The sequence below is a fragment of the Schistocerca cancellata genome, chromosome 6 (genome assembly GCF_023864275.1).
Source record: "Schistocerca cancellata isolate TAMUIC-IGC-003103 chromosome 6, iqSchCanc2.1, whole genome shotgun sequence".
In the NCBI taxonomy this organism is placed as follows: domain Eukaryota; kingdom Metazoa; phylum Arthropoda; class Insecta; order Orthoptera; family Acrididae; genus Schistocerca; species Schistocerca cancellata.
The window spans coordinates 183,248,632-183,825,347 of record NC_064631.1 but is presented as its reverse complement, the minus strand read 5'-3'; the positions used below and the strand labels follow the sequence as shown (position 1 = coordinate 183,825,347).

The following is a 576,716-nucleotide window of genomic DNA, read 5'->3' as shown; positions in this document are numbered from 1 at the left end:
AACTATATAAAGTTCAGATATCCACAAAAATTGGAATTTTAGAAATAAAAGAAATATATTGTTTAAAAATTACATGAAAGGCATTATGAAAAAAATTACAAACCAGTCACCATAATTTTGGAACTAATTAGATGTATATAAAATATGTAAAAGAAAATATAAATGGTAACTTACGTCTTGATAGAACAAAAGTAAACCTAGGAAAGCGAGATGTTACTAAGCTATGTCTGATTTCGTTATGGGTAAATTTGAACTATGTCAAAATATGAGTAAAACTGAGGATGTTACTGATTTACAAAGAATTTATGGGATACTATTGGATGATTGATTTGAAAATAAATATATAAATTTTACTAGCGAGTATATTGTAGAATGTAGTACAGTTTCAAAAATTATTATATGATAAATAAAACACCTACAAATATTTTTATAGCAGCATTCACTAAATCAAGATCCAAGACTCAGATGATATGGTAGTTAAGCTAGGAAAAGCTGTCATCCACTAAAGAGCCAAAGAAACTGGCACACCTGCCTAATATCATGTAGGGTCCCCACAAGCATGCAGACATGCCACAATACGATCTGTCATTGACTTGACTAATGTCTAAAGCAGTGTGGGAGGGAATTGACACCATGAATCCCGTAGGGCTCTCCATAAATCCACATGAGAAGGAGGGTGTGGAGATCTCTTCAGAAAAGCATGTTGCAAGGCATCCCATGGCGCTGAATTATGTTTATGTCTGTGGAGTTTGGTGACCAGCGGAAGTGTAACTCAGAAGAGTATTCCTGGAGCAACTGTGGACGTTTGGGGTGTCGCATTATCTTCCTGTAATTGCCCAAGTCTGTCGAAATGTACAGTAGACATGAATGGATGCAGGTGATCAGAAAGGATGCTTACATATGTGTCACCTGTCAGAGTCATATCGAGAAGTATCAGGGGTCCTATAACACTCCACTATTACAGAGCCTATAACCCCCACCATTACAGAGCCTGCTCTAGCTTGAACAGTCCCCTGCTGATATGCATGGTCCATGGATTCATGAGGTTGTCTCCATACCCTTACATGTACATCTGCTAGATACAATTTGAAACAAGACTCATCTGACCAGGCAACATGTTTCCAGTCATCAACAGTCCAATGTCAGTGTTGATTGGTAGCTTTGTGCCTTGCAGTCATTAAGGGTACACAATTGAGCCTTAAACTTCTAAAGCCCATATTGATAGTGAATCGTTCACATGCTGATACTTGTTGATGGCCTGCATTGAAATCTGCAGCAATTTTCAGAAGGGTTGAACTTCTGTCACACTGAACGTTCCTCTTCAGTTGTCATTGGTCCCATTCTTGCAGGATTTTTTTCCAGCCACTGAGATATGATATTTTACCGGATTCCTGGTATTGTTCGTATACTTGTGAAATTGTTGTATGGGAAATGGACCACTTCATTGCTAACTCAAAGAAGCTGTGTCCCATCGCTTGTGCACTGACTATATCACCAAGTTCAAACTCACTTAAATCCTGATAAACTGCCATTGTAGCAGCAGTAATCAATGTAACAACTGTACCAGACACTTGCTGTCTTACATAGCCATTGCCAAACACAGTGCTGTCTTCTACCTGTTTAAATGTCTCTGTTTTTGAATACACATGCCTATACAAGTTTCTTTGGCGCTTCAGTGTATATTTTGATACAGACAGTGTAGTACACATCGATGATTGTGAAATTACTGTGGAAAAAGTTTGTATGCTAAGTTAAGGGACTCTTGACTTAGAAGATAATAAATAGATTACAAATTCGGTTTCCTCTGGATCAAAAACTTATTATTTTGAGAAAAACCATAAAACCATGAAAAGAAAAGTGAAGGGTTTCATGTTAAACTATAAATATTGAAAAGGTGAAGGGCAGATCTATGGTTAAATAAATCAAGAGTTAAGTTCAGGAAAAGACGGAATTCATGTACAAAATAATAACCAGAGATGTAAATACAAAACATTTCTTCAAGAAGCACATTAAGAAACATTCCTTATGTCACTATGATGAAAGAGTAGTTGTAGAAAATTATGATACAGTGTCATACAGATATTAAATGTTATAAACACATCTTTATTCTATATAAATATAAAGCCTTACTGAAATACCCAACAGTGTTAACAATACCAATTTGTTTCAAAAAGTTAGAGAGCTAGACTTCAATATTTTATATAACATTCCTGGTAGTGGATATTTGATCAATAGACATGGAGAGAAAATACGTCTGCAACTGTGAAATAAATTTAAAATTATTTTATCAGACAGATATTTGAAACTCATTAGTAATTGAGATTTTCAATTTTTTAAGGATGAAATATTAAACTACTATATAAAGGAATTAAGAAACCTAAAAATTGTCATAACGAATTTCATGATCTAGAATGTTTACTTTAAACTTCTTTTTCAGATTTTTCATATGCACATTTTCTGTTTGTTTGTTTTTTTAGTTTGTGGGAGCCTGAGAAAAAATATTAACTAATATGCACCTAAATGCACTGAACAAGGCCACGTACTACAAAAAGGTGATAGATATTCATAAAATGTTATTCTTGTCATAAAGTAAAGTGCTTTTTTACCTTTGGTTTAATTTTTTAAAATTAATTCTAGTGCACTCAAAATTAATGTGGACTTTTCTATATAAGTAATACACTGATAAGGAGATTGGACAGGATGATAGGACATCTGCTAAGACATGAGCAAGCAAATAATTGAGGATGTAGGTTGTAAGTGCTACTCTGAGATGAAGAGGTTAGCATAGGAAATGAATTTGTGGCGGGCCACATCAAACCAGTCAGTAGACTGATGACAAAAAAAAAAAAAAAAAAAATGGGATCACTGGGAGCAGTTGGCATGCTTCTATTACACACAACATTTTGATGAACTAATTAAATTGATTTATTTTAACACAAATTAACAAAATTAATTTAATTAATTTATATTAAAATGAAACTAATGTAATTAATTTGTCAAAAAAGATGTGCACTAGAAACACACTAACTGTGCTAAATGTAGCCACTTACTAGTATTTAGTTCTATGATAATATGATGTAATTACAATTTTGCTTCCTGGACATCTGTCTTTTATCTTTTAGTTTTAGAGTTATTAGTAACTTTTGTACGTGGTCATATTTATCAAAGCACATAAACGTGTTTGCTCCTTGAACAGTGTCAGAAGTGAAACATATAAAATATCTGCCAAATCTTATTGATACACTGAAAGATAAATGATGAATTTCCAACATTTCAGAACATAAATAACAACAGAATACCCAACACAAATGTCTTTCTGCCAGAAATGAAAAATTATATTTATACAATCTTTGTAATGTACATTTTTCTGATTTTCTATGAATAAAATTCATTGTAAATTTGTAATCATCAGTGGTGAAAAATTTCAAACAAAGCTGTCAAATATATGTGTGCTGTTACAAATGCCACCATGAACAACATGACCACAAACAAAATTTATGAATAGCACAAGAAATGAGAAAAAATCGAAACGTCCTTCCACGATGCAATTTTGTAACTATTTCTTAAGATTTCACACCTAAAATAATAAATGTTAATATATACAATATATATATATATATATATATGTATGTATATGCCATATACTTCCATATTATATTATATTGAAACATAAATTATACAATCAAATACATAGACTATGTGGCATTCACTGCAGGAAAATTACTAACAACATAGATGTAAGCTATATACTTTTTCATACAATATCACAAAAATTGTACATCATGTGAAGATTGCAGAAACTTCAGAAAGAAGTTCATGTGATGTAAATATAAAGAGTGAATTAAATTTTAATGGCAGCAAAATGTAGAAAGAATACAGTGCCAGAAAAAGGTTAGTGCACCCTTTCAGAGGTTTCCAATTCACTCAGGATTTATTGTTGCAACAGCTTATATGGAGTGCACAAAAGATTACATTTACAGATCAATAACAACAGTCGCTTCTGTGGTACCAGGTATCAACCCATACTGAAAGATCTATATCAGTACATACTGTTGCCTTCACAAGTGGGACTGTAGATGCTTACTCTGGTATCTTGTCCATCATAAAGAGTGCCAATACAGTCCTGGAATACATTCTACCACACCTGCTCGACCTGTTGATGTAGTTGTGTAACAGTTGTTGGTTGATGAGGTGCATAAGTCACTTCTCATCCCATCACATCGCCACACATGCTCAGTTGGAGAAAAATGTGGAGGTCATGCTGGCCAGGGAGGTAGTTGCACATCTCGCAGGGGACACTGAGTTTCACAGGCAGTGTACTGTCTAGCGGTATACTACTAGAAAAACACATCAACCTTTTGTTGCAAGACTGCAAAAGAACAGGTCTCACAACATTCAGCACGTACTGAGAACTGATTAGCCTGTCCAGAATGGTGAATGAGTGCAGCAGCTTATCATACTCCGGACCATAAAGCATTGCAACAGGGCAGTGTATTTTGGATGACTGCTCTCTACAAGATACCGATCGCAAGGTCTACATTGCTTGCACATATCACCATCACTTGCATGCAGACAGAATCTGCTTTCATCACTGAATATGGCGTTCCATTACATCTCTGAGTGATCCTCTGGTGGCACTACTGGAGCTGCGCACATAGATGCTGTGGTGTGAGTGGAAGACATGCTAGAGGTGTGTGTGCCCACAGTCCGACTGCTAATAACTTGTACACAACAATTTGTGTTGACACATCTGTGCTGTCAAACACTCTAATCTGTGTTGTGGTATCTGTACGACCTGCCACTGCTGTCAACCCAGCACAACGATCCTCAAGGGCGTCTATGCTTTGTGGTCAGCCAGAAACTCATCTATGGGTCCAGAATGAGATTTTCACTCTGCAGCGGAGTGTGCGCTGATATGAAACTTCCTGGCAGATTAAAACTGTGTGCCCGACCGAGACTCGAACTCGGGACCTTTGCCTTTCACGGGCAAGTGCTCTACCATCTGAGCTACCGACGCACGACTCACGCCCGGTGCTCACAGCTTTACTTCTGCCAGTACCTCGTCTCCTACCTTCCAAACTTTACAGAAGCTCTCCTGCGAACCTTGCAGAACTAGCACTCCTGAAAGAAAGGATATTGCGGAGACATGGCTTAGCCACAGCCTGGGGGATGTTTCCAGAATGAGATTTTCACTCTGCAGCGGAGTGTGCGCTGATATGAAACTTCCTGGCAGATTAAAACTGTGTGCCCGACCGAGACTCGAACTCGGGATCTTTGCCTTTCACGGGCAAGTGCTCTACCATCTGAGCTACCGAAGCACGACTCACGCCCGGTGCTCACAGCTTTACTTCTGCCAGTACCTCATCTCCTACCTTCCAAACTTTACAGAAGCTCTCCTGCGAACCTTGCAGAACTAGCACTCCTGAAAGAAAGGATACTGTGGAGACATGGCTTAGCCACAGCCTGGGGGATGTTTCCAGAATGAGATTTTCACTCTGCATCGGAGTGTGCGCTGATATGAAACTTCCTTTGCAAAGGTCCCGAGTTCGAGTCTCGGTCGGGCACACAGTTTTAATCTGCCAGGAAGTTTCATATCAGCTCACACTCCGCTGCAGAGTGAAAATCTCATTCTGGAAACATCCCCCAGGCTGTGGCTAAGCCATGTCTCCGCAGTATCCTTTCTTTCAGGAGTGCTAGTTCTGCAAAGTTCGCAGGAGAGCTTCTGTAAAGTTTGGAAGGTAGGAGACGAGGTACTGGCAGAAGTAAAGCTGTGACTACCGGGTGTGAGTCGTGCTTCGGTAGCTCAGATGGTAGAGCACTTGCCCGCGAAAGGCAAAGGTCCCGAGTTCGAGGCTCGGTCGGGCACACAGTTTTAATCTGCCAGGAAGTTTCATATCAGCGCACACTCCGCTGCAGAGTGAAAATCTCATTCTGGAAACATCCCCCAGGCTGTGGCTAAGCCATGTCTCCGCAGTATCCTTTCTTTCAGGAGTGCTAGTTCTGCAAGGTTCGCAGGAGAGCTTCTGTAAAGTTTGGAAGGTAGGAGACGAGGTACTGGCAGAAGTAAAGCTGTGACTACCGGGTGTGAGTCGTGCTTCGGTAGCTCAGATGGTAGAGCACTTGCCCGCGAAAGGCAAAGGTCCCGAGTTCGAGGCTCGGTCGGGCACACAGTTTTAATCTGCCAGGAAGTTTCATCTATGGGTTTTTAGAATGTCCATATGGTCGTCAATAGCAGCACGATTGCACAACTGATGCAGCACGTCCAACTTTTGTTGCAGTGCTCCAAAAGGACCGCCATGCCACTCAGAAGGCGGCAATTTGATCCCTTTCAGACTCTCTGAGTTGGCTGCAGGATGCACAAGTACATCCCCATGCCATATTTGCCTGCTTGCTACACATATTTGTATGACACGGAGCTTTCTGACTGTGAGCATTCCCTATTAAAGGGTAGGCACAGATGGCACTCTGGTAGCTATGCCACTACGCTATCCGTAGGCGAACGGCGTTGAAACCATTATCAGTACAGCTGCTATCCCCCAACTGGCAAATGCCGTCATCATATCGCAACCAATGTTGTCTTTCCTGGTGCACTTTTTTTACTGGCAGTGTATGTGTAAAATTTTTAATAGGTTGCTTACGGGGCTACCAGTCACTGAGACTATCCATGTTTGTGGTATGTATGTCCTTAGCAGGGCCTCACGGTGCACCGCTACTGAACTGGGTCAGCTCGCGCCGCAGGTAGTCTGCCGCTCCGCCGCACGCTGAGGCACGCGTGGCGCTGCCGTCGCCGTGCGTCGACCGACCAGTTTACGAGCGGCACTCACTTTACGAGCGTGGAGCGGCGGCCAGTCAGTTTATGCGGCGCGGATAGGGGCTGCTGCGGAATTTCGGCCAACGACCGCTGCGGTTGCGCGTGACAGCGCCGAGAGCCTTTTTTTTTTGCGCAGTTCCTCCTAATGCGTTTGCCCGCAGCGCTGCTGCCGTAACATTATGCAGAATGTTTCGGCCACATCTCGATGTCACTGCGTCCAGCTTTCTAAACACTCAGCGCTTCGTGTCGAGGCCTCCATATGCGGAATTACTGGTCTTTTCCTCCTATTCTGAAGACGGTAACAGGTGAAATACCGTGCTTAAGTCTCGAACAGTATGATCTGAAACCTGCTTAACTTGTCTGACAGTTTGTGCATCTGATTATAAGGTGTGACCAGTGACCTCTGTCTCCAATTAGAAAACTGAAGTGTTTTTCTATTGTAATATTAATCTTTCGTCCTTGCGGTGTGCTTTAAATCTACGAGGACGTTCAGCAAGTAATGAAAAACTTGCATTCTCTCGGCCAATTTCGGCTGAAAAATGCGGAATTTGCTGTGGGACATTGTGGAATATCCCCGTTTCAGCTTCTATAGTTTCATCTAAGTGGCTGCGCTATACGTAGCCTTCTAAATGGCGTCTGTAACGGAGGTGAGTTCCAAACAGAGAACTGTCAGTGAGTTTCTTTTGGCGGTAAATCAGAGCATCGCAGACATTCATAGGCACTCGCAAAATGTCTGTGGAGACCTGGCAGTGTACAAAAACGCAGAAAGTCGTTTGGTGAGCCATCTGTCATCTTCGCAACAAGTTCGAACAAACCTGTCTGATATCCCACGTGCCAGCGAGCTGCAGACGTCTGTGACTCCTGCAATGTTGAAATGTGTGGACACTCTCATTGGATGTGATCGACAGATCACTATGAAACACCTCACTGCACAACTGGACAACACAATTTTCAGCCAGTTGGGGAGCTCACAGGTGTGTGCCCGCTGTGTTTCTCGCCACTTGAGAGGAGACCATAAACAGCAACGCACGACATTCTTTGCGGAACTGATGCGCGCTTTACGAGGTTGATTGTGACAACATTTATCGAAATTCGTAACATGCGTTGAAGCGTGGGTCCATTACTCACACCGGAGACAAAACAGCAATCCACGGAGTAGATCAACATGACCTCTCCTCCAAAGGTAATGTTCAAAGCTGCACCCTCAGCATCACGAGTCATAACGAAGGTCTTTTGGATTATACCGTTTGACGTCTTCCATCATGGAGGACTCAGAAGTGTATTGTGCTACACTCAGGAAATTGAAAAAGTGACTTCAGCTTGTTCGTCGCCTAAAAAACGTAAAGAACTTGTCCTTCTCCATGACAGCGCTAGGTGTCATACAAGTTTATGCACCCGACACGACCTCACAAAACTTCATTCGACTGTTTTTCCTCATCCGCCATACAGCCTTCATCTGGCATCATCAGCCTTCCGTCTCTTTGGCCGAATGAAAGATTCATTCCGAGGAAATGATGGGGGGGGGGGGGTTATTAATTCAAATGTGTGTGATGATGATGTTTGGTTTGTGGGGCGCTCAACTGCGTGGTTATCAGCGCCCGTACAATTACTCAATCTGTGCTCAGTCCAATTTCGCCACTTTCCTGGATGATGATGAAATGATGAGGACAACACAAACACCCAGTCATCTCGAGGGAGGTGAAAATCCCTGACCCCGCCGAGAATCGAACCCGGGAACCCGGGAATTCAAATGTGTGTGAAATCTTATGGAACTTAACTGCTAAGGTCATCAGTCCCTAAGCGTACACACTACTTAACCTAAATCATCCTAAGGACAAACACACACACCCATGCCCGAGGGACGACTCGAACCTCCGCCGGGACCAGTCACACAAGCCATGACTGCAGCTCCCTAGACCGCTCGGCTAATCCCGTGCGGCGGGGGGGGGGGGGGAGGTTATTGTTGCAGCAAGATGTTGGCTCCGACGTAGACCAGTAGACTGATTAAAACCAAAACTCCGCCCTAACCGGCCTTGGAAGGCCCAACGGTACCGACCGGCCGCCGTGTCATCCTCAGACCACATGCGTCACTGGATGCGGATATGGAGGGGCCGTATGACATTGTACGAGACCAGAGCCACTGCTTCTCAATCAAGTAGCTCCTCAGTTCGCCTCACATGGGCTGAGTGCACCCCTTTGCCAACAGCGCTCGGCAGACCGGATGGTCACCCATCAAAGAGCTAGCCCAGCCCGACAGCGTTTAACTTCGATGATCTGACGGGAAGCGGTGTTATCACTGCGGCAAGGCCGTTGGCTCCAGTAGACTGATACTATGCTGGCATTCAGGCCCTCCCAATAAGGCGGCCGTCACAATGAAGGTGGATTATGTTGCCAAATACGGTTTTGTAGCCGAAGGAGTGTTGAATACTGCAGTGTACTGGAATCCTGAACAGAACACAACTGTTATCAGATAAAATGTGTTGCACTACTTATTGAACGCCCCTCGTATGAAGCACGTTGCTGAACTTGTGCTGTGGGGCCCTGCCACAGAAAATTCTGTCTTCATCTTATAGCGATTTTCGAATCAAAAGCCTACTGCGCAGCAGTTGAGGCTGATTATGTAACTCCATAACACGTTATTGTGCAATTTCCGTTATAATTACTTGAAGAGACTAAAAAACAAAAGAGCTTTCATTCCGCACTTTCGCTTTGAAATTCTTCTTTTTTTTTATAGAATTAGGATTATCCCAAAGCAACTCACATTTAACTGCCCCATTCTTGCACGGTTAGCACAAGTATGTACAGCTAGACGACGTGTCTGGTGCATAAGTGATTTTATTTGCAGACTTCGGCGTGCTGTTATGATTAAAAGTCAGGGAACAACAGAAGGTAACTGAATTTCATCACTTTCACATAACTTAAATCATTTACGCAGCAAACGCCAGGAAATTTCCCAAGAGGGACATATGTAATCTTCCATATTTCATTGACATTTGTATTAGCTCCCTGCCAGTACAGGTAGTTCATGCTGCCCTGGCATGCAGTCAGATGCCATTTCCTTACGTCTACAGTATGTATGGATGATTCCAAGGATTTCTCCCATTCAGCGGGAGATGGCAATGGCATGGTTTTCACTGCAGCGAGAGGATTTAATAAGAAAAGGCCCTATTATAGCAATAACTCTACTTTGCTTTACATTGCCTCTTGTTCTCAGCTATGAGAACAGCCGACATGTCGTATTTGTGTATTGTACTACAAAGACAAATATATATCTCACGAAATGAGACATTGTCTGTCGACCACATGATGTAATGTTGACTAACAATTTACTGAACTTATCTTGGTACTAGTAATTAATAAGTCTATATGGAGGACGTGTTCTGCTGCTGACAATTTGTTTTGCTGAATATTTAGAACATAAAAATTAATAAAAAGGTCGACTGATTCACCAGAACCAAAGAACGTACAGAGTAATGTGTCATATTATTGGCGCCTATATACGGACTGCCTTTCGCGCTTCTCCATAAAGATTATATACTGCAAGATAAACTACTTCAGTAGAAGGTACAGAAACGGATTACATAAAATAGAAGACCAGATAATTAATAGGGATCTGAAAACAAAATTACAATGGAACTCACCTAAAGGTAACATACATTCCATAACCTAAAATTCAGTGATTTACGTTGTAGTAGGGGAAATGTACGGAAACCAAAAATCATGTCTTAAAAAATGTATGTGGGATGAAAAAGACGTTTACAGAGTGACATGGCACATCGGGTGTACAACAAGGATCTGTAATCACACAGATACCATGGATGGCAAAGGCCATCCGGAGCTACCAAATGGCGTTGCAGTTAGACAAATGTTAGTCACGTGCTACACATGGACTCCCACTGCAGGAGGCGCTTATGTTTTTTCCAGATGCTTCGAGACACGTCTGAGATCGAAGCTGCATTCAACGGCTTACCCTCTCAAAGACGTGTGGTGCATCTCGAAGACATGCTGCTACCGCGACAATCCTGCGTACCAGGTCCTCCAGCTGTGTAACGTATGTTTCAGATACTTCCACAGGAAAAAACCGATTGGAGCACATTGGGTGACCGTGGTGGCCATGCGCATGGCGCACCGCGACCAGTCCAGTGGCCGGAAAAGGTTGCCCTGTAGATGTGCCCTCACTTTTCTGCTGAAACGCACGGGGGAAGCGTCGTGATGAAATCGAATGCAGCGACGAATATGCATGAGAAAATAATTCAGCGCGTCCTGCGAAATTTCTCGAAGGTATCCGAGGTACGTGGACCATCAAATCGGCCCCGGAGACTGTACGGCCCAATTTAAGTCTCCGACAATGCAACCTCACAGGTGGCTTTTGCGTCCTGTGGCGTTTGCGACCCGCGGCTCCCATGTGATTAGTGATCTTTGTTGTATCTCTGATGTGCCGTGCCAGTTTCTGAACGTTTCTTTTTGAATCACCCTCTACATGCTAATCATACTGCAATCAAGGAATGGAAGTGGTTATAATGATAAGAGGCAGTACTCCATACAATTAAATTTAGACCTGAAAAATATGAAATACACCAAATAAACAGCTGGAACCAAAATGTGAAACTTAAGACATGACGGTAACTTGGCTCAGTGGCCTGCAGAGGCCACTTTTATCGATGTTGGCTCGTTTTTCCTTGCTGTTCAGTCCAGTCAGTATCTTGCTACAATTGTGCCTCGAGGAAATCGCCTTACACGTCCACCAAATCAGACCAACAGGCCAGAAGGAAACATCCAGCCGTCTTTCCCGCGTCCCACAGACCTCGCACGTTGACACCATATATTCGTCAAGAAAACAAATCATTTTCTGGGAGCTAAAAAAATGCTTCAAATGGCTCTGAGCACTATGGGACTTAACATCGGAGGTCATCAGTCCCCTAGAACTTAGAACTACTCAAACCTAACTAACCTAAGGACATCACACTCATCCATGCCCGAGGCAGGATTCGAACCTGCGATCGTAGCGGTCACGCGGTTCCAGACTGAAGCGCCTAGAACCGCACGGCCACACCGGCCGGCTTCTGGGAGCTACCTCAGTTGTTATGTATACAATCTACAACAGTAGTGATTTATGTACAAGATGTCAACAACAGTAAAACTAAACTTCCCACGGTCGTAGTTCAGAATCATGTACAATTTTTTAAAGGATATGGTATTCGCCGTTGACTGTAGAAATAATTTCGGCCTTTGGGCCATTTTCAAGTGGAACCGCCAAAGATTTTGCTGCAGCACACGTCAGACGTTAAAATCTTCCGACAAGTATACGCGTCATAGGCAACATTGGCTTTTTCACTGTAGACTTAGTAATATCAGATTTACAGAGCTTCGCACTCGTCTGATGTTACAGTGTTTCTACGGTGAAAAGGTCTGTTATTGTCGATGACGTGTATACATGTTGGAGGATTTTTAAATTCTGACATGTGCTGCAGCAAAATAGCCCAAGCTGTCCTCTGAACTAAACATTTCGTAGTGAGCGATTACAACACACATTTTCTCCATCTCCTAATGCGAACAGCTCCTTCTGTTCATACAATTGTACTAAGTAGCATGAAAACTGCACCATTCGCAGAATCGATTCCACAAAAATATTTAGTTCTTTCGTTGTCCCTATCAGAGGATGTCCAGCCACAACACATGGGGCCCTTCATTCCCTCGCCTGACTACTATTCTTTTCCTGCACTCTATTTAAATTAACCTTATTATCTTGCAACTATGTAGCCGATAACACATGAGTGTGAATTCTGCCTGTGCAGCAGTGTCGTCCAACCCCTGTACCACATCCTTCTTTGCTCGTGCCTTACTTCACACTTTCCAATCAGTCAACCAGTTTATATGTTGAATAACCGTAGGCCTATCTACAATATCTTCAACTGTGCACAGCAGGGCGCCTCACACGTGGAATGGCTCTGTACTGAACAAAAAATATAAGTCGAGCATTGTATATATACTGCTAAGTGAGCATTGTCGTACGCAACTTGAACATCTGTACAAATTTTTCTGCAAGTCCATTATCTACTGGATGAAATGGTGCGGTTTTATGTTGTGAAATGCCATTTATTTCGGAAAAAAGTTTGAGCTCTTGAGAAGAAAACTTAATGCCTTTGTCAGCAACTATTTTTCTCAGTATTCCTTCAATGAAGAGAGACCCTAACAAAACTACTATTTTTTTCGTAGAAGTAATGGATGACATAAGCAGCGCAAAAGAAAATTTTGAAAATGTGTCAATAAAAAAAAGTTGTCTTAAAGTATAAAGAGCAATAATCTTCTTCAAATCAAATTCAAAATTAGCTAGCCAGTGCCTTCCTAAAATTCGTACGGCGTTATCAATGCGTGAACACTGACCACGGTTCAAGTGGCTCTGGCCTTGCGAAATGTTTGTATTTTTCACAGAGGCATTTAACCAGCATCACTTCTATGCCTTTATCTACATTTTTCCTGCAGCATTGCTGTCTGGCAGTGTGTTTGATACGTACTATGCCCCAGTGCACCGCCGTAGCATTCCAAGTACTTTGGAGTTAAGCACGTCTGCAACTGCCACTCGTGTTTCTCCTGATTCTAAACGTACAAGGATAACACCTTTGTGAACTGCGAGAGCATGTCTCAGGTGTTGGTAAGACTTAATTTAAGGCTGAGTAAGCACTTTTTATAAACAGGACACACTGTCCCAATGTACTTACATGAAATTTGATCCTTTGGCACAAGCTTCGCAATTAAATTAAAATTTGATGGAAAATTTTCCACATGGTCTTGACTAGTTAGGTCTAATGAAGAACATACAAGACTCAAAAATTTTTCTGCCGTACTCGTAGTTGCATGAAAGAATATTTGTGTTCCACGTTGTGCCATGCACCAGAAAATTGTTTCTAGATGGTAAAAAGAACAGTCTTATTTGGTCCAAAGGTAGCCACCAAAAAATTTTGGTTCATAAGGAGAATGAATTTAGGGCCGTAATTCATGACACTTTCTAACAAAGAAAATAATCGCAAGAGCGTCTTTCCCAATCTGACCGTTGGCTCTCTGAGCAACCATCAGTACCTTTGACGCGAGTAATGTTGGCAATTCAAAACCATGTTGCTGATGCAACATAACAACGCCGACTCTAATATGACGCATTACCTGAACTTGTTTACATTTTTTATGGTCGTATGACAGAACACATTTAGCTTCAAGTGAACTTTTATTTAATTTGTTGCATGCATGTTGCCATTCACTGTCCCACTTCCATATAGGGACTTTTCTTAATAATTTTTGGCGTGATTCACTTATGGATGCTGCATGTGAGAGGAACTGTCTGCTTTAATTTATTTTTCATAATACAGCACATAATTGCTTGTCTTTGGGAGACAGGTGATCTTAAATTCCTCCCATAAGAAGCAGCTTCGTCTGACGCAGTGTGCAGACAAAATTTGTCATAAGCACTAGGAGCTGGAAGAAGATGTGTCTTTCTTTATTACTTTCTATAGGAGTCCTGTCACAGACACCTACTGTCGTGAGGAGAGAGCCGGGTAAGATGTCATGGTGAGGTCCTAGATACGGTCGAGAGCGCCAAGAAAACATTATAGGCAATAACACATTTATTAAGCAATAAAACAGAACTGCTTCGCAAGGCACAATGCCACAGTCAGGCCAGCAATGCGGAAGCCTAGTCAGCAGGGTGAGGCCGCCATGCACTCAACTTGAAGTTTTCGCAGTGTAGTGAGACGTCGAGTGGCATCGGTTACGTCACCCAATGGCCGTAGACCCACGGACGCCAGTGGCTTCCAGCTCTGTGTATCGTCTCCAAAATGCTCTCGTTGACGGGGAAAGTTTGCACGCAGGAGACACGCCCCCCCGGTCCTCCCCCGTTTAGGGGACAAGAGCCAGCACCATCAATGTCTGCCACAGGAACAGGATGAGCAGGAGCAGTAGCTCCACCCTCTCAAAGACGGATGACAGACTGAATCCTGGTCATGCAGATTAAGCCTCCAGTAGGCTTTTACGGACATTGCAGTCTCTGCACTTCATCATCATTGACTGGGAAACTGGCATAGCAGCTGATGCCTTCATAGACAATAACCTCGGTCTGCCGAGGGAAACCACCCAAACCCTCTAGTCTCTCTGGATGTCACTGCCATGCCCATCGCTGCAGAGTGCACAGAAAGCGCCATCATAAATACCCCATCCTTCTTAACAATTATCTCAGTTGCTGAGTGCTGCCCAGTGCGTAGTCAGTCCTTGTCTTAGTTACAGCCATCCAAGAAAATTTATTGCCTTCTGAGAATTTAGAATTGTGAATGTTGCCAGTTTGGCAAATTTCTTGTATGCAACGTATATAATAATTCGACTGTAGACTGGTACTTGTCAGTCACTGGAGGTAAATAATAATAATAATAATAACTCGGATCTTACCAGTAGAAAGCCTGGGGCACCTTGGGCAGCAAAGAAGGAAAAGGAGGAGTAACAAACTCGTTAAAAAACCTGGGTCAATCTGGCTCCAGATGGTAGTACCCTGTGAGGGCCCGTGCCTAGGCTTACAGGTGAAACACACCCAATAATCTCGAAGGCGGAAGAGAAGGTCTGATTTAATTCCAAATAGTGAAGAGAAATGAAGAGCCTAGTAGAGTGAAACGCGAACAAGAAATCAAATTTCGGACTAATAGTCTAATCTTTCCTTGGAATTCAATTACTTACTTTGTATTTAATAAAATTTCAATTGCAGTATGGAAAGTGCGCAGAATGAACGCACTACCACAAATGGTAACTCGAGAGGAAAATCCACCATTGCATCAAGCAATGCATTGCGACTAAGGTGTCTGGAGGGCCCTAACAACTGCAATCAGATGGTTAAATCGCAGCAGCCTTAGAATCCTTCTAAAATAAAATTCAGAGAGAAGTTATTCTTTCTAGGCACTTTAAATGTAAATTCTCTATTCGAGAGTGGTAAAGAAAAAGAACTAGAAATACATTAGAGAAAAACTAAATTCAGTATGTAGCAGTTCAAGAAACTAGGTTCCTATACGGAAACGTAGTAGGTATTTGTAGCTAAAGAATCTTCAAAAGCAAACCAGCTATCAAAATCATGGATCAAATCCTATTACTGCGTACAGCTTTCTATGTTAATAAAAATGTAATAGGAAATGTTACAGGATTTAAATCTACCTCAGAGATAATATCTCTCCTATCAGTTAAATGCAAAAACAAGGTATATGCACCTTTTAATTGCCATGTACCAATAAATAAAGACATCAGGAAAAATCCAAAAAAGCAGAGGAATTCTGGGATGTTGTATAAACTGAAATGTCTAAAACTCTAAAGATGAGCACCACATTACTACTAGGTGACTTCAGTGCACAAATATGCGGAGAAAAGAAATTTACAAATGTAGTAGGACACTATCTAGATCACTGAAGAACCAAACCAAATCGTAAGAGATTAACTAGTTTGTGTCAAAGCTCTCACCTGAATTTAATGTCAACCTTCCTCAAGAATCTTCAAAGAAAAGCTTAAATGTCGATATCTCCCAACCCAATACTAGGAGAGTTTTAGTTGGATCATGTGACAATTTCGCAAAAAAAGTATAATGGAAAATATGAACATGAAAGTAGTAAGGAATGGTGAATTTGATTCTGATCATTACCTTAAAGTCAAACTCGTACCTAATAAAGAACAAAGAAAGGCGCTAAGTTTAATAAAATATAATACGTAATTTACTATAGCAAAGTTTAATAAAGTATAATACGTAATTTACTATAGCAAAAGAATCAATTGAAAACCGTCCAGTCGAAATTACAGTTTTTAAACATGGCAACTGACAAGAAATATCCAAAGCAATAAATAATGCAACACAGAAAACATCTGGGCCAATAAAAAAGTAAAACGAAAATATGGTGGTATGCAACTATCGAAGAAGCCACAGCAAAGAGGAGTAAAAAATGAGAAAAATGGAAATGCTCAAATAAAATTGAAGATTATGATAAATTTAAACAACAAAGAAAGGAAACAGCCAGATTAATCAGAAATACCAAACGAGCCTTTGAAAAAGAGACACTTTTGGAAGTAGACAAAAGTTTTGCTTAAAATAATACTCGTTACCTTTATGAAAATTTTAAGAACAAATTAAAGGAGTACCACGCTACAAATGTCTGTTTCAAAAATCAAAACGGCAGAATTGTGTTAAGCAATATTGGAAATTGTGAAATACTAGTAAGATATTTACATCATCTTCTCAACTCTCCTGAACCAAGTCATAAATTGGAATAGTCAGATATTAATGAAAATTTGGAAGAAGATTTACCCCCCAACTAAACTGAACAAGTAATTGAGACCCTCAAAAACAACAAAATTAGTGGAGAAGATTCTGTGACAGTTAAACTTTTGAAGTGGTCCTTGCCAAATATAGCAAAGGAGCTAAATTTGAAGAAATCTGAAAAACAGAAAAACAGAATTAATCCCAGAGTAATGGAAAGTTGTATTGCTTCATCCTCTCCACACAAACGGTATTAAAACTAAACTTAACCTCGCCCGAATAGTCCATGACGGCCTAACGCTAACGACCGACCGCCGTCTCATCCACAGCCCAAAGGCATCACTCGATGCGGATCTGGGGGGAGGGGAGGGGGGCATTTTGTCAGTTAACGAGACCGGAGTCGCTACTTCTCAATCAAGTAGCTCCTCAGTCTGCCTCACAAGGGCTGAGTGCACCCCACTTGCCAACGGCCCTCGGCAGACCGGATGGTCACCAACGCAAGTTTTAGCCCAGCCCGACAGTGCTTAACTTCGGTGATCTGACGTGAATCGGTGCTACCACTACCTCAAGGCCGTTGGCAAAAAGGTAATAACAGGATGTAAGTAACTACAGAGGAATCTCTTTACTGCCAGTGTCGTATACAGAACTTTCTAAGGTAATAAGCAGAATGTAAATAACTACAGAAGAATCTCTTTACTGCCAGTATCGTATAAAGTACTTTCTAAGATTTTATTAAGCATAATACAGACAACACTAAACAGTCGTTTAGATGAATATCAAGCTGGTTTTAGGAAAGGAAGGTCATCTTCAGAACAAATATTTACTTTTTGATCAGTAATTCGCCACAGATTACTTAAGTCAAAGGACATTGTAGTCAAGTTTGTGCATTTCAAAAAGGTTTTTGGTTCTGTTGAGAGACAAGCTATAGATAAAATAACTCGAGAATTTGCCGAAAGTCTAAACTGGCAAATGTAATCCATGAAACACTTACAGATACAATCTGCAAAGTAAAATTTATAGGAGAAATTTCGCAGCCTTTCAAAATAAAACCAGGTGTAAGTCAATGTGACGGCCTCTCCCCAGTTCTTTTTAAGGATACAGGATACTCTTATAAATGGTGGAAAAATCGAATTTTTGTGCCTTTATTAAATTCCATAGTCTTTCCTGATTACGTTGATATATACATTATAGGGGTTCAAATGAAAAATGGCGTATATGTACCAAATTCTAAAGTTACAGTCATGTATGCCTCCACGCCCCGTTTATTTCTGTTACAGAAACCAGTATCATGTCGAAAAGAACAGTGAACTCTCTCTTTCCAACGATTACACGTATGATACGTTGAATATGTTCCTAACAGTGGAGGTTTAAGTGCTAGGTACGTTTGTGGAAGTACATATCCTTTAGGGTACAATAAATACTAATTATGACACACATCAAGAAATTTAATAAAAGGAAATTCTGTGGTAACCAGGTCACAAGCAAAGCAAGTCACACTGTTGAACGTAACCTATGTATCAGTTCTTTAGGGAAGAAACTCCCACACAGCGCGCCTCCTGGTGACTTATTTTTGTGTTAATAATGACGCTGTTTGTAGTGGATTTGGTGTTGTTGATGTGGGCACCTTATCTTCTTTGATAAAAATAAGTGGCGAAATGTAAACAATGTGATGGTTTAGGCTGTCTGGAAATAACAATTATGGACTGGTCTTTAGATGAACTGCACCTTTGAATGATGTTACAGCAATGAGAAAAGCTGTATGGGCCACCTACTTTCATAAGTTATCTACAGATGGCCACCCTGTTCATGGACTTTGCCCTAAAGGAGCAGATTCTTGCTGTGGTTAGCAAAAAGAAAATAAAATGGTCAGGTATACCATCATAATCATGCTCTTCCTGCACCTGTTATTATTGAAATTAAAATAATTTTTAAAGACTTGAGTGACCCTGATTTGCTTAGTAAATCTGTTCATGGGGGCAATCAGAATACAAACGAAAGTTTCAACAAAAGATTACCCAGTAAAGTTTTTGAAGGACTAAATACAATAAAAGTCGCAGTGATATGTTTCAATGATGGAGTGTTAGGAAGGTTTGAAGTCTTAAGAAATTTAGCCATAAAATGTGGGGGTAATATGGAAGATCAATTGCTTGTGTGTGACGGACAACTGGTGCATGATGCTGAAAGATTCGCTCTTCAAGCTACCAAAGAAGGAAAAAGTGCTAAAAGGAATGCCGAGAGGAAGCTTGAATATGAAGAAATGCTACAGAATGAAGACTATGTTTCAGGAATGTTCTGAGGTACAGTTTAATTCGACTCATATCTTCATTCGCAATTCCTCGCAAGTTTGTATATTTCAGAATTCAGGTACAAATATTTCCTAAAGTTTATAAAGCATTGCTCTAATTTTTTTATCTAACTTGCAATAGTTCACCCCTATGTAGTAGACCTAAGCTTTATTGCAGAATCAACTAAATTATAGAAAAAATGACATATTTATTAGGAACAATATTGTAAAAATTAAAATCCGAATCCTGCCTCGGGCGTGGATGTGTGTGATGTCCTTAGGTTAGTTAGGTTTGATTAGTTTTAAGTTCTAGGCGACTGATGACCTCAGAAGTTAAGTCGCATAGTGCTCAGAGCCATTTGAACCATTTTGTAAAAATTAAAATGTAAGATGTGATATTTTTTATCCTTGTAATACACATAAAAGGTGGAATTAAATAGTTCTAGCACCTCAGCCATCATGTCATGCATATCTGTTTAAAATTTGGTCTCCTTCTAATGTAGAACATCGGATTAAATGTTACCTCAATTTGATGAATCATTTTCGAAAAAAGTACATCAATTTCTTTCGTAATTTTTTTAATAACCCTAAGCAGGACCAAATATTTTCAAAATACTTATAATTTGTTTATAAAATGTACTGCATTGCCTGATATCAACGAAAAATCTGTAAAACATATACATTATAAACAGTGCCTGAAAGTAATAGGTGTTGATTTTTATATAATATTGATCTGGAAAAGTACCCTGTATCCTTAACAGTGTGTTAGAGAAGATACTGAGAATCTGGACGAAACACTTATTGAACTTATTGAACCCAGCATCTCGCCTATAAGGTTGGGAAGAGAAAGCAAAAAGATTGAAATCAACTGTGTTGCATTTACAGATGATTTTGCTATACGTTCCGAAAATGTGGCATCTTCTCCAGGGAGAAATAGCGAACAAAACTCGTTTAAGCATTTCTGTTGAAAAAATGCTCTAATACTCCTGAAAACAGGTATTGGCCAAATAGAGAGGGTAAAAATTTCAAATATCTAGGGGGGCCAATCCAAGAAAATGCTTTGGAAAAATCTACAACAGAGGGAAGATTGCATGGAATGGGGAGAACATATGGTATCACCAAAGTCGCCTACAAAGTGGCTACCGAAAAATGCAAAAATAAGGCATTGCAACACAGTAGTGAAACCAGAATGCCTACATGCAAGCGAATTCCTGACATATACTATAATTTACATAAATTAGAAGTACTAAAAAGATGGAATTATAAGGAAAATACTAGGACCACAAAACACAGTAGAGGGTTGTAAATTACGAAGTACTGCTGAAATATACCGAAATATAGAAAATATTTCAAATGTAATGAGAAAAAGAAGGCTAATTTTTTTGGGCTTTATTTCGAATGTAATACAGTAGATTAACTAAAGAGATTTTCAAATATTTGTGGGGTAGGAAGTCCACAACAGTCTGGATCAACGGATTTAGAAAGAAACAATATTTATTTATTTAATCGTATGGATAGGGCCCCCCGACGGTCAGGCCGTTCGCCGGGTGCCTGTCTTTGAATTTGACGCCACTTCGGCGACCTGCAGTCGATGAGGATGATAGCATGATGATGAGGACAGCACAACACCCAGTCCCTGGGAGGAGAAAATTCCCCGACCCAGCCGGTAATCGAACCCGGGCACGCTATGTCTAAAACCGATGGCGTTAATTCGCTAGCGATTCCGTAGAGGGCTCCAGACGTCTCTTGTCAGCAGTCTTAAATGGACAGAACTGCCTTGGTACTGAAAGGCAAGCAACTTGTATCACGCAGATACAGCGGAAATTGCTCTCGGAGGAAACTTGTAAAGTTTTGATTTGAGCCTTTGAAATAAAATTTTTTACACAAATTCCCTAAAATTTCCTTCACTGGCTGCCGCCTTGTACAAATGAAGAACTAACTCTATATTGATAGATATTCAGCGATCACAGGCCCTGCAGGCCACGCGCGGCGTCCAAAAACTGCCTCCACTCCTTTCTACACTCCTGGAAATGGAAAAAAGAACACATTGACACCGGTGTGTCAGACCCACCATACTTGCTCCGGACACTGCGAGAGGGCTGTACAAGCAATGATCACACGCACGGCACAGCGGACACACCAGGAACCGCGGTGTTGGCCGTCGAATGGCGCTAGCTGCGCAGCATTTGTGCACCGCCGCCGTCAGTGTCAGCCAGTTTGCCGTGGCATACGGAGCTCCATCGCAGTCTTTAACACTGGTAGCATGCCGCGACAGCTTGCACGTGAACCGTATGGGCAGTTGACGGACTTTGAGCGAGGGCGTATAGTGGGCATGCGGGAGGCCGGGTGGACGTACCGCCGAATTGCTCAACACGTGGGGCGTGAGGTCTCCACAGTACATCGATGTTGTCGCCAGTGGTCGGCGGAAGGTGCACGTGCCCGTCGACCTGGGACCGGACCGCAGCGACGCACGGATGCACGCCAAGACCGTAGGATCCTACGCAGTGCCGTAGGGGACCGCACCGCCACTTCCCAGCAAATTAGAGACACTGTTGCTCCTGGGGTATCGGCGAGGACCATTCGCAACCGTCTCCATGAAGCTGGGCTACGGTCCCGCACACCGTTAGGCCGTCTTCCGCTCACGCCCCAACATCGTGCAGCCCGCCTCCAGTGGTGTCGCGACAGGCGTGAATGGAGGGACGAATGGAGACGTGTCGTCATCAGCGATGAGAGTCGCTTCTGCCTTGGTGCCAATGATGGTCGTATGCGTGTTTGGCGGGACTGCATACGACCGAGGCACACAGGGCCAACACCCGGCATCATGGTGAGGGGAGCGATCTCCTACACTGGCCGTACACCACTGGTGATCGTCGAGGGGACACTGAATAGTGCACGGTACATCCAAACCGTCATCGAACCCATCGTTCTACCATTCCTAGACCGGCAAGGGAACTTGCTGTTCCAACAGGACAATGCACGTCCGCATGTATCCCGTGCCACCCAACGTGCTCTAGAAGGTGTAAGTCAACTACCCTGGCCAGCAAGATCTCCGGATCTGTGCCCCATTGAGCATGTTTGGGACTGGATGAAGCGTCGTCTCACGCGGTCTGCACGTCCAGCACGAACGCTGGTCCAACTGAGGCGCCAGGTGGAAATGGCATGGCAAGCCGTTCCACAGGACTACATCCAGCATCTCTACGATCGTCTCCATGGGAGAATAGCAGCCTCCATTGCTGCGAAAGGTGGATATACATTGTACTAGTGCCGACATTGTGCATGCTGTGTTGCCTGTGTCTATGTGCCTGTGGTTCTGTCAGTGTGATCATGTGATGTATCTGACCCCAGGAATGTGTCAATAAAGTTTCCCCTTCCTGGGACAATGAATTCACGGTGTTCTTATTTCAATTTCCAGGAGTGTATTTTGTGCCCGGTTCCTCCAGGTGTTTTCAATTCCCAGGGCTGCAAGGTCCTTCACCAGGCCGTCCATACAGCGTTGCCTTGATCGTCAAATGGGGCGTTTGGTGTTTGGTTTCTCTAGCGACATCTTCATCTGTCTTCGATCTGGCACACGGGCTACATGACCCACCCATTGTATTCTTTTGCTCTTTATCTTCTGTAGGATAGTTGGTAGTCGCTTCAGAAGGTAGATTTCCTCGTTTTTCCTCCTCCTATATTCTCCGTTATTTAAAAGTGGTCCCCATATCTTCGTCATGGCTCTTCCTTCAAATATTAACAATTTTTCCTTTTCTTCATTCTACACTACTGGCCATTAAAATTGCTTCACCCAGTAGAAATGCAGATGACAAACGGGTATTCATTGAACAAATATATTATACTAGAACTGACATGTGATTGCATTTTCACTCAATTTGGGTGCATAGATCCTGAGAAATCAGTAGCCAGAACAACCACCTCTGGCCGTAATAACGGCCTTGATACGCCTGAGCATTGAGTCAAACAGAGCGTGGATGGCGTGTACAGGTACAGCTGCCCACGCAGCTTCAACACGATACCACAGCTCATCAAGAGTAGTGACTGGCGTATTGTGACGAGCCAGTTGCTCGGCCACCGTTGACCACACGTTTTCAACTGATGAGAAATCTGGAGAATGTGCTGGCCAGGGCAGCAGTCGAACATTTTCTGTATCCAGAAAGGCCCATACAGGACCTGCAATATGCGGTCGTGCATTATCCTGCTGAAATGTAGGATTTCGCAGGGATCGAATGAAGGGTAGAGCCACGGGTCGTAAAACATCTGTTCAAAGTGCCGTCAATGCGAACCAGACGTAATCGAGACGTGTAACCAACGGCACCCCATACCATCACGCCAGGTGATACGCCAGTATTGCGATGACGAATACACGCTTCCAATGTGCGTTCACCTCGATGTCGCCAAACACGGATGCGAACATCGTGATGCTGTAAACAGAACCTGGATTAATCCGAAAAAATAACGTTTTTTCCATTCGTGCACCCACGTTCGGCGTCGAGTACACTATCACAGGTGCTCCTGTTTGTGATGCAGCGTCAAGGGAAACCGCAGCCATGGTCTACGAGCTGATAGTCCAAGCTGTTGGAAACGTCGTCGAACTGTTGGTGCAGATGGTTGTTGTCTTGCAAACGTCCCCATCTGTTGACTCTGGGATCGAGACGTGGCTGCACGATCCGTTGCAGCCATGCGGATAAGATGCCTGTCATATCGACTGCTAGTGATACGAGGCCGTTGAGATCCAGCACGGCGTTCCGTATTTACCCTCCTGAACCCACCGATTCCATATTCTGCTAACAGTCATTGGATCTCGACCAACGCGAACAGCACTGTCGCGACACGATAAACCGCAATCGCGATAGGCTACAATCCGACCTTTATGAAAGTCGCAAACGTGATGGTACGCATTTCTCCTCCTTACACGAGGCATCACAACAACGTTTCACCAGGCAACGCCGGTCAACTGCTGTTTGTGTATGAGAAATCGGTTGGAAACTTTCCTCGTGTCAGCACGCTGTAGGTGTCGCCACCGGCGCCAACCTTGTGTGAATGCCCTGAAAAGCTAATCATTTGCATATCACAGCATCTTCTTCCTGTTGGTTAAATTTCGCACCTGTAGCACGTCATCTTCGTTGTGTAGCAATTTTAATGGACAGTAGTGTAATTCTATATAAGAAATTCTATATAAGAAATTTTGTTCTATCGAGTTGTTAACAAGTAGTGATTGTATCACTGACCAGCGTCGTTACTAACTCCATCGCGGCTTGACCTGTTGATTTAAAGTGGAGGCCGGCTGCGATTTGTGTCGTGCTCAGCGTCGAAGCAGCAACATTGAAACCCGAACACGAGGAGACCGATCCAGTACACTGGAATTCCACGATGGCGGTCCTCAGCGGGGAGCAACGATACTGATGGCCTGTCTGGGCGTAAGAGTCGCATCTATTGGCGTTCCTGCTGTCGGCAACCGGAGTTCCAATTACGTCGGCAATTAGTTTTCTGGAAGCCGTCGTTTACTTTCAAAGTTCGGTGCTCGCTGTTTTAAAACTGCAGGCCCAGCGTTAGCGGAACGACTCAGCGGAATCCACTGAAATAGCAAAACATCTGCGTAAGTGTTCCAGAAGCCATTGATGCCTGTCTTTGTCTGGTGGAGCGAAATGTTACGTTTTACACGTTTTTCTTCTTGTCACGGATGTTGGACAACAATAACGAGTGTCCACACGATTTGGCATAATGGCATCACTTTACACCACGCAATCGTACCCCGGCTTGTACAAGTCGGCCTTAAAGCTTGTTTTCCGTATTGTGTTATTCCTAAAGCCGATCTGCCACCGATTACACGCTATTGTCTTATATTATTACTTATTACATGGGCATCAGAGACATTTATATGATAGTTTATCTTCGTCACACCTCGTTCCGTCTGTCTTGGTAAACCACAATTGGGTCACCTTGTAATAAAAAATAATTTTATATGTAAAGATAAGGTATCTCAAAGTCATTGCATTAACTTCTGTATTCACAAAATAAATAGTTGTTCAACGGATACCGTTCCATATCACAGTGGTAAACTATGACCATCAGACCAAAGGGAGGGGGAGACGAGTTTTTGCGTTATGACCGACAATTATCTAACTACCCCCTCTGTGCTCTTATCCCTATCTGAGATAATTTACCTTCTTTTTAATATTTTTTTAAACATTCTATTATTCTTTTCTTACTTCTATCGTTGGCCATGAGACGGAGGTTTCCCAATTCTGAAAACTGCTGTCGTGAATCCAAACGTAGATTTAACATGTTTATTGATAAAACAGATTTTTCTCATATTCACAAAAATAATTTAGACACAATTTTTGCACAAATATCCACAATAAAACAATTTGCTAAGTCCCAACCTGGACTTTAATTGGTGTCCTAAACTAAATTTACTTGTGTCACACTGTTGGGACGCGGTGGACATGAATGGCAGAAAAATAATAAAAATTCCATCATCATTCTTCGCACATTACTATCCAGAGCACTATTTTTACTACTCACTACCTTTTAAACACTACTGAGTGTCAGAGTAAACAAATGACAGTACCAGATGCTGGCACTGTAGCACCTAGTAGGATTGAGCTTCGCACATTCTTTAAAAAATGATAGAAGTTATTTTAGCTAATTTATTTAAATGCCGTACTGAAACTTCACTACTGTGGCATAAGATCATTAAAAAGATTCAACACAACCTATCACATTCGCAACTCATAACTGAACACCAACTTTAATCTGAAAATAATCAAATATACTCGGCATTTGTATTTCTCTCGTAAAGCTTATAACTGTTCAGTAGAGGTGAAACGAGTTACCATAGGTTTGGAATAATCTTCATCTATCTGACTAATAATACAGTCCCTAAACAGAATCGTAATTTTTGAAGAAAAATCAGAAATGCGCATAATCTATCACTTTTTATGAAGTATGATTTATATTCCCATTTATTCTGCCAAGACGTAAGCTTTTGTTCTCCCCACTATGTTAGCCAGAACACACATGGTCAAGCTCGTGGTATAAAAACCTATCAAAAAGAAAATCCATCTAAAAACACACTAAAAACACACATCAAAAAAGTATTGCATCACCTCAGTTGCGAGAGTTCCGGAACCTGTACAGAAAATCTGAATAGAGATCAACACAAACATCATTTCCACCGTTTTTATTGCTCATCAAAACCACACATTGCATTTTGTACCACCACACAGTGAGACCTTCAGAGGAGGTGGTCCAGATTGTTGTACACACCAGTAATACCCAGTAGCACGTCATCTTGGATTGATGCATGTCAGTATTCGTCATGGAAAACTATCCACAAGTTCAACAAGGCACTCTTGGTCCAGATTGTCCATCTCCTCAATGGCGATTAAGCGTATATTTCTCAGAGTGGTTGGTGGGTAACGTCGTCCATAAAGAGCCCTTTTCGATCTACACCAGGCATGTTCGATAGCGTTCATGCCTGGAGAATATGCTGGCCACTTTAGTCGAGTGATGTAGTTATCCTGAAGGAATTCACAACATGTGCACGATGGGGGCGCAAATTGACATCGATGAAGACGAATGCCTCGCCAATGTGCTGCCGATAGGGTTGCACCATCGGCTGGAGGATGGCATTCACGTATCATACAGCCGGTCCGGCGCCTTCCATGACCACAATCGGCGTTCGTCAGCCCCACATAAGGCCTCCCTGAACATCAGGGAACCTTCACTTCGGTGCACTCGCTGGACAGTTTGTTTAAGCCATTCAGCTTGACCGGGTTGCCTCCAATTATGTCTTCGACGATTGTCTGGTTGAAGGCATATGCGACACTCATCGGTGAAGAGAATGTGATGCCAATCCTGAGCTGTCCATTGGGCATGTTGTTGGACCCATCTGCACCGCGCTGCATGGGGTTGTGGTTGCAAAAATGGACCTCGCCATGGTCGTCGGGAGTGAAGTTGTGCATCATGCAGCCTATTGCCCACAGTTTGAGTCGTAACACGACGTCCAGTGGCTGCACGAAAAGTATCACTCAACATTGTGGCATTGCTGTCAGGGTTCCTCCGAGCCATAATCCAGAGGCAGCGGTCATCCACTGCAGTAGCAGCCGTTGGGCGGTCTGAGTGAGGCATGTCATCGCCAGTTCCCGTCTCTCCCTATCTCCTCCATGTCCGAAAAACATCAGTTTGGTTAATTCCGAGACGCTTGGCCACTCCCCTTGTTAAGAGCCCTTCCTGGCATAAAGTACCAATGCGGACGCGATCGAATCGAATATTGACCGTCTAATCCTGGTTCAACTACAGGTAACACGAGCCGTATACATCCTTCCTGGTGAAATGACGAACTGATCGGCTGTCGGACCCCTCCGGCTATTAGGCGCTGCTCATGCATGGTTCTTTACATCTTTGGGTGTGTTTATTGACACCTCTGAACAGTCAAAGGGACTGTGTCTGTGATACAAAATCCACAGTCAACGTCTATCTTCAGGAGTTCTGAGAACCAGGGTGATGCAAAACTTTTTTTGATGTGTGTATACAAAGTCACTTGCATTACTCACCCACTTCATGACACAGAATGCACAATTATAGTCAACAAGCATTTTAATGAGCACCAACTACAGTGAATCGTGTCTATTGTACTTGGCGCGAAGTGTACAAATCCTGGCTCCACAGACAGAATTACGTCTAAATATAAATGACATTTCTTCAAAATTATTCCATTGGACCCTGAGCTCAGTTTACATTTAATTTAGCGGGTAATTCCGCTTTATCTCAAATAATATCAAAGTTCAACGTTCGTTTCAACCACTTGCTGTGGTACGTCGAGCAACACCACACTATACAGGGAACTCAAAAATATCGAACTTTTCCCTCATTCGTTACAACCACTTGCTGTGGTACGTTGAGCAACACCACACTACAAATAAAACTCCAAAAATATGAATATTTTCCCTGAATCACTGCTTTGACAAAGTTTCCACACGTTTAATGCACATTTTAAACGGATAACGAAGCTAAAAATCTCACATTATAACCACGAACGCTGAAAAAAATAAGCATAGTAAATATTGTTAATTTCGATTAAAAACCAAATAAACATATAACAGAATGGAACATTTCTACTTATTGAACATTCAGCTTAATTAATTAATTAATTAATTTGTTTATTTATTTATTTTTGAGTCCTCAGTCTTCTGACCGGTTTGATGCGGCCTGCCACGAATCCCTCTCGTGTGCCAACCTCTTTATCTCAGAGTAGCACTTCCTCAATTATTTGCTGGATGTATTCTAATCTCTTTCCTCTATAGTTTTCTCCCTCTAAAGATCCCTCTACTACCATGGAGGTCATTACCTGATGCCTTAACAGATGCCGTATCATCTTGTCTCTTCTCCTTATCAGTGTTTAGACACGTCCTTTCCTCTTCATTCCTTACCGTATCAGTCCACCTAATTTTCAACATTCGTCTGCAGCACCACATCTCAAATGCTTCGAATCTTTCTGTTGCTCCAAACGCACATTACATTCTCAGAAATTTCTTTTTTAAGTTAAGGCCTACGCTTGATACTAGTAGACATCCCTTGCCAGGAAATGTCCTCTTCGCCATTGCTAGTCTGCTTTCAATGTCCTCCTTGCTCCGTCCGTCACGGGATATTTTGCACCCTAGATAGCAGAATTCCTTAACTGCATCTACTTTGTGACCATCAATCCTGATGTTAAGTTTCTCGCTCTTCCCATTTCCGTTTGCTTCTTTCTTCGGTTTAATCTCAATCCATATTTCGTATTCATTAGACTGTTCATTCATTTCAGCAGATCATGTAATACTTCTTCACTTTCACTCAGGAGAGCAATGTCATCAATGAATCGTATCATTGATATCCTTTCAGCTTGAATTTTAATTCCACTCCTGAATCTTTCTTTTATTTGCATCACTGCTTGTTCGACGTATAGATTGAACAGTAGGGGCGAGAGACTACACCCTATCTTACACCTTTTTTTAATACGAACACTTCGTTCTTGCTCTTCCATTTTTAATATTTCCTCTTAGCTCTTGTGCATATTGTATATTACCCGTCTCTCCCTATAGCTTACCACCATTTTTCTCAGAATTTCCAAATTTTTGCACCATTTTACATTGCCGAACCATTTTTTCCATCTAAACAAATCCTATGAACATGGCTTGATTTTTCTCTAGCCTTGCTTGCATTATCCACCGGAACGTCAGAGTTGCCTTTCTGGTGCCTTTTCCTTTCCTAAACACCAACTGATCGCCATCTATTACATCCTCAATTTTCTTTTCTATTCTTCTGTACATTCTACTGTCAGCAACTTGGATGCATGAACTGTTAAACTGATTCTGCGATAATTCTCGCAATTGTCAGCTCTTGCAATTTGGCGAATTGTGTGTTGAAATGTGTGTGAATTTCTAGGGGACTAAACTGCTGACATCATCGGTCCCTAGACTAACTTATGATAAGAACAACACACACACCCATGTCAGTGGCAGTACTCGGACCTCCGGCGGGGCGAGGGGGGGGGGGGGGGGCGCAACCCGTGACATGGCGCTGCAGAGATGTGTGGCTTAGTTTACCCTCACACAAAGATGCTAGGCTGAGCGCCTGCACTACGTTAAGTTAACAAGCCCTAACTAGCTAAACGATCAAAATTATGAAAATTATACCATCATCTGATGTCTCCCTGTGACCGGTGACTTCAAACATGTTTCTAACCTGAACGAAATGATTTAGCCCAGTTCGCCACAGTATTGTCGTACCAAACCTACATCCGGCGTGGAGAGGACTGCACACATCAGTTCGCAGTGGCAGAGTGACAAACAAGGCGAACTGGCTGCCAACGCACCCCTCGCTCAAAAACTGAGTCGAAGGATAGCCCTCACTGGCTGACCTCCATGACTCCCTCTAGGCTATCGACACAGCCCGAAGCGTCTGCTAGCCTCTTTGCTCAAACTTTCCTTCTTCTCTGTGCTTGTAAACAACGTATTCTACACATCTTTGGCTAGTCGTCCTCTAGTCTCCAGAAACACTTTCTTTCATTCATACAACTTCCAGGAAGGCGAGGACGGAATGAAGGAAGTGTGACAAAAGGCATTTCCTTATTTATTGCCCACGGTACTGCGAAGTATTGCTTTGTAGTTGTCATTATGCTACCGAAATTATTATTATACAAAACTCTTTACAAATTTTGAATGGAGCGTACCTCCAGTACCACCTGAATCGTAAGAGACATTCCTTAATAAATGTTCGGTCTCTGTCATTTCACGGCACAGCTGAGGTTAACAGCAAGAGCTGCACTGGAATCCACGAGCGCAACGTCATAAAGTTTAGCGGAAACTGTCTAGGGGGCTGCAGTCCAGTGTTTGAGATTATGCCTCTTTTTCACGTCATTTTATTCCAATATTTCTTACTTTTAACCGAAGCAATACTGAAAAATGACAGAAACCGACTGCTTATTGAAGAATGCCTTTAATAAAAGCTTCTGCTGTTACGCGATTTGATTCCTAAAGTTTATGAGGCTGTGAAATACAACCAACGGAAATTATTCCGCCTTTGTATAAGCCCGAATATTTCTAATTGTCCGATCGCATGGGGCAAAACTTTCTGCAAAGTGAAACTGTTGATTGCATATCTGAATAGCTACTGTGATAGTAAATAAAACTACTAAAAAGTGTATCTATCTGGATTTTAAACAACGTTAGCAGACCATCGATAAATTGGAAACTTCCTTTCTCCGCTTATAACTTTAGATTAGGCCGCATGCCGTTAAGGGATCCTAATCAAAAGTTCATACTTTTGCTTTCCCTAAGATTTTGTTTCGTCGGTGCGGGAAGAAAATATCCTGCAGACCTAAGGTGTACGCTTCGGTATTGTTTCTCAAACGCAAACAATTTCGCAGATTGTCGCACTAAGGCTGCCACGTAATCGTGATTTATTTAGTTTCTAACTGAAGAGAGCTCTTTTACACACATATTCTGCTGAATATATTCGAGCATTTTTGCAGCCTCATTATGGAGACATGGAAAGTCTGCACGATGAAATCAACTTAGATGTCTTCAACAGTTTTAACGTAAAAGGATTTGTCTTTAAAACGGGTTTTACATTGCAGATCCATCAGCTATGTCTACACATGCAGAGGAGATCATGCAACTCAAACGGTCTGGAAAACAGCTCTAAACCATACATAAAATTGGCAGCGCCCTCAAAACGCTTAGAAAACTATCATTGTAATTCTTTCAAGGACACAAAATGTCTTCAGAATTCGCGTTTAGGGAACTCCACTGCGTTTGTCAGAATATCTACCTTCTACAATGCAATTTTCTTTGTAAACGCGTCCCCATAAAATCAGAAATAAGTTTTTTTTCACCTTGCAGTCAAGTGCACTCAAAATGCGAGGTCTAGTACCCTTTACGGATCCATTAATTATCGTTCCTGCTATACTTTTTGCTTCATAAATTTTACAATAGCGAGTTTAAAATCGAAAAATCTTTCCAGACATGCCCCTTCACTTAACCAAAGTACTTTAGAGTTCCATACTCTTCCTTCGTTTCCATCGAAAACTGTTGCAACTTACAGTGGAATACCGGGTGCGGCTTCAGAAATTTTACCATTCGTACCACCAGTTTCTGCAAGTGCTGCGTTCCTCCTAATTTTGCCTAAAATACTTCTTTGTGAACAGAAGAATGAAGCCCGTCCATACACCGTTGTAATTGTTTGCTCTTTCACTGTCAGCTAAATGTTTGAATCCTTCCTGCACGGTGTTGTAATATCGATTCACAGTCAGTTTGTAGTACCAGTCGATTACGCGGTTGTGTGACAGATGCTGAGGATGCTCATAACCTTCTTCTGTCAATCCCTTTCATTTTTAATGGCTTGTGACGAAAGATCGCTTGACCGCCTGTTTTTTCGTGAGAACACCCACTGCACTAGTGAACTTCCTTTATACCACGAACAGGCAAACAGGGCTGACATCTCGATTCTGTCGAAGTGAAGACCAAAGCAAAAACGCCAAACCTCATTTACTAAATGAAATGACGCGCTGTACCGCTTACTTCCGAGAACCACATAAGTTGTTCCATGAGGTTAACACGTGTCTAATGACCCTGCCTCTTCTTCTTGTCACTGTTTACGTCATATGTCTTCTCGCCGATACTGCGGAGATCGTAATCATTTCTTATTTTATAATTCCAAGTAATCTTCAGACTCCTTCAGCAGCACAACGTCTCAAACGCTTCGATTCTCTTCTTCTCACCTTCCTCATCACTTATGAATGCCCTGTAGAATAACTATGTAAAGCGAACCCTGCAATATAATTACGTAAGTGATGCTTGTAAACCATAAATAGCTCCATTGCCAGTACGACCAAATACCAAACATAAAAAAGAAATTTGTAACACTTACTGACCCAACAGACTCGTACCGAATAATAACATAACATACCACGATTTCTACGATAATCACAGAAGCTGAAGAAATGAGTTAGGATTCTTGTCACAGCCGGGACTTGAACCGGGGTCTCCTTGAGTACTCGGCAAGAATGCTCGTCATTACTCCATCACAGCACTATATATAGCATTACTGAAAGGACTACCGAAATTCGATTCCCTCCCCAACACAAACTTCAAGGTTATTGTTAGGATTTCTACTAATTTAGGGCCAGTCTTTTGTATTAATTATTTGGAGCCAGATTATCATTTTTTGAGCAGTCAGATTGCGTTGCGTCAGGATATTGTGGGTCAGTGTTGACATGATAAAGAATAAGTAAACAGAAAGTAGGCTCAGTACGTTAAGTTTCATTCAGCAGTTTAATCAGGTTCACTTACATTCAATTTCATTCAACAGTTTAAGAAGATTGGGTAAGCAGTCAGCAGTTTCAGTAAAAATTAAATTAAGAAGTTTCAATATGGGAATGGGAAAGCCATGTGGCTAGAGAAATGATGCAAACGCCAGATATAGCATCGGTGAATGCCCACCATTTTCTGATCCTGAAAACTGCCCTATCTTTAGGAAAGGGCTCACTTAGAGGTAATATGAAAGTCATCCCAGTTTTATCGTATCTCTACAATACGTGGCATGATATGTAGGAAATGTACTGATGTGCTAACTTCCGTACATCTCTCGTCTGAAAATGTGATTGTCATACTGACACGATGCGTATTTGCAAAGAACCCAACTCCCTTTGTAACCATGATTCTGAACCGTTTTTTATAGTGTTACATACACTTGTTAAACTTTTCTGCATTTGAAATTTGTATAGGGATTATGTTCAGATTGATAATCATGCCATTTTTTCCTGCTAACAAAATCAACCAACAGGGCTAATATTACTTACGGTGCGACATTGATATTTAACGAGATGTGTATAAATTTATGGATGGTATTTTATGGTATTACAGCCAATGGTTGCCACATTGTTACTGGATGACGTTAAGTTAGGCTTAATGAGCGAAAATTTCCTACTATTAAGATCTATAAGGGCGTTCGCAGACGACTTCATTGTTTGTAGGAAGAGTGCAATAAAATGGTTCAAATGGCTCTAAGCACTATGGGACAACTACTTAAACCTAACTAACCTAAGGACATCACACACATCCATGCCCGAGGCAGGATTCGAACCTGCGACCGTAGCAGCAACACGGTCCCAGACTGAAGAGTGCAATCCCTTAAGACTGTAGCAAAATGTAGGAACATCAGTGCGTGATCGATGGTTGGTGTGGGGACTAACAGTTGACCCTGAACATAGAAAAATCTAATACAGTGAAAATAAATGAACAAAAAGATTCATTAGTGCTCGATTACACTATTTGACAGGAGATAGTAACAGCCGTAAGACGCCTAGAAAACTTGAGTGGAATGATTACGTGACACCAATCGTAAGAAAATCAGATACCAGGCAGAGACTCACTGGAACAGTCTTAAGGAAGTATAATTCATCCACGAAAGAAGCGGTCAAAAAAAAAAGTGGCTTACCAAACTCTTCAAAAAATAAGGCTTGCGTATTGCTCATCAGTCTGCTACCATTATCATGTAAGATTAAACGAAAAGATGAAAAAATATCCAACAAAGAGCAGCCCACTTCGACTAGGGTTCGTTTAGGCAGTGCAAGAGTGAAACGTAGATGCTCAAGAAACTCCAGTGGGAAACGCTACAAGAGGAACTTCGTGCATCACGATGGACTTTACTACTGAAATTCCGAGATCGTAAGATCCAAGGAGATTCTGGCAACATATTATTTCCTCTCGCACGTGTCACTCAAAATGACCGCGACGCATGACGAGGAAGTTTGAGGGGCTAGAGTTGACACGAACGTTTGTGGTAAACACTGATCCGCCGGCCGGTGTGGCCGAGCGGTTCTAGGCGCTTCAGTCTGGAACCGCACGACCGCTACGGTCGCAGGTTCGAATCCTGCCTCGGGCATGGATGTGTGTGATGTCCTTAGGTTAGTTAGGGGACTGATCAGCTCAGATGTTAACTCCAGAGTTCTCAGAGCCATTTGAACCATTTTTAAACACTGATCCCCAGAATCATTCGCAAATGGGAATTAAGAAAGTCCCCACCTCCACACCGCAATGTGGCCTGCAGAGTATAGATGATGATGTAGACGTTGACTAAGTACCGATAAGAGGTCATTTTTTTAAAGAAATACTTTGGTTGTTTCAAATTTCATGGCATTGCATGACCAAGATCTACACTGATACGACAAAAGTCATGGTATAGCGATATGCAAACACAAAGATGGCTATAGTATCGCGTACACAAGGTATAGGAGGGCAGGACATTGGCGGAGCTGTCATTTGTTCTCAGGTGATTCACGTGAAATGGTTTTTTATGTGATTCTAGACGCAGGACTTCAATTAACAGACTTTGAAACCGACATGGTAGTTCGATCTAGATTCATGGGACATTCCATTTCGGAAATGGTTAGGGAATTCAATATTACAGTCCACAGTCCACAGTGACAATAGTGGGTAGAGAATACCTTAATTTCATGCATTTCCTCATCATAAGTCCGCAGCTCGTGGTCGTGTGGTAGCGTTCTCGCTTCCCACGCCCGGGTTCCCGGGTTCGATTCCCGGCGGGGTCAGGGATTTTCTCTGCCTCGTGATGACTGGGTGTTGTGTGATGTCCTTAGGTTAGTTAGGTTTAAGTAGTTCTAAGTTCAAGGGGACTGGTGACCATAGATGTTAAGTCCAATAGTGCTCAGAGCTATTTTAACCATTTGAGACTCATCAACGACCGTGAACAGCATACTAACAGACGGGCTACACTGCGTAGAAATCAATGTCTGACGTATTACGAACGTGGCGAAATTTGACGTTAATGGACTATGGCAGAAGACGACCGAAAAAATGGTTCAAATGGCTCTGAGCACTATGGAACTTAACTTCTAAGGTCATCAGTCCCCTAGAACTTAGAACTACTTAAACCTAACTAACCTAAGGACATCACACACATCCATGCCCGAGGCAGGATTCGAACCTGCGACCGTAGCGGCCACGCGGTTCCAGACTGTAGCGCCTTTAACCGCTTGGCCACCACGACAAGACGACCGATTCTAGTGACTTTGCTAACAGTATGCTAATGCATTTAGTGCCTCTGCTGGGCTCGTCTCCATACCGGTGGGACTCCGGATGATTGGAAAGCCGTTACCTGGTCGGATGCGTCCCGATTTCAGTTGCTAAAAGCTGATGGTAGGGTTTGGGTGTGGCGCAGAGCCCACGAAGCTATGGGCCCAAGGTGTCAACAAGGCACTCTGCAAGTTGATGGTCCCTACATAACGATGCGAGCTGTGTTTACACGAAATAGTCCACCCGAACCGCTCATTGACTGGAAATGGTTATGTTCGGCTGCTTGGAGACCATTTGCAGCTCTTCACGGACTTCATGTTCCCAAAAAATGACGGAATATTTATAGATATCAATGCGCCATGTCACCGGGTCACAATTCGTCGCGACTGGTTTGAGGAATATTATGGAAAATTCGAGCGAATAATCTTGCCACTCAGATCACCCGACATGAATCGCTTCGAACGTCTAAGGCACATAATAGAAAGGTTATCCTGCACCAGCAACACTGCCGCAATTATAGACGGCTATAGAGGCAGCCTGGCTCCATATTTCTGCAGGGGACTTCGAACGACTTACTGGCTCGGTGCCACGTCAACTTGCTGCACAACTTTGGACAAAAGGAGGGCCGACACGATATTAAAAGATACCCCATGACTTTTTTCACATCAGTGTAACTTACTGCTGGACCAAATGAAGTGTAAAATAGTCTTTGCGTGACAACATAGGGCGTTAGCTAACCAGGAATTTTATCGAACGCATTCGCACCTTGTTCCATGAAGATGACTGTTTACCAGCAGCAGGAATGACTCGTAAGAATCAACAAATGAAACAATAATGAATAATAATATAGACATCAGTATCTCGACTTCGAAGAGTTTCATCCAGTACGTTCAACATACGGAGGTTTATGAGTGGGTATTTTGAAGCTTGTGCCCCGCTGCCTCGAAGAGAGTAAGCAGAAGAAGAAAGGTAACGAGAAACTGCAAACTTACTCATGAGTCGCTAAACGATCTCTGCATACACAATGTGCTTTTAAATCATTCTGCTTTTCATAATTAGGATGATTTTTTGCAATTAAGCCTCAGAAATAGTTATAATGTGTTAACATGTCCCAACTGGTCGAATGAGATGTGTTGCAATACATAATGTTTCATGACATTTTGACCTGTTAAATCGTGACATTTATTGTACAGTTACCACTATTTATGTATTTGACTTCTAGGTTTCAACGTAATTTTCTTCGTAAATTGAGAACTTTGTACCTCTGACTTCCCACGCCAGATGGCGTTTACTGTGCTATAACAAATTCTGTTATATTTCATGTCTTTTTTTGTATATTTTTCTTTTTTACTAGTCCTGTAATCTGACACCTTATAATTTTACCTGTTGATGTTTATTCTTGCATGTTTTTTAAGTTGTTTTGAAAATAACGCGCCAGGGTATGTTGGCAAGATGTGCATTTCCCCCCTCCTTTTTGCTATGCGTTTTTAATGTATAATTTTAAATTTGAAATATCCAGTTAATGATTTGCAAGTGCACATTTGGTATTTTGTGGTAATCTCTTGCCAAATGAAGTAGTGTTAAATCTTCAGCTGACACATGTCACATAGAGGGCGTTCCAAGCCCCGGTCACACCGAGGTCTGCTGTATAGGTGAATGTAAACAGCGGCTTCAGTGATTTTGATCGTTTCATAGCTTCTGTTACTGATAATAACTAGACACCAGTGCCTACGAGCTTTAATTTGTACGCTAAAGGTATGTTCTTGCCAACACCTGGTTTATACTCAGGTGTATTTGTGGTCTTTTATTCCATATTCACTGATCGCTATGTGAAATTTTTAACTTCCAACACTGAAGATGATCATTATGTAATCGAAAATCGATTTTGCTGTTAATAAATCCTCAAAATTACGGTCTACGCTGACCTTCCTTCTAATTGTAACTGCAAATGCTACAGACGGATAACTACTAGCTCGAGAGCGAAAAGTCAATAAGTATGAACGATACTTATCGGGTGAGTGGTGAACGCGTATTTGGCTATTTGGTTATTTGGCGAGTGACCAGAGACATAAAGTATGTTAATGGAGTACTCATAGTAGGAACGCGGATGTTAAAAGGTAAACTCACCATCATCGCAACGAATCCATTTATAATTCGGAATTTGCCGTTTCTATTCTAAGGATAGTTTCCTTTTTTCAGTTGGTAATTTTCGTATTCATCGTTACTGTGAAACGTCGATAGTATGCGTGTGCCGACCGCTGTGGCCGAGCGGTTCTAGGCGCTTCAGTTTGGAACCGCGTGACCGCTACGGTCGCAGGTTCGAATCCTGCCTAGGGCATGGTTGTGTGTGATGTCCTTACGTTAGTTAGGTTTACTAAGTTCTAGGGGACTGATGACCTCAGATGTTAAGTCCCATAGTGCTCACAGCCATTTGAAGTATGTGTGTGCTCCGTACAACGTCTTGAAATGAAGTTAAATTCTTACGCGCTACACTTCGTGTGTAACGTCAGTTTTACGGTCGCCATTGTATCAGCTTTTACATCAGGCTTCACTGGATGGTAGTACTTGAGGAAGACCGTGTAAAATTTTTGAAATTTTTGAAAACATAGTCAGTGATCTTAAAATTTGTTAAAATTAAAATTTAAAGCAGCCTTGATCGCATTTTTTTTTTTATTGGAGTGAGTGACCGGTTTAAACTCTTTCATAGTCATCTTCAGACTCCAGAGCGGTGGATGGACACTGCCGGATGAGTTACACGAGCGTCGAGGGTCGACGGAACTCACCCAGCAGTGTCCATCCACCGCTCTGGAGTTTGAAGATCACTCTACGAAAGAATCGAAACTGGTCACTCACTCAAATAAAAAAATTGCGATCAAGACTGTTTTAAAATTTAATTTTAAGACCATGTGTTCAGCGTATACATGTCAAGGCACCTACTCATTAAACCGCTAAGTCTCGTTATAGTACCTCCTCAGATGCATTGTGGTGCAGAATGAACACCGATCCATTCAGTATGCAAAATTCAAATGTTCTTTGGTACTATCGCGCACCTAACTCGCGTGGTATGTGCTTTAACTAGATTGCCCGAGCCGCCTGCCCAAACACGTGTTGCTCGCTGTCTCACGTTGCAACGGATTTTGCAACAAGCCTGAAAAATCCGGTAATGGCGTTACTGGTAATTACTGAAATGGAACCATTTTACAGGTAACTGCCGCTGGACGTTTAAATGAAATTTTACAGTTCGTTTAAGTGATTCTACATGGTCTGACGAGCACGTGAAAGAGCAGTTCTATTTACGATACAAAATGGAACGCCTGTGAAATAAATTTCTTCACTCTTCATGACTTCGTGATGCGTGGTACAATATTTCTCTATCCACAACTAAGCTACATTTTATGTACATTTGAACGGTAAGCACAAATATTTGTAATATGCACTTACTAACGTTCCAACTCTCTATACGTAGCCCTCACAGTCATTAACGTAATAGAAACAGGAAACAAATCTTTCGATCATCTGCGTTCTTTTAAATAGCAAAAATACGAGCCTGTTATTTATGTTCATGTCGAAAACTTATCTCTCCACCATATGCTGAATAGAGCAGCAAATGAGGGAAACTAGAAAAAACAATCTCTTTTCTGGCTCGCTGGCAAAAAATGGGCGCTCACGACGTCGAAAGATACTTCGGAGATGTAGAGGAATTCGTGCTTCTAGTTAAAAAGAAATTAGTATTTCGCAGCATCAACGGATCTTAAATAAGTGTCCTAAAATCTGCAAACAACGATCTTTATCATTTATCTCTGTATCATTATTTGTATATTGATTCTTTAAACAATCGAACCTCCATGTTTAAAACAGTTTGAAATAATGGACGAGTTTTCTCTGGATAATTTGCGCTTTGTTTTTTTCTCACGCGTCTCAATGTTCAGTGCGTCTTGTCACCTTAAATATGTGTCCTACGTTGATATTAATTTTGCGGGGACGTTCAGTGGTATATGTGCATATTGTGTGCAAAATGTGTTGCGAGTAGAATTAGTACTAACACCACGAACACGGACAATGTAGTGAGTGATAAACTTTCTCCTTTCAGTATTTTGTGGGGAGTGTCAGCGAGATAAAGTTTCTAGAAGGTCTGAAATTATGTGCAAAGTTCGCTGGAAGTAGCTAAGTGCCGCCATTGTTAAATACAGGATGGATACAGTGTGCGTAATTTTGCGCGCCATGAATTACGCTGTCCCAAGACAATATTTTAGCTGTTATGCGCGTCCGTTAAATCTTTGACATAAAATTGTCTGTTAACAAGTAGGTAAAAAATATTTTAAAATTTTCAGTTCTGCCAATAATTATATCAAATATTGAAAATCAAATTTATGTCAGTCGTGGAAGTCGTTAGATAGATAACCTGCAACTGTATCCGTTAAGTACTATACAATGAAGAGCCAAAGAAACTGGTACACTTTCCCAATAACGTGTAGGGCCCACACCAACACGCAGGAATGCCGCAACATGACGTGGCAGGGACTCGATTAATGTCTGAAGTAGAGCTCAAGGGGATTGACACCGCGAATCCTGGAAGGCTGTCCATAGATCCGTAAGAGTACGACGGTATGGAAATCTCTTCTGAACAGCACGATGCAAGGCATCACAGATATGCTCAATAATATTCATATCTGGGGAGTTCGGTGGCCAGTGAAAGTGTTTAAACTCAGAATAGTGTTCCTGGAGCCACTCTGTAGCAATTCTGGAGTGTGTGGTGTCGCATTGTCATGCTGGAATTGCACAAGTTTGTCTGAATCCACAATGGATATGAATGGAAGTAGGTGATAAGACAGAATACTTACGTACATGTCACCTGTCAGAGTTTTATCTAGCCGTATCAGGCGTCCGAAGTCACTTACACCATTACAGAGCCTCTACCAGCTTGAACAGTCCCCTGCTGACAAGCAAGGTCTATGCATTCATGAGGCTGTCTCCATACACGTACACGTCCATCCGCTCGATACAATTTCGAACGAGACTCGTACGACCAGGGCATATGCTTCCAGTCATAAACAGTCAGACGTCAGTGTTGACAGGCGCAGGCGAGGCGTGAAGCTTTCTGTCGTGCGGTCAACAAGGGTACACGAGTGGGCATTTGGCTCCGAAAGTCCATATCGATGGTGTTTCGTGGAATGGTTTGTACGCTGACACTTATTGATGATCCAGCACTGAAATCTGCAGCAATTTGCTGAAGGATTGCACTTCTGTCACGTTGCACGATTCTCTTCAGTCGTCGTTGGTCCCCTTCTTGCAGAATCTTTTTCCGGCCGCAGCGATGCCGGAATTTCGATGTTTTACCGAATTCCTGATATTCACGGTACACTCGTGAAATTATCGTATGGGAAAATCCCCACTTCATCGCTACCTCGGAGATGCTGTGTCTCAACGATCGTGCGACGACTATAACACCACGTTCAAACTCACCTAAATCTTTATAACTTGCCATTGTAGCAGCAGTAACCGATCTAACAACTTCGCCAGACACTTCTTGTTTTATAAAGGCGTTGGCGACTGTAGCGCTGTATTCTGCTTGTTTACATACCTCTGTATTTGGATACGCATGCCTGTACCAGTTTCTTTGGCGCTTCAGTGTTGATCGCTACTTGAAAATACAAAAAGTTTGAAAAATAACTCACCCATAACTAATTGTTTTGAGCCCATTGTGATGTTTGTAAACATCAACTGAAATTGAAAGACTCTTCAGAGTTTGCGTGGGCAATAGGGCGTTATATGACCCCTGAGTTACCTCAGTTTGTAACTTGACGGCCTGCATTTAGGTTTTAACAAAAGCAATGAGAGGAAAACTTTTTTGTTGTAAATCCTTTTGTCGTTGTTGAAACGTCTTACCCCTTAGAATTTATACAATTTTTCATAATTTCGACCAGTTCTGCAATGAAGTTTTATCCTCTCTGACGTTGGAAGCCCAAAAACAATGTTCTACCGCTTCTTCAAGTGATCAAAATAGCTGTCCACAATTTTTTCTTCTTGGCGTAATGGAGCATAAAGGAGTCGTTAGGCGATAAATCATGAATACGGCGATTCCCTCCGTCAGATTATAAATCCTCTGACGTGCTGCTGCCAGCTGCTACTGTCAGGACGAAGATTAATGCGACTATTTCGGTAGTTGCTGCTGATTTTATCGACGGCTTGAGGGAAGCAAATTGTTTGTTACCAATCAGCATTAACTGTTCTCTGACCCACTAAAGCAATAGTCACGATATGTCATGTGGAAGCAATTAAACAAGCGAAAATTTTCTTGAAATCGGTTCGATTTCGTTGGTTCCGATTGATCAAGGATCACAAGAAAACTGTTTTCTGCTTGGCGTCGGCTCGTGTTACGATACTGTAAAGTGATTTTGCATTTTCCCGATCGAAGTTTGGAGCGATTCCTTACACCTATCGACTCGAGTGTGATTTCGTGATTCGACGAAGTTGTGTGAGATCATTGATAACAGGTACTATTCACAGGTAAAGGTTCGCTCAGGATAGAATACACTGCTGTTTTCTGTACCTAAAAGATAGCCTTTGTTCAACGGTGACATATGGATCATACATTTTCAGGACGTCATTGACATTCTTAGTGAACAACGACCGATTTTGGGACACCTTCACAAAATTTGCCTCTGGCGGCGACACGACCACGACGAAATTACGCAGACCAGATCTAAATAGTATTTTCTGATGGTGACTGACTGCCAAGGATTGGAGACGACGACTCTAGACACTGACATTCAGTTAGGCTTCTTACGAAATTCGTGAAAAATCATCCAACGAAAGCCAACACATGATGTTTCTTAGAACCTTGCTTCTTTAAGGAGTAAGCTAAACGATCTGCTGATTTCTGAGCTACCAACACTTCAGAGAGAAAAAATTACAAATTTTAAGGCCGTTTTGCTAAATTAAAAGCACGAGAGAGGCAGTTTCGGTGTTCCGCTTGATAACAGAAGCGTTATTGAAGAAAAATAAAATAAGTTTCGAGAGTTTAAAGTGTTTTAAAATGTTCGAAATTCTAAGAATAATAGAAGTAAGCTATAGGCCAAAACGGATAATGTACAACACGCACAGAAACCGAGACGAAACAGTAATATTAGAACACCCATAACTAAGTTCTTGAATTAAAAAGGGTGTTAAAGAGGGATGTAGTCATTTGTCCCTACTGTTAAATATGTGAACAGAAGTATCAAAGACGGTAGTACACTACTGGCCATTAAACTTGCTACACCAAGAAGAAATGCAGATGATAAACGGGTATTCATTGGACAAATATATTTTACTAGAACTGACATGTTTTCACGCAATTTGAGTGCATAGATCCTGAGAAATCAGAACCCAGAACAACCACCTCTCGCCGTAATATCGGCCTTGATACGCCTGGGAATTGAGTCAAACAGAGCTTGGATGGCGTGTACAGGTACAGCTGCTCATGCAGCTTCAACACGATACCACAGTTCATCAAGAGTAGTGACTGGCGTACTGTGATGAGCCAGTTGTTCGGCCACCATTGACCAGACGTATTCAATTGGTGAGAGATCTGGAGAAGGTGCTGGCCAGGGCAGCAGTCGAACATTTTCTGTATCCAGAAAGGTCCGTAAAGGACCTGCAACATGCAGCCGAGCATTATCCTGCTAAACGTAGGGTTTCGCAGGGATCGAATCAAGTGTAGGGCCACGGGTCGTAACACATCTGAAATGTAACGTCCACTGTTCAAACTGCCGTCAATGTGAACAAGAGGTGACCGAGACGCGTAACCAACGGCAGCCCATACCATCACGCCGGGTGATACGCCAGTATTGCGATGACGAATACACGCTACCAATGTCCGTTCACCGCTACGTCGCCAAACACGGATGCGACCAACCTGGATTCATCGGAAAAAATGACGTTTTGCTATTTGTGCGCCCAGTTTCGTGGTTGAGTACACCATCGCAGGCGCTCCTGTCTGTGATGCAGCGTCAAGGGTAATCGACGCCATGGTCTCCGAGCTGATAGTCCATGTTGCTGCAAACGTCGTCGAACTGTTCGTGCAGATGGTTGTTGTCTTGCAAACGTCCCCATCTGTTGACTCAGGGATCGAGACGTGGCTGCACGATCCGTTACAGCCATGCAGATAAGACGCCTGTCATCTCGACTGCTAGTGATACGAGGCCATTGGGATCCAGCACGGCGTTCCGCATTACCCTCCTGAACCCACCGATTCCATATTCTGCTAACAGTCATTGGATCTCGACCAGCGCGAGCAGCAATGTCACGATACGATAAACCGCAATCGCGATAGGCTACAATCCGACCTTTATCAAAGTCGGAAACGTCATGGTACGCATTTCTCCTCCTTACACGAGGCATCACAACAACATTTCACCAGGCAACGGTGGTCAACTGCTGTTTGTATATGAGAAATCGGTTGGAAACTTTCCTCATGTGAGCACATTGTAGGTGTCGCCGGTGGCGACCATGTGTGAATGCTCTGAAAAGCTAATAATTGGCATATCACAGCATCTTCTTCCTGTCGGTTAAATTTCGCATCTGTAGCATGTCATCTTCGTGGTGTAGCAATTTTAATGGCCAGTCGTGTACAAGAAAGCTAGAATAGTACGATTGAAGTTCTGTGTGAAAGGATATCAATGATAAGATTCGCTGATACCTTTTCTATCAGTGAAAGTGAACGGAATAAACAATCTAATGAGTGCACAATGTGAATTGAATGTAAGCCGAAGAAAGACGAAAGTAGTGAGGAGTGACAGAAATTAGACTAGCAATAAAATAAAAATCAAATTTTGGGACTGAAGTAGAAGAAGATGACGAATTCCACTACACTCAAAACAAAATAACACATGGCAGAATAGGCACGGAGGACATAAAAAGCATGCTAGCGCAGGCAAAAACGGCTTTCCTGGCCAAAAGAAGTCTTCCAGATATCAACTTTCATCTCAGGAAGAAACTTCTCAACATGTATGTCTCGCGCACAATGTTGTATGGGAGTAAAACATGCATTGCGAGAAAACTGAAAAAGAAGAGAATCGAAACGTTTGAGATGTGGTGCTGCAGAAGGGCATATTAAGTCGAGGGGCTGATTAAAATAACGGCGAAAAGGTTCTCTGCAGAGTCGGCAAAGAAAGGAGCGCTTCGAAAACAGTGACAAGAAGAAGGGACAGGGTGAAAGGAAATGTTTTAACGCACCAGGGAGGACCTTCAGTGATGCTGGACGGAACAGCTCAGAGCAAAAAGAAAGACGTAATCCGAAAATCTGAATAATAAGTCGCAAAGTACGAGTCGTTGCAGGCTTGTTTGTTTGAGAAGTAATCGCTGCAAGAAGCCCAAGTAGGGCCATTATTACCGCTATTGACATCTTTTGCTTGCTTTTTGGGAAATATGATCAAGTATACCGTGTCTCTTCACTGTTGTCTATTGTCTGATAAAGACGTACCTATTTAACTGTGCCGAATATGGCCGTTTTGTGTAAAGTATATTACAATGTGTTCTACCGACCTTACTGGAAACGATATACTTAACTTTTCTGGTTAAGAAAAACTGCAGCATATTACATTACAATTTTTTTTTCTGAATTATCTTTTAAGAGCAGTATATCTGACTGCAAGTGATATGGTATCGTTGTCGGCTCATGGTCGATTATAGTAAAGATTGCCACTTCTGTACCACTTATTTGAAATTGAAGTTAAATAAAGGGTGGAAGCTAGACACTCACCTTCAGCAGAGTAATGTGTGACACGCGCAGTACTGCATAACACTACCCCAGTCACTTAACCAAACGGAGACCATAAAGTGAAACACAGAAAAAATCATTTAAAGTAGCAAAGTATTATATTTACCTTTACTTAAGACAGAAAGACAGTGATCGATAATTTGTCCGAAAATTACGACATAGGATCAGAACTCTTTCTTGAAAATTCGTGATAGGGGTAAGATGGTCCTGTGACCGGTCCAAGAATAAGAAATGCTATATAGAGCAGCCGAAAACAAAAATGGTGCCGTGGTAATCAGAGAGTTAGCTGCCCTATGTAACAAAAAAAGCTGTGTGAACGGGTAAATGACGAACCTGAATGGGTGTCATAGGACGTCCGCCCCGAACCACGCAACGAACAATATTGAACAAAAATGAGATAAAAAAATGAAGTGGTTACGGTGTTGCTTGTGGTGGCGGGGTGGGGTGGAGGGGGATAAGGATACATGGTGTTGGCAAAAATGTTGGCGGATGTAGCATGTGACAAGATTATGCTGCAGGATGGACGTGGGGTGAGACATATCACCAGGCTGCTGGAATCTCAGGGGGTGCCTTTCAATCTGGGAACCTCTGAACCCCAGTAGGCATTACATTGGCGCAGGAGTTGTCATTCAGAACTCTTGAACAGAGACTGGTATGGGGTACACGGAGACGAGGCAGTGTCTTGGAGATAGTGGAAAGGACAAGAAGTAGGTGTTATTTCCAATCAGATCGAGGTCTTCCAAAGTGAGGCATCCCAGGAGGCTGGGAGATGCTAGGACGAAATGTGGGCTGGTGTTCCTTTGAGGATGAATGGGGTGTGGGATGGGAACAATTTCACCTTTCAGGGAGTCGGTAAAGTGGAAGCACTGCTGGAGCTCTGCAAGGGATCTACTATGGTCAGTGGCATAATATAGTTGGAAAAGGTACAGTCAGTGTGGATGAGAGAGTCATAGGGGATGAGGTGTTTAGGTCGGATGTGGATGGCAGTACAGGTAATGGTTAGGGATGTGAAGAAGAGGGTAAGGTTAAGGTGTTGAGTGGGAGTATTGTATAAGGGTTGAGGACAGGCAGGGATATTCTTGTAGTGGCCAATTGCAGCTCAGCCTATGATCAGGGAAAGGGGTTTATCTGTGCATTAGAGGATATGTGGTGAGGTTTGAATGGTGTGATAGTGTTGGAGATACGGAAATTGAGTTGGGACAAGGTTTGCATTAAAAGATGTTTACTGTTATCGAGGAAGCGGATGTTGTGATACAAGATTTGGTTTCTGCAGGTGAGGACTAGAGGGAATATAGGCAAGGATGTCGATGCAGATGTAGACGCATGGTTAGCTTTGGAGTCGAGATGGAAGATGGAGCGGGCAACACGAGAGGTTTGTTACTTTGACGTTGGAATGGTTGGTTGTTTTGGAGGAAGACTGTCATGAAACTGATAATGTCTTCAGCAGTGAGATGTGGGTAGAGAGTATTGTTGGGGTGAATGAGAGTATCAATAGAACGCACAGGGTTTCATACGTTGTGCCTCAGCTTTGCATTTCGCAGAATAGGTGGGAAGGGAGTCGTTGCAGGGTATGAAGGTAGGAGTGGAGGCAAGGTTAACACACTGTTTACGAAAATGGGAAACATCGGAGTGTGGACAGGTCGGCGGGTTGTTACATTCTCAAGGGAGGTGATCATTGTAACGGAGACATTTATGGCAGTGGTAAGACTGAGGACGGGATTGGAAGGGTCGACCTTATGGCCATGGTGGTATATCAGGGCTCTCTCTCCAAGGAGAAGGTCAATGGTGGCGACAGTGGGGCCGACAGATGTTTGTTCGTTTCAGATGCATTTTCTTCTTCTGTAATCTAAAGGTCTACGCTGGTGATGGCTGCAGTGAGGGTGGGAGAATGACTGGGAGGTTGGAGTCATCTAGGCCAGGGTGTAGTGGTGGCTGACGTTAAGGAGGATTTGTGACCAAATCAAAACCATAAAAACAAAAAAATTAGAACTATACGAACTTAAATAAACCGAACGTACGTGAGGAATTTTGGAGAGAAAGTTAGTGAGAAAATTGGGTGCAGTGCCTTTAGTAATATGGAGTATTAAAATATGTATGAACTTGGAATAATTTACGATTTTATTTTTCTTTCAAATATGAAACTGTTTCCCTGTGTGGAACTTGCTTCGAGAGATCGTTATTCAGTTTGTGTATAAATTCTTAACTTTATTTCAAGATCGTGTTTCACTGAACGTCGCGGTTTTTTGGTTTCCTGTATTTTTATCAGCCTTCTAAGTTGAGCTATATACACCATGTTCTCAGCAGTATGCAGATACCCCTACGTAACGCATAATTGACCACGAGACGTCACGATAGGTGGAGTAGCCAGTATAAACGCCAGCGCTGAGTGTCGTGTTGTCAGCAGTGAAGCAGAGACCGCAGAAGGGAGCTCAGTGGCTTAGAGCGTGGGTTAGCCACTGTGTCTCACCTGTTTAACAAATCCATCAGTGAAATATCAGTCCTTCTAAAGATATACAAGTCAATTGCCTGTGATGTGCTTTTAAAGCGAAATTACGAAGTATTAACCATAGGAAAACCAACATCAGGCGACATCATACATGATGGACAGGGACGTTGGATCATTGCTGAGGGTGCTTCTAAAAATTTGTAGAAAATGAGAGGAAGCAATCACATGTGGGTTTCCAAGTGCCTGCCACAAGCCAAATTAGAGCAATGACTGTGCGAGGGGAGTTAAAAAGAATGGTCGACAACGCCTTAAAAGCTTCTGATAAGGCACACATTTCTGTAGTCATTGCTAAGCGACGATTGAGATGATGTAAAGAGCGACAGCATTGGACAGTTCATAACTGGAAGCGACTGATTTGGAGTGATGAATCACGTTGTACTCCGTGGCAATTCGATGTAAGTGTTTGAGTTTGGCGAAAGCTTCGAGAACGCTATCTGTAATTATGTGGAGTGCCGACAGTGTAATTCAGGGAAGGTGGTGTTTCGGTATCGGGGTGTTCTTCACCGCTAGCGTGTCATCCATTTATTGCTCTTACAAGGAGTGCGCGGAAAGCTATTAACACATTTTACAGCAATGTCTACTGCGTATAGTAGAAGAACAATTCGTAGATGATGATTGTGATGACATTACAATGCATCCTGTCGCAAAGCATCTGTCACACAATGCTTCGTGAACAATAATACGAGTATTCGTGAAATCAACCGACCTGCCCAAAGGCTCCACCTGGATCCAGTGGAACACCTATGGGATTCACCAGAAGGTCGATGTCGTCCAGATCTCAGAGTAGAACATCATTACCTTCTCTTGTGCCTCTTGAAACAGAAGTGGTGCCATTCCGCCACAGGCATTCACATACCTCACTAAAGGTATTCTGAAGCTGCCACAAAGACGAAGGGTAGACATACCCGCTATTAATGTACACTAATAGGTGTCTAGAGCCAACAGCTTTGCCACAGTGATAACACCGGTTCCGGTCAGATCACCGTAGTTAAGCACTGTCGGGCTGGGCTAGCACTTGGACGGGTGACCATCCAGTCTGCCAAGCGCTGTTTGGGAAGCGGGGTGCACTCGGCCCTTGTGAGGCAAACTGAGGAGCTACACGATTGAAAAGCAGCGGCTCCGGTCCCGTAAACTGTCGTAGGGCCGGCAGAGCGATATGCTGACCACATGCCCATCCACATCCGCGTCCAGTAACGCCTGTTTGCTGAGGGTGACACGGCGGCCGGTCGTTACCGTTGGGCCTTCATGGCCTGTTCGGGCGGAGTTAAGTTCTTAATAGGTGTCTGGATACCTTCTATCGGATAATGTACAACAAGTAATTAATTCGTTGCATTTCGGCAACTGTCGTGATTTGTGGCTACCTGTATTGGTTTGATTTTTATTCCATTACAGTTTTCTGTTTTGTAAGTGGAGCTATATTGGTCAAATAATGTTTCCGATACGATTTGTACTTAATAGAGTCGTAATTTTCGTTCTTGGATCCAACTATTGTATCGTGTTGCTATTGCTTTTTTTGTAATTTTGAGTTTCTTATTGTAGATTATATTCTGTCACCGTCGAAGTCCCCAACTTGTCCAGTTTCCCCATTACCTTCAATATTTATTATTAGCAGTTGTACTATTCTGTATTTGATGGTTACAATTAGGTGCCATGGTAAGGGATAATCTCTTGGATCGCCTTTTTTAAATGACCATTGACAGAAGTGGACTTATGGAAATTGGAAATTTGTGGTAAGGTCTTATGGGACATACAAGGTGAGAATGTGGGTGTCGCGGGGGGGGCCTGAGCGAGATAGTCTCTGCAGTCGCACTATCCTCTGTGCCCTCGGTGGCTCAGATGGATAGAGCGTTTGCCATGTAAGTAGCAGATCCCGGGTTCGAGTCCCGGTCGCAGCACATACACTCCTGGAAATTGAAATAAGAACACCGTGAATTCATTGTCCCAGGAAGGGGAAACTTTATTGACACATTCCTGGGGTCAGATACATCACATGATCACACTGACAGAACCACAGGCACATAGACACAGGCAACAGAGCATGCACAATGTCGGCACTAGTACAGTGTATATCCACCTTTCGCAGCAATGCACGCTGCTATTCGCCCATGGAGACGATCGTAGAGATGCTGGATGTAGTCCTGTGGAACGGCTTGCCATGCCATTTCCACCTGGCGCCTCAGTTGGACCAGCGTTCGTGCTGGACGTGCAGACCGCGTGAGGCGACGCTTCATCCAGTCCCAAACACGCTCAATGGGGGACAGATCCGGAGATCTTGCTGGCCAGGGTAGTTGACTTACACCTTCTAGAGCACGTTGGGTGGCACGGGATACATGCGGCGTGCATTGTCCTGTTGGAACAGCAAGTTCCCTTGCCGGTCTAGGAATGGTAGAACGATGGGTTCGATGACGGTTTGGATGTACCGTGCACTATTCAGTGTCGCCTCGACGATCACCAGTGGTGTACGGCCAGTGTAGGAGATCGCTCCCCACACCATGATGCCTGGTGTTGGCCCTGTGTGCCTCGGTCGTATGCAGTCCTGATTGTGGTGCTCACCTGCACGGCGCCAAACACGCATACGACCATCATTGGCACCAAGGCAGAAGCGACTCTCATCGCTGAAGACGACACGTCTCCATTCGTCCCTCCATTCACGCCTGTCGCGACACCACTGGAGGCGGGCTGCACGATGTTGGGGCGTGAGCGGAAGACGGCCTAACGGTGTGCGGGACCGTAGCCCAGCTTCATGGAGACGGTTGCGAATGGTCCTCGCCGATACCCCAGGAGCAACAGTGTCCCTAATTTGCTGGGAAGTGGCGGTGCGGTCCCCTACGGCACTGCGTAGGATCCTACGGTCTTGGCGTGCATCCGTGCGTCGCTGCGGTCCGGTCCCAGGTCGACGGGCACGTGCACCTTCCGCCGACCACTGGCGACAACATCGATGTACTGTGGAGACCTCACGCCCCACGTGTTGAGCAATTCGGCGGTACGTCCACCCGGCCTCCCGCATGCCCACTATACGTCCTCGCTCAAAGTCCGTCAACTGCACATACGGTTCACGTCCACGCTGTCGCGGCATGCTACCAGTGTTAAAGACTGCGATGGAGCTCCGTATGCCACGGCAAACTGGCTGACACTGACGGCGGCGGTGCACAAATGCTGCGCAGCTAGCGCCATTCGACGGCCAACACCGCGGTTCCTGGTGTGTCCGCTGTGCCGTGCGTGTGATCATTGCTTGTACAGCCCTCTCGCAGTGTCCGGAGCAAGTATGGTGGGCCTGACACACCGGTGTCAATGTGTTCTTTTTTCCATTTCCAGGAGTGTATTTCCACCTGTCCCCGTTGATATATATCAAAGCCCGTCAGCAGTTGAAGGTATTAATACAATTCTCAACTATAAAATAAGTCGTAAGGGACCCTCCCTGGGACCCTGTGTCGTTGTTTGAAACATTGTTTTTTCTGCTGTAACATGCTTTTTACACTTCCATATATTTTGTCTTTTCCGCCACAACTTCGAGGTCTGTGTCAGTTTCTAAACTGAAATTAACACGTTCTGATTTGTTGCCTCACACAGAAAGCTTAATGTCACACGGTGCAAATCATGTTGCTGCTTCTGCTGCCATACCAAAGACACACACACACACACACACACACACACACACACACTGGATGATACTAAACAAAGGACAGTCGCAACATATGATAACTGGAAGAGTTTTGCGGTGTTGTGGAGCTTTTCCAAATTGATGTCAGAAGGTGACTGACAACTTTTACATTTAAACTCATCTGTTACTGTGATGCGATAGCTGATGACTCTGTGTTCTGTTTCGATTTATTCCTCATACTGCAACCATGTGCGTGATCACTGTTTCGGTGCTAGCCACACCCAGAAAGTGTTACCCCTCCACCAAGTCTCTCCATCTCAAACAAGCGACGTCAGTCAATCATTATGTGGCAATCAACAGTGTGCCAGTGGAAAGATGGGATGGAAATGACACCATCGATGTACTGTAATTATAAGCATCACAATTGATAGTGCGAACAATTTTAGCAATTTTATAGTAATTTTAACAGTGACTGTTACAACCAGGAATAACACAATAACCTCTTTAGTCTGGTTTATTAAATCACAAATCACTTTTTAACAATTATGTTAGCCAAGCGTCTACGCAGGCTCACACTCAGAAGTAATGCAGAATTAAAGTTTGGTTATACCAATGTCCGAATGTGCATGGTGGGGTGCACGTTCCGTAATTATTCCCAAGTCCAGTGAAGTTCAGTCTCTCCGAGTGAAGTCGCAAGATTTTCCGCCGAGCAGCCAGGTAACCTCGAGTGGTGCGGCGAGTCATCCTCAAGCAGCTGGAACACGGCGTACTGCACTTCCCGATGAGAACTGTCGTTTGCGGCGGCGGCCGGGTTTATATAAGGCTTGCTAGTTAATGGAGCCGTCGGCTGGGGTCGCTGTTTTCCAGGGAAAACCAATCACAATGTTTCCTGGCGTAGCCAATTGCTGTGTGCTGACAAACGCGCGCGCGCGAAGGCGGTCAGCGATGGTAGCCGCGAGCCGCCCGGGGAAGTGCGGCCAGCAACGTATTTCTCGGCCACGTAAGGGAGCGTGCGTGTGAAGACGGCCAGCGATGGAGGCAGCGGGCCGCCCAGAGAAGTGCGGCCAGCAATGTATTTGGCGGCCGCGTACTGGAGCGCGTTGTTCGGTGTTTGTTAGAAGTGGTGTATACCACACTGACCAATGATGCTTCAGCATGCTTCCAAATTTCAGTATCGTTGGTAAACCACCCATCCTCTCCTTTGCGAGTACCATTGCGAATGTAGATAGATGACTGTGCAGTACGTCCGTTCATTGTTAATTCTCAAACACATACATCTTCAAAGTATAGTGGACAGCGATCTACAATTTCTACCACTTAGAGCATAGTGCATAATTTGCGATCTGTTTATATGCAGGTGGCAGTCACGGACATTTTCGCAGGATGAAGTTAGAGACTGAAAGATCCTCTCGCACTGGCTTTGAACAACCTGCCCTGCATCACTGTTACCGATTTAATCTGCAGCTGACTAGGAGTAGACCAGTACATTCCGTGTTTCATGAATGAAAGGAGCTTGCCGAGTCCGCACCCACCCAAGTGCACAAAGTTTCTCCAGGTGCGCGCATGTCGAGTTGGTTAGCACCTCTTATGGTAGTAGATTTGAAAGTGTTGTGATGTAATAGCAGACTGTTATGAAGAATAAGAAACTGGCGTCTTTTATGCTTGTTGGAGATCCAGACGGACGGAGTTCGAAGCATTTTACGTAAATCATCTATGCAATCAATTCTATTGTTCCAGTGTTTAGGGTCAGTATCAGGAGGGTATTGGTAAGAGAGAACGTAAACAGACGCACTTCTAAGGCTACACAGTTCACTTAAAACAGGCTATAATGTTAGTTCGCTTCAGTTGCTGACCTATTAGTAGTGTGGAATGCAGTGCTGTTAATATTACAATGAAAGAAATATATTTCCAGAGCGTGACATACATCCTTTTTGCAGGTTTCTCTACGATAAACAATGGTAACAAACCTTAAAATGAAAAAAAGCTTCTACCTTAAAACATCGGCTCTGTGTGATACATGCACGACATAGTTTTCCAGAGATGTATAGCGTCCACTGTCCACATCCGATCATGGTCCAAAAATTATACTATGCCCGCATCAGTCCTATGTAGAAAGATCGTTAGTAACGGAGAAGGAAACAGATAAACGTATAGCAGCGGCGTCTGGCATTTGAAATTACACGTCATGCCGACACTAACACTGTAAATAGGACATCTGTCAAGCAGATGTATACATGTGGATTGCAGTGCCTTACAAAAAGCTATCGCTAACTTAGAATCATCTTAGTTATGAAACGGAAGTCTCGATGTTATACATACGATGCGATAGAGGAGTGGAGTACATCGCATAAATCTTCGTTCGTTTAGAGGAGTGAATCGAAACAGGATAGTCACGTTTCATCACACATGAGATGGGAGCCCTCGATGACCGATAGGTTTGCAGCTAAGGATCGCAAGCAGACAATGCTGTAAATCACACACATTTGTGGTTCTATGGTATTCGAATGCAGGCTACGTCGCACGACTGATGCATCCTGACAGAGCAACAGAAAAAAATGCTCAAATGACCTGCAGCAACATCCTCTCCCTCTCTAGAATGCATCATCAGACTGCCATTAAACACTACCTCGTTACTTCTCCACCTCAACCGATCACTCCATCCACTCTCTACTATCCTTTAACGCGGATGCGTGTAAGTTTAGAAGAATATGGTCCTCCGTTTTCCTGGAGAGCGTCAAATACAGTAGTCAACTCGTGTGTATCACTGTTATTTCAATAGACATACAGTAGAATGCTGCCTCAATGGAATAGAATGTGACTGTTTGCCTGGTATCCCATCACAGTAACAGATGAGTTTAAATGTGGAGGTCGTCAGTCACCTTCTGGCATCAATTTGGAAACGCTGCACAACACCGCAAAACTCTTCCAGTTACTGTATGTTGCGACTGTCCTTTGTTTAATGTAATCCAGTGTGTGTGTGTATGTGTGTGCCTGTGTGTGTGTGTGTGTGTGTGTGTGTGTGTGTGTGTGTGTGTGTGTGTCTTTGGTATGGTAGCAGAAGCAGCAACATGATTTGCACCGTGTGACATTTAGCTTTCTGTGAGAGGCAACATATAAGAACGTGTTAATGTCAGTTTAGAAACTGACACAGACCTCGAAGTTGTGGCGGAAAAGACAAAATATATGGAAGTGTACAAAGCGTGTTACTGCAGAAAAAACAACGACACAGGGTTACAGGGAAGGTATAATTTGTGGTATATGGCCATCCCCCTACAGTACAGGCGATGCAGCTTTACACTGGTATAAGCAATGGATCAATAGCTGTATATCTAATAGGATCGTCACATGTACTCGATATCAGCACACAGATGGTATTTGTTTTCGATACATGGAGGAGACGGATGCAGTAAAAGCCTTATAGAGTTATCGATGAAGGTAGTGGAGCTTTACTAGTTGGTAATTTTTGTTTGTTGGATGGTACAGAATTATGATGATATCATGTTGGGGTGATAGACGTGAATGGGCCCTCAGGGACGCAAATCTTCTTCAGACTGCAGTACCTGTATGTAGTTTGGAGACGCACCACAATGCAATAGCAAAACCCTCGTTCTTCCCCTTGTTCCTGTACTGTGTTTTATACTACCTCGTGTTGCACAAGATGGCTTCGTTTGACCCTGACCTTACACATTGTTCACCGACGGTGGAGATACAACATGTTCCCATTTTCATCGAATGGTCAAAACAAAGTCTTGTCGCACTAAATCAGCCTGTTTCCACACAGACTGCAGAACGTGATAGATAGAGCTTTCTCCGATTTCTACTCAGTTCTGACTTAAATTGGAATGATTACATGCGCAAAGCTGCAGAGATGGTTGTGCAGAGTCTGAGGGTCAGTTTGAAGACGCATAAGAACTACCTAAAACCACTTTGAAATTTACTGTATCAAATAGGTTAGAGACAAATGACTCGTATCGAGATAGGAAAGTGCCAGAAATATCCAAAGCTCACATGGCATTTCTACCGGAAAGCGTAGCACTAGCGATCTGAAAAGTCTGTGTACATTTCTTACGACCTCAATCAGGAGACCACCTGCTGTTTGTGATCATTCTCGATCAACCATCGCCCATAACCCAGTGGATATATCGTAGAAACTCTGACATGGTATCGAGATAGAATGCGTTAGATATACTGAAGGAATATCTAGCAGCGACATGAGGGAGCAGCAAATACCTGCTTCATACCACATTTCTTAGTTGAATCACTTATTACGTCTCTCTTTTTAAGACACTGTGGTACCAGTCGAAAGAAAAACTTATCAGACACGTCCAACCATCACTGATTTTCACTCAGTATTTTTTTGTATCGCCAGCAATCGCTTATTGACAAAGTATTATACACTCCTGGAAATGGAAAAAAGAACACATTGACACCGGTGTGTCAGACCCACCATACTTGCTCCGGATACTGCGAGAGGGCTGTACAAGCAATGATCACACGCACGGCACAGCGGACACACCAGGAACCGCGGTGTTGGCCGTCGAATGGCGCTAGCTGCGCAGCATTTGTGCACCGCCGCCGTCAGTGTCAGCCAGTTTGCCGTGATATACGGAGCTCCATCGCAGTCTTTAACACTGGTAGCATGCCGCGACAGCGTGGACGTGAACCGTATGTGCAGTTGACGGACTTTGAGCGAGGGCGTATAGTGGGCATGCGGGAGGCCGGGTGGACGTACCGCCGAATTGCTCAACACGTGGGGCGTGAGGTCTCCACAGTACATCGATGTTGTCGCCAGTGGTCGGCGGAAGGTGCACGTGCCCGTCGACCTGGGACCGGACCGCAGCGACGCACGGATGCACGCCAAGACCGTAGGATCCTACGCAGTGCCGTAGGGGACCGCACCGCCACTTCCCAGCAAATTAGGGGCACTGTTGCTCCTGGGGTATCGGCGAGGACCATTCGCAACCGTCTCCATGAAGCTGGGCTACGGTCCCGCACACCGTTAGGCCGTCTTCCGCTCACGCCCCAACATCGTGCAGCCCGCCTCCAGTGGTGTCGCGACAGGCGTGAATGGAGGGACGAATGGAGACGTGTCGTCTTCAGCGATGAGAGTCGCTTCTGCCTTGGTGCCAATGATGGTCGTATGCGTGTTTGGCGCCCGTGCAGGTGAGCGCCACAATCAGGACTGCATACGACCGAGGCACACAGGGCCAACACCCGGCATCATGGTGTGGGGAGCGATCTCCTACACTGGCCGTACACCACTGGTGATCGTCGAGGGGACACTGAATAGTGCACGGTACATCCAAACCGTCATCGAACCCATCGTTCTACCATTCCTAGACCGGCAAGGGAACTTGCTGTTCCAACAGGACAATGCACGTCCGCATGTATCCCGTGCCACCCAACGTGCTCTAGAAGGTGTAAGTCAACTACCCTGGCCAGCAAGATCTCCGGATCTGTCCCCCATTGAGCATGTTTGGGACTGGATGAAGCGTCGTCTCACGCGGTCTGCACGTCCAGCACGAACGCTGGTCCAACTGAGGCGCCAGGTGGAAATGGCATGGCAAGCCGTTCCACAGGACTACATCCAGCATCTCTACGATCGTCTCCATGGGAGAATAGCAGCCTGCATTGCTGCGAAAGGTGGATATACACTGTACTAGTGCCGACATTGTGCATGCTCTGTTGCCTGTGTCTATGTGCCTGTGGTTCTATCAGTGTGATCATGTGATGTATCTGACCCCAGGAATGTGTCAATAAAGTTTCCCCTTCCTGGGACAATGAATTCACGGTGTTCTTATTTCAATTTCCAGGAGTGTATTTACTCAGACCGAGCTTAACGATTTGGTTCGAGAACTGGACTTAACGAAGGAAAAAGCTGAATTGCTTGGCTCTAGATTAAAAGAAAATAACTTATTGGCAGTTGGAACCAGCACATACATGTATAGAAAGAGAGAGCAGCAATTTTCCAAGTTTTTTCAAGAAGAAGGTGATTTAGTGTACTGCTCAGACATTCCTGGTCTGATGAATGAGTTTGGTGTTGAATACAAAAAGGAAGACTGGAGGCTGTTTATTGATTCATACAAAACTAGTTTAAAGGCTGGTTTATTACACAATGGTACCATGTATGCTTCTATCCCTGTTGGACATTCTGTACATATGAAAGAAAGCTGTGAAAACCTAGAAATAGTGCTAAATAAAATAGGCTGTTCTGCTCATGATTGGATGATAAGTGGCGATCTAAAAGTAGCATGCATGCTCCTTGGTGAGCAAGGTGGCGTTAGCAAATTTCCATGTTTCTTGTGTGAATGGGACAGTAGGGCTAGTGATCAACACTGGTGCAGAAAGAACTGGTCTGCGAGGGAGTCTTTAAAATCTGGTAAGAAGAACATTCTATACAAAAACCTTGTAGATCCAAAAAACGTATTCCTACCACCTCTACATATAAAGTTAGGCATAATGAAACAGTTTGTAAAGGCTTTGCCTAAAGATGGACCATGCTTTAAGTATCTCTGCGAAAGGTTTCCACACCTTTCAGAAGCTAAACTAAAAGTAGGCGTCTTTGTCGGATCTGACATTAGAAAAATGATGTTTTATGTTAACTTTGAATCCAAAATGACCTTAAATGAGAACGAAGGAAGGGTATCATTCTTTACAAAGTTCTTAGGACATGGAAAACACCCATAATATGTTTCTATTATAGCTACAATGTTAAAGAAGTTTAAAAGTTTTAGATGTTTAATGAGACTGAAAGATTACTTTTTGAACAGTCACCTTGATTAGTTCCCGGACAATACGGGAGATGTTAGTGAGGAGAAAAGAGAGCGTTTCCTCCAGGACTTTAAAGTGATGGAAAAACGCTACCAAGGCCGCTGGAACACCAACACTTCTCACTGAAGTGACCAACAGCAAAAAAAGCTACACAAGAAGCTTAAAAAAAAGACAACGAAAATACAAACCAATTCCAGTTGACAAGTGAAACCTCTATTAACACGTATCATTGTTTTAAGTAGCTTACTGTAAGTACAAACCATGCTTATGTTGTAACAAAGCATTTCATTAATTTCCCCATTTACCGTATAGCATAGGATTTTTGTACTATATAGTAAAAAGCATATTGCTCGAAAACTATGGGTGATACAAAAAAACTCAGGATAGATTTGGATTCAGCTAATAAAAATCTATAAAGATCAGCTATCAAAGTAAAAAAAGTTTTTCAAAACAAATTTTTCGTTGTCCTGTGTTATTTAAAAATCAAGAAGCAATATTTTGATGAAAAATTTACAGGTTCGCAGATGTAATTGAAAGACTTAACGAAGTAGTCAGCTGCATTGTCAATGCACTCCGTGAGCTGAGGTACGAGATTTCCGAAATCTTCTTCAAAAAAAGTTTCTCACCGTCTTCGGCCCAATTTTTTGGGGTACTCTTGACCACATCGCCGGTAGAAAGCCTTTATGCAGCCCTAAGCCACTTCATAGAGGTGAAAAGATGAAAATCTGAGCGGGCTTGTTAATGAAGTCTCAACCGAATTCAAGAGCTGCTTCACAGCGTTGGGTTTTTGGGTACGTGCGTTCTCAGTTGGAAAGCACACTCCTTTCTTTTACATTTCCCTTCTTTTGTACTTTATCACTCTCCGTTGTCTTTTAGGATTTCACGGTACCACGCAGCAGTAACAATCACGTCTTTACGCTGCCAAAAGAAAATCATTTTTCTGGCCGAAGCATCTGTTTTGAACCTTTTTTGTGAGGAGGAATGTCAACACTGCATTGTCTTTTGTTCTCAGGGGTGCAGTGGGACACCCACTCACAACACAGTCAAGGAAATGTGCACGCCGGCCGCTGTGACCGAGCGGTTCTAGGCTCTTCAGTCCGGAACCGCACGACCGCTACGGTCGCAGGTTCGAAACCTGCGTCTGGCATGGCTGTGTGTGCTGCCCTTAGGTTAGTTAGTTTGGTTTAAGTAGTACCAAGTTGTAGGGGACTGATGACCTCAGATGTCAGGTTCCATAGTGGTCAGAACCATTTTTGAACTGACCTTCCAGTTCCAAGCGCTGCCATGAACATGATGTTACCTTGACTTCGTGTTAATCTCTGAGCACTTTTGGTACAGACTTCGCACGCTATTTTTTTTTATAAATTCAAGTGTGTCAGTGATCATTTTAAGCAGAAGGTATCTGATAGTTTCCGAAAACATTGCGTCCATCTCGTCTAACGACGATCAACGGCTACCACAAATCATTTCTTCGACTTTGCTCACCATCCCATCACTCTCGATTGAGCAACGTCCACACGTTTGTTCATCATGAACAGATCGTTCTGCCACATTTAAAACCATGACACCACTTCCATAAGATAGTATGATTGATCATACAATCGCACTATAGTTGGAGTCACAAACGATGGCGATTGAGTTTAGGCCTTTTCTCCGCACCTACGTCACGCGCTCTCTGAAAGCCAATAAGCGTTCAGTAGCATTGTGAGCACTCTACTGTTAATGCTGTAGCTAATGCGAGCATTAAACGTGATCGTAACGAATTGTTCAGTGAATTTATATTCCATGTATTGCAAGTTTCTAATGTTATGTGTGCCTCATTGCTTTTTTTTTAACTAATTTGTGTCTGATTTTATTCTGAGAAGCTCAGTAATGTATGTAAATACCGTAAATGTAAATTTGATTTAAAAAGTACTTGAAGTGAAGTCAAGCGATGCTGGATAGCAACAAACTCTTTAGCACGCAATCCCTGCAACGATAGTAGTTGCGAATCTCTCAGTATGGACTAAAAAAAATGATTTATAAAGAAAAGAGAACTGTTAATCTGTATCTTGTGGAAAGAGGACGTGTTGCTAGGCCGCCGCTCAGAACGTATTGTTGCATTTAATGAAAATTGATATTTCAATGATAAAACCGAGTAAAGTATGTGTAAGAGTTGTCAAACATTTATGTATACAAATTTTCTGGAAGTGAAGAATGGAAATATCTTGCTTTTGGGAAAGGAGGTGAACTTCATTGTCGTCGTCGTATGTCAATCGACATTATTGTAAATGTACGAAGTTGACTAAAATGCATTCTCTATAGCTTTCATTCAACAATAAGTAACAACCTCTCATAATTTCTTAATTACAGTAATTGGATTATGTCCTTGTACAATAGTATGGTGCTGAACTCCGCTGACCAATTTTGATGTAGCAGGACGTGTTGTTTGAAGGAAGTTTGTGTGCTAAGCAATCTCCTTTTCTCACGAAAAGCTGATTACTAACAACAGTGGTTCCTTAGGTATGATAAGCTACGAAAAATTGGGCCCAAAGCTATCCGCAATACGGCCAAGGAACTAACAGAGTCGTATTTTAAACCTTAAAGAACAACTCCATCCAAATTGTAATACGTCACCAACTGGTGCAGAAGCTGATCATTCAAGGAGGCAGCAACCAAAATTCAGGTACCAGTTACGACTTAAAGTAAAAATCTCAATCAAAAATCAATCTCTCTCTCTCTCTCTCTCTCTCTCGCTCTCTCTCTCCCTCTCTCCAAACACGTATATAAATATTCATGTTATTAAAAAAAAGTCCTTTTATAAGTTCTCGTCGTTGATAGCGGTGGTAAGTGAGAAATTCTGGAGTAGCAAGCGAGAGGTATAATTTGCAGGATACACGCTTCCTCCTAGCAGAGTGCACGTGCACGCGAGTATCGCAGCTGTCGTTTGGAGTCGTCAAAAATTCAATCCCCGTCTGTGCCTCGAGATGCGCGAATCGCCATAATTTGTGGATCGGACTATAAACAGTTTTAATTTCTGTAAAAACCTGGAACGGCGTGTTTCAGTTTGCAAGAAGAAATCGAATTACGCTCCTCGTCTCGCATCTGGGGGCGGAGTTTGGAATAGAGACTCTCATTCTAACATGGGACTTCTAGTGTTTCAATTTTGATCTGATAATTATGTATATTTTGTGCTTCATACTAGAATGTCGTGTTCCCAGTTTGGCACAGCTTTGCTACAGGAAACACGAAAGCGCTCGAAGACGTCCGTCTTCTGGTCGGCTCCTGATCGTTGTCAGAAGGACAAGGCTAGTTTTTTGATTGCGTAAAGGTTCCTATTATTCGGAAAAGAACAACCCGGATTTCTTTACGTAATCAGTATGAATTTTATAATTACCTAAGAGACCTTTAACAATGAACAATGAAAAAATTGCATTTGCCAATGAAATCATTAATAAATGGGGCAGCTATGAGTTGTATAGAAGACAAGGAGCGGCCTTCTGTCCACGAACAGGATGCCGCAGTATTCTCTGCTGTAGTAAGGGCTGTTTGACATTTATAAAAATAATGTGAGATGGAGGTAAAAAAAATAAAGGAAAAGAATAGAATAAGTAATCTGATAAACACTAAATATATTCAAATAATTCTCACAAGCAATTAGGGCTTATTTATAAACAGTATATCTTACATGAGTAATTTTATAACTGTATGGTGCGATCAGATTTCAGCCTGTTCTGTGCTAGCTTCTTGGTTCACGTTTTTGTCACAAATTACAGTCATTACTTTTCTCCTTCCTTCGAAACAATTCTTGCACAATAACTTGCGGTTTACAGTATCGAACATAAATTACTTGAATTTTATTAATGAATAAAGTTGTCTTTTCGCTGGCAAGACCGCTCACTTTTTATGGCTTAAGAAACGACCTCCTTTACGCTTTCACATTACAAGCAGAAGTACGATAAAATCTGAAGATCTACAAAGGTTTTTACTGTCATCTTTCATTTAGATCGAAGCGGAACGCTCAGTTCAGCTTCTGTTAAAATGTTTCTTTAACTGCGCAATTGATGTATTAGCGTCCGCGCTAGATGCCCATCTTTACAGTTACGTAAATTATATAGAACAAATGTCTTTCAAAAAATAGGTCTCATCTCACAAGTTGATCATTTAATATACAGCTAGTTGAATGCATTTCCAAGGGTAGTCACAGCTTTCATACGACGGAAATCCCAATAATTGTACAGACTACAACAAGAATTTTCAGCCGCCGGAGACAAACGGGAGTGAGCCCTACTGCCAACGCCTTGTTCCAGACGCAACGCTACTAACTTCGCTGTAGAAAAAGAAAAGAAGTTCTTGCTTTCTACATGACATGCCCTGTATGTGAGTCTCCTGAGATACAAGGGAGTTTCTCTTTTCGTGTGACGGGATACCACCTCCACCTAGCAGAGTTCCAGAGCGCGAGTTGCGCTGAACAGTTGCAGACGTCTGAACCCAGGAGCCGACGCGCCGACCGCTGCCCCGACATCACATTATCTGCTCGCAGCTTCCCAGCGCCGGCAGCTGCGGGCGGAGGATTGCAGAGGAGCGGTCGAGAAAGTTTGAGGCGCAGTGCGGCGGAGAAGGAGAGGTTGAGGTGCAGAGGGAGAGGTTGGGGTGGACAGGGAGAGGTTCCGGCGTCTGGCCGATATCGCAGGCAGGCGAGCTGCGTTCTCCCTCCTGGCGAAACCCGCAGCTCCGCCCTCATGCCACTACCCATTTGCTAAGTGGAGTTGGACCTTAGGATTAGAAGGTGCAATAGATCACTTGAATCTGGGTTACCAGTACAGTATTTATACATTTATTGGTACACGGTTACAATTACTGAACTACACTACTGGCCACTGAAATTGCTACACCACGAAGATGACGTGCTACAGACGCGAAATTTAACCGACAGGAAGAAGATGCTGTGATATGAAAATGATTAGCTTTTCACAGCATTCACACAAGGTTGGCGCCCGTGGCGACACCTACAACGTGCTGACATGAGGAAAGTTTCCAACCGATTTCTCATACGCAGACAGCAGTTGACCAGCGTTGCCTGGTGAAACGTTGATGTGATGCCTCGTGTAAGGAGGAGAAATGCGTACCATCGCGTTTCCGACTTTGATAAAGGTCGGATTGTAGCCTTTTGGCGATTGCGGTTTATCGTATCGCGACATTGCTGCTCACGTTGGTCGAGATCCAAAGACTGTTACCAGAATATGGAATCAGTGGGTTCAGGAGGGTAATACGGAACGGCGTGCCGGATCCCAACGGCCTCGTATCACTAGCTGTCGAGATGACAGGCATCTTATCCGCATGGGTGTAACGGATCGTGTAGCCACGTCTTGATCCCTGAGTCAAGAGATGGGGACGTATGCAAGAGAACAACCATCTGCACGAACAGTTCGACGACGTTTCCAGCAGCATGGACTATCAGCTCGGAGACCGTGGCTGCTGTTACCCTTGACGCTGTATCGCAGACACGGTAGATCGTGTCTGAGCGCATAGCGCTTGTGAAGGCCTACTTCGCGAGCAATAACAGCTCATCTGCGGCTCAAAGAAAATTAGCGACCGAGTTCGAGCTGAGGACAACCGGTCAAATAACAGTAAAGTATTGTTCGTGATGACAGTCTTGGCAATGGCGGTCGTCCAAAAGTGGCCAAAACACCTGAAAACATGGAGAAGACATGCACTATATTTCAAACAGCCCCAGGAAATCGAACAAACGAGCTGCACAACTGATGAGAACCAAACGGGAGACACTGCGACAAATTGTTGTTGAAGACCTGCATCTCTTCCCATACAAAATTCAAACTTATCAGCCATTACGCCCCAGGGCAATGGAACAGCGGTTGTGTTTCACCAACGTTATCACATAATTGACGAACAGCACTTGTAACCTCCCCGCAAAATTTTTAAAGACAATATTTAAATGTTAGAACTAGCAATCTGAGCCATGTGTAAGCTCCCACAAAAATGAAAGATAAAAATTATTTTTAAATGTTAATGGGAATCGTGCTCAACGTAACCTCCCAGCAAAAATAAAGGAAAAGTCTATGATAATGAAAACGTGCCAAAAGTTACTTCCCCACACGATTACTGACTAATAATGATTCAAATGCTGTTGAGCTCTAACAGAACATCGTTAAATTGAAATAAAAGCGACTGTACCTTCGCTACAAAAATATTGAAAAATAATGGCTCAATATAAACTCGACACAAAAATTGAGAAATGAATATTCAATTGTAATGATTTTTTCCTTTTTAATAACGATAGCTTTGAAAACAGAATTATTATTGGGGCATTTCTTGAACAAATTAATTACATTTACAATACATTATTAGCTGAGCGCAATGCTGCTTCATTACCTTGTTTAAAAAATATACCTCGTCCTGAACCTTGACCAGAGACCCATGTCGGCGCCCGCCGACTCCTCACACACAACTTCGACTGTCTCTCGCGCGCTACCCGCTCGCCATCGCTGTACTGAATACATACGCGTTTCTCACTTTAATGTGAATATGGTAAGGTTTAGCGACGAAGCCGACTTTCATTTAGCTGGGTTCGCCAAATTCCAAAATTGCCGCATTTGGTGGACTGAGAATCTGCATTTCACGATCTAAGTCTCTTCACCCTCAGAGGGTGACTGTGTGGAGTGCAGTGTCCAGTCACAGAATAATCGGTGCGATTCCCTGGTGCCACGGTGACTACCGAACCGTAGGTGAAGGTTTCGAAAGATGATTTCATCCTTATTATCGGAAATGACCCTTATTCCGACAAGATGTGTTCCACACAAGACGGAGCTCGATACGATCGAATCAGGAGAGTGTCTGATGTCCTGGAGGAGCACCTTGGGAACGGCATTCTCGCTCTGGCGTACTCACAGGCCACACGGGTATATTTAGCCCAGTTGTTTCCTTGGTAAAAAGATAATACGTTATGATACTACTTGAAATCGAAACAGGTCGTTTGTGTTATGTACTAACGTTCTCCATTTTGCTTATACGAAGTAGCAGAAACAACAAAGTTATTACAACGGCGTTGTTAAGACACCCACTGATGAGGCAAGAGATTACGACCAGTGCCCACCGCGAAATGAAATCCTGTCTGGTGACGCTGTGGGCACGTGACTTGGAAACTAAAGTACACAGGGTGATTCTTTCAAGCGTGTACAAACTCTAGGGATTTATAAGTGAAAGGATATGGAACAAAACAGGTATAATGAACTTATGTCCGGAAATGCATAGTTTCCGTGATAGAGACCATTTATTCATACACTGTTACAGAGACTAAGGGCTAATACTCGCTGCAGCATGAATCCAAAGCTACAGAATGTGTTGAAAATGGTTTCCATGAGCCTCAGCTAATGCGTGTACGCGCCATAGCATGTTCAGTCTCACAAGTTCACATCGCGCATGATGCGTGCGAACAGTGTCCAAGGCAGCAAGAATACGCTACTCCAGTGTCTCTACACTTGGAATGGGCTCTGCGTACACGATGCTTTTGAAATGGCCCCACGGCCAGAAATCGCATGGGTGAACAAGCAGGGTCTGCAACTGGATACCCTCGTCTGATTCGTCGACCAGGGAAGACATGATTGAGATACGTCCGGACGTTAAAGGCGAAGTGGGCTGGAGCACATTCGTGTAGCAGCCACACAATCATTTGTGTCACCAATGGAACTTCTACCAGCAGGGGAAGCAAAGTTACCTGCAAGAAACGCCAATAGTTCTGGCCTGTTGGGCCATGTGGAACGAAGTCTGGTTCCAAAATACTGTCGCAAGTTATCCCGGCCCGCACATTCCGACTGTAACGATACTGATGATTTGCTATCACCATACTATGGGCGTTCTGAACAAATTCTCAAAGATGACTGTTATGGAAGTTAAAGCTGCCACTCCGCGTAAAGTTGGCCTCATCTTTGGACAGGATGGATGACACAAATCTGGGAAGTGTGCTTACTTGGTGAAGAAACCAGTGATAAAACTGCTCCCGTTGTGGAAAGTATGTCGCTAGTAAGCCCTATACGCGCTGAAGTCAACAGGGTAGTAAAAAGAATGGAGAATGTTCAGCGCGGTCGTGGGAGAATGTTCAGCGCGGTCGTGTGATTTACTCTGTACTGGCGGGCCAACTGCTTGGTACTGACGTGGTGGTCGCTTTCCACAGTGTTAATCACAGTTTCCTCGAAATCTGTTGTCCAAACATTTCGGGTTCATCCTTCATCACTTCCTGCTCCCTGAAATAGCCCCGTCTCAGACAGACGGCAAAATAGCAAAATACTATTGCAAACAGTGACTGCTGTGGATATTGTAGGGGGGGGGGGGGGATACGTGTCCACATACAACCCTGCTACCTGCCGCCCGTTGTCATTTGCCTCTGCGTAAGTAAACACCACGTCGGCAAGCTTTCGATTCGAATACGGAACCATTGTGTACAACGCTATACCAGATCCACTACAAGGTGAGTGAGCAAGAGAAGCGAATCGGACACAAAAACAATTACTATGCCAGGAGATGGCGTATGAGGAACATTTGCACCGTCTAGGAGGAAACCACGTATACAGTAACTGGGGCTGCGTGGTACGGCGCGTATTATACCGCAGTCTCTGTAACAAAGTATAACTGCATAAGAGGTCTCTAGTATGGAAACAATGCATTTCCGGACATACGTTCATTAGACCTTTTTTGTTCCGTATCCTCTGGTTGATCAATGACTAGATGTGGAAATCACCCTGAATAAGTCGAGGAGAGATGAATACGACTCATTCTTTCAGCAATACTGTGCATAAATGAGAGACTTTGACGAACGTCATATACACTCATGCTCATAAATTAAGGATAATAATGATACATGGTGAAACAACGCTCTGGATGGTGGTTTGTGGGTTTAAATTACCTCGGGGTATGACCATTCGATGCATTTGATCTGCGGTCGTCGCACGGTGGCTTTGGCAGCACCCTACACAAGCAGAGGTGTGTTAGTACATGTCAGAGTACGGTGCAGCGGAGTAAGTGTGCAGACGTTTTCAGACGTGCTAATGGTAACTGTATGTTGAAAATGGCTCAAAGAATACTAGGGCGACTGGAGGCTGGTCAAACACAGCAGGTCGTCGCACAGGCCCTCCGTGTGCCACTAAGTGTGATCTCAAGATTATGGCAACGATTCCAGCAGACAGGAAACGTGTCCAGGCGTTACAGTATGGGACGTCCACAGTGTACAACACGACAAGAAGACCGATATCTCACCACCAGTGCCCACAGACGGCAACGGAGTACTGCAGGCAGCCACTGGAACAGTTATCTCCAGACACACAGTCTGCAGCCGACTGAACAGACACGGTTTATTCGCCCGGAGACTTGAAGGTGCATGCCACTGACCCCTGGTCACAGGAGAGCCCGTAAAGCCTGGTGTGGTTCTGGCTCCGATCACTATGGGACTTAACATCTGAAGTCATCAGTCCCCTAGAACTTAGAACTACTTAAACCTAACTAACCTAAGCACATCACATACATCCATGCCCGAGGCAGAATTCGAACCTGCGACCGTAGCGGTCGCGCGGTTCCAGACTGAAGCGCCTAGAACCGCTCGGCCACAACGGCCGGCTAAACCTGGTGTCAAGAGCACAACACAGTACATAGTCATTGGAAGAGTGGTTCCAGCCGCTCGGCCACAACGGCCGGCTAAAGCCTGGTGTCAAGAGCACAACACAGTACATGGTCATTGGAAGAGTGGTTCCAGGTTATGTTCACGGACGACTCCAGTTATAGTGAGAACAGTGATTCTCGCCGGGTTTTCATCTGGCGTGAACCAGGAAGCAGATACTAACCCTTTAATGTCCTTGAAAGGAACCTGTATGGAGGTCGTGGTTTGATGGTGTGGGGTGGAATTATGATTGGTGCACGTACACCCCCCCATGTCTTTGACGGAGGTACTGTAACAGGTCAGGTGTATCGGGACGTCATTTTGCACCAGTATGTCCGCCTTTTCAGGAGGAGTACCTTGAAACAGAAGATATCAGGCAAATGGAGTGGCCTGCCTGTTATCCAGAGCTAATCCCCATCGAGCACGTTTGGGATGCTCTCGGTCGACGCATCGCTGCACGTCTTCAAGCACCTACGACACTTCAGGAGCTCCGACAGGCACTGGTGCAAGAATGGCAGGCTATACTCCAGCAGCTGCTCGACCACCTGATCCAGAGTATGCCAATTCGTTGTGCGGCCTGTGTAAGAAAGCATGGTGATCATATCCAATATTGATGACGGGGTAAATGCGCATGAAACAGTGGCGTCTTATAGCACATGAGTGTCGGGACGGTTTTCTCAACTTATCACCAACTTCGTGGACTTACAGATTTGTGTCGTGTGTGTTCCCTATGTGCCTATGCTATTAGCGCCAGTTTTGTGTAGTACCACGTTGTGTGGCACCACATTCTGAAATTATCTTTAATTTATGAGCATAAGTGTAGTTACAGGTTGGCATCTGTCATTGATAAAGATGGCCGTCTGTTCGTATACTACTGTGTCGAGTAGCCGTCCAAACTGGTTGAAGAACGTTGAAACTACGAGCAGGCGACAAGGTGTCTAGCGTCCTCGTCTCATCACGCAAATTGTAGACTGCTTGCCAGAGTTGCAAAGTATGATGAGTGGCGATCTAGGGCAGGCACGACGACAGAAAGACATGCAGGCACAAGTGCTTAGGAGCACACGTTTCAACATATATTGTTCAACACGGGGTTCCACAACACATGACCCCTACGAGTTTGGTTCAAATGGCTCTGAGCACTATGGGACTTAACATCTGTGGTCATTAGTCCCCTAGAACTTAGAACTACTTAAACCTAACTAACCTAAGGACATCACACACATCCACGCCCGAGGCAGGATTCGAACCTGCGACCGTAGTAGTCGCGCGGTTCCCTACGAGTTTAAACGTAGCGCCAAACACATCGTCAATTACGATTGCAGTGAGCAACGGATCGTCGACATTGGACTGCGAGTGAATGGTAACATGTCACCTGGTTGGATGAATATCGTTTCGTGCTACAGCAGACCGATGATCTCCTCCGGAGACAGAATCATCCAGGCGAAAGGACAATCGAGATACGCACTGCTCAACAGACGCAGACCGATGGCGACAGGCTTATGCTGTGACTGACACTCACCTAGGCTTCCATGGGACCCGTGGTGGTAACCAAAGGCACTGTGCCAGTCACGGAACTATCAGTACAGACGACGCGTATTCCGTAACAGTTGATGTCTTCACCATTAGCGATGGCATCTTCCAGCAAGGTAACTGCGTCTGCCGTGCCAGAATCTTCTACAACGGTGCGAGAAGCACTATAGAGAACTCACACTGATGTCTTGGCCAGCAAATCCAAATGGTATGAACCCTATGGGATACATATGGGACACTATCGAATGCGAGCACTGCACCCGCAAACCACCAGCCAGAAATTTTCGGGCATTGCGTGACCTGTACGTAGATATCTGGCGTTACGCATCTCTCGAAACTTACCGAGGATTTGTCGAGGCCATGCCACGCTGAATCGCTGCTGTACTGTGTCCCAGTGTGAAGCCAATACGCTGCTAAGCAAGTGGTCATAATACTTTGGTCCATCAGTGAATGGAAGGAGAGATCACAAAATGGTACACATACTCGTAAACACAGTGTCGTATCACAGTTGAACATCAAATATTCAGCATTATGAATCTAAAAGAATTTTTGAAGGATTAAGATGTTACTTTTACGTGTTATATTAATGGAACCCTTTAAAAATTTGGACTTGAAATTTACAGGTTCCTGTGTAGACGAAGCTTGTGAGGTAACGGGTGAGTTGTGGCGCCTTGAGAATATTCCAACTTCGGAGATGGCGCGGCCGCACCGCCCGCTCGGCAAACCGGCGTCCGGCAGCCACCAAGTGGTACCAAACGTTACCCGGCGCCGAGGGAGCGCGTGGCTGGAAATTCCTTGGTGACGCTGTGTCGATGAAAGAGATTTGTACGCCGGGAGTGCCAAAGATGGCGGACATTGTGAAACCTTATTGGCAGACGTTTCACAGTTCGTATAGAAATTAATAGTAGCCAGATGAAGCATGATACCTCAAAAAGAAACATGTACATTACCATTATTTGCACAACAATTCTGATGGTGTAATCCGATTTTCAATATCTTTATTAGTTTACAGTTTAGTATCTGACTGTAAATTATACAAGTAACACCCAGTAACGAATTTCCAAAATCTAAACGGTTCATCCGATTTCGTCGATCGACATGTCTTTAGAAAGCTAGTAGTGTAAACCTAAATTGGTATGAATTACAGGCATGTAACTTGAATAGTAAATGAGTTGTTGCAGGTCAAAGTGGCTGATTACTACTAATCGCGTCATGCCATAAGTACTCCACAGTCACACGAAAAAACGGTAGCAGCATGCTTATAAAGATATTTATTCGTCTATGTCTTTGTTTATATCCGATATATGCTATTCATGAAGAAATTTGTTAAATATTTACTGTTTTAGAAAGCACAGAGACATTTGGCTACTGGCCTACCTTTTGTTCTATTTCTTTAAATATTAAATTTGTTTATGTATCTAGTAACGTGTGTTAGAGCGTGTTTATGGTCCAGCCGTAGGAATATTTATTTAGTTTCAAGTAATTTAAATGTAAATCCAGTATTTCGAATGTGTTTCATTATGTTTGTGTGGGTGAATTGTCTTTAAGACGTGGTGCGAGCGCTCTAGCCAGTCACAGCACTCGTGAATGGGGAGACTGGATAGAGGCGGGAGAGGAGTTCTGGGCAGGAGGGCACAGGACACGGATAGTACGGGAGGGGACACAGAAAGTGCTGCACGTGAAGGCGGGGCGTACAGTCGTGGGAAAGACTTGGAGTAGAGCAGTTTTCGCGTGATCGAGAGAGAAATACTTCGGAGTGCTGACTTGTGTACTTTGAGATTTCCGTGGCTTCTGCAGTGAGGACGTAATACGCATTTGGAAGTGAATATCTTGCGAGCTATGTTGTTGCTCATAACTAATTACGTGAAGTAGGAATCAATTGTTTGGCTGTTATTCAACTTATATTTTACTTAATTGCTGGACCATCGACACCAATAAGTGTTTTGCAGAAATATACCACATTCTCAAAAGTACTTCCATTATCATACTCGTCATTCAAGTTCGTTAGAATAGTATCTGCAGATTTTATTTAATTGCAATCTTTCATTCATAAATTTCTACGTTACATTCGCAATTGCCTAGTGATAGGAACCTTCGACCATTCGATTTATGTGTATTTTCATATTGTATACTGTAGACTCTGCGGTGTTTGGCTTGTAATGCGGCCACTAGACAACGAAACCAGCCAAAACTTTCAATATTTCAACTCTGTAGGAGGGTATCCCAGACACTAGACAAATAAACCAGCCAAAACTTTCAATATTTCAACTCTGAGTCGGAGGGTAGTAGTTGAGGGCCACACACCTCATCACACCATTTCATTATTATCTGAAAGCCAGCAAGCTCATGAATCTAGTAAGTGTTTTATAATTCTAATATACGGGATAGTCCTAAACTATAAGTCAAAAATGTAATGGGGGTTAGAGGAGAGCGAAGTAAGCTGATGTTGTATACGAATTTGTATGCGGTAATGCCGCCTCGAGCCTCTAGAGAGCGCTGATAACTGCGGAATATAGAAGCGCTTCGCTGGGTGGATTCATCATTTCCCGCACGGATCTTGAGCAGTATGCATCGTCTCACCACTGTGGAGCTGGCCGACATGCATTTCATGCATGGAGCTGAACGAGGAAAAGTATTAGCTGCTCAAAGGATTTACAAGGAGCGATTCCCGGATGTGAATCAGCCGGATCGTCGAACCTTCGAGCGTCTTCATCGGCAGTTACACACAAGTCGACCGTTTCATGCTTCCAGACGTGGAACTAGCACTGGAAGGTAGCGTAGAACTCCACAGCGGGAGAACGGATACTAAACACAGTAGAGGATAATCCTTAGTCGAGCTCGAGAGCTGTAGAACGTGCGTTCGGCGTGAGCCATAAAAGGAATGTTTTGAGGAGTTTACGTGAAAACTGAATGCATCCGTATCATTTAAAGACATGTCAAGCAATGACCCCTGACAATTATCTTCCTCGTCTCAACTTTTCTCGTCGGTAAGTACAGCAGACTGCAACCAATGAAACCTTCAATGCAGATGTTTTGTTTACTGACGAGGCTACCTTTACACAGACGGGATGTAGACATCCATAATTATTACCTGTGGGTTCACGGTAACCTACATGACACAGTAGCATACATCAACAAAGATTTACCATTAATGTTTGGGCAGGCATTGTGCATAGTAACTTGGTTGGGGGCGTATATTCTGCCTAGTCGTTTAACTGGCCACTCATACAACATCTTCCTACAGGAGGTCTTACCCGAACATCTGGGCGATATTCCTCTTGCTGTCCGCACACAGATGTGGTTCCGGCAAGATGGAGTCGCTGCCCACTTCAGTCGAAATGTTAGTCTGCGGTCGGCGGTGGTCGGGACCGTCCAGTTTCTTGGCCACCGCGTTCTATCGATTTAACGTGCGTGGATTTTTTCTTGCGGGCTCATATGAAAAGCATGGTGTACGACAGTCCCGTCACATCCGAAGAAGATCTAGTTGCCCGCGTGTCTGTTGCTGCTGGACATGTCATCGACATGCCTGGCGTCTTTTCTAATCTACACCGATCCATGCGCCATTTCTGTGATTCGTGTATCGCTGATAGTGGCCTTTCTTTTGAGTGCCTCTTCTGAACCATTAATAAATTTCTAGTGTCATTTCAGTTCTCTGTGATTTATACTGTTGTACAAGCTGGCGCTGGAATTTTTTCATTATCGCACACGCATTCCTACACGAAATCTGCGTATTTATGTCCCCTGTGCCTGTGCTCTGAGAGTCGTGCATGGGTAGCTCAGTTGGTAGAGCACTTGCCAGCGAAAGGCAAAGGTCCCGAGTTCGAGTCTCGGTCCGGCACACAGTTTTAATCTGCCAGGAAGTTTCACATCAGCGCACACTCCGCTGCAGAGTGAAAATCTAATTCTGGAAACATCCCCCAAGCTGTAGCTAAGCCATGTCTCCGCAATATCCTTTCTTTCAGAAGTTCTAGTCTTGCAGGTTCGCAGGAGAGATTCTGTAAAGTTTGGAATGTAGGAGACGAGGTACTGGCAGAAGTAAAGCTGTGAGGACTGGGCGCAAGTCGTGCTTGGGTAGCTCAGTTGGCAGAGCACTTGCCCGCGAAAGGCAAAGGTCTCGAGTTCGAGTCTCGGTCATGCACACAAGTTTAATCTGCCAGGAAGTTTCATATTAGCGCACACTCCGCTGCGGAGTGTAAATCTCATTCTGGAAACATCCCCAGGATGTGGCTAAGCCATGTCTCCGCATTATCCTTTCTTTCAGGAGTGCTAGTTCTGCAGGTTCGCAGGAGAGCTTCTGTAAAGTTTGGAAGGTAGGAGACGAGGTACTGGCAGAAGTAAAGCTGTGAGGACGGGGCGTTAGTCGTGCTTGGGTTGCTCAGTTGGTAGAGCACTTGCCCGCGAAAGGCAAAGCTCCCGAGTTCGAGTCTCGGTCTGACACACAGTTTTAATCTGTCAGGATGTCTGGAAATAATCACAATTGTCAATTTTTTCTTTCTCTGTTTTTCTTTTTCCTTAGCATTGACTGACTTTGAAGACAGTCAGTTCGGTTGAACCACAGTGAAGGAAAATTTTTCTGTGATTAAGAAGGCCTGTCGGTAACTGCAATGGTTGCAGTCTGAGAAACTCTTAATTTTTGTATTGCATTGCTGTGCTTAAGCCAGTGTGAGAAACAGCAGACTGTTTTAACGGTGTTGGTAGGCTCCCTTCTACACTACTGGCCATTAAAATTGCTACACCAAGAAGAAATGTAGATGATAAACGGGTATTCATTGGACAAATACTCGTATATTATAATAGAACTGACATGTGATTACATTTTCACGCAATTTGGCTGCATAGATCCTAAGAAATCAGTATCCAAAACAACCACCTCTGGCCCTAATAACAGCCTTGATACGCCTAGGCATTGAGTCAAACAGAGCTTGGATGGCGTGTTCAGGTACAGCTGCCCATGCAGCTTCAACACGATACCACAGTTCATCGAGAGTAGTGACTGGCGTATTGTGACGAGCCAGTTGCTTGGAAACCATTGACCAGACGTTTTCATTTGGTGATAAATCTGGAGTATGTGCTGGCCAGGGCAGCAGTCGAACATTTTCTGTTTCCAGAAAGGCCCGTACAGGACCTGCAATATGCGGTCGTGCATTATCCTGCTGAAATGTAGGATTTCGAAGGGATCGAACGAAGGGTCGAGCCACGGGTTGTAACACATCTGAAATGTAATGTCCACTGTTCAATGTGCCGTCAATGCGAACAAGAGGTGACCGAGACGTGTAAACCAATGGCACCCCATAGCATCACGTCGGGTGATACACTAGTATGGCAATGACGAATACACGCTTCCAATGTGCGTTCACCGCGATGTCGCCAAACACTGATGCGACCATCATGGTGCTGTAAACAGATGGATTCATCCGAAAAAGCGACATTTTGCCATCCGTGCACGCAGGTTCGTCGTCGAGTACACCATCGCAGGCGCTCCTGTCTGTGATGCAGCGTCAAGGGTAACAGCAGCCACGGTCTCCGAGCTGATAGTCCATGCTGCTGCAAACGTCGTCGAACTGTTCGTGCAGATGGTTGTTGTCTTGCAAACGTCCCCATCTGTTGACTCAAGGATCGAGACATGGCTGCACGATCTGTTAGAGCCATGCGGATAAGATGCCTGTCTTCTCGACTGCTAGTGATACGAGGCCGTTGGGATCCAGTACGGCGTTCCGTATTATCCTCCTGAACCCACCGATTCCATACTCTTTTAATAGTCATTAGATCTCGACCAACGCGAGCAGCAGTGTCGCGATACGATAAACCGCAATCGCGATACGTTACAATCCGACCTTTATCAAAGTCGGAAACGTGATGGTACGCATTTCTCCTCCTTACACGAGGCATCACAACAACGTTTCACCAGGCAACGCAGTTCAAGTGCTGTCTGTGTATGAGAAATCGGTTGGAAACTTTCCTCATGTCAGCACGTTGTAGGTGTCGCCACCGGCGCCAATCTTGCGTGAATGCTCTGAAAAGCTAATCACTTGCATATCACAGCATCTTCTTCCTGTCGGTTAAATTTCGCGTCTGTTGTACGTCATCTTCGTGGTGTAGCAGTTTTAATGACCAGTAGTGTGTTAGCCTTAGGAAGCATTTCCGAAGAGGCTTGAGAATACCGTTCACGGGAAAAGGGCGCGATTCAAAGCCTGTGCCGAGGCACCTATGATGCATCGTGGGTCATACATGACAGGGGTGAACGGTGGCTGCGTAGAAGTGTAGGGGCAAACAGAGGCGCAACTACAACTGTCTCCGTAGGTGAATGAAGGGGATGACAATGGTGTCTCCAGAACGATTATGCAGTGAACGTCAATTTAATTTCCGCTATTTTATTTCAATGTTTCTGTCGTCACATTGATCCTATTGTACCTGAATTTTAATGTTTTTTGCCTCTACCTGCAGACATAGTTTCTTAACTCGCCTGCCTTTGTTCTAGTTCAGAGCCCCTTCTGCATGTTCCCTATTTTTGTTAATGATTGGTGTGATGTGACGCACCGTTCTGTTTTATATGTATACGTTGTGTGTATGAGCTTTTCTGTATTAAGCCCTTGTTTATGGCTCCTAAGGACGAGGCCACCTACGGATACTGGTCTCAGTAGTCGGAGTGTTATTGCTCGGTTTTTGGATATAATTAATGTGTACCATTATTACCCCCTGATTTTGTTGCAGTTTTTTATTTATCTTGTTACGGTCATGCGTTCCGTCACGTTGACTTTTCGGCATTTCCCCGTACACTTACATTTTTACTCTTTCATGTCTTAAGGTTGACTCACCTGTATATCTAAATTAGCTTACGCTGTTTCATTTCAGCGACTCTGCCGTATAAAACCCGATCTAAAAGGTTCACCTCCATTATACTTAAGCTTAATTTCTTTATTCGGTTTTCCGAGTCCTAGTGTATAGTTCTTTTACTCCTCGTCTATTTTCATTACGTTTGATTGTATGTGGATGCAAAGTGCTGGCTCATATGTGTACACTGTTACTTCTGTAGAGTTTATCATTTAATCCTAACTAAGATTTTTATACTAAGACGTTTTGTCTCTCTGAGGACGAGTCTGTAAATGAGTACCGATCTCAGTAGTTTGCATCATTACCCTACCACACCTTAGCTCTCGTTTTCTTATTGCTCAATTTTTAGATGTATTTCTACACATTATCCCTAACATTATTTTAGCTGCATTTTGATCTCATATCTCTTTAATCTAATGTACTCTATCACGTTCGCTTTAGGCATTTGTGGCGATTCGCCATATTTTATTATTTTATTACGTTGATATTTGTAGTTAGAGCTAGCACTGATCTTGTGAACCACATATGTCCTCGCGTAAGGGCCAGTCAGCCCCAGTTTACCACTCTTTTGCGGATATTTACTTCGGTTCCACACCTCATTGGCTCCTACGTAAGTTGCTTCCGCCGCCGCGGTCAGCTGACTTCTGGGCCGTCTGTGTTAGTCACCTGCGTGTTGTGCTATCCCAACCAACACGCGCTGTGGTTGCTTGTCCTACGCATTTGAGTTCACGTACTGTTTATTCCAGTAGTACTGAGTTGATTCCTGCGTGCAACTCTCCCCAAAATAAGCGTTCTTGTTCCATTCCCATGCGTTTGTGGCCCGGCCACCATTATGTGAGAACAACACTTTTCAGGACTGTAGCTTTCATTTCAGTATCTCGGCCCAATAGCACATGTACGTCTGTAGCCACTCGTCCTGATTGCAGTTGGTGGCTCCTGAAGACGAAGATTTAAGTGTCGGAACTCAAAAATGGTTCAAATGGCTCTGAGCACTATGGGACTAAACATCTGAGGTCATCAGTCCCTTAGAACTTAGAATTACTAAGTACCTAACTAACCCAAGGACATCACACATATCCATGCCCGAGGCAGGATTCGAACCAGCGACCGTAGCGGTCGCGCGGTTGCAGACTGAAGCGCCTAGAACCGCTCGGCCACAGCGGCCGGCTAAGTATCGGAACTGGCCGTAGAATAAATTAAGAAAATTGATAATACTTCTTTCTATAAAAAGAAATCTTAAGAGAAGTGTATCGTTTCGACAGCAAAATAACATTATGCCAATTACCTGTATCTGAGCGAGGTTTATTCTTTAAATTAGTAAACAAATATTCTCGTAATTTTCTTTAATAGAGTAGGCCAACCACACACTCTTCCCAGGAAACGGTATTAAGAAAACTATGAAACAAGAGGAGGAGATCAGTGCTTAACGTTCCGCCTATAACAAGGTCACTAAAGATGGGTCGGTCGAAGAAAGCTATCTTGTGAAGATAACAACATGCACAGATCCTTTCATACCCAAAAGCAAATGTGTCAAATTTATTACTGTTACCTGTTACCTCTCGTCCTCTCATATGCTTAGCGAAAAATAAGTAAGATTGCAGCACTCTTCCTGGATGGCCAGCCGCAGTCGCTGAAAAAAAAAAAAAACCGTCCTAGGCGCAGGTTCGAATCCTGATTCGGGCATGGATGTGTGTGATGTCCTTAGGTTACTTGGGTTTAAGTAGTTCTAAGTTCCAGGGGACTGATGACCTCAGATGTTAAGTCCCATAGAGCTCAGAGCCATTTGAACCATTTTTATCTTCTTGGATGATGCACTCTGCAACGTAGAAAATACGACCTTATTTCTACGCTCTTCATTAACAGGTAGTTTTGTCGAAAGTTCTAATAGTTCAGTATTTTGTATTGTTCATTTGTTATAGCTGGTCTACAGATTATTGCAGAAGCCTTTGCTGAACAACCTTCCCTTCGTGCGTATAATATTTGGGTTTGTATCAGTGTACAGTACGAAAGCCGATTCTCAATTTCGGATCGTTATTCAGACGACTCAAATACTGTTGTGTCGGTGTATATAGCTACAGTCAATACTTGCTGACAAGAGGTGCACACCAATGAGACAAGTGAGTACTACGAATATGGAAAAAACAAACAAAAGATGTAAATTCAAATTTCACACTTTACTGGAAACACAGAACGTTCAGTACTAGTTTAGATGTTTTATTACCTTCCAGTGGTCTGAAACACACATATCCCATGTTGACGAACAGTGAAAGAGGAAACTGTCGGGCAACAGAACTTTAGTTCCAGGCGGTCATTTCGCCGGCTCGTAAATGAACAGTTCCCCAGGCACTACCGTTTACAAGCTTGAACCATCGTAAATACCTCTCGTCTCATTACACAGCTCTTTCCACGTTTGTCACACGCACAGTTTGCCATCGGCCTTATCGTTCCAAACGCGACCTCACAGAAACTGCCTCTTGCGAGGAAAAACTTTGCCAACAGTCAAGTCCAGTTGCGAGACTTCAGCTCTATAAAAGGCAACAATGCCCTCCCCTCTTTACTACTGCCCGATGCTGACTGGTGGCGAGAATTTCGATCACTGCATGTTTGGCTGTACTGTGGCACAAGACGAGCTGCATGACCAGATTTCTATTTTCCCAGTGTGCTGCCACTTTCAAAAACGAAACAATTCCTGTACTCCTATCTTTGCTTCACGGTTAACAAATTTTTATATATACTACTCAGACCTCATGCCACACCAGGCCAAAAACATAGTTACAAGCTTTAGTTCCAATAGTCCACGAGCAGAATCAGGTGATGATATGGGGGTTTACTCCACAGTGTAAAGTGCTTCATAAACCTTGCAAACAATGCATGTTGAGAACTGCTGAAAAGCTGCCAGACAAAATTTCGGTACAAGAGTTTGAAACATCCGGGTCGTACTCCCCAAAAATGACTGAATACACCTGTTTGCTTTCATCCGCAACTTCCGAGGTCTCCTGCTAGAAGTGTCGAACGATCCGACCAAACTCACTTACGCCGTAAGTCAGATGGATGACGAAGCTTATAATTGGGGTACAAGGCTAGAAAATGAAATTTTGTTGCAGTAGAATTTGAGAGCATGGCCTTAAGAGATTTGTCAAAATCTACCACCACTTTTAGAAAATAAAATTGGAGAGAAATTGGTATTTGACACTGCATCATGAAGAACGTCAGATATTGCGCTGGCTTTTGCAACACCTAGCTCACGATATCCGCAAAACGTGACTGGAACATTGATAGAAAGTGAAAGGCAGCTGCAGAAAAAACATTGGTGTCCAAAATTAAAGCAACAAACTGCAATTTAACTGTCCTGTGTCTAATTCACGAATTAATCATAAAAACTATCAATAGATATCGTTACGATCGTGTTCTGCACGGAAGGTGGCATTCCGATCAAGGCACAACCACGCCAGCAATGACGTCAGGGCACTTACCGAGCGGGATACTGTTTGCAGGGTAGTCCTACATCCGCAGTCGTTGTGTACACAGTCACAGAAGGTGTAGTGTGGCACAGAGAAGACTCCTACAAGATGGAGGGCTATAGGAAGAAAGGAAGCAGTAGAGTCGCAAGCTGACGTGGCCCGATAGCTTAATGTGAATCGTTGTGTTGTCTGTCGGATGAGGCGACAGTTTGAAGAGAACGAAACTGTATCCCGCAGACCAGGACAGGGCTGACCACGTGTGACATCGGAAAGAGTGGAGCGTTATTTGGCTGCAAGGGCACGACGGTACCTCCTTAGTACTGCACTGCAACTGGCATCTGACATCACACATCCCCTGGAGGTGTTGTATCCAGGCAAACGGTATACAGAAGGCTTCAGCAGAGCGGCCTTTATTGTTGGAGACCTGCTGTATGCGTACCCCTGGCGTGTCTTCACAGAAAGGAACGTCGAGACCTGGTTGGTTGGACGGTGGAGCAATGTACTTTTCACAGAAGGGCCCTGATTTGGTCTGGTGAGTGATTCTCGACGGATTCGCATTTGGAGCGCACGATTTCGGGATCCAAACATTGTGGAAAGAGACCGATATCGAGGACTATCCCTAATGGTGTGGGCAGGGATTATGTTGGCCACTCGAACACCTGTTCATGAAATTCTACGGTTGAATCGGCAAGGATTGACTGGTGTCGGGTATCGTGATGAGATCTTGCGATCTCATTTGCTGTTGTTGTGAGGTGCTGTGGGTCCAGACTTCGCACTGATAAACGCTAATCTCGACCTTATAGGGCACTGGTGGTTGATGTTTTCTTGAAAATGGAAGATATTGCACGCATGCCGTGGCCTGCTCGTTCTCTCGATTTGAATCCCATAGAGCATGCCTGGGACGCACTAGGGAGACGGCTTGCACACGTCAGCAACCACTAACCATTCCACAAGACAGCGAGCAGCTCTGCAGGACGAATGGGCGTTACTGCCTCAACATGGAATTGATAGCATCACTCAAAGCATGCCTCGCCGTTGTCAGGCCTGTACTGTTGCCAGACGGGATAACACCTCATAATGGGCACATTAACCAGAGGTCAGACAGTGTGTGCAAATCCGTTAAGCTGAAAAAAAAGAAAAAAAAAAGAAAACGAATAACATTTTTGTCTACCGTTAAGCATGTTGCAGCTGTTTACGTTCTACATTCTTTATATTGTTTCTACTTTACTATAACCTGTTTACACTGTTTTGTGGCAAATAAACGCAACCTTGCAAAACTTCGTTTGTTGCTTTAATTTTGGACTCCAGTGTTTTTCCGACAGCTGCAAAAGAGGAGAAACAGTGGTGTACTAGAGGAGACGCCAGTGGAGGAGGAGATTGTTCAAATGGCTCTGTTCACTATGGGACTTAACATCTGAGGTCATCAGTCCCCTAGACTTAGAACTACTTAAACATAACCAACCTAAGGACATCACACATATCTATGCCCGAGGACTGTAGCAGTCACGCGGTTCCGGACTGAAGCACCTAGAACCGCTCGTTCACCGCGGCCGGCAGGGAAGAGGAGAGGAAAGGCAAAATTACCGCTATGAAAACATCCGAAATAATTGTGACTCACCCAACTAAAGACACGGATACAGAGCTGCAGAAAGAGGGCAGGACAGAGGTCAACTGTACGTTTACCGACCAATACGAAACGTAACGAGCACAGCCAAGGGCGAACCTTTCTATCAGAATAGTTCCAAGGAGCGCTGGTAAGGCTGTTGCGAAAATGCTATAGTGAGTAATGTCGCTGGATCCTTGTATTAGTTCCGGAACCAATAACACAGCTCCAACGGAGAATAACACCGCACAGAGGATAAGTGCGAAATGGAGGGACGTTCTGAAAGTAGATCAGCAAGAACTAACAGAGGCGAATGCGAACTGGTGACTCCAATTATCGTAATAGAGTGAACGCAGTCCACTTGCAGGTTTTTTTTTTCCTTCATTGAGTTTCGATTCTCCTTGAAGGGGGGGGGGGGGGGGGGCAGGCTGGCACCAGCTTAGTACGCTGCTTTTCAGCCTACAGAATTTGTTTAAAAAATGAAGATAATAAATAATAAAAGCAGGAGATAAAATCGGTGACTTAAATCGTAAAATGGCGGAAAATTGTGGAACTTATAACATAAAACAAAGGGCAGGTCATGCTAATAAAATACACGGGAAGCAGACAGGAAAAAAATAGACAGACAATTAAAAAACACGGCGACAGTCTGGTATCTGTTCGCAAGAGATATAAAAATCACACCCATCGACAGCATGATTTCTGTTCGCAACACTTAGACGCACAACATTGAATACTCACTTGGGCACTGCACTAAAAAGTTGGCACAAGTATCGCACACCACAGCTGAGGGCAGATGGGGGGAACCTGGACAGATGATGGGAAAGAAAAGGGCGGAAGGAGAGGAAAAACGAAGTTGGGTGGAGGTGGGCAGAGGGGAACTTACAGGCCTCTGGCCCTCCCTTCCATTAGTAGGTTTGCCTTGCAACTGTCTGATATGGGAAGACTCTCCTAATGTTGTGTAGGTCGACAACGCACCATTCTTAAACTACGGAAACTTGGTGCCATGCACTCCGATTGGCCGTGGGATTGCCTTCTTACAGTTCGTCGGTTGACGGGCAGCGCTATGGTTGTCCGTCCACACATACAAACTTCCCTCGCCCCGCCACTGCCCCAACGTGTCGGATAGGTCTTACTGTTTGTCTCCACCTCGCGTCAGAGGCATTCACAAGTAAGCTTCGCTTCGGAGCACACACACGTTACCTGCGATTAAGTCATACAGTAAACATGGCGGTACAGTATTCGTTTGAAGAACAACGAGATATGGTTTTTGTTTGCGGACTAGCCGACGGTAATGCGCATGAAGTTCGACGGTTGTATGAGGAACGGTACCCAGCAAGACGCCACCCACACCAGCAAACGTTTAAAGCAATTCACCAGCGGCGAAAGAGGCTCTTCAGCGCAATATCATGGTGACGCTGGAAGACCTCAAACACAACGGGATGCTGCACTTACGGAGATTGTTCTCGAGCGCTTCGAGGAAGCACCTACGACAAGCACTCGAGCGGTTGGACACGACGTTGAGGTCACTCATCGGTTAGTCTGGGAGATTTGTGGGATGACGGCCAGCATCCATTTAGTTTTCACTCTGTCCAAGACCTAAATCCTGCAGCGGGCTATGAACACAGACTAGGGTTTTACCAAATGGTTTCTGTGACGTCTAGCACGAGATCCGGACTTTCCCGCTATTGTGTTGTTTACCGTCGAGTGCACCTTCTATCGGGACGGCCTTTGCAATACTCGTAACGTTCACTACTGGGCGAGGGGAAATCGTCACGTCACATCACGTACGTCCACGGACACCAGGAACGATTTTCGCTCAACATTTGGGTACGCATTGTGAGTGACCATCTAATTGGGCCGGTCCTTCTACCTCATCGATTTACCGGGACAAATCACTTTTTGCAAGAAAATGTACCATGCCTGCTGGAAGATGTTCCCCTGGACAGACGGCTACGCATGTGGTTGCAGCATGATGGGGCTCCAGCACATAACAGTCGTGCTGTGCGCGGATATTTAAATGAACTCTTCGACGCCCGGGTAATTGGCAGAGGTGCTTGTATGACATGGTCCCCGCGATCACCAGACGTCACGCCACAGGACTTTTTACTGTGGGGATTCTTCAAGGTTCTAGCTCACCCACCAGGACGCGAACCACCTAGCAACGGAGAGGAATTAATGGATCGCATGCAACATGCCACCAATCACATCAGAGCAATGCCATGAATCTTTGAAAGAGTTCGGCAAAACACCATTAGACGTTACCATGCTCGTATCGCGTCGGAGGGTCGCCAGTTCGATCACCTGCTTTAACTAAACCATGTCCGAGCTACAAAAAGACCCTTTTCAGGGCCGACACAATTTGTAAAAGACTTTCTGTACGTGAACTAACAGCTGTTGACGGGTTTGTTCCCAGTACGTCTTGTTATTAAACTACAATGGGTCTGTCGGGACCCCGGCGGATTCGCCCCCATGCCCCCACAATTGAAGGCTGGCACGCTACCACCGAGTGTGAGGGCCGCCTAGGGTACATCGCGATGTCCGTCAGGCAAAGCATTCGCGATCACGCGTTGTCCAGAGCATCTGGAAACAGGGAAGTCCCTTGGCCAATCGGAGCTACTGGCGTCAAGTTTCTGTAGTTTCAATTTTGTGCGTTATCGGCCTACACTACATTAGTAGTTTTGGTCCCTACTGGCATCAGCTAACCAAGGTTAAGATTTCGTGACACAGTTTTCCTCCACCCTGTATATAAAAACTCCAATATCCGTGAAAATATTATAAGACAAAAAGGAACGTACAGTGTCCAGTGAGTAAAGACGATGGCTTATAAAAGTTCCATTGCAAGTAGTGCGATACTAATTTTCAATAGTTCTCCACATAAGATAAAAATTATTTCATCATTTTCACTTTTTAGTAAAACCATACGGTCATACTCACTTGATCACTGTTCCTAATCAGTAGCAGAAATCTCTACATGTGAAATACAAAACTTTACCAGAAAGAAAGGTCAAACTATTTTAACTGCAAGTAGAGCATGGTGTCCTGTACATTAAGTCAATCGAACAAATGTACCCTCAAAAAAGAGCGCACTTATATTTACTTTATATCAAATGTTATATACTTATATTAAACTAGTAAGATAGTATCAGAACCTATAAAAAACGCGAAGGTTAGAAAAAAAGGTATTTGGATGTAGTTGGACGCCAACCACCAACAAGTCAGTAGTTTTATTACGGATTTATGATGCTACCCATTGCACTAAAGCAATCAAAGATATGATATTATATTATGTAAGTTTTTACCGTATCCTGAAATCTTTAATCGAATCTACATATATTAATATCTTAAATTAATTATAAAAATTGTACCAGGAACAATGCGTGTTTAATGGATCCTCAACAAGCTGTTGCCTTAAAATGGCATATTCTTATAATAAGCACGTTACAATAGTTCTTTTACCACGAATATGACACTTCTCGTCATTGTGTTACAACGAATCATACAGTAAACGTCGGGTTTTCGAGAGCTCCTCAGTTTGCTGGTGCTCAGAAACGTCATACGGGCTTCAACTGAAAACCAATATGGCCCCTCACAATTCTGTACTGTAGTAAGGTGGCGTGCATGTGACGTAAGTGGGGTTCAGCCATCTCATTGGTCAACGTTCAAACGCACGTTCAGAATATATGACGTACTAGATATTGCTTTCCACGTTCGGAAAGGCTCCCCAACGTGCCATTCCACGCTGTGGCGTTAGAAACTCGGCACGCCCAAGGCTCAATTTTGGGCAGCGCGTTCCGTGTGCCGACGGCCTTGGAGCTGCCCCGCCACAGCCAGAGCCCGAGCGCGGCCGGGCCCCCGTACTGCTCGGCTGTTCGCCAAGTTAGGCGAAACGATATCTCTGTGGCCCAATAGCAAGCAGCTTTTTAAATTCGCACAGTATTTACTGTCACAGTTCCTGATCTGCGGTCTTATATTAAAATAACTGATCGCTGCAACATTAGCAACAAGATGGTTACTTAAATATTCAGCGTTGCTTGTAATTGTTAAATCGACTTACTGTTATGTGCACATGAAAAACTAGTTGATTTCAGTAATTGTTACTCTACTAATTAACGAATTTTTGTAACGCTAACCTACGTCTTTTTTTTTTTTTTTTTTTTTTTTTTTTTTTTTTTTTTACAGGCATAGGAATTATACAGCCAGGCGGTTTGGTACAATTGCGCCTAGGTTTCGACACCTACCAAGGGTGTCTTCATCACAATTAAATTTTGACTACACATAAAATTACACTGCGAGAAAGCAATGGTCAGAGTTTTGAGCAGCTTTGTTCAAGACAAAAGTGAAATAAAATTTGAGCATAGCTGCTCAAAATTGTGACCAATGCTTTCCCGCAATGTAACTTTAAGGATAAAAACAAAATTTCATTCTGATGATGACGCCCTTAGTAAGTGTCGAAACCTAGGTCAATTGAACCAAACAGTTACCTGGAAAAGGCTGTATAATTCCTATGCTGGAAAATTCTATACGGTTGCTGAGAAACAAGCAAGTTTAAAACTGTAGACTAACCTGAGTCTTTAAAAGTTTTTATTGATTCAAACGGATGGTTATATCATGGAAGAACTATTCTTAGACGAGCGGAGTGGCCGCGCTGTTAGAGTCGCCATGTTACTGATTGTGCGGCCCCTTCCGCCGGAAGTTCGAGTCCTCCCTCGAGCATGAGTGTGTTTGTTGTTCTTAGCATAGGTTAGTTTAAGTAGTGTGTAAGTCTATGGACCGACGACCTTAGCAATTTGGTCCCATAGGAATTCACACACATCTGAACATATTTTGAACTATTCTTATATTGTATGGCGTTTATCTTTTCCTCACCAGGTACACCTTTCCGTAGGCAATGTCCTGCTTCTGACTGTGGCTTATTTGACAGACATTTTGTTAATAATCAACCGTTTAAATTTATTACTTCACGGACCAAACATTACATCTGTAATGTGCAAGACCGTACGAATCGTTCATTAAAAGCTTTGCAGTTTGAGAAATGTGTGTTAATTCCAATCAAACTGAGTCCTTCGACATTGAGCATTTGAAGGGTTTTGGAAAAATTTCAGAGACTATTTCCCTGCTCTGTCTAGTAATAACCACTGGATTCTTAATCACTTGGAAAAGACAGTACTTTGGAATCCACATGAAGTGTAAATTGGAACGAGCAGTTGCTCGAAACTTTCAGTAACTAAGTTAAAGAAAATTAATCTCTGACGCAGGTAAAGTTCTGGTAAAACTTAAAGGCGGAGTTCCCAATTCCATCAAATAAAGCGGTAACAAATTCACTACCTATTTAGTCGAAGCATCGGTGGGAAAAAGCTTTTCCTTCTTACACGCATATAAAAAACAAATCCAGAAATAAATTTCCCAGCGCAAGTTATGTGAACTGATTTTACTTTCTGTGGTTCCTGATTTCGAAGTTATGTCACACGCAAAGCAGGCGGATCCTATTCAGCGAATTCCGCGTCAGGATTGAACCAGTTAATTCCGTAATGAAAACTTGTAGATTAACAGTAAAGTTTAAAATACTTTAATATTGCATACTAGCTCTTAGATTCTCACGTAATTTTTTTTGTCACAATCTGTTCCACGTCCGCTCTGACAGATCGCTATGTTTAAATAGTCATAAAAACTGCATTCAGCAGTTTCACTGAAATTGTTCATTTTTTTATACAAAAGGTTACGTAAATACCACACAAAAATATATTCCAATAAATGTTAAAGATTATTTTTACGGAAAAACGCATGTAAACAAAAAATGGCACAAAATGAACATAGCATTACATGGTAATTTTAATGCTACGAAAACTTAAATACGATGTACTCTAAATTTTACTTTTAACTACATTTTTGCTCTTTATTATACATGTAACAAAAAACAATAGAAACGTAAGAAAACTCCGATAAAACACTCAATAAAATGAAAATAGCACTAGTAATGTTGAGATTTTCGGTTTTCTTCTCAGAGGGTTTCTTTTTATTCGCTGGTAATTTTTGTTGACAAATCAAGCTAGATTGGCTTCTTGCAACAATAAAAAATATAAGACGTCTTTGTACTCTTTTTTGGGTCACGGGTGGAGAATGTTTCACATTTTTTCAATCGTTCTACAACGACTCCTTCTCTTGTTTGTTCTACAGCCAAAACATGGTGAATCGATGGGCGAAGTTGACGAGCTACGTGTCAGTTGCTGACTCGCTTTTCATGTGCAATATCTCCAACGAGTTTACAAGCTTCTTCAAAAAATTAAAGTAGATCACTTGAGTATCATTTTTGTAGGACTTGTGAAAGACCAAAGCATTCACCCCACTTATGTCCTACATACGGAAAAACGAATTGGCCATCGTTGGAAGAGGCTTCGACGACCAGTGATAAAAATGTACTTCTTTAGCTACAGATTCTGACTCTGCAATTCTACATCCATCATTGTGATCACTTGTTTCATTCAAGGATTTCATAGACGGCAAAAAACAAATCCGGCTTCGTTTTCTCACTTCGTATTCTGAATTATGTTCAGTTTCAATTACGTTGTCACTCTCTAATCCAACATCATTTCGTAAACTTTTCTCAGACCATTTCAAAATAGTATCCCAAAGTCAGTGTTCGTAAAATAAACAGCAGATGAAGAATTGGCTACTGCATGCGTAACACAAACTCCCAGGTGCGGTCTCAGAGAACGCTAACACAAAAGAAGCAGTAGTAGTATCGGTCAATGTCATATTAAATTGGCTACTGAAACAGGAAACCGCAGTACCTTCGGGAAAGAACAACTATACAACTCTGTAATACCCTACCCCACCCCTATGCGATAGCAACATAAACCCCAGCGGTCTTTGAGAACGCACCTGTGACGTTAAAGGCTAGACCCACCCACAGTGCAAAAGCTTCATCAGCATGGTTCACGTGAAACGTAAAGCATTTTCAAAGCATTACGGCTATTAAACCATTTGCACTGAATTCCGTTATTTCCATGTTATACAACGTACTTTTTTGTTTTAGGTCCATGATTTTATATTCAGCGTTTGTATAGGATCCAGAACGCCCTTTTCGTAGCATATCAAACCATCATGGTTTTCAGAGGAGTGCGGACGATTCAGAAAGCAATTCCGCACTTTTTGGCCAGTACTACAGGCTTCCAAGCGCTGCCTGTTTCCCTGCTGCTCGGAGCGCTGTTGTCTAGTCCCGGCGGAGGTTCGAGTCCTCCCTCGGGCATGGGTGCGTGTGTTTGTCCTTAGGATAATTTAGGTTAAGTAGTGTGTAAGCTTAGGGACTGATGACCTTAGCAGTTAAGTCCCATAAGATTTCACACACATTTTGAACATTTTTCGGAACGCTGTTGACACCTGGGCCCGGCCGATAACCCGAACGACTCGGTGCTAGCGCTCTCTGTTCCTGGCACAGCTGAACTCGACTACCCGTGGTGCTGGTAAGAGGACAGATCGGTCGGCCGCAGCCGGGCTCGGGCGGGTAATTGTGGGGCGATGCACGGCTCTGCGTGCTAACATATAATGCATTTTGTAACACCGTAGTTAATACTATAAATATTTTGTACTGATTAATTCTGTTCAGTGTCAAGTATGTATTTTTCACCATGTAATGTCTTTGACCTACTGTAATGAAGTGGAATGTTATATACGAGGCTTGTGCGGAAAATACTTATAAAAGTTGAATAATGTCTTTATGTTACAAGTTGCAGTCACTGCCAAGTGGGACTACTGCTGTAATCAATCCCATCAACGCTCAGTTCGAGTAAGAGCACTCTGTGTGAAGGTGGGAGTGTGCGGCAGCTTGTTGACAGTTACCCTTTTTCACCTGCCGTCGGCATGGAGCTCTGTCTGATTGAGGAACAGCGCGTCAACATCAAGTTTCTTGCAAAGCTAGACAAGAATGGCCGTGAGATTTTTGAGTGTTTGAAACAGGTTTACGTAGACAATTCTCTGAAGTAACCAATCGTGAACAAGTGGTTAAAAAGGTTCCGGGATGGCCGAGAAGAAGAGAACGATGACCCTCGCCCAGGACGCCCGTCGACATCGAGTTCCGATGCAAATGTTGAACGAATTCGGCCTTATGTTCTTAAAGACAGTAGATTGATAGTCAGAATGATTGCTGACGAGCCGTCAATCCCCGAAACAATCGTTCACGAAATCCTGACACGAAAACTTTAAATGAAGAAAGTGTGTGCGAAAATCGTACCGAAACTCTTGACGCCAGAACAGAAAGCAAAGTGGGTTGAGTGCTGTGAGGATTGGTTGGAAGCAGAGGAACGAGGGGACTTTCTCAACCGAATCATCACTGGAGAGGAGTCCTGGTTTTACGAATTCGATGTGGAGCTCAAATCTCAAAGCAAGGAATGGAAACAAGCAGGAGAACCGAGAACAAAAAAGTCGCGAAAATCAAAGTCCAATGTGAAGACAATGTTGAGTGTTTTCTTTGATTCTAGGGGCATTGTTCACAAGGAATTTGTCCCTCCCGGTCAGAGAGTGAACGGAAATTTTTACGTTGAAGTTCTAACACGCCTCAGAGCTCGTGTGGCCCGAGTTCGACCGGAGCTGGCAAAAGGGGGCAGGTGGATCCTTCATCACGACAATGCGCCCCCTCACACGTCGCTCGTTGTGCGCGAGTTTTTGGCTCGAAGCTCAATCGCCGTGACAGACCACCCGCCTTATTCAACCGATTTAGCCCCGTGTGACTTCTTCATGTTCCCGAAATGCAAAATGGTGCTTCAAAGGGCGGCACTTGGGAGATGTGGAAGCCATCAAGGCGGAAACGACACGGCAACTGAACAACATCACAACTGAAGACGTTCAGCAGTGTTATCAACAGTGGAAACGACGTTGGCAGAAGTGTGTCGCATCTCAGGGTGAGTACTTTGAAGGAGACCATATTGTAATACCCGAATAATTGTAAAATAAAGCTATTACTCAACTTCTATACGTATTTTTCGGACAAATCTCGTATAATGTTTTCTCTTTACTATTTAAATTCTTTATATTAATTGGAGGAAAATGTTACATAAATGTGTGGCTTTTGTGGTGACATATTAATGTATTTAAATATTAAGATTTTTAAAATATGTTTTTTACAACTATGTACAAACTGGTTCGTACCTACGGACTTGCATTGTATAAAATGAAAAGCAACACTACTTCCCATTTGTAACAGAAGCGAGTTGGCGGGCGCCAAAATGTGGATGGCGCGGGCTAAAAGGTGGATGTGGCGCTCAGTCTGGGCGCCAAGTGACGGAGCACAGTCAGTCGGCAGCTAGCTATTTGACAGTTGTGGTCTGGTCTGAGGCAGCAAGTGAGTGAAGAGCACAAGTGCCGCAGGTAGCATCCAGTACCTGGATTAATATGGAAAGGCCTCGGACATGTGTACGGCTCTAAAATGGTGTTCTGTTATTGGAAAAGGCTCTAAAGTTGGTAATTTCATCGCTAAGAAGAAAGTAATAGAGCAAATTACATCTAGAGTGTGGTGTGCGTACTGTAAGGCCTTCGGTACACACACCATCAGATCATTTGACTTGTCGCTCTAACGAAATAGGAGAGTGTCAGCAATATGTCTCGTGGTCTTATCGTGGCGTGTTTATCTTCTGCCGTTAGGTCAGACGATAGAAATGCCACTTGCACGCTTAGAGTAGCATATTGACGGTGACCAGCTTTAAACAGAACTTGATTAATTTTCACACACATTTATTAAAGTAATAACAAGCATAAACCTTACGTAACTTGATTCTGGATGCTGTTTACAGTTGACAATCTGAAGTTCCTTTGGTCTTGGTACGTTTATCTTATTCTCACATAACTCTGATACTTGACAAAGTGTCTATACATTTCTCTTCATGGCTATGTACAGGAATATGATAATCTTATTAGGCGCAGACTGAAACTTGACTATAGACTGGTACAGACTAATGTAGACTGGTACAGACAGGTGCAGATAAATGCAGACTCATACAGACTAATGCAGACTGACTAATCGGAAGTCTGTACACTCATTATAATACCTCGCGCGTTCAGGTATCACTGCGCGAGTGTCATCTGCGAGGAGAAAAGGTTCTATGTTAGCAGCAATCTCATTGGCTGCGTTACATATTAATACGCGGATCGGCGGAAGCAGAATTTCGTCCGTCTCTAAGGCAGCGCCATTGAGTAGTGCGGAGATGGACGAGCGCTGCGCCTGCGCTATTCTGCTTAGTGGGGCGCGCTCTAGTGGGAAAGTTGTGTACGCGCTGACTACGTGGAACTATGTACACAACACGGAGGAAAGACTAAGTAGCCACCATGTAGTCACCACCAATACTGCGCAATCGCTTCTGCAAAATCTAAGAGGTCAGATTTATGTCAAAGTATGGACCAGTACATTTAAGTGTTGCTTGATTTGCAGTAATAAGGCAAAGTATGTTAAACTGAGTGTCTGACCCTTGGAATGGTTCCTCTCATCATGCCTCTTAAGACCCATTCCACTTAATTACTAGCATCTGAGTATCCTGTAAGTGAAAAACGATTCAAAATAAGTGGTCGTAGGTGTTGCTTAATTCCGAATGCAACAAGATATATAGAAATACTGTGGGTTTCATTGAAATCAAGGGAGGTAGTTAGTATTGCATTTATGAAAACCTCCATTATGTTTGATTTGTTTTAATTGAAATTATTTGTACTTCAGAGATTAACTGAATTTAATTCTATTAGTGAAAATTACTGGTTGTGCTAATGACCGTGCGGTTCTAGGCGCGTCAGTCTGGAACCGCGTGACCGCTACGGTCGCAGGTTCGAATCCGGCCTCGGGCATGGATCTGTGTGATGTCCTTAGGTTAGTTAGGTTTAAGTAGTTCTAAGTTCTAGGGGACTGATGACCTCAGAAGTTAAGTCCCATAGTGCTCAGAGCCATTTGAACCATTTTTGAAGCACGTTATCTTGAGGTTGGTGACAGTAAACTGCGTTTAAAGTCATACTTACGGACCTGTTTAAAAGATCGCTGACATTAACTGTTTTAAAAGTCAAGGTGAGTAAAATTAGTGAAAGAATAATAGTAAAATTTGCATCTCGCAATTTATCTCAGAAAAGTGTGTTTAGTTTGCTTTATGGTTGTGGTGTCACCGCCAGACACCACACTTGCTAGGTGGTAGCCTTTAAACCGGCCGCGGTCCGCGTGTCGCCACTATCAGTGATTGTAGACCGAGCGGCGCCACACGGCAGGTCTAGTCTAGAGAGACTCCCTAGCACTCGCCCTAGTTGGACAGCCGACTTTGCTAGCAATGGTTGACTGTCTACTTACGCCTCATTTGCCGAGACGACAGTTTAGCATAGCCTTCAGCTACGTCATTTGCTACGACCTGGCAAGGCGCCATATTCTTCAAAAATGTATTCTGAACAGATAATATTGTGAATCATGTACCTTCAAGAGCGACGTTCATCATTCATGGATTAAAGTTAAGTATCAAACTATTTACGTCCGCTTTCGGAACTCTAATTCCTTGTCATGTTCCAGATCTTACGTCAGTATAGTCCTTCCCTCCTCACGCCAGCCTGTGTGAGCTGAAACGCGTGCAGTTCGGCCTCCATTAGTAACACGGTGTTGGCTATTCTGCCAACACAACAATGATAATGGACAGTTTAAGGGTCTTCACATTTGTGTTGCTTAATATGAGAAAACATTCTTGAACAATGAGTTTACTTATTGCATTTTGAAGAAATTATATATTTTTGTATGCTTTGTGTAGTAAAATTTGGAAAGTCACTTTGAAGGTTCAAAAATGGTTCAAATGGCTCTGAGCACTATGGGAGTTAACATCTTAGGTCATCAGTCCCCTAGAACTTAGAACTACTTCAACCTAACTAACCAAAGGATATCACACACATCCATGCTCGAAGCAGGATTCGAACCTGCGACCGTAGCGGTCGCGCGGTTCCAGACTGAAGCGCCTAGAACCGCTCAGCCACTGCGGTCGGCCAGTCAGTTTGAAGGCCCCCACCTAAGTCTTTGCCTATGAAAGATAAAGTTACTGTGATTGTCCTTCTCCATAAAAATAGAAACAATATTACATCTTAATGAGTGTAAAAATCCTATGGCAAATGACTTTTAATTATATTTGTATTACTTGAAAAGTAACTGTTGAAATAGGACTAAGTCCACGTCCCATTTCTGGTTTAGTACTGACTTTCATAACTTTTGGTGATCACATAATTCATACACAACAAAGTAATTACTATTGAGAAGGAATAAGCCGTTAACTGTTTCTGTGCGAGCTTGCAGATACTATTTATAACTGCTGGTATTCACTGTATCACTTATCTGATTATAGTAGAGTTTCATTGCACTTCTCTGGGAAAGACGTAATGGTAGCTTTCTTTTACCAAAATTCATTAAAAGTAATGTTTCATATTACTATGCCTAATTAGGCAGGAGACTGTATTCAATTTCATTTAAATAAATTCGATTACTTAAAACAATTTCCTAATTTCAATCTTTAGCTTTCTGGTTTCTACTGTTATATTGAATTCAGGTCCGATAATCCAAATCCATTGGGTAACTCATGGTCAATTTTACTTTAATCCTCCCAGAGGGTAACATTTACTGCATCGTAATACCATATTTGGTAATACACATTGTATGTTGATATAATACGTAATGGAGTGTAGTGTTATATTTGCTTCCTTGCGACAGAACTAAAATCTTATCGTCACTAGGTAAACTGCATATCGATATAACAATTTTTTTTCTTTATTGTCATTTTGAAACCTGTATTACAGGCAGGCCATGCAGCAGCAGACGACGCCGCTCTTTAGCCGCAGAGAACACAAATATACAAATGAAGGCATTGAAAGAAAAAACATGGTGGACATATAAACGGAGACAAAACACTGTTTAAAAGACAAGGTGCCGTTCACGGGTGTAGAGTCCAAGATAAAATTGTTCAGACACGTCGACACAGACAGAGACGAAAATTGTCACACGTGAACGTAGGGGCACAAAACGAATAACACTGAATCACTGAAGCACAAAACGACGGCACACACAGAACACGAGGCGTTGATCTGCGGCGCGCGAATGTTCACTATCCGTGTACGAGTCCGGGGACCTGCCAAGAGAGGAGCAGGGGGGGGGAGAAGGAGAGGGGAGAGCAGATGCCAGGGGCAGGGGAGATTGGGGGGAGGGAGGAAGGGGGAGGGGTAGCCTGGGGTAAGAGGGAAGGAGGGAGGGGATGGGGAAAAAGGAAAGAGAAGGGAGGGAGGGTGCCTAATGGAAAGGACACAGGATGTGGGGGGGGGAGGATCAAAGTTGATAGGAGGGGTAGATGGAGGGGAGGAGGACATCATCAGGGAGGGGGAGCTGGCGGAAGCCACCTTGGGAGAGGGTGAGGAGGGTGGAGAGATGGAGACTGGGTGGGATGTGGGAAAACAGGCGCGGCAGCGGGCGGGGGTGGGAGAGGATGAGTGAGACAAGCGGATGAGGAGGATCGAGTTTGCGGGAGGTGTACAGGATCCGTATCCAAATATGTTAAATTTGGCGCCGCGTGACAGTACGTGGAGTTTTACTGCTGGAGACCGTCAAAAACGTAAATATTAAAACAAAAGTAAATCAAGCACAAAACGTCCTGTGGCACGAACCTGTAACACAAAAGAAAAAGAAAAACAGAATGTTATCTAAGTTTGAAAGTTAAATATATAAGAATATAAAAATAACTAAGATGGACAAAAACTGGAAATGATCCAAGACAAGCGGGTGGGTGTGTCCGAAATGCGCTAGCTAGTAGTAGTTCGACAAGTGCACTCATAGATGCCGCAATGCGATGACAACAAGCCTATGTGGAATACCACACAAATGTAAATGACCAAATTCAAAATATGAATGTAGCACATGTAAGACAGGATAAGACAGATGATCCAACTGAAGATAGTGGTTATGAAAATGAGTCAAGGGACATGTTTGACTCACTAAAGGACAAATGGGAAGTAATTGAAAACATGAATGTAGCACATGTAAGGCGAGATAAGATAGATGATCCAACTGAAGATAGTGGTTATGAAAATGAGTCAAGGGACATGTTTAACTCACCAAAGGACAAATGGGAAGTAACTGGGCTGCGAGTAGTAGCATTTGAATACAAACACCTAGCAGAATCGAAAAGCGAAGTCACTAGATATGACAGATTTGTTCAAAATGTTGTCTGCACAGATTGCAGAACATAGTGACAACGTTAACAAACAGGTTGCAGCTCAGGGTCACAACATTGATAGTCAAATTGCTGCTCACAGCAGCGACATCAATAACCGAATTGAAACGTTGGAAGAGAAACAGAGTAAACAGATCGCAATACAAGCAACAAAAATTAGTAAGCAAGTCGAAAAAGTGGAAGAAAAAGTAGGCGTTGTGAGTAATACTATTAGAGACAAATTAGAAGTTGATACTGTCAACAGTAATGTTGTTAATATGCAAGGACAGATTAACGACATCAGTGAAAGATTGATTCAGAGATACTAAAAATTCAAGACCAAGCAGAGCCCCTAGTTGTAACGAAGGTCTTCGGTCTTAAGTCCGAAGTATTAACAGAACGTAACACAGAGTTTTTTTTCAAATAAGACAATCGGTGACAGAAACAGGCAGGGAATTGTGCAAACAAATGGCTACTTGCGAAAATAAGTGCGAGCACAACACATCTCAAAACCAAGGTAAAGTGCATGACTTGGAAAGAAAAATAAGAGAAAATCCTAATAATGGTAATGAGAACTAGTTTACAGTAAATTGTGAGAGGGCGAAGAAAAGTTCAACCCAGCTAAAAAGCATAATGGGTGGCATGCTCCTGACTTTGTAAAAAACTGTGAAATATATTTTCCTAACTATCTGACAGACCATGAAAAAATTAATATAGTGATTAGTGCTTTAGCAGGTGATGCTAAAAGATGGGGGTTAAACCTAGATACAAATCAGATGTCATTTGAGGAATTTAAACGAAATTTCATTGAAGAATATTGGTCGGAGCACAAACAGGATTACCTCTGGAGAGAATTTGTTATGGCTAGGATGTATGATGTCAGGGGAAGAAATTGAATGAAAGAGTTTTGTGAAGCACGGTATCGGAATTCAATTCATTTAAAATCGAGACGAACTGAATCCGAAATTGTATGGGAACTTTGGAAAAAACTCCCTGAGGATTCAAAAAGATACATAGGAAGTAATCACAGAAGCTTTTCAGCATTTTTAGAAAGGGTTAGGGACGAGGACCATTGAAAAGGAAATCGTGAATTCTGTCCAACAATGCTAACCGATTAAGAGAAAATCAGGATCATAATGAAGAAACAGGAAATGAAAAGTTTCGAGTAAACATGGTACAGAGAGGTCGCGGTAGGGGAAGAGGTAATGTCGTGTCTCATGGTAGACGATTTATGACGCGAAATTTTCAAGATAGAAATGAACCGGAAAACTAAAAACCGCGTGTGTTAAGGGCCAGATTCACGCGGACAGTGATTCCGGACCCATGGTAAAGAAATCATAATAAGAGTAATGAATGCAAGCAACATGTTACAGAAAGTAACAAAACAGCATTAGTCGGGGCATATGAAATGACAGACGGTGGCGCGTACAGGTCAAGAGTCTGTGACAAGTTAAAGGGCTGGCGCTGACGTCTTGAGTGGTCCAAACATATGGAAATCACTTGGGGCAAGGTCTGGTGAGTATGATGGATGAGGAAGACACTCAAACTGTAGGTCTGTGATCGTTGCAACTGTTGTACGGGCAGTGTGGGGCCTTGCATTGTCTTGTTGCAAAAGGACACCTGCTGACAGCAGTCAATGTCGCTTTGGTTTGATTGCAGGCCGCAGATGATTTTTTAGGAGATCTGTGTATGATGCACTGGTAACAGTGGTCCCTCTAGGCATGTAATGCTCCAAAATGAAGCCTTTTTCGTCCCAAAAGAGAGTCAGCATATCCTTCCCTGCTGATGGTTCTGTTCGAAACTTCTTTGGTTTTGGTGATGAGGAATGGCGCCATTCCTTGCTCGCTCCCTTCGTTTCCAGTTGGTGGAAGTGAACTCAGGTTTCGTCGCCAGTAACGATTCTTGCAAGGAAACCATCACCTTCTCGTTCAAAGCGCCGAATAAGTTCTTCACAAGCATCAACACGTCGTCTTCTCATTTCAGGAGTCAGCTGCTGTGGCACCCATCTTGCAGACACTTTGTGAAACTGGAGCACATCACACCCAATGTGGTGTGCTGACCCATGACTAATCTGTAAACATGCTGCAATGTCATTCAGTGTCGCTCGGCGGTTTTCCTTCTCTATAGCTTCAACTGCTGCAATGTTCTGTGGAGTCACAACTCGTTATGCCTGACCTGGAGGAGGAGCATCTTCTACTCAAGTCACACCATTTGCGAAGTTCCTACTCCATTCGTAGACTTCCTGCTGTGACAAACATGCATCACCGTACTGATCCTTCATTCGTCGATGAATTTCAATAGGTTTCACACCGTCACTACGCAAAAACGAATAACAGAACGCTGTTGTTCCCTGGTGAAAGTCGCAAGTGGGGCGGCCAGCTTTGTACTGATAATGCGACGGTATGAGTGCATCTGCACTATGCTGCCACTTACAGGCCATTCTGCACTCTGTTTGTAGCACGCTTACCAACTTACAGAATAACGGCGTGAAATTTCGATTTCTTATTACAAATTTAAAGTTTTCATTTGACTCACCCTCGTATGTATTGAGTTTGATTTTAATTCCCAGGCCCTTCTACGGTATTGATTTGCATGACATCGACTTTTATTTCATATTTTGTATAATTGTCATGTACTTCAGTAATTCGCATTTCCTCTTCCCCCCTAATATTATTTGCAAATGATTGTGCAAGATATCTATCCACTTTCACTTAATCTGTACTATTGAGGATTTCTTCCTCCGCAATAATTTTATTCACACTAACCATGATATTATTTTCCCTATTATTCCCTTTATTAACGGTCACTCGCCTACTTTCTGTGGCGCCTTTGTTTATCTCTTTTTTCGTTTCCAATATTACTGCACACGTACTTCGCGTGGCACTTCCTATCTTCCTTTATTCCTATTTACTAAATTCTCCCATACTCTTTCCCCTTCCCCTTTTTTAACGTCATTGGTTGCAAAAATATTTCCGTTTTCAGTCATATCTTTTCGCTCCATTTCATTCCCTAACAATGCCTCCTTGCACAATCCTGCTTTCTGATTACCTCTGTTACATAACATGTTCATATTGTTCCCAGTTTCGTAGTCATTTACTCTCGAAACCAGTCTACTGAACTCTTCGATACCACTTGCATCGGCCGGCCGGAGTGGCCGAGCGGTTCTACGTGCTACAGTCTGGAACCGCGCGACCGTTACGGTCGCAGGTTCGAATCCGGCCTCGGGCATAGATGTGTGTGATGTCCTTAGGTTAGTTAGGTTTAAGTAGTTATAAGTTCTACGGGACTGATGACCTCAGATGTTAAATTCCATAGTGGTCACAGCCATTTGAACCATTGACACTCTGTAGAGTGATGGGATACCAGTTTGACTGTCGTCAACTACATGGCCTGCCAGCTAGGAATAATGGTCTGGGGTATCATTTCTTTCATAGCAGGATCACTTTGGTTGTCACCCACGGCTTCCATGCTGCACAGCGGTACGTCAGCGATTTTGCACACCCCATTTTGTAGCTCTTCATGGCAAGCCACAACTGATTGTGGGCTTACATTTGAGCAAGGTAATATCCGTCTGCACAAGGCGTGAGAGGCTACTGCTTGTCTTCGTGCTTGTCAAACGCTACGTTGGCCAGAAAGGTCGACGGATCCCTCCCCAACTTAATTCGTTTGGAGTGTTATGAGCAGGAACATCCAGCCTGCTCTGAATTTTGGTAATCTAATGCGACAATTGAGCCTAACTTTATTTTGAAGGTCCGTCTTGATCACACAAAGTTTTAAACTTCACTTTTCAGACATTATGTATTCTGTTGACTGACAGTATTTGGTACGAAAATGGTTCAAATGGCTCTAAGCACTATGGGACTTAACATCTGACTACTATATTTATGACTACTTAAACCAGGCTAACCTAAGGACATCACACACATCCACGTCCGAGGCAGGATTCGAACCTGCGACCGTAGCAGCAGCGCGGTTCTGGATTGAAGCGCCTAGATCCACTCGGCCATAGCGGCCGGAAATTTGGCACGCTATGCCTCAGGAGAACAGCGAACAACTCTGTCAATCAGTAGCAAGCCGAAAAATTTTGTGTAAGGGCCAGAGGTGGATCAACGCGTTATTGACTTGCTCAGTTTATGAAGCTCTTTCTCTTCAATAAATCATACAATTTTTCTGAAACTGTAATCATTTGCACGTCAGATCTACAGTACCTTTCGGATAATTCCTTCGTGGTGCGTTTTTTCTCCTTAGAGTTTATTTTGGAATAAATATTGTTTGTTCCCGTCTCTGCATTGTCTCAGTGGATACTGTCAGTCGTACCTGTGCGCTTTTGTTGGATAAATAATAAATTATTCCTGATGTATAAATCGGGTTAAACAATGGTAGGTTGAATATAGCTGCAGTAACCCATATAGGCGGCCGATGTGACCGTGCGGTTCTAGGTGCTTCCGTCTGCAACCGCGCGACTGCTACGGTCGCAGGTTCGAATCTTGCCTCGGGCGCCGATGTGTGTGATGTCATTAGGTTAGTTAGGTTTAAGTAGTTCTAAGTTCTAGGAGACTGATGACCTCAGATGTTAAGTCCCATAGTGCTTAGAGCCATTTTTTTAACCCATATGACGTTCCCCAACAATAGTTCCAAAAGTTCAATAGTAGCTGTTTAGTCTGCTTTGCCAGCCAAACTGCTTTTTTACAGTACGCCGTGTCACACCGTGAAACACAATACCCGAATTTCACCATATAGAACTTTGCACTAAAAGGGCACGGAAAATGTGTTGCTATGCAAACCACAATATGAAAAAGTTCTACTTTCTTGTATTATTGTAATCTTTCTCCAAATTTATACGGCTGTTTGGCTGCAATAAATGTATTATTTTTGTTCGTTGTAAATGAGAAGGGTGTAATGTACCACGTATGCTAAACGCAAGAAAACATTTTCGAAAATGAAAGAGACCGATGAGAAAATAACAAAGAATTGTTGCAGAAGTTTATGGCGCTGATCTGTTTATGAGTCTTGACCAGACTTCAGTGTGTCACAACTGTTACTGGATCCAGAATAAAGACTGTACACTGCATTCCTATAAGAAGCGCAGCGCTATCAACATCGATTTGTTCTGTTCGACGGAATGTGCCTACACTAACATTTATTTAGTTATTGGACAGATTAGTCGGTGCAGATCTATTGAAACCCACCACTTCATGACATTCTCACAATATCAACGTTTAACAACCGTCAATATTACATTGGGATATATATTCATTGTTGTATCTCTGTAACCACCAACAATTGGCGCTACGGTCGCAGGTTCGAATCCTGCCTCGGGCATGGATGTTTGTGATGTTCTTAGGTTAGTTAGGTTTAACTAGTTCTAAGTTCTAGGGGACTAATGACCTCAGCAGTTGAGTCCCATAGTGCTCAGAGCCATTTTTTGAACCAACAATTGGACACGTGATGAATGGAATTGTGTATTCGAATTAGTCTATATTACTATTTCCTAAAATATGTACCATTCCTTCTGACACAACGCATATATACACGGTGGTCCATTCGTCGGGCCAAAATATCTCCCGAAATAAGCGTCAAACGAAAAAACTACAAACAACGAAACTTGTCTAGCGTGAAGGGGGAAACCAGATGGCGCTGTGGTTGGCCCGCTGGATGACGCTGCCATAGATCAAACGGATATCAACTGCGTTTTTTTAAATTGGAAGAATAATTTTTATTACATATTCATATAGTACGTAATGAAATATGAATGGTTTAGTGCGGCCACTTTTTTCGCTTTGTGATAGATGGTGCTGTAATAGTCACAAAGATATGGCTCAGAATTTTAGACGAACAGTTGGTAACAGATAGGTTTTTTAAATTAAAATACAGAACTTAGGCACGTTTGAAGATTTTATTTCGGTTGTTTCAATGTGATACATGTACCTTTGTGAAATTATCATTTCTGAGAGCGCATGCTGTTACAGCGTGATTACCTATCAATGCCACATTAATGCAATAAATGCTGTAAATGATGTCCGTCAACCTCAGTACATTTGGCAATACGTGTAACGCCATTCCTCTCAACAGCGAGTAGTTCGCCTTCCGTAATGTTCGCACATACATTGACAATGCGCTGAATCATGTTGACAGGCGTTGTCGGTGGATCACTATACCAAATATACTTCAACTTTCCCCACAGAAAGAAATCCGGGGACGTCAGATCCAGTGAACGTGCGGGCCATGGTACGGTGCTTCCACGACTAATCCACCTGTCATGAAGTATGCTATTCAATACCGCTTCAACCGCACGTGAGCTATGTGCCGGAGATCCATCATGTTGGAAGTACAGCACCATTCTGTCATGCAGTGAAACATCTTTTAGTAACATCGGTAGAACATTACGTAGGAAATCAGGATACATTGCACCATTTAGATTGCCATCGATAAAATTGAGGCCAATTATCCTTCCATAATGCCGCACCATACATTAACCCACCAATGTCGCTGATGTTCCACTTGTCGCAGTCATCGTGGATTTTCCGTTGCCGAAAAGTGCATATTATGCCGGTTTACGTTACCGCTGTTGGTGAATGACGCTTCGTCGCTTGATAGAACTGTAAGTAGGCTGTTTATGTTTTCTTTCTGTAAGTAGGCTGTTTAGGTTCTTATATTGGTACGCCGCCGCCACGTAGCGCTCTCTGTATGAAAATGAAATCACTGGCTGTGCTGTGTGCAGTCTGTGGCTAGTTTGCATTGTTGTCTGCCATTGTAGTGTTGGGCAGCTGGATGTGAACAGCGCATAGCGTTGCGCAGTTAGAGGTGAGCCGCTAGCAGTGGTGGATGTGAGGAGAGAGATGGCGGAATTTTGAAATTACATATATTATGACTTTTGATGATATTAAGGTAAATACAGTGTTTGTTCTCTATTAATATCTTTCATTTGCTAACTATCCCTATCAGTAGTTAGACTGCACACAGCACAGCCAGTGATTTTCATACAGAGCGCTACGTGGCATTACCAATATAAAAATCTAAACAGCCTACTTACATACTGATAAGAGCTATGTTGTAAAATTTTTCTAATACTCTGTTATTTACTTTGTAAAGATGCTTAGACATTATTTATTCTGTTTTGTTTTAATGCTCATGTGTGAAGTTGATGTTTCGCAAGTTATTCTGATCGTTTATGTATTTACTTATGTCATAATTCCTGTAACACTGATGTATATGTTATTTCGATTCTTTTGTAAAGCTTGTACTACAAATGTTATCTGTATTGTTATGTTCTTTAAAGTTGTATTTTGTACCTTTCTTATTGTATTTTTATGTCATAAAATTGTAATTGACACCAGTTCATCATATTATTAACTTGTAAGCATTCATTTCACTGCACACATTTCTGTTGGTCATAGTATATGGACAATATGTGAGAAGTAGGGACTGTTAGTGTTTGCACGTGTGTTAATAATTCAGCAAGGGACTGGATAACAGCATTGCTGGTTCAAAGAACATTCCAAAAACTTTGTGAGTGCACAAGTGGTGATTACGGACTTGCTATATTAACTGCAAGACTCTTCAATGGTGATTGTGCACCCGCACAGTCACAACAGATGGCTGCTGGCCATCTCTACAAGGACTACAGTGGGTCTACACCTTTGCTCACTCACCAGTACCATTATTTCTACAAGGACTGCAGTGGGTCTGCATCTTTGATGGCCAACCAATACCACAATCTCTACCAGGACTACAGTGGGCCTGTCCACAATCTCTACAAGGACTACAGTGGGTCTGCACCTCTGGTGGTCCACCAATACTCTCTACCAGGACTGCAATGGGTCTGCTCTGTGATGACCTACCTACCAATATTCTTCAAAACGTCGAATGACTCTGCTGTGGGTTTGCTCTGTTGTGGCCCATTACCTGTCTGCATGTCAAGAGTTAGCACTGTCTTTCTGTTGGAAGGAGAACACCACTTCTTCAAGACTGCATGGAAATCCACTACTTCTGTGTGCAATTTTTTTTACTAATGAGACTTTGTGAAAAAAAACTGTAATTACTATTATGATGAATGATCTGGACTGTCTTTATGGACTGTGAGAAAATTTTGGCTTTTGACCACCATTGTATAAATAAGTGTGTGCATTTTATATCTTTGTTACTGTAATTGTGAAAAATTTTTTTCAAATCTGTATTGGCCAGTGCCCAACACCATTTGTAAAAATTTTTTGTGGGGAGCATGGGGGCTATGTAAGTAGGCTGTTTATGTTTTCTTTCTGTAAGTAGGTTGTTTAGGTTCTTATATTGGTACGCCGCCGCCACGTAGCGCTCTCTGTATGAAAATGAAATCACTGGCTGTGCTGTGTGCAGTCTGTGGCTAGTTTTCATTGTTGTCTGCCATTGTAGTGTTGGACAGCGGCAGCTGGATGTGAACAGCGCGTAGTGTTGCGCAGTTAGAGGTGAGCCGCCAGCAGTGGTGGATGTGAGGAGAGAGATGGCGGAATTTTGAAATTACATATATTATGACTTTTGATGATATTAAGGTAAATACAGTGTTTGTTCTCTATTAATATCTTTCATTTGCTAACTATCCCTATCAGTAGTTAGTGCCTTCCGTAGTTTGAATCTTTTATTTAGCTGGCAGTAGTGGCGCTCGCTGTGTTGCAGTAGTTCGAGTAATGAAGATTTTTGTGAGGTAAGTGTTTTTTGAAAGGTGTAGTTTAATGTTACTTAGGGCCATTCTTTTGCAGGGATCTTTGATAGTCAGATTGCGTTGCGCTAAAAATATTGTGTGTCAGTTTAAGCACAGTCTTGTATAAATTGTTCTAAGGGGATGTTTCAGAACGCGTCATCGTCCCTGTACAAAATCTGTACACGACGTTCAAAGTCGTCGCCATGCACTTCCTGATGCATAGAAATATGGTACGGGTGCAATCGATGTTGATGTAGCATTCTCAACACCGACGTTTTTGAGATTCCCGATTCTCGAGCAATTTGTCTGCTACTGATGTGCGGATTAGCCGCAACAGCAGCTAAAACACCTACTTGGGCATCATCATTTGATGCAGGTCGTGGTTGACGTTTCACATGTGGCTGAACACTTCCTGTTACCTTAAATAACGTAACTATCCGGGGAACGCTCCGGACACTTGGGTGATGTCGTCCAGGATACCAAGCAGCATACATAACACACGTCCGTTGGGTATTTTGATCACAATAGGCATACATCAACACGGTATCGAACTTTTCCGCAATTGGTAAACGGTCCATTTTAGCACGGGTTATGTATCACGTAGCAAATACCGTCTGCACTGGCCTAATGTTACGTGATACCACGTACTTATACGTTTGTGAGTATTACAGCGCCATCTACCACAAAGCGAAAAAAGTAGTCCAACTAAAACATTCATATTTGTTTACGTATTACACGAGTATCTAATAAAAATGCGGAGTTCCTACTTCAAAAAAAAAAAAAAAAAAACGCAGTTGATATCCGTTTGACGTATGCCAGCGCCATCTAGCTGGCCAACCATAGCGTCATCTGGTTTCCCCCTTCAAGCTAGACGAGTTTCTTTCTTTGTAGTTGTTTCGTTTGGCGCTTATTTCGTGAGATATTTGGCCCGGTCACTATCAATGCACCACCCTGTATATACACACTCATCAGTATGGTGCAAACTGGGACAGAAAATTTTCCCAGAAGCAACGAGCATGAGGAGAAAACTTGAGAAATTAGTGCCAATACAGGGGCTTAGGGACAATCAGTCTTCCCAAGCGCTAGACGCGAGTGGAACAGGGTTGGTGCGCCGAGTTACTCGTATAAAAAGTATTCTCCGCCACACACCATTAAGTGGGTTGCGAAATATGATGCAGATGTTGACTGAAAAACAAAATATCGAGTTATCTGTGAAATAGTAGAAATCTTGATCCATTGTCATCAGTAATTTCCTCTTGCTTGTTGTCCCTTCCAGTTCAGAGACATAGACTAAGAAATATATATCAAAAAGTAAAATCCATCGCAAGTTTAAATTCGAAGTAAACATTGCCAGTGTGGATCGTGCTTGCTATAACGCGGTACTGTGTAGTCCGTGCTTTTGAAACATCAATCAAAGCCACACATCCGTAACTATCGTATGCGCGGTGCCTCTACTGAATATTCAGCGACGTCAGTCAGTAGAAAATAGCTTCGACTTGAGTTCAATCGGACGTGGCGTAATTACTTGCCCCAGTGATGCGGCGGGCCACTCGCACGCTTAACACGTGAATTTCCTGCTCGCTGGACAGCGCCTAGCCAGCGAACGCCGCTGACACACCGCGCGGTGGCCTGTTAGAGTGCTGGCGAGTCATTCATCCCCGTCAAGCGGAGAAGCGGCCAGATACAGCTCGGCCCGGCGAGCGATACACGCACAGCGCACGTCTGCTCCGCACATCCAGCGCCCACAGTTGCCCCACTGAGCGAGGCGGACGATTTATATTCCGTGCGGCGGGGCGCTGGTTAACGCGCGGCGCGGCGGTGGGGACTGTATTTCACTGCGATGACGCGTCAGCGACAACGCACCGCGTTAAGAGTGAGTGCCTATCAATGGGGCGCCACTACGTAATTCACCAATAACGCTTACACAAAGGGTGTGACGGCGTGCGCCAGCGCTGGAGACCAGCCTCATTCCTTCTGTTACATGTGGAAGGCGACACTTCTTTCTGCGGTGCGAGGCCAATGGTCTATCTACTGCACGTCTTTTTTCGTGCCGTTGTAGATGCGTGTACGCTGCCGTGTTACGCTCCAAAAAGCTTGTACACTACTAACGCCTCATTATAATTAACTAGAGAATAACAGTCCTTTGATAGTAGCGATGATATTCTGATAAGAATAAATTTTTTATTTGATTCGTGATTCTATTTGCATCGTGGGAGCGGCAGGAGGTACCAAATATACAGTAAACAAAGCACTCCTTAGCATAATACTTGTAACGAATCGACGCAGCTCTAACCACCTCTTCTAAATGTTTTTTCACAGTTTTCTCAACTATATACTACAAGGAAATCGTGGATTCTTTCAATAAGCGATCTCTCATCTACACTACTGGCCATTAAAATTGCTACACCAGGAAGAAATGCAAATGATAAACGGGTATTCATTGGACAAATATATTATACTAGAACTAACATGTGATTACATTTTCAAGCAATTTGGGTGCATAGATCCTGAGAAATCAGTACCCAGAACAACCATCTCTCGCCGTAATAACGGCCTTGATACGCCTGGGCATTCAGTCAAACAGAGCTTTGATGGCGTGTACAGATACATACAGCTGCCCATGCAGCTTCAACACGATACCACAGATCAAGAGCAGTGACTGGCGTATTGTGGCAAGCCAGTTGCTCGGCCACCATTGACCAGACATTTTCAATTGGTGAGAGATCTGGAGAATGTGCTGGCCAGGGCAGCAGTCGAACATTTTCTGTATGCAGAAAGGCCCGTACAGGACCTGCAACATGCGGTCGTGCATTATCCTGCTGAAATGTTGGGTTTCGCAGGGATCGAATGAAGGGTAGAGCCACGGGTCGTAACACATCTGAAATGTAACGTCCACTGTTCAAAGTGTCGTCAATGCAAACGAGAGGTGACCGAGACGTGTAACCAATGGCACCCCATACCATCACGCCGAGTGATACGCCAGTGTGGCGATGACGAATACACGCGTCCAATGTGCGTTCACCGCGATGTCACCAAACACGAATGCGGCCATCATGATGCTGTAAACAGAACCTGGATCCATCCGAAAAAAATAACGGTTTGCCATTTGTACACACAGGTTCGTCGTTGAGTACACCACCGCATGCGCTCCTGTCTGTGATGCAGCGTCGAGGGTGACCGCAGCCATGGTCTCCATGCTGCTGCAATCGTCGTCGAACTGTTCGTGCAGATGGTAGTTGTCTGGCAAACGTCCCCATCTGTTGACTCAGGGATCGAGACGTGGCTGCACGATCCGTTACAGCCATGCGGGTAAGATGCTTGTCATCTCGACTGCTAGTGTACGAGGCCTTTGGGATCCACCACGGCGTTCGGTATTACCCTCCTGAACCCACCGATTCCATATTCTGCTAACAGTCATTGGATCTCGACCAACGCGAGCAGCAATGTCGCGATACGATAAACCGCAATCGCGATAGGCCACAATCCGATCTTTACCAGAGTCGGAAACGTGATGGTACGCATTTCTCTTCCTTACACGAGGCATCACAACAACGTTTCACGAGGCAACGACGGTCAACTGTTATTTGTGTATGAGAAATCGGTTGGAAACTTTCCTCATGTCAGCACATTGTAGGTGTCGCCGCCGCCGCCAACCTTGTGTAAATGCTATGAAAAGCTAATCATTTGCATATCACAGCATCTTCTTCCTGTCGGTTAAATTTCGCGTCTGTAGCACGTCATCATTGTGGTGTAGCAATTTTAATGGCCAGTAAGTAGTGTACAAAACAGCTTCAAACATCTTATTACTTTACAAATGAGTTACTTATTTAAATGTTTGACTTGAACCAAAACGAAATCTGGAGTTTTAAATTTCTCGTTCAAGAAATCGTTCACATAGGAGGATCGGCAAACATACCGTCATTTGACCATCGGACAGCCTACCAATTGGACGGCATAGTGATAAGCATACTTGGCATAGAGAAACAACTGAATAATATGAAAGGAAATAAATCACCAGGCCCGGATGGAGTGGCAGTTCGATTTTACGAAAAGTACTCTACCGCACTGGCCCCGTACCTACCTTGCATTTACCGCGACTCTCCTGCCCAGCGCCAAGTCAGAAGGGACTGGAAAAAAGCGCAAGTGACTCCAGTATATAAGAAGGGTAAAAGAACGAATCCGTATAATTGCAGGCCAATACCCCTAACTTCTGGTTGCTGCAGAACATATATCTCAGTTCGAATATAATAAACTTTGTTGAGACTGAGATGCTTATGTGCACCAACCAGCACTGTTTTAGAAAGCATCGCTCGTGCGAAACTCATCTTCCCCTTTTCTCACATGATATACTGCAAAATATGGATGAAGGGCTACAGGCAGATTCCATATTTCTAGATTTCCGGAAAGCTTTCCACACGGGCTTCATTGCAGGCTGTTAACGAAGGTACGAACATATGGAATAAGTTCACAGATATGTGAGTGGTTCGAAGGCTTCTTAAATAATAGAACTCAGTATGCTGTCACCGACAGTGAGTGTTCATCAGAGACAAGGGTATCGTCATGAGGCCTCAGGGATGTGTGACGGGACCGCTTTTGTTCTCTGCATAAATAACAGTTTGGCTGACATGGTGGGCAGCAACATGCGCTTTTCTCTGTTGACGCCGTTGTGTGCGGTAAGGTGTCAGAGTTGTGTAAGGTAAGGTGTCGAAGTTGTGTAAGGTAAGGTGTCGAAGTTGAGCAGCTGTAGGAAGAAACGAGTGAGACAAAATTTCCACTTGTGTGATGGATGGGAGCTAGCCCTAAATGTGGAAAAATGTACATTAATGCTGATGAACAGTAAGATCAAACCTGTAATGTTCAAATACAGTATTACTAGTGTCCTCCTTGACCAATCATGTCGTTTAAATGTCTGACCATGGCGTTGCAAGGTTATATGAGGTGGAACGACCATGTGAGACCTGTGGTAGGGAAAGCGAATGGTCGACTTTGATTTATTGGAAGAATTTTAGGAAAAAGCGATTCACCTGCAAAGGAGACTGCACATAGGACGCTGGTAATATCTATTCCTGAGTATTGCGCGAGTGTTTGAGATCACTACCAGGTCGGAATATAAAAGACACCGTCTGTTGTGTACATACACTCCTGGAAATGGAAAAAAGAACACATTGATACCGGTGTGTCAGACCCACCATACTTGCTCCGGACACTGCGAGAGGGCTGTACAACTAATGATCACACGCACGGCACAGCGGACACACCAGGAACCGCGGTGTTGGCCGTCGAATGGCGCTAGCTGCGCAGCATTTGTGCACCGCCGCCGTCAGTGTCAGCCAGTTTGCCGTGGCATACGGAGCTCCATCGCAGTCTTTAACACTGGTAGCATGCCGCGACAGCGTGGACGTGAACCGTATGTGCAGTTGACGGACTTTGAGCGAGGGCGTATAGTAGGCATGCGGGAGGCCGGGTGGACGTACCGCCGAATTGCTCAACACGTGGGGCGTGAGGTCTCCACAGTACATCGATGTTGTCGCCAGTGGTCGGCGGAAGGTGCACGTGCCCGTCGACCTGGGACCGGACCGCAGCGATGCACGGATGCACGCCGAGACCGTAGGATCCTACGCAGTGCCGTAGGGGACCGCACCGCCACTTCCCAGCAAATTAGGGACACTGTTGCTCCTGGGGTATCGGCGAGGACCACTCGCAACCGTCTCCATTAAGCTGGGCTACGATCCCGCACACCGTTAGGCCGTCTTCCGCTCACGCCCCAACATCGTGCAGCCCGCCTCCAGTGGTGTCGCGACAGGCGTGAATGGAGGGACGAATGGAGACGTGTCGTCTTCAGCGATGAGAGTCGCTTCTGCCTTGGTGCCAATTATGGTCGTATGCGTGTTTGGCGCCGTGCAGGTGAGCGCCACAATCAGGACTGCATACGACCGAGGCACACAGGGCCAACACCCGGCATCATGGTGTGGGGAGCGATCTCCTACACTGGCCGTACACCACTGGTGATCGTCGAGGGGACACTGAATAGTGCACGGTACATCCAAACCGTCATCGAACCCATCGTTCTACCATTCCTAGACCGGCAAGGGAACTTGCTGTTTCAACAGGACAATGCACGTCCGCATGTATCCCGTGCCACCCAACGTGCTCTAGACGGTGTAAGTCAACTACCCTGGCCAGCAAGATCTCCGGATCTGTCCCCCATTGAGCATGTTTGGGACTGGATGAAGCGTCGTCCCACGCGGTCTGCACGTCCAGCACGAACGCTGGTCCAACTGAGGCGCCAGGTGGAAATGGCATGGCAAGCCGTTCCACAGGACTACATCCAGCATCTCTACGATCGTCTCCATGGGAGAATAGTAGCCTGCATTGCTGCGAAAGGTGGATATACACTGTACTAGTGCCGACATTGTGCATGCTCTGTTGCCTGTGTCTATGTGCCTGTGGTTCTGTCAGTGTGATCATGTGATGTATCTGACCCCAGGAATGTGTCAATAAAGTTTCCCCTTCCTGGGACAATGAATTCACGGTGCTCTTATTTCAATTTCCAGGAGTGTATTTCCGCGTAGTCAGCGCGTACACAACTTTCCCAATAGAGCGCGCCCCGCTAAGCACAACAGCGCAGGCGCAGCGCTCGTCCGTCTCCGCACTACGAAATGTCGCTGTCTTCGAGACAAACCAAATTCTGCTTCCGCCGATCCGCGTATTAATATGTAACGCAGCCAATGAGATTGCTGCTAACGTAGAACCTTTTCTCCTCGCAGATCACACTCGCGCAGTGATACAGAACGCGCGAGGTATTATAACGAGTGTACAGACCTCCGATTAGTCAGTGTGCATTTGTCTGTACCAGTCTGCATTAGTCTGTACCAGTCTGTACGAGCTCTACATTTGTCTGTACCAGTCTATAGTCAAGTTTCCGTCTGCGCCTAATAAGATTACCATATTCCTGTACATAGCCATGAAGAGAAATGTATAGATACTTTTGTCAAGTATCAAAGATGTATGTGAGAATAAGATTAACGTACCAATGCCAAAGGAACTTCAGATTGTCAATTGTAAATAGCGTCCAGAACCAAGTTAAGTAATTTTTATGCCTGTTATTATTTTAATAAATGTGTGTGATAATTAATCAAGTTCTGTTTCAAGTTGGTCACCGTCAATCTGCTACTCTAAGCGTGCAATTTGCTTTTCTATCGTCTGACCTAACAGCAGAAGATAAACACGCCACGATAAGACCACGAGACATATTGCTGACACTCGCCTACTTCGTTAGAGTGACAAGTCAAATAATCTGATGGTGTGGGTACTGAAGGTCTTACAGTAACGCACACCACACCGACTCAATTCAGAGGACGGCTGCTGGACTTGTTACCAGTAGGTCCGAATAACACGTAGGTGTTACGGAGATGCTTCGGGAACTCAAATGCAAATTTTCGAGAAACACTGGTGTGAACATTTAGAGAATCGACATTTGAAGCTGCGCATAAGGACCACGAACATGAGACGATAAATTAGGGCTCATATGGAGGTATACAAAAAGAGATTTTTCCCTCTCTCCAGTAGCGAGTAGAACAAAGAAAGGAAATGACAAGTTGTGGTACAGGGTACACTCCAGCACCCACCGTACGATGGCTTTCGGAGTATCAATGTAGATGTAAATTTATGAGGGCCATTTTTCTCTTTTTCAACCTCTGATGAAATAAAAGACAAGTTCATAGGAAACAACTACTTTAGTATCAAAAGTTTTGTACACTTACGGTTACATTTCAACATTTCACCGAAAAGACCGAGAAATTTATAGTGCCTGTGGACAAGCTTTGCAATACCCTCTTCAAAAAATGTTACCGCCAATGAATTCAAATGAACATTGACATTAATACAATGAAGGCTTTTACGACTGGATGTTTCACCTGCCGAGAATTCTTCCGGGTTGTATGGCTGCGGTCCATGGAACTCTTCTATCCCGGACGTTTCGTCCAAAGCTACGTTGGACATCTTAGGAGGTGCTCCTGGTTGTGCTGAGTCTTGCCGACTGACGATTCAGACGTCGAAGAACAGCCTAAATACCGTCGAAAGTGCCATTTTATATCTTCCAGCAGTGTGAGCTTCATTACGAATGTACAACGGGCGTTCAGTAAGTAATGCAATACTTTTTTTCTGAAATCAGGTTGGCTTTATTCAGAATTCCAATACACTGTATTATTCATCTCATGGACACTAAACCGTATTTTCCAACATAATTTACTTACGCCACCTTTCTGAGAGGGTCTAAATGCCTGAATGTTACCACTCTACTGGTCGACGTCGAAGTCAATGTCTCGCTGCTTCAGCAACCTGCCCATAATCCACCTACTGCTTCCCGCGAAGTGTGTCCTTCATTGAACCAAACAGTCAGAAGTCGAAAGGTGCGAAGTACGTGCTGTAGGGTGGGAGAGGAAAGATAATGTGAGCACCTCTTGATGTGTTGGCAAATGTGCCAACACCTTGTAGATAGAGGAGGCCGAAATGCACGCTATAATCTAACGCAGACGGGCGTGAGGTCTGGAACAGGATACTTAATGAATGCTATAAAGAAAAGTACGTAGCTGCTGAAATACTTAACTTTTAATCCATCATTTGTATACAGCATTCTTGATGATACAAGTGAGACTCTCTATAGAAATGGTTAATGGCGCCTTGCTAGGTCGTAGCCATGGACTTAGCTGAAGGCTATTCTAACTATCTCTCGGCAAATGAGAGAAAGGCTTCGTCAGTGTAGTCGCTAGCAAAGTCGTCGTACAACTGGGCGAGTGCTAGTACGTCTCTCTAGACCTGCCGTGTGGTGGCGCTCGGTCTGCAATTACTGACAGTGGCGACACGCGAGTCCGACATGTACTAATGGACCGCGGCCGATTTAAAGCTACCACCTAGCAAGTGTGGTGTCTGGCGGTGACACCACACCTCTCTGTTGCACCAAACGTGTTGGACGCCTTGCGTCCTCACAGAGAAGGAGAAGTTCGCTTGCGTTTTTGTGGTGACCAACACGATTAAGTCGTTCCTTCAATTTCATGAGGGTAGCACAATAGACTTCTGAGTTAACTGTTGCGCGATGAGTGAGAAAACCCCTTAACAGTCCCAGAAGTTCGTCACCATGACTTTGCCGGCTGAGCGTGCGTCTTTGAACAGCTTTTTCAGAGAAGTGGTGTGATGCTACTCCACGGATTGACACTTTATTTCTGGTTCGAAGTAGTGCACCCGTGTCGACAAAAAATTGTTACGATCTGTCTCGTAACGTGCAAGCAGCTTCCCAGAGATGGTCCTTCATTTGTTCTTCATGGTTTCTGTTAGGCAGCGAGAAAACCAGTGAACACAGCCTTCTGAGTATTCAAACTGGTGGAAGAGTGTGTATGCACTACCAACAGAGACGTCGAGTTGAGCAGTGAGGTGTTTGACTGCCGATCGCCTCGAATGAGAGTGTCCACACGTTCCAGCAGTGCAGGAGTCACAGCTGCGTGCGGCAGGTCGACACGCAGGAGATCGGTCTGATTCGCGCGATGATAACAGACGCCTCGCTCAACGACTCACCGTGCTTTTCTTCACTGCTTGGTGTCTGCAGACAATCTTCAAGCGCCTATGAATATCTGCGAGGATCTGGTTTTCTGCCAAAAGAAACTCAATACAGCTCTATGCTAGGAACGCACCTCCATTCCAGACACCATTTTGAAGTCTAAGTATAGTTCAATGAATTCGAAAGTAAAATTCGATGTACTGACTTGGCAGAAAATCCTAAGAAATTTTGGTCTTATGTCAAGCGGTAGGTGGAGCAAAACAAAGTGTCCAGACACTCTGTCACCAAAATGGTACTGAAACAGAGGATGGCAGACTAAAGGCCGAAATACGAAATATCTTTTTCCAAAGATGCTTCAGAGAGGAAGACTGCTCTGTAGTTCCTTCTCTAGATTGTCGCACAGATGACAAAATGGTACATATAGAAAAAGATGACACAGGGATGAAAATGCAATTAAAATCGCTCAAAAGAGGAAAGGCCGCTGGACCTGATGGAATACCAGTTCGATTTTACACACAGTACGCAAAGGAACTTGCCCCCATTCTAGCAGCGGTGTACCGTAGGTCTCTAGAGGAGCATAGCGTTCCAAAAGATTGGAAAAGGGCACAGGTGATCCCCGTTTTCAAGAAGGGACGTCGAACAGATGTGCAGAACTGTAGACCTATATCTCTAACGTCGATCAGTTGTAGAACTTTGGAACACGTATTATCTTCGGGTATAATGACCTTTCTGGAGACTAGAAATCTACTCTGAAGGAATCAGCAAGGGTTTCGAAAAAGACGATCGTGTGAAACCCAACTCGCGCTATTCGTCCACGAGACTCAGAGGGCCATAGACACAGGTTCGCAGGTAAATTCCGTGTTTCTTGACTTCCGCAAGGCGTTTGATTCAGTTCCCCGCTGTCGCTTAATGAACAAAGTAAGAGCATATGGACTATCAGACCAATTGTGTGATTGGATTTAAGAGTTCCTAGATAACAGAACGCAGCATGTCATTCTCAATGGAGAGAAGTCTTCCGAAGTAAGAGTGATTTCAGGTGTGCCGCAGGGGAGTGTCGTAGGACCGTTGCTATTCACAATATATATGACCTTGTGGATAACATCGGAAGTTCACTGAGGCTTTTTGCGGATGATGCTGTAATATATCGAGAGGTTGTAACAATGGAAAATTATACTGAAATGCAGGTGGATCTGCAACAAATTGACGCGTGGTGCAGGGAATGGCAACTGAATCTCAATGTACACAAGTGTAATGATCTGCGAATACACAGAAAGAAAGATCCTTTATAATTTAGCTACAATATAGCAGGTCAGCAACTGGAAGCAGTTAATTCCATAAGTTATCTGGGAGTAGGCATTAGGAGTGATTTAAAATGAAATGACCATATAAAATTAATAGTCGGTAAATCAGAAGCCAGACTTAGATTCATTGGGAGAATCCTAAGGAAATGCAGTCCGAAAACAAAGGAAGTAGGTTACAGTACACTTGTTCGTCCACTGCTTGAATACTGCTCACCGGCGTGGGATCCGTACCAGATAGGGTTGATTAGAAGAGATAGAGAAGATACAACGGAGAGCAGTGCGTTCGTTAGAGCATCATTTAGTAATCGCGAAAGCGTTACGGGGATGATAGATAACCTCCAGTGGAAGACTCTGCAAGAAGACGCTCAGTATCTCGGTACGGGCTTTTGTTGAAGTTTCGAGAACATACCTTCACCGAGGAGTCAAGCAGTATATTGCTCCCTCTTACGTATATCTCGCGAAGAGACCATGAGGATAAAATCAGAGAGATTAGAGCCCACACAGGGGCACACCGGCAGTCTTTCTTTCCACGAACAATACGAGACTGCAATAGAAGGGAGAAACTATAGAGGTACTCAAAGTACCCTCCGCCACACACCGTCAGGTGACTTGCGGAGTGTGGATGTAGATGTAGATGTGGTACATGTTGGAACTTTGGATGGAATGGATGCAGCAAGGTCAACTCACGCGGCGCCCGAATTTTTTACCTACACATACAAGATAATAACTTTTTAACAACCTCGGTATCTGTAAATGGGTTCCTGCATCAGTTCGTACAAACAGTGTTCGTTAATAAGAGCAAGAATTTACAGAAACAGTTAGATAACCTTGTCTGTTCGCACCATCTGGATGTACATTACACACTCGTGTTGATGACATCTGATGTCTTCACATCATTAAGAGTGAATACTTCTTACATAGAGTGCAATATCGAGATTTTGGTACGATAACGGTTTTTCGGTGTGTATTGTAATATGAGCTTACGGAGTACCAGTGAAATTTGTAACTGTATTCATTACTTTCCTGCAGACGGAGCTAAACACGTCGTCCTCAACGGAACAATTTCGACGGATGGAAAGAAATCTTTTTAAGTCCCCTAAGGGAGTCTTACGGAGCCGTTGCTGTTTACAGTTTGTGTTAATGAGGTAGTGGCTAGCGCTTGAACCTCTGTGAGGCTATTAGCTGACGCTGCTGTTATTTGTAGAAAGGTCGCAATGCCTGAAGACTGTAGACCTGCAGAGGCTGCACGAATGATGCAGCTAATGGTAATTAGCATTGAACGTAAATAAATGTAACGTATTGCTCACGAAAAGGTAAACAATCCACTAGAGTCCGATTACACTGCCGATGAGAAATCACTGGAGTAACCACTCGGAACGTCCAAAAGGGGAATGATAACGTAAAACGAAGTGTAGGAAAAACAGATTCCAGGCTGATATTCATAAGAATAATCGTAGGGAAATAATTTCCATCCAAGAAGGAAGTGCCTTGCAAAATACTCGTTCGATGGGCTCCTCAGTTTGTCCATGAGACACTTACCATCGAGAGTTAATAGAATACATAGAGAAGGCACAACGAAGAACGGAGCGTTTTTCAGTGGATCGCATAGTCGGTGCGAAAGCGCTACGTGGAAGCCCAACTATCTCCACCGCCAGACGCTACAATGGAGGCGTTGTGCATCATGGAGACTTTCCAAGGGGGTAAGTTCCCGAGAGAATCAGCAAGATACGTGTCGCGAAAATATCATGACGAGAATATCCCAGAAATTAGAGCCCATACGTCCTATCGTGACATACTTCAAACGTCGCGTTCCTGAGTGGAACAAGAAAGGGCGTAAAAAGTTTTGAGACCAGAAGTACCCTCCGCGACACACAATGAGGACAGATGTAGATGTAGGTGTAGATAGGGATTACCGCTGTGTTAAGTTAGCAAAACCGTGACGGTTATTTTAAGTATTCTTTTTTGATTTGTATACATTTTTTATGTCTTCTGGAATAGCAAAAATATTCCACTGTAATTTTTTTTTATTTTTAGTGTGCAAACAGAGCAAAAATAACATTCCACTCAGACATGTTTTGCTAAAGTGAGAGCGGCATCAGTAGGTTTTCTATTTTTTCCTGTTAAATAACAAGGAAAATTGCATTTTATTACCTTTACATATACAATTTGACTTTTTGAGTAATATAATCACAACTTCGATAAGATGACACATGCTGCGGCTTCTATGGCTACCTGTACTTTGCGACATAGTTGCTTTTCTTTTACAGTTTGTTATCTGCACCTACACAGAATTTACTATAGAAAACATTCTTACTTCAAAAATATACAGCTGCGAATGTTAGACTGCTGTGATTAACATTATTTTATTCTATGTGGAAAATTTGCCTGTGTGTGTGTGTGTGTGTGTGTGTGTGTGTGTGTGTGTGTGCGCGCGCGCGCGCGCGCTCATTACGTTTCCCCTTACCTTTAAAGATCTGCACATTATTTTCATTGCGAAACTGCAATTTGGGCTTGAAGTGTCTGACTGCTTACGAATTACGAAAACAAGATGGCGAGCAGAGGAATGTGTTCTGGGCAACAGTTTTGACTCTTGTTTTGGTCTTAGGCTCCTTAGATTATTAATTTCTGTGGTGGGGCTGTTGCTGTATCTGAGAATGTTTAGTGAGTATTGATATCTGTTGATCTGTTGACCTTATCTATATGCAGTTCTGGTTCAAAATGGCTCTGAGCACTATGGGACTTAACATCTATGGTCATCAATCCCCTAGAACTTAGAACTACTTAAACCTAACTAACCTAAGGACAGCACACAACACCCAGCCATCACGAGGCAGAGAAAATCCCTGACCCCGCCGGGAATCGAACCCGGGAACCCGGGCGTGGGAAGCGAGAACGCTACCGCACGACCACGAGATGCGGGCATATATGCAGTTCTGCAAAAGTATAAAGACAGCTGTTACCTTTTAGTGCTCTTCTATGTGCTGTTACCTTGTACCGAAACTTTTTTTTGTCTGTCCATTATAAATTGAATTGTAGTCTTGCTATCTCATAGTTATGCTCTAACTCCAGCGAAATATTTTTATTTTTTTATTTTTTTTAAAATGGTTCAAATGGCTCTGAGCACTATGCGACTTAACTTCTAAGGTCATCAGTCGCCTAGAACTTAGAACTAATTAAACCCAACCAACCCAAGGACACCACACACATCCATGCCCGAGGCAGGACTCGAACCTGCGACCGTTGCGGTCGCTCGGCTCCAGACTGTAGCGCCCAGAACCGCACGGCCACTCCGGCCGGCTAGCAAAACATTTCTGCGTAGTAAATAAGAAAAACTGGGTTTGCTCAAGACAAAACCTATCCAATCAGAAATTAACCATTTTTATTGGACGAGACATCGAAGTCGTAAAATGTTTTTTAAAAAAATTGTTTCCCTGTTTCTGCGACAACTTGCGCCAATGTTAATCACGTTTTGTAGACACGACGTGTTACGAGAATGTTTGCCCCCCCTCATCTTCCTTAACCAATACGTGAGTGATCAAAATGAAAAGCACTGAAATAAAATGGATGGATCCACGGTGCTGAATTCAATGGAAATGCGTGATATGAACTGTTGTCAGTGCGAAACGTTCAGACCTATGGAACCTGCACCGAAATGTTTGTCTAGTTATTGGTAGTCGAACCTCATCGCGAGCAGGCACACTAGCCACTAGGCTACAGGAGCACGACTCTGGACCTGCCTCATTGGCACCACTTAGGATTTCCTCACACTCCCACTACAATATTTAAGGCAGTTTGGGAAGAGCATCACTGGCGTAACGGAGTTGAAATGAAATAGCTCTGTGCATTATGGGACTTAACTTCTGGGGTCATCAGTCCCCTAGAACTTAGAACTACTTAAACCTAACTAACGTACGGACATTACATACATCCATGCCAAAGGCAGGATTCGAACCTGCGACCGTAGCAGTAGCGCGGTTCCAAACTGAAGCACCTAGAAACCACTCGGCCACAACGGCCGGCAAAAAACAGATCTGCATATCCTATCAAGTGGTTCAGCGTGTTTTCGTGAAATATCACAGAAAAAACTCGTGATAATCCGGCCGAAGCGCCTTCGCCCCTAGACGCCATTATAACTGCGTCAACTGGCACCTAGAAGAAAGAGGTTATGCGTACCGTTATCGATAGGCAGAAACCAATTAACTGAGGCCCACAATTCCAAATCTAGAGAGAAGGAGGGAGGGACGGAGTGCAGTATAGCGAATCACCGATGCGTAACGCAGAGCTGGCGGGAAGAAGCCTTCACTCTACAGGCAACAGGTTGTTGATACCAACCAACACGAAGATCGGAACTTTGTATTTTGTGATGTGCATGTGAAAATACTCACATAATCGGATAAATATTTTTTTTTCTTTCGTTTCTTTTTTCTTTATCTTTTCACATCAAATAGCTGAAGATACACTTCCAATGATGAATATTTTCTGTTTCTTTCAACAGGTCAGTAGTTACCATTTAAGGAATTATCATTTTGAATTTTGTGCTGTTGTGTACAGATATTTCTAATTCGTGTGAAATATTTCAATGTGCTTGATATTCATCGAAAGGGACGAGCCTCGAAATGCACTCGATAGGTCACTATTAGGACTCTTTGATATCTTTGAAATTTTCGAGGATTCGACATATCGATACTTAGAAGAATCTCTTTGGCGCCCGTATACATAACGATAAATACTATCGATATACCGGTATACGACGGGAAAAGTATCACGTACTGGTCAAGAAAAAAATATTGGTTGCACATTGTAAATATACTGCCAGATTTAGAGATGTAAATTTAAAGTACCGATTTATTATTAGATATTCTGTACATCGACAAGTTAGCAGCTTACTAATTCTCCTTCGAGCAGGAATTGAAAGGACAACGGCACACTTTCACGCTTAGCGGTAACCACTTTGCTAAAGATGATAATTGCAGGAAAATGGTACAATAAAAGGTGTCCGATTGGTCCGTCGGTCGGTTTCGTCACGTATCGGATTTGTCTGGAGCGCTTCATGTTGACTTACCAGGTTTCTTTTCGTTTCTGCTAACGCTGGCGACCTAGCAGTTGTGTCGAAATTACGTGGTGACGTTAAACGTTACTGTTTCTGTTGGTACCACCGAGCGCCGATTACGTCAGCATTTCGCCTCACACAGCACCGCCCACCGGGAAGACCAGTCTTGTCATTTACATTTTTGTTCATCAGTTTCAGCAACAGTTCCTGAAGAATGCCGATATAAAGAAATTGTTGTTTAACGCAGCTGAATTGGGCTTCTTGCTTGTGCCACTTGTTCATGCTTCACACAGTCAAAGAGGGAGACTGGACGTGATGAAAGCTCAAAACGTTGTGAGGCTCCATCACATAGTGAAAGAAAAAGTATGTTCTACTATTATTAGAAAAGAAAAATTTCAAATATTTATCACAAATTGCAAAAAAATGTTATATAAAATAAAAAACTCGATATAGCTATTTTGATATCGAATTACCGGTGAAAATAATATCGCCGATACACTTTTGGAAAAAAAAGATTGTTAGTTCGATGTATCAATATTTTATCAATCACCATAATCGCAGAGACTGATTATTGTCGTGTTTAAGTGAGTTAATGGCGTGTATATAAGAACAGTTTTATAGACTTTGTAAGTGTATTGTCACGTAGTTCGGTTGTGATGTTAAAATATAGAAGTGTCGAAGTGCATCTTGTCATGGCTTCGCAATACACAAAACAATTTGAAAGCTACGATATGTGGATAGCGGAGCAACGTGTTTACTAAATGGACTATTTTCGATAGAGAACGTGCTGTGAACTATAAACGTGAATACACTCCTGGAAATGGAAAAAAGAACACATTGACACCGGTGTGTCAGACCCACCATACTTGCTCCGGACACTGCGAGAGGGCTGTACAAGCAATGATCACACGCACGGCACAGCGGACACACCAGGAACCGCGGTGTTGGCCGTCGAATGGCGCTAGCTGCGCAGCATTTGTGCACCGCCGCCGTCAGTGTCAGCCAGTTTGCCGTGGCATACGGAGCTCCATCGCAGTCTTTAACACTGGTAGCATGCCGCGACAGCGTGGACGTGAACCGTATGTGCAGTTGACGGACTTTGAGCGAGGGCGTATAGTGGGCATGCGGGAGGCCGGGTGGACGTACCGCCGAATTGCTCAACACGTGGGGCGTGAGGTCTCCACAGTACATCGATGTTGTCGCCAGTGGTCGGCGGAAGGTGCACGTGCCCGTCGACCTGGGACCGGACCGCAGCGACGCACGGATGCACGCCAAGACCGTAGGATCCTACGCAGTGCCGTAGGGGACCGCACCGCCACTTCCCAGCAAATTAGGGACACTGTTGCTCCTGGGGTATCGGCGAGGACCATTCGCTACCGTCTCCATGAAGCTGGGCTACAGTCCCGCACACCGTTAGGCCGTCTTCCGCTCACGCCCCAACATCGTGCAGCCCGCCTCCAGTGGTGTCGCGACAGGCGTGGATGGAGGGACGAATGGAGACGTGTCGTCTTCAGCGATGAGAGTCGCTTCTGCCTTGGTGCCAATTATGGTCGTATGCGTGTTTGGCGCCGTGCAGGTGAGCGCCACAATCAGGACTGCATACGACCGAGGCACACAGGGCCAACACCCGGCATCATGGTGTGGGGAGCGATCTCCTACACTGGCCGTACACCACTGGTGATCGTCGAGGGGACACTGAATAGTGCACGGTACATCCAAACCGTCATCGAACCCATCGTTCTACCATTCCTAGACCGGCAAGGGAACTTGCTGTTCCAACAGGACAATGCACGTCCGCATGTATCCCGTGCCACCCAATGTGCTCTAGAAGGTGTAAGTCAACTACCCTGGCCAGCAAGATCTCCGGATCTGTCCCCCATTGACCATGTTTGGGACTGGATGAAGTGTCGTCTCACGCGGTCTGCACGTCCAGCACGAACGCTGGTCCAACTGAGGCGCCAGGTGGAAATGGCATGGCAAGCCGTTCCACAGGACTACATCCAGCATCTCTACGATCGTCTCCATGGGAGAATAGCAGCCTGCATTGCTGCGAAAGGTGGATATACACTGTACTAGTGCCGACAGTGTGCATGCTCTGTTGCCTGTGTCTATGTGCCTGTGGTTCTGTCAGTGTGATCATGTGATGTATCTGACCCCAGGAATGTGTCAATAAAGTTTCCCCTTCCTGGGACAATGAATTCACGGTGTTCTTATTTCAATTTCCAGGAGTGTATGATGAAGTGCTTCTCGCCCTTAGCAAATAATATTACATCCACTGCTTTCGAATGATGGTGAGAAGTGTCTCATAAACTCAAAGACGTCAATAAACATTGCATTTTTCTGTGTGATGCATACTTGGTCTACATCGCCGACAACAAATACTTCAATCAACAAGGAGACTGAAATTATTTCAGTTGCCACTCCATCGCTGTACTACAAGTGTACATTCTCAAGAGGACGATTAAAGCTGCCATTCTAAATAAGAGTCACATTCTTGCTACCTCTCTCACGTAATTTAATTCCCAGATATTTCCTTTTAGTAATACCAAAAGTGTAAACCAAAAATGTTTTTTTTTACGAAATTGCTTTGTCATAGTTAAATGTTATATATTTGCGAATACTCTTGCTTTTTGAGACTGTGGCATTTACATGTGGTATACACTCATTTACAATGATACAAAGTTTCTCATTTTATGTTTTCTTCAACTCTCCCTCCATATAATTGGATATTTGCAGTGTTTGCGATTATTACTCCTTTCTGTTGCATGTTTATCCAAACTGAATGTAGAAGTACGTGCAGTTTTATGTAGTATGCTAGTAAAATACCCACATCGTGTTGTGTCCATCACTAATCCAGTTGACTACGATCAGTCAGAAAATAAGGTGGATTTTCGTTACTGAAGCATTTAGACCGCGTGAAAACTTTAAATCTGAAACACGTATGTCGAGTAGAGTTTGTTTATATCTCGCAATCTGTCATACTATACTTTTCCACAGCTACGAAGGGAACTACACGCTTCTTTCAGTGGATATCAGTAATTGCGTCAGTCTGGGGAAACGTAATATTCGATATATTCTGGGATCAGTAATAATATTATATTTTTTTGTTATTACAAAATCCCAACCTCATTAAATGAGAAACTTAACAGGTTTCCTCCTCTATCAATGTATTTCAGTTAATTTCTGCTTCCATCTGGAACACAAATTATTTTCGTTGTTAAATTTTTCATAGGAACACGGTCGTATCTCGAAGAAGTAAGGTAATACCATGGAAACCCCCGTTTCGGGCAGGCAGGACTAATTTTATTCGTTTCAATTCACTTTCTATAAGTTTGTAAGATACTCTTATAATAAATGCAATGAGCATATGGCATCATTGGCCGGGAGGTCCCATCCGGGGAAGTTCTGCCGCCAACTGCAACTCTTATTTCAGTTGACGCCACATTGGGCGCCTTGCGCGCCACTGATGAGAATGAAATGATACTGAGTACAACACAACACCTAGCCCCGAGCGGAGAAAAATCTCCAATGCGACCGGGAATGGAACTCGGGACTGCTTGCACGGGAGGCGAGCACGTTACCACCCAGACAAGCAGGCCGACACTCTTACGGTATTTGTCTAATGATTGGGATATAATATCTCGAAACATTTCGTGTCCATCGTTATATAAGCTGCACATTTACTCTATGTAATACAAGCTGTCAGATTACCTAACAAATACTAACGAATGTTTTTATAAGCAATGATCTCTTCAAATGTGTTCCCATGTCATCATTATAATATCACAATGGTGTTTTGTATATGTATTCCTGTAATTTGTTATGTTTTCATAAGATAGGCTCTGAAGATATTCCTGTTAAAAGTGAACAAAATCAGTTTAGTCACTTACCATTTTAGAATGCAGGGTTAGGAAATAGCGCAGGTATTGATAAGACGAGGAAGGTATTTCCATGGAGACAGCGTACGACCCGTCTGAAATATCTTTACCGCCGCCCAGGGCATCACCAAAGTTTTGGCAAGATAGGCAATCACCCATTGCGCAGACACAAAGCAGACGCCAAAATATAACCTATAAAAGACAACAAAGAAAGAGGTCAAGAACTAACAGGACGGGGCATCTGAAATCCTTCTGCACAAGTTCTAGAAAAAGCGTATTTGTATCATCATATACTTCTCGTTTTCTTGATACGAAACATCTACAGTGGTTTGCAGTGACGATTTTTGCCTAGGTCACGTTCGATGGTAACACTAAACATTTTCTAACTTGGAACACGACGCAATATAGCACCAGAAACAGTGCAGCTCGCAAACAAACACGAAATGAGGCAAAAGCTCCTGTGACAAACCACACTTCAAAAATGTGCCCTCACAGACTTTCTGATGGACTGGAAAATGGACGTAAGTGGTGCAGGTAAAAAAATCACTATTTAAAATCATTTGTAACTACCCGCAAAACAGGGCTGCGATGTTTCTGAGTTTTACATGAAAGTGGGTCAGTTGGAGTGGCTTTCTAACGCTCTTTACGCAAGTGAAATCCGTTTTCTTCTAACACCCACAGTTTTTACTTGATTTATAAACTTTTCTGTTTTTAAATTTCCCGTTTAATATATACTGCAATAGACCGTAAAGTCATTCTGCAAGAGCGACTGCGAAAAGATCGATACTTCTCGAGTTGTTTAAAAGTAAACATATACATCAAGGTCATTTGAGTAAATTAGATTGGATTAATACTTATTCCATACATCATGAATACGACACTTCGTAATGATGTGTATAAATTCGAAGTGAAATTTTTTGACGTTACGAGGTTATTTCAAATCAACCTTACAATGGCGACTTCATCAAGAAGATATTGTGTTAATGGCCCTGATGTGTTTTCTTATATCTCTGCTCCCTGTCTCTCAAAAGCAGAAGAGAGAGCATATCTTCATTTGTCGAAGAAGCATATCTGTCTTATTTCGGTATAAAGTTACGAGACTAGGACAAAACTTTGGTGCCGTATACTGTTTGTCAAACATGTTTCCAGGTTTGAGGAAAGGGCAAGTAGAGATCTTTACCATTCAGGATTCTAGTGGTATGGAGAGGACAAGAAAACCATATAGATGATTGCTAGTTTTGTGTGGTGAAAGTTGGTGCTGGCGGGCGCAACAGGAACTCTATGAAAGGAATTGTTTACCCAGAACTAAAATCAGCCGTCAGCTCCATACCACATGGTCCTAACATTCTCGTGCCTGAATCGCCCACTACTTCAGAATATTCATCATCGACATCAAGTGAAACTTCTGATCCTGATTAGGACTCCACACCATAAAAGGACAACCAAAGTAGTTTACACAAGAAAAAGTGAACGACTTCGTAAGAGACCTGAGTCTTTCAAAAGGAGCAGCCGAAATTTTTGGGGTCTCGATTAAAGAAAAAAACCTTTTCTTACTGCGGGCACAACATTCTACAAATTTCAACCAATGGAATCGGAATTTCGTGAGCACTACACGTGGCTCTTGTGTATTGTACGAACACTGAAGGTGTGTTATAAAGATTTGGTGTTACATACAACATGAATCAGTGGATGCCAGTTACAGGTTCTAACAAAAGAAGCCTCAAGGTCGTACAAACATACATTGGAAATAAGTATGGCTTAGTGCCAGTAGCATATTCTGTGCAATTAAAAGAAGCTTGTGAAAATGTGAAGATGCTGCTGAAGGCATTAAACTATTCGAAACGCCAATGGGCTGTATGTGGAGATCTGACAGTAATGGGACTAATTCTGGCAATAGTGAGGCTTTATGAAGTTTCCTCGTTTCCTGTCCCTCTGCAATAGTCGTGCCCATGGATTGCATTGGAACAGAATAGAATGGCCTACCAGAACAACAATGGATACTGGAGAGAAGAATCTGATGAAACGAGAGAGAATTGCTCTGTTGCCTCTTGATGTTAAACAAGAAATCATGACTCAGTTCTTCAAATCATTGCACAAATATGATGAAGTTCCAAATTTTGTTTTCATTCTGAGGCTAAACTTACAGAAGTAATGTCTGGGGGGATGAACATTAGAAGTTCGATGAAAGATGAAACATCTGAAAATGTACTAACACAAAAAGAACGACTGGCTTGGACAGGATTTAAGAATGTGTTTTGACAGTTTCTTACGGAACAGGAAACGCACAGACTTCAGAGCCTTAAAATCCATTCTCTTGATAGCCGTCTTGATTTTTTTCCTAACGATCTTGGAAATGTTAACGAAGAACATGGAGAAAGGGCTCATCAAGGCATGAAGGAAACAGAATCATTTGACCAAGGCAGATGGGATGAAGGCAGGATGGCTGACTACTTTTGATCTCTAAAAAGAGGTAATGTGGAGCTACAGCATAGAAGAAAATGTGGTGGACAAAATTTCATCATGAAGAGGACGCGGCACTGATAAGGTGTAAGACTTGAGATATCTGAACTGATATTGTGATTTAGTGTATGAACAAATGAGTGCTGTTTCATTTTGTTAACTGGATACATTTGTAAACAGATTACAGGTAAATTGGGTAACTGTAAGTTTTTTATTAATATATTAATATTTCTAAATACTCCATAAATATGACAATTCTTTATAGTCATATAACAGTTTTCTCATACATGAAAGCCACAATCTGACTTCACATTCTTCAACAGAAGCCAGCAATTACTAAAAATCACCGTTCAGGATTAAAAACCTCGAATAATAATTTAATTTCGCAGACCTTTCTATTTCTTATATTATGTATAAAACAGAAAACGAAAGGTCTTCACTATGAACTACACGAAATATTTGTATGCTACAAACGTAAGCTCATCTACTCTGAGGATAGTCTTGTATTGAAATGAATTCTATTCCAGTTACCTTCCTACCATTCCAAGCAAAAGTCAACAGAACAGAGTTGGTATGTACTTAAACAATAAAAACACACACGTCAAAAACAAAAATCTTTTGTCAAATTCTTTGAAGATATTAATAAAAAAGTGCACAGCAAAATTAATTGTAGTAGAGTAGCGTCAAGTGTGCACAAATACGAAAAAAAGTTATGCGGGTACCTTATCATGGTGCTTTAAATGAGCATGAACAAGTAAACGTTTTAACACTGATTGCACTTAAAAATGGCTCTGAGCACTATGGAACTTAACATCTATGGTTATTAGTCTGCACTTAAAAGTAGTTACTGTCAGGGATGTTCTTCTGATACGGCAGTGGAATCTGATAACGCAGCAGATGGAGCCACAATTTAAAAGTTAAGATTTACTATAGAATTTATAACTACACGCGGTACTCAGTACGACGTATTATTTATAAGTGATAATTCTGCCATTACAGCCTACAAGTATGCCATATATTTGCCTATGACCAACCTGTGTCAACCATTTTTTCATAGAGGGTGTACTGGCATCCTCAGGTGAGTTCTGAGTCAACAAAAACAGGCGTTGTCGGTGTCCAACGAACAGTTGTCTCAGACAAGCAATATGTAGTTTTGCATTAAGGGGAAGGTACCAGTAAAACTAACCAATTACTTCGTGATCACAGGAGTCCAGAATCTAGGCCAGACAACAATGGGCACGTCACTTTTTCCTAAGCTTCACTCTTATAATTTTTTCTATCTTGCACTTTCAAGCCGAGAGTGGAACCACAGATAAAAGGGAACCACTCGTGCGTGGTGCGAGGGGCGAGGGAAATTTTCAGAGCAGATCCGCTTCATTACAGGCATTCAGTTTCGTCTGTGGTTTTCCTTATCGCAGTATTTGCTCTCTTTGCAACTGCTTGACTCTGTATTGTTTTTGTGACCTATATTATTTTACAGACACTACCTGTGTGGGCTTCTAGTCAGTCTGCAAAATATCATTGACGAACCTGTTCCTTCAAATACGAAGTACAAACTATTGATAATCCCCTTAAAGGGGAAATTGCAATGACGAATACAGCATGTGAATAGGGCCGTCATATGTTGCTCCATTTTCTTAGCGCAACGCTTGAAAGAAAAGGAAAATGGTCACATGTGATTAACGTAATAAATGGTCTCCAAAAAAGCTTTTAACACGTGCCTGTGACTCAGTCACTCGATGCCTGTCTCATCGTTCCACTCTTAAGGTTACCAAAGGGAAATCTGTTGGTGATATGCTTCAGAATCACCTGATTAACTATCATGTGGACACATCTCAGTATCTTAGTTACTTTGACAACAACCCTAAATCACTTCCTTCATATCATTCAACTTGCTGTAGCTTATGACTCTATCATCGTTCCTTCACATAAAAGTATATCCTTCCAAAATTGACGCAACATTTAGAGGAAGTATCACCTTCCACGTCATGGACATCCAGATGAACATTTGCAAGAATTTAATTTACTCAAACAACATTGTGGCATACTTCGCATTAGTACTTGAGGGAAACCTAATACTGGAACCTCTCTAACTCTCTCTCTTTCCAAGCATTACTCCCGACGTTGTGGGGCCTGCTGTTATGGTTAAATGCGCGTGGCATGTTAATTTTAAGGAGTGGACGGATGCCCTTCCTGTTGCCACCCCATGCCCCAAAGGACAGAGTAAGTTTATCCCAGCTGTCTGCATCCAGTGTAAGCCATGGAATAGTGCGAACGTTTTCTTATGTCTGCAAGTCGTGTAACTGAGGTGGAACGTGGGGACGAGTCCAGTATTCACCTACTGGGATGTGGAAAACCGCCTGAAAACCACAACCAGGCTGCCTGGCACACTGGCCTTCGTCGTTAGTCCGCCGGGTGGATTCGATCTGTGCGGTTCTGGCGCTGCAGTCCGGAACCACGGGACTGCTACGATCGCAGGTTCGAATCCTGCCTCGGGCATGGGTGTGTGTGATGTCCTTAGATTAGTTAGGTTTAAGTAGTTCTAAGTTCTAGGGGACTTACGATCAAAGATGCTGAGTCCCATAGTGCTCAGCGCCATTTGAACCATTTTTTTTTATTCGATCTGGGGCCGACGCGCCTATCTAAGTCCAGGAAGCAGCGCGTTAACGCTCTCGGCTTCCCTGACGCGTGGACCCCTCTAAATATCCACCTGAAATCCCACAAAAGAAATGAAACCGCTTACAAGATGAATGTGGGATTTAATTTCATCGTGTCTGTTTCCTGCCTAAAGCCTATTGACATGGACAGATAGTTTCACAAGAATTTCGATCATTATCCCAAGGAGAAAAGAGGAGTAATTAAGATATCGGTGGACAGCGATGAAAGAATCAATGAGTCATTGTACTTGAAGGAGAGTTCGATTAGTTAGGAATTACTTTCAGAAGAAATGGCTGCACTGACGTAGAGATAAATGGGGCACTACTCTCTAAAACGCATGGAGCTTCCGGCAAAAGCGAAACAGCTACAGGTTGAGATTTTCTCCTGTTCGTAATAACAGGTACCAGCTGGATCATTAGAGCGCTCGGAAGAGACGGTACCGACACAGTGCTTAAACGGACGAGAAAGGTGTATGAAAATTTCAATACTGCGAAGGACCTACACGCATAGCTTGCCACAGCAGGAGTACACAAAATTCCATCTGCATGCTGTCAAGCGAACATAGCACTTACTAAATTAAGGTCCGTTCCCTGTAGCTGAGTGGTCAGCGGGACAGAATGTCAATCCTAAGAGCCCGGGTTCGATTCTCAGCTGGGTCGGAGATTTTCTGCGTTCAGGGATTGGGTGCTGTGTTGTCATAATCATCGTGATTTCATCCTCATCGACGCGCAAGTCGCCGAAGTGGCGTCAAATCGAAAGACATGTACCTGACGAACAGTATACCCGACGGGAGGCCCTAGTCACTAGTCACACGAAATTTACTAAATAAAGCAGCAACATCCGCCTTAAAGAAAAATAGAGCAGTTGTGGTGTGGGCAACACAGTAGTAGTAGCTCATGCACTCGGACTAGAGAACCACTAAAATCGAGTCTCCAGTGATTACCATGCTAGAATAGAGGGTGTTTCTGTAAGAGCGTGCAAAAGTTTTACGGGACGTTAGGATGCTCCACTGAACAATTTGAGGTAGGGAACCTGGGGTCGGAGAAGCAAGCTTGCGAAGATAATAGGAATAAAATCATATTACTGCGTACTTCTTTATTTAATTTAGCCAACTGCAAACACCACCATTGGCACAATGAACGTGCTGTTTGTACTGTATCTTACAAAACGTGCAGAAACTGACGGCGATCAACCACAATGCAAACATGACATCGGCGATTAAGATTCTGACGCACATTGACAATTATCCCTGGCGTATTTCGAATCACATCACAGATAGCTACAATTCCGGCAAGTACTTCCATCTCCGTATCCACTGGAGTCTCATACGCAAGTGGCTTTAGATATCCCCATAGCAAATAATCAAGGAGACTCAGGTCAAATGACCTTGCAGGCCAGGGAATAGGGCCCGCCCGTCCAATTCAGCGACCAGGACATACGGTACCGGTACTGCTCCATCGTATTGTACTGTACGACTCTGAATAGCACTGAGTAATCAATTGCTCTGTCTATGATTGGTAGCACGTTCTGTTTCATAGCATGTTGTGTCATGGGACAGTGTAAATAGGATACAACAGAGCCATCTTATGGACAAGTAAACTAAACAAAAGCCCGCATCTCGTGGTCGTGCGGTAGCGTTCTCGCTTCCCACGCCCGGGTTCCCGGGTTCGATTCCCGGCGGGGTCAGCGATTTTCTCTGCCTCGTGATGGCTGGGTGTTGTGTGCTGTCCTTAGGTTAGTTAGGTTTAAGTAGTTCTGAGTTCTAGGGGACTTATGACCACAGCAGTTGAGTCCCATAGTGCTCAGAGCCATTTTTAAACTAAACAAAACGTGAATAATGACTTCCTGGTAATCAGGCTCGTCCTCATTTGCAGGAAATAAAGAATGTGCATATAAATAAACAGCTCAGTACGTCGAAACATGTACGCATATCAGTTGTAAATAATCTGTATAGCAGTAATGCTACACAAAGCGGTATACAAGTTTACTTCCATAACTCCATAAGGTTGCTTCTCCAGCCGCAGGTTCCCTATCTCAAATTTTTCAGTGGATCATTCTCTATCTCCTGTTACATTTTTGCACGCTCTTGCGGAAACACCCAGTATACGGAGAAGCCATAGAAATTCACAAAAATAACTTCAACCGAAAATTCAAAGCACAATCACCATCACACATGTCGGCTCCGTATCGCGACCCTCAGCAGCCTGTCATATGAGGCGATGGAGCTATCGTTGCGCACTTACGTCCAAACAGTTGAACTTTATGAGTTCGTGTAGGTTCCACTAGCAACTGACCAAGTGTTTATAATCTCTAACGATGTCTACAGCATTATGAGACGAAACTCTAGGTACAGAAACATATCTCAGATCACGGGATAATGGCCATACAACAAAAATCACCAAGAAGGAAAACACTTAATTTTCGTTGCAACAGTGTGAAGTTTGCCGGGTGGAAGGTCTCTGCAGCCTTGCACGATACATTTATAAGTAACGTTATTTATATTTTTATATTTGTATTCCTTCGTCTGTACGCTGGCTACTGTAGGTAGACACGTGATAACAAGTAAAATAATGTCGAACTGTTGAAAGAACGAGAAAAGCATATCGGTGACCGCCAACATGCGTCTACAAATGCCACTTTTAGTAAGGAGGCAAACAATACATCGATGTTTCAGAAAATATCGATGTTCGCCATAGATGTTTCCAATAGCATCTCATCTATCTGTCTATCGATGAAAGATGTTTTATTCCCATGGTTTGTTTGAAGTTTGAAACAATGCCCGCGTTTCTCAGTTGCCATTTACAATTAGTTTATTTTGTTGCTAGTCGTCTTTATAATTTTTTGTGAAACTGGTAACCTAAAAAAGCGACACGGCTGCGATTATTTATTTGTTAGCAGTCACTTGAACTATCGTATATGTGGAAAATGTAAATTATTGATTTAATCTTATTTCTGGAATGGTAAGTACATACGTTCATTATTGTTCGTTATAGTTTAATTATTGTTGGTGTTTCGAATACAATTATTTCCTAGTGTCAGTAAAGTTACTGAATTGCGTGCTAAATCCTACGGTATTCTTCCCTTACTTTGTGAAATATTTTATGGATTTGTTTCGTACGAGTCGCCAATTTAAAAAATATTACTACAGCAGCAGGAGGGATTTGGATGAATTTCAGTACAGAAGAGTACTGTGAGCTCCGTTAACCCAAACGACACGTTTTAACTCGGTAATGAGTTCCCCTGGGATTATTTCTGGCCGCCGTGGGCAATTCAGTAAAGTTAACTAGTTACTCCAGGTCATGGTATACCAGTCTGCAAATTCCAACCAAATCCATTGAATCATTGACACATGTTTGATACACATACAAACATCCAAACTTTCACATTTCTAATGTTAATAGGATAAGACATTAAAGCGAGGTTTAAACGGGCCTGTTAAAGCGTGCCAGAGGTTGTTTACACAAGCGTGAAACACTTCCAGTCTAGTAGGATTTTCCAAAAAAAGTGTCAACTGATCTAATCGGTATTTGAGAATATCGAATATAACGACATGGTGACACCGGCTACAGCGTTGGACCAAAGGTTTAAAGTACTACAATTTAAAGATCGTTTGGGCATGAGTAAAGTGGTCACATACTTAAATTCGCAAAAAAAACACCAATAAAATCAGTAGCAAATTCGATTCTTCCGATGAGTCAGGAAAAAAAATAAGACTTCCGATATATGGAAGTATCATAGACATTTAGCACATAACAGGTTCAGGTAGTCGCATCTATTTCTACAATACAGACCGAAGTTGAGATGTTTATTGATGCAACTGTTGCTACGATCACTAACACTTTATTGAAATGTGGGAACAAAGGAAATCTATGTTCTTGGGACTGTCCAAGTACACCATGAATTATTTATCAACTGTAGAAACGTCGATTCTAAGCAAACGACCTTTTTTTCCAAAGTCGGCGCGTCAGTAAGTCAACAACGCAGGCGTCTGGCGGGGAAAATTGCTTTCAAATGCGTTGCTTTTAAGTTCAATTACAGCAGAATGTAACTTTGATTACAAAAAAAAGAAGAAAAAATGCTGATTAGGCCTACTGATTACAGCGATTATATTGTTATGCACTGTACTTGTGTTGAGATTTGTGTTACTTAAAAGTTTATAATTAAAATATGGACACTAGTCTTGCCAAAGTGGTGATACCTGTTCCCGTCAGATCACCGAAGTTAAGCGCTGTCGTGCTTGGCCAGCAGTTGGATAGGTGGCCCTTACGGCCTGCTGAGCGCTGTTGGCGAGCGGGATGCTCTCAGCCCTTGTGTGGCCAATTGAGGAGCTACTTGACTGAGAAGTAGCACGTCTGTTCACGGAAATTGACAACGCCCAGGTCAGCAGTGTGTTGACCACATTCCCCTCCACACCTGCATCCAGTGAAGCCTATGGACTGAGGATGACACGGCGGTCGGTTGCACCATAGGACTTTCCGAGATTACTGCAATAAAAATATAAAACTGCAATTGTATTTAATTTCATCAAGCGTATCTAATTTGTATTAGTTTTTACTTCATTTCTTACACACACACACACACACAGTTCCAAGGTCGGTAAAATCATAAATTAAATAATTTTTCCTCTCATTAAATATTCGTAGGAACATCGACGTTTCGGCATACCGAAGTTTCCTAGGCGATGCATTTTTACATCGATGTATCAATACATCCATATGTATCATAGCGATGTTTGCATCCCTAAGTATTAGATTTCTCCGCGTTCCTCGCGTTTCATTGTGAGCTATGTATCTGTAGCGTAATGGAAAAATGCTTCTTAAAGGAAGCACGTGTGATGATTGATGCCCGAAGAGAGCATGCAGAAGGAGTACTGCAAAATGAAGTATTACATATTTGTCGGGAACAGACATGGTCTCTAGAATTTCAGTATCGGAAGTCATAACGGTCGAGTTACACACGTTTTCTTTATTATTCCCTGCCAAAATATTAACTGAAAATTTCAAAGAGAAGATAATTCATCTTAAACTGTTACTGAACGATGAGAGAATTTAGTATGGTGTTGGACCACCCTTAGCCTTGATGACAGCTTCCACTCTCGCAGGCATACGTTCAATCATGTGCTGAAATGTTTTGTGGAGAATGGCAGCCCATTCTTCACGGAGTGCTGCACTGAGGAGAGGTATCGATGTCGGTCGGTGATGTATGGCGCGAATTCGGCGTTTCAAAACATTGTTCTGTCGGATTCGGATCAGGACTCTCTCCAGGCTAGTCCATTACAGGGATGTTGTTGTCTTGTAAACACTCCGCCACAGGCCGTGCATTATGAACAGGTGCTCGATCGTGTTGAAAGATTCAATCGCCATCCCCGAATTGCTCTTCAATAGTGGGAAGCAAGTAGGTGCTGTGGTAGTCCCACGCAAGACAACAAGCGGTGCAAGCCCCCTCCAGGAAAAGCAAGATCGCACCATAACGCCACCACCTCCAAATATTACTGTTGGCACTACACACGCTGGCAGATGACGTTCACCGGGCATTCGCCATACTCACACCCCTGCCATCGGATCGCCACATTGTGTACCGTGATTCTTCACTCCACGCGAAGTTTTTCCACTGTTGAATCGTCCAATGTTTACGCTCCTTATACCAAGCGAGGCGTCGTTTGGCATTTACCGGCGTGATGTGTAGTTTATGAGCAGCTACCCGACCATGAAATCCAAGTTTTCTCACCTCCTGCCTAACTGTCATAGTACTTGCTGTGGATCCTGACGCAGTCTGGAATTCCTGTGTGATGGTCTGCCTATTACATATTACGACACTCTTCAACTGCGGCGGTCTCTGTCAGTCAACAGACGAGGTCGGCCTGTACGCTTTTGTGCTGTATGTGCCCTTCGCGTTTCCACTTCACTATCACATTTGAAACAGGGGACCTACAGATGCTTAGGAGTGTGCAAATCTCGCATACAGACGTATGACACAAGTGACACCCAGTCACCTGACCACATTCGAAGTCCGTGAGTTCGGTGGAGCACTCCATTCTGTTCTCTCACGATCTCTAACGATTACTGAGGTCGCTGATATGGAGTAGCTGGTAGTAGGTGGCAGCACAATGCACCTAATACGAAAAAACGTATGTTTTTGGGGATGTTCGGATACTTTTGATCACATAGTGTATCCCTGTGTTCGAATAAGCATGCCTACACCAGTTCCTTTGGCGCTTCAGTGTATGAATGTTCTCGGGGCACTGGACAGCAACGTAATAAATAAAATAGCGTTAGTGATCTTACATATCAATACTCCTGTATTAGATTCTTTATTATCTAGTTCATTATGAAACAGTCAATAATTTGAAGAGGAACATTGTAGTTATGAATACTAGAAAATTAATGTAAAGAAGTTAGCTTTATCTAAAGTGTAATAAACAATTTTGTAAACACCGTCGTAACGTTGTTGAGTGCAACTCTTTTCGGATTTTCAGCTTCTTTCAAGACCGTACCCCGCTTCCTCCCATGAGCACACACTGGAAAACACAGGTGAGTCTCATCTTCATTAAAGGTTATGAATTAAAATGACAAACAGCTATAAATTATATTCCCAATGGAGGTGAGGTTAATTACCGCTGCCAGCTAGATGACGTTTCTAATTGTTTTTGTGGGAACGAGATAATGAACCCAGCGCAAAAACATCGCTGCCTACACAACAAAAACTGTAACAGCTGTGAAAATTATTTCGTTTCCTGACCTAAGCATCTACTTCATTGTGAGTAATTTTGGTTCCAAGTCTCTGTTATATTCTAATCATCAGTTGAAGAAAACATATTCCCACCCCCATTAGTTTGCTTCCAAAGACCTCTATAACCTTAAATGATACATGGTTAAAGTTGAACTTTGTGTGAAGATCGTCCGAAGTTACAATGGGTAGGGTCGAAAGGTGCGATATTGGTGAGGGAGGGATGGGGGTGGGGGGGGGGGGGGGGACAAGGCGGAGGCGGGAGCTTCAGTGGCAAGAACGTGTGGAAACACTATCCATGATCTGAAACCCATTGTTCCTTTCGTTCAACATTAGGACTTCTGAAACTTATCTATACTAAATAGGTTACTTATGGTGGTATACAGAGGTTTGGCAAATATTCATGCTTGAAGATAAATGCAGTTGCTGGCCGAGCACGATGGTTGCGCTGTTGTATTTGACAACGAACGGCACCTGTAAAAAGTCCTCAATATGTTGCAAGTGTCAGTCATGTTCATAACAGTGTTCTGTGTGGTTGTGAGTGCGTTACGTCAAAGCTAAGTGAATTCGAACGTTGGCAAAGAGTTGGCGCTCATGTGGTCGGTGCTTTCGTAACCAAGTTCGCTGATGTTGGTTCAAATGGCTCTGAGCACTATGGGACTTAACGTCTGAGGTCATCAGTCCCCTAGAACTTAGAACTACTTAAACCGAACTAACCTAAGGATATTACACACATCCATGCCCGAGGCATGATTCGAACCTGCGACCGTAGCGGTCGCGCGGTTCCAGACTGAAGTGCCTAGAACCGCTCGGCCACCCCGGCCGGAGGCACCGATGTGTTTGGTGTTTCAAGAAGCATCGAATCGAAGATTTATACCGCATACAGGGAAAGCGGACAATATCACCAGCTAAGTCACAAGGAGGAGTGAAGTGTGTGTTGAGTGGTCATAAGGGACGGTCATTGGAGAGAATTGTGGCATAAAATAAGAGGACGACAGCAGGAAAAGTCACAGTAGAACTGGATGTCGCACTCGAGAACCCTGTCAGCTCCAAAATTGCAAGATGCTCTGTAAGCATGGACTGTCCGGGCCCATTGGAATTCCAAATTGATGAAGCCATAAAACTTGGACTATGGAGTAATGTCGGAATGTCTTCCTGTCGGATGAGTCTAGTGTCACACCGTTTCCAGCTTCTGGAAGAGTGAAACATGGCAACCATATTGTGGTATTCCATGGAGCCCATGGTTACTCTAAAAGTTCACATTACTGCCAAAAATTATTCTACCACTCTGGCTGACCAGGCCCACCCCATGCCACAGTGTTTGGTCGCCAATGGAGATAATGTGCCCGAACACGATAGGGCTCCTGCTCACACAGCTAGCATGCTTCAGGACTGGCTTTGTGAGCACGAGGATGAATTGCTGCATCGCTCCTCCAAAACAGTCATCAGGTCTTATTATTAATGACCCTTTGTGGTCTACTTTGGGCGTAAGTAAAGTGATCTCCATCCACCTCCACCATCGTCACCCGAATGTGCCACTTTTTTTTTTCAGGAAGAATGGCATAAATTTCACTTGAAGACGATACAGGACTTATATTTATTCATTCAGAGACGACTGGAAGTTTTTCCGAATGCCTGCACCGTATTAGCTGTATTAATGTGTTGTGTTACTGGTGTTTATATATCAGTGTCCAACCACTGTAGATTTACCTAATCATCCAAATTTACAGTGGCGCAGTGGTTGACGCTCTGGACTCGCAGTCGATAGGACGACGGCTCAAATATGCATCCAGCCTTTCAGATTTAGGTTTTCCATGTTTTCCCTAAAGGTGTGAGCCCGCGACTGCATTAAATTTTAACCTGTGAGGTTATAACATACCATAGCGATTTTACTTCCCTGTAAACTTTTCCCTCTCTATGATATTTGACCCTAGACGAAGAACACGCGATATGAATAATTTTACCTTATTTGCTGTAATGAACAGGAACTTTCTTACAGCATAGCAGCGTATTGGAAAATGGATCTAACATGGGTAACTAAACACTATCTTTACAGCATATGTTATGTTGCTACTCCCGGTCTGTGTTACTCTATCAGTTACAAAGTGTGATGTGGGAAAGTTAATGTAGAGTTATCTACAATTAAATTCGGTCCTGCAATATCCTATGGCACAGAAAACTCTTCAGATAAACCACTGAGAATCAGCGTGCAATATAGAATTTAAACGTAAATGACTGATAGGCGGGAAACTGAAACTGACACTCTGTACTACACTCTAAAATAACTTCTATGATCTCCTACATGAATGTACACAATTACAATGAAGCGCCAAAAAATTGGTATACGGATGCGTGTTTAATTACAGAGATACGCAAACAGTCAGAATACGGCACTGTGGTCGGCAACGCCTGTATAAGACAAGTGTCTGGCGTCGTTGTTAGACCGGTTACTGCTGCTACAATGGCAGGTTATCGAGATTTAAGTGATTTTGAACGTGGTATTATAGTCGGCACCACGAGAAATGGGACACAGCATCTCCGAGGTAGCGACGAAGTGAGGATTTTCCCGTACGACCATTTCACGTGTGTACAATTAATATGAGGAATCCTGTAAAACATCAAATCTCCTACATCGATGCGACCGGAAATAGACCCTGCAAGAAACGGACCAACGACGCCTGACAATCGTACAGCGTTACAGAAGATCAACCCTTCCTTAAATTGCTGCAGATTTCAATGCTGGGCTACCAACATGTGTCAGCGTGCGAACCATTCAACGAAACATCATCGATATGGGCTTTCGGTGCCAAAGGCCCTCTCGTGTACCCTTGTTGACTGCACGAGACAAAGCTTTACGCGTCGCCTGGGCTCGTCAACAAAGATATTAGACTGCTTATGGCTGGAAACATGTTGCATGGTAGGACGAGTCTCGTTACAATTTCTATGGAGCGGATGGACGTGTACGGGTATGGAGGCAACCTCATGAATCCATGGAACCTGCATGTCAGCAGGCGACTGTTCAAGCTAGTGGAGGCTCTTTAATGGAGTGGGGCGTGTGCAGCTCGAGTGATATGGAACCCCTGATACGTCTAGATACGAACTCTCACAGATGACACGTCTTATCAACTGCATCCATTCATGTGCATTGTGCATTCCGACGGGCTTGGACAATTTCAGCAGGACACTGCGACACCCCACCCACACGTCCAGATTTCCTAGAGAGCGGCTTGAGGAACACTCTTCAGAGTTTAAGCACTTCCGCTGCCCACCCAAGTTCCCAGCCATGAACATTATTGAGCATATTTCGGATGTCTTGCAACGTGCTCTTGAGAAGAGATCGCCACCTCCTCGTATTTATGGTGTCAGTTCCCTCCAGCACTACTTCAGACATTAGTCGAGTCCATGCCACGTCGTGATACGGCACTTCTGCGTCCTCGCGGGGGCCCTACACGACATTAGGCAGGTGTACTAGTTTCTTCGGCTGTTCAGTGTAATACATCATCAGGGTATTAAATGGAATAATAAGTGACACTGAAGATAACGGTGGATTTATTAAAAAAAAAGAATGAAATCAGACATAAACAGAAATAAACAAACATTAATTACCTAAATTCAAGCTCCTGTTTAATGCAATAAAGTACATACTGACTTACAGTCGACAGAGTGGAATAATTTTTACTACAATTGGTTGGTTGGTTTGGGGAAGGAGACCAGACAGCGTGGTCATCGGTCTCATCGGATTAGGGAAAGATTGGGAAGGAAGTCGGCCGTGCCCTTGCAGAGGAACCATCCCGGCATTTACTTGGAGCGATTTAGGGAAATCACGGAAAACCTAAATCAGGATGGCCGGACGCGGGATTGAACCGTCGTCCTCCCGAATGCGAGTCCAGTGTCTAACCACTGCGCCACCCCGCTCGGTTTTACTACAATTCCCACATTTAATTCGAATAACGATATCTGACTGAATCTACTTTGGATGACAGTGATAGTGAACAATTAAGCTGCTAGCCAGCACGATAGGCATAAACCGAACAGCGACTGCTGTTGTTTGAAAGAGTACGCCGTGAACGCTGAGAATTTACCCGATGGGCGGATCTGCAAATGCTAACCATGTAACTGCGGGATTCTGCATTGCTGTGACCAGCATGCTGCAGCGTCATCTCTAACGGAGGACATCAGTGTCCTACTCCTGTCGCAGGATCCGCGACCGCATTTGCAGATCAAGCTCGAGTCTATGATCTAATGCCAATCAACGATTTCACCTGTACATCTGAACAGAACTGCCTCCGAGCCAAAGCCTGAATATCTTCCTGTGTCTCTTCACTGACGTTTCCAAAATCACTCCGTGTGGCGTACTTTCGAAAAGCTAGAAACTACCATTTGAAATGTGGCAGTGTTTCTTTACACCAATCACATAATTCACCTCAGTGCAGCTTTCCTCGAGAGCATAGGCAAATTCCATTCCTTTGAACCCTATCGCATTCCACGACTGAGTACAGACACTCTCCGAACGTTTTCTGACATCGCATCTGGATTACTAGTCAAAGCGCTGTTTCCCTGCTCGCGAGGGCATTCATTTGGCGTGCTTGCCTAACGTTTTCATGATTGCGAAATGTTTTCATGCAACTTTCAGATACAAATCTCACAGGAAGGTCCATAAAAACACCTGCATATTCCGAAAAGTGCATTCTCTTCGACAGGGATGGATTATCAGGCTACCAGTCTCTCGCGACTCTGCTAAACAAGTTGTAAAAGTCTCCTTTGCCGCAAGTTTCTGGGATAATGTAGTGTGCCGCACTAGCAGCACTTACCTGACCGAGCTAGATGGCGCAGTGGTTAGACACTGGACTCGCATTCGGGAGGACGACGGTTCAATCCTGTGTCCAGACATCCTGATTTAGGTTTTCCGTGATTGCCCTAAATCGCTCCAGGCAAATGCCGAGATGGTTCCTTTCAAAGGGCACGGCCGACTTCCTTCCCCGTCCTTCCCTAATCCGATGAGACCGATGACCTCCCTGTCTGGTCTCCTTCCCCCAACCAACCAACCAACTTACCTGCACTTGGCTGGGAGACCCCCTGTTGATCAGGCCATGCCTACCAGCTTGACAAACTCTGTATAGAAGCAGCGACCGAGTCTCACAGGCTCCGCTGCTGTTTATGCGTCTGTGTCCCTTCCTTGTTCTTTAACAGAAACAACTGTTAAGGCGGTCTCTTCACTGTCTACGGCCAAGGAGCTCCCGTTCGCCCAGCTCCAGCCGAAACTGTCCAACAAAACATTCTAGCAAACACAAACTCAGTCTAGTCACCTAAAATTACTCTGTGCAATTAGAGTGAAGAGCCAAATAAAACAGGCAGAATACGCCGCTGGGGCCCGCAACACCCATATAAGACAACAACTGTTTGGCGCAGTTGTTAGATCGGTTACTGCTCCTACTATGGCAGGTAATGAACATATAAGTGAGTTTGAACATGTTGTTACAATCGGCGAACGAGCGATGGGACACAGCATCTCCGAGTTAGGTGACCGAAAAAAGATCCTGCAAGAACGGGACCAACGATGACTGATGAGAATAGTTCAACGTGACGGAAGTTCAACCCTTCCTTAAATTGCTGCATATTTCAATGCTGGGCCTTCACAAAGTATCAGCGTGCGATCCACTCAAAGAAACGCCATCGATATGGTCTTTCGGAGCCTCGCCTGGCCCGTCTACGCCAACATTGTTGACGGCTGGAAACATGTTGCTGGTCGGACGAGTCTCGTTTGAAATTCCGTCGAGCGGATGCATATCAGCAGGGGACTGTTCAAGCTGGTGGAGGCTCTGTAATGGTGTGGGGCGTGTGTAGCTGGAGTGATATGGGAGCCCTGATACGTCTAGATACGACTGTGACACGTGACACGTACGTAAGTATCATGTCTGATGACCTACATCCATTCTCCGCCCCGAAAGCTTAGTGGTCAGCGTGACGGATTGCCGTCCTACGGGCCCGGGTTCCATTCCCGGCTGGGTCGGGGATTCTCTCCGCTCAGGCACTGGGTGTTGTGTTGTCTTCATCATTATTTCATCCCCACCCGGCGAGCGGGTCGCCCATTGTGGCGTCGAATGTAATGAGACCTGCACCAAAAATGTTCAAATGTGTGTGAAATCTTATGGGACTCAACTGCTAAGGTCATCAGTCCTTAAACTTACACACTACTTAACCTAAATTATCTTAAGGACAAACACACACACACCCATGCCCGAGAAAGGACTCGAATATCCGCCGGGACCAGCGGCACTTTCTATGACTGCAGCGCCCAAGACCGCTCGGCTAATCCCGCGCGGCTGACCTGCACCCAGGCGGCCGGTCCTGCCCCGCAATGGGCCTTCCGGCTTGTGACGCCAAACGCTCATATCCATTACCTGTATCCATTCATGTGCATTGTGCATTCCGACTGACTCGGGCAATTCCAGCAGGACAATGCGACACCCCACACGTCCATAATTGTTACAGAGTAGCTCCAGGAACACTCATCTGAAATTAACACTTCCGCCGGCCACCAAACTCCCCAGACATGAACATTATTGAGCATGTCTCGGATGCCTTGCAACGTGCTGCTCAGAAGAGATCTCCACCCCTTGTACTCTTACGGATTCATGGACAGCCCTGTACGATTCATGGCGTCAATTCGCTCCATCCCAACTTCAGACATTAGTTGAGGCCATATCACGTCGTGTTGCGGCACTTCTCTACACCATAATAGGCAGTTGTGTTTGTTTCTTTGGCTCTTTAGTGTAGATACCAATGAACTCAGTACCCAACCGCTGTCAACCCCTTCAATAAGCGTCATATCGGTCACAGTGCCTCCCTAACTAGATAAAAGCACCCTAATTGCATACTTCTGCATGATCTGGTTAATTAAAATGAAAGAATTTCACCATAACCGAGGACGAAGTGGCTTCAATGGAGCAATTTTATAATCACAAGACAAATCGTGTCTGCTAAACAGTTCGGCACCTCCATGCGGCTGCAAGCATAAGAGCAGAGCGGAAAAGCGGAAGCTGACAGTGTCATTTCGTCTACAAGCCACGTAGGCTCCGTGTAGACCAACAAGACTGGCTGGCTAATTAACAGTTTAAGTGACATGTTTAAGACATGACCAACCAAAGATAAAACTATTCTAACGGAGAGAACAGTGAGTATAGGTCCTTTGAGGCATGTAAGTTCTTCATAATAAGCTTATGAATAAATAGCTTGAAAGGTGTGTCTAGTAGACGGTTTTCGAAAGGACACAGTTAGTGTCTTTCCCCAGCCTGACCTAATACTAGCCTGTGTTCTGTCACTTATGACCGTGACGTCTACGAAATGTTAAACATTAATCTTTCTTTCTCTTTTCCAGTTGTATTACATTTTCATAGCAATTCTTTAAAATAATTTTAATATGTTTTATTCGGTAACCTTGGAGGCACAGCTGTCTCCTCAGATGATGACCAATGTAGATTTAGGCCTCTTTATCAAAATAGGAGTTGGTAGTGGGGTAGATGGAATCCACATTGGGAACATTTGGTAGCGGATATCCACTTCCGGCATTTGTTTTACAGCCAAGGATAATCTCCCGAAAACCTACGTTTGAACCGGGGGATGAGAACTACACTTAATTAAATTCTGGGACAAAATTTTGAAAGCCTAGCATACACACAATAGAAATACTTCAAACCTTGTAACTACAAACAAATCTCATCCTATCGATGGGGTCACTATAGACAGAGAGATTAGTAATTATGATGTCATCATAGTGACAGAGGTTACTAAAGATCATAAATCAATTAACAAGGCTAGGAGAGTACTACAGCCACAAAGAGCAGATGGATAATTGTTAGTATACCACTTAGACAATGAGCAGACGTCTTTTATTTCCAGTATGACGCATTTAGGGGAATTATGGGCAAAGTTTAAACTGATTGCAAATAGCGCTCTGGAGACGTACGTAGTGGATTAATGGAAAGACCAGCCGTGGTTTAATAACAAAATTCGGAAAACGATGAGGAGACAAATACTGTTGCACTCCCAATTCAAACCAAAACGCCCAAATGACGCCAGGCAAAAGTTAGTAGGGATTTGTGCCTCTGTAAAAGGATCGATGCGTGAGGGACACACTCTTTAACACAGTCATACGTCAGCAAAAGATCATGGCGATAACCAAGCAAAACTTCTGGTCCTACATAAAGACACAAAGCAGGTGGAAGGCTTCTATCCAGTCACTCGTTGACTAGTCTGGTGTGGCAGAAAAAGGAAAGGCAAAGATTTAAACTTCGCGTTTAAGAAATAGTTCACGCAGGGGAATCTTACAAATATACTATCGTTTCGCCATCACTCAGAGAAGCGACTGAAAGAGCTGAAAACAAAATAAGTCGCTAGTTTCCGATGAAATCCCATTTTATTTCGGTTGTTCCAATGTGATACATGTACCTTTGTGACCTTATCATTTCTGAGAGCGCATGCTGTTACAGCGTGATTACCTGTAAATACTACATTAATGCAATAAATGCTCAAGATGATGTCCGACAAACTCAATGCATTTGGCAATACGTTTAGCGACATTCCACTCAACAGCTAGTAGTTCTCCTTCCGTGACGTTCGCACATACATTGACAATGCGCTGACGCATGTTGTCAGGTGTTTTCGGTGGATCACGATAGCAAATATCCTTTAACTTTCCCGACAGAAAGAAATCCGGGGACGTCAGATCCGGTGAACGTGCGGGCCTTGGTATGGTGCTTCGACGACCTATCCACCTGTCATGAAATATGCTATTCAATATCGCTTCAACCGCACGTGAGCTATGTGCCGGACATCCATCATGTTGGAAGTACATCGTCATTCTGTCATGCAGTGAAACATCTTGTAGTAACATCGGTAGAACATTACGTAGGAAATCAGCATACATTGCACCATTTAGACTGCCATCGATAAAATGGGGGTCAATTATCCTTCCTCCCATAATGCCACACCATACATCAACCCCCCCAAGGTCGCAGATGTTCCACTCGTCGCAGCCATCGTGGGATGTTCCGTTGCCCAATAGTGCATATTATGGCGGTTTACGATTTTCATGGTGTTTTGGTGATTAAAGTGATTTTTTGTATGGGAACCCTACTAATTGATTTCAGATTTGAAAAAGGTGGCAAATTTTACGTATAAGGTGACACTTTATTGAAGGTCATGCCAAAGGAAGGTCAAATTACCAAATGTGTTTTCAGTTCTGGCAGGGATTAACTAGGAATGGAGAAGAGATAAAGTAAAATACGATGTTAGATACGAATTCGGACGGGCATGCCAGGGAATGAGAGGCGAGATGGCTCACTCAACGACTTGAAAGTCAATTATCCACTTCTTATTTATCTTTGTTCTGTCTTGCAAATATCAAAATAAAATTTGTACGTTGCAGTGTAGCTACTTCTGCCAATAAAACATTAATTAAAAACTAAAGTACAGGTCTCTCTTAGCTCTTTCCAAATCAGACATCACAAATAGGGATTTCCATGTAACATAGCTTTAATGATCTTCGATAATTAGCTTTAATATCATGGTTACTGGTGATGTTACATGACCACCTATGCCCCTTCCAATTTGTATCTGACATTGTATTTTGCTGTATCCCTCCTCTGTTCCGAGTCTACTGGAACTAAAAACATTTTCCTTTCCTTGACCTTCATCGAAACTTCTCATGACCCTGAATAACGTATTAATTTATAAGTAAAATTTGCGGCTCTTTTCAAATCTTAAATCAAATATTTGTGTTCCCATTTTTAAAAATCACTTTAGCCTACAAATCACGTTCAAGGTCACAGTCATTAGTAGCTATTCGTGAGGCAGTTTTCCACCTACAGCTTTTAGCTAAATCATTTTGCTATAAGTCATTGCTGTACAGAGCTATTCCCCATTATCAATTACATTGGTCCACCCTATATTCTATGACAATCGCCTAAAACTTGCACCGCAAATATTGAGCAAATTGGAAGTGTTATTGATGTGTGGCTTTCACTGAATGGACTGGCAGTCAGGGGCTCGTATTGTGAACCAGTAAACAGACTGTAACAATACTTGTAAAATATATTTGTTGTGTAAACATTTAAATCAAACAATGCCTATTGACAATAACATACTAAAAGTAGGGTAAATTAGAATACCAGGGGTGTTCGTTGAGGGATTCTAATGCCAGTCGTTTGCGAAGTGTCGTATTTTGAAAAGTTACCACACCGAAGCTTGTACAATGCATCTGGATGCACGCACTAAAGAACAACACGAATGCATACACCAGTTACATGGGTTCTGACTAGTAACGAGTCACTTGACCATCATTGGCTGTGTTGTAAATGACCATCGGCAGCGGCAATACACACTTCCAGTCTGGTATGAAACGACTGCTGCACACGTGCTAGCATTTCAGCGGAAATGTCCGAGCAGATTGCAGTAATATTTCGTTGCATATCATCTGGTGAAGTTGATATCTCCTTGTAGACAGCGTATTTCAACTACGCTCACAGAACAAAGTCCACAGGCCGAACATGATATAGGTTTTCTGCGTCCAATCCAACGATTTGAAAGAATTCGTGAAGACATGGTGTAGTACTTCGTGCACTATGGCCTGGACAGCCATCATTTTGTTACCACAGGTTCTCCTAGTCTGCACAGGAACGTCTTGCAGCATCCATATAAGGAGGCTGAGATACTTGTGCTCGTTCAGTTTCTGCTATGAAAAACGGGCCTAAGAGCTGATAGTTCGCTATCCCACACCACACTTTTACACTGCATGAACGCTGACATTCCATCTGACGACGCCAACGGGAATTTTTTTCAAACCAATAGTGCATGTTTCGGCGGTTTACCTGGCCATGATTGGTAAATGTGGGTTAATCACCAAACAGGATACTTGATACATCTGGAGTACCCTGTCTTAAAGCTCCTCCTACAGAAGTTAACAAGATGCTAATAGTCGTTTCCATGCACTTCTTGATGGAGAGTGATAGGGATGGATCCCATGTCGATAAGAATGCGGAGGACACTTGCGTGACTCATGCCACTTCCTCGTACCACTGCACGGGAGTTAACGTGAGGGTCAACTGCAACAAAGGCAAGAAACTTTAATTCCCCCGCTTCTGTCGTCACTTATTTTCTTCTATTACTCTGTCTATATGTGACGCTACGACTTTCACAAAGCTGGTTGAAGATGCTGATATGTAATTGCTGAGGTGGTTGACGTCTATTGGGATATCTTGCCGCATACAACGCAGAAAAACTAACTGCATTCTTCTTACACTCTCCATCCACCATGAGCATGTCGGCTTTTTCTGCATTGGTAAATCCAATAGTCCGCTCACGGCCTACTGCTTCACACTAACTGACCATCAAGTCGCAGTGCACTCAGGGAACATACAAGCACACTCTACGCAAACATAACAACATTCGTACTAGCAGCTATGCAGGTTGAATGGCACAAACACGTTTCAGTGCGGAAACTTCAAAATACGATATCTCGTAAACGATTCGCACTAGAATCCTTCAACAAACTCCACTGACATTGTGATTTACCCTGGGTTTAGTTTGTTAATGTCAGTAGGAATTGTTCCATGTAAAAAGTGTATGTTTGTACAAAAATACACTTTCTAAGTATTATTAGAATCTGTTCATTGGCTAACAATACGAGCCCCTGACTACCAATCCATTCTGTGAAAACCGCACATCAATAGCACTTCCCATTTCCTCAATCTTTCGGGTACAATTTTGTAAATAAAAACCGCCTTTTCTTGCTGCAAGAAGCAAGTTTACTGCAAATTTTTTACGTCTGAGTTTCCTCTCATCTGGTCTGGAGGTCTCACTACCACTTCATTTCCGAAACGTAAGCACATTTTTATATTCCGAAATTTTTCCTTCACACTGTTCACCATGTTTACCTTTATTTTGCTGTGAACTATCACTCCTTTGGCACTAGTTATAGATATCTGTTCGAAGACGTAAATATTAGGGTTCACTACGTGTAGTGGCAAAAGAGTTATAGTGCACCACGAAAATAAGGGTAAACATGGTGAACAGTGTGAAAGAAAGAGTTCGGAATATAAAAATATGCTTATGTTTGGGAAATGAAGTCGTAGTGCGACATCCAGACCACATGAGAGGAAACGCATATGCCAACAAACTTTAAAGGCAAGACGGGTCTGGGAGAAATAAATTACAGTACAGTAAAAGAAGGCGGTATTTATTTACAAAACAAATATTTCTGTGCTTGCAGTGGAGGATGGCCACGCGAACAAACTTGTTTCCGGTGCAACTATTAGGTGATTCACCCAGTATATGTATGAAGTGCTGGTACGAAAGTTAAAGGTTTACGGATACGCAATTCCAGAACATTCAGCTGTTAAGTGATCTACCGCTCGTTTCGATACGTAGTGGGGGTAGTGTGTTATGACTGTTGCGGTGCCACTTGTGTTGGAGCGTGTAACCTCCCCGCAAAATTTCTAATGACAATTATTTAAATGTTAACGAGAATAGAACCTAGTCTAACCTACCAGCAAATAAAATAATTTATTGACAATGACAATTATATGAGAACTAGCAATCTGACCTATGTGTAACCTCGCACAAAAAATGAAAGTCAATTCAATAAAAAATGAACTCTCAATGACAATGAAAACGCAAATAGACCGAAATGTCGATCTTAGGCCCTGTTCTTACCTCAGTAAAATTGCATCTGCTCTTATTTTTTCGCAACAGCTTGGAGGAAATGCATCGCAAAAATTCTTTGAACTTAAGTAAATTTTTTTTAAGGAAATGCATGGGAAATTTTCTTTCAATAAAATGTTTGTTTTGTTAAAATGCTTGGTTTGAAAACAAAATTATTATTGGGGCGATTCTTAAACAAATTAATTACAATTACCATACATTATTAGCTGAGCGCAATGCTGCTTCATTACCTTATTTAACAATATACCTCGTCCTGAACCTTGACCAGAGACCGATGTCGACGCCCGCCGACTCCTCACACACAACTGTAACTCGCAACAGCGTCCCACTCGCGACTCACTCTCATTCGCAACTGTAGCTACCGACTCCCTACATGCAACTGAACTCTCGCGCGGTCAAGCGCAGACTAGCAACGATAAGTAACTCTCTGGTCAGAGATTCTCTCATGGCTCGCCATCGCTGTACTGTATACCCTGCATACATACGTGTTTCAAGTGTGGCCACTCCAGACTCGGAAGTGTGGCGTGTTAGGCGAGCTGTGGCTTGGGATCTCCCCTACAGCGGTCAGTGTAGTGTCAAGAATGTTTGTTTGACAAGAACCCTCTTCATCCTGGGGTGCTTCCGTACGTGAGGTGGCCCAGTACTCAGCTGCAGCCAGCGTCCAGTCGGGCAGCGCGCTGAGGCAATGGAACGTTGCGTCAACGTGCCGGCGGCTGACGCAAGTAGAGAGTAGGCTCCGCCACAAGCGTAGCTAGACGGATGGGTCGCTTGTACACTAAGCACGACACGGGGCTACTGACTGGAGTGTGCAGGCACCCCCAGTTGAACGCACTACTCACAGAGACCCACTGGAGTGTGGGACGGAAGGAAATGCGTGGCCCCGCCTCGGCGGATCCAGTTCGAAGCCACCAGCCATCAGGGCACGCTGGTGGCTCGTTGATTAGCGGGCTCTGTGGAATCGATGGCTACGATGCCACGGAGTAGGTGCAAGTTCTTAGGTTGGCACTGCGACACCGACACCGACACCGACGACAGTGCCCTCTAGCTGTCACTGTGCAGCTCTACGAGCGCCGCTCGAGATTCTGCCCATTTGTTCGTGAGCTGACGACCAACCAACAGTATTTCCATTTCCATAGTGGGTGAGCCACTACAGATTTTGCCTGTTAGCTTGGATACATCCGGCTTCGCACCTACGTAGTCCTCAGTACAAAGATATGTATACAAGTTAATATTGTATTGTGATATAGTAAAACCACTTTTACTTTAAAAGCTGTACCGAGAGTTGTAACTCACCTGCTCCTCCTAGCTTCCTACATTCGGTCTCCCCTTCAGTTTTCAGAATCAGACCCACGCGCCGCCTTCAGGTGGGATCCAAATGTGTAGCGACGAGTAGGGACTAAATTCTTTTTTTCCTCCCCTGTTATCTGTTTTTTTTTTCTCAGTACTGCTTTCTTTCCGTGCTAGCCCACTGTGACTGCGTGTGCGAGTGTTTCCACTCGTCGCTCTAAGTCTTTCATTTGTATCAAGCGTGGTTTCGCCACAGGAACAGGCTTCGCTGTCCGGTCTTGTACGTTTTCAGGCTCAGCAAATGACGCAGCTGCTTGCTGCCGTAAATGGACTGGTCACGCTACAAACTGCAGCTACTACGGCGGCTCTGACGCCACCGCCTGTACCGACGCCGTCGCTGACGGCGCCGCAATTTCGTGCCTTCAATCCAGACGTTGAACGCAGGCAAGAATACACCACCCAGTTCGAGGCACACTTTGCAGCTTAGAACATACCAGGTACAGAGCGGCTTGCCTCTTTCATTGCCAATACGGGTGTTGTGTTATACAGTGTGCTCGTAATATTGTTTCCCACCACCCAGCCAGAAACTAAAACTTACGACAAAGTGATTGATGCTTTGCACTCCCACTTCCGTGACAATGTAAATGTGGTAGCTGCACGCTAGAAATTCTTTCGTTTGTGGCGTCGCTCTACTCAGTCCAATAAATCATGGTTAGCGGACCTTCAGGTACTAGCATCTGATTGTGACTTTAATTGCTCGTGCGGACGCTCACATGTGGATATAGTGATAGAGACGCTATTGCGCAGAATGTGGCAGGTCACCCCATCTGCGAGCAAATCCTCAAATTTAAAAACCCGTCTTTGCAGGAAGTAGTGGACTTGCTAGACAGACAAGATACATTAGACACGGCTACTTCCGCATTTGACGTGAACCGTGGTGTTTGTACTGTTAGCGCGGCACACTACATGCCTTCCGGCCCGGCCCCAACACAGCACACCACGCTGCACCGCTCATGTGCAAGTAAACAAGTTTCAAACCACGTACCTAGTCAGAAACTGAAATTATGTCCGAACTGTTTTCGTGCCCACCCACGGGACAGTTGCCCATCCCGTCAACTTAAGCACTTGTATGACAGTGGTGTCACTGAACCTGTTTCTGCTTCGCCATGGGCTTCGCCTATAGTCTGTGTAAAAAAGCAAACGGCCGTCTCGGTATCTGTGCTGACTTTAAATCTACAGTAAATCCCCCGACAGTGCTAGTTAGGTTTTCATTACCGCGTCCTGAAGACATTTTTGATAAGCTTGGTACAGAAAATTTTTTTTCCACGATTGACTTGCGGGACGCATACTTTCAAATTCCGCTCGACAAACAGTCGCAGTACTATTTTGTGATCAACACCAATCTTGGATTGTTCAAGTTTCGCCACCTTCCGTTCGGTTGTGCTTAGGCTCCTGCTTACTTAGAGCAGCTGTGGGCCACTGCCGGCCGGAGTGGCCGTGTGGTTCTAGGCGCTGCAGTCTTGAACCGAGCGACCACTTCGGTCGCAGGTTCGAATCCTGCCTCGGCCATGGATGTGTGTGATGTCCTTAGGTTAGTTAGATTTAAGTAGTTCTAAGTTCTAGGGGACTTTGATGACAACAGATTTTAAGTCCCATAGTGCTCAGAGCCATGTGAACCTCTTGTTTGGTCTTCGGAATGTGACGCTGCTTTCCACAAGCTCAAATCTGCTTTGACGAGTGATCGCTGTTTCATTCCTTTCGATCCCTCCAAACCAGCTGTTTTCGATGCATCTTCTCACGGCATCGGAGTGGTTCTCTCGCACCGCATTAATTTTGTCGATCGCCCGATCGCTTTTGCGTCTAAGATGCTCAATGCTGGCCAGTAAAACTATTCTCAAATCAAGAAAGACGCTTTAGCTGTTGTTTATGGACAAAGTTTCAAGATTTTTTTTTGTACAGTCCCAAGTTCGATAAGCCTTAGACGTCGTTGTCCCACCCGTCAAAATCAGTTCCGGCCCATACTGCACAAAAGTTGCAACGTTGATCCTTGTTTTTATCTAACTACAGCTACGAAATTTTGTTTCGGCCTACAGCCCAGCACGGCAATGCTGATACTTTGTCTCATCTGCCTATCGGTCCTGACGAAGTGTTTGATTCTTCCAAATTGTCGTGCATGTTTATTGATTTGCAAGATAAGAAATTAGCTGATGGTTTTCCGGTAGATTTTCGTCGCATTGCTTCCGCGACTGCCGCCGATGCTTCTCTGCAGATTGTTTTGCAGTATATTCGTACTGAATGGCCTCCATCTGCTACCCAGATAAATAGTCCTCTTGTACGGCGCTACTTTATGCAACGTCGCAACTTGTTTGTACACCACGTTGTTATCTTGTTACGAACTGACAACGATCAGTCTCGTGTGGTTGTACCTCGTTCGTTGCAGTCGGAAATCCTCCGATTGGTCATTGGGGTATCGTGCGGACGAAACAATTTTCGCGTCGTCACTGCACTTGGGTATGGATAAACAAATTGAGAATTTGCTTGCTAATTGTCGTTCTTGCGCAGAGCATCAATCTGGTCTCCACCAGCGCTTCTTTGCGTGGTCGGCTCCTACTGTGTCTTGGCAGCACGTTCGTATTGATTTTGTGGGTCCTTCCTGGAACACCCGGTGGTTGATAGTTACTGATGCATACAGCAACTTTCCTTTTGTTGTAACTATGTCTTCTACTACATCTGCCACTACTACTCAGGCTTTGACATCTATTTTATGCATTGACAATGCCCCCCAAAATGTGTCCTCAGAGTGATGCGTTCTGTGCTGCTAATGGCATTCGCCACCTAACCTCAGCCCTATTCCACCCCCATTAGAACAGCGAGGCTGAACGCTTTGTGCGTACATTTAAGTCGTAGATGAGCAAGTTCTGCACCATGCAGTCTCGCGAGCGTGCACTCTGGACTTTCCTTGCTTCATATCGCTCCCAGCAACGCGGCACTAGTTTCCAAGCGGAATTGCTACATGACCGCGCCCATCGGTCGCTCCTGCAGCTATTGCACCCGCCGCCGCGCGCTCCCGCTGCTTCGCCTCGTTCTGGCTTGGCGCCACATGATTTGGTGTCCTATCGCGTTTTCTCTGGCAGGCAGCTCTGGGAGCAGAGGCGCATTCTTCGCTAGCTTGGCCGCGCCTTATCTGTCATTTCTGGTCCCTCGGGCACTGTCAAGCGACACCGGAACCAGATCATGTTGTGCCGTCCTCGGTTTTATGTCGCTGGTTGTTTTTCGGCAGAATTGGAGGCTTCTTGGCTTCTGCTGCCTCAGCCCATGACTAAACTGATGGTGCCTCCGTCGCTCGTGCCTCCACCCTTTGGATGCTTCTGCCACCGTCGCCACTGCCGGTCTGGTCTCCTTCTCCTGGCCCCACCTCCGGCCGCCACCGCCGTCGCCGCCGCCATATTCCAACGCGGTGACTGAACCGATGAATGCTGAGGCTGCCGTAACGCCACCGCCGCCGTCGCCATGGAGGTCGTTGCTCTGCCTCCCCATCCGAGCATACCCAGTGGCGGTGAGTATCTTGGGGTTGTTTTCAATGGGGCGTTTTCCTCGGACCCTCGGTAGCAATTCGGAGATGTGGGTGGGCAGCACACCCCGGCAGTTCTGCTGTGCATCCTCTCAGATGCGCCGCCCCAGGGTCCCTCCACCCGGTGTCGGAAGCCCTACTTAACGAAGGTGCGCCGTTTCAGGGGGAAGTAATGTGGTATCGATAGCTACGATGCCACGGCGTAAGTACAAGTTCTTAGGTTGGCACTACGAGAGCGGACGATCCACAACGACAACAGTGCCCTTTAGCCGGTGCTGTGCAGCTCTACGAGCGCCGCTCGAGATTCTACCCATTTGTTCGCGAGCTGATGACCAAACTTTTATGGCGGTGATGCCGCGACAAACACTTCGCTGTAGAAACGGCTTACAAAGTCGCCGCCACACTTTTAATAGCGGGCCGACCGGTCCGCTGGAACAGTGAACAGAAAGAGGAAAACCCAAACACTCTGATTAAATAACAGTCGGTACTTATCTTTATTAACGAAGATACAGAAACACAGTAGTGAACTCCGTGTCTACAGAAATCTGTCTAGATCGAGTCGGAGCGGCTAGGTCAGCGTCGGCTGACGACAACATCAACTCTGCTGCGATGAACACACAACGTACTAGCCAGTACACAAAACGGCGGCGAGCATACCACTGAGCGGCGAATACAGAACTGAACTGGCGCTCGCGACTCCAGCGCTTAAGAAGCCAGAAGCCAGCGGTGGCGCGCGCAGACTTGCGGCGATTTCCTGTATCGCTGGCGCTGCTTATGCGGACGGCGTCCGGACTTTGATGCTGCCAACCTTTTGGCAGCGGGCTCGGCTGGCACCACTGGCTAGGATATAACACAAACAACATTATTTCATTTCCGTAGTGGGCGAGACACTACAGATTTTGCCTGTTAGCCTTGATACACCCGGCTTCACACCTACGTGCTACTCAGTACAAAGAAATGCATACAAGTTAATATTGTGTTGTGATATAGTAAAACCACTTTTAGTTTAAAAGGTGTACTGAGTGTTGTAAGTCACCTGCTCCTCCTAGCTTCCTACATTCGGCCTACCCTTCAGTTTTCAGGAGCAGATCCACGCGCCGACTTCAGCTCATCTAACTGAGGACACTGCTCGGCAAAGCTACAGCTCCTAGGTGACACATTAGAATGTTGCGAAGATTGAACTGATCGAATGTGAGGCGCCAATGGAATATCACTAAAGCTGAATGGGAAACATGCAAGCATTAGACAGTGACAGAAAAAAATATAACACAGAAATAATTAATGTATAGTAATGACATTTCGTGGATACATTTATGTAGGCAGCGTATTCAAGTGATTGACATTGCAAGATAACTGATCAATACACTGAAGCGCCAAGGAAACTGGTATAGGTATGTGTATTCAAATACAGAGGCATGTAAAGAGGCAGAATATGGCGCTGCGGTTGGCAACGCCTATATAAGATAACAAGTGCCTGGTGCAGTTATTAGATCGTCTTTTCCTGCTAATATGGCAGGTTATCAAGATTTAAGTGAGTTTTAACGTGGTCTTATTGTCGGCGCACGAGCTATGGGACACAGCATCTCCGAGGTAGCGATGTAGTGCGGATTTTCCCGCGAGACCATTTCACGTGTGTACCGTGAATATCAGGAATCCTGTAAAACATCAAATCTCCGACATCGCTGTGACCGGAAAAATTAATGCTGGGCCTTCAACAAGCGTCAGCGTGCGAACCATTCAACGAAACATCATCAATAGGGGCTTTCGCAGTGAATGTCCACTCATGACTGCACATCTTAAGGCTTTACGCGTTGTCTGGGACCATCAACCCTGACATTGGGCCGGCCGGGATGGCCGAGCGGTTCTAGGCGCTAAAGTCTGGAACCGCGCGACCGCTACGGTCTCAGGTTCGAATCCTACCTCGGGCATGGATGTGTGTGATGTCCTTAGGTTAGTTAGGTTTAAGTAGTTCTAAGTTCTAGGGGACTGATGATCTCAGAAGTTAAGTCCCATAGTGCTCAGAGCCTTTTTGAACCTGACATTGACTGTTGATGAGTGCAAACATGTTGCCTACTCGGTCGAGTCTTGTTTCTAATTGTATACAGTGGATGGATATGCACGGGTATGGAGACAACCTCATGAATCCATGGACCCTGCATCTTTCAGGGAGGCTGTGAAATGGTGTGAGTCATGTGAAGTTGGAGTGATATGAGACTCCTGATACGTCTAGATGCGTTTCTGACAGTTGGCATGTATATAAACATCCTGTATGATCACCTGCATCCATTCATGTCAATTTGCATTCCGACGGATTTGGGCAACGCCACACGTCCAGAATAGCTACAGAGTGGCTCCATCAACACTTTTAAGAGTTTCAACACTTCCGCTGTTTCCCAAACATGAATATTATTGAGCATATGTGGCATGCCTTGCTATGTGCTGTTCACAAGAGATCCTCACCCCCTCTACTATTACGGATTTATGGACGGTCCTGCAGGGTTCATTATGTCAGTTCCCTTCAGCACTCCTTCAGACATTAGTCGAGTCCATTCCACGTCATATTGCGCCATTTCTACGTGCTCCGGGGGCCCTACACGATTTTAGGTGAGCGTACCACTTTCTTTGGCTCTTCAGTGTATAAACACGAGATACGCCTTTGCAGATATGAAATGCTGGTACATTAATAATCGTTCTAGATTAACACAAGCATGGATACGTGTATGCATTGTGTTGAACAGGTGCGGGATGGCAGTTTGTGGCATGGAGTTCCACGCCTGTTATACTTGGTCGGTCAGTACAGGGACCGTTAATGCTGTTTGTGGATGACGCTGGAATTTCCCGACGATATCGCAGATGTGCTCAACTAGAGACGGATCTGCTGCTCGAACAGCCCAAGGGAGTATATCGACACACAGTAGAGTACGTTGGGTTACGATAGGATATATGGGTGATCGTTGTCCTGCTGGAAAACACATCCTGAAATGTTGTTCATGAATGGCAGCACATGTCGAATCGCCAGAGTGAGGTAGAAATTTGGAGTTAGGGTGCGTGAAATAACGACGAGAGTGCTCTTTCTGTAATATGAAATCACACCTCCAGGACTTAACTACAGCCTTAGGTCCAGTGCGTCTAGCACGCAGACAGGTTGATTGGAGGGCCTCAACTGTCCTACTTCTCACCTTCACACTGGCATCACTGGCACTGAGGCAGAACCAGTTTTCATCAAAATACACAACAGACCTCCAATGAAATCTCGCTTGACCCCACTGAAATCGCAAGTGGTAGTGGTTTGGGGTCAGTGGAACACATGCTGTAGGGCTCCTGGCTTGTAGCTGTCCTTGAAGTAACCAATTTGTAACAGTTCGTTTTGTCACTGTGGTGCCAACTGCTACTCAAATTGCTGCGCCAGTGGCGAACGCTCAACATGATGCTCTTCCATCATTTTAGTGCCACTTGGACGTCCGGAGCCCAGTTTTCTTGCGACGGTACATTCTCGTGATCATGGCTATCAGCAATCATGTACAATAGTCACTATTTTACCAAGACTTCCTGCAAAACCGCAGAAGGAACATTCAGCTTCTCGTAGCCCTGTTACACGACCTCGTTCAAACTCTGTGAGTAGTCGATAACGGCATTTTTATCGCCTTAAGGGCATTGTTGACTAACATCAACAGCACTCCGTCTTCAGGCCACAAATGGCCCATCGGGACCATCCGAGTGCCGTGTCATCCTCAACTGACGATAGGAGCGGCGTGTGGTCAGCACACCGCTCTTCCGGTCGTTATGATGGTTTTCTGTGACCGGAGCCGCTACTATTCGGTCGAGTAGCTCCTCAATTGGCATCAGGAGGCTGAGTGCACCCCGAAAAATGGCAACAGCGCATGGCGGCCCAGATGGTCACCCATCCAAGTGCCGGCCACGCCTAACAGCGCTTAACTGTGGTTATCTGACGGGAACCGGCGTATCCACTGAGGCAAGGCCGTCCAATATGAAAGACAACTAACACTTACGAGCGCTACAGCGTGTATTTAAAACAAACTTGATGTGAGTCCTCATAGTGGCGCTACTAGCTCCACTCTTATGCGACAGGTGCGAAATGTGAGAAGATATATTTAAAATGTAAAAAAAACGCCTACCATTTTTCGATTATGTCGCACAGCTCTTGGTGCTGTGATTTTTTCCCGTCAGTTGATCTGTAAATAACGTGAGAAGTGCATGGTTGAACGTGAATGCTTGTTAGTAGTGGTAAGAACAGTGTTCTGTGCAGCTGCGAGTACGTTATGTCGCAGCTAAGTGAGTTTCAACGCGAACTATTCGAGCTGTTTCCGTAACCAATGGAGGGGAAGTGTGTGGTGTACCAGAAGGCACCGTATGACTATTTATACCACACACAGGGAAAGTGGAAAATCATCATCTGCTAAGTGACAACGTGAACGAAATTGTGTGTTGATTGATCGCTACAGGAGGTCACGAAAGAAGAATTCAACGAAACATAGGAGGGCGACAGCTGCAAAAGTCACTGCAGAACTAAATGTCGCACTCGCGAACCGATTCAGCAACAAAGAAACACGGAAGGAGCTCCAGAAGCTTCGAACTGCAGCGAGAACTAGAATTCCGAAACCACTCATCAGTGATGTAAATGTCCGTAACAGGAAAACATGGGGTAGGAGGTATAAAAGGTTGCACTATGTAGGAATGAAGGAAACTCTCTCGGCCGGATGAGTTTTGTTTCACACTGGTTTAAAATTCTGGCCGAATTTATCTCACAAGTTTGAAACATGGTGCGGATTCGGTGGTGATTTGAGAGCCATGTCGTGCTATTCCATGGGGCCCATTCTGACTCCACAGCTCGAATTACTGCCAAGGATTACGTGACCATTTGGGCTGTCGGGTCCACCCCATAATGCAATGTTTGCTCCCCAATGATGACCCTTTGCTCCAAGACGATAGGACCTCTACTCATGTAGCTCGCGTCGTCCAAGACTGGTTTTGTGAGCACAAGGACAAATTATCGCATCTAGGGGGGGGGGGGGGGGTATCATCAGAGTAATTGTATGTCAATATTATTTTGTCTTTTTCCTTTACTTTCGAGAGAAGGATGTTTGATGGTTCTCTACCTCCATCATCTTTCGTTGATCTTGCCGATATTTTACAGGAGGACTGGAATAAGATTCCCTCAAACACCATAGAAGCCCTGCATTTATCCATTCGAAGACGACTGGAAGCTGATTAGGAAGTCAGAGTGTTTCCTAAACCGTATGAGGCATCGTTACTCTGGTACGCTAGTTGGGGTGACAGTCACTGAAACAAAGGCGGTTTTCTTTGCGGCGAGATCTATTTACGAAATTTCAATCACAAACATTTTCTTCCGAATGCGAAAATATTTTGTTGACACCGACCTACGTAGGGAGAAATGATCATCATAATAAAATAAGAGAAATCAGAGCTCGAACGGAAAGATTTAGGTGTTCCTTTTTCTCACGCGCCATTCGAGAGTCGAATGGTAGAGAAGTAGTATGAAAATGGTTCGATGTACCCTCTGCCAGGCACTTAAGTGTGAATTGCAGAGTAATCACGTAGGTGTAGATGTAGATATAATATGTTGCGTTTTGTGTGTCCCCAAATTTTTGTCCACTCCTTGTATACACTTGCACCTGCCGAAATTTTTATGATAGGAGGTGTGTTCAGCTCACGTAGGGCTATGGTAGTGCTGTTTGGTGCCACAGGGTGTAGCAACTAAGTTTTCCGCTGACAGTGGAACATAGCATTGCAGGAAGCTACGCCACCTGCAGAAAGAATTACGTCGGTACCTGGCCTGCGTACCCCTCGCCTCGTGGTTGCGACTGTCTCCCTGAGTCCTACGCCTCAAAAATTACTACCTGTTGTTCACATTCGTTACTCTGTAAATTATTACCGTCTAAGGTGCCACAATATAGCCACATTATGAATTAATTCTGCGCGTGACCAGTTGTGGCACAGAGTTTTTAATATGTATTTCGGTCTTAATTTACTCCTTTGTGGATAATATAAAGGAAACTGTGTTCTCTACTGGTAGCCTACTGAAGATGTACGCGATTAATAAGTCAAAATTTCATGTTTCTTGAACTGACAGATGAGACTTGGCGTTGACACAACAACAAAACTTCTAACTTTCACTTAACTTTGTTGGGCGAATTTTGAAAAAAAAAAGAAAAAAGTGTTTCTTTTGCATCTACGTCAGACACAGAATGTTTCCTCCAAATGTCACGTCTCCAGGATCAGTGGCTCAGGCTAAGCTTTCATTCTCGGATTACCTATCGTCGCATATCTCGATACTGCATAGCATATATTTCAGCAATTTGGGAATGAAGTTTACAAAATTATTTATAAGTCAGCACACGATAACTACTAAATACTTCCCTTAAATATACTGTTTCTAGGAGCGGTTTTTTTACACAAATTGTTCTTGTGTTAGTCGAACTCACGATTTTACACGCATAATTTTTACAAAGAATATACTTCGTTGCCTTTTAGCTAATTTCACCTCCTTCGGCATTATCAAGCAACAGAATAATTATACGATTCCATTTGTCAGCATATCATGGTTCATAAAGCAGACTGCAAATATCAAAATGTTATAGAACCCCACATTCCCACTGAATGGCGTCATGTCGTGAAATCGCCGGTAAGACCTAAATTTAGAACGAAACTAATGTGACTCATATAAAAGGTCTTAGTCATCGCACCAAAACAATAAAACAAAAAAAGCAGTCAGTATATTACAAAACCACACGGTGAGGCAACGTCTGTAAATCATATAACACGTACTTCTACGAGCTCAGAATCGACGAATACCTACGTTTTGAAGCATTAGCTAATTGCCAATTAAATAAAGTGCTTGTTTCAAACAAATGCCCCCACTCAGTAAAACAATTTTCTGCTGAGAAACTCCGTGTTGTAGCTGCATGAGGGTTCATTGTTAAGTGTGTACACTGGTGTCCAAAATTAAAGCAACAAACTGCTACCCCCCTGCGGGTTCGGGGGTTAGAATAGGCCCGCGGTATTCCTGCCTGTCATACGAGGCGACTAAAAGGAGTCTCAACTGCTTCAGTCTTTAATGTGACGGTCCCCTAAGGAGTTCGACCACTCCATTTCAAAATTTTCCGTTTGTGCGTACCATCTGGTGAAGGACGCCTTATGTGGTGCATTCTATATCCATCTTGCCCTCAGATCTGGCGTATTCGTTATTGTAATGGAGTTGGACTTAAGCTGAGCTTCCGGCCACATTGGCTGCAGTGTGTTCCGGGTAGCCTACATTCCCTCCATTGTGCACTTCTATCTTTGCTCCCTTTATTAATGGATATTCGACATCCGACAACCAGCACGGTAGCCAGCCCATTGTGGTGGGGTCTTCATGTACCCTCTTGGTGGTAGCCCCCTGACTACACTGGGATCGCATTGCTGATGCCTGAGTTGCTACCTCCTAACGTATACTGAGGAGTAGATGCCTATCCCTCTGGGGCATTGGGACTCCCGGCAAAGACCATCCTTCCAGGTGGTCTTTGCTGTGGCTGGGTGGCGCCCTTGGGGAGAGCCCCTGGTCGGAGTGGGTGGCATCAGGGCGGATGACCCGCAATGAAGCGTGGTACATCATCTCTCGCTGGTGGGCCTGCACCAGCAGTCTCTAAGCGATTGAGGTCTAACCTCAACGGGAAGAAATTTGATCCGAGATCAATTCCCTTCCTGTCCACTCCATGGGAGGAACGTATGGCTAAAGAAGGCAGTGCAGATTATTCAGCCCGGTACTTAGTCTGTACACGAGTTGATGGTCTCATTTATGTCGACCAAGCCCCAGTTCTTTGTGGAACATATAGAGGACAAGTTCGGAGAGGTGGAGGGCTTGTCCAAAATGCGCTCTGGGTCAGTTCTAATCAAGACAGCATCCTCTGCCCAGTCACGGAAGTTGCTCACTTGCAATAAGTTAGGGGATGTTTCAGTTAGTATCACGCCCGATAAAAGTTCAAACATGGTCCAGGGTATTATATTCCACAGGGATCTTCTTCTGCAGCCGGACGATGAACTAGGCGCCAACCTAGAACGACGAGGTGTTCATTTCGTCCGCTGTTTCCATCGAGGTCCGAGGGATAATCAGGTAGCCACCAGTGCCTTCATCTTGGCCTTCGAGGGTGACGTCTTACCCGAAAAGGTCAAGGTGATGGTTAACCGCTGTGATGTGAAACCATATGTCCCTCCTCCCATGCTGTGTTTTAAATGCTGGAAGTTTGGGCATATGTCTTCCTGATGTAGTTACGGCACAACGTGTAGAGATTGTGGACGTCCTTCGCATCCCAATACTCCATGTGCTCCACCTCCTATCTGTGTTAACTGTCGAGAACACCATTCCCCCTGCTCGCCGGACTGTAGGATATTCCAGGAAGAACGGAAGATAATGGAATATAAGAACCTGGACCGCCTGACCTACTCCAAGACTAGGCGGAAATATGAGAGGCTCTATCCTGTGCCAATGACGTCGACCTAGGCTGCTGCTGCAACCACGGTTCTCCCATCTCCCGTGTTGTCCCATACGGTTAGCTCTATATCGGTCTGAATCCGTCACTGACCCAGTGAAGCCCTCCCAGCCTGAACCACCGAAGACACAGCGAGAGAAGCAGAAATGAAGAAATTCCCCAAGAATCACGACATTGCGGTGGCACCCGACCCACCGCTTCCTACAATCTCTGTGTCTGAGGACGAGGTGGAGATTCTGGCGTCCGCTGAGGACCTCGATCTCGCTGGTCCCTCAGACGCCATGGATAGCACAAGCACAGGTGCTCATTCATAGGCAGCAGGTGACCCAGCGGCGTAATTTGCCTTCCCGGTCCCTTCACGCCATTCTTAGCCATGGACAGTACTATCCTCCAGTGGAACTGCAGCGGTTTCTTCCACCATCTAGCTGAACTCTGACATCTTATCAGCCTTCACCCTTTCTCCTGCATTGATCTTCAGGAAACTTGGTTTCCAGCAATGCGCACCCCCACCATCCATGGCTATCGGGGTTATTATAAGAACCGGGCAGCTTATGAAAGGGTGTCTGGTGCCGTCTGCATCTATGTCCTTCACTCTCTTCACAGCGAGTCTGTCCCTCTACAAACACCTTTAGAGGCTGTCGCTGTTCGGGTGTGGACGCCACATGTTGTTACCATTTGCAGTCTTTACCTTCCACCGGGTGGTGATGTCGCGCAGCATGTCCTGGCTGCGCCGATAGCCCAATTGCCGCCACCTTTCTTGTTATTGGGCAGCTTCAACGCCCATAACCCTCTGTGGAGTGGGTCAGTGGCAACAGGTCGACGCGCCACCGTTGAGCATGTATTGGCACAGCTCGATCTTTCCATTTGAAATGATGGTGCCTTCTCACATTTCAGTGTGGCACATGCCACGTACTTCACCATCGACCTTTCGATCTGCAGCCCTAGCGTCTTACCTTCTGTTCAATGGAGTGTGCATGACGACCTGTGTGGTAGTGACCACTTTCCGATCTTTCTGTCACTGCCACAGCGTCACTCTTCTGTGCGCCCTAGCAGATGGGCTATGAATAAGGGTGACTGGCACTTGTTCTCGTCCACTGCCGCTATAGAGCCTCTCTCTTCTGACGCCATTGATGCGGTGGTTCACTCGGTCACCACCGGCATCGTTACTGCCGCAGAATCTGCCATTCCCCGTTCTTCTGGGTCCCCTCGGTGGAGGACTGTGCCTTGGTGGTCGCCTGTGATCGCCAAGGAGATTGAAGATCACCGGCGGGCGCTCCAGCGTCACAAACGGCATCCATCTTAAGAAAACCTCGTCCCCTTTAAACGGTTCCGTGCGCGGGCCTGCCGCATCATTCGCCAACACAAGCAGGAGTGCTGGGAGCAGTATGTGTCCACCATTGGCCTACATGTCTCTACATCGCAGCTCTGGGCCAAGATTCGACGCCTCTATGGCTATCGGACCCCTGTCAGCATCCATGCGCTCTCACTGAATGGAGCAGCTTGTACTGGCTCCGCCGTAATTGCCAACCACTTGGCAGGGCATTTTGCTCTGAGTTCCGCTTCTGCGAATTACCCACTGGCCTTCCGTTCCATTAAAGAGTGGATGGAGCGTAAGAGCCTTTCTTTTCGAAACCACCATCCTGAAACCTACAACCATTCAGTGAGTGGGAATTTTACAGTGCCCTAGCCGCTTGCCCTGATACCACTCCTGGGCCAGATAGCATCCAGTCAGATGCTGAAACACCTTTCAGTGGACTGCCAGCGACGCCTCCTCGACCTTTACAACCGTTTCTGGGACGAGGGTGAGTTTCCGTCGCGGGAAAGCATTGTCATCCCCGTTTTGAAACCTGGCAAGAACCCTTTGGAGGTGGACAGCTACCGCCCCATTAGCCTCACCAACGTTCTTTGCAAGTTGCTCGAACGGATGGTGAGCCGGCGATTGAGTTGGGCACTCGCGTCTCAGGGCCCCCATGGCTCCGTCTCAGGGTGGGTTCCGTAAGGGCCGTTTTGCCGCCGACAATCTGGTGAGCCTGGAGTCCGCCATCTGTTTGGCCTTTGCTCGCCGCCAGCACCTCGTCGCTGTCTTCTTTGACATGCGGAAGGTGTACGATATGACGTGTCGCCATCACATACTCTCTACACTTCATGATTGGGGTCTTCAGGGTCTGCTGCCGATTTTCATCCGCAATTTTCTGTCGCATCGTACCTTCCGCATGCAAGTCGCGGCCTCCCATAGTTCCTCCCACGTTCAGGAGAACGGGGTACCACAGGGATCAGTCTTAAGTGTCTGCCTGTTTGTAATTGCAAATAACGGGCTCGCTGCGGCGGTGAGAATGTCTTTCTCCGCTTCGTTGTATGCTGACTTCTGCCTCTACTATAGCTCCATTGGCACTGCCGCTGCGGAACGTCAGCTGCAGGGCGCTACCCGCAAGGCGCAGTCTTGGGCTGTATTCCAGTTTTCGGCTGCCAAGACCTGCGATATGCATTTCTGCCGGCGACGCACTGTTCACCCGGAGCCGCGGCTTTATCTTGACGGTGAACATCTTGCTGTGGTGGCGTCACATAGGTTTTTGGGTGTAGTTTTTGATGCCTGGTTGACTTGCCTGCCTCATATTCGGCAGCTTAAACAGATGTATTGGCGGCATCTAAATGCTCTGCAATGTTTGAGCCACACCAGCTGGGGCGCCGACCGACCTACCCTCTTACAGGTCCACCTGGCGTTAATCCAGTCCCGTCTGGATTATGAGAGCCTGGCTTATGGTTCAGCATCCCCTTCAGCGTTGCGGGTGCTGGACCCAATCCTTCACAGCGGGATACGCCTTGCCACTGGTGCTTTCTGGGCCAGCCCTGTGAACAGCTTACTTGTGGAGCTAGGTGTCCCACCACTGCAGTTACGGCGCCAACGTTTACTGGCCGCTTATGCTGCCCACGTTTTTAGCTTTCCCGGGCATCCAAATTATCGTCTTCTGTTGCCACAGTCGGTCGTCCATCTCCCAGTACGTCGGCCCCGGTCGGGTTGTCCGATCGCAGTCCGCGTCAGAGGGCTTCTCTCCGGGCTTGAGTTTTTCCCTCTTCCACCTCCTTTCTGGGCCCCTCTGCGTACACCCCTGTGGCGTGTGCCTCGCCCTTGCCTTTGGCTCGAATTGGCACAGGTCTCGGAGGACTCAGTCCCTCCAGAGGCCTTCCGCCGCCACTTTCTACCCATCTTTGCCACGTATCAGTGCTCTGGCGTTGTTTACACTGACGGTTCGATGGTTGCTGGTCGTGTCGGTTATGCTCTAACTCTAGGGGACCATTCCGAACAACGTTCATTGCCAGCTGGCTGCAGCGTTTTCACTGCTGACCTGGTCGCCATCTTTCGTGCCCTAGAGAATATCCGCTCCTGCTCAGGTGAGTCCTTCGTTATATGTAGTGACTCCCTGAGCAGTTTACGAGGTATCGGCCAGTGCTTCCCTAGCTCTCGTCTGGTGATTGCTGTCCAGGAGTCCCTGCATATTCTTGCCCGTTGCGGCCGTTCTGTGGTCTTTATGTGGACCCCAGGCTATGTTGGGATACCCGGCAATGAAAATGTTGACCGCCTGGCGAAAGAGGCCGCCAGTAAACCATCTCTGGAGATTGGCCTCCCAGCGATCTTACGCCGCAAAATTTTCTAACTATGGGACACTGAATGGCGCAACCTGCCCATGTCAAACAAACTCCGTCCTGTCAAGGAGACGACGACATGTGTGGCGGTCATCCATGCGGGTCTCCCGCCAGGAGTCTGTTGTTCTCTGCCGGCAGCGCATTGGGCACACTCGGCTGACGCACGGCCACTTATTGCGCCGTGAGGACCCCCCTCTATGCCACTGCGGCTCCGTTTTGTCTGTGGTCCACATTTTGTTGGAGTGTCACCTTTTAGCTGTGCTCAGGCAGACGTTAGCACTGCCTGATACCCTCAGTGCCCTTTTAACAGATGACTTTGCCATGGCGGACTTAGTTTTGCGTTTCATTCGGGCAGGGGGCTTTTATCACATGATCTGTGTTTGTCTATATTTTTTGTCGTGTCTGGCCTTTGGCCTACGGTTTTAGTCTGAATTTTTAATGGGTTCTCGGTGGTTGGCTTTTCATTTTTTGTCTATATGGTCGGCCAACCACTGTCGCACTCTGTGTGATTTTAATTCGTTTTGGCTGTTCTTTGTCTGAGTTTTTCTTGTCCTGTGTCGTCTGTTGTCTCCATTATACGTTTTTTACTCTGTGTGGGTGTTTTTAAGTTTTGGAACAAGGGACTGATGACCGTTGCAGTCTGGTTCCTTTAATCCCACAAACCAACCAACCAACCAACAAACTGCTAATTCCCCTCCTGGGTCTAATTCAAGACATAATCATGCAAACTGTCAACATGTGTCGATACTATCCTCTTGTGCACGGAAGAAATTCATTCCGCTCAACGGCCAACCACGTCAACGATGACGTCAGGGCATCTACCAAATGGGTAGTATTTGCCGGATAGTCCCACGTCCTCAACCGTTGTATACACGGTTACAGACGGTGCAGTATGCCCCAGAGAAGATGCCTACCAGACTCTCTGCGATGAAAGGCCATTGTAAGAATGGAAGCAGGACAGTCTCAAACTGATGTGGTCCGAGGGCTTAGTGTGAATCGTTCTGTTGTTTCTCGGATGTCATGACAGTTTATAGAGACCGTAACTCTATCCCAAAGACCAGGAAAGGGCCAACCACGTATGACATCAGAAAGAGAAAACCGTTATTTGGCTGTAAGGGCACGACGGTACCGCCTTCGTACTGCACGACATCTGGTATCTGACCTCGCGACATCCACTGGATGTACTGCATCGAGGCAGTAGAAAATCCGAAGAAATTCTGGTCGTATGTAACGTACACAAGCGGCAAGACGCAGTCAATACCTTCGCTGCGCAGTGCCGACGGTACTGTTACCGACGACTGTGACGCTGAAGCGGAGTTATTGAACGCAGTTTTCCGAAATTCCTTCACCAGGGAAGACGAATGGAATATTCCAGAATTTGAAACACGAACAACTGCTAGCATGAGTTTCTTAGAAGCAGATACCTTAGGGGTTGCAAAGCAACTCACATTGCTTGATACGGGGAAGTCTTCAGGTCCACATTGTATACCGATTAAGTTCCTTTCAGATTACGCTGATACAATAGCTCCCTACTTAGCAATCATATACACCCGCTCGCTCACCTATAGATCTGTACCTACAGACTGGAAAATTGCGCAGGTCGCACCAGTGTTTAAGAAGGGTAGTAGGAGTAATCCATCGAACTACAGACCTATATCATTGACGTAGGTTTGCAGTAGGGTTTTGGAGCATATACTGTATTCAAACATTATGAATCACCTCGAAGGGATTGATACGTAATCAGCATGGTTTCAGACAACATCGTTCTTGTGCAACGCAGCTAGCTCTTTATTCGCACGAAGTAATGGCCGCTGTCGACAGGGGATCTCAAGTTGATTCCGTATTTCTAGATTTCCGGAAAGCTTTTGACACCGTTCCTCAAAAGCGACTTCTAATCAAGCTGCGTGCCTATGGGGTATCGTCTCAATTGTGCGACTGGATTCGTGATTTCCTGTCAGGAAGGTCGCAGTTCGAAGTAATAGACGGCAAATCATCGAGTAAAACTGAAGTGATATCAGGTGTTCCCCAGTGAAGCGTCCTGGGACCTCTGCTGTTCCTGATCTATGTAAATGCCCTGGGTGACATTCTGAGCAGTTCTCTTAGGTTGTTCGCAGATGATGCTGTAATTTACCGTCTAGTAATGTCATCCGAAGACCAGTATCAGCTGCAAAGCGATTTAGAAAAGATTGCTGTATGGTGTGGCAGGTGGCAGTTGACGCTAAATAACGAAAAGTGTGAGGTGATCCACATGAGTTCCAAAAGAAATCCGTTGGAATTCGATTACTCGATAAATAGTACAATTCTCAAGGCTGTCAATTCAACTAAGTACCTGGGTATTAAAATTACGAAGAACTTCAGTTGGAAAGATTACATAGATAATATTGTGGGGAAGGCGAGCCAAAGGTTGCGTTTCATTGGCAGGACACTTAGAAGATGCAACAAGTCCACTAAAGAGACAGCTTACACTACACTCGTTCGTCCTCTGTCAGAAATTGCTGCGCGGTGTGGAATCCCTACCAGGTGGGATTGACGGAGGACATCGAAAGGGTGCAAAAAAGGGCAGCTCGTTTTGTATTATCACGTAAAGGGGATAGAGTGTGGCAGATATGATACGCGAGTTGGGATGGAAGTCATTAAAGCAAAGACGTTTTTCGTCGCGGCGAGATCTATTTACGGAATTTCAGTCACCAACTTTCTCTTCCGGATGCGAAAATATTTTGTTGAGCCCAACCTACATAGGTAGGAATGATCATCAAAATAAAATAAGAGAAATCAGAACTCGAACAGAAAGGTTTAGGTGATCGTTTTTCCCGCGCGCTGTTGGGGAGTGAAATGGTAGAGAGATAGTATGATTGTGGTTCGATGAACCATCTGCCAAGCACTTACATGTGAATTGCAGAGTAGTCACGTAGATGTAGCGCACAGAAGGCGTCGGCAGAGTGGCGTTTGTTGTCGGCGACGTGTTGTATGTGTACCTGCGACGCTTCTTTACAGTAGGGAACGTCTGGAGTGCGGCCTCAACATGCCACCTGAACGGCTGGCAAATGTTCTTCTCATAGATGAGTCCCGATCTGGTCTCTATAGTGATTCTCAACGGATTCAAATTGAGAGAGAATGTGGAATACGTTTTCGGGACCTGAACATTGTGGAAAAGGACCGATATCGAGGAGGATCGTTAATAGTGTTTGCAGGGATTAGGTTGACCAATCGAACACTTCCTCATGTAACTGTGCGAGTGGAACGGCAACATTCAAATGCTGTCAGGCATCGTGTCGAGATCTTGGGACCCTATACGTGGCTGTTGCGAGGTGCTGTGGGCCTACGGTTAGTACTGATGTATCATAATTCTCGACCTCACAGAACACGGATGATTTATATTGTCACGTGGAAAAAGGTGTAATTAGATGAATGACGAACACTAACTTGACTTAACGAAGGTTTATTCAGCACTTGCACGTACAAGAGCACGGAGCGAACTGCCTCCGGACAGAACACATACGGTATTTATACAGTTCCAGAACATTCCAATACAACAGTTACAGAACATTCCAGTACAATGATTCTTGACATTTGTGGATACCTCTAGAATGTACTCGAACCGCATGTATAAATTAAAAATTTTACAGTTCAGGTGAGTTCTAAACTCACGACCGCCCATGCAACAGTAGTATCATAACCACTACACCACGGTGACTGTGCTACTCACAAGGGAACATCCCCATCGCACCCCCCTCAGATTTAGATGTAAGTTGGCACAATGGATAGGCCTTGAAAAACTGAACACAGGTCAATCGAGAAAACAGCAAGAAGTTGTGTGGAACTATGAAAAAATAAGCAAAATATACAAACTGGGTCGTCCATGCGTAAGATAGGCAATATTAAGGTCAATTTGAGGCGAGGAGCGCCGTGGTCCCGTGGTTAGCGTGAATAGCTGCGGAACGAGAGGTCCTTGGTTCAAATCTGCCCTCAACTGAAAATTTTGCTTTCTTTATTTTCGCAAAGTTATGATCTGTCCGTTCGTTCATTGACGTCTCTGTTCACTGTAATAAGTTTAGTGTCTGTGTTTTGCGACCGCACCGCAAAACCGTGTGATTAGTTGACGAAAGGACGTGCCTCTCCAATGGGAACCGAAAACATTTGATCGCAAGGTCATAGGTCAACCGATTCCTCCACAGGAAAACACGTCTGATATTTTGTATGCGACACTGGTGATAGCATGTGCGTCACATGACAGGAATATGTTGTCGACCCACCTAACTAGTACACTTGGCGAATGGGTGAAAAGTTTCTTCTACCTTGCCCGATTTAGGTTTTCTTGTGGATGTAATAATCACTCCAAAAAAAGTGATGAAAACATAAGAATTTTTCACATAAACTGAAAATAAAAAGTTAAAATTTTCGGTCGAGGGAAAATTTGAACCAACGACCTCTCGTTCAGCAGCTGTTCACGCTAACCACGGGACCACGGAGCTTCTCGCCTCACATTTCCCTTAATATTGCCTATCTTACGCATGTACGACCCACTTTGTATACTTTGCTTATTTTTTCATAGTTCCACACAACTTCTTCCTGTTTTCTCGATCGATCTGTGTTCAGTTTTTCAAGGCCTATCCACTGTGTCAACTTATAACTAAATCTGAGGGGGGTGCGATGGGGATGTTCCCTTGTCAGCATCTTCTGCGACAGTATTTTGTTGGAAACGGATGATGATGCACGCATGGCGTGTTCGGCTCGCTCTTTCGATTTGAATCCCATTGAGTACATCTGTGATGCACTACGGAGACGGGTTACACTACGGCAGCATCCACCGACCACTCTCCGAGACTTGCGAGCAACTCTGCAGGAAGAACGGGCGTTACTGCCTCAACGTGAGATTGATGGCATCGTTCACAGCATGCCCCGTCACTGCTAGGCTCGTACTGCTGCCAGAGGTGGGCACAACACATACTGAACACATTCACAAGTCGTCGGAATGTGTCTGCAAATCCGTTAAGTTGGAAGAAAACGAAGAGTAATTTTGTCTACTGTTACGCATGTTGCAGTTGTTCTATCTTCTTTAAATGTGTTCTACTTTACTGTCACCTGTTTATACTGTTTTGCAGAAAAATAAAAGCACCCTCGCAAAATTTCCGTTTGTTGCTTTAATTTAGGACACAAGTGTATTTTGAGTGCTGGTAACTGCAATAGGTGTGTGTGTGATGTGGCCTTATGTCTGTGTTGGACAATACCTACGGAACTGAGAGGGCAGAACTCAGTGTAGTCACTAAATCTACCCCCAGGGATCCAACAGACAAAGGGAGCAGATAGAACAGTGTCACATGCCCTCATCTCACGAGGCGTTGTTTATGTTTTAACCTGCGACACTGGTAGTTAAGAACTTGGCGCCTCCACTCTCTGTCTCCTTTCTGGCGGAATACTGGCGGTGAAAATTTCTGAAAACATCAGGGCCAGATTACGAACCGGGTGGGTGCCTTCGAGTCTAGCGCCACCACACAGGTGTCCAAGAGCAACCTTGGCTATCGAAGTGGGTGTGGGGCAAACACCTTCTTACGGTAAGTTTAGAACTTAGAGTACCCAAGCATTCGTTAATTGTTGCATGTGATAAATACTTGCTACCTGCCAGCTACTGTGTAACTGAGTAGCATTAGACAACTTTTCAGTAGTTGCAAGGGCAACAGTCTGGATGATTGACTGCTCTGGCCTTGTAACAATAACCAAAACGGCCTTGCTGTGCTGGTACTGCGAACGGTTGAAAGCAATGGGAAATTACAGCCGTAATTTTTCCCGAGGGCATGCAGCTTTACTGTATGGTTAAATGATGATGGCGTCCTCTTGGGTAAAATATTCCGGAGGTAAAACAGTCCCCCATTCGGATCTCCGGGCGGAGACTACTCAAGAGGATGTCGTTGTCAGGAGAAAGAAAACTGGCGTTCTACGGATCGGAGCGTGGAATGTCAGATCCCTTAATCTGGCAGGCAGGTTAGAAAATTTAAAAAGGGAAATGGATAGGTTAAAGTGTGGTGTCACCGCCAGACACCACACTTGCTAAGTGGTAGCTTTAAATCGGCCGTGGTCCGCTAGTATACGACGGACCCGCGTGTCGTCACTGTCAGTGATTGAAGACCGAGCGCCGCCACACGGCAGGTCTAGAGACAGATCCTAGCACTCGCCCCAGTTGTACAGCCGACGTTGCTAGCCTCGGTTCACTGACAACTACGCTCTCATTTGCCGAGACGACAGTTAGCGTAGCCTTCAGCTACATTTGCTACGACCTAGCAAGGCGCCGTATTCAATTGATATTGAGATTCTGTTAATGTATCATCAAGAGCGATGTTCTACAAATGTGGATTAAAGTTAAGTATTCCAGAAGCTACGTACTTTTCTTTATAGCATTCATTACGTATCCTGTTTCAGACCTCAAGCCAGCCTGCGTGAGTTTAAGCGCGTGCCTTTCGGCTTCCTCTCATTGTGTCTAGGCTGTCTTGTCTAGACACAACATAAAGTTAGATATAGTGGGAATTAGTGAAGTTCGGTGGCAGGAGGAACAAGACTTCTGGTCAGGTGACTACAGGGTTGTAAACACAAAATCAAATAGGAGTAATGCAGGAGTAGATTTAATAATGAATAGGAAAATAGGAATGCGGGTAAGCTACTACAAACAGCATAGTGAACGCATTATTGTGGCCAAGATAGATACGAAGCCCACGCCTACCTCAGTGGTACAAGTTTATATGCCAACTAGCTCTGCAGATGACGAAGAAATTGAAGAAATGTATGATGAAACAAAAGAAATTATTCAGATACTGAAGGGAGACGAAAATTTAATAGTCATGGGTGACTGGAATTCGTCAGTAGGAAAAGGGAAGGAAGAAAAACGTAGTAGGTGAATATGGATTGGGGGTAAGAAATGAAAGAGGAAGCCGCCTGGTAGAATTTTGCGCAGAGCATAACTTAATCATAGCTAACACTTGGTTCAAGAATCATGAAAGAAGGTTGTACACGTGGAAGAACGTTGGAGATACTAAAAGGTTTCAGATAGACTATATAATGGTAAGACAGAGATTTAGGAACCAGGTTTTAAATTGTAAGACATTTCCAGGGGCTGATATGGACTCTGACCACAATCTATTGGTTATGAATTGTAGATTAAAACTGAAGAAACTGCAAAATGGTGGGAATTTAAGGAGATGGGACCTGGATAAACTGAAAGAACCAGAGGTTGTAGAGAGATTCAGAGAGAGCATAAGGGAACAATTGACAAGAATGGGGGAAAGAAATACAGTAGAAGAAGAATGGGTAGCTGTGAGGGATGAAGTAGTGAAGGCAGCAGAGGATTAAGTAGGAAGAAAGACGAGGGTTAGTAGAAATCCTTGGGTAACAGAAGAAATGTTTAATTGATGAAAAGAGAAAATATAAAAATGCAGTAAATGAAGCAGGCAAAAAGGAATACAAACGTCTCAAAAATGAGATCGACAGGAAGTACAAAATGACTAAGCAGGGATGGCTAGAGGACAAATGTAAGGATGTAGCGGCTTATCTCACTATGAATCAGATAGATAAGCCTGCAGGAAAATTAAATAGACCTTTGGAGAAAAAAGAACCACTTGTATGAATATCAAGAGCTCAGATGGATACCCAGTTCTAAGCAAAGAAGGGAAAGCACAAAGGTGGAAGGAGTATATAGAGGGCCTATACAAGGGCGATGTACTTGAGGACAATATTATGGAAATGGAAGAGGATGTAGACGAAGATGAAATGGGAGATATGATACTGCGTGAAGAGTTCGAGAGAACACTGAAAGACGTGAGTCGAAATAAGGCCCCGGGAGTAGACAACATTCCATTAGAACTACTGACAGCCTTGGGAGAGCCAGTCCTGACAGAACTCTACCATCTGGTGAGCATGATGTATGAGACAGGCGAAATACCCTCAGACTTCAAGAAGAATATAATAATACCAATCCCAAAGAAAGCAGGTGTTGACAGATGTGAAAATTACGGAACTATCAGTTTAATAAGTCACGACTGCAAAATACTAACGCGAATTCTTTACAGACGAATGGAAAAACTAGTAGAAGCCGACCTCGGGGAAGATCAGTTTGGACTCCGTAGAAATATCGGAACACGTGAGGCAATACTGACCCTACGACTTATCTTAGAAGCTAGATTAAGGGAAGGCAAACCCACGTTTCTAGCATTTGTAGACTTAGAGAAAGCTTTTGACAGTGTTGACTGGAATACTCTCTTTCAAATTCTGAAGGTGGCAGGGGCAAAATACAGGGAGCGAAAAGCTATTTACAATTTGTAGAGAAACCAGATGGCAGTTATAAGAGTCGAGGGACATCAAAAGGAAGCAGTGGTTGGGAATGGAGTGAGACAGGGTTGTAGCCTCTCCCTGATGTTATTCAATCTGTATATTGAACAAGTAGTGAAGGAAACAAAAGAAAAATTCGGAGTAGTTATTAAAATCCATGGAGAAGAAATAAAAACTTTGAGGTTCGCCGATGACATTGTAATTTTGTCAGAGAAAGCAAAGGACTTGGAAGAGGAATGGATGGAGTCTTGAAGGGAGGATATAAGATGAACACCAACAAAAGCAAAACGAGGATAACGGAATGTAGTCGAATTAAGTCAGGTGATGCTGAGGGAATTAGATTAGGAAATGAGACACTTAAAGTAGTAAAGGAGTTTTGCTATTTAGGGAGCAAAATAACTGATGATGGTCGAAGTAGAGAGGATATAAAATGTAGACTGGCAATGGCAAGGAAAGCGTTTCTGAAGAAGATAAATTTGTTAACATCGAGTATAGATTTAAGTGTCAGGAAGTCGTTTCTGAAAGTATTTGTATGGAGTGTAGCCATGTATGGAAGTGAAACATGGACGATAAATAGTTTGGACAAGAAGAGAATAGAAGCTTTCGAAATGTGGTGCTATGGAAGAATGCTGAATATTAGAGGGTGAGATCACATAACTAATGAGGAAGTGTTGAATAGGATTGGGGAGAAGAGAAGTTTGTGGCAGAACTTGACTAGAAGAAGGGATCGGTTGGTAGGACATGTTCTGAGGCATCAAGGGATCACCAGTTTAGTATTGGAGGGCAGTGTGGAGGGTAAAAATCGTAGAGGGAGACCAAGAGATGAATACACTAAGCAGATTCAGAAGGATGTAGGTTGCAGTAGGTAGTGGGAGATGAAGAAGCTTGCACAGGATAGAGTAGCATGGAGAGCTGCATCAAACCAGTCTCAGGACTGAAGACCACAACAACAACAAACATACTTGTAACATCTTGTGTTCTGTTGCTGTTCTGTAGCTGTTGCTACTTGCTTAATAATGCCTAGTTCTTTCTGCAACTCGTCTTCCTTTAGTGGCAATCTCAGGTCTCTGTTACACATTGCATGAAAGTACGCTCTTTTATGGTGTGCCGGGTGGTGCGATGTCGCTTCTGTAATGTTATCGGAGCAAGTGTCTTTTCTATAGACGCCGAAAACGTGCTTACCTCCCTCCTTTCTGACGAACAAATCTAAAAAGTTAATCGTCTCACTGTTCTCCATTTCTAGCGTGAATTGAACTTTTGGATGCTGCTCGTTTAAAACTTTAGTCATTTCTACTACTTCTTCTTTTTTCTTTTTGATAATAAAATAATGTCGTCAACATACCGTCTGTCATAAATTAACTTCTCCTTAATTTATGGAAAGGAGCTGAAAACTTTATTCTCAAAGTCATTGATAAAAATTACTCAAGATGAAGGTTTAGCTAGGGGAAACAGTCTATCAGGCATTTTAGCTACATAAAGCTGCAAAAAGTCTCCATCTTAACGTGCTTGAAGAGGTAGAAATATACGCTTACCGAATGAAGAACCCGGACCTACTACTTAAGGAGCAAAGTGATTTCATGCACAGGCATTATTATGAGATTTGTAAAGACATGTTTTAGACTTACTCATGAATACAACAGCCCGCTCCAGTAGGAACCAGCTGCAGCGGAACGGCCCTCAGCGTACTGCTGGCGAGGTGAATTGGGCGCGGCGGAAGAGGACACGGCGTGGCGCTGTGTATGTCTTGATAGAAGGAAACCCTCTCCACCACCAATTACTACAAAGAAGGGGAAATGCACCTTTTCGAAATATTATACAAATGCTTTAATTATATTTTTAAGTTTTCTTTAACATTTTTTAAATTATTGTAAATTATTTCAGTTCATGAGGCACTCAGAAAAGATTATGTAAATGTTATTTCTTTAAAAATTATCTTATTATAAAATAGGTACATGCGCTGTTAATATGTATGGTGATAAAATAACCCCCTAGCACATATGCACAATTCTTACAGATATAAGGCACTTTTTACTTTTACCAATCAGGTTTCGCCAAACTGTGATACAAGGTTTTAACAGATTAAAAATTACCTTAGTTATGACAGCGAACCATTAGTTCTGTACTGACAGGTTACTCTGTAGCTACAATATGGTATGTTTGTATTTTAATTCCTTCCGAAAAAAATTTTTTTAAACTAAGATAGTTCTATCAGTAAATATATAATCTCTCCTGTTAATTATATTTTTAACTTTAACTGACAGATCTGAAGATGATCAGCTAGCCTGAAACCGGTTATTGAAAGTAATAAATATCGATTAATGACTAAAATGCCATATTTTTATTCAAAGAACGATCGCGGCTATCCCATTAAGACTATCATGTCTAGGTTTGATAAACCAATTTTCTGAAGCCGTCACGGAAGAAGTCGCACTCTGTTTCCGTAACCACAGTCTCACAGTTCTCTCGACGTCTTCATAAGAAGCATAATGATGTCCCTGCAAATCGTCTTTCATTATTGGGAACAGATGGAAGTCAGACGATGCTAAACCAGGACTGTATGGAAGATGCCGTACGTATCTGAAGTTCTGTTGTGGTGGCACGTGAAATATGAGGTATGGCACAATCGTGCTGTAGGAAAACATTTCCCTTTTCCTTTTAGACCCTTGTTAGCCGTCGTTTAAGAGTTCGCAGCGTTGTGACGTAACGCTCTGAATTATTGTTGTTCCACGATCGAGGAAATCAACATGGATAACACCACCTGCGTCCCAAAACACTATGGCCATGAGTTTTCCAGCTGAGGGCTGCGTCTCGAATTTCTTTTTCCGGGGCGAGTCACATCAACACAATCACCATAAACTGCTTTCATTCTCTGATGAATCTCCTTTGGGATGACACCTTCTGCTGTTAAGAATTCAGTGACTACACGTTGCTTAAATCTCATTGACCGACTGTCTGCGCAGGGTTTCATTCATTACACTGTAACAACACAACCGTTCAATGCTAAGGCTTCCCGCCAACTGGAGCTGTAGAAAAGGGGCTACGGAACGAGTAACTTGCGCATACCAATGCTGCCAGCTGTTGGAGAGCTTCGAAGGTGGAGGCATTACTTTGCAGTCAACACTCAACATTCTCTGAAATTATTCCTCAAACTGAGGCCTCTGGTTTAATACTAGTAGACTTGTTTTGGCCAGGAATGCCCTTTTGACCTGTTCCAATGTGCTTTCTATGTCCTGCCCGCTTCGTCCATGATCCGTTATTTTGCTTCCAAGGTAGCTGAACTCCTTCACTTCATTCAGTCCATATTCTCGAGTTGTGATTAGCAGTTGAATTAGCAGTAAGTGCTGCAGACCAGTTTTTTTTTCTTACAATCCAATATTGCCACTGTAGGACGAACCTCAGTCAAATCCAAAGGCCTTAAATTCAACTAAATACCTAGGCAACTTAAATTGGAAAGAACTCATAGAAAACGTTGTGGGGTAGGCAAACCAAAAATTGTGTTTTATTGGCAGAACACGTAGAAAATATAACAAATATACTAAAGAGACTGCCTGCACTACGCTCGTCCGTTCTCTTTTGGAGTACTGGTGCACGGCACGGAATCCTTACCTGATAAGATTAACGGAGTACATCGAGAAAGTTCAAAGAACAGCAACACGTTTTGTATTTTCTCGAAGTAGGAGAGTGTCACTGACGTGATACACAATTTTGGGCGGACGTAATTGAAACAAAGGCTTTTTCGGTTACGAAGGAATCTTCTCACCAAATTTCATTCACCAACTTTCTCGTCTGAATGTGAAAATATTCTGTTGACGCCGACCTACTTAGGGATAAATGATCATCATTATAAAATAAGGGAAATCTGAGCTCGCATAGAAAAATATAGGTGTTCCTTTCCCCGAGCGCGGCCGGCCGGTGTGGCCGTGCGGTTCTAAGCGCTTCAGTTTGGAACCGCGTGACTGCTACGGTCGCAGGTTCGAATCCTGCCTAGGGCATGGATGTGTGTGATGTTCTTAGGTTAGTTAGGTTTAAGTAGTTCTAAGTTCTAGGGGACTATTGACCTCAGATGTTGAGTCCCATAGTGCTCAGAGCCATTTGAACCATTTTTTCCCCGAGCGCTATTCGAGAATGATAGAGGATTATTGCGAAGGTGATTCGATGAACCTTCTGCCAGGCACTTAAGTGTGGTTTTCTGAGTATCCGTGTGGATGTAGATCAAAACACTTAGACACTTTGAATCTATGAAATAGAAAATATTTTTTAAGTTATATTGGAAGTACGTGCATTTTTCTGAAGGCTTATATAGCGACCTACGTAAGCTGGTACTGTGGCCTGTGCCAGCTTTGTTTTTCTGATTTCAGATACATTCCCTAGGCCTGTTGACGCCCTACTATTCGAAATAATACCGAGCGCTTACAGCAGATCGTTTTTAATCGAACTTTTCTATTTGGGACAAATATAACAGAACAGAGTCGGTTTTAAGTAATATCTTAATTAATTCAAATTTTTCACAAAGGAATAGAATGGCGGATGATAGCTTTGTGTGTTAAAGGGTTCAGAAATCAGTTTTTTATCTGTTATGTTATAAGTGTTTTTTGGAAGGAACTAACTCTTACTGGAGAGAACCCCTGGGAAACCTTCACCCGACGAGTACAGTGGCCACTTTTCTCGGTCGGATGCAATGTCTGGATTACTGGTCTACAGAAGAAACTGTCGAACTGAAATAAATAACAGGGAACTTATATTTGTAGGACAAAATATGGTATTTAAAGACTGATGTTGGATAAAAATATTATTCCTCTCCATATCCTCTCAGCCATGAAAAACGTTTTACTAAAAGATAACGCAAGAATCTTCCTGTGCCAATCACTGACAACAAAGGCGCTGTGGGTATATTAGGACTATACAGTGTGTTATCGGCAGACGGCAGTGCTGTTAAGACCAAAAAAATGTAATAGCCACTTTTTCCGTAGTGGCCACTTTACCACACCTTACCGTTCCGATATTACTGTCAACTGGTAACCAGATAAACTAGTATGTTGCGTTAACTAATATCGAGAAGTGCAATATGGTTCAAATGGCTCTGAGCACTATGGGACTTAACATCTGAGATCATCAGTTCCCTAGACTTAGAACTAATTAAACCTAATTAACCTAAGGACATCACACACATCTATGCCCGCGGCAGGATTCGAACCTGCGACCCTAGCAGCAGCGCGGTTCCGGACCGGAAGTGCAATATGAGACACGCTCACAAATGTTTACTAAATGCACGGAATATCATTTTTCTTTTACTCATTGCGCTGTATTGCAAAATCCTTAACGTGATTTCCTATTACGTGCTGCTAACATGTACTACATTTGAAGATGACCGTGTTTATAATGTCCGTCACGAATCCGTGTTACTGCCGTCTGACATAGCAGTTGCGCAGCTCTCGTGAGTTGTCAGCACTGGAAGACAAACAGTAGAATCCTCTCCCTCTCACTTCCATTCACGCCACAGAGGCCGCGCTGCTGAAGCTGACGTAAGCAGCAAACCACCAAGCCCACAGCCGAAGTCATCGTCAGTTAAAATTAAGCACGACTTAAAATATTACTGTTTCTGTACCCCGGCGAATCTTACTATTCATTCTGAATTACAATCCCGCTTCTTATGTTTTCTTTATATTTCGTCATTTCTTTCTTCGGTGTGGAGACTGAACAGTAGAGGCGAAAGATTGCATCTCTGTTTTATACTTTTCTTATCGGACTGTTCTTCATCCTGTATTCTTATTTTAACCTCTTGATTCATATACATTTTGTACATTACCAGTCCTTCCATGCAGCTCTTTACCTACTTTCCTGACAATTTCTAACATTTTCTGTAGTTTCTGTAGCTTTTCTTAATGTGGGGTGTCTTCACTTTTCCCAAAGCCAGACTTATCGTTATGTAACACAGCCGCAGTTTTATTTTTGATTCTCATGTATATTACCCTTGGTAACAGACTGAATGTACGAGCTGATACGCTGACTATCAGATAGCTCTCGCGCTTATCTGCTACTGCTGTCTTCTAGATTATGGCTGACACGTTTCCGATAGTCTGACGGCATCCGTCCAGACTCATAAATTCTTCGAAACATTCGTCTGTTGCCACTTGTATCAACCATTTTATAAATTCCGAAGGAATGTTATCTACGGCATACACCTTATTTGATAACAAGTCTCCCAAGGCTTTATTAAACTCTGGCTGTAATAATGGATCCTCTGTGTATTCCATGCTGACACTTATGTTCTTCTTTTATATCGTCACCATTTCCTCTGCCACATAGAGGCCTTAGCCTAAAATGTACTCTTTCTACCTAACCGCTCTCTGAATAAAATCTTCTCGATTTTCAAGCCGCATCAATTCGAATAAAATCTTGAGGTTTCGATTACCATCTCCGCCTCCGCCGTCAGGGATTAAACTTCTGGGCCTGGCACCGTGCCTATATAAGCAGAAAACCGTGCCAGCCCCGGCAGTCAGTGTAATATGGCCCAAGATGTTAGAAATTGTCAGGAAAACAAGTATAAGCTATAGGGAAAGACAGGTAATACACAAAATGTTTAAGACCCAAGAGGGAAAAATAAGAATGCGAGACGAGAAAGAGAGTGGTCCGATAGGAAAAACATAAGACAGAGTTGTAGTCTTTTGCCCTTCGTACCGAGCGAGCTGGCGCAGTGGTTAGCTCACTGGACTCGCATTCGGGAGGACGCCGGTTCAATCCCGCGTCCGGCCATCCTCATTTAGGTTTTCCGTGATTTCCCTAACTCGCTCCAGGCGAATGCCGGGATGGTTACTTTGAAAGGGCACGGCCGACTTCCTTCCCCGTCCTTCCCTAATCCGATGAGACCGATGACCTCGCTGTTTGGTCTCTTCCCCAAACATCCCAACCAACCCAAATTACTGTTCAGACTCTAAGCCGAAGAAAGAAATGGCGAAATATTAAGGAAACATTCAGAAGTGGATTTATAATTATTCCTGATGACGATGGCAGAGATGGCCATCGAAAGCTCGAGAATTTTATTCGATTTGACGCCGCTTGAAAACAAAGCGGATTTTATTCAGACATGTTACCGTGAAAGAGACACATATCTGCTATGTTCTCAACGTCCTACCATGTAATTCATCTTACGTTCCTAGTAAGGACGTAATGTGGAAATTCCCTTCCAAATCGGTAGAAAAATGAGAAATTGACCTCGTATTTTTTAAATTAATTAATAAATTCTACATGTATCTATTACCATGAAGGAAAAGAGCTTTCATAAAGCCATCTCTTAAATGTTCACTAGTTTTGGAGCTAAAATTCGGTAAAGCGTTCGTTATTTTCCGAGAGCCATCATTCGTTTCCCATGTAACTCAAGAATCTTAAATCGGATTTCAGTGAACCACGATTCATTCATTCATGTTGGGTACAACATAACAACATTCCCTTTTCCTTTCAGACCATTGTTAGCCGTCGTTTAAGAGTTCGCAGTGTTGTGACGTAACGCTCTGAATTATTGTTGTTCCACGATCGAGGAAATCAACATGGATAATACCATCTGCGTCCCAAAACACTATGGCCATGAGTTTTCCAGCTGAGGGCTATTTAGTAGTGTATTAAGCATAAACGCAAATGTCATAACAACTAAACTTACGTAGCCCTGAATATCTTTTTATTAGACATTGATTCAAATTCAAAGTTTTATGGCGCCCATTGTCTGAAACTTGGAAAAAATGGCTCTGAGCACTATGGGGCTAAACTTCAGAGGTCATCAGTCCCCTATAACTTAGAACTATTTAAACCTAACTAACCTAAGCACAGCACACACATCCATGCCCGAGGCAGGATTCGAACCTGCGAATGTAGCGGGCGCGCGGTTCCACACTGTAGCGCCTAGAACCACTCGGCCACTCCGGCCGGCGAAACTTGGAAAAAGGTATTAAGTACTGAATACTTAAACTCGCACTGTAATTAGTTTGCGACGGGGCGCCTTGAAGCATAAAGACTAGTCGGTCGACTATGGCCTCGTCATGATCAGTAAGTTTTGCCCCTGTTATTATTTCCTTTTTATTTTACTTTTTTACAGGCCTCCATTGAAAACTACCCAAAAAGCTTTAGGAATGTTGTTCTTAAATCAAATGCTGCACAATAGGGCACTGAAACTTCCTGGCAGATTAAAATTGTGTGCCGCACCGAGACTCGAACTCGGGACCTTTGCCTTTCGCGGGCACATGCTTTACCAACTTTTTTTTCTTTTTTTTCTTTTTTTTTAAACGTAAATAAGTGGATTTTGTTTTAACATAATAGTGAAAAAAATAAAATAAAATATCCTGCTTCTGTCAGTACAAACAATAACGGTCTACGTTCCTCTTTTAGGCGCGTACCTCGCTAATCCCGTCACACCTCGCGTTGGTGTCGGGTACGTCTTCACGTGTGTTTGTGGATCCTCTCCACTGTCCTGGTCATTTCTTGTTCTGATACTTACAGACAATAATTACATTCTCCTACCCGGAACACCCCAACTGGATGGGGGATCAAGCAAGGCACTCCCTAAAAAATTTGCGTAATATGTTCGATATCTCGGATGTCTCATAAGCTGTGAGTGATGTTCCTGTAGTAAGGTCCAAAAGTCGAGCACATTCTTACTGCCATCTCGGAAAAGATAACGCACAGTCAAACCTCGAATCCAAGTCACTGCGTTTGTCTTCGTTCGGGGATAATATGTCCTATCTTGGAGAAGTAGTGTGCGTGGTTCTATTGTTTGCGGCCCCACCCGAAGGAGGAAGGCGATCATTTTTTTGACCAAACACCAGACGTCCGCCGAAGGACCGCATATCAGGCGACGCTCCTCAGTGTCTTTAACATTGCACTGCGGACACAGTGGCTCGTCCGCCATATGAATTGTGTGCAACCTGGAACGAGTCACGTATTTCCCATTTACCACCTGATACCACAATGCGCGCGTTCCCGTATCGAGGTGTGGGTGGTGCACTGTACGGCATACCACTGACCACGTAACTGTTGGTTGGCGGCGCTCTACGGCATTGTTCGGCCGTCGTCGAGTGAAGATGTGATATATATCGCGTGCCGTTGCCGTCCTGGTAGTCGGTAGTTCCATATGTACATAACTGTGTTCCACAAAGAAGGTTCGCATATCGGCAAGCGATGGTGAGATGTGAGCCACCGCTACCGGAGCCGAAAGAGAAGATGGAGCGAGTTCGTCTATCAAGCTGCCCGTCAGACTTCTCTGGTGTCGTGTCCACATCTTTATCATTGTGGTTACATAGATAGCCACTGCTCGGTCGCGTACGTGGACTAGTCCAAGACCTCCACGACTACGAGGAAGGGTGAGGGTTTCGTATCCTACCTTAAAAAGCAGACCTGTGCTCACAAAATATCCTAGTGCCGCCAGGATTCGGCGGGCCAACACCACCGGCATAGGAAGAACTTGTGCCAGGTGGGGGATGCGAGAGGCTAGATAAGTGTTGGCAAAGGTGACCCGTTGTATCATATCCAGCGCCCTTAACCTGTGACTTCGGACACACGCACGAATTGTTTGCAGAAGATGTCTGTAACTCAGTGCCACCGTGCGTCGAACGTCTGTAGTGAAGATAATTCCTAGGCATTTCATCTTGTTGATCGGCTGTAATGGTACTACACTTCCTGTCGGGAGTCCTCTCCCGATGTTCATCGCTCCCGACTTTGCCATGTTCAGGCGACTTCCCGTAGCCATACAATACAAATTAATCCAATGCAAGGCCGCTCCTGCCTCGTCGCCTGACCGTGCTAAAAAACACTAGGTCATCTGCGTATGTTCGGCATATAAACTTGTTGTGCCTTATCGTCATTCCTTGGAGTCGATTCCGGAGCCCGCAAAGCAGCGGCTCGACAGCGATGGCATAAAATATCGTTGACAGCGGGCACCCTTGTCTGACCGATCGTGAGATGGTGATGGGCCCCACCAAGCGTGCATTGATGAGCACTTTGGATGCGGCTCCGTGGAGTAGTCTCATGACGACGGTGACAAAACTTTCCGGAAACTTCATTTTCGTCATCACGTCCGTGAGATAAGCATGACTCAGCCTGTCAAATGCGCGATCGAAGTCTATCGATACCAATACACCCCGGAGACGACATGTTGAAGCCAGTGCGATAACATCGCGGTAGTCGCTGAGTGCCGTTTGTATATTGCTCGCCCCTCCAAGCTGGGTTTGGTCGAGTGAAATCACTTGTCGTATTACGCGTTTTAAGCGTGCTGCAAGTATCCTGGCGTAGATCTTGTAGTCGCAATTAAGAAGGGTCAGTGGCCGGTAGGCCTGTATCCCTGTGCCGCCAGATAGTTTGTGGATGGGGATGATCGTTCCTTCCACGAAGGAGGGTGGAAGAGGCACGTTGGGAGACATCAATTCGCAGTACATGGCAGTCCATCGTGGAATCATGAGATCTTTAAATGTACGATAGAACTCTAACGGAAACCCGTCGGGCCCCGGCGATTTGTGCGACGCTCCCTTACACTTCCATTACGTCGTCAACTGTGATTTCACCTGTTAACTCCAGGTTGGCCGACTCGTCGAGACACGTGGAGAGCGTTCGTCGGACCTCATGAAAGGCTGCCTGATCGTGTTCCGCTTCTTCATAGAGATGACCGTAGTGTTCCACGAAAGCGTTGGCAATGTCTTTTTGCGTTGTCATGCGGCGACCATCTGGCAGTACGACCGTCTGTATTAAGGTTCTGCGGCTACGTTGTTTTTCTCTGATAACGTGATACATCGACGGGGATTCTCCACGGACTCGTTCAAAGGCCCTTGCACGGATTGCGACACCCTCCAGTCGGCGGCGCGTTATGGAAATTATTTGGGCCTGTGCTCGTTTTATACCGGCACGACGCTCCTGTGAAGGTGCTTGTACAGATAGTTCGCGGAGCATCGTGAAATAAAATTCCGTTGTGTACCGCCTCCACATCATCTGCTCTCTTCCGTATGCAATTAACGCTCGGCGCAATGCAGGCTTAACGCATTCCAACCACCACTGCAACGTCGTCGGATATGTCGGGAGGCGTCGTTCACACACATGCCAAGTGTCTTCGACTAAGCGTCTGCACTCAGGTTCCCTAAGGTGTGCTGTATTCAGTTTCCAAACACTGCGACTCCTCCACACTTGTTGACGACTCAGGGAGACCGTGAATATATATGCTATGTGATCTGAAAAGGCGACAGGCCACAATTCGAGGATCGCAGGTTCGAGACGACGTGTTACGTAAATGCGATCGAGACGACTTGCAGAGTGACTCGTGACGTAGGTGTAGCCACGTCTGTCGCCATGTATCTTCTCCCATGTATCAATGAGATTCATGTCCAGTATGAGTTGCCGCAGCTCCGGGCATGAAGTATAACGTGGGTGTTGATCTTTTGGCGCGAGCACGCAGTTGAAGTCGCCTCCAAATAAGACATGTTCATACCGACCTAAGAATAGTGTTGCAATCTCCTCTGCGTAAAATCGGGATCGGTCGCGCCGTCTGTCTGACCCCGACGATGCGTAAATGTTAACGACCCGTACTCCCAGCACTGTGAGCGCCAGCCCTCGCGCGGACGGCAGGTACACCACGTCCTCGGCTACTATGCCGCTACGTAGAAGTATCGCTGTTCCGCTGCCGCCGTCGGTAGTAGGTGTAATGTACGTATCGTACTCATAGAGATCGGGGAAGCTCTCAACACATACTTCCTGCAGCAGGACGATGTCGACGTCTGACGCATGCAACATGTCTCGTAATAATTGCAATTTGACAGGCGTTCTGATCGTATTAATATTAATGGAGGTTGTTCGACATGCCTGCCGCTGTTCCTCAGTGCGTAAAGCGCACATGAACGCTTATGTTAATTTGTGTGCTGCTGCCCGGTGACATGCTGTCTGTGCGTCAGTCTGCATCTTCTGCGCGGTTAACATCCGGTGGACGCAGCACTCGCCATTGCGGGTGCGTCGTCGGTGTGGGGGTCAGTATCGGATTCGTCGGCCCAGTTCCTGTGCTGGAGGTCCAGCTCCCGTCGTGTCTCTCCGGCCGGGCTGACCGAAGGCGGTGGCGTTGCTGCGGTGGGTGGAGGGACTCTTTCCGTCGGCTTTCAGTCCGGTGTGTCTGTATTCAACCCCTGCGTAGCATGATTCGCGTCGTACTGCTGTGTGGGAGGTAGATCCTCCCGTTGCGCATCCGGATGCACTGTATCGACGTTACACCCAAGTCCGTCTGACGTGGACTGCAGTAAGCAGGTGTCCGACGGCGCTAGCCGTCGTTACTTGTGGCGCTTCGGTGATCGTTGTTTGCGCGTGTGCGCCTCCGTATCCGAGTGCGGAAGTGACTCCCGGTGCTCAGGGACGAAAGCAGCTGTCGGCACAACAGCAGGATCAATTTCCATGTCTCCTACCGATCCTTTCCGCTCGGTTAAGTGCGCCGTCGGCGCCGGAGCGGCAGAGGTGTGCGTCGTTTCGTCACTGGAGGCGGTCTCTGCCGCAATCGGTTGCCGTAAACTGTCAGGATTCTGTAGCTGGTCATTCTTCGGGATGGGATCCGTTCGAAATGCGTCCGCATACGTTAGTGGCAGCGGCGTCAACGTGGACGGAGGTACGGGTTCGCCGTTTGGAACTTGCACTATCCTCCGCTGCATACATTCGGAACGGATGTGGCCCTCTTTCCCACAGCCTGAGCATGTTTTGGGTTGTCCATCGTAGATGACTATAGCTCTGCATCCGCCGATGAACAAGTACGAGGGTACATGCTGTGTCATTTCTATTCTGATTTGACGCACCCCATTGAGAACGGGGTAAGTCGTGAAGTTGGACCATTTTTCCTCAACGTGGCTGAGCACTCTTCCATATGGGCGTAAGGCGTCAACGACCAAGTCAGAAGGAACCTCGAAGGGAAGTTCGAAAATACATATGTTTCGTAAGCCCAGTCCTGCATGATCAATAGTTACTTCTCCAACATGTCCATCAGAGTGACAAAATTTGAGTCCATGTTTAGTATCTCGGATGATTCTGTCACATACTGCGTCGTTAATCAGCTTGACGTAAACAACACTGCTCACTATGGAGAGGTGGATTCCGATAAGTTCGTTGTAGTCAAGTTTAACTTCGTCTCGTAGGAACCTTTCTATTTCGTAGGCTTTCGGTCTCGCATATTCATTCGAAAAACTAATCTTGAGAGTCGACTTTCGGTATACATGTGCCATTCTATATCGAGTCGTCGAGTACGCCGAAGAGGTAAACAACTGCGCGAGCGCGAACTTCTCCGTCAGGGACGTAAACAGACGTCCGTGCCGTAGCACCGCCGAAGGCCGACTGCCAACTGAGCTACCCAAGCACGACTCACACCGCGTCCTCACAGCTGTACTTCCACCAGTACCTCGTTTCCTACTTTCCAAACTTCACAAAAGCTCTCCTGCAAACGTTGCAGAAGAAAGGATATGCGGAGACATTGCTTAGCCACAGCCTGGGGGATGTTTCATAATTTCACTCTGCAGCGGAATATGCCCAGATATGAAACTTCCTGGCAGATTTTAATCTGGAAGTTTCATATCAGCGCACACTCCGCTGCAGAGTGAGAATCTCATTCTGGAAAACTGCATTATTTTTGTTCCTTTTCAAAATTTTGTTTTTCAAAAAAATCTAACAATTTGAAAATTACATTAAATGTAAGTTCTAAAAACACCGCGTGAATATCACTTCAAACTACCTGTATTACCTTCATTTTGAATTTTATTTGAGAACTTTATTTTGAATAGTTTATGAGCCACGAGTCCCAGAATCCCGTAATTCTATTGAATTACGGTAACTTTGATCCTTAAAAGACCCGGAAGCACTCCCATATCACAGCTGCGAGTCTTCAAAAGACATTATCGTCCACTTTAGATGACAGAGCACCCACAGGAAAATGAAAAGTTTCCTGCTGTCCAGAACTGAATTAGATTTTCCTACTCCGGCTTGGTATCGACCTTTCTATTGCACTGTCAGTAAAATTAGGTGCACGCGTACAGAACAAAGCTCCTAAAACAGGCACCGGGAGAGGAAGGGAGCGCCTTCATTTGTCACCAGCGGGAGCAGAGATCGCGACGCATCCACTTGCGGGCGCTACCAGAGTGCCCGTGCGCATGCGCGCGGCTCATCCCGGCTTACCGAGGGACGGATGTCAGCTGATCCGCGAGCCCTAAGCCCTCAGCCCTGCTCCCAGATCATCCCTCCCCTCCCCCTCCCCCCTCCCCGACCAACAACACAGCCGTCGTAAGTCGGGGCGCTTTCCAGGCTACGCTCACTGGGCAAGCGGCAGGCGTACTCCGCAATACGACAACCGGAGGCAAATCCGACATCCTCTGCTGTAATCGAGGTCTCGGCGGCGTATCCGCACTGCGCACACTGTTCGGAGCGTTTATTCGAACACAGAGTCCGTGTAAACCCACCGCGAGACTACACCACCGACACATTATAGGGCTTTAAGGTGGAAGGCTGTACCGTGGATGACGGAAGTGCGGGGAAAGAATTATGTTGCTCTCTATTGTATGGCGAAACTACAGTACTGAATGACGGAAGTTGCCACAGTAGCGGACATGTAAGCTTTTTCGCAATTTTATGAGGCGTGTATGAACGTATTGAGCCGTGTCAAAATTTGCTGTTTTGAAGAGCGCGCCGCAGCGCGTAGTGTAAAGCAGTCGCTTTCCGTTTCTGGTGGTGGCGCCGTTGTGGCAGTCGCAGCTTTGGTGTCTCGCTCTGGTGGCAAAGGGGAAAAGTTGCCTGTTCACGTGCATTTAAGGGGCGCTATGAGCTCCGCAGTCTCCGTCCCATCCTCTGTTATGCCAGTCCTGCCTGGATATCTGCCCCACCCAAATTCTATAAGTCCCTCCAGATCCTTGAGCGTCATGCACTCCGCCTCGCCTTCCGTATACGCCTCCCGTCCCCCACGCGGATCCTCTATGATCTCATTCCTTTCCCCCATCTGCTCCTATTCCTCGAACATATCCGCATCCTCTACACCTCCCGCCGTCTTGAACCCCCTCACCCCCTGGTTGCTCCTCTCCTCTCCCATCCCTGCCCCCTGCCACGTCTTCACCGTTGTGTCCCCCCTACCCTCCATCTCTACACCCTACATCTCCTTTCCCAAGGTGGCTTCCATCAACTCCCCATCCCGGATGATGCCCTCTCTCCCTCCATTTATCCTTCCTATCAACTCTGATCCTCACCCCCCACTCCTTTCCTCCATCCTTTGCCTGGGCTCCCTCTTCCTCCCCCCTTCCATCCTGTGTTTTCTCCCCGCCTATCCTCTCCCTCTCTCCTTTCTCCCCCCCCCCCCCCCGAGTCCTTTTGTACTCCCCTCCTCTGCCTTCCCCAATCCCTGGCACGTCTGCTCAGCACCCCCATCCCTCTTATGGATCCTCCTCTTCCATTGGCTTCTTTCCCCCCCTCCCCCGTCACTTTTCCTCTCCTTCCCCCCCTCCCTTTTTCCCGTCATCTGACCAGTTTCCCCCCACCTGCTCTCGGGTGTGGTATGTCGTATTTGTGCCAACTTTTAGCGCAGTGTTTAAGTGAGTGTTCCGTGTTGTGCGTCCTTCCACAGTGTTGCGAACAGAAATCATGCTGTCGTAGGGTGTGCTTTTTATATCTCTTGCGAACAAAACCCAGACTGTCGCCGTGTTTTTTTAATTGTCTGTCTATTATTTTTCTGCTTCCTGTGTATTTTATTAGCTTCATCGACCCTGTGTTTTATGTTTTACGCTCCAGAATTTTCTGCCATTTTTACCTTTAAGTCACCGATTTTATCGCCAACTGTTATTATTTTTTATTATCTTCATCTTTTTAAAACAAATTCTGTAGGCTGAAGAGCGGCGTAATAAGCTGCTGCCAGCCCGCCCCCTTTAGGGGGAATCGAAACTCAATAGAGGAAAAAAAAAAAAACTCCGCAGTCGGTCAGTCGGAGTAAGTCTGAGTCTAGTCAGTTGGTCAGCTGGCTCAGTGTCGGGCAGTCAGTGTCTGTCTGTCTGTCCGCCGTACGTTCAGGGGGTCAGTCGGGTGAGGCTAGTAACAGAACTCAGCTAGCGGTCGCCCGGTCGGGGCTGAGTTCCTGCATCTGAGTCTGCGCGTTAGGCCGCCAGTCTGTTCGAGTTGCTCGGGCAACGGTCATTGGCGGTTGGATCGGTAGGTTGGTCGGTCGCGCACTGAGACACGAGATGACTTGTCCGTCTTGAGCGTCGACGCATGTGAGTTCCCCACGAGAATCCAGTGGGCCGCGCCGTATAGAAAGGGGTAGTGGCTTCGCGGTTCACGCGAGAGCAACAGGAGCGAAACCACGACATCGGGCTGGCCGGGGCGAGCTGCGACGCCGTGAGACGGGAGATCGGCGCGCCTTCCTGCGTCCATTGATGCGGCTGGCAGCGGACGGTTCGGGAGAGCGTCGGGGGTGCTCCGCCAGGTCTTCGCCAGAAATCGCAGTTTATTAGAAGTTAAGTGGTTGGAGATATGTTATTTCATTTACTTCTTAAATTGTACTTGTTTTCTTGGTGAGGTCACCAGCCGCTTTGTTTTGGGGTCGTTCCACCATTCTTCTCCGTTTCCCACCCGTGGGAAGGTGGCGGTATATGTGTAATGTAGAGCATGTTGTACACTTTATGTAAGTATTTCATGGGTTTTATTTAAATAGTCATTTTTATAAAGTTGCCATCCTTCCCCGTAAGAGCCCTTTTAAAAACAAATTGCACTTTTGGTGACAAATAATTTCTTAGTGTGAATGTTTGCACGGTTCCCATCCCTCTTACGGGGTGCATAGTTAATGTGTTTGTGTGAGTTGTTAAAATCTTTAGTTTAAAGGAATCTGGTGTGTTGTAGATTTGCACCAGTGTAGTTTTTCAGAGGTCGTTGTGAGGTGTTGAAAGGGAGCGGAAGCTTCTCAGCCCGAAGGCTCCTACTGTAAAAAAAATAAAAAATAAAAAAATCGTTATTCTGCCTCTGAATACTTTTAATTTGATTTAGAGGCTCCTTCTGATTGTAATTTAAAAACTGTTTTTGAAAAGGATTTTAGAAATAAAATTCACATTTGTTAAAGGCAATTTTATTTTTTATCAGTTACTTCCTGGCAACTACTTCCACGTTCACCTAGTGTGATTAAATGTGTTAATTTTCTTGGTGAATCGCTAGTAAATAAGGTAAATTCTATAAGAAAAGATTTTTAAAGTAAAATTACGGTTCACGTATTGCGGCCGGTACAAAAGGAGAGGCAGGGAGAGAGAGGCCGATATATAAGTGCATATGATAAACCCCTTCCCTCGAAGATTTATCTTCTTCACACTTCCTCTGTGTTAGCACAGATGCGTTACTGATCTCATTTGTACTAAGACTGGACATTCGTTTAATGAACAAAGTGAGAGTGTATGGACTATGAAACCAATTGTGTGATTGGATTGAACAGTTCCTAGATAACAGAACGCAGAATGTCATTCTCAATTGAGAGAATTCCGAAGTAAGAATGATTTCAGGTGTGCCGCAGGAGAGTGTAGTAGGACCACTGCTACACACAATATACACTCCTGGAAATGGAAAAATGAACACATTGACACCGGTGTGTCAGACCCACCATACTTGCTCCGGACACTGTGAGAGGGCTGTACAAGCAATGCTCACACGCACGGCACAGCGGACACACCAGGAACCGCGGTGTTGGCCGTCGAATGGCGCTAGCTGCGCAGCATTTGTGCACCGCAGCCGTCAGTGTCAGCCAGTTTGCCGTGGCATACGGAGCTCCATCGCAGTCTTTAACACTGGTAGCATGCCGCGACAGCGTGGACGTGAACCGTATGTTCAGTTGACGGACTTTGAGCGAGGGCGTATAGTGGGCATGCGGGAGGCCGGGTGGACGTACCGCCGAATTGCTCAACACGTGGGGTGTAAAGTCTCCACAGTACATCGATGTTGTCGCCAGTGGTCGGCGGAAGGTGCACGTGCCCGTCGACCTGGGACCGGACCGCAGCGACGCACGGATGCACGCCAAGACCGTAGGATCCTACGCAGTGCCGTAGGGGACCGCACCGCCACTTCCCAGCAAATTAGGGACACTGTTGCTCCTGGGGTATCGGCGAGGACCAGTCGCAACCGCATACATGAAGCTGGGCTACGGTCCCGCACACCGTTAGGCCGGCTTCCGCTCACGCCCCAACATCGTACAGCCCGCCTCCAGTGGTGTCGCGACAGGCGTGAATGGAGGGACGAATGGAGACGTGTCGTCTTCAGCGATGAGAGTCGCTTCTGCCTTGGTGCCAATGATGGTCGTATGCGTGTTTGGCGCCGTGCAGGTGAGGGCCACAATCAGGACTGCATACGACCGAGGCACACAGGGCCAACACCCGGCATCATGGTGTGGGGAGCGATCTCCTACACTGGCCGTACACCACTGGTGATCGTCGAGGGGACACTGAATAGTGCACGGTACATCCAAACCGTCATCGAACCCATCGTTCTACCATTCCTAGACCGGCAAGGGAACTTGCTGTTCCAACAGGACAATGCACGTCCGCATGTATCCCGTGCCACCCAACGTGCTCTAGAAGGTGTAAGTCAAGTACCCTGGCCAGCAAGATCTCCGGATCTGTCCCCCATTGAGCATGTTTGGGACTGGATGAAGCGTCGTCTCACGCGGTCTGCACGTCCAGCACGAACGCTGGTCCAACTGAGGCGCCAGGTGGAAATGGCATGGCAAGCCGTTCCACAGGACTACATCCAGCATCTCTACGATCGTCTCCATGGGAGAATAGCAGCCTGCATTGCTGCGAAAGGTGGATATACACTGTACTAGTGCCGACATTGTGCATGCTCTGTTGCCTGTGTCTATGTGCCTGTGGTTCTGTCAGTGTGATCATGTGATGTATCTGACCCCAGGAATGTGTCAATAAAGTTTCCCCTTCCTGGGACAATGAATTCACGGTGTTCTTATTTCAGTTTCCAGGAGTGTTTATAAATGACCTTGTGGACAACATCGGAAGTTCACTGAGGCTTTTTGCGGATGATGCTGTAGTACATCGAGAGGCTGTAACAATGGAAAATTGTACTGAAATGCAGGAGGATCTGCAACGAATTGACGCATGGTGCAGGGAATGGCAATTGAATCTCAATGTAGACAAGTGAACGGTGCTGCGAGTACACAAAAAGAAAGATCCTTTATCATTTAGCTACAATATAGCAGGTCAGCAACTGGAAGCAGTTAATTCCATAAATTATCTGTGAGTACGCATTAGGAGTGATTTAAAATGGAATGACCATATAAAGTTGATCGTCGGTAATGCAGATGCCAGACTGAGATTCCTTGGAAGAATCCTAAGGAAATGCAGTCCGAAAACAAAGGAAATAGGTTACAGTACACTTGTTCGCCCACTGCTTGATACTGCTCACTGGTGTGGGATCCGTACCAGATAGGGTTGATAGAAGAGATAGAGAAGATCCAACGGAAAGCAGCACGCTTCGTTACAGGATCATTTAGTAATCGCGAAAGCGTTACGGAGATGACAGATAAACTCCAGTGGAACACTCTGCAAGAGAAACGCTCAGTAGCTCGGTAGACTACGGGCTTTTGTTGAAGTTTCGAGAACATACCTTCACCGAGCAATCAAGCAGTATTTTGCTCCTTCCTACGTATATCTCGCGAAGAGACCATGAGGATAAAATCAGAGAGATTAGAGCCCACACAGAGGGATAGCACCAATCTTTCTCTCCACTAACAATACGAGACTGGAATAGAAGGGAGAACCGATAGAGGAACTCAGGGTACCCTCCGCCACACACCGTCAGGCGGCTTGCGGAGTATGTATGTAGATGTAGATGTAGATGCGAGGTGTTTATTTGCTTCCACTGTCCTGAGTGGAATGCATAAGTCCTCATTAATGTTCACCAACCTGCAATCATCTATAGTTGTTGCCCCGGCGTTGAAAACTGCACGTAGGTCGTGATCGCGTTATTTTGATGCTGTAATAAACTCTAAGCGAAAAAGTGTTACTTTAGCAATGATTAAATCTCCAATTAATTTGTTTATACGGGATGCCACTGGAATTTTATTAGTAGAACACGATAAACTGCAGAATAATATTCACTTTAGAATCACAAATAATTTTCATTCTTCAACAAAATAATGAACTGCGTATTTCCTTCATTACTTTCACACTGTTCTCGTCTGCAGCCCGTGGTCTAGTGGCTAGGGTTGCTGCCTCTGGGTGTCGTAGTCCCGGGTTCGGTTCCCAGCCGAGTTGGGGATTTTCTCTGTCCAGGGACTGGGCGTTTGTCTTGTCTTCACCAATCCATCATCATCATAATCATTCGAGACAGTGACTAGATTGAACCGTGTAAAAAAAGTTGGACTGTGTAAAATTTGGGACTTTGTACGGGCGCTGATGACCGCGCAGTTGAGTGCCCCACAAACCAAACATCATCATCACACTGTTCTCAACTACAAGTCCAAATAAGCCGAGTTTGCTAAAAAAAAGTCTTGACACTGACTGCGGCAGACATGTCTGTCCCCCGAGGCTGCCCAACGAGCTTTTATATTTGTAAATTAGACATTGAAAATTAAGTCTCAACTGATGCAGGAGGATCTGCAGCGGATTGACGCATGGTGCAGGGAATGGCAATTGAATCTCAATGTAGACAAGTGTAATGTGCTGCGAATACACAGAAAGATAGATCCTTTATCATTTAGCTACAATATAGCAGGTCAGCAACTGAAAGCAGTTAATTCCATAAATTATCTGGGAGTACGCATTAGGAGTGATTTAAAATGGAATGATCATATAAAGTTGATCGTCGGTAAAGCACATGCCAGACTGAGATTCATTGGAAGAATCCTAAGGAAATGCAATCCGAAAACAAAGGAAGTAGGTTACAGTACGCTTGTTCGCCCACTGCTTGAATACTGCTCAGCAGTGTGGGATCCGTACCAGATAGGGTTGATAGAAGATATAGAGAAGATCCAACGGAGAGCAGCGCGCTTCGTTACAGGATCATTTAGTAATCGCGAAAGCGTTACGGAGATGACAGATAAACTCCAGTGGAAGACTCTGCAGGAGAGACGCACAGTAGCTCGGTACGGGCTTTTGTTGAAGTTTCGAGAACATACCTTCACCGAAGAGTCAAGCAGTATATTGCTCCCTCCTACGTATATCTTGCGAAGAGACCATGAGGATAAAATAAGAGATTAGAGCCCACACAGAGACATACCGACAATCCTTCTTTCCACGAACAATAGAAGGGAGAACCGATAGAGGTACTCAAGGTACCCTCCGCCACACACCGTCAGGTGGCTTGCGGAGTATGGATGTAGATGTAGATGTAGATGTAGATACCGCAGCAGACAACATGTCCGTCCTCCGAGACTACCGAACCAGCTCTCACCTTACAGCGGACCCACTTCGTCCGCAGTCCAACTTTGGCGCTATCCGAAGATCTACGAAGTGCTTCGTGTGCCTTTTCGTTCAGTGACTGTTTATTATTCTGCTGGTTATTAATACTTGTGAAATAATGGAATGATAGCACGCTATTGAAATGTGCGCAACTTAAACCTAGCAGTCAATCGCGGAGAAGGGCCACAATTTAGTTGGCCTGTCTGACGATATCCATACCGAACAAATCATCTGTCATCGGTGCTTCACACCACACTGCGTCTTCTTCCCACTGATCCCGTCTAAGCTGCTCTAAAAAGAGCTTTTTGTATCCGAATATGATGCCTGCAAAGCCAGAAGTATTACAGTATTACTATAAAATTAATGCATGGTGAAACTGAACGACATCAGTACAGAAAAACTACAAAAATAAATAAAAAGTAATTAGTGTATAGGGTTCCTCAATTCGTAAAAATGGAATCCTTGTAAGATTGTTCTCTGTCTTTCTATCTGTCCTGACTTTTAAGTACCGTTTTCCTCAGGAAAGGGTAGACGTATCAAGTAGAAATTTATGTCGCATACTGAGATCTAACGTCCCTTGGTGGTGCAAAATATTTACGCCTGTAAGTCAACCCAGTGAACAGATACGGCTATTTACGTCAAAAATTTTGGTACCTGCAAACTCACTCATCGAAATCCGTAGTGTACTTCCCATTGTCCTACAATCATGAAATCTGCCAAGAAGCAAGGTTTCACAGTACAAGTAGCGGAAAAAAATACGGAAACTGTTAAACCGTAATTATATCACATAACAAATACCTTTTTTTGCACTAGAACATAAATTGCATTCATCATCTGTCAAAAGTACAATAGAAAAAAAAATTACTGCATACGAGCATAAAATGGATGAACTCCTACTCGCACTTTGTGGGGCGGCGGTTGGAAAAATTATATTTTCTACTGTTGCCGTTCTCAACACAGGCTCTCTGACTACAATGTTGGCAACCCGAAATTAATAAGCAACAACGTGATGCCTATAATTAAAGTTCACTGTCCCCACTCTGGTGAAGAAATAAAGTTATTCTTCATTGAAGTTCATTATTCTGAGGATTTAGAATGATTTCTGGGATTCTTACAAAATGCAATTTACTATAACAATTTTCACTATATTCTGAAAATATTATCCCTAGATAACAAAACTGTTCAATAATCGATATCTGTGTAAATGTTCAGAGTGAAACCTCCTGGCAGATTACAACTGTATGCCGGACCGAGACTCGAACTCGGGAACTTTGCCATTCGCCGGCATGTGCTCTACCATTTGAGCTACCCAACAACGACACACAACACGTCCTCACATCTTTACTTCTGCCAGTATCTCGTCTCCTACCTTCCAAACTTCACAGACGCTCTCCTGCTAACCTTGCATAACCAGCACTACTAAAAGAAAGGATATTGCGGAGACATGGCTTAACCACAGCCTAGGGGTGTTCAAACGCCACGCTAGTAATGGTAGAAGGTCTGTCCCGCAGCGGCACGTGACATACGCAAATGGTTCAAATTGTGCTGATCACTATGAGACTTACCTGTTGTGGTCATCTGTCCCCTAGAACTTAGAACTACTTAAATCTAGCTAACCTAAGGACATCACACACATCCACGCCCAAGGCAGGATTCGAACCTGCGACCGTAGCGGTCGCGTGGTTCCTGATTGTAGCGCCTAGAACCGCTCGGCCACTTCGGCCGGCCGACATATGCAAACTGAGAATAAATCACTGAAGTCGTTCCATAATGCGGCATCCAAGGCTGTTCCTTGCAACTGGACAGGTGCGACGAAGCTTACGACACGGAGTGCGCGTTGTTATGAATCTAGAGGAGAACTGGGCCTTACTCCAGCTCGCACGCTCTTATTTATATAGCCGCGGTGCGGACCGCCGAAGGCGCAGCCGACAAGATTTGCCTTACTGACTAGCCACTGGGGCCAGCAGAACACCACTTCAACTTACCAAATAATTAATTGCTTCATTCGCTGAAGGCCAATGAAGCTCTCAATTTATTTGTGCTATCAGCACATAGGTAAGTGTAATGAAATTCTACACTGCACGCAATAGATTAGCTCGGAACTTGCTCTCTGGAGAGACGCTACAGCTACAGTTTTATAGCTACCTTTTAGAAACTTCTCACATCTTTGTTACTATAGCGTATCTCCATTCTACCTAAATCTAAACATCCTAGCTTTATCTGATCACTTACTTAATCTATCTTGCTTCCATACTTTTAGGACACAAAAGCAGAAAATCATGAATTTCAACCAAAATATTACTTTGTGGGATCTACATCTACATCTACATCCATACTCCGCAAGCCACCTGACGGTGTGTGGCGGAGGGTACCTTCAGTACCTCTATCGGTTCTCCCTTCTATTCCAGTCTCGTATTGTTCGTGGAAAGAAGGATTGTCGGTATGCCTCTGTGTGGGCTCTAATCTCTCTGATTTTATCCTCATGGTCTCTTCGCGAGATATACGTAGGAGGGAGCAATATATTGCTTGACTCTTCGGTGAAGGTATGTTCTCGAAACTTTGACAAAAGCCCGTACCGAGCTACTGAGCGTCTCTCCTGCAGAGTCTTCCACTGGAGTTTATCTATCATCTCCGTAACGCTTTCGCGATTACTAAATGATCCTGTAACGAAGCGCGCTGCTCTCCGTTGGATCTTCTCTATGTCTTGTATCAACCCTATCTGGTACGGATCCCACACTGCTGAGCAGTATTCAAGCAGTGGGCGAACAAGCGTACTGTAACCTACTTCCTTTGTTTTCGGATTGCATTTCCTTAGGATTCTTCCAATGAATCTCAGTCTGGCATCTGCTTTACCGACAATCAACATTATATGATCATTCCATTTTAAATCACTCCTAATGCGTACTCCCAGATAATTTATGGTATTAACTGCTTCCAGTTGCTGACCTGCTATTTTGTAGCTAAATGATAAAGGATCTATCTTTCTGTGTATCCGCAGCACATTACACTTGTCTACATTGAGATTCAGTTGCCATTCCCTGCACCATGCGTCAATTCGCTGCAGATCCTCCTGCATTTCAGTACAATTTTCCATTGTTACAACCTCTCGATACACCACAGCATCATCTGCAAAAAGCCTCAGTGAACTTCCGATGTCATCCACCAGGTCATTTATGTATATTGTGAACAGCAACGGTCCTATGACACTCCCCTGCGGCACACCTGAAATTACTCTTACTTCGGAAGACTTCTCTCCATTGAGAATAACATGCTGCGTCCTGTTATCTAGGAACTCCTCAATCCAATCACACAATTGGTCTGATAGTCCATATGCTCTTACTTTGTTCAATAAACGACTGTGGGGAACTGTATCGAACGCCTTGCGGAAGTCAAGAAACACGGCATCTACCTGTGAACCCGTGTCTATGGCCCTCTGAGTCTCGTGGACGAATAGCGCGAGCTGGGTTTCACATGACCGTCTTTTTCGAAACCCATGCTGATTCCTACAGAGTAGATTTCTAGTCTCCAGAAAAGTCATTATACTCGAACACAATACGTGTTCCAAAATTCTACAACTGATCGACGTTAGAGATATAGGTCTATAGTTCTGCACATCTGTTCGACGTCCCTTCTTGAAAACGGGGATGACCTGTGCCCTTTTCCAATCCTTTGGAACGCTACGCTCTTCTAGAGACCTACGGTACACCGCTGCAAGAAGGGGGGCAAGTTCCTTCGCGTACTCTGTGTAAAATTGAACTGGTATCCCATCAGCTCCAGAGGCCTTTCCTCTTTTGAGCGATTTTAATTGTTTCTCTATCTACTTAGAACTACTTAAACCTAACTAACCTAAGGACATCACACAACACCCAATCATCACGAGGCAGAGAAAATCCCTGACCCCGCCGGGAATCGAACCCGGGGACCCGGGCGCGGGAAGCGAGAACGCTACCTCACGAGCACGAGCTGCGGACGCCGCCAATCAGAGAATTCGCTGACGATGTTAGAATACCACTCAGTTCATGCCATGAAAAGTTTTCGGATGTCTTGGATACGAAATGTTTGACAGTAAAACTTGCACCAGTAATTGCTGAATTTAGAACAGAAACATTAGCATCAGAAAACTGCCCACAGATCGCTCAATGAAGTCAACAACGATGCAGAACTACTGAAACGAGTCATAACTAGTATTGATTCCCGGATATGACGTAAAAACTAAGGATCAGTCGTACAACTGGAAGCATTGTGGATCGCCACCACCGAAAAATTCTGTACAAGCGCGGTCATACAAGGAGCATCCAGTAACTAAGTTTCTCTGTGTTGTTTCCTTTGAAGTAGGCGTTTTTATCTGGGAAAAATGCACATGTCTAACAGGTCTATGACGTGACAATCAAACGTCGGCCGAACAGGTTCAGCCTGGTGCTAGTAGCTCGACAGTAGTGCCCCGAAATGGCTGGCCTCTCCTATTCGTTCTCCCGCCGCCTGCGAGTGGGTTCCATAGTGCACAAGTCGTAGCGCCCATCGAAATTCATCGTTAGCCCTGTCTGGTTACGGGCAGAACATCATGGACAAATTGGTGCGTCGCTGATGTAGGGCTTTTTTTCCGAAGGACGTCAAAGCGTCAATGATGAAGAGCGCAGAGGGAGACCATCTCTCATCAATGATCACCTGAATCAGCTGGTGCAGTATCAGCCTGGAGAACTGTCCCTTCACGATTACGGAGTTCAGCAGCTACTTTTCGCAGATATCGAGATCCTTATTGCCTGAAATTGTCACTAAGCACCTGCTATTGAAGAAATTTTATGCGAGGTGCGTGCCGAAATACCTGACACACGTGGACAAAACAAAATGCTTTGGAGCAGCACTGAGATTTCTTCAGCAGCTTCATGATGATCTTGATCCCAGCTACTTCCTATTTTCTTGCACCGAAAAAAGTTCCTGTCCTCCAGCCTGCGGAGCATTTTGACAAAGACGAAGTGCTGAAGACGACTGTCACACGTTGGTAGCATTCGTAGGCGGTAGACTAATACAAACAAGGAACACGAAAGTTGAGCCCACGATATGACAAGTTGCTCAATTCTTTTCGTGGCTATGTCGAAAAATAGCTCAAACATTGCTGTATCGGTTGCCAACAAACTTTTAACATTAATATGTTGTCTTTGTTTTTAAAAATATAGGAACTTCCTTTCCGGCTCCGCCTCGTATGTGAAAGTGATTAAGGTCTTCGTACCACCAGACTGTATTTTAAAATTGTACTTTTAGGCAGTAACGTATCCCGTTCTGGGAATGTACCCATAGATAGAGAAAGGTGCCGATGCACTGCAGGGAAATACCCAGTAACATGAGCAACGGGAAAAGCTTTCTAATGACAGTAACGTAAAGATCCTCCTGATTTGCTGAAAGAAAGTCACTAATACGATACAGTTCCTGATGATGCAAGTGGAGCTCTGAGTCTTTCTTTCAGGATCGAGAAAGACTGCTGTCACGCTCGGTGTAGGTCTTATTGACGATGTCCAAGGTTCTAAATTCGCAACTGCGCTCGGAGAAATATACTCGCGGCACTTATGAAGCCGAACGTTGATGTCCAAGCTGAGATTATCAGTATCTGTCGAGCGGCTGGGCGGCGTCCCACAAAGACTAACTGGCGGAAGAATATCGGTGAGATGTCTGGCTGCCAGTGGCTCGCGGACGAAAGCTAGTACCTGCCGTGTCTGGCGAAAGTGGCGCCCTCAGTACTACAGCGGTTGTCACAGGCGGTGAGGAGATGCGACGGCTTGCAGGCTACTGACAGGTCCGCAACCCGCAGCACGCTGCTGTGTGGCGTGTGGCTGGAACGTAAGATATCAGCGGTATGCCACAAGCACAATTCTCAGCAGCACTAAATGTACACTGGATCCCAACGGCCTCGTATCACTAGCAGTCGAGATGACAGGCATCTTATCCGCATGGCTGTAACGGGTCGTGCAGCCACGTCTCTATCCCTGAGTCAACAGATGGGGACGTTTGCAAGACAAACATCTGCACGAACAGTTCGTCGACGTTTGCAGCAGCATGGACTATCAGCTCGGAGACCATGGCTGCGGTTACCCTTGACGCTGCATCACCGACAGGAGTGTATGCGATGGTGTACTCGGCGACGAACCTGGCTGCACGAATGCCAAAACGTCATTTTTTCGGATGCATCCACGTTCTGTTTACAGTATCATGATGGTCGCATCCGTGTTTGGCGACATCGCGTTGAACGCACATTGGAAGCGTGTATTCGTCATCGCCGTACTTTCATATCACCCAGCGTGATAGTATGGGGTGCCACTGGTTACACATCTCGGTCACCTCTTTCTCGCGCTGACGGGACTTTGAACAGTGGATGTTAGATTCCAGATGTGTTACGATCCGTGGCTCTATCATTCATTCGATCGCTGCGAAACCCTACATTTCAGCAGGATAATGCACGACCGGATGTTGCAGGTCCTGTACGGGCCTTTCTGAATACAGTAAATGTTCGACTGCTGCCTTGGCCAGCACATTCTCCAGGTCTCTCACGAACTGAAAACGTCTGGTGAATGGTGGCCGAGCAAGTGGCTCGTCACAATACGCCAGTCACTATTCTTGATGAACTGTGGTATCGTGTTGAAGCTGCATGGGCAGCTGTACCTGTACACGCCATCCAAGCTTTGTTTGACTCAATGCCCAGGCGTATCAAGGCCATTATTACGGCCAGAGGTGGTTGTTCTGGGTACTGATTGCTCAGGATCTATCCACCCAAATTGCGTGAAAATGTAATGACATGTCAGTTCTAGTATAATACATATTTTTCCAGTGAATACCCGTTTATCATCTGCATTTCTTCTTAGTGTAGCAATTTTCATGGGCAGCAGTGTACTTGTTTCTGCAGTCCACTCTTGACGGTAGAACAGCGAATGACCTAACAACACTCGTTAGCAAAGCAGTCATCAGCGGAATAGGTCATTCCCGCACTGCTACGCGTCAGCTGGATTTTTCATAACCCGCCTCGCTCCACACACGCATGAATCTACAATTCAGCGTCAGCTTCAAACAGAATTTCTAATTTCCGCGCTGGACGTATGTGAGTACTTCCGGACGTTTCAGACAGACGCCGATGAGCAGCTCCGACCCGAATTACAAATTGCGTGCGTCAGCCGCTCAGACGCGGCAGGGAGGAAGTTTCGCGGTGGGCGTACATCCTGGGAGGGGGCACCGTTCCTCAATTAGGCACGAACGCCTCTCGTCAGCCACCGACCGTGGACTGGCTGCGTCTGCGCATGCGCCGTCTGCTGCTGTGGTCGTCACTTGTCTTCCGCAGCAACAGCAACGCCACTGCGGCAGTTTTAAACCATTTTTCACATTGTTAATGAGTCTGTGTGTTGTGAAGACGTCGTACAACTGTCTCGTAAATCGATACTGAGAATGCAGCGCACCATTTGTTGAATCTATGATATATTTACTGCGACAATATCCCTCTGTCAAGTCATATAAGGCAAAGAAATACAGATCAATACATCGCATTACTATAGGACTTCCAACAGCACCATCAATCGATTTGTGGATGGTGGCCGTATGATGTTATAATAGATGTGGGAGCAATATGGATGTTATGGGTGGAGAACATAATACATGAAAAAGTCTAGAGAAGAGCTTAGTACAGACATGAATTTAAAATGGCTGCTGATCATGAAGATGATGATGAATGGGTCACGATTATAGTGGTACACACGAAATTGATATGTAAAATGTGAGGGTTGCGTTCTGGCTCTAGACAGGTCAATCAAGACTGACGACGCCAAGGCCACTGTCGTCATCGAATGCGGCGCAGAGGGGCGTGTGGCGAGCACACCGCTCTCCCGGTCGTTGTCGGGCTTCATGACCTGGGTGTCGCTCCCAATCGGTCAAGTAGGAAGTGCAGGGAAGTTGAGGTGAAATGGCTGCGCGGAAAATCTGAAGAAATCGAAGAGGAAATGGTTGTCGGAAGGACTGACTGAGCATACAGAAATATCGAACCAGGATTCGGTGAAATTAAAACCAAACGAGGTAACATTCAGAGTGAAATGGGAATTCCACTGTCAAACGCAGAATAGGGAGCAGACAGTTGGGAAGAGTACACTGAACGGCACAATAAAGGGGAGGATTTGTGTGATGTTGTGATAGGGGAGAAGTAGGGGATCCACTATTAGAATCAGATTTTAAAAAAAGTTTCGGAAGACTTAAGACGAAATAAGGCAGAGGGGATAGATGACATTCCATGGAAATTTCTAAAATCCTTGGGGGAACTGACAACAAACCGACTACTCACGTTGGTGTGTAGAATGTATGAGACTGGCGATATACCACCTGACTTTCGGAGAAACATAATCCAAGCAATTCGGAAGATTGCAAGAACCGACAAGTGCGAGAATTATCGTACAATCAGCCTAACATCTCACGCATCCAAGTTGCTGACAAGAACATCATAGAGCACAACTGAAAAGAAAATTGAGGGTCCGTTAGATGACGACCACTTTGGCTTCAGGAAGCGTGAAGGCACCAGACAGGCAATTCTGACGTTTCGGCTCAAAATGGAAGCAAGATCGGAGGAAAATAAAGACAAGTTCCTAGGATTTATCGTTTTCGAGAAAGTCTTTGACATGCAAAATGGTATACCATGCTCGAAATGGTATGAAAAATACGGGTAAGATATAGGGAAAGACAGGTTATATACAATATGTACAAGAAAAAGAGGGAACAGAAAACTGGAAGACAAAGAACGACGTTCTGGGATTAAAAAGGGAGTAGACAGGGATGCAGTCTTTTTCCCCCACTGTTAAGTCTGTGTATCAAGGAAGTAAAGACGGAAATAAGGAAAAGTTCAAGAGGGGCATTAAGATTCAAGGTGGAAGGATATCAATGATAAGATTCGCTCATGACATTGCTATCCTCAGTGAATGTGAGGAAGAATTACATGAACTGCTGAACGGAATGAACAGTTTAATGAGTACAGAATATGGATTGAGAGTAAATTGAGGAAAGACGAAAGTAATGAGAAGTAGTAGAAATCAGAACAGCATCGCCGCCAAAGCAGCAAAAAACCCATGACAATCGGAGCAAGAAGGTCATAAAAAGAAGACTGGTACTGGCAAAAAGGACATTTCTGGCCAAGAGTAGTATCACTCAGAGGCCTTAGTTCGAGGTAGAAATTTCTGAGAATGTACGCTTGGTAAAACAAGGACTGTAGGAAATAGAAGAGAATCGAAGCATTTGAGATGTGGTGCTAAAGGAGAATGTTGAAAATTAAGTTGACTGATAAGGTAAGGAATAAGGAGGCTCTCCACTTCACAGAATCGGCGAGGAAAGGAGTATGTGGAAAACACTGACAAGAAGAAGGGACAGGATACATCTGTTGAGACATTAGGAAATAACTTCCATGCTACTAGAGGGAACTGCAGAGGAAGATAAAGATTGGAATATATCCACCAAATAATTGACAACGTAGGTTGCAAGTGCTGATCCGAGATGAAAAGTTTGGCACAGGAAGTAAATTCTTTGCGGGCCGCATCAAACCAGTCGAAAGACTGATGACCTCGCCCCCCCCCCCAAGAAAAAGGGGGTCCTCAGTTAGTCAAACGAAGTTGAGTGTATTTCGTACCACTCCTCCCGCCACCGAAATTGAATTGGCAGTACTTGGAATCAAAGCTGGATTCGGCACAGTAGTCATACGTGCTGAGCATTCAGCTACCAAGGCGGACTAAATTAATATGTAGCTAAGGCCACAAATTGCTGTACGTTTTTCTTAGATAAATCGAAAACCACTACCTCCAGCGAAAACATATCCCAATACAAAACTTAACTACATTTTATTTTCTACAAGAAGATCCCATTTACTTTTTATTTAGAACTAATAGTTCGCGCGTAGCGAGCGAGGGAAGATGAAAGTTCCTGCGTACTTAATGAAAGCCAGCTACAGCAATGAGGGCTGCATACAACATCAGTAAGGGCAGCTTAATCACACTGCATGCTGCGAAAATGTAAATATCGTACACTCTGTGATGTTGAAATATTGCTGTTATTAAAGCTGCCTCTGACAACCTATGTCAGAGTCTAAAGAAATACTGCAACAAGATCTACTGATGCTAGATAATGTGTCATTATAAAAATATAGCACTTACGGTGTATCATATTCCACGCAAGCGGCACCAGTCACTCAACATCACGTCAAAGCCATGGAGGTCAGAGAGTTACATTAGAAACAAACACTTGAACTTCCACTCGTCATTTCACTTTGTACCCACCGTGATAAAGCTCGAAAACTCAGTTTTTGGAGTGGCACGTCCCCCAACTAACTACACACGAAACTGCCTCCGAGTAACGCCAACAGTTTGGTATACGATCGACACTGGCAATACGTTACCGAGTCCTGCAGTTACCATCTTCGACCCTACTGTTTGCACGACCGCCTAGCTAATGTCACGAGTTCAAAGCTGTTTTGTACATTTACCTTGGGCAGAAAAAGTACAGGCATCAGCACTGTAACTGCAGCAAGATGAGTTTCTTTCTCGCCTACGGGGTTTTGTCAGTAGTTCAGTCACCTCTACAGCTGATAACCATTGCCCAATTGCTTCTACCGCCTGACAGTAACTAATGTTTCCAGCACTGGTGAAATCTCAGCCACTGCTGCACTAATGAATTGCGCATCAACAAAGGGAAGAGCTCGAATTACTGAAGATTATAGAGGTCTTGAGCTGACAAATTGGATTTCAGAGGAACAGATGGTACACTGTATCAAATGAATTACGATCCAAGTTCAATAGAAACCTCAGACATGGCCGAAGAAAGATGATTCGGCACAAGTTGGACAGAAAAAGACTGCAGCGAACTTCTGCTGCACACGTTGCTTGAAATGGGATGTCGCTGTAACGAAATGCTTTGGTATGAAGACAGGGAGCAGATTATTAACGTTGTTTCGGAGCATTTTATCGTTATCATTATTTGTTTTCATTTATATCTCTATTTGTTTTAATCCATTAGAGTGTCATTTACTTAGTAGATACAAGGCTGGCGAATATATCTGAATGGGTACATAACAGCATTTGTCTTTACATCTTGTGGCAATATCATAACGTTTTACAGCGTGTACAGTTACTGATAGCGAAATACGCTAATACTTCGTTTTCTCTTTTCTCGGTACTGTGATCCATATTCATTACGACAAAAACACCTTTCTGCGCTACCAACCTTTTATGCGACGTGAGAGACGCCTAACGGCCTCCAATTTTCCACAAGAGAGAACTACTTTATAATAAATACTTGTGTCAGATAAAGTGCCGAATACGATAAGCAGATAAATTATGTAACACGTCCTGTTTCGTAAGACGAAAAAAAATACCGTAATTAACAATAATAATTATTTTACATGGAGAGGAGGCACCTTAATTTAACTTCACTTCTTTCTAAAACCTGCACTACTGGCCATTAAAATTGCTACACCAAGAAGAAATGCAGACAATAAAAGGGTATTCATCGGACAAATATACTATACTAGAACTGACATGCGATTACATTTTCACGCAATTTGGGTGCGTAGATCCTGAGAAATCAGTACCCAGAACAACCATCTCTGGCCGTAATAACGGCCTTGATATGCCTGGGCAATGAGTCAAACAGAGCTTGGATGGCGTGTACAGGTACCGCTGCCCATGCAGCTTCAACAAGATACCACAGATCATCAAGAGTAGTGACTGGCGTATTGTGACGAGCCAGTTGCTCGGCCACCATTGACCAGACGTTTTTAAGTGGTGAGAGATCTGGAGAATGTACTGGCCAGGGCACAGTGTGCGATTTGTCCTTTTATCAGTGAGGGGGGTGGGGGGATGTCTTAGGGGGTCAGTATAATTATATATGTTACTAGCTTGGACCGTGGCGTTACCCATGGTTAAATATTGTTTATAAATAGATGTTAATGCTGAAACACAATATTCACGTGTATGCACTATCAGAAAAGCCATCCCTTGTTATATCTTTAAAAGTACATATATGTAAAGCTTATTTACAAAATCATCTACATACAGGTATACGAGGGGAATTCAAAAAGTAAAGGCAATTTGTGAAAAGCTGTACTTATTCTGATGATAGAAAACTGAAACATGCGTTATTTTTGTACGTAAACTCCCTGGACTTCAATGCAGTTTTCCCGACGTTTTACGAGTTTTTTTTATTATTTCATCAGAAAATACGTTTTTCGGTTGCATCTGTAACCAATTTTGCACTGCAGCAATGACGTCTTCATCACTTCCAGATCTTCTTCCCTGTAGTGCTTCCGTTAAGGGTCCAAACATGTGAAAATCGCTTGGAGCCAGGTCTGAACTGTATGGTGGATGTTCCAGCACCTCGAATCTCAACTCCTTTATTGCGTCGGCTGTCCGTTTGGCACAATGTGGGAGAGCGTTATCTTGCTGCAGGATGACAGCTCTTCACAGTTTTCCACAACGTTTGGATCTGATTGCAGGTTTTAGTTCCGTACGCAACACACCACATCCACCATACAATACAAACCTGGCTCTAAAGTCTCGTTTATGCTGGGGCGACGTCTTGCAACATTGTGGCATGCTACGGAACTGTGGCGTGCGTCGTCTTGTAGGATGCTACAACAGGCAACATCTTGCGGTGTATGTTGCATGCGGCAGGTTAATTTATACCAAAGCAACAGAATTTGTGCCACACGTGGGTCGGTCTTGCAGTATAATGGATGATAAAGTGATCGCAGCAGCGGCCTACTTGGTACTTGCACATGCTGATAACAACGGAACTGAAAACCAAAGGAAAAGAAAACGATGGTGGAAGAGAAGAGTATTTAAAGAAGGTCCACGAAATAGTATCCCAGGAACTAGAAGCAGACGATGGTGCGTTATTTAGTAATTTTACGAGAATGTCGACTGAAGACTTTAATTACTTACTGCAGTTAACTACACCTCATATTGTAGAGAAAGATAACAACTGCCAAGACAGTATTTCACCAAGAATTCAATGGGCCATCACATTACGACTTTTAGCCACTGGCGATTCATACAAGTCACTAATGTACTTATCTAAAGTATCATTTCTGCTATTTCCCTCATAATGCCAGATGTATGTAAAGCTGTTTCATTGGTGTTGAAGAATTACATAAAGGTAACCACGCAACATTCAATACTGCTTTCATTTAAGTAATGTTTTATTGGAATTTTTAAGCAAATTAAAATGGATATTAAAGAACTGTTAAAAATACTTATTTCTAAAATCGAATTAATTCGAGCTCTTCTGTTTCTGTCTGAACAAATTCGTCACAATTATTATTGTCCACTTATACAGTTTCACAGCTAGGTTTTGCAACCAATGTTTCGATGCTCGGAGTTTGCTTTTCATGCTCCCCCAAGGCCACTTTAAAAAGAACATTTGAAAATATGTACTTGACATATGTGAGAGGTACATGTTCTTCAAGAGCTACATCGCCGTCATCTTCTGATACTGTGTCCTCTGTGTCATTAGTCTGAAAAAATAGGGAAAGAAATGAGTATGTTTTACTTTTCACATTCCAAAGGATACTGAAGAATGGCAGAAGACAGCAAGAAATTTCGAAGTGAAGTGGAATTTCCCTCACTGCATAGGAGCCATATATGGCAAACATTTGCAGATTATGTGTCCTCTGAACACTGGAAGTGAATTCATCAACTACAAAAAAAAAAAAAACATTCAGCATTGTCCTTATGGCAACTGTAGACGCAACTTACTGCTTTCAATATGTAAATGTTGCATGTTACAGGGACAGAAAGAGAGGGGAGGAGGAGATTGACTTAGAGGGGGAGAGAAATTGACCTTAGTGAAGGGGAGAGTGACGGAGAGGGTAGGATGCGATAGAGGAGAGATGGACAGAGAGAAGGGCAGGAGAAGAAGGAGATGGACATAACGGGAAGATAGAGAGACATCTGGGCAATGCAGAGTTTATTTACCTCATTTATAAAATTAATAAATCTTCATATGTTGTTAATTAACAACTTTGTAAATGATTCACGTAATATACGATACTCAAACTATACTAAAATATGAGATGAATAAAATGTAAAATTAAAATTTTTGTGTTGTTTTGTGCTTAATTTTCGCACTCTGAAATTATAAGTGAATGTCAGTTTGTTAAATCATCGTATTATGACAAAGCCACAGCAAAGTGTGGCCGGTTAAGCTAGTACTACAGTATATAATAGTGCTTTGAAGTAACTTAAAATCCACCTTATTACACAAGCAAGAAATTGACATGTCACCATAAAACACACGTTCACAATCATCTAAAGGCCATGTGTCTGAATTTAATACAGCTACATCCGAAAAGAAATCCAGGTCCTCAAAGCGGTTTTTTATATTGTCTACCAAAGACTGAAAAAATTTCTTCTGAAATGTCTGAAATCTGTTATATTCATCACAAGAGGGTTCTTTAATTAATACACCTTTGAATGTGCGCTTTTCTTCCAACTCTTGTACTACCATCCTAATTCGTGGCAAGTCATTTGTTTTCACTGTTTCAAGAGTTTTTATAGCCACGTCAATTTCCTGATTTGCTTTAAGGACTGAAGAATTTCTGTTCTGCATAAAGAATGATAATACTTGCAGAACTTCTACGGCCTCATAAAGCATACCTAATTCCATTACAAGCAACCACTTTGTGAGATGTTTTAGTAAACCTTCAAATTTAGATCTGAATTGATCAGGAACCATCATGTCTCAGTTTTTTAAAACGATGGACAAGAGAACTGTGACTTTCAAGAAGAGCTCGAACAGGATTAAATGAGGAAGCAACCCAACGTACGCGAAAAATACGGCCTAGTTTTAGTAGCTGCGAGGATAATTCTTGTGAAACACTTTGTAGTAGTCTCTGATAAGGAATCTAGAGAAACCTGTATATGGTATACATCTGGTACATCATTCATAAGATCGTGGACACCTAATTCCATTCTGCGGTTCATACAATGAACGACAGTTAATTCATATGTAAATGACTACGCAGTAGAGCAGCTACGCCTTTGTAAGGTGCAAGCATTGTTGAGGCAACATCTTTTGCGATACCTACAAGGTGGTTTTCTTAGTACATCTTTTGTAATGCCATACTTTTCAAGAGCTGTTAACAGTATACTGAAAATGTATTCTCCTGTCCCACTTTCTAATTCAACAATGTCAAAAAAATAATTGCAAGCAACTCCCTCAAAGGCCAAACGTAAATATATTACTAAACAAGTTTTATTGGAAACCGTTGTACTTTCATCCATCATGATACTAAAGTTTGTACCCAATTCTACAAGGAAGTGAGCAAGATTCTTTTTCATTTCTTCTCCTACAAACATAATGATATTTCGGCATGCATGGTCAGAATGAAGCATATTACCGACTGATAAACCATTAAGCTTTTGTAGTTCGATTACTGCAGGATACAATTTGAATGATAATTTCTGTTTAGCTATTACATATGCAGATCTGAACAACGAAGCAGATGCGATTACTTTTTCTTGATGCTGCTTTCCCTACAACTTTTCACTTTCACTCACGAATTTTTCTAAACTATTCTTTTCTTTTATACTCATGATTTCTACGCACTTCATGTGTGATTTGCACTTTGCATGATCCCCGATTTTATCATTTAGTTTTTTGGCGTTATTAGCAGAAACACCAGCTAAAAACGCGTTATCGATACGCTTACGTTCACTGCTTTCCACCTTAAGTTCACGAACTTGTGAACACACTGTGCATATTACTAAGTTTTTGTCATTTACGGACAGCCACGGCTTAGTCTTTGGCCAGTTTTGAAAACATGATAAGGCAACACAATTTCCTACTATAATCTCAAGAGTACTGTTACTCCTATTCCTACCTTGAGATGCGTCACAGTTTTCAGTCACCGGAGATTCAGTCTCTTCTCCTGTATTAGCACAAACATTACCGTTTCTTTTTTAGATTCACTGTCTATTTTAACTCTTTCAGCACCACTGTTAGTATCCTGACTGTCAGAGTTTGTACACATATCAGGTAATGCACTGCTCTTAAGGAAATCAAATTTTGCTTCGTTTGAATGACATCCTGAAATTCCGTAGTTCTTACAGGCCCAGACGCACTCAACTCACTAATGAAGCTACTGAAGCGTGAACGTGTGAAGATCGCCCTGTGTTTGGCGAACGCGAGGCAACGAACGAACGGCACCAATTAATTTGGAGTACGCGATGCTGGGGAGCCTGTGTTAAGTTCCACCCACGAGGTTCGCGGCTAGCGGAGTCAGACTGTCCGACCCCGTCTGGTAGGTACCGTTGCTCACTTCGCACTACTTTGTGCTTTCGTCCCAGGCGCGTTAGTCCGCGCCATACCGTTGCCAAAAGGTGGCCTAACGGTAAATGTTCGCACAGGTACCAGGCCGGTCACCAACCTGTGTCAGGGCCCGGGGTGGGAATTTCAGCCCCCAGCTCACCTAACTCTGCGGTACGACTGCTGCGGTATGACTGCCACACTACTTCCCTAGCAAGATCGCAAGTAAACGAGTGACGCACCTTAGACGAAAGCAACAATGACAACATGAGAATGATGATTTAGTTCTAAATGTTTTGAAATGCTTATGTTGTGGATTGGCAATACAGCCAACCCACTATGACAGGAAGCCGAAAGGCATGCGTTGTAGCTCACGCAGGCTGGCATGAGGTCTGGAAGAGTTAAAGGAATTGAGACTAGCAAAAAGAACGTAGCTGCTGGAATACTTAACTTTAATCCATAATTGGTGAACATCGCTCTTGACGGTACATGTTTTACAGCATCAATAGTAACTGGTAATGGCGCCTTGCTAGGTCGTAGAAAATGACGTAGCTGAAGGCTATGCTAACTATCGTCTCGGCAAATGAGAGCGCAATTTGTCAGTGAACCATCGCTAGCAAAGTCGGCTGTACAACTGGGGCGAGTGCTAGGAAGTCTCTCTAGACCTGCCGTGTGGCGGCGCTCGGTCTGCAATCACTGATAGTGGCGACACGCAGATCCGACGTATACTAACGGACCGCGGCCGATTTAAAGGCTACCACCTAGCAAGTGTGGTGTCTGGCGGTGACACCACATTCCTCCCCCGCAAATCGGCGGACGGTTGTGGCATAAGGCTTCCCCCCGCCGTGGGGAGGACCCCATGTTGACGTATGCGATAAGGTGGGGAGCCTAACAACAGGCAAGGCTGTGCCACCCGCACCCTGCCTTGCGGACCGAGGGGAGCTAGGAAACACATGAAAACCTGCTTCAGGGTGCACGCCAACATGCGGTGTATGCGCCTGTAGAGAGACAGGAGGGGCCGAAGGGTCGACCTCCATCGGGCTGGGGCACCCGACGGGCGAAGACGACATATGGTCTGGAACGGGCAAAAGTTCCATGGCGGAGGACAACTGGTCACGGGAAGCGATCGGCGGCGCGTGACCCAGGGAGGCGCCCGGCGGTTGCAGCGACGCGTCCACTGCGGGAGTCGCCGGCGGGAGAACAGGCGGCGGCGGCGGCGGCGCGTCGCCATGGGGCAAAATGGAGGGCAGCGTCGGGAACACCTGGGGCTGAGGCGAGCCAGTAGATGGGTCCCCAGGGCGCTGACCGGACGGCACCGTCGCTGAAAGCAGACTGGGAGCGGCAGATCCCGTGCGACGACAGAGGCGCAGCTGATTGAGATGCCGACGCACCTCACCAGAGGCCCCCAAAACCAGATACATAGCGCCGCCGAGGCAGCGAAGAATGGGACCTTCGAGCCAACGCCGTGAACCTCGATAGTTGCGGTAGTAGACAACGTCGCCTGGGGCAAAAGCAGGTGTCTGCCGCTGCACAGGAACCTGATGCGGCGGATGTAGCAAAGACATCAAGGTTCGATAAGGGCGACCGTGGAGCAACTCAGCCGGCGAGCGACCATCGCGGGGCTGAGAGCGATACGAGGACAAAAGGAGCAATAACGCGTCCTCCCGAGAATGCGACTGTTTCAACTTCAACATCTGTGACTTGAAAGTTCTGACCAATCGTTCAGCGGCACCGTTTGACTGTGGCGAAAACCGAGCGGACGTCAGATGTTGAATACCATTGGCCTTGCAGAATGACTGAAATTCTGCGGACACGAATTGTGGGCCATTGTCGGAAACAGTAGTCTGTGGAAGACCTTCAATGCAAAAGATAGCGGATAACGCTTGGATGGTGGCAGATGACGTCGTGGAAGACATCCGGACAACAAAAGGAAAATTACTGAATGAATCTACCACAACCAACCATCGAGCATTCCAGAATGGACCAGCAAAATCTATGTGTAAGCGTTGCCAAGGGGAAGTGGCTTTTGGCCATGCAAAGAATTTCCACGGTGGTGCTGATTGCTGTTCGGCACACACCATGCAAGAAGACCACATATTCGTAATCGCGGCATCGATTCCGAACCAAGTACAGTGCTGACGAGCAAGTTGTTTCGTTCTCACTATACCCCAAATGTCCTTTGTGGAGAAGCTGTAAGACAGAGGACTGTAACGAACGTGGGACCACGACCCTGGACTGATCATTATCAGAACGCAACAGCAAAACACCACGTCGTACAAAAAGTCTCTCTTTGTGAGCAAAAAATTGTCGAACCAACAGATCCCCGATCCGTGACTTTGACAAGGGCCATTGCGTAGCAACAAAACGCAGAACGGGAGCAAGGACAGGGTCGGCAGCTGTGGCTGTAGCTACACGACGAAAATCAATCGGAAATGATTCGACCACGTCATCGGTTTCCGAATCAATGAACATGCAAGCAAGTTCGGAGGAATCGAATGCTCTATCCTCAGCAACAGGCAAACGGGACAACGCATCGGCGTTTCCGTGCTTAGCAGTGGACCGATACACGATATCGTAGCTGTACTGCGAGAGGAAAATAGACCAGCGAATGAATTTCTGCGCTGTACGTAGAGGTACAGGCTTGTTCGGATGAAAAAGCGATGTCAAAGGTTTGTGGTCTGTGATGATGGTAAAGTGACGACCATACAAGAAATCATGAAACTTTGTAACACCAGATACGAGAGCCAATGCTTCTTTCAAGATCTGTGAATAATTTCGTAGCGCAGACGAGAGCAATTTGGACGCAAAGGCAATAGGGCGATCGTGCGATCCATCTTTGTGCGCAAGCACAGTACCGATCCCGAAATCCGATGCATCCACCATCAACAAAAGGGGCTTCCGGGGATCTAATGGCGTAAGGCAAGTATTGGAAAGCAACGCCGATTTCAACTGGCGAAAGGCGCGTTCGCATTCCGTCGTCCACACGAACGGAACACCCTTACGGCGTAAGCGATGAAGCGGAGCTGAAATGGAAGAGGCGTGGCGCACATATTTATTGTAATAGTTAATTTTGCCCAGCACACTTTGTAGCTGCTTCAAATTCTGCGGCGAAGGCAAGTCTTGTATGGCACTGTGGTGCTCTGGACTGGGATGTATGCCTTGGGCATTAAGTACATGTCCCAGATATGGCAAATCACGAGCAAGAAACACACATTTGTCCTTCCGCAAGCGAAGACCATTTTGTCGCAAGACCTGAAATAATGTTCTGAGATTGGCTAAATGTTCTTCTTCCGTCTTTCTGGAGATCACAATATCGTCCAGATAGTTTGCTGCAGTAGGGAACGACGCACAAACAGTTTGTAGATATTGCTGAAACAATGCAAGGGGCGGATGCACACACGAGTGGCAGTCTTTTGAATCGGTACAAACCAAGATGCGTGTTAACCACCAAAACGCGCTGGGATTCTTCGTCCACCGGTATTTGCAAGTATGCATCTGCTAGGTCCATCTTCGAAACATATTTACCCGGGCACAGTTTATCAAAAAGATCTTCCGGGCGGGGCAAAGGAAAAGTTGCAGGCACTAGTTGTGGATTCACTCTTGCCTTGAAGTCCACACAAAGTCTCAATTTTCCGGAAGGTTTTGGCAAAATTACTAAGGGTGATGCCCAGAGAAACCTGCACACGTTCAATTACACCTTGTGATTCCAAATCGTGTAATGTTTTTGCGACCTCATCACGCAATGCGTGGGGAACATTACGCGCTCTGAAAAATTTCGGTTGCGCGTTTACTTTCAGTTCCAAATGTGCTTTATAGTCCTTAGCGCAACCGAGGCCCGGTGCAAAAATGTCTGCAAATTCTTCACATAGACGAGAAACACTGGCTGAAGGCACAGTCTGGTTCACTGATAGGACCTGATTTACTATAGACGAGTTAAACAACTGAAATAAATCGAAACCAAACAAGTTCACTGCAGAAGAAGAACGAAGGACGTAAAATGACACAAGTTTCGTTTGTCCTTTGTATGTTGCCAGAAGGCTGCACTGTCCTAACACAGGGATCGCTTGTCCTGAATAACTACTTAGCTTAACATTTGCGGCACGCAACGGAGGTTTGCCCAGCTGTTTGTACGTGTCGTGATTGATCAGTGAAACTGCAGCTCCGGTGTCGAGCTGGAATGGTATCACTTTGCCGTTAATGTCCAAGTCTACAAAATGTTTAATGTCCTGGTGATGACAAGAGCGACTGTCTCGTGCAACGTGAACTGACACTGGTACAGAATCACTTGCGACTTGACGGGATTTCCGGCGATGTCGACGCACACTGTTTGTGGGACGAACACAGTCACTGTGAGAGAGACTGGCACTGGGCGGAGTGGCATGAACTATATGAATTTCCATGGGTGAAGTTTCACGAGCCGGAGTATTCTTGGTTCGATTTCGACGCGAAGCAAAGGGCCTGGAATGGTTTTGAGCTTCCGATTTGAGATTTTTCTGGCAAACACTTTGAACATGTCCTTTTTTGCTACAGAAAAAGCAAATAGCCTGGCATGACGGGCAATTCTCACGCGAATGTCTAGTAGCACACCGTGGGCATGATTTCGCGGCATTTGCTTGCTGGCGCGATACATGTGGCTGAGAGCCAGGCGGCTTTGGCACGGCCAGGCACGAGGACTGTTTACTGTTCCATGCTGCTCGCCCAGTGGGCCGGTTAACCTGACACACGGATGGCGAAGTTTCAAATGATTCCTCAGCAAAGTCAAGTGTGTCCTGACGATCCAATATGTCCATCACTTGTTGAAGGGAGGGATTGACTAGTTTCAAAATCTGTTCCCTTATACGAACATCAGAAACGTTCTGTGCAATTGAATCACGCACCATATTATCTGAATAAGGGAGTCCACACTGACACTCAAAAGCACAATCCCTAGTAAGGCCTTGCAAGGTTGCAACGACTCCCTATTAGTCTGACCGGCCGTACGTTTTGTACGAAAGAACGTATACCGTTTGGCAACTGCATTGACTGATTCTTTGAAATATGCATATAACGCAGACAAAATTTCGTCGTAGGACAGAGCTGCTACGTCGCGTCGGGGATATAATTTGACTATCACACGGTACGTTTGGACACCGACGGATGCTAACAAAAATGGCTGCCGCTCGTTACCTTGAATTCTGTAGGCGGCGAGATGGAATCCAAATTGGCGTGACCACTCCGTCCAGCTTTCCAGTGCAGCATCAAAAGGACGAAAAGGTGGTGCAACTGCGTGTTGTGGCTGTGTGAGCGGTGGAGCGGCGGCTGCCGCATCGTTTTGCATTGCACGTTGACCCTGGACGAGCTGTCCAAGGGCATCCAGTAAGGCCTGCGTCTGCTGGTTCTGTAAGCGATAAAATTCGGACAGTACATCTGGAGATTGTGGCGAAGCCATTACACAAGTAAATCAGGGCAATATCGATACGAACGCGGATTAGCCTCGTCGCCAACTGTTGTGGATTGGCAAGACAGCCAACCCACTATGACAGGAAGCCGAAAGGCACGCGTTGTAGCTCACGCAGGCTGACGTGAGGTCTGGAAGAGTTAAAGGAATTGAGACTAGCAAAAAGAACGTAGCTGCTGGAATACTTAACTTTAATCCATAATTGGTGAACATCGCTCTTGACGGTACATGTTTTACAGCATCAATAGTAACTGGTAATGGCGCCTTGCTAGGTCGTAGCAAATGACGTAGCTGAAGGCTATGCTAACTATCGTCTCAGCAAATGAGAGCATAATTTGTCAGTGAACCATCGCTAGCAAAGTCGGCTGTACAACTGGGGCGAGTGCTAGAAAGTCTCTCTAGACCTGCCGTGTGGCGGCGCTCGGTGTGCAAACACTGATAGTGGCGACACGCGGATCCGACGTATACTAACGGACCACGGCCGATTTAAAGGCTACCACCTAGCAAGTGTGGTTTCTGGGGGTGACACCACATCTTAACTACTACATAACACTTTTTCAAAATTAATAAGCAAACATACTAATAGTATTAATAGTAAGACTGTATTAAAAACTTTCGGATTTCGGCCCCACAAATTTAAATTACATGTAAAGTTTTACTCCAGTGGGTGGGAAATAAACATCGCAGGTTGGGATGCGTAAACTAAATCCACAGGAGGGGATGGTCTGATGCAGAGGGGGCGAGATCCCCCACCCCAAATCCCCCCCTGCAAATTGCACACAGCCAAGGCAGCAGTTGAACATTTTCTGTATCCAGAAAGGCCCATACAGGACCTGCAACATGCAGTCGTGCATTATCCTGCTGAAATGTACGGTTTCGAAGGGATCGAATGAAGGGTAGAGCCACGGGTCGTAACACATTGGCCAATAAAATTGCTACACCACGAAGATGACGAGCTACAGACGCGAAATTTAACCAACAGGAAGAAGATGCTGTGATATGAAAATGATTAGCTTTTCAGAGCATTCACACAAGGATCGCATCGGTGGAGACACCTACACCGTGCTGACATGAGTAATGTTTCCTACCGATTTCTCATACACAAACAGCAGTTGATCGGCGTTGCCTGGTGAAACGTTGTTGTGATGCATCGTGGAAGGAGGAGAAATGCGTACAATCACGTTACCGAGTTTGATAAAGGTCGGATTGTAGCCTATCGCGATTGCGGTTTATCGTATCGCGACATTGCTGCTCGCGTTGGTCGAGATCCAATGACTGTTAGCAGAATATGAAATCGGTGGGTTCAGGAGGGTAATACGGAACGCCGTGCTGGAACCCAGCGGCCTCGTAATATCAGCAGTCGAGATGACAGGCATCTTATGCACATGGCTGTAACGGATCGTGCAGCCACGTCTCGATCCCTGAGTCAACAGACGGGGACGTTTGCAAGACCACAGCCATCTGCACGAACAGTTCGACGACGTTTGCAGCTCGTAAATCATGGTTGCGGTTACCCTTGACGCTACATCACAGACAGGAGTGCCTGCGATGGTGTGCTCAACGACGAACCTGGTTCCACGACTAGCAGATCGTCATTTTTTCGGATGAATCTAGGTTCTGTTTATAGTCTCATGATGGTCGCATCCGTGTTGGCGACATCTCGGTTAACGCTCATTGGAAGCGTGTATTCGTCATCGCCATACTGGCATATCACCCGGCGTGATGGTATGGGGTGCCATTGGTTACACGTCTCGGTCACCTCTTGTTCGAATTGACGACACTCTGAACTGTGGACGTTACATTTCATATGTGTTAAGACCCGTGGCTCTATCCTTCATTCGATGCCGGCGCAACCCTACATTTCAGCAGGATAATGCACGACTACATGTTGTAGGTCCTGTACGGGCCTTTCTGGATACAGAAAATGTTCGACTGCTGCCCTGGCCAGCACATTCTCCAGATCTCTCACCAACTGAAAACGTCTGGCCAATGGGGGCCGAGCAACTGGCTCGTCACAATACGCCAGTCACTACTCTTGATGAACTGTGGCATTGTGTTGAAGCTGCACGGGCAGCTGTACCTGTACACGCCATCCAAGCTCTCTTTGACTCATTGCCCAGGCGTATCAAGGCCGTTATTACGGCCGGAGCTGGTTGTTCAGGGTACTGATTGCTCAGGATCTATCTATCTATATCCGAATCCCACTCCAGTTACTGCCGGGTCTGGGTGCTGATGAGTCCTCTCTATTTGGCACGGTCCTCCCACTACTTTTCTTCCTCCACTTGCTGCCAGGTTACACCTCTACATTCTACAGATATTCTCACTCCCATTTTCCACTGTGCTCTTGGGCGCCCTCTATAGTCTTTTCCCATCAATCTTTAGTTCTTCCATTATTTTGGGGAGTCCCTGCCCATGCATCCTCTTAACGTGCCCACACCATCTTAATCTCTTTCTTTCAGTTTCTTCTCTCATTCTTTCTTGCTTAAGGTCCTTTCTAATCTCTACATTCCTTACTCTGTCCGTTCTTGTTTTTCCCTTAACTGCTCTGAGAAATTTCATTTCCCCTGCTTGCAGTCTGCTCCAGTCCCTTTCTGTCATTGTCCATGTTTCTCCACCATAGGTGACAATAGGGATGTAATAATTCTTATACATAAGGAGATTGGCTCTTTCTGAAACTTCATTATTCTAAATCAGGTGTTTTGTTGTTCGATAGAAATTGCCTCCCTTCTGTAACCTTCTATTAATTTCGTTAGTTATTCTTCCATCCCTAGATATTTCACTCCCTAAATAAGTGAAACTTTCTACCACTTTGAGGGGTTCTCCATTCAAGATAATATTTCCGTTGATCCCTTTCTCTCTTCCAGATACCATTACTTCACTCTTATCTTTATTTATTTTTAATCCATACTTTTTCATTATTTCCTTCCACGCTCTGTACATCTACCTCTTTATCACCCCATATTACTATATCACCTGCAAAAAATCATCTTTTTGTCTTTTTCTTTTACTGTATCTTTAACTGCCCTATTCATTCCCTCCATCACAACATTAGAAAGTGCAGGAGATAGAATACTTCCTTGCTTAAGTCCTTGTCTTATTCAGAGTTCCCCAATGGTGTTCTAATTCTACAATTGTGTCCTCTGTACGTTGTCTTTATAACATTAATGTATCCATCTCCTATATCTATCTTCTTCATTTCTTCCCACAGTCTTTCCCTGTCAACTGAGTCATATGCCTTTTCTATGTCTACAAAAACCATTACCACCTTTTTGTTATACTCCCAACTTTTTTCCAACAGTTGACGGATAGAAAATATCAGGTCGATCGTGCTTCTTCCTTTCCTAAACCCATGCTGTTCTTCACTCAGCTCCTTTTCTATCTTTTCACTTATTCGACTTAGTAAAATTCTTTCAAAAATCTTGGCTGTATGATTCATAAGGGTTATTCCTCTGTAGTTTTTACAAAGTCTTTTATTGCCTTTCTTGAAGATGGGAACAATGTCTCCCGTTCTCCAGTCGTCATGCTTGATAGTACTCTATACAGCCACTGCATTCCCACTGGACCTGCTGCTCTTATCATGTCCACTGATTCTTCATCAGGTCCTGGGGCTTTCTCCCCATTCATCTTCTTCACAGCTTTTTCCATTTCTTCCCGTGTAATCTGTCCTAATTCTGCTTCCCAACTTCTCTCAATTTGTCTATTATTTGTTGTTTCCTCATGTACCTGCTCCTCAGCGTTTAACAGCTTCTTAAAATGTTTTTTCCAGATATCTTTTATATTCCCTGGATCTTCAATAATGGTACCGTCCTTTGTTTCCATCTTTACTGGTACTTTAGAAGCCTTCCTTTTATTTTTCATCATTTTATAGAACATTTTCTTATTGCTCTTCACATCTTCTTCAAGTTTTTTTTGTAAACTCTTCCCATGCCTTTTTCTTTGCTGTTTCCACTGTTCCTTTGCACTTCTTCTTTTCCTCTATATATCTTTTATGGTCTTCGTCATTTTTAGTTTTCCACCACTTTCTCCATGCTCCATTTTTTCTTCCAACTGCTCAGGATCTATGCAACCAAATTGCGTGAAAATGTAATCACATTTCAGTTCTAGTCTAATATATTTGTCCAATGAATACCCGTTTATCACCTGCATTTTTTCTTGGTATAGCAATTTTAGTCGCCAATAGTGTACCTGCCTGTGAGTGCTGTTCCGCCTCACGTGAAACTGCGTGCCGAAATCGAGCGAAAGAGGTCACACTCTCCTTAGGTTCGTTACCTCTTGCCTGCTACACACGGAGTAGTACATGGTAGGCGTGAGTCGTCTCATCGTGTTTATAGTCAATGGGTGCCAAAACAATGTTCCGCTTCTCTACTCCTTCATTGTTGTTGTTGTTGTGGTCTTCAGTCCTGAGACTGGTTTGATGCAGCTCTCCATGCTACTCTATCCTGTGCAAGCTTCTTCATCTCCCAGTACCTACTGCAACCTACATCCTTCAGAATCTGCTAAGTGTATTCATCTCTTGGTCTCCCCCTACGATTTTTACCCTCCACGCTGCCCTCCAATACTAAATTGGTGATCCCTTGATGCTCAGAACGTGTCCTACCAACCGATCCCTTCTTCTAGTTAAGTTGTGCCACAAACTTCTCTTCTCCCCAATCCTATTCAATACTTCCTCATTAGTTATGTGATCTACCCATCTAATCTTCAGCGTTCTTCTGTAGCACCACATTTCGAAAGCTTCTATTCTCTTCTTGTCCAAACTATTTACCGTCCATGTTTCACTTCCATACATGGCTACACTCCACACAAATACTTTCAGAAATGACTTCCTGACACTTAAATCTATACTCGATGTTAACAAATTTCTCTTCTTCAGAAACGCTTTCCTTGGCATTGCCAGTCTACATTTTATATCCTCTCTACTTCGACCATCATCAGTTATTTTGCTCCCCAAATAGCAAACTCCTTTACTACTTTAAGTGTCTCATTTCCTAATCTAATTCCCTCAGCATCACCCGACTTAATTCGACTACATTCCATTATCCTCGTTTTGCTTTTGTTGATGTTCATCTTATATCCTCCCTTCGAGATACCATCCATTCCGTTCAACTGCTCTTCCAAGTCCTTTGCTGTCTCTGACAGAATTACAATGTCATCGGCGAACCTCAAAGTTTTTATTTCTTCTCCATGGATTTTAATACCTACTCCGAATTTTTCTTTTGTTTCCTTTACTGCTTGTTCAATATACTCCTTCATAATAGACTGAGATACGATAGTAATACGAGACTGCTGCAAGCGATGGATTCACGCCACACCGAATCTAAATCCTGAGATTTAATCATTCGCTTAAAATTGGTGCTAAAATATTCATTTAAATCACATGAATGCTTCTGGCTCTTGAATTTTTCTGACGCTGCTCGGCTCAGAATCATCTGCCACGTATATAATATTGATCCTCAAAGTATGGGTCCAGCTGTATGCAAAAAATTGGGAAGGCATGGGAAATTTCTGCAGATATACCGATCCGGCCAGCTTTGTCCCTGCTTGCAGAAGGACGCACAAGAGTTTAACACAAGCATCGGACACTGCAGAGGGAAAAAATTTTCCTGGAAGCAAGAGCTGTGTTTGTCCAGTTGACTGGACCGCAGCGTAGCAGGCAATTAAACCTGCGGCTTCGGAGTCTTGTAGACAAACACGCGCTGTGGATCTAACCGACATCAGTTCTCCAAACCGGGCATTACGGAAAGCCATTTGTTACTGTGTACGCGGTGGCTGGAAAACACGAACAGGCAAATAGAACCGCCTAAAGCTGATGACACACGGACCGTGCTTTCCAACGTCAATGATGACCGAGCCGAGTTCACCTCGGTGCCGAACGCTCAGAGCGATGCGACTTGTGCATACGGTACGCGTTTCTCAACGTGGTATACACGATCGCAGCGCGCTCCAGCGGCAGTTGTTGGCTGTATCTGGCGGCGCAAATCACACGGATTACGACATAAACGGGCGCAAAATTCCAACGTCAGCGCTATTAAAATGCACGTATCCCCCCTTATCGAATGGTTAGTCATGGTACTGTGTCTGTGATTTACATAAATAAAAATTTCGGTGTTGGTGAACATGTTACAAGGCAAAAAGGAGAACAGTCATGTGACTGCTTATAAAAGTTCCATTACATGTACTGCGATACAAAATTGCAAATCAGATAAAAATCATTTCATCATTCTCGTCTTCTGGTGAAATCCTAAGGTCATTCTTACTTGATCACTGTTCCTATTCAGTAGCAAGATATTTACAACATGCGGAATACAAAACTTGGAAGAAGAAAGTGCGAAATATTTACTGCAAGTAGCGCAAGCGGTCTTGTAGATTAAGCCAATGGAACAGTCTCACTCCACAGAAAGAGCGTAGTTATATTTACATAGCATCGTATATTACAAAAAACACTTTTCTTTTAGTGTATGAACCTATTAGAAAACGCGAAGGTTAGTCAAGAAAACTTTCGTGTCAGTGAGATGCGAACCACCAATACATCATCTCATACCTTACAATACTGTACGTCTATTCATCGGGCTACACCGACGATCAAAAATCTTACGACCATACTTTCATGTAACGACGTCCTGGAAGTTTTAATTGTAGAAGTGTTCTTAAATGACATTTAATTATAACAAATTGTATCAACAATAGTGTGTTTTTGCCCTTGAAACGGTATACTTCCTTAATACACGAGTTACTGTGATTCTTTAATGACCCATATGACATTTCCCGTCGTTTTTTTAGAACAAATCGTACTATTAATGGATTTTCAAGGGATCGTCAATTCACTGTTGCTTAGGAACGGCGTATATACATGTAAGTCAATATGGCGTCTCGCGACGCTGCACTGAAAGGAGATGGCGTGTGTGCGACGTAGGTGGCTTTCTTCCATCTTACTGGCCTATGTTCAAACGGACATCTAGATATGTGACGTTCTGGATGCTTGCGTTCTGCGAATGATATATCCCATCCAGAATTGGCTGCCTATTAAGAGTCTGAACATGGTCCTTGTACCAAAGTTCCCTTGCAAGTCGAGAAATATATTTTAGTTCAACGAAATGTATCTGTGAACCGTGGTTTATTTTAAAAGAATATTCCTAAGAACTTGTTTTATTTACTAGCGATTCATCAAGAACATTAACACATTTAATCACATTATTTGAGGGTGGAAGTAGTTGCCAGGGAGTGACTGATGAAATCATAAGCAAATTCCTTTTTAACAAATGGTAATTTATTCACTTTAATGGTGCCTAAACATTTTTTAAAAGAAATAGATTTAAATTATAATCAGAAAGCACGCTCTAAATATCAGGTTACAATTTATTCAGAGACAGAAAGAAACAAGTTTTGACTGTATGAGCTTTCGGGCAGAGGACCTTGCCGCTCCCTTTTGACACGGCAGTAGTTGCGACCGCTCACAGCAGCCTCTGAAAGACTACACTGGTGCAAATCTGCAACACACCAGATTACTTTAAACTAAAGTTTTAACAATTTACACAAGCACACAAACTATGCACCCACCTGTAGGAGGGATGGAAATGGTACAAAACACTAATAATTAAAATATTAACTTTGCCACTGAATGTGCAACTTGATTTTAAGCTATAAGAAAAGTCTTACGGTGTAAGACTTGCAACTTTATACACTAAAATGATCATTTAAATAAAAGCCCATGAAATGCAATCTTATACAAAATTCTGCAAGGCTGGCCAAACAAGTTCAGATGCTCTACAGTACACAGATACCGCCTCTCAAGATCACAGGCAAGGTCAAAACATATTTCAGATATTAGGCCGCTACACTCCAAGCAATAAATTCGTTAACCCACCAAATCCGACAAACATGACAGAGGCAGCTCCGAACGACATACAGACACTAACTGCCTAACAAATGCGGACGAGAGACAGACGAGCAAGCTGGGGACGAGAGACTGACCAGGAAAACAAGTAGAATTTAACAAGAGTAATCACACAACATATAACCAATCACTTAACTTCTAATAAACGGCGATTTCTCGAGAAGACCTGGCGCAGCACCCCAAAATCGGTCTCCCGAACCGTCCGCTGCCAGCCGCTTCAACGGATCTCCCTTCTTTCCTGGTCCACACCAACCGACCGACTGCCCGCTGTTCCGTCCGAGACTGCTGCTCCGTAACGACTGCACTGCTGGTGCGTCTCCCACTCACTTCCAGACACACGACGGCGGAAATACTGGCTCGGCCCCAACCGTGCAGAGGAAACACGCCCACTGGCAAAACGACATCCCTGCACCAGGAAAAGACCGAGCCAATCTCCACAAGACGGTAACTGAAGGGGCCCAGAGGCGCTCGGAGAACCAGTTACACCACGGCGTTGCAGCTCGCACCGGCCAGACTGATGTCGTGGGTTGACTCCTGTTGCTCTCGTGTCGCCCGCGATATCACTACCCCTCGCTATAAGGCGCGGCTCACTGGACTCACGTGGCGACCTCACATGCGCCGACGCTCAAGACGGACAAGTCATCTTGTGTCTCAGTGCGCGACCGACCAACCGATCGATCCAACCGCCAATGACCATTGCCTGAGCAAACTCGAGCAGACTGGCGGCGTAACGCGTAGACTCAGATACAGAACTAAGCCACGAACGGGCGACCACTCGCTGAGTTCTCTTACTGGCGGAGTGGAAAGACTGTCATTTTGCCGGGTTTAAAGGTTGATCCGAACGACAGACATACTAGCACTCCTAACGACAGACACTCCGAACGACAGACAGACACTAACTGCCTAACAAGTGAGGCCGAGAGACAGACTAGCAAGCTGGGGACGAGAGACTGACCATAGACTCACTGGAGACTGACTCACTGGCGAGCTCATAGCTCCCCTTAAATGCGCGGGAATAGGCAGCCTTTCCCACCAAAGGGAGACACCAAAGCTGCGATTGCCACAGCGGCGCCACCGCCAGAAACGGAGGGGGACTGCTTCACACTACGCGCTGCGACGCTCTCTTCGAAACAGCAATTTTTACCACGGTTCACACTGACGAGCCAAAAAAATTGATACACCTGCCTAAGGGCCCCATGGGGCACGCAGAAATGCATAGCATGACTAGTGTCTGAATTAGTGCTGGAGGGAACTGACACCACGAATCCTGCAAGGCTGTCCATGAATATGTAAGAGTACGAGGGAGTGGTGGTCTCTTCTGTGCAGCACGTTGCAAGGCGCCTCGGATACGCTCAGTAATGTTCATATATGGGGAGTTTGGTGGCCAGCGAAAGTGTTCAAACTCTAGAAGAGTGTTCCTAGAGCCAATTGCAGCAATTCTGGACGTGTGTAAGTAGGCTGTTTATGTTTTCTTATTGGCAACGTTACGTAGCGCTCTGTGTGCAAATCACTGGCTGTGCTGTGTGCAGTCTGTGGCTAGTTTGCATTGTTGTCTGCCATTGTAGTGTTGGGCAGCTGGATGTGAACAGCGCGTAGCGTTGCGCAGTAGGAGGTGAGCCGCCAGCAGTGGTGGATGTGGGGAGAGAAATGGAGGAGATTTGAAATTTGTAAGACTGGACGGCATATATATTACGATTATTAAGGTAAATACATTGTTTGTTCTCTATTAAAATCTTTCATTTGCTAACTATGCCTATCAGTAGTTAGTGCCTTCAGTAGTTTGAATCTTTTATTTAGCTGGCAGTAGTGGCGCTCGCAGTATTGCAGTAGTTCGAGTAACGAAGATTTTTGGTGAGGTAACTGATTTGTGAAAGGTACAGGTTAATGTTAGTCAGGGCCATTCCTTTGTAGGGATTTCTGAAAGTCAGATTGCGTTGCGCTAAAAAATATTGTGTGTCAGTTTAAGCACAGTCTTGTATAATTTTTCAAAGGGGACGTTTCATATGTCGACCATTAGCCGAGGATACCTCACTGGAATCTTCTGATTTTTTCTTTTAGTTTGTGTAATTAGTGTAGATTTTGTTTATTGCTAGTGCGTAATTGTAGAGAGAATCTCCTCTGTAGTTGCAGTCTTTCATTGTTGTACAGTAAAACATTTGTGGCATGCATGAAGATTTGCCCCAAGTATTTCGCAGCTGCGCTTGCAATTAACTAGATATTATTTTCAGTGCTATGTTAATGTGTTCCCCTATTTTTGCTCTTCAAATAGTGTTTTTCTGTGTTGTCGTGTGAAATATTGTGACAATAATGGCGTGTGAAAAATGTAACACTAGGCTCCAAAGTAAACTGAGAAATAATAGTGACGACGAGCGTAGCTTATCAACACCATTGTGTAATGAATTAACAGACATTGGAAGTAGTAATTTGGTAATTGTGCATAGGGAAATGGAGCGGGCGGCAAACAATGGCGTAGGCAGTGAAACAATTAGTGAACAGGGAAGCATTATCGATAGATCGCTTGGCAACAGTTCGCCTCAGGAATCCGAAATGACAGGACACAACTTTGCAAATACTGTAGATTCAGGTTGTGCGTCCTCACCGTTTTCTCAAATAAGTCAAGACACATTTTCTGCTTGTCAAAAGGTGAATGTTGCCGGTGCAAATGCACTGCCGAAAAGCGTAGAGGAACAGATTACAGACACTAATGCATTGTTATTACAGCTAATGCAACAAATGGAACAAAATCAGAGACAACCAAAGCAAAGGCTTCAAAAGTTAGACACAATGGAACAAAATCTTCAAAGGTTAGACACAATGGAACAAAAGCTTCAAAAGTTAGACTCAGTGGAACATAAGCTTGAACAAACACGTGAAGATTTAACTACTGAGTTACATAACATTGAATCGAAATGTCAAAAAGTCTGTAATGATGTAAAAACACAAATTTGTGAGCATTTTCAACCTATTTTTTCGCGGCATGAAAATGCGTTACAGAATCACGAAGCAGCCATAAAAGAACTCCAAACTATTGTTCATGAAAATCACGACACCTTACAGGCTAAAATTGACTCAGTTGCATCTGCCGATTCGGTTACGCAACTTGCAAAAACTCAAGAAAACTTAAAGGACACAGTAGATACGATTTCAACACAAATGGACACTCTGAAACTTGGTTCAGAAAAACACACTGAGGAAATAAGTACACTATCGGAGAAAGTAGCCGAACTTTCGGATCAGTTCACTAACTTATCTGCAAAGGTAGATGATGATCTGAATGACACAAGACCTGTAGCCATCACTGACACAGAAGAGTGCGAACAAATTAGGAAATTCAAACAAAATCAGAATCAAATTAATACGCAACACCAAAGAGAAATCCGGGAGTACAAGATCAGCTGACACAGGTAATATAAGAATTACGTTTTTCAGATGCCACTCGCGCTCCAATACGGGAAGAGGGACATAGAAATACGGAACAGCCACAAAATAATAACTCAGGGCACTTCGGAAATTATGAAAGAAATTGGCAAGGTACACCGAATTTTGAGATGGAACCGCCGACACGACGTAACAATGACCGATGTGCTACTCGCCGACACAATGATTTTGACTATAAGCTGTTCATTACTACACGTAAATTCAAAACGTTTAAGAATTCTGCCAACGACATTCATCCACAAGCGTGGCTCCATCAATTCTCTCATTGTTTTCCTCCCAACTGGTCATTGGAGCACAGGTTAGAATTTATGTGTGGCTACTTGGAGAATGAACCAGCTGTAAGAATGTGATCGGTCATTCACGATTGTCACAGTGAAGGAGAATTTTACCATGTGTTCCTCTCAGCATATTGGTCTCAAGCTACACAAGACCGAGTAAAACATAGCATCATAATGATGAAACATTTCGAACAATCTGAATTTTCCAGTCTTGTGAAATATTTCGAAGACATGTTGCACAAGAATCAGTACCTGTCAAACCCATACAGCCCCTCAGAACTCATCCGCATTTGCTTAATCAAACTGCCTGAACATTTACGACATATTATTTCAGCAGGACGTTGCAAAGACGACATTGAAGCTTTTCAGGGACTGTTACAAGAACTGGAAATTGACACTGACAATCGCGGAACGCGAAAACAGGAGCACAACAATTACAGATCACATCCATCACAATTCCGCGATGACAGAAATAATATACAACAAGGCTATTCTTTCAATGTAAATCATGACCGAAACAGACGCCACCCGTATGACAACCATTGGCAGAGTAGTAATAATTACAAGGAAAGATCACCTCTCCGCGGTAATGACTATCACAGAGACAATCAGAGAAACAGACAATATGGGAACCAAAATAATTATTATCAAGGGAGACAGAATAACTTTAGACGCAACGGTCCAACGCGCAGTTACGAATCAGGGAGAAATTCTCCACCACGTGACCGACAAGAAAGAAACTATGGAATCTACCGACATGACGACAGACGATATGATCGTAACGACAGACCTGAATGGCATCAGAACTGGCGGGATTTAAACAGGGCAGGGCCCTCTCATCACGGTGAATTTGTAGAAGTTAGGTCTTCTAATCCCAGGAACGACGCACGCCAACAAAGAAACAGACAATAACTCGCACCGCAGGCAGTCACATGCGCTGGCTGGCTCAGAGAAAAATGAGATAGACGCTAACCTTCAGCAAATTTTAGCATTCCTTACCGACGTATACAACATGATAATTGCTTTGAAGTTGAAACTCTGCGTACTAGGAAGAGTAAAGGTTTACACCACATTTCACATGTAAAACCGTTTATTGAAAGATAATCTGATTTTTAACTTTGTCTTTGCCATATAACTTTTCACTTCACATTTCTAGTATGCATTGTCAGACTTAGAAACTGTTACCGTGCAACAATGTTTGAAGTTAAATATCCAGTCAAGAACCAAAAGAACTTATTTAAACAGAAATTACGAATGCATTGTTATTGTGAACAGACAACACAGTGTTATTGTGTGGGTGCATTCTTGCTTGTTAGTTGCACGATTACGTAACAACTATAAGGCTCACATACTTAGAACATTTACCAGTACTGCTAATGAGATTTTAATGCAACATTTTGGTTTTCTTGAAAATACATTCTGAATTAAAGTACCTTCTGAGAGATACCAGATGACACAGTGGTTGGTTTATGTGACAGCTACACGATTATATCACGACGTTACTAATGAGTGACAATTTACAATGTTGCTTTTGCGGTGTATCTGTTTTATATCTGCACAGTTTTTCTGAATTCTTCTGTAAAGTAAAACATGTTTTAGTAGTAACTTTTGTGGTATAGCTACAAGGAGACAGCCTTTTCCGTAGCACAACAATACGTTACAGCACAGTACTTTCATCATCACAACAATAAGCGTAATAACTAAGATATCTATACGCAAAGCATTTCACTTTTGTTTATCATGAGGTAAGTACATTGGCTTCTGCAGAACTTAGCTTTCGGAGGAAAAGAACTACGACACTTCCACAGAGATTATCTTACAACATGATGCACATTTAGTGCTACAGGACACGCATTTCAGAGATTAATTTTGTACTTAAAACATTTATTTTTAAAGATTTTTGAATTACAAAGAAAGTTTTCCGTGATACATTTCATTCCATTGCTGTAATCTGTAACACCTGAGGGTATAATTACATTAATCCTCAGGGGGGTACATGCCTACTTTGTGTACCATGTGTTTGGCAAGCACAAGGAGCCCTAGCTAATATGGTATTTGCTTATACAACTTTACACATCGGTACCATATTCCTCTAACACATAAATTACATAGCTATCTGATCATTTAACTGAGAGAGACAAACTTTTTTACTACGGCAGTGACAGATGTTTATGTAATTACACTGATGTATAACTTCACACTTACGAAATTGTATTTTGTCTCTACTTTGTGAACTGTTCATATTTTTTCGGACCCATTGTGATATTATGAGAGCATTGAATGATATATTTGGTATGGGATCACGATTTTTAAAGTACGTTTGAGGCAGATGACACTTTTGACATGAGCAGAGAATTTTTTTAGGTTTTGAAATTATTGGAGGAAGCTACGACGTTTTTGAGATTTGACTGAGGTGTTATAATGTTATTTTTACGACGACGATGTGTATTATGCTGTTGCGGTATGTTGATGATCAATAAGCTGATGCTATATGAGTTATTTGATTATGCTACGTATCTGTTATGATGAAATATTGAAGAAGTGTCGACGAATAAGGTAAGGAATAATGAGTAGTGGTTAGGGACACTGGTTTGTGAAAAAGGTTGTTGGAAACCAAGAATCGTACTTTAAGAGTTATGAAATGTGTGTAAATGCGTGAATGTATCACAATGCCGGCGAAAATTTTTGGACACTGTTATATTTAGAGGAATTTTTTTTCTACACATTTGCAACGCAAATTCTCGACCCGTGAAATTTTGTATATGAGACTGCCACTGTAGCGGAAACTGCTGTCGTAAATATTTCCGTAAGAAAGTTAAGTGACCACCTGCACGTAATGCGTCGTGGGCACCCAGCTGTGTCAGACGCCTGGAGAACAAGCCATTAGGGTGTGCCTTTACAGAGGCACAGGTAGAAAAAAAAGGGAGGCCATTATCTCCGCTATTGACATTCCTTTGTAGAAAGCATCGCAAATACGACACGCTCATTACTTGGAAACATTCTTACATCTACACACCTGATTATGACAAGTATCTTTCTACGAGAGTTGAGAGATTTTTTTTACTACTTTATGAAATGCCATATGGCTAATGAATGATGTTTCATGCCTTCCCTTGTACATATTTTCATTTTTTTTAATATCTAGTTTCTAGCTGCACTGCAGCAATGGTTGAAATAGATTTTTATAGATGTACTAATATAAATATTTTCTGTCTACAGATCCAGTAAATACTAATTTTGTAATACATTTCCCAAAAATGGGGGAGCACAAAGACATTTCCCTTCACAGGAACTGCATACATAATTTTCTTTTCAACTACTTGGTAATTTTTTTGGTAGAGTAAGTTTTTGTGATGCATCACTCTAGTGTCAAGATGTGACATAGGTATTAAACATGGCCATTTTTAGTGTAATATTTTTTCTGCTTGAGCTATGTCATGTTTAGATATAAGTTATTTCATTTGCTGCTGCTGTTTGGCAGGCATAGTGTTACTGAATTTGACTTTGTGCTACTCTTCTAAGCTAGTTTACTACTGATTTATTTTTCTTGTTTGCTGCACATTGCCTTATATTAGTTGTAATATTGCAACTGCTTTGCGAATTTCTATAATGCTGCTTGCTTCGCAAATCTGCATTTTTTTTCATTGCTGTTTGCATTAATTGTTTTGTGCTGCTGCATTGCCTCGTCCCTTAGTTTAGCATCTGAGCTCAGTAGATTTAAGTTAGCTTAAGAGGGGTAAACTATATAAGAAACTGACTATGGAGAATAGGTAAAGAATGCATTGCGAAGTTATATGGAAAAGATTTGGGCCAAAATGAGTATTGTACAATCAGAAATAATTATTTTGAAAGAAATAGGAATCGAATACAGGAAGGAGGTATAGATATGACTTTTTAGGAATAATGATGAATGAAGGGAGATCTCCAAAAGAAAAGAAAGTTTTGTTTGCAAAATACTGCAATAAAACAAAACCTGTCCTTTCCTTGTGTTATCCCACTATGTCTTTATGTACCCTTGTTTATTTGTCTTTTTCCTGTCTTTATGTGTTTAGCTAATGAGAGCTATGTTGTAGAATTTTTCTGATAATATGTTATTTTCTTTGTAAAGATGTTTAGACATTATTTATTCTGTTTTGTTTTAATGCACATGTGTAAAGTTGATGTTTCGAAAGTTATTCTGATCTTTTATGTATGTACTCATGTCATAATTCCTGTAACACTGATGTATGTATTATTTCGATTCTTTTGTAAAGCTTGTACTATGAATGTTATCTGTATTGTTATGTTCTTTAATGATGTATTTTGTACCTTTGTAATTGTATTCTCATGTTATAAAATCGTAATTGACACCGGTTCATCATATTAGTAACTTGTAAGTTACATTTCACTGCACACGTTTCTGTTGGTCATAGTATATGGACAATATGTGAGAAGTAGGGCTGATAGTGTTTGCACGTGTGTTAATAATTCAGCAAGGGGCTGGATAACAGCATTACTGGTTCGAAGGACATTTCAAAAAAAATTTTGTGAGTGCACATGTGGTGGTTCATGGACTTATTATATTATCCGCAAGACTCTTCAATGGTGATTGTGCACCTGCACAGTCACAACAGACGGCTGCTGGCCATCTCTACAAGGACTGCAGTGGGTCTGCATCTTTGATGACCCACCAATACCATTATTTCTACAAGGACTGCAGTGGGTCTGCACCTCTGGTGGTCCACCAATACCATACTCTCTACCAGGACTACAGTGGGTCTGCTCTGTGATGACCTACCTACCAATATTCTTCAAAAGTTCGAATGACTCTGCTGTTGGTGTGCTCTGTTGTGGCCCATTACCTATCAGCATGTCAAGAGTCAGCACTGTCTTTCTGTTGGAAGGACAACACTACTTCTTCAAGACTCCATAGAAATCTACTACTTCTGTGTGCATTTTCTTTTACTGCTCAGACTTCGAGAAAAACACTGCAATTTTACAGTGATGAACAATCTGAACTGTCTTTATGGACTGTGAGAAAATTTTAGCTTTTGACCAACATTGTATCAATAAGTGTGTGCATTTGATATCTTTGTTATTGTATTTATGAAAAATTTTATCAAATCATTATTGGCCACTACCCAAAACAATTTGTAAAATTTTTTGTGGGAGCATGGGGGCTATGTAAATAGGCTGTTTATGTTTTCTTATTGGCAACGTTACGTAGCGCTCTGTATGAAAATCACTGGCTGTGCTGTGTGCAGTCTGTGGCTAGTTTGCATTGTTGTCTGCCATTGTAGTGTTGGGCAGCTGGATGTGAACAGCGCGTAGCGTTGCGCAGTAGGAGGTGAGCCGCCAGCAGTGGTGGATGTGGGGAGAGAAATGGAGGAGATTTGAAATTTGTAAGACTGGATGGCATATATATTATGATTATTAAGGTAAATACATTGTTTGTTCTCTATTAAAATCTTTCATTTGCTAACTATGCCTATCAGTAGTTAGTGCCTTCAGTAGTTTGAATCTTTTATTTAGCTGGCAGTAGTGGTGCTCGCTGTATTGCAGTAGTTCGAGTAACGAAGATTTTTGGTGAGGTAAGTGATTTGTCCCCCCATGAACCATGGACCTTGCCGTTGGTGGGGAGGCTTGCGTGCCTCAGCGATACAGATGGCCGTACCGTAGGTGCAACCACAACGGAGGGGTATCTGTTGAGAGGCCAGACAAACATGTGGCTCCTGAAGAGGGGCAGCAGCCTTTTCAGTAGTTGCAGGGGCAACAGTCTGGATGATTGACTGATCTGGCCTTGTAACATTAACCAAAACGGCCTTGCTGTGCTGGTACTGCGAACGGCTGAAAGCAAGGGGAAACTACGGCCGTAATTTTTCCCGAGGACATGCAGCTCTACTGTATGATTAAATGATGATGGCGTCCTCTTGGGTAAAATATTCCGGAGGTAAAATAGTCCCCCATTCGGATCTCCGGGCGGGGACTACTCAGGAGGACGTCGTTATCAGGAAAAAGAAAACTGGCGTTCTACGGATCGGAGCGTGGAATGTCAGATCCCTTAATCGGGCAGGTAGGTTAGAAAATTTAAAAAGGGAAATGGATAGGTTAAAGTTAGATATAGTGGGAATTAGTGAAGTTCGGTGGCAGGAGGAACAAGACTTTTGGTCAGGTGATTACAGGGTTATAAATACAAAATCAAATAGGGGTAATGCAGGAGTAGGTTTAATAATGAATAAAAAAATAGGAGTGCGGGTTAGCTACTACAAACAGCATAGTGAACGCATTATTGTGGCCAAGATAGACACAAAGCCCATGCCTACTACAGTAGTACAAGTTTATATGCCAACTACCTCTGCAGATGATGAAGAAATAGATGAAATGTATGACGAGATAAAAGAAATTATTCAGGTAGTGAAGGGAGACGAAAACTTAATAGTCATGGGTGACTGGAATTCGTCAGTAGGAAAAGGGAGAGAAGGAAACATAGTAGGTGAATATGGATTGGGGGGAAGGAATGAAAGAGGAAGCCGCCTTGTAGAATTTTGCACAGAGCATAACTTAATCATAGCCAACACTTGGTTCAAGAATCATAAAAGAAGGCTGTATACCTGGAAGAATCCTGGAGATACTAAAAGGTATCAGATAGATTATATAATGGTAAGACAGAGATTTAGGAACCAGGTTTTAAATTGTAAGACATTTCCTGGGGCAGATGTGGATTCTGACCACAATCTATTGGTCATGAACTGCAGATTGAAACTGAAGAAACTGCAAAAAGGTGGGAATTTAAGGAGATGGGACCTGGATAAACTGAAAGAACCAGAGGTTGTAGAGAGTTTCAGGGAGAGAATAAGGGAACAATTGACAGGAATGGGGGAAAGAAATACAATAGAAGAAGAATGGGTAGCTCTGAGGGATGAAGTAGTGAAGGCAGCAGAGGATCAAGTAGGTAAAAAGACGAGGGCTAATAGAAATCCTTGGGTAACAGAAGAAATATTGAATTTAATTGATGAAAGGAGAAAATATAAAAATGCAGTAAATGAAGCAGGCAAAAAGGAATACAAACGTCTCAAAAATGATATCGACAGGAAGTGCAAAATGGCTAAGCAGGGATGGCTAGAGGACAAATGTAAGGATGTAGAGGCTTATCTCACTAGGGGTAAGATAGATACAGCCTACAGGAAAATTAAAGAGGCCTTTGGAGAGAAGAGAACCACTTGTATGAATATCAAGAGCTCAGATGGCAACCCAGTTCTAAGCAAAGAAGGGAAGGCAGAAAGGTGGAAGGAGTATATAGAGGGTTTGTACAAGGGCGATGTACTTGAGGACAATATTACGGAAATGGAAAAGGATGTAGATGAAGACGAAATGGGAGATACGATACTGCGTGAAGAGTTTGACAGAGCACTGAAAGACCTGAGTCGAAACAAGGCCCCGGGAGTAGACAACATTCCATTTGAACTACTGATGGCCTCGGGACAGCCAGTCATGACAAAACTCTACCATCTGGTGAGCACGATGTATGAGACAGGCGAAATACCCTCAGACTTCAAGAAGAATATAATAATTCCAATCCCAAAGAAAGCAGGTGTTGACAGATGTGAAAATTACCGAACTATCAGTTTAATAAGTCACAGCTGCAAAATACTAACGCGAATTCTTTACAGACGAATGGAAAAACTGGTAGAAGCCGACCTCGGGGAAGATCAGTTTGGATTCCGTAGAAATGTTGGAACACGTGAGGCAATACTGACCTTACGGCTTATCTTAGAAGAAAGATTAAGAAAAGGCAAACCTACGTTTCTAGCATTTGTAGACTTAGAGAAAGCTTTTGACAATGTTAACTGGAATACTCTCTTTCAAATTCTGAAGGTGGCAGGGGTAAAATACAGGGAGCGAAAGGCTATTTACAGTTTGTACAGAAACCAGATGGCAGTTATAAGAGTCGAGGGGCATGAAAGGGAAGCAGTGGTTGGGAAAGGAGTAAGACAGGGTTGTAGCCTCTCCCCGATGTTATTCAATCTGTATATTGAGCAAGCAGTAAAGGAAACAAAAGAAAAATTCGGAGTAGGTATTAAAATTCATGGAGAAGAAGTAAAAACTTTGAGGTTCGCCGATGACATTGTAATTCTGTCAGAGACAGCAAAGGACTTGGAAGAGCAGTTGAACGGAATGGACAGTGTCTTGAAAGGAGGATATAAGATGAACATCAACAAAAGCAAAACGAGGATAATGGAATGTAGTCAAATTAAGTCGGGTGATGCTGAGGGAATTAGATTAGGAAATGAGACACTTAAAGTAGTAAAGGAGTTTTGCTATTTAGGGAGTAAAATAACCGATGATGGTCGAAGTAGAGAGGATATAAAATGTAGACTGGCAATGGCAAGGAAAGCGTTTCTCAAGAAGAGGAATTTGTTAACATCGAGTATAGATTTAAGTGTCAGGAAGTCGTTTATGAAAGTATTTGTATGGAGTGTTGCCATGTATGGAAGTGAAACATGGACGATAACTAGTTTGGACAAGAAGAGAATAGAAGCTTTCGAAATGTGGTGCTACAGAAGAATCCTGAAGATAAGATGGGTAGATCACATAACTAATGAGGAAGTATTGAATAGGATTGGGGAGAAGAGAAGTTTGTGGCACAACTTGACTAGAAGAAGGGATCGGTTGGTAGGACATGTTTTGAGGCATCAAGGGATCACAAATTTAGCATTGGAGGGCAGTGTGGAAGGTAAAAATCGTAGAGGGAGACCAAGAGATGAATACACTAAGCAGATTCAGAAGGATGTAGGTTGCAGTAGATACTGGGAGATGAAGAAGCTCGCACAGGATAGAGTAGCATGGAGAGCTGCATCAAACCAGTCTCCGGACTGAAGACCACAACAACAACAAGTGATTTGTGAAAGGTACAGGTTAATGTTAGTCAGGGCCATTCCTTTGTAGGGATTTCTGAAAGTCAGATTGCGTTGCGCTAAAAAATATTGTGTGTCAGTTTAAGCACAGTCGTGTATAATTTTTCAAAGGGAACGTTTCATACGTGTGGGGCGTCGCATTATCCTGCTGGAATTGCCCAAGTCCGCCAGAAAGCACAATGGGCATCAATCGATGCAGGGGATCAGAAAGGATGCTTACGTACTTCTCACTTGTCAGAGTCGTATCTGGACTTATCAGAAGTCCCATATCACTCCAGCTGCACACACCCCCACACCATTACAGAGCGTCCACCAGCTTGAATAGTCCCCTACTGACATGCAGGGTCCATGGATTCATGAGGTTGTCCTCATACCTGAACACGTCCATCAGATCCATACAATTTAAAATGAGACTCGTCCGATCAGGCAACATGATTCCAGTCATCAGCAGCCCAATATCGATGTTGATGGGCCCAGGTGAGGTGTAAAGGTTTATGTCGTGCGGTCATGAAGGGTACACGAGTGGGCCTTCGGCTCCGATAGCCCATATCGATGATGTTTCATTGAATGGTTCGCACGCTGACATTAGTTCATGGTCCAGCATTGAAATTTGCAGAAATTTTCCGAAGGGTTGCACTTATGTCACGTTCAACGATTCTTTTCAGTCGTCGTTGGTACCATTGTTGCAGCATCATTTTCCGGCCGCAACAATGTCGGAGATCTGATGTTTTACTGGATTCCTGATATTAGTGGTACACACGTGATATGGTCATATGGGAAAATCGCCACTTCATCGCTACCTCGGAGATGCTGTGCCCCGTCGCTCGTACGGGGACTATAATACCACGTTCAAACTCACTTGCTTCTTGATAAACTGCTATTAGTAACCGATTTAACAACGTGATACTTGTGTTGTATAGGCGTTGACGACCGCATCGTCGTATTCTACCGGTTTACATATCTCTGTATTTGAATGCGCATGCCTTCACCACTTTCTTTGGCGCTTCAGTGTACTTCTTCTTCATCGACATCTACATCTATACTGCATAGACTGCCTAATGGTGTGTGGGAGAGGATATTTTGTGCATCACTGCCTCTTTCCTCCATTTCCTTTACCATTAACGAACGATGCATGGGAAACACGATTGGTGGTTAGCCTTCATCGTCTTTTCACGAGATATACATAGGAGGAAGTATAATATTCGTTGCTTCTTTTTTAGCAACGCACCGTCTCGAAACTTTAACTACAAATCACGCACTGGTGCAGGACACTTCTAGGGTATTCGACTGGAATTGGCTGAGGATCTCCTTGACGCTTCCTAAATTAAGGAAATGCGCTGCTCTTCTTTGGATCTTTTGCATTTTCTTCTGTCAATCCTGTCTGTTACGGGTCCCACACTGACGAGCAATATTGAAGCATTACTGGAACGATGTTTTTGTATGCCACATCCTTTGTGTGTATTTGGCAGATTTGTAGTTTTTATCCATTGTATGTCTATGAAGTATCGTGTAAGCCACGCATTTTGCTGTGGATCTCATATATCATTCAGGCTCTTACTTTTCTTGGATTAGTGGCAGGTTGACCAATTGGTCAGAGGAACCTAGGCGCATCGTGGCAAAGTTATCAGCCTAGTGAGATGCCAAACGTACGAGTTGTGTAACTGTTATCTCACGATAGTAATTCACCCCTGAATTAATAACTTTGTATGACTGTTAAAAAAGTATCGACGGTGAACGGACGTATTACGATTCTCGAGTGAACATCAACACTGTCGCCGGCCGGTGTGGCCGTGCGGTTAAAGGCGCTTCAGTCTGGAACCGCGTGACCGCTACGGTCGCAGGTTCGAATCCTGCGTCGGGCATGGATGTGTGTGTTGTCCTTAGGTTAGTTAGGTTTAATTAGTTCTAAGTTCTAGGCGACTGATGACCTCAGAAGTTAAGTCGCATAGTGCTCAGAGCCATTTGAACCATTTGAATCATCAACACTGTCCGAAAATGACTCACTTACACAGCTTATGTAGCTTTCATAGGATATTTCTACCTCTCTGTAATGACGATTATACTCCATTCCGACTTTATACTGACTCAAAGACCACCGTATCAACCCATTCGAGCACTATGAAAGTCTCAACGACAGATTACAGTCACAACATTAAGATTGAATGCAAACATACTGTCTAGAACGAATTGCGGTTATGCTCCTGTTACAACCGTGACTGTCATTAACTCGTGATAATTAGAAACAAATCAGTTTAAATTCAGCGTAAATGAAGTCTATCAGTGCGCTGACATCTTTACACAGTCACATACAGATCAGAATAGACGAGTACTTTTAGAATTTTTAAAATTCTCAGTCGGCGTCGCCAGCCGCTGTGGCCGAGCTGTTCTAGGCGCTTCAGTCCGGAAACGCGCTGCTGCTGCGGTCGCAGTTTCGAATCCTGCCTCGGACATGGATGTGTGTGATGTCCTCACGTTAGTTAGGTTTAAGTAGCCCTAAGTCTAGGGGACTGATGACCTCAAATGTTAAGTCCAATAGCGCTTAGAGCCATTTGAACCAACAGTCGGCGTCATTCTCGCCCAGCAGTCAGTTGTATGGTATAGTGCGCGCAAAATGCCGTGGCCGCTAGTTGCACAGTCAGCTGAGGAAACGTGGGACAAGTGACAGCGCTGTGGGAGGGGGGGGGGGGGGGGGGCTAAGAGCGCTGTAGGGGAAACGCCGAGCCCTGGAGGGGATTTTTTGTAAATATGCCTGATGACCATTCAGAAAGATCTACTGACACTTCTGCTTTCGTTAGTATCTAAAAAGAAGTCCGCCGAAAATGCAGGGATTTATTTTCACCTGGCTTGTTAACTATTCGTAACTGCTGGAGAAGCGTCGTGAGTGGCGAATGTTGAGAAAAACCCACACATTTCTGTGGTTTCCATCTCAAAATTTGCTTCTTTTGCCAAAACACAGGAGAGTTTACACTGTCTCACCTCACTAAGATGTGCAAACACAACTGCGAGAATATTCTGAAACAGCGATTTCTTAAGTTTATTATGTGAGGAACTGAGAAAAAGCAAAGTCAGTACCTTATGGAAAAGCATATCCTATTTAGAAATAAAAGTGTAATGTCTTCACAAATGTTCTTCAAATTCCCGTAGCATTTCTGGTTTAACCAGCTATCGATGGCCCTTGAGGGGACCACACCCTGCCTATCTAACCCATGTTAATTTAGCCAAGTATTTGAGCCATTTCTGAAAAAACTATTTGATGCAGAACCTTAATATTTTTACTGTATGTTAGATGATGTTAATAAAGTAAACTCTACTAAAATCTACTTTATCCATTTTATACGTTTTAAGAAATACTTTTTTAAATTTATTAACAAAAATATTAAGTTTTTTCTGTAGAAAATATTTTTTGTGAACTTCCTAATGGGAGAAAATTAATGAATGTAGTACCACAGGAGATAGTTTCTGTTAATGGGGCATATGCAGTGAAAATTTTAGTTTGGGGGAAATTGACTTTAAAGAAAATACTTTTGAAATTTCTTACTTACAGTTAATTAAAACTGTCCTGTTGCATTTGATGGCTCTTCTTTGGCATCTAGCACGTCTTCCAGCTTCTTTTTCACTTTCCTGGATATTTGTCTTGCTTTCTTGGCCATATTAGATGCAGACCTGTCTGCATCGGCTATCCTCATTTTTGCGCAATGTTGCAGCCCAGTGATCATATTTTAACCAGGATTAATTCCCAGCTTTTTCAGTACTCAACACTTTCCAGTACTACCACAATTGAATGTAATAACATCATCATGAACTCCTACTTTCATTGTATGCATGCCGACAAATACAGTTTTAGGAAGGTGGTTCCAAATTATGCTGTTGAAATACTCATTTGGGTTTAGAAGGTCAGGATGAGCCAAGTCTCTGAAAACAGGCTGTAATAACAGCAGCAGGTGAGAATAAGATTCTCGAGTTGCCTGAGCTCTATTGTATTTGCACCACGAATTTTCTCCAGACGGACACAATCCATGACATGGCTTATCATCAGTAGAGGATTTATAGAAGAATATGGCTCAAACATCTCTCTTCATTGCCTCCAGATTTTCTTTATTTCTCCTAATTGCCTCCTCATAGTATACCTGCAAGTTTTCTATTTCAGTTTTAGTTAACTGACCCTGTCGGATCAACAATTTTCCATCTTCTAATTTTGTTCCTCTCATATCAACAGTTAGTTTTCTCACCCCTGTTCCCAAACGTTTTTGAATATGGCCTACACATTCTATTTTCCTAATAATGGCATCTCCATGTGGCTTAGAGTTCACTACATTGTTGTATGCCTTACTGTCACCATCGCCCTTATATTTGGTGTGCAGTACGCCTCTTGTTTCTACGGAGCGATGAAGTATTTGTTGTACTTCATGAACTTCCATTCCACCACTTGTTGCTCTAAAATTAGACACACCGTTGTGTTCTTTATGTTCATTGACTTTACAACATTTTCAATATTTAGGCATTATCTCCGTATTTAACACTTTACCGGTGTCTACAGTCACTACTCCATTCAGAGAAATATGACCTCTTTTCTGCCAACTTCCATCAAGTGCAACTGCAGTATCCGAACATACATCATTTTCTTCCACTGCGTCCCTAGCAGCCAGTTTCATGCTGTCGTCACTGACCTCACATACAGCTTTCTCTAATATTGCAGTTAGTTTTTTTTTCAAATTTATTTGGTGGTTGATCTAAGTTCATCACTGAACAAAATGTTCTCCCTGCAGCCATGCCCTTGCCAATGGATCGTAAGGCATAAACTAATCTAGTATTGATTTCATAATGGCCACTTGCATCTTGTTTTGAAGAACTCATAAATGAAATCACAGCTGAGCATTTAGTGCAAATTAAATCCAAAGCAATTGCTAGGCCTTTTCTCCCATCGGCACTCTCACAAATTTTCACACTCTGTGACTCACCACACTGTCTACATTGTACAAATTTAGAAATTACATCTGATAATATTCTCATATCTATAATAATGTTAGTGCACACCTTGTCAATTACAGTAAATTCGTTGTAACTCTCTTGAAATAGTAAGAGCTTCTTTGATGATGCACTAGTTAAAGACAATTACAAACACCGTTGCCAGATGACATAACATCTCGCACAGAAAGCTTTCTAAACTTGTTTCCTCTAAATTGTCGTTTCTTGAAAATGCCTTTACTTTTCATCATCTTCAATAAACACAACAAAACACACGTAAACATGCAGTGCAAACGTAAGGATAACAACTACTCGCAATCACACTTGAACAAAACTAACCGCGTGTTTGTAAGCGTGTTGCTTACAAACAGCAGAACAAAAGAATAACGACCGTTGCATTCCAAGGATAGCCAACACCTTCGGGAGTAAAAAAAAAAAAATCCCTAACGTGCAATGTAGGGTATGTAAAGATTTAAAATATATGCAGAAAGTGGGTGACATAAAAGTGGGCGTGGCACATAAGCACATGTGGTAGGAACATGCTCTTTAAATGCTCGAAAAAAAATATTTTCAGCAAAATCCTGTTCAGAATACTTACATAAAATCTTAAGTCAGTAGTTATTGGAATAACAAGGTAGATAATGATAATTCACAGAATAACATTATGGTAAAATACTCTCCTCTTTGTGTGATATCATTTGTAAAAATCGCATTTCGATATCCGAAACCATTTATGAAAATGAGGAATGTTTTTGATATTTCATTCTGGCTTTATCGCTGCGCGGCGCGATCGCCAATGAATGTGTTCCATCATATCAATTTCCACGAGATTGGTGACAGATACCTTTACCCATGTCTAAAGAAAAATTCAGTGTGTTAGCTAAGTTTCATAAACATATGTACCAAACAAAACGATAGCAACCTCTACTTTTCATTGTATACTTTTCTGAATTCCGCATAATGTCTTACTTTCACACAAACTTCACAATAAGTATGTTTATTAACGTAATTATCGGCACATCATCATAGACTTGGTACACAGGGTGGTCCATTGATCGTGACCGGGCCAAATATCTCACGAAATAAGCGTCAAACGAAAAAACTACAAAGAACGAAACTTGTCTAGATTTAAGGGGGAAACCAGATGGCGTTATGGTTGGCCCGCTCTATTGCGCTACCATAGATCAAACGGATATCAAATGTTTTTTTTTTTTAAATAGGAACCCCCATTTTTTATTACATAAGCGTGTAGTACGTAAAGAAATATGAATGATTTAATTGGACTACTTTTTTCGCTTTGTGATAGATGGTGCTGTAATAGTGACAAACATATGGCTCAAAATTTTAGACGAACAGTTGGTAACAGGTAGGTTTTTGAAATTAGAATACAAAACGTAGGTACGTTTGAATATTTTATTTCGGTTGTTCCAATGTGATACATGTACCTTTGTGAACTTATCATTTCTTAGAGCGCATGCTGTTACAGCGTGATTACCTGTAAATACCAAATTAATGCAATAAATGCTCAAGATGATGTCCGTCAACCTCAATGCATTTGGCAATACGTGTTACGACATTCCTCTCAACAGCGAGTAGTTCGCCTTCCGTAATTTTCGCACTTGCATTGACAATGCGCTGACGAATGTTGTCAGGCGTTGTCGGTAGATCACGATAGCAAATATCCTTCAACTTTCCCCACAGAAAGAGAACCGGCGACGTCAGATCCGGAGAACGTGCGGGCCATGGTATGGTGCTTCGATTACCAATCCATCTGTCATGAAATATGCTATTAAATACCGCTTCAACCGCACGCGAGCTATGTGCCGGACTTCCATCGTGTTGGAAGTACATCACCATTCTGTCATGCAGTGAAACATCTTGTAGTAACATCGGTAGAACATTACGTAGGAGATCAGCATACATCGAATCATTTAGATTGCCATCTAAAAAAAGGGGACAGTTATTCTTCCTCCCATAATGCCGCACCATACATTAACACGCCAAGGTCGCTGATATTCCACTTGTCGCAGCCATCGTGGATCTTCCGTTGCCCAGTAGTGCATACTAGTCGGTTTACGTTACTGCTGTTGGTGAATGACACTTGGTCGCTAAATAGAACTCGTGTAAAAAACCTGTCAACGTCCCGTAGTTTCTCTTGTGCCCAGTGGCAGAACTGTTTACGACGTTCAAAGTCTTCGCCACGCAATTCCTGGTGCATAGAAATATGGTTCAGGTGCAATCGATGTTGATGTAGCATTCTCAACAACGACGTTTTTGAGATTCCCGATTCTCGCGCAGTTTGTCTGCTACTGATGTGCGGATTACCGCGACAGCAGCTAAAACACCTACTTGGGCATCATCATTTGTTGCAGGTCGTGGTTGACGTTTCACATGTGGCTGAACACTTCCTGTTTCCTTAAATTACGTAACTATCCAACGAACGGTCCGGACACTTGGATGATGTCTTCCAGGATACCGAGCAGCATACATAGCACACGCCCGTTGGGCATTTTGATCACAATAGACAGACATCAACTCGATATCGACCTTTTCCGCAATTGGTAAACGGTCCATTTTAACACGGGTAATTTATCACAAAGCAAATACCGTCCACACTGGCGGAATGTTACGTGATACCACGTACTTACACGTTTGTGACAATTACAGCGCCATCTATCACAAAGCGAAAAAAATCGTCCAACTAAAACATTCATATTTCTTTACGTACTACACGAATATGTAATAAAAATGAGGGTAGCTATTTTTGAGAAAACGCACTTGATATCCGTTTGACCTATGCCAGCGCCATCTAGCAGGCCAAACATAGCGCGATCTAGTTTCCCCCTTCAAGCTAGACGATTTTCGTTCTTTGTAATTTTTTCGTTTGATGCTTATTTCGTGAGATAATTGGCCCAATCATTATCAATGGACCACCCTGCATAAAGCTAGAAGTAAAGCAAAAATGAAATTTTTTACCAAATAGTTTCTGTATAATCGTTTGAGAAGGATTGCAGAGTGCACACATCAATTCTGTCATCGCTGACCAGCCAAAAAGTGGAAAACATTTATCGGCCTACCCTCCGGAACAAAGAAATGAACTCTCCCAGCGATTTGTACGAAAACTGGTCACTGCACATCGGCCACCGTATCCTGCGCGAGCTATGCTATCGACCAGCTACTCGGTTTATCGATCGTTTCACCAGCGGCGGCTTCCTGTACCTTACACTAGGTTTTCTACAGAATTTCTGTTAATAGGTGGAAAAGCCTCCTTAGCTGGTCGGTTATTACCCTTTCAGCAGTCGATGTTAACTACGCATCATAGCGTGCCAATACCGCGGGGCCACTGGGTAACGTAATTTAAGAGGCCCGATATAAGCAGTCCGTCACGAATTGGATTCGTAATTTCTCGTCTGCAAAGTCAAAGATCTTAGTAACTGACAAGTAATCATCCAGAGAAACCGATGTTATGTATGCGATTCCTCACGCGAACGTTATACAAGGGCTATTCGTGGAGTGAGGTCCGATAAGTCGCTAAATGGAAACGACAGCTAAAATCCAATAAAGCTTTGAACAGATGTGTAAGGCAATGTCTGTCGTATGCCTATCGATAGCGTCGCGTCGCTCTTTCCAGTTCTGAGCACACAGTGAGCACGTGAATATGCCTTGAACAATAGTGTCTTCCGCTAGGTATGGGTGCCCACAGGGAGATTTCGCCTGATATTATGCAACCCCACATAACGTACTTGTCATGCATTTCCTTCCTCACAACAATTATCAACCACACACAGGGAGGCCCTGCAGCAGACTTGGCTCACTCTGATGTTCATCTCTTCTCACATTAACCACTGCCTATCAAGACAATATTTTGCCACAGACAACAAACTGCAGACCAACATAGAGAAGTGGCGGAAAGAACAGCCACTGCCTTCTATGACGAGGGTATTGGAAAGTTGTTTCAATGGCACGACAAAATTGGAGCAGCGACTGTGGAGAGAAGTAACCAGAAGGTGTAACTAACTGTTGCAAGTAAAACGTTTTTAACTGTGGTTGATTCCATTTCGCGAACGATCGAACGTCATACTCCGAATAGTCCTTGTTCATTATTCTTGATCTGTACAAAAGGCTTAGCAGACAGTTTGTCAACTGCTTACCTTTCACTTCTGTACAACGCTAAGCTGAACCCAAATATGTCCAGGAAAGAGTTCCTAACATTTCAATTTTTATTCAGTGTGACACCTTTTTTTCCATAGTGTGTTGTCAGTGTATAGGTGTTATGTTGATGAATTGCACAACGGATTGATCTGACAAGTACCCTTTGGCTCCTGCAAGAAGCAATTTCGACTCCACACTACTAGAGAAGTCAGACAGATGCTCCTAACGTACCAAAAAGAAATGCCTGAAAAACTTTCAGCAATAAATATCTTCTGGAGTCGTCTGCTGTAGAAACAAAAATATTCTATTTTCTTACATAACTAGTGGGATACTTGCTAGTTAGTGTACGGAAAACGTTAAACGAACAGAAAATATTATTTATTGTAAAATTTAAGAAAATCAAGTGAAACTTTTATTTAAAAACTGATACACAAATTTCTGGATTCTTTTCAGAATAAGAGGTTACCTCTTATGGATAGGAATCCTGTTAATGACATTTATATACAAAGTGTGGGAAAGCTCTTTTATCCCTTTTCTTTATGAATGTTATTTACTCGGCAAAATGGCTGAGAGCCGCACCTACTCAACTTGAATAATTATTCAACAGAATTTTTCTAAGTACGGTCGAGGCTGTCGTATGAGAAATGTAATGGAGTGACATGAATGAAGTATGTTATTTCTAATGGAGGACAGATGGGGCTCGCCTATGCTGTAGCACACAATACCGTGAGTTGCAACAACTGCGGCCTGCATCTTTCGCCACTGAAGAATAACAAAACTATCTCTTTCTCTCAAGACTGACCTTCGCCAGTCGAACTCTCACTACGCCTTGATGAACTAACAACTGTCGTGGTACACCGGTCAGATAACCAGTCCACCGCGATGCCACTCAATGTTCGCTCGCAGGCGCTAACTAATATTCTGTGTTCACACCGCATGTTAAGTGTCATGGCCAACACAGTGAACAAACGCTTAATTGCAACCGACTCAATATAGAGTATAGCTCCGATTCGCCAGCGATAGAGATGCTCTCTCAGTGCAGTACTGAGTGGAGACTTTGTTACTGGCTCTCTGTGTACACACACGAGCGCACTCGCTCCTGCTACAGGTTCCCGCTACAAGAGCGTCACCAGAACGATTTTCCTCCACGCAAAAAACGAAAGGGTATATCATCCACTGTCTTTCCCTCACTTATCTGGCTCATTGCAGCAGAAATAGTCCACCAATCAGAGTTACTCTTACAAAGGGGAGAATGGCGCTCCGTTTAAGCCGACCAATCTGGACATATATAGCGTTTACTGACCACTTGTGGGAACTCTGAAACTGTGCACTAGGTCCGTCAAAAAAAAAAAAATGTGTATGCTGGGGCTCTCCCAAACAATACAATGGGTTTTGCTTTTAAGGTGAAGACGCAGGCCATTATCCCTTTTCTCTGGCAAAAACCATTTTGGTCCGTGGGCGGTCAGCTGGCCGGCACAGCTGCGTGCTAACCCACCCTCCTACTGACTTTCCACTTGGTTGGTTGCCTCCGCCGAACAAAAACTCCTGTGGCCATCATGTCTTGATTGTTTGGTACGCCAGACTCGACTTTTTAATCTCGGTGCACACTTTCGATTTATTTATTAGATTTGCATATCAAAATTGACTCTACCCTATCGAGTTTGGGCTTCAAATGAAACGTCTTGATACGCAGAATACGATGGTGAGATCGGAATATGTAAAAAATGAAGGTCAGGAGACCACGCCATCTTACTTAGTTATTAGCTACTCAAACAGTAAAACTCATAGATTACTTTTAGTGTAAGGCACAGCACCAAAATAAATACCACTCTTCATTGACATATTGTTATTTTCTCTAAGAATTTCTCTGACCATATGCGAACGACCAATAGTATATCATTAGGTGTCATACATTGGCTAGTTTATGGTGCTTGATAGGTGTGCGACCTTTTGAAATAATTCTCATAATTTGTAGCCTCTGCATCTCTTGGAAAAAATAGAAAGTTGGCCTCTCTCACGGGTGAGATTTAATTTAATGTTGTTGTATTGTTTCATTCGCTGGGATTTGTTGGTCGCTGAAGTAACAAGGTGTACTTAGCAACTGGAAAAAGTGCATTTCATTCAAGCTTTCAAGGTAGCTCGTAGGACACATCCACATAATTTTAGCCATGTACCGATGATCAATCTGTTGTAGAATTATGGAACATTTTTTGTACTTACGTATTATGACGTTTTTGGAAAACCAAAATCACTATAAAAATCAACATTGATTCTGCAAACAGAGATCTCAGGTCACTCTGTTCCTCCATGAGATATCGTAGCGCTGAGGAGGTAGCACTCAGAACGATGGCGTGTTCATTGGCTTCAGGAACACATTTGACAACGTCCCGCACTGCTGTATAGGGAATGGAACAAAATCTATAGATATAAAAGTAATTTCCTGACTCCCACAATAAAGAGTGATAGAACTGTTAATGTTCGCAATGTACATAGATGGCCGAGTAGAAAGCGTCCAAAGCTATTTAAGACTGTTCGCAGATATTGTGGTTGCCTACAAGATAGAAGACAGTATCGATTTGCAGAATGACCTGCAGAGATTTGATGAATGGTGCAGGCTCTGGGTGTTAACCGTGAACGACATATTATGCACACATATGAAAAGACATCCACTAGAGTACAACTACGTTACTGATGACAAACTGCTTGAAACAGTATTTAACGTAAGATATCTAGAGCGTCGTTTGCAGGAAAAAGAAAACTGGCGTACTACGGATCGGAGCGTGGAATGTCAGATCCCTTAACCGGGCAGGTAGATTAGAAAATTTAAAAAGGGGAATGGATAGGTTAAAGTTCGATATAGTGGTAATTAGTGAAGTTCGGTGGCAGGAGGAACAAGACTTTTGGTCAGGTGAATACGGGGTTATAAACACAAAATCAAATAGGGGTAAAGCAGGAGTAGGTTTAATAATGAATAAAAAAATAGGAGTGCAGAAAAGCTACTACAAACAGCATAGTGAACGCATTACTGTGGCCAAGATAGACACGAATCGCATGCGTACTACAATAGTACAAGTTTATATGAAAACTAGTTCTGCAGATGATGAAGAAATTGAAGAAATGTACGATGAGATAAAAGAAATTATACAGGTAGTGAAGGAAGACGAAAATTTAATAGTCATAGGGGACTGGATTCGAGTGTAGGAAAAGGGAGAGAAGGAAACGTAGTAGGTAAATATGGATTGGGGCTAAGAAATGAAAGAGGAAGCCGCCTGTTAGAATTTTGCACAGAGCACAACTTAATCATAGCTAACACTTGGTACAAGAATCTCGAAAGAAGCTTGTATACATGGAAGAATCCTGGAGATACTAAAAGGTATCAGATAGATTGTATAATGGTAATACAGAGATTTAGGAACCAGGTTTTAAATTGTAACGCATTTCCAGGGGCAGATGTTGACTCTGACCACAATCTATTGGTTATCAACTGTAGATTAAAACTAAAGAAACTGAAAAAAGGTGGCAATTTAAGGAGATGGGACCTGGATTAAAATGACTAAACCAGAGGCTGTACAGAGTTTTAGGGAGAGCATAAGGGAACAATTGACAGGAATGGGGGAAAGAAGTACAGTAGAAGAAGAATGGGTAGCTCTGAGGGATGAAGTAGTGAAGGCAGCAGAGGATCAAGTAGGTAAAAAGACGAGGGCTAATAGAAATCCTTGGGTAACAGAAGAAATATTGAATTTAATTGATGAAAGGAGCAAATATAAAAATGCAGTAAATGAAGCAGGCAAAAAGGAATACAAACGTCTCAAAAATGAGATCGACAGGAAGTGCAAAATGGCTAAGCAGGGATGGCTAGAGGACAAATGTAAGGATGTAGAGGCTTATCTCACTGGGGGCAGATAGATACTGCCTACAGGAAAATTAAAGAGACCTTTGGAGAGAAGAGAACCACTTGTATGAATATCAAGAGCTCAGATGGAAACCCAGTTCTAAGCAAAGAAGGGAAAGTAGAAAGGTGGAAGGAGTATATAGAGGGCCTATACAAGGAAGATGTACTTGAGGACAATATTATGGAAATGGAAGAGGATGTAGATGAAGATGAAATGGGAGATATGATACTGCGTGAAGAGTTTGACAGAGCACTGAAAGACCTGAGTCGAAACAAAGCCCCGGGAGTAGAGAACATTCAATTAGAACTACTGATGGCCTTGGGAGAGCCAGTCCTGACAAAACTCTACCATCTGGTGAGCAAGATGTATGAGACAGGCAAAATACCCTCATACTCTTTCAAATTCTAAAGGTGGCAGGGGTAAAATACAGGGAGCGAAAGTCTATTTACAAATTGTACAAAAACCAGATGGGAGTTATAAGAGTCGAGGGGCATGAAAGGGAAGTAGTGGTTGGGAAGGGAGTGAGACAGGTTTGTAGCCTCTCCCCGATGTTATTCAATCTGTATATTGAGCAAGCAGTGTAGGAAACAAAAGAAAAATCCGGAGTAGGTATTAAAACCTATGGAGAAGAAATAAAAACTTTGAGGTTCGCCGATGACATTGTAATTCTATCATAGACAGCAAAGGACTTGGAAGAGCAGTTGAACGGAATGGACAGGGTGTTGAAAGGAGGATAATGGATTGTAGTCGAATTAAGTCGGGTGAACCTGAGGGAATTAGATTAGGAAATGAGACACTTAAAGTAGTAAAGGAGTTTTGCTATTTGGGGAGCAAAATAACTGATGATGGTCGAAGTAGAGAATATATGAAATGTAGACTGGCAATGGCAAGGAAAGCGTTTCTGAAGAAGAGAAATTTGTTAACATCGAGCATAGATTTAAGTGTCAGGAAGTCGTTTCTGAAAGTATTTGTATGGAGTGTAGCGAGTTGTGGAAGTGAAACATGGACGATAAATAGTTTGGAGAAGAAGAGAATAGAAGCTTTCGAAATGTGGTACTACAGAAGAATGCTGAAGATTAGATGGGTAGATCACATAACTAATGATGACGTATTCAATAGAATTGGGGAGAAGAGGACTATGTGGCACAACTTGACAAAAAGAAGGGATCGGTTAGTAGGACATGTTATGAGGCATCAAGGGATCACAAATTTAGTATTGGAGGACAGCTTGGACGGTAAAAATCGTAGAGGGAGACCAAGAGATGAATACACTAATCAGATTCATAAGGATGTGTGTTGCAGTAAGTACTGGGAGATGAAGAAGCTTGCACAGGATGGGTAGCATGGAGAGCTGCATCAAACCAGTCTCAGGACTGAAGACCACAACAACAACAACAACAACATCTAGGAGTAACTATCCAGAGAAACCTTAACTGAAATGACGGTATAAAACAAGTAGTAGGATAAACAGATGGCAGAGTGAGATTTACGGGAAGAATCTTAACGAGACGTAACTTATCTAAGAGGAACGTGGCTTACAAGGCGCTTGTTCGCCGGATTTTTGAGTATTGTTCATCAGTCTAGGATCCTTCCCACTTAGGCCTGACAGAAAAGACAGAGAAGATTCTACAAAGAGCAACGCATTTCGTCACAAGATCGATTAGTCTGCCACAGAGAGGAATTATGCTTCACTCAGTGAAGTTGGCTACCGAAATTGCGAGTGGGCACTTTCCGGGAAGATTCAGACAACATACTACTTACTCCCATATACATCTCGAGATCTGAGGATCGTCGAGATTGGACAGCGGATCAATGGGAACGTGACACTTTGTCAGATGAGGCTCGTCGTGGTTGGATGCTGGATCAATGGGAACGTGTCAGTCTGTCAGATGAGGATCGTCGTGGTTGGATGATGGATCAATGGGAACATGTCACTGTGTCAGATGAGTATTTTCGAGATTGGACTGTGGATCAATGGGAACGTCTCACTTTGTCGGATGAACGACGTTTTTTGTCACACCCATCCGATGGTCGAGTCCGGATATACCGTTATCTACACTTACGCCTACTGGATCCATGCACCACACGGCGGATGCAGACGATAGAGGACAGTGTAAAGTTATGGGGACATTCTTCAGTGCTACATGAGGTGCGTGGTACTGGTCGAAGGCAGGATCACAGCTGTGGACAACATGTACATTGTTACAGTCCACCTACATCCCTTTGTGCTTGATTTATTTCCCAACAGCGATTGAATCTTATGTCAGGGTAACTGTTCGTCCCGTGCTAAAGTGGTTTCGAGAATATGGCAGGGAACTCACATTGATTTTTTGTGCACTGAATTCTCATTTAGACCATGTGAACAACATCTGGGACATTATCGGGCGCCAGTTCCGCACCCGCAAACCACGGTAACTGCTTGATCTGTGCGCACATATGCATCGCGAAACCTGCAAAGGACCTTTAGAGACCGTGCTTTAGAATGTCACTGCTGTATTTAGTTCCCATGTTGTACAAACACACTATTAAGCAGGTTAGCTAATCAGTGCACTGCTGAACAACGTTTAGTACTTGAGTATCTACGGTTACTTTGACAGATATATGGTACGAGGGTGACTAAGAAAACAAAAATGAGGCAAAATGAAACTTTTTTGATTTAGCTGATGCCAAGTGTTACTGAATGTAGTCATTCGGATAATACTACTGGCCATTAAAATTGCTACATCGTGAAGATGACGTGATAGAGACGCGAAATTTAAGCGACAGGAAGAAGATGCTGTGATACGCAAATGATTGGCTTTTCAGAGCATTCACACCAGGTTGGCGCTCTTGGCGACACCTACACGTGCTGACACGAGCAAAGTTTCCAACCGATTTCTCAAACACAAACAGCAGTTGACAGGCGTTGCCTGGTGAAACGTTGTTGTGATGCCTCGTGTAAGGAGGAGAAATGCGTACCAACACGTTATCGAGTTTGATAAAGGTCGCATTGTAGCCTATCGCGATTGCGGTTTATCGTTTCGCGACATTGCTGCTCGCATTGGTCGAGATCCAATGACTGTTAGCAGAATATGGAATCGGTGGGTTCTGGAGGGTAATACGGAACGCCGTGCTGGAGGCCATCGGCCTTGTATCGCTGGCAGTCGAGTTGACAAGCAGCTTATCCCATGGCTGTAACGGATCGTGCAGTCACGTCTCGATCCCTGAGTCTACAGATGGGGACGTCTGCAAGACAACAACCATCTGCACGAATAGTTCGACGACGTTTGCAGCAGCATGGGCTATCAGCTCGGAGACTATGGCTGCGGTTGACGCTGCATCACAGACAGGAGCGCCTGCGATGGTGTACTCAACGACGAACCTGGGTGCACGAAAGACAAACGTCATTATTTCTGATGAATCCAAGTTCTGTTTACAGCATCTGATGGTTGCATCCGTGTTTGGCGACATCGCGGTGAATGCACATTGGAAGCGTGTATTCGTCATCGCCATACTGGCGTATCACCACGCGTGATGGTATTGGGTGCCATTAGTTACATGTCTCGGTCACCTCTTGTTCGCATTGACGACACTTTGATCAGGGGATGTTACATTCCAGATGTGTTACGACCCGTGTCTCTACCCTTCATTCGATCCCTGCGAAACCCTACATTTCAGCACGATAATGCACGACCGCGTGTTGTAGGTGCTGTACGGGCATTTCTGGATACAGAAAATGTTCGACTGCTGCCCTGGCCAGCACATTCTCCAGAGCTCTCGCCAATTGAGAACGTCTGGTCAATGGTGGCCGAGCAACTGGCTCATCACAATACGCCAGTCATCACTCTTGATGAGCTGTGGTATCGTGTTGAAGCTGCATGGACAGCTGTACCTGTACACGCCGTCCAAGCTCTGTTTGACTCAATGCCCTGGCGTATCAAGGCCGTTATTATGGCCAGAGGTGGTTGTTCTGGGTACTGATTTCTCAGGATCTACGCATCCAAATTGCGTGAAAATGTAATCACATGTCAGTTCTAGTATGATATATTTGTCCAATGAATACCCGTTTATCATCTGCATTTCTTCTTGGTGTAGCAATTTCATTGACCTGTAGTGTATTTATTTCGATAATTACGTTAAGGATGGGGATCCAGACCTTACCAAAATTTTTCATGGGCGAGTATTTATCTTTTCCATACAGTGTTTTTAGATTCATGCATTATTCATACAGAGATGATGCACTTTAAAGGAGGCTAAGGCAACGGTAACGCACTGGTCTCTCTTTCGGGAGGACGGCTTTTCGATTCTTTATTCGTGTATCTAAACATAATAGTTCTGTCATTTCGCCGTACTGCCTTAGGAAAATGTTTGGGTAATTGACCTGAGAACAAGAGAGACGATTTCCTTAGTCGGTCTATGATTGTATGCCCTCTCTCACAACCTAACTGTCGACGAGACATCAAACCCTGATTTTTTCCCTCGTCCGTTGAAGATAAATATTAGCAATAGGCTACATTTTAAGCGAAAGTGATTTGGAAATTATTCCAAATCACTCTTAAAGATTTCATAATCACTAATTCAACGAGACATTTGAATTTTCATGCAGAACCGGAAGTCATTGATGGGGAGAATTGTTATCTGACCTCTGGGATACCCAGTAAAGATCTGTTCTTATCACTGAGAAACAGGACGGAAATCCATACTGTCTTTATCATGTATTTTATGTTTTCCATATTTTCAATAGGCTTCTGTCTAGTGCATTTCCAATTCATTGAAGTGTTATTCCAGTCACAGTACCCCTTATCGGATTTGTAAACTACGTCACTGGTAACTGGGAAATAATATGCGTCAGTTAGACATCGGCGGCCGTGGAAAGCCTCCATGTTTTCCCGGCTCGGTCGAAGCCCCGCCGGCCGGCGTCCAGCACTCGGGACCACACCGCCAGTCCCTGAGGCGCGCTTACAAAGCCGAGTCGACAATGAGGCGCCTGTGGCAGCCTGTGACGTCGGCCGCGGTAACGAACCCTTCTATACAGAACTTTCCCTTTTCTCCCGCCGGTGAAATGTCCTTGTATCTGGGTGGTCAGGCTGGTTGTACGAGGCGTTCTGTGGACGTGAAAGGGATACCACCATCGTCGTTTCAGTAGATGTGCGCGTCGTTTCTTGTGCACACGTTCAGTCATTACTGTGTGCGGTATCGCTCCTCAGTCCACACATTCTGCGAGTATAATAAAGCTATGTGCGTTAACAGCGCTAATGAAACTGCGGATTAAGAACTAATCTCGTTTTTTTGTCACCGCCAGAAACCACACTTGCTAGGTGGTAGCCTTTCAATAGGCCGCGGTCCGTTAGTATACGTCGTACCCGCGTGTCGCCACTATCAGTGATTGAAAACCGAGCGCCGCCACGCTGCAGGTCTAGTCTAGAGCGACTCCCTGGCACTCGCCCCAGTTGTACAGCCAACTTTGCTAGTTCACTGTCTGCATACGCTCTCATTTGCCGAGACGACAGTTTAGCATAGGCTTCAGCTACGTCATTTGCTACGACCTAGCAAGGCGCCATATTCAGTTACTTCAAGAATGTATTCTGAACAGATAATCTTGTGAATCATGTACCGTCAAGAGCGACGTTCAGCATTAATGGATTAAAAATTAAACTAATTACGTCCGCTTTTTGAATTCTAATTCCTTGTAATGTTCCAGACCTCACGTCAGTATAGTTCTTCCCTCCACAAGCCAGCCTGCGTGAGCTAAAACGCGTGCATTTGGTTCAAATGCCTCTGAGCACTATGGGACTTAACATCTGTGGTCATCAGTCCCCTAGAACTTAGAACTACTTAAACCTAACTAACCTAAGGACATCACACACATGCATGCCCGAGGCAGGATTCGAACCTGCGACCGTAGCAGTCGCGCGGTTCCGCACTGAGCGCCTAGAAGCGTGCATTTCGGCCTCCTCTTGTAACACGGTGTTGGCGCTTCTGCCAACACATCAAGCTTTTCCTCTTTCTCAAACAGACACATTGAAAATTTGCCAGCCGTTCTGTTTGGTTCTCAATACTTTCCTGTCGTTAATCACACGAGTAAAATCAAAACTGTCCTCCTGCACTGGAGTGAAGTGCTGTCCCAAAAACAAACAAACGTATTTCTCTGATGCCATGCATCAGTGTCCCTATTTTACTGCCACATTCTGTTGTATGTTTGGTACGTACTGCGTCGTTGCAATGTGGGATTTGGGAACTTGCACCTCCCGTGAATAACATTAATATGAGCCATTCTTTTGCAATTAATATATCATTTATCCGTTACTTATACTTCTACTTCCCCCATAGGACGTAGAATGGCAGCGGCGAGAGTACCACTTTTCACTGTTCGTTTTACGAAAAGTAGTAGAAAAACACCTTTTTAACGCAAGGATGGATTAACAACATAAAGTGGGTGATTTTAGTTCTGCTCTGTGAGAATTGTGTTAGTGAAGGATTCTCGTTTCTGGAGCTATAGAATTTAAATGAGATAGTAGTGAATGCTGAATGGGAAGTGAAACCCCCCCCCCCCCGCCCCCTCTTCCTCCTACCATGGAAACAAGGAATGGGGATAACCTTCGGAGCCGGGGGAGCTAGTGCTCAAAGTGTCCTGGAGTGAAATGTATTAGACACAAAAAAATGAAATTTACTTCATTGGGAAATTGGTACTTCGCCACTTGAGCAATGCACACAGTTATTGAGAAAAACATCATACAGTTGGTATTAGCCACATTATATAATAATACCTTCCAGCTTTCAGTCTGATTCAATAAGAGCCGACGTGTAAGGGTTCTTAAGTATCAGCCGACCTAAGCCGTCTTTAAAAGAAATAACGCAATCCAGCAAAGTAATCCGAATTCAACTGGTCTTTTGTTACTACCAACGGGAGACCACGACGTTGGGATCAGAGACTTACTTCAAACTTTGTACACCTTTAGTAGTCCATTAAAACAACATAGTGCGCAAGTATAAGGTGCCGTACTCTAGCAATTCTGAGAAAATCGCAAGAGAAGTTTTACACGTCTATTATGTAACGGATATATCTGTGTGTTAATGCTAGTTCGTGGTAGTCAAGTAGCTAGCGTTCGAGCTTCGTAAAACGAATATGTATTAGGCGAAGTTTCGATTCCTGATCAAACTTATGTTCCCATATATATATATATATATATATATATATATATATATATATATATATATATATATATATATATATATATATATACAGGGCGTTTCAAAAAGAAAGAGCAGATTTCAAACATTTATTTCTCAAAAACTACAAATGATAGAAACACAATTCAAACGTTTCTTGTCAGAGAAAGGTTCAAAGTTTTTCAATGGTCCGCGCAGAAGTTCCATGCAAATCCGCAGTGGCGCTGGCGTTTGTTTGTAGGAAAATGGCGACGACACCACAGGAACGATCATTTTGTGTGCTGCAATTTGCAAAGTTAGAGTCCATTGTTGGTGTGCAACGTGCATTCCGCCGTCAATTCAACAAACAGCCGCCTCGTCATAAGCAAATTTATGAGTGGCATCACAGATTCGTAGAAGATGGTTGCATCTGCAAGCGAAAAAGCACGGGTCGTCCACGCACATCGGATGAAAATGTCGAGCGTGTCCGTGCAGCTTACGAAAGGAGCCCTAGAAAATCCACGACACGGGCAAGTCACGAACTAAACATGTCTAAAACAACGGTATGGCGCGTTCTGAGTAACCGTCTGCACATGAAGCCGTACAAACTGCAGTTATTGCAAGCATTGCGTCCTGACGACCACAACAAAAGGTTCGAATTTTCAACTGCAATTCTACAGGACATGGAAGAGGACAATTTTGCCGAACGATTAATTTTTTCAGATGAATCAACGTTTCACATTTCTGGTAAAGTTAATCGGCATAACGTACGAATTTGGGCGAGTGAAACTCCGAGGGACGTTATTCAACATGAAAGAGACTCACCAAAGGTTAACGTCTTTTGTGCAATTTCGGTAAACAAAGTTTATGGACCTTTCTTTTTCATGGAGAAAACTATCACAGGAACCATTTACCTGGACATGTTAGAAAACTGGCTATTTCCTCAACTTCAGGAAGATTCAAATCACTTCATCTTCATGCAAGATGGCGCCCCACCACACTTCTCTGAACCTGTACGACGGTACCTAAATAACACCATTCCAGGACGGTGGATTGGAAGAGCAGGAGCACAAGATCAATGTCATCGTCTGTGGCCTCCCAGGTCACCAGACCTTACTCCCTGCGATTTTTATTTGTGGGGGTACATAAAGGACTGTGTTTATGTCCCACCTATGCCCGCTACTCTTCAAGAGGTACGACATCGAATTGTTGCGGCCGTGAATTCGGTAACTAAAGACCAGTTGCGTCGTGTGTGGCAAGAAATGAGATACCGGTTTGATATTTGTCGTGTAACAAATGGTGCTCATATTGAGGTACAGTTTTGATATTTGTTGTGTAACATTTGGTACTCATATTGAGTGAAGGACCGTTGGAATTGTGTTTCTATCATTTGTAGTTTTTGAGAAATAAATGTTTGAAATCTGCTCTTTCTTTTTGAAACGCCCTATATATATATATATATATATATATATATATATATATATATATATATATATATACTCCTGGAAATAGAAAAAAGAACACATTGACACCGGTGTGTCAGACCCACCATACTTGCTCCGGACACTGCGAGAGGGCTGTACAAGCAATGATCACACGCACGGCACAGCGGACACACCAAGAACCGCGGTGTTGGCCGTCGAATGGCGCTAGCTGCGCAGCATTTGTGCACCGCCGCCGTCAGTGTCAGCCAGTTTGCCGTGGCATACGGAGCTCCATCGCAGTCTTTAACACTGGTAGCATGCCGCGACAGCGTGGACGTGAACCGTATGTGCAGTTGACGGACTTTGAGCGAGGGCGTATAGTGGGCATGCGGGAGGCCGGGTGGACGTACCGCCGAATTGCTCAACACGTGGGGCGTGAGGTCTCCACAGTACATCGATGTTGTCGCCAGTGGTCGGCGGAAGGTGCACGTGCCCGTCGACCTGGGACCGGACCGCAGCGACGCACGGATGCACGCCAAGACCGTAGGATCCTACGCAGTGCCGTAGGGGACCGCACCGCCACTTCCCAGCAAATTAGGGACACTGTTGCTCCTGGGGTATCGGCGAGGACCATTCGCAACCGTCTCCATGAAGCTGGGCTACGGTCCCGCACACCGTTAGGCCGTCTTCCGCTCACGCCCCAACATCGTGCAGCCCGCCTCCAGTGGTATCGCAACAGGCGTGAATGGAGGGACGAATGGAGACGTGTCGTCTTCAGCGATGAGAGTCGCTTCTGCCTTGGTGCCAATGATGGTCGTATGCGTGTTTGGCGCCGTGCAGGTGAGCGCCACAATCAGGACTGCATACGACCGAGGCACACAGGGCCAACACCCGGCATCATGGTGTGGGGAGCGATCTCCTACACTGGCCGTACACCACTGGTGATCGTCGAGGGGACACTGAATAGTGCACGGTACTTCCAAACCGTCATCGAACCCATCGTTCTATCATTCCTAGACCGGCAAGGGAACTTGCTGTTCCAACAGGACAATGCACGTCCGCATGTATCCCGTGCCACCCAACGTGCTCTAGAAGGTGTAAGTCAACTACCCTGGCCAGCAAGATCTCCGGATCTGTCCCCCATTGAGCATGTTTGGGACTGGATGAAGCGTCGTCTCACGCGGTCTGCACGTCCAGCACGAACGCTGGTCCAACTGAGGCGCCAGGTGGAAATGTCATGGCAAGCCGTTCCACAGGACTACATCCAGCATCTCTACGATCGTCTCCATGAGAGAAAAGCAGCCTGCATTGCTGCGAAAGGTGGATATACACTGTACTAGTGCCGACATTGTGGATGCTCTGTTGCCTGTGTCTATGTGCCTGTGGTTCTGTCAGTGTGATCATGTGATGTATCTGACCCCAGGAATGTGTCAATAAAGTTTCCCCTTCCTGGGACAATGAATTCACGGTGTTCTTATTTCAATTTCCAGGAGTGTATATATATCGCTGGTCATATTATTTATTTAACATGACATTTGAGAGATAATACAATTTTTTAAAAAAACGTGTATTTGCATGAAGTTTTAGTGAATTTTCATTTTATTTGTCAGAACAAACATATTTGTAACCATCGACTAGTAAATGAAAAAACGCATAGAGTTTTCTTGAAAATGTTTGCCTGTCTTGATTTGCTAAATCCTTTTTTATATGGACTCTGGGAAGGCACCCGCAACTACTTTGCTCCTAGACGCTTAGAGCTGCAGACACAGAGGCTGGCCCCATTTGGCAGTTAACCTGCGTAGCGGTGAGACGTTGCTAACGTAGCAAGAACGAATGGTGTACGCGCAAATTTTATGAATATCACAGAGTTTACACTAGTACTACAAAGACGAAGGTTTGAGGGCAGTCGAACCGTCGCCTAAGACTCGTTTAGCTTACGAAGTTCGAACGCTAACTTTTTGTCCACCATGAACTCTAAAATCCTGTACCTACGCTCAAATACATCAGTTTCATAACAGACGCTTAAAACTTCTCTTGAGATTTTCTCGGCATTGCCAATGTAGTGCAACGTGCCACTTGCACATTATGGCCGTGCGGTTCTAGGCGCTGCAGTCTGGAGCCGAGCGACCGCTCCGGTCGCAGGTTCGAATCCTGCCTCGGGTATGGATGTGCTTAGGTTAGTTAGGTTTAATTAGTTCTAAGTTCTAGGCGACTGATGACCTCAGAAGTTCAGTCGCATAGTGCTCAGAGCCATTTGAACCATTTGAAATTGCACATTATGTTGTTTTGATGGCCTACTAAAGGTGTACAAAGTTTGAAGTAAATCTACATCTACATCTACATTTATACTCCGCAAGCCACCCAACGGTATGTGGCGGAGGGCACTTTACGCGCCACTGTCATTACCTCCCTTTCCTGTTCCAGTCGCGTATGGTTCGCGGGAAGAACGACTGTCTGAAAGCCTCCGTGCGCGCTCTAATCTCTCTAATTTTACATTCGTGATCTCCTCGGGAGGTATAAGTAGGGGGAAGCAATATATTCGATACCTCATCCAGAAACGCACCCTCTCGAAACCTGGACAGCAAGCTACACCGCGATGCAGAGCGCCTCTCTTGCAGAGTCTGCCACTTGAGTTTGTTAAACATCTCCGTAACGCTATCACAGTTACCAAACAACCCTGTGACGAAACGCGCCGCTCTTCTTTGGATCTTCTCTATCTCCTCCGTCAACCCGGTCTGGTACGGATACCACACTGATGCGCAATGCTCAAGTATAGGTCGAACGAGTGTTTTGTAAGCCACCTCCTTTGTTGATGAACTACATTTTCTAAGGACTCTCCCAATGAATCTCAACCTGGTACCCGCCTTACCAACAATTAATTTTATATGTTCATTCCACCTCAAATCTTTCCGCACGCATACTCCCAGATATTTTACAGAAGTAACTGCTACCAGTGTTTGTTACGCTATCATATAATCATGCAATAATGGATCCTTCTTTCTATGTATTCGCAATACATTACATTTGTCTATGTTAAGGGTCAGTTGCCACTCCCTGCACCAAGTGCCTATCCGCTGCAGATCTTCCTGCATTTCGCTACAATTTTCTAATGCTGCAACTTCTCTGTATATTACAGCATCATCCGCGAAAAGCCGCATGGAACTTCCGACACTATCTACTAGGTCATTTATATATATTGTGAAAAGCAATGGTCCCATAACACTCCCCTGTGGCACGCCAGAGGTTACTTTAACGTCTGTAGACGTCTCTGCATTGATAACAACATGCTGTGTTCTGTTTGCTAAAAACTCTTCAATCCAGCCACACAGCTGGTCTGATATTCCGTAGGCTCGTACTTTGTTTATCAGGCGACAGTGTGGAACTGTATCGAACGCCTTCCGGAAGTCAAGGAAAATAGCATCTACCTGGGAGCCTGTATCTAATATTTTCTGGGTCTCATGAACAAATAAAGCGAGTTGGGTCTCACACGATCGCTGTTTCCGGAATCCATGTTGATTCCTACATAGTAGATTCTGGGTTTCCAAAAACGACATGATACTCGAGCAAAAAACATGTTCTAAAATTCTACAACAGATCGACGTCAGAGATATAGGTCGATAGTTTTGCGCATCTGCTCGTCGACCCTTCTTGAAGACTGGGACTACCTGTGCTCTTTTCCAATCATTTGGAACCTTCCGTTCCTCTAGAGACTTGCGGTACACGGCTGTTAGAAGGAGGGCAAATTCTTTCGCGTACTCTGTGTAGAATCGAATTGGTATCCCGTCAGGTCCAGTGGACTTTCCTCTGTTGAGTGATTCCAGTTGCTTTTCTATTCCTTGGACACTTCTTTCGATATCAGACATTTTTTCGTTTGTGCGAGGATTTAGAGAAGGAACTGCAGTGCGGTCTTCCTCTGTGAAACAGCTTTGGAAAAAGGTATTTAGTATTTCAGCTTTACGCGTGTCATCCTCTGTTTCAATGCCTTCATCATCCCGGAGTGTCTGGATATGCTGTTTCGATCCACTTACTGATTTAACGTAAGACCAGAACTTCCTAGGATTTTCTGTCAAGTCGGTACAGAGAATTTTACTTTCGAATTCACTGAACGCTTCACGCATAGCCCTCCTTACGATAACTTTGACATCGTTTAGCTTCTGTTTGTCTGAGAGGTTTTGGCTGCGTTTAAACTTTGAGTGAATCTCTCTTTGCTTTCGCAGTAGTTTCCTAACTTTGTTGTTGTACCACGGTAGGTTTTTCCCGTCCCTCACAGTTCTACTCGGCACGTACCTGCCTAAAACGCATTTTACGATTGCCTTGAACTTTTTCCATAAACACTCAACATTGTCAGTGTCGGAACAGCAATTTTCGTTTTGATCTGTTAGGTAGTCTGTGTTCCCAGCATCGTGGCCTCCCCTTGTAAGTAATTTCAAAACAATAATAACTTAGTATTCTCCACGGTTCTCAGCAGTCCCATCAAAAAGCATGATTTATTATTCTCTATTGCAATTGACACGTAAGCCATAGAACCATTCAAATCAGCCACGGCTCTAACCGTCCACGTATGATTACACAACACTCAAAATACTAAAATTTTAACTGGTGTGTAGCCGCCTTAAAACACTTATCTCAACTTACCTACTTGACCGGTAGTAGCCACTTAAATTGCAAAACTTCACAAAATATAAAATAATATACATTTACCAATGGTCTAAAGATTGTGCAAACAGACAAAACATGGAGTTTAACTCGGCTCTTAACCGCCTTTGAATCTCAGTTTGAATCAGCAATAGCGATTAAAATTTTCATACTACACGAACAGTTAAACATTGAAATGCGCACGGTGCTAACCATTTTATCAACTTACACAAGCGGATTAAATTTTAACCCGGCGGTCAGCTGTCTTTCAATCCTCCAATTAATTTATCAATGTGAATGGAATACACCAAACAATTTTTAAATCCAGCCGTTGGCCACACGTAACACGAATATTTTTCTTAAAACAAACTCGCGACTCTAACACCCACTAAACTATGCAGGTTAATAATTTTCCTGAGCAATGACAGGTGTTTGGAAGTTTCAGTCCAAAGCGCTAATGAAGCTAACCGTCTAACGGGACATCCTCAGGCATACGCCTCTATCGACACAGCACATGGTAACAGTAATTGCATTAACCGGTGCCTTCAGCGCTGACAATACACTCGTTTACATGTCAGTCCAGTCACATGAAATGTTATGGGCACTAGCTGCTTGATACTTAATCAGACATAAAGACATAAAGTTATCGCTTGTCAATGAATAAATCCTTAAATCCTGAAACCTAACAGGCGGAAGGTTTTAAAAGTATTCAGTGATAACGATTGGAGGTAAGACATAAACCATTTTACTGCCACAAATTATTCTAAAACAAGACAATGTTAAAGATGGACGTAAGAATAATAACAACAAATAATTTTTAAAGCAGGTGGCTCAATCAATAGCCAACTCATAAAGCAATTTCGCAGTTTCTTAAGCGTCATACACTAAAGAACGAGTATACCTGCCTAATATGGTGTAGGACCCCCGCGAATACGCCGAAGTACAGAAACACGACGTGGCATGGACTCGACTAATGTCTCAAGTAGTGCAGGAGTGAATTGACACCATGAATACTGCAGGGCTGTCCATAGATCAGTAAGATTACGAGAAACTGCAGATCTCTTCTGAACAGCACGTTGCAAAGCATACCATATATGCTCGATTATGTTTATGTCTGGTGAGACTGGTGGCCAGCGGAAGTGTTTAAACTCAGAAGAGTGGTCCTGAAGCCACTCTGTAGCAATTCTGGACGTGTGCGGTGTGACATTATCCTACTGGAAGTTCCAAGTCCGTAGGAATGCACAATGGACGTGAATGGATGCGGGTGATCAGACAGAATGCTTACGTGTCACCTGTCAGGGTCGTTCTAGACATATTAGGGGTCCCATATCACTCCAACTGCACATGTCCCACACGTTTACAGAGCATCTACCAGCTTGAACAATCTCCTCCTGACGTGCGGCGCCCTGGAATTCACGAAGCTGTCTCCATACCCGTACTCGTCCATCTGCAATTAAAACGAAACTCGTCCGACTAGGCAACATGTTTCCTGTCGCCAACAGTTCAATTTCGATGCTGATGGCTCAGACGAGGCGTAAAGCTTTGTATCGTGTTGTCATCAAGGGTACAATAGCGGGCCTTCAGCTCAGAAAGCCCATGTCGATGATGTTTCGTTGAATGGTTCGCCCGCTGTCACTAGTTGATGGGCCAGAATTCAAATCTGCAGCAATTTGCGAAAGGGTTGCACTTCTGTTTGCGTTGAACGATTCTCCACAGTCGCCGCTGGTCCTGTTCTTGCAGGATCTTTTTCCAGCTGCAGCAATGTCGGAGATTTTCGCTGTAAACTCGTGACATCATCGTACGGGAAAATCCCGAGTCCATCGCTACATCGAAGATGCTGTGTCCCATTGCTCGTGCGCCTACTATAACACAACGTTCAAACTCACTTAAATCTTGATAACCTGGCATTAAAAGCAGGAGTAACCGATCTAACAACTGCGCCACATACTTTCTGTCAGCCGGCCGGTGTGGCCGAGCGGTTCTAGGCGCTTCAGTCTGGAACCGCGCGACCGCTACGGTCGCAGGTTCGAATCCTGCCTCGGGCATGGATGTATGTGATGTCCTTAGGTTGGTTCTGTTTACGTAGTTCTAAGTTCTAGGGGACTGATGACCTCAGATGTTAAGTCCCATAGTGCTCAGAGCCATTTTTTTTTTTTTTACTTCCTGTCTTATATAGATGTTGCCGACCGCAGCGCCGTATTCTGCCTATTTACATATTTGTGTATTTGAATACGCATGCCTATACCAGTTTATTTGGCGCTTTAGTGACCAACTGTTCCGTTCGACAGCTGTTGCTTTAAGCAGGCAGTAAATTATTAACAAACAGCCACTAGCTCATATGCAGAATTTCCTATGCTAAAATAGTTCACCGGTGTATGTCGGTCCCAAACGATTAACTCGAACAATATCAAAAATAACAACTAGTGGGGTACCACTACAGTCACACAAGAGACAGCTCAATGAACTTTTAGCCACTCAGCATTTTTGATGGTTTTAACCACACAATAAGTTTAAGTACATAAGAAATGAGCACTCGGTACAGAATGGTACCAGCCCAGATGTACAACGCCTGTTATCTTTAGTCACTATGCCTTACATTTGCCGACTAAGGAACAGGGAAGTATACCCCAAGGCTGCCACATTTCTAGGCAAACCATCCTAAGATTCCGCACCACCTGAGCCACCCAGCACACGGAAACATGAGTTTTATGAAAAATAACTGTTAAATTCTCCAGGAAGGATACTTGACAAGGATGTTACCATGAACTTGCCTATGCTAGTTTCCGCTCCGCTCTGCCAAATCATCGGGAAGCCAGCCGCAGTGGTTTGTTTAGTCCTCGTTAGACATTATAGCGCTGGACCCCGCTGCTCTCGACTTTGGTTCGCTCGCGCCCTCCTCGTGTCCACAGCGCGGATCCGCTGCGTCGTGTCATGTGTTGAGTCCATCTCCCCCCCATCGCGCGACACTCCACCTTATAAAATCCCGACCTCGCGACCTCACTCGCGCTGTAGATGCACAGCCAGCGCTGCAACTATCGCTGATGCGAATCAGCAGCTGGAGAACTTGGCAGCACGCATCGTAAAGGAACATGGATGTTAGTACTTACAGGGTGAGTTGTAAGGATATGAGTATTAACACATGTTCATGTTGATTTTCCAAATATGTGAAGCTATATTTACGTTGTGTAGGTGCAAATGCTCCCCTGTCACATGTAAATAGCATTGATCTTTTAGTATCATTACCGTTAAACTGTTAACGTTTCATGTAAATATGAACTGACCGCTCAGCTATAGCAGTTCTGATGTTTAAAAGCGTATTGTGAATCATGAATTTTCTGTAAATAGTCTTCGCCGGTTTGCGCCGGACGACGTTGTGGAAATTCCACAATCTTTCTTTTCTTGATGTTTTGTTAAGGATAAAAGCAGGGGGAACCTTGGGACACGGCGTCTACCGCAAGCGAAAGCGTACAGAGCTATATTTTCAGGCCACAAGCTGCCATCATCCTGCACAATGCGGTAGTGTATTGCGTACGTTAGTTCTTAGAAAACATGCAGTATCTGATCCTGAAAGCCTGTTGAGTCAAAACCACGTCTGAAGACAGTGTTTCGACCAAACGGATATTCTGAGAGATACATAGTGCAATCGGCCCAAAGCGAGTTCAGTCTACAGAGCAGAATGAAGATGCGAAGACACCAACCACTTTGGCCTTTTTGCTGTATTTTGGTGTCATGTCGTCTAGAATTGCAAGAGTCCCCGGAAGATATGACATTAAGTGTCTTTTTCGACCATCTGCAAAACTGAGGAACCTGTTTGGTTTGGTTAAGGATAATCGTGGCCTGAGGAAACGTGTTGTGTACAAGGTTCCTTGTCAGCGAGGGGCGGTCTGTAAAGGCCACACATGCCGCGCAGTACAAGAACGCTGCGATGAACATCAGCCTCAAACACGCCTACGGCAACCGGAAAAGTCGGCAATTGCAGAACACTGTCTGAGTACAGGTTGAAACGCCCGCTAAACACGCTGGGCAGAACAGGTGAATAGGATTGTGGAAAGGGCCAAATAAGGTGGCGGTCAGGTTCACTCAAAATTGTAATTTATTGTAATTTAATAACACCTTTAAACCTAAACTGCAGATAGCCGAACCTTTAGAACTACGAGTTTCAAAAGGCGATTATTTTACTGCTGAAGGTCACCAAACAATAAATCTTAAAGCAACAAGATAAATCTCAAGTGGTAAAAACATGCAGTTAAAATTTGAGAATTAAATAATTAACATATATATAGTGAGGCTGAGAGCCTCAAGGCAAGTGTGAGTAGACAAACATAAAGAAGATGCAATACAAACGGCTAAAGGCCCACAATGAAGTTTTCAAGATTTTAAAATAAATTACCATAACCTTTCAAAGGCAGAAGGCCACATGTTTTGTTTTCTTTTTTAGAATAAGGATTTAAGTGGCTAAAGACCAGCAACTGATTTTCCAAAATTCAAAATACATAAAATCCAGTAAAATCAAGGATTTTTTAAATCATTGGCTATGATAGATTATAAACAGACAATTAAACACCGGCGAGGAGGACTACAAAGAAAACGGCACTCAGAAGCCACCAGGCAGGTCGGTCTGCCCTCCTCCACTTAGGTGAGACAGGTGGTGAGCCCAACTGCACTTGCTGCCGGCCGGAGTGGCCGAGCGGTTAAAGGCGCTACAGTCTGGAACCGCACGACCGCTACGGTCGCAGGTTCGAATCCTGCCTCGGCCATGGATGTGTGTGATGTCCTTAGGTTGGTTAGGTTTAAGTAGTTCTAAGTTCTAGGGGACTTATGACCACAGCAGTTGAGTCCCATAGTGCTCAGAGCCATTTGAACCATTGAACCAACTACACTTGAGCCGTCGGAACCCAATCAGGGGACAGCCACGGACCGACCGACAAAACGACTTGCTTGCCACCAACCAGTACATGAGAACTTAAACACAAAAAGTTACGAACGTGATTATCCACAATGAAATATGTGTTAAGCTGTCAAAACTACACACCATGTTGTACAGCGACAACGGGTGAGGGAAGGACGCTGCCTGAAATTACGTTAGTGGCCAGGGCAGGTAACCGGAACACTAACGGCCACAAGGCAGAAAATTCCGCTGGTGCACTTGAATTGTAGTCAGCGAATATAGTTAATTGCACCGCATGGCGGCTAAATTACAGCAATAGCAATAGCTCACAGGAAAAACCTCCCCAACAGATAACCACCGAAATGAACCACACAACATGAATGGACGTGGCTTGGGTAGTTGAAACCACTACTCAACTTTGACGGCCTGGGTCGGTGGACCACGAAGCTCGTAGTAATCGGACAGCTCCACACAGGCACTCCGATACTGCACAGGGACCGCCAGTGGACCCAGCCGACAGCACCACGCGGTGATAACTTCCCTGGTCCGTAGCAACCGACCGACTGCGCTCAGAATGCCGAGAACATCTAAAAGAGTCGTCAGTGGAAGTAACGCCAACTACACACATAACCAGACAAAGACTTGCACGAAGACCTGAACGATACTCAACAGTAGCTAAGCACGCACGAAGACAAATCGGGAGTCGATACACACACACACACACACACACACACACACACACACATATACACACACACATACAAAATCACAGAGCCGACACAAGAACGATCAGCGAGCTAAACCACGTCGTCCAATATGACGACCGAACGACGATCCACCACGACCGTGGCCCGGCTCAAGTGATGTGTAGCGGCAATGATCGGGTGAGCCATGTCGACGCAGACCTCATTGCTGCCCCAACCCGACCGAACTAGTGGTGCATTACAACTCCCCGACTGGCAGGTCTGGACTGCTCTCCTAACACGTTCCAACTGACTGGCAGCCCGAACTCGCGACCCGAACTGGTTACGACAGGCAACGACCGGGATGTAATAGCAGTCGAGCAAAGATACTACGCGAGGGGATATATCGATACGTGCTACTAACGCCGCTCACGGTCAGGCAAAGCAGCAACTCAGTGACAGTAGTAATTTAAATTAACGTAGTGAGGTGGAAGTGCGTTAAAAACAGGGTGTAAAATATATGATGGCGGGAACACGAGCCACACACGGCTCACAGGTCATCGCATGATTTATGAAAAGACGGGAGTGTTATCACCGGCATCGTCTTTCTAGGATTGCGTCATTAAGGAAGGAAGACATATCCGTACAGCTCATAAACTCATCAACAGGAATGCGGGAATTCAACTGAGCAAATCCTGGTACCCTGCATTGGTTGCTGTTAAATCCCGACGAGTAAATAAAGTTTTCTTTTCGACAACACAGCCGCCATAACTTCGGTCTAGTATGGTCTTTTAGTGAGTGGCGTCTGGCCGCACTGTGTGTAAACATAGGGTACAGCGCATGTGCAGAAGGCCCACTTTGCCATTTTCGGTTTGAGTATGGCGCCTTCCATCTGCAAATCAGTGATTTCCGCGGCTGCACATTCTTCGCGGGTGTTCTATTTACAGAGGTGTCGACGTGCGGATACTATCAGTCGTACCTAGCCACCAGCAGGGTTAAACCACCTCAAGATGTCGGACAGTTGCTCCCAGGAAATATATTAGAATTTACACAACGTCATCTGGCGGTAGCCCGCATCTCGTGGTCGTGCGGTAGCGTTCTCGCCTCCCATGCCCGGGTTCCCGGGTTCGATTCCCGGCGGGGTCAGGGATTTTCTCTGCCTCGTGATGGCTGGGTGTTGTGTGCTGTCCTTAGGTTAGTTAGGTTTAAGTAGTTCTAAGTTCTAGGGGACTTATGACCACAGCAGTTGAGTCCCATAGTGCTCAGAGCCATTTTTTTCATCTGGCGGCAAAGTCGTGAAGACTATTTACAACATATCCGCCTGGAAATCTTGAAGACCCACTCGCTACAGCTTCGGGATCAGAGCCTGTTGTCAGTTACTTCACAGTATGACTTTTCAACCAACACAATATACTTTGGTGGTTCAGACCACAGGCACCGTGCAACAGTTACGCAGTGAACACCGGGTCTGCACTAGTTTCCTGCAATCTCATAAGCCTGCTATTACTGGGATCTTTATCTTCCCTGGAAACCACACGCAGTATGAAAACAAAAAAGTAATTATGGCTAATGCGGCATGTAACACTTTTCCTTGAAGGTTTTTCCACTATAGGTTTAAGTCCAGTTTTGGAACTTTGCCTTTAAGTGTAGATTTTCACCAGTAGGGTTAGCGAATTCCATTGCCTCATGCATATATTTGTCCCATAAGGCATTCAGACTGTGGTAACAGGAATCGGATTCAACCAGAACGCTGGCCAACCGGCCGATGGCTTCGACTGTGAGTCGACGAAAACCAGGGAAAGACGAACAACGAAGACAACGCGACAGAATGACAAGTCTGGACAATGAACCAGCCTAGACGTAGCAATATCAAGACCCAATCAAAGGTTAGCACGGTGAACAATACGAGAGTCCAGTGTGAACACAACTGAGGTCTGGCCTCCTACACTGCTAGCTTCATAACGAAGATATGAGCGCCGATCGGGTGGCATATGGTGGGCGTGACCCAGGCCTTGCATTGAGGTGGCGAAAGCAGCGCTCGCAAATATTACGAACGCCGCCTAGCGGTGGTCGTCTATGTCCATGCATTCTGCAGGTTTTCTAACTCGTTGGGCCAGGATACCAGATCCCTCGTCCCCCCCCACCCCCCCCCCCCCACCCCTCCCTGAAATGGGCACAAAGGGCCTGAAGCGCCCTAGACAATGTTTCACAATGTGGACCAGTGGCACTGATGGTATCCTGGTGGAGGAGCCCACCAGCTGGGAGAGGGAATGTGGGACATCAGGCATTGCACTGGGGATCGGCGATGTGGCAGACACTGTTCAGTGGACAGATGCTGCACTGAGGACTCAACCTCCATACCTAAGTGCACAGGAAATGCTGAAGATGCCCTACAGTGCAAATTATACCCGTGTGATAGATGTATTTGTAAAATCAGGCACTCAAATTATGAGTGACCCACTGATGGTGGTGCAGTCAGTATATGAGAGACAAGTTCGTTGGTGTGACAACACTTCAAACCCCTCGAATATTAACTGTCATAACACACTGGCTGTGAGTGGCATTCAAGAAGGTTTTGCTAAGTATGAATGTGCCCAGACCGCTGAACCTGGAGGTATCGTCTACTGTGTTGGATGCAGCTAGATTTGGCCTTGATTCCCGGCTTCGCAATTGGCAGCTAGTGTGGTCCTCTCCCATGCTTCCTGACACAGCAAGCTTCTACTGTAGTCCCCTCCTTTGCTTCCTGAGTTATACGAAGGTTGTGGCACCAGAATGTGGAGGAGAGAACATGGCTGTTTCCCATGTAGGATCTCTGCTGGACTGTGGTCGTGGACAGGAGTTGTCCTGTAAATGCACAGGAACATTGTACGTGCCACTGTGTTGGTGGATGTGCTCACTGCTTTCAACATTTGTCGTTTAAATGTATGCACCATCTGCTCTGCTTCACGAATGGATGGTGGGTGAGAAGGTTGGCTAATTGGGTATTTAAGGTCACTCGCATTGCAGAATTGTTTGAAGGTCATTGCCATGAATTGGGTCCCTTGTTGGACATGAGGGTGTAGGGAGGCCTTTCGATGATGAGAGTCTGTGTAAGGGCATTGAGTGTGGTGATCGAAGTAGGGGACACCATGCTAACCACATGTGGGTAGTTGGAATAAGCGTTCATCACAATGAACCACATAGAGCCCAGGAAGGGATCAGCAAAGTCCAGGTGAATGTGGTCCCAGGAGCGACAGGGAGTGGGCTAGGGGGAGAAGGATTTAGATGGGGCAGCCTGATATTGGGCACTTGCAGAACAGCTGTGCAACATGGCCTCCACGTCTTTGTTCAGTCCTGCAAGGGCTTTCATCCATGATGTGCACCACCACCCATGACAGAGGAGTTCCAATACATGAGGGTGTGATAGAGCTCGGATAATAACATAGTGGATATCTACCTCTGCATCCAACAGGACAACATCAGAGACAGCGGACAAACGATGAGAAAGGTGAGCCCATGTCGGGAGTTCTGGATCAGCTAACCTGGAAAAATAAGTGGGCCGCCCACGTAGCACATGGTGCATGACATGCTATAAGATAGGGTCACAGCATGTGTCTGCAGTGATGTGAGTAGCAGTAATGGGAAACTCATCCAAGGTGTGTTGCCATACTGAGTCAATGTGGGGACAGGAAATCTCGTGTTGGTTAAATGCTGGGTCTTGTCTTGAATATGGACAAGAGAGTGCATCCACATTTGCGTGTTGTGCAGTAGGCTTGTTCTTAATAGTTTGATTGTAAGAACTAAGGTAAAGTGCCCAATGCTGGCGCCTTTGAACAGCCCTCTCTGGAAGGCGATAATATGGCCCAAAGAGCACTAACAACAGTTTGTGATCAACAGTGGGGGTAAACGTGGTCCCAAAGATGTACATACGAGATTCATTAATGCCAAAGATGATGGTCTAAGCCGCTTCTGGATTTGAGAGTAGTTTCTTTCAACAGGCGTCAGTGTCTTCGATACAAAGGCGACGTGTTACTCAGTACTGTCATCGTTATGGTGCGCTAGCTCTGCATCAATGCCACAGACGGAAGTGTCAGCAGCCAAAACGAGGCGACGTGATGGAGAAGAGCGTAAGGTGAGGTGCCAAGTGTAACATGTGCTTCAGCTGTGTGAAAGCATGCTCACAGTAGCTGACCACAGGAACTGAATGCCCTTCTTCCACAACTGGTTGCAGGAGGAACTTAGAATGACAACTCACTTTACCCAAAAAGGCCTGCAGCTCCTGTAGGTTTTGGCAAGGTGGGAGAGAGTCAGTAGCCCTAACGTTGCGGTCAGTGAGCTGATTCCAGTCATTGTTGAGAATTTGTCCAAGATATTTCACTTGTTCCTGAAAAAACTGGCATTTGTGTAGGCTGCAGTTGAGCCCTGATCCCACAGCAAAATAAAGAGGGTGCAGAACAGGTGGTCCGTTTTAGCAACCGTAACTATCAAGTCATCTAGTTAATTGGTACAGACTCTAATGGACATGGTTAGCAAAATAGATTCTAAAGGGCAAATGTTTGTATTTGTACAAGCCAAAGGGTGTATTGATGGGCATGATGTGTTGCGATTCTTCTTCCAGTAGGATCTCTGTCAGCAAGATCCATCTTAGGATTATATTCACTGCCAACAAGCGTTGAGAGGAGGTACTCCAGATTTGGTGTAGGATAGGTTTCCACGTGTGCCTGGACGCGGTTGCCCCAAAATCTCCACAGAACTGGAGGGAGCCATTTCAGCTCTTAAACACTCCCGATAGTGTGGCCAAAGCGCTAGTACTAACAGGTTGAATTACCCCAGCTTTGTGTAGGCGATCGAGTTTGAGCTTAACTGCTGTCCTGCCTGCATCTGGACATAAGGGAAATAAGCGCCTCGAAACTGATGGCCCACCCGAGGCCAGGTTCGAACACAGAAGTGAAAGAGACAGAGATGTTAATTTCCTGGGAGATAACTGTGTCCGAGAGGACGTGAACTTCACCTGTGATGGAGATCCAAAACAGCGAGACGCCATCCAGGTCTGAAACGTCGCCAGCCGACTGACTATTGACAACATCAGTATTTTCGGCCATGTAAACTTCTTGATTGCTGCCGTAGTTACGAATCGACTCCTGAGAAGACTTTAACTATCAGCATAGGCAACCAATTTGAAGGAGGGCGGAGTCAACGCTGGGTAACCAAGATGAGCATATGTTGGAAAGTTCACCAGGTAAACCGTCGCTCCCGCGTCGCCTTGGAAACGAACATCCTGATGTGCAATAGTGAGATCAGTAAACAAGTTTTGGCAGGAGGATTGCCCTGGGAACAATAGCCTGGTTTACACCATCCCTTGATGCATGTGTGGCTTGGGTTTGACTGTCCCAATGCTTGATGGCACAGAGTTTGGAGTTGCCCATCCTTTCCACAACAGGTGCAGTGTGTCCAGCGATCTGGACTGTCTACAGGTCAGTACGTATTGAAACAGTCGGTACAAGATGGAAGAGGCACCTGCTTACGCCGAGATCACTGACACTTCTGAAAGAGTCGAATCGAGACGACGCCGTCGGGAAAATGACTTTGTTGAATTTTGACCCTCTGGTGACGGTTGAACCGCTGCCATCTGAGGACCACCCATGACGTGTTCGTTTGGTTCCCGCGCGGTCTTGAAAGAGTGCGTGACTTTCAAAATGTCGTCCAAGGGAATATTGTACAGCTCGAGGACTGCAGTGTTTACTTCTGGATTTGGAACCAATTGACCACCACTGCTCGAATCAAGGAATCCACATATGAGATTTTACAAGAAGGTTTTGCACAAGTGAAATTACTACGTCGACTCAGTCCTCGCAAATCCGTCACCCTAGAGAGATATGAATGATACACTTGCTTGTGGTACTGATGGAACTCAAGGCGCGATGCAACCACATGGAAATATTGCGAATCATAGTTGGACAGCAATGAACACATCTCCTCGAATGTGAATGCAACAGGATTTGAGAGGGGAGTCAACTTCTCTAGTAAGTAAAATGTTTCTGAAGAAGGCTAAGAAAGGAAGAGCGATCGTTGGAGAGCGCCATCAGGATCCCTGAAAGCGACGAATTGCTGTTTCAGCCACTGCAAACACGAGGCCCAATCTTTTTTGTTGTCGTTAAACCTCAGAAACGCCGGTGGGGGTCGGTGGTTGGCTGAAGTGGAGAGGGGAAGGGGAGGGAACTCTGCCCGGGAAGCGACCACAGCCTGACCCTTACCCTGCAAGTGTTCTGACAAAAGCTAAATTTCCTGACGTAAAAAGTGTGTTTGCTGCTGCAACTGCTGTTGGAACTGCTGTTGTAATTACTGCTGCAGGAAGTATCCTCCCTCCGTCGATCTGCTGTCGTCGACTTCTGTGATATAAGACATTGATATTATCTACTGTGTATGCTCGATTTTTCGTTATATTTCACACGAGATGGAGCAGCCACAAACATCTTCACTGTAACGGCGACTAAATTTCCGGTTTTAATAATAATGACTCAATTGAATTTTTACACAACCGATCACTCTACATTTGTTGCTGCGTTACCGAAGAAAACATAGTTAATAACGTTTTTGGATGTTAGTTCTTATTTCAACTTCCCATTTCCGACGTTCCTATTTATCCGCAATGTTTCTGTTTTTGTATTATTTCTGTTAGATTGGAAATGAAGTGTTAAATAGCTTTTAAGTCACAGTTTACGCTTCGCAATATTTCATAATCGAACCTTTCGTCATCCAGAGATACATTTTGCAGCTTGCCTACGATTATCGTTGACTAATACACACGCAATTGTTGAAATCGTTTCAGTTTTTTATTAACAACATTTAATAATAATTAAATGATCACGAATGATTGTGTATTGTATGTAGGGAAATGAGGGTTGATCCCACTATTAATCTTAGCAATTACGGCAACTGAAATGTCTGTGATTTTTTTATAGTTCGACACTCAGTGATATAACAAGGACTACGGTCCATTACTATACTTTGATACAGTCATTCAAACTTCGTACACTTCTACTTTCACAAAGTTAAGTGCCCAATTCCCTTCTTATATTCAATTCAACGTCCGTTCGTATAGTCCATAGAAGCTATTATCGGTTATTCGGCACGTAATAGAATTTGATAATGAGCGCTACTTCTTCTCGCGCACACAGTTCCTCAGGTATTCTTAGTCCGTGACCTTACGGCAAAAGTCTGTCCCGTATAAATTAACCATAGTCATTTTTCTTGCAGGTTAACGAAATTCCCTTTCGTAGAATATCACGCGGAAATGCCAGCTATATGGCACACCGCAGTTACGTAGACTTATTCGGGAAACAGGGCAAGAGAGCCAACATTACCCGCGCATGGTTTATATAGGAGAATTCAGAAACAAAGGTAGCCGCGTTAAACCCTCTTTGATTTCCCTGAAGCGCTACTTTGCTGCGGGCGTTATTCTGATGAGAGATTATTTATCGATAATTTTAATTAAAACTTTTTCAGTGCTGTTAATTATTTTCGATAAAAATGGCTCTGAGCACTATGGGATTTAACATCTGTGGTCATCAGTCCCCTACAACTTAGAACTACTTAAACCTAACTAACCTAAGGACATCACACATCCACGCCCGAGGCAGGATTCGAACCTGCGACCGTAGCGGTCGCGCGGTTCCGGACTGAGCGCCTAGAACCGCTAGACCACCGCGGCCGGCCTATTTTCGATATTATCGATCAACTCTGACCTATATGAGAATAAGCTTCATAATATTGTTTTCAATTAAAAGAGCGGTTATAAGGAGCAGTTGTTGCTGTTGCTATTCCACAAAATGCACGAGTTTCGTGTCCAGAGGACACTGCTAACCTCTTTCCTCGTCGTCAATCATGGTAAGCGAAATCGAATATGACCAGCAGACAGTGGCCAATCAGCTGATGGCGTCGACGGTAAGCCGCCGTAAACTGTAGAAAGACAATATCAGTGATGAACAAACAACGGAGGCACCACCACGGAATCAAGTTCCGCGAGTGAACCGCATTGAGAACCTAGACGCAGCAGTATCTGGAACCAGGCAACTCTGGGTGCCAAGAACGATACGAGAGCGCAGCAAGGCCTCGGCTGCCGATATGCTCTTGGTGGGGGCGTGGTCATCGCCTAGCGCCGAGGCGGCAACAGCAGCGCTCGCTCGCAAATATTAGAGGCGCCACCTAGCGGCTGTCGTCTCGGTCCATACGCTCTAATGGATTTCCGCACCATCCAAATGTGATTATAATTAAAGTAAAATGTTTTTAAGCACTAAAGGAAATGAGGGAGAAGAAGTTACACTCTTTCCTCAATGTCGCTTTGAAGAAAAGCAACACACAAGAAGCGGGTGACATCTGTCAGTGACTGAAAACTTAAATAGAATCAGAGGTCATTTTAAAAATTAGGGCAGTTTCATTAATTTTATTGGTTTGCTTACGTCAAACAAGCCAGTCACTACAAACATTGAGGTTAGTGATTACAATTAAATTTTAAGTACTGGGCTGTTTTATACATATACCGAGCTGGTTATAGTTAAAATTTCCCTATTTAACACGTTATAACACGGGAACTAATTACCGTATGATGACTAAACTTGGTAGCATTAATATCAAAGACGTGAGGAAGAGAAAAAAGTAGACTCAGTGCAGCTGATACACTTTTAATGTGCTGCTACGGTACATCATACAATTACATACCGGTACCATTACCAATTCAAAATGGGCTCAATATGGCACCCATCAGTGTCCAGATGAGTTTGAAAGCGCAGGATTACATTCAGCAAAAAAATGGTTCAAATGGCTCTGAGCACCATGGGACTTAACATCTGAGGTCATCAGTCCCCTAGACTTATAACTATTTAAACCTAACTACCCTATGGACATCACACACACACATACCCGAGGCAGGATTCGGACCTACGACCGTAGCGGTTGCGCTGTTCCAGATTGAAGCGCCTAGAACCGCTCGGCCACACTGGCCGGCTGCATTCTGCACAGCAGGACGAAGCATGTCCGTAAGTATGCTGGCTACCTCTCTTGATATGCTGCACTTCAGATAAGGCATATCTGTGAATATTCTCCTGGTAAACCCTGCCACTCAGGTAGCCCCACAACCAGAAATCACAGGGAGTGAGATCAGATGATCGTGGCAGTCAATCAATTGGAAACGATCGGCAGATAATTCGATCGTGAGCCCCTGTCGTCCATGAAAACTGGTTAGTTCAATGCGTCTCTCTCCTGTAGTGTGAGCATGACATGCTGACGAAGCATATCGCACTAACGTTGGCCAGTCACACTGCATGTCTTTGGTCCTTAAGCACCAGCCTGTTCAAGGAAGAGTGGGCCAATGGTGTACGTAGCCTTGAAGCCACACCATACAGTGACACGTTTACCACGCAGAGGACCATCATGCACAGTGACTGGAGGTGAAGATCAGGACACCCGGAAGTTATGTGTGTTCATCTCACGTGTCAGAGAAAAATGAGCTTTGTCTGTCCATAGGATGGTCCACGGCCAGCCCTCGTCAAGAAAGTGGAGAGCGAAGTCAATTCGTCGTTGTACGTCCTGTGATGTAAGCTAGAGTACTGTATAGATCTTGTAGCGATAGCATTTGAGAATGGTTCGAAGCAACTTCCGTACAGTGGACCACGGGATGTTCAATTGTCGTGACACACCACGCGCACTTTCGATCAGGGATTGCGTGCTGCGTTGTCTCTCATACCAACAGCGATGCCATCAACCTCCTGTGGTGCAACCGGTCGTCGGTCTCTTCCAGGAGCGAGACCCAATTCTGCAGTTGATTCGATCTTCTTCATCATGCTCCACACAGTAAGTAGAGAGAGATGACCCCTCTGTAATCCTTTCAGCCGGCGATATTGTCGAAATGCAGCTGTAGTATTACTGTTGTTTTGATAACAGTTTCACCAATAATGCCCTGCTCCTTTTGTCCAAGCTGGTGTTGACATGTCAACAATTGCACTGGACTGGTCAGGTGTGTGAGACTATGAACCACGATGACTGATCACGGCATCTGGTGGCCGTAGTTGGAACTGGACGGTGGCGCTATGACGCGTGGAAATCATGCACCATATACTCTGCAAAGTAATGCTACCAAGTTTTGTACTCGTACGGTAATTGGTTTCAGTGTTCTAACGTGTTAAATAGGGAAAGTTTACCTATAACCACCCGGTATTATATTAACTATTTGATATGTTAGAGCTAAAAACCCCTTCTTGTTGGTAACGTGCTATTAAATCGTTAATTTTAAGGTTGTACTTACTTATTAATATCTTAATATTTGCTGCGAAGGGAATTTTCGTTTTTGCGTGATATTCCCACAGTTTATATTGATGTGGATCATATTTGTAACATCCCAAAATCATGTGATCAAGATGTCTTTCGTCTTCTGGATTTTGCTGCATGTTTGAGAGTTTGTCACTCCAGTCCTATAGAGGTGTCAAGGAGACATGAGTGTCTGAGCCTCATTCTAATAAGAGGCGTTGCATACCTTCTTGCAAGATTTTTCTGGCTCTTGCATGAGTTGGTTTGTATAGTGCACTGCATTGGTGCGAACGAAAAGCCCTTGCCGTCCCTGTGGCCGAGCGGTTCAAGGCGCTTCAGTGTGGAACCGCGCGACCGCTACGGTCGCAGGTTCGAATCCTGTCTTGGACATGGACGTGTGTGATGTCCTTAGGCTAGTTATGTTTAAGTAGTTCTAAGCCATTTCCTGCTGCCGTTCCCATTGATCGTATGTCTTTAGTTTTGAAACGTGGACAATGTCACAATATGTAAACTGAGGAAGTAATGAACCCTATTCTTTGATGCTCTCTTTTGCAACAGCACCTACTGCTTCATTATGCTGAGTACCCGAGTGTAGCTTTTTGACACTAGAAGAACAGATTTATTCTCTTTATTGTACTTCATTATTAAGGAGAAAAAATATGTCGGCGTCTGGACACTGAAAAAGAATTATTTCGAATATTATAAAAGAAAATGGAACTGAAAATTAATAAGAAGTTTTGAGATTGCATGGAACTAAATTGTAATTTATTCAGATGGCAATACGATGTATATTATCAAAAGCATTCAATTTTCAGTATCCAAATTGTAGCTTTCAAAGTGAAAATAATTTCTGGAGTTTGCTATTTCTGTAAGTAATTAATTCTTTAAACAAACAACGACACTGCTCATACATGGAGCCAAGTTCGAATCCCTTTCCAGAGTCTGACATAGCTCGGCGCCCTATCATTAAGTAAGTAAAAACACGAAATCCATTTCAAGACATGAAACGGAATGTGTAATGAGGCAGACGGGGTCTGGTTTCTTTGCGAGATTACAAAAGGGACAACTGGACGCTTTCTGTGAGACAGAAATCCACGAGCTCTTTTCTATATAGGTCGTATTCCGTCTCCCCCCCTCACCCACCCTAGTGCGTGACACGGAACATATAATGACATTATTAAATTTCGGTACATATTTTAGCAACATGCAGACTGCAGCTTGTTATCTTTGAAGGCCGTCACAGCAATACAGGGAAACAAAAGTGTTTTGCTCATGAAATACTGTTCGTAACTTCACTCATAACTGATTCTTTAACAAAAAACTGACCTTACTTTCGTATATAGGCTTTTGGCCCAGTATCCTATCGCCCAATATTTTGCTGCATACAGTGTTTCCCACTCCTCGCAGACGAAATCTGATTGTACATTACCACAATTGAACAACTACTGCAACGAACGTAGCAGTACCTTTACACTATTTTATTAAATAGTGTGAGGAGGTACGCAGTGTAATTATTATTGTGCATAACAGGTGGATAGTTATGGAATGCCATCAATTCTATAATGTAGATGACACAATGAAGAGCTGTCGCCCATTGGGCAGCTGTTTTTATATCATTCTTCCAAAGAGAAGATTCACGTTTGTCTGCCCATACGTCCCTCAAAAATGCTGTGGTTTATTGTCAAACACGCTTTTCTTTGCGGGGGAAAGGTGCTAAACATTAAACTTTATGTGGGATAACAAGGTTTCCCGTTCCAAAGCATTTTTGTATTCACTAATTAATAGGTTTGAGTCCTTTTAAATGACAGAATTTTCAATATGGGGATCAAATGGTTTGTTTCAAATCTCGCCTTGTACGGTACAAAATGCGGTCCGTTCTTAGCCCCATCGCAGTGGATCTTGGGAGTGCTACTGTATATGTGCCGTGACACTACAAATGTACACAGGAAATATTTTGCCTAGAGATGTGTCAAGTTTCCCTGTTACTCTGACATAGTTAACCATTTCTCTCAAAAATAAAAGAATAAGGAAGTCGTTAGGTAAAAAAGTAAACAAGAATAATGATTACTTAGGTTTATTACATTGAAAGTGCGTGATAAAACGTTTGACAAACATTGACAAATCACAAGTAATAATTTGGCAAGGCTGGATATAGGTTGTAGGCTCTGATTCTGATAAATTAGTATCAGTAAAAAACAACTTTAACCGCGAAATCATACGCTGTGTGCAAATTAACCGTGACAGCAACTAAAAAGAGTCAACAAATATATTCTCACCAAGACACCACTTTGGATTTGAAGCAGCAGCTTCATATTGACACTTATAGATTATTCTTATACATCTCTTTTTATTGATAAGGTAGATAATTGTTTTTCTAGTATAAATAGTACATTTCACTTCCAATCAGAAAGCTTGATATAAATCAAGAAAAACAATCCTAATCCTATCTACAAGAGTTTCTATTAGATTTATTATTCCAGTAATTGTTGTAATCCTTGCAACAACATTTTAAAAATTGATCAATGATTGAGGAAAAAGATCGCCATTTGAGTGTGGGTTTGATCCAAAAAGATCATCACAAATCCCATTCTCTCTCCGATTCTTCCTAATTGCAGTAATTTTTCTAATCTTTGATATAGAAATTGTTTTCAAACCTTCAGACATTATAATATGGACAGTATCAACAATATTTTTAATTCTAGTCCTATTAGGCGAACTATACCATGACTGAAATCAAGGAACCTTACAATTAGCAGAATGAAGGGTTGTAGTTAACTATAACATTTGGGTTGCATTCAAAAAGTATTGATATAATCAATCAACCTTAAATAGAATAAGAAGCGAAATATTGCAGGCAGTTTCGACGTGGAAGACTGGTAAATAAAATACCCTTATTCTTATTAATTGAAGCCAAAAAGAGGTATATTACTGTTAACAATATAATTGAACTATAAAATTCCTATTAAGGAAATGTAAAGCCAATATGAAAGGTGCTAACTTTCTATATCAGCAGTTAAACTCGGTTAACCTTTCTAAAATTTATATAGTTTAAATAATACAATATATTTTCAATGTAAAAATAACATATCTATATTTATAAAATACATAAAAGTAAATATACTATCTTAACATTTTCACTGTCAGGCTCTGATTATGAGCTACTTAAGTAAACGAAAAATAACATTCCTAAAATAAACATTCAAAAACTAAAAGTTAAAAGATAAATCTTGAAATTAGAATCATATCAACCTTGAACATAGCCAGTTAAGTAAATAATATATATACCTTGCCACCAAATAACTCACCTCAACCACAATCAAATGATTTTGATGAATAATAACCCAACGTTTTTAAGGAACATATCAAACAAACTTAGTTGAAAGAAAAGGTATAAATCACATAGAACCAGCAACTCTAACAAAAGAAAGCATACTTAAAGAAACCAAATTATGAGAAAAATCAAACTTAGAAATAAGTAACCAAAATAAGCACCTAAAACAAGAACTGTAATAGTCAAAAACTTTAAATAATAAGGTAAAGCAATCATATGAGGAATAGGAGAAATTAATCAACATAAAAGACTACCACCAAAAACAGCAACAACTAATAAACCAATCATACCAAATGAAACATAATAACCCTTATTATCAAAAGAAAATCTACAATAAAAATTATAATCCTCAGATATTGACTAACAAAATAAATGAAAAGAATAAGAAGCAGTTAAACCAGTAGAAAAAAAATAAAGTAAAAAAATTAAACAATTAATTCATCTTAAACAAACCAATTCAAGAATCAAGTCCCTTGAATAAAACCTTGCCAAAAAAGGCATACTACACAAGGATAAACTAGAAATATTAAAACAAGCAGAAGTTAAAGGAATACAATTAACAATTGAGTGTATAAAACAAATATCCTGAGAATACTTTAAATTATGAATTATTGAACCTGCCCACATAAATAATAATGCCTTAAATAAAGTGTGAGCCAATAAGTGAAAAAACGCAAGCTTTGAATAACCTATTCTTATTATGAAACTAAGTTGTCTTAAAGTAGAAAGAGCTATAATCTTCTTTAAATCAAATTCAAAATTCGTACCCAATCCAGCCATAAATATAGTCATACAACTAATTAAAAGTAAAATTCAACCACAATTGTAAGTATCTAATATTGGTCTAAAACGAATTAATAAATAAACCCCAGCAGTAACAAGAGTAGAAGAATGAACTAGAGCAGAAACAGGAGTAGGAGCAGCCATAGCAGTAGGAAGTCAAGAAGAAAAGGGAACTTGAGCTCTCTTAGTTATAGCTGCCAAAACAATTAATGTAGTAATAAGCTTTATTTAAAAAGAATAAGAAATGAAATCTTAATAAGAAATATAATTTCAACCACCAAAATTTAACATTCAGGCAATAGAAATTAAAATAGCAACATCAGCAATACGATTAGAAAGTGCAGTTAATATACCAGCACTATAAGATTTTACATTTGATAACAAATAACTAAACAATAAGAAACCGAACCCAAACCATCTCATCCTAACAAAATTCTAATCAAATTAGGACTAATAATTAATAAACCTATAGAAAGAACAAATTTTAAAACAATAATAATAAAACGATTTATATTTTTTCTCCTGATACATAATCCTCTCTATAATAAATCACTAAAGAAGAAATATAAATAAAAAAAGATATAAAAATAAGAGATATTAAATCCAAAATTTAAGTTATAACAACAATAGAACCATTCAAATTAAAAAGTTCTCACAAAACAAAAACTCTATAATCAATTATTAAATAATAAATACCTAAAATACAAATTATAGTTATAGAAAAGAACAAATAAAAACACTCAAAGAACAAATGGAAAATAAATTCATGGCAATAGATAAAAAACTTCATATCATTGATTCCATAAAACAATATTTTAAATTAAAATAATTAAGTAATATACACAAACAAATACTCACCCTTTAAACAAAGAATATTTAAAGGTAATCAATGTAAAAGTAAAATATTATATTCATGAAAATAACCAAGAGAACAAGTATAAACCTCAGAATAATAATTCCTGTGCTGAGAATAAGAATATACATATACATACATATATATATATATATATATATATATATATATATATATATATATATATATAGACAGCTCTACAAAAGATAAAAAGATTAAAGCTAAAAATCTAAAAGAAGGTCAAGACATGATTCTATTTAATAATCTAATTTCACCTCCCATATTTAATGATGGAGTGGCAGCTATAGTTGATGATCTCAAAAGTATCGCCATAAAGCTATTCTAGGTATCAAATTAATTAATAATCTTCGTCTACCTAAACGTTCATAAATAATATTAGACAAACAAAATAATCCAGAAGAACATAAACCATGACCAACCAGTCAAGAAAGGGAACCTATACAACCTCATCAATTTATGGCCATTCTGTTATGAGTGACAGAAGAATATGCAATCAAAGACTTTAAATTAACCTGGTGAAAACAAATAAATCTAACAATAACTCCACCAGATAAACCTAAAGATAATCAAAAATAATTAAACTTTAACCCCAACTAAGAAATAACCTTTATAACACGAAAAATACCATAATCACCCAACTTCAATAAAACACAAGCAGGAATTATTCTACCTAAAATAGTGGCCTCTACATGAGCCTTTTGAAGTCATAAATGAACCAGAAATATTGGCATCTTAACGAAAAAGCCAGAATTATAAATACATAAAACATAAAATAATAAGAACTAAAATCAACCAATAAGGGAAATATATAGTGTTAGAAGTATCACAAACCCTAAATAAAACCAACAACAAAGGTAATCTAGCAACCAAAGTATAAAAAATTAAATAAACACCAGCCTGTAAACGATCAGGCTGGTAACTTCAACCCAAAATCAAAAGCAAAGTAGGGACTAATGTAGCCTAAAAAAATATAAAAAGAAAGAAGGCTCAATCTAGCAAATGAACAATAAAGAATAATTATTAAAATTGAAACCATAAAAACAAAACAATTACAATGATAAGAGCTCAAATAAACTGAAACTCTAGCAGTAATTATTAAAGAACAAATTCAAAAACAAATTAAACTAAAAGAAAAATAATCAATACCAAAATAATATCTAATTATATTTAAATCAGCATATCAATAAACACAAATCATAAAAAGAAAACACGACAGAAACATTAACAATTATTTAATAAACAAAGGGGATCAAACAAATAGTTATAAATAAATACTTTAACGTAAGGATAAACCAAAAGAATTTAAAAAAATCATTACCATGAGACCAAATTATTGAAAGTCCTAAAGCACCTTCACAAACAAAAAAAAACAAAAAAAATGGGAAAGAAATAATCATAAGCAAGTTCAATAAGAAAAACAATAATTAGTCTATACAAAGAAAGAACCATATACTCCAATCTCAGAAGAACCGTTAATAAATGTACTCGATCAGATGAAAAAACGTAAACACCAGCAAAATATACCAACAAAGAAGTAAAAACAGAGAATATAAACATTAGTTTTAATAGTTTTTAAAAAACGACGATCTTGTAAACCGGAAATAAGTTTAGCACCCACTTTTGATACTTATGAGGTGAAAAGATTCCCCCCATCGGTCCAGAAAACCGATATTTTAAATAAACTACCCCTGAAATGATTAAAATAATAATTATATCACTATCAAATGTAATACATATTAATTGTATTAAATTAAGATGTCTAGTAACAATAATTTTTTTCATTGTTCTCCATACTTTTTAGTTGGATTAATAACAGGAACAATAATGGAAAGATATTGACTATCATATATTTTATTCTTAACATTTCTTGGTGGTATATTAGAGTTATTTATTTATATTACAGGAATTGCGTCAAATGAAATATATCAACCTAAATCAATTACCATAATTGTTACCCTAACAATATGAGTATTAATTATATCAATATTAATTATCTTAGACATAACAATATTTATAGACTTCTTCAAAAATACTGAAACTATAAATACTGATAATTCAATCAATTACCAAGATATAACAATACCCTTAGAAAAATTATATAATAAACCAACATTCTTTATTACAATAATAATTATTATTATTTATTTATTTTTAGCACTATTAGCAGTAGTTAAAATGACTAATATTAATCAGGGGCCTATTCGTAAAATAAAATAACTTACTTATGAATAAACCCTTACAATTAAGACATCCTTTAATAAAATTATTAACAACTTTTTAGTTGATTTACCTGCACCAACAAATATTTCATTTTGATGAAATTTTGGGTCCCTGCTAGGGTCATGCTTGGTAATTCAAATCGTAACTAGACTATTTTTAGCTATACATTGTTGTTGTTGTTGTTGTGGTCTTCAGTCCTGAGACTGGTTTGATGCAGCTCTCCATGCACATACAGTAAAGCTGCATGCCCTCGGGAAAAATTACAGCCGTAGTTTCCCCTTGCTTTCAGCCGTTCGCAGTACCAGCACAGCAGGGCCGTTTTGATTATTGTTACAAGGCCAGATCAGTCAATCATCCAGACTGTTGCCCTTGCAACTACTGAAAAGGCTGCTGCCCCTCTTCAGGAACCACACATTTGTCTGGCCTCTCAGCAGATACCCCTCCGTTGTGGTTGTACCTACAATACGGCTATCTGTATCGCCAAGGCACGCAAGCCTCCCAACCAACGGCAAGGTCCATGGTTCATGGGGGGGGGCTATACATTATACATCAAATATTGAAATAGCATTTAGTAGTGTAGTACACATCTGCCGAGACATAAATAACGGTTGAATTACTCGAAATTTACATACAAATCGAGCATCTATATTCTTTAAGTGTATTTATTTGCATGTAGGATGAGGAATTTACTATGGATCTTATATATACATACACATCTGAATAATTGGTACAGTAATTCTATTCTTAGTTATGGCAACCACATTTATAGGATACGTTTTACCTTGAGGTCAGATATCATTTTAAGGTGCAACAGTAACCCTGCTAATTTATTATCAGCAATTACGTATTTAGGAACAGATTTAGTCAAATGAGTGTGAGGAGGATTGGCTGTTGATAACGCAACATCAAATCAATTCTTTACATTTCATTTTGTATTACCATTTATTATTGCAGCTATGGCAGCAATTCATTTATTCTTCCTTCATCAAACAGGATCTAATAACCCATTAGGGCTAAATGGAGATATCGAAAAAATCCCATTTCACCCATACATTACTTTCAAGGATTCTATCACATTTGTATTCAAAACATCGTTATTGAAACTTTCTGGCAGATTAAAACTGTGTGCCGGGCTGAGACTCGAACTCGGGACCTTTGCCTTTCACGAGCAAGTGCTCTACCAACTGAGCTACCCAAGCACGACTCACACCCTGTCTTCACAGCCTTACTTCTGCCACTACCTCATCTCCTACCTTCCAAACTTAACAGAAGCTCTTCTGCAAACCTTGCAGAACTAGCACTCCTGAAAGAAAGGATATTGGGGAGACATGACTTTGCCACAGATTGGGGGATGTTTCCAGAATGAGATTTTCACTCTGCAGTGGAGTGTACGCTGATATGAAACTTCCTGGCAGATTAAAACTGTGTGCCGGACTGAGACTCGAACTCGGGGCCTTGGCCTTTAGCGAGCAAGTGCTCTACCAACTGGCAGAAGCAAAGTTGTGAGGACGGGATGTGAGTCATGCTTGGGTAGCTGAGTTGGTAGAGCACTTGCTCGCGACAAGCAAAGGTCTCGGGTTCGAGTCTTGGACTGGCACACAGTTTTAATCTGCCAGGAAGTTTCATATCAGCGCACACTCCACTACAGAGTGAAAATTCCATTCTGGAAACATCATTATTAATCAAATTATGTTTAATTAAACCATACCTTCCAGGAGACCCAGATAATTTTGTACCTGCTAATCCATTAGTAACACCAGTCCATATTCAACCAGAATGATATTTCTTATTTGCATATGCAATTCTACAATCAAATAGAATCTTAATAATTTTACCATTATATACTAAAACACCATTTCAAGGTATCCAGTTTTATCCTATTAATCAGATTCTATTCTGAATCATAGTAGTTGTTGTATGTTTATTAACATCAATTGCTAAATGACCAGTTGAAGAACCTTACATCATAACAGGACAAATCTTAACAATTGTCTACTTTAAATAGTTCTTAATTAATTTCCACGTTGCAAATGCATGAGATAAGTTAATTAAGGAATAAATAAGTTAATTAGCTTAGGAAAAGCATATGTTTTGACAACATAAAACTAGAAGTTTAACTCTTCTACTAACTTTTCTTAAAAGTTTTCACTAAATAAACGAGATAAATAAAATCTTTAAACCAACAAAGAAAATAAAAAATTCAAAGATAAAGTAAAAGTCTTTTTCAACCTAAGTATAACTTATCATAACGTAACTGTGGTAAGGTGCCCCAAACTCAAATAAAGCCAAAAGATGTAATAGCAAGCTTAATAAAAATTATGAAAGAATAAAAATCACCCCCCCAAAAAATTAAAACTAATAATTATCTTATGTAAACAATTCTAGTATACTCTGCTAAAAAAATTAAAGTAAATCCACCTCTACCATATTCGATATTAAAGCCTGAAACTAACTCAGATTCACCTTCAGCAAAATCAAAAAGAGTATGGTAAGTTTTGGCCAAACAAGAAGCAAGGCTAAGAGAAAATAAATAATAATAAATCAGCATAGAAAGCTGATAATTTACAAAATCAAACATGTTAAAACTACCAATTAAAATAATTAAAAATAATAAAATCAAAGCCAAATATGAAATCGTTTGAGCAACACAACGAAGGGAACCTAATAAAGAATAATTTGAATTAGAAGATCACCCAGCAATTATAATGGTATAAAAACCTAATCTAGTACAAAATAAAGAAGAAACAAAAATCCATAAGAAAAAGAACATATATAAGTTAAGTAAGGGGAAATTACTCAAACAGCCGAAGAACTTATTAAATTAAAAATAGGAGAATAATATTAAAGTAAATAATTAGATATAATAGGAATTGGCTGCTCCTTACAAATCAACTTAATAGCATCACTAAAGGGCTGTGGGATTCCTACAAATCCTACTTTATTTAGACCCTTACGAATCTGAATATAACCTAAAACCTTCCACTCCAATAAAGTTAGGAAAGCAATGAATCTGAATATAACCTAAAACCTTCCCCTCCAATAAAGTTAAAAAAGCAGCACTAATTAAAACACAAATAACTAATAAAAGAAAATTTAAAATAAACATAAATAAACCATAAAGTATGAGTACTATTTGGAGAAAAAACCTACATAAATGAATTCTTAATTAACACATTAATCTGTCAAAATAGTAACTTAATTAATATTAATCAATACAGTAAAAAATATTTTAACCATATGGTCCTTTCGAACTAATATGGATTAATAGTCTTAGGATAGAAACCGACCTGGCTCACGCCAGTCTGAACTCAGATCATGCAAAAATTTAAAGGTCAGAAAGACCTAATCACTGGGCTCCTGCACCCAAAATTTTTCTTAATCCAACATCGATGCCACAATCTGCTTTGTCGATATGAGCTTTCAAAAACAATTATGCTGTTATAATATCAATTTATATATTATTATATATTTTATAATACAATAATTTAGTTTTTGGCTAAACACATCAGTAGCTATAATACTCCATAAATAAATGTATTAAAATAATCACTTAATGATAATAAAATAAAACTATAGCTATTTAAATTTAATAAAATGTATTATATTAATCTAAATTATTATATATATGTATACATATATATATATATATATATATATATATATATATATATATATATATATATATATATATATATATATATATATATATATCTGTGTGTGTGTGTGTGTGTGTGTGTGTGTTTGTTAAACAAAAAATAACTAATTTGAAACAAATTAATTCAAAATAACCAAAAAATACACAATGTAATTTCAAAAAAACTTTTGATTTATATATTAAATAAATTATGTGCCTGATTAAAGGGTTACCTTGATAGGGTAAATTAAGTAAATAAAATTCCCTTCATTAAATAAATTACATGAAATAGAATTAAACTACCTCCTCTAGTATCAAAAACTAATGTGCATCATACACCTTAATGTAAAAAGGTATGCTAATCAAGCTAATGTTTTCATACCCCATTTATAGAGGTATCAATCCTCTCCTTTTTAATGACCAACAACTCTACAAAACTTCTCTTCCTATCAACATTAATGATAGGAACGATGCTGTCCATTTCATTAAATTCCTGATTTGGAGTTTGAATAGGATTTGAAATCAACTTACTTTCATTTATTCTGCTTCTAACAAGATATAAAAATATAATGATAAATGAATCATCAATTAAATATTTTATTGTCCAAGCAATAGCATCGACAATACTATTATTTTCAATTTCGTTGATTCAGATAAAGTATACAATAGGATGGGAAACAGAATTTATCCCCTCAATAATAATTAGATCTAGACTATTATTAGAGATTGGAGCTGCACCTTTTCATTTCGGATTTCCAGAAGTAATGGGAACTTCAAGATAAAATAACTGTCTAACATTAACATGACAAAAATTGCCCCAATAATAGAACTATCATATTGTATTCAACTAAGAACCTTTATTTGAACCATTATCGTTTTAAGAATCATTATGGGGGCAATAGGATGCTTAAATCAAACATTTCTACGCCAACTTCTATCATATTCTTCAATTAGACATTTAGGGTGAATCATTAGATCCCTAACAATCAGAGAAAACATCATTTCTGAGAACGCATGCTGTTACAGGGTGATTACCTGTAAATACTACATTAATGGAATAAATGCTCAAAATGATGTCTGTCAGCCTAAATGCATTTGGCAATATGTGTAATGACACTCCTCTCAACAGCGAGTAGTTCGCCTTCCGTAATGTTCATACATGCATTGACAATGCGCTGACACATGTTGGCAGCCGTTGTCAGTGGATCATGATAGCATATATCCTTCAACTTTCCCCACAGACAGAAATCCGGGAACGTCAGATCCGGTGAATGTGCGGGCCATGGTATGGTCTTCGACAACCAATACATCGGCCATGAAATATGCTATTCAATACCACATCAACCACACGTGAGCTATGTACCGCAGATCCATCATGTTGGGAGTACATCGCCATTCTGTCATGCAGTGAAAAATCTTGTAGTAACATCGGCAGAACATTACATAGGAAATCAGCATACATTGCACCATTTAGATTGTCATCAACAAAATGAAGCCAATTATCCTTCCTCCCATAATGCTGCACCATACATTAACCTGCCAAGGTCGCTGATGTTCCACTTATTGTAGACATCGTGGATTTTCCGTTGCCCAATAGTGCATATTATGCCAGTTTACGTTACCGCTGTTGGTGAATGACGCTTCCCCGCTAAATAGAACGTATGCAAAAGATTTGTCATCGTCCCGTAATTTCTCTTGTGCCCAGTGGCAGAACTGTACACGATATTCAAAGTCGTCGCCATACAATTCCTGGTGCGTAGAAATATGATACTGGTGCAGTCGATGTTGATGTAGCATTCTCAACACCGACGTTTTTGTGATTCCCGATTCTCGAGCAATTTGTCTGCTACTGATGTGCGGATTAGCCGCAACAGCAACTAAAACACCTACTTGGGCATCATCATTTGATGCAGGTCGTGGTTGACGTTTCACATGTGGCTGAACACTTCCTGTTTCCTTAAATAACGTAACTATCTAGCAAACGGTCCCGACACTTCGATGATATCGTCCAGGATACCGAGCAGCATAGATAGCACACGCCCGATGGGCATTTTGATCACAATAGCCACACATCAACACGATATCGACCTATTCCGCCGCAATTGGTAAAAGGTCCATTTTAACACGGGTAATGTATCATGAAGCAAATACCGTCCGCAATGGCGGAATCCTACGTGATTCCATGTACTTACACGTTTGTGACTATTACAACGCGATCTATCACAAAGCGAAAAAAGTGGTACAACTAAAACGTTTATATTTATTTACGTACTACACGAATATGTAATAAAAATGGTGGTTACTGTTTTAAAAAACGCAGTTGATATCCGTTTGACCTATGGCAGCGCCATCTAGCGGGCCAACCATAGCGCCACCTGGTTTCCCCCTTCAAGCTAGACGAGTTCCGTTCTTTGTAGTTTTTTCGTTTTATGCTTATTTCATGAGGTATTTGACCTGGTCACTATCAATGGACCATCCTGTATGCTGTTTTGGTTTTTGTCTGTTAACATAGCAACATCCTAGCCCAGAAATATCCCCTAGCGAACTTATGTGTCAGCAATTTCGATGTTTTGTAATATACAAAATTTCGCGAATTTGACTTTACCTGGTGTGCTAATGTCAATAAATGGTTGTCTATGCTCTGAGACGATTTATTTTCGGCAGTTACGATGGATTTTAGATTACAAAGGCTGCCTGTGTTGCATTTCTTGATGTATTACGTTTATATAGGCGGAATTTCCCGACATAGCTCAGTAATGTACAGTGTTTACATTAAATCAAAGATTATAATGTAACTCTTAATAAATTGGTACTGCTGTTGCTAGCACGTACTATACATTTTATCTGAGCAATGGCATTGTCTTTGACAGTGTCGTAGACTGTTTTGCCTAACTACATCTGTCAGTGTGTCACTAGCTGTCGATGTGAACTTGTTTCTAGAGGAAAGCTATTGAACACAGTTATTATTGTGAAAAATATGCACTATGTTGGTCTCAAAAGAGCAAATTACTTTTGTTTAAATTGTGGTACAACTTTCCTGCCGTTTATGCCTGTAAGTGACCTACTATTTAACCTTACATTTCCCTGTAAAATATGTAATCTCTAATGATTTGATTTATTCGTTTTAGGCTAAGCTTGATAATGGTCATTGACAGAAACTAGTAGCGAATTGTGCAAAATAAAAGACACTAATGGTTTTCCCATGAATTTCAACTGTTACTTGGCGGCTGAATATCCCCACCTGCAAACATACATAAGTAAACTAGAAATTATTTGCGTCAGCGCAGGGGCTCACTTGGAAGTGGTTTTCTGGTCACATAGCCTTTGGGGAAATTCTAAGTTATTAATGTTTCCACATTGACTGATCACTGCTTCTTGTCTCATATGTGGTGGAGCAATGTTACTGAGAGTGGACAGTGGGGTAGAGGAGCTGATCTCAAGGCGCCCGTTATTATTCTTCAGATGTCGTTCCAATGGACATCCACTTTACTGACACGCACACCCTTGTGCCATACTGGTGCTGAATATTGAGCCGTAGACTATACAAGAGACAAGGCCGATGTACGGAGAGTGTCAGCTTGACCCAGCTAGTTCTGGATAATGTAGTTCCTGGTATTTAATTTTATTGCAAGTGACGCTGAGGTGAATCTTGAACGGAAGTAAATGGTCTAGTGTGATTCTGAGATACTTAACGTGACGGTTTTTCTTAACCGTTGTGCTACTGAAGATGACATTTAACGACTTGTTTGCTAAACGGTTGTTGGGGTGGAGAGCTGTGGCTTTAGTTTCTATAGGGTTAGGGCTGAACCCTGGTAACTGAGGAAGCCAGGAGTGGGTTACGATTGTGGATGGGGCCAGAATCAATTACTATTGGTTTGATTTGCAATTTCACTCATTTATTTTAGTAAAGAAATTTTGAAAACAAGCCAATGAGGTTGCAACAGACTTCTAAGGCACGTAACCACAATCATGGCTGAGGCCTTTAACGCAAAAAATGGCAATTGCTTAAAATTTAACAAATACATAAAATAAAGACAGCCAATAATTTAGCAGACAAGCCAATGTGGTCGCAATAATAATTACTACACGACGACACCACAATCATGTTCATGAAACGTATGAAAACTGGGTTTACAATTTTTGACGCATACTGGCACATATTTAGCCTGTCCTCAGCGAGTACCAAATCAGTTCCGCTAACCCTACACCATTATTCCAGGAGGTATGGGTCTCGAAAATCGCTGCTGCCTCGCTTGCATAAATCCGGAATCTTGAAAAACTTCTTTTAAAATAATCACATTATTTTGAATTAATTTCTAATATTCTGGTTACCAATCGTGGCGGGCCCTTCAGTCAAAGTGCTACTGGCACGTCTTGGTTGTTACTGTTGAACAGATTCGAGGCTGGTCACCCTGTATGGAGCAACTGCACTGCTGTTTCTAATACATCTTTGGAAAATTATGGCTTATTAAATGCGAATGCAATAAATATGTTATGATTTGTCATTCGAAATGATGGAACCTGATTTGTCTAATCGCAAAAACCATTTCATGAAATGTTGAACATAATACACTACAAATGTTACACTGAATCATGACTTACTCTGAAGAAAAATTTGTACACAGCTTTCTTACATATAATTTGTCTGGGTATGGAGTGTTATGAAACAGTCAAGCAACAAAGAGCTACGTCAGGCTGTGGTCACCAGCAGGTTATTTCTTTTCGACATGTTGTCGTCTTGTGGCTGTTATTGACATGGGAACACTCTTTGGAGACACGTGTTCGGTGCGCTTTTCGTGACACATTTTACTACCAGAGCTGTCAAACGAACGTTCATTTAGGCGATAAAATATTGAATTCTTTTCACTATGTTATTTTCTTTTATTTATTACTTGTCTGAGCATTCAGCCACACAGAAACATGAAACAATTTCAGATTCATCAACTTATTCTTCGGAATTGGAATCACCGATTTCTTTTCCCATTAAATTCAAGATCGTGTGAATGTGTTTCACAAGGCGATTGCATCTAGTCGTCATTACTGATTTCGTCCTGATTTGTGGTATATACAGTGTTTGGCCAGAAATGAAAATGACAGAAGGAAAAGTTCCACATGGACAAGCGTTTGAAGTAAATAGCAGTTTTTGGTGCGGATCGGGCGAGACATACGTCATTCATAAAACAGTCCTTGGCGGGCAGTGTCTGGCGCAGTGGAAAGAGTGCGGTATGGTGCTGTGAGGTTCGTGGGTTCGAGACCCTATTTCCATTTTTACTTGACTTACACCACAAATAAATAAAAATAATGGTCAAGATGTTGCTTTTATTAATATTGCCATGAGAGGCATAAAAAGGAAAGGCAAACGAAAATTTAGGAATGCAAATAAATTTCCATGAAGAGATTGTAAGGCGTACATGAGGAGTTTGTATATAAAATTGGATACTCTTATTATTTTGCAGTTGATGATTGGCACGTGCTATGGTGACATATACTAGGGTTGTCCAAAAAGTAAGTTCCGATCGGTCGCAAAATGGAAGCCACTGGGAAAATATGGTAAAGCTTCGCACAGATGTGTTGGGCAGTGTCTCTAGTATGACCGTCGATCGTGTCACGTCACTCTTTTCAGTTTTGAGTGAACAGTGAGCCCGTAAAGATGCGTATGGAGTAGCGTCTCCCGCCAAGTATGAGGGCCTACGTCATGCAGCCCACATAACACAACTGTCAAGCAGTTCCTTCTTCATGCCAATTCTCGGCCGCAGACTCCAGCGACAATGAAGACGCTCCTGCAGCGTTTCCGGTGAGAAGTGTTTGATCAACCACCATACAGTCAGTAATTGGCTCCCCCTGAGTCTCATCTCTGCTCATATGAACCGCTGGCAATGAAGACAAAATTTTTCCACAGACAATGAGTTGCAGACAAGTGCACATAACTGGCCGAAAGCGCAGGCGGCTGCTTTCTATGACGAGGGTATTGGAAAGTTGATACTACGACTACACTAAAAGTTGGAGCGGCGACTATGTAGAGAAGTAGGTGGAAGGTGTACCTAACTGTTGCAAATTAAACGTTTATGGTTTTCACTGTGGTTTCCATTTCGCGACCGATCTTAACTTACTTTCTGGATAAGCCTCGTATTTTAAAACAGGGGAATACACTACTGGCCATTAAAATTGTTACACCAAGAACAAATGCAGATGATACACGGGTTTGCATAGGACAAATATCTTATACTAGAACTGAAATGTGAATACATTTTCACGCAATTTTGGTGCATAGATCCTGAGAAATCAGTACCCAGAACAACCACCTCCGGTCAGCCTTGATACGGCTGGGCATTGAGTCAAACAGAGCTTGGATGCCGTGTATGGGTACAGCTGCCCACGCAGCTTCAACACGATACCACAGTTCATCAAGAGTAGTGACTGGCGTATTGTGACGAGCCACTTGCTCGCCCACCATTCTCCAGACGTTTCCAGTTCGTGAGAGACCTGGAGAATGTGTTAGCCAAGGCAGCAATCGAACATTTTCTGTATCCAGAAAGGCCAGTACAGGACCTGCAACATGCCGTCGTGCAATATCCTGCTGAAATGTAGGGTTTCGCAGAGATATAATGAAGGGTAGAGCTACGGGTCGTAACACATCTGAAATATAATGTCCACTGTTCAAAGTGCCATCAATGCGAACAAGAGCTGACCGAGACGTGTAACCAATGGCAGCCCATACCATCACGCCGGGTGATACGTCAGTATGGCGATGACGAATACACGCTTCCATTGTGCGATCACCGCGATGTCACCAAACACGGATGCGACCATCATGATGCTGTAAACAGAACGTGGATTCATCCGAAAAATGACGTTTTGCCATTCGTGCACCCAGGTTCGTCGTTGAGTACACCATCGCAGGCGCTCCAGTCTGTGATGCAGCGTCAAGGGTAACCGCAGCCATGGTCTCCGAGCTGATAGTCCAAGCTGCTGCAAACGTCGTTGAAAAAAATTGTTCAAATGGCTCTGAGCACTATGGGACTTAACATCAATGGTCACCAGTCCCCTAGAACTTAGAACTACTTAAACCTAACTAACCTAAGGACATCACACAACACCCAGTCATCACGAGGCAGAGAAAATCCCTGACCCCGCCGGTAATCGAACCCGGGAACCCGGGCGCGGGAAGCGAGAACGCTACCACACGACCACGAGCTGCGGACAAACGTCGTTGAACTGTTCGTGCAGATGGTTGTTGTCTTTCAAACGTCCCCATCTGTAGACTCAGGGATCAAGACGTGGCAGCACTATCCGTTACAGCCATGCGGGTAAGATGGCTGTCATCTCGACTGCTAGTGATACGAAGACGATGGGATCTAGCACGGCGTTCCGTATTACCCTCCTGAACCCACCGATTCCATATTCTGCTAGCAGTCATTGGATCTCGACCAACGCCAGCAGCAATGTCGCGACACGATACACCGGAATCGCGATAGGCTCCAATCCGACCTTTATCAATGTCGGAAACGTGATGGTACGCATTTGTCCTTCTTACGCGAGGCATCACAACAACGTTTCACCAGGCAACGCCGGTCAACTGTTGTTTGTGTATGAGAAATCGGTTGGAAACTTTCCTCATGTCAGCACGTTCTGGTGTCGCCACCGGCGCCAACCTTGTGTGAATGCTCTGAAAAGCTAATAATTTGCATATCGCAGCATCTTCTTCCTGTCTGTTAAATTTCGCGTCTGTAGTTCGTCATCTTCGTTGTGTAGCAATTTTAATGGCCAGTAGTGTAGTAGTGGTTGACACCGCTAAGCACCGCTGTCGGGTTGGTTGTCAGCACAGCCCCTGCAACTGCACGACTTTCCGTCACTTCCAGCGCAACCAAGAGAGTGCCCTCGCGAACACCTGACCGCATTACAGAGGGAGTGTAAATCAGCGAGAGGGGCCTCTCATACCTCGAACCGTATGCTCCATCCGCTAGTGTCATGGGCAGCCAATCAGGAAAAAGTGTTCCTCTGCCGTGCGGGTGTTTAGGACCGCGTCCGCGATGGTATCGGCAGTTACAACGCAGCCAGCCAAGGGAGCAAGTCTGCTCCGGTTTCAGCACCGGCGACAGCACGCAGCCGTCGCCGCCAATGGACTTTGGAATTGGATCGCGGGGCTGTTGGTATCCTGTCAATCACTTGTCAAGACTGCAGCAACTGTCAACTCGTACAGACTGTAACTGATACCTCAGGCCTAGTGTTGGGATGACTTAAAGGAAAAACACAAGGAAGGTGGACCTACATATTTCGCAATTTGTTGCTTCGTGTAGTACAGTTTATTACTTAATAATAATATTACAATTACAATTTTAAAAAATTGTTAAAGGAATAACAACACCATAATCATTTTAAAAACTTAAACAGGCAAAATTCATTAACAATAGAATTCATCAATTTATACCACTAATAACAGGGCTTAAAACCAAGGGTGTATACACTCCTGGAAATTGAAATAAGAACACCGTGAATTCATTGTCCCAGGAAGGGGAAACTTTATTGACACATTCCTGGGGTCAGATACATCACATGATCACACTGACAGAACCACAGGCACATAGACACAGGCAACAGAGCATGCACAATGTCGGCACTAGTACAGTGTATATCCACCTTTCGTAGCAATGCAGGCTGCTATTCTCCCATGGAGACGATCGTAGAGATGCTGGATGTAGTCCTGTGGAACGGCTTGCCATGCCATTTCCACCTGGCGCCTCAGTTGGACCAGCGTTCGTGCTGGACGTGCAGACCGCGTGAGACGACGCTTCATCCAGTCCCAAACATGCTCAATGGGGGACAGATCCGGAGATCTTGCTGGCCAGGGTAGTTGACTTACACCTTCTAGAGCACGTTGGGTGGCACGGGATACATGCGGACGTGCATTGTCCTGTTGGAACAGCAAGTTCCCTTGCCGGTCTAGGAATGGTAGAACGATGGGTTCGATGACGGTTTGGATGTACCGTGCACTATTCAGTGTCCCCTCGACGATCACCAGTGGTGTACGGCCAGTGTAGGAGATCGCTCCCCACACCATGATGCCGGGTGTTGGCCCTGTGTGCCTCGGTCGTATGCAGTCCTGATTGTGGCGCTCACCTGCACGGCGCCAAACACGAATACGACCATCATTGGCACCAAGGCAGAAGCGACTCTCATCGCTGAAGACGACACGTCTCCATTCGTCCCTCCATTCACGCCTGTCGCGACACCACTGGAGGCGGGCTGCACGATGTTGGGGCGTGAGCGGAAGACGGCCTAACGGTGTGCGGGACCGTAGCCCAGCTTCATGGAGACGGTTGCGAATGGTCCTCGCCGATACCCCAGGAGCAACAGTGTCCCTAATTTGCTGGGAAGTGGCGGTGCGGTCCCCTACGGCACTGCGTAGGATCCTACGGTCTTGGCGTGCATCCGTGCGTCGCTGCGGTCCGGTCCCAGGTCGACGGGCACGTGCACCTTCCGCCGACCACTGGCGACAACATCGATGTACTGTGGAGACCTCACGCCCCACGTGTTGAGCAATTCGGCGGTACGTCCACCCGGCCTCCCGCATGCCCACTATACGCCCTCGCTCAAAGTCCGTCAACTGCACATACGGTTCACGTCCACGCTGTCGCGGCATGCTACCAGTGTTAAAGACTGCGATGGAGCTCCGTATGCCACGGCAAACTGGCTGACACTGACGGCGGCGGTGCACAAATGCTGCGCAGCTAGCGCCATTCGACGGCCAACACCGCGGTTCCTAGTGTGTCCGCTGTGCCATGCGTGTGATCATTGCTTGTACAGCCCTCTCGCAGTGTCTGGAGCAAGTATGGTGGGTCTGACACACCGGTGTCAATGTGTTCTTTTTTCCATTTCCAGGAGTGTAGTTCCCTTTACACGAAAGAGGGCTAGAAAGGAGGGGTATATAGTTCTCAAGTACAAGAAAAAACTCACGCCAACTACGCGTGGCTGGAAGTGGTTTCAAGAAATACTTTTTTCAATAAAATGAATTACAATTTTTGTATCCCACTTGGAAGATGGCGCGTGGGTCTGCTCCTGAAAAACTGAAAGGTTGGCCGAATGAAGGAAGGAGTAGAAGCAAGTGAGGTAAAACACGTCGGTACTGCGTTTCAATCTCGTGGTCGTGCGGTAGCGTTCTCGCTTCCCACGCCCGGGTTCCCGGGTTCGATTCCCGGCGGGGTCAGGGATTTTCTCTGCCTCGTGATGGCTGGGTGTTGTGTGCTGTCCTTAGGTTAGTCAGGTTTAAGTAATTCTAAGTTCTAGGGGACTGATGACCATAGATGTTAAATCCCATAGTGCTCAGAGTCATCTGAACCATCTGAACTGCGTTTCAAATTATAGATGTTTACTATAGGCAAAAACAAATCAATAAATGGTTACATAACTTTGAAATGAGGCGCGAAGTGTCCCGGCCGTCTGCTCTTGATTAAATGGGCTTAATCTGGAGCGGAGCTCGTAGATCTCAACAGCACCGGCTAGAGGGCGCTATCGTTGATGTCTGTCTTAGTGCACACTTAATAATTTGCACCTAAGCCGTGGCATTGTTGCTATCGATACCACAACAATGACAAGCATTAAATGTACTAACAATATCCAAGCATGGGTAACACATTACAAAATTGGACAACGTCCATCCGAAACACAGAAAGTGTAACAAGTCACGCCACTGCCTGTGGCTCCTCGAAAGCCCTTAACAATGTATAATCTTAATAAAAATCCCTCAAGCAATAAAATATACATATTCCCGACATACAGGCAAAGCTGAGAAGATATACAGTTTAAACGTGTTTACCTGCAGGTACACACTAGCAGAAACATTGACAATGATCTTAATTAATATACTACTGCCTAATGTGCAAGGTAAGGAGAGAATTACAGCAGACGGGTATCACAGCCAACAAGAAACAGTCAGGCAAGTTTGACAAAGACTGTAGTTAGCTAACGTCTGTGAATGAAAGGAAAGGTTTAACAGTTTATATTGAAAAGTAAAAGGCCTTAAAATTTAACACACTCCATAAGTTGTAACAAGTGTGCAAGGTGTAAACGAGTAGTTAAAGATCAGGTAGAACGAGGAGGATCTTCGAGCCTTCAGGACACGCTTTAAATCTAATGAGCTTACTGAATTCACCAAATAGGACAAACTAATGGTTCCCGATTAATCGGTGACACTCCGCAGCGGCACGCATCAAACTATCAACTTTACTTGACTTGAGCCACCACGACGCGGCTGGCAGAGGCGCCAGATTGCCGGACAAGCTAGGCGTCGTGCGACGACGGAAGTGCCGCCACAGAAAAAAGTAAACACGTCTCTGCTCCAGGCCCAGAGAATGTGTCGTCCACTGCCGAGCCTACCCTCCCAACACACACGAGAAGGAAGCAGTAATCTGCGCAAATAAGGCTACCGACGATAATTCCCAAGATGTAGGAAATGTCAACGCATCGCGATAGCGACTACCATAAAAGTTACAATCTTAACACTCCTTAAAATTACTTGTAAGTTAGCAGACGAAATGTCAGCACCTGCTAATGCAGTGATTAAGACATACCTACAAAGGGTCCTTTGCCTCTGACCCAGATCATGTTACAAATTTAATTTCGTCGATGCAATTTACAATAGAGAATGCTCGTACACTTGCCTGGAACAACAAACTGCGATCAGCAACACTGACCGATGATGATACACACAGTCACCTGGAGGCGCGTTAATACAGGGTGTTTATAAATTAATATCGTGGTTTTAACGCTTTATAATATTTATTATATTAAACTTACAGTTCTAAATGATATGTCAAATGAAAGAGCAACTCAAAAATTTTTACCTAGAACGTTATAAATGTACAATGTGAGCACCAGTTGTCACGAGGCACACATCAAGTCTATAGCCGAGTTATTCCCAAACGTTGTTAAGTGTGTCTTTAGTGATTGAAGCAACAGCTGCTTCAATCTGGTTTCTTAATTCATGGAGGTCTGCTGGTAGCGGAGGCACGTACACACGATCTTTGATGAAGCCCCAAAGGAAAAAATCGCTTGGCGTTAGGTCGGGTGAACGTGGAGGCCATACAAAGCCCCCTTGCGGCCTACCCAGCGCTTAGGTACAGCGAAGTTCAACCAATCTAGCGGATTGTGGTGGAAACATTGCGCGCTGCGCATGAGCACTGGTGCCAAACACAACTGTTTGACAAGTTTGTTTGTGTGGCCATCCTCCGCAGCAAGCATATAAATACTTGTTTTGTAAGTAAAACTGCCTTTTCCTGCTGCTAGTTACTTTACTTAACCCATACGCGTTTCACCTTCTTCTGTTCTGAGACATCATCATTGGTATCTATAACGATGCAGTTTTGTTAGTTATAGAATTTTAAACAGTACACTTCGCGATTTTTTATAAAAAAGGTAATTACTTACGATTTGCTGATCTGCGTTTCCTCACATCTGGCCTGTAGGTCGCACTACCACTTTTATCACTGCCACATAATCACATCTTTGTGTTCTCGCCTTCCACACACTGTTCTCCACGCTGCCCTCCAATACTAAATTGGTGATCCCTTAATGCCTCAGAATATGCCCTACCAACCTATCCCTTCTTCTAGTCAAGTTGTGCCACAAATTTCTCTTCTCTCCAATTGTATTCAATACCTCCTCATTAGTTATGTGATCTACCCATCTAATCTTCAGCATTCTTCTGTAGCACCACATTTCGAAAGCCTCTATTCTTATGGTGGACTATTGTTCTTTTGTCACTCAATACAACTAGCAGTGTACGAATAAATAGTTGTATTGAGTGACAAAAGAACAGTAGTCCAGAGTGAGAAACATGGAGAACAGTGTGTGGAAAGCGAGAACACAAACATGTGTTTAAATGGCAGTGATAAAAGTGATAGTGCGACCTACAGACCAGATGTGAAGAAACGCAGATCAGCAAATCGTAAGTAATTACCTTTTTTATAAAAAATCGCGAAGTAAACTGTTTGATAATCTATAACTAACAATATTGTATCGTTATGGATCCCACTGATGATGTCTTAGAACAGGAGAAGGTGAAATGCGTATGGGATAAATAAAGTAACTAGAAGCAGGAAAAGGCAGTTTTATTTACGAAACACGTACAAGTGTTTGAGTTGCTACTTCATTTGCCGCATCATAATAAATATTATAAAGCGTTAAAACCCCGATATTCATTATTAAACACCTTGTATAAGAGGTCCAGTTTCACACTAATACAAACGTGGCCTTGCAGTATCAGGTACCAAAAAAATAAGAAAAGAACGCTTAACTCCAATTAGGTGTAAAGGAGCTGTGACATCCAGGATTCCAACCTGAGGTGTTATTGCCTCCTGTCTTCGAGGCGCCGTGAAATTTAAGTTTCAAAAGTAAGCCGGGAGATTGCCAACCAGGCTGCACGCAACATAGGCTGCTCTTCCCGCAAAACGCTGTTACCAATTCTTAAGCGAACCGGCAAGGCTTTCCTCCGACCGATTTAAGCACTCGCGGCTTCTCGTGGCCCGTCCCAGTGTTCCCCAAAAGCCACGACTTGGCAGCCGCGTGCCCTCCAGTCAGCTGACTGTACCAGGGACCGCCAAACCAACAACACGCGCCTTGACCGAAGACCCTAGCTCGTGACATATGATCAGATTGATGTAGGCAACCCCCCAAATGGCGCCAACGGATTTCCATGCCACCAAGACTAAAGCCACCACGGATTCAAATGTTCGAATGTGCTCCGTCCAAGGAGAGCGAGGACTTAAGATTTCATAACAAACCTGTAGCAAACGAACTCTGACTGTGACAGCCTTACTTCTCTTCTTCCAAATAATCGTGTTACTTTGTGAACTTATAACCCTGTTACGAAAGAATTACAACTTTGTTTACTTGTTTCTTATGATGGGCAACGTAGACCATTAAGTTCAGGATACTTCAGTTGTTATTGTTGTTGTGGTCTTCAGTCCAGAGACTGGTTTGATGCAGCTCTCCATGCTCCTCTATCCTGTACAAGCTTCTTCATCTCCCAGTACCTACTGCAACCTACATCCTTCTGAATCTGTTTAGTGTAGTCATCTCTTGGTCACCCTCTACGATGTTTACCCTCCACGCTGCCCTCCAATACTAAATTGGTGATCCCTTAATGCCTCAGGATATGCCCTACCAACCTATCCCTTCTTCTAGTCAAGTTGTGCCACAAATTTCTCTTCTATCCAATTGTATTCAATACCTCCTCATTAGTTATGTGATCTACCCATCTAATCTTCAGCATTCTTCTGTAGCACCACATTTCGAAAGCTTCTATTCTTTTCTTGGCCAAACTATTTACCGTCCACGTTTCACTTCCATACATGGCTACACTCCACACAAATACTTTCAGAAACGACTTCCTGGCACTTAAATCTATACTCTATGTTAACAAACTTCTCTTCTTCAGAAACGCATTCCTTGCCATTGCCAGTCTACATTTTATATCCTCTCTACTTCGACCATCATCAGTTATTTTGCTCCCCAAATAGCAAAACTCATTTACTACTTTAAGCGTCTCATTTTCTAATCTAATTTCCTCAGCTTCACCCGATTTAATTCGACTACATTCCATTATCCTCGTTTTGCTTTTGTTGATGTTCATCTTATATCCTCCTTTCAAGACACTGTCCATTCAGTTCAGCTGCTCTTCCAGGTCCTTTGCTGTCTCTGACGTAAGTACAATGTCATCGGCGAACCTCAAAGTTTTTATTTCTTCTCCATGGATTTTAATTCCTACTCCGAATTTTTCTTTTGTTTCCTTTACTGCTTGCTCAATATACAGATTAAATATCATCGGGGATAGGCTACTGCCCTGTCTCACTCCCTTCTCTATCACTGCTTCTTTATACTTCAGTGTAAATGTAGATCTCTTCGTCCTCCCCACGAGTCAATTATCAGAAGAAACTTGTTCTCCTGCACAATGAGTTTCATCATAACAGGTATGATATACAGAGCATTATCTCTGTTTATCTGCAGCGTAAGTAACGTAAATACTCAAAATAAGCGAAAATAAATTTAAAAAACGATTCCATGTAACGACTAGATCGCATAACCCTCGGATTACCATACAATATAAGCTTTTACAGAACGTTCTACCAGCATTTAAAACTTACGGACTATTAGGCAATGGTCGATGTACAAAACTGCCTCTTAACGGTTTCGCTCCGACTGCGGGAGTCATCTTCAGGGGTAAAAAGGCTCGGATTACCGTTCTGTATTCTTTTCGCTGCGCCAACCGCTACCTGGAAACTACACTGACATAAATGCCTCGTCCGACACGCGACAGAAAATCTATTTCTTCTAAGCGGAAGGCCATCTGGAGCTCCTGCTTGCGACACTTCCATTTTTGGCCAAGCCCTGCATATACAAGAAATATGGACGAAATCGGTGACGAGTAGGCGTGGTCTCCGTGTCAGTGTCCACGTCGGTGCAGTCAGAATCCGTGCATTGTCTCCCACAATTGATCGACGATGTACACAGAAAGTGATGTAGAGCTGTTCCCCATAATGTGTTCATATTTTATATGTAACTTTTATCGGTATAAGTTGTAAATTGTGGTTGTGTCGCTTGGTATGATGAGCTACATGTAGGAGTTTCACTTACACCTTCACTATAGTGATATATCCGAAGTTTTAAAATTCAGGGTGGTTATAATTGAACTCTTCCTGTTTAAACCGTTATAATATGGAAACTACCGTACGAGTACCAAACTTTGTATTATTAATGTCAAGTACAAGTGGAAGAGACTTAATGCTGAATCAATTCATTTGAAACACTTTTTATGTGCTACTACGGTACGTCATACCATTACATACCGGTGCCATTACTGCTACAAAATGGGCTCAATATGGCGCCCATCAGTGTCCAGAAGAGTCTGTAAGAGCAGGATTGCATTCTGCATAGCGGAACGAAGCATGTCCGTAGGTATGCTGGATAACTTTATTGATATTCTGCACTTAACATCAGCACATGTGTGGATGTTACCCTAGCAAACCCTGTCCCTCAAGTAGCCCCATAACTAGAAATCACAGGAAGTGGATCAGGTGATCGTGCTGGCCAAACATTTGGAAACGATCGGCTGCAAAAAAAATGTATAACTTTGTAGTAAGATCTTCTGGGACCAAACTGCTTAGGTCATCGGTCCCTAAGCTTACACACTACTTAATCTAACTTAAACTAACTTACGCTATGGACAACACACCTACCCACGCCCGAGGGAGGACTCGAACCTCCGAAAGGAGAAGCTGGGCGGACCGCGACAAGACGCCTTACACCCGTCGCGGCGATCGGCTGATAATTCGATTGTTTCCAAACGTGTTTCGCAGAAGCAGGTGAACTTCATGAGTGATGTGGGGTGGCGCCCCGTCTTACATAAAAACTGTCAAGTTCAATGCGTCTCTCTCCTGTAGGTAGGAAAAGACACGCTAGCGAAGCATATCGCAGAAACACTGGACAGTCACACTCCATGCCTTCCATCCTGGAGCGTGTCCGCCCACGGTAGCTGAGTGGTCAGAGCGACAGAATGCCAATCCTAAGGGCCCGGGTTAGATTCCCGGCTCGGCCGGAGGTTTTCTCCGCTCAGGGACTGGATGTTGTGTTGTCCTAATCATCATCATTTCATCCCCGTCGACGCGCAAGTCGCCGAAGTGGCGTCAAATCGAAAGACTTGCACCCGGCGAACGGTCTACCCGACGGGAGGCCCTAGTCACACGACATTTCCATTTGTCCTGGAGCGTCAACTTGTTCGAAAAAGAATGGACCAATGATGTACGTAGCCGTGATACCACACCATACAGTGACTCGAGGTGAAGATCCCGACACTCGACAATTCTGTTCCCCTCACCTGTCAGAGAAATATGAGCTGCAAGATCACCAATGATATCTGTACAGATACCAGCTTCATATAAAAGTGAGCTCCATCTGTTCCTGGGATGGTCCAGGACAAGCTGTCCCTCGTCAACTTCAGTCCTTGCCAGAATGTAGAGAGCGAAGTCAACACGTCGTCGTGCGTCCTGTGTAACCTGCTGTACGATATGGATCTTGTATGGATACCACTTGAGAATGGTTCCTTGCAGTGGAGTACGGGTTGTTCAACTGTCGTGACACAGCATGCGCACTGCCTCACGATCGGGAATTTCGAGCAGCGTTGTTTGCCATAGCAACAGCGATTTCATTGACCACGTTTGGCGCAACCGGCGTTGTTCTCTTCCTTGAGCGACGCCCAGTTCTCCAGTTGATTCGAACTTCTTCATAATGCTCCTCATAGCAGATGGAGAAAGAGGACCATCTTCAATCCTCTCAGCCGGCAGTATTCTCGGAGGTGCAGCTGCAGTATTACTGTTGTTTTGACAATACAACTTCACAAATAATTCCTTGCTCCTTCTGTTCAGACTCATGTTGATACGCCAAAAAGTGCACTCCAAATGGCCAGGTGTGAGAGACTATGAATCACGATGACTGATCACGGCACCTGGTGGCCATAGTTGGAACTGGACGGTGGAAACATGTGCCCCATACTCTGAACATTAATGCTACCAAGTTTGGTACTCCTTCGATGATTAGTTTCCGTGATATAACATGTTAAATAGGGAAATTTTAATTATAACCAACCGCTACAGTAAGAAAAGCGTGACTTTGTTATGCCAATGTTAGAATATTGAAAAAAACCTGTTGTAATTTACACTGCGGTGACACAAGTTATGGGATCGTAATATGTACATACACAGATGGCGGTAGTATCTCGTTCACTAGGTACAAAGGGACAGTGCGCTGGCGCAATTGTCATCTCTACTCAGGTGACGCATGTGAAAAGGTTTTCGATGTGATTATGGTCGCACGACGGGAATTAACAGGCTTTGAACGCGGAGGCGCTTGTGATATTCCATTTAGGAAATTGTTCAGGAATACAATATGTCCACATCCACAGTGAAAAGATTGTGCCGAGAACACCAACTTTCTGACTTGCCTCTCAGCATGGACAATTCAGCGACCGACGACCTTCACTTAACGACAGAGAGCAGCGGCGTCTGCGTAGAGTTATGAGACAAGCAATACGGCCTGAAATAACGGCAGAATTCAATGTGGGACGCACGACGAACGTATCTGTTAGTACAGTGCGGCGAAATATACCCTTAACCGGCTATGGCAGCAAATGACAGACAGGAGGGCCTTTGCTAACAGCACGATATCGCCCGCAGAGTCTCTCCTGGGCTGATGACCATACCGATTGGACCTTAGACGACGGGAAGACCGCGGCCTGATCAGATAAATCCCGATATCAGTTGGTAAGAGCTGTGGTAGGGTTCGAGGGAGGCGCAGATACCGCGAAGCCAAGACACTGTGCAAGGTGGTGGTGGCTCCATACTAGTGTGGGCTGTGTTTACATAGAATGGACTGGCTCACTGACTAGAAACCATTATGTTCGGATATTTGGGGACAATCTGCAGCCATTCATGGACTTCATGTTCCCAAACAACGATTGAATTTTTGTCGATGACAATGATTCATGTAACTGGCGCACAGCTGTTCGCGATTGGTTTGGAGAGCGTTCTGGATAATTCTAGCGAATGACGTGGCCACCCACATCTGCCGAAATGAATCCCGTCTAACATTCATGGGACATAATCCCGACATCAGTTCATGCACATAACCCTGCACCGTCATCACTTCCGCAATTATGGACGGATATAAAAGTATTATGGCTCAATATTTCTGCAGGGGACTTTCAACGGCTTGTTGAGTTCACGACATTTCCAATTGCTGCACAATATTTTTAGAGTCCTGAAACATCACACTGGTTTGATGTGACCCACCATCCTCTCCTATTCTCCTATGCCAGCCTCTTCATCTCGGAGTAGCACTTGCAACCTACGTCCTCATTTTATTTGCTGGATGTATTCCAATCTCTACTTTCCTCTACAGTTTCGCCAACTACAGGTCCCTCTAGTACCATGGGAGTCATTCTCAGATGTCTTAACAGATCTATCATCTTGTCCCTTATCCCCGTCAGTGTTTTCCTCATATTCTCTTCCTTCCCGATTCTGCGCAGAACCTCCTCATTCCTTAGCTTATCAGTCCTGCACTACGGTGGGAAACAAGAGGTCCGACACGGTAGCTGAAGGCAGCCAGTCACTTTCATCACCTCAGAGTATATCCCCCTTTTTTATATAGGATGGCGCCCCTCCACGCCCACACCAACGTGGTGACCAAACCAAAAGTTCTACTGTCACCTCCATGAAACGTGTTAGTATTTCAACCAGGAGTCACATGATGTGGGCTGTGATGTTATCCATGCGTCTGGGTAAGATTTCTCATTAACATCTGGAGATAGAAAGTAGACGAAAGCGATCGAAGGGTAGCGGTTGTAAGGGCAGAGGCATAAAAAGTGCCAAGACAAGCGCCAAGGGAAAAAAACCTCTGCGACAGTAGCACGGGTAGTAAGGGCAGTAGCGGCATGCTAACTGCGACAGTGCATGCAAGGTGTGGTTATGTTAGTGCGAGGTATCATGCATCGTTACCTTTGTCGTTGCAGAAGCTCGTTGTAGGGCTTGCTTCAGTTGCTGCGTCCCTGTAACAGTTCAAGGTCGTCATACTGTTGTGTACATAGTTCCGCGTAGTCAGCGCGTACACAACTTTCCCACTAGAGCGCGCCCCGCTAAGCACAACAGCGCAGGCGCAGCGCTGGTCCGTCTCCTCACTACGAAATGGCACTATCTTAGAGACGGACCAAATTCTGCTTCCGCCGATCCGCGTATTAATGAGATCGCTGCTAACGTAGAACCTTTTCTCCTCGCGGATCACACTCGCGCAGTGATACATCAACGCACGAGGTATTATAACGAGTGTACAGACCTCCGATTAGTCAGTCTGCATTAGTCTGTACCAGTCTGCATTTGTCTGCACCAGTCTGTACCAATCTGCATTAGTCTGTACCAGTCTACAGTCAAGTTTCAGTCTGCGCCTAATACGATTATCATATTCCTGTACATAGCCATGAAGATAAATGTATAGACACATTGTCAAGTATCAGAGATATGTGAGAATAAGATTAACGTACCAAGACCAAAGGAACTTCAGATTGTCAATTGTAAACAGCATCCAGAATCAAGTTACGTAGTGTCTATGTTTTTTATTATTTTAATAAATGTGTGTGAAAATTAATCAAGTTCTGTTTAAAGTTGGTCACCGTCAATCTGCTACTCTAAGCGTACAAGTGGCATTTCTATCGTCTGACCTAACGGCAGAAGATAAACACGCCACAATAAGACCACGAGACATATTGCTGACACTCGCCTACTTCGCTAGAGCGACAAGTCAAATAATCTGATGGTGTGTGTACCGAAGGCCTTACAGTACGCACACCACATATACGTTAGTGGGCGATCGGTCATAGATCAGCTCACAGTGTAAGGGGTGTGTGTGGCTGGTTTGTGTGCTGTGTACAGTACGGTTTCCCTGCGATTGCCTGTCTTTCGGAGGGTCGAGAATCTGGGATTACCAGTAGTAGCTGTGTAGCAGGGACTCGCCAGTACTGTCGTGCTATAGACCATAGATGTTTAGTTTCTTGCCAATAGTGTCTTTGGTCTATTATGTTTCCATCTATGGTTGTGGTCGTAGTTACCCAGAGAAAGGATAAACGGGTTACGCGAGTGTCTCGTGTTATTGTACAGCCTTATGGAGAGTTTTTGGAATACCTGCAAGATGGTATGTAGCTGATATTCCCGGTGAAGGTCTGCGGTGCGTGAGTAACGCGGAGCGTTGCTTACGATTCTGAGTACTTTGTTCTGTATGAGTTGCAGACGGCGCAGGCGTGTGGACGCAGCGTATCCCCAGACAGGGGCAGCGTAAGTCATCAGGGGTCGAATAAGTGTCATGTACATGGACCTAGACACCCTGCTATTCAGTGTGCTACGCCTGTTAATCATAGCGTAGAGTTGTTTCAGCCTCGCGTTTGCTTTGTTGGTCACGTGTTGAATGTGGTCCCCCCAGAGTAGTTTCCGGTCCAGCCAAACACCGAGGTATTTGACCTTCTCGCGGAAACGTATTGGACGTGCATGTAGTGTTATTGGGTTGCAGTGCTGATGTTTGCGCAGTAGCTTCGGTCTCTACTGAACAGAACGGCTTCGCACTTGTCGACGTTTACTCTAACACGCCATTTCACCAGCCAAGGTTCTGCCACTCTGGGTGCAGTCTGTAGTCGTGATTTAATGTTAGACGGCTTCCAATCTTGCGCAAGGATGGCAGTGTAATCCGCGTAGATTGCCACCGTCGTGTTGTGTGTAGCTGGGAGGTCGTTAATGTAGCGGTTAAACAGTAAGGGCCCTAGGATGCTTCCTTCGGGTACTCCTGCCTGGATACCATGTCATGTCGATTTTTGCCCTGCACGTCGGTTTTGAAACTCCTGTCCGTGAGATATGAGCGTATGAGACGTGCGAGCCCGTCGGGGAACCCTGCGTCATTGAGTTTGCGTGTAAGGCCGTTGTGCCATAGACGATCGAAAGCCTTTTCGATATCCAGGAACACCGCCCCAGGTGCTTTGTTTGTGTTGTATCCGTGTATTATGTATTCAACGACGCGGATGAGTTCTTGTGTTGTCGAGTGGTGATTCCTGAAACCGAATTGCTCCGGTCTCGGGGTGTCGTTCGTGATGCAGGTTTAGTATTACCTTCACAACGATCCTGCTGAGCGCGCTCAGCAGACTGATGGGTCGGTAATTTTGTGGGAGGGATTGGTCTCTCCCCGGCTTCCTGAACATCAGGACCTTGGCCGTCTTCCAAAAGGCGGGAAAGTGTTGGTGTTTAAGATTGGCATTCGTGATGTGTGGTGGGTATTCTACTGCTTTGTCCGTGAACTCCTGGAGGACACGGTTTTGAATGCCATCGCGACCAATATCCCCGTACGTGCACTTATTATTATAGCCTGTAATATATAACAGCTTTCTCATTTTCTGTAAGTTACCTTGTCCGTGGAGTTCACAAAAAAAAAATTAATTGAGAGGTTCTGTTGTCCAAAAGCTGATGAGAGATGACGCTCGTTATTTCAAAAGGTCTTTCATTTCCTCGCATCAAAGAAAGTCTCGGTTCCGCTTCCTCCGCCGTATTATTACGTGGGGTGAATTCACGTTTAACTTTCTGAGAACTCAATTTCGTTTGTGACATCGACGCGACGCCGCGTCCTCGAACGGACGCGTCGAGTGTTTTCGTGGCGGCGGCCGCGGGTAATGTATTCCCGGTCGAGAGGCCACTCGGTGGCGCGACAAAAGCTGGGCCCTCTCGCGGGGCCCTCGACGGCCGCCTTTCAATCTCCAGTCCTCCGCAGCAGACTCCGTGGGCCGCCCTCACCGCCTACGCAAGTCGATGGCTTCCTCTCCGCGGTGCTGCTACACCGTGACCGCCTGCGAGGACACCTGCTGTGGAAATCAGTGTACTTCCAGTCACCGTCTACATCGATCACTAAGTATACACTCCAGACAAATGAAGTTTTAATTCCACGAAGGATACCAAGCAAAGAAATTTTACTTATTGCGTATGTAGGCTGTCTTAGGAAGAGGACATGAATAAATCTGTAGGCGATTTGGCGGTCAATGGCACGCGGAATTTAGCTCACGGATCTGTTACCTCTGGCACCAGCAGTGACCCTAACACGGTTGAACGTCAAGTTGAAATGAGCTGATATGACGCGTTACTGCCGGCTGCTGTGGCCGAGTGATTCTAGGCGCTTCAGTCCGGAACGGCGTTGCTGCTACGGTTGCAGGTTCGAATCCTGCCTCGGGTATGGATGTTAGGTTAGATAGGTCTAAGTAGTTCTAAGTCTAGGGGACTGATGACCTCAGATGTTAAGTCCCATAGTCCTTAGAGCCATTTGAACCATTTTGACACGTTACTTTAAGGGGGGTAGGACGTCAAACGGGCCAACTTGGAGCAGGAAAGGCACCACAAGACGTTTTCATTTAGACTGTCTATACTTTTACAAATAAATTCATAAAATTTCGTCAGCATGACGAGGAAGGCTTCAGTATTCTCACTCTTAAAAGTGGAAGTTAAAAAAATAACCAAAAAAATTTTTTACAAGTGAAATTTCATCAATTCTTCACTTCCTATTGGCTGCATTTGTTGCTGTAGGCACACTTTTCTTCGTAAGTAAGAGATTCTGCCATGAATTTGGCACAGCATACAAACCATACTTTACAGGTGTACGAAACTCCAGAATTTATTCAGTTTATGAAAAAATGAATGAGCTGTTACATTTTAAAGTTCGTGTTTGGAAAAAATACTAATTTATAGTTAATTATCTCAATTTTTACCACAGTTTTTAATAGATCTGGAAAATTCTAGAGTTTCATACACTTGTAAGTATGATTGTGTGCTGTCCAAAATTAATCGAAGAATCTCTGTTACTTATGAAGAAAAATGTACCTTTAGCAAACAAGTGCAGACTGTGCGGCTGGTCCCGGCGAAGGATCGAGGCCTCCCTCGGGCATGGGTGTGTGTGTTTGTCCTTAGGCTAATTTAGGTTAAGTAATGTGTAAGCTGAGGGACTGATTATCTTATCAGTTAAGTCCCATAAGATTTCACACACATTTTTGAACAAATGCAGCCAACACTAAGCGAAAAAATGCTGAAAGTTAACATGTAATGTAATTTGTTTTCTTATGTTTCTGAACTTCCACTGCTATGAGTGTGAATCCTGAATCCTTACTGGTCATGCTGACGAAGTGTTTATGAATTTTGTAGAAATATAGACAGTGGGTATTAAAATGTCATGTGGTGCCTCTCCAGCTCGGCCCGTTTTAAGTCCTACCCCTTTTAAGGCACTGCCAGAGGTCATCAACCTCAGTGGCTAGTGAGTGATGGCGTAATCTTCACTATACAGCCCGTGATCAGATGTTTTCAGACAGCGAGAGATATGGAATACGCCGGCCACAGCAACAGTTTAATACCCTCTCTATCGTGGTAGGTCAACAAGCGGTCTTGTTATATTTTTGAAATGTAACGCAGATGACAGTGATAGCCACCAGGCTTAAGAGGTCAGTAATGTAACTGCCGCCGTCCAAATCAACGGCTATATGGGTCTGATGTGGTTGCTTTGTGCACGCCGCGGCGCAGCCTACAATTACACAAACACTGGACATGTACAACGCTTTGTAGTCTCCACTACCCACGTAATGAAGCACAAGACCATGTGAACCAAATTCCTTCTGGAGCAGCGATTAACTTTCTAGGTGGTTATCTTTGTTTTTTAACTACAAAAACAGAGAGTGGGGAAAAAAGTAAGTAAGCAATATACACTAAAGAGCCAAAGAAACTGGTACACCTGCCAAATATCGTGTAGGGCCCGCGTGAGCACGCAGAATTGTCGCAACACGACGGGGCATGAACCCGACTAATGTCCGAAGCAGTGCCATAGGGAACTGACACCATGAATCCTGCAGGGCTGTCCATAAATCCGTAATATTACGAGGGAGTGGAGATGTCTTCTGAACAGCACGTTGCAAAGTATTCCAGATATGATCAGTAATGTTCATGTCCGTGGAGTTTGGTGGCCAGCGTAAGTGTTCAAACCTAGAAGAGTGTTTCTGGAGCCACTCTGTAGCAGTGCTGGACGTGAGGGGTTTCGCGTTGTCCTGCTGGAATTGCTCAAGTCCGTCAGAATGCACAAAGAACATGAATGGATGCAGGTGATCAGACAGAATCCTTACGCACATGTCACCTGTCACACTCATACCTAGACATACCAGGGGTCCCATAACACTCTAACTGCGCACACGTCACATCATTACGGAGCCTCCACCAGCTTGAACAATCCTCTGCTGACATACACCATCCATGGACTCATGAGGTTGTCTCCATACAAGTACACGCCCATCCGCTCGATACAATTTGAACCGAGACTCGTCCGACCAGGCAATATGTTTCCAGTCACCAACAGTTGACAGCCCCAAGCGAGGCGTAAAGCTTTGCGTTGTACAGTCATCAAGGGTACACGAGTGGGCCTTTGGCTCCGAAAGCCCATATCGATGATGTTTAGTTGAATGGTTCGCACGCTGACACTTGTTGATATCCCAGCATTGAAATCTACAGATATCTGCAGAAGCGTTGCACTTCTGTCACGTTGAACGATTCTCTTAAGTCGTAGTTTGTCCTGTTGTTGCAGGATCTCTTTCCGATCACAGCAATGTTGGACATTTGATGTTTTACCCGATTCCTGATATTCACTCTACACTCGTGAAATGCTCGTATGGAAAAAATCCCCACTTCATCGCTACCTTGGCGATGCAGTGTCCCTTCGCTCGTGCACCAACTCTTACACCATGCTCAGACCTATTTAAATCTTGATAACCCGCCATTATAGCAATAGTAACCGATCTAACAACTGCGCCAGACGCTTGTTGTCTTGTATAGGCGTTGCCGACCGCAGCGCCATATTCTGCCTGTTTACATTTCTCTGTATTTGAATACTCAGACCTATACCAGTTTCTTTGGCGCTTCCGTGTGTAATTTAAGCGACTGCTACGGTCGCCGGTTCGAATCTTGCCTCGCGCATGGATGTGCGTGATGTCCTTAGGTTAGATAGGTTTAAGTAGTTCTAAGTTCTAGGGGACTGATGACCTCAGATGTGAAGTCCCATAGTGCTCAGAGCCATTTGAACCATTTTGTGTAATTTAAAAGTAATTGCCATAACTCTTAATATAAGGCCAATCAAAAAGTTTGCGTTTGAAGGCGGTACAGTCCAGAAATGTTATCCCAACCAGATCAAATCTTCACTTTCATTACAGATCCTACATTTAGGGTCTTCCGTTATAGGCGTTGTATGTAGGTGTTTATTGAGAACCCATGGCCGGTCATCAAACCAACCATTAGTTTATTCTCTTTCCTGGTCAAGCCCATGATTACAGAGCTTCTTTTAAAACATGGCTTTCGCATCATTACCTTGCCATGTTTTTTTTCCTAGACCTTGGTCTAGTATTCTACATGCTGTCTTCTCAGACAGTTTCGTAATTCTAGTCTAATCATAGCCTTGCTGATAACCGGAAGAGGTTCCCATCAAATGAATGGAGTCTTCGGCCCTATCCTGGCCAGTCTGTCGGCTTGTTCATTGTCACCGATCCCTGAGTGGCCAGGGGCCCACACTAGGTTTACCCTATTGCTTCCCTCTAGCTCCAGCAGAACCCTATGACGCTCTGCGACAATCTTAGACCTTGTTGCAGAAGCTCCCAATGATTTCAGCGCTGCCTGAATAGATGTAGATACTACGGTCTTTGTAGCACCTACGTACATTCTCCTCCACACACACTCTGATTGCAGTGATTTTCGCTTGGAATACCAAGACCAGTTTTCCTAAAGAGATAATGCCCTCCAGATTTGGCTGAACCACACACATCCTGGCACCATCAAACGGTACAAATGGCTCTGAGCACTATGGGACTTAACGTCTGAGGTCATCAGTCCCCTGGAACTTAGAACTACTTAAACCTAACTAACCTAAGGACATCAAACACACATCCATGCCCGAGGTAGGATTCGAACCTGCGACCGTTGAAGCAGCGAGGTTCCTGACTGAAGCGCCTGGCACCAGCACATTGGTATGATTTCGACCCATCAGTGAACCAGACAATGTCCTCTGTACTGAGTCAAACTGTTTTTCCACTCCTCCCTGCTTCCTATTATTATATTGTAAGGCTTGTTGAAGCAGTTGGTAGTTATATTATAGTCGGCCAACATTTCCCCAACCATTCCTATATATACCTCACTCACTATTTTAGTGTGTGATTCTGGATATCCCAATGAGATCCAGTTTTTACCAGTTTTGAGTTTGTATGCTCCAGCTGCTGCCTCCATCTTGACCAAACGGTGTAATGGAGGCATGTCCAGCATGGTTTCCACCCCAGCACTTTGTGCGTTGCTAATTCCGCCTGTTAGGGCTAAGCAGCCCTGTCTCTGCAACTTAGCAAGTTCCTTAGCTGCAACCTGCTGTTCTACCTTCTTTCACCATACTACAGCCGCATAGGATATCCTATGTTTAACTACCATGGTGTATATCCAGTGTATACCTCTTGGGCTTAGGCCCCAGTTTCTGCCACAAGCTCTTCTAGTACTCACTAGAGTACCTTTCGCTTTGGAGTAGATGCTCTTATTGTGAGGGGTCCATGTTAGTTTCTCATCTAAGGTTACCCCTAGATATTTCACTATCCCCTTCACATGTAGAGTTTCATCCAAAAACTTTGGATTCCAACTTGAGTGTTGAACATGCTTCTTCATGAATGGTACCACTACAGTCTTCTTGAATTAACCATTAGATCCTGTTTCCTGCACCAATCTCGCACAATGTCCAGCACTCCTTGTGCCATATTCCTTACTGATTCAGTTCATTTGCGAAGTATTACTATGACAAGGTCATCTGCTTATCCTTGACAAAAGCATTGTCTGGAATTTAGTTCCTCAAAGAGTTCGTTCATCACTAGATTCTACAAAAAAGGGGACAAAACCCCTCCTTGTGGACAACCTCTAGTGGTGTTAATTACCATCTCTTCATTCATCATGGTGGCCTCTACCTTCCTTCTATTAAGCATGGCCCTAGTCCGCCTACATATAGTGGTCAATAGGTCATGCACCTCTGCTGCCTTAACCATGGAATCAAAGGTTGTGTTACTAACAGACACCTCGATGTCCAGGGAGATGTGGAGGGCTATTTTCTGAAAGTGAAGTGCTTTCTACATCATCCCAATGAGTTGGTGGAGAGCTATCAGACATGATTTACCTGGCTGATATGCATGTTGGTTTCAATGTAGAGGAGTCCTACTCTACCCAACATGCACATTACCCATTTTTTCTAATGTTTTGAGAATGAAGGAGGGCAGACTGGTCTCATATCCTTGGCCTTGATATGATCGATCCTCCCTGGATTTGAAATAAAGACAACTTTCACTGCCCTCCAGACATTGGCAATGGTTTCTGCTGCTAGGCTAACCCTGAATAATCTGCATAGGAATCGTATAAGGCTCTCTCCTGGTTGCTGCAAGAGAGCTGGAAAGATTCCATCTGGGCCAGGTGACTTGAACAGTTGGAATGTTCCCACCATCCATTGGATTTTACTGAAGTCGAAACACTCCTTGGCCAATTCCCAGTCCTCTCTTCGAATGCCTGAGAACTATTCTCTCTCGGGGATCGCATTCTGGTCTGTATCATCGGCCAGAGCATATTGAGAGAACTGAGTTTGTGGAGCAATTCCGGCATCTCATGTGCTGTCTTTGTATATTCCCCATCCTCCTTCCTCAATGTACTTCCTGGATTAGTTGGTACTCCAGTGGGGACTTTGTGATGTCTGGCTTGAGCAGCCTTGCTCTCCACTTCCTCACAGAATTCCAGAGTGCCTCCTTTGCTTTTCTAATTGCAAGGCTGTAACTGACAAGAGCCTTCCGATATTTTGCCCATTGTCCTTCAAATCTAGCAAGGTTAAACAGTTTTAGTACCTGTCTTTTTTGTGTTTCCGAGTTGTTGTTTCACCAAGGCACACTCCTATTTGTGCAAGTGTTGGTGATAGAGGAGTTGTCCTGGTATGAGGTCACTATGGCAGAGGGTACAGCCTCTGCTACTTCCTCAAACGCTACTCGATTCCTTATCGAGGTTTTGATTTCCGATAGGCTTAAGCCAAGGTCCCTTCTATATGTCTCCCAGTCTGTTTCCCTGTGATTCCTATAGGCTGTGGTCTGTCTGATTCCCATTTCTACCTTGAATTTTATACACATGTGGTCCGATGAGGATGACTCTAACGCCACATGCCATTGTTGATATAGCTGCCCATCATCATGGAACCAAAGTTTATGTTTATCACTTCATCACTGTTCAGGACGTCCAGGTTGTTGGACAAAAGAAATTCAAGAAGGTACTCACCTCTACTGTTGGTGTCCTTGCTGCCCCACACTAGGTTGTTAGCATTGGCTTCACATCCAACCAACAGTTGGTCGCCTTGCTTATGGCTAGCTGCTTTCAGTCTCCTCACGCCCCCAAGGGAGGAGGAGAGCTGTCCTTGTAAGGAAGGTATGCTGAGGCGAAAACAATTGCTCATGGTACCTTCCTCACGTTGCTACATCCTGATGATCACCAGGTCCATGGAAGAGACTTCTGTTCCAGAGAAAGAAATGAAAGAAATTCCATTTCTCACATAAATGCATGACCTGGAGTTTCTTAGATTTCTAACATAAGTCAACTTACCTCCAGTACCACTGAGGCCTGATGAAACCCCTTTATATAAGTAGGGTTCTTGTATCAGGACCACGTCCAATTCCTGTCTCCCAGGCGATGGCTCAGAATAGCAGTGTCCACTTTAGTGTGCTGCAGATTAATCAGTAGCACGTAAGTCTCCATCTTGCTGCCATCATTTCTTTTGAAGTTTTTGATTACCCTGGTGGCAACCTGCGAGAACCCTAAAAACAATTTCATGTCTTGCTCTCGCATAGCCTTCGTTACTTCTCTCTCACCTCCACCACTAGGGTTCGTCCTTCCAGTACAGCCGTCCAGTTAATTACTCTCCAATCCTCTGCCGAGACTTTTGCGTTCTAGGCCTCTATTTTCTCGAACAGAGTCTTTGGAGAGACATCCATAAGGATCTTTGGTATCTATATTGATACCTTTGCGGTCTTAAGTAGCTCAGCTGCCATCTTGACCAGCAGCTTCGCATCCTGCCACGGGGATATCATGGGCAACTTGTGCTTGAGCCATTCCACCGTATGCACCTCTTCACAGACAAAAATGAGGGCACTGCGATCTAGATAGTCCCTCCTGAATTTGGGTCCTGAACGAGCGTCCCCTCACCCCCCCCCCCCCCCAAATCTTTTCAAAGAGGGCCATCTGCACGAGCTCCTCCTGCTGTGAGGTGATGTTTGCCAGTCGATAGCCGTGTGCACGCCACATATTGTCATTAAGCACTGAAATATAACTTTTGTCTAGTTACAGTGATGATTTCAACGTACAACCAGGGAATCTGCGTCGTTCTGAAAGGGACGCCGATGCATCGATTCATTCGATGTGACCATTATTTTTGTTAGCAAAAGAGAAGGAGAGTGAAAAATCTGATAACCTCTCTGACCGTCTTCTTTCACTCACTGATAAATACCTTTTCTTCGACTTAGCCAATTATCACAAATTTCTGCATTGCGTGAATAAATATGAAAGTAAAGGATCGTGACCTTTATTAACATACAGGCTGTTTGTTTCCCCCCCCCCTTTTTTTTTTTTTTTTTTAAGTCGTCAGTCTTCTGACAACATCTGCGTCTCAGCGTAGCACTTCCAACCTACGTCCTCAGTTATTTGCTCGGTATATTCCAATCTCTGTCGTCCTCTAGAGTTTTTAACCTCTTCAGCTCCCTCTAGTACCATTGTAGTTATTCCCTGATGTCTTAATATATGTTCTAAAACAACTAAATATCTATCAAGACAAGAAGTTATTTGAAGTTATTACCAAAAATCTCGAAAAGCCTTTGACCGATTAACTTCCAATTATACACTCTTGGCTATAATAAACGTTCGAACGGACGCAGGCTGTGTCTACATTTTTAAAAGTGTAAGTATACAGGATGGTTATAACTAAACTTTCGCTACTTGAGTCAATGTAGACGGAAAACTATTTACTGTATAGGTACCCAACTTTATGGGAATGATGGTCAGACTCTGTGCTGCAGGATTTGCGTAGTTAGTTGTGTCAGTGTCATGAAATACAATTAGGTGCCAGTACTGGTACAGATTCTGACCCCAAGGACCAAGGACATGCAGCGTGAACGACACACGCTACTGTGATATGCTCCGCCAATATGAAATCCTTGCACTACGGGAGAGAGGTGCTTCGAATTCAACTGTTTTGATTCACGATCGTGCTCCACGTAGCATTGCTCGTAACGTCACTCGGTTAATCCGTAACAAATGTGGAAAAAACTGAATCGTTGGCCGACCAATCAAAACTACGTGGCCTTCATGATTACTAGATTTGAACTCGTGTGATTCCTAGTTGTGGAGTAAGCTGAAGGGCAGGATTTATCACTAATACACGTTGGAGGCTAGTGAGGGAGGTAGCCAACATCCCACCTCCCACCTGAGATGCTTCGGGCAGCAGCAGAGAAATCTGTACCTTGATTCCAGGCTGTCGCAGATGGAGGTGGTCGTCGCTTTGAGCAACCTGGTATACAGGTAACAAATGTTACCCTTTCATGTGGAAATTAAAATGAAGTTAGTTTCAATGGTTTATTCGCTGCTTCTTTTCCACATCTGCTTAAAAATGTTTTGACAAAGTTCCATTGTCTTAGGATCACTCGTTTTTCATGGGGCCCCTCTGAAGTTTAATTATAACCACCACGTATATATGATACTTAATAGGGAAAAGTTATTATCAAAAATCTCTAAAAGTTGCTGACAGACTAACTTAAAATTTTCACACAGTACCGTAACTAACACTCATACGGAAGTACGAATTATACGTTTTTAAACAACGAAGTGATTAATTTCTGTTACACCAGACTGCGAGAGAGAAAATGCTGTGCTCCGTACTGCGCAAGTCTGCGGATTAGTTTCCTTACTCCCAATCGTTTTCAACAGAAAACAGTAAAGTTGTATTTATGGCTCATCGATTGCGCTTATAATATTACTACGAAATCTGAAACGTCCGCAGCTTTGTAATACTTCCACTTCGCGGATTAATAGTACTCGAAATACTGTCACTACAGCTGCTATCCTCACAGGTGCAATAGCTGGAGAGGTCTCTATCATAGCTCCTTTATCAATGATACTAACCGATTTCCCGATTCGTTTTAAGCTAATTCATTTCCCATTCAAGATTTCGTTTGCAACAACAATAAACAAGGCTCAAGATCAGAGGGGGGGGGGTGGAGAGGAATGGACATATTGGGGTTGGGAGGGAATGGACAGAGAGGACAAAGCGGGAGATGGATAGAGTGTAGGCACAGGAGGAGATGGGCAGAGAGAGGGTGGAGAATGTGATGAACAGGAGGAGATGGAGAAACAGAGAGGTAAGGACAAGGATAGGAAGGAAGAGAGAGAGAGAGGAGGATATTATGAGGTATATCCAACTTCCCTTACATATTTAGCAACTGTGAAGCAATGTGTGGTCTGCAAATCCTTGTATAAAAGACAGCAAGTCTAGTTTTCATGTTTCGCTCCGGTGTTAGGTGCGTTATGGCGACCCTTAGGGAAATAGCGTCCAGGCCTGAAAACAAATCCAAATTGTACCTTGTACGTCTGCCAAGGGGAAGAGGGAAGAGTCTCATCTCAGATGTGACGGAGACCCTGCCTGCAGTTATCGAGGGTGCAGGATGCAGATATCTAGAAGTTGTTTCTCATGCCGACACTAATGCCGTCTTTCAGATACATTCTGAGGGCATCCTCAGTTCTTACAGAGACCTGGTGCAAATGTTTAAGACTGGTGATCTCACTAGGGGAGAACAATCAGGTCTCACAACCTGCATTCTCGTACCCAGAACTTATTGGGGTTACTTGGCTTGCAGCCGAATGGAGGCTACCAACTAAAGGCGTCGTCTAGTTTCTGACGGGCTTGCGTTATAGGGAGAGAATTTTAGCACTGCTCTTGAAAGGCCACGGCTGCGCTACAAAAAGGAAACAGTACTCACGTAGTTAAGTACTTGCGGAAGTCCACATAATTTTTTAAGGTACTCTGATGAAAATTCACCAGTCAACATGCACATAGCGCAATCAGACCGCGTTGAGAATAAAAATTTGATCAGTACGTCGTCGAAGTATTCGTAACAAAGTACCCCAATTTACTGCCCTCCAGCACATATATCGCGCTCAAATTATTCTCGGTAACGGTTTACTTTTGCAATAGAAGACAACGAAAGAAAATCTGAAGTTTTAAACTTCCCTTTTAAGATATCGTTCAAGCAAGAGGATCGTACAAACGCACTGTCGTTTGAACATCGCACATACTCCCGTCTGGAGGACATAGAAATAGCCGGCCGAGACACAAGCAGCAACAGGCAAGTAACTGATATTGTGACTTTTACGACTTCTTAACTAAGAGCGAATTCTATAACATCATCTGTGGGCTTTAATAGTTTAGTTTCTTGAGTTTCAGCGTGTTAAATTAATATCTAATAGCCACAGTTCTCGCGTTTTCGTTTGCGTCGGAAAGTAAATCGATTTCGTAATCAGGGGCGAATTATTTAGTTTCACCTGAGTACTTGAGTAGTTATGTTTTTGAATCTCTGCGTATGAATCTAATTTATTAGACACAGTTCCTGCGTTTTCGTCATGGTCTACAGCAGAACGTTCAGATAGTCCGTTTATCTGCATAGTTTGGTTTTCCACGGTCTTTAGTATGAGCAGGGACTGCGATTGGTGTGTGCGGATACGAGCCGAGTTGGTGACACTTCGCTCTCAGTTTCAGGCTGTGATGGCTTCGGTTACACAGCGTGAGGCTACGGTGGATGGGAACCACTGTTGTGGGTCGGTCGTGGGGATCCAGAGGAAGTCCAGCACGTCTGAGTCCTCCGATCGGCCCTCACCAGTGGCCGACCCAGTTACTGCTCACACTGAGGCTGACCCCTCACCTGTGGTCGAGTGGGAGGACACCCTAGGGCGCCGCAAGTGGCGAAAGACTTCCTAGGTGGCTGCACGTAAAGCCTCCCTGGTTTGTCTGAGAAACAGGTTCCAGGTGTGGTCTGTGGGTGACACTGTCCCTCAGCCGGATGCAGTTGCTTGACCTGTTTCAGAGGGAATCTCTCAGCCTGCAAGACAGAGGGTGGGATTATTGGTAATTTGGAGCTCCAATGCTAGGCGCGTTATGGGGCCCCTAAGGGACATGGCTGCTAAGAAGGGGAAGAAAACCAATGAACACTCCGTGTGCATGCCTGGTGGTGCCATTCCAGACGTGGAATGGGTCCTTCCGGATGCCATGAAGAGCACGTGGTGCAGCCAACTGCAGATGGTGACTGACTTCAGTACCAGTGATGTGTGTCGCTTTGGATCGGAAGAGATTCTCTCTGGTCCCAAGCGGCTAACAGAAGTGGTAAAAACTGCCTGCCAGTCTTGCTTATGAGATGACAGTAGAGTTGATTATTTGCAGCACAGAGAGACGCTCTCCATTTATTTCAAATTAACAATGTAAGTGTAGACCAGATGTAGTCTGACTTCAAAGAAATAGTATCGACAGTAATTGAGAGATTGATACGCTTCGTACACAAAACGGGTCAGAACACTGTTGCAGAAATAACGAAAGAAACTTGCCAAATTTAAACGAACTCAAAATCTTCTAGACAGGCGACCTTTTACAGAAGGTCGAAATTTAGAGCGAACATCAATGGGAGACGCTTATAATAGTTTCCACAACGAAATTTTGTCTCAAAACCTGGTAGATAATCCAAAGAGATTCTGGTCGTATGTAAAGTATGCTAGCGGCAAGACCCAGTCAATGCCTTCTCTTCGCGACAGCAATGGGCGTGTTTTTTAAGTAAGTACCGTTTTGAAATTAAAAAAGACGTGCTAAGATATCTCAATAATTTTATTTTTACATGAAGGCCTGTACCGTAATCTACGCACTGGCGCCATTACATTCTGGTTCTTCCTTGTTTACGTTGTGTACTGAGTGTTTAAGATGCTTCCGATAATCGTGAATCCCGCCGACTGTGAAGTACGGGCTGTTATAAGATTTCTTAGTGCTGAAGGCCTAAAAGCGATCAATATTCATCGTGAGATCTGTGCAGTTTACGGAGAAAACATTATGAGTGATGGAATGGTAAGAAAGTTGGTTAGAGCATTTAAAGATGGCCGCACAAATGGGCAAGGTGAACAACGGGGTGTGCGTCCTTCGATCGTTAATGAAAGTTTGGTGCAGGAAGTGGACAATAAGGTGAGAGAAAACAGACGCTTTACGATTTCCTCCTTGCGGGATGACTTTCCTAATGTCTCTCGTAGTGTTTTGTATGGCATTGAGACCGAGCACTAGAATTACCGAAAATTGTGCGCACGGTGGGTACCGAAAATGTTGACGGATGTGCACAAAACCAAACGTTTAGACAATGCATTGACTTTCCTTGAGCGGTACCACAACGACGGTTATGATTTCTTAAGCCAAATTGTTACGGACCATGACACATAGATGGCCTACGTCACATCAGAATCAAAGCAACAGTCCGTGGAAGTTGTACATGGGCAACGTTTTGCTGCAAGACAATGCCCGTCCGCATGTGGCGAATCAGACCAAAGATCTCATCACATCTTTTCACTGGGAAACTCTGTATCATCCTCCGTACAGCCCCGATCTTGCGCCCTGCACTTGAAGAACACCTGGGCGGTCAGCATCTTCAAGACGATGACGAAGTCAAAACAGTGGTGATGCAGTGGTTAACAAGTCAGGCGGCAGACTTCTATGAGGAGGGTATTCAAAAACTAGTACAACGTTATGACAAGTGCCTCAATATTGACGGAAATTATGTAGAAAAGTAGATTAAGGTACAAGCTTTCACGTAAAAATAAAATTATTGAGATATATTAGCACGTTTTTTTTAAATTTCAAAACGGTACTTACTTAAGAAATACGTCTCGTACTATCGACGACAGTGCTGCGAAATCTGAGTTACTAAACACAGCCTATCGAAATTCATTCACCATCGGAGACGAAGTAAATATTCCAGAAATCGCATCAAGAACATCCGTCAACATGAATAACTTATAAATAGATACACTCGGAGTAGTGAAGGAGCTAAAATCACTTCATAAAAGCAAGTCTTCCGGTCCAGGCTGTAAACCAAGTAGGTTCCTTTCAAAGTATTCTCATACAATGGCTCCATACTTAACTATCATATACAACCGTTCGCTCGAAGAAAGATCCGTACGCAAAGACTGAGAACTTCCACAGGTCACGGCAATATTCAAGAAAGCCAGTAAGAGTAATCCACCAAATTACAGGCCCATATTATTAACGTCGATATCAAGCAGAATGTTCCAGCGAACAGCAGGATGTTGGAATATATATTGTGGTCGAACGTTACGAATTACACACACGAAGTCTTGAGTGCTATTGAGAAAGGATTTCAAATTGATTCTGCTTTTCTACATTTCCGGAAGGCGTTTGACACTGTACCACACAAGCGATTTGTAGTGAAATTGCGTGCTTCTGGAATATCACCTCAGTTATGTGACTGGATTCGTGATTTCCTGTTAGAGAGGTAATTGACGTAAAGTCATCGAATAAAACAGAAGTGATTTCTGGCGTTCCCCGAGTTGTTTTACAGGCCCTCTGCTGTTTCATATGTGTATAAATGATTTAGGAGACAATATGAGCAGCCGTCTTAGAAAGTTTGCAGATGTCGTTAATGATAATGAGCGTATGGCATTGGTGGGCGGGGGACCCCTCGCGGGGCGGTTCGGCCGCCGCTCCACAAATTCTTTAACGCCACTGCGGCGACTTGCGAGTGAATGAGGATGAAATGATGATGAAAGACACACAATATCTAGTCATCTCGAGGCAGAGGAAATCCCTCACCCCGCCGGGAATCGAACCCGGGACCCCGTGCGCGGGAAGCAAGAACGCTACCGCAAGACCACGAGCCGCGGACGCAGATGTTGTTTATTGTCTAGTATACTCATCAGAAGATCAAAACAAAATGCAAAACGATTTACGAAAGATATCTGCATGGTGCGACAATTGGTATTTGACCCTAAATAATGAAAAGTATGCGGTCATTCACATGAGTACCGAGAAGGAATTCGTTAAACTTCGGTTACACGATAAATCAATCAAATGTAACGGCCGTAAATTCAACTAAATACCTAAGAATTACAATTAAGAACCATTTAAATTGGAAAGAACACATAGAAAATGTTGTGGGGAAGGCAAACCAAGCACTGATTTTTATTGGCAGAACACTTAAAAAATATTACCGATCTACTAAAGAGACTGCCTACACTACGCTTTTCCGCCCCTTTTGGAGTACTGCTGCGCGGTGTGGGATCCTTACCAGATATGATTAACGCAGTACATCTAGAAAGTTCCAAGAAGAACAGCACGTTTTGTATTATCGTGAAACAGGGAGAGAGTGTCGCAGTCATGATACAGGATTTGGGATGGACACCTGTAAAACTAAGGCGTTTGTGGTTACGGCAGAATCTTTTCACGAAATTTCAATCACCAAATTTCTCTTCCAAACGTGAAAATATTTTGTTGACGCTGACCTAAGTAGTGAGGAACGATCATCATAGTGAAATAAGGGAAATCAGAGCTCGCACGGAAAGATATAGATGTCCGGTTTTTCCTCGTGCTGTTTGAGAGTGAAATAAGGGAGAATTACTGTGAAGTGGTTCGATGCACCCTCTGCCAGGTACTTAAGTGTGATTTGCAGAGTATCCGTGTAGATATAGATGTAGAAATCTAAGGTGTTGTTTGAGAGCAGCAGGTGAATATGCGTGAAAAGGAAAAAAATCCTGTAATGTTCGAATATAGTATTACTAGTGTACTGCTTAATACAGTTACCTCAGTTTAATACCTATGAGTAACGTTCCAGAGCGATTTGAAATGAACAGAGCACGTACCGTTACTAGCGGGGAAGTCGAAAGCTCGAGTTCCGTTTGTTGGGAGCATTTTAGGAAGGAGACCTAGTCCAAAACTGCTATGGCACATTTGTGAGTACTGCTCGAGTGACTGGGATCCCCGTCAGGTCGTGTTAAAGGAAGATATCGAAGCAATTGAGAGGCGTCTGTTAGATTTGTTACCGGTAGGTTCTATTAACGCGTGATTATCACGGAGATGCTCCGCGAATCAAATGGGGATCCCTGGAGGGAAGACGAGGTTCTTCTCACGAAACACTACTGAAACAATTTACAGAACTGGCTCTTGCGGCTAACTGCATATCGATTCTACTGCGGCGAATGCACATTTCGTCTAAGGACCACGAAGAAAGGATAAGACAAATTAGGACTCCCACGGAGCGTGTAGATAGTCGTTTTTTCTCTCGCTCTGTTTGCGAGTGGGGCAGCAAAGAGAATGACTTTTATGGTGGATTGCGGAGTATATATACAAGCGCAGATATCATACAGCCGGCCGGAGTGGCCGTGCGGTTCTAGGCGCTACAGTCGCAGGTTCGAATCCTGCCTCGGGCATGGATGTGTGTGATGTCCTTAGGTTAGTTAGGTTTAAGTAGTTCTAAGTTCTAGGGGACTGATGACTGGACTGATGACTGATGACTGATGACTGGAGTCCCATAGCGCTCAGAGCCATTTGAACCATATCATATCAAAAGAAGCTCTAACAGTAGTTGCCAAGACCCTCTGTGACACTAGATATATGATGTGGCTGTATTATGCCGTACAGTCGAGTGAACATACGATACGTCGATCGTCTCGGATTCTAGCCGTATGGAGTCGATGATATTATATGCATGTTGTTTACTACGTTCTTCTGACTCTATCGATTCCATGTCAGCATGAACGTCCCGACCATGATCAACAGCAGCATCTTGGAACGGCGGACTAATGTCTCTATAGCCCACAGGTACGTTTCCCCGCCTTAAGGCGATACACAACATGATCTTCTCACATTCAACGCCTACCCTCTGTGTAGTCTTTACTCTGAGACGGAAAACATTTGCGCATCGAATTTGACGTGTGGTTTATGATGCCTCCATGGTGTTAAAATTGTAAGAATCATCTGTGTACTTAAATGCTCCGCTAGACACTGTACGGTGCATGACAGAGAGCGCTATATACCACTCATTGTCATTCCTTTTCCTGTTCAAAATGAAGCAGTGTAAAAATGTCTGTTTCTATAGTGGCGTCTCCTTACTTTACGCTCCATTGTCAAACTGAATGGCATTGGGGAACATATTACAAATATGTCTCAGTCCTTTCATAGGTAGTGCGTCCCTTTTGTGTTTCTCAGGTCTTGTAACTGTAATTTTATTTCTGCACAAGCACTACATAAACTTCCACTCCCAGTATTTCATATACTGTATCACAACTTCCGGGTTTCAAATAGTGTATTCCAGTCAATGTTAGCAAAGCATTTTTCTTTATTCTTTTCAATGGAAAAATAAATTAAAGAGGAACTGGTTCCTCTTGGAAATTTTTGCAATGTCTTTACTATCATTCTTAAATTGAATCCGTAACGACAGCATTCAAACAACTACAAGCATTTACTTTTTGAAGGCCGCCCAAGACTTTTGTCAAATCAACACTGTGTATCTAATTTATTAATCTGTAGCACTACCTGCTCCCACATGAAGACAAAAAGACACTTTCCAGAAATTAAAACACGTCTTTTATTTGTTGAAATAGCATAGCCTCAAACAAAGCCATCAATTTACGTTTCTGAATTACAAATTCTTTTGTAACGACATAACGTAACCGTATAACCACCACATCTTCCGTAGCAGAAGCGTCTTCCATCTTCTGCATCTCCGTCTCATCGCGTAAACTCTCTTTGTCTGACATAAAATCATCAGAGAAACAGAGATCCTGACGTAGGCGACACACATCAGGTAAGAACTCGATGATGTTTAGTTCTTCTGACAGGTCATCCTCTATGTCCTGTACGTACTGTTCAATATCCAAGTCCTCAGCCATAGCAAGGTCAATATCCGTATCGAAACCTATATCCATATCCACATCCATAACCATGTCCAGTTCCAGATCCAGATTCATATCCACATCGAGATCCAACGGGCACCTTAAAGAAAATTGAGATAAAAATTATTTTTTGTTAAAATATATTATACAAATAATTATCCTAAGAGATTTGCTTCTTAATCTGTGTCATTACCATGTGGAAGGTCGTGAATCTAAAACTACTTCAGTCGCGCACAACAGTTATGTTCATAGCGTAGAACTCCTTTTAAAGAGCGTCAAAGTGTTCACAATAAACACAGGTAACCAAATCTTCATCAAAAGCAAGTTTGTGTATTTACAAAACGTTCACTTCAATGCTCTTAACGTTGAATTTCTGGGGTCTATAAATACAAAGAACAACTTGTACGAAAACTTCAGCAACTCAAAGTGTATTCATTTGTTATGCATACCACACATGAGTTAATGCATCACAAGAGACGTTGCGCAAAAAATAACTCTGCGGTATATGCAGTGTCTCGCCCTACTACTGAAGTGACCTCATGTCTTTTACGACACAACCGGAGCACATCATCGACTCGATGTTATAGGCCATTAGGATCGCACTCGTAATATTGACAATTGCATGACGCCTGATAGTCCTGAATCCATCCGTTTTAATATCGGGTCAGCGAGATCACAGGTGTCGACGGGATATAACTTTAATGAACAGAAATAAATTCAAAAGTTCGCTAGAAATGCTTTGTCTTAAGAAGAACTCGTGCCTAGTACTGTTCCAAAAACTCTTATTTCGTACCTTTTACTGCAGACTCCCAATATAACCTGCCACTGCTCAGCGAACCGCATGCACAACAAAAATCTCCGACGTAGCCTTCGCATGTTGCCTTTATGTCTCGTGTGCCGTAATTGACAAACGGAGCCGTCCTGGTCACCGGCAGTTCTATTAGTTTCAATCGACGGATGTCTTATTATACAGGCTATGTTTAGATATCATGTGGTCTCTCTTAATCACTTCAGACGCATTGCGGGACACCTTCAAGAGGAGTATGAGCGTTATTCTTTCAACCAGTATCGTTGTCCAACTGCATAATCGCTAAGTTTCTAATAGTCACAGAGCCCTTATATAGTCCACCTTCTACGCCTCTAGCTGCGAGACCACCTTCACCCAACCCCACACGACAACGCAGGCGTGACATAATTAGACTGGATCACACGTGCAGCGGTTACGAACAGCTCGGGTGCCTCTCTAAACAGGAGTAGCCACGCACTGTCTACCTTGGCGGTGTCTCTACTTTGAGGGTTTTGCAGCAATGCCCCCTCCCTACAAGCACTGACCTGCTATAAACTAGTTAAACAGAGTTACCTAACTGATATAACTTATGAAACTTCACATCAATTGTTCTCCAAAAACACTTGTTACTTACATTTCACTTGAGAACATCAGCTCCCAAAGAATAATGAAAAAGAAAATGAAAGAATATGGATTTTCGTAAATAATGATAAGTGGTAAGTTATTTACTTTGAGCAATAATAAGCAACACTAGACTGAGGTCAGCAGAGCTACTCCGTTGCGAATCCTGTGTCAGTAATCTTCAGCATAATATATTTACAATAGCAAGTGCTAACCGATATCATTTTAAACACCGAATTTGCTAGTTTTATACACAAGGATGCACTGCGAGCTAGTATTAATTGCTCGTTTGTCAAAACATTCAATTATGCCAATAAAATGTTCAGCTTTTAGTTGCAACCACTGAAGTCAGTACAGCGACGTCGACCAGTAACTTTTAGACTGAGAAGTGTGTGAGGTGGCAGAAGCCAGAAGAGACTTACCAGGCGAGGACCGCGAAAGTGACCTTCTCGAGCATTGTGCAGAGAAGCTCAATCATCGTGAATCGCAGCTCAGCACCAAATGAAGTGTTTCGGCGGTTACCCCGGCTATAGTCTCATTGTTGAAACAGAAGACGAGGGAGTAGCACCACCCGCGAGTGTTACGTCAAAACAGTGCTCGAGGAACACGCGGAGTGCAAACACTGTTCAAAGAGACAGATATCGAGGAGGATCCTTAATGGTGCGGACAGATATTGTGTTGACCACTCGAACACCTTGTAAGACGTATGCGTTGCCGGCGACGGGCGAGGCATGGCAGAGTCTCTGACCAGAGAGTAGTATGTAGTTAGTTGTTGCTTGTCGCTAGTCGGCAGTAGTCTTGAGTAGTCTGCAGTAGTCGACAGGAGTCGGCGCGTGCCTGCGCGTGTCGGCAGTCTGCTCTGGTCGGGACTCTGGAGGATGAGTATTATTGTAGAAGGTAAAGAAGCAGCCTTGCGCATATCTAGTAATGTATATTAACTGTCATTAATTTCTTTAAAAAAATGCTCCCAATAATAATTTTTATAATATAAAGTAATTTTTTTAAAGAAAAGCATTCATTTCAATTTAAAGAAAATTTCCAATGCATGATCATTCCTTCCAAGAATCAAAAAAAAATATAGGCCAGCATTGCACGAAGCTGTGCCAAAATTTTTTTACGTAAGAGCAGATATATTTGCAGTTTTTATTGAGGTAAGAATTTTTCCTTTTTTTTATTCAGAATACAGGGCCGAGGCGCAGCACTGCTATCGTCATAAAATTTACCAGGTTAATGAATTTTTTTATTAGTTTGGTGTTTAGGAATTTTTCTGTTTCGAACTTAACATTAAATGAGAAAAGAATTTTGTGGGTACATTAAATGTGAATGCATTTCTGCACGGAGACTAAAAATGGGAACCAATTTTGTTCAGAGGTTACAATATTAAAAAAAAATCATTTAATTATTATTTTTGTGGGAGTTTACACATGGTTCATATTTTAATTTAAATTTTTGTGTGGAGGTTACACTTGGTTCTTGGTTCATTTTTATATTTATAGTAATTTTCGTGTGGGGAGGTTACACTTGGCGACCCTGCCAGGATCGTATTTCTTTGTGAATCTTCTGATAAGTAGTCATATATCTGGTCTTATTTACTTAAATGTAGTTTGCATCTGGCGCAACGCATTTACTAATTTGTCACTTTTTCTTTCACAGATCATTGGCAATTTGTTGCTCTTTGTTGTAATTGTGTTTGTTGCATTTTGCATTGTCCTTGTTTCATTTGTGCTTAATTCTGATTTGTGAAAAAATGCCACGAAAAACTGTTAACAGTACATCACGATGTGCAGTGAATGAAACAGCAGATTCGAATAATTTGACCGATCATACTAGCGACAGTTTGTGTAATAATGATAGTCCTCCATTTACAGACAATCAGTGCCTATTGATCACTAGTAATGATTTTAATGCTAATGATGAGCAAACAAATTCAATTGTGTCCTCTGTTAATTTAACGACAATTGATGACGCGGGACGTTCTGTTACAATGAACGGTGCCCAGTTCGACACGCCCGATTTGCAAAATTTGAATTGTGAACAGATGAATTTTTCTAACGAAAATGAACAGTGTACTCAAAATACGACAGATTTATTTGATTCCGAGATAGTGACTAACAGTGCACATCCGATGAGCAAACATTTTCAAGAATCACAGAATAATGAAATGGTTACACAAAACGTGATAATTGCAGGTACGCCATCAAACAGAACAGAGAATAGAGTAGGTAATATTGGCTTGGATCAAATTATGGCAGTATTGCTACAACAGAATGAAAGACAAGACAACAATTACAAACAACTTAGTGAACAGAACAAAAGACTTAATGAACATTTCAAATAACTTAGTGAACAGAACAAACAGCTTAGTGAACAGATTACAGCCGTTGCCGCGCAATGTCATGATACTAAAGAACAATGACGTGAGGAAATAAAGGCTTGTGCTAGGAAAAGTAGTGAAGAAATTAGAATTGTTGCTCAAGAATTAAGGAATACGCAGGCAGCTGCAACAGAATCACTTAGAGACGAAATTAGTGCAGTCGGTAAACAATGCTATGAAAACGCAACACAGTTACGCGACGAGTTTAAATTAATGTCAGCAGAACTTTCGCGCACACTGGATGCAAAAGTAGAAGCGAAATTCGACTAACAGAAGTCAAATTGACGAACGTTTTAATCACCACCTACAAAACAGTGAAACGCGTTACCGTAAATTCATACAGGAACAAAATAAAGTAAAACGACAAGTCATGGAAACAATTACCGCACAGAGACAAGAAGATAAACGTAAATTGTTTATGAAAGCAAAAACATACGTAGACAACAATATTGCTACAGTATCAGACGAAATTAATACAATCAAACAGTTGAACACCGAACTGCGTGATGAAATTTCCCATCTTAAATCAAAAACAGATACACACACAGTAGACTTTCAGACAGTGGCCGACAGACTTGAACAATTAGAATTAATACAGGATCCCGATGCCATCAAAGCAGACGTTAAAACATTGAACGAAACCACACGTAAAATACAAAAACAAATTAATGCTTGTGACACTAAAAACGATGATCAGGTAAAAATACTGACTGAAAAATATGATGAATTGGCCAGTCGTATTGACGTTATTGAAAGTAATAATGACAGCAAATCAGACGACACTTCACCGATTTCGTTTAATCAAACACCTGAATTTCAAAATTTACAGCAAGCGATCAGTGAGATATATTCGTCCAATAGTACATTACGTAGAAAATTGTCAACTTTACAGCAAGAAGTGACAGAGATGAAAAATGTTTCAATCAATAACACGTCACAGCATACGGCACATTCCGAACATTTGTCACATTCACACAGCCGGTATAATTTAGGTAATTTACAGAGAGTACGTGACTTAGATTCCGAACAATCACAGACAAATAGATTCTCACGCAATCCTGAAACGGTTCACACATTCAGAAACGACATCGTTGATAATAAGCAATTTTTATCCGTAAAAAAATCTAAGGTATTTAATTATGAGAGAACACAGAGTCACGCTTTGGAGTGGATACGACAATTGGCTTTTCTATTTTCACCAGCTTGGCCTGTAACGCAGAAACTAAAATTTATTTGCAGCGCGTAATAGACCTCAGGGGATTCATTACACTTAGATGAATATGTGCCGTAGCGTGCACAGGGCACCGAGCCGTAGTAGTGCTATTTCATTCTTAGTTTTCTGCACTGCTGCCTTCTCTTCTACTATCCTTTATATCTATCAAAACAGCTCTTCAACTATCGAACTATCTAGAATTAAGAATGAGTAAAGAAAACCTGATACGACAAATTTTATCGAAAGTGACAGTTCTCTTTAGACACTCCCGAAATGACAACTACCGCCGTAATTTTAATAACAGATGAAATTGTAATCATCAGTATGTACAACATTTTTAGCAATCGACAAAATTATCAGCAACCACATTTTGGTAACAATAGACGTTTTTCCCCACAACAGCATGAAAGACAGCCGGTTAGCATACCTAACCAACAATGCAGTGTGCAAGGTCGACCAAGCTTTAATGTTTCGCCGCCTACACGTATAGAGTCAGCACCAAGAAATAGTAACGCACAGCAACAAGGGAATCAGTACGTACAGAAAAAACACTATTTCAATTCCTATCGCAATGCACCGTATGGAAATGACTATCATGACAGACGTAAAAGTAATGAACACAATTTTCAGCGTACGCTTAATAACAGTCGGTCTTACCAGCAGCAAAATCATCCGCAACAACAAATTATCATGAATGAACCAGACAGTAGATATCATCGCGAATGTAATACGTCAAGAAGAAATAACAGAACAGTGCAAGTAGTTGAAATGCCACAGCATCCTCCCGAAAATAATAGCACATCAGAAAGAATTTGACTAGATACAGTACAGGTTGCATCTTCCAGCAACGTAAGCAATACTTCAGATACACAGAATCTTGTTCACGAAAATGTTATTTGAAACATGCCTTGTTGAATGCACCTCTTTTATCATACCCAGATCTTACTAGAAATTTTTCCATTGCCAACGACAGTTCTAACACCGCTTTAGGCGTACACATTTTTCAGGAAATTGAAGAAGATGGCACTACAGTAATTAAAAACATAGCCTTTGCGAATCGCATTCTGTCACCTGCTGAACGCAATTACTCTGTTACAGAACTTGAAACATTACGTGTTGTATGGTGTAATGCTCGCCTGGTCGTAGATATTGCTAATTGCTATAATCGCACTATTTCACTCCCATTTACAGAGCTTGTTAGCACTTGATGTTAGGTTGGCGCCATTAAAATGCATTGTGTTGTGGTAATCGCTGCTACTTGCTGGATCGCTGCTGTCTCTCGATGCTGATGTTGGCTCTAAATCTGATTGTCTAGGGTTAAAAACATGAGGTCCCGTACTTTTTTTTGTGATTTTGATGATAAAGAACGAGCGAAACCAACAAATATGTAAACTTCAAATATTTATTACTCTGGTGGCCATCTTAATTCCACTGTCCACCAAAGACCATGACACAACACAAAGTAGTATTTCCGTTACATGTTCTTTGCATTGTTTATCCACCTCAAACAAAAACACACAAACACACTTTACCAAAGTGACATTCCGGCTGCCTCCCGACCGTTCTTGCTGCTTGTATTTATAACATTGTCAAAGATATAGTTTACAAGTCACATGTACATCTGTTATCATAATTTGTGCAGAAAAGTTATTAATTTGCATCAAGTGACATAATTTAACATGTTATTAAAATGACAGACAGATTTGTTGACTTGACAGAATAATTCTTTGTTACAAAAAGGCCGTTTTTTAGAAGTTTGTCAATTGACTTCTCTAATTTGCATAAATAAGTAAATAACATGAATTATTAAGAATTACATTGGTTTTCGTCTAAAATAGGATTCCTTTCGTGAATACTGAGTGAAAACGCTCCTAGTGAACAAATAGGTTTCACTGGGTGATTTTTATTTAAGGAGATCCAAAATACCTAAGTTGGCCACTATTTTTCGTACTTCATATTAATTATTTAAGATGAACTTAGTGCTTTTACATGATGACATTTGCTGTATCAGTGATCAAGTGATATTAACTTTTGTGTGGGTCAGTTATTCAGTATAATTTAATGGGTTGACTGTTTATGGAGCCATGTTATGCAATCCTCGTTAACATACACCATAACTTTTCTATAATCATAAATACTCGTTAAACTGGTTGAATTTGGAGGGTATCGCATACTTCGGTACAGTAAAGCCTTTAATATGTGCTGTTACAATACCCCCCTCGGGTAATATCATTTACAGAACGTTAATGATATTAGCCGACTAGGACAAATGTGTCAAATGGTTAAAATTTGGGAAAGTACTACTTTAATAATTTTTTTTGTTTTACTATTCATAATGTGTATGTATACAATGACTGTTACACCATTTCAAAATGACTTTTTCCTGCAAATATTTTAGTTGTGTTGTTTCAAATGCACTTAGTGTTATGGCTCTCAGTATGACAGCGTAATAAAAATATTTAGTAATATATGAAAGTAAAAAAACTGTTAATCTTTGCTCCCAGTGAGCCGCATGGAAAATGATCAAACACAGACACAAATACACTCCTGGAAATGGAAAAAAGAACACATTGACACCGGTGTGTCAGACCCACCATACTTGCTCCGGACACTGAGAGAGGGCTGTACAAGCAATGATCACACACACGGCACAGCGGACACACCAGGAACCGCGGTGTTGGCCGTCGAATGGCGCTAGCTGCGCAGCATTTGTGCACCGCCGCCGTCAGTGTCAGCCAGTTTGCCGTGGCATACGAAGCTCCATCGCAGTCTTTAACACTGGTAGCATGCCGCGACAGCGTGGACGTGAACCGTATGTGCAGTTGACGGACTTTGAGCGAGGGCGTATAGTGGGCATGCAGGAGGCCGGGTGGACATACCGCCGAATTGCTCAACACGTGGGGCGTGAGGTCTCCACTGTACATCGATGTTGTCGCCAGTGGTCGGCGGAAGGTGCACGTGCCCGTCGACCTGGGACCGGACTGCAGCGACGCACGGATGCACGCCAAGACCGTAGGATCCTACGCAGTGCCGTAGGGGACCGCACCGCCACTTCCCAGCAAATTAGGGACACTGTTGCTCCTGGGGTATCAGCGAGGACCATTCGCAACCGTCTCCATCAAGCTGGGCTACGGTCCCGCACACGGTTAGGCCGTCTTCCGCTCACGCCCCAACATCGTGCAGCCCGCCTCCAGTGGTGTCGCGACAGGCGTGAATGGAGGGACGAATGGAGACGTGTCGTCTTCAGCGATGAGAGTCGCTTCTGCCTTGGTGCCAATGATGGTCGTATGCGTGTTTGGCGCCGTGCAGGTGAGCGCCACAATCAGGACTGCATACGACCGAGGCACACAGGGCCAACATCCGGCATCATGGTGTGGGGAGCGATCTCCTACACTGGCCGTACACCACTGGTGATCGTCGAGGGGACACTGAATAGTGCACGGTACATCCAAACCGTCATCGAACCCATCGTTCTACCATTCCTAGACCGGCAAGGGAACTTGCTGTTCCAACAGGACAATGCACGTCCGCATGTATCCCGTGCCACCCAACGTGCTCTAGAAGGTGTAAGTCAACTACCATGGCCAGCAAGATCTCCGGATCTGTCCCCCATTGAGCATATTTGGGACTGGATGAAGCGTCGTCTCACGCGGTCTGCACGTCCAGCACGAACACTGGTCCAACTGAGGCGCCAGGTGGAAATGGCATGGCAAGCCGTTCCACAGGACTACATCCAGCATCTCTACGATCGTCTCCATGGGAGAATAGCAGCCTGCATTGCTGCGAAAGGTGGATATACACTGTACTAGTGCCGACATTGTGCATGCTCTGTTGCCTGTGTCTATGTGCCTGTGGTTCTGTCAGTGTGATCATGTGATGTATCGGACCCCAGGAATGTGTCAATAAAGTTTCCCCTTCCTGGGACAATGAATTCACGGTGTTCTTATTTCAATTTCCAGGAGTGTACATCACATGCGATTTTAAGATATATAAAAAATATATGTAAATTATTTCAAAGTCAGTTCTCATTGAGTCACAGATTAATCAAGATAATAGAAGGAACATAAATATATTACATAGATGGACAGGTCATATGTCCATAGGAAAATATTGCAACTGTCTGCTCTTTTTGAGCCACATAAAAGAAATGAAAACAAAGAACATAATTATAAGTATGGACATGATATATATAAACACAAACACTAGAGAAGTCACATGTAAGAATATAATATGCATTTAAAAAAAAAGGAATTATTTAAAAACTTGTCTCCCATTGAGACGCATAGTCAAGACAGTACAAGAACATATTAATACTAAAATTGGACACTTAAATTGGTCACAACATAACACAAACATCAAACTTGGTGAACATCTGATTAGCTGTAGAAAATTGTACACAAATCTTATGCCTAAGAACACAATAGTAACAAAATGATGGGTCTTGCACAACAATTTTTTCATTGTCTTTTATTTGGTGCAAGTATGTCCCATATTCAACAATACCAAAGGAAAGTAATAAATGTTTGTCACCTTCTTGCCCATTGCAAGTAAAGAAGATGTCTCAAAATTTAATATTCGATAGTGACAATTAAAATATAAAAACATTCTCTCAGAGATCTGGAACTTCTCCAGGGTCTGTAGGATGAGTGGTAGTTGCTATTTGACACACCCAGTAAAAATCTTTGCTGATAACATGCTTTATGGAAAATTGGTAAGTAACTGTATTCAAACAGGGAAATGTGCTTAATCATGTTTATATGGTTTCAATTCAGTGATGTTTCTTAATCCAAATAACCTTCTTGATCTGGGAAAGATAAGTCTATACGCATTAGGATGTGGGCTTTCTTTTATTTCAAATGGACAAATGTCAATGTTTACTTTAGCATATGGACAACCTAGCTCAACATGTTTGTCTATTTCAGTATTTTCAAACAATAGATCATTTTCAATTTCTTTAGTTCCTAAGTCTGATGTCACTATCCTACACTTAGACACACCCCTCTCTGTTTGCAAAGCATTGACATTTAAACATAAACCTTTGTTTTCATCTGTTCCTTTTAACACTGTGTTGTCACTTAACAACCTACTGTTTTCACCCCAGTTTTTATAAAGTCCACTACGGATTCTTGTCCACCATGTAGGATACAAGGTTGCACTTACCTTTGCTAATTCTTTCTAAAAGGCATCTTTGTTTATACAGTTTCCATAGTTGTTCCACAAAACTTCTAAAAACTTTTCCCCTTTCTCTTGAAAACACACATTTTCATTCCATCCCTTTATATTTTCTTTAATATTATTATTATTACCATTCTCATAGATTAGTGTTTCATAGTTCCCAATAGGCAATAGCTTGTCCTCAGATACACATTCCCTAGTCTGCATTTCACTTACATTAACCTCATTATTACCCATGTTTGTCACATCACTTACCTTTACCTCATCATCACTTTTCAATTCTACAAATACTTTTATTTCTTCCTCCACACTTTCATCAATAACATCACTTGATTTAGGATCATTATTTAAATGTCCCTCTATTACTTCTTCCTCCTCCTCCACAACAACCCCATCTTCAGTTTCCCCCCTATGTATCTGAATCTCAGCAATTGAGTCTTTGGCTCCATTAAACACTTCGTCATCCCCCTTCTTATCAAATAAACCCCCCAAAATAGATTCTATTTGTGGTGTGTCTGATTTGTTATTAACACCAGTAGCTTTTTCAGCCCAACTATGGAACTCTGCAATACCTTCAACTTCTGCACTTTCACTAACTACCTGTGCTTGAACACTGTTTTTATTAACTGTATCACTTTTACTCATAGTATCCCAAAACCTTTTATTAAATTCTAATTTATTCATTCTAACAACATCAGTATTTTCATGGTACTTACTCTTTACATTGTATCCTCTCCTTCTCCAGTTTCGGTTATGTGTTGTGCTGTCATAATATTGTCTAGCCCTAAAACTACGGACATCTAGTGGGACTGTCCACCGTTTCCCGGCCGGTTCCCTCGGTCTGTCCGTTTGTAGTTGTCGTTTTGTTCACTAGTTTCAACAAACCCCCTTATATCTTGTTCTCTTCCCCAATACCTATTTCTAAAATCATTTTCATATCTCCTATCTCCCCTATTTGGAGCATTATTTCCAGAATTTTCAAAGTCTCTCCTCCCATAATAATCTCTATTTACATTCCTGTTCCACCCCCCATACTGGTTGTTGCCAGAGCCAAAACTTTGGTTATTTTCTCTTTCAAAGGCCCTATCTAATCTATCTACAAATTTCAGGAACTCTTCCATTGAATCGTCTGGTCCATGGACCAATTCCCACTGCAGTCTCTCTGGTAACCTTCTTTTTAAAACATCAATTTGTGTCATAATATCAAAAGAGTTATTCAAATGAGCAAGTTTTTTCAATTGATCTCTGCAAAATTTTTGCATTCCCCCTACTTTCCCTCTATACACTGGTCCATTTAGAAATTATGACTTTAATCTGGCTTGTATGGATTGTGACCAAAATTTGCAAATAAACTTAGCTTCAAACTCTTCAAAAGTATTCCAAGAATCATTATTCTCATTTGCCCAGGATAGGGCCTCCCCTTCTAGAAACCGTTTTACTAACTTAATTTTTATGTTATCTGACATTCCTACAACAAACATATCCTTACATTGGTGAATAAAGTCAATAGGGTGCAGATTTTCACCAGGAAAGCATTTCACTTGGATGTGCCCATACATTATATTTCGATTGTAAACATTTGTTTTGACATCAATGCATCTTCCAATTGTGTATATTTAGTGTGTATATTTTCTACTTTTGTATCTACATTAGTGGTATACAGGTTGTATTCTTGTTTAAGGTTTTCTGATGTTTTGTCTATTCTCTGATCTAATCTTTCAACTTCAGTACCTACTCTGTTGTAGATGACAGCAATGCTGTCTGTGTTAGCTTGTATGTTTTCATTTAAACTTTCAACTTCAACTTGAAATTCTTTTCTGAAATGTATCAACTGTTCTCTAGTGTCCTTACTGAGGGTTGTTTTAATTTCCTCACACTTCTCATTGAGATGAGTATTTAATAGATCAAAATTCAAACTTAACTTATCCAGTCTATCTGTGTTTTCTTTAAAGTTTCAAACTTACTTGTTCACTCGATTGTTTAAGTTGCGAGCTTATTTGAGTTGCAGACTCTGCTAACCACACTGTTAAGTTTAATTGTTCACCACCCCCTGGTTCAATTTTTACATTTCCTACGATCTCATCACTCTCAGGTAGAGACATGTCCACTATTAATTTTGTAAATGAGAACAACAAAATACCTTGCTTTATGTGGCTATGCTAAGATGTCGTGGTCGGTGTTCTTGTTGGCTTTCTTCCCTTCTATTCGGTTTTTTCGAAGCTGAAGTCTTGATTGATGAATTCCATTGACATAATCCAGACGTTAATCTTCCAAGCGGTGTGATGATAGTTTTTCGTAGTCGCACATACACACGTTTTTTTTCGTTTGACATATTTTCACTGCTGCCACACTGCACAAATAAACTTTTTTTGGAATGCTAAGCACTTACGAAATTTATCGCTGCACTATTATCATCGATGCACTTAAAGATCCCGGACGAGCCCCCGCTTTTGTAATGGTCGCCTGGTCGTAGATATTGCTAATTGCTATAATCGCACTATTTCACTCCCATTTACAGAGCTTGTTAGCACTTGATGTTAGGTTGGCGCCATTAAAATGCATTGTGTTGTGGTAATCGCTGCTACTTGCTGGATCGCTGCTGTCTCTCGATGATGATGCTGGCTCTAAATCTGGTTGTCTAGGGTTAAAAACATGAGGTTCCGTGTTTTTTATGTGCTTTTGATGATAAAGAACGAGCAAAACCAACAAATATGTAAACTTCAAATATTTATTACTCTGGTGGCCATCTTAATTCCACTGTCCACCAAAGACCATGACACAACACAAAGTAGTATTTCCGTTACATGTTCTTTGCATTGTTTATCCACCTCAAACAATAACACACAAACACACTTTACCAAAGTGACATTCCGACTGCCTCCCGACCGTTCTTGCTGCTTGTATTTATAACATTGTCAAAGAACTACTAAAAAGAGATATAGTTTACAAGTCACATGTACATCTGTTATCATAATTTGTGCAGAAAAGTTATTAATTTGCATCAAGTGACATAATTTAACATGTTATTAAAATGACAGACAGATTTGTTGACTTGACAGAATAATTCTTTGTTACAAAAAGGCCGTTTTTTAGAAGTTTGTCAATTGACTTCTCTAATTCGCATAAATAAGTAAATAACATGAATTATTAAGAATTACATTGGTTTTCGTCTAAAATAGGATTGCTTTCGTGAATACTGAGTGAAAACGCTCCTAGTGAACAAATAGGTTTCACTGGGTGATTTTTATTTAAGGAGATCCAAAATACCTAAGTTGGCCACTATTTTTCGTACTTCATATTAATTATTAAAGATGAACTTAGTGCTTTTACATGATGACATTTGCTGTATCAGTGATCAAGTGATATTAACTTTTGTGTGGGTCAGTTATTCAGTATAATTTAATGGGTTGACTGTTTATGGAGACATGTTATGCAATCCTTGTTAACATACACCATAACTTTTCTATAATCATAAATACTCGTTAAACTGGTTGAATTTGGAGGGTATCGCATACTTCGGTACAGTAAAGCCTTTAATATGTTCCGTTACAATGGGCATCTGAGAGATTTCGGCATTTCCTTTATGGAAGACATACGACCGTTTATACAGACCATAGAGCTATACAATTTTACTTTCCGCTAAATTTACACATGACAGATTAAGCAGATGGAAACTTTATTTACAGGAATTTAATTTTACAATTGTTCACATTCCCGGTACACAAAATATTGTAGCAGACACACTGTCCCGTTCTCTCAGCAACAATCAGCAAGACATCGCAACCCACTTCTGCAAAGCAACTTTCAGCGTCATGTGCATTCAACGAGCTGCATTCGATAATTTCATTTCGTCGTCATTACAAGACATAGCACAAGAGCAGAGTAAAGACAACGTGTGGAAAGAAATTAAACACATTTGGCAAGATAGGAATAATGTTACCATTAGAAACCATTACACTGTACGCAATAATATTCTGTTTCGCCGCTCTCACCCTGACAGCAACAATTGGTTATTATGTATTCCTGACGAACTTTTTAATAAATTAATCTGGTATACTCATTTAAGTTACGCACATTACGGGGCCAGAAAATGTTTTCTTATACTGAGACAGAACTGTTATTTTACCAACATGGAGAAACTTATTCGACGAGTTTTAGCGTCATGCAAAATCTGCCAGAAAGCTAAGTCAGATACGACTTCACATATTCCTCCATTACATCCCATTGTACCTGTTAAATTGAGACACATGGCCGCTGTAGACATTTTTGGTCCGATTCCCAGAACTAATAGAGGTTTTTGCTACATCTTTGTCGCTGTTGAACTCACTTCAAAATTTGTTACCTTCACTCCGTTACGCAAAGCTACTGCTAAAACTGTTCCGAAAGCATTTGTAAAACTTTTCCTATTTCATGTAGGGCATGTGTTGAAAGTAACAATGGACCACAGTTACGATCTGCTATATGGACACGTATGTTACGAGCTAGAAACATTTCTTCGATCTATATATCCAGGTACCGTGCTTCTTCGAACCCTTGTGAACGATTAATGAAAGAAATTGGTAAACTGTATAGAATATACTGCCACAAAAAACATATTGATTGGGACACATACATACTCTCATTCCAGGATGTAATTAATTCCATACCAAATGAATCTACTATGCTATCTCCGTCTGTTATACTGAAAAATGTTGAACCACCTAACAAAATTAAAGAATTAGTAACCTTTCCTACATCTCGTCGACTACGACACCATGAAATAATTGACATTGCGCTGAACAACATCAAACGTGCCGCAGAGCGCCGGAGAAGACAGCAAAAATAGGTTTGTACAGGCCGTGACTTTCACATTGGACAGAAGATATTAGTACGTACACACTATTTATCCAACAGAGGAAAGAGTAGATGCAGTAAATTTGAGCTTCTATACGCAGGTCCATATCGAATTCGCAACATTCCTCACCCCAATGTAGTACACGTCGAAACTTTGAGAACCAGAAAAAGCAAAGGCAATCACCATGTCTCCAATATCAAACCCTTTATTGAATGAACATACTTTATGATTTATCACACTGTAATGCCATTTCCTAACTTTTTTATGACCATTTCAGCAATTATATTCACATGAACACTTACTGATGATTATCGTATTTTTACTTGGCAAGTGCCTGGCAAGGTAAGGTTAGCAGGTCGCTTTTCTTGTCGTTACACATCAGACTGTGCACATTTTCCATTTTTCACGTATGTATGATTGTTTTACTGTTTTGTTTGTATGAATTATGAAATATTTAAGATATAAGAAACACCAGTTGACTTTAACATTTTGCCTTATGATATCTCAACATCGTGACTATTTTACATTTTTTTTTTTTTTTTGCTGCTACATTGTGATATTCTGTGTACATTTTTGCACCTGCACACCGTCTTTGTTTTTGACATATTACGTTTTCCGTCATGCTGTGCTGTATGCTCAATTATATCACTAGAAACCAGTTTCTATTTAATGGGTAAATGATTTAAATGCAAGACATTAATCTTTGTTCATCAATTTCAGAAAGAAATAATGTGTAAAAGAAATAAATTGAACAGAAATGGGAATTTCACCTCCGGAATGAACGAAAGAAGATGCAATACCTCGTCACGAAGAGTAAATGTATCACAATTAACAAGCATTAACGAGAATATACTATACACATTGTACGATAGCAGTCTTAACTAATTTTTTCTTTCAGAATACGAGGCGATTGATGCAGGCTGTCAGACAGAACTACACATCTTAGTTTTAGTGATGAAATATGCTAGAAATAAGGAATAGTTGTATAATGAATAATGAAGTGACTTTTTTGCAGATGATAATGAATGGTGATGAATAATGATGAAGAATATGTTAATATGGATAATGAAGTTTTTCTTTACAGGTGATGATAATAATGGAGTTATGATGATATGGATAATGAAGTTTTTCTTTGCAGATGAGGATAATGTTGAAGTTTATTTATTTATGCTATGTAGTTATTTAATTATTTGTTGCAGTTCGTTTTGACAGTATGTCTTATGTCGCATGGTATGATGACTGAATGTTTTGGAAAGGACAGCTAGAGAACATATATATTTTATACACATTTCACTACCTGTTAATTCGAAGTTCACTACTTTTCAGCATAATATGCATTTCTTCTTTCAGCTTAATAATCCATTTTGTATTTTTCCAGCAGAAGCTATTCACGAAATTAATACGCTGTAAGCAGTTAATCATTAAACCTGTTGTAGTACTTGCATTTTTTCTTACCCATTTGTGTGTGTCATTCATGAACGTGATCACATATACTATACTTGTTTCATAACCTTGCTACAGCTGACTCATGACGAATGACGTTACACATCTTCATTTGCAGCAATAAGTCAAATGCAAGTATTGTTATTCCCCAGTAATTAATTATCGATCCCAACCCAATGCATTGCTAGCACAAAAAAATGTATTACCTGTCCCAAATAATGCTACCAGTTTAAGAGAGTTCTGAGAAATACTGAATGATGTTTTCTAGTCACAGACGTTGAATAATAGTTACAGTATGTTACATTTTCAATATGTCCTATGTCACTGGAATGATCAGTTCTGAGTAATACTGAATGATGTTTTCTAGTCACAGACGTTGAATAATAGTTGCAGTATGTTACATTTTCAATATGTCCTATGTCACTGGAATGATCAGTTCTGAGTAATACTGAATGATGCTTTGTAATAATGCATAAATACTAGGTCAATAATTTCTGTAAATAATATTTTGTTATACGCTGTAAATGCTATACCAATAATTGACTCTCATTTTGAATGATAACTTCTGAATAATACTGAATAAGGTTTTATAAAAATATAAGAATACTTTTTATTTTAAATATGTCGTATGTCACTTGAATGATGAAAAATGTTTTGTACTATTCAATACTTGCTATATGTTTTGTAACTGGCCAATGAGTGCCAATGATTACTATAACTAAGTGAATTATGTTAATAGTATGCCATTCATTAGCTCCTGTTTTCAATTATGACTTCTGATGTTTTGTAACTGGCCAATGAGTGCCAATGTTCACTGTAATCATATGATTTATGAACATTATTCTGTAATACTTCATACATGGTACAGAAATGTTCAGTAACTGGGCGATGAGTGCCACCAATTACTCAAATCAGTTGTTAGACTAGTGTAATTCTCAATGAAGACTAGTATGTGACTTAATGTCCTTCACCTTCTGACCTAATTACCAGAAATTACTGCAATATCCGTTTGTCCTGTCTATCCTCATGATCATGGAGTACTATATTTGGTTTTTGCACTAATTCTACGTTGGTGTACCTTACAAGAACGTGGTGTTGACACGACATGCTGTCCACCACCTTGAGCAATGGAGATGTTATTATGGTCCCACTGTTTGGTATACCTAATGTACTACCAAAATGATAATATGGAATATTACTACGACATTTCAGTGTCTGGGCTACACTGATTAATACTTCAAGGAAAAGAACTTCAGATTGTCTCACTTGGTGTTGTGCTTCTGTAGAAAAATATGGACTTTCAGTGCAGCTGTGTGCAACCTAATGTGCTACAACCATGATGCAATCCTTCCCTTTCCTATCCTAGTTCTTGTGAAATAGTAAAAAAAAGTATATACAGTGTGTGTGCACTTTTATGTCATTTGTTAATATGATTTGTACTCATTGTGTATACATTTTGTCTTTGCTAGATATGTTCTGTACTCAGTGCATGTGCACTATATTTTATTTCATGTTCTGCACTTATATATATGTATACATTCTGTGATTGTAAACTTAGTTAATTAAGAAAAATTTGTTGCACATGGCAGGTCCAATTGACTCACCATCGCTGTCAAATTTTTGACCCCCCAGTGGAGGGTTATGTAAGACGTATGCGTTGCCGGCGATGTGCGAGGCATGGCAGTCTCTGACCAGAGAGTAGTATGTAGTTAGTTGTTGCTTGTCGCTAGTCGGCAGTAGTCTTGAGTAGTCTGCAGTAGTCGACAGGAGTCGGCGCGTGCCTGCACGTGTCGGCAGTCTGCTCTGGTCGGGACTCTGGAGGATTAGTATTATTGTAGAAGGTAAAGAAGCAGCCTTGTGCATATCTAGTAATGTATATTAACTGTCATTAATTTCTTAAAAAAATGCCCCAATAATAATTTTTATAATATAAAGTAATTTTTTTGAAGAAAAGCATTCATTTCAATTTAAAGAAAATTTCCAATGCATGATCATTTCAGAATCAGAAAAATATAGGCCAGCATTGCACAAAGCTGTGCCAAAAATTTTTTACGTAAGAGCAGATATATTCGCAGTTTTTATTGAGGTAAGAATTTTTCCTTTTTTTTTTATTCAGAATACAGGGCCGAGGTGCAGCGCTGCTGTCGTCGTAAAATTTACCAGGTTAATGAATTTTTTTATTAGTTCGGTGTTTAGGACTTTTTCTGTTTCGAACTTAACATTAAATGAGAAAAGAATTTTGTGGGTACATTAAATGTGAATGCATTTCTGCACGGAGACTAAAAATGGGAACCAATTTTGTTCAGAGGTTACAATATTAAAAAATCATTTAATTATTATTTTTGTGGGAGTTTACACATGGTTCATATTTTAATTTAAATTTTTGTGTGGAAGTTACACTTGGTTCTTGGTTCATTTTTATATTTATAGTAATTTTCGCGTGGGGAGGTTACAACCTCTATACGAGTGACTCGGCAAGGTTTAACTACTGTCAGGTATCGTGACGAGATCTTAGGACCTCAGGTGCAGTCGTTGCAACGTGCTGTGGGATCAGACTTCGTGTTGATGGACAATAGTGCTGGACATCATAGAGCAAGGGTGCTTGATGTTTCCTTGAAAACGGAAGATACTTCAGTCATGACGTAGTCTCCTCGCCCTCCCGATTTGAATCTCATGGAGCATGTCTGGGATGCTCTAGGGAGACCGATGGCATCACGTCAGCATCCACCAGCCACTTTTCAAGACTTGCGAACAGCTCTGCAGTAACAGTGCCCTCCCTGCCTCAACGTGAGCTGGATGAGCTCATTCACATTATACCCCGTCGTCTTCAGTTCTGTACTGGTGCCAGAGATGATCACACTCCATACTGAGGACATTAAACAGTTGTCGGAATGTGTGAGAAAATCCATTAAGTTGGAAAAAAACGAAGACGTTTTTGTTTAGCGTTATGCATGTTGCAGCTGTTTACATTCTGTATTCTTTACGTTTTTCTACTTTACTATCAACTGTTTATGGCGTTTTGTGGCAAAATAAACGCAACTTCGCAGGCGTTATCGTGGAGTAGCATCGCTTCACGCACTCGTCCTGGTCGTTGTTCTTGGATTACGTCCGCAATACGTCTCAGTTGTTCACAATAAAAGTCAGCAGGAAGTAATTCATAGGACACTACACCGTTGTTGTTCCACCAGATACACAAAATCATTTATTTTTTGTGGATATGCGTAGGTCTTTATACGAAGTTGCTGCTTTGTTTTGGGCTAAACCATCCCTTTCTTTACCTTATTCGAGCATAAAGACGCCATTTATCACCACCAGATAGGTGTGGTCGGTGTTGTTCACAAGGAACTGAGACGAGCAAACAGAGGTGCCCATATGGCCACCCGCTGATCGGTATACACACCCGACATTTGAAACTTCCCCATTGCAGGCAAATGTCACAAGGTGGTGGAATGGTTACAGTTCATCACATATGTCAGTTCCCGTGGATCATTTTCCATTAATATATATATATAAACGATCTCCATCAAACCCGGAGGTCTTCCGAAACGTGGAGAGTCACTAATGTCAAAAAAACCTACCTTAAACGAGAAAGCAATTTCCTTGGTGTGCTGAGTCCAATGGCTGATACACGGCGCAAATGTTCCTGGCTACCTACACTGCTGTCACGCCTCCACTGAACTCACACTAAAGTATATGTCGGAAACGGTCCCATTTTTCCACGGCACTCCACGTTATAGCGTCCGCAGCTCCACTCACTACACTCAAATGACAAAATGACGGTATGTAAACTCAGACATGAACAGTGAATTATAAATGAAAAATGGCAGTCGATAAATAAGCCCATATCAACCGGAATACCAACGTGCCAAACAAAAACTTTATAAACTTATGCACCAACCTAATATTTGGTCGAATTTTCATCTTTAGATTTGTGTGACTTATCGTGTACCGGAAATTTAGTAGGTTCTTGCTTATTTCTCATGTGGATGACTTCACACTTTTCGTTAAGAGTCAATTGCCATTTTTTTTTGTACCGTACAGATACTTTATGTAAATTATTTTGCGATTGCTTTTGATCATCTGATGACTTTGCAAGACGTCAAATGACAGCATTATCTACAAAAACCGAAGAGGGCTGCACACATTGCCTCCTACGTCGTTTGTCTAGATCAGGAACAACAACGAGCCTAGAACACGTCCTTGTGGAATGCCAGATATTATTTATGTTTCACTCGATAATTTTCCGTCAGTTACTACGAACTGTGAACTTTCCGATAGTTACTTCGAACTGTGAACTTTCTGACAGAAAATCAGGAAACCAATCGCACAACTAAAACGGTATCCCATAGGCGCGGAAACTGATTAGAAGTCAGCTGCGAGGAATGATGTGAAAAGCCTTCCGGAAACATGCAAATGGGGAATCAATTTTGAATTCCCCTGACGATGACACTAACTACGTCGTGAGACCAAATAGCTAGTTGTGTTTCGCAAGAACGATCTTTCCTGATTCCGTATTGAACATTTGTCAATAAATCGTTTTGCTTGAGGTAATTCAAAATGTGTGAATCATTATATGTTCCAAAATCCTACGGCAAACCGAGATCACAGATATGAGTCTGCAAGTCAGCGGACTGAGACCATTTTCTTTCTTAGGTATTCGTGAGACTTGTGCAACTTTCCAGTCTTTAGGTTCTGATGTCTCAATGAGCGAATGGTTGCACGTGATTAACAGATATGGAACCATTTTATCAGCATAATCTGTAAGGAACCTGACTGGTATACAGCCTGGGTCGGAGGCCTTGCCTTTATCAATTACTTTAAACTGCTTCGCTACACCGAGGATATCTGTTTCTAAGTTACTCATATTGGCAGTTGTTCTCCACTTGAATCCTGGAGTATTTAGTGCATCTTCTTTGGTGGAAGTATTTTGGAAAACCGTGTTTACTCACTCCGCTTTAGCGGCACTGTCATCGGTGACATTACCATGGCTATCGGTCAGTGAAGATATTGATTCTGTCTTGCCACTGGTGTAATTTACGTACCACCACAATCTCTTTGGATTTTCTTCCACATTTAGCAACAGAGTTTCGTTTTGGAAACTATTAAACGTATTTCGCACTGAAGATCGATAAATTTCGAGCTTCTGTAGAACTTTGCCAATATTAGAGATATACTACAAGTCAATAACCTTAACATGGGTCAATTTTGTAATCCCCGTTGTAAAATGATACGTCTACTTGTGTGGTAAGGCTCGATGCGAATTCGCTTAGCAAAAATTATGAAATCATTTCCATCGTCGATGGGGTGCTGGTTCCCCTTCTGCGTACGTGCTTTCTATGGAACTCCTTCCTTTGCGGAACTGTATTGAGAGTCCATCATTAGTCGTTGCTCTTCTGGGGCTTATACAGAGACTTAATATTTTTGCAGAGTCTTTAATACACGTCATGAGAAGGCCATAGCCGGCGGCTTGTATGGAATGGTTGTCCGTTGCACCAAACAGTTACTCGCTGTTAGAATAAGTCTTTCGCTAAGCAGTACTGCGACGGTTCCTCAGAGTGTCTCAGCTGGTTATTACTAGGAGCATTAACGTGACAAGTCAGTACCATGGCCCAATAAAGCTGGAAACTTTTCGCGAAATTATATCTGGTTTTATCAACGACCGCTTACAGGTGGTTGCAAACATTATCCCATCGGACGTTGAAACCGAAATCGCTGTTGGACATATTCCTACACTTGGGATGGATGAACCTTTGGTCATGATGAAATGAAATGAAAATGAAGAGGCTGTATAACACTGATGACCGGGAGTCCTCATCTGGGGCAGTTCGGTAACCAAGTTGCAAATATTTTCAGGTTACGTCACATTAGGCGACTTGCGTGTGGATGATGATAAAAGATTATAATGAGAACACGACACCCAGTCCACAAGCGGATTGAACTCGAGCGCTTTGCATGTTAGTCAGTCGGGTTGAGCACTCACCGAAGGAGGTGGACAGTCGAGAAGTACCCACACGTGACGGCTGTCCTGTACAAATTTACCATTTTGCTATATAAAGGCAATGTACAAATTTACGCTATCATTTTGCTATATAAGAGCAATACACAGGAACAGACAGAAATACGGTAACACAAAACATGCAACACATTACCACGCCTACAAAGGGGTATGAAACCCATTGGCACGGAGAACAGCTTCTAGTAGTCTCTGTATGGACAAGTATAGGTAGGTTCTTTGCAGTTTTCAACGCTATCTTATAACCTTATATCTACGAAGTAGTGCAAGTTCAAATAATGATGATGCATATGAATAGCGATGACGCGCCCTTCACAGTAAACCATAAACGCACAATAGTATTGAGATCTGACGCCTGTCGTGGGCAGGGGAGATACGGCATTTCATCCTTGCGTTACAAAACGCGTCATTGATAATACGAGGTATGCGAATAGGGGTCTTTCTGTCTTGGATCACAGCATCATCACTGGTGAAGTAATAATGTACCATGGGACGGAGCCGATCGTCCAAAACGGTCCCAAAAGCCTTCGCAGTAAGTCCATTTTGCTGAGTCACAACGAAGCCCGTACAATAACACGTTGTGGTTACCCAAATCATCACCGAACACCCCGCTACATTTCCCTTTTGGGACGCAAAGTCGGCCAAAATTTGAAACTGTGCAGAAAACTCATCCAGGCAAACTACTTTCTTCCATTGCTGTAAGGTCCACGTTTAACGGTATCGGCATCACGTTTCCCTGTTACGACCATTTGGATCACTGATGAGTGGTTTTGGAGTGCCAGCTCGCGCTGCAACATCCAGTTTATGGAGGTTCCTTTGTTTTGTTTTGATGCTGACGGGCTTCGCGGGTGGGACATTCAGTTCTGTTGTGACTTTTGCAGCTGTCTTCCTCTTACTTTTCGTCACAGTGCTCTTTAATGACCGTCCGTTACGATCACTCAACACACTCTTTCGTCGCGTTGTCAGTCAGCGTATGTCGTTTCTCCTCTTTCCCTCCGTGCGATGTGAATCTTCGATACGATGCCTCGTGGAACGAGAAACACTTCAGCTACCTTGGTTACGGAAACACTCACCACACGAACACCAACAATTTGCCCACGTTCGAATTCACTGAGCTCTGACATAATACACTCACAACTACACAGAACGATGTTCTCACCGGGACTGTCACTTCCAAAGTGTTGTGGACGTTGCACAGAAGTGGTTTGTGATCATATACAACAGCGAAACCTGCAGGCTTGGCTATCAGCTGCATTTAGGTTCATACGATTATTTCTTGCGGTGTTTCCGTATTTTTGTCCAGCCATTGTAAATCACTGTAGCTCTTTCAAGAAAACTAGTTACAAAAAGGGCAAAATTATAATATACTCCATCTAATATTCTGTGAAAGTATGTAAATTTATCTGTAAAATACATCGATAATGAACTGGAAGGCATGTAGTACAAACTGAAATGATCGTAAATCCAGATCCTGTCAAGGTTGTTCGCCCGGATTTTGCAAGTCTTTATATTTGACGAAACTACAACGACTCGTGTGTCGATGACGATGAGATGATATGGTTAGGACATCCCCAGCACCAAGTGAAGAAAATCTCCAACCCGCCGAGGAATCGACCCCACGACTTTTCTATCTAAATCTCTGTCGCTAACACTTAGACTACGAGTTGCGCACAGGTGTTCGGTGTGTAGTAACTGATAGGAGAATAGTAAGGCAAAGTGGGTCCTACGCCACTTGTGAGAGAAACCTGATATCGAATAATTATGCAAACTAATTAATCTCCCACCCCGTAATGATGGGTTTTACCGAGTCAGTTGGTGGGTGGGTTGGACCCTCCCCCTCCCCCCCCTCACAACCACTTCCCTCCCCTCAGCTCCCATCTCCAGATCACTCAAAAGGGTGGGAAATTTAAATGGTGGTGGGAAATTCAAAAACTGGTGGGGAATTCATACTTATTGGCGGGAATATCCAACATCTGTGTGTTCACCTTGGTATCTGGAGGCCAACTGACCTAGTTCATAAGACTTTCATGAGAGGTTCTGCTGTCCCTGCCCCACTCCCCACTCCCCTCTCTACCACATCTTGAAATTGGTGGGAAAAGGCTCAGTCTGTGCTGGGTTGCCAGATAGGACAGACATATGTTTTTGTTCTGTACACAGTGTGCAATATTTATTTCTAACGATTTGAGTTGGACACGGGTACTGTCTAGTTTGGAGCACTAGACAGTAACTCCATCCAGTTTCATCAATTACAGTCAGACATGGCATGGTTATTTTCCCTATTAGTCTAGCAGTAGAGACTTACTCCAGCCAATATAGCCAATAGCCCTATATAGGATGGATGGGTAATAATGATAGGACAGCAAGTTATCGCTGAAGTACACGTGAATAGCCTCCTAACGATCTGCAAGAGGAAAGCTACCGCTGGGAGGATGGAAAACAATAATATTAGGACAGCGACGCACTGTCGCACTGTGCCTGTGCTACCCTGCCCTTACATACAGGTCTCCTGCCGCAGCATCATTTGCGAATGAAACACACTGGTACCTATTTCCGAATCGCAAGAGGCATCCTAGCCAACAAAAATATGGGAAGTAATGTTTGACATACATTTTTATGAATTTATTCCACATTATCTCTTTTTTCAGTAGTCAAGTTACACTCGCCAGGTAAGCATTACAGACGTCTCTGGAGGCTTGCCATAGGCTAGGTAGTCACTATCTCTGGTACAGCTGACATAGCTGAAAACATCCAACGCCAATTACCTAGTCTTGGTTGTATACTGCTCCTGATCTTATTCTGCTGAGACCTATCGGTCTGTAGAGGCTGTACCGCCTCCAGCCCGCTACCCATCACTCGCCATGCTTGAGAGCTGTAAATGACTGCAGACTCGCCAAAGTTATTCTGTCTTTCTCAGAAGGACTGGGTGCATAAATTCAACTGGGGTAAATAACAGGATGTTGAACAATATGCTTCCCCTCGTCATTCCAGCAAATCGAAAATTTCTGAGAAGTGTTTTCGAAATATCCTGCAAATGCTGATGCAGTGAGCAATAACACACTATCCGTTAGTAGGGGGACTAAGTATGGGCCAGGCCACGCTGCTTTGTTGCCAAATTTATTCAAGATGGCGGCGATGACGTCATCCAAGATGGCGGCATGTAGACTTGGCAACATCGCACAACGTCACACAAGATGGCGGCTTTTGGCGGGAAAATAGGCCGATTGTGCTACATCCACTAACCTAACCATCAGAAAAAATGGCGGGAATTTTGAATTTTGGCGGGAAAATTGCCCAATTGTGCTATGTCCACTAACCTAAGCCTCCAGAAGGAAAAACTGCGGCAAGTTTGAATTCCAACAGAATAATGCATGCAAAGACCGTACTTGTCTTTTTATTATTATTGATTATCATTTATTAACATTCACTATCATTCATTGTCTTTTATTATCATTTATTATTATTTATTATCATTTATTATTATTTATTATTATTGACCTGCCTCCACTAGAAAATTCCCTCCAAATTCAAATTCCAACGCGAAATTGGCTGCAAAACCTAACTTTTGTTTATTATTATTCATTATTATTTATTATCATTCATAATCATTCCCTGTCATTTATTATCATTCATTATCATTTATTATCATTCATTATCATTTATTATTATAGTCCTACCTCCACTAGAAAATTGCGCCAAATTCAAATTCCAACAAGATATTCTCTCGAAAACTGTACTTCTATGTATTATTATCATTTATTATTTATTCAAGATGTCCGATTATCTCGGTGAGAAAGCCATTCTCCTTACATCCAAAACAAAAATCTATCACAAGTTCAAATCCCAACACCATAATTTATCACATGTACGAGCTTCCTCCGCCACTTATCTTTTTTCACTGGTAGCCTATCATAATCGTCTCAAATAATAAACTGCACTTATAGTAACGTAATTCACGTCCTTTGATTTTGCAGGGGGGAAGGGACTGAAGACTTTATTTCAAGCAGTACGTACATCACTTGTTCTCCAACACAGTTAGTACACACATCTTTGATATCGCAGTGCAGTCACCATGACGTCCGCGCTCCAACTGCATTAGTTCAAACCCTCGCCACCCTCTGGCCAGCGCGCGGAGACACTGCCTACGGCTGTCACGTGAGGCGGCCGGCCACAAGCGCGGGGGGCGAGCCCAGCGATCGCTCCCACGTCGTAAACATGTTTTCGCTGGACACGTGGGAACTTGACGAGTTTGACGTCACAGCGGTCCCTTGTCCGCTCACCACGTGCATTCGTCGCCTCCGCACGTTTCCCGCCAAAATTGTCTGCCTCAGAGCTGAGTCACACAATGGTCGGCCGTTTCCCTGCAACACTTTCGGCGCCACATTCAAACCTGTCGATGCCGACCACTCACCGTCCACCACGTGTCAGTGTGCGAGCGAGAACGCAGTGCTACACTTTTGGAAGCAAAGTTCGCTCGACAGTGGAATCCGTGCCGGACAAAGGATACGTTTGGCGCTAGAGTTTGACTGACAGTGGAATCTACCATGACCGTATAACAGCGTGTTTGCTCGTCACGAGATCGCTCACTAATTCACTTTCACCACCCCACTATATTAAATAATTGAATTTACAATTTCATATACATATGCAAACGTGTTCAACTCCCTAATTTCAACTACTTTTCGAGGACCAGACCGCCACCTCCTTCTCCTAGGAACCAACGCCAAGTTTGAAATCTGCCAATAACCAAAGCTCACTTGCGCTTCAGCCACCAACCTAAGAAAATTATTTCAAACTAAGCCACCAGCGCTCAACCTCTTCCTACACGTTTCTGGTAAACGGACTCACCCTGCACTAGGTCCACGGATGGAGGAACGAATTTACTTTATTTAGGAATGGAGTATATGTATCACACCTACATGTCCCACATCATACAGACCTGCAAAACACTCCTACATAACTCATTTATAATGTTCTAGACACACGCTTGCTAATTGTAAACAGTAAAAGATAACTCATATCACAGCCTACAGACATGCGAAGCGCTCGTAAATAATGCAAAACATTTACTCCAAATAGCCAAACAATTGCTAATTTTCGGAAATAATTTCAGTGCATAGGCTGATGCAAGGAGGAACGAGTGTACTTTATTTATTTGCGACATATCTTTTTCAAACTTTTACTTCTCATAGGTTTCGATATGTAACGCTCACATAAGGCACTTTCTGAACTCCGGTAGTGTACTACACTTGGCAACACAACCACACCCATGAATATGTTCATTCCAATCCAGACCTGTAACTCCTCTACAGATAAATTTGTCCAGTTATTTGTCTACTCACTCACATTCTGACCAGATTGCCGTTATTACCCAAACACAGCTCAGACTGCGCTGTGCTGCTCGGGTAAGTAAGGAAGGGCTGCACTCTATTTATTTGAAGCCCTTTTATTTAGTTGTGGAGTATATTTGTCACAAAACCCCTGCACTGATCCAACTGTGGTCATCTGACACAGGCCACAAACGCGTAAACAACTCACAGTTTCACCACACAATAGCAAACAGCTCTTAAATAATGCAGTACACAATATCAGCAGACGAGCTGTGAACTCTTAAACTCTCCAAATAAAGCACCGCACAGTGCACAGACATGCTCGCAAAATAGTGCAACAGATGCGCCCAAACACCACCAGCTGCCAAACCGACCAAAAGTCTCTGCTCGGACTCCCCCAAACATGACCTCAACACAGTCGCATTCGCACCTATCACCGGAGAAATTGACATCGCCTATGTGTCTTAGATTACGCTCCAAGGCAGGCCGCGTGCGCGTGCGGTCGGCGGGAAAGGGGATTCCACAGTCTCCAGCCAAGTTCAGCTTCCGAGCGCTCGAGACAGCCGACAAATGCGAAAGCTGCATTGTTCTTCTCATGTATACCGCCGGCGTCTCAGGTGTGGACCTGCCTTCACGTCTATTCTCAGAATAGCTCATAGCTCGTTGGCACACTCGATTAACGGGGCTGGGAAAACATTTACTACTAGCATGCAACCGACATGGTGGCGGAAAAGCATTCACTCTGGTCTACGCTGCAGGCGCGTGTAATCATTGAAAGCACTCTATTTTTTTCGAACAACTTATTTAACCATACAGTGTATCTATCACGCTATCACAAAATACCAATCCCAGATGTGCCCTGGGTGTTGTTCACAGCCCACAGACACGAACCCAATCGTAATTTCAGTACACATTATAGGTAACTGCTACTAAATAATACATCACACAGATGTGTAGATACGCTCAGTACTCGTAAACTATCCTAATAACGCATAGCACAGCCTGCAGATCCGCTCGCGCAGCTACCCCCACTCTGCACCCTGCCCACTGGATCGTGAAGTCACCCATCCGTCTGATTTCAGACCTCGCACAGTCCCTGCTCGGCTTCCGCAAGCGTGAGTTGGCGCGGTCAACGCGCTCGTCAGCGGTCAAAGCACATACGTATGTCCGTCCAGGACGGCGATCCCGAGTCGCGACAACCGAACGCGGGTGAAAGTCATCTTTATATCAACGTAGCATAATTCCAAAGCGCAGCCTTCATACGCTAGACACATCATAGCAGCACATGTCTTTACCTCCTATGACACTGTAGCACACTGCACATTGCTCCTCACACGACATTACGCGACCCTTTAACTAAACATAACTACACATCCCTGATCTCGCCTCGTCTCGTGACCAGCCATCTAAAAACCTTCTCAATATTATTCTTACTTTACAACATTTTTTTTAATAAGACCTAATTTACACCTCCCACCGCACGTAACCTCACACCCGTCCCACCATCAACATACGCAAACGTCCTCAACACTATCTTGACACTCATATATCAACCCACAAACCATGACCATCAATCAATTTACCATTCTCATTCCCTCTTTGCGAATTACAAACGTAGCCTCTATCTAAACACCAATCAACTCATCTTTCTCGCACTTTCAACAGTTAAAATAATTTTACACACACCCAGAAATACCAAACGCAAATAAAGAGTCAAACTTTTATACAGAGCATCAAGCACATACGACAATATTCAAAGCCTGGTCCGTATTTACCACCTCCACCTTCAATTAAATATTATTACCATTGCCGCAACATTCTGCCAGCGCTCGATTTGTACCTATTTTTCCGCTCTTCACTGTTGTCACCAGCGCTCGAATATCACTATCTATAGACTGCATAAATTTCCACATAAAAAAAATCTCGCCCTGCCGTTTAGAGACTCCTATATCCGAACACATAGCATCATTCACCTGTCACTTGCTCTTATCTAATAACTCATCCATCAGGTCTGGGGGCAAGGTCATCCCTTTCTTTCTTTCTTTCTTTCAGCAGCAGACAGCTATTTTTTTTTTCAGTGGTAGCTAAACTGCGCCATCAATTTAACAGCACCATTCGCGAAACATATCTTCAAATACGTAAACAGACTTACTCAATTACACAGCGGTCCCGCTGAGGGCATGACCTTCAGTATTACAGTTCTTAATCCAATAACCACGGAAACAAGTACTAAATGCTCAAGCTAATCCCATAGCGCCTTTCAAAGCGAGTGTCCGAGCACCGCCGGCGGCATGTCAAAGCCACATAGCTGTCCATCTAAACAGCTGTCCACTCAGCCCCAGGACCAGAATGCTGAAGTGGGCTCTCCCTATACTTGCTCGCCAGCTATTGTCTAACGACATACAGTGCACAAATGGATTCCTGAATAGTGCAGATCTCTATCTCCCCCTCACATCTCCAACCGGACATGGAAGCAGTGTCTCCCCCAGCCAGCGAACCCGACGTCATTCACCCTTCGCTCACAATTTCCACTTGCATATATAAAACCATATTCACTCCTGCCAAAACTCACTTAATAATAAAAAAGCATTCTCCCTTTCTAAGCATAGATGAGAATGCATTTACCTTCACCCATTTGATCTCTGCAATTTAAGTCGGAGAAAGACATATCTATTACCTTCTGCAACCTGGCTATAAACAGAACGATCTCAGTTGCTACGACAGGACCTTGTTTTGACCATTTGCTGGAAATGCGCGCAATGTTGTACGCCTCAAACTAGATACTAGTACAGCAGATCCTCAACACCCTATCATCTTTATCCTCTACCATCAAACAGTGAAAAAGTCACGAAGGCACCAATGCGATCCACCTCTAGCAAGGACAAACGGAATTCACAACACTCCACACAGCCCCCCCCCCCCCCCCCGCCACCCGAATAACTCAGATTGCAACCATCCAAGAATACCTAACAGCTCACCAAATCCAACACCTCAGACTTACACACACGCTGCAGAGACCCCTTTAAAGTTTGATCACACATACTCTAAGCGAATGAGAAGCTGCCTCTGGCCCTTGTTCAAACAGTGTTTTCTAACACGCTTTTGCACACTGCCGAGCATTTCGTCTTTCTGCCGCGACTTCGAAGTCATTGTCTGATTCTAAACAGACACTAACGTGGACTGATACACGGCGTCTCACAGGAAACCATGTAAATCATATTCTTACAGTCAATAGCATAACATTGAATGAATTTAAATAAAGGACAGCCACAACACAAGGAAAATAGAAGAGCCTGCTGGCATTGTAGTGACTTCCCGTGATAGGTGCGAATGCGACTGTGTTGAGGTCATGTCTGCGGGAGACCGAGCAGAGACTTTTGGTCGGTTTGGCAGCTGGTGGTGTTTGGGCGCGTCTGTTGCACTATTTTGCGAGCATGTTTGTGCACTGTGCGGTGCTTTATTTAGAGAGTTTAAGAGTTCACAGCTCGTCTGCTGATATTGTGTACTGCATTATTTAAAAGCTGTTTGCTATTGTGTGGTGAAATTAGGAGTTGTTTGCGTGTTTGCGGCCTGCATCAGATGACCACAGTGGGATTAGTGCGGGTGTTTTGTGACAAATTTACTCCATAACTAAATAAAAGGGCTCCAAATAAATAGAGTGCAGCCCTTCCTTACTTACCCGAGCAGCACAGCGCAGTCTGAACTGTTTTGGGGCAATAACGGCAATCTGGTCAGAATGTGAGTGAGTAGACAAATAACTGGACAAATTTATCTGTAGAGGAGTTACAGGTCTGGATTGGAATGAACATATTCATGGGTGTGGTTGTGTTGCCAAGTGTAGTGCACTACCGGAGTTCAGAAAGTGCCTTATGTGAGCGTTACATATCGAAACCTATGAGAAGTAAAAGTTTGAAAAAGATATGTCGCAAATAAATAACATACACTCGTTCCTCCTTGCATCAGCCTATGCACTGAAATTATTTCCGAAAATTAGCAATTGTTTGGCTATTTGGAGTAAATGTTTTGCATTATTTACGAGCGCTTCGCATGTCTGTAGGCTGTGAAATGAGTTATTTTTAACTGTTTACAATAGCAAGCGTGTGTCTAGAACATTATAAATGATTTATGTAGGAGTGTTTTGCAGGTCTGTATGACGTGGGACATGTAGGTGTGATACCTATACTCCATTCCTAAATAAAGTAAATTCGTTCCTCCATCCGTGGACCTAGTGCAGCGTGAGTCCGTTTACCAGAAACGTGTAGGAAGAGGTTGAGTGCTGGTGGCTTAGTTTGAAATAATTTTCTTAGGTTGGTGGCTGAAGCGCAAGTGAGCTTTGTTTATTGGCAGATTTCAAACTTGGCGCTGGTTCCTAGGAGGAGGAGGTGGCGGTCTGGTCCTCGAAAAGTAGTTGAAATCAGGGAGTTGAACACGTTTGCATATGTATATGAAATTGTAAATTCAATTATTTAATATAGTGGGGTGGTGAAAGTGAATTAGTGAGCGATCTCGTGACGAGCAAACACGCTGTTATACGGTCATGGTAGATTCCACTGTCGGTCAAACTCTAGCGCCAAACGTATCCTTTATCGGGCACATGTTCGACAGGTTCCATCGTGTCCAGCGTTAAGTGCTCGTGGGCGCGGAAAGATGTTTATGTAGTCGGACTCTGAGGCGCCACTCGCCGCCTACCTGGTGCGCTCGCCGTGTGAGTGTGCGGGCACCACTGGTCGTTTGACGTCAGCCGGTCAGGGAGCAGTCGATGGAGCGGGCTCAGTCGGCCAAGTGTACGTCAGCTGTACTCTGGAGTTTCGCTGTGTGAGTATGCAGAAGTCAGTTGGGACACACCTGCATGACCGTAATGTCTGAAATAAAGAGTCATTTTCCAGGTATTTACAGAAGGCTATGTCCATAGCGTGTGTGGAGGGACTGTGACATAAGCGGGGCGACGCCGCAGCGATTGTACAGTTATTATGCGCGAGTGAGAGCGAGTCAATTAGCGGGTGTTCTAGTGCGGTCCAAACCTGCTGTTATATAGTCATGGAGGGTTCCACTGCCGAGCAAACTTTGCTGCCAAATGTGTAGCACTGCATTCTCGCTCGCACAGAGACACGTGGTGGACGGTGAGTGGTCGGCATCGACAGGTTTGAATGTGGCGCCGAAAGTGTTGCAGGGAAACGGCCGACCATTGTGTGACTCAGCTCTGAGGCAGAAAATTTTGGAGGGAAACGTGCGGAGGCGACGAATGCACGTGGTGGGCGGACAAAGGGCCGCTGTGACGTGAAACTCGTCAAGTTCCAGCGTGTCCAGCGAAAACATGTTTACGATGTGGGAGCGATCGCTGGGCTCGCCTGCTGTACTAGTGGCCAGCCGCCTCACGTGACAGGCGTAGGCAGTGTCTCTGCGCGCTGGCCAGGGGGTGGCGAGGATTTGAACTAATGCAGTTGGAGCGTGGACGTTATGGTGACTGCACTGCGATATCAAAGATGTATGTGCTGATTGTGTTGGAGAACAAGTGATGACCGTACTGCTTGAAATAAAGTCTTCAGTCCCTTCCCCCCTGCAAAATCAAAGGACGTGAATTACGTTACTATAAGTGCAGTTTATTATTTGACACGATTACAATAGGCTACCAGTGAAAAAAGATAAGTGGTGGGGAAAGCTCGTACATGTGATCAATTATGGTGTTGGGATTTGAACTTGTATTAGATTTTTCTTATGGATGTAGGGAGAATGGCTTTCTCACCGAGAAAATCGGACATCTTGAATAAATATTAAATGATATTAATACATAGAAGTACAGTTTTCGAGAGAAAATCGTGTTGGAATTTGAATTTGGCGCAATTTTGTAGTGGAGCTAGGCATATAATAATATATGATAATGAATGATAATAAATGATAATGGATGTTAATAAGTAATAATGAATAATAATAAATAAAAGTTAGGCTTTGCAGCCATTATCGTGTTGGAATTTGAATTCGAAGGGAATTTTCTAGAGGAAGCAGGTCAATAATAATAAATAATAATAAATGATAATAAATAATAGTAAATGACAATAAATGATAATAAATGACAATAAATGACAATGAATGTTAATGAATGTCAATAAATTATAATCAATTATAATAAAAGGACAAATATGGTCTTTGCATGCATTGTCCTGTTGGAATTCAAACTTGCCACCATTTTTCCTTCTGGAGGCTTAGCTTAGTGGACATAGTACAATTGGGCAATTTTCCCGCCAAAATTCAAAATTCCCGCCATTTTTTCTGATGGTTAGGTTAGTGGACTAGCACAATCGGCCTATTTTCCCGCCAAAAGCCGCCATCTTGCATGACGTCATTCGATGTTGCCCAGTCTACATGCTGTCATCTTGGATGACGTCATCGCCGCCATCTTGAATAAATTTGGCAACAATGCAGCGTGGCCTGCCACATACTTAGCCCCTACTTCCGTTTTCTGACTGCCAAATCCCAAACATGTAGGAGCTTAGATACCTAGCTTTATTCTACAGTATCCTACAGTACCAGTGGTCTAGGGGTAGCGTCTGTGATTCTTAATGAAAATGCGATCGGTCCCAGGTTCGGTCCCTGGCACTGCCAAAATTTCGATAAATAATCAGCATTGGCGGCCGAAGACTTCCGGCATAAGAAGTCAGCCCCATTCTGCCAACAGCCTTGTCAAAGAGGGCGGAGGAGCGGATAGAGGTTCAGGGCACTCTCTTGTCCTAAGGGTGGGAAATTGCCCCTAAAGGTGGAAGAATCAGCAATGATCAACGACAGGAGGATGCAGAAGGCAATGGAAACCACTGCATTAAAGACACGTAACGTGTATCCATAGGACATGTGGCCTGTATTTGAATAAGTGTCATGATGTTCTCTCCATAGGCGAAAGATTTCGGAATAGTCCCCCATTTGGATCTCCGGGAGGGGACTGCCAAGGGGGAGGTTACCATGAGAAAAAGATTGAATAATCAAAGAAAGGATAACGTTCTACGAGTCGGGGCGTGGAATGTCAGAAGCTTGAACGTGGTAGGGAAACTAGAAAATCAGAAAATGGAAATGCAAAGGCTCAATCTAGATATAGTAGGGGTTAGTGAAGTGAAGTGGAAGGAAGACAAGGATTTCTGGTCAGACGAGTATCGGGTAATATCAACAGCACCAGAAAATGGTATAACAGGTGTAGGATTCGTTATGAATAGGAAGGTAGGGCAGACGGTGTGTTACTGTGAACAGTTCAGTGACCAGGTTGTTCTAATCAGAATCAACAGCAGACCAACACCGAGAACGATAGATGGGCGACTGGAATGCAGTTGTAGGGGAAGGAGTAGAAGAAAAGGTTACAGGAGAATATGGGCTTGGGACAAGGAATGAAAGAGAAGAAAGACTAATTGAGTTCTGTAACAAGTTTCACCTAGTAATAGCGAATACCCTGTTCAAGAATCACAAGAGGAAGAGATATACTTGGAAAAGGCCGGGAGATACGGGAAGATTTCAATTAGATTACATCATCGTCAGATAGAGATTCCGAAATCAGATACTGGATTGTAAGGCGTACCCAGGAGCAGATATAGACTCAGCTCACAATACAGTAGTGATGAAGAGTAGGATGAAGTTCTAGACATTAGTCAGGAAGAATCTATACGCAAAGAAGTGGGATACAGAAGTACTAAGGAATGACGAGATACGTTTGAAGTTCTCTAACGCTATAGATACAGCAATAAGGAATAGCGCAGTAGGCAGTACAGTTGAAGAGTAATGGACATCTCTAAAAAGGGCCATCACAGAAGTTGGGAAGGAAAACATAGATACAAAGAAGGTAGCTGCGAAGAAACCATGGGTAACAGAAGAAATACTTCAGTAGATTGATGAAAGGAGGAAGTACAAACATGTTCCGGGAAAATCAGGAATACAGAAATACAAGTCGCTGAGGAATGAAATAAATAGGAAGTGCAGGGAAGCCAAGACGAAATGGCTGCAGCAAAAATGTGAAGATATCGAAAAAGATATGATTGTCGGAAGGACAGACTCAGCATACAGGAAAGTCAAAACAACCTTTGGTGACATTAAAGGCAACGATGGTAACATTAAGAGTGCAACGGGAATTCCACTGTTAAATGCAGAGGAGAGAGCAGATAGCTGGAAAGAATACATTGAAAGCCTCTATGAGGGTGAAGATTTGTCTGATGTGATAGAAGAAGAAACAGGAGTCGATTTAGAAGAGATACGGGATCCAGTATTAGAATCGGAATTTAAAAGAGCTTTGGAGGACTTACGGTCAAATAAGGCAGAAGGGATAGATAACATTCCATCAGAATTTCTAAAATCATTGGGGGAAGTGGCAACAAAACGACTATTCACGTTGGTGTGTAGAATATATGAGTCTGGCGATATACCATCTGACTTTCGGAAAAGCATCATCCACACAATTCCGAAGACGGCAAGAGCTGACAAGTGCGAGAATTATCGCACAATCAGCTTAACAGCTCATGCATCGAAGTTGCTTATAAGAATAATATACAGAAGAATGGAAAAGGAAATTGAGAATGCGCTAGGTGACGATTAGTTTGGCTTTAGGAACAGTAAAGGGACGAGAGAGGCTAATAATGGAAGCAAGGCTAAAGAAAAATCAAGACACTTTCATAGGATTTGTCGACCTGGAAAAAGCTTTCAACAATATAAAATGGTGCAAGCTGTTCGAGATTCTGAAAAAAGTAGGGGTAAGCTATAGGGAGAGACGGGTCATATACAATATGTACAACAACCAAGAGGGAATAATAAGAGTGGACGATCAAGAACGAAGTGCTCGTATTAAGAAGGGTGTAAGACAAGGCTGTAGCCTTTCGCCCCTACTCTTCAATCTGTACATCGAGGAAGCAATGATGGAAATAAAAGAAAGGTTCAGGAGTGGAATTAAAATACAAGGTGAAAGGATATCAATGATACGATTCGCTGGTGACATTGCTATCCTGAGTGAAAGTGAAGAAGAAGTAAATGATCTGCTAAACGGAATGAACATTCTAATGAGTACACAGTATGGTTTGAGAGTAAATCGGAGAAAGACGAAGGTAATGAGAAGTAGTAGAAGTGAGAACAGCGAGAAACTTAACATCAGGATTGATGGTCACGAAGTCAATGAAGTTAAGGAATTCTGCTACCTAGGCAGTAAAATAACCAATGACGGACGGAGCAAGGAGGACATCAAAAGCAGACTCGCTATGGCAAAAAAGGCATTTCTGGCCAAGAGAAGTCTACCAATATCAAACACCGGCCTTAATTTGAGGAAGAAATTTCTGAGGATATACGTCTGGAGTACAGCATTGTATGGTAGTGAAACATGGACTGTGGGAAAACCGGAACAGAAGAGAATCGAATCATTTGAGATGTGGTGCTATAGACGAATGTTGAAAATTAGGTGGACTGATAAGGTAAGGAATGAGGAGGTTCTACGCAGAATCGGAGAGGAAAGGAATATGTGGAAAACACTGATAAGGAGAAGGGACAGGATGATAGGACATCTGCTAAGACATGAGGGAGTGACTTCCATGGTACTAGAGGGAGTTGTAGAGGGCAAAAACTGTAGAGGAAGACAGAGATTCGAATACGTCAAGCAAATAATTGAGGACGTAGGTTGCAAGTGCTACTCTGAGATGAAGAGGTTAGCACAGGTCAGTAGACTGTTGACAAAAAAAAAAACAACCGTTTTCCTATAGGTTCCAGCCAAAATGATTAGCGGTTGTCTAGAGAACTCAAATGGGAATCCCTAAAGGGAAGACGACGTTCTTTTCAAGGAATACTATTGAGAACAAATTTTTGAAGCTGACTGCATAAAGATTCTACTGTTGCCAATGTACATGTCACATAAGGACCATGAAGTCAGATACGAGAAAACAGTGCTCATAAGGAGCCATGAAGTAGTATTTTTCCCTCGCCCTATTTGTGAGTGGAATAGGAAAGGGAATGACTAGTAGTTGTACAGGGTACTATCCGCTACACACCGCTAGATGGCTGGTGAAGTAAACATATAGATGTAAATATACAATTTAGGCCACCTATTTGATATCAGTCTATCGATTTATAGCCACACAAAACCCTCGGAAGTATGTTGTCTCTTATTTATCCAGAAAACAAAAGATGGAACTTATGCTGCTGATTATCTCTGTAGAAACCTCTGTATTAGCCCCTAATATTCTCATTGCAGGCACTTCGAGAAATGTATGTTACAGGTTGTAATATGTCTGCGCACAGTACTTAGAATAAATGGTATAAGCTTACTTCTCTAGTCCCCTTTCATTAAAGTGTTGCTTACCTGGTCAGGTGACTACAGGGTTATAAACACAAAGTCAAATAGGGGTAATGCAGGAGTAGGTATAATAATGAATAGGAAAATAGGAATGCGGGTAAGCTTCTACAAACAGCATAGTAAACGCATTCTTGTGGCCAAGACAGATACGAAGCCCACACCTACTACAGTAGTACAAGTTTATATGCCAACTAGCTCTGCAGATGACGAAGAAATTGAAGAAATGTATGATGAAATAAAAGAAATTATTCAGATAGTGAAGGGAGACGAAATTTTAATAGTCATGGGTGACTGGAATTCGAGTGTAGGAAAAGGGAGAGAAGGAAACGTAGTAGGTGAATATGGATTGGGGCTAAGAAATGAAAGAGGAAGCCGCCTGGTAGAATTTTGCACAGAGCACAACTTAATCATAGCTAACACTTGGTTCAAGAATCATGATAGCAGGTTTTATACGTGGAAGAACGCTGGAGATACTAAAAGGTATTAGTTAGATTATATAATGGTAAGACGGAGATTTAGGAACCAGGTTTTAAATTGTAAGACATTTCCAGGGGCAGATGTGGACTCTGACCACAATCTATTGGTTATGACCTGTAGATTAAAACTGAAGAAACTGCAAAAAGGTGGGAATTTAAGGAGATGGGACCTGGATAAACTGAAAGAACCAGAGGTTGTACAGAGTTTCAGGGAGAGCATAAGGGAACAATTGACAGGAATGGGGAAAGAAATACAGTATAAGAAGAATGGGTAGCTTTGAGTGATGAAGTAGTGAAGACAGCAGAGGACCAAGTAGGTAAAAAGACGAGGGCTAGTAAAAATCCTTGGGTAACAGAAGAAATATTGAATTTAATTGATGAGAGGAGAAAATATAAAAATGCAGTAAATGAAGCAGGCAAAAAGGAATACAAACGTCTCAAAAATGAGATCGACGGGAAGTGCAAAATGGCTAAGCAGGGATGGCTAGAGGACAAATGTAAGGATGTAGAGGCTTATCTCACTAGGGGTAAGATAGATACTGCCTCCAGGAAAATTAAAGAGACCTTTGGAGATAAGAGAACCACTTGTATGAACATCAAGAGCTCAGATGGAAACCCAGTTCTAAGCAAAGAAGGGAAAGCAGAAAGGTGGAAGGAGTATATAGAGGGTCTATACAAGGGCGATGCACTTGAGGACAACTTTATGGAAATCGAAGAGGATGTAGATGAAGATGAAATGGTAGATACGATACTGCGTGAAGAGTTTGACAGAGCACTGAAAGACCTGAGTCGAAACAAGGCCCCCGGAGTAGACAACATTCCATTGGAACTACTGACGTCCTTGGGAGAGCTAGTCCTGACAAAACTCTACCATCTGGTGAGCATGATGTATGAAACAGGCGAAATACCCACAGACTTCAAGAAGAATATAATAATTCCAATCCCAAAGAAAGCAGATGTTGACAGATGTGAAAATTACCGAACAATCAGTTTAATAAGCCACAGCTGCAAAATACTAACACGAATTCTTTACAGACGAATGGAAAAACTGGTAGAAGCCGACCTTGGGAAAGATCAGTTTGGATTCCGTAGAAATACAGGAACACGTGAGGCCTTACTGACCTTACAACTTATCTTAGAAGAAAGATTAGCATTTCTAGCATTTGTAGACTTAGAGAAAGCTTTTGACAATGTTGACTGGAATACTCTCTTTCAAATTCTAAAGGTGGCAGGGGTAAAATACAGGGAGCGAAAGGCTATTTACAATTTGTACAGAAACCAGATGGCAGTTATAAAAGTCGAGGGACATGAAAGGGAAGCAGTGGTTGGGAAGGGAGTAAGACAGGGTTGTAACCTCTCCCCGATGTTATTCAATCTGTATATTGAGCAAGCAGTAAAGGAAACGAAAGAAAAATTCGGAGTAGGTATTAAAATCCATGGGGAAGAAATAAAAACTTTGAGGTTCGCCGATGACATTGTAATTCTGTCAGAGACAGCAAAGGACTTGGAAGAGCAGTTGAACGGAATGGATGGTGTCTTGAAGGGAGGATATAAGATGAACAACAACAAAAGCAAAACGAGGATAATGGAATGTAGTCGAATTAAGTCGGGTGATGTTGAGGGTATTAGATTAGGAAATGAGACACTTAAAGTAGTAAAGGAGTTTTGCTATTTGGGGAGCAAAATAACTGATGATGGTCGAAGTAGAGAGGATATAAAATGTAGACTGGCAATGGCAAGGGAAGCGTTTCTGAAGAAGAGAAATTTGTTAACATCGAGTATAGATTTAAGTGTCAGGAAGTCATTTCTGAAAGTATTTGTATGGAGTGTAGCCATGTATGGAAGTGAAACATGGACGGTAAATAGTTTGGACAAGAAGAGAATAGAAGCTTTCGAAATGTGGTGCTACAGAAGAATGCGGAAGATTAGATGGATAGATCACATAACTAATGAAGAAGTATTGAATAGGATTGGGGAGAAGAGAAGTTTGTGGCACAACTTGACCAGAAGAAGGGATCGGTTGGTAGGACATGTTCTGAGGCATCAAGGGATCACCAATTTAGTATTGGAGGGCAGCGTGGAGGGTAAAAATCGTAGTGGGAGACCAAGAGATGAATACACTAAGCAGATTCAGAAGGATGTAGGTTGCACTAGGTACTGGGAGATGAAGAAGCTTGTACAGGATAGAGTAGCATGGAGAGCTGCATCAAACCAGTCTCAGGACTGAAGACCACAACAACAACAACAACCTGTTGTATTTTCCAGTCTTCGATATATAGCATTTGAATCCATCTGATTTCGACGATTAAGAGATGTCCAGCGCCAAGTTATAGACACCTGCTAATTATCTCGAAATCCCATCGATTTCTGGCAGCACTGTTACATCACAATCACATACAGTATATATGGACCACGCAAAGAAATACAGAAGTCAGAATCATGACACCTACGATTCATATATATCGAATGTCTGACTATAAATGCAGTCCTGTACATGACCTAATCTCCTTCATTGCCTTCCAGTGATTACCACGATAGAAATAAGGCAGTGTAATTGTGTCTGAGTCGTCGCTGACAGCACAGTGTCTCTCTCTCTCTCTCTCTCTCTCTCTCTCTCTCTCTCTCTTTCGCATCCCACAGACTAACACTACGAAATATAAAAACTTCGCTAATGTCACCTGGTAGAGAACTCAATAATATTTTATCATGTCTCTCTCTTCTGATCTAAAAGAAGACAAAAATCATCTGTGTGTTTACTTCGAAGATCTTGCATGTACACATATTGGTTCATTGGAACAAGTGGCCAAAGATCGAAGTCGCTCTATAAAGTTTTGTCGCTTGTACAGGAGGAAGACAATACTATAAAAACTATTAATAACAAGAAAGGATTCATGACGTGTTCTTTCATAAGTGTTTTGATATATTGTTTAATGCTGTAACACATTCAAGCAGTGTATGACTACCGCTTTGCACCTGCCATATATTTCGTTTTTCTTGCATAACTTTGTGGTCTGTGTCAGGTGATAAACCGACATTTACATGTTTCCACTTACTGACTCTCATAGGAAACTGGATATCGCATGGTGTAAACTATGCTGCTCCTGCTCTGGCATAACATCAACTCAATTATTCAAAAACAGTCTTAATCGTATTTTTTATTGTTATTATTATACCGCCAACCGGTTTCAACCCGACGTAGGGGTCATCTTCTAGGCGTTTAGACCATTGTCTCCTGCTGTTATGTAGACAGGAGTGACACCACCAGCATTCGACCAATGGTGTAAACGCCCAGAAGATGACCCCTACGTCGGGTTGAAACCGGTTGGCGGTATAATTCTAGTACCTTCCGCCGCGGAAGTCGAACACGCGGCAGAACAAACGGACGTAGTCAGCCAATAGAGGGCTCCGCCTCCGCGGCGTCTATTCCGCGCAGCGGCTCTCCGCAGCAAGGGCGCCACCGCTAAGCCACGTGCAGACAGCGGCCAATAGCCACTCCCTCCGGTTTCGTGTATAGGGACCTGCTCTGCCCTAGTCCAGCCAACTCTAACCCCATCTTCATGCCTCCACCTCAGGGCTCCCTCTCCTCCCCCTTCCTCCTCCTGAGTGGCTTCCCCCTCCTACTCCCCCTCCACCTCTTGTGCCTCCTTTCAGTGTCTCTGCGCTACCTCCTGCCCTGTCTTCCCTCTTCCTCTCCTGCCCCACGTGTCTCCTGGCTCTTCGTGAACCCACTAATGCCCCTCCTCTCTTCATCCCGCCGCTTCCCCAGCTGCCCCATGCTCTCCCCTCATTTGCCATCCTGTCTGGCATTTCCCTCGGCAGGTCCCACCTGGCAGTTTTATTCTTTGTCGTGTGTGCTCCAAGTGGGTTTTAAGTGTGTTGTTCCGGAGTGTTTTTACTACTATGGCCGACTTTTAACCTGTGCCTGCGCATTCAGTGTCTTCTCTGTGTTTTAAGAATCACCAACTGTGTTTTTTTTTTAACTTTCTGGTGCCTTTTTTAACTGTCCCCATGAACGTCTCCATGTCGGTGTATATTTTACCTCCATTTTTCCCCTTACTCTGTTTTATGTTCCCCTTTTTTATCTCCTTCTGTATGTGTCATTTTATTCTTGTTTTAGTTGTAGTGTCACTCGGCTGAAGAGCGGCGGATTGTGCCGCTGACAGCCCTCCCCTGTCAATATGGGGCAGAGGAATAAAATCACAACAAAGAAAAAAAAAAACCTAGTCCAGCCAGTCTGTACTCGCTCTGGATTTTGTTTCTATCTCAGTGGTACTGCGTTTTGGTCATTGCTCGTTGTTGACATTTGCCTGACTTTGGTTCCGAGTGGACTTACGTTTGGCGTTTGGTGTTGTGGTTTCCACAAGCCTCCGTTGTTTATCTCTTCCTTGTTGTGTTGCTCATAGTCGGTCGTGGTCGGTTGTTGTCAGTTGTCGTTGGTCCGTCGTCCAACTCGTCCTGTGTTTACTCGGTGGTGCATGCTCCACCGCGGCGGCTTCCCTGCCTGGCGGCTCCGATCCGCAGCCCAAGGCATTCCCGCTGTTGGTTGTGGGGACTACAATAATTATAATAAATGCGATTAAGACTGTTTTTAAATGATAGATTAATCATACTAATCGCTGCATCATCTCCACAACCATGTTGCCCCAAAAAATAACATCAAGTGCCGGCACAATGGCGTGGAACATAACCACAGTGAAGGCTGTGTGAGATGACGTCAGCCCATAGCACAGTGACTAGGACAAGAGGGGCATCTACCCAAAGAGAATATAAACGCTGCTCCAGCCAAGCCTCAGCCACACTCGAAGAGCAGCACTAGAAGACGAGCTGTCGTCATAACTGTTTAGATGAGACTTTTGCCTTATATTTATTGCTTGCATTGAAATTGTATATAGCAAAGGAAAAAAACGGTTCAAATGGCTCTGAGGACTGTGGGACTTAACATCTGTGGTCATCAGTCCCCTAGAACGTAGAACTACTTAAACCTAACTAACCTAAGGACATCACACACATCCATGCCTGAGGCAGGATTCGAACCTGTGACTGTAGCGATCTCGCGGTTCCAGATTGTAGCGCGTAGGACTGCTCGGCCACCCCGTCCGGCATAGCGAAAGACATTCAATATTTGCATGTCACCAATTTCTTGTGACAGGGAATTTATGTATTGTCAGTTCAGTTACCATAATAAACGCCATTAATATAATTTGTTTGTATGTTGTCTAGCTAACTGAGAAAACAGCTTCCTAGGCACCTTGTATTACATCAATGGGCAGGATACCACATTGACAATGAGGATTCACAAACCAACCCCGCGCGTTGCAGGTCGCGGAATGTTCTGCTGTGTTTTACTGGTGCCTTAATTCTCTCCTGTCTTTACTTTGCAGGGATGTTTTCTTGCTTTCTGTCTCTTATCGTTTTTGATTAGCAGCTTTTTCAGGTGGGCTTTGTCATTTTTTTTTGTACTTATTTTTCTAGCTTGCCTTGTCTGTTTCTTGTATTTGTCTCCTCCAAAATGATAACCTCACCAATTCCACCCGCTGCCCAGGCGCCACAGCTGTCAGTGTTAGTTGCAACAAAGCTAATGTAGATGTTTCAGTTCCAGTCTCAGCAAATATCTACACTGTTCAACATGGTGCAGCAGCTGCCGGTCAATGCTGAAACCTCGACAGAACAAGCACCACCTACTACGGCTACTATACAGCCTTTTCGCCAGTATCGTGAACAAGAAGAGGAATAGCTCGAATGGATACAACAGTTCGAAGCCCACATATCTGCTCACAACGTACCAGGTACTGTCAAAAGCCATTAATTTCTCACAGTGAGTAGGAAGTGCAGTGTTGCCCCTCATCTACAAGTTATTCCCTAACGCCACTGTGAGTGAACGTTCGAATGAACAGGTTGTAGATTCGCTAAATAACTACTATGATTAACAAGTGAATGTGGTAGCAGCTAGGTATCAATCCTTTAATGGCAAAAACACGGTCAGAACTAACCACGAGTAAGTAACAGATTTGCAGGGTACGACGAGGAAATGCAAATTTAAATGTGCTTGCAGTGCTTTATATTCTGATGTTATGTTGCGTGATGCGATCGTATGCAGTGTAGCTGACGTCAAACTCAGAGAACAGATTTTCAAACAGTCCAATCCATCATTTCCGCAGGTAGTGCAAATACTAGATCAGTACGATTCCAGTGCCCTCTTAGCCGACAAATTTGAGCAGACAGCTATTTCTGAGGTTGAGTCACTTTCCTGCGATCGGCCCATTCGGCGTAGGTAGCTTGCACTCGGGACGCCGAGTAAGCAACGCTCCACGTCGTGCAAGCAACCCGCTAAACAGGAAAACAGAATTAAGTCTTGCTCAGTGTTACGCTTGTGACAAGAAAGGACATGTACGATCTGTACATGCGACAGACCAAACATAAGAATTCGTCCCACTCACAAAAATATACTCACACAGCCCATGTCATTACTGCAGTATACTCGAAGTGTGCAACAGGCATTCGCAATACAAAAAAATGGTTCAAATGGCTCTGAGCACTATGGGACTTAACATCTGTGGTCATAAGTCCCCTAGAACTTAGAACTACTTAAACCTAACTAACCTGAGGACATCACACACATCCATGCCCGAGGCAGGATTCGAACCTGCGACCGTAGCGGTCGCGCGGTTCCGGACTGAGCGCCTAGAGCCGCTAGACCACCGCGGCCGGCATTCGCAATACTAGTGATCATACAGTTTCATCAGTGGTACAGCTAGTCAAGCAAACTTTTTGTTCAATTGCTTATTTGTGGGAAATATGTGAAATTTCAGATGGACACAGGTGCCTCCCTCTCATTGCTAAATCGTCACACATAAGAACTGTTAGGCTCCCCACGCCTGTCTAAAACTAGCATGCAACTGACAGCTTATAATGGACAAGACATTCCTGTTCTCGGAAAATGTACTTTGCCTGCCATATATCTCTCGCACACGTGAATAGCGAGCTTTACGGTGCAACAATGACTGATTGTGAGAACATATTTAGTCTTGATTCATTTGATATGTTTGGACAATGTGTTGTCAGTGTCTACTTAGTAACGGATCACAAGCCATTGCAGTCCTTGTTTCATCCAGCGAAACCGGTTCTTGACCGAACTACCCAAACATTGCAAAGACGGGCTTTGTTGTTGTCTCATTACTAGTACGAGATTGTGTATCGTCCGACAGCTCAACTTGATATTGCGGACGCACTTTCACGTCTTCCGATTGGCCCTGAAACAGACTTTGACACCTCTGCTCCATCTTGTTGTCACATCGATGCTCAGGATTCTTCGTTGCTTCAATATTTTCGGCTGAACTATAGCAAAATTGCACGGGCCACGGATGCTGATTATGATTTGAAACATTTTAACAACATAGATTCGCACATCTTTGCCTCCGGCATAGCGTAAAGTACTCTGTAGTGCGCCGATACTTTGCACGTCGGCATAGCCTCGCTGTACAGAAATGTGTGATTCTCGCTCAAAATGACAGTGTACAGTCACGTGTGTTGATCCCTAAACCTATGCAAAAATAAGTGTTGCAGTTACTTCGCCAAGGACACTGGTGGATTGTTCGTACGAAACAGTCAGCGCGTCGACACTGTACTTGTTAGGCTATGGACACCCAAATAGAACAGATGCGCTACGGTCGCAGGTTCGAATCCTGCCTCGGGCATGGATGTGTGTGATGTCCTTGGGTTAGTTAGGTTTAATTACTTCTAAGTTCTAGGCGACTGATGACCTCAGAAGTTAAGTCGCATAGTGCTCAGGGCCATTTAGAACAGATGACGTCATGCGAAAAATCCGTCCGCTCCGCCACAAAAATTCTCTGCTTGGCCTAAGTCGCCATCACCGTGGCTACGTGTGCACACACACTTCGCAGGCCACTTTGGAACACTCGTTGGTTGATTGTGGTTGACCCATATAGCAAGTTTCCTTTTGCTCTGATAACGATTTCGACTTCGTCACATAGCATAATTCAGGTGTTGTCCTCTATTTTTTGCTTCGAAGGTTTACCTGAAGTCATTGTGTCACACAACGACCCTCAGTTCATGTCAAATGAATTTAAAACATTCTGTTGACGCAATGGCATACAGAATCTGACTAGTGCACCGTTCCATCCACAGTGAAACGGCGAAGCGGGACGTTATCTCACAACCTTCGAGCATCAGATGGCCAAACTTCGCTCGGCACACGCCAGGGATCAAGTATTACAACTGTTTCTCGGCTCCTGTCGTTCACATTCACGAGATGGACCATCGCCGGCAGTATTGCTTCACGGCCGCCGCCATCGGACACTGATCCACCTACTCCACCCTCCTCAGCATCCGGTGCCAAATGAAGGCCGCAAGTATTGCTACGCCACGCGTGATATTATCTTTTACAGGTTGTTTAGCGGCAGCAGACGGCGGGCGCGAGGCGAGTTCCTCTTGTCCTACCGATGGAGCTGTACCCGCCCACACAGCAGCAGCCGTCGCCTTCCACTTCTAGAACATGGGCTCCAGAGATTGATGCGTATGCTCTGGCCGTTTTCCGGGGGATCTTTTCGCCAGAGCAAAGGCTCGATTTCGGGGTACGACGAGAAGCTTGGCGTCCCCTGTAGCCACAGCTTCCGGTCCAGCTCAGCGTCCCCCCACCTGCCGCACCCGCCGTTGTCGCGCTCCCTGAACGACGACGGTCCGTCGCTTTGCTGGGGGAGGGGGGGGGGGGGGGGGGAATGTTCTGATGTATCATCAAGCGCCGGCACATCGGCATGGAACATAACGGCAGGGAAGGCTGAGAGACGACGTCAGATAATAGTACGCTGACTATGGCCGCACCGTGACGGGAGCAGTCTCTACTCGAAGAGAATATAAGCGCCGCTCCAGCCAAGCCTCGGCTCAAGACCTAGGCGATCATCATAGGCCGCACCACCCGCTCCTTCCGTCTCCATGATTTCTACCTTACCATTTATGGCCGTCCTATCCACCTCACTCCTACCCACAAATACCTTGACCTCACCCTCGATCGCCACCTCACCTGGACTCCCCATCTCCTTACCATCCAGCACAAACCCCACAACAGACTCCGCCTCCTGAAACTCCTGTCCAGCCGGACATGGGGTCTGCATCCTTCCACCATGCTTCACACCTACAAATCGTTGATCTGCCCCATCGTCTGTTATGCCAGCATGGCTTGGATTTCCGCCCATCCTAGATTCTATAAATCCCTCCAAATCCTCGATCGCCATGCTCTCTGCCTCGCCTTCCGCATCCGCCTTCCGTCCCCCACGCGCATCCTCTATGACCTCATCCCCTTCCCCCAACTTCTCCTTTTCCATGAACACATCCCATATTATACAGGGTGAGTCACCTAACGTTACCGCTGGATATATTTCGTAAACCACATCAAATACTGACGAAACGATTCCACAGACCTAACGTGAGGAGAGGGGCTAGTGTAATTGTTTAATACAAACCATACAAAAATGCACGGAAGTATGTTTTTTAACACAAACCTACGTTTTTTTTAAATGGAACCCAGTTGGTTTTGTTAGCAAGTCTGAACATATAAACAAATACGTTGTCTTTGAGAGACCCTCCCTGCGTCTCTGTCATCGATTTAATTTCCAGTTGACCAGGAATAAGCAGCAACAGAATGAAGTGAGTCTATAATTATTGTTCAGCGAAGACTGTTCAGCACCATTCTTACTCATGGTACCAATTCAGGTGACATGATATCTCCAGATGCATGTATGTCGAGGAGGTTAGCACTTCTTATGAGTTTATAGTAAATATGAGAGTGTTGCGGTGATACAACAGTCTGTTAAGAAGAAATGTGTGGTTTATGCATGGTTGGGCTCCAGACGGATGGAGTTTGAAACATTATACACAAATTCTCGAGTATTATTCTAGTGTCTGTAGTACATACTGAAAAGGTTACAGGCTTCTGCATTTAAAGGTGCTATAACGTTAAAACAGTGTAGTTTTCAGATATATTACTCTTGTGGAAATATATTTGCAACACCTCACACACATCCACCACGCATGATTTGCACCTCATTCACTATGGCGAGAAACTTCAACATGACAAAGCTACTACCTTCTACAGCAAAGAAATGCACTATGTAGCTTTCCAGAGGTGTATAGCGCCCCCCTACTATGCTCACATCAGGCCAATAAAATGATCGTCATCAATAGAAAAGGCATGAAACAGCTACATTTTATGAGGAAATAGAGAAATGCGTACTTTCTGTGGTTGACATGTGGAATTATACACCACACTGCACTAACTGTGAACAGAACACCGTCTCTTATACACACAACAATTGTATACGCAGGATTTGCAGTACCTCAGTGACATAGCAAACCAGTTTGAAACAAAATGGTTCAAATGGCTCTGAGCACTATTCGACTTAACTTCTGAGGTCATCAGTCGCCTAGAACTTAGAACTAATTAAACCTAACTAACCTAAGGACATCACACACATCCATGCCCGAGGCAGGATTAGAACCTGCGACCGGAGCGGTCGCTCGGTTCCAGACTGCAGCGCCTAGAACCGCACGGCCAGGTTTGAAACATTTGATGTAAATAACTTGTGCTAACATATCGGAAGTATTGCTCTAGTGTTTGGTGTCCATACCAAGAAGGCATCAGAAATGATCGTAGTATATAAACACGTTCCAAGGGCTACGCAGTTCTGCACTTAAAAATACTATAATGCTTGAGCTGCGTTGTTTCCATCTACTATACTGTCCGACTATTGTGCTGCTCTATCCTGTATGTAAGAATGTTACTCATAAAGGACTGTCTCTCTCCATCCAATGGATATCTAGCACACGAAACAGCATGATTTTGGTGGTCATGCAACATCATCGTGGGTCTTTACAAAAAGAACGGATGTGTCAGAGGCGCAGCGTGTCGCCTTGGATGAATATTGTTACAGGAGAATCTACACAATCTTATTACAAATATTATTAATGAAATTAAATCAAAGACGTTATGCTGTTTCGCAGGATGAATTTAATTGTGCTTACACCTGCTGTAGGACCATTTTGAGAAGAGTAGGTCGCTATTTGCAGATCTGTAGTGCTGTGAAAATAACATACTAGTTGTTGAAATTGAGACTTTGTGGTTGGTAATATCTGTGCCGAGTCTCTGTGTATGTGTGTAGAGCTGTCAGAGGTGGATGGATGCGGTTCGGGCACATAACTTGCTAGTTGTTCATCTTTAAATGACACTGCTGGGGAAACGAACTCTGTAGGAAGATAATAGGTAGGGAAAGAGTGAGAGAGAGAGAGAGAGAAGGGAAACTTTCAGGGCACAAGATGCTACCTGCAGTCAACCCAGTGTCAACTAACGAATAATTTATTACTGGAGTGATAAAAACAAATACCTGAAAGCTACATTTGTAGATGTCCTGATGGGGTCGTGGGTATATGTCACAGTGGTAAGATAAAAAACAGAACTAATGAACTGCATCTCTCAACCGATAAGAGCATAAACTTATGGAAAAAAATCTGAGCAATGACAGAAATCATCTACATACACATGTCGACTCCCTGCTGCAGATCCCTACACGATGGAGTGGTTGGCAAACGAACACGAAGAACTGTTTCCAGGCCTTTAGTTTCCGTCGAGTGCAGCACTACATTAGTCTGCAGACAAGCTCTCTGATGAGTCAGAGCAGCAAACGGAATTATTTCAAGGCATCAAGTTTTCAATACACCCATCATCTCCACCACTCGTTGACCTTCACATAGGTTCGAAGCGATGGTTGCTATACTTTTCATGATCGTCCTGTCCAAAGTGCATGCATGTGGATCATCAGGAAGAGGTGAAGTATTAGGACTTTTTAATAGGCTGGTGAATATGACACGCAAATATTCTCGTAGAAAATCACACAGCACAGGGGTGTGTCAGCAATAAGACCATATACATACTGAAAACTGCCGAAAAATATGAAAAATTACATAAAATGGGTAAAATTCGATTCTAGCCTGGTATAATGACGAAAAATTGACATGAAATACGTAAAATCGAGACAACCTAGCAAAATTACAGAAATTCGTCGAAAATACATAAAATTAGATAAAAAAACACGAAATAAGTACTGATCGAAATCAGTAAAATTGCGCGTTCTAAAGGACAGCGAACTGATGCTATATATAAAGACACCGCAACAGTGGAAGAGGAGGCATTCTAGTGACATGGTATCAAGGCGAAACAGTCATACACTCCTGGAAATGGAAAAAAGAACACATTGACACCGGTGTGTCAGACCCACCATACTTGCTCCGGACACTGCGAGAGGGCTGTACAAGCAATGATCACACGCACGGCACAGCGGACACACCAGGAACCGCGGTGTTGGCCGTCGAATGGCGCTAGCTGCGCAGCATTTGTGCACCGCCGCCGTCAGTGTCAGCCAGTTTGCCGTGGCATACGGAGCTCCATCGCAGTCTTTAACACTGGTAGCATGCCGCGACACCGTGGACGTGAACCGTATGTGCAGTTGACGGACTTTGAGCGAGGGCGTATAGTGGGCATGCGGGAGGCCGGGTGGACGTACCGCCGAATTGCTCAACACGTGGGGCGTGAGGTCTCCACAGTACATCGATGTTGTCGCCAGTGGTCGGCGGAAGGTGCACGTGCCCGTCGACCTGGGACCGGACCGCAGCGACGCACGGATGCACGCCAAGACCGCAGGATCCTACGCAGTGCCGTAGGGGACCGCACCGCCACTTCCCAGCAAATTAGGGACACTGTTGCTCCTGGGATATCGGCGAGGACCATTCGCAACCGTCTCCATGAAGCTGGGCTACGGTCCCGCACACCGTTAGGCCGTCTTCCGCTCACGCCCCAACATCGTGCAGCCCGCCTCCAGTGGTGTCGCGACAGGCGTGAATGGAGGGACGAATGGAGACGTGTCGTCTTCAGCGATGAGAGTCGCTTCTGCCTTGGTGCCAATGATGGTCGTATGCGTGTTTTGCGCCGTGCAGGTGAGCGCCACAATCAGGACTGCATACGACCGAGGCACACAGGGCCAACACCCGGCATCATGGTGTGGGGAGCGATCTCCTACACTGGCCGTACACCACTGGTGATCGTCGAGGGGACACTGAATAGTGCACGGTACATCCAAACCGTCATCGAACCCATCGTTCTACCATTCCTAGACAGGCAAGGGAACTTGCTGTTCCAACAGGACAATGCACGTCCGCATGTATCCCGTGCCACCCAACGTGCTCTAGAAGGTGTAAGTCAACTACCCTGGCCAGCAAGATCTCCGGATCTGTCCCCCATTGAGCATGTTTGGGACTGGATGAAGCGTCGTCTCACGCGGTCTGCACGTCCAGCACGAACGCTGGTCCAACTGAGGCGCCAGGTGGAAATGGCATGGCAAGCCGTTCCACAGGACTACATCCAGCATCTCTACGATCGTCTCCATGGGAGAATAGCAGCCTGCATTGCTGCGAAAGGTGGATATACACTGTACTAGTGCCGACATTGTGCATGCTCTGTTGCCTGTGTCTATGTGCCTGTGGTTCTGTCAGTGTGATCATGTGATGTATCTGACCCCAGGAATGTGTCAATAAAGTTTTCCCTTCCTGGGACAATGAATTCACGGTGTTCTTATTTCAATTTCCAGGAGTGTATTATCCTGCACATATGCAGTACAACCTAAAAAAAGGGAGGTTATCATGGGCGGTGGTAAACTGCAATAAGACTCTTACATCTTCTGTGGCTACTGATGGTGGTATTCATTTCCGCTTAAGATGTCACTGTTTCTTTGTATGCATTTTCAGTTGCCACCGATCATTTCATAGAACTGCTGTGAACACATCTCAATTTCTGAACCATAGTCTGGCTTGAACTTTGTAGACAGCAGGGGACATACACCTCCAGAAACCTATGTAACGTTTGTGTTACAAAGAATTGATGTTTTATTTGAGATGCAATGTAGATGTTTTATCGCCTTACAGTTTGTCACCATAGTCCATGGAAGAAAAACTTGTAGGAAGAATGTATGTCTTGCACCGGAAATATATTTCTTACTTTGAAATATTAATAGCGTTACATTCCACAAGGCTAATAAATAGAAAACCGCACAATTCTAGCATTATAGCGTGATTAAGTGCAGAATTGTGTCGCCCTTGGAATGTGTTTATGTTTTAAGATCATTTCCGATATCTTCCTTGTATGGACACCAAATACTATAACAATGCTTCATAACTGTTGGAAAAAAATGATTTATGTACAATGTTTCAAACTTGTTATCTAAGTCAAGAGGTTTCTGAGGTATTGCAAACACCACGTATTGATGTATACATTTGATTGACAGTTGCTGACTGTGGAAGAGATTGTGTAATGTTCATGGAGTTAGTGTAGTGTAGTGTGTAATTTCAAATGACAAGCGCTGCTGCTAAGTGCTTCTCTATTTCCTCATAAGATGTAGCTGTTCCATGCATTTGACCACAAGCATTTAAGGGACTGATGAGAGCTAGCATAATTTCCGAATAGTAATCTGGTGTGAAGTGTGGGCACTAAATACCTCTGGAAAGCCATATAGGGCATGTATTAGAAAAAAATCTATATTATTTATTTGGTGACGAAGTTAGTAGTTTCGTGATTTTAAAGTTCCTCGTCATAGTGAGTGAGGGACGAAACATACATGGTAGATGTATGTGATGTGTTGTAAACATTTTTCCACATGAGTGATATATCGGAAAACTGCACTGCTTCAACATTATAGTATGTTTAAGTGCAGAATCCTGTAGCCTTAGAAATGTGTGCTTATGTTCTAAGATTATTTCTCTTTTTCCAGTACCTTCTTGATACCGACGCTAGACACTAAACAGTACTCGGGAATTTACATGAAGTGTTCAAACTCCATCCGCCTGGAGCCCCACCATCCATAAATCACTTGTGTGCTATTTCACCACAACACTCTAATACCTGCTATACACCGATAAGGGTATAACCTCCTCAACATACACTCATCTGGAGAGATCTTGTGCAGTTGGACTGGTACTATGAGGAAGATTGGTGCAGAACAGTCTTTGCTGAACAGCAGTTATGGTCTCAAGTCGCGCTGTTCCTTTACAAGACGTGGAATGTTGCGGGCATAGTACCCTCCTACTTCTGATCATTTCCAAATCAAATCGATAACAGTGTTGCGAGGAGTGTTGTTCAAAGATAATGTGGGAGAGATTTATCAATCTGCAATTTTACCCTATCAATATAAAAATACTTCGTCACTCTCATCCACATAGGGAAAAGATGGTCAATCGTAATAGTACATTCGGCACTATGATCCAAGTGCTACAAAATATGTAGATAATCTAAATGCAACAGTACAGGACGCTGTCTGGTGTACTTTAGTGTATACGTGCGCAAATTAAACATGTGTGGTTGTACTGCATAGCCATCTATCTTCATTTGCAATCTACTATGTGGTCTTCGGAATGTAGTGGAGGGGTAGTTTAGCGATGATACAGAAATTGTTAAGCATGCTGCCATGTCACTAGCTGGCACTGGAATTCCGCAAAATGTGCTGAAATTGCAATAATTAGTCGCACTGTCAATTGTGTTGTTTATTACAGTATATCATCCCATATTGACACTGTCTTGTCCATCCCATCTGTTCGCTAGGACGCTGTTGATTACTTCATACTGACTGACAGACACCACTTGTTTGAGATGGAGAGAGTCTTGATAGCAGCTCCAGGGATGCCCAGCACCAAAATATTCACATGGCTAAAATATGAGGAATCAGTGCTCCTGCTCTCTTCGAAACGAAACACTTAGACATCTGCTACCATGTCACTGTAGAAGATGAGATTAAATGTAGCGGTCAACACCTTTGTACATCCGTTTGGAAATGTCCCACAATGCCGCAGCGCTTCCAGTTTCCGTATGTTCCGATGTCTTCCACATTTTGTCAATAAGAAACATCATCTCTGTCGTTAATTTCTACCACCCTGTGTGTTGTGCTAGCAGCATAGCTTACAACATGAGAAGTCCAGTTCTCTGTGAGAGCCAGTGGATTGAAACATGTTAATGTTAGTTTAGCACCTGACACAGACCTTGAAGTCATGTTAGAAAAATAAAATGTATGGCAGTATACAAAGCTGTAGTCACACACTGTTGGGATGTGTTACAGCAGTAAAACAATGTATCAAACTGCTTATGAAAGAACAATACAGCAATCCTTTCTTGTTATTGATATATCATGGGATATGGTCTTCCTCCAGTACAGGCATCAATATTTTACACAGGCCTCCATAAGCGACTTCAATCACTGGCCACTTGTTCCAATACACCAATATGTGTATATGTAACATTGTCGACATCAACACGCACGATGATATTTGTTTCCTGATAGATCGGAAGAGAGTGACATGGTAAAATATTATTGAGTTCTCTACTCGGTTATGTTAGTGAATCTTTTGTATTTCGTAGTTTTACTCTGTTGGATGTTATAAAAGTAACAAGGTGTGAGGAAAGAGAGAGGGGGGGGGAGAGAGAGAGAAAGAGAGACTGTCTGCTAATAAAGACTCGGACACCATTACGCTGTCGTATTTCTAGTGTCGTAATCGTAGGAATATGATATGGGGGGTTATGCCATGTATAGGGTCATATTTATAGAAATATTTCGGTATCGGTTAATTGCAGGTGTCATGCTTCTGTATTGCTTTGTGTAGTCCATGTGTAGTGTGTATGGCTGTGATGGAAGAGTGCTGCCAGAACGTGTTGGGATTCCGAGATAATTAGCTGGTGGAGGACATCTCTTCCCCATCGATATCACGTCGATTCAAATGCTGTATATCGAAGACTGGAGAATATGACAGGTAGGCAATACTCAAATGAAAGGCGACTTGAGAGGTGAGCTCATACCGTTTCTTCTAAGTATTGTGAACAAACATATTGCATCCTGTAACATAGTGCGAAGTGACTGCAATGAGAAAATACAAGGCTAATACTGTTGCGGCATAAAGTCAAGCTCCAGAACGCCAATCAGAAACGTTAGAGCAGAGAGCGCTGTGAAGAAGACGTCAGCCAATTGCACGCTGACCGACCCCTCTCCAGGATGACAATGCGACGGTAGTGCCCTCTACACGAAGATAATATAAGCGCCGCGCCGACTAGTCGCAGCCCAGTTCTACACAAGCATCAAGACCAGCGACCTTGACATTCACTGCATTACTGCACTTGTACTGGAATCGTTATACTGAGGGACATTGATTACACTGCTTGTCATCCTATCTTGTGACACATCTATATATTTTTCAAAGTTAAGTATTGTCATTTAACTGGTTGTAATAAAAACTCAATAACATGATTTTCTTGAATTATTGTCTAGCGACGCAAGAAGCAGGTTTCGTAGACACCCCACCTCTGACAACTGGGCTGGATACAACAAATACAAAGTCTTTTTACAGACAGACAACCCGCAGCAGAGGTTCCATCTGTTGTTTTCTCGATAAATATAAGACATCATTCATTTGCGAATTTTGTGTGCCTATAAATGAATGAACTGATATCACATAGGTAGACTAAACCTACATCTATACGTTTACTTCCCCAGCCATCGTGCGGTGTGTGGCCGAGGGTACCCAATACCATTACCAGTCATCCCCTTTCCTATTTGACTCATAAATAGAGCGAGGGAGAAAGACTACCTCATGGCTCCCTATGAGCACTGTTTTCTCGTATCTGACTTCTTGGTCCTTATGCGAAATGTACGTTGGCAGCAGTAAAATCCTTCTGCAGTCAGCTTCAAATGTCTATTCTCAATAGATTTCGTTCAAAACAGCGTCGTCTTCCCTCCAGGGATCCCCGTTTGAGTTCTCGAGTCATCTGCCCATCACATTGGCGGGAACCAATAGGAGAGCTTCTGTAGGGCTGTATTCTGAGGGAAACCTAGGTCTGCAATCTCGTATACGTTTAGGATGAGGCGATCAGTAGACAAATAATTCGTTATTCCGGTATCTTTCAAAATCTTAAAAGGTTTCGGTCTGCAGGAGGGAAGGGGAAGCATATTGTTCAACACCGTCTTACGAGTCTGGAATCATTAACAGCTCTTCTGTATAGAGAGCAGTGGGTTGTCAGCCAGGCGTGGAACAGCCCTGATGTGTGTATGGAGGTTACCGACCCGGTGACACATAGTACTGTCCCTATAGAACGACAGGTCTCACATGATTAGTTAAGGAACAGTATACCACCACGACTAGGCAATGGGCGTAGGATGTCTTCAGCAATTTGACCAATAGTTACCAACTATTTTGGTATTATGGGAAGTGACTACCTAGCTTGTGCGAAGCAAACAGTGACGTCACGGATTCGTCTGTAACAGTTACCTGAACAGCGTGTTACGACTGCATGATCAAAATTAGTCACGATACAAAGGGACTCTCATGATCAATTTAATGAATGAGCATATCAGTTTTATATAAATGACGTAATGAACGGCGGGTGGAAGAGAGGGATATCATTAAAGAGGTGGAGTTGTAATCAGGCGGTTTTTCGAGGCAGCGAATTTCAGTCTCCCACCTATACAGGGACAGATGATCATCGTAAATAAACCAGCTATGTATAAAGTAATATCTACTATGAACGTGATATTTACATCTACTGCCAGCCGGCCGCGATGGCCGAACGGTTCTAGGCGCTTCAGTCCGGATCCGCGCGACTGCTACAGTCGCAGGTTTGAATCCTGCCTCGGGCATGGATGTGTGTGATGTCCTTAGGTTAGTTAGGTTTAAGTAGTTCTAAGTTCTAGGGGACTGATGACCTCAGATGTTAAGTCCCATAGTGCTCAGAGCCATCTGAACCATTTGAACAAACTACTGCCGGCCGCTGTGGCCGAGCGGTTCTAGGCGTTTCAGTCCGGAACCGCGCTGCTGCTACGGTCGTAGGTTCGAATCCAGCCTTGGACATGGATGTGTGTGATGTCCTTAGGTTGCTTTAAGTAGTTCTAAATTTAGGGGACTGACGACCCAAATGTTAAGTCGCATAGTGCTCAGACCAATTTGAACCATTTGAAACAAATACTGCCGGCCGCTATGGTCGAGCGGTTCTAGGCGCTACAGTTCTGAACCGCGCTGCTGCTACGGTCACAGGTTCGAATCCTGCCTCGGACATGGATGTGTGTTACGTCCTTAGGTTAGTTAGGTTTAAGTAGTTCTAAGTTTAGGGGACTGATGACCTCAGATGTTAAGTCCCATAGTGCCATTTGAACCACTTTTACAACTAACCGTAGTCTGTGCTGTTACCTTGAGAGATTTTGTATGTGATGAGATATTTGTTTATTTTAAGTGAGGTCGCAAGTGAGGAGTCATCTTGTGACAGAGTGCTCTTAGTACTCCGTCATGAGCCAATAATGAGTTTAATATTCTTGCCCTGTGATGCGGAACGTGGCAGATATTAAGCTGATAAAAACACTTTTTCCACCTGATGAGAGAATACTTAGAGGAAATATAGCCTAGACCATTGTTTTGTACAGGGTTTTCACCAAAAGTAACAACACTTTAGCAATGTAAAAACGCTTGTAGGGTAAAATTTCTTCTATCTTCCGAAATAACTCGTATAAAAGGGACGAATCTATATTTGGCATGAATATTCGAGGTGTACTGACAAAACAACATCCTCGTTTCGAATTTTTGAAACTGAGGAATCAGGGATGGGATTGCAACTAGTCCAAATTGCACCACATATTTTAACAACACTGAAAATACTCTTGTTAATGTTTCCTTTCCTCCATCTCTCCCTGGTTCAAACCTGCGTCGGCCATCCTGACTTAAGGTTTCCGAGATTTCCCTAAATGGCTTCAGACAAATGCCGGGATGGTTCCTTTGAAAAGGCACGGCCAACTTCCTTCCCCGTCCTTCCCTAATACCGTCGGATAGATGACATCGTTGTTTGGTCCCTCCCCCAAAACCAACCAACCAATCTCTCTCTTCCTCTCTCGCGGAAATACCATAGGTGGACAGCTGCGAATGTTGCTGCAAAGTACAACGTAACTTAAATATAAGGAACAACATTGAACAACAAGTGGTTCCAGTAAATTATGAACGCAGATCAATAGTGTTTCCCGAATCGTTTAATAATTTCTCCTTTAGGTGCCATAAACAATATCGATCTTACCTCGTCATTAATTGAAAACAGAATTTGCTTTAACATTGTCCGTAAAGAGACTCAAACTGATCAAATCGTTCCAGCTTCTTCTACGCATCCAGCCTCTCACAAAAATGCTTTCTTTTTCTCGGCTGTTCTCTTTCCATTCCCCTCTCGAAAGAAAACCTTAATAATGAGATTAATCTTATTAAAACTGTGACGGTCAATAATGGTTACGAAGCTTGGTTGGTAGATGATATATTCAGAAAGAAGATTGGCAAGAAGGGTACTACACTTGATTCTTTCATCAGCGTCCTAGAAGCATCGGAGAAAAAATTCTTCTCAATTCCATTTTTAGGTCCAGTGTCATACCAGATTCAAAGGCTGCTTCGGATCAAATACAAATGTAAGATATTGCCTTTTCTACAAATAACAACTTGAGGAAAAATGTCATCCATAATTTAAAGTCAATTACTAGCCCTCTGCAGAATTCTGGCGTCTACGAGATTTCATGTGACACTTGCGGTGCCAATTGTATTGGTCAAACAACCGTGCCTTTGCAATTCGCTGTAAAGAACATTTTCTAAGGAAAAACGGTTAGTGTACCCCTAATTCTTCTTTTGCAGATCAACTGTTAATCACAGGGCACTCTCTTAAAGGGGATCAGAAGTTGGAAATTTTGTATATTGAAAAAAGAGGGTGTAAACTTGATATTTTGGAGGAACTGGAAATTTTCAAGCATTTACTTTCGAATGATAGACTTTTTCTCAACGAGAAGGTGCAGTTGCGCGGAAGAAGTTATTTCAAGTTGACGAGATCTAACACTTTGATGTACCAACTACTTCTTGCAGATTCAGAGATACCTTTTCTTTCTACTTTTTACGGCTCATATACGTAAATTTAAAAAAAAAAACTTTGTGGTTTTTATAACGTATCTATTATAGCAAGCAGTAATGTCATTCAACGGATTATTTTGTATACGTCTTCTTTCTACATTTATTCTGGAATTTTTGTACTACAGCCAGTCATTCATAAGTTGTATCTTATATCATGCAGTATCCCGCTATTGTACTTACTTCATGTACACCGTTCAGGTATTTGTTTATTTCCCTCTCTGCAGTTACGAGAGATGCTTTCAAAATAGCTTGTTTTACCCACTAGCCACCAACTGCACACAACTGCACACAACTGCAATCTCTGGCGTAATGAATGTCGTACACGCCGCAGTACATCTGGTGTAATGTCGCCGCAGGCTGCCACAATACGTGGTTTCATATCCTCTGGTATTGTAGGCACATCACGGTACACATTCTCCTTTAACGTACCCCACAGAAAGAAGTCCAGAGGTGTAAGATCAGGAGAACGGGCTGGCCAATTTATGCGTCCTCCACGTCCTTTCAAACGCCCGTCGAACGTGTACCTCACCCCTCATGGTAATGTACATGTGCGTCAGTGAAAAAGACCAATAAAAGGTATTAGCATGTGGACGTAATGTGCGGTTCCAGTCTCTTCTGTACCTAAGGTTCATCACCGTTCCCTTTGGATCCCTACGTAATTCGGTGCTCTCCGATACACACGATCGAACAGCGGAGGAATGGTACTCAAGCGTCAACTTTAGGTTACAATATCTCCGAATGTAATTAACATTTTACAATGCAACAAACGGCACTGATTACGTATTTGTTTATATGTTCAGATGTGCTAACAAAACTAACGGGGTTCCATTTAAAAAAACGTAGGTTTGTGTTAAAAAACATACTTACGTGCATTTTTCGTGGTTTGTATTAACCAATTACACTAGCCCCTCTCCTCACGTTCGGTCTGTGGAATCCATTCGTCAGTATTTGATGTGGTTTACGAAATATATCCAGCGGTAATGTTAGGTGACTCACCCTGTATACCACCCATTGTCATTCCTTTCCCTGTTCCAAATTAAGCAGTGTAAAAACGACTGTCTTTAATATGCCGTCTCCTTTACTTATTGCTCCATGGGCAGACTGAGTAATATGGAGGAACACATTACAAGTATGTCTCAGTTCTGTCACAGCTAGTGCGTCCCTCTTGTATTTCTCAGGTCTTACAACTGCATTTTTATATTCTGCACAAGTTCTACATAAACTTTAACTCCCCAGTGTTTCATGTACTGTATCACAACTACAGGTTTCAAATAGTGTATTCGTGTCAATGGTGGCGAAATATTTTTCCATATTCTTTTCGATAAAGAAATGAAATGAAGAGAAAATGCCTTCTCCTGGAAATGTTCGTACGTACTTTTACGATGGTTCTTACATTTTTAAAGAAAAACTACACACGTAAAAACAGCATCCGAACAACTACAAGCATTTACTTTTTGTAGGCCGCCCAAGACATTTGTCAGATTAACACAGTATATCTGCTTTATTAATTTGCTGCACTAACTGCTCCCAAGTGAATACAAAAAGACAGTTTCCAAAAACTAAAACATGTCATTTATTTGTTGGATTGGCATAGCCTCAAACAAAGCCATCAATTTACGTTTCTGAATGACAAATTCTTTTGTAACGATACAACGAAACCGTATGACCACCATCTCTTCCGTAGCAGAAGCGTCTTCAATCTTCAGCGTCTCCGCCTCATCGCGTAAACACACTTTCTCTGACATCAAATCATCAGTAAAACAGAGATCCCGATGTAGGCGATATGCGTCGTCGGGTAAGAACTCGATGACATCTAATTCTTCTAACAGGTCAGCCTCCATGTCCTGTATGTACTGTTCGATTTCCAAATCCTCAGCCATAGCAAGGTCAATATCCGAATCGAAATCTATATCCATATCCACATCCATATCGAAGTCCAGTTCCAGATCCATATCCATACCCACATCGAAATCCAACGGCCACCTTAAAGAAAATGGAGGTAAAATTACTTTGTGTTGAAATATATTATACAAATAATTAAAGTAAAACATTTTCACCTTATGTTATTACTGTGTAGAATTTCGTCAGTGTAAAAGTACTTCAATGATTCACAACAGTTATGTGCATAACGTAGAACTCCTTTCAAAGGACATCATAGTGTTCACAACAAACAGAGTTAAACAAATGTTTCTCAAAACCAAGATTACGTATTTGGAAAACCTACATTAATATACCTTTAACATTGAATGTCCGTGGGCTACAAGTACGAAATGCAACATGTAAGAAAACTGCAGCAACTATAAGTGTATAAATTTGTTATGTAATACCATGCGTCACAAGCGACATTCCGCAGTCTATGCAGTATCTAGCCCTAGCACTCAAGTGACCTCATGTCCTTTGCGGCACAACCGGCGTACATCATCGACTGGATGACACAGCCTTTACGAACGTGCTCGCGATATTGAAAATTACATGATGCTTGATAGTCCTGAATCCATCACGTTTTAATATCGGGTCAGCAAGAACACAGATGTTAAAGGGATATAGCATTTATGAACAGAAAGAAATCCACACGATCGATGTAAATGCTTTGTCTCAATAAGAACACGTGCCTAGTGCTGCTCCAGAAATTTATTTCGTACATTTTACTGCAGACTTCCAAAATAACGCGCCACTGCTTAGCGAATCGCATGCACAACAAAAATTTCCGTCGTCCCTTCGAGTGTTGCCTTCATGCCTCGTGTGTCGTAATTGGCAAATGGAACGGTGCTGGCCAATTACAGATCTGCTGGTTTCAATCGACGGACGTGTCTCATGATACAGGATGTGTTTAAATTTTACGTTGGTTTGTCTTAACCACTTCGCACTTATTTCGGGACAGCTGTGAAAAGGGTATGGGCAGTATTCTTCCATCTCGTATCGTTGTCCAACCACAATAAACACTAATTTTCTAAATACACGCTATCAACAAATTAATTTTCCTTACGTTAATTTCTGTTACGTATAGCACAAATTTCCCATCTGTTACGCCTCCCATACGACAATGCAGGTGTGACATAATTAGACTGGATGACGCAGGTCTGGTGCCTCACTAAACCGAAGCTGACGTTCACTGTCCATCTCGGCGGTGTATCTACCTTGAGGACTTTGTAGCAATGCCCCCCTCCCTACAAGCACTGACCTGCTATAAACTGGTTAAACAGTTACCTAACTGATATATCTTATTACACATCACATAATTTGTTCTTCAAAAAGACTTGTTACTTACATTTCAGTTGAGAACATCAGCCCCCAAAGAAACCTGAAAAAGAAAATGAAAGAATATGCATTTTCATAACTATTGACATAGGGTAAGTTATTTATTGAGTGTAATAATAAGCAACACTAGACTGAGGCCATCAGAGCTACTCCGTTGCGACTCCTGTATCAGTAAACCTCAGCATAATATATTTACAATAGGAGCTGCTAACCAATATCGTCATTTTCAAATACCGAATTAACTAGTTTTATACGCAAGGATGCACTGCGAGGTAGTATGAATTGCCCGTTTGTCAAGATATTCAGTTATTCCAATAAAATGTTCAGGTTTTAGTGGCCACAACTGATGTCAGTACAGTGATATCGCCAGTAGCTTTCAGAATGAGAAGTGTGTGAGGTGGCAGAAGCCAGAAGAGACTTACCGGGCGAGGATCGCGAAAGCAACCTCCTCGAACGCAGTGCAGAGGAGCTCAATCATCTTGACTCGCAGCTCAGCACCAAATGAGTGTTTCCGTGGTTACCCCGGCTGTAGATCCATTGTCGAAACGGAAGACAAGCGAGTTGCACCACCCGCGACTGTTACGTCCAAACTGTGCTCGAGGAACGCACGGTTTAATTTATTTCTTTATTCGACCTTTACGAGACGAAATGCAGCCACAACAAATCATTCTTAGCCGTCTTTGCCATGGATGACACAGTTCACCGCTGAGGCTTGAAAACTGTTTACACATTAACTCTGCATATAGTCTTAAGCGACACGTAAAAGTTACTCGAAACTACAGGGAATTAACCCTCTGTTACTCGCGCGAAAATTCCTGACATGGTCACTCTCGCAGATGACAGGTGTCATCAACAAATCATGCGGTCTATCTGTATACTTTGATCGATCTTTATGACTGATTTTATGGTTTTTTATTAAATCTAAATATAATACATTTAACATTCGTGCACAGTATAATGTATTCTAACGTTTGAAACAGTTCGACCTTTCAAAGAACAATATTTTCAGCTGAATTACTGGCATTACAAAGGTCCCTCTGGTTGCTTACCAAAGTACGGTTCTAAATTCAAAGTGTAAGCTGTTTTTACATCAACCAAAGCAAACTCTTCTAACCCATACTTTGCTGGTTTGATAGGGATATATTGCCCTAATGGAATGGGCATTATCCTCGACATGCCAAAAGCTGTTCGTCAACAGTAAGATATTCACCAGGTGAAAAATATTTTTTGGAATTGTTCGGGAATATTTCAAGTACCTCTCTGATAGGAGCCAACTTGCCAGTCTCTCTGCGAACATCTCTATCACGGATATTATCAAACCTAAGAGATCTCAACAGAAACCTGAATCGGTTTTCACTAATGGATAAATAACATGATTCAAGTCTGTTTCCCTTTGAGTTATCCCACAATTTTGATATTCTCTTTCTAGAACATCTCAAAGATCCACATAGATATAACAAACCAAAGAGAGCTCTGATCTCTATCGCATCTGTTTCTTCAGCATCCCTTTCCCTAGAGAAGTTACCATGAACTTCACTGATGGATACATTAGTGCGTGTTGCAATAATGCTGATTATGTGTTCATCCAAGAAAAAATTCAGATTTTCTATTTCTGTCTTTTTTATACGCGCTTCATTTTTGGTCCACGCAACAGCAAAATAATATTACAAGATCTGCTTCTAACTATGGTAGGATATTTATATTTACTCCGTTTAGTTATTCCATCTTTCCTTAAAATAAATGCATCCTCTTGAGTTACTTCTTCCTGTGAGTCATATTCATGATTCTCTGGCACTTTTTGTTCTGTTCCTGAATCATGACCGCTTTCATGAACACAGTCCTCAGTCTCTGAGTCAGCGCTATCGCTGTGAGCATCTTCATCACTCAGCTCATTGAACCATTCCAACCATACATTAGGATCTCTACTAAACTCTGTCCAAGGTTTTTCTTGATTTTGACATTTCTTCCACAATCTAAAAATAAAGAGAATACTAGGTAACACGGAAGGTAACTGCAGTCATGCAGTCAGTTTCAGTAAATCCAAATTTACGCACATGAGAGATCGATAGAATCTAGGAAAGCAATGAAGTAATACAGGCTTACTTTGTTTCAGAATAACTCGCGCGGATGACAAGTGTCCTCCAGACTATAATAATGTTCCATAAAAAATGTATCTTTCGTAACTGAAAGCCAACAATGATTGGAACTTACTGCTAGAGAGTTAACATAAAGGTACAGAAAACGGCGCGACCTCAATCCTGCCCTGTCAGACAAAATTGAGAGGGAAAGTCATGCGGATGACGAGTGTCATTTGCGTGATCGATGGAGGGTTAATAGATACTTGGGATACATGCATGAAACAGCACATATGTCTTGATGTTCCTTCTTCGGTGGTCTTTTTGTTCTTCATACATCTGGTCTACAGCTGAGTATCCGTTTCTGCCAAAAAATGTTACCAGCATAACACAGTCAACCGTGCGTAAGCTGCCTGAACATTGTCGTAATAATTTGTCGTAAGCAATGTCGTGGATAAGACTCCCAAGCCACAGTAAGAATCGCATTCTTTTCATGGCGCAAAGATCTGACGGGTAACATCAGTGTCACAACCTGATGGAGATTATAGTAGATGTTTCATATTTACTTAATCTTGTCTGACATGTACAGTCTTGCTCAAAAGTATCCGAACGTCCTGAATTGCATTTCGGCTGATTCACATGCAACCCACATAAAACAACTGTCTAGCAGGTCCTCTAATCGCTCCTTGGTACAGTCGTTTCACTATTGAAATGGATCCCAACGAGTCACCACTAGGAAACTCTGCTCTGTATCGCAATCACTCAAGATGTAAAGTGATACCACGATTCTACAAATATCAGGGAACACCTTATCACAGATAAGACTGTCCTTAAGGCTTGTAAGCTCACATGTATAGCAATAAATGAAATACGTGAAATGTTACCACTCTCATTATTGCGTCAGATAGGCAATGCACGTAGTAAGTTCATCGTATTCATGATTTCCTCTTCAAAGTAACATACCGTACTTGTTATTTAACAGAAAATGACAATAAAAATTTACGTTATTCAATAGCAGCTAATTGACAATATGTATGAACTTAAAATGACACGACGAACCGCCTGGTTCTGCATATGGATTCAAACCCAGATCATACAGATTAAGATTTCGTGACTGACGGAAACTAACAGTCATTCCTGACTAGGCATACAGAGAGTGATATACCCCCATTTTAGACAGTATCAGTTAGCAAATATCAACTTTAAATTACATAACGTAAACATTTTTAACGGACGCAAATTCCTACCCTGCATCTATCGTCCCTGTTAACGAACTACGAGAGATGTTAAATACTGCCTCTTCACAAGTAACTTACTTGAAATGCCGTGAGGCAAAGCTTTGTGTTGAACAGGGATTCGAACCCAGAACCTAATCGGATTGTTATCGAAGCACAATGAACTGTGACACATCGGATTTTCTCGGCAGTAGCTAGATGTTTTAACTGAAATGACGAGACGAAACATGAATTTTTTCCTTCCCAGGACACCAACCCGGCACCTATCGCTGTTATATTCTAGAGAAAACGGACGTTAAATATGGGTTTGTTACACCAGCAGCGACATGTGAGCATGTTTGAACTAGAAATAATATGACGAAGAGTTCAGTGCTGACTGGGAATCGAACCCCCACACGTATCGTTATTGACTGCACACAAAGAGACGTCAGCTACCGAATTTATCTCCACCAGCAGCTCGGAATAACATCCTTGAACTTACAGTGATCTCTCAAATAGTTCTGTGTCTCACTGGGAGTCAAAAACGTCAGATATCGTTAGCGCTGACAACGAATGAAAATGCATTAAAAATCAAAATAATTATCCACCAGCAGATTGGTGTTCCCATGCCAGAGCTTGAAAATACGTGATGAAAACTTTAGTGCCAGGCCAGGATTCGAACCCGTTCACGCGCAATCTGTGGAGATGTTGAGGAATCTGCAGTTTTGAACAAACAACAGATAGTAGTCGAGCTGTATTGTCACGAAGGGAACAAATTCCGCGTTAAGGGCAGTCTGAGTTGCACTCCAAGTTCAGAACCAATTTTATCGACATACAGAAGCTCAAATGAAAGATGGAATAAGTGTCCTGTGATCCTAAAGAGCGTTTGTTTCGTCATTAGAAATAAATAACTAGTATAAGAAAGATTTCTGGTGATAGAGTTCCCACATTTCGCCACTCCTGACTTTATTGTATTTCAACCTAACGTCTACTTGGTAGGGAAGGAATATCATGTTTAATGTGAATTTGAGACCACATGGCCATTATACCTTCTTCACCTGGCGTAGCCAGAAGAGAATAGAATCTGCCTCTCCCTCTTAAAAATCAGCGGCAGAAGTTGAATCCAAACCAGACCACCATCATAGGAACCTATCATCAATGCAACAGACCACCAAACACTCGTACTGAGTCTCATTTTTCTATCATAATACCGTTGTGGCACACATGATGAGAATTCTGACACACTCGCTCTCAGTAGTGGGTTGCAGCATGTTCAGTACATTCATTTATTTGGTTGACCGAATCGCCATGAACTAGCTGCCTCGGCTACCCAGTGCATACATTCGACTCTATCTTGTAATCACCGAAGTAAAATCACGTAACTGCCACCTACACAGAACTGCCAACAGTGTAGGATGCAAAATTTAAATAGGAAGTGTTCCTTTATTTGAGCTACTCTCGTGTTTGTTGAAAACGTCGTGCAGTGCAAAAGAAAAGCTGTAACTGTCTGTCTCACAGAAGTCTAGCTCCGGTCATATGCTTTATCTCACAGCACTGTGGACTGCGTAAGTTCTGGTAGAACTGCTGTTGACTTCTGGAGCTGCAATAGCTATATGACAGCTAGTAGCGTAACGGTAAGCGTCGTGCACCGTAGTTAAGACGTCGCGAGTTCTGTTACATTCGGTGCTACATTTTTTAAAACGCAATTCTGCTGTCTGCTGAAGTTATCAATTTAATCGAACCTTGAACATAATTCCCTTCACTTCTTAACCCAAAATAGCCGCATGTGGAGAAAGGGCTAACTACTGTGGCATTTTGTTCTTTTCAGGTTTAATAGACGGCCAGGCAGCAGATGCGTCTCGAAGCTTCTGTATTATGTATGGGGAGAGCGGATCGTGCCATCTGAGAAAAGTATTTTCTACATTAGCAGTCGTCTGGTAGTGGCATTTTATTCTTCTTCAAACCTTGTTTGACAGCTTTAACTCAGAACGAGTTTTCTACATCCATGTAATCAATAAACTGCATGTGCATTGTCAGACTGTTATAGATAACATCAGAGAAGTCGCATATATCGTTGATGATTAATTTCTCTCTCAGGTTCAGTATTGTTTTAACAACACTAAAAGAAACCCTACGAAAATTGTGCACTGTATTATAAGAAATGAAATAAAATTACCCACGATAACCTTACGACGACGCTTGGGTTTGTGTTTAATTGGTATACTGTGTCATACTCAACAGGTATGCAAATGTGGCATTTCATAAAAAAGGTTATGTATTCCTAGAAACCCAACACTTCCTTGTCAGCAGCGAAAGGGGCGTTACCTGTTGTGCAGCATTGTAAGTTTTTCCCGATTGCACTATGAGCTGAAAGTATTTTCTTGCGATTTCCTTATCGATGTTTGATCTGACTGCTTGTAGCTCTTTTACAGAAGCGATAAAAACGTTGCAGTTTGCGAGACTGGAACTGCGAACCATAACAGACGCTTTTCACAGGCCAGCACGTCCACACAGAGCTAGCAAAGTGGTATAGGTTGTGCCGTACTCTTATGAGGCCAATATATGATAGAACTCGTAAACCGCTTTTTTAAAGGACGAGATTAGCTGCGATTTCCACATGCAACGACTTTCCTGGACTGAAACCGTAAATTTTCAATCTTTTGTTACACCTCAAGTGATAATAACTCAGATTATTCAATGGAAATTACAGGGAAAATCAAGTGAAATTTGAGGCTTAATTCCGTGCACACCAGGAAGTAACTCGTCGAGCACAGAGTTGCCAAACAACCCTTGCCTTGTTGCCAAATCTCATTTACAGTACAAGCAGGAAGAAGATGAACTGATGTGATCCTACAGCGGACTGCGAAGTGTCCATTGCTGGCGTCTCAAAGACGGGGTTACGGCCTGGAATATAGAATGCGTCTGATTCGCATTTCTGTAACTAGGTTTAGGGACGGGAGCGTAGTTACTAATAATTCTCAGAACTGACTGCAAACTCAGCATCATAAATCAGTAACTCTCATAGTTGATTTTATATTTCTTTCGTAACTGTACTCAAAACTAAGAAACTCATTCACAGATGTTTTCGTGCTTCGCCGATAGTCGAAAACACCAAACAAATAAAAATAAAAAAAGAATGTGTGCGTGTGTGTGTGTGTGTGTGTGTGTGAGAGAGAGAGAGAGAGAGAGAGAGAGAGAGACAGAGAGAGAGAGAGAGAGAAGAGAGGGAGAGAAAGAGAGATGAAAATAAAAAAGAATGAGAGAGAGGGTAAAGTATTGTTGTAAAGAAATTGTATACTGGTATGTAAGGAAATCTTTCATTAAAATGACACGTTCCACATCATTACGAAATGTTGTATTCATGATCTATGGAACAAGTATTAATCTAATTTAATCTAATCGTATTATATTGCTGACTAGAGACTTAAAGATCAACCTGACACAAACTGTGGGGAGTCTCTTTTACAACCTTCGTACCTGGATAAAGAGCTTTTCCTATTTGTGATATATGTAAACGTTGCTGCATAAAACGATGTAAGAAGAAACTAAATTCCTTCAGCTACGCCATGTTTAAACAAATTGTCTTAACGGAACTAAATAGTGGTTTGTGAATCGTTTACCGGCCCTACTCTGCCGCATTTTGCTGGTTGATGGCAAAAAGCTTACTGACAAATTACACAGAAGGAAAAGGGGGACGAAATATCTCCCATCGAAAGGTCGTGTTGTTTTATTTAGATGATTACAAAATCAGGTAAAACGAACAGTGAGGTTTTCAGTATAAGCACATTACTGTCGTCAGTATGATGTTGCACCGCCCAGGACCTGTAATGATAAAGGGCCCGTTTAGGTCAAGCATATTGTATACAGAAGTGGAAGAGTGTGCACCACTAAATTCTACAATCCGTATACACTGCATACTCACAGAAATTACTGTTATAGTGTACTTATGGAGCCCAATGAGTGGTTCGCATAATTTCCGGTGAGAAAGAGCACTGGCAAACAGTCTTCGCTACATTAGGTTACTTAAACTGGTGTCACCCTGAGCTAGAATTCATGGTCAGCGACAAAGTGTAAGGACAATGATTCCGATGCGGATTTTGCAACTGTGAAATACTTTCCTACATTATAGAAGCGAATATTAAATTTGAACTAATATTACGAAAATTTTGAACATAGGCAGCTTAGAATGTTTATTGCAAAGGAAGAAAATTGATTTTCTAAAACATTCCCTGTCATACGCAACTTGAAACAGGTCACGTCGACCAAATCATATGGAAGAACTGACAGCAACGTATATCGGAAGGCAGTAAGATCCCTTGGCTTTTGGTTTGGTAGTATTCGACAGCCATTTCTAGGCGCAAGTAAATGAAGAAAGGCAGTACGTTTTTGTTATCAAGTAACGTCTTCATATATTACCTTAGTTTGAATGTAATCTACGAGTAATTGCTGATGTTTGATATTAATATGTAAAGGATTCCGTAGACAGGGAAAGAACCTGCTCTTGGGCAACTACTTCTGTAATGACCAAAAGGCCTTAAATGATCTACAAGCACGTGTGTTCCAGGGGCGGTATGAAGAAAATGATAGTAATAATGACGGTAATAATCGAATTATCCGGTAACTTCGCACTTCACAGTGGATTTTCTCCAACTAAGAAATTTCCTTAATTAGTGAAAATTTCAAAATGACTTCATCGATGCTATGATGTCTAGAAAAGTCTTTACACCCTGCTGACATGAAAATAGCATAATCTCCATGACAGAAGCTTGCTTCTACTTAACCATTTAACAGACTCGCATTTTTTCCACCGTGACTAATTTTGTAAGCTAAGCACATCATCCGTTACAGCACACTCCTGGGGCTGGGAAATGTGGCCACAATAGTCTGGTGGAACGAACTCTCACAAGTGCAATGCGTGGATTTAGGCATTTACTTTTAAGAGGCACAAACAGATTTACGTTACCTCTGGTAACCTCAAGATAAAGATGTTATAATCCAGAATACGCATTAAACATCTCCTTCCTTCATTCCCAACTGGGCAGAGCCGGTTTATGTTGGGAAATGACATAGGTGGAGGTCATGGTAAACAGAAATACTGTCGCCAGGAAACTTACTTACATTAGTATATTTTATTTTATTTGACGAACCGATACCCATTTCAAGGAACAGGGTTCTTATTTTACTTGAACTTGATTGAATTAGAGACGTTGAAAAATTTGATGCTGGACTGTGATTCGAATTCGTATCTCCTCTTTCGAGGATCTGAATCTCTCGGAACAGTATAGTTCAATCATTTCGTTCCTTTTTCCAAGACTTCAATCTTCTCTAGGTCTCCTCCAAAAGGAAGTATGTGGGTCCGAATCCTGATTCAGTACAAAAATATTCATAATTTCACTTCAAGCCCTATCACGTGCACACCGGCCTGCTAGTGAAAATTAACGTGCATTTTTAATGTCTGTTCATGTGTTGCCAACAATTTCAGGTCAAACACGCACACATCTTACAGTTGGTCAGTACGCAATTGATACTTAAGCTATATTCGTCGAGGATAAAGAAGAACGATAAGAGTGTGGTTCGACTGTCGCTCAGGCACAAAAATTTGTATCCTTATTTTAGATTCAAACTCCTAGCAGACGGTAACAAAAACCGATACGTAACATTTGATTTTACTTAATTAACGACCCGATTACGTGTTGGGTTCATATCTCCGTCACAGAACTTCACATCATACACTTCGTCTTTAAATGCAGACACACTTTGTTGCTTCTGAATGGAGGTATATCAGACATCTTTCGTGGTTAGTTAACAGGGATGAAAGGGTCTTCATAGGAGTCCCGTTTTATTATAAAAACTGTCGTCTTTTATTTTCAAGTTTTTTTAATGATATTTCGGTAATTCATGACTCCTCACGGCTAGTCAGCAATATAATACGATTAGATTAAATTAGATTAATACTTGTTCCATAGATCATGAATACAACATTTCGTAATGTTGTGGAACGTGTCATTTTAATGAAAGATTTCCTTACATACCAGTATACAATTTCTTTACAACAATACTTTACCCTCTCTCTCATTCTTTTTTATTTTCATCTCTCTCTCTCCCTCTCTTCTCTCTCTCTCTCTCTCTCTCTCTCTCTCTCTCTCTTTTTTTCTCTCTCTCTCTCTCTCTCTCTCACACACACACACACACACACGCACACATTCTTTTTTTATTTTTATTTGTTTGGTGTTTTCGACTATCGGCGAGGCATGAAAACATCCGTGAATGACTTTCTTAGTTTTGAGTACAGTTACGAAAGAAATATAAAAACAACTATGAGAGTTACTGATTTATGATGCTAAGTTTGCAGTCAGTTCTGAGTATTATTAGTAACTACGCTCCCGTCCCTAAACCTAGTTACAGAAATGCGAATAAGACGCATTACATATTCCAGGCCGTAGCAGCCGCGTCTTTGAGACGCTATGGTCACTTCCCAGTCCGCTGTAGGATCACATCAATTCAATTTCTTCCTGCTTGTACTGTAACTGAGATTTGGCAACAAGGCAAGGGTTGTTTGGCAACTCTGTGTTCGACGAGTTACTTCCTGGTGTGCACGGAATTAAGCCTCAAATTTCACTTGATTTTCCCTGTAATTTCCATTGAATAATCTGAGTTATTATCGCTTGAGGTGTAATAAAAGATTGAAAATTTACAGTTTTCATTCCAGGAAAGTCGTTGCATGTGGAAATCGCAACTAATCTCGTCCTTCAAAAAGCGTTTTACGAGTTCTAGCCACTACTGGCTTCATAAGAGGAAGGCACAACACGTACCACTTCGCTAGCTCTGTGGGGACACGCTGGCCTGTGCAAAGTGTCTGTTATGGTTCGCAGTTCCAGTCTCGTATACTGCAACGTTTTAATCGCTTCTGTGAAGGAGCTACAAGCAGTCAGATCAAACATCGATAAGGAAATCGCAAGAAAATACTTTCAGCTCATAGTGCAATCGTGAAAAACTTACAATGCTTCACAACAGGTAACGCCTCTTTCGCTGCTGACAAGCAAGTGTTGGGTTTTTAGGTATACATAACTTTTTTTTTTATGAAATGCCACATTTGCATCCCTCTTGAGTATGACACAGTATACCAATTAAACACAAACCCAAGCGTCGTCGTAAGGTTATCGTGGGTAGTTTTATTTCATTTCTTATAATACAGTGCACAATTTTCGTAGGGTTTCTTTTAGTGTTGTTAAAACAATACTGAACCTGAGAGAGAAATTAATCATCAACAATATATGCGACTTCTCTGATGTAATCTATAACAGTCTGACAATGCACATGCAGTTTATTGATTACATGCATGTAGAAAACTCGTTCTGAGTTAAAGCTGTCAAACAAGGTTTGAAGAAGAATAAAATGCCACTACCAGACGACTGCTAATGTAGAAAAAACTTTTCTCAGATGGCACGATGCGCTCTCCCCATACATAATACAGAAGCTTCGAGACGCATCTGCTGCCTGACCGTCTATTAAACCTGAAAAGAACAAAATGTCGCAGAAGTTAGCCCTTTTTCCACATGCGGCTATTTTGGGTTGAGAAGTGAAGGGAATTATGTTCAAAGTTCGATTAAATTGATAACTTCAGCAGACAGCAGAATTGCGTTTTAAAAAATGTAGCACCGAATGTAACAGAACTCGCGACGTCTTAACTACGGTGCACGACGCTTACCGTTACGCTACAAGCTGTCATATAGCTATTGCAGCTCCAGAAGTCAACAGCAGTTCTTCCAGAACTTACGCAGACCGCAGTGCTGTGAGATAAAGCATATGGCCGGATCTAGACTTCTGTGAGACAGACAGTTACAGCTTTTCTTTTGCACTTAGCGCAATAGAGTAGCTCAAATAAAGGAACACTTCCTATTTAAATTTTGCATCTACACTGTTGGCAGTTCTGTGTAGGTGGCAGTTACGTGATTTTATTTCAGTGATTACAAGATAGAGCTAGTTCATGGCGATTCGGTCAACCAAATAAATGAATGTAATGAACATGCTGCAACCCACTACTGAGAGCGAGTGTGTCAGAATTCTCATCATGTGTGCCACAACGGTATTATGATAGAAAAATGAGACTCAGTACGAGTGTTTGGTGGTCTGTTGGATTGATGATAGGTTCCTATGATGGTGGTCTGGTTTCGATTCCAACTTTTTCCGCTGATTTCTAATAGGGAGAGGCAGATTCTATTCTCTTCTGGCTACGCCAAGGGGAGAAGGTATAATGGCATTGTGGTCTGAAATTCACATTAAACATGATACTCCTTCGCTACCAAGTAGACGTTAGGTTGCAGCACAATAAAGTCAGGACGGGCGAAATGTGGGAACTCCCTATTACCAGTAATCTTTCTTATACTAGTTATTTATTTCTAGTGACGAAACAAACGCTGTGTAGAGTCACAGGACACTTATTCCATCTTTTATCTGAGCTTCTGTATGTCGATAAAATTGGTTCTGAACTTGGAGTGCAACTCAGACTGCCCTTAACGCGGAATTTGATCTCTTCGTGACAATACAGCTCGACTACTATCTGTTGTTTGTTCAAAACTGCAGATTCCTCAACATCTCCACAGATTGCGCGTGAACGGGTTCGTATCCTGGCCCGGCACTAATGTTTTCATTACGTATTTTCAAGCTCTGGCATGGGAACACCAATCTGCTGGTGGATAATTATTTTGATTTTTAATGCATTTTCATTCGTTGTCAGTACTAACGATATCTGAAGTTTTTGACTCCCAGTGAGACACAGAACTATTTGAGAGATCACTGTAAGTTCAAGGATGTTATTCCGAGCTGCTGGTGGAGATAAATTCTGTAGCTGACGTCTCTTTGTGTGCAGTCAATAACGATATGTGTGGGGTTCGATTCCCAGTCAGCACTGAACTCTTCGTCATATTATTTCTAGTTCAAACATGCTCACATGTCGCTGCTGGTGTAACAAACCCATATTTAACGTCCGTTTTCTCTAGAATATAACAGCGATAGGTGCCGGGTTGGTGTCCTGGGAAGGAAAAAATTCATGTTTCGTCTCGTCATTTCAGTTAAAACATCTAGCTACTGCCGAGAAAATCCGATGTGTCACAGTTCATTGTGCTTCGATAACAATCCGATTAGGTTCTGGGTTCGAATCCCTGTTCAACACAAAGCTTTGCCTCACGGCATTTCAAGTAAGTTACTTGTGAAGAAGCAGTATTTAACATCTCTCATAGTTCGTTAACAGGGACGATAGATGCTGGGTAGGAATTTGCGTCTGTTAAAAATGTTTACGTTATGTAATTTAAAGTTGATATTTGCTAACTGATATTGTCTAAAATGGGGGTATATCACTCTCTGTATGCCTAGTCAGGAATGACTGTTAGTTTCCGTCAGTCACGGAATTTTAATCTGTATGATCTGGGTTTGAATCCATATGCAGAACCAGGCGGTTCGTCGTGTCATTTTAAGTTCATACATATTGTCAATTAGCTGCTAGTGAATAACGTAAATTTTTAATGTCATTTTCTGTTAAATAACAAGTACGGTATGTTATTTTGAAGAGGAAATCATGAATACGATGAACTTACTACGTACATTGCCTATCTGACGCAATAATGAGAGTGGTAACATTTCACGTATGTCATTTATTGCAATAAATGTGAGCTTACAAGCCTTAAGGACAGTCTTATCTGTGATAAGGTGTTCCCTGATATTTGTAGAATCGTGGTATCACTTCACATCTTGAGTGATTGCGATACAGAGCAGAGTTTTCTAGTGGTGACTTGTTGGGACCATTTTCAATAGTCAAACGACTGTACCAAGGAGCGATTAGAGGACCCGCCAGACAGCTGCGTTATGTGGGTTGCATTCGAATCAGGCGAAATGCAATTCAGGTCGTTCGGATACTTTTGAGCATGACTGTACATGGGTTTTAGAGATACGAGGCCGTACATTTTTGTAATATAACTTTGTCTAGTGGAGTGACTGAGACATTTCTTTTCGTTCCAGTAAAGTCTGCATAGTGAAAACAGAGCAAGTAATATGGAATGATACGGATGAATTTCTGTCGCACTCAAATTTCCCTCTTGCTCTACCATCTCATATAGTGTGTCCTTTGAACCAAAGGAATTTCCCACCTCTATTGTGGCTCAAAGTTCTAGAGAACTTTCGATTATATTTTGAGTTCCATTTCTGGTCTCGTAGTAATGATTCGGTGTTTGTACTGTCTATCGTCTTCCAGCAACCTGCACTAGCTGTGTTTCAGCAAATTCTGTTAATCATTACAACGACAAACCAGTCCAAAGTTATTCACTCGATGACTAATTTGTGGCCGAGACACATTCTCGAATCATCGTAACATAGTGAAAAACCGTATTTCAGAATAAGTGAAAAGCTTATCAAAAATATTCAAAGAATATTTACGGCGCGTACAGATAGTTATCTGTCGTAAAAAAGAAACTAAAATTTGCGACTGTGAACTGCTTCACATTCTACTTGTAGAGCCGTTGACAATAGGGATGTCGTCGGACAGTTTAGATGCATTACTAGGGATCTCTTTGCTAAAAGGATTTCCGTAGAACTCCGTCGGCTGTTTCCTAATTTATTAGTTTGCGTTCCTTCACAATGTAAGACAAACGTGATTTACATGTGCAGACTGAAGCCATGAATGAAAATTTGTGTCATGGGCGGGTTTAGAAACCCGGTCTCACTGTCGTTAGGTAAATGCGCTAACCACTACGCCGCAGTGGTGCAGTGGGGTTGCACAAATCCACGGACTAGCCTAGCATGCCTCTTTCCTCAGTCCAAATTTCCATTCGTCGCTTCAGTCTGTTCCAACATATCCCGTAGATTTTGTATCTGGTTCACATAAGCTGATTTTGCAGTCCAGCTGAGATGTAATGGTGTGGGATGGTCTTCGTAAAACCGGTCACATATTCTTCCAGACCGATGAACTTTACTGTTTTCGTCTTCATAAGCCTGTACGAGTAATATCCTCTTGCGAGGTGACAGGTTACAAATCTTAATTCCATGCATTTGCTGTGGCAATTTCTCTCGACAACAGGTTGGAATGGACCTCCATTAGCTACTAGCAGCATTTCCTGTCGCAATTCGATGCGATTTCGATTTACAATCGGTGAAACGCAGCTCTGGTCCCTGACAGTAAGGATCGTTTTCCGACCACAATTCTGACGACGTATTTCGTGATCCCGTGCGTTAATATCGCCGCTTGAAGACACGTTGAATAGTGCGCCACGAAGCGGCAACATATCCAGCTGCTACACAAACCTTATGGCCATTGGCAGACCCAAACACGATTGCCATTTTTTGCTGCCACTTACTTAATGTTTACCCTGATTAGGTAAATGTCCGCTTTAAACATAAATGTCTCGCCGATCGCTACTACGTTTTGCTCACGTAGAGCCAATGTGCACGCCGTTGAGCACGGGACTCGAACACTGTACCATCTGCGAAGGTTTAGCGATTTATCTGCGGTTGCGCAAAGGGGTGACTAATCTTTTGTCTAGTGGAAGGAGCGCCTGGTCCGTGGCTCTAATCCACCTGGCGGATTTGTGTCGAGGTCCTGTGAGCTGGCCAGTCTGTTGATGGTTTTTTGGCGGTTTTCCATCTGCCTTGGCGAATGCAGGCTGGTTCCCCTTATTCCGCCTCAGCTACACTATGTCGGCGATTGCTGCTGAAACAAGTTCTCCACGTACACGTATACCACCAGTACTCTACCACGCAAAGGTAGGGGTTACACTCGTATGTGTGAGACGTTCCCAGGGAGGGGGAGTCGGCTGGGGGCCTAACCGCACAATAAACCTGAAAGAGTGCTTCGGTGTGTCGGCGGAGGGGTGAAGTGAGCTGCAGTAGTCGTCGTGGGGTCGTAAACCACTGCGGCTGCGGCGAGGACGGAGCCTCTCCGCCGTTTCTAGATGCCCGGTTAACATACAACATACAGGTAACCATTAGTCCAAAGACGACCGTATTAAGCATCGGTAAACCGTTAGTATGGTCGAAACATCCGATACCCGTCGTTACATATGGGATGCTGCACCAATTGTAACGAGTGACAGTCCACTCTGGCTCGCTAAGTATTGAATATGTCGAAGCTACTCTCAGTTAACAAATAGTGCCAGGATTTCCGATCAGTTGTTAACTAAAGCTGTGATTCGTTGTTGTCGTTTTATGTTTCGACGTATCCACGTGAAGCCTGTAACTGAACAGTCTGTAGCACCAAGACTACGAGCGGACTTGCTCCTTCACACACTCTGCCTATAGAAGCTACTTCTTCACAGTAATCGAGTAAGTATACGTGTAAATATCACTTGATCGTCTTTGGTACACGAGGGTACCCAAGATCTGAGCTAGGAGTTTCTTGGATGGAGGATGAGTGGAGGAAATTAATCGTAATTTACTTTAAAATATAACTACGTTGACTGATCTTCAAACATGTTTATGTAACCACATTAAAATGGGCACCCGCCACCTATAGCCGCGCGAAGTGGCCGCGTGGTCTTTAGGCGTCATGTCACTGATTGCGCGGACTCTCCCGCCGGAGTTTCGAGTCCTACCTCGGACATGGGTATGTATGTGTGTGTGTTGTTCTTAGCATAAGTTAGTTTAAGTAGTGTGTAAGTCTAGGGACCCAAGACCTCAGCAGTTTGGTCCCTTAGGAATTCACACACATTTGAACATTTGCTACCTTACTGTGCTTTTTATTGACAGATATAAAACATTACGAACACCGCCAACCGCTATTCTGAATAGCATCTCGTGTCGTGGCAAGTACATAAGCGGAGCATAAACGAAGGAGTGATATTCGGGCCGCAGACGAGAAAATCTCCTTACTTAAACGAATTTGACACACGGTAGATTGTTATGACTTTATGTGTCGGAACGGTCATCTCGGAATCGGCGAAGGTGGTTGCCTGTTCACATTCTGGTGTCGTGAGCATGTACGGAAAGTGGTTGAAGAACGGTGAAACCACGAGAAGGCGACAAGGCGCTGGACGTCCTCACCTCACTACAAAGCGTGCAGTTTTTAGACATGTCCACTCCTTAAAGCAGGATAACCAGTCATTTGTGACAGGTTTAGTGATATAACACAATGTTGGATCAGACATCCTCGATTTCGAGGACGCCGTTCAACATACGTCGTTGAGGAATGAGCTCCGCAGTTCTCATGTTCACCCAACCACAGTGTCAGTTACTATTGAAGTTGGCATGGGATCATAGAAACTGGACCGTGTATGTCACCTAGTGGTATCAATCACGTTCCTTGTTCCTACGAGGTCAGTGGTCGTGCCCGGACACGCCATAGTCACTGCGAACTTCTGCTCGAAACTTACACCGCCGTACATAGGTAGGTGGGTCGGTCGGTCGGTCGGTTCGCCCAGTATTACGCCATGAACGTCATTCACCGGGGCCTCCATGGAACATCTGTTGATAATCGAGAGCTCCGTGACAGCAGCAGACTAAGTGAACTTTATTGCGGACCACGTGCGTCATTTCACTCTTGATGGTTCGTTTTGTATCCCGGGTTCAAATGGCTCTAAGCACTATGGGACTTAACATCTGTCGTCATCAGTTCCCTAGAACGTAGAACTACTTAAACGTAACTAACCTAAATACATCACACACATCCATGCCCGAGGCAGGATTCGAACCTGCGACCGGAGTGGTCACGCGGTTGCAGACTGAAGCGCCTAGAATCGCACGGCCACACCGGCCGGCCTTGTATCCCGCCTGGAAGACGGGGCGTGGGTCTGCTTCTGTAAACTGAATGGTGGTCCGAATGTTGCAAATATGTAGGAGAAGGAAAAGGTAAAACACGTCGGTACCGCGTATCAACTAACAGATCTTCACTATAGGCAACACCAAGTTAATAAATGATTACATAACTTGACAATGATGAGCAACCCTTAGAGCCGTCGTAAGTGGTGCAAAGTCTCTATGAAGCGAAACTGATGCAAGGTTTCCCGGCCGTCTGCTCTTGATCAAAATGGGCAGAATCTGGATCGGAGCTCGTAGATCTGCACAGCGCCTGCTAGAGGGCGCTATCGTCGGTGTTGGTCGCAGTGCCAACTTAAGTACTTGCGTCTACGCCGTGGCATCGTGGCTATCGACACCACAATTCGCTCATCGGCGACAGTATCCTCCAGCAGGTTACCTGCCCCTGTAACAAAGAGATAAACGTGCAACAGTTCTTTGAGGAACTTGACACATAACTCGCGTTGATGTCTTGTCCACCAAATTCGCCTAATCGGAACGCGACGGAACACTTTTAGGATGCTATAAGGCGCCAGCTAGCTCCATGCCATCAGACAATTTACTCGTGTTTTGTAGTAATTGCGTGACCTGTGCGTAGCCATCTGGTGCCACGTACCACCGGAAAACTTTCAGACGTTTCTCGAATTCATGCCGGCGAAAACTGTTGCTGTATTCTGTTCCAGTGGTGAAGAAAGAAGCTGTTAAGCTGCTGCTCATAACGTCATCGGTACACGACTTTTATGCCTGGCAAGTAACTATCAGATCCCTAGCAATACTTTCTGTATTTTATTACATTTTGTCATTTCTTTGAAACACGAGGAGGAAACCATGACTGAAATGCAGCACTGCGGGCAACTTTTAGAATCCACTACCATCTCTCATTTTCAGTTGAAGCAGAATTGCGAAGAAGCACGAAAAAGATTCGGTTGCGCGACAGATATCTCTGGATACATCTACATTGACATCTACACTGGTGTCCAAAATTAAAGCAACAAACTGCTATTTCCCCATCCTGTTTCTAATTCACGAAATACTTAAACACAATGTCAAACTGTCTGCATGGAAGACGCCATTCCGACCAACGGACAAGCACGGCAGCAACGACGTCACGGCCCCTATCAAGGCCTGTAGTCCCACAATCGCTCTGTACACAATCACAAACGGAACTGTATGGCACAGAGAGTACTCCTAACAGACTCTCTGCGGTGAAGGACCGTAGTAAGATCGGAAACAGGAGAGTCACAAAATCATGTGCCCCGATGGCTTCTTGTGAATCACTCTCATGTTTTGTGGATGTGGCGATAGTTTACAAGAGACCGAAGCTCTATCCCGGAGACCATGGCAGGGCCGACATCGTGTGACATCAGAAAGAGGGGACCGTTACTTGGCTCCAAGAGCGCGACGGTACCGCCTTAGTACTGCACAGCGACTGACATCTGACCTCGCAGCATCCACTGAATGTGTTGTACCGAAGAAAACAGTGTACAGAAGGCTTCGGCAAAGCGGTCTTTATTGTCGGAGACCTGCTGTATGTGTATCTATGACGCGGCTTCACAGAAGGGAACGTCCAGAGTGGAGCCGTCAACGTGCCACCCGCAAGGTCGAACAGTGGGCCACATTTGGCCTGGGGAGTGATTCTTGATAGATTCACATCTGGAGGGAACTGGGAACATGGATTCTGGATCCAAAAACTATAGAAAGAGGGCGATTTCGAGGAAGATCCATAATGATGTGGACAGAGATTGTGTTGACCATTCGAACACCTCGTCACCAAATTGTAAGGGTAAATCGTCAAGGTTTAACTATCCTCTGGTATCGTGCCACAAAGGCCTTGTACGCAAACTCAATGACGCAGGGTTCCCCGACGGGCTCGCACGTCTCATACGCTCATATCTCACGGACAGGAATTTCAACACCGACATGCAGGGCAAACAATCGACACGACATGGTAGCCAGGCAGGAGTACCCCGAGGAAGCATCCTAGGGCCCTTACTGTTTAACCTCTACATTAACGACCTCCCAGCTACACACAACACGACGGTAGCAATCTACGCGGATGACACTGCCATCCATGCGCAAGATTGGAAGCCGTCTAACATTAATTCACGACTACAGACTGCACTCAGAGCGGCAGAGCCTTGACTGGTGAAATGGCTTGTTAGAGAAAACGTCGACAAGTGCGAAGCCGTTCCGTTCACTAAAAGAACGAAACTACTGCACAAACATCAGCACTGTAACCCAATAGCACTACATGCACGTCCAATACGTTTCCGCGAGAAGGTCAAATACCTCGGTGTTTGACTGCACCGGAAACTACTCCGGGCGGACCACATTCAACACGTGACCAACAAAGCAAACCCGAGGCTCAAACAACTCTACCCTATGCTCAATAGGAGGGTGTCTAGGTCCATATACATTACACTTATTCGACCCCTGATGACGTACATAGCCCCTGTCTGGGGATACGCTTCGCCCACACGTCAGTGCCGTCTGCAGCTCATACAGAACAAAGTACTAAGAATCGTAAGCAACGCTCCGCGCTACACACACCCTGCGGACCTTCACCGGGAATATCGACTAGATACCATCTTGCAGGTATTCCAAAAACTCTCTATACGACTGTAAAATAACACGAGACACTCGCGTAATCCGTTTATCCTTTCTCTGGGTAACTACGACCACAACCATAGATGGAAACATAATAGACCAAAGACACTATTGACTAGGAACTAAACATCTATGGTCCATAGCATGCTAACACGACAGTACTGGCGATCTCCTGCAACACAGCTACTACTGGTAACCCCAGATGCTCGACCCGCTGAAAAACAGGCAATCGCAGGGAAACCGTACTGTACACAGCAAGCAAACCAGCCACACAGACGATGTATGACCGATCGCTCACTAATGTATGACGATCTTGAATTGTTACAGGGACGCAGCAACTGCAGCAAGCCCTACAATGAGCTTCCGCAACGAGAAAGGTAACAATGCACGATACCTCGCAGTGACATGACCACACCTTGTATGCACTGTCGCAGCTAGCAAGCCGCTACTGCCCTTACTACACGTCCTACTGTCGCAGAGGTTTTTTTCCCTTCGCGCTTGCCTTCGCACTTTTTGTCCTCTGCCCTTACAACCGCTACCCTTCGACGCTTTCGTCCACTTTCTATCTCCTGATGGACCATGTTAATGAGTAATCTTACCCAGGCGCTTGGATAACATCACAGCCCGCATCCTGTGACTCCTGACTCAAAAACTAATATGTTATACGGAGGTGACAGTAGAACTTTTGGTTTGGTCACCACGTTGGTGTGGGCGTGGAGGGGCCCCATTCTACACTCCTGGAAATTGAAATAAGAACACCGTGAATTCATTGTCCCAGGAAGGGGAAACTTTATTGACACATTCCTGGGGTCAGATACATCACATGATCACACTGACAGAACCACAGGCACATAGACACAGGCAACAGAGCATGCACAATGTCGGCACTAGTACAGTGTATATCCACCTTTCGCAGCAATGCAGGCTGCTATTCTCCCATGGAGACGATCGTAGAGATGCTGGATGTAGTCCTGTGGAACGGCTTGCCATGCCATTTCCACCTGGCGCCTCAGTTGGACCAGCGTTCGTGCTGGACGTGCAGACCGCGTGAGACGACGCTTCATCCAGTCCCAAACATGTTCAATGGGGGACAGATCCGGAGATCTTGCTGGCCAGGGTAGTTGACTTACACCTTCTAGAGCACGTTGGGTGGCACGGGATACATGCGGACTTGCATTGTCCTGTTGGAACAGCAAGTTCCCTTGCCGGTCTAGGAATGGTAGAACGATGGGTTCGATGACGGTTTGGATGCACCGTGCACTATTCAGTGACCCCTCGACGATCACCAGTGGTGTACGGCCAGTGTAGGAGATCGCTCCCCACACCATGATGCCGGGTGTTGGCCCTGTGTGCCTAGGTCGTATGCAGTCCTGATTGTGGCGCTCACCTGCACGGCGCCAAACACGCATACGACCATCATTGGCACCAAGGCAGAAGCGACTCTCATCGCTGAAGACGACACGTCTCCATTCGTCCCTCCATTCACGCCTGTCGCGACACCACTGGAGGCGTGCTGCACGATGTTGGGGCGTGAGCGGAAGACGGCCTAACGGTGTGCCGGACCGTAGCCCAGCTTCATGGAGACGGTTGCGAACGGTCCTCGCCGATACCCCAGGAGCAACAGTGTCCCTAATTTGCTGGGAAGTGGCGGTGCGGTCCCCTACGGCACTGCGTAGGATCCTACGGTCTTGGCGTGCATCCGTGCGTCGCTGCGGTCCGGTCCCAGGTCGACGGGCACGTGCACCTTCCGCCGACCACTGGCGACAACATCGATGTACTGTGGAGACCTCACGCCCCACGTGTTGAACAATTCGGCGGTACGTCCACCCGGCCTCCCGCATGCCCACTATACGCCCTCGCTCAAAGTCCGTCAACTGCACATGCGGTTCACGTCCACGCTGTCGCGGCATGCTACCAGTGTTAAAGACTGCGATGGAGCTCCGTATGCCACGGCAAACTGGCTGACACTGACGGCGGCGGTGCACAAATGCTGCGCAGCTAGCGCCATTCGACGGCCAACACCGCGGTTCCTGGTGTGTCCGCTGTGCCGTGCGTGTGATCATTGCTTGTACAGCCCTCTCGCAGTGTCCGGAGCAAGTATGGTGGATCTGACACACCGGTGTCAATGTGTTCTTTTTTCCATTTCCAGGAGTGTATATAAATCTGGTTCGTGACAAGGTGTTGGGACTTCATGTGCCGTTGTTGCGAGATGCTGTGGGCCCAGACTTCATATTGATGAACAATAATGCTTGACCTCATAGAGCACGGGTGGTTGATGTTTCATCGAAAATGTAAGATGTTGCACGCATGACGTAGTCTAACCCCGCTCTCTCGATTTGAATCTCATGGAGCATGCATGGGACGCGCTAGGGAGACGGGATGCATCACGTCACCATACATCAACCACTCTCCAAGACTTGGAAACAACCCGGCAGGAACAATGGGAGTTATTGCATCAACGTAAACTTGATGACATCATTCACAGCATACCCCGTAGTTGTCAGACCTTTATTGCTGCGAGTGATGGTCAGACCCTATACAGAGCAAGTTAACCAGTTGTCGGAATATGTATGCAAATAGTGTAAGTTGTAAAAAACGAAGGACATTTTTGTTTACCGTTATTCATGTTGCACAGGGACTGGGTGTTGTGTTGTCGTAATCATCATCATTTCATCCCCATCGACGCGCAAGTCGCCGAAGTGGCATCAAATCGAAAGACTTGCACCAGGCGAGCGGTATATCCGACGGGAGGCCCTGGCCACACGCCATTTCATTTCATTTCATTTCATGTTGCAATTTTTTACATTTTCTGTTCTTTACATTGTTTCTACTTTCCTGTCACTTGTTTATACCTTTTTGTGGCAAAATAAATGCAACCCTGCAAAATTTCCGTTTGGTGCTTTACTTTTGGATACCAGTGTATATCTACGGTATTACCCTGCTGTTAACAATTACGTTCCTGGCAGAAGGTTCATCGATCCACCTTCCATCTATTTCCCTACCGTTCCCCTCACGATCAGCGCAAGGGGAAAACGAACGCTTAAATCATTCCGGCGAGCTCTGGCGCCTCTTTTTTTATTGTGAATCATTTATACCTTTGCAGAAAGGTGCTAAGAAAATGTTTTTGAATTCGGAGGAGATGGTGATTGAAACTTCATGAGAAGATTCTGCCTCAAGGAAAAATGGTTTTTATAAATTGTTGCCACTCTAATACAAGTGTCATATCCGTGGCAATTTCTCCCGCACACTGCTATAACACAAAACGAACTGCAGTCGTTTAAACGTTTTGTATTTCCTGCGACAATTGTATGTGATGCGGAGCCCACACTCACAGAAATACTCCAGAAGACGGCGGACAAACGTAGTGTAATGAGCAGTCTCTTTAGTATAGCTGTTGCATTTTCTAAGTGTTCTGCCAATAAATAGCAGCTTTTCGTTTGCTTTCCACAGATCGTCATCTAGGTGATCTTTCCAACTTAAGTTGTTCGTGATTGTAATATGGGAGTATTAAGTTGGTGCATAAGTTCTTAGCGTTTCTCGTTAAGTTCAATAAACACAACAGATACACATAATAGAGACGTTAGTCATCAATAACATTTTCTACTTCACTGTTTACAACTTTCTGACAAAATTTTGGTAATATTTAGATTCCGCGACTGTAGAACCATGTGGTTTTCAAGTGAAAACTCGTCGAGTCATATCAGGAGCGCATCTTCATCCGGAAGGGAAGCTCCTTGTAGGTGATTCGATAGAGAACGTAAAGGTGAAAATCGGACGATGCAAGATCAGGTGAACAAGTTGGATGCGGAATGCCTTCCCAACCCAACTCCTGAGTAGTGTTCTTTGTCGTCTAACAGAATGCTAGTGGGCGTTATCGTGACGCAGCATCACTTCACGCAGTCTTCCTGGTCTTTCTTCGAGGATTACGTCCGCAATATGTCTCAGTTGTTCACAATAAATGACAGCAGTGATGGTAACACATCGGGGAAGGAGTTCAAGAGTTCGTAGGATACCACACCGTCCTTATTCCATCAGATGTGTGAAGTTGTCTTTGTGGATATGAGTAAGTCTTTGTACAGAGTCGCTGTTTTGTTTTGGGCTCAACCATGCCTTTCTTTTCCTTATTTTAACATAAAGACACCATTTCTCACCGCCAGATAAGTGTGGTCGGTATTTTCAACAACCAATTGATATTGATCAAACAGAGATGTACTTATGGCCACTCGATTTTTGTGATTTTCGCTTAGAGTATGCGGTACTCACAACCAATTTTTGATTCTCCCACGTTACATGCAAATGTCACACGATGGTGGAATGATCACATTTCATCACATATATCTGTTGTCGGGTAAACTTATGTGGATCATTGTAGATTAATGTTTTAAAACGATCTTCATCAAATTCTGAAGGTCTTACGGAAGTTGGAAGTCACTAATGTCAAATTGATCGTCATTAGAACGAGAAAAGAATTTTCTTGCCGTTCTGAGTGCAGCGGCGGTAGACCCATAAACGGCGCAGAAGTTTCTGTCTCTGCTGTCGTCATTCCCCTACTGAACTGAAACAAAAGAATATGGCGGAAACGTTCCGATTTTTCCACTTGGCACTCTACATTTTAGCGTACACAGTTCCACCCACTATCTTCAGATGACAAAATGGCAACATGTAAACTCAAATAGCAATAGTGAACTACAAATAAAAAATGACAATCCATAAATAAACCTATATCAGCCGGAATACCATAGTGCGAAACAAAAACTGTATGCACTTATGCACCAAGCTAATGTTTAGTCGAATTTACAGCTTTTAGATTTGTGTGACGTATCGGGTAACCGAAATTTGGCAGGTACCACTTATTTCTCGTGTGGATGACTTCACACTTTCCACTAAAAGAGTCATTTGCCACATTCCTAATCATACATATACCTTATATAAATCATTTTGCAATTGATTGTGATCATCTGATGAATTTGCAAGATGGTAAGTCACAGCATCATCTGCAAACAATCAATGAGGGTTGCACAAATTGTCTCCTAAATCTGTTGTGTGGATCAGGAACAACCAAGAGCGTAGAACACTTCCTTGCGGAACAGCAGATATTACAGGTTTCACTCGACGATTTTCCATCAGTTACTATGATCTGTGAACTTACTGACAGAAAATCAGTAATCCAATCGCACAACTGAGCGATATTCTGTAGCCCGGTAAGTGATTCAAAAATATGGAGTCAATTTGAATTCTCCTGTCTATAGCACTCATTACGTCGTGAGGAGAAAGAGCTAGTTGTGTTTCACAAGAACGAAATTTTCTGAATCCGACTTGTCTATCTGTCAATAAATCGTTTTCTGGAAGAAAATTCATAGTCTTTGAACACATTATACGTTCCAAAATCTAACTGCATACTGACATCAGTGGTCTGGCTCTGCAGTTCCGCGGATCGCCCGTATTTCCTTTTGTCCCTCTCGTGTTTGGTTCAAATGGCTCTGAGCACTATGGGACTTAAATTCTGAGGTCATCAGTCCCCTAGAACTTAGAACTACTTAAACCTAACTAACCTAAGGACATCACATACGTCCATGCCCGTAGCAGGATTAGAACCTGCGGCCGTAGCGGACGCGCGGTTTCAGACTGTAGCGCCTATAACCGCTCGGCCACCCCGGTCGCCTCTCGTGTTTCTCAGGTCTGACAACTGCAGTTTTATTTCTGCACAAGTTCTACATAAACTTTAACTCCCAGTGTTTCATATACTGTATCATAACTTCAGGATTCAAACAGTGTATAAGACTCAATGCTGGCGAAACATTTTTCCATATTCTTTTCGATAAAGAAATGAAATGAATATAAAATGCCCTCTCCTGGAAATGTTCGCACATAACTTTACGCTGATTCTTAAATTTTTAAAGAAAAACTGTACCTGTATAAACAGCATCCGAACGACTAGAAGTATTTTCTTATTGAAGGCCGACCAAGACATTTCTTAAATCAATACAGTATACCTACTTTTTTAATCTGCAGCACTAACTGCTACCACGTGACGCCAAAAAGATAATTTCCAAAAATTAAAACACTCCATTTATTTGTTGGCATAGCATAGCCTCAAACCAAGCCATCAGTTTATGTTTCTGAATGACAAATTCTTTTTTAATGACACAACGAAACCGTATGACCACCACCTCTTCCGCAGGAGAAACGTCTTCCATCTTCAGTGTCTCCGTTTCATCGCGTAAACACACCTTGTCTGACATCAAATCATCAGAAAAACAGAGATCCCGGTGTAGGCGACACGCGTCATCGGGTAAGAACTCGATGAGATCTAGTTCTTCTAACAGGTCAGCCTCCATGTCCAGTACGTACTGTTCCATTTCCAAGTCCTCAGCCATAGCAAGGTCAATATCCGTATCGAAATCTATATCCATATCCAGATCCATATCGAAGTCCAGTTCCAGGTCCATATCCACATCGAGATCCAACGGCCACCTTAAAGAAAATGGAGGTAAAATTACTTTGTGTTGAAATATATTATACAAATAATAATACTAAAACGTTTTCACCTTATGTCATTACTGCGTAGAATTTCGTCAGTGCAAAACTACTTCAATGATTCACAACAGTTATGTTCATAGCGTAGAACTCCTTTTAAAGGACATCATAGTGTTCACAACAAACAGAGTTAACCAAATATTTAACACAAGCAAGTTTACGTATTTACAAAATAGACCCTTAACATTGAATATCCGTGGGCTACAAGTACAAAATGCAACATGCAAGAAAACTGCACCAACTATAAGTGTATACATTTCTTATGTCATACCACACACGAGTTAATGCGTCACAAGCGACATTCCGCAATCTATGCAGTATCTCGCCCTAGTACTCAAGTGACCTCATGTCTTTTTCGTCACAACCGGCGTACATTACCGACTGGATGTCACAGACCTTTGCGAACGTGCTCGCGATATTGGAAATTACATGATGCTTGATAGTCCTGAATCCATCACGTTTTAATATAGGGGCAGCAAGATCACAGATGTTAACGGGATATAGCATTTATGAACAGAAAGAAATGCACGCGATCGCTATAAATGCTTTGTCTCAATAAGAACACGTGCCTAGTGCTGTTCCAGAAATTTATTTCGTACCTTTTACAGCAGACTCCCAACATAACGCGCCACTGCTTAGCGAATCGCTTGCACAAAAAAAACTTCCGTCGTCCCTTCGAGTGTTGCCGTCATGTCTCGAGTGTCGTAATTGGCAAATGGAACGGTGCTGGCCAATTACAGATCAGCTGGTTTCAATCGACGGAGGTGTCACATGATACAGGATGTGTTTACATTTTACGTGGTTTGTCTTAATCACTTCGCACTTATTTCGTGACAGCTGTGAAAAGGGTATGGGCAGTATTATTCCATCTCGTATCGTTGTCCAACCGCAATAAACACTAATTTTCTAAATACACGCTATCAACAATATAATTTTCCTTACGTTAATTTCTGTTACGTATAGCACAAGTTTCCATTCTGTTACGCCTCCCATACGACAACGCAGGTGTGACATAATTAGACAGGATGACGCAGGTCTGGTGCCTCACTAAACCGAAGCTGACGTTCACTGTCCATCTCGGCGGTGTATCTACCTTGAGGACTTTGCAGCAATGCCCCCCTCCCTACAAGCACTGACCTGCTATAAACTGGTTAAACAGCTACCTAACTGATATAACTTATGAAACTTCACATCATTTGTTCTTGAAAAACACATGTTACTTACATTTCACTTGAGAACATCAGCCCCCAAAGAAACCTGAAAAAGAAAATGAAAGAATATGCATTTTCGTAACTATTGACATAGGGCAAGTTATTTATTTAGAGTAATAATAAGCAACACTAGACTGAAAGCATCAGAGCTACTCCGTCGCGTCCACTGTATCAGTAATCCTCAGCATAATATATTTACAATAACAGCTGCTAACCGATATCGGCAGTTTCAAACGCCGAATTAACTAGTTTTATTCACAAGGATGCACAGCGAGCTAGTATTAAGTGCCCGTTTCTCAAAACATTCAGTTATCCCAATAAAATGTTCAGCTTTTAGTTTCATACTTTGATGCTTCCATGTAGCACTAGTTGGCAACCACTGACGTCAGTACAGCGATATCGACCAGTAGCTTTTAGACTGAGAAGTGTGTGAGGTGGTAGAAGCCAGAAGAAACTTACCAGGCGAGGATCGCGAAAGCAACCTCCTCGAGCGCAGTGCAGAGAAGCTCAATCATCTTGTCTCGCAGCTCAGCACCAAATGAGTGTTTCCGTGGTTACCCCGGATGTAGATCAATTGTAGAAACAGAAGACGAGCGAGTTCCACAACCCGTGAGTGTTACGTCAGAAGTGTGCTCGATGAACACACGCTTTTATTTATTTCTTTATCCGACCTTTACGAGACGAAATGCAGCCACAACAAAACATTCGTAGCCGTCTTTGCCATGGATGACACAGTTTAAATCGGGGACTTGAAAACTGTTTACACATTAACTCTGCATATATTCATAAGTGACACGTGAATGTTACGCGAAACTACAGAGACTTAACCCTCCGTCACTCGCGCGAAAATTCGTGCCATGGTCACTCGCGTGAATGCCAGGTGTCATCCACAAAGCATGCTTTCTATTTGTATACTTTGAACGGTCTTTCTGAATGATTTTATGGTTTTTTATTAAATCTAAATATAATACACTTAATATTCGTGCACAGAATAAGATATTCTAACGTTTGAAACAGTTCGACCATTCGAAGAACAATATCTCCATCTGAATTACTGGCGTTGCATGGTCCCTCAGGTTGGTTACCAAAGTACGGTTCTAATTTCAAAGTGTAAGCTGAAGTTAAAATCTTCTGGGTTATTAGGCCGCATCATTTTTCTTCTAAAATGTTCGACGTTTCGACCCCTCTGCTGGGATCTTCCTCAGTATCTTCTGGTGTCCACAACTGCTAGAACACTGTCAGAGACGAGTGTCTCGTCCACTTATAAAGGGGGAATTTTCTGGCGTTCGTGCTGGAGAAGTGATAGTATTGGTTAAAATTCATATGGCTACCATTGGTGGGCCATAGTCAAAGGCTAATACAGAAGAAGGGGCGTTGGTAGCTCATCTCCTGTGGATACCATTGGCGATTATCGTCGTTGGATAGAAAGGCACTATACCACACTTATGCTGGAGAAGGGTTATTGGTTCAAATGCCTGCTACCGCTGTTGGCTGGTCGTCATCAGTGGCTTGATTCGAAACGGACAGAGCAAGAGAGGGGGAATGTTTACCCAAAATATTATTGTCCGCCGAAGTGACTTGCAGCGCGTTGTTTATGCCGCTTATACACCGCGGCCGCCGGCCAGTGTGGCCACGTGGTTAAAGGCGCTTCAGTCTGGAACCGCGCGACCGCTACGGTCGCAGATTCGAATCCTGCCTCGGGCATGGATGTGTGTGATGTCCTTAGGTTAGTTAGGTTTAAGTAGTTCTAAGTTCTAGGGGACTGATGACCTCAGATGTTAAGTCCCATAGTGCTCAGAGCCATTTGAACCATTTGAACACACCGCGGCCGCGTATTTACTTCCTTGGTGGCGGGGAGCTACGATTCCGGAAGCCTATAGTCGTCCTCTCTATTGAAATTAGTTTCATTGTTAGAAATTTCAACCGCTTCTCGGACCTCTCATCTACACATGTTTGTTTCTTTAGCCAGTACACGTACGTTATTAAAATCGATGTCAGAACCACAGTTCTCATGATGTTCCGCTACTGCCGATTTTGCACTTTGTTTTAGCCTCATGTGCTGTTCGTGTTTCTTAATGCGTTCTTTAACAGTTCTTCCCGTTTCGCCTATATACAGTCTGCCGCAGCCACATGACACATGATGGACGCCTGCATTGTAGAAGTAATCATGTGCATCCGTTTTCCGTCGGAAAAAGTCTTTTATTTTGTTTTGACTAAAGAAAGATGTCTGAATACCATTTTTCTTTAAAATTTTGCTTATGCGGTCAGTGATCCCAGAAACGAACGGTAACCTGACGGAGTGACAAGGTGGATCCTCGTCATTCTTATTAGCGGCGTAAATATTCCGCCTAAAAGCCCTGTCGATTGAATAACTATCATACCCATTTGCCTTCGATGTCCTCTTTAAAAAATTCAACTCCGATTCTAAGTTGTCGACATCGCTGATACGTAAGGCACGTGAAGACAGAGTTTTGAGTACTGCTTGCTTCTGGGCTGGATGGTGGTGCGAAGTGGCATCTAAATACCTGTTTGTTTTAGTCGGCTTTCTGTAGACTCTGTGACCTAGAGTGTTATCAGATCTTCTGTATACCAACACATCTAGGAACGGGAGACCGACCTCACTCTCAACGTCCAAGGTTAATTTGATTTTGGGGTGAATTCCATTTAAGAAATTGTGGAACGCATGAAGTTCTTCTTCGCCGTGTGACCATATAACAAATGTATCGTCCACATAGCAGAGCCAGCAAGAAGGCTTCATAGGAGCTCTACTTGACGCTTGTTGCACAAAAGTTCCATAAAAACGTCAGCTGCAACTGGCGAAATGGGTGAGCCCATGGCAAGGCCGTCAGCCTGTTCATAGAATTCATCATTGTATTTAAAATAGCTCGAGGGAAGACATAATTCAGTTAAGTCACAAACATCTGGAGCAACATTCTCTCTTATGATCTCCATTGTATCTGATACTGGTATGTTAGTAAATAACGATGTCACATCACCTACAGATATCCTCAGTGTGCGTATAATTTCTAAAAAATGTTTCGAATCATTTATAAAAGTTTTACCAACGTGATGTCTCAGTTTGCCAGATAAATGACGTGCTAAAAAATAAGTCGGCGAGTTAATCCCACTGACTGCAGGCCTCAAAGCAACCGATTCTTTATGTATTTTCGGGAGTCCGTACGTTCTGGGTGACACAGGTATTCGAGGTGTTAGATTCTTTATAATAGAGCTGTCCAGTCTGCAGTCTGATATCAGGTTTTTCACTTTCCGAACGATTCTGTTCGTCGGATCGCTTTACAACTTGCGATACACAGGATCAGCTAGTAGTTGTTCCATCTACCTATGATAATTCACAGCGTCCAAAACAACAGTAACATTCCCTTATCCGATTTTGTTACAACGATGCTTTCGTTTCTCATGAGTTCAAAAAGAGATTTCCTTTCTTGCGCCGATATGTTGCTTTTCGGAGGTTTTCGATTTCCGTAGAACTCTCGACACATCTTGTCTTACTTCTTCGGCCTGTACCTTCGGAAGACGAAACTAGGATGCTTCGACAGCACTTACGAGTTCTTCGGTGAAGTTGAGAAATTCAGACCTTTGCCCAGAACTGAAGCAGCTGCTTCATCGAGTACTTCTGAGGAGACGTTCACTCACTACTCGCTTCGGATCCACAGCAGCGTCTCCCTTCTTAACTGTAACCGCTAGCTTCTCTAACTTCTCTTTTTGTTTCGTAGCACCGAAATCCGAAAACCTTGTTTAATGATCAAACGTAAATTCCTGGGGTGAGAGAGTTGCCGCCAGTAAAAAATGCACATCAATTAAAACGGAGCTTACATAATTCAAGTCTCTGCGTATTTGCTGGATTCTTTCACGGTGAAATGTTTCGCTGGCCCTTTGATAGATTCTCCTGGCTTTCACTGTCTGCAAATGGTGGCTAATTCTGGCGAATGTGGGAATAACATCCTTATCACGGCACCGGGATAGATAGGCCACATCGCATAGTAATTTACCTTTTCTTCTCCGAAGGTTCTCCAGTCTTCTGATGGTGGTATAAACCTCTTGTCCATACAAATGTTTTATGTAAGTCTGCAGGCTTTCGCGGCCGTTGTCACTGAAGTTAAAATCTTCTGGGTTATTAGGCCGCGTCATGTTTCTTCTAAAATGTTCGACGTTTCGACGCCTCTGCCTCGGGATCTTTTGGTGTCCACTACTGCTAGAACACTGTCAGAGACGAGTGTCGCGTCCACATATAAAGGGGAAATTTTCTGGCGTTCGTGTTGGAGAAGTGATAGTACTGGTTACAATTCATATGCTTACCATTGGTGGGCCATAGCCATAGGATAACTTCAGTGACAACGGCCACGAAAGCCTACAGACTTACACAAAGTGTAAGCTGTCTTTACATCAACCAAATCAAACTCTTTTAACCCATACTTTGCTGGTTTGATAGGGATATATTGCCTGAATGGAATGGGCAGTTCCCTCTAAATGCCAAAAGCTATTCGTCAACATTAAGATATTCACCAGAGGAAAAATATTTTTTGGAATTGTTCGGGAATATTTCAAGTACCTCTCTGATAGGAGCCAACTTGCCAGTCTCTCTGCGAACATCTCTATCACGGATATTATCAAACCTAAGACATCTCAACAAAAACCTGAATCGGTTTTCACTTATGCATGAATAACATGATTCGAGCACGTTTCCCTTTGAACTCTCTCTAGAACATCTCAAAGATCCACACAGATATAACAAACCAATGAAATCTCTGATCTCTATCGCATCTGTTTCTTTAGCATCCCTTTCCCTAGAGAAGTTACCATGAACTTCACTCATAGGTATATTAGTGCATATTGCGATAATGCTGATTATGTGTTCATCCAAGAACAAATTCAGAATTTCTATTTCTGTCTTTTTTATACGAGCTTCATTTTTTGGTCCAGGCAAAAGCGTAATAATATTGCAAGCACTGCTTCTAACTATGATAGGATATTTATTTTTTTCTCCGTTTAGTTATTGCATCTTTCGCTGAAAGAAATGCATCCTCTTGAGTTACTTCTTCCTGTGACTCATATTCATCATTCTCTGGCACTTCTCTGTTCCTGAATCATGAGTCAGCACTATCAGTGAGCAACTTCATTACTCAGCTCACTGAACCATTAAAACCATACATTAGAATCTCATCTTCTCATCTAAACTCTGTCTGAGGGTTTTATCTTTTTTTTTTTTTTTGACATTTCTTCCACAATCTAAAATTAAAGAGAATACTAGGTAACATGGAAGGTAACTGCAGTCAGTTTCAATAAGTCCAAATTTACGCACATGAAAGATCGATTGAGTCTAGGAAAACAATATAGTAATACAGACTTACTTTGTTTCAGACCCTGGCAGCAGAGCTCGTGCGGATGACAAGTGTCCTCAAGACTATAATAATGTTTCATAAACAATGTAACTTTCGTAACTGAAAGCCAACAATGATTGGAGCTAACTGTTAGAGAGTTAACAGAAAGGTACTGAAAATGGCGCGGACACAACCCTGCCCTGTCAGACAAAATTAATAGGGAAAGTCATGTGGATGACGAGTGTCATCCGCGCGAGCGACGGAGGGTTAATAGATATTTGGGATACATGAATGAAACAGCGCATATGTCTTGATGTTCCTTCTTCGGTGGTCTTTTTGTTCTTCATTCATCTGGTCTACAGCTGAGCATTCGTTTCTTCCAAAAAATGTTACCAGCATAACACAGCTCACCGTGGGTAAGCTGCCTGGGCATTGTCGTAATATATTGCCGTAAGCACTGTCGTGGGTAAGACTCCAAAGCTACGGTAAGAATTGCAATCTTTTGATGGCACAAAGATCTGACTGATAACATCAGTGTCACAACCAGATAGAGATTATAGTATATGTTTAATATTTACATAATGTCGTCTGACATATACATGGTTTTTAGAGATACGAGGCCGTGCATTTTTGTAATATCGCTTTGTCTAGTGGAGTGACTGAGATATTTCTTTTCGTTGTAGAAAAGTCTGCATCGTCAAGACAGGAGATAATGTCAGCGGCAATTATTTGGAATGATAGGGATGAATTTCTGTCACACTCAAATATCCCTCTTGCTCTCCCATCTCATATTGTGTGTCTTTTAATCCAAAGGAATTGCTCACCTCTATAGTGGCGCAAAGTTCTAGAGAAATTTCGGTTATATTTTGAGTTCGATTTTTGTTTCGTAATAATTCTTCTGTATTTGTAGAGTCCACCGCGTTCCAGCATGCTGCACTAGCTGTGTTACAGTAACTTCTGTTAATCACTACGACAAACCAGTCCAAGGTTAATCACTCGATGACAAGTTAGGGGCAGAGATGCATTCTCGAATCAGCGTAACATAGTGAAAAACCGTATTTCAGAAGATGTGAAAAGCTTATCAAAAATATTCAAGGAATATTTACGTCGCGTACAGATAGTTATCTGTTATTAAAAAAAAAACTAAAATTTGCGACTGTGAACTGCTTCACATTATACTTGTTGAGCCGCTGACAATAGTGATATCATCGGACAGTTTAGATGCATTACTAGGGATCTCTTTCATAAATAGATTTCCGTAGAACTCCGGCGGGTGTTTCCCAATTTATTAGTTTGCGTTCCTTCACACTGTAAGACAAACGTGATTTACATGTGCAGACTGAAGCCATGAATGAAAATTTGTGTCATGGGCGGGTTTAGGAACCCGGTCTCACAGTCGTTAGGTGAATGCGCTAACCACTACGCCAACCTGGTACAGTGGCTTTGGACAAATCCACAGACTAGCCTAGCATGCCTCTTTCCTCAATCCAAATTTCCATTCGTCGCTTCAGTCTGTTTCAACATGTCCCGTAGATTTTTCGTCTGGTTCACATAAGCTGATTTTGCAGTCCAGATGAGATGCAATAGTGTCTTCATAAAACCGGTCACAAATTCTTCTAGCCCGATGAACTTTACTGTTCTAGTTTTTAAAACCCTGTACGAGTAATTTCCTCTTGCGAGGTGACAGATTTCAAATGTTAATTGCATGCATTTGCTATGGCAGTTTCTCTCAACAACAGCTTGGAATGGACCTCCATTCACTGCCATCAGCATTTCCTGTAGCGTTTCGAAGCGATTTCGATTTACAATCCGTGAAACGCGTCTCTGGTCCCTTCAGTCAGGATCGTTTTCCGACCGAAATTCAGATGACGTATTTCGTGGCCACCCGCTTTAACATCACCGCTTGAAGACACATTGAACAGTCCGCCGCGAAGCACCAACAAATCCAGCTGCTACACAAACCGTATGGCCATTGGCACACCCAAACACGATTGACATTTTTTGCTGTCACTTATTTAACGTTTACCGTGATAACAAAGAATTTCCGCTTGAAACATAATTATCTCACTGATCGCTACTGCTTTTCGTTCACGTAGAGCCAATGCCCACACGGTTGAGCATGGGACTCGAACACTGTACCATCTACGAAGGCTTAACGATTTATCTACGGTTGCGCAATGGAGTGACTAATCTTTTGTCTGGTGAACTTAAGTAACCATTTTCCGGATTGGGAAGGAGCGTCTGGTCTCCGGCACGAGTCCGCCCGGCGGATTTGTGTCGAGGTCTTGTGTACCGGCCAGCCTGTGGATGGTTTTTAGGTGGTTTTCCACCTGCCACGGCGAATGCGGGTTGGTTCCCCTTATTCCGCCTCAGCTACATTATGTCGGCGATTGCTGCGCGAACAAGTTCTCCACGTACGCGTATATCACCATTACTGTAACACACAAACATAGGGGTTACACCAGTCTGGTGTGAGACGTTCCCTGGAGGGGAGAGAGGGGGGATGTCCTCCACCGGGGGCCGAACCGCACAATAACCCTGGGTTCGGTGTGGGGCAGAGGAGGGGTGAAGTGGACTGCGGTAGTCGTCGTGGGGTTGTGGACCACGGCGGCTGCGACATGGACGAAGCCTCTCCGTCGTTTCTAGGTCCCCGGTTAACATGCAACATGCATACAACATACCATTAGTCCAACGACGATCGTATTAAGCAGCGGTAAACCATACGTAAGGCCGAAACATCCGATACCATCGTCACATATTGGATGCTGCACTAATTGTGACGAGTAACTGTCCACTCTAGCTCATTAAGTATTGAATATGTCGAATCTGCTCTCAGTTAACAAACAGTGCCAGCATTCCGATAAGTTGTTGACCGAAGCTGTGAAAGGACCTTCATGATTCGTTGTTGTCGTTTTATGTTCCGATGCATCCATGTGACGTCTGTAACTGATGAGTCTGTAGCACCAAACTACGAGCGGACTTGATCCTTCACACAAAGGTTGTTTGCGTCATATTCTGCCGATATAAGTTACTTCTTCACAATAATGGAGTAAGAATGCGTGTAAATATCACATGATCTTCTGTGGTACACGAGGGTACCAAGATCTCAGCTAGGAGTTTCTTGGACGGAGGATGGTTGGAAGAAATTAATCGTAATTTACTTTGAAATATAATTGTGTTGACTGGTCACCAGACATGTTTATGTAACCACATTAAAATGGGTACCTGCTACCTATACTGTGCTTCATTGGCAGATACAAAACATTACGACCACTGCCCACGGCTATGCTGAATACCGACCCTTGTCGTGGCAAATACATAAGCGGAGCAGAAACGAATGGGTGACCTTCGGGCCGCAGATGAGAAAATCTCCTTACTTAAACGGATTTGACACACGGTAGTTTGTTATGACTTTATGTGTGAGAACGGTTATCTCGGAAACGGCGGAGCTGGTTGCATGTTCCAATGTGTGTGAATTCCTAAGGGACGAAACTGCTGAAGTCATCGGTCCCTAGACTTACACACTACTTAAACTAACATATGCTAAGGACAACACACGCACCCATGCCCGAGGGAGGACTCGAACCTCCGGCGGGAGGGGCCGCGCACTCCGTGACATGGCGCCTTAGATGGCGAGGCCACTACGCGCGGCGTTGCCTGTTCACATTCTGGTGGCGTAAGCGTGTACGGAAAGTTGTTGAATAACGGCAAAACCACGAGAAGGCGACAAAGTGCTGGACGTTCACTCCTCACTACAAAGCGTCCAGTTCGGAGGCTTGTCCGCTCCTTAGAGCAGGATAGGTAGTCATTTGTGACAGGTTTAATGACATAATACAATGCTGGTTCAGACATACGCGTCTCCGAGCATGCTGTTCAACATACGTCGTTGAGCATTGAGCTCCGCACCTCACGATCTCTACGTGTTCCAGTGTCCACTGAACCACACTGTCTGTTACGAAAGAAGATGACACGAATCATAGAGACTGGTCCGTGTATGTCACCTGGTGGTATCAATCACGTCTCCTGGTCCTGCCAGGTCAGTGGTCGTGTCTGGACATCCCATCATCCGTACGAACTTCTGCTCGGAATTTCCGCCGCGTCACGGTTCGTGTAGTATTACGCTATGCACCTCATTCATCTGAGCTTCCAGGTCGTAATCGAGGCATGCATGACGGCAGCAAAGTGAACATTATTGCGGACCACCTGCGTCCTTTCACTCTTGAAGATTCGCCCAACGGCGATACTATCCTCCAGCAGGTTACCTGTCCCTGTCACAAGGCCATGAGCGTGCAACGGTTCTTTGAGGAACTTGAGACTGAACTTGCGTTTATGTCTTTTCCACCAAATTCGCTTAATCTGAACCTCGATGGATCATTTTTAGAATACTATCACCCGCCAGCTACGTGGCCTCAAACAGCCTTTGTGGTAATAGCGTGACCTGTGATTAGTCAGCTGGTGCCACATACGCTCGGAAACATTCTGGGTGTTTCTTGAATTCGTGCCGGGCAAAACTGCTACTGTATTGTGTTCCTGTGGCGATGCAACACGCTAGCTGGTGCTCATAATGTCATCAGAATACGACTTTCATGTCTGGCAAATAACTATCCGATCCATACCAATACTTTCTGTATTTACAATTTTATCATATTTTGTCTTTGGTTGGAAACACGAGGAAAAAAATCGTACCTGAAATACAACGCTGTAGGCAGCTTTTAGAAACCGCTGCCATCTTAAATTTTCATTTCTTAGCAGAATAGTGACGAATCACGAAAAAGTACATCTACACTGGTGTTCGAAGTTAAAGCAACATTCCGCAATTTCCCCGTCCTGTGTCAACGAAAAACCATGCCGACGATGACGTCAGGACACCTGTCAAATGGGATAGTGTTTGTCGTGGAGACCCACATCCACAATCGCTGTGTTCACAGTCACAGGCGGTACTGTATGGCACAGAGAAGACGCCTGCCGTGCTATATGTGATGGATTGCCATAGGAAGAATGGAAGCAGGACAGACGCAAACTGATGTGCCCCAACGGCTTAACGTAACCCGACGGATGCTGCGTCGTCGATGTGGCGACAGTTTGTAGAGACCGAAACTGTATCCCGAAGATCAAGGGGAGGGAAGGAGGGGGGGGGGGCGACCTCGTATGACGTAAGAAAGAGAGGCCCGTTATCTGGCTGTAAGCGCCCTATGATTCCGCCTTAGTATTGCACGGCAACTGGCATCTGATCTCGCAGCATCCACTGGGCGTATTATATGGAAGCAAACGGTGTACAGAAGGCTTCGTTAGAGTGGCCTTTGTTGTCTGAGACCCGCTGTACGAGGTGCATTCAAATTCTAAGGCCTCCGATTCTTTTTTTCTAATTAACTACTCACCCGAAATCGATGAAACTGGCGTTACTTCTCGACGTAATCGCCCTGCAAACGTACACATTTTTCACAACGCTGACGCCATGATTCCATGGCAGCGGCGAAGGCTTCTTTAGGAGTCTGTTTTGACCACTGGAAAATCGCTGAGGCAATAGCAGCACGGCTGGTGAATGTGCGGCCACGGAGAGTGCCTTTCATTGTTGGAAAAAGCCAAAAGTCACCACGAGCCAGGTCAGGTGAGTAGGGAGCATGAGGAATCACTTCAAAGTTGTTATCACGAAGAAACTGTTGCGTAACGTTAGCTCCATGTGCGTGTGCGTTGTCTTGGTGAAACAGCACACGCTCAGCCCTTCCCGGACGTTTTTGTTGCAGTGCAGGAAGGAATTTGTTCTTCAAAACATTTTCGTAGGATGTACCTGTTACCGTAGTGCCTTTTGGAACGCAATGGGTAAGGATTACGCCCTCTCTGTCCCAGAACATGGACAACATAATTTTTTCAGCGCTGGCGGTTACCCGAAACTTTTTTGGTGGCGGTGAATCTGTGTGCTTCCATTGAGCTGACTGGCGCTTTGTTTCTGGATTGAAAAATGGCATCCACGTCTCATCCATTGTCACAACCGACGAAAACAAAGTCCCATTCGTGCTGTCGTTGCGCATCAACATTGCTTGGCCACATGCCACACGGGCAGCCGTGTGGTCGTCCGTCAGCATTCGTGGCACTCACCTGGATGACACTTTTCGCATTTTCAGGTCGTCATGCTGGATTGTGTGCACAGAACCCACAGAAATGCCAACTCTGGAGACGATCTGTTCAACAGTTATTCGGCGATCCCCCAAAACAATTCTCTCCACTTTCTCGATCGTGTCGTCAGACCGGCTTGTGCGAGCCCGAGGTTGTTTCGGTTTGTTGTCACACGATGTTCTGCCTTCATTAAACTGTCGCACCCACGAACGCACTTTCGACACATCCATAACTCCATCACCACATGTCTCCTTCAACTGTCGATTAATTTCAATTGGTTTCACACCACGGAAATTCAGAAAACGAATGATTGCATGCTGTTCAAATAAGAAAAACGTCGCCATTTTAAGTATTTAAAACAGTTCGCTGGCGGTAAAATTCCATCTGCCGTACGGTGCTGCCATCTCTGGGACGTACTGACAATGAACGCGGCCTCATTTTAGAATAATGCGCATGTTTCTATCTCTTTCCAGTCCAGAGAAAAAATCGGAAGCCTTAGAACTGGAGTCGTCAAAGTGCTACCGGACCGTCGAACAGCGGGTCAATGTTCTTAGCACAAGTAAGTCGCGATTTGGTTTCGAGAGAGATTCTAGACCGATTTACAAGTGGAGATATCATGGAACATGATTTCGGAGTGCAAACACTGTACAAAGAGACAGATATCGAGGAGGATCCCTAGTGGTGTGGACAGATGTTGTGTTGACCTCTCGAACACCTCTTCACCAAATAGTACAAGTGACTCGGCAAGGTTTAACTGCTGTCAGGTATCGTGACGAGGTCTTAGGACCTCATGTGCAGTCGTTGCAATGTGCTGTGGGATCAGAGTTCGTATTGATGGACAATAGTGCTCGACCTCATAGAGCAAGGGTGGTTTGATGTTTCCCTGAAAACGTAAGATATTATAGGCATGGCATAGTCTGCTCGCCCTCCCGATTTGAATCTCATGGAGCATGTCTGGGATGCTCTAGGGAGACAGACTGCATCACGTCAGCATCCACCAGCTACTTTTCAAAACTTGCGAACAGCTCTGTAGTAACAACGGTCTTGCTACCTCAACGTGAGCTTGATGGCCTCATTCACAGTATACCCCGTCGTCGTCAGTTCAGTATTGGTGCCAGAGGTGATCATACTCCATATTGAGGACACTAAACAGTTGTCGAAATGTGCGAGAAAATCCATTAAGTTGGAAAATAACGAAGAACATTTTTGTTTACCGTTATGCATGTTGCAGTTGTTTACATTCTGTATTCATTACATCGTTTCTATTTTCCTATCAACTGTTTATGCCGTTTTGTGGCAAAATAAACGCAACGACGCGGGCGTTATGGTGGAGTAGGATCATTTCACGCAGTCGTCCTGGTCGTTGTTCTTGGATTACGTCCGCAGTACGTCTCAGTTGTTCACAATAAAAGTCAGCAGGAAGGAATTCATAGGACACTACACCTTTCTTGCGTGAAATTATTTTGTGTCGATATGCGTAGGTCTTTGTACGAAGTTGTTGATTTATTTCCTTATGCTAGCATAAAGACGCCACTTCTCACCACCATATAGGAGTGGTCGGTGTTGTTCACATCCAATTCATGACGAGCAAACAGAGGTACACATATGGACACCCGCTGATTTTTTTGTGATTTTGGCTTAAAGTATGTGGTTCAAATGTTCAAATGTGTGTGAAATCCTTTGGGACTTAACTGCTAAGGTCATTAGTCCCTAAGCTTACACGCTACTTAACCTAAATTATCCTAAGGACAAACACACACATCCATGCCCGAGGGAGGACTCGAACCTACGCCGGGACCAGCCGCACAGTCTATGACTGCAGCGCCTTAGACAAAGTATGCGGTACACACACGCGATTTTTTCAACCTTCCCCATTGCATACAAATGTCACACGGTGGTGGAATGATCACAGTGCATCACATATGTCACTTCCCGTGGATCATTGCGTTTTAATACATTTAAACGATCTCCATCAGATGGCCAGGGTGGCCGAGCGGTCTGGAACCGCGCGACAGCTACGGTCGCAAGTTCGAATCCTGCCTCGGGCATGGATGTGTGTGATGTCCCTAGGTTAGTTAGATTTAAGTAGTTCTAAGTTCTATGGCACTGATGACCTCAGAAGTTAAGTCCCATAGTGCTCAGAGCCATTTGCACCATTTTTTTTATCTCCATGAAACCCGGAATGTCTTCCAGAAAGTGGTGAGTCACTAATGTCAAAATAACCCTACTTTAAACGAGAAAGCAACTTTCTTGGTTTGTTGAGTCTAATGGCTGATACACGGCGCAAATATTCCTGGCTACCTACACTGCAGTCACACGTCTACTGAACTCAAACAAAAGTATATGTCGGAAACGGTCCGCTTTTTCCACTTAGCACTCCACTCTCTAGCGTCCGCAGCTCCACTCATTGTCCTCAAATGAGAAAATGACGGTATGTAAACTCAGATATCAACAGTAAATTATAAATAAAAAATAACAGTCGATAAGTAAGCCCATATGAACCGGAATACCAACGTGCGAAACAAATACTTTATAAACTTATGCACCAACCTAATACTTGGTCGAATTTTTCAGCCTTTATATTTGTGTGACTTTTCGTGCACCGGAAATTTAGCAGGTTCCGCTTACTACTCATGTAGACGACTTCACACATTTGTTAAGATACAATTGTCACTCTTTTGTACCTTACAGACACTTTATCTAAATTATTTTGCGATTAGATTTGATCATCTGATCACTTTGCAAGACGGTAAATGACAGCATCATATAAAAACAATCGAAGAGGACTGCACACATTGCCTCCTACGTAGTTTTTCTAGATCAGGAAGAACAAAGGGCAACGAACACGTCCTTGTGGAACGCCACATATTATTTCTGTTTCACTTGATGATTTTCTGTCAGTTACTACGAACTGTGAACTTTCTGACAGAAAGTCAGGAAACCAGTTCCACAACTAAAACGTAGGCACGGAATCTGATTAGAAGTCAGTTGTGAGGAATGGTGTGAAAAACCTTCTGGAAACATGAAAATGTTGAATCAATTTGAATTCCCCTGTCGATAGCACTAATTACGTCGTGAGACCAAAGAGTTAGTTGTGTTTCACAAGAACGATATTTCCTGATTCCGAGTTGGACATTTGTCAATAAATCGTTTTGTTTGAGGTAATTCAGATTGTTTGAATCATTATATGTTCCAAAATCCTACGGCAAATCGCGATCACTGATATGGGTCTGTAATTCAGCAGACTGAGTCTATTTTCTTTCCTAGGTATTAGTGAGACTTGTGCAACTTTCCAGTCTTTAGGTTCTGATGTCTCAATGAGCGACTAGTCGTAGATTTAACAGGTATGGAACTATTGTATCAGCACAATCTGTAAGGAACCTGACTGGTATACAGTCTGGACCGGAGGCCTTGCCTTTATCAATTAATTTAAGCTGCTTCGCTACACCGAGGATTTCTGTCTCTAAGTTACTGATGTTGGCAGTTGTTCTCGACTCGAATCCTGTAATATTTACTGCATCTTCTTTGGTGAAAGAATTTTGGAAAACGATGCTTAGCCGGTCTGCTTTAGCGGCACCGTCATCAATAACATTACCATGCCTATCGCTCAATGAAAGTATTGATTGTTTCTTCCCAGTGATGTACTTTACGTACCACCAGAGTCTCTTTGGATTTTCTTCCATATTTAGAGACAGAGTTTCGTTGTGAAAACTATTTAAAGTATCTCCCATTGAAGATCGGGATAAATTTCGAGCTTCTGTAGAACTTCGTCGATCTTAGAGATAAGCTACTAGTCGATAAACTTCACATGGTTGAATTTTGTAAACCCCGTTGTGAAATGATACGTCTACTTGTGTAGTCAGGCTTGATGTGAATTCGCTTATCAAAAATTATGAAATCCTTTCCCTTGTCGATGGGGTGCTGGTGCCCCTTCTGCGTACGTCCTTTCTATGGAACTTCTTCCTTTCCGCGAACCGTATTGAGAGTCACCCATTAGTCGTTGCTCTTCTGTGGCTAATCAGAGACTTAATACTTTTAGCAGAATGTTTAACACACGTCATGGGGAGGCCATAACAGGTGGCTTGTATGGAATGGTTGTCCGTTGCACGAAACAGTTACGCGGTGCTAGAATACGTCGTTCGCAAAGCAGAAGTGCGACGTTTCGTTAGAGTGGATCCTCTAGTTATTAGTGGCAGCAGGGCGTTTGCATTAATGTGACAGGTCATTACCATGGCCCAATAAAGCTGGAAACTTTTCACGAAACTATGTCTGGTTTTATCAACGACCGCTTACAGGTGGTTGCAAACATTATCTCATCGGACGTTCAAACAGAAATCGCTGTTGGACATATTCCTACACTTCGGATGGATGACCCTTTAGTCATGATGAAATGAAAATGAAATGACTTTGTGACACTGATGGCCGGGGATCCCCGTCTGGGGCAGTTCGGCAGCCAAGTTGCAAATCTTTTCTGGTTACGCCACGTTGAGCCACTCGCGTGTCGATGGTGATGAAAAGATGATAAGGACAACGCAACACCCACTCCTCGAGCCGATCGAACCCGGGCTCGTTGCATGTCAGTCAGTCGGATGGAGCACTCAGTTAAGGAGGCGGACAATCGAGATGTACTCACAAGTCACGGGTGTCCTACCCAAATTTACTCCATTAATTTGTTATATAAAGGCGATACACAGGAGTGGACAGAAATACGGAAATACCAAACACGCAACACATTACCAAGCCTACAAAGAAGTAAGAAACCCATTGGCATTGAGAACATCTTCTAGTAGTCCCTGTATGGGTAAGTATAGGTTCTTCGCGGTTTTCAACGGAATCTTACGCCCTTATTCCAGCAAACTAGTGGCAAGTTCAAGAAACGATGATGCATATACGACATTTCATCCGTGTGGTACAAAACGAGTCATTGATAATACGAGGTATGTCAATAGGTGTCTTGCAGTCTTGGATCACAGCATCAGCACTGCCGAAGTAGTAATGTACCATGGGACGGACCTGATCATCCAAAATGGTCTCATAAGCCTTCGCAGTAATACCATTTTACTGAGTCACCATTGAGCCTATGGAATAACAGGTTGTGGCTACCCAAATCATCTCCGAACGTTTCCCTTTTGGGACGCAAAATCGGCCAGAAGTTTGAAACAGTGTGCAGAAAACTCATCCAGCCAAAGTACTTTCTTCCATTTCTCTGTGATCCACGTTTAACGGCTTCGGCATCATGTTTCCCTGTTACGAGCAATTGCATCACTGATGAATGGTTTTGGAGTTCCAGCTCGCGCAGCAACATCCTGTTTATAGACCTCGCTTCGTGTTGTTTTTATGCGGACTGACTTAGAGAGTGCGACATCCAGTTCTGCAGTGACTTTTGCAGCTGTCTTCCTCTTACTTTCCGTCACAGTACTCTTTAATGACCGTTCGTTACTATCACTCAACACACTCTTTCGTCCGCGTTGTCAGTCAGCCTATGTTGTTTCTCCGCTTTCCCTCCGTGCGATATGAATCTTCAATACGGTGCCTCGTGAAACACCAAACACTTCAGCAACCTTAGTTACGGGAACACCCACCGTATGAACACCAACAATTTGCCCGCGTTCGAATTCACTGGGCTCCGACGTATTACAATCGCAACTACACAGAACGATGTTCTCGCCGCGACTGACACTTGCAACGTGTTGTGGACATTGCACAGAAGTGATTCGTGATCAGATACAACAGTGAAACCTGCAGGCTTGGCTATCGTCTGCATTTAGGTTCATACAATTATTTCTTGCGGTGTATCAGTATTTTTGTCCAGCCATTGTGCACATTTGTAAATCACTCTAGCTCATTCAGGAAAGCTAGTTAAAAGAGGCAAAATTATAATAGTATCTATTTGAAATGTTCTGAAAGTATGTAAATTTATTTGTGAAATGTATCGCTAAGGGACTGGAAGGCACGTAGTACAATCTGAAATAGTTGTATCTTTCTATTGGCTATGAGACCCTGTCAAGGTTGTTCGCCCACCTTTTGCAAGTCTTTATATTTGGCGCCACTATTACGAATCGTGTGTCGATGACGATGAGATAATATGGTTAGGAGGTCACCAGTATCCAGACTCCGAGTGAAGAAAATCTCCAACCCGCCGAGGAATCGAGCCCAGGACTTTACTATCTAAATCACTGCCGCTAACAGTTAGACCACGAGTTGTGCACAGGTATTCGCTGTTTAGTAACTGATAGGAGAATAGTAAGGCAAAGCGGGTTCTACGTCACTCTTGATACAAACCTGATACTGAATTAATTATGTTAAATAATTAATCTTCCACCTCCTAATGATGTCATGGGTTTTACCCAGACAGTGGGTGGGTCGGTGGTACCCTCCCATTTTTCTCCCCCCCCCCTCACAACCTCTTCCCTCCCCACAACTACCTCCCCTGGATACCTGAAAAAGGCGCGAAATTGAAATGCTGGTGGGAAATTCTTAAACTGGTGGGAAATTCATACTTATTGGCGGGAATATCCAATCCTGTGTGTTCACCTTGGGATTTGGAGACCAACTGACCTAGTTCATAACACTACCATTAGAGGTTCTGCTGTCCCTCCCCCACTCCCCACTCCTCTCGCCTACCACATCTTGAAATTGGTGGGAAAAGGTTCAGTCTGTGCTGGATTGCCAGATAGGACAGATGTATTTTTTATTCTGTATACAGAGTGCAGTATTTATTATTTAAACAATTTGAGTTGGACAGGGGTAGTTGAAATTGTTTGAGCACAAGACAGTAGCTCCACCAGCTTCATCAATAACTGTAAGACGTGGCATGGATATTTTCGCTGTTAGTCTAGCAGTAGAGACTTACTCCACCCAGTCTAGCCAATAGCCCTATATGGGATGGATGGGTAACAATGATAAGACAGCAGGCTGCCACAAAGGAATAACCTCCTACCGATCTGCAAATGAAAAGCTACTGCTGGGAGGAACATAAGGATGCGTAACAATAACATTAGAACAGCGACGCACTGTCGCAATATGCCTGTAACACCCTGCCCCTATATACAAGTCTCCTGCAGCAACATCATTTGCGAATGAAGCACACTGATACCTATTTCCGAGTCGCAAGTGGCATCCTAGCCAACAGAAACATGGGAAGTATTGTTTGACATACATTTTTAAGAATTTAGTCCACATTATCTCTCTTTCAGTAGTCAAATTACACTGGCCAGATAACAGTTCCGTGATGTCTCTGGAGACTTTCCAGAGGCTATGTTGTCACTGTCTCTGATATAGCTGAAATAGCTGAAAACATCGAACGCCAATTACCTAGTCGTGCTGGTAAACTGCTCCTGAACTCATTCTGCTGAGACCTATCGGTCTGTGGGGGCCGTGGGATGTTTCACTCTCTTCTCCACCCCCACAACGTCTCTACCACCTGGTCGCATGTGAGCAGCGGCCACTGGGTCATCGTGGCTGTACCGCCTCCAGCCAGCTACCCACCACTCGCCATGCTGGAGAGCTGTAAATGATTCCAGACTCGCCAAAGTTGTTCTATCCTTCTCAGAAGGACTGGGCGCATAACTTCAACTCGGGTAAATAACAGGATGTTGAACAATATTCTTCCACTCTTCATTCCAGAAAATCGAAAGTTGGTGAGAAGTATTTTCGAAATATCCTGCAAATGCTGACGCAGTGAGCAATAACACACTATCCGTTTTCTGATTGCCAAATCCCAAACGTGTAGGAGCTTGCATACCTAGGTTTACTCTACAATACAGCCCTATAGGAGCTTTCCTATAGGTTCCAGCCAAAAGGATGGGCGGTTGCCTCGACAACTCAAATGGGAATACCTGAAGAGAAGTCGACGTTCTTATCAAGGAACACTATTGAGAACAAACATTTGAAGCTGACTGCAGAAAGATTCTACTGCTGCCAACGTACATTTCGCATAAGGACCACGAAGTCGGGTACGAGAAAACAGTGCTCATAGGGAGCCAGAAAGGGAATGACTTGTAGTGGTAGAGGGTACTCTCCGTTACACACCGCAAGATGGCTGATGAAGTAAACATGTAGATCTAAATATACAATTTAGTCCACCTATTTGATATCAGCCTATTTATAGCCACACAAAACGCACCGAAGTATATTGTCTCTTATTTATCCAGAAAACAAAAGATGGAACTTATGCTGCTGATTGTCTCTATAGAAACCTCTGTATTAGCCCCTAATATTCTCATTGCAGACACTTCGCGAAATGTATGTTACAGTTTGTAATATGTCTGCCCACAGTGCTTAGAAGTAATGTTATAAGCTTACCTCTCTAGTCCCCTTTCATCAGAGTGTTGCTTACCTGTTGTATTTTCCAGTCTTCGATATATAGCATTTGAATCCACCCGATTTTGACGATTAAGAGATGTCCACCGCCAAGTTAGAGACACCTGCTAATTATCTCGAAATCCCATCGCTTTCTGGCAGCACTGTTACATCACGATGACATACAGTATACATGGACCACACAAAGAAATACAGAAGCATGACACCTACAATTCATCTGTATCGAATGTCGACTATAAATGCAACCCTGTTCATGACCGAATCTCCTTCACTGCCTTGCTATGATTACCACCGTAGACATAAGACAGTGTAATGGTGTGTGGGCAACGGCCTTGCCGCAGTGGATACACCGGTTCCCGTCAGATCACCGAAGTTAAGCGCTGTCGGGCGTGGCCGGCACTTGGATGGGTGACCATCCGGGCCGCCATGTGCTGTTGCCATTTTTCATTTTTCGGGACGCACTCAGCCTCGTGATGCCAACTGAGGAGCTACTCGACCGAATAGTAGCGGCTCCGGTCAAAGAAAACCATCATAACGACCGGGAGAGTGGTGTGCTGACCACACGCCCCTCTTATCCGCATCCTCAACTGAGGATGACACGGCGGTCGGACGGTCCCGATGGGCCACGTGTGGCCTGATGACGGAGTGCAATGGTGTATGAGTCTTCGTTGACAGCACAGTCTCTCTCTCTCTCTCTCTCTCTCTCTCTCTCTCTCTTTCGCACCCCACAGAGTAACACCACGAAATATAAAAACTTTGCTAATATCACCTGGTAGAGAACTCAATAATATTTTATCATGTCTCTCTCTTCTGATCTATCAGAAGACAAATATCATCTGTGTGTTGACTTCGAAGATGTTGCATATACACGTATTGGTTCATTGGAACAAGTGGCCAAAGATCGAAGTCGCTCTATAAAGTTTCGTCGCCTGTACAGGAAGAAGACTATACCACAAAAACTATTAATAACAAGAAAGGATTCATGACGTGTTCTTTCCTAAGTATTTTGATATATTGTTTTAATGCTGTAACACATTCAAGCAGTGTATGACTACCGCTTTGTACCTGTCATATATTTCGTTTTTATTACATAATTTTCAGGTCTGTGTCAGGTGATAACCCGACATTAACATGTTTCCATCCACTCACTCTCATAGGAAAACTTTTGCCTTATATTTATTGCTTGCAATGAAATTGTATATAGCGAAGGACATTGAATATTTGCATGTCACCAATTGCTTGTGACACTTCATTGTAGACACGCAAGTTATGTATTGTCAGTTCATTTGCCATAATAAACGCCATTAATATGATTTGCTTGTATGTTGTCTACCTATCTGAGAAAACAGCTTCCTACGCGCCTTATATTACATGAAAAGGCAGGGTACCACATTGATAATGGGGATTCACAAACCAACCCCGCGCGTTGCAGTCACGGAATGTTCTGTTGGGTTTTACTGGTGCCTTAATTCTCTCCTGTCTTTACTTTGCAGGGATGTTTTCTTGCTTTCTGTCTCTTATCGTTTTTGATTAGCAGCTTTTTCAGGTGGGCTTTGTAATTTTTTTAACTTATTTTTCTAGCTTGCCTTGTCTGTTTCTTGTATTTGTCTCCTCCAAAATGATCACCTCACCAATTCCACCCGCTGCCCAGGCGCCACAGCCGTCAGTGTTAGTTGCAACACAGCTAATGCAGATGTTTCAGTTCCAGACTCAGCAAATATCTGCACTGTTCAGCACGGTGCAGCAGCTGCCGGTCAATGCTGCAAGCTCGACAGAACAAGCACCACCTACTACGGCTGCTATACAGCCTTTTCGCCAGTATCGTGAACAAGAAGAGGAATAGCTCGAATGGATACAACAGTTTGAAGCCCACATATCTGCTCACAACGTACCAGGTACTGTCAAAAGCCATTAATTTCTCAAAGGGGTAGGAAGTGCAGTGTTGCCCCTCATCTAAAAGTTATTCCCTGACGCCACTGTGAGTGAACATTCGAATGAACAGGTAGTAGATTCGCTAAATAACTACTATGATTAACAATTGAATGTGGTAGCAGCTAGGTATCAATCCTTTAATTGTAAAAAAAAAAAACGGTCAGAACTAACTTACCACGAGTGGGTATCAGATTTTCAGGGTACGGCGAGGAAATGCAAATTGAAATGTGCTTGCAGTGCTTTATATTCTGATGTTATGTTGCGTGATGCGATCGTATGCAGTGTAGCTGACGTCAAACTCAGAGAACAGATTTTCAAACAGTCCAATCCATCATTTACGCAGGTAGTGCAAATACTAGATCAGTACGATTCCGGTGCCCTGTTAGCTGATAAATTTGAGCAGACAGCTATTTGTCGGGTTGCGTCACTTGTCTCCGTTCGGCCCATTCGGTGGCGGTAGCTTGCACTCGGCACACAGAGTAAGCAACGCTCCACGTCGTGTAAGCAGCTCGCTAAACAGGAAAACAGAATTAAGTCTTGCTCAGTGTTACGCTTGTGACATGAAAGGACATGTACAATCTGTATGTCTGCGACAGAACAAACGTAAGTGTTCGTCCCACTCAACGAAAATATAGTCACACAGCTCATGTCATTATTGCAGTATACTCGAAGTCTGCAACAGGAATTCGCAATACTAATGATCATGCAGTTTCTTCAGTGATACAGCAATCAAACAAAGTTTTAGTTCAACTGCTTCTTTGTGGGAAGCATGAAACATTTCAGATTGACACAGGTGTCTCCGTCTCATTGCTAAATCGTCACGCATATGAACTGTTAGGCTCCCCACGCCTGTCCAAAACTAGCACGCAACTGACAGCTTATAATGGACAAGACATTCCTGTTCTCGGAAAATGTACTTTGCCTGTCATGTATCTCTCGCACACGCGAACAGCGAGCTTTACGGTGCAACAACCACTGATTGTGAGAACATACACTCCTGGAAATGGAAAAAAGAACACATTGACACCGGTGTGTCAGACACACCATACTTGCTCCGGACACTGCGAGAGGGCTGTACAAGCAATGATCACACGCACGGCACAGCGGACACACCAGGAACCGCGGTGTTGGCCGTCGAATGGCGCTAGCTGCGCAGCATTTGTGCACCGCCGCCGTCAGTGTCAGCCAGTTTGCCGTGGCATACGGAGCTCCATCGCAGTCTTTAACACTGGTAGCATGCCGCGACAGCGTGGACGTGCAGTTGACGGACTTTGAGCGAGGGCGTATAGTGGGCATGCGGGAGGCCGGGTGGACGTACCGCCGAATTGCTCAACACGTGGGGCGTGAGGTCTCCACAGTACATCGATGTTGTCGCCAGTGGTCGGCGGAAGGTGCACGTGCCCGTCGACCTGGGACCGGACCGCAGCGACCCACGGATGCACGCCAAGACCGTAGGATCCTACGCAGTGCCGTAGGGGACCGCACCGCCACTTCCCAGCAAATTAGGGACTCTGTTGCTCCTGGGGTATCGGCGAGGACCATTCGCAACCGTCTCCATGAAGCTGGGCTACGGTCCCGCACACCGTTAGGCCGTCTTCCGCTCACGCCCCAACATCGTGCAGCCCGCCTCCAGTGGTGTCGCGACAGGCGTGAATGGAGGGACGAATGGAGACGTGTCGTCTTCAGCGATGAGAGTCGCTTCTGCCTTGGTGCCAATGATGGTCGTATGCGTGTTTGGCGCCGTGCAGGTGAGCGCCACAATCAGGACTGCATACGACCGAGGCATACAGGGCCAACACCCGGCATCATGGTGTGGGGAGCGATCTCCTACACTGGCCATACACCACTGGTGATCGTCGAGGGGACACTGAATAGTGCACGGTACATCCAAACCGTCATCGAACCCATCGTTCTACCATTCCTAGACCGGCAAGGAAACTTGCTGTTCCAACAGGACAATGCACGGCCGCATATATCCCGTGCCACCCAACGTGCTCTAGAAGGTGTAAGTCAACTACCCTGGCCAGCAAGATCTCCGGATCTGTCCCCCATTGAGCATGTTTTGGGACTGGATGAAGCGTCGTCTCACGCGGTCTGCACGTCCAGCACGAACGCTGGTCCAACTGAGGCGCCAGGTGGAAATGGCATGGCAAGCCGTTCCACAGGACTACATCCAGCATCTCTACGATCGTCTCCATGGGAGAATAGCAGCCTGCATTGCTGCGAAAGGTGGATATACACTGTACTAGTACCGACATTGTGCATGCTCTGTTGCCTGTGTCTATGTGCCTGTGGTTCTGTCAGTGTGATCATGTGATGTATCTGACCCCAGGAATGTGTCAATAAAGTTTCCCCTTCCTGGGACAATGAATTCACGGCGTTCTTATTTCAATTTCCAGGAGTGTATTTGGTCTTAATTCATTTGATGTGTTTGGACAATGTGTTGTCAGTGTCTACTTAGTAACGGATCACACGCCATTGCAGTCCATGTTTCATCCAACGAAACCGGTTCTTGGCTGAACTACCCAAAAATTGCAAAGACGGGCTTTGTTGTTGTCTTATTACTAGTACGAGATTGTGTATCGTCCGACAGCTCAACTTGGTAATGCGGACGCACTTTCACGTTTTCCGATTGACCCTGAAACAGACTTTGACTCTTCTGCTCCATCTTGTTGTCTCATCGACGCTCATGATTCTTCGTTGCTTTAATCTTTTCGGCTGAACCATAGGAAAATTGCACAGGCCACGGAAGCTGATTATGATTTGAAACATTTTGGTAACATAGATTTGCAGATCTTGGCCTCGGGCATAGCGTAAAGCACTCTGTAGTGCGCCGATACTCTGCACGTCGGCATAGCCTCGCTGTACAGATATGTGTGATTCTCGCTCAAAAACACAGTGGACAGTCACGTGTGTTGACCCCTAAAACTTTGCAAAAATAAGTGTTGCAGTTACTTCGCCAAGGACACTGGCGGATTGTTCCTACGAAAGTCAGCACGACACCCAAATACAACAGATGACGTCACAGTGTCACGTATATGCGGAAAATCAGTCCGGTTATCCACAAAAATTCTCTGTTGGTCTAAGCCGCAATCACGGTGGCTACGTGTGCACATAGACTTTGCCGGACATTTTCGAACACTCGTTGGTTGATTGTGGTTAACTCATATAGCGGGTTTTCTTTTGCTGTGATAATTATTTCGACTACGTCACGTAGCACAATGTAGGTGTGGTCCTGTATTTTTTGCCTCGAAGGTTAAATGTAGTCATAGTGTCAGACAACGACCCTCGGTTCATGTCAAATGAATTTGAAACATTCTGTGAACGCAATGGCATACAGCATCTAACTAGTGCACCGTTCCATCCACAGTCAAACGGCGAAGCGGAACGTTATGTCATAACCTTCGAGCATCAGATGGCCAAACTTCGCTCGGCACATGCCAAGGATCTAGTACTGCAACTGTTTCTCGGCTCCTGTCTTTCACATTCACGAGATGGACCATCGCCATTGCTTCACGGCCGCCGCCATCGGACACTGAACCACCTACTCCACCCTCCACCCTCCAGCATCCGGTGCCAAAGGACGGCAGCCAAGGCCGCAAGTATCGCTTCACCCTGCATGAGATTGTCTTTTACAGGGTTATTAGCGGCAGCAGACGGTGGGCGCGCGGCAAGATCCTTTTGTCCTACACATGGAGCTGTACCCGCCCACACCACAGCAGCCATCGCCTTCCACATCTGGTACTTGGCGTCCAGAGGTTGATTCGTACCCTTCTGGTCGTTTTCCGAGAGATCTTTCCGCCAGAGCGAAGGCCGGATGTCGGGGTACGACCGGAAGCTCGACATCCCCTCCAGGCACAGCATCCGGTCGAGCGCAGTGTCCCCCCACCGGCCTCACCGGCCGTTGTCGTGCTCTTCCCTACACGGCGACGGACCGTCGCTTTGCTGGGGGAGGAATGTTCTGATGTAACATCAAGAGCGCCACATCGGCACATCGGCATGGAACGTAACGGCACAGAAGGCTGTGAGACGGCGTCAGCCAATAGTACGCTGGCTAGGACCGCACCGCGACATTAGCGGGCTCTACTCGAAGATAATACACTCCTGGAAATGGAAAAAAGAACACAATGACACCGGTGTGTCAGACCCACCATACTTGCTCCGGACACTGCGAGAGGGCTGTACAAGCAATGATCACACGCACGGCACAGCGGACACACCAGGAACCGCGGTGTTGGCCGTCGAATGGCGCTAGCTGCGCAGCATTTGTGCACCGCCGCCGTCAGTGTCAGCCAGTTTGCTGTGGCATACGGAGCTCCATCACAGTCTTTAACACTGGTAGCATGCCGCGACAGCGTGGACGTGAACCGTATGTGCAGTTGACGGACTTTGAGCGAGGGCGTATAGTGGGCATGCGGGAGGCCGGGTGGACGTACCGCCGAATTGCTCAACACGTGGGGCGTGAGGTCTCCACAGTACATCGATGTTGTCGCCAGTGGTCGGCGGAAGGTGCACGTGCCCATCGACCTGGGACCGGACCGCAGCGACGCACGGATGCACGCCAAGACCGTAGGATCCTACGCAGTGCCGTAGGGGACCGCACCGCCACTTCCCAGCAAATTAGGGACACTGTTGCTCCTGGGGTATCGGCGAGGACCATTCGCAACCGTCTCCATGAAGCTGGGCTACGGTCCCGCACACCGTTAGGCCGTCTTCCGCTCACGCCCCAACATCGTGCAGCCCGCCTCCAGTGGTGTCGCGACAGGCGTGAATGGAGGGACGAATGGAGACGTGTCGTCTTCAGCGATGAGAGTCGCTTCTGCCTTGGTGCCAATGATGGTCGTATGCGTGTTTGGCGCCGTGCAGGTGAGCGCCACAATCAGGACTGCATACGACCTAGGCACACAGGGCCAACACCCGGCATCATGGTGTGGGGAGCGATCTCCTACACTGGCCGTACACCACTGGTGATCGTCGAGGGGACACTGAATAGTGCACGGTACATCCAAACCGTCATCGAACCCATCGTTCTACCATTCCTAGACCGGCAAGGGGACTTGCTGTTCCAACAGGACAATGCACGTCCGCATGTATCCCGTGCCACCCAACGTGCTCTAGAAGGTGTAAGTCAACTACCCTGGCCAGCAAGATCTCCGGATTTGTCCCCGATTGAGCATGTTTGGGACTGGATGAAGCGTCGTCTCACGCGGTCTGCACGTCCAGCACGAACGCTGGTCCAACTGAGGCGCCAGGTGGAAATGGCATGGCAAGCCGTTCTACAGGACTACATCCAGCATCTCTACGATCGTCTCCATGGGAGAACAGCAGCCTGCATTGCTGCGAAAGGTGGATATACACTGTACTAGTGCCGACATTGTGCATGCTCTGTTGCCTGTGTCTATGTGCCTGTGGTTCTGTCAGTGTGATCATGTGATGTATCTGACCCCAGGAATGTGTCAATAAAGTTTCCCCTTCCTGGGACAATGAATTCACGGTGTTCTTATTTCAATTTCCAGGAGTGTATAAGCGCCGCTCCAGCCAAGCCTCGGCCGCAGTAGAAGAGCCGCACTAGAAGACGAGCCGTCATCTTAACTTTTTAGATGAGGCTTGTGCCTTATATTAATTGCTTGCAGGGAAATTGTATATAGCGAAAGACATTGATTATTTGCATGTCGCCAATTGCTTGTGACACTTCATTGTAGGCATGCATGTTAAGTATTGCCAATTCAATTACTGTAATAAACCCCATTAGTATGATTTGCTTTTATGTTGTCTAGCTGTCCGAGAAAACAGCTTCCTAGGCACTCTATGTTACACGAGTGGGGAGGAATCCACAGCTCCCACAACACACAGGGTGGTAGAAATAGAAAACAGAGACGTTGTTTCTTATTAATAAAATGTGGAAGACATCGAAACATACAGAAACTCAAATAGATTTTGGTATTGTGGAGCATTTCCAAAGAGGTGTCAAAAGGTGATGACCGGTACATTTAATCTCATCTTCTACAGTGACATGGTAGCAGATGACTCAGTGTTCCGTTGTGAAGAGATAAGGAGCACTGATTCCTCATATTGCAGCCATGTGCATGTGTTAGTGCCGGTCAAGGTGTAGCTGCTACCAAGACTCTATCTCCAAGAAGTAGTGTCAGTCAATCATTACATAATAATCAACAGCGTCCTAGTAAATAGATGAGATGGACAACACAGCATCAATTTGGGACGATGTACTACATACATCAAAAAAAAGTTTCGTATCACCCCAGTTCTCAGAACTCCTGAAGATAGACGTTGAGTGTGGATATTGTATAGCAGACACAGTCCCTTTGACTGTTCAGAGATGTCATTAAACCCGCCCAAAGATGTAAACAACTATGCATGAGCAGCGAATATTAGACAGAGGGTGTCCGACAGACGATTAGTTCCGGTCATTCCACCAGGAAGGAGGTACACGGATCGTGTTGTCTGTAGTTCAACCACGCCTGAACGATCAATACCGCGTTTCGCTCGGGTCCACATTGTTACTTTGTGGCAGGAAGGGCGACTCTCAGCAAGAGATGAGTCCAGGTGCCTTGGAGTGAACGAAAGCGATGTTGTTCGGACATGGAGGAGATACACAGAGATAGGAACGGTAGATGAAATGCCTCGCTCAGGCCGCCCAAGGGCTACTACTGCAGTGGATGACCACTACCTCCAAGAAACCCTGACAGCAACGCCACGAAGTTGAATAATGCTTTTCGTACAGCCACAGGACGTCGTGTTACGACTCAAACTGTGCGCAATAGGCTGCATGATGCGTAACTTCACTCCCGACGTCCATGGCGAGGTCCATCTTTGCAATCATGACACCATGCAGCTCGGTACAGATGGGCCCAACAACATGCCAATGGACCACTCAGGATTGGCATCACGTTCCCTTCACCGATGAGTGTCACATTTGCCTTTAACCAGACAATCGTTTGAGACTTGTTTGGAGGCAACCCGGTCAGGCTGAACTACTTATACACAAGGCGGAGTAAGGTGGAAGTACGCTGCTGTTTTGGGATGGCGTTATGTGGGCCGACGTACGCCGCTGGTGGTAATGGAAGATGCCGTAAGGATTGAACGACACGTGAATCCCATCCTCCAACCGATAGTGCAACAATATCGGCAGCATATTGGCGAGGCATTCGTGTATATGGACGACAATTCGCGTCCCCATCGTGCACATCTTATGAATGACTTCCTTCAGGATAACGACATCGCTCGACTAGAATGGCCATTATGTTCTCTAGACATGAACGCTATCGAAAATGCCTAGGATTGATTGGAAAGGGCTGTTTATGGACGACATGACTCACCGACCATTCTAAGTGATCTACGCCGAATAGCCGTTGGGGAGTGGGAATATCTCGACCAACAGTGCTTTGGTGAACTTGTGGATAGTATACCATGACGAATACAGGCATGCATCAATGCAAGAGGATGTTTTACTGTGTATTAGAGGCATCGGTATGTGCAGAAATTTGGACTACCACCTCTGAAGGTCTCGCTGTATGGTGGTGCAACATGCAATGTGTGGTTTTCATGAGTAATAAAAATGGCAGATATGATGTTTATTTGATCTCTATTCCAATTTTCTGTACAGGATCCGAAACTCTCGGAACCAAAGTGATGCAAAACTTTTTTCTATGTGCGTATAATAAGCGCCACAATTGGTAGTGCAATCGGTTTTTGCAATTTTATCACTTTTCCCGTAATTTCAAAGCCAAATAGTGACATGGCTGCACGCTTCCTAGGTTCTGTATCATCGCTGAGCCACCCTCCCACAACTTTTTCCTAGAACCGTACAATACATTGCGAATGTAGATAGATGACTATGCAGTACGACAATCCATGGTTAATTGTCGCACATATACACCAGAGTATACCAGACAGCTTCCTATACCGAAGCAGGTAGGTTATTTATTATTTCTAGCACTTTGATCATAAAACATGCTGGTAGATTAAAACTGTGTGCCGGACCGAGTTTTAATCTGCCAGGAACTTACATATCAGCACACACTCCGCTGCAGAGTGAAAATCTCATTCTGGAAACTTTGATCATAGTGCAGAATGTATGATTAAGATTGGCCATCTTTCCCCTATAGACCCAGCACCCAGCATTGTGCTACTACTAATGATGTAACTTTCTGAAACCATCTGAAGATCAACCTGAAAAAGTTCGAAAACCTGTTCATGGAATAAAACATAATTAGTCAAAAAACTGACTGGTTGCAGTTTTGTATAACCTATTTACATTTAATATACAGTCACTGTTCTAAAATATCCGTAATAGATAAGCATAATCTGTTGCTACGACGCCAGGTACTTACAACAATGCGCGAATTTCGGCAATGTAAACTTAAAATACGGAAAACCATTCTTCCAATAAGATTTAACGAAAAGTGTCTCTCAAAAAACATGACTCCTAATTATATCATAATAAAAATAATGAGTCAAAGAATGTCAGCCAAGATAGCAAAAGCACGACGTGAAATTATTTGCTTAAAAACTGAGATCTTCTCCATTCAAAGTTGTACAATATGCACTTAGAACTTAGCCATAAACTTGTTGCTCATGTATTCATGGACTTTCTAGACTATGTCAATGTATATGTCCATTAGGAACGTATTATCATTTCGTATTGACACGAGAAAAAGATAAATGCTCTAATTTCAAAGGATGCAGTAAAGTCCCCCCAATATTTCTCAAACAGAACATAAGTTTTTTGATAAAGTGATAAATACTACAGAAATATGCTTCAGTAGTAATGAATTAAAGCTGTTAAACAAAGGCCATAAGTACAACAAAACCCCTCACTAAATAAAAGCAAAATTAAAAACTTAATAGTTAGCACAAAAATTGCATGCACAGCAGCTAAACTAAAACACAATGAACAAACTGCTATAGCCCATAAGGCAAACAACGTCATTATGAGAAGCAATCACCAGAACAAAATATACAATAAGATGAATACTAAAACAATGACATTATGTGACATCATAAACAAGAAACTTTCAACTGAAAATGCCCTTGTTGTCAGAGAAGACAAAGGAAACACAGCTGTTGTCGTGTGTCAATCAGACTATATTAGCAAAACTTGTGAATTCTTTAGAAAGAATAACATAAAGGAAACAACACATGACCCTACGCCCAAATTCCATGATAAAATTAAAAAGTTGCTTAAAAACTGCAACTTTTTGTTGACACCATTAGAAGCAGCGCACTGTATAGTGATGAACCCAACAGCATCAAAACTGAGATCACAGTCTAAGATCCACAAACCAGAATGTCTGATATGTCCCATTGTGAACTCCATCAGTAGTCAACGCTATAAAATCACCAAGGAACTTAAAGATATTAGCCGCAAGGCATATGTATTTGTAAATAACTTCTCCATCAAAAACAGTTATGAGCACATCAATAGTGTAAAAGATATCCCCATGACAGTCACAGCTAAATTTGCATCTCTTGACGTAGTCAACCTATATACAAACATACCTGTCAAGCAAACAATCAGTTCAGTAAGAAATAACTTACTCAAACATGGGACAATGGGCAGAGCTGAAATCTGTGAACTCATAGAGATCCTGGAGCTTATATTATCACACAACTACTTCCTGTTCAACAACAAGTTTTACATTCAGGAATATGGACTGGCAATGGACAGTAGTCTTGCAGGCTTTTTCGCGTACTACTCTCTCGCGAATTGTTAAATTGTTATTCTTTAGTTTATTTATTCTCTTTGTAACAACACATTTACGAAGAGAGTTACGTGAAATACTTTTAGCAATGCTGTGCTTTGCTTTTCTTTATCATCATTACCTTTTAGCGGAATAAAATGTATATATGGAAGTCTGATTGTTCTGGATCTGGCCTACAATTTAAGGAACGATTTTTCGTAACTGCAACTCATGCTAAGAATCAATATATCTTCCCTACTTCATAGTGATTAAAAGTTGAAATTACTTTGTTATGAACACTGATGTTACAGTTCGTATGATCGTTCAAAAACACAAGTTCGCAGCGGATTTTATTTCTCGTTAAAATGCTATTTCATACCACGACTAGCCCAAGAACATGAGACGCTCATTAAAAAATACGTTGTCACTATAAAGTTTGCCAGATCAGAACGGAGCACAGCAAGATTCCTATCAGATTCTGAAGGTACATTAAATTATTTGCACTGTAAATTACATCCTATCAGCAGCCCGCGTCAACCTGCAACACATCATAAAATCTGCTGATCTTCACTGCCAGTCTGGGAGCTAAAAGAAATAATATTATTTTACTATTATTTTACCGCTTCCTTGCGGTATGCTCGACTATATTGTAAGTCGTTTAAATACGCCGCGGCAGCGGCTCTTCGTTCTCCACGCAGCTCAGCACCACAGATAATATTTATATAACTGAAAAATGTCTCAACAGGATGGGATAATATGCAAGCAAGCTTAACAATAAATAATACAAGTTTTCATTTAAACAACTCTATTAAAACCTTTAAATATCTCAGTGATTACAGACCTTTGTGAATTCACACGTAATGGCGTACATTGCTTAGTCTCGACAAAAGAGTGCTACATTCGCGTTCTCTACGACAACAACAGGAGATCTTACTCGCACAACTTCCAAATCAAGAAGACAAAGACATTAATCTACATCACGCATTATATACTAGTTCCTTTTTTAATCTCTGTTTAACATTTATCTTCTGTGTCGGTTTTATTACTCGCCGACGCAGACGTTTTCAAAAATAAATAATTAAAAAAAATACATAATTTTATGCAATGACACAATATGATACATCTAATTCTCTAATTACTACATAATACACTCCTGGAAATGGAAAAAAGAACACATTGACACCGGTGTGTCAGACCCACCATACTTGCTCCGGACACTGCGAGAGGGCTGTACAAGCAATGATCACACGCACGGCACAGCGGACACACCAGGAACCGCGGTGTTGGCCGTCGAATGGCGCTAGCTGCGCAGCATTTGTGCACCGCAGCCGTCAGTGTCAGACAGTTTGCCGTGGCATACGGAGCTCCATCGCAGTCTTTAAGACTGGTAGCATGCCGCGACAGCGTGGACGTGAACCGTATGTGCAGTTGACGGACTTTGAGCGAGGGCGTATAGTGGGCATGCGGGAGGCCGGGTGGACGTACCGCCGAATTGCTCAACACGTGGGGCGTGAGGTCTCCACAGTACATCGATGTTGTCGCCAGTTGTCGGCGGAAGGTGCACGTGCCCGTCGACCTGGGACCGGACCGCAGCGACGCACGGATGCACGCCAAGACCGTAGGATCCTACGCAGTGCCGTATGGGACCGCACCGCCACTTCCCAGCAAATTAGGGACACTGTTGCTCCTGGGGTATCGGCGAGGACCATTCGCAACCGTCTCCATGAAGCTGGGCTACGGTCCCGCACACCGTTAGGCCGTCTTCCGCTCACGCCCCAACATCGTGCAGCCCGCCTCCAGTGGTGTCGCGACAGGCGTGAATGGAGGGACGAATGGAGACGTGTCGTCTTCAGCGATGACAGTCGCTTCTGCCTTGGTGCCAATGATGGTCGTATGCGTGTTTGGCGCCGCGCAGGTGAGCGCCACAATCAGGACTGCATACGACCGAGGCACACAGGGCCAACACCCGGCATCATGGTGTGGGGAGCGATCTCCTACACTGGCCGTACACCACTGGTGATCGTCGAGGGGACACTGAATAGTGCACGGTACATCCAAACCGTCATCGAACCCATCGTTCTACCATTCCTAGACCGGCAAGGGAACTTGCTGTTCCAACAGGACAATGCACGTCCGCATGTATCCCGTGCCACCCAACGTGCTCTAGAAGGTGTAAGTCAACTACCCTGGCCAGCAAGATCTCCGGATCTGTCCCCCATTGAGCATGTTTGGGACTGGATGAAGCGTCGTCTCACGCGGTCTGCACGTCCAGCACGAACGCTGGTCCAACTGAGGCGCCAGGTGGAAATGGCATGGCAAGCCGTTCCACAGGACTACATCCAGCATCTCTACGATCGTCTCCATGGGAGAATAGCAGCCTGCATTGCTGCGAAAGGTGGATATACACTGTACTAGTGCCGACATTGTGCATACTCTGTTGCCTGTGTCTATGTGCGTGTGGTTCTGTCAGTGTGATCATGTGATGTATCTGACCCCAGGAATGTGTCAATAAAGTTTCCCCTTCCAGGGACAATGAATTCACGGTGTTCTTATTTCAATTTCCAGGAGTGTATATTGTTTTTGTTTCTCTAGACGTTACAATGCCCCCTGGCAGCAATTGACTAACGTTGGAAATGTTCGGCAATATGCTGCCACTAACGTCTGTTTGGTTATTGTCTGTTACCTTGGTTGGATCATTCACTTTACACTTCTTAGTTCTTTTACACTGTAAGTTTAATTACACTTTTTATACTGTTCTTACACTTTGCGAGGTGACCGTCAACCTAGTCCCAGGGTCATTACATTTATTTGGCTCCCCCATTCGGGCTACGTGCGATCAGAAAACCTGGGAAAACTGCGCCGGAGCCATGGTCATCTCGCCTGGTTTGTTTTAATACCCAGTTTGATCACAAAAAGTTCAGATTCTATCCAATGTTCACATATAACAAAGGCTATTTGTGAGATCATGTTAAACTTTTAGTCTCTTTGTTACCCATATAATATTTGTGTTTTGGATTGTAATGAAGGTCACTTATTACACATTTTTACAGTAGTATCATGAAGCGTCCATGCATTTACTCGCGACAATTGGTTTAAAATGTCTAGCATTCATGCGAGTATATTTCATTAACATGACGAAAACATATTATATCTATATATCATTGAACCAATGAATACTTTGAGTCTGTATTGAATAACTCAAGAAAAAAAAAAAATGTTTGTCACGTCATTTCGTGTCCACTAAACCCTATTCATGTTAGTGCATTAAACACATATTTGATAGTTCATTTGAATGACAACAATGTTGTACGGAGCTGGCGGCGCGAAGCAATTGTTGAGTAGCGTCGTCTGGAACGCCGCGTGCCGACGGCCGCTGGGTTCGACGACCGGCTCTCAGTAGCAGCGACGTCGTGCTGACGTGGCGCCCAAGCAGTCGCGAACCGCGCTGAACCATTCGCCGATGTCGGCGAGTGGCAGTGGTTTACCGCGACCGGCTGACTGGCGGCACGGCACTCGTCTCGGCTTCTCCGCATGGCTCCCCGTCGTAGCGCACGAAACAAACATTCCACAACGGTGTACTGTCTTTAAGGATACAGATTACTAGCTGTGGAAGAAGATGCAACTTGTTAAAAGCGTTTATTGTTCAGTAAGCCGTCGCTTCACTGGTATGCACAGGATGGTTTGGCGTGATAACAGGTTTCTTGTGGCATTGTGACACTGGTATTCAAGGTTCGTCACACGCACATTGTACTACACATTTTCACTCACTCCACGGTTGGTACACTGCCAGAGCGTCTTTCAACACGTGAAAATGTTTCGTAACGCACATACTAAATGTCCCCGTCGAGCGATGTTCGTTTAAATCGACTCCGAACGGATCAATAACTACTGTTTTTATACACTGTCTATTGTTCGTTGAGCACTGCACTAGGACAGTCTGTCACTCAACACTAGGCTTATCGACGTATATATTGGTGCAGATACAACAGTCATTTTCTGTCCCTGCTACACACAATATTCCGTCCTTTCCTCCATTGTTTATGCACACAGTTTATTTTTTAATACCTTTTAACTGTTCTTCGCATACTCACTCTAATCTACATGGCGTCTATTTGTTTTTACCTTATCACAACACACTTTTTATATTGTTACTAGGCGTATATAGCCCTTTTGTAAACTTTTTTAATTTTCTTATCAGTGTAGCTTGCCTGGTTATCACCCATCTATCAAACAGATTTTACCATGTGCATGACAGCTTGACTTGGGCATATTGCTCAATAAATACTTCATTTAGCACTAGCATTATTTTTAATGATTTTTCCTATATGACTACAGTGTAGGTTCCACATTGGTTGACTTAATTCGCGTATCGCGTAATGAATATTCAAGGGCGTGTACCAAGTACACAGGCTTCAATTGAAGCATTGTTATATACAAAGCGGAGTTTCCACGGAACCGGCTTGTTTTTTGATTAGCTTATGCTCCAGTGTCGTTCTCAAATCACTACTGGCAGCAAACATCACATAATAGTTGCATATTACAAAGTCCATGTTGGGCTAGTCAAGACTCTCTCTCTCAGGGTTCCTTATTCTAATACAATTACAACAGTTACCTTACTATATTAGATTGCGTCATTAATTGCACTTACACACTACACATAGAAAATGGTTCAAGAAATTAATCCTCACTTTATCAACAAGTAGATTGTTCGTTGCTTAATGAGCATATAATATTTTAAATGGCTCTAATTGTCTGTAAACAAAATCTTTCCTGTGTAAGCTATTGCCTACTTTCTGAATCCACTTCCTCCAAGTTTCATTACACACAAATTTCTTTCTTAATACTAACATACTTATATTCTAAAACACAATTAAAATCTTCTTACAACTATTACTCTTTATATGTGATATGTCACTGAATAAATAACTTCACATCTTTACGTGGATACAATCCTTTGATCTTCCCCGTATGGGGATCATCTAAATTCTCAGGACGAGTCCGGACAGGTATGATAATTTTGTTAATGTCCCTCACATCTAACACTAGCCTGATTTTTCCATTGGCTTTCGCCACTGCTACAAGAGGACTACTGTATGGAGAGAAGGAGGGCTCAATGATATCCCACTCTAACATCTTCCGAATCTCTTTAGCTACCAATTCCCTCCTCGACCAAGGGATGGAGTAAGTTGCGCGACAGTATGTTTTATGGGGCATCACCTCTATGTGATAGTGGTACCCTCTGACTATTCCTGGTCGGTCGGTAAATACCATAGTGTATTCCGATAGCAGCTGCGTCAACTGTTGCTTTTGTGTATCGCTTAACCCTTCAGATTCCTGCACTTTGGTTTGAAATGCCTGAACATTTATTTCAAAATTTCGATCCTCTAAATTCGGATAATAGAGGTCTGCTGCATGTGACAAATCATCAAGGTGTAGTACACAAGGGTTCCTACCCTTGATATTGATTCGATTACAACACGGCACAAGTACCTCCTTCGATTTCATCATAGATAACTCAATCCTCCTACCCCTATTAACTATGCTTAATTTCCCCAAGGAGAGGTCGATCAATGCGTCCCTCTCACGGAGAAAATCTACTCCCAGAATGCAGGCCACCTTCAATCCTTTAACAACGAGGAACGAGCTCACTATGGCTTCGCCCTCCTTACAAATCTCCACCTGCACCTGGTACTTAACTGATTGGCTCTGTGCACTAATGGCTCCAGACACCTTACAATTATTAACCGGGAAAGTCGGAATGCTATGTCCTTTTCCCAGTGCCTTAAATAACTCCATACTCATTACACTTACTGAGGCACCTGTGTCGATGATTATATTCACTGCAACATCATTGATTTTCGCTTCGATAATAGCTTGCACATTTTCGTTATTATCTTTCTTACATTCGTGCGGTTCGTTCAGTAGATCTTTATCCATACTGACACCGTCGTTGTATCGCAGCATACGTATCCCAGGTATATTATTATCACTCGTGTTGCTCTCACTCCATCCCTCGGCCATCGATGGAGAGCATATCGAGGCCGATTCTAGTTTGTTGGATTAGTTACTTGTGAAGTACTTGGACGGCTATTGTCCGCGACCTCCACTATATGTACACTCTGATTTGTCGGCCGCCACGGCTGCGCAATAGGCGCGTTTTGCGGTGGTGGTCTATTGTTGTCATACCGGTCATTACCCTGTCGCTCTGGGCTTCTTCGCTGATTTTGCTGCCAATTTCGATTACTATCACTATAATTGCTCTGCCACTGACCTCGCGCATTCTTCCAGCGGTTGGTCCCTGACATTCCGGATTCGTACCGGTCGTCAAATCGACGCTTTTTGTTATAAGTTGTTTGTCCATACCCGTTCTGGCCTCTACCATTACTACCATTTTGCGAATGTTCTTGTCGCTTGTTACCACCCCCACCATTTCCATGGTTGTGGTTTTGTGCACTACTATTTCTGTCACGTTTACATCCTGACCCATTATTCCGCGAGTGATCACACGCTGATTTTGCGTCTTCCTGTATCAAGTCTATAGAATCTAGAACAGACAGGAAGTTTTCCATATCACTTTCTGGTACGTGTATTAATTTCTCTTTGATATGAATGGGTAAATGTGATTTTAGTAGTCTTATTATGTCTCTTGGTGATATAGGCTCGTCCCGGTAGCGTGTTTTGTTTATATATTTTTCAAAATACCGTCTCAAATTCCCCAGACGAGGTGAGTACGGTTCGGGATTATATACTTCTTTTCTTAGCCGCTCTTGTATACAAGGCGACCAATATTTCGATAGAAATGCCCTTTCGAACTGTTCATATGTCATGCAGCTGTCTGCCACTTCTGTAGCCCACAACGCTGCGTCACCTTGAATGTACGACATTACGTATTGAATTTTCTGTGTTTCGTTCCACACACTGGGCAAGATATTTTTAAAGCTTTTTATGAATACTACTGGGTGTACTGATTTCCGTTCAGTAGTAAACGTTTGAAATTGTCTATTTTTGATTAAACTTTCTTCCACTAATATTTTTGAACTACATGGTTTTGCTCCTGGGACATATGCTGTGTGCTCCGAACCGAAGCTACAGCTCTTCGCATTATCGACTACAGATTCCCCATTGTTGTATCGCGTATAAGTTTGTGCGTTGCCAAAATCATGGGCTGTTGGCGACACAGGTTCCTGTTCCAAATGCTTTCTGCTTTGTGCTAAACCCTTCTCCAGGTCGGATATCCGTTTGTTCATATTCACTTGCCACTGCGGAATATCCTCACTGAGTATTTGTTTGATGGTTTGCACGTCGTTCTGTACCTGACTATTTACTTCGGTACTGAACGATTCGGAGCCTCTATTTGCTATGGCTGCTTGTACTTTGGAATTAATGTTCTTGTCAATCTCACACTTCTTCACTTCTAGCCATGAGTTGAATTCTGTTTCAATTTTAGTTGCTTGTTCGTTCCACTTCTGCTCTACAAGCTGCGTGGAATCTATTTCTAGCTTTTCTACTCGATTGGCTAATACACCTATTTCGTCTACCCTGTTAGTGTTTGCTACTTGCAGGTTGTTGACCTGTTCAGTCAGCTCCTGCACGGCCTTAGGTATCGACTCATAATTCTGTTTCATATCTGCAATCTCTTTTTTCATGTTTTCTAACGATTGCACAAGTTGCTGGTCCCGCTCAGTTTGCCGGCGATCTCGCTCAGCTTGCTGGGCAAGGAAACTTTCTGTTAACTGGCGATCTCGCTCAGCTTGCTGGGCAAGTAAATTTTCTGCTAGCCTACGATCTCGCTCAGCTTGCTGGCGGTCTCGCTCGACTTGCTGTTGCGCAAATTCTGCCTGGTAATTCAGCACGCGCTCTAATATAGCCGGAAGCGAATACCCACCAGGCAGATTACCACTCTCTGGTTCCTGCTTTTCTGGTGGTGGTACAACTTCTTTCTCTACATCCCCTTGAGGACTAGTGGGTGGTGGCACCACTTCCTGTGCCCCTGCCCCCACATTCTCACATGTTATATCCTCAAAGAGAGTACTAGTACTACTTGAGGTACCCGGTTCCACATTTCCTGCACTAACTAATTGTTGTTCCTCAGTATCCATATTGCTCGGACGTTGACTACGCAGCTTAACCATATTCCTAAATTGCTTACTAAAACACAAAGTCTGACAGTTTTGCCCCTTGCACACAAAATACGTTAATTTATCTACACTAACTGCACACTAAAAATTACTATCTACCATCAACTTTGTCCTGTCACAAACACTAACATCAAACTACGCACAATATGCACACCACTAGCAAAATGAGATCACTTCACTGGAGCTCGACTTCTACAAACAGGACAACTACACTGTAGTCTTACCTTTAGTTTATCTTATCTCGGGGTTCGGCTGCCCCCGGATTACGTAGTCGTTACAGCTTCTCAGTACTATCAGGATCGTCTTCTCAGACTCGTTTGCAGTGGTACGTTTTGTCATGAAAGAGTGTTTACACATTCATTAATACATAGCATTGATCATGATATACATACATACATTTATCACTAAATACATGTATATCTACACATACATAACAATCAACACTGAAAGAAAAATAAATAAAATTTTTTATTTGTGGCCACTGCAAATTCGGGCCCCGCGTTTTTGGGCGCCAGTTTCGCGTACTACTCTCTCGCGAATTGTTAAATTGTTATTCTTTAGTTTATTTATTCTCTTTGTAACAACACATTTACGAAGAGAGTTACGTGAAATACTTTTAGCAATGCTGTGCTTTGCTTTTCTTTATCATCATTACCTTTTAGCGGAATAAAATGTATATATGGAAGTCTGATTGTTCTGGATCTGGCCTACAATTTAAGGAACGATTTTTCGTAACTGCAACTCATGCTAAGAATCAATATATCTTCCCTACTTCATAGTGATTAAAAGTTGAAATTACTTTGTTATGAACACTGATGTTACAGTTCGTATGATCGTTCAAAAACACAAGTTCGCAGCGGATTTTATTTCTCGTTAAAATGCTATTTCATACCACGACTAGCCCAAGAACATGAGACGCTCATTAAAAAATACGTTGTCACTATAAAGTTTGCCAGATCAGAACGGAGCACAGCAAGATTCCTATCAGATTCTGAAGGTACATTAAATTATTTGCACTGTAAATTACATCCTATCAGCAGCCCGCGTCAACCTGCAACACATCATAAAATCTGCTGATCTTCACTGCCAGTCTGGGAGCTAAAAGAAATAATATTATTTTACTATTATTTTACCGCTTCCTTGCGGTATGCTCGACTATATTGTAAGTCGTTTAAATACGCCGCGGCAGCGGCTCTTCGTTCTCCACGCAGCTCAGCACCACAGATAATATTTATATAACTGAAAAATGTCTCAACAGGATGGGATAATATGCAAGCAAGCTTAACAATAAATAATACAAGTTTTCATTTAAACAACTCTATTAAAACCTTTAAATATCTCAGTGATTACAGACCTTTGTGAATTCACACGTAATGGCGTACATTGCTTAGTCTCGACAAAAGAGTGCTACATTCGCGTTCTCTACGACAACAACAGGAGATCTTACTCGCACAGCTTCCAAATCAAGAAGACAAAGACATTAATCTACATCACGCATTATATACTAGTTCCTTTTTTAATCTCTGTTTAACATTTATCTTCTGTGTCGGTTTTATTACTCGCCGACGCAGACGTTTTCAAAAATAAATAATTAAAAAAAATACATAATTTTATGCAATGACACAATATGATACATCTAATTCTCTAATTACTACATAATATATTGTTTTTGTTTCTCTAGACGTTACAGCTTGCTAGCAGACATATACTCCAGTAACCTTGAAAACAACTTTTTTAGATCCCATACCCAACTAAAAGATAAGCTGCTTTATTAAAAACGCTATGTTGATGACCCTCTCATTCTGTTCAATGGATCAACAGAAGAAACAGATAATCTAGTCAAAGAACTTATTAAAATAAACAATAAAATTCAAATCACAGTAGAACATGAAACACAAGGAGGCATTAACTCAATTGATCTAACAATTTCAAATAAAATCAAAAGCATAAATTTCAAATTTTCAGGAAGCCAACAACCACCAATGTTACCATACATAAATCCTCTTGCCATCTAGACCAACATAAAAAAAGCATTCTTCAGAACAATGGTTAATTGCATGCTTAAAATCAGCATGGACACAAGTGAAAAACGAAAAGAAACAGAAATTATTAAATCAGTGGGCTCCAGCAATGGGTAGAAACCCTGTAATAATAGATAAACTAGTCCATACAGCAAAATTAAAAAACCAACTGCTGAACAACCTCCCACAAACAAGAAGACCACATTTATAAGCCTGCCTTTCCTCGGGAAGATTTCTTATCAAATTGCAACCTCTTCAAGACATACAACATAAAAATTAGTTCTTTCACCAACAACAAAATACATAATAAAATCATACACTACATCAAAACCACTATATAACAGTATCAAAAGTCAGGTGTGTACAAGCTCGTTTCCAACTCTTGTCCAAGCTTCTGCATTTGACAAACAGGTAGAAGCTTCACAACAAGATTTAAAGAACACATAGATGCACTCCATCTTAACAGCCTGAATAAGTCCAGCTTTGCCTCACATCTTGCCCAACACAATCATTCTGCAAACAACATATCTCCAAATACTTCATTTTGCTAACAAAGGCACAATACTTGACGTTCTTGAAAAAATGGTAATATTTGTCTACACAAATACAGCACCTGACTACCTGCTCAATGATGAAATTGAACTGAGAAACCAGTTTTTCCTTCACAACTTTGAATATTTACTAGTTCAAAACAAATAACCACACAATGAACCCTACACCGCCTCCCCATCACCCTCCCCCCCCCCCGACCTGCCATCCTTTCCTCTCCGTACATCCTAACAACACCGGTGTCAATGTAATATCCTACCACAGAATAAAACCTGTACTACATTTCTAAATGTTAAAGCTCTCTACTGTAAACATAAATCAGTACTTTTATACATAATACTTCTAACTGGAACAAACAGAAGCTGCATTTACCAGTATTCCAGATCACTTTAATGTAAGAATAAAAATAAGTTAACAGTTAAAGGACTTCTGTTTATGGTTTTTTTTAATGTAAAGTGTACAGCCATACAAACAGCTTTAGTCCATTAGAATCACTATAACTTTTATAAAGATACCTTTAGCTAAAAGAAACAGAATCGACTCATGCTAATACCCCAGATCATGTTAACATAACAACAGAAATAGGTCAGCAGTTCATCTGGGTATTCATGTTACTGCCAACCATGACAAAAAAATTGCTGTAAACTGCCTGTATTATACGTAATATACAAATAGAAATAAGATATCACCTGAAGTTTGTTCTTGTAGTAATTTATTTATTTATTTATTTTATTTTGTGCTCTCATGTTATCGTCAGTCTGATTAAAATATTTTCCCTTAAATCGACTATAATACATGTAATGAAGAAGAAATTATATCTCTGTGCAAAGTAAGCATATGAAATACCTTTCTGTCAAGATCTTTGTTACAACAGTTGTAAAGCGCATGCTAGGTGCTGGAAAATTCTCACTGTCAGAGCGTAAGTTAATACAGTTTGTGTGGAAGTGTGTGAAGTGATATAACAACTGGACATCAAAATGGAGGCAAACAGATGGACACTATAAAGGCACATTTGCATGTCGAGCGTGAGTTTCCTCGGAAACTCGAAATATTAATTAAATAAATAATCAGTGACAAATAAATAAAGCCTATGGCACACAACTGCAGCGCTGTGTCGCTGATAAAACAAAAGCACAATTACGTTACTCTTATGTTTGATTAAGGAATGGGAGAGCTCTGGTAGAAGTGGTGCGAGAAGCACGTATTTTATTCTATTGTCTGGCACACCGCCATATTTCATGTTATAGAAGAATACTGCGAGTTGCAACCAGACTAGGCACTCGATTCTGTAAAGAATTTATATTTATAAAAGTAAGTAGGATTATGAACTGTAGGCTTATTCATTGAATATATCTGATTTAACTAACTGTGTAACTTTTTTATGTTTAGTAGACAATCACCTCTGTACGACGTTTTGGCATGGCTGGCAAATTATTGTAATATTGAGATTTAGATTATGAGTCCGCACCTACCGCAGCAGTCTTTGGAAACGATTTAATTACGAAGTCCGATTATTTCAGTTTTATTTCACGGTCAACTACGAGTAACATTGCCTTTACGAAAAAGCCATTGTCAAGCGTCTGATACCGAATAATTAAACGTCCACGTTCCAGATAAGCAAATATCAATTACAATTACAATCACCATCATACAGATAGAATAATTAATATTTAAACAATATTTTTTATTTTATTTATTTTATATTGGCGACCGTGACAGGACTTGTTATTTTGTCATTTGTTACATTGTTCTCTTTGTTTCATGTGAAAAATCAACTTTCTGGACCTGGACGTGAATGTATGAGAGATAACAAAAAAATCTGAAGATATTTTCCAATTCTAAAATTTTGCGGGAAGACGCAATGAAACTTCCAGCAAAATAAGGTAAGACGCAGCATCTTTGCATTGGCAGGCTTGACCAGACGTATAATTCAGTGTATTAGCTTTTCAGTAGATTCTGTAGTGTTTCTTTCGCGCATAACAGTTTTCAGTGATAAATTTCATTCTCAGTACTTTTCCTTAAACAATAACGTATGCAACAATACCAATACACGAGTGTACAATATGGCAGACTTCTGTACGATACGTAGTAACATGGACAGCAGCCATTACCAATAATCTCAAATTCAGTTTATATTTTTAAATTAACAGACAGCCATTGTTGCTACGAGCGATTCATGCTCAACTGCATTTTATTTTAAAATCAGTGTCAAATATTTTCTTTTAAACATATATCACGTGTGGCATGGTAATAACTAGAAATCAATACGCAAAAATGGAACAGCAAAGACGTACTATTCAGACGCAATCCGACTCGGACGAGAGACAAATGTTAGAAAATGACTTTACGACAGCAACCGGTAGTGACGATTTATCAAACATTGACGCAAGTGTTGACGGAAATTTTGGCAATAGGCCGTCCACTACAAAAATTTCAAAGTCTCAGTCAGAGCCCATGTTGATGCATGACGTCACGTCTAATGACGCGACGGGGGCACAGACCTTGCAAACAGTAAACATTGCCGACATGTTACAAATGCTAATGAAACAAAACGCAGAAAATATGGCATACATAAGGAAACAGAACGCCGAAAACATGGCAACCTTACAGACACAAAATGACGCAATTAAATCTGACCTCATAGCACTCAAGACAGGTAATGACACTTTATGTAAACGTGTGGAACTTATAGACGCCACACTGACCGAACAGATGACTGAACTCAGTACTAAATTTTCCCAGCTTAATACGAGACAAGAAAAGACTACAACTGACGTAGCACTTTTACAGACACAAGTAAAAAACCTTAATGTCACGTGTGAAGTTCTTACTGAACAAATTCAAACATATCCTTCAGTACATGACAACCTTGAAAAACGAATTACTGACGTACAGAATAAATTTGACAATGTTGAACAACACCTGACTGACATCTTACAATCTGATCCCACAGCTCATTTTCAAAATATTAATAAAGAATTTCATGATTGGGTAGTGAACAAAGACAAACATTTTGATAGATGCTTACGTGAAAATTTACCAACAATTGTGCACGACTCTGTAGCGCAATACATTACTAATAACAAACAGCTGATCAGTGACGCAGTACAATCCGTCACTGCACCCATGAGACAATTCACCGATCGACCACAGTCTGAATGTAACGAAAATATCAGTCAAAACGCACAGTTCAGGAACCAATATACATTCGAGTATGACACACACATACCGCACACGACAAACACACAAGAACAAAACACACCACGACTACAACACATACCACGATGTGCAAACACAAACACAAGCTATTATCATGGTAAACCACAGCAACATTATCGTAATTACTCGCCAGCTGAACATACCAGTAATTACAGTGGAATAAATCCATATCACAATGCGAAGGAAGAAGAAAGCTTAATGAAACACAGGCAATTTCAGATTTTTATCTCAGAAAAACGAACCATTCATCCGGTGATTTTTCTTAAATCTTTTAGTAACGCATTTCCACGCACTTGGAGTGACCGGAAAAAGATTTCATATATTGTCGGTTACATCCAAGGCGATGCAGCTGTCTGAGCATACAGTCAAGCTGACGTATGTACCACGTACAGTGAGTTTGAGCGTGCTTTTCTGAACAAATTCTGGTCGCAATCCGTTCAGGAGCGACTCAGAAGACAAATTTTAGAACCTGAAACTTTTAACAGTAAAAATGGCAACTTACGCAGATATTTTGAAAAATACTTGAACATGGGACACTTTTTAGACGAACCAGTCGCAACGCGTGATATACTCCGTGCGTTGAAGGCCAAATTGCCTTTCAACATTAAAGAAAAACTCCTACATATCCCGGATGACGATTCAGATTATTTTTTAACAGCCTTAGATTCGGTTGACATGTTACTTGAAGATCAGCGCTTCGCGTGGCAAAACAGCAGCCACAATGTTTACACTAGTGGTATGCAAAACATGCAGGCTTGCCAACTCAATTCTGGCGCGCCCACAGTTGGATACGCGGTACAGCAAAAACAGCAAACTCACATGCCGTCTCAATACGAAAATCAAAATCAACACGCGTATTCCAATACAAACAATAGTTACAACAGTAATAACACTTCATGCGGCAATCCATACAAAAGGCACCGCGGTAATAACTACAACGGTAACAACGGATACAAAGGCAACAACAAAAACACAAACAGAAATAGAAATAATAATAACTTAACTACGAGCCAAGACAGCATCAAGGTTGGACTCGTAACGATCAGTACTTTCATTCAAACTCTGCTTTACCACAGCCGCCACCAGGACAAAATTGGAGCATACCTTACGACCGACAGGTAAGTTATAATGCGCAACAGCAACAACAACCGCAAAAGTTTGGAGATCATAATAGGCAATATCCGAATGTGAATATAATAGAAATGACACCTGATGCACAACCTCAATCTGTGTCAGTACCTAGTACAAATGCTAATCCAACAAACTAGAAACAGTCACTTCTATGCCCCAGGTCGTGACTGAAGAATTCTTGGGGGGCGACTTCAATGTTAATCAGTTATTTGACACCACACTTGAACAACAGAATAATGATATGCCGAATAATTCTAAACAAAAATTACCTGTTTTATTTATAAGATACAACTACAATAACAATATATCAGATGAACTTTTACAAGACAGTACACAATGTCGTTCAAACACAAATGAAATTGTTTTAGCATATACTACTGGTGTAGTAGGTGGGATTCCAACTACTATTATCCTAGATACAGGTGCAGCTGTGAGCGTTTTGTCTTTTAATTTCTATAAAAAGATGTGTGAATTGGAACCTGTGCCTGAGTTTCCTGCCCAAAACTGTAAAATAACTACTGCACTAGGTAATAAGTCATGTAGGGTTATGAAGCAAGTTTTTGTAAACATTAAAATAGGTAATGGAACCGTACAATGGCCATTCCTGGTTGTACAAAACCTTGTGACAAATTGCATATTAGGAATAGATATTATGAGCGACAAGGACTCTATTATAGACTTCTCCAAAGGTAAATGTATTTTAAATGATAAAGGCAGTGTAATTATTATTGATTTGGACAGGAGAACTCTAAAGCATGACAAACACTGTACAGGGTACAAGGTTCAGTTAGTACTTGACAATGACATTCAAGATATGCAAACACACTCATCTGACACAGAGATAATGGTCTTGAAAACATTGCTTGACCATAAGATAAGTGAAGCTACAGCTCTCAGTGTACATGAACGTATAAAACTACAGGAAGTGTTATCCAAATATTTACAAGTTTTTACCAAACGATTAGGTGTTATCAACACGTATGTATACAAGATGAAGTTAAGCCTCACAAGATCTTCTACCAGAAGACATATAACGTACCGTTATCTCAACGACCTGCTGTGTGGCAAGAATTAAAACAAATGTTAGACTGGAAGGTCACTGAACCATCCACCTCACCTTATTGTAGTCCTCTACTTGTTGTCAAAAAATCAAATGGAAGCATTAGGTTAGTGTTAGACGCACAAGCAATTAATGAAATAATTTTACCGGTTCACACAAAACCCGAAAATTTAGAACAACAATTACAGAAATTTCTAGATGCAAAATATTTTTCCACAATAGATCTCGCTAATTCGTTTTGGCAGGTGGGTATCACTCCTGATTCACGGAAATATACTGCATTTATGTTCGGGGGGCGAACCTATCAGTTTTGTGTTCTACCCTTCGGACTGAATGTCAGCTCTGGGGTATTCATTACAGCCCTGGATACCGTGCTTGGCGACGATTTAGTTGAGACAGTCACACACTATGTAGATGATATACTGATAACTACACAGTCTTGGAAGGAACACGTTGACACACTTCAAAGAATTTTAGAAAAATTTGCACAAGCTGGAGTCACAGCCAATCTTAGAAAATCAAAATTTGGTTGCAGTGAGATAAAATATTTAGGACATATCATTAATTCGCAGGGCATACGTCCGGATCCCAGTAAATTAGATGCTATCAGAAACTTTCCTAGCCCTCGAACTAAAAAGCAGTTAAAATCATTCCTTGGGCTATGTTCATTTTTCAGACGTTTTTTGCCACAACCACTTTTGAACAGTAAACATCTGCTAAATCTACTCAGAAAGAATCAAGTTTGGATCTGGTCGGAACAGTGCCAGAATGACTTTAATACAATTAAACATGCTTTAGTGGGTGCAAACTTATTGAGCCATCCAGATTTCAATTTAGATTTTTGTATGACTTGTGACGCTTCACGAACTGGCTTGGGATGTTGCTTATTTCAAGTTGTAAAGAATAAAGAAAAGGAACAGATAAGAATTATTGGGTTTGCAAGTCGTACTCTAACTGAATGTGAGCGTACATACTCCACTACTGAGTTAGAAACACTTTCCATAGTATGGGCATTCAAGAAATTCAATTATTATTTATTTGGAAAACATACAGTAATTTACACCGATCACCAGGCCCTGACATTTTTGTTAACTTGTAAACTTGTACATCCTAGACTATCACGATGGGCAGTTACACTTCAGAACTACTCTTTTGAAATTAAGTACATAAAAGGTAAGGACAACACCATTGCAGACACTTTGTCTAGACTTCCACAAGGTATGAATGATACCAACAGTGACTTAGAAAATATAAATGACTACAGGATTCTCTTAATGCAAGACAAGCAGTATCACCAATATTACATTGATATGTGCAGAAACATGGCTAAATTACAAAAATCTGACCCTCACTGGTATAAGATAATAACATTACTGGTAGAAAAACACAATCATCCTTCGACTAAGTATTACAAGTTACACAATGATGTGTTATTTTACCGCCGACATCCAAATGCTACTAACTGGTGTGTATGCATTCCCAAAGAGTCTGAACGTAATCTAATTTGGCACACACACTTAGTTTGGGATCATTATGGGACGAAAAAGTGTTTGGCAAAGCTCAGCACATACTGTTATTTTAGCAATATGAGAAGAAAAATTTACAGGGAACTGAAAACATGTGTCATATGTCAAAAATCAAAACCTCAGAATTTATCCACAAAAACAGATTTACATTCTATTTTACCTAGTAAACCCCTGGAAATTCTGTGTACTGACATCAGTGGACCGCATCCAGCAAGCTCTGGAGGCGTCAAATATATCTTAGCTTTTTACGATATATTTTCTAAACATGTCAAACTTTATGCTTTAAAATCCGCCACTGCAAGTGCTATAATACGAAGATTCTCAAGTGATTACCTGACGCACGTGGGAAAACCTAAAGCAATTCTGTCAGATAATGCAGCATACTACTCTGGGTACAAATGGGGAAATTTCTTGAAGGACAATAACATTAAAAGTATATTTATTTCGAGGTTTAGTCCACAATATAACGCGACTGAGAGACTTTTCCGAGAATTAAATCGATTCATGAGGACCTATATTTCATTAAAACATACTAATTGGGTGTCCTACCTAAGTCTTTTCGAAGACGTACACAATAACTTAAATATTTATGATACAAATTACACACCTAACGAGATCATGTTCAATTGCAAACAGAACGATCAGTGGATAGATCCATTACCTAAGTTGTCAGAAAAGGAAATCACACCTGAACAGAAAATAAAAGAAGTATTGACTACGCTGACACATCACGCACAGATACGAAACAAACATCACAGAAACATAATAAAAAGAAAACAAAAATTCGAGGTAGGAATGCTTGTACTACTTCGTACTCATCATAAATCTGTAGCACTCAAACGACGCAACGCTAAGTGGCGTCTGCTATATGAAGGACCTTATGTAATTGTTAACATACCGCATCCTGGTGCGTATCTGTTACAACATCGTAGAACTAACAAAATTATTGGGCTATACTCACACCGAGATCTTAGAGCATTTCATGCTGAATAATGTCAAAGTCATACCCATCAAAATATTGCTAAGCAACTCGAAAAACTCTGTTGTTACAACACAGATAATAAGTAGTGTAGAAATTTTCATTTCAGCGGTTCCAGAGTCGCAGTTGAAGGCAGAAGAACTCTTCTTTCAGCGCGCGCCACCACCTGGAAGACGGAATATCAAAATAAAATTTATGATTACGTACCAGTGAATGATATATTAATTTTTCACGGAACATTTGTTATTGTAGGTACCACTGACTTGGTATGACACCTGACGAACCGACAGACGTCATCTGTGAAGCGATCTTTTACTTTGAGAAATAGATTAGACGCACATCTCTCAACACGAAAAGCATCTATCAGTAGTCAAGGCCACACAGACACTTTACACACACGCACAAAACGCGAGGAATCGAACATTTTCTCTCTCTTACTATTTTGAATATTTATTGAGTAGTGAAAACGCCTGGTCTTGCCTACTGATGTAATGAATGTTGTGTCTAACCTATCTTAATTTCAGATGACATCACAAAAAACATCGATAATATCCCAGCAAAACCGCTAAAGAGGATGTAAATATCGACAATTCATGTAATCAAACGTGACACAATGTAATAACCTATAGCTATGTAATGATGATGTAAACATGTTTATGTGCAACTATATTATGTCTATGCTAAGAAAATATGTGACGTGTGTATGTATAATTACTTATTTTTTTAACTGATGTATCATGTAACTGTTACTATGTAAAAAATTTGAACAAAACGAGTGCCAAAAAGACATTGCATAGTGAACCTCTGTTCACGGACATTAACGAGCATTACTAACTCTGCAACTACGCAGAAACCTATGTGAAAGAAACGGTTAATGCCATTCATTATGCAGCGTATCTATGTAAACGCGATGAATGATTTCTTTGATTAATAACTACGAACATTTAGGTGAGCTATATTCAGCAAAAAACTGAAAATGTGAAGGGCATAATTCGTGCATCGTCTAGTGACATTACTACAGTACCTAACTTCAAGATGTTAACTGGATTAAATGGACACAAAGTGCCTGTCCAGAAAACAACACGACGGGTGGAAGAATTTTGGTTGGAACTTCAGGGAATGAAATGTTCTCGAAATGTGACGGACACTCTTACCTGGACTGTCCAAGGATCGACGCCAGCTATGTGCCGTCCGAGGTTCTGCAACCAAGCTTCCACGGAATGTAAAAAACGAACTGCACGTGGACCAATTACTCGACGGGTCACGTCGGATCTGTAATAAGCAATGCTTTTAGTCACAACGAACTGCATCACAACGACTATAATGGAAATGGGAAATGGACACGCTTATGTATTAATCACGTTGTTATACAACGATGTTACTGTGATCAAAAAACTATACCACGACGATACTAACCTGTAAAAAATTATTGTGCAGCAGATGAATATGAACTGTAATAACGACACAATGTGTATAGGTCAACGCACCTGAAACATACGGACATTTTTCTTTGAAGTATTTCAAAACAATACTATGTAACTAAGAACATTCAACAATCTAAGTTGTATTGTGTTATAACAAATATTGTAAATTTAAAACTAAGTTACCTGTCATAGAATGTAGTCTTCATATGTAATCTTGGTTGAATATTTTCTTTGTGCAACGACTGAGAAACGCGCGCACACGAACAATATGAACTGCAATACTGTGCCGCGTGATCTAACTGTACGATATAACGGCAGTGCCGGAGTCACACAGACGCTTCTGCGCATGCGCGCACTCTATCTGCCAACATAAGAACTTTTACGGCGCACCCGCGTCATTCAAATTTTGTATATAATGTGTATAATGTAGGTCATGTAAATAGTTGTAGATAACTTAGATTTTCTTGTGCCTTTAGGTGAATTGCTCGCCTGCAGGTGTGTCCTTTCGCCTCGCAATTCAGGGGGCAATATAAAGGCACATTTGCATGCCGAGCGTGAGTTTCCTCGGAAACTCGAAATATTAATTAAATAAATAATCAGTGACAAATAAATAAAGCCTATGGCACACAACTGCAGCGCTGTGTCGCTGATAAAACAAAAGCACAATTACGTTACTCTTATGTTTGATTAAGGAATGGGAGAGCTCTGGTAGAAGTGGTGCGAGAAGCACGTATTTTATTCTATTGTCTGGCACACCGCCATATTTCATGTTATAGAAGAATACTGCGAGTTGCAACCAGACTAGGCACTCGATTCTGTAAAGAATTTATATTTATAAAAGTAAGTAGGATTATGAACTGTAGGCTTATTCATTGAATATATCTGATTTAACTAACTGTGTAACTTTTTTATGTTTAGTAGACAATCACCTCTGTACGACGTTTTGGCATGGCTGGCAAATTATTGTAATATTGAGATTTAGATTATGAGTCCGCACCTACCGCAGCAGTCTTTGGAAACGATTTAATTACGAAGTCCGATTATTTCAGTTTTATTTCACGGTCAACTACGAGTAACATTACCTTTACGAAAAAGCCATTGTCAAGCGTCTGATACCGAATAATTAAACGTCCACGTTCCAGATAAGCAAATATCAATTACAATTACAATCACCATCATACAGATAGAATAATTAATATTTAAACAATATTTTTTATTTTATTTATTTTATAACACTAACCGAAAAAGTAGCCTATACTGTCGCTGTAAGTAAAAAACTAAATTTACATCCTTGTCGACAGATATGCTATAGTCAAGGCGATACATTAAAGTGCGTTCCAACTTTTTGTCATAGAGTCAGCACCCAGCATGATGCTAGTAACTTCCTGCAACTATCTGAAGATGAACCTGAAAAGGTTCGAAAACCGGTTCATGGAGTAAAACATAATTATTCAAAAAAGTGACTGGTTGCACTTTTGTTTAACTTATTTACAATCAATATACAGTCATGGTTCTAAAATATCCGTAATGGATAAGGATAATCTTGAAAACCAAAATGTATGGCAGTGTGAAAAGCTGTGAAAAGCTTTTGGGATGTGTTACAGCAGTAAAACTATGTATTAAACTACTTATGAAACAACAAGTAAGGGAGGGAGGGAGGGAGGGAGGGAGAGAGAGAGAGAGAGAGAGAGAGAGAGAGAGAGGGAGGGAGACTGTGCTGTCGACGAAGATTTGGACACCAATACGCTATATGATAAGGGAGATTAAGCCATTATAGGGTCATATTTATAGACAATCATTCAATATGGATGAACTGTAGGTGCCATGCTTTTATATTTCTTTGTGCAGTCCATGTATAGTGCGTATGGCTGTGATGGGAGAGTGCTGGCAGAATGTGTTGGGTTTTCAAGATAATTAGCAGGTGTCTGTAACACAATGGAGGATATCTCTTACCAGTCAAAATCATGTGGATTCAAATGCTGTATATCGAAGTATGAAGAATATGGCAGGTAGGCAATACGGAAATGAATGGCGGCTTGGGAAGTTAGCTCATACCATTTCATCTAAGTATTGTGATCAAACATATTACAACCTGTAACATACGTTTTGCGAAATGACTGCAATGAGAAAATTCGAGGCTAATACTGTTGCGGCGTAAAATAAAGCGCCAGAACGCCAGTCGGAAACGTTAGAGCAGAGAGGGCTGTGTAGAAGACGTCAACCAATTGCACGCTGACCGACCCCTCTCCAGGACGACAACACGACGGTAGTGCCCTCTACACGAAGCTGACATAAGTGCTACGTCGACTGGTCACAGCCCTGTTCTACAGAAGCGACGAGACCAGCGACCTGGACATCCACTGCATTACTTCACTTGTACTGTAATCGTAATACTGAGGGACATTGATTATACTGCTTGTCGCTCTATCTTGTGGCACTTCTGTGTATTTCTCAAAGTCAAGTATTGTGATTTATGTTATTGTAATAAAAACTCATTAGTACGATTTGCTTGAATTTTTGTCTAACGATCGAAGAAGCAGGATTCCTAGACACCCCATCTCTGACAACTGGGCTGGATACAACAAATACAAAGTCCTTTTTACAGACAGACAATCCGCAGCAGAGGTTCCATCTTTTGTTTTCTCGATAAATATAAGATATCATTCTTCTGTGAGTTTTGTGTGCCTAGAAATGGATGGACTGGTATCAAATAGGTAGACTAATTTTGCATTTATGTTTACTTCGCCAGCCATCGTGCGGTGTGTCGCGGAGGTTACGCCATACCACTACTAGTCATTCCCTTCCCTATTCAACTCATAAATAGGGCGAGGGAAAAAGACTACCTCACGCCTCCCTATGGCCACTGTTTTCTCATATCTGACTTCGTGGTTGTTATGGGAAATGTACGTTGGCGGCAGCAGAATCCTTCTGCAGTCAGCTTCAAATGTCGTCTGAATTCCAGGGGTTCCCATTTGAGTTCTCAAGGCATCTGTCCTTCATTTTGGCGGGAACCAATATGAGGGCTTCTGTAGGGCTGTATTCTAAGGGAAACTAAGGTCTGCAATCTCGAACACGTTTGGGATGTGGCGATCAGTAGACAAATTATTTGTTATTTCTTATGTCAGCATTTCCGGGTCCTTTCGAAAATACATCTCAGAATGTTTCGGTTTGCAGGAGGTAAGTGGAACCATATTGTTCAGCACCCTTTTACGCGTCTGGAATAATTGACAGCTCTCCTGAATGGAGAGCAGTGGGTTGTCAGCCAGGCGTGGTACAGCCCTGATGGGTATATGGAGGTTAGCGACGCGGTAACTGCTGATCACATGCGTCCTGGTGGCGATGACGTCATGGGAATGGAAAAGAAATTGAAACATACTACTGCCCCCATAGACCGACAGGTCTCAGTAGGATAAGTTAAGGAACAGTATACCACCACGACTAGGTAATTGGCGTTGGATGTCTTCAGATATTTGCTCAATGGTTACCAACTATTTTGGTATTATTGGAAGTGACTACCTAGCTCGTGGAAAGCGAACAGAGACATCACGGAATCGTCTGTAACAGTTACCTGGCGAGTGTAATATGACTGCACGATAAAAATAACTCACCTTTGAAAGGAACTCTCTTGATCAATTTAATTAATGAGCATCTCAGTTTCATACAAATGAAGAGATGCCCGACGGATGGAAGCGTGGGCGAGAATACCGTGGATATGATTAAAGGAGTGGAGATGTACTCAGGTGGTTTTACGAGGCAGCGAATTTCAGTCTCCTACCTACACAGGGACAGATGATCATCGTAAATAAATCAGCTATATTGTTGAATGTATGAAGTAATACCTAGTATGAACCTAATATTTACAAGTACTCTGTGCTGTTACCTTGAGAGGCTTTGTATGTGATGAGATGTTTGTTTATTTTAAGAGGGGTCGCAAGTGAGGAGGCAACTTGTGACAGAGAGCTCTCAGTACTCCGTCATGAACCAAAAATGAGTTTAATATTCTTGCCCTGTGATGGAGGACGTGGCAGATATTAAGCTGATAAGAGCAGGTTTTTCTACCTGATGAGAGAATACTTAGAGGAAATATAGCCTAGGGCATAGTTTTATACAGGGTTTTCTCAAAAAGTAACTGCACGTCAGGAATGTGAAAACGCATGTGGGGTCAAATTTCTTCCATCTTCGGAAATAACTCGTATGAAAAGGACGGATCTACATTTGGCATGAATATTCGAGGTGTAGTGACAAAACAACATCCTCGTTTCGAATTTTTGAAACTGAGGAGTCAGGGATGGAGTCGCAGCTAGTCCAAGTAGCGCCACATATTTTAATAACACTGAAAACGTTCTTGTTAATGTTTCCCTTCCTCCCTCTCTGTCTCTTACTGGTTCAAACCTGCGTAGGGCCATGACTCACTTAAGGTTTCCGAGATTTCCCTAAATCGCTTCAGACAACTTCCGGGATGGTTCCTTTGAAAAGGCACGGCCGACTTCCTTCCCGGTCCTTCCCTAATCCGGTGGGACAGATGACCTCGCTATTTGGTCCCTCCCCCAAAACCAACCAGTCAATCTCTCTCTTTCTCTCTCACAAAAATACCCTAGGTGGACAGCTGCCAATGTTGTTGCAAACAACAACGTAACTTAAATATAAGGAACAACATTCAGAAATAACTGGTTACAGTAAATAATGAACGCAGATCAATAGTGTTACCTGAATCGTTTAATAACTTCTCCTTTAGGTGCCACAAACAATATCCTTTTTTACATAAATGCCTGTGTTTCCCACCTAGCAGAAAATTAAATAGTTGCATGATATTGTGATAGAGCAAAGGTCGAATGCATGTCGTTCGCTTGGATGCGTACGACAGAAGAAATGAAGACAGAAGATAAAATATCTGCTCATCAGTTAAGAAAAAACATTTGCATATCGAAGATTAAGCAAAGCTAAAATTACTTGTCTGGTCTCTGAACTTCTAAGATACCTTCAGGAGTAAAAATTATATAAATATTTTGTAAAACTAATAGTCCTTGGGTTCTGATATTATGACAGTACTCCACTGCTCACTGTTATCGAGGGTCCGAATATACGGAATGGTTTCCCACATACATTAGGGGCTCGAAGATTTCCGAGTGATAGAACCCTGTACGTTGATCTCTACGGCGAGTTTTCCCCATAGACAAGATCATCGTCAGGAGTGGCTGAGGGAAGTGTAACAGGACCGCCCTTGTTCTCTACACACATGAACTGTCTAGGCAGCAGTGTGGGTGGCAACTTGCGACCGTTTGTTGATGACACTGCAGTATACGGAAATTCACTTACGTTGAGTGACTTTAGGCGAATACAGGATGATTTCGAGTTTCTATTTGGAGTGATCAATGGCAGCTCGCTCTAGATGTAGAAATATGTAAATTAATATGGCTGAAAAGGAAAAACAATCATGTAATATTCGAATACAGTATTACTAGTACGCAGTTTAACACAGTCGCCTCAGTTTAATACCTGTGCGTAACGTTTCAAAGCGATATGAAACGGAACGACTACGTGACGTTTCTATTGGGGAGGACGAATGGTGGAGTTCAGTTCATTGGGAAAGTTTTAGGAAAATGTACCCAGTCTATAAAAGAGACCTCGTTCCAACTCTGCTACGATCCATTCGTAAATACTGCTCGAGTGATTAGGTTCCCCGTCAAGTCATGTTAAAGGAAGACATGAAACATCTTAGAGGCATGCTGCTAGATTTGTTCCTGGTAAGTTCGAACAACGCGTGAACGTTGCGGAGATACTTCGGGAACTCAAATGGGAAATCCTGGAGAGAAGATGAGCTTCTTCTCGCCAAAATCTATTGAGAAAATCCAGAGAACTGGATTTTGAGGCTGACTGCAGATTGATTCTACTGCCTCGAACGCACATTTCGCGTAAATACTACGAAGAAAGGATAAAAGAAATTAGGGCACATATAGAGTCGTATAGACAGTCGCTTTTTACCTCGCTCAATTTGCGAGAGGAAAAGCAGGGGCAATGCCTAGTAATGGACCAAACTACCCTTCTCCATGCTCCTTAGGGGGGTGGGGGAGGGCTTGCCGAGTATGTATTCAGATGTAGACTCCATATCAAGGGAAGCCGTAACAACAGTTGCCAAAACAGTCTCTGACACAAGGTATATGATCTCGCTGTATTATGTCGTACAGTTGTGTGAAGGAACGATATGTCTATCGTCTCAGATTCCAGCCACATGGAGTCGATGAAATTACACATAGCGACTACTACAGTTCTTCTGAATCTATCGATTCCATGATAGCACAAATTCGTGACATCCCGACCATCGTCCACAGCTGCAAGGTGCAACGGTAATCAATAAAACATAGGCACGTTTCTCAATGTTAAGGTCCGGCACAAGAAGGTCTTCTCACATTCAGCCCCACCCTTTTTGTAGTCTTTACTTAACTACACCGAGCGAGGTGGCGCAGTGGTTAGCACACTGGACTCGCATTCGGGAGGACGACGATTCAATCCCGTCTCCGGCCATCCTGATTTAGGTTTTCCGTGATTTCCCTAAATCGTTTCAGGCAAATGCCGGGATGGTTCCTTTGAAAGGGCACGGCCGATTTCCTTCCAAATCCTTCCCTAAACCGAGCTCGTTGTCGACGGGACGTTAAACAGTAACCACCACCACATAACTACAGATCTCAGATGTCTCTACCCCTAGCTACATCTGCGTTCATTCTGAGCCGGAAAACATTTCCGCATCGAACATGACGTGTGTTTTATGCCGCCTCCATGGTGTTACAATTGTAATAATCATCATTGTACATAAATACACCGACAGATGCAGTATGGTGCATGGAATCATCAGTGAACATAAATACTCCACCAGACACTTACGCTGCATGGCAGATAGTGCTGTATACCACCCTTTGTCATTCCATTCCCTGTCCCAAATTAAGCAGTGTAAAAACGACTGTTAGTAATATGCTGTCTCCTTTACTTCTTGCTCCATGGGCGGACTGAATAATATGGAGGAACACATTACAAACATGTCTCAGTCCTATCACAGCTAGTGCGTCCCTCTCGTGTTTCTCAGGTCTGACAACTGCAGTTTTATTTCTGCACAAGTTCTACATAAACTTTAACTCCCAGTGTTTCATGTACTGTATCACAACTACAGGTTTCGAACAGTGTATTCGAGTCAATGCTGGCGAAACATTTTTCCATATTCTGTTCGATAAAGAAATGAAATGAATATAAAATGCCTTCTCCTGGAAATGTTCGCACATAACTTTCCGCTGATCCTTAAATTTTTAAAGAAAAACTGTACCCGTAAAAACATCACCCGAACGACTACAAGTATTTACTTTTTGAAGGCCGCCCAAGACATTTGTCAAATCAATACAGTATAAATGCATAAATAAATAAATAAATATATCTACTTCTTTAATCTGCAGCACTAATTGCTACCACGTGAAGACAAAAAGATAATTTCCAAAAATTAAAACACGTCATTTATTTGTTGGCATAGCATAGCCTCAAACCAAGCCATCAGTTTACGTTTCTGGATGACAAATTCTTTTTTAATGACACAACAAAACCGTATGACCACCACCTCTTCCGCAGGAGAACCGTCTTCCATCTTCAGTGTCTCCGTTTCATCGCGTAAACACACCTTGTCTGACATCAAATCATCAGAAAAACAGAGATCCCGGTGTAGGCGATACGCGTCATCGGGTAAGAACTCGATGAGATCTAGTTCTTCTAACAGGTCAGCCTCCATGTCCAGTACGTACTGTTCCATTTCCAAGTCCTCAGTCATAGAAAGGTCAATATCCGTATCGAAATCTATATCCATAACCAGATCGATATCGAAGTCCAGTTCCAGATCCATATCCATGTCCACATCGAGATCCAACGGCCACCTTAAAGTAAACAGAGGTAAAATTACTTTGTGTTGATATATGTAATACAAATAATAATACTAAAACATTTTCACCTTAAGTCATTACTGTGTAGAATTTCGTCAGTGCAAAACTACTTCAATGATTCACAACAGTTATGTTCATAGCGTAGAACTCCTTTTAAAGGACATCATAGTGTTTACAACAAACAGAGTTAACCAAATATTTAACAAAAGCAAGTTTATGTATTTACAAAAAAGATCCTTAACATTGAATATCCGTGGGCTAGAAGTACAAAATGCAACATGCAAGAAAACTGCAGCAACTATAAGTGTATACACTTCTTATGCCATACCACACACGAGTTAATGCGTCACAAGCGACATTCCGCAGTCTATGCAGTATCTCGCCCTAGTACTCACGTGACCTCATGTCTTTTTCGTCACAACCGGCGCACATCATCGACTGGATGTCACAGACCTTTGCGAACGTGATCGCGATATTGAAAATCACACGATGCTTGATAGTCCTGAATTACTCACGTTTTAATATCGGGTCAGCAAGATCACAGATGTTAACGGGATATAGCATTTATGAACAGAAAGAAATCCACACGATCGCTATAAATGCTTTGACTCAATAAGAACACGTACCTAGTGCTGTTCCATAAATTTATTTCGCACCTTTTACTGCAGACTCCCAAAATAACGCGCCACTGCTTAGCGAATCGCATGCACAACAAAAACTTCCGTCGTCCCTTCGAGTGTTGCCGTCATGTCTCGTGTGTCGTAATTGGCAAATGGAACGGTGCTGGCCAATTACAGATCTGCTGGTTTCAATCGACGGACGTGTCTCATGATACAGGATGTGTTTAAATTTTACGTGGTTTGTCTTAATCACTTCGCACTTATTTCGTGACAGCTGTGAAAAGGGTATGGGCAGTATTATTCCATCTCGTATCGTTGTCCAACCGCAATAAATACTAATTTTCTAAATACACGCTATCAACAAATTAATTTTCCTTACGTTAATTTCTGTTACGTATAGCACAAATTTCCCATCTGTTACGCCTCCCATACGACAACGCAGGTGTGACATAATTAGACTGGATGACGCAGGTCTGGTGCCTCACTAAACCGAAGCTGACTTTCACTGTCCATCTCGGCGGTGTATCTACCTTGAGGACTTTGCAGCAATGCCACCCTCCCTACAGCACTGACCTGCTATAAACTGGTTAATCAGTTACCTAACTGATATAACTTACGAAACTTCACATTATTTGTTCTTGAAAAACACATGTTACTTATATTTCACTTGAGGACATCAGCCCCCAAAGAAACCTGATAAAGAAAATGAAAGAATATGCATTTTCATAACTATTGACATGGGGTAAGTTATTTATTTAGAGTAATAATAAGCAACACTAGACTGAGGTCATCAGAGCTACTCCGTTGCGACTCCTGTATCAGTAATCCTCAGCATAATATATTTACAATAGCAGCTGCTAACCGATATCGTCATTTTCAAACACCGAATTGACTAGTTTTATACACAAGGATGCACTGCGAGGTAGTACGAATTGCCCGTCTGTCAAGATATTCAGTTATTCCAGTAAAATGTTCAGCTTTTAGTTGCAACCACTGACGTCAGTACAGCGATATCGACCAGTAGCTTTTAGACTGAGAAGTGTGTGAGGTGGCAGAAGCCAGAAGGGACTTACCAGGCGAGGATCGCGAAAGCAACCTCCTCGAACGCAGTGCACAGAAGCTCAATCATCTTGACTCGCAGCTCAGCACAAAATGAGTGTTTCCGTGGTTACCACGGCTAGAGATCCATTGTCGAAACGAAAGACAAGCGAGGTGCACCACCCGCGATTGTTACGTCCAAACTGTGCTCGAGGAACACACGGTTTAACTTATTTTTTTATTCGACCTTTACGAGACGAAATGCAGCCCGACAAAACATTCTTAGCCGTCGTTTATTACATCTAAATCTAATACATTTATCATTCTTGCACAGTATAATATATTCTAACGTTTGAAACAGTTCGACCTTTCGAAGAACAATATCTCCTTCTGAATTACTGGCATTACATGGTCCCTCTGGATGCTTGCCAAAGTACGGTTCTAAATTCAAAGTGTAAGCTGTCTTTACATCAACCATACTCTTTTTACCCATACTTTGCTGGTTTCATAGGGATATATTGCCTGAATGGATTGGGCAGTTTCCTCTAAATGCTAAAAACTGTTCGCCAACAGTATGATATTCACCAGGTCAATAATAGTTTTGGGAATTGTTCGTGAATAGTTCAACTAGGAGCCAACTTGTCAGTCTCTCTGCGAAAATCTCTGTCACGGATATTATCACACCTAAGACACCTCAACAAAAACCTGAATCGGTTTTCACTTATGCGTGAATACCATGATTCGAGTACGTTTCCCTTTGAACTCTCTCTAGAACATCTCAAAGATCCACACAGATATAACAAACCAATGAAATCTCTGATCTCTATCGCATGTTTCTTTAGCATCCCTTTCCATAGAGAAGTTACCATGAACTTCACTCATAGATATATTAGTGCATATTGCGATAATGCTGATTATGGTTCATCCAAGAACAAATTCAGAATTTCTATTTCTGTCTTTTTTATACGAGCTTCATTTTTTGGTCCAGGCAAAAGCGTAATAATATTGCAAGCTCTGCTTCTAACTATGGTAGGATATTTATTTTTTCTCCGTTTAGGTATTGCATCTTTCGCTGAAAGAAATGCATCCTCTTGAGTTACTTCTTCCTGTGACTCATATTCATCATTCTCTGGCACTTCTCTGTTCCTGAATCATGAGTCAGCACTATCACTGTGAGCAACTTCATTACTCAGCTCATTGAACCATTAAAACCATACATTAGAATCTCATCTTCTCATCTAAACTCTGTCTGAGGGTTTTATCTTTTTTTTGACATTTCTTCCACAATCTAAAATTAAAGAAAATACTAGGTAACGTGGAAGGTAACTGCAGTCAGTTTCAATAAGTCCAAATTTACGCACATGGAAGATCGATTGAATCTAGGAAAACAATTGAGTAATACAGACTTACTTTGTTTCAGACCCTGGCAGCAGAGCTCGCGCGGATGACAAGTGTCCTCCAGACTATAATAATGTTCCATGAAAAATGTATCTTTCGTAACTGAAATCCAACAATGATTGGTGCTAACAGCCGGACAGTTAACAGAAAGGTATTGAAAATGGCGCGATCTCAATCCTGCCCTGTCAGTCAAAATTGGGAGGGAAAGTCATGTGGATGACGAGATACTTGGGATATATGAATGAAACTGCGCATATATCTTGATGTTCCTTCTTCGGTGGTCTTTTTTTCTTCATACATCTGGTCTACAGCTGAGTATCCGTTTCTTCCAAAAATGTTACCAGCATAACACGGTCCACCGTGCGTAAGCTGCCTGAACATTGTCGTAATATATTGACGTAAGCACTGTCGTGGGTAAGACTCTCAAGCCACGGTAAGGATCGAAATCTTTTCATGTCGCAAAGATCTGACGGGTAACATCAGTGTCACAACTTCATGAAGATTATAGCATATGTTTAATATTTACTTAATCTTGTCTGACGTGTACATGGTTTTTAGGTATACGAGGCCGTACATTTTTGTAATATAACTTTGTCTAGTAGAGTGACTGAGACATTTCTTTTCGTTCTAGTAAAGTCTACATCGTCAAGACAGAGAGAATGTCAGTGGCAAGTAATATGGTATGAATTTCTGTCACACTCAAATTTCCCTCTTGCTCTACTACCTCATATTGAGGGTCCTGTGATCCAAAGAAATTGCCCACCTCTGTACTTGCGCAAAGTTCTAGAGTAATTTCGATTATATTTTTAGTTCCATTTCTGGTCTCGCAGCAATGCTTCGGTATTTGTAAGGTCTATGGTCTTCCAGCATGCTGCAGTAGCTACGTTTCACAAACTTCTGTTAATTACTACAACGACAAACCTGTCCAAAGTTATTTACTCGACGACAAGTTTGGGGCCGAGACACATTCTAGAACCATAGTAACATAGTGAAGAACGGTATTTCAGAAGATGTGAAAAGCTTATCAAAAATGTTGCAAAGAACAGTTACGGCGGGCACAGATAGTTATCTGTTATAACAAAAAAAACTAAAATTTGCAACTGTGAACTGCTTTACATTCTGCTTGTACCACTGGTACAGTGGCTTTGGACAAATCCACGGACTAGCCTAACATGCCTCTTTCCTCAATCCAAATTTCCATTCGTCACTTCAGTCTGTTCCAACATGTCCCGTAGATTTTTTATCTGGTTCACATAAGCTGGTTTTGCAGTCCAGTTGAGATGTAATAGTGTGGGATAGTCTTCCTAAAACCGGTCACATATTCTTCCAGCCCGATGAACTTTACTGTTGTCGTCTTGATAAACCTGTACGAGTAATGTCCTCTTGCGAGGTGACAGATTTCAAATGTTCATGACGTGCAGTTGCCATGGCAATCATCTGTCGATAACAGGTTGGAATGGACCTCCATTCTCTGCCAGCAGCTTCTCCTGTCGCGTTTCGAAGCGACTATGATTTACAATCCGTGATACGCGTCTCGGGTCTCTATCAGTCAGGATCGTTTCCCGACCACAATTCTGACGACGTATTTAATGGTCACGTGCGTTAATATCGCCGCTTGAAGACACGTTGAATAGTCCGCCGCGAAGGGCCAACAAATCGAGCTGCTACACAAACCGTATGGCCTTTGCCACACCGAAACACGATTGCCATTTTTTGCTGTCACTTACTTAACGTTTACCCTGATTACGTAAATGTTCGCTTGAAACATATATGTCTAGCTGATCTCTACTGCCTTTCGCTCACGTAGAGCCAATGCGCACGCGGTTGAGCCCGGGCCTCGAGCACTGTACCATCTACGAAGGCTTAACGATTTATCTGCGGTTGCGCAATGGGGTGACTAATCTTTTGTCTGGCGAACTTAAATAACCATTTTCCGGACTGGGAAGGAACACCTGGTCCCCGGCACGAATCTGCCCGGCGGATTTGTGCCGAGGTCCAGTGAGCCGGCCAGTCTGTGGATGGTTTTTGGGCGGTTTTCCGTCTGCCTCGGCGAATGCGGGCTGGTTCCCATTATTCTGCCTCAGCTACACTATGTCAGCGATTGCTGCGCAAACAAGTTCTCCACGTACGCGTACACCACCATTACTCTACCACGCAAACATAGGAGTTAACTCGACTGGTGTGGGACGTTCCCTAGGGGGGGGGGGGGGGGGGAATCCACCGGGGTCCGAACCGCACAATAACCCTGAAAGAGTGGTTCGGTGTGGGGCGGCGAAGGGGTGAAGTGAACTGCGGTACTCCTCGTGGGGTTGTGGACCACTGCGGCTGCGGCGAGAACGGAGCCTCTCCGCCGTTACTAGGTGCCCGGTTAACATACAACATACAAGTAACCATCAGTCCAACGACGACCGTATTAAGCAGCGGTAAACCTTAGTAAGGTCGAAACATCCGATACCCGTCATTACATATGGGATGCTGCACTAATTGTGACGAGTAGCCGTCCACTCTGGCTCACCAAGTACTGAGTACGTAGAAGCTACTCTCAGTTACCAAACAGTGCCAGCATTTCCGATTAGTTGTTGACCGAAGCTGTGAAAGGACCTTCATGATTCGTTGTTGTCGTTTTATGTTCCGACGTATCCATGTGAAGCCTGTAACTGGAGAGTCTGAAGCACCAAGACTACGTGTGGAGTTGATCCTTCACACAGAGGTTGTTTGCGTCATATTCTGCCCATAACATTTCCTCACAGTAATCGAGTAAGTATACGTGTAAATATCACTTGACCGTCTTTGGTACACGAGGGTACCCAAGATCTGACCTAGGAGTTTCTTGGATGGAGGATGAGTGGAGAAAATTAATCATAATTTACTTTAAAATATAGCTACGTTGTCTGATCTTCAAACATGTTTATGTAACCACACGAAAATGGATACCTGCTACCCATAGCTGCGCGAAGTGGCCGCGTGGTTTCAGGTGCCATGTCACGGACTGCGCAGCCCCTCCCGCCGGAGGTTCGAGTGCTACCTCGGACACGGGTATGTGTATGTGTGTGTGTTGTTCTTAGCATAAGTCAGTTAAAGTAGTGTGTAAGTCTAGGGACCCATGACCTCAGCAGTTTGGTCCCTTAGGAATTCACATACAATTGAACATGTGCTACCTTACTGTGCTTCATTATCATAATGACACCATTTCTCACCGCCAGTTAAGAATGGTCGGTATTTTCAACAGCTAATTGATGACGAGCAAACAGAGATGTAAATTTGGCCACTAGATTTTTGTGATTTTGGATTAGAGTATGCGGTACACACGCCCGATTTTTGATTTTTACACGTTGCGTGCAAATGTCACACGATGGTGGATTGATCACATTTGATCTCATATATCAGTTGTCGAGTACACTAAGGTGGATCATTGTGGATTAATATTTTAAAACGATCTTCATCAAACTCCGAAGGTATTCCGGAATGTGGAAATCACTAACGTCAAAATGATCGTCATTAAAACGAGCAAATAATTTTCTTGCACTTCTGAGTGCAATGGCGGTAGCCCCATACATGGCGCAAATGTTTCTATCTCCGGTGCTGTCATTCCTCTACTGAACTGAAACAAAAGAATATGGCGGAAAGGTTCCGATTTTTCCACTTGGCACTCCACTTTTTAGCATACACAGTTCCACCCACTATCTTCAAATGACAAAACGGCAGTATTTAAACTCAAATAGCAATAGAGCAGTCAGCCGGAATACCATAGTGCGAAACAAGAACTTTATGCACTTATGCACCAAGCTAATGTTTAGTTGAATTTGCAGCCTTTAGATTTGTGTGACATATCGTGTAACCGAAATTTGGCAGGTTCCGCTTATTTCGCAAGTAGATGACTTCACACTTTTCATTAACAGAGTCATTTGCCACTTTTCGAACCATACATATACCTTATAAGAATCATTTTTCAATTAATTTTGATCATCTGATGACTTTGCAAGGAGGTATTTAACAGTATCACCTACAAACAATCGATGAGGATTGCACAAGTTGTGTGGATCAGGAACAACCAAGGGCCTAGAACACGTCCTTACGGAAGTCCAGGTATTACTCGTTTCACTCGATGATTTTCCATCAGTTACTACGACCTGTGAACGTTCTGACAGAAAATTAACAAATATGGAACTATTCTATGACAATACTCTGAAAGGAAGCTGACTGATATACAGTCTGGATCGGAGGCCTTGCCTTCATTAATTAATTTGAGCTGCTTCGGTACACCGAGGATGTCTGCGGAAGTTACCCTTGTTGGCAGTTGTTGTTGACTCGAATTCTGACGTATTTATTGCATCTTCATTGGTGAAGGAATTTTGGAAAACCATGCTTAGTAACTCTGCTTTATCGGCAGTCATGAGTAACATTACCGTGATTATCGCTCAGTGAAGGTATTGATTGTGTCTTGCCACTGGTGTACTTTACGTACCACCAGAATCTATTTGGGTTTTCTTCCACATTTAGAGACAGAGTTTCGTTCTGGAAACTATTAAAAGTATCTCGCATTGAAGATCGCGCTATATTTCGAGCTTCTGTAGAACTTCGCCAATCTTACATGCGTGAATTTTGTAATCCCCGTTGTGAAATGATACGTCTACTTGTGTGGTGAGGCTCGATGCGAATTCGTTTAGAAAAAATTATGAAATCATTTCCCTCGTCGATGGGGTGCTGGCGCCTCTTGGGCGTACGTCCTTTCTATGGAACTTCTTCCTTTGGGCGAACCGTATTGAGAGTCCACCATTAGTCGCTGCTCTTCTGGGGCTTATACAGAGACTTAATACCTTTTGCAGACTCTTTAACACACGTTATGAGAGGGCCATAGCCGGTGGCTTGTATGGAATGGTTGGTCGTTGCACGAAACAATTACGCAGTGTTAGAATACGTCATTCGCAAACTAGCAGTGCTACTGTTCGTTTAAGTGTCGCTACTGGTTACCAGTAGCAGCAGAGTCGTTTGCAATAATGTGACAAGTCAGCACCATGGCCCAATAAAGCTGGAAACTTTGCAGGAAACTATGTCTGGTTTTATCAACGGTTGCTTACAGATTGCTGGAAACATTATCCCATGTTGTTGTTGTTGTGGTCTTCAGTCCTGAGACTGGTTTGATGCAGCTCTCCATGCTACTCTATCCTGTGCAAGCTTCTTCATCTCCCAGTACCTACTGCAACCTACATCCTTCTGAATCTGCTTAGTGTATTGATCTCTTGGTCTCCCTCTACGATTTTTACCCTCCACGCTGCCCTCCAATGCTAAATTTGTGATCCCTCGATGCCTCAGAACATGTCCTACCAACCTATCCCTTCTTCTAGTCAAGTTGTGCCACAAACTTCTCTTCTCCCCAATCCTATTCAATACCTCCTCATTAGTTACGTGATCTACCCACCTTATCTTCAGCATTCTTCTGTAGCACCACATTTCGAAAGCTTCTATTCTCTTCTTGTCCAAACTAGTTATCGTCCATGTCTCACTTCCATACATGGCTACACTCCATACAAATACTTTCAGAAACGACTTCCTGACACCTAAATCTATATTCGATGTTAACAAATTTCTCTTCTTGAGAAACGCTTTCCTTGCCATTGCCAGTCTACATTTTATATCCTCTCTACTTCGACCATCATCGGTTATTTTACTCCCTAAATAGCAAAACTCCTTTACTACTTTAAGTGTCTCATTTCCTAATCTAATTCCCTCAGCATCACCCAACTTAATTTGACTACATTCCATTATCCTCGTTTTGCTTTTGTTGATGTTCATCTTATATCCTCCTTTCAAGACACTGTCCATTCCGTTCAACTGCTCTTCCAAGTCCTTTGCTGTCTCTGACAGAATTACAATGTCATCGGCGAACCTCAAAGTTTTTACTTCTTCTCCATGAATTTTAATACCTACTCCGAATTTTTCTTTTGTTTCCTTTACTGCTTGCTCAATATACAGATTGAATAACATCGGGGAGAGGCTACAACCCTGTCTCACTCCTTTCCCAAGCACTGCTTCCCTTTCATGCCCCTCGACTCTTATAACTGCCATCTGGTTTCTGTACAAATTGTAAATAGCCTTTCGCTCCCTGTATTTTACCCCTGCCACCTTCAGAATTTGAAAGAGAGTATTCCAGTCAACATTGTCAAAAGCTTTCTCTAAGTCTACAAATGCTAGAAACGTAGGCTTGCCTTTTCTTAATCTTTCTTCCAAGATAAGCCGTAAGGTCAGTATTGCCTCACGTGTTCCAACATTTCTACGGAATCCAAACTGATCTTCCCCGAGATCGGCTTCTACCAGTTTTTCCATTCGTCTGTAAAGAATTCGCGTTAGTATTTTGCAGCTGTGACTTATTAAACTGATAGTTCGGTAATTTTCACATCTGTCAACACCTGCTTTCTTTGGGATTGGAATTATTATATTCTTCTTAAAGTCTGAGGGTATTTCGCCTGTCTCATACATCGTGCTCACCAGGTGGTAGAGTTTTGTCATGACTGGCTCTCCTGAGGCCATCAGTAGTTCTAATGGAATGTTGTCTACTCCCGGGGCCCTGTTTTGACTCAGGTCTTTCAGTGCTCTGTCAAACTCTTCACGCAGTATCTTATCTCCCATTTCATCTTCATCTACATCCTCTTCCATTTCCATAATATTGTCCTCAAGTACATCGCCCTTGTATAAACCCTCTATATACTCCTTCCACCTTTCTGCTTTCCCTTCTTTGCTTAGAACTGGGTTGCCATCTGAGCTCTTGATATTCATACATGTGGTTCTCTTCTCTCCAAAGGTCTCTTTAATTTTCCTGTAGGCAGTATCTATCGTACCCCTAGTGAGACAAGCCTCTACATCCTTACATTTGTCCTCTAGCCATCCCTGCTTAGCCATTTTGCACTTTCTGTCGATTTCATTTTTGAGACGTTTGTATTCCTTTTTGCCTGCTTCATTTACTGCATTTTTATATTTTCTCCTTTCATCAATTAAATTCAATATTTCTTCTGTTACCCAAGGATTTCTATTAGCCCGCGTCTTTTTACCTACTTGATCGTCTGCTGCCTTCACCACTTCATCCCTCAGAGCTACCCATTCTTCTTCTACTGTATTTTTTTCCCCCATTCCTGTCAATTGTTCCCTAATGCTCTCCCTGAAACACTCTACAACCTCTGGTTCTTTCAGTTTATCCAGGTCCCATATCCTTAAATTCCCACCTTTTTGCAGTTTCTTCAGTTTCAGTCTGCAGTTCATAACCAATAGATTGTGGTCAGAATCTACATCTGCCCCAGGAAATGTCTTACAATTTAAAACCTGGTTCCTAAATCTCTGTCTTACCATTATATAGTCTATCTGAAACCTGTCAGTATCTCCAGGCTTCTTCCATGTATACAGCCTCCTTTCATGATTCTTGAACCAAGTGTTAGCTATGATTAAGTTATGCTCTGTGCAAAATTCTACAAGGCGGCTTCCTCTTTCATTCCTTCCCCCCAATCCATATTCACCTACTATGTTTCCTTCTCTCCCTTTTCCTACTGACGAATTCCAGTCACCCATCACTATTAAATTTTCGTCTCCCTTCACTACCTGAATAATTTCTTTTATCTCGTCATACATTTCATCTATTTCTTCATCATCTGCAGAGCTAGTTGGCATATAAACTTGTACTACTGTAGTAGGCATGGGCTTTGTGTCTATCTTGGCCACAATAATGCGTTCACTATGCTGTTTGTAGTAGCTAACCCGCACTCCTATTTTTTTATTCATTATTAAACCTACTCCTACACTACACAATTATCCCATAGGACGTTAAAACAAAAATCGCTGTTGGACATATTTCTACACTTGGGATGGATGATCCTTTGGTCATAATGAAATGAAATGACTGTGTAACACTGATGGCCGGGAATCTCTATCTCGGGCAGTTCGGTAGCCAAGTTGCAAATGTTTCCAGGTTACGCCACGATGAGCGACTTGCATATCGATGATGATGAAAAGATGATAAGGACAACACAACACCCAGGCCTGTTGCATGTCAGTTGGGTTGAGCACTCAGTTAAGGAGGCGGACAATCGAGATGTACTCATAAGCCATGGATATCTTACACAGAGCCGGCCGCTGTTGCAGAGAGGATCTAGGCGCTATAGTCCGGAAGCGCGCCGCTGCTGCGGTCGAAGGGTCGAAATCTGCCTCGGGCATGGATGTGTGTGATGTCCTTGGGTTAGTTGGGTTTAAGTAGTTCTAAGTTTAGGGGATTGATAACCTCAGATGTTAAGTCCCATAGTGCTTAGGGTCATTTGAACCATTTGCACTACACAAATTTACTCTATCATTTTGCTATATAAAGGCAATGTATAAATTTACGCTATCATTTGGCTATATAAAGACAATACACACCGACTGGACAGACATACGGAAGCACCAAATTCTCAACACATTTCCACGCCTATAACGGAGTAAAAAACCAATTTGCATTGAGAACAGTTTCTAGTAAGTAGTCCCGATACGGATAAATATAGGTTCTTCGTGGTTTTCAACGGAATCTTATACCCTTACTGCTGCAAACTAGTGGCAAGTTAAAGTAACGGAGATGCAGATAGCTAGCGATGACGCACCCTTCTCTCCAACGTAAACCATAAACGCTGAACAGTATTGAGATCTCACGCCTGTCGTGGACAGGCGAGATGCAACATTTCACCCTAGTGAATACGAGGTACGTGAATAGGCGTCACCACTGGGGGAACTAGTAATATACCTTGGGATGGGCCCGCTAAGCCAAAATGGTCTCATACGCCTTCGCAGTTACACCACTTTACTGAGTCACCATGGAGCCCGTGGAATAAGACGTTGTGGCTGCCCAGATCATGGCCGAACACCAAGCCACGTTTCATTCTTGTGACGTAATCTTGGCCAGAAGTTCGAAACAGTGTGCAGAAAGACTCATCCAACCAAATTATTTTCCTTTACTGCTCCACAGGCCAAGTCTTGTGGCTTCGGCACCACGTTTCCCTTTTACGAGCATTAGCATCACTGATGAGTGGGTTTGGAGTTCCAGATCGCAGTGCAGTATCCTGCTTCTGGAGTTTCCTTCGTGTTATTTTGATGCTGACGGGCTTCGCGAGTGCGACATTCAGTTCTACGGTAACTTTTGCAACAGTCCCCCACTTACTTTTCGTCACAAAGCTTCGTTGGTGCCTCTGTATCACGGGGTCCCGGGTTCGATTCCCGGCGGGGTTGGAGATTTTCTCTGCGCGGGGACTAGGTGTTTGTGTTGTCCTCATCATTTCAGAATGGCGTGATGGTATGCGGTGCCACTGGTTACAAATCTCGGTCACCTCTTGTTCGCATTTACGGCAGTTTGAACAGTGGACGTTACATTCCAGATGTGTTACGATCCGTGGCTCTACCCTTGATTCGATCCCTGCGAAACCTGTACGGGCCTTTCTGGATACAGAAAGTGTTCGACTGCTGCCCTGGCCAGATCATTCTCTAGATCTCTCACCAATTGTAAACGTCTGGCTCGTCACAATACGCCAGTCACTACTCTTGATGAACTGTGGTATCGTGTTGAAGCTGCATGGGCAGCTGTACTTGTACACGCCATCCAAGCTCTGTTTGACTCAATGCCCAGGTGTATCAAGGCCGTTATTACGGCCAGATGTGGTTTTTCTGGGTACTGATTTCTCAGGATGTATGCACCCAGTTCTAGTATAATATATTTGTCCAATGACTATCCGTTTATTACCTGCATTTCTTCTTGGTGTAGCAATTTTAATGGCCAGTAGTGTAGTTTGCAGAAGCATGCATACTGCTGGGCCGTTATTTGAGAAGGAATTATGGCAGGGAAGAAACAAAAGTTTCAAAAATTTTATTACCTGCCTTTCAGCTTCAGTTAACCTAGAAGCCCCGCTTGGCCTGGCTACCCTGCACGGCCAAACAACGAGCTGTTCAGGTGGATAACACTCAGCGACCCATGGGTAAAAACGGTGAATGCATTGCTACTCCCGCGCTCCGCCCAGAGGGAAGCAACAATGTGCGACGGATGCATATCGTGAGGTCCTTGGATGATCAGCGAGAAGACTTAGTCACGAAAGCGACGCGCTCTTTTCTACTGGTTCCCGAACCGAACAGACGCACATACGCTTGTCTGCCTGATGGTTTCCTCTCAGCCCCCCTGTTTCATCTGAACTGACGGAGTCCTCCTGGAGACGCTGTATACCGAACTCGAATAAATCTTCATTACGAATTAACCTGACATTTTGCTTCAAAACGAAGGGACGGCCCAACCTCGCCTGTCCTCTCCTAACTGTCCTGAACAGCATCACTATTGTACCCTCTTTGATAACGATAATCAGTTAAAATCTACATTTATGGCCACGTAAACCGTAAACTGGGTACCAAAATAAGTAAATACTCTAGAATATCTGTAATTTTTCATTTCACTGTGCATCATTGCGAATGGCAGTTCCAACCCAACTCCTGTTTGTTCTCTCACTTTCCCGTCGCTCTATTCGAGGATCCTGGATGCTGAAGGAGATATGTACATTCAACCTCGTTTTGAGAAAATGAAGCACAAGATTCGGAAAGTGGCACTCTCTTTAGCTACGGTTATCTTGAGTTGCAACTCAGTTCCTCATTTACCTACACGTTATTCACGCGGAAGACTAAAATGCATTGAATATGTACTACTTGGTCCATGATCAAACCGCGGGATAACTTACCGCTTCGGGATTCCATATTCTTCCACAGATGAAACAAAACATTATGGACGAAGTCCATCACGAGATGAAGTGCGTCCTGGTTAAGCTGCCGACACGTGACGCGTTAAGGAATGAACACTACTCACAAAAAAAAAGTGCAGCACCTAGATGAAGTGGTCGGTTGCCTGTGTAACTTCGTATACACACACACACACACACACACACAGACAAGCTATCGACGAGTATGTAGATAGTAGAGCTGAAATTCTCTGTGAGACGTCGCACTATTACCACAGTGCCTTTGTGTTGTACGTGATGGTGTTGTTACCGGTCCTGGTAGGTGGCATAAAGGGCCTGGACAGCTTCTAATGTTGATTGCTCACTGCTGAGGGACACGCAGTGCCATTTAGTCGTGTGACATAGCCTTATCAGCAAGTAGGAGAGTTTGGAAGAAGCCTCGTTGTGGGTTTCCATTGGCCAACTCAAGACGTACATTTTGCTAAAGGCCACAAAGTTAAGATAAGAGAAATATCAGTACTTCAGAACCCAGATTTGCGTTGCATTGCAATGATTCTTCATCAGACTTCGAGAAACGAATCGAGAATAGACGCAGGTTCTTTTACTGACTATACAATACACATTCAAGGCAGCAGCAATGGAGTGTGATGAATAGTATCACCGTATTAGTAACTCCCAATTTCGTTCGTCGCTCATAGTTACAAAGCTGTAAAAATATTTAAAATCAGATTAGGATAACTAATAATAACAGTATTAAGTAAAAGAATTGTAGCTTTAAATCAAATGTAATTAGTGTATGTTATACAGAGGTAAAAAGCAGCACTCCGTCTTCAGGCCACATGTGGCCCATCGGGACCATCCGACCGCCGTGTCATCCTCAGCTGAGGATGCGGGTAGGAGGGGCGTGTGGTCAGCACACCGCTCTCCCAGTCATTACGATGGTTTTTCTTTCACCAGAGCCGCTACTATTCTGTCGAGTAGCTCCTCAATTGGCATCACGAGGCTGAGTGCACTCCGAAAAATGGTAACAACGCATGGTGGCCCAGATGGTCACCCATCCAAGTGCCGGCTAAGCCCGACGGCGCTTAACTTTGGTGATATGACGGGAACGGGTGTACCCATTGCGGCAAGACCGTTGCCATACGGAGATAAAACAAGGCGAAATTCTGCTTTCCGTGGGGACAGGAGAGGCGTCAGAAAGCAGACAGATGAAGCTGATAGAGTCCTAGCAACTGCTTTTTAAAACAGTTTCATAACGAAAGGACTACAGATTTTACTTATAACTGCACGTATTTACAACACTATCTCACAGTTTGGGAAGCGGGAGGTACTCTTTTATAATGTTCTATTATCACAGACATTACATTCTAGTGGATTTATCAGCAAGACATTTCAACACTTACTGATCAACATAATAATCTTGGCCTGAATTTATCTCCTTCGACAGTATCTCCAGGCTTTGAAGAAAGTATTATGAATGCTGGAATTGCAAATTGTGGTTCAAAAACTGGCTCTGAGCAGTATGGGACTTAACTTCTGAGGTCATCAGTCCCCTAGAACTTAGAACTACTTAAACCTAACTAACCTAAGGACATCACGCACATCCATGCCCGAGGCAGGATTCGAACCTGCGACCGTAGCGGTCGCGCGGCTCCGGACTGTAGCGCCTAGAACCGCTCGGCCACTCCGGCCGGCTGCAAATTGTGGACTGATGAAAGAATCGAAGGGTGTAAATTTCATCTAATACAGAGCTGGTGGTGAAAAATGCGAACATTGACTGCACTTGCAAGAAATGAAATCGGGAAATTTCAGTCTTACGTATTAGGCTTGCCAATGCTGGAATCTGCTGTGGTTCATAACTCTTTTGTTTAGGACTTAATGTCATAAATGCCGCTATCTCAAAAACTACACACTTTTTGTGCCTACTTAGTGGATACTTATGTAGACGAAAATGCAATCATTGCATCATCTGTGTAGGCAGAACTAAGTTGCAATAGGAAGAAAACCACCAATTCTTGAGAATGTTTCTGCAGAACGGACAATAGTTAACTGTAGTCCTGTAGCGCAAATATACAAAGATTACCTGAGGTTCTGAAGCAACTAGAAACAAAAATTGCAGTCAGTTCCTCACAAAGGACGAAAAAGGCTTGTATGGCTTTAAAACATTTCACGATGCAGCAAGTGAGGCACTTCAAACCTGGAAAAATTAGAAGAATGCAACACGAGAAATTAGTTTCCCAACTGGAAGTACTAACTAAAATGGGAAATTTTTCCAACTTTAAAGGTGAGTGAACATTGTAGTGTATGACAGTAAATTTGTTAATACATTTAAAAATGTAAATTTTTAAATACTTTGAAGGTGTGAGACAGTTTGCTTCCTCCCTGCATAACACTAAACGAACTGGTAAAAAACCTCTAACTTACATTTCAGTATTATAGGGTCATTATCCTATAATCCCTAGGTGCAGGAGAATCAGACATGATTTTTGTGTTGCTTATGATAGAAGCGAAAAAGTCTAATAACTTCGACTAGGACAGTACACGTCCCTACCTGCTGTGAAGGAGAGGACTGGACCACAGCGGGAGGCGCGGGTTCTGTGCTCCATCGGAGATGTGTCGGCAACTGGCGTATGCAACATGGCAATCTAACTGGATGAGTAGAACAAACAAATTAATTTACAGGCAGCAGTACATTACAGAAGCAATATGTATGTAAGTTTAGTCATGCATTAAAATAACACAAAAATATGATGGAAATAAAAACCTAAAATTTTTACAGGGAAATATGCATATACACTTAATTTAAAATATGTCAAGAATGGTCACAAAGCTGTATATTGAAGCAACGCATTTGAAATCACTTCAAATTAAGAATCGATTTTATGAAACGTTGTTTTTGTTGTTGTGGTCTGCAGTCCAAAGACTATTTTTACGCAGCTCTCCAACGTACTCTGTCCTGTGCAAGCCTCATCTGCAAAAGACTATTGCAAACTACATCCATTGAATCTGATTTAGCGTGTATATCCTTTAGTCTCTCTATACAATCGCTATCCCTCACACTTCTCTCCATTACAAAAATGATCGTTTCTTCTTTCCTCGAGATAATTCCTGTCTCCCAATACTTTCTTTTATTCAAGTTTTGCCACAAATTTCTTTTCTCCCCTATTGTATTCAGTACCTCCTCATTAGTTACTCCATTACGCATCTTACCTTCTATCGTCTATACCACCAGATTTTGAAAGCTTCGATCTCCTTCCCATCCGAAACCCTTCGTTCACATTTTACTTTCGTACAATGCTACACTCCAGACCAAATACCTTCATCAAAGATTTCCTGAAACTTCAATTTCTGTTCGCTGTCAAGAAATTCCTCTTCTTCAGGAATTCTTCTCGCGCTACAGTCTTTACACTTCCTCCATCACCAGGTATTTTGCTACCCTAATACAACAATAGTCTACAACTTTGAGTGTACCTCTTCCTAGTGTAATTCTTTCAGCGCTTCATTTTGTGATGCTTATATTATAACATCTTTCAAGACACTATGAATTCCATTCAACCTGCTCGTTCTTCCTTTGCTAGCTTTCAAAGAACTGCGAACTAAACGCGAACTGTCAAATTTTTATATCTTCTCGCTGAACTTTAATTCCCTCTCCAAATTTCTCCTTCGTTTCTTTTACTGCTTGCTCAGTTTACAGACTCATCAACATGAGGGATAGACTACACTCCAATCTCATTCCATTCTGAAACACTGCTCTAAAGAATGTCTTCCGACTTTAATAACTATAGCCTGAGTTCTGTCGTCGATATCTTCAACTCCTTTTATTTTATTCTGCTACCTTCAGGATTCCAAAAATTGTTTTCTAGTCAACCTTTCTATTAACCTACAAAAGCTGTAGATGTAGGTTTGCTTTTCTTTAACCTATCTTCTAAGATAAGTCGTAGAGTTAGTTCTGCCTGGCATATTCCTACAGTTCTCCGGTATTCAAATTGTCCTTCTGTGAGGCAGGCTTCTGAAGTTTTTCAATTCTTCTGTAAACAGGTTGTGTCATTATTTTGGAAGAATGACTTTTAAAATTGATAATTCGGGAAAATTGACTCCCATCAGCGTTTGCTTTCTTTGTAATTGAAATTGTTACATTTTTCTTGCGGTCCGAGGGTATTTGGTCTGCATCATACACATCGCACTCCAGATGGAATAGTTAAGTCACTGCACCCTTTGTATCTGAATTCAGACGGAATGTCGGCTACTGTAGGGACCATGTTTTCAGTTAGATATTTCACTGCTCTGCAATACTCCTCAGTTTTATCTCTTAACTCGTCTTCATCTGTTTCCTCTTCCCTATCTAAAAATATTCAAGTTAATTTTCCATTCATGATCCTAGTACAGGTTCCTTCCATCTTTCAGCTTTCCCTTCTTTGCATACTACTAGCTTGCCATCTACGTTATAATAAGTAGTAGGTTACTGAAGAAAATGTAAAACATGGGAAATATGAAACAACAGTATAATAAATGCATATTACTACACCAATTTCAGTAGCATGGAGAAAATAATTAAACTGTCAGTCCGGTAGACAACAATACGTTATTTTAAGATTTCTTTAAAATATATATATATATATATATATATATATATATATATATATATATATATATATATATATATATATATATATCCGTCAATGAAGTGAACACTCAGATAACAGAACAACTACCAGAAAAATGGAGAAATCAGTAAATCCAATGAAAAGGGAAAAACTCCTAGTGTATGATAGAATAACAGTATGTGATTCCACATGCTCGTCAAAAGACAATAAGAAATTAGAATGTATTATTAGATTAAAGAAAATGATTGATTTAAGGCTAAAAAGTAATTCAGATTGTGCTATAATCAATGAGTGCGCAAATTTGAACACCAGTTTAATTTGTGATGTGATCGTGATTGAGAAATCATAACGAGACAATAATGATACATAGGTATGTAAGTATTTTACCTCGCTATTTGCGAGTTAGTACCTAGTCCCATAGAAAAGTTACCAGTTATGAGCAAAATGGCGATTTCCTTTACAACAAGTTCATTTACGAGCTTGAATACTTTCACATGAATAAATAAATAGAGACAACGTCAAACAGGCCATTAGAAGACGCCAGTGCCTGCGATTTAACATTCTAGTGTTTCATGGAACCCTTATAAAACACATTACTAGGGTGTGCCATAGAAGGTAGTGTGTACATCTACCTGTTGAGTGTTGTCTTTCGGAGCCGAGGTCTTAAATAGCACGCAAGCAAACAGTGGCCCTTACTATTTGGATCGCCGTAGAGACGTCGACACGTCAAGTGTCTGTGCAGTAGGTACAGTCAGTTCCCGAGTCACGTGAGAAATAGATTGGGCGCCGTGTTGCAGCAGTGTTCCTGGGTGCTGAAGACCCAGAAGTTTAGAAGAGACTGCCAGCGTTCTGTGAGCAAACAAAATGGTTCAAATGGCTCTGAGCACTATGGGACTCAACATCTTAGGTCATAAGTCCCCTAGAACTTAGAACTACTTGAACTTAACTAACCTAAGGACATCGCACACACCCATGCCCGAGGCAGGATTCGAAACTGCGACCGTAGCAGTCCCGCGGTTCCGGACTGCAGCGCCAGAACCGCACGGCCACCGCGGCCGGCTGTGAGCAAACAATTTTAGCTTCTTGTTGTTCGCTAGTCGCTACAAATCGATTAAAAAATACTACCATGACAGCACGAAAGTTCGATCGCAACCGATACACAAAGTCATCTATGTTGCTGCTCGGGCAACGCTAACTCACTTCTGACATTGTAGTATAATCTGACACAATCACAGCTCCCTCGCCTTCATTTATTTTACTTATCTGTACAAAATCCTGTGTGCGGATTTCTCCTATTTACCGATCAATGACAACTGCCAGGTCAATAATCTGTTAAACTGAACATCACGTTTTCCCACTCCTTTCAGTGCTGTCGTATCATTTGCTTCAGCGAACTTACTGCGGTTGTAATTTAGTTTTTCATTCAATATGTCCCTTTACTGAAGTCTTTCTACAAATTTCATTTACGTAGCTTTGAAATCTGTCTTTCGTTCCCATCAACAGCCTGATTATAGCCACAGTGATACAGGAGAGGCCAAGGCTAAATACGGCTGCGAGTATGGGAGGAATCTAACGCGTGCGTCATACCATGCAAACAAAGATGTAAGTCAGGTATGATTTTCGCAAAGAACACGCAGTGGAAATCTATTAAGAACATAAATGATAAACAGGGGAAGAGGTATAATACGATGAGCTGTCTACAGGCTGACAAACTGCCTATCGGCTTCTGTCTCGGGTTCTTCGGCCGACGTTCATCTAATGATTTTTATGACGTTTCGCCAGCACGAGTGGCTGGCAATGTCAAAGCTTCACCCTCCATTGCCGGTGGTGAACTGGAGGCGAGCTCGCGGCCGCAGACTATATGTACCTGGCGCGCCAACGTCCGAGGGCTTCTCCGCGGTCATTTCCGGTGCGGTTCTCCTCTTGCTACCTGCGACGATCGTTCGCTGCAGTACGGGAAGCCAGGATCCGTTTACCTTAAGGCTTTCCTCTTTCTTGTTGAAACTGTTCGCGTGTTTTTGGATTTCTACAGCTTCTCTGAACAAGCGCGCGTGATAGTGCTTCTCTACAGCCAGAACTTCCGTGTCGCCGAATTTTATTACGTGGTCGGTCTCATTCAGTGCGTGCTCTGCCACGGCCGATTTCTCCACCTGCCCCAACCTGCAATGTCGCTTATGCTCTTTGATCCTGGTGTTAATGGATCGTCCAGTCATTCCGACATAAACTTTTCCGCATGTGCAAGGTATACGGTATATTCCCGACATTGCAAGTGGGTCTCTTTTCTCCTTCGCCGATCTAAGACACTCTTTGATCTTCCTTGTCGGTTTGAAAATCGTCTTTACGCCGTGTTTGCGCAATATACGGCCGATTCTGTCCGTCACTCTGGGAATGTATGGCAGAAAGGCCGTACCCGACATTCTTTTTCTGGTTCCTTGCTTCGCCGAGTGTTTGGCTCTGTTACACTTCTAATGTAATTTGTGGAGTACCCATTGCTCCTCAGGACAGTTTCCAGGTGTTGCATTTCTCGTTTGAGGTGTTGAGGCGCACATATTCGTCCTGCTCTCGTTACGAGCGTACTAATCATGCCTCTTTTCTGGCTCGGGTGGTGGTTTGACAGTTTGTGCAGGTATCGGTCCGTGTGTGTCGGTTTTCGATACACGCTGTGTCCCAGGATTTCGCCGTCCCTTGTGACCAGCACATCTAGAAATGGCAGTTTCTTGTCCTTTTCTACTTCCATGGTGAATGTTATGTTGGCATGGAGGCTGTTCAAGTGTCTCAGGAATTCACCGAGCTGTTCTTCACCATGGCTCCACACCACGAAAGTATCATCGACGTACCTGTACCACACCTTAGGTTTGCAAGTCGCCGAGTCCAGTGCCTGTGCTTCGAATTGTTCCATGAAGAAGTTGGCCACCACTGGACTGAGAGGACTACCCATGGCGACGCCTTCCAGCTGTTCGTAGAAGTCACCATTCCACGTGAAATAGCTCGTGGTGAGACATGCATGGAAGAGCTTTTTGATGTCTTGCGGGAACATGGAACCGATGTGCTCCAGAGCGTCGCTGAGTGGCACTTTCGTAAATAACGAAACAACATCGACGATTGCATTCCCCTTATCGGCAGGCAGTACCAATATACTCTTGTCGGCGTTGAGATTCTTAATAGCTTGTACCTCTTCTTTCTTCAGGTTGCAAGCTGGTGGGTTTGCTCGGCGCAGTATCCTAGCTGTTTCAGTGCGTATTTCCTCTGCCCTTTCACAAGGAAGGGTCCGAATGGCTGCTTCGGTGTTGGCAATGATGTCCTCCATAGGTATAGTTCTCGGGATGATAGCGAAATTCCCTCCTTTTTGGAGAACAGACACTTCCTCTTCGGTCAATTGTCGTTCAGTGAGGTTGACGACTGTGTGTGACATGTCGGGAATCGCCTTGTCGGTCTCCTTCCGGCATCTTTCAAACATTTTCTTTTGCCGCTCGGTGCAGCGCTCGAGTTCGTTCTGCATGCTCCTGTGAATGATGCTGTCGATGTTGTTCCAGTCGTCTCGATGCATTCTGCTACTTACTTGATAGAAAATATCCAGAAGTCCCTGATCCGTTCTTGCCAAGTCTCTCCGTGTTGTATGTATTCGCTCACGAAGAAAAGCTCGTTCCATTCTGTCGTAGATAATATGTGCTTGGGCGGTGGTGAATAGGCGCTTGCATCTCAAGAACTTCGGTGTAGCACATTCATCTCGGCACCGTGACATTTCATTGAGAAGCTGAAGAAACTGAGACTTGCGCCAAACGACATCCTGGTCAGTTTTGATGTTGTTTCGTTATTTACGAAAGTGCCACTCAGCGACGCTCTGGAGCACATCGGTTCCATGTTCCCGCAAGACATCAAAAAGCTCTTCCATGCATGTCTCACCACGAGCTATTTCACGTGGAATGGTGACTTCTACGAACAGCTGGAAGGCGTCGCCATGGGTAGTCCTCTCAGTCCAGTGGTGGCCAACTTCTTCATGGAACAATTCGAAGCACAGGCACTGGACTCGGCGACTTGCAAACCTAAGGTGTGGTACAGGTACGTCGATGATACTTTCGTGGTGTGGAGCCATGGTGAAGAACAGCTCGGTGAATTCCTGAGACACTTGAACAGCCTCCATGCCAACATAACATTCACCATGGAAGTAGAAAAGGACAAGAAACTGCCATTTCTAGATGTGCTGGTCACAAGGGACGGCGAAATCCTGGGACACAGCGTGTATCGAAAACCGACACACACGGACCGATACCTGCACAAACTGTCAAACCACCACCCGAGCCAGAAAAGAGGCATGATTAGTACGCTCGTAACGAGAGCAGGACGAATATGTGCGCCTCAACACCTCAAACGAGAAATGCAATACCTGGAAACTGTCCTGAGGAGCAATGGGTACTCCACAAATTACATTAGAAGTGTAACAGAGCCAAACACTCGGCGAAGTAAGGAACCAGAAAAAGAATGTCGGGTACGGCCTTTCTGCCATACATTCCCAGAGTGACGGACAGAATCGGCCGTATATTGCGCAAACACGGCGTAAAGACGATTTTCAAACCGACAAGGAAGATCAAAGAGTGTCTTAGATCGGCGAAGGAGAAAAGAGACCCACTTGCAATGTCGGGAATATACCGTATACCTTGCACATGCGGAAAAGTTTATGTCGGAATGACTGGACGATCCATTAACACCAGGATCAAAGAGCATAAGCGACATTGCAGGTTGGGGCAGGTGGAGAAATCGGCCGTGGCAGAGCACGCACTGAATGAGACCGACCACGTAATAAAATTCGGCGACACGGAAGTTCTGGCTGTAGAGAAGCACTATCACGCGCGCTTGTTCAGAGAAGCTGTAGAAATCCAAAAACACGCGAACAGTTTCAACAAGAAAGAGGAAAGCCTTATGGTAAACGGATCCTGGCTTCCCGTACTGCAGCGAACGACCGTCGCAGGTAGCAAGAGGAGAACCGCACCGGAAATGACCGCGGAGAAGCCCTCGGACGTTGGCGCGCCAGGTACATATAGTCAGCGGCCGCGAGCTCGCCTCCAGTTCACCACCGGCAATGGAGGGTGAAGCTGTGACATTGCCAGCCACTCGTGCTGGCGAAACGTCAGAAAAATCATTAGATGAACGTCGGCCGAAGAACCCGAGACAGAAGCCGATAGGCAGTTTGTCAACAAGTGGCCACGAAAGCCTTAACAATTTTGTATCTACAGGCTGTCATCAAACTTACAGGATGAAGCGAGAGATACCAGTCACCATTTTTATGTGGTTTATGAGCTATCAGAAAACATTGTGTAATGGTCCTTACCATTTCTCGTCCATACTGTACTGTGCTATTGCCTACAGACGCTTAACGTGTACTAACTAATTTGGAAAGATTCTGTAAAGAACAGTTACGTAATGATTTCAGTGTGCTATTAAAAATGCAAATCTCGCTAGTAAATTTCAGGAAATGCTCGCCTAGTTAATATTTATTTACACACTGTACTTCTGTATGCTAAATAAAAAATCATAGTCCAGAAAACTTTTGTTGTTTAGTTTCTGAATATTGACACAAGTAAGATCTAATTTAGCGAAGCACTAACCAGATAATAACTAAAAAACTACAGTGTGTTTTTACCGTGACCTAGCTAACAAATAGGCTATCAGAATCCGAACAGCCTGCACACTGTACACTGACCATTGTAATTTCACTCCTTTCATACCAATATCACTTCCTACTTGCTCATTAATTTCTTCTTCAATGGTCCACTTCACTGAAACAATGCAGCAACAATAACTTACGCAGGAACAGTTAATTATCACAAGTGTTCCCGTTCCCACCTAGAAACCTAAAAACCTTACACTTTCTAAGTGTTGTTTTTCGTAAAGAAGTTTTGCAGTGTCTGAATCTAGATTCACTGTTAAAGCTCTTTCGCAAAAACAGTACTTTGTTGTACAAAACAAGTATAAACTCAGAGGTTTTCAGGAGTATTTTTATCGGTACTTCAACAAATCATGTGTTACTAAATTCATCTGTGAGATAAGGAAACTAACTTTGCTTTATTGCAGAGTCTGGACATTATTTCATAGTGACCAGATATTAGTTACCCTGCTGTCAGTTTGCTACAGCTGTTATGAAATGCTAGAGGAAAACTACACTCGATCTAGTCTTATGTAGAGCTACTTCTATAATGTAACATATAATGATGCTAAAGCGAAAAACTCTAAGGCTGTATAGACGCAAACATCGTCTTTATGAAATTATGATATAAGTATTGATTTTGCAGAAATATACCAGGTGATCAAAAAGTCAGTATAAATTTGAAAACTGAATAAATCGTGGAATAATGTAGATAGAGACGTACAAATTAACACACATGCTTGGAATGACATGGGGTTTTATTAGAACAAAAAAAAAAATACAAACTTTCAAAAAATGTCCGACAGGTGGCGCTTCATCTGATCAGAACAGCAATAATTAGCATAACACATAAGACAAAGCAAAGATGATGTTCTTTACAGGAAATGCTCAATATCTCCACCATCATTCCTCAACAATAGCTGTAGTCGAGGAATAATGTTGTGAATAGCACTGTAAAGCATGTCCGAAGTTATGGTGAGGCATTGGCGTCGGATGTAGTCTTTCAGCATACCTAGAGATGTCGGTCGATCACGATATACTTGCGACTCCTGGTAACCCCAAAGCCAATAATCGCACGGACTGAGGTCTGAGGACCTGGGAGGCCAATCATGACGAAAGTGGCGGCCGAACACACGATCATCACCAAACGACGCGCGCAAGAGATCTTTCACGCGTCTAGCAATATGGGGTGTTTTTTGTTTTGGTTCTAATAAAACCCTATGTCATTCCAAGCATGTGTGTCAATTTTTACCTCTCTATCTACATTATTCCGTGGTTTATTAAGTTTTCAAATTTATACTGATTTTTTGATCACCCGGTATATTATTTCAGTAATGTTCTGAACCACATTTAGTTGTCACAGCACAAATACGATGGTAAACTGCAGCTTGTTACTAGTGTTATGAACTAAAATAATATTACGCAAACCTTCAATTAAGTAGCAAAATTATTCATTTATTGTTATGACTGTTACTTTCAAATGTGACGAAGTTTTTATCTGGTGACTCTAGAAATTGCTATTTACCTGCCTTTCAGCTATACTAATCATTCATGAGTTCAGAAATTAATGCACTTTTAATCATTAAATGACTCTGTCAAGAATGCATACAATTAACAGCACATTTATATCTACTGATGCTCTCTAATAAACACAAATATCTCTTCCTCCTGTATCCAAATTTCAGGTCTCATTGCTTATATATTGCAGGAGATAATGACGTTTGATAAGAAACCTTTACATATTTAACAGTACTTCTAATTAAGGTTGCCAGTAAATAACAAAAGATATAACCTTTCACTTTATATTTTCAAAGGAACAGTAATTATCAAAACGAAATCTATCTTTACATATAGATAAAACCTAAAGTTCTAGGCTTGGTTGTTAACGTGGCGTTTCACTATACTTTTTATCAGTGCCCACGTAAACATGAAGATTGAACTTAGAGCTGTTGGATGTGAAAGCTACAAATCTTTTGGTCATATTCCTCTTGAAGTACCAACTGTGCCATTTAAATTCATCTTGAAGTATTCTTATGCAAACATCCCTTTGCAGCTGGGAATTATTATTTGCAGAGAAATAACGTCTACACCATTTCCTTACACTCTCGTCATGTAGTCTTCCTTGCATACAAAACATCTAAATTGTGTAGTTACTCTTCACACAACTTCAAGTACTGAATTTCACTTCACAGTCAAAGCAATTATTTGTATCCCCGCTCTTAGATACGTGCATACTGAGTCTTTTCATGCCGTTCCTAGCTCTTTCAGACTGGTCTTACTAAACAATTCTGTTAATGCAACCACACTGAATTAGCAATAATATTTGCCTTTCCTTCTGTTCAGTAGTACGCCCTTCTCATTTTTGGCGCGCTCCACATCATTGTAAGGTGGATACGTATAATCTATTCGAAAATTATGAATGTATATTCGGTAGATGTGTCTACAGCAATGTACACATAAAGTTAAAATGATTATAAATTTATAAAATTACATTAATTATTTTAGAAGAAACTTCTTTTCATTTTAAGCAAAAAAAAAATTTGTTGGCATATAATGCAGAAAATTTTCTCAATAACCTTACGATTTGGTTCTGTCACAATAAACTCTGTGCATGCAGAACCAGAGAACCAAGAAAATGTCCCTACCTCTATCTGTTGAATAATATATTCAACAAGGCTGCAACTACCATGAGATTGCATCAAAGGAGTGAAGAGCTCAGAACTGAGAAAGGAGTTAGGCGAGGTGACTTTATTTCACCGTAATCATTCTGTGCAGCCTCGGAAGAGGTCTTCACAACATCAGATTCGGATAAAGAAGGAATGCGGAAAGACAGATCTTATCTGTAGATAAGTCTCTATTTATTTACTTGTTTAGATGAGGTCATCTAGCACCACGTTAAACCTGGCAACATTTGGCAGCGAACTTCCCTTTCTTTGAAGCCCATATTTCCTCCAGTCTTTATGAGTGGGCTTGTTTACGCTTCTTCGTCCAAGGGGCGCCGCATCCTTCATTGACAATGCAACAGAAATTGTAATAGCCCTCCTTCTTTTATCCATATTCGTTTGAGCAGTGTATTTTCTCTGTAGCTTTGGATTAAGTTCCATAGAAACACCTTTTATTGGTTAATTACGATGTCACTAATCATCTGGGACAAAGGATATGACAAAGCATTCAAATCTTTTGTCGTCGTCTGCAGCTGGGATTGTGGGTATATTAAGTACCTTTTCCATACAGAAGACACAAAACATTTATTGCAATTACATTATCTTTTGTTCTTTTAATTGATCTTGAGCGTTTATAACGTTCGAGTATGCACTCCTTTACATCTTTGTACTATACCTTACAGGTGACTACGCTACATTTCCTTCGTGGTAATTACGTTGTATTTAATGATGAATATCAGCAAGTGTCGTAGGCAATTACAAAATGGCATCTGGTTTCTCGCATTTACGAGGTGGAATCGAACTTCTTTGCTGTCGTCTCCGACTTCGAAAAGACACAAAATAACACACAGGGGGTGAAATAAATCTTACCCCTATATATCATTGTTAATAGCGCCTGTATAATATTACGTATCGATATGAAACAGGCGAAATACCCTCAGACTTCAAGAAGAATATAATAATTCCAATCCCAAAGAAAGCAGGTGTTGACAGATGTGAAAATTACCGGATAATCAGCTTAATAAGCCACAGCTGCAAGTACTAACACGAATTCTTTACAGACGAATGGAAAAACTAGTAGAAGCCAACCTCGGGGAAGATCAGATTGGATTCCGTAGAAATACTGGAACACGTGAGGCAATACTGACCTTACGACTAATCTTAGAAGAAAGATTAAGGAAAGGCAAACCTACGTTTCTAGCATTTGTAGACTTAGAGAAAGCTTTTGACAATGTTGACTGGAATACTCTATTTCAAATTCTAAAGGTGGCAGGGGTAAAATACAGGGAGCGAAAGGCTATATACAATTTGTACAGAAACCAGATGGCAGTTATAAGAGTCGAGGGACATGAAAGGGAAGCAGTGGTTGGGAAGGGAGTAAGACAGGGTTGTAGCCTCTCCCCGATGTTATTCAATCTGTATATTGAGCAAGCAGTAAAGGAAACAAAATAAAAATTTGGAGTAGGTATTAAAATCCATGGAGAAGAAATAAAAACTTTGAGGTTCGCCGATGACATTGTAATTCTGTCAGAGACAGCAAAGGACTTGGAAGAGCAGTTGAACGGAATGGATGGTGACTTGAAGGGAGGATATAAGATGAACATCAACAAAAGCAAAACGAGGATAATGGAATGTAGTCGAATTAAGTCGGGTGATGCTGAGGGAATTAGATTAGAAAATGAGACACTTAAAGTAGTAAAGGAGTTTTGCTATTTGGGGAGCAAAATAACTGATGATGGTCGAAGTAGAGAGGATATTAAATGTAGACTGGCAATGGCAAGGAAAGCGTTTCTGAAGAAGAGAAATTTGTTAACATCGAATATAGATTTAAGTGTCAGGAAGTCATTTCTGAAAGTATTTGTATGGAGTGTAGCCATGTATGGAAGTGAAACATGGACGGTAAATAGTTTGGACAAGAAGAGAATAGAAGCTTTCGAAATGTGGTGCTACAGAAGAATGCTGAAGATTAGATGGGTAGATCACGTAACTAATGAGGAAGTATTGAATAGGATTGGGGAGAAGAGAAGTTTGTGGCACAACTTGACCAGAAGAAGGGATCGGTTGGTAGGACATGTTCTGAGGCATCAAGGGATCACCAATTTAGTATTGGAGGGCAGCGTGGAGGGTAAAAATCGTAGGGGGAGACCAAGAGATGAATACACTAAGCAGATTCAGAAGGATGTAGGTTGCAGTAGGTACTGGGAGATGAAGAAGCTTGCACAGGATAGGGTAGCATGGAGAGCTGCGTCAAACCAGTCTCAGGACTGAAGACCACAACAACAACATGAAATATTGCTACAATAGAGGCACAAAATGGAACTGAAATATCACCAAACATCACGCCAGGGCTGCACCAAGTGCATCTGGACAGACTATTACACCACACTAGTACATTCAAAGTTGGCCACGAAACAAATAGAAACGTGTGTGTGTGTTAATTGCATTTAGTCAATGTATTTCTAAGAATGATAATTAATTTACCTAGCTGAAAGACTAAGATGAGTAACTAAAACTACATATTAACATTAGTAGATTTGGGTCAGTGAAGTAATAAGAATGGTAATGAATTTACCTGGCTGAAAGACCAAAATGAGTAACTCTTTTACTCCTGAAGGCAAGATGCTGATTTTCCTCCAAATGATTTTCTAATTTCATAATGGAACACAGGAGAGAAGGTCATAAAAGCCTTAAAACCAGTCCACAGATTGTCTTTTGATTATTACAACTGCTACAGCAGACATTATTAATGTCACAAGCTTGTTAGATTCAACTGAAGTAATAGTACTTTACATTCAAGACAATAAATCAAACGTTGTGAGATTAATCTCTGACTGGTGCTATAATTACCTTTCTGCCACTTACCTCTTGTTCCAGGTTTGCTAGTTACTTGTAACATGAGAAATGGATGTTTGCAACATGGTTCATAGTCTCTAGTATACTGTAGGTTCCCCCTATAACTGGCTAGCTATTTCTGCTCATAGGTTAGACAATGGCAAGAATGTAACCTTTCTATTAGTACCATTAAACCACTAAGACTATCAAACCAACTGTGCACTAAGGATAGGTTCACTTATTTTAACAATTCTTTTTATAAGTGCTTATTTTATTAGTGCTACCTAAAATTTCAGCCTGCCAACAGGATCAGATAAACCTGGCTTATCTCACCGTTTAATTTGCCTCTTGTTTACAATTGATGACAAATGACGTACTTTGTGTTGAGATACCCCATTGTCTGATATGAGCACAGAAACATGAAATTAAATTACGTGGCATGCTACTGGCTCATAATAGATGACTATGTTAAGCCCCTGGCCGCCTTCACTACAACGAAAAAGTTTCCAGGGCAGATGCCTCAGGCCTCCCGCCTCCCACCAGCACCCCCTTCTCCAATGCCACCTCCATCCCGCCTCCCACCTCCCACAACCCGCCTCCAGCCTCCCGCCTACGATCCCCCGCCTCTTACTTCCTGTCTCCGGCCTGCTGGCTCTCGTCCCTGCCTCTCAGCTCGCACTGCCCGCTTCCTGCATCCCACCTCCTGCCTCCCACCTTCTGCCTCACACGTCCTACTTTCCGCCTCACGCACCCCATGTACTGGGGGGTGGGAAGCAATCAGTGGGCCTACTTTGGCGACTGCCGCCCGACCCTGCATTAGGCCGTTAGTGCGCAGTTTTATGGTGACCATAAAAATCGCGTTAGCCAGGACAGGAGCCCAACGGCGCTGGCGCCTGCGAGGGCCAAGCGGCTTTACGGGAAATTTGCGAGTTCCCGGGTCGCCACTACCTGCGGTGCATTCCTTTCAAAGTCGCCGTTAATGTGACGTCACAAGAATTCTGAATATCGCTTGGAAGCTTCTCTAGTATTACTTCGCAGTAATCCATTTTATCTTAATTTTTCACAGATGTTTAGTTGCAGAAGTTTTGTTCTAGACTGGAACTGTTACAGTACACAAGTGAGTTTCTTTTTTTGTGTTGAATATAACATGCTCTCACTTTCAGTTACCACGAGCTAGTGTAGGAGGGAAGATAAACAGATAATTAATATAGTTGTTGCCTAAATTACGTAGGTTTCAATAAGATAGTGTGTAATAGAGTAGTAATTCAATGCAATATGCATACTTTTCTGTGATAAGTAGCTTTGCTCAAGGGAATAAGCATGACTGTAATACGTAATTTATAATTTTGTGTATGAGGCTCTTCCAGGCATAAATGACAAGTTAAAGACATTAAAAAACATCTTTTATTTAACAAACATGTTCATTTGTATGGACCAAGATATCCCTTTATGGATCTATGAACAAACTTGTAAATCTACCTAGTCTAACTCGAAATATTACGCTATTAGGCAAAATTCTGGACAAGGTTTCTTTACTTTCGTTGCTGTCATTAATCTTCTGGCTAATCTGGCGTGGCCTATCAACATTTCCCATTTTTTCCAAAACTCTTCATTTCAGAGTTGCATTTCCATCCCATACTCTAAATTATTCGTAGCAATTATTCCAGTTTTTATCTTTATCTAATATTCTTAACGCTCTGATACTTCCTCCAGAACCATAGATATCATTCTCTGATGTCTTAATGGATGATTTATCAACATGTTCCTTCTTCTTATCAGTGTTCTCTATATAGTCTTTTCTTCACCTATTCTGTGCAGAATCCTTCTAGAGCAACACATGTGAAAAGCTTTTCCAGTTTTCCAAATTGAGTCACATCCATGCAGTGCTGTGCTTCAGACTTATATATTAAGAAATTTCTATCTCAAATTAAGGCTGATATTTGATATCGGTACTGTTAATGTGTGCTTATCTATTTCTAATATCCTACTTGCTTTGTCTGTCATGATTTATTTTGCTTCAAAGGCAGCAAAAGTATTTCGCTTAATCTACTTCTTCGCCACCTATTACGATATTAAGTTCTTTGCTAAACTCATTTCTCTACTTCCTCATTATTTTCGTCTTTCTTGGGTTTACTGCCACCCATATCCTGCACCCGTTAGACTGTTGACTGGAGTCGTCCAATCATATACTCCTTCTTTACTTTCATCGAGAACACAATGTTATAACTGAATCTTGTCACTGATATCCTCTACCCTAAATTTTAATTCCACTCCTCAAACATCCTTTTACTGGCGTCATTGCACCTTCGATGTATAGGTTTAACTATAGTGGTGAAAGACTGCACCTTGCTTTACGTCATTTTTAATCCTAGCACTTCGTTCTTAGTCTTCCATTATTATTAATTCCGTTTTGTTTTCGTAGACGCTTAGAACTACCTGCCTTCCCGTATGCCTTACACCTTGTTTCCCGGAATTTCAAACATTTTGCACCAGTTTTCTAGGTCCACAAATCCTATGAAAATAGTTTAATTTCTAAAGTATCATTTGAATTAAAATTTCTTAACTGGTTGTTTTGACTGTTCTATATGCTTAATCCGCCCTTCTGACGACCTTTTTTTTTTCCAACTACTTCACATTTTACCTGCGACTATTACTTGAGCTTCTCAGTATTTCATATTTATTTCATTTTTATGTGCCTTATACTGCTCTATTCCTTCCACAAAAAAATGGTTCAAATGGCTTTGAACAGTATGGGACTTAACATCTCAGGTCATCAGTCCCCTAGAACTTAGAGCTACTTAAACCTAACCAACCTAAGGACAACACACACATCCATGCCCGAGGCAGGATTCGAGCCTGCGACCGTAGCGTTCGCGCGGTTCTAGACTGTAGCGCCTAGAACCGCACGGCCACATCCTGAATGTTTTTGTATTTACTTCTTTCATAGAATTATTTATACAATTCTCTGTTATCCGTAGCTTCTTCAACGTTAACTTCTTGTGCCTATATTCATCTGTCCTACGTCTTTGATTAGCCTTTATAGAGAGATCCCTTCCTCTCCAACCGAACCGACTACTGTTGTATTACTATGTAGTATCTACAGATTTAGAGAACTTCAAACAGGCTTCATCATTCCTCAGGACATTAGAATCCCACTTCATTCCAAATTGATTCTTCCAGTCTATTGTCCTAGACTTAAACTTTCTCTTTATCATTACAAATTGTGATGAAAACCTATATCCGTTTCTGGGTAGGCCTTGCAACCCATTACCTGATTTTGGCATCTCTTTCTTACCATTGTGTAATCCACTTGGCACCATCCCGTGTTTCCAGGCTGTATCAAAGTACAATTACTCCTCTTGTGACATTTGAAAAGTATATTTATGGTTACCAGTTAACGGTTTTCTCTTCTCTAATTCCTACTGCCAAGCCCATACTCTCCTGGAGACAGCGAGTAACGCTTCCGAGATGAATGCATCGTTTATTTATTTGAGGAAAAAATCTTCAAGGTCGTGGAACGTGTCAGTACATGAAATTATGACACAAAAGTAATAACAGATAAAAATAAATGTTTACGAACCCGAAAAAAGTCAGTCCATAAGTTTGAGTAAACGCAGTCAACGATACAACAAGAATCAGCTTAACTCTTCGACAGAATAGGAGGAGTGACCCATGAGGAAAATCTTCAGTTTCGATTTGAAAGCACGTGGATTACTGCTAAGGTTTTCGAATTTGAGTGGTAGCTTATTGAAAATGGATGCAACAGTATACTGCACACCTTTCTACACAAGAGTAAAGGAAGTCTGATCCAAATGCAGGTTTGATTTCTGTCGAGCATTAACTGAGTGAAAGCTGCTTATTCTTGGGAATAAGCAAATATTGTTCATATTGTTCACAAGAAATGACAATAAGGAATATATATATATATATATATATATATATTACACAATGGTGAGAAAGAGATGCCAAAATCAGGTAATGGGTTGCAAGGCCTACCCAGAAACGGATATATATATATATATATATATATATATATATATATATATATATATATATATACTCCTGGAAATTGAAATAAGAACACCGTGAATTCATTGTCCCAGGAAGGGGAAACTTTATTGACACATTCCTGGGGTCAGATACACCACATGATCACACTGACAGAACCACAGGCACATAGCCACAGGCAACAGAGCATGCACAATGTCGGCACTATAAGTACAGTGTATATCCACCTTTCGCAGCAATGCAGGCTGCTATTCTCCCATGGAGACGATCGTAGAGATGCTGGATGTAGTCCTGTGGAAGGGCTTGCCATGCCATTTCCACCTGGCGCCTCAGTTGGACCAGCGTTCGTGCTGGACGTGCAGACCGCGTGAGACGACGCTTCATCCAGTCCCAAACATGCTCAATGGGGGACAGATCCGGAGATCTTGCTGGCCAGTGTAGTTGACTTACACCTCCTCCTAGAGCACGTTGGGTGGCACGGGATACATGCGGACGTGCATTGTCCTGTTGGAACAGCAAGTTCCCTTGTCGGTTTAGGAATGGTAGAACGATGGGTTCGATGACGGTTTGGATGTACCGTGCACTATTCAGTGTCCCCTCGACGATCACCAGTGGTGTACGGCCAGTGTAGGAGATCGCTCCCCACACCATGATGCCGGGTGTTGGCCCTGTGTGCCTCGGTCGTATGCAGTCCTGATTGTGGCGCTCACCTTCACGGCGCCAAACACGCATACGACCATCATTGGCACCAAGGCAGAAGCGACTCTCATCGCTGAAGACGACACGTCTCCATTCGTCCCTCCATTCACGCCTGTCGCGACACCACTGGAGGCGGGCTGCACGATGTTGGGGCGTGAGCGGAAGACGGCCTAACGGTGTGCGGGACCGTAGCCCAGGTTCATGGAGACGGTTGCGAATGGTCCTCGCCGATACCCCAGGAGCAACAGTGTCCCTCATTTGCTGGGAAGTGGCGGTGCGGTCCCCTACGGCACTGCGTAGGATCCTACGGTCTTGGCGTGCATCCGTGCGTCGCTGCGGTCCGGTCCCAGGTCGACGGGCACGTGCACCTTCCGCCGACCACTGGCGACAACATCGATGTACTGTGGAGACCTCACGCCCCACGAGTTGAGCAATTCGGCGGTATGTCCACCCGGCCTCCCGCATGCCCACTATACGCCCTCGCTCAAAGTCCGTCAACTGCACATACGGTTCACGTCCACGCTGTCGCGGCATGCTACCAATGTTAAAGACTGCGATGGAGCTCCGTATGCCACGGCAAACTGGCTGACACTGACGGCGGCGGTGCACAAATGCTGCGCAGCTAGCGCCATTCGACGGCTAACACCGCGGTTCCTGGTGTGTCCTCTGTGCCGTGCGTGTGATCATTGCTTGTACAGCCCTCTCGCAGTGTCCGGAGCAAGTATGGTGGGTCTGACACACCGGTGTCAATGTGTTCTTTTTTCCAATTCCTGGAGTATATATATATATATATATATATATATATATATATATATATATATATATATATTGAGAGGCCAATGTCAAAGTACCCAGACTCATGAAGAGGGATGGACAAGAGGTTCGTGAACTTACACCACTTATTACCCGAACCACCCGTTTCTGAGTCAAAAATATCCTTTTAGAATGGGAAGAGTTACCCCAAAATATAATACCATACGATATAAGTGAATGAAAATAAGCAAAGTAGAATAATTTTCGTATCGAACGATCACTCACTTCAGACACCGTTCAAATGGTAAGAATGTGGGCTTTCCAGGACAGCTTAGTATCTATCTGAACACCTAGAAATTTGTACTGTTCAGTTTGTGCGGATACACAAACAGTGCCCGAACTCTTACGGGAATCGGCAGAACGCCGCGAGTAATAATGGGCAGGGGCACTGTGAATATAGTGCAGGACAATACGTTAGGAATGTTGGTCTTATGGGAGGCGTGTCAGAGATAAGTCCCTACAGTCGCATTATCCTCTATGTTCTCGGTAGCTCCGCGTGTTCGGCCAGAGGGCTGCTCGGCCTCTGTAATAAAAAAAAAAAACTGATTCAAGGAATGAACGATCAACTTGAACGGATGTCTTGTGACCTCCACCCAGACCAAACGAACTATATCGAAAAAAAGGTGGATAGAGCGTCTGCCATGTAAGCAAGAGATCCCGGGTACGAGTCCCAGTTGGGGCACACATTTTCAACTGTCCCCGTTGACTTATATCAACGCCTGTTTGCAGCAAAGAGTACCCATTTCATTATTTCATTGTAATTTCATTCTAACGAGCTGCATGGTCGCCGATGGCATCTTTTCTTTCGGACATGTCTTAATCTCTGTATGTGGTGGAGTAAGGCCCAAAACATATATATATATATATATATATATATATATATATATATATATATATATATATATATATATATTGAGTGTGTGCTCACAAATTACACTACTGACACCTTAACCAGTGTTCTCCGGATTCTGAATGCGAGTGTAATTCCAAGCAGTACAAACAGTGACAATCTTCGTAAGTACCATTGTTGTCGCCAAAAAGATCTTTTTCGTACAATATTTAATTTCCAAAACTAAGTTTCCTCTTTGCTGTTTTCGGCTATTTGGAATGCAAGTTCTCTCTCATTCTTCATAGTTATACCAGATATGCGCGACTCCAGTAGTTTCAGTTCACTCTCCAATGTAGTGTTGAAAGTTGGCTGGAATGTACCCAGTCCTTTCTGAACACCACTGAACATATCGTTCGTATTCCTACTTGGTCGTCTGAGCATAGTCTGGAGAACTCCGAACACTTTCGACGCCCGCAGCCGTTCCATTTCGTCTCTGGTAACATCATCTATAGCACACTGCATCTGCACCACATCCCGACCTTCTTGACGATTTCCTTCCTTAACTGCCTGCCATCAGAAAGGGGAAATCCTCATACTTATAACTGGCCTACGTAAATCCATTGCATTGTGTATGTTTGCACATTTATCAGTTCATATTTACCGTTTCGTTTAATTCATTTTATTATACTCTATAATGACCTGGTACTACCGTTGTTGGATTTAAACAGACACTAAAATAAATAGGATCATCAATATAAAAGATCATACAGAATAGAACTAGAGTCCACATAGGGGCAAAACGTCATTTTAACCTGACACATTGTATGTCATTGTAGCCTGAAACACCGTCTTTGATCCATTCGAGAAATATTCACCTTCTGCGTGCTCTAGCAGAATCTTCCATCTCTCAAAACATAGCTAAAAGGATGATTTACAAAATAAGTTATACTTTTCTCAAACATGTAATTAGGTACAGTACTAATGAATGTATATATGTGAATAAAAGTAAACAAGTTCGAGGCTTACCTGTGAGTTTTCCGCCGGCAGCTCGTCGCTATGTACATAGGAACAGGTTTGCCAATCGATCTATCTATACAGGTTAGTGCAGGTTGTACCACTCAACCGGTTTCGTCCGTAGCCTTGCTACGTCATTTTACCCGGGTATGTCCTTAACAGCCTGACTTACCCTACGTTTGTTACTTTCACTGAACATTAACGTACCCCCGGTACACTACAACATAATAGTCTCTCTCGATAAACTTCGCTGCATCTCTGTCTAATACAACTGTCGCACTGCTGGCTATAGAGAGACGACGCTGTCGTCTTCGACGATGACTTCACTGTGGGCTGAGCGGCAGTCCGCTTTGACGTAAGCAAGCGTTCTCCCGCGGTGGCGCACGGAAAGGCTTGTGGACGTGTCTAAGTCACCGTCTGTCACTAGCCGTTGCTTCTATCAGCGCCGGCACTTACTAGTTGTTCCGTCGCGAGATACCATCCGCGTTAGCACATTGTTCTTTGGACGACACGACAACTAACGCCGGCGTTGAGGAAGAAATTTCGGAAAATGTACATTTGGAACAAAGCGTTGTGTGGATGTAAGTCACTGGCTGCGAAAAAATCGGAAAAGAAGAGAATATATGCGTTTTCGATGTAGTGCTACAGGAGGATGTTGAAAATTAAGTGGATTGATAGCACAAGGAAAGAGGAGGTTCTCCACAGAATCTGCAAGGAGAACAGCATATGGAAAATACTGACAAGAATGAGAGACAGGTTGATAGGAGGCTTGTTAACAGATCAATGAATAAACTTCCGTGGTACTGGAGGGAGCAGTATAGGGTAAAAACTGAAGGCGAAGATAATGACTGGAATAGGTTCAACAACTATTTGAAGAGAGAGTGGGGAAGTTCTGGTCTAACAAGGGAAACTCCCCATCGCAACCCCCTTAGATTTTGTGGTAAGTTGCCCCAGTGGGTAGCCCGTCAAAAACTGAACACAGACCAAGCATGAAAACAGGAAGAAGGTGTAATAAACTGAGAAAAAAAAAGCAAAATAGAAACAGCGAACGGTCCAAGGTTAACAAGTGCAACATCAAGCGAAGAAAAAAAAAATCGATTGCGTTGTGGTTAAGTGCTCGTGGTAAAGTGCTGCAAAGCGGCCAAGCAGTGTTCAAACCTCCCTCGTGGCCTTTCTCTTCCTCTCCATTCGAATTTGTGTCTGTATCGTGGTGTAACGTCCGTTCGCAACGGCGAGGTATGAGGAAGGGACCTATAATGAAAGTTGATGCCCCACAGCTATTCTATTAGCAGCGGAAAGGAAGTGGCTTTCGAACGGGAACGGCAAACATTTGATGACAAGGCGACAAGTCAACCGAATCCTCCACAGGAAAACACGTCTGGTGAGTAATAAACGGCACGAGAGACAGTACGTGTGTCATAAGATAGGACCTGATCTTTAGGCGTGGTGAGTGAGTGAGATATGCCTCTTTGCCCGATGTAGGTGTTCATATGAATATGAACGTGATCACTCCCAAGGAAATGATGAAAACATAATAGTTTGCCACTAAGCTGCAACAAATGAACGCAACAGTTTCACAATCACTCAGTTTCTCCGTGCTTTGTCTAAACATGTTTTTAACGTTGCGTTCCGTTTTGAATATTTTTACTCTTGATTCCTCTCCTATAACACAGTCCACATCCATTTATTTGGTGTTTCTATTTCTGTGAGAGGTCTATGTGGTATCTCGCCCACTCTCACTATCAGTCGCATCTACTTCCAACGCTAATATACTCTTATCACATGACTTGCACACTACAGGCCATTAAAATTGCTACACCACGAAGATGACGTGCTACAGACCCGAAATTTAACCGAGAGGAAGAAGATGCTGTGATATGCAAATGATTAGTTTTTCAGAGTATTCACGCAAGGTTGGCGCCGGTGGCAACACCTACAACGCGCTGACACGAGGAAAGTTTCCAACCGGTTTCTCAATCACAAACAGCAGTTGATCCGCGTTGCCTGGTCAAACGTTGTTGTGATGCCTCGTGTAAGGAGGAGAAATGCGTACCATCATATTTCCAACTTTGATAAAGGTCGGATTGTAGCCTATCACGATTGCGGATTATCGTATCGCGACATTTCTGCTCGCGTTGGTCGAGATCCAATGATTGTTAGCATAATATGGAAACGGTGGGTTCAGGAAGGTAAGACGGAACGCCGTGCTGGATCTCAACGGCCTCGTATCACCAGCAGTCGAGATGACAGGCATCTTATCCGCATGGCTGTAACGGATCGTGCAGCCACGTCTCTATCCCTGAGTCAACAGATGGGGACGTTTGCAAGGCAACAACCACCTGCACGAACAGTTCGACGACGTTTGCAGCATGGACTCTCAGCTCGGAGACCACGGCTGCGGTTACCCTTGACGCTGCATCACAGACAGGAGCGCCTGCGATGGTGTACTCAACGACGAACATGCGTGCACGAATGGCAAAACGTCATTTTTTGGATGAATCCAGGTTCTGTTTACAGCATCATGATGGTCGAATTCGTGTTTGGCGACATCGCGGTGAACGCATATTGGAAGCATGTATTCGTCATCGCCATACTGGTGTATCACCCGGCGTGAGGGTATGGGGTGCCATTGGTTACACGTCTCGGTCACCTCTTATTCGCATTGACGGCACTTTTAACAGTGGACGTTACATTTCAGATGCGTTAGGACCCGTGGCTCTACCCTTCATTCGAACCCTGCGAAAACCTACATTTCATCAGGATAATGCACGACCACATGATGCAGGTCCTGTACGGGCCTTTCTGGATACAGAAAATGTTCGACTGCTGCCCTGGCCAGCACATTCTCCAGATCTCTCACCAACTGAAAACGTCTGGTCAATGGTGGCCGAGTAACTGGCTCGTCACTATACGCCAGTCACTACACTTGATGAAATGTGGTATCCTGTTGAAGCTGCATGGGCAGCTGTATCTGTACACGCCATCCAATCTCTGTTTGACTCAATGCCCAGGCGTATCAAGGCCGTTATTACGGCAGAGGTGGTTGTTCTGGGTACTGATTTCTCAGGATCTATGCACCCAAATTGCGTGAGAATGTAATCACATGTCAGTTCTAGTACAATATATTTGTCCAATGAATACCCGTTTATCATCTGCATTTCTTCTTGGTGTAGCAATTTTAATGGCCAGTAGAGCAATGTATAGTACGACAACTGCCAAGACTACAGAAGGAGAACGAACGTATTAATGGCCGGACGATAAAGTTATGAAAAAAATAAAAGTCGCATGAGCGGATTTAGAACCCGGCTTGGTCGCTTCACCGCCCAGCACTCTGATCACTTAACCAAGACGCCATAGTTCCTACACCGTCCTCAGTATTGTACTTGTTAAACTTGGACCATTCATTGTTTCTATTTTGCTTTTTTTCCACAGTTCAGTAGACTGTTTTCATGGTTCTTGATCTGTGTTCAGTTTTTGACGCGCTATCCTCTGTCCTCTGGGCAATCTTACCACTAAATCTGAAGGCGAGGGGGGGGGGGGGGGTTGTGATGGGGGGAGTTTTCCTCGTAAGAATAAGTTGGCATAGGCGAGGGAATTTTTGGCAGACCGCAGCAAACCACAGAGAGAGCTTCAAATGATTCACGTTGTGTAGCGGGGAAGGAAGTGAGATCGGTCTGCGGATATCGTAAATTCTTTCGAGGGAGAGACATTTTGCCCTCCCGTATTCCTTGCTGCCTACGGCTATGTTTTCAAGCAACGTCTGCAGTGAGAGGGTAGGAGGGGGAGGAGGGGCAAAGCGCTTCGTACGCTCTAAACACCGATGCCGCAAATACCGCTTAGCCGCAGGCCTACCACGGCAGCTTGTGATATTGCGGGGGATACGGACTTCGCGTAACTGGTAGAGCAGGATATATGGTCTGCGAGATTGGCCGCACTGAGCCACATCCCCTGCAGGCGGTATACTGTGTCCGTGGCGGTACCCTCTAGATGACGAGTTACCGAATGCTCGTTCAGGCTGCTGCAAAATAAAGGTGCTAAATCCGGGATTTTCGCTTGTTTATTTACATATGTAAGCCGACTTCCAGTACTCCGACTCTATACGAGAGAGATCGCCTCCGCCAGGTAAAGTCCCTTCGAAAATATAGAACCTAACACTTTATGTGATGCTCTTTCACTGATTGCTCCAAAACACAAGGGCGTGTCGTGATATACCGTGTACTTTCTAAAGTACAGTGCAGCAGGAAACGTTTATCGTCTCGCATCATCAGCTGTAAACTGTTGTTGTTGTTGTTGTTGTGGTCTTCAGTCCTGAGACTGGTTTGATGCAGCTCTCCATGCTACTCTATCCTGTGCAAGCTTCTTCATCTCCCAGTACCTACTGCAACCTACATCATTCTGAATCTCTTTAGTGTATTCATCTCTTGGTCTCCCTCTACGATTGTTACCCTCTACGCTGCCCTCCAATACTAAATTGGTGCGCCCTTGATGCCTCAGAACATGTCCTACCAACCGATCCTTTCTTCTTGTCCAGTTGTGCCACAAACTCCTCTTCTCCCCAGTTCTATTCAATACCTCCTCATTAGTTATGTGATCTACCCATCTAATCTTCAGCATTCTTCTGTAGCACCACATTTCGAAAGCTTCTATTCTCTTCTTGTCCAAACTATTTACCGTCCATGTTGCACTTCCATACATGGCTACGCTCCATACAATTACTTTCAGAAATGACTTCCTGACACTTAAATCAATACTCGATGTTAACAAATTTCTCTTCTTGAGAAACGCTTTCCTTGCCATTGCCAGTCTTCATTTTATATCCTCTCTACTTCGACCATCATCAGTTATTTTTCTCCCCAAATAGCAAAATTCCTTTACTACTTTAAGTGTCTCATTTCCTAATCTAATTCCCTCAGCATCACCCGACTTAATTCGACTACATTCCATTATCCTCGTTTTGCTTTTGTTGATGTTCATCTTATATCCTCCTTTCAAGACATTGTCCATTCCGTTCAACTGCTCTTCAAAGTAATTTGCTGTCTCTGACAGAATTACAATGTCATCGGCGGACATCAAAGTTTTTATTTCTTCTCCATGGATTTTAATACCTACTCCGAATTTTTCTTTTGTTTCTTTTACTGCTTGCTCAACATACAGATTGAATAACAACGGGGAGAGGCTACAACCATGTCTCACTCTCTTCCCAACCAATGCTTCCCTTTCATGTCCCCCGACTCTTATTACTGCCTTCTTGTTTCTGTACAAATTCTAAATAGCCTTTCGCTCCCTGTATTTTACCCCTGCCACCTTCAGAATTTGAAAGCTATAAATTGGAACAGTAATTTCCTTAACAATTTGGCAGTAATATCCACCCTTTCTGACACTTGCGTGACACAACTTCGTTGTATATCATGTCAATAATGGTGCACGTAAAACGTTTAGCATTATCGTCATAAACATAATAGTCTTGAAGTATTAGACTTTGTGGTTCTCCCGCCACAGAATTCATCACTCCGTCTATTTTGGTGACGTCCAACGTTTCTTTTTGCTACAGGATTATTAGTATTGCAGCTATGGTTGTTCTATTAACAAATACCAGTTGGACGTTGTTCTTCCATTTCAGTCTGTAGTTCTCAGGTATCGTTCTAATGTGTACTACACTTATCTCCTATCTAATATCTGCGTTTCTTTCGTAGTACAGCAATGATACTCCCTCTACAAAACGAAGGAACTTCACCTCTGATGATTCGATTTGGCGTAACTGATCTGATGTCAGGGTCCGACGATCGCTACCAAACAGCACCAAAAGCGAGGCTATTACTTTCTATTCTTGCAATAATTTTTCCGTACGTTACGTTTTAATGTACTTTGCACGGATGCACTGAAATACCTGAATCTGACCAATTATAACTTCATCTGACTTGAGAAATTCAAAGTTGCATCCTTCATATTTAAACTCTCTTACTTTTCCATTACTTGTCTAGTTATAACAGTGTTGTAGTTCCAAATTTTAAAAATGCCATCGCTTTTGTTTTATCTATCAATATTCTCATTCTGTATTTAGCGGTAATTTGACTGAATTTATGTTTTTCAATTCGTACGTTTTCTTCGGGTTTTCCTATTATAAGCCTGCATCAGCAAATAGCGGCGCCATGAAACTAAAATCATGACTTCTTAATGCGTCGCTTAATATACTAAGCCATTTGCGAGTGATGTTACGAATACCAACTTTGAAAAGAGTAGGCGAAAATGGGCCGCCTTGTCTGACCCCGTCATTAGTAACGGCAATTTCTGTGCAATTCCTTACACTTCGGATACTTATTTTGTTATTTTTTCATTGTGACTGAATTGCCGTAATCAGATGTTCTGGAACTCTCGTTTACTTTAGCAATTTGTAAAATACTTTCTGTTTTCCCTTGTCAAACGCCTTTTCATAATCGATAAAAATATAATAAGATGGTAACCTTAATTCACTTCTTTTTCCAGTTTCTTGTACCAAAGTCAAAATGCAATCAGGACATGATCTACTTTTTCTAAAAGCATGCTGTATCTCGAACTTAAATTCTTCCAGTACTTTCATCAGCATCTCGTTTATAATTTTAGGATACAGTTTGTAACAGGAAATTGGCCAACGTATTCCTCGGTAGTTTGCCTTTCTTTGTAAATAGGACATACAAAAGCTTCATCCGGTCCGTCTGGCACATGTCCGGTCATCCAGCAAATATTCATAAAATTTAAAATTCTATGCTTTAGTTGACCAGACGCATATTTAATCAACTCCATGTTTATACAATCAGTGCTCGGCAACGTTTTTTTCTCTTTCATAGATCACATTTTCTGCTCTTCCCTTGTTCCATCTACAGAGCCACTGCCATTGGTATTTATTTCCTTTCTTCTTTACTATCATTCCATACACAAATAAAATACTTCAACCACTCAATGAAGAGGTTTTCCGCAAAATTGGTGAGGAAACGAATTTGGATATTTGGAAAACACTGACAAGAAGAAGGGTCAGCATGACAGGACATCGGTTAAGACATCAGGAAATAACTTCCGTAGTGCTAGATTGAGCTGTACAGGGTAAATATGTAGAGGAAGACATGCGACAAATAATTGAGCACGTAGGTTGCAACTGCTACTGTGAGATGAAGTAGTTGGCACAGGACAGGAATTCGTAACGGGCTGCACGAAACCAGTCAGAAGACTGATGACCCACTAAAGAAAAACTATGGCTGTTTCTAAAAACTTTGACTCACTTAGAAGATTAAATTTATTCAAGTAATTTATTCATCTGTTTTTCATAATTGATATTATAATTTTTGAGAATGATGAAAACAGAGTAATCGACCGGCAGTTTACTAAATGTTCTGCATTACGTTTCTTTATCAGAAGCACAACTTTGGTTTGTTTTGAATACCATGGATATTTCTCTTGTATTGTTTTAGAACACACATTGATACTTCATCTAAGCCTAAGGACTTTTTATTTTTCAGATTTTATACAATATTACTAACTTCTGTAGTTATTATTAGTGCATAATTATTTAAAGGTGCTATATTTGTTTGTGGGAACTTTCACTGTAATTTCCTTGTAATACTTCAGAAACGCCCATTCACATAGTTCGCTAGGTGGTGTGGATCATTTATTACTATGGAGCTCCTCCTCCCTTACCAGTACATCATTAGCCTCTGCTTGTTTCAGTTCATCCCGGACTCCTTTGCTTTTATTCTCTGCATTGCATATGATTTTGTCATTAAATTACTGTTTTAGAGGGATCAGCACCTTCCTATATATCTTTTTGTACCTGTCATGGAAATTTAAGAATTATGAGTAGCAATGACTCTTGGAACTGAGGTACCTAGAAGTTTGTGATGGGCCGATGGATAAGCTCTTTGTGCATGGTGTAACGGGAAGTGCACTCTTACTTCAAAACTGTTTGTGAAGTAATGATGTTGATACAGAATAGACGTACCCTGATAAGCCGAAAAATTACGACCACCACAAACCGTGAAATTGAGTCCTGATGCCATTTCGGGCACTTGATGTAGTAAGGAAAGCATATAAGCGGAATGGAGTGTTACTCTAATGTTGATATGTGCCACAAATGGGGGAAATGCACTGACAACAATTGACTTCGCAGTTTAACATGTCGTTTTCGAGATTCTGGAGCTCACACGAGAAGAAACTGACCACCGACTGGCTGTTGTCCGCACCACTAGGTGTGAACACACTATATCATACGAGTGAGCAAACGAAGCTTTGTGTGTTAACTTGCCACATGTTGAACACCTGTCATTATTACCTTATATGGTTCTAAAGTTACTAAATACTAAATCTGTAAAGATAAATTATGTACCCAATATATACCGGGCAAGTCTCGTCTGATGGCGCATAACCTTGTATGCAATATGAAAATTTTAATTGTGCTTTCCAAGAACAAGGTTCACTTACGTGGTGACCAGAGCAGAGGCTGCAACTTGTCTAAGTACGGCACTTGTGTTTAAAAGTCAGCGAAAGCACTGCAAACACTGTTTCACTGGAATTATGTACACTCCAGCGCACATCTCGTATCATTAACTGCAGCAGTGATCTGAGGTGAGCCTCATTGCTGAGTGGTCAGTCAGAGTAGCAGATTCCTTTTTGCAGTGCTGCACCACAGCTGCTTTACTTATCATAGATTAAACATCTGATTGACACGAGAGGCACCATGGAAGCATAGGCCAGCAAACCGGGCTTATGCATGCAGACTATCACTGTCCTGCAAGTACTGCCACCCAAGACACTTATTTTTCGCTCGGGATGAATTTATGCAATTACCGTTTTAATGACTGTGCTTTGAACATCTTCCTGGTTTCCTCCACTGTCCTGTTGCAATCACGACAAGGCTCAGAACTCAACTGTAACCTGATCTTAGAAGAAATAATCACTACTCACTGTAGAGATCATTCACTCACAGGCTCTACAGTAGATAGGATGGCATAAGTGTCGCTGGCATCGACTCTGTGGCAAGTTGGTTTCCTCTTCAGGCCAGACTCAAGCAGACACGCTGCAACGTTCCTCATCCTATTTTTCCCCCAAATATTTACATAATTTAATTTAATGAGTTTATACTTTATGTATACTGACAAGCCAAAACATTGAGTCCACCTGCTCCGTAGTGTACTGGTTCGTCTGTGGAATCCATTACACCAGCGATTCTAAGTGGAATGGTTTTAAAAAGCCCTGGGCATGGTTCCAAAGATGTCTAACGTCAGATGTATACACGCAGGTTACACTGTTCTCATAAATTACAGCTCTTTATTTTGTAGGTCAGGTACTGGCACCCAGTAGCATCCCAGACATGTTCCATCAACTTATAATCAGGCACATTTGGTGGCCAAAACTTCAATGTGAGTTCACTATCGGGTTCCTCAAACCATTTGAACACTATTTTTAACTTCTTACACGCACAGTTATCCTACTGGAAGTTTCCTTCGTCTTCAAGAAATACATCGAGGATGAAGAGTTATCGATGGTTCAAATGGCTCTGAGCACTATGGGACTTAACATATGAGGTCATCAGTCCCCTAGAGCTTAGAACTATTGAAACCTAACTAACCTAAGGACATCACACACATCCATGCCCGAGGCAGGATTCGAACCTGAGACCGTAACGGTCGCGCGGTTCCAGACTGAAGCGCCTAGAACCGCTCGGCCAAGTTATCGATGGTCAGCATGATGGTAACATAATAAAACGGTGTCACAATGCCTTTCATTATCACCACAGATCTCATATAAACCAAGTTCAATGTCCGCCATAGCATAACACTGCCCCCACGACCCTGTGTCATGCACGATGCATTTGTCAAGCCACCATTCACCTAGATAACTGCATATACAGACACTACCATCTACCACCTGTAACAAGAAACAAGGTACCTTCAACCAGGCAACAAATTTCAAGTAGCCGATGATCTAATTTCGATCATCCCATGCCCACTACCTTCATAATCAATGAAGTCATCCATTCAACATAGTAACATGTAGGTGTCATCTGTTGTGGAGTCCCATGTTCAACAATGTGTACTGCACAATGTGCTGCAAAACACTTGCGACTCCGCTAGTTTCATAATCTTATGTCAGATATACCACAGATCAGCCTATCGAGCGAAGTGGTGCAGTGATTACCACATTGGACTCTCATTCGGAAGGACGATGTTTCAAACCCGCATCCAGCCATCCTCGTTAACGTTTTCCATGATTTCCCTAAATCGCCACAGGAAATTTCTGGCGTGGTTCCTTTGAATGGACATGGCCGACTTCCTTCCCCATCCTTCCACAATCCGATGGGACTGATGACCTCATTGTTTGGTCCTTTCCCTCGAAACCAACCAACTAACCAACCAACCAGCCACACTCTATTCTTTACACATGCATTTTGTGATGAGACATGGACTTCCAGCATGTGGACATCTACTGGTAGTTTCATCGTCCATCAACACTTTCTGTAGATGTTAAAGGCAGCAGCACATAAACAAAAATGCAGCTTCATGACTGAGGTGCCTGTTCCCATGTGCCAGGCCATATCAAAGTACCCATTGTCAGAGTCACATATAGCAATGGATTTCAGTAGGTAGCCTGGAGGTGTTCAGGCATCAAATGCGATATTACCAGATTTTCCCCCTACCCCTCCCCACATGCATCTTCACCATCCTCTATGACATCTTCATGATGTCATGCACTGTTGGCAGATTTCTCATAATAGGTATATTGCCCTGTGTATAAAATAGCAGAAAATTCAAAACTTGGTGCGAAATTCAAAATTAGACAGAAAATTTAAAACAGACCAATGGTGCTATAGGGTTTTCCTCCACTCCTACAACATTATTGTGAAAGTAGGGCTGTTGTTCTAAGTTTAAACTGGCGCAAAATTGAAAAATCCAAGAGGATGCATTGTCATATTGGTGTGAAATTCAAAACTTCAGGATGACAATCCAAGATTGCAATTTTCGCATATAGGCACAGTCCCCATGACGTCACTGTCAGAGATGGCGAACAAGTATGAGTGGCCTGCAATACTGGTGCAGCTTCATGATAGCAGAATCCAAATTGGATGACCTGGAATACAAGCACAGCCAGCATTGCCGGCAGATTTTCTAGGCTTTCCTCTGACGTCATTCATTGGAGGCTATGGATGCTTGTTTCTACTGCAGGTCCAAATCTGCCTCTTGGACAAAAAACGCCAGTTCTGGAACAAAAATTGCTGGCCCCCATCCCTTCCCCTCTACTGTTCTGTTGTGTTTAGTGGTTTTTTTTATGTCCTCCCCTCCCTATTCCCCTGGGTTTTCCACGTGTATTGTGTCCTAAGGTTACCTCCTACCTATTTCCCCTCTACTGTCATTCTCTAATTCCCGTATTGTTGCATTAAGTGGTTTTCCGTGTCCTCCTCTCCAAATTCCCCACAAGTTCCCAGTTCTGGAATAAAGGCTATGGTCTTTTAAGGTCACCCCCCTGCACATGGGATTCCCAGTTCTGAGACAAAGGGTATTGTCTCCCAGTGTTACGCCTATGACACAGGCCAATTAGTATAAAACTCAAATTCTGGTGCAAATTCAAAAATAGTCCAGCTGTGCGAGTGGGTTTCTCCACCGCTCCTACAATGTCAATATGCAAGCTGAGCTGTTGTCCTAAGCATAAATTGGTGGGAAATTGAAAAATAGAGGATGGTACATAGTCATGCTGGAATTCAAGAGGAATGAACAGAAACGCAGCACAGCCTGCTTTTTAAAGAGATTTCTGCATTTTCCCCTAACATCTTTTTTTTTACCAATAGAAGTGCTGCATAAGTGCTCTTTTGGTCACAAAATAAAATTGTGACAAAATCACGAACATCTTGGTGATCAGATATATAGAGACGGTACAGTGGCACTGTAGCAGGAAACTCAGACTATCAGTACTGCAAGCGATGTCTGATGACAACTAGATTAAGAAGGTATAGGATTCTTCATTAATGTGAATCGTAAGTGCAACCCAATTAAACCAATAAGGTTATGTGAAACTAATTGGCTTAAGTCTGTTTGGGAAGCTGCTGTGTTTGAATTAAATATAAGATTCATTTGTGTGTTGCATTATTTTTGCTATCTGTCATTTACTTAACAAATATGTTTGCTTAGAGGTACAACGTACTGTTTTTAAAACTCGATTTGTGATTTTTTGCATCACTGTGAATCTCGGGTTTTTGCTGCTGTATCTTTTCAAAAAACGTAGTGTTGTTATCAATGTTACTATTGAATCCAGTGGATAAGATTAATGCTTTCCGTTCTTTATTTTTTTTTAATTTTACCAATTTAGCAAATCAACAATTGTATAGTAAAATTTCATGCAATTAAATAGTAAACCTTAAATTTTGGATTATACGCTTTTTTTTACTGTTGTCCACGGTGGAAACACCGAAACTAGACAGCAAATCTAGAAGCAAATCAAGACGGTACTCGATTTCTTGCCATGTTCGCTGGTGGCAATGGCATTACAAATCCTTTGCTCCAAGTCAGCAACGTCCCGTATCTGCGTTGATACACGATATCTTTTATATACCCCCATAAAAAAAGTCCACGGGAGTGATATCTGGCAAAATCTGTGGTCAAGGAATTGGCTCGTCCCTCCAATCTAGCTGCCTGGAAATGTTTCATTGAGGAACCGACGAACATGCAGCCCCCAAAGTGGTGGTGCACCATCTTGCTGAAAAATGATAGTGGTTCTTCATATTCGGTCAGAGAGTCGAGGTAAACATCTGCAGTAATTGTTGACTCGTTGAAGAAAAATGGACCAATTATTCAGTTGCACATGATTCCATACCAAATATTCACTTTTGGACTATCCCAGTGAAGCTCACTAGTCCCATGGGGGGGGGGGGTGTTCAGATCCCCAGATTCTCACATTGTGTCTGTTTAATGTCCCATAAACATGAAAAGTTGTCTCGTCGCTGAAACAAACTCCCTTGAGGAATGCTTCATCCTCCGAAAGGGGTTCCAGCATGTTGAGTGCGAACTCTGTCCGTTTTGGCATGTCATTTGGCTGAGGTGGATGTAACAGTTGCACTTTGTAAGCGTACAACCGTAAGTTCTTGTGGAGGAAAAAATGTTCAATTGTGTGTGAAATCTTATGGGACTTAACTGCTAAGATCATCAGTCCCTAAGCTTACACACTACTTAACCTAAATTATCCTAACGACAAACATACACACACATGCCCAAGGGAGGACTCGAACCTCCGCCGGGACCAGCCCCACAGTCCATGACTGCAGCGCCTCAGACCGCTCGGCTAATCCCGCGCGGCCTTGTGGAGGACCTCATCCACAGTTGAAGGTGGTAGTTGCAACGGTCTGGCAGAAGTGCGGATGGACTTTGTAGGTGACCGAGTAAAGACGTTTAAAACGCGATCGATGTTTTCCTCGGAGGTTCTTGGTAGCCTGCTCCTCCCTTTATCTAACACTGTCCCTGTCTCCATAAATTTTTTGTGCCATGCACGGATTGAAGGGCGATGGTGGATCTCTTCCATACCTCGTTCTGAATTTACGTTGAGTCTGAACAAGAAATTTTGTTAGAATATTTCAACAACTGCCGTTGGAGTAAAATTTTGAAGTTGTAAAAGGACTTCATGGATACTCTGTATTTCATGCTCCTTATGTAAGCAACCCAACTTACGTCGTCGGCACCATTTGTGGAAGCTGTAAATCTGGCTGCTTATCTTAAGGAGCGTGAAATATTTTCCACTCTAGTGTTAGTTTCGTCCCCTGATAAATGCTAAGTTTTACAAGTTAATTAACACAAAATTTTCCCTTGTAGAGCCAGCGGAACATTCAGCGTAGGGGCATGCGCATCTCAAATAAGGACCTGTGTAGCACAAAAGGGAAACTGGTGCACGGCCTCCCTTTGTCTGAGCCTTCGGCCCTCTGGCATACCGTGTCCAGAGTGTGCACACACGTACTCATCGCTGGTAGCACTGCCCAACATGCGAAAACATGGTGCCCGGTCTTTGCGACGCCATGATAGATGTTTTAGGTCTAGCACATACTGCACGCTGCAGAGGCAAAACAAAGGCACGGCAGAGCCGCAGAGATTCCACCAGCGCGTAATGAGAGCCCAGCAGTGAATCACAAGAGCGCTGCTGCATCCGCCACAAACTTCACGATGCAGTAGGTTTAGATTCTGCGTCTGACTTTCGCACAGTGCATGTAAAAGCAGTGAAACGTGGAAATAGCAAATATCTGAAAAAGCGAAGGAAACATGGCGATTTCGCGGAAGTTCACGATCAAGCATTCATGGAAAGATTCGTACGAAACAGTGACTACTTCAAATAGTTTCGCACACAGACAGATGAAGACACAAAAGCCAAACCAAGTGACATGCGGGACGCCATACCTACTGAAGTAAAATATGTAATATTTATGAGATGTAGGTGTATTTTTTTTCGCCCCTCCAAATTTGATGCCGGCCGTTGTGACCGAGCGGTTCTAGGCGCTTCAGTCCGGAACCCTACTGCTGCTACGGTCGCAGGTTCGAATCCTGCCTCGGGCATGGATGTGTGTGATGTCCTTAACTTAATTAGGTTTAAGTAGTTCTATGTCTAGGGGACTGATGACCTCGGATGTTAACTCTCATAGTGCTTAGAGCCATTTTAAACATTTTTGAACCAAATTTGATACAATTTACTGAAACCAATTTCATACATAAATTTAGGACTGTAAATAAATAGAGTGTATCATACACTGACGGAAAATATCGCAACGCCAAGAAGTGGTAGGGGAGCGCCGCTAGGAGATGCTTAATAACCCGGAGCTTGTTCCCATGAAGGGAGGACCAGTGGTGAAGCCAAAGTGACACCACCAGCTGACAGATGATAACACAGAGATCATCGGAGGGAATATAAGAGGTAGTGGGCAGAGGTATGAGGACTACAGCCTTGGCAGCAGCATCAGTAGCCTCGTTTCCTGTCAAACCGACATGACCAGGAACCCACGGAAACATCACAGTGGCTCCAGCAGTAGTGAGTAAGAGACAGCTTTCCTGTACCTCTTGCACTAAGGAATGGACGGTGTGCAGCATACAGAGGCCTTGAAGGGCGCTGAGAGAGTCTGACCAGACGACAAATGAAAAACCTGTGTCGCCGGGTGTACTGCGTGACCCGATACAGGGTCAAGATCTCTGCTGTGAATACTGATCAGTACTCCAGAAGCCGATACTGGAAGACATCGGTGTCAATGACGAAGGCACATCTGACACCACAGTCAGTCCGACAGCCATTAGTGTACACAAAGGTACTAGCGCGAAGTTCCGTTCGAAGGTCGTGAAACTGAAGCCGATAGAGCGGGGCTGCAGTAGTGCCCTTAGGAAGTGAATGACGGCCAAGGTGAACACGGGCCGCTGCACGAAGCCAAGGTGGTGATGGGTTCGCACCCACCAGGAAAGTTGCAGGGAGCGAGAAGTTAACCTGCTGGAGCAAGAGCCGAAAGTGGACTCCAGGAAGTAACAGAGAAGAGGGACGTGCCCCATACTGGCGATCAAAAGAGTCATCGAAGAAGGAGGGACAGCACACATGGGAGACAAACGGCATGCATATTTGCTGAGGAGGAAGTCACTGAGATAGGACAGCAGTAGTGCGGCAGCCTCTGCATACAGACTCTCAGCCGGGCTAGTGTAAAAGTCGCTATTGGCCAAATGGATGCCACGATGGTGGATAGTATTGAGACGACTTCAGAGGGACAGACGTGCAGGTCCATAAACGAAACACCCGTAGTAGAGTTTCAAACGGGCAAGGGACCAGTACAAAAGGAGGAGAATGGTTCGATCTGCACCCCAGGAAGTACCATTGAGGACACGTAGGACACTGACGTACCACATACAGCGGGGTGCCAGGTACGACACGTGGGAGGACCATGAAAGTTTCCTATCGAGCATTAGCTCTAGGTATTTCGTAGTTTCAACGCACGGAAGAGCAGCAGACACAAGATGTAAGGACGGTGGAAGAATCCAAATGCTCCACCAGAAATTCATACAAACGGTTTTGTCAGCGGAAAAACGAAAGCCATTGTCGATGCTACATGAGTAAAGACGATCGAGACACCGCTGAAGACGCCGCTCAATGAGAGAATTCCATGAAGAACTACAACAGATGGCATAATCGTCGATGAAAAGGGGGCCAGAGATACTCGGCGGGAGGCAGGCCATTATAGGGTTAATGGCGATAGCATAGACGATGACGCTCGGGACTGAACCGTGACGCACTCCGTTTTCCTGGATAAAGGTGTCCGATAAAGGCATAACCCACACGGAACTTGAAAACTCGGACTTTTAAAAATTCCTGCAGGAAACGAGGCAGGCGGCCACGGAGAGTATGAAGGATACCAGTCCTCCAGCAGGTGTCGTAGGCTCTCTCCAAACGCCACTGTCTGGGATTTCCGCAGAAAACCTTCCATGACATGGGTGGACAAAGTGACACCAGGGTCAACTGCAGAACGGCGCGCTCGAAATCCACAGTATGCGGTGATTCGTAAATTGCGAGACTCGAGCCACAATACCAGCTAGGCATGGCTCATACGTTCCATCATCTTGCAAACACAGCTGCTGAGAGGAATGGGGCGGCAGCTAAAAGGAAGATGTTTGTCCTTACCTGGCTTAGGTACAAGTATGACAGTGGCTTCACGCCAGCGTTTGGGGAACATGCCCTCTGCCCAGATGCAGTTGTACTTATTAACCAGAAAGTGCTTGCCAGCAAGAGTAGGTGAACAGCGTTTGGCCCTGGGGCAGAGGATCAGAATGAAGTGAGAGCATGATCTAGCCCCCTCATAGTAAAGGCGGCATTGTAGCACTCACGATTCGGAGAAGAGAAGGGTATCGTCCGATCCTCCTCCAGTCGTTTCCTTTGGAGGAAAGCAGGGTAATAGTGGTAGGAGCTCGAAATCTCTGCAAAATGGCGGCCCAAGATGTTGGAGATAGCAATAGGGTCCACGATGACATCGTCCGCCACTGTCAGACCGGGAATTGGGGAATGGATCTTTGTCATAGAGAGCTATTGGAGGTTCGCCCACACGACATAAGAGGGATTGGAAGTGTTAAAAGAACTAGGGAATGAAATACTGTTAGCATTTATGCTATCCCGAAGAACGCGACGACACTGCGCACGGATGTGTTTATAATGAATGCACTTCTCCGTCGGGGATGACGGTTAAAAACGTGGGGAACACGCGAATTGCGGCACGCTTTAGTCCACCTAGGGACCAGGACACAGCATATTGAAGTGGAAGTGTGAGGAATAGAACGCTCTGCAGCGGTGGCGATAATCTGGTCATCACAACTGGGGAAATCTTGTTCGTCGAAGGTCGCCAGCGAGGAGCAAAGCCTCCAGTAGGCATTAGTTAACTGCCATCTGAGTGTGCATGGTGAGGTACGATGCTGTAAACGGATAGCACATGGGAAATGGTCGTTCGAGTATGTGTCAGAGAGAACGGACTACTCTCGACGATGGGCAAGTTGGGCAGTGCAGAAGGATACGTACAAATGGCAATAGGTGTGCGATGACTCTATAAGGAACGTGTGGCTTCTGTGTTGAGGTAGAAGAGGTTCAGGTGATTAAGAAGGTCAGCCAACAGAGCACCTATCGGATAGGTTCTGGGAGAACCCCAAATGGGATTGTTGTTGTAGTGGTCATCAGTCGTGAGACTGGTTTGATGCAGCTCTCCATGCTACTCTATTATGTGTAAACTTCTTCATCTCCCAGTACCTACTGCAACCTACATCCTTCTGAATATGTTTAGTGTATTCATCTCTTGGTCTCCCTCTACGATTTTTACCCTCCACGGTGGCCTCCAATACGAAATTAGTGATCCCTTGGTGCCTCAGAACATGTCCTACCAACCGATCCCTTCTTCTAGTCAAGTTGTGCCACAAACTTCTCTTCTCCCCAATCCTATTCAATACCTCCTCATTAGTTACATGATCTACACATCTAATCTTCAGCTTTCTTCTGTAGCACCACATTTCGAAAGCTTCTATTCTCTTCTTGTCCAAACTAGTTATCGTCCATGTCTCACTTCCATACATGGCTACGCTCCATACAAATACTTTCAGAAACGACTTCCTTACACTTAAATCTATACTCGATGTTAACAAAGTTCTCTTCTTCAGAAACGCTTTCCTTGCCATTGCCAGTCTACATTTGATATCCTCTCTACTTCGACCATCATCAGTTATTTCGCTCCCCAAATAGCAAATAGGGAGGTTTATCTGTTTAGTAAGAGTAATAGAAGGCAGATTTCAGACTACGAAACAGTTCAAAACAAAAATTTATGTTACGACACTGACACTGTTGAGTGTTTATGGAAAAAGTTCAAGGCAATCGTAAAATGCGTTTTAGACAGGTACGTGCCGAATAAAACTTTGAGGGACGGGAAAAACCCACCGTGGTTCAACGACAAAGTTAGGAAACTACTGCGAAAGCAAAGAGAGCTTCACTCCAAGTGTAAACGCAGCCAAAACCTCTGACACAAACAGAAGCTAAGCGATGTCAAAGTTAGCGTAAGGAGAGCTATGCGTGAAGCATTCAGTGAATTCGAAAATAAAATTCTACGTACCGACTCCACAGAAAATCCTAGGAAGTTCTGGTCTTACATTAAATCAGTAAGTGGCTCGAAACAGCATATCCAGACACTCCGGGATGATGATGGCATTGAAACAGAGGATGACACGCGTAAAGCTGAAATACTAAACACCTTTTTCCAAAGCTGTTTCACAGAGGAAGACCGCACTGCAGTTCCTTCTCTAAACCCTCGCACAAACGAAAAAATGGCTGACATCGAAATAAGTGTCCAAGGAATAGAAAAGCAACTGGAATCACTCAACACAGGAAAGTCCACTGGACCTGACGGGATACCAATTCGATTCTACACAGAGTACACGAAATAACTTGCCCCCCTTCTAACAGCCGTGTACCGCAAGTCTCTAGAGGAACGGAAGGTTCCAAATGATTGGAAAAGAGCACAGGTAGTCCTAGTCTTCAAGAAGGGTCGTCGAGCAGACGCGCAAAACTATAGACCTATATCTCTGACGTCGATCTGTTGTAGAATTTTACAACATGTTTTTTGCTCGCGTATCATGTCGTTTTTGGAAACCCAGAATCTACTCTGTAGGAATCAACATGGATTCCGGAAACAGCGATCGTGTGAGACCCAACTCGCTTTATTTGTTCATGAGACCCAGAAAATATTAGATACAGGCTCATAGGTAGATGCTATTTTTCTTGACTTCCGGAAGGCGCTCGATACAGTTCCGCACTGTCGCCTGATAAACAAAGTAAGAGCCTGCGGAATATCAGACCAGCTGTGTGGCTGGATTGAAGAGTTTTTAGCAAACAGAACACAGCATGTTGTTATCAATGGAGAGACGTCTACAGACGTTAAAGTAACCTCTGGCGTGCCACAGGGGAGTGTTATGGGACCATTGCTTTTCACAATATATATAAATTACCTAGTAGATAGTGTCGGAAGTTCCATGCGGCTTTTCGCGGATGATGCTGTAGTATGCAGAGAAGTTGCAGCATTAGAAAATTGTAGCGAAATGCAGGAAGATCTGCAGCGGATAGGCACTTGGTGCAGGGAGTGGCAACTGACCCTTAACATAGACAAATGTAATGTATTGCGAATACATAGAAAGAAGGATGCTTTATTGTATGATTATATGATAGCGGAACAAACACTGGTAGCAGTTATTTCTGTAAAATATCTGGGAGTATGCGTGCGGAACGATTTGAAGTGGAATGATCATATAAAATTAATTGTTGGTAAGGCCGGTACCAGGTTGAGATTCATTGGGAGAGTCCTTAGAAAATGTAGTCCATCAACAAAGGAGATGGCCTACAAAACACTCGTTCGACCTATACTTGAGTATTGCTCATCAGTTTGGGATCCGTACCAGACCGGGTTGACGGAGGAGATAGAGAAGATACAAAGAAGAGCGGCGCGTTTCGTCACAGGGTTATTTGGTAACCGCGATAGCGTTACGGAGATGTTTAGCAACCTCAAGTGGCAGATTCTGCAAGAGAGGCGCTCTGCATTCGCGGTGTAGCTTGCTCGCGAGGTTTCGAGAGGGTGCGTTTCTGGATGAGGTATCGAATATATTGCTTCCCCCTACTTATACCTCCCGAGGAGATCACGAATGTAAAATTAGAGAGATTCGAGCGCGCACGGAGGCTTTCAGACAGTCGTTCTTCCCGCGAACCATACGCGACTGGAACAGAAAAGGGAGGTAATGACAGTGGCACATAAAGTGCCCTCCACCACACAGCGTTGGGTGGCTTGCGGAGTATAAATGTAGATGTAGATGTAGAACTCCTTTACTACTTTAAGTGTCTCATTTCCTAATCTAATTCCCTCAGCATCACCAGACTTAATTCGACTACATTCCATTATCCTTGTTTTGCTTTTGTTGATGTTCATCTTATATCCTCCTTTCAAGACTCTGTCCATCCCGTTCAACTGCTCTTGCAAGTCCTTTGCTGTCTCTGACAGTATTACAATGTCATCGGCGAACCTCAAAGTTTTTATTTCTTCTCCATGGGTTTTAATACCTACTCCGAATTTTTCTTTTGTTTCCCTCATTGCTTGCTCAATATACAGATTGAATAACATCGGGGAGAGGCTACAACCCTGTCTCACTCCCTTCACAACCACTGCTTCCCTTTCATGCCCCTCGACTCTTATAACTGCCATCTGGTTTCTGTACAAATTGTAAATAGCCTTTCGCTCCCTGTATTTTACCCCTGCCACCTTTAGAATTTGAAAGAGAGTATTCCAGTCAACATTGTCAAAAGCTTTCTCTAAGTCTACAAATTCTAGAAACGTAGGTTTGCCTTTCCTTAATCTAGCTTCTAAGATAAGTCGTAGGGTCAGTATTGCCTCACGTGTTCCAATATTTCTAGAGAATCCAAACTGATCTTCCCCGAGGTCGGCTTCTACCAGTTTTTCCATTCGTCTGTAAAGAATTGGCGTTAGTATTTTGCATCCGTGACTTATTAAACTGATTGTTCGGTAATATTCACATCTGTCAGCATCTGCTTTCTTTGGGATTGGAATTATTATACTCTTCTTAAAGTCTGAGGGTATTTCGCCTGTCTCATACATCTTGCTCACCAGATGGTAGAGTTTTGTCAGGACTGGCTCTCCCAAGGCCGTCAGAGTTCTAATGGAATGTTGTCTACTCCCGAGGCCTTGTTTCGACTCCGGTCTTTCAGTGTTCTGTCAAACTCTTCACACAGTATCGTATCTCCCATTTCATCTTCATCTACATCCTCTTCCATTTCCATAATATTGTCCTCAAGTACATCGCCCTTGTGTAGACCCTCTAGATACTCCTTCCACCTATCTGCTTTCCCTTTTTTGCTTAGAACTGGGTTCCCATCTGAGCTCTTGATATTCATGTGAGTTGTTCTCTTTTCTCCAAAGGCCAAAGGGGATAGTGTGTATTAAAGTCAAGCAGCATAAAGATGTGAGGCAGCTGCTCAGTAAGCTGGAGCAAGTCGTCTCTTATGACATCGAATGAGATGGAGTGATGTAAACGGTACAAAGGGAAAAGTTCATGTGAGGAAGCAAAAGGCGAACTGCAGCAGCTTGAAGATGGATATTCAGGGGCTGTGGTTGACTATGGACGTCATACCATAAGAAGAGCATGACTCGCCCATGAGATGGAATGCTGACCTCTGGGGGAAGGTGAAAATGAATCAGGAAGAAATTCGAAAGTTCAAACCGGTCTTGAGAACGGAGTTTTGTTTTCTGAAGGCAGAGAACAAGTGGACGCTGCGATTCTAAATCCTCGTTGTGGGATCGAAGGCCGCGAACGTTCCATTGGAGGAGAGTCATGATGAGGTAAAAATTAAGGGGTGGTACCTCGCCATCAGCCGAGTGCCAGCCTTCGAAGACTCGCTGCTAGAAGGCACAGAAGCAGAAGGATCTTGCTCCATGAGATCCACAGAAGCGTCGGCTTTCTTCTGCTGTCGGCCTGCGGAGTCCAACATAGAAAAACGGTTGGTGGTGCGTCCCAGCGACACGGAAGCCAGCCGGGCTAAGGTATCACCGTCGAGGATGATCTTCGAGTCGGCGAAGGAGAAAACCGTTTGCGTTCTTCGAGCCCTTCGGGGTAGCAGAGGAAGAGTCAAGTTTTGGCTCTAGAGGCATAGGAAGTCTTCACGGGAGACCTTTTCAGCCTGCCGGTTGTGTAACTGGTGGGTTCGCCCCGTAAGGCGAGAATTTGATGGCTTTTTGCACAGCTGGATAAGGAGACGTCATTGCTACCATGACACTCGGCGATTTCACAACCTTTAAGCTGAATTTGACGTCACATGTCTGTGTGGCCATGTCCTTCAGGGAGCGAGATGTAGCAGGAACAGTACTGTATGTGCCAAAGTATAGAATGCATGGTTTACGACTAGCCAATAACTTGCGAGCGACCTGGAAAGGTACTTTTTCCTTTACCCGGATCTGCTGGACAGCCCACTCATCGAGATACACAGGACAATCTCGAGACGAGGAGGCAGTTGATACAGCAGGGAGAAGGGGCAGGCAGTCGCCCTCATGTGCATCCCTACCACAGATTACACATTTTTCCAGGCGTCGACAAGACATTTGAGCGTGGTTGAAACGATGACACTGGTAGCAGCGCATTGGATTCGGAATGTGCCTTCACTGTGGTAACTTTATAGCCTGTTTTGATCTTGGACGGGGCACCATTATCTCAAAGGTGAGAAAAAGAGTACGGGTGGGCACTAAGGAGGAATCTACTTTTTTCACCATCTGATGGACGGCAAATACACCCTGATCAGAGAGGTACGTTTGGATTTCGACCTCAGTCAGACCGTCGAGCAGCCTAATGTGAATAACACCATGGGAAGAATTCAGAGTTCCATGGGCTTCAACAACAAGAGAATAGCCTGGAGAAGTGAAGCAGCAAGCAATTGTGCTTGATAATCCGAAGTAGTCTCCAAGAGCGAAGTGCCATTCCATAAACGAGATATGGATTTCACAGGGCCGGCAATTCCATCAACACGTTTGTGAATAATAAACCGATTTATCATTGCGAAGTACTGACCGTCTTCAGTACCTGAAACCACAAGGAACCGTAGCGCAGCTGGAAGGGTCTTTGAATCTGTTTGCATTTTGTAGACATTAATTGTGTAGATGATTGGCTCATTGCGAGAAAATCCCCCATGATTGTTCACACCTCAGGTCGCACCTCCAGAACACCTGACAGAGGGAACAATCGGAAATTTTGGAAGGTAGCATGTCTGGCAATGACCCCTCTCTGGGCCTGGCATGTACCAGGGTGTAGGAATTATGCGTCATCCTGGAACCTGTTACGCGTCAAACGCGTGGGCTGGCTTTCGGGAGCGCACCGGGAGGAAGAAGAAAAAAGAGAAAGCGGAGGAAGGAGAGGAGAAGGTGAAAGAAGAAAGGAAGAAGAAACGGGATACAGTGGTGAGACTTTTGTCAGATACAGGCAATGCGAAACATTCCCAAGACATGTACCCCAAGAAAGGGGAAAAAGTTTTGTGTTAGCAGAAGAGCCAACATCGTGTTACGAGTGGAGGCCGAAATGCACGCGTTTTAGCTCACGCAGGCTGGCGTGAGGAGGGAAGAACTATACTGACGTGAGGTCTGGAACATGACAAGGAATGAGAATTCAGAAAGCGGACGTAATTAGTTTCATACTTAACTTTCATCCATTAATGATGAACGTCGCTCTTGACGGTACATGATTCACAACATTATCTGTTCAGAATACATTCTTGAAGATGGTAATTATAGTAACTGAATAGGGCGCCTTGCTAGGTCGTAGCAAATGACGTAGCTGAAGGCTATGCTAAACAGTCGTCTCTCGTCTCTGCAAATGAGAGCGTATGTAGTCAGTGAACCATCGCTAGCAAAGTCTGCTGTACAACTGGGGCGAGTGCTAGGGAGTCTCTCTCGACTAGACCTGTCGTGTGGCGGCGCTCGGTCTGCAATCACTGATGGTGGCGACACGCAGGTCCGACGTATACTAACGGACCGCGGCCGATTGAAAGGCTACCACCTAGCAAGTGTGGTGTCTGGCGGTGAGACCACAAAAAGAATAACAAGAGGATATACATGCAGAACGGAAGGGAAAACTTGGGGTCCCGTGGTAGCCAAACACCAACCAGCCAAAGAGCGGCGCGCCCCCTGGCGGTGAGGGGGGGGGGGGGGGAAGTAAATCTGCGATCTCAACGTCGCGGCCTATCCTTGTCAGTGATAAGGCTTTTGTGTACCGTACGTATTCCCTACAGAGTAACGAGTATTCCAGGATACTCGAAGCATCGTTACGTTATCTCCCGAAACGATTCGTTACTAGCATATTTCCATCCCCGCACATCATTTGTGCCGTCTTCGTTTTTCTCCAGTTTCTTGTGCTCAACGGAACGCGTCGTTAGTGACACGAAGTATCGAATAAATTTTGTCATTCTGCCGCATTTTCGTTCGCACGTGTAGTTTGTGTCCTATTCGGGTGGAGTCGGCAGTATTCGTAATCCTCCAAATTAGTTCTATTCAGACGATACGGTTTCCGCCGTGCGGCAAATAATCGTTTCTATTTTTTTCCATGCTCCACGGCGTTAAACGGAGTTTCTAACAGGGTTATAAGCGGACAGACCGCAGCTGTTGCCTCGCCACGGTAGCAGACCACCCTACGGCAGAAGTACGTCTCAGGCCGTAGTGGCCTACGTGAGGCGGTGGCGTGGCCACTCTATTTGGAATTCCATTATCTGACAAAAAAGTGAAGCACCATGAAAAGGACGACGAAATGAAACTGCACGTGCTGAGAGGCTATGTGATGTTGGTTGGATGGCTCATTTAAGGAGGCGAACAACAACGAGGTCATCGGTCCCTACGGTGTCCTTTCAGAGGAACCATACCGGCATTTTCCTGAAGCGGTTTGGGAAAACCACGGAAAATGTAAATCAGGACCGCCGGAAGCGGGTTTGAACTGTCGTCCTCCCCAATATGTTTGTTATTACAGTGATCTCAGAATCGACTATACGAAGAACTTGGCAGTATGAGCCCAGTAATCCGGATGGCGTTGCACACCTTATGGGCTGAATGTATGCAGTGACTCGCTTCGGAAGGGTATGGTATCCTCTCCTGAGACAATCTGGCCCTGAACTGTTGTCATCGCGTCTTCACATCTTGCATACGGCTACTGCGACGGAGTTGACCTCTGAGCAAGCTCCATACTGTCGGTGACAAATCTGAGCATCTCGCTGGCCAAAATGAACTTCACGCAGACGGTTCGTAGACACACGTGCCATCTGCAGACGAGGATTGTCCCTTTGAAAAATTAGACGATGATAATATCGCATGACAGGTGACACAGGAAAACCATGCATGTGTGTGACGTTCCGTTCTGTCTGGGACAGTGCAGAACCACGATTCATCATTGAACACAGTGCGACGTATTTGATCAGCAGTGCATGCTTGCTGGTCAGGGGACCACTCGAAACGCATCTATTAGTGTTGCGGTATTAACAGCAGCATGCGTGTAACCTCCCCCTCACTTATCGACCTTAATGACAGTGAAAAATTAAACCGCGTGTACCTAATGGAAATTTGGGAAAAGCAATCGTCACCGAAGTTAATCTGTCGGTAAAGAGGGAGGAAAGGGTTACATCTAAATGAAAGGAAAAATGCTAATGAAACTGGTGGAAATTAATTTTGAAAAGGGGTAAAGTTTATAAAGAAAGTAAATGTGCGGCCGTTACGTTAACAATTAACTAGCGTTAATTAGATATTTGAGATTTGGGGGAAATTACGGTCGTCAGTCCTAAGGACAATTACTATAGTAACTGAAAAATAAAGGTTATTACACATATAATTAGCACTAGAAGTGTGGCAACTGAAGGTTGACACGTGTAGTGTGAAAACTGAAAGTTTGTCAGAAGTAATAAATTTCGCTACACTCTGACTTTATTTAGCAAAAGAATTAATAAAACCGGAAAATCGAAAGTTAATTTAGTGGCTGAAGTTAATAGTGAGCTTTCTTTCTGAAGCACATCGAAATTCAGTAAAATACGGTTAGTCTTGGACTACCTCAACAATCATTTCAAAAGCTACTTGAATCTACGCAATTTAGAAATAAGAGATTTAACTTTGAACTTGAATTAAATGATTCTGAACAATTAACAATAGTAAAATTTAGTACGTACCAAGCTGAGCTGCAGTCACAGGTAAGCTAAAATACGGTAACAAAACTCGCACTCTTAATTTGTGCTTGTGTAATCTAAATATTGTAGCCAGCTATGAATACCTTAACTGAACTTTGAAATTAAAGCAGTGAAATAGAATGATGCTGGCGTTTGAAGTTCAACGACACTCGGGTTCATTCCGGAAAAGGAAGGGACCCTGCTTGGTAATGCAATTGGGACAATGAGCAACAAAGGTTCATGCTACGTTGCTGTAATTTTGTGATTTGAACAGTTTTAAAAGCTGAGGTCTGCCATACAGTTCTAAAACTTTAGGTGCGTCCAGTCTTCCTTGTCGGTTGATTGAAGGTTTGAAGCCGTCGATCGAGGAGGTGGCGACAGTCACTCATTGTCGGCCGTCGCTGTTGCAGAAGCTGGATGTTAGCGCGCCTTCTTCTCGACACGGTCACCAGACGAAACGGGCTCTTGATGTGCGCTAGCTAATGTTTCCCGTCCGCGACACCATGTCAGAAACTATCATCGCAAGTCGAGCGCAATTACATGCTGCCAAACCCCGAAAGCGCGGCAACTCGCGGGAGCTTCACACAACACACCTGCTCCACTCGCTACCCCAGCCAGACTCCATGTGCTCAGCCCGCGCTCCACGCGGCAGAGTTAACACTACCAAAGATCCTATACACTTTGATTCTTCACACGACCTATCGATGTAATCGTTCGATAGCAGTTTTCCCTAAGCAAGACCCAGCGTAAAAATACAAATAATATTTACGAAACAAACCAATTATACATCGACATAAGAGCATAAATATATATATATATATATATATATATATATATATATACACACACATACAAATAGTAAAACAATTACAATATGTAAAGACACAGAAATTTCATATATCCAGGTAACAAAAATAAGGAAAACAAATTTATAGTACAATAGATGGAAATAGGAGGATATGCATTTCCGGCGTTACATGCGCATTGGACGGTAATTCGCTAGTCTACATGCAGCTACTCTGTAACCAATGACGCTGGAAGAGACAGTATGCTGTAGGGAGTCCATTATTTCTTCTCCGATGACAGACGCAGTTGTGTAGGAGTCATGATGAGCTCGGTGCTCAATATGACGATCCTCCTTTGTGGTGGTCGATCTCAACTGCAACAAGTAGTATGGCTACCTTTGCATTCCCGTACTGTCCAAAACCGTGCCACTGTTACACCCGATTGCTCCACGAATCAGGCCCCAATCAAACTCTCTCATGTTCTCATAACGCCGTCTCACTCCCGGACGCGGGATCTTCTTGCCCTTATAATGATCACTCAATATCCAACGCTATTCGTGCCATTTATGTACCCTAAAAAGACAAGCCTATAAACATTTATTTATTTATTTCTCAAGTACAGACCTGCTGCCTGTTATATACAGCATGTCGTACATTGTGTGAATTTACATGTTAAATTAAATTTAGATGGCACCTCTATAGACTGTGTAAGAAATACAAAATTTCTAGAAATGAATATTGATTCTCAGTGTGGACACACAGAGGTACATGCAAACATAATGTCATCAGCATGTTATGCCTTTAGAATCATATCATAAGTGTGTAACATGCAGTCTCTTATTCATATGTACACTCAATTCTTAGCTATGGCATTCTTTTTTGGGGAACAAATGCACAAAATATGAACGCAATTTTCAAACACCAGAAAAGAGCCATAAGAATAATAACCAAAAATACTAGTTGAGCTCGCTGTAAAGATCTGTTGAGAACACTGGGGATTATTTTAATTGCTCCATGTGAACACATTTACCAGTCAGTTTTACACATCAAAAATAACATTGGTAATTACTGCACAAACAGCTCTGTCCATTACCATGCAACAAGAGATACACTCAACTTACATCTACCAAGAAAAAAAAAACATAGAACTCAGAATTTTCTACCAAAGAGTAAAACTGTACAATAAATTACCAAAAGAGACTAAAGAAATTGAAAAATACACTTATTTAAAACGGTAGCTAAAAAGTGCCTGTTATGCAATACATTTTATACATTGAAGGATTACTTAGCTAAAATAGACTAGGGGCTTGATAAAAAAACGTTACACAAATAAATAAATAATAATAATAATAATAATGATTATAAAATATCCAACATTCCACATAACACCTTCACTTTATGTTTTTTTTTCGTTCTTCCTTTCTAGAAATACTTACCCCCAAGCTGTGCAAGCTATGCATAGCACAACACTAAACATCTCACTCATTATGGAGGGATGATGACTCAGTTTATCAGGATAGCAAATGGGAACTTGCAGTACAGAAAATGGCCCAGAGATCACCATTGTGGTGTGTGTGTGTGTGTGTGTTGAAAAAATGGCTCTGAGCACTATGGGACTTAACATCAGAGGTCATCAATCCCCTAGAACTTAGAACTACTTAAACCTAACTAACCTAAGGACATCACACACATCCATGCCCGAGGCAGGATTCGAACCTGCGACCGTAGCGGTCGCGCGGTTCCAGACTGTAGCGCCTAGAACCGCTCGGCCACCCTGGCCGGCGTGTATAGTGTGTGCAGTGACTGATAGTGAGATATGATTGAACAATGTGGCATTACATTATTTAATAAATTATTTGTAAAAAGGTATTATATACCAGGAGTAAATCTAATGATTGTCTCTAACTAGAAGTCTGTAAATATATGTGTATACGAATTAGCTTATTTTAAATTGATCTAAATTTGTAAATACTTTGACATGTCCTATATCCTTGTAAAAAGAGATCTACAGATGAATAACGTTACTACTACTACTGCTACTACTACTACTATATCACACAAATTCAGTTTTATTACTAATATAATTTTTGGTTGAAAATATTACAAGAGGATAAAATAAAAAAATAACACATATAAATATATATATAATAAAGCACAAAGGCATATACACAGTTTTGTTTAAACTTCTTGCAAGCTTTGATAATGATAATAAATAACATACATGATAGGTTTTGAATGTTTTTTTTAAATTGAAATTAAAAGTGTATTTAATGGAAGAAACAAGAGATGGTAATTTTGCCTAGATATGATGTGACAGTTCTTCCCTTTGTACCTTCTGCGTTTAGTGTTACGTCTGTTACATATGTTGTCTTGACAGTGTTAACAGTTAATTTCATGTATTGATTAGTTAGGTTATAATCTGTTTCCGAAGTTAGGGTAACAGTGGGCAGTGAGAGTTGATTTAAAACGTCATAGTCAGCTGCATCAGGTGCGAGGGCTCGGTACAACTTCGAGCCAGTCACACCTGATGCAGCGAAAGAAGAAGAAATGTCACATCTTCGGATACTATTACACGCTACAAAATCGTATAAAAACAGCTACATACAGAGTTACATTTTCAGACTGATTCGATTTAGTGTTGTAGAACCTTCGCTTCCTTTTGCCATGTTTGTATGTTTATCTAGTCTTCACTTCCTATGTGTGATATAACATCCGATTCCGTGTCTGTGCTTGTGTCTGTGTCGTTTACTATGTATTGCTGATCTGTCCGATGCGGAGCTTGTCTTATTCTAGCGTATGGACTCTGATGTTTGTATGCCGCATACAGTACTCACGATACTTCGTCTGCGATAGAGTTTCAGTCACCTTGTCTGCATATTAACTGTGCTACGTCCCGGTTCCCTAAACACGGCCTTGTGAGTCCAGGTGAGCACTATGTGTTCGAGTGTGCCATTCTCACCAGAGGCACAAGTGTGAGTCTGTTTTAGGCCAGACGTGTTGAGATTCACAGGATAAGGGCCGTGGCCCGTGAGAAATTGCACCACGCCTCCTGTTGGGTTTATGCACTGCTAATTCACCTGCTCTCGGAAACTGATGAAGAACGAGTAGACTCGTCTTCCCTTAGCAGTTGTATATTTTGTCTGCCATGTATCAGTTCTCCACAGACAGCAGGCAGCTGCTGTGTGCCGAAATGTAATGTTTATAGGCATACCTCCCAGTACCACACACTGTGACTCAGTCGACGTCGTGCCGAAAGCCCCCGAGATTCTGAGAAGGACACTCCTGTGATCGCGATTCGCAGTGGCTTTATTCGTACCTAAGCATAATCGATTTTACCAAGCTCTAGCCGCAAAACAAATTATTGACTCAAAGAGTGCTGTGTAATATTTCTTCGTCGTCTAAAGCCTAAACCTACCACTTAACTCGGACAACAGTAATAAACTCTTTTGGTCCTAGCTGTCAAAGAGAGTTGCAGTTCTAATTATTTCCATATCCGCGCATGGTATCTAGTGTACGTTGACATCCGACCATATCTTTTGGGTGCTTCACTTCCTCTATCAAGTAGTGTACGAGTACTTCGATATGAGTTCAGTCCCATCAGCTTGAGCTCTTACCATTAATGCAAATACAGGCATGGCGATTGTTCATCACAGTGCAGCAGAGAAAAATCTATCCATGTTAAAGGACACACTCAAATGGAGCGTTAACAAGCACGAAAACACGCTCAGATAGTAAGGTAACCAAAAATGCGTTGATGTGCAAGGGCTACGTCTGTAATGATGTTCAGTAATGAAAGTAACAGGAAACGAATATTTATTAACGGGTATGTGCCTCGACAATGATGAATAAATACCGTTCAAAATGTAGTCATTACTTTCGCAGCCCTACTGAATAAGAAAATGATTGAGATCTGCAAAATTCCCAGTCAGTAATGGCGGAGAGCAGCCTCAGGAAATACCTGACGCACAGACAGTGCAGCCAACAGGCGTGATAGGGCGGAGAGAGAGAGAGAGAGAGAGAGAGAGAGTAAAATTTCATTGCTATGGAGGCTTGTCGTCAGTTGCAGTAACGGCTTCGTCACACCCAGAGGGAAATGAGTTTCTCTTTAACACAAAATTCGTATATAAAGGCAGAAGTGTCTCCACTGTGTGTCAATTCCGCGTTGAATTTCCAGCCGAGGTTCAGTGAAGCTTCTGTAGAAGAGCGCGCGTGTTACTGACAAGTTTCATACACTTCTCTCATGAGAAATCGCTTTAGCCACAGTTTTCTCTCGTGTAATCGCCAGGAAACTCAAAACTTCCGTATGAGGTGAGTTTATACTTTTAAGTTGGCCTCTTCTGGAATGAGCTGCCACGCACCAAAACTAGATGAACGATGTGCTCTGTCATAACATTTCCTCTTCTCTTACTGACAAATCACGGACATCCGTTGCGTATTTGTGGTTCAAAACGATTGCGAACTTCTATCACTTTACTATGAAGGTCCTGCAGACATTCCGTCACAGGGCCCGCTTTATCTATGTAGAAAAAGAACTTGTGATTCAGTGTTCATCTTGAATGTACATTTATAGTTTCGCTAAATTTCACTTTGTATTTCAACTTTCCTTTCATATCTGCAGTATTTTCAGTCAGAAACTCGTTTTCTATTAATATGAGTGTCAAAAACGGCTTCAATTTAATCCATTGTTTCCCAACTTGGGTTTTTTAAAGATGGTTACTATTATCACTATTTCGTAAAACTGAATACAAAAGTTACCAATATTCAACTTTTTTTCGAATATAACCATTAATACGCAAAACAATGTGGTGCAGGCTATAGTTTGTAAAATGAATGTATGTACATAATTTTCCCGACATATCCCACCCACTGCGCATATACTTTGTACCATACATTTATGACAGTAATGTTGGGACATCTACAGTGTGATTTTTTTCCACTGTGTACAAACTCTAGGGATTGAGCAATGGAGGATACGGATCAAAAAATGTCTAATGAACTTACGTCCGGAAATGCATGGTTTCCATGCTGTTGTTGTTGTTGTTGTGGTCTTCAGTCCTGAGACTGGTTTGATGCAGCTCTCCATGCTACTCTATCCTGTGCAAGCTTCTTCATCTCCCAGTACCTACTGCAACCTACATCTTTCTGAATCTGCTTAGTGTATTCATCTCTTGGTCTCCCCCTACGATTTTTACCCTCCACGCTGCCCTCCAATACTAAATTGGTGATCCCTTGATGCCTCAGAACATGTCCTACCAACCGATCCCTTCTTCTGATCAAGTTGTGCCACAAACTTCTCTTCTCCCCAATCCTATTCAATACTTCCTCATTAGTTATGTGATCTACCCATCTAATCTTCAGCATTCTTCTGTAGCACCACATTTCGAAAGCTTCTATTCTCTTCTTGTCCAAACTATTTATTGTCCATGTTTCACTTCCATACATGGCTACACTCCATACAAATACTTTCAGAAATGATTTCCTGACACTCAAATCTATACTCGATGTTAACAAATTTCTCTTCTTCAGAAACGCTTTCCTTGCCATTGCCAGTCTACATTTTATATCCTCTCTACTTCGACCATCATCAGTTATTTTGCTCCCCAAATAGCAAAACTCCTTTACTACTTTAAGTGTCTCATTTCCTAATCTAATACCCTTAACATCACCCGACTTAATTCGACTACATTCCATTATCCTCGTTTTGCTTTTGTTGATGTTCATCTTATATCCTCCCTTCAAGACACTATCCATTCCGTTCAACTGCTCTTCCAAGTCCTTTGCTGTCTCTGACAGAATTACAATGTCATCGGCGAACCTCAACGTTTTTATTTCTTCTCCATGGATTTTAATACCTACTCCGAATTTTTCTTTTGTTTCCTTTACTGCTTGCTCAATATACAGATTGAATAACATCGGGGAGAGGCTACAACCCTGTCTTACTCCCTTCCCAACCACTGCTTCTCTTTCATGCCCCTCGACTCTTATAACTGCCATCTGGTTTCTATACAAATTGTAAATAGCCTTTCGCTCCCTGTATTTTACCCCTGCCACCTTTAGAATTTGAAAGAGAGTATTCCAGTCAACATTGTCAAAAGCTTTCTCTAAGTCTACAAATGCTAGGAACGTAGGTTTGCCTTTCCTTAATCTTTCTTCTAAGATAAGTCGTAAGGTCAGTATTGCCTCACGTGTTCCAACATTTCTACGGAATCCAAACTGATCTTCCCCGAGTTCGGCTTCTACTAGTTTTTCCATTCGTCTGTAAAGAATTCGTGTTAGTATTTTGCAGCTGTGGCTTATTAAACTGATTGTTCGGTAATTTTCACATCTGTCCACACCTGCTTTCTTTGGGATTGGAATTATTATATTCTTCTTGAAGTCTGAGGGTATTTCGCCTGTTTCATACATCTTGCTCACCAGATGGTAGAGTTTTGTCAGGACTGGCTCTCCCAAGGCCGTCAGTAGTTCCAATGGAATGTTGTCTACTCCGGGGGCCTTGTTTCGACTCAGGTCTTTCAGTGCTCTGTCAAACTCTTCACGCAGTATCGTATCTCCCATTTCATCTTCATCTACATCCTCTTCCATTTCCATAATATTGTCCTCAAGTACATCACCCTTGTATAGACCCTCTATATACTCCTTCCACCTTTCTGCTTTCCCTTCTTTGTTTAGAACTGGGTTTCCATCTGAGCTCTTGATGTTCATACAAGTGGTTCTCTTATCTCCAAAGGTCTCTTTAATTTTCCTGTAGGCAGTATCTATCTTACCCCTAGTGAGATAAGCCTCCACATCCTTACATTTGTCCTCTAGCCATGCCTGCTTAGCCATTTTGCACTTCCTGTCGATCTCATTTTTGAGACGTTTGTATTCCTTTTTGCCTGCTTCACTTACTGCATTTTTATATTTTCTACTTTCATCAATTAAATTCAATATTTCTTCTGTTACCCAAGGATTTCTACTAGCCCTCTTCTTTTTACCTACTTGATCCTCTGCTGCCTTCACTACTTCATCCCTCAAAGCTACCCATTCTTCTTCTACTGTATTTCTTTCCCCCATTCCTGTCAATTGTTCCCTTATGCTCTCTCTGAAACTCTCTACAACCTCTGGTTCTTTCAGTTTATCCAGGTCCCATCTCCTTAAATTCCCACCTTTTTGCAGTTTCTTCAGTTTTAATCTACAGGTCATAACCAATAAATTGTGGTCAGAGTCCACATCTGCCCCTGGAAATGTCTTACAATTTAAAACCTGGTTCCTAAATCTCTGTCTTACCATTATATAATCTATCTGATACCTGTTAGTATCTCCAGGGTTCTTCCATGTATACAACCTTCTATCATGATTCTTAAACCAAGTGTTAGCTATGATTAAGTTGTGCTCTGTGCAAAATTCTACCAGGCGGCTTCCTCTTTCATTTCTTAGCCCCATATTCACCTACTACGTTTCCTTCTCTCCCTTTTCCTACACTCGAATTCCAGTCACCCATGACTAGACACCATTTATTTAATCACACTTTGTTATGTACACTGCGGTTTAATGCTGTACCATGCAGCCACAGTTACAGTATGTAGGGTTCCGTCCTAGAGAGTGGTACTGTTCCCCATTCGTTATACCCCTAGCGCCCTCTCCTACAATAGTAATTGGTAGTGTTGTGTCCGATTCACTATTCTTTCTGACTCACCTTGTGGTGGATGTCAGACAACGTTGTACACAATGGTTCCGTATTCAGATCGAAAACTTGACGACATGCTGTTTACTTACGTAAAGGCAAATGACAACGGGCGGCAGGCAGCAAGGTTGTATAAGGAAACCTTTCCCCGCTGACAATGACCACAACATTCAATGTTTGCAACAGTGTTTCGCCCGTTTGTCTAAGCCAGGGTCGCTTGAGGAAGCAGGAAATCATGAAGAAAGTACCTGAAATGTTCGGACACCAGACTTGGAGAACAATGTGATTAACAATGCGTCAGTACCAGGCAGCTCACGCGCCAGTACAGGGCAAGCCAGACGACCGTGTGGAACATTCTCCATGACAACTGCTACTACCCTTATCACTTGCAGCGTGTGCAAGGCTTACAAGCGACAGACATTCCACATCGGAAGCTGTTTCCTCACTGCTTTTTTTCAGCAGGCAACCACGATTCCGCGATTTGTGTCATCCATTCTTTTCGCAGATGAGGCCAGCTTTATGCTGAGTGGTATCTTCAGCTTTCATACCAGTCATATGTGGGTTAGTATGCAGAAACCCCGTGGTATGGCGACAATGAAACATCAACATTGGTGCCACCAGAATGTGTGGTCCGGAATAATTGGCGACTGGGACCAGTCTACCCTCCACGTCACCTAACAGGTCGGAACTATCGGAGTTTCTTGGGGGTGGCTTTGCCTCCCCTGCTGGAAGAAGTGCCACTGATGATTCGAAGGGCTATGTGGCTGCTACATGTTGGTGCTCCAGCCCACTTCGCCGTTAACGTCCGGACGCGTCTCAATCGTGTCTTTCCTGGGCTAAGGATCAGAGGAAGGGGTCCAATTCCATGGCCTGCATATTACCGGATCTCAACCCGTGAGATCTCTGGTTATGGGACCGTGTCCAAAGTGTCGCACAAGCAGAGCCCATTCCAGATGTGGAGGTACTCTGGCAGTGTATGCATTATGCATTTGACACTGTTCGGATGCAGCCTGGGCGATGTGAACGTCTGAGACAGAACATGTTATGTAGCGTATCAGTCCCTAGAGCTTCTATACAGTGGAAAAAAAACACCCTGTATATCATACATGCTTAAGTACCTTTTTAAAATGGCTTCTCCGAAGTGTACGTAGTTTCCACAACGCATCACAAATTGTGTCTCAGTATTCACCTCACAACAGAAGCGAATAATACACAGCACAATACAGCAGTAACCATGTAATGGTTATTACTGCGCTGCTGGGTCTACACAGTGCTTGTTATTATTATTATTATTATTATTATTATTAGTCACACTGGGTTTACATAAAGTAATGGCAGACCGAAGTTGGCTTGTTTTGTAACAAGTGTCTATCCACAATGTGGACGGTTCATCTTTTCCGAGATGGTGTCTGAAAATTACTTCATTATTTTATAAATAGGGTGTTAAAAATAAGAAGTACTAATGGCCTCACTGAGTGCAGAACAAATCACTTACAAAAACTAAGACAATACATGCCACAGTTCTACCTTCCGACGTGTGGGCAACATCCACCATCTCGCCCTCAAGTAATCTGTCCGCAGCTCGTGGTCTCGCGTTCGCGTTCTCGCTTCCCGAGCACGGGGTCCCGGGTTCGGTTCCCGACGGGATCATGGATTTTCACCGCAGTTGAGCGCCCCACAAACCAAACATCATCATCAAGTGTCCTAATCAGCACATCCAGGGAGCAGTCGACAAGCGCACTGCAGAGGGGTGTGCTTAGACGCCACCAGACTTCAGTTCCAGTGGACGTACTCCGATGCTGCGGGCCTTACTCCAGTCGGAGGCCGCAGCCTGACTCAGCCCAGTTATTCACTCTGTGCAGAAGCAATTTGTACTTACCGGAGTGCTGCCTACAATGTCAACGACAAATCTTTCGTTACCCGTCCTTGCAAACTCCTAAGGCCAAATGCGGCCCTGGTAACACCGGACATCGTGATGCTGCTGCCATCCAGTGACGGCGCTGGACGCTGGCGAGGGAATACTCTCAAGTGCCAATAAATGATCGTAACGAAACTTGGCGGGGCTTAACAGGGGCAAAATAATGCAATACATATTTTACTGTTTGTGCTCAACTTCACTTTTAAAGGCTAAAACTCACCCCAAAACGTAATTTGGCATATTTGGTTTGGAGGGCATATCTTCGAAACAATGATGTATAAAAAATGTTTGTCATATAAAAGTTGATAAGTCATTAACGTTCTTTGTATAATGACGTTTCGTAATAAATTGGTTCAAATGGTTGAAACGGCTCTAAGCACTGTGGGACTTAACATCTGAAGTTATCAGTCCCCTAGACTTAGAACTACTTAAACCTAATTAACCTAAGGACTTCCCACACATCCATGCCCGAAGCAGGATTGGTCTCTGCGACCATAGCAGCAGCGCGGTTCGAGACTGTAGCGCCTTTAACCGCTCGGCCACTCCGGCCGGCAGTTGTCCATCCCTCCACCATTGTTGTTGCCAAGACAGCACGATCCAAACGATGTCAGTGTTTTCTAGGTAAGCGAGCGCTCCTTCTGCCCGCCGTTACTGCCGGTAGCAGTGAAGGATGACAACAGGGTAATCTCGAACAATAAACGCTCGTCAGTTAATGTTTTATAAGTGTCTTTGGGTGCCGAGCAAATAATATTTCACCTCACTTCACCGTGTAATTATCCTGAACTTATGTATCTTTACATTCGTTTATTACATTTTCACCACACGCCTTCACTAATTCTTGCAAACTTTGTGACACGTTTCCTTTGTTAAAAACTCCTAGTTGATTCCCTTATAGCTTGTAACGTCTGGTAACACTTGGAATATGTAAACTGCAGCCCCGTAGCGCACCAGGCACTACTTGTCACAAACACTACCTTTTTCTTCAGATAACAATAATTTATGTCTCTTGGGTTTCGTTTTGGTTACGGCACTGCATGGTCAAATGCAAACATTATTGACGATATAAATGCGCGTTTTACGTTGACAGCAGGGACACTCTGCTCTCGCCATTCCGGATTCGTAAAAACTCTCCATTTCTGGCAACTGGCTGTGCCACAACCGCCATAACTTTCACTCACTTTGGTCTCCACTGCTCTTCCTTACCTTTGGTCATGTTAAACGAAATTGATTTGTCATGAAGTAAAACTTCCTAAACTAATGTCAATTGTCCACATAAACCTAAAGCTGAACACTGTGCTTTGGCCAATAGTGCTGAAAGACGATTCAGCTTCATCGAAGAGACCGAATCCCAGCTGAGTAACATGAAAAACAGTTTCATTGTTGAGATATTAATGAACAACTTTCAATGAACTTAACTTTCAAACAACAAGCCGCAAGAGCACAGAGTCAATCAATCAAAAGGTAGCTATGGCTGTTAAGTCAGTTCTACTGTTGGTTACATTGCTACCTACTCAGAAACCTGACTCACTTACGACTTTTTCGTATCACTGAGTTCGGTGATACGAGGACGTGCTGGAAAGGAATGCCTCCGAACTTTTTATTTTGTTCTCAATGTTGTCGTTGTTGTTCTGGTCTTCAGTCCCGGAGACTGGTTTGATACAGCTCCCCATGCTACTGTTCAAATGTGTGTGAAATCTTATGGGACTTAATTGCTAAAGTCATCAGTCCCTAAGCTTACACACTACTTAACTTAAAGTATCCGAAGGACAAACACACACCCATGCCCGAGGGAGGACTCGAACCTCCTCCGAGACCAGCCGCAAAGTCCATACCTGTGGCTAATCCCGCGAGTCTAGGAGACTCCGAAATGCATTGTGTAACACGGCGGTGTGTAATGTAAAGAAGTCGGTTCGCCAGAAACATTGTGCTGTGAGAGGGAAAAATGAAAGCACAAATACGAAGAGTTCGTCCACACATGGAGCACCCCCTCCTTCAACATGACACATCGAGAGCACACGTGAGAGGTGCGACAGCAGCAACAATCCGACGACTTGGTTTCACCGTCGCTGAACGTCCTCCATACACTCTCGACTTGTTCCCAACCGACATTTATCTCTTCCTAAAACTGAAAGACCATCTTTGACGACTTCACTTTGGCAATGGTGAAGCTCTGCAGGCTGAGGTGAGGTTGTGGTTCTGTCAACAAAGACATTCTATAGTGATGGTGGCAACGAACTAGTCTCTCGTTGAGAGAAATGCATTCGTCACCGTGCTGCCTATGTTGATAAATACATACGTATATGTGCAGCCATAAATCAAAGAGCACACAGACCAGAGCAACACAGTGACAAGGCTGAGCCGAGCGCCAATGGAAAGAGCGGGCAGCGCCACACCTCCAGGCAGACAGAGTTCAGCGCCCGCTGTCAACACTGACGTAACCAGCCGCCCACCGCTCGTCGGCCCTAGTTACGTCGCAGACTTCGAGGGCATCAGTACTGTGTAATACGAAGACGATACTCAGCCTGTGTTACGCGAGTACTGATAACATGTAAATGTAATGTAAGCACAGGAAGCATATCAAGTCACCTCATAATGAGAAGTAAGTCATGTTTCTTTCCTTATTACAAAAAAAAGTGTTCTATTAATATGAAAGTGGGGTGCACTCAGTCTCGTGATGCCAATTGAGGAGCTACTCGACCGAATAGTAGCGGCTTCGGTCAAGAATACCATCATAACGACCGGGTGACACCACACCACACCCCTCCTAACCGCATCGTCCACTGAGGATGACGCGGCGGTCGGATGGTCCCGGTAGGCCACTCGTGGCCTGACGACGGAGTTTTAATCTGAAAGTGTTTTGTACCTATCATTTTGTATTTCTGCCAGCGGCCATCAGAACTTCTCTCCTTCCTTGTTTATGGCTGACCCCCACAATAACCGACACATCTGGTGACGAGGATTTCGCTCTTTGCCACTCCGTCACAGGGCGTCATTAATAATGCTATGTTTTCTTTCAGAGGAGCATGCTTACTAATTGTGTTCTTTCCTGTAGACTAGCCGTATCGTAGTATTTGCATTGCTTATAATTACACTACTGGGCATTAAAATTGCTACACCACGAAGATGACGTGTTGCAGACGCGAAATTTAACCGACAGGAAGAAGATGCTGTGATATGCAAATGATTAACTTTTCAAGCATTCACACGCATTTGGCGCCGGTGGTGACACCTACAACGTGCTGACATGAGGAAAGTTTCCAACCGATCTCTCACACACAAACAGCTGCTGACCGTCGTTGCCTGGGGAAACGTCGATGTGAAGCCTCGTCTGAGGAGGAGAAATGCGTACCATCACGTTTCCGACTTTGATAAAGGTGCTGGATCCCAACGGCCTCGTATCACTAGCAGTCGAGATTACAGGCATCTTATCCGCATGGCTGTAACGGACGTGCAGCCGCGTCTCGATCTCTGAGTCAAAAGATGGGGACGTTTGCCAGACAACAACCATCTGCACGAACATTTCGACGACGTTCGCAGCAGCATGGACTATCAGCTCGGAGACCGTGGCTGCGGTCACCCTTGGCGCTGCATCACAGACAGGAGCGCCTGCGATGTTGTACTCAACGACGAACTTGGGTGCACGAATGGCAAAACGTCATGTTTGCGGATGAATCCAGGTTCTGTTTACAGCACCATGGTCGCATCCGTGTTTGGCGACATCGCGGTGAACGCACATTGGAAGCGTGTATTGGTCATCGTCATACTGGCGTATCACCGGGCGTGATAGTATGGGGTGCCATTGGTTACACGTCTCAGTCACCTCTTGTTCGCATTGACGGCACTTTGAACAGTGGACGCTACATTTCAGATGTGTTCAGACCCGTGGCTCTAGTCTTCATTCGATCCATGCGAAGCCCTACATTTCTGCAGGATAATGCACGACCGCATGTTGCAGGTACTTTACGGGCCTTTCTGGATACAGAAAGTGTTAGACTGCTGCCCAGGCCAGCACATTCTCGATATTTCTCACCAATTGAAAACGTCTGGTCAATGGTGGCCGAGAAACTGGCTCGTCACAATACGCCAGTCACTACCCTTGGAGAACTGTGGTATCGTGTTGAACCTGCATGGGCAGCTGTACCTGTACACGCCATCCAAGCTCTGTTTGACTCAATGCCAAGGAGTATCAAGGCCGTTATTACGGCCAGAGGTGGTTTCTCAGGATCTATGCACCCAAATTGCTTGAAAATGTGATCACACGCCAGTTCTAGTATAATATATTTGTCCAATGAATACCCGTTTATCATCTGCATGTCTTCTCGGTGTAGCAATTTTAATGGCCAGTAGTGTAATTTGTTGCGGTTCTCCTCTCATTAAAATGGCCGCAAACCCGCCTTCTACACGAACCGTTGGAAGGGGCGTCAGCATTTGCATGCTTTGACGTGGGCAGGTACCATGTTTCGTACTGATACTGTGACAGTAACAAAGCCCAACACTGTAGCTTCTGATGCGTGCTTGGCCAAGTGGGTTCGGACAGATGCAGTGATTTATGATCCATCACTAGGTAAAACTTCCTACCAAACAGATAATGATGAAACTTTGTCACGCCATAGATAATAGCGAACACTCCCTTCTCCATTTGGGAATAGTTACATTGAATCTTTGTCAATAACTTGGAGGCGAAAGCAATCGGCCTCTCCTGTGAACCAAATCTGTGCGAGAGCACAACTCCAATACCGTACGAAGAAGTATGCACTGCCAATGCAATGGGCTTAGCCGTATCGAAACGGACAAGGCATCTGTCAATCAACAATGCATTTTTAAGTTTCTAGTATACATCCTAACACTCTTTGGTCCAAACAAAAGGCACATTCTTTTGGCGCAAACGATGCAATTGAACCGCAATCTAGGCTACGTTGGGTATAAACAGGATATAATATGTCAACTTCCCGAAAACTGACAGTAATTCCATCACGTTCCTTGGGGCAGGGAGGTCCCGAATGGCAAGCAATTGTGAGTCAAGGGAATAAACACCCTGGCTATTGATAACATGGCCTAAGTACTGATTTTCCTTTTGAAAAAAGACTCATTTATCCAGGTCACACTCCAAACTTGCATCTGAAAGTACTTGAAAGTGTAAGAGTGTTACTGATTTCTTCCTCCAATGTAGGTCCTGACAGCACAATATCGTCCACGTAATTTGAACAGAATGGATCTTTTGCAGTAAGCTTTTCTAAGTAGTGTTGGAAAATGTCACGCGTGGAAGCCTTGCCAAGGGGCAAACGGAAAATTCTGAACAATCCTTATTGTAGATTGACCCCAAATAGTTTCAGAGGCGCCTCATCTAGCGGAATTTGCAAATACACATCGCGTAAGTCAATTTTTGAAAAATAGTTGCCTTCACCAAGTCTGTCCATTGATTCCTCAGGGAGAGTCAACGGATAAGTATCAATTATTGTTTGTGGATTCACGGTGGATTTAAAGTCAACACAAATACAAAGTCTTCCAGAAGGATTTGGTAAAGATACTAAGGGAGAAACCCATTGACTATCCTAGATAGGAGCAATAACGGCATTTCCTTGCCGTTCTTTAAATTCACATGCGTATTTGTCTCTACGTGTATAAGGGATTAGACACACCCCAAAATACTCGGTTATGCATTGTCCTTCATTGTAACGTGTGCTACAAAATTATTTTCTCTCACAAATCCTTCAGAAAGTAAATCAGGAAGCTCCTCAGTACTCAGTCTTTTGGGTCGAAAGCAGAAAAAGAAAGTACATTGTCCTGAATACAAAGACCAAACAAATCAAATGAATCTAACCCAAAAATATTTCCACAGTCTCACGAGCGCAAAATTGTAAATGTGGCGATTCTGGTGTGAGAATGGAATGTGTCAGACAGACTACATGTACGAAGCACTGGAATGTCCTCATCGTTATATGCAGGATGTTGCGTCCAAGGTTTTGTCAACCGTGGCGAGCCCATCTGTTCATATGTGGCACGATTAAGCAATGCAATGGAAGTGCCAATTCTAACTGAAGCTACACAGTGTCCGGCAACGACTAAGTTCACATACAGTTTGTTTGACTGTCGTTGCCCAGCATTTCACCTGGGTGAAGGCACTTGCGGAGTATGGTCATTACTACCACCGGCAGTGGGTTTAAAACAAATTTACTTTCAGTGAGTGACAGGAAACGTGGGCAGAGCTTTTTTACTGTTGCAAGCACACGGTCTGTACATGACTTGTTTTTGTCACAAGGAAAGCAAATTGCGTTCCACGAAGGGCAGTGTTGTCTTTTATGCGCGAAAAAGCAACATGCATATCATTTCACAGCGGACACACGGATTGACTCTTGTTTACTCTGTCGACGTTGCGGTGACCTGTTTGCACGTGGTGGTCAGGCGCAAGGCCGCACCTGTTTGTCACTTTGCGTTACACTGCAAATGGGAGCTACATCAGTTTTCCAAGGCACTATCCCACGAGTCCAGATGTTCAATAATTTGTAACACTTGTCTCAAAGTAGGATCAGAATGTTTGAGAATTTGTTCACAAATTCTTCTGGAACAGTGTACGTAATTGCGTCAAGAATCATTGCATCTCTATAGTGCTGTCCACAGCTACATTGAAAACGACACTGCTGTGTCAAGCTCTGAAGTTCTGGCTTTTTCAGGAATCGAAACGAGCTGTAGTAGCCTGTATCTATGTGAGCGGCAACTGAATCTTCAAAAACTAGCAACTCTGGCCTACTGTTCAGGAATAATTTCTGGACGAGGCTGTAAGCTCCTGTGCAGGCTATTGACAATAAATAATAAAGTTTCACAGTACCTTGCACTTGATGTGTAGCGCAAAGAGCGTCTAACTGAGTGTAGTAAAAGTTCTACTCCTCTAGTTGTCATCGAATGCTCAGAACGGTGGAATGTACGGAGACGGTGCCGTAGATGTGGCTGGCTGTTGTGGCGGAGTTGATGTAGCAGCGACTTTGCATTAAAGGGCTGCTGGACTGTCGTTCAAATTGTTCAAATGGCTCTGAGTACTATGGGACTTAACATCTGAAGCCATCAGTCCCCTATAACTTAGAACTACTTAAACGTAACTAACCTAAGGACATCACACACATCCATGCCCGAGGCAGGATTCGAACCTGCGACCGTAGCAGTAGCGCGGTTCCGTACTGAAGCGCCGAGAACCGCTCGGCCACAGCGGCCGGCTGGACTGCCGTCTTCATCTGCGGCGTTTGGTGGTTCTGAAAGTGAATAACCTGCATTAGATCAAAGCCAACAGCAACCGAAGGCGTAGGTGTCTTCTTATTCGTCCCGATTCTAAATCTGATGCTACTGCCGAAGATCGATGCACAGGACACTACACTTTCACAGACTTCTCTCCTGCACTATAAGAAAATTGCACAGACCGCGGAAGCAGACACTTACTAGAACCTTTCCTTGCACTGCATCTACTTTTTGGCCCCGTTCAGTGAAAAACATCCAGAATTCCTTTGTGCACCGAGATTTTGCACGCCGGCATAGAATCTCCGTTGAGCAGTGTGTGATTTTATTGCAAAATGACTGGAATGTTGCAAAAAGATGTGTTGCGATCTCTCGACGATTTTTCGCATGGAATAGTTAGCGTGTCGGCACTGCACTTTGCCTTGCACGGTCGCCCACATTGAACAGATGACGTCACAGAGTACCTGAAAATCTGTCGACGACGCCGCAAATGTTTTAGGCTCGGCCAAAGTCTCAATCACGGTGGCAACAAGTGCATATTGACTTTGTGGTCCCTTTTGAAACTCTCACGTATTGTTGTGGACTCTTTTAGCAAATATTCGTGTGCAGTGCCATTCAACTCGACTGTGAAGTTTAGTACCGTTCAGGCTTTGTCATCTGTTTTTCGCCTGGAGGGTTTCCCTGACGTGATGGTTAGAGACGGCTCTGGACTTTAAACAGTTTTGTAGAGCCAATGGTATTACTCATATTACCAGAGCTCCTTTTCATCCTCAGTCCAAAGGAGAAGCTACGTGCCAGCAGCAGATGAACAAACTACGTGCCTCCCACCCACGGGAGCAAGCGCGGCGGCTCTTCCTCGCAAAGTACCGCTTTCAGCCCAGCGACGGTCCGTCACCAGGGGAGCATCTACAAGGCCGGCGCCACCGCACACTCCTCCATTTGCGGCACCCACCACAGCCCCCGGCGACTCCCACGCTCCGCGAGTATCGCTTTGAGCCTACTGATCCTATTCTTTTCAGAGGGTTTGGTCGCACCAGGCGCTGGGAGAGACGAACGATTCTTCGAAATTTGAGGTGCTTGCATGTATTTAATTCAATGCAGAAAATCATAAGAAATTTTGGTCTTATTTCAACGCGGTAGGTGGGTCAAAGCAAAAAGTCCAGACACTCTGTGACCAAAATGGTACTGAAACAGAGGATGACAGACTAAAGGCCGAAATACTAAATGTCTTTTCCCAAAGCTGTTTCACAGAGGAAGACTGCACTGTAGTTCCGTCTCTAGATTGTCGCACAGATGAGAAAATGGTAGATATCGAAATAGATGACAGAAGGATACAAAAACAATTAAAATCGCTCAAAGGAGGAAAGGACGCTGGGCCTGATGGGATACAAGTTCGATTTTACACTGAGTACGCGAAGGAACTTGCCCCCCTTCTTGCAGCGGTGTACCGTAGGTCTCTAGAAGAGCGTAGCGATCCAAAAGATTGTCTCTGGCTCTGAGCACTCTGGGACTCAACTGCTGTGGTCATCAGTCCCCTAGAACTTAGAACTACTTAAACATAACTAACCTAAGGACATCACAGACACCCACGCCCGAGGCAGGATTCGAACCTGCGACCGTAGCAGCAGCGCGGCTCCGGACTGGAGCGCCTAGAACCGCACGGCCACCACGGCCGGCTCCAAAAGATTGGAAAAGGTCACACGTCATCCCCGTTTTCAAGAAGTTACGTCGAACAGATGTGCAGAATTTTGCAAAAACAGACATAATGTCTGATGGGATAACAGCAATCAGTGATTTTATAACGTTACTTATAATCCGTCTTGATTGCAAATTTTTTATTCAAATGACCGGTTTCGGTTCATTCAGAACCATCTTCAGATCTTATATTTCAGTTACAGGAGTAACTCATCCAAATCCCGCAACTTTCACATGCTGCGTCACATAAAATTTGAAAGTTGCTGGGTTTGGACGGGTTACTCCTGTATCTGAAATATCAGATCTGAAGGTGGTTCTGAATGAACCGAAACCGATCATATGAATAAAAAATTTTCAATCAAGACGGGTTATAAGTAACATTAAAATGTGAAGAGCTATAGACCTATATTTGTAAAGTCGATCAGTTGTAGAATTTTGGGGTTGGGTTGGGTTGTTTTGGGGAAGGAGACCAGACAGCGAGGTCATCGGAAGGACGGGGAAGGAAGTCGGCCGTGCCCTTTGAAAGGAACCAGCCCGGCATTTGCCTGGAGCGATTTAGGGAAATCACGGAAAACCTAAAGCAAGATGTCCGAACGCAGGATTGAACCGTCGTCCTCCCGAATGCGAGTCCAGTGTCTAACCACTGCGCCACCTCGCTCGGTGTAGAATTTTGGAACATTTATTATGTTCGAGTACAATGACTTTTCTGGAGACTTGAAATCTACTCTGTAGGAATCAGCATGGGTTTAGAAAAAGTCGATCGTGTGAAACCCAGATCGAGCTATTCGTCCACGAGATTCAGAGGGCCATAGACACGGGTTCCCAGGTAGATGCCGTGTTTCTTGACTTCCGCAAGGCGTATGATGCAGTTCCCCACAGTCGTTTAATGAACAAAGTAAGAGCATATTGACTATTAGACCAATTGTGTAATTGGATTGAAGAGTTCCTAGATAACAGGACGCAGCATGTCATTCTCAATGGAGAGAAGTCTTCCGAAGTAAGAGTGATTTCAGTTGTGCCGTAGGGGAGCCTCGTAGGACCGTTGCTATTCATAATATATATAAATGAGCTTTTGGATGACATCGGAAGTTCACTGAGGCTTTTAGCTGTTGATGCTGTAGTATATGGAGAGGCTGTAGGTTACAGTACGCTTGTTCGCCACTGCTTGAATACTGCTCACTGGTGTGGGATCCGTAGCAGATAGGGTTGATAGAAGATATAGAGAAGATACAACGGAGAGCAGCGCGCTTCGTTACAGGATCATTTAGTAATCGCAAAAGCGTTACGGAGATGACAGATAAACTCCAGTGGAAGACTCTGCAGGAGAGACGCTCAGTAGCTCGGTACGGGCTTTTGTTAAAGTTTAGAGAACATACCTTCCCGAGGAGTCAAGCAGTATATTGCTCCCTCCTACGTATATGTCGCGAAGAGACCATGAGGATAAAATCAGAGAGATTAGAGCCCACACAAAGGCATACCGACAATCTCTCTTTCCACGAACAATACGAGACTGGAACAGAAGGGAGAACCGATAGAGGTACTCAAGGTACCCTCCGCGACACACCGTCAGGTGGCTTGCGGAGTATGGATGTAGATGTAGATGTAGATGAAGGTACAGCAAGGATTCTGCGCCGTCATCAGAACCAGATTCGTGCTTGTCGATTGCGAGATTCTTCCGGAGATTTTCTGTCCCCAGATTCACATCCAACCGGGATGTTGCGGCCGGCGTGGCAGACCCAGCCAGCATCTTCGGCACCGCCTAAGGAACCGGTGGAGCTGCACCCATCGCCTGCGCCGCCGCAGCAGCTCACTTTCCAAGCACTCGTCCCGGCGTCCACCGTGGACCCGTCGTCATCGACGTCGCTGCCACCCTCTTCGTTTCTCGTCGGACTGGCTCATGAAGAGGGTGAGTGCCCTTTCGAGTATTATCCGACCGACGTTCCCGACGGACCACAGGACAGATATCTGGGAGTGGCCGTGGCCTCGGCGTTGGTCTCAGTTGCGTCTCCCAGGTCCTCACGCCACCCAGCTTCCTACCCCCCCCCCTCCGCCCCTCCACCCCTCCCCCGTCGCCGTGAAATGGCTCCCTACAGGACAATGGCACGGCATTTTGTGGTGGATGGTTTGTGTCGTCATAAAGCATCGACTGCACACCGACCAGTGTTGTGACCGACAATTCGCAATTTTTCTCAAACACAACTTCCATTTATGTACGTTTACAAGGTTAATGACTGAACAACAAAAGAAAGGTAACAATAACAATGCCAGTAAAAGTCTCCTAATTGACGCAAATAAAATTTCACTTATTTTCCACAAAGGTTCGTGGTAACACACACACACACACACACACACACACACACACACACACACGTAAAAGTCCAATTCAGAGACGAAGACGTAACCTTGAGTGGTCGAAATCCACGAGGTCGGCATCCGGAGTGAACCATGGGGATGGTTCTAGCCCCTAAATAGCTGTCGCCAGCCGTACAGGTTTTGGCGTAGTGTCACTTTCTGCAGGCCGGGGCTCGATCTCCCCCTGTAGGAAGTACTGCTTGGAATGTCTGTTTCCATTGTATGTAAACAGTCTGTGTTTACCATGGTGCTTTTGGTACGCCTTGGACATAGACAACCCCATCATCTGTGGTGTAACATGGGTTGTCGGCCCTAAGGGGCTACCTTGGCTCCAGCATAACAACCAGTGCAGCGCCGCGTAATGTCACAAAGATGTCACTGACCTGCATGCCAATGGAAAGAGCGGACAGGGCAACACCTCCAGGCAGGCAGACACTGACTGAGGCAGCCGCCCATCGCTGGTCGGTCGCACACATCGGGAGCAAGTTTACTGAGTTATAGGCAGATGTTACCTAGACTCCGTTCTGCGACTAGTAATAGGTGTAAAAGTACTTGCATTTAGGAGCCACAGGTAAAACATCAAGTCACCTCATAACGAGAACTTATGTTTCTTTTCTTCTTACAAATAAAGTGTTCCATTAATCTGAAAGTGTTACGTACAGACAATTTTGTTTTCCTGCCACCGGCCGTCGCAACTTCTCTTCTTCCTTGCTACACGGTAGCCGACACAACAGTAGGCGTGAATAATAAAAATGTAGAAGGTTAATAAAGTATGTTTTAATTAAAAAGGTTTAAGAATTGTCACATAAAAGATTCTGAGCCATTACTTTTCAGCACGCCCCACAGGATAGCAGGTTGTTTCCTACTGCTCTGCTATCGTCGCCTGATAAATTTTCTGGAAAAAAGTTAGCATTAGAGGCATTTGCAATGATTTAGGTAGGTAATAAATAAAATCTTCAAACATCATTTATGAATGATGTATCGTCGGGAGACACGGTAGCCCATGAGGATGCAACTCTGAACTACCGCTACAGCTTTAAGCGGTTTTGTCCGTCCACCCAGCCCTTGAAGCTGGTGGTGTTGTTTTTCAAGTTGGGGATGGGCCCTTGCATCCTACGCTGCAACAAAGAGCAGCCTCCTTCACTCTAGAGGCTGGAACCTGTACAACCCAGGCCGCCTAGGAGTTGCGAGGTGAAGTAGCTGAAAGTTATGAGTGGAGTCTCCAAAACTGCAGCGAATATCTCGCTTGCGATGTAAGCGACCAAAGGACTGTCTGCTGCGTCAGTCTCTTGCAACCTTCTGCCCTATTCTGTCACAAAAGACGCACACTAGTGTCTCTTCTACAACTCTGCTGCCCACCGAGGTATGCTCTCATTGGCCTTCGATCGTTCTATTTTGGATACATACCACTGGCCATTAAACTTGCTACACCAAGAAGAAATGCAGATGATAAACGGGTATTCATTGGACAAATATATTATACTAGAACTTACATGTGATTACATTTTACGCCTGGGGATTGAGTCAAACAGAGCTTGGATGGTGTGTACAGGTACAGCTGCCCATGCAGCTTCAACACGATACCACAGTTCATCAATAATAGTGAATGGCGTATTGTGATGAGCCAGTTGCTCGGCCACCATCGACCAGACGTTTTCAGTTGGTGAGAGATCTGGAGAATGTGCTGGCCAGGGCAGCAGTTGAACATTTTCTGTACCCAGAATGCCCCGTACAGGACCTGCAACATGTTGTTGTGCATTATCCTGCTGAAATGTAGGATTTCGCAGGAATCAAATTAAGGGTAGAACCTCGAGTCGTAACACATTTGAAATCTAACGTCGACGAATACACGCTTCCAATGTGCGTTCACCGCTATATCGCCAAACACGGATGCGGCCATCATGATGCTGTAAACAGAATCTGGATTCATCCGAAAAAATGACGTCTTGCCATTCGTGCACCCAGATTCGTCGTTGAGTACACCATCGCAGGCGCACCTGTCTGTGATGCTACGTCAAGTGTACCGCAGCCATGGTCACCGAGCTGATAGTCAATGCTGCTGCAAACGCCGTCGAACTGTTCGTGCAGATGGTTGTTATCTTGCAAACGTCCCCATCTGTTGACTCAGGGATCGAGACGTGGCTGCACGATCCATTACAGCCATGCGGAGAAGATGCCTATCATCTCGACAGCTAGTGATACGAGGCCACTGGGATCCAGCACGGCGTTCCGTATTACCCTCCTGAACCCACCGATTCCATATTCTGCTAACAGTCATTGGATCTCGACCAACGCGAGCAGCAATGTTAAGATATCATAAACCGCAATGGCGATAGGCTACAGTCCGTCCTTTATCAAAGTCGGAAACGTGATGGTACGCATTTCTCCTCCTTACACGAGGCGTCACAACAACGTTTCACCAGCCAACGCCCGTCAACTGGTGTTCGTGTATGAAAAATTGGTTGGAAACTTTCCTCATGTCAGCACGTTGTAGGTGTCGCCACCGGCGCCAAACTTGTGTGAATGTTCTGAAAAGCAAATCATTTGCATATTACAGCATCTTCTTCCTGTCGGTTAAAGTTCGCGTCTGTAGCACGTCACCTTCGTGGTGTAGCAATTTTAATGCCCAGTAGTGCACATTTATGTGCTGCTTATGAATATACGGGGTGTTTCAAAATTCCCGTGAGAAACTCATAGCACTTGTAGACTGGAGTGGGTACGTAACATATTGAACAGGAACGCGTGTCCGTAAACCAACGACGCTACGGAGCGTCAAAGTTATAGACGCCGGCGCCTGTAAATGTATGTATGTACAGGGTTATTCGGCGATGATGCTACAAATTTTCAGGAATGATGGACAAAGATATGTGTCAGTTTGAGTTACGGGTCTCTTACCGGAAACGAACCAGGTGAAAGTTATACGCGAAACCGTTCTGATACGTCTGACAATGGAGAACATGTACCGGTACTGTTGTTGCTAAGATTGTGGGGTAGGCATCTTTCACAGGTGGTAGTATGGACCAAAACAAGGAAAAACTGCCCACTAAACATGGGCTCTAAAATGCATCCCTTACGAGCTATGAGAACTTGTTCGATAGAGGAGCGATGATGAGCTAGTGTTCTTAGCCCCTAGAGTATGCATTTTAGAGCCCATGTTTACTGGGCATTTTTTCTTTTCTTGGTCGATGCTACCATCTCTGAAAATCTGTATTCTTATCAACAATAATACCGTTACATGTATTTCACTGTCAGTGGTGTCAGAACGATTTTCGTCTGTAACTTTCAACTCATTCGTTTCCGAACAAGGAACCTGTATCTCATACTGATACATTTGTGCGTCTCCATCGTCGAAAATTTGTAACACCATCAAGGAAGCACACAAATATACAGGCGCCAGCGCGTAGAGCTTTGACATTGTAAGCGTCGTTGGATGACGTTTCCGGGCATGAGTTCGTATTCAAAATATTATGTATACATTTGGCTCTACATGTGGTAGAAGATGGTAACGTCAATTTCCGAACACCCTGTACGAAGACTGAATGTGCAAATTACTTTCAAACACCATTGTTGACTATTTCAACCAGGACAGTGATGGCCAAACACATTTTTCAAAAATGTTCAAATGTGTGTGAAATCGTGTGGGACTTAAGGGGGGGTAGGACGTCAAACGGGCCGACTTGGAGCAGGAGAGGCACCACAGGACATTTTATTTTCTACTGTCTATACTTTTACAAATAAATTCATAAAACTTTGTCAGAATGACCAGGAAGGATTCAGGATTCACACTCATAGCAGTGAAAGTGCAAAAACATACCAAAATAATTTTTTTTAGATATGAAATTTAATCACTTTTTCACTTACTGTTGGCTGCATTTGTTGCTATAGGTACATTTTTCTTCACAAGTAAGAGAGATTCTTTGATGAATTTTGCACAGCATTCAAACCATACTTACAGGTGTATGAAACTCTAGAATTTTTCAAATATATTGAAAACTGTGGTAAAAATTGAGAGAATTAATTACAAAATTTCATTTTTTTCTCAACATCAAGTTTAAAACGTAACAGCTCATTCATTTTTTCATAAATTAAAGAAAGAAGGAAAGTGTACCTATAGCAACAAATGCAGCCAATAGTAAGTGAAAAAATGATGAAATTTCACATGTAAAAAAAATATTTTGTTATGTTTTTTAACTTCCGCTGTTACGAGTGTGAATCCTGTATCCTTGCTGGTCATGCTCACAAAGTCTTATGAATTTACTTGTAAAAGTATAGGCAGTGGAAATTAAATTGTCCTGTGGTGCCTCTTCTGCTCCAAGTCGGCCCGTTTGACGTCCTACCCCCATTACCTGCTAAGGTCATCAGTCCCTAAGCTTACACACTACTTAACCTAAACCTAAATTATCCTAAGGACAAACACACACACCCATACCCGAGGGAGGACTCGAACCTCAGCCAGGACCAGCCGCACAGTCCATGACTGCAGCGCCCTAGACCGCTCGGCTAATCCCGCCCGGCAAAACACATTTTTCCCCAGTTATATTCTGACTAGCAAAGATCATAAGAAGGCCCAAACCACATCACTGACTGCACGCAATTACAACAGATACTTAGGAGGAGCCCCAATATGGATTTTAAGTATGGCATGAGTAGCCGCAACACGGCCACTGCCTCGCAGATAACGATGTTTAGTGGGACGATTGCTATTTCCTTCTTCGGGGCAGACGGCCGCTGTCAGCCAATTACAGTCGCAAAAGAGAAGCTGATTTTCCGCCTTACATCCCTAAGATACTCAGCAGTCTTATTCCTTGCGCCAGACTGAACGTCCAGTTGACCGAGTTGACCGTTCTTTGTGTCTCTGTTCTGTAAGGAAAAGTAGGACCCAAGGCATTTCGCCGCTACACTGTCTGCAGAATTCACCCTGGCTGCGATATTACTTGCGCCATTGAGGGTTTACTTCTGCAAAAACTTAGATACAGGTCCACAGCTACCCATAATGTAAAATACCTGCATGATGCAAAGCACCCTGTTCTTCGGATATGAAAATATCATATGATGTAATATGGAACACATTCCGGTTTTCGTGACTGCAATAATAGTCTTATTCATACCAGAGGCCTTTCGCTTTATTTTCAAAAATCTTCAGGATCAGTGTAAAAACCGTGGATTTCGTTACTTACGTGTTTAGTAAGATCATAAACAATTTAGTTATTATTATTAAACATATTTACGTTTTAAATTACTACTATTATTCACGGCTCTTTTGTCTCCTACTTCATTTGCTGAAGTTGTTCTACACACGGTGAGTTCAATTTTTGCAACATTATTTTTAATTGACACAGAATATACGAGCTATGTCCACAGTAATCCTAGGCGCTTGTTCTGTATTGCGTGGCGCAATTTCTTAATGGTCTCGCAGTAACCATGTGCATTGATTGTTTGGCCTCGTGGTAAGAAATCAATCAGAAAAATGACTTTTGTGTCCCAAAAAACGGTGCACATGACTTTTCGAGGTGTCAAAATTAGCTTAGGCTTAACCTTCGTTCGGGATGAAGTGTACCTCCACTCCATTGATTGCCGTTTTGTTTCAGGGATGTCGTATGATATCCAAGTTTCATGCCCCGTGACTATCCGAGAAAGGAAACGATAGCCTTCTTCACTGTAGTATGTCAAAAACTATAGTGCACTGCCCATCCGTTGTTTTTTGTGTTGTTCAGTAAGAAGTTTGGGTACCCAACGTGAGCAAAGTTTTCGAAATTTCAGTTTTCCAGTAACAATTTCATGAATTAGTGATCGTGAGGGTTGCGGAACTTCCATAACAAGGGCACTAAGTGTAAACTTACGGTTGTGCTTAATTTTCTCTTCAATTGCGTGAATCAGTTCATCAGTAACCACAGACGGGCGTCCACTTCGTTCTTCATCGTCCACTTGATCACGTCCTGACCCGATCTTCTTTCTAACCATTGAATCACTCGTGGCATTTTGTCCGTAAACCTCGCAGATTCGTTGATGAATATCCTTTGGTTTAACTTTCTTTGCATTTAGAAAACGAATCACAGATCTGATTTCACATGCGGCGGCATTTTCAGTTACGACTGACATTATAAAGAAGCATTACAAAGCACACGTCGGCAGCAGCGATCTGAAAATTGCGTATATCTTCTCCTTGAGTCAGAGTAACTGCCGCGCATGCTCGGAACTGCGATCGTAGCGCTGCTGCGGATAGAAATAGAAACGGAACTTAGTGGACGACCCTCGTATATTAGTTTTCACGTTTTGTAAATCCAACTTCACCTCGTGTACTTTGTTTTAATCGCACCTTGTGGCAATTAAGTGCAGTGTGCTGAACGGTCAATGACGTAAGGAAAGCACATATCAGACACAGATGGATCGAAGCAGTCCCTAGGGAGTTTAGTTCACCGTCGAAGGACTCCGTTAGAAAAATCCTAGTTCGAGCAATTCTTGAAATTTTTTGACTCTCCGGGAACATTGCCAAAATTAACTACCGGAAAATTTAGTGCCAAACTCTAAGAGCAGTTGGGTGCTTCATCGCGCGCTTTCTTCGCAAGAGCAAAAACGTCGCAGAATTATCAAAAAACTTCGTATGAAGACCTCACAAAAGAATTTTCTTTGAGAAGAGTATTACTCTTAAAATTCCGATAGTATACGTTCCAATGAGAGTCTATAAACATATTATTTCTTCGAAATGTCTCACATGATGCTCACAATGGTAAATACAGCAAATTTCATATGTGTATGGAAAAGGCCGCTGTCAGCCTTTGATCCTGATCGGGAAACTGATTTTAGAACACTTCGTGAACTTCACCCGCCCCTGACGTTGGCAGCGGAGTACAGAAAGATGTCAGGGAAGACAAGTAATTTCTATGGCGAGTACTTGTCAAGTATTTGGACCACCTCTCCAGAAGTTTTGTCACGTGGTAGCAGACGTCTGAAGACGTGACTCGCAACCGCGAAAAGTGTTACGACGAGCCGACTGCCTCCCACTCCTGTGGGTGTACTTGGATGGTGCGGGTATTACACCTGTCGTCGGAGTTCGCAGCGTAACTCAGCTGGACTTTAAACACTGCGCAGAAACAATGGATGCTTACTGGGGCGCCGTCTATGTCAGTGACAGTGCCCTGGATACCGACTCCACTGAGTTAGTAGCAAAAGAATAGTAAATTAAAAAGTCATGAATAATGCGGCAGTTTCTCACGCATCCCAGTATTTGACGTCATATCTCCTCAATTATTAGCCGTGCGTTGATATATTTTTGACGGTACATTCAGTGGCATATGCAGATACTGTTTGCGATATCTGTTGCGAATAGGCGTAGCAATAAACCAGTAATAAATTTAAGCCTCAAGCTTGATTTGGGAGTTTTTGTCGCATCTCAGAGTTTATGATGTCATATCCCCTGAAGTATGTGTCGTACAATCATATAATTTTGCTAGTGCATACAGTGTGATATGGCAACGGCCTTGCCGCAGTGGATACACCGGTTCCCGTCAGAACACTGAAGTTAAGCGCTGTGGGGCGTGGTCAGCACTTGGATGGGTGACCATCCGGGCCGCCATGCGCTGTTGCCATTTTTCGGGTGCACTCAGCCTCGTGATGCCAACTGAGGAGCTACTCGACCGAATAGTAGCGGCTCTGGTCAAAGAAAACCATCATAACGACCGGGAAAGTGGTGTGCTGACCACACGCCCTTCCTATCCGCATACTCATTTTAGGATGACACGGCGGTCGGATGGTACCGATGGGCCGCTTGTGGCCTGCAGACGAAGTGCTTTTTTATGCACTTGTATATGCGAGCGCTGTCTGCAGAAAGTGTAGCGAATACCGTTAGTAGTAAAGAAGAAATAAATTAAGACGGCACGCCTGATGTGGCAGAATTCTTGCAAACAACAGCGAAAACTGTTTTCCTTTCAACATTTTGTGGAGGTTGCCATCGAGAGAAAGTTTGGTAAAGGTTTGAAATTATGTGTAAAGTTTGCTGCCAGTCACTAAGTGATTTATTCTCAAATACTGGACGAATATAGTCTGGCTATTTGTGCATCATGAAGTACACTCCATTTCCACTCCACCACTTTGATAGCTAAGTGATTCTTACCCCCACAGTGATTCTTTCCAGACAGTAAGTGACACATGTATCACGTTCAGCTGAAATCGATCCAGTGATTTAGAAGGAGATGTGGGTGATACACACAAAAGAATATACATAGATACAACAATGTAGGATTCTGGCTTGAGCTGCCGGAGTTAGTGGTCATAGGTGCATGAGGTGTGCTTGTTGGTTCGTGTGAACGGTTGTGGGTGTTTCTCTATAGCTGATGAAACCTGTGCCTGAAAGCTTTATGTAAATGTCTTTTAAGTGTCCCTGTCTGCAACTTAACATGTCTTCTATAGGGCAAGTAGCAGTCTTTTCCTACGTTGTTAATATTCCTACGAAGAGTATACCAGGTGCAGAAGTATGAAGCCGGAATTTCCCTATACAAGGCGCTTGCCGTCAGTGTAGAGCCCGTGAGACCGCGTCTCCAGCGCCATCTGCTTCCTCTAACGGCTGGCGACTAATGTCAACAAGCAGTTCCGTACACTGGTAACTCCTTTAAACATGTCGATGTTTGTGACTACGAACCACCATTTGAGAACAGCATTGGTTTTCTTGCGTCGCTTGAAGAAAACTGTTGCAGAATCGCATCGAATGCTTGTCGAAGCTTTCAGCGAATATGCTCTTGGGAAAACACAGTGTTTTTAGTGGTTCAAAAGATTCAAAAGTGGTCATTTTGACGTAAGAAATGAAGAGCGCTGGAAACCACCGAAAAAGTTAGAAGACAACAAATTGCAGTTCTTATTGGTTGAAGATGATACTCAAACTAAAGAGGAACTCGCGGATCAATTTAAAGTGAAGCAGAAAGCTATGGGAAAGGAGCAGAAAGCGGGAGAGTGGGTTCCGCATGAACTGAATGAAAGACAGGAATCAAATCGAATGATCACTTGTGAAATGCTGCTCGCCAAATACAAAAAGTCTTTTCTCTATCGAAGAGTGGCCGGTGAAGAAAAATGGATATACACTCCTGGAAATTGAAATAAGAACACCGTGATTTCATTGTCCCAGGAAGGAGAAACTTTATTGACACATTCCTGGGGTCAGATACATCACATGATCACACTGACAGAACCACAGGCACATAGACACAGGCAACAGAGCATGCACAATGTCGGCACTAGTACAGTGTATATCCACCTTTCGCAGCAATGCAGGCTGCTATTCTCCCATGGAGACGATCGTAGAGATGCTGGATGTAGTCCTGTGGAACGGCTTGCCATGCCATTTCCACCTGGCGCCTCAGTTGGACCAGCGTTCGTGCTGGACGTGCAGACCGCGTGAGACGACGCTTCATCCAGTCACAAACATGCTCAATGGGGGACAGATCCGGAGATCTTGCTGGCCAGGGTAGTTGACTTACACCTTCTAGAGCACGTTGGGTGGCACGGGATACATGCGGACGTGCATTGTCCTGTTGGAACAGCAAGTTCCCTTGCCGGTCTAGGAATGGTAGAACGATGGGTTCGATGACGGTTTGGATGTACCGTGCACTATTCAGTGTCCCCTCGACGATCACCAGTGGTGTACGGCCAGTGTAGGAGATCGCTCCCCACACCATGATGCCGGGTGTTGGCCCTGTGTGCCTCGGTCGTATGCAGTCCTGATTGTGGCGCTCACCTGCACGGCGCCAAACACGCATACGACCATCATTGGCACCAAGGCAGAAGCGACTCTCATCGCTGAAGACGACACGTCTCCATTCGTCCCTCCATTCACGCCTGTCGCGACACCACTGGAGGCGGGCTGCACGATGTTGGGGCCTGAGCGGAAGACGGCCTAACGGCGTGCGGGACCGTAGCCCAGCTTCATGGAGACGGTTGCGAATGGTCCTCGCCGATACCCCAGGAGCAACAGTGTCCCTAATTTGCTGGGAAGTGGCGGTGCGGTCCCCTACGGCACTGCGTAGGATCCTGCGGTCTTGGCGTGCATCCGTGCGTCGCTGCGGTCCGGTCCCAGGTCGACGGGCACGTGCACCTTCCGCCGACCACTGGCGACAACATCGATGTACTGTGGAGACCTCACGCCCCACGTGTTGAGCAATTCGGCGGTACGTCCACCCGGCCTCCCGCATGCCCACTATACGCCCTCGCTCAAAGTCCGTCAACTGCACATACGGTTCACGTCCACGCTGTCGCGGCATGCTACCAGTGTTAAAGACTGCGATGGAGCTCCGTATGCCACGGCAAACTGGCTGACACTGACGGCGGCGGTGCACAAATGCTGCTCAGCTAGCGCCATTCGACGGCCAACACCGCGGTTCCTGGTGTGTCCGCTGTGCCGTGCGTGTGATCATTGCTTGTACAGCCCTCTCGCAGTGTCCGGAGCAAGTATGGTGGGTCTGACACACCGGTGTCAATGTGTTCTTTTTTCCATTTCCAGGAGTGTATTTTGAGAATCCTAAGTGTCGTAAGTTATCGATGAATCCTCGCTAACCATCGATATCCACTGCAAGACCAAATCGCTTTGGAAAGAAGACAATGCTCTGTGTTTGGTGATATCAGAAGGGTGTCATATATTATGAGCTGCTGATGAAACCGTCAACACTGATCGCTACTAACAGTAAATGATCGATTTAAATCGAACATTACGTGGAAAACGACCGGAATAAGGAAAAAGGCAGCACAAAGTCATAATGATCCATGATAACGCCCAATCACACACAGAAGAACAGGTCAGGAAAACTATCGAAGGGTTCAGCTGGGAAATACTAGGGCACGTCTCTTATTCACCGGGCTTGGCTCCTGGTGTATCTACTTGCATCATTGGGACTCGCTCTCACTGAACAACGCTTCAGTTCGTATGAAAATGTACGAAAATGGCTCGCTGACTGGTTCACTTCAAAAGAATAAGTGTTATTCTGCCGTGGCATTCATAGCCTGCCGGAGAGGTGGGAGAAATGTATAAATAGCAATTGAGATTATTTTAAATAAAATATCGTTTATCAGACGTGTAATTATTGCAACCAAATTCCGGTTTCACACTTCTACACCTGGCACAATTGATATTCGTTTGACCTATGGCAGCGTGATCTAGCGGGCGAACCATAGCGTCATCTGGTTTCCCCCTTCAAGCTCGACGAGTTTCGTTCTTTGTTATTTTTTACGTTTGATGCTTATTTCGTGAGATATTTGGCCCAGTCACTATAAAAGGACCACCCTGTAAATTATTGTTTGATCATGACTGTGGAATTTTAGTTAATTTACCTTTATCACTGCGCATGGCATTTCTCATATAATATTTTGCAGGTACGCTTTCCATATATGAAAACGTAGAGAGAGAAGACATGTAAGGCATTTGTGTTACAACGCTTCCGTGAGTGCGTCATGCACGCACGTCAAGAAAATAACAATATGCTGTATTCCGGCGTGTCGGTCGCTGAGTTATGTGGTGGTGTTACGTATTCGATGTTAGGATCTGTCCGGAGCTTCACCACCTACATACGTGCTTGCAGTGGCTCCGTGGGGGACGACGCATTCCAACACCTGAAGACGCTGATAAGTTATCATTAACTAAACAAACATTTGTCTTCCCAGAGTACACAGTTGTTTTCATTCACGGCTGCCAGTAGCAGTGGCAGACAGAAGTACCACCCGCCACGTCGGAATGACTGATATTCGCGTGGTGGAAGAATGGTGTCGGTGTACAGTGACACCGCGCCCCACTTGCTTCAGGTCGGCCGGTGTTGGCAGCACTGCCTCTGGCGCTAACAGGTCAGGAGAGTCGGTAAGCGGGTCGCTCTCGCTGACGTCGTTCACGGCGCCCCAGAAAGCACCCACTGGCTGTGCACGGAGTGTACAAAGTGAGACTGAATCACTCTGCAGCCCCCAAGAGTTATAAGGCCCACAGCATCGAACTACGCAGACGGGAACGGGAGACAGGCGGTGGCCACAGCACGTCCTTAAGCGATGCCGCTCGC

At 43.4% G+C, this 576,716-nt stretch overlaps 2 pseudogenes; both read left to right on the top strand.

Annotated features, from left to right (window-relative positions):
- The first annotated feature begins 440,679 nt into the window (after window positions 1-440,679).
- LOC126089499 (5S ribosomal RNA) lies at window positions 440,680-440,797 on the top strand (annotated as a pseudogene).
- A 131,364-nt stretch (window positions 440,798-572,161) lies between these two features.
- Window positions 572,162-572,279, top strand: LOC126089502 (5S ribosomal RNA; annotated as a pseudogene).
- The last annotated feature ends 4,437 nt before the right edge of the window (window positions 572,280-576,716 follow it).